This window comes from Lissotriton vulgaris, chromosome 2_1 (assembly GCF_964263255.1).
Source record: "Lissotriton vulgaris chromosome 2_1, aLisVul1.2, whole genome shotgun sequence".
In the NCBI taxonomy this organism is placed as follows: Eukaryota; Metazoa; Chordata; class Amphibia; order Caudata; family Salamandridae; genus Lissotriton; species Lissotriton vulgaris.
Genome location: NC_141687.1, coordinates 46,900,500 through 47,477,215, shown reverse-complemented (window position 1 = coordinate 47,477,215; position 576,716 = coordinate 46,900,500). Strand labels below are relative to the sequence as shown.

The following is a 576,716-nucleotide window of genomic DNA, read 5'->3' as shown; positions in this document are numbered from 1 at the left end:
GAATGAACGGACCAGAACTTTGCTAATAACGTTACCGTCTATCACCAAGTTCCATAAACAGGTACATAACAACGTGTAAGCTCAATGATAAATAACGCTCCAAAATTATCTTACCTTTTGTAATACTTACCTAATGCTGCTAACATCACGGTTTACTTTTTTGCAATAACTACAATGAAAAGGCTTTCAAAGCCACAGTTGCTCACACTTTCATTATAAATCATGTATGGGACAGGGAGCGGATTGGAAGTGATGTGACTTATGGATGTGCATTATCTACGTATACAGAGAGCACATCCACACTATATACATCTTAACATAGATATTACTCCAAGGTCCACACAGTCTGTGCACATACATGCCTAACTATCTATCTCTAGGTCTGGCAATGTCGAAAACCAATTTATTCTCCGTCCTGATTCAACAAACAAAAAATGTGGTATACCGTGAGATCTTACAACAAATTTTGCTTGCCTATTACAACCCTTTGCACACATTCTATTTCAGCCCCGGACAACGTCGGGATGGGCTGATAGTGTTTTAATAAGAGGGTAGAAATGGGCTGAGGGACAAGAAGATAGGATATCCCTCTATGCCTACGATGTCCTGCTTTATCTCGCAGCCCCCACAAAGTCACTTCACAGAATCTTAAACATTTTCACAAACTTTGAAAAATACTCGGGTACTCGATCAACTGATCTACGTCAATGCTTTTTCTACTACGTGTGCAGGTCCCGAGACTCCCACCGAGATGTGAGGTGGCGGAGGAGGGGTTTTGTTATTTGGGAATCTACATCACCCAGGATCCTAACATCTTCCAAACTAAAAATCTAGCTGCAGGCATGGGCAGGCTGCGGAACGATGTCAAACACTAGAGGACTCTGCCTATGGGTCGAGCTGCCCTTTTCAAAATGCTTACCCTCCCTCAGTTTTTATATATACACTTCAGAACTGTCCGAATAAAATCCCGGAGTCCTATTTAGGAAAGTCGAGAGTGAAGTGAGGTCCCTGCTGTGTGATGGGAGGGCACCACGCATAGCCCTGCATAAATTAACCAGGAGCTGGTACAATGGGGGTATTTTTAGTGGAAACACACAGCTTTGAACCAATCAAATCATCTCCTCAGAGAAACAGAAATGTGGGTTGAGTGTAAACATCTCTCTGTAGTACTCTTTAAGCTCTTTTCGTAGATCAAACAAGGTCCAGCAACAGCTGTGCTGTGCTGTCAAGGCAGACATTAAAATAAACGTGGATTACTGTAGCAATGGACATCAATACTGCTCTCAAACAACTAACTACACTCTGTAATCTACTGTTAATAATGGAAACCAAAATGGATATGCTGCAGAATTATCCACTTATCTAAGTCACTTAAACAGCATTCCAATGCCATATTCATATGCCGCTGAAAGGCCAAGCTTGTTAATTTTGTTGTGCATGTAGGTGAGCCTTCTTTAAGTAGCCATACTTGGACTGGCTCTTGCAGCTGGATAAACACACAAAATATTAACAGCTGTTTTTGTGAAAGCACACAACTTCTTCCAAATCAAAACGAAATCCTGACAGTCAACATGTGGGCAGTACCAGAGGCAAACTCTGTTGTACTCATGAAAACTCATTTTTGCGTTATCACATAACGTCTGGTGACAGCTGCACGGTCAAGAAGGATCTAAAAATATCCCTCCTGCGCATATCATTGCTGGTGCATGTGAAGAACTCTATAACGTTTGTTTATATTCACAAATTTAGTAGGCAGTTTTAAAAAACTGAACAATTCCTCCATCACCTTCCCGGAAGACTGGAAGCATGCAGCTGTTCATGCCCTCCACAAGAAACTCTCAGCCAACCCAAGTCAACTGAACAACTTAGATCCCATTTCCATGCTCTCCCACCCAGACAAAGTGATAGAAAAGGCCATAAACTAGCAACTCAAAAGCCACCTCGAACTACACCACATACTGGACAACATTGTCAGGTTTCAGAAAGATCCACAGCACTGAAACAGCAATTACAGCCACTGGCATCAGGAATATTTTGGACAGAGAAGAAACAGCAGCCCTCATCTTGTTCGACCTCGTAACAGCACTCAACTCAGTTATCCACAACACATTCGTCAGAAGAATCTGTGAGATAGTCATCCAAGGATCCACACTCAACTGGATCTGCTCCTTCCTTATAGGAAGAACCCAAAGAGTCAGACTGCCACCCTTCACACCAGAGACCAAGAACTTGATCTGTACAGTCCCCATGGGACCATCCCTCAGCCTCATTCTGTTCAACGTATCTATGACACCGCTTGCTAACATCATCTGATACCATGGCATCTCCATCGAGTCCTACGCCATCACCATCATCGACTATGTCTTTGGTACCCATATCTCATCAATCAGGGATTTCTATAGCGTGGCTACTAACTTGTGAGGGATTCAAGGCGCTGGAGGCGGGGGAAGGAAGATCAGGCTGCTGATCTGTCTGGACCCTGGGGTTCAATCAAAGAGCCATGTCTGGAGATCCATCCTACATTGGGTCAGTGACGGGGATTGCCTAAAGTGGAGAGGCAGGGTGTTCTACACATCTTGGCAGCAAGGTAGGATAAGGATCTGACTCCGGCTCTGGTCTTGTGGATCTGTGGGATGGTGGCCAGGGCCGGTTGGGCAGAGCAGAGGTGTCTGGTGGGTACATGGAATCAGTGGTCTAAGTGGGCAGGATCGGCACTGCATGGTGTGCCTCTACTTCTTTAATTGAATAATCAATCAATCAATCAAAGCATTTATATAACGCACTACTCACCCGGAGGGTCTCAAGGAGCTAGGGGAGGGGGGGTCCGCTACTGCTCGAACAGCCAGGTCTTGAGCTGCTTCCTGAAGGCAAGGTGGTCCTGGGTCAGGCGGAGGTGGGTCGGGAGGGAGTTCCAAGTCTTGGCGGCCAGGTAGGAGAAGGACCTTCCTCCTGTGGTGGCTCTTCGGATGCGGGGGACGGTGGCGAGGGCGTGGCCGGTCGATCGAAGCTGGCGTGTGGGAGCGTAGAAGTTGAGGCGGCTGTTGAGGTATCCTGGGCCTTGGTTGTGTAGGGCTTTGTGTGTGTGGGTGAGGGGATGGAAGGTGATTCTCTTGTTGACCGGGAGCCAGTGCAGATCTCCGAGGTGTCCGGAGATGTGGCTGTGACGGGGGATGTCCAGGATGAGTCGTGCTGAGGCGTTCTGAATCCGCTGGAGTCTCTTCTTGAGTTTGGCGGTGGTTCCGGCGTAGAGGGAGTTGCCGTAGTCCAGACGGCTGGTGTCTTCCTGGTCTCGGTGGGGGATCCACCGGAAGATCTTACGTAGCATGCGCAGGATGTTGAAGCACGCCGAGGAGACGGCGTTGACTTGTCTGGTCATGGAGAGGGAGGAGTCCAGGATGAATCCCAGGTTGCGTGCGTGGTCTGTTGGTTTGGGTGCGCTGCCCAGAGCGGGGGACCACCAGGAGTCGTCCCAGGCGGAGGGTGACGATCCCAGGATGAGGACTTCCGTCTTGTCCGAGTTCAGTTTCAGGCGGCTGTTCATCATCCACTTGGCTACGTCTGTCATCCCTTCGTGTAGGTTGGCTCTGGCGGTGGCAGGGTCGTTGGTGAATAGATTCTATTCCCCTACTTTTTTATTTGAAACACGTGTCCCAGGATGGCAGAAAGCGCCATGGCCTACAGTTAAGGCTCAGCTTTTCATGACTGTTAAGGGACGGGCGGGAAGCAGAGAAGGAAAAGGACTCAGACTCTTCCTTCTTGCCCAGAGAAGAAAGGGACAATATCCACTTCTCCTGCTCTGCCGCTAGCAGCTGCATCCTCCTTCTCTCTTTCTTCTTCTACCTATTATTTCCTCTCTGTATCTCCTCCTCCCTTGCTGAAAAATTTGACTTGAAGTAAAGATTCTCAACCTCTCTTTCCTTCTTTTGTTTATTTGTTACCTTGTGAAATGGATCTAAAAAAGAAAAACACTTTTACGGGAAATGCTGCCTCGGCAGAGAGATAAAAAAAGGTTCAAAATAGGAAAAATAACTAAATAAAGCATGACAGACTGGGCACTAAGCAGCCAGATTGGTTTTAATCACACCCAAACACATTAGTGCCACTTTACAGAGTTTGCCAATAAAACGCCACTTTTGTTTTCTTGTCTTTCTTTGAATTGCATTGCTCCCCAAGTGAGGAAGTGCACCATTTCTGGAGGTACTGCAATACCTGGTTGATGTATAGGAGTAGAAAACCTTCAATGTGATCCTCATTAGCTGTTTTCCTTATTTTAATTAATAAAATTTGTACCGTGCCTCTATGTTCAGGGATGTGAACTTTTTAAACCATACTGCTTACGTTTAGTACGGATATAAGTTATAGAGAAGGAGGGGGGGGGTGGGAGAGAGATTGCAAGTAATATTCCTTTGGCGCAGGGGGAAATTCTCGAACCTTCTAGTGCGAGTTTTGAGATTATAAAGCTAAGCGTTATTGACTTAGAACCCGGGATTGTGGAATCCGAATGGGGACAGACGCCTCTACTTCGGTAAAGTTGCTGAGGCTCTTATACCCAGCTCTTTAATCCCCCGGTCATGAGTGGGTTAACCCCTTCGAGGCTGATGACGAGCTGGGCTCGTCATGGTGTAGCCTCCTCGCACACTGATGACGAGCCCAGCTCGTCATGAACAATGGGTTTTTTAAAAAGTCAGCATACCAGCACAATAAGAGCAGCGCGCATGTGGTTAAGATGCTGTGTTTGCACCAGGTGAAGTGTTGAGTTTTGATTATTCCATTGTGATGTGTGCAAAAGAATGCAGAACAATGTCATACATTCATCCCAGTACAGAGATCTGGGCTTAAATCCATCGTTTTTTTGCTCATCGTGCCATTACAGTTTGGACCTAGCCATATGCAAATCAGTCTTGACCCTGCGCCCAATGGGAACAGTCCAGCCCAAACTGCCAGGCCAGGTCCTCCCTGGACTGGAAACAAGCATTGTGTGACCAGTGGCTTTGATCATTTGAGGTGTTTCCTTTGTTATTCAGTGTATATATCTTTCTGATCTCTTGCAGGACATCCCATTATATCTGCTTGAGTCTTATCTCATATTATTTGCTGCTCGTTTATTCATGGTATTATTCATGCATTTAACTGTTGCATTTACCAAGTGTGTTATTATTGCTTGCATATAAACATATAAATCTCTCTATATATTTGAATGTTGCGCATTTGGCATCTGGGAAATATTTTCTGTTAGAGAGCATTGTGTAAAATAAACCCCAAGCCTTGCTCTAAAAAGAGAGTCTTTGCATTTTGTAAAATAAAACCCCTTTCTATGTGTTGTTTTTGTGTTAAGTCTCCTGCTTCGCCGTGTATGGGTTTGAGCCACCTGTGGGAGATTCTGTATTATCTGAAAGGCGAAGCAAGACAGTATTTTAATGTCAATAACTCATTTTAAACCTTAAATAAACATGTGTATCCATGGTTGAACTAAATAACATTATGAGATGTAACTAGACAGTGAAATGCCATAGGCTCAAAATGGGGATGTTTTGCACATTTTGGTCACACCTGACTTCGCCTACTGATCCACTCCTCTGGTTATTCCAACCCTCAGATTCTCCGCCCACAGTTCCCCAACTTTTTCCCCCTACTTCGATCACTGTGTGGAATGAGAAGCGGTGGTTCAGATATGCTGGTCCTGCATCGTGAAAGGCTTTGTAGGCATGTGTGAGGCGCTTGAAAGTGGTTCTTTTGTTGACTGGGAGCCAGTGGAGTTTTCGAAGGAGTTCAGTGATGTGGCTGCGGCGGGTGATGTTGTGGGCCACTCTGGCACATAAAGAGAGGGGTCCCAGTACACAATATTAGTCAGAACAAGAAAAACAAATAAAAAATAAATATACAAATATAAGAACACAGATACATATACTTAGTTGGCGCACTGTTATTTAATCACAATGTGCCTAAAAGGTACAGTATATCACACAGGCATTGTGTCAGACCACTCAATAATTAACTTTAACCTTAAAGGACCCTTTGAACGCGCAGTCAAGAAAAACCCCACCAGACAGGCTCAACGTCAATGGTACAAACTTTCACCCGCCCTCTTCCATTAACAATTTTCCCCCCCTGATTAGTCAGACGCAGATACAGTAGATAAACGTCTTACAGCCTTACAGGATGCAGTAAAATCTAACATTGATTCTATTATTCCCCCCAAACAGCCCTCTCATGCACCTAAACGCACTCAGACCCCTTGGTACTCTTCCATGCTCAGAGAAGAGAAAAGCACATGCAAACAGCTTGAACGCCGCTGGCGCCGCACTAAGGACGCCCGTGACAAGGGGAAATTCAAGGCTGCCCTTGATATCTACCACAAGAACCTTAAAGCAGCACGGAAAAAGCACATAGCCACCCAATTGGAGCAAGCCGGGAAAGGTCCTAAAACCCTCTTCCAGGTCCTTAACAGCCTCATCAACCCCACTGCCTGCACTCCCGCTGAAGAACCCACTCAGCTCCTATGTGATGAAATTTCCAACCACTTCTACCAAAAATCGAGGATATCTATAAGAAAATATCCATATCGCATGCAAATCTCAACCACAACATAGTAATTGACCCATTCACAAACCACTTAGTCTCAACACTTTGGTTAAATTCCCCTTCCTAACCATCCCTGAAACTGAATCCCTGCTTATCTCAGCCAAATCAGGCTCCCCCAAAGACCTTCTCTCAGCCAAAATGGCTAAAAAACTTGCAGCCGAACTGGCCACGCCTCTATGTGCTGTCTTGAATAGTTCCATCAGTGAAGGCAAACTGCCGGATGAATGGAAAGCGGCCAAAATAATGCCCATCAGGAAAAACAACAAACTGCCTCCCGATATCATCACCAACTATCGGCCTATTTCGCTACTCCCTCTTTACAGCAAATTGTTAGAAAAAGACATCAACACCCACCTTTCCAACTTTTTAGAATCTTCCAACTGTCTCGATCCCACACAATTGGGATTCCGTCCTAAGTACAGTACCGAATCCGCCCTGGTTAAAGTGATCGATGACATCCGCATGCAGGCGGATGCAGGTCGAGCGGTCATTCTTGTACTGCTCGACCTCTCCGCCGCATTCGATACCATCGCTCATCAAATCCTGCTAGAAAGATTGGAAACAGCTGGGATTCAGGGCACTGCACTCAATTGGATAAGGGACTTCCTCTATGGAAGAACACAAACTGTTCAACTCGGTCCCTTCAGCTCAGAAACTACCCCAGTGACCAAGGGAGTACCGCAGGGCTCATGTCTCAGCCCTTCGCTGTTTAACGTTTATGTCACTCCACTCTCTGCCCTCCTAAGGGACGCGGGTTCATCCCACTCACCAACGCCAGAGGTCTTCAAACTTTTGTAGGTTGAGCCCCCCCAGCTGATTTTTTTTAGATGTTGGGCCCCCCACCACCTGACAGAAATGTCTGGACTCGACCGCCACGCGCACATTCCGGGCATATTCAGCGAATAACATTCAATACAATAAGAGTGCTTAGTAATCTGCAGATTTGTGAGTAGGTGGGTGTGGTGAAATGACAGAGGTTTATTACACAGCTCAAATGAATACATAATTCTTATTTATAATCCTGCCTGTGTAATTTTAAAATAAACTTTCAGGGACATTTTAAGGATTTTGGGACCTGTGGGCCAAATGTATTTTTGGGGCCCCTGTTCGGACCAGCTTTGATTTTATGATCAAGTCTCTGCTCTTTCATGCCTTCTTTGGTCAAATACTAAATGTGTGTACATCGGATATTCAGGGATAGTGATGTGTGTTTTCAGTATGTGACACAACAGCAGTTCACTAATTTTACTGTAAATAATCTGTCACCACCTTCTATTTCTCATATGTGATGTCATGTATTGATCTAAAATAAACTTTTTATATGGAAGTCGCATGATGCATAAACACATTTTGTCTATAAAATGTATGTAATAGACTTTTACACATTAAAAATGAATGGTTGAAAAACGATATTTACAACATTGTGTTTTAAAATGATTCAAGGTCATGAGGCAAGACTGTAGAATAGAGCTGGCACATTCTGTCACCCCCACCCAACCCCTTTATTTATTTATGCGTTTTTATATAGCGCAGACTTTACCCGAAGGGGTCAGAGCGCTTCACAATAGGAACAGAACTGATACATGAGAGAACATTACAAGTGAACAAATTACAAAAGCAAACGCTAAATTACATGAGGCAAAAGTGACAATCATGAGCAAACAAATACAAGAGAAACTAAACGGAGCATTATGTCCCTGGAAACTTTGTCTCCGTTCTGGGAAGAGCTAACTCTCCCAGGAGGGGGTTAATTCACAGAGCTGACATGCTTCAGGTGCAGTGGGAGGCGAGGGGTCTCCTCTGCTAAAAACCAAAAGCGTGTCCCACTGCAGCTGAAGCTGTCAGCTCTGTGATTAACCCCCTCCTGGGAGAGTTAACATAACAAAAGAATGGGCACCTCCTGCGCTATCGATCTCCCTCCCTCCCCCTTCCACATACTGGAGTCCGGAGTGCTTCAGGAAGACTTGCACAGACAGACAGACGACTGCAGGGCACAAAGGTCAAATTGTAGTGGAGTGCGCGCCCCCCCTGGGAAGGTGTCGCGTCCCCCCAGTGGGGCGCGCCCCACAGATTGAAGAATACTGACCTACGCTGATGACACACAGCTCCTCCTCACCTTCGACAAAGACACCCCGAATATTAAAAACATCTTTTTAGAAGGCATGAGGACTATAACAACATGGATGAGCAGAAATTTTCTCCAGCTAAATGCTGGTGAAACGGAGATAATGCTCTTTAAAGAAGCTGCATACACCTGGTCCCCCAGCTGGTGGCCAGAAGAAATGGGCCAGGCTCCTCCCCCCAAACCAACAATCAAAAACCTAGGAGTCCTAATTGATAACAAACTCAGCCTCAACGAACACATAGCCACCACTAAACGTGCCTGCTTTCTCCCCTCGTCTATCCGGAACACTCTGGTTCATGCCCTGGTCCTCAGTCGCCTGGACTTCAGTAATGCCCTGCTGATCGCGGCCAAGTAATCTGACCTGGACGGCCTTCAGATAGTGCAGAACACAGCAGCCCGCCTGGTAACCAGCTCACCCTACCGTACCCCTTCACTGCCCCTACTGCGCAAACTACATTGGCTACCTATCCGATTGAGAATTAAATTCAAAATTTGCTGCCTGGTGTTTAAGAGTCTTAACCAACTTGGCCCCGTGTACCTGTCTAACAAACTGACTAGACACTTTTTTTTTTTAATTTATTTTTGGATCATACATGAGTCAGTAGGAATGAGTCACTTTACCAATAAAGTATATAGTTATAGCCATTCGATTCAACCAAAACAGTGAGGATATACAGATCACCATAAAATTGATAATAGTACAGCATACTTATTACAGAGAACCAATGGCAGCCATATAGTACAAAACAAAAAACTTCGTTAGTTACCATGTGGAGTAATGAAAATAAAACATTGAGCGAGAGAAAACAAGAAGAAATACCTAAAGAGTTTAGCAGTTGAGGGAATACAAAATACAAGAGGTTCAATTTTCAGACTCGAGGTATCGCGTAACACTTCCCCAAATTTGCTCACCCAGCTTCCTTTTTCGGTGTCCTTTAAGGGCATACAGGCTATACTCCATGTTATATACTGCAAAAAAACGCGCCCTCCATATTTCAAAGGAAGGCGGTTCCTGCTGTAACCAAAAAGAAGCAATGCTAAGCCTGTAAACAGCTGTAGCCAAAAATATTCAATTAACATATTCCCTTGATGTACCAACCTCCACTGATCCCATTTCTACCCCGGCGGCGCGAAGACGACCCCGGTAACGTGCGCAGAAATCCCATCTTGCAGCAGACTCCCTGCACAGCATACTTCTTGCTGCACCATCAGGATTCAAGCAAGCCGCGCCGAAGACGGCTGTAATGCCAGAAACCGGGCCCCAGAAGCTTGTTTCCTTTCCAGTAAAAGAATTGGCTTGGTAGTTTGGTCTGCCCTGTTCCCATGATGCACTGGGCCAAGGACAGACTAATTTGCATGTAGCCAGGTTCTGAGCTGTGATGGTGCAGTGAGCTAAAAAACAGTGATAGATCATGCCCTGATCTGTTGACTGGGTAGGAGTGTTCTGCTTAATTCAGATACTCTGTCCATCACCACCCCCCTTTTCTGAATCGTTTTGTCCACCATAAGCGTGGAAGGGTATGCTCAGACATGAGTCCCTTGCTCACTGCACCATCAGGATTCAAGCAAGCCCGGCCGAAGACGGCTGTAATGCCAGAAACCGGGCCCCGGATGCTTGTTTCCTTTCCAGTAAAAGAATTGGCTTGGTAGTTTGGTCTGCCCTGTTCCCATGATGCACTGGGCCAGGGACAGACTAATTTGCATGTAGCCAGGTTCTGAGCTGGGATGGTGCAGTGAGCTAAAAAACGGTGATAGATCAAGCCCTGATCTGTTGACTGGGTAGGAGTGTTCTGCTTAATTCAGATACTCTGTCCATCACCACCCCCCTTTTCTGAATCGTTTTGTCCACCATGAGCGTGGAAGGGTATGCTCAGACATGAGTCCCTTGCTCACTGCACCATCAGGATTCAAGCAAGCCGGGCCGAAGACGGCTGTAATGCCAGAAACCGGGCCCCGGAAGCTTGTTTCCTTTCCAGTAAAAAAATTGGCTTGGTAGTTTGGTCTGCCCTGTTCCCATGATGCACTGGGCCAGGGACAGACTAATTTGCATGTAGCCAGGTTCTGAGCTGGGATGGTGCAGTGAGCTAAAAAACGGTGATGGATGAAGCCCTGATCTGTTGACTGGGTAGGAGTGTTCTGCTTAATTCAGATACTCTGTCCATCACCACCCCCCTTTTCTGAATCGCTACCACTGGGGGACCCCTGTCGTTGGCATAATGGAGAACACTATTCATCGGAGAGGCCTATCCCGCCACGGATCGAGGGGCGCAGACGTTCTTGAGGAGATTCCCCCACCCAGGAGTCTAAGCACACAGCCCCCGCTTCCGGGACTGGAGGCATGAGGACAGCTGAGTCCGGCCTTCTTTCAGCCCTTCAACCCCTGTGTGCCCCCTCTCCAACAACTTCTGTTGTAGTCAAACAAACTGCTGCTGCAGCCGGGCAAGGGCGAGGAACCAGTGAACTTTTCCCAGGTATGGGGGCGAGGGAGCCATGACCGTCTGTTTGTCTTCGAAGTTACTCCAGTGGACCCGAGCCTACACGCCTCCTCTCCCTTCCTGACTTTGATTTCTGAACTATGTAGCCCCCCAGACTTCTCCTGGCACTCTAATTCATACTCACTGGGTCACTCTCGGACTTCTTTACGTTTTTTCTTTTGCCCTGGCCGCCATTTTGCTGCTGTTCTCTTCCGCTTTTCTCTGGACCCTGACCCGCCATCTTGTCCATTCCCTCTTCCTTTCCCCTTTTCCCCACTTGACGACCCTAAATGTTTTTTCCTTTTTCTGATTGGCCTTTTCTCTATACCCTTGTATCCCTCCCACCCTCCCTTGGTGTTGTGACTGCGTCCCCTCTCCGACCCCACTTAATGGAACTCTGCTCTCCTGGTTTTTTAACAAATCTACTATGTGTATATATATATATATATATATATATATATATATATATATATATATACACGTGACAGGGCGGGCTAATTATGTCGCACTGCATTATAAAATTAAAAAATTCTAACTGGCTCACTTGCATGTGAACAAGGGCTTTTGAAGCCCGAAACGCGTAGTGCCCTCTTGCTACCGACTATTATGCAATAAAAGAACCTGTGAAGCGCATCCGTTGGTCCGTCTCCTCTGTTCCTGCGCCGACTTGACCTTGGTCTGACTCGGAAGTGGTGTGTGGAGTCTTCGTGTATATATATATATATATATATATATATATAAAAACTCTAATCACTAGTATATGCAGAAGACCTTTGTACTCTCTACCATTCCTATGTGACTCTTAGAGTATACCCATTCGTATCCCTTCCCTATGTATATAGAGGTAACTCTAAACACTAGTATATGCAGTAGACCTTTGTACTATCTACCATTCCTCTGTGGCTCTTAAGAGTATATCCATTCGTATCCCCTCCTTGAATGACTTTACTACCTTTACATTTGCCATTTTTTTTCTTTTTTTTCTGTTTGTATCTCTTCCTTGTGTGACTTTATAACTTGTAAATTTGCAATTTTTTTCTGTTTGTATCTTTTATGTAACGCATGTAATCCTAAGTCTTTATGTATCGCAACTGGTTCTTATGTAAAGCGCTCTGACACCTTCAGGTAATGTTCACGCTATATAAAATAACATTAAATAAAACAAGCATTTGCAATGCAATAGGTCTCGCATTAGGAAAGTTTGAGCTATTGGTATTGTAAATGACACATTTTTATTTATGTGTCTGTTTTGAAAATAGCGAAATTAATAGCTTTGTCATTTACAATGCCAATAGTTTTAAGTTTCGCAAATGTGACACCTATAGCATTTGTAATGCAATATTTGTTGTATTTACGTGACTTAGATGTATTGATATTACAAATAAAAATGGCTTTTAATTTTTTTATTAATAATTTAATAAAAATTATTAAAATGTATAATGGCAATAGCTTTTCTAAATAACTTTTGTGAAGATTATGTTAATTGTATTTTATTGTGACAAATATAATAGAAGTGAAAAATTAACATCTTTTTGTGACATTTGTAATAAAGCTTGAAACATTGAGAGAACATATTTGAACTAGTTGTTGAATGGTTGCACAGATTGATGTTGTGGTGGCGCTGAGTGATGTGGTGGCGACGAGTGATGCTGTGGCGTTCAGTGATGCTGTGGTAGCGCATAGTGATGTTGTGGTGCCCCTGAGTGATGCTGTGGTGGTGCTGAGTGATGCTGTGGTGATGCGATAGATAGAGTGAGGGCGATAGATAGACAGATAGAGTGAGGGCAATAGATAGACAGATGGATAAAGTGTATTTATGTTGCATTGAGTGGAGTGTAAGTATGGGGTGTGTAAGTATGTGGCACTGAGTGGTATTTGGAGTGTATGTTGCATTGAGTGCAGTGTAATTATGTGGCACTCAGTGGTATTTGGAGTGTATGTTTCATTGAGTGCAGTGTAATTATGTTGCATATAACTATGTGGCAATGAGTGGTATTTGGAGTGTATGTGGCATTGAGTGCAGTGTAATTATGTGGCACTGAGTGGTATTTGGAGTGTATGTTGCATTGAGTGCAGTGTAATTATGTGGCGTGTAATTATGTGGCACTGAGTGGTATTTGGAGTGTATGTTGCATTGAGTGCAGTGTAATTATGTTGCATATTACTATGTGGCAATGAGTGGTATTTGGAGTTTATGTGGCATTGAGTGCAGTGTAATTATGTCACGTGTAATTATGTGGCACCCGCACAAATGTGTGCGTTAGCAGGAGCGACACATTTTAAATTAAAGCGCAGTTGAATGAAACAAGTTTTATAGGAGGAAATAAAAGTGCAAAATAGAGAAAGTTACAACAAAGTCATAGTTGTTGCTTATTTATCTTATGTAACTAACAACCATTGACAAAGCCACCAGTCATGGCTTGTTTAGGTGTAATGTTACTTGTAGTATATGTCTGGATGCAAAGACAGAAACATGAAAATACATGGGGGCACACTCTGGTAAGAACAAATTAGCTTAGGTGTTTTTAAGCCATGCCCTTAATTATATGGACCACGCACATTTGAGAGACCCCCCCCCCCCAGTTTTTTCATCTCACTTAAAGCGCTGGCTATACCATATGTAGCATTCTAGCGAATAGGTCATCCACGGCAAAATGCTAAATCACAAAAAGCCATCATGTGGCTCGGTACTGGGGGCAATTTCTGACTACTTTTTCCCCTCATTCAGCTCAGCTGATGACCTGTCGAATATGATTATGTAGGTGATGTCATGGACAAATCCACTGCCATGCCATAAAATGCACGGAAAACCAAAAAAATGGGACCCATTGGAGAGCACTGGACGCATTACTTAGACACACGTAGGTGCAGGATTCAGAATAATGCAGATGTGTTTAAGGACATCGGAAAAGAGGCTCGGGGAGCACAAGTGGAGCCTTGCAGCGCTGCGCCGCTTCCAGGCACGCATTAGCGAAGCGCTCCTCTAATTATTTCTGACACTCCTCGGTGTGGGAGTGAGCATACGGGACATGGGGCACTCGCCAGGGGGCTTTAGGGCAGGGGGCTGCGTTGAGGGCTGGAGGGCGGCCCTCGGCCCCACCAATTGTGAAAGCAGCCACAAAGTAAAATGTCACTGGCACATCCATGTCTCAGAACTTCATGCTAAACCGGAAATCTTTATTTGAAAATAATTTTTTGGCGTGATTTAAAAATAAATATCAGGTAAAGAACACCCTAGCCTCCCATGAGAGGATCAGAATGTGGCACAGAGCACCATCAGGGCCAGGGCTTGTCTGAAACATGCCGCCGCGCTGCCCGCGGCGACCCGGAAGCTCTTATCCGGCCGGACAATCTGCTCGCGGCCGACCGGAAGTCCTGCCTCCCGAGGTCCGCGAGCCGCGAGCTGCCGGCGCATGGAGCGCCCTGCCGGTCCGGGGAAGCCCGGGTCCCCAGGAGGGGGCCGGGGAGAAGGAGGAGTGTGGCGCCTGTTGCGGGGCTCCTCTGACCTGAGGGAGCCCCGATTTAGAAGAGGAGACACGCCGCGAGGAGGAGGAGCGGAGCGCGAGAGGAGCCCCGCCGGAAGAGCGCAGTCGGTGAGTGCGTGCCTGTGTGTATGCCTGTGGGGGAGGGGAGGGGAGGAGAGGGGGGAGGGGAGTGTGTGAGCGCGTGTGTGCATGTGTGTGCGCATGCGTGACTGTGTGTGATTGAGAGAGAATGCGAGGCGGGGGATAGTGTGCTGTGTGCCTGTATGTGTGCCGTGTGCATGCGCGCGCCTGTGTGTGTGTGTGTGTGTGCATGCAGAGGGGTGTGGGCTGCCTGTGTCTGTGTGAGAGCAAGAACTTTGCGCATGCGCAGCTACCAGACGCTCGCTCCCGAGGTGAAATCTGACCTCGTCAAAGCGCGCGTCTGGTAGCTGTCCACATTCCTAAATACGGGCCACATAAGGTCTGAAGCAGACACTCTCAATGCTCACGCATTGAGAGTAGGTCTGCTCGACCTAAAAATTATATAAAGCGAGATTATATTTTTGGAGGGGATGGGCAAGGTTTTCAGGATGGGTAACTGACATTTGCAAAGAGCATTCTGCAATGTTGGCTATAGCAGCACTGTCAGCTGGTGTTAGTGTGTGTTTATGTTTTGATAGTTTGGAGACTCTCTAAAGTTTGTACTTGAGTAATTGTTTATATTACACTTAAATCCTCTCTCAAAAGGAAGTCATTCTTCCCTTAACTTTAATGGTCATCAACAAATAGTTAACAACCCGCGAAAATACATGTGAAGCAATGTATTCTTGCATTAACAGTTTTCCAATTTTGGTTTTCTTTAACCAGCAAGAGCTTGAAGATAAAAAAAATACCTGGCCAGCATGCAAACCCTAGCCATGGCATGCTGTTACTTATGTCCCCCCCCCCCTCCTAAATGATTGCATGGATGTTCTCTCTCCTTCCCCCACTCAGTTTTTCTGCACTCTGCCCAACGCTCATGTGTCTTTCTCCACAGTTAACATACACTCCCACCCGTGTCTACGTCCCTCCGAGGCCCGCGTGTCCCTCTCCCCCCACTCCCCCCTCAGACTACGCGTCTGTCGCAGTGAAGGAGGCCCCACCTGCTCTGGTCCGTCGCCGCACTGTCCTCCGTAAACAAGAAGCCGCCTCAAAAGTTCCGCGCGAGGCCGTTCCTACCTACAAACACGGAAGACGGTTCAGGATACGTCGAGAGTGCCGACTCAGGGTCCGCCTTCCGAAGGCGGGGCCAAAACCGCATGGCTTAGGCTGAGTCCGGGTGGCCGGGCAATCTGTCGCTCTCCCTTCTAGGAGCTGAGGCGCACTCTAGGGCCCCGAGAGCCGGCCCAAGCTCCGCCCTCCAAAGGCGGGGCCAAAACCGCATGGCCTAAGCTGCTTATGGGTGGCCGTAGGCTCTGTCACTCACCCTTCATGCAAAAGAGGTGCACTCTTGAGCCCCAAGAGCCCGCCCAGGGGGTGGGGCCGACACTTGACGGCCGTTGGAACAGGCGGATCCCTCATTGAGGGCACAGCCTGCGTGAGCTGCAGCCGAGATTGACAGTAAAACAGGGAATATTTACTAATGGGTAAAGCTGATTCATTATTAGACATTCCTTCCAGCACATACTATTCTACTCAACTACTTGACCAGTCTTGTAAACAAGCATTTGCAATGCAATAGGTCTCGCAGTTGTTCGAGTTTGAGCAATTGGCATTGTAAATGGCAATGCCTTTTATTTACGTGTTGGTTTTTAAAACGTAAATAAAAGGCATTGCCATTTACAATGCCAATAGGTTAAACTCTCGAAAATGCGAGACCTATTGCATTGAAAATGCTTGTTTATTATTGTCAATGATACATAATATATACTATTGGCCTGTGCAAGGGACTGTTTTGGTTTAGCTTTAAATGTTATTTTCTAAAATAAACAAGCACTAGTTGCTTACACAAGGACACGTTCATTTTTTGTAGGCTCGGGGAGATTAGGTGATTTGCCCAGAATCACAAGATGGTGAGCGAACGACACTCGAACCTTGGTTTCTCCAACTCCAAAGTCAGCAACTCTGGCCCTTACGCCACATCCTCCATTAATAATGTTGGCGCTATATTTGCTTTAAGCAGAGTTATTAGCACGAGTGTATCTAAATGCGCACCAACGTTACAGTGAGTCAGCTTGCTGAAATGAAACGTACACTTGACCTATGTATATCCTTTCAAGAATTCATTACAAAAACACAGCTTGCATGCTCTTATTTCTCTCCTTCTGTGTGTTATACCCCCGTCCTACTAAAAGGTGGATACATTAAATATGAACCACTGAGCTCTGTTGCTCTTACAAGGAATTGTCTTACTCAAAGAGTCGCAGAGTCATTTTATTCCAATTGCAAGTAACTGCTACCGCGATTTTCCAAGTATCACACAGTTTGGTCAAGAAAGGTAGCCGGGGTCACGGTTCACTTGTTTTGGAACCACAACTGACAATTAATAAACTAACTATACATCCAGTACCAGTACATTAGGTTTGGAGATAGTTATGCATTTGTCGGTATGTTAGAGATTCTTCTTACACACATGCAGACACACACGCAAACGTACGTTCGTGCATATACCCTTTTATTTCCTCAAGTGAAGAACTTGCAAACAGTCAATATACAATTTTATCCAGTTTGATCGGAAACGGCGTGACTACATTTAAAGCAACAGGTGCTTCAGAATCATCCTCCTCAAATGCTACTTACTCACTTGTATCGCCCCCAGGAGGATGAAAGTCCGAGTCATCGCGCGCGGCCTGATTCCACATACATTTCCAAGCCGTGCACAGTAGTAATTACCCAGCCTGATGTGCAATCAGATGGTCAGAAAACCTCTGAGGCTATAAAAACCGAGCACGTCTGCAAGAGTAATATATTTCATTTATTGTCTACTGACGAGATCATACAAAAACAAGCTCTAACCTGGTTCCCAAGCTGTAAAGTCGGTAGCTCTGACCGTTTAGCCACATCCTCTCTTTGTCACATTAAGGGGATTCACTAGAGGAGGCCCATTTCTGCCTTCCAGGAGGTCAGGAGGGTGTGTTTGGAATACATCAAATCGCACCGCTGGTTTACACAATTTTTACTGTTTCAAGCACATGGATATGAAGTGATCTGCCCAGAATCACACGATGTGCCTGGCGAAGTGGCAAAGCCACGATTGTACCACAGCTCTCCAAGTTCCCAGCTCGGGCTCAAGACACTAGCCCACGTTTACCATTTAAAGCAACTCTGCCATTTTACAAACCTCGTGACATCCAGTAACTGCAGAGAATTAACAAGTTAGCTCCCAATACTAAACACCGTTTCCTCTGATGGCCAGGATTGTTTATGTTCTGTGAAAGTCAAGTCCTATGCAGTAAGAACAATCCTGTACTACTTTTTTCCGATTCCAATTCTCTCGCTGCGCCCAAGTGCACCTTTTGTACTATATTTATATTTTATATATTTATATTTAAGGGGAGAGGATGTGGTTCGTCGGCTAAACGGCCGACTTAGGTGCTGGAAACCAGCGTTCGAGCCTCGGGTCGCGTCCACATCCTGTGATTCAGTGCAAATCACTTAATCTCCCCGTGCTTGATTGTGTAATGTAAATACGGTGCATGTGTAAAGCGCTCCAATACCTTCGGGTCGAGTTCGCGCTATATAAAATATGCAAAAAAAATGTATAGCGCTTTTTCATTTTGCGCATACCTTCTGAAACAAACAGAACTCAAACGTAGACTTTTTTGTTTCAATGCATAAACGCTTCCTTTGATTTTATGGGCCCGAATTACATGCACTGCCTGGGTGGTACTGATTTTTACTGAGGCGCTATTTTACATAAGTGCCATATTACATAGGTGCGCTATATAAAAATAACGCACGAGGTAACAATAAATAGTTACGGCTAGATAACCAAACGCATAACAAACAAGAAAAGAGCTCAAGCTGTCAATGATGTCACTGAGAACCCGGAGGTGCATAACATCACCATAAGACTTAACCATGTACAATTCTATGTTGTTTATGGTTTCTGCGCCCCCTTCCCTTTCCTGAATAAATACTGTAAACACAAGCAAACTCTGGCCACAAAGTAGGGCTAACATGCAGCACAGAAATCAGGAAGCTCAAACGACAAAATGTCCACTCAGATCCACACAACTCTCACTCAGAGGTACACAACTCACTTTGTCAGCTAAAGCTAGGACAAACGAAGTGCGGGAAGTCCTTTTATTACACGCAAGGAAACCGATCAATCGTAACCGAATGAACCTGGTGCAAGCCTAATTCACTTCAGTGCAGCTCTACTAGGGGGGGAGAGGGGCAGGTGGGGGAGGGGTGGCACTCAAGTAACGACTTCTTAAAATAACACCAAACACAAGCACAAGTACTACTCTGCCGTCTTTCATGCACAGCTGAACACACGCAACTCGACTCTGGCCTTCCCAGCTCATGCCAATGCTATTTCTTTCATGGGTCGCAATGTCACATCCATCAACTGTGTCCAAGGATGTGATGACTTTGAAGGACGTCCCTACTCCCACTAGGAATCGGGTGACAACTGCCACGCTCCCATGAATGGGCCTGGACATTACGGGGTGACCCAATTATCCAGGCCTGTCTGCATCTTGCAATTAAATACTGTAATCTTACCTTGTATGTGGACGGGTACCTCAATCAAATATTTCCCTCTTGAAGCCGCTTTTGCGCCAATTATAGTTAGACGCAACTAATAAAAACAAAGCTAGGAGGCCTTATCTCAAATGCATATACATTACCTTCAGCACTAACTCCAGGATCAGGTGCAACACTTTTCCAAACAAGCATTGGCCGCTCAGCAGTAAAGCTGCACGGCCGTGAAAGGATCATCTGCACATTAAAAAAAAGCTGTGAGCGTGCACTCTCCCGAACTTCCGGTCTCGGGATGTGCACGCTCACGGCAGTCGTGGGGCGGGACTTCCGACTTTGCGAGAAGCCCGCGCCCTCAGAGTGGATGGCAGCAGAAGTCAGGAGAGGCGGCTGAGGCGGTAAGTGGGGCTTGGCACCTGTGTGTGAGGTGTGTATGGTATGTGCGTATGGTGTGTGGTGTGTGCGTGTGTGTGTGTGTGTGCGCGCGCTTCTGTGAGTGTGGCTGTGTGCGTGATTGTGAGAGGCTGCCGCTGTGAATGTGGAGTGTGGAGCAAAAGATGTGCACGGCTGGGGGGGCGGGGCATGATGCGCGTCCACGATGTGCAATCGGCGCTCGTGCACCAATCTACGTCCCTTGAGGAGCAACTTGGCCACAATAGGTCGAGAGCTCAACCTAATAATACTTTAAAACCTCAAATATATTTAACTTACATGATAACATATTACCTACACAACTGCACAAAAAACGTGCTCGCTGTTTAAGAAAAATATTACAAAAATGAAATGAACCTCAATGATGTATTGTATAGTTTGAGTATTTTTTAATAATATAAAATATTGAACACTGAAATGAATAATTATAATTTTTAATGATTAACTTCATATGAAAAAAAAATTATTATAATTTAAACAGTATCCATCCAAAATACCACAACTCAAGGAATACATTAAAAAGTAAATTATAAATTTCTCTAAATATTTTTGAAAGGGCAACATTGAATCAATTATATTCAATAATTAGGAACATTTGAAAACATTTAAATAGATTGCAGTTTAGAAATTAAAATAGAAATCACCACCCATCATCAATCCCTAACCAACATATAAACCAAATATAAAAGTAGTGAAAACTTAAATATTACTAGAAACAACATCAAAAATACATCAAACTTAAAACAGAAATGTTACAATAAAAACTAACGCTCCATGTACTCTGCTTTAACTGATTTTATAAAGACAAAAACAGTTTATTTTCCTGCCTGTATTTATTTATAAAATGTGGATCTCAACAGAATGGGGATTCTTTTTTGAGCGATTATAAATACTGTCAGTCATGACTGCCAGGCCAATATCTGTACAGATTGACAGGCAACAGGTTAGAAAACTGCATTTTAGTAAAAAGGCTAAACAGCTGTAGATATGGACAATCTTGATACCAATGCGTTCATGTTTTTATATAAGTACATTGATTTATCATCTGTGGGTGTTCCTATCATTGGAACCTATCAGGCATGAATACACATTTATCGGACATATATGTGCCAATATACTAGTTTCAACTTCATGTATTCACAAAACCCAAAATCAATATGGATAAATGCAGATAGATTTAGGGATAAATAAATATGGATAAATACAGAAGTAGATGTCAAAAAAATAAACCGGAAGCCCTTAATATCAACGGCAACTATATTAAATACCAGAATATATATGTATACAATATTTTTTTACATTTTTTTAATGGAAATATGTTTTTGTACTGGAAATATTGTAAGATTTTAAATAATCAAACAATAAAGAATGACTTCACTTCACTAATGGAAATATGATAAACTTACTTTTGAATTTATGTCCCACAATATTTTTCCAGCCACAATATGTTGACCGCAGTATTATTTATGTATCAAAAACAGAGAGGCACCTTTTACAAGTGTCAAGGGAAATGGGGTACTTTCAACCAGAAAAGAGATAATCCCCTTGACCAAACAATATATTATGAATGCCCAATAATTACACTATGCCTGTTGCATATTTTGAATACCCCCATAGTTCGTCAAATTATTAGTTATGAAATACCATATTCAATTCCTACAGTCAAATAGTATTTTATTAAAAAAAAATTTACAAGTTTAAAAATTAGAAGACCTATGAAATCACACTTATGATCGAAACAACACTTTAAAATATAATTCATACAATACAGAGTGTTAGAAATGGGGTAGCGTGGTGTAGAGCGGGCGGGCCAAACTCCAGAGGACATGTGTGAAGCATCCACGCAGTACACACAAGGAACACTCCCAAAAAGAGACCACACCAGTTTAGGTGAAAAACAGTAAGTGTATTAACAAATCAACACATTAGGATGAAATCATAGTTGTATATAAATGGGGCAAGCCGGCCCTGGGTAACAGTTTACTCGGAGACTATTTACAGGGCAGCGCACAACCAGCCGCTGCCAGAACCATCGCTGGTACAGTTCGGATGAAGGGAAGGGTGAAGGACAAAGGTACAGTCTATCACTAAGTATATAAAGTTGCAATAAACATGGGCCCTAAATATAAGGCATCCTCATTGGCATGAAACTTGTACAATGGCTCCAGGATAACACGTCAGGTCAGTCTATAACCACCCTATGCACCAGCCTTGAAGGAAAACATTATGCATGTAACAGCAGGCATTACAACTCTAGCACATTATGCATATCTGTATCGGCATAAATCATGTGGTCCAACGCTGTAACCTTAGAGAGAATACATTAGGCGCAGAACCTGCATTGGCATGAACACATTTAGCATGAAAGCAGTAGTCCTAGAGACACATGCGGCATGTATAAATGCACTCCACATAACAATAGCCGTATTACACACCAGGCAAGAAATCTAGGCAGGAATCTTGAGTATAAAGCCTGAGCCCCCCTTGGCTATATCATGGGCCTACATAACCTTTCCCAGAAACCTGTGGCCATAAACATAGGAGGGATGGAGCATCCTCATTAGGATAAAACTTTAGAGAACATCACATTAGACATAAATCCCATTAACAGTGGCACAACTTTAGCGTGGGAAGCATCACCTTAGAACATAGTGATCCTGTCCTTAGACATCAACGCGGGCCTCAGGCAGACTGCTCATTAGCGCAAACCCACGGGGCTTCTCACAGGAAGCCTAATGGCTTGAAACCCACTTAACATGGGACATTAACCTTAGGCAACAAGGCATAAGGCATGAACTCATCAGTGTGCACATGAGGGGAAGCACCAACACATTTGCAGTGAATAGCATTAACCGAGGGCACTCCCTCACTTCGAATAAACATGCCCCATTGTGGCCTCTGCCCCCGGTCCAGCGGGGCAGTAGTGTGACAGTAAGTTAGTCCAGGGCCCGGTGGAGCTCCCTTTTGGGCTCAGAGTTTCCACAAATGCCGCCACGTCACCAATGGCTCCAGAATGTTGCAGGAGCCCGCTTCTGCAGGGCCGCTGTGGGCCCACAAAAATCCTGGTCCAGCTGGAGCCCCTCCGGGCCCCACACACAGGTGGCTGCTTATTGCAGCTGCCCACAGCGAAGCGGGGCAGCTGGGAAGACCGGTATCCCCACTCCGGTCCTCAAAGAATGTCCACCGGGGGTGGGCACTGACCATGTGCCCCGTTCCCCCCCCTGCCACCGGTTCCCTAATGCCCCACTCACCGGGCTCTCGGGGCTGCAGGCTTTAGACGTCTTCAAGCAGGAGACAAGCAGCGGTATGTGCCTCGACTGTCCTTTGCCCCTCCAGGACTTCTCCGGGCCTCTACCTACTCTTGGTCGGCCTGGGCGAGGCAGGGGGGCTCCCGCTCCTCTCGGAGCCCCCACGATGAGGCCTGGACTGGCCTCGGCTTCCTGGTTCCTTCTGGGTCTCAGGGCCAATCAGGGCCCGGCCCTCGAAAGGAGCACCCGCACCCGCCAATCCCAGCGCGGCTTGCGGGGGGTGCAGCAGACTCCACCAGTGGCTGCACGGCGCTGACGGGGCGAGGCTGATGGCGCGGCCAGCGCCCCAGTCATGTGACAGCGGCCCTCTCGGCTTCTCAGGCCCAGCGCGGGCACTTCCAATACTGCGGCGGCTCTCCCTCCACTCCGGGGGCCTCGGCGATGCAGAAGACTGCACCCACTCTTCCTCTGGAGCTGCTCCGGGGCTGCAGCAGTGATTCTGGACCACAGCGCTTTTCGGGGGCAACGCCCTTGTATGCAGATCCCCGGCCAGCGGCGGTGAGTTCCCCACTCCAGCGCCTCTCCTTTTTCCTTGCCCCGGGCGGCTCGATGATAATGAGGGGTAGGCTCCCTCTAAATACAAGCACACGTATCACTGAAACAATATCGATGTCAAAAATATCGAGATACCGAAATATCGAGTAAAAAATATAGAATGCCAAAAGATCGACTTCCTATCTCCAAACAGGTAAGTACAAAAATATTGAATCAAAAATATCGATGTTAAAAATATAGACAGTCAAAATATCGACTTTTTTAAATAGTTAAAGGATTTTAAATTAATAAAATAATAAATATAACTAACTTAAAAATACTTAAAATACTTAAATAACATAAAAGCTAATAGATAATTAATATAATTAAAAAAAACATTTTTTAAAACATATATATAAATATATATATATATATATATATATATATATATATATATATATATATATATATATATATAACATAGTATTAATAAAAAAAAATACAATATATTTACCATAGGATAGCGAGACGGTTAAATTTACTATTACCACTCCAGTGAGTGCAACAGTAGAAAAAGATTGGCTAGCGTAGCAGTAAACATTACTATTCCCACTCCAGTGAGTGCAACAGTAGGGAAAATGTTGGATAGTGGGAGGGTAAGAATTACTGATCCCACTCCAGTTAGTGCAAAAGTAGGGAAAGCGTTGGATAGCGTAGGGGTAAAAATTATTATTTCCACTCCAGTGAGTGCAATAGTAAGGAAAGTGTTGGATAGCCTAGGGGTGTAAATTACTATTACCACTCCAGTGAGTGCAACAGTAGGGAAAGCGTTGGATAGCGTAGGGGTAAAAATTACTATTCCCACTCCAGAGAGTGCAACAGTAGGGAAAGCGTTGGATAGCGTAGGGGTAAAAATTACTATTCCCACTCCAGAGAGTGCAACAGTAGGGAAAGTGTTGGCTAGCGTAGGGGTAAAAATTATTATTTCCACTCCAGTGAGTGCAACAGTAGGGAAAGCGTTGGATAGCGGGAGGGTTAAAATTACTATTCCCACTCCACTGAGTGAAACAGTAGGGAAAGCGTTGGATAGCGTAGGGGTACAAATTACTATTCCCACTCCAAAGAGTGCAACAGTAGGGAAAGTGTTGGATAGCGTAGGGTTAAAATTACTATTCTCACTCCAGTAAGTGCAACAGTAGGGGAAGCATTGGATAGTGGGAGGGTAAAAATGACGACCTGCTAATACAAATTATTTACCAATTAACAATAAATTAATTAACAAATTAAAATTAATAAAAATTTTAAAAATGTAATTACTTACAATTATATTACTTCCCACCCTATTCCCCTAATAACCCACAACCCACTAAAGGAAAAAAAAATAATAAAAGTAACATAATTATCAATTAATCAATTATTTAAAATTAATTACCAATTATATTTTAATTAATTACCAATTAATAATTAATTAAGAATTAATTCAAAATAAATACCAATAAATAAATTAACATATTTAATTAATTGTAATTAAATTACTTCCCACCCTATTCCCCTATGAACCCACAACCCGCTACAGAAAATAAATTACTAAAATTAACATATTTATCAATTAATAAATTAAATATTTTGGTAGTCTATATTCTGTCTATTCGATATTATGTCTATTCTATATTTTTACTCGATATTATTGCTACTTGATATTAAAAACTCGATATTTTGACTGTACACCACAAGCACACACACGAGGTGGGCACTGCTCACTGATAAAGACAAACGCGGGTTTGCCACTCGCGGCAGAGTGCACACACGTGAGGTAGGCTCCCGCCTGTTTTGACTAGGCACAAAAGGCAGGCTAAACACGGGGTGGGCACCCTTTACTTCAAAGACATGCAAAGCGCCGCCACTACACTGGGTGGGCACCCGCGGCGCTTTAAAATGAAACAGTTCTTCCTGGCACACAGCGCTGCTGGATCATGAAGTATAACGCTTAACAGGCGCTAAGCAGCCTCATCAACTTCAGGGGCAGAAGGCAGGGCTCCTCTTCTCCCAGCCACTCAGTACACAGCGCAGCCTTCACCAAACGCCAGATCGCAGGCAGTACACAGTCCCTCCAAGCATAGCGCCCACCAAATATAGCGATCATTTTACGTAGGGCATGCAGGCACGGTCCCACCAGGCGCTAGGGTGCAGGCAGGGAGCACAGGCCACTCCAATATAGCGATCTCCTTCTTCCTGGGACCAGGTAGCAAAGCAGCAGGCACTACTGGGCAAGGTCAGCAGTCAGTGGGCACTCGTCAGGACAGGGCGGTAGGTCCTAGAAACCATCCTCCTCTGTAACGTGGCACTCCTCCTGATACAGCAGCCTTGACTCCGGCAGTGGGGCTCTTCCTAGCCTTGTATTTACTGTACCTTTGTCAAAGAGAGACTAATGACTTCTAAGTAAATTCCAGTCTCATTCATAAAATTGTGGTTTTTGTCGAAGTCTGCTGCTGATGTCTAGTCTGACAAGACGTACATGGTTCATGTAGGTCAGGACCCTGATGGTAAGACAGTTTCTTACTCGGTCCCAGGCAAAGCAAGGCAATCATGAGCGATGTGCACCTCAGCACATGCATTAAAACAATCAGTACTACTGCTGTAACTGAAGCCACCATGTAAAGCACCTTGATTTTGTGTGCCTCTCAACAAGGCTTCTGTGCCTTTCCTGCAGTGCAGTATGGCAGACTGCATGCTTACTGTTTACCTGTTCCCTCATGAGGTACTTTCCAGATTTATATTCAATAGCTTTAATCAGTCACTTTAAGAGTATATGAATTAGTCAAGGTAATTTGCAGAATCAAATATGCAATATTTCTTAACACAACCAGGGCTGGTACTTCAAGGAATAGGGTGGCCAATTTGACTAGGCAACAATCATGTAGTCATGCTGGCAAAAAAATTTAGGTGGTTGAGTTAGCAAAAGTTGACAATTAGTGGGTTGTGACTAAATTTTCTTAATAGTTTTATAGTGCACCACATGTAACTTTTTGGTTAATGAACTACACCGTTCTTTCTTACTTACTGTGTTACACGAGTGCCAAAATGGCAGCGTGGCCAGGCAGGCCCTGCTGTCTTGAGTCATGATAAGTCAGGACGAAGTAGTGCCAGTAGTACGTCCATAAGTTAAGTAAGAACCCCAATTGTGTTGTGGTAAATTTGGTAAGATATAGTGGTGAGGTGCTTATAATAAGCACTGCTTAACTCACTGAACTATGCTGGATTTAGATTGTGTTTGTTGTTTGTGACAGATTTCTGTTTCCAACCAAGTCATGTTGTGGTAAATTTGGTAAGATATACTGGTGATGTGCGCATAATAGGCACAGCTTAACTCACTAAACTATGGTGCATTTGGATTGTGTTTGTTGTTTGTGACAGATTTCTGTTTTCCGACACAGCGTCTGTGTTTTAAAAAACTAATACCATCCTCACCTGTTTTTGTGTCACACAAGCAACAAAATGGCGGTGGAGCAGAGCGGGACTTGCACACTGCTGACTCTCGTGTCATGGTGAGTCAGGAAGAGGTTAGTAACAACTTGTGGTAGTATTGGTACATAATCCTAACTTCATTGGTTGCATGGCATTTAAAAGTTTGCAACGTATTGCATTTGCTCGGGCTCCCTACTAAAAGGGCTCTATTCCTCTCACCAAGCGAGCAGGCTAAATGATTCTGGACCTGGCCTCTTCATTGAGATGCAAACTGGGGCCCAGGCTCACCTCTGACTTGAAGGGAAGCTCAGCTGTGGCAGCACCAGCACAAAGATTTTTGTTTTGCAACAGTTTTTTTATGGTCCTCCACATGACAGCGCAGGTGCTAAGCTGAAGTCTGGCGGGGAAGGTACATCCCGCTTTCCATAGGTGCTTAGCTTAGCCATGGTAGATTATGTCTGTGTGATCATGCAGAACTCCGCTAAGTGACAATAAGAACCTCTGCGGAGTTCCGCAAGTGGCAGAGTGCGGATCACGCTGATCTTTCTGCCGCTTGAGTAGAAATTCTACCAGAGCAGCAGCTCGTGTTCGCCAGCTTACCATCTGCGAGTGCGAGCGAGGAAAAAACTTGTGCAGCAGAATTTTCTACACTCCGCGGAGCACGAAGTGCAGAAAACTCCGCGAACGGAGTGGAGTTCGCTGCCCAGGCCTAGTTCAATTGTACTCATGCAGTAGCAATGAGTCATTGTAGCACTAGTCAGATGAGGCATGAGGACATCTTTCACCAAGGGGTTTACTCAGCTGAGACCTGTTGAAATCTTTTTGTTTTCAAATGCCAAGGAGAAATGATGTTTCTGTCCTGCTTGGCTGCAGTCTGGAGGCTGGAGGCTGTTGTGGCGTCGTGGCGTGGTGAAGCAGTGTGAAGCGAGAGCCGGCCGAAGCTGTGCTCTGCTGTGCCCCGAGTGCCCCGAGCGTGGTTGCTCCGAGTCGCCCCGAGTGTCATTGCGGACAGCAGGCGGAAAGCGGGTGATTTGTAGCCCGAAAACCGTGACCCGCGACCTGTGACTCGTGACTCGGGACTCGGGACTTGTGACTCAGGGAGAAAGCCACGGTGGCGGCGGTAGCGGGTGCAACCGCGGTAATTGCAGCCACTGCTGAGCTTGCGGGGGAATAACAGAACCGGACCGGAAAAAAAGGAGAAAACCACCGCCAGCAACCACTCCCGCTATCACCATCGCCCACCCGCACCACCAGCTGTCTGCCTTGCTGCCTTGATCTTTGCCACGCAGGAGGCAGAGATCCAGAGGTGAACCCTGAGGTGAGTCGACTTCATTGGTGTGAGGTAGGGGCAAGGGGCTTACGCGACTTGTGGTAGCCAGAAAGGAGGATAGAAAAGGTGCCGGCACCCCAAATTCTGGCCCGCACTTATAACCACACACAAAACTCCACTACAGTTTTGGCCTGCACCCCCCTGCTCCTGCTTGCACCACAGCTTGTACCACAGCCTCCCGTCACCACCAAGCACATCCCTGCCGCCTGCAGGGGCCAGAGGCCAGCGGGGTTTGCAGGAAGGCTGATGGTGGATAATGGACAGGGGTTAGTGGACGGTGGGTAGCAGTGTATAGCGGTGGGCCATCAGTGTGTGCTGCGTGCAGAGTGCAAGTGAGCAGTGCTAACCACCTCATTTGACACCCAACTGCGGCTCCCAGCCTCTCTTCCCTTTGCCCAGGAGGTCAAGGGCACAGACTGTGAAAGGATAGTGAAAAGTAGCGAGCAAGCGCATGCTTAAATCACGCGACTGATAACTGATAACCGCCAATTGCCACTGGATGTAAATCCCCTTCCGGAGCCATCTAGAGCCACAGAACAACGCCAGGAGAGGTTCTCCGCCCCGCGGTGGAGGTGGATTAGCTCAGTGGCAAACCAGACCAGATCAGACCTTACTACTTCAGTTTCATTGGTAGAAAGCAAGCTTTAGCAGCAAGGGGCGGCTTAAGTCAATTCTTTTGGAATAATGAGGTCAGGTTGGACACGAAAGAACCCACCACAACCAACGAAGCGCAAAACCAAACCCAAAATAAACAATTATACCTCCCAGAGTAGTGCAACCAATCCATCAACAACTTTACTAATTCCACCAATCTACTCGATCTTTGGTTCAAGGAATCCGACTGGCAAATTCCCGTTTTTGAAAGACCCAGTCGCTGCTATTTATACAATGCCAAAAAACACACAGTTGATGGACAGAATGTAGAACAATGTCATACATTTACCCCAGTACAAGGATCTGGGCCTAAATGCAAATCAGCTCTGACCCTGTGCCTCATGGGAACAGTCCAGTCCGAACTACCAAGCCATGTCTTTCCCAGACCGGAATCAAGCATCCAAGGACCGGTTTCTGGCTATCAGCCTTCATCAGCGTCACGTCTGAGTATACTCAGACGTGAGTCCCAGTCTCTCCACACCACTGGAGTCAAGCTATCCAGGCTGATGAAGGCTGTTAGCCAGAAACCGGTCCTTGGATGCTTGATTCCGGTCTGGGAAAGACATGGCTTGGTAGTTCGGACTGGACTGTTCCCATGAGGCACAGGGTCAGAGCTGATTTGCATATAGCCAGTGTCTAACCCAGGGTGGTGTGGAGTGCAAAAAACGATGGATTTAGGCCCAGATCCTTGTACTGGGGTGAATGTATGACATTGTTCTACATTCTGTCCATCAACTGTGTTTTTCGCAATTTATACAATGCCAGCAACGCCAAATGGTCTTCAAAAACCACTGACACCATGCAAAGTAATCACATAGATGGTTGATAAAACAACTTCTTCGTCTTATTCGACGCCTAGCACAGTGCATACCATCGGAAAAGAAGGATTAAGCACGAGCAAGCTAACAGCACAAGAGGCCCACAGGCCAATGAACCAGGGGAATTCTAAGCATATAATTTAGACGCAAGCACAAGTACATACAAAAATGGAAGACCACGGCCAAGAGCAAGAGCAAGCAAAGTACAAAAACTCACATGATTTCTTGGACATGGTTACGGATAGCATTTTGGAAAATCCACTGGAAAATCTCACAATACACAGAAGCATAACTAGTGCAACATCGACAACTACATTACCATTACAATTAATCAGTGACACCAATCTGGACCCACCAGGGGCGGCACATCATCCTTACACGCTGAGCCCCCCGGGTTCAGGGCACGACCAAGGATGCGAACCAAGCGGCAATGACATAAGTAAATCAGATGCAGGGTATATAGAAAAACCTAATAATCATTCAACACCTAGACAAGAGTCACAATTAAATCAAGAAAAGGACGATTTCAATAAAATAGACGTGGTATGTGACACGTGGACGGAGTCTCAAACATTTTTGGACAACTTAGGAATATTACAAGCACTGAGTACAACGCCCGATTATGATAAAGAAATTAAGGGGCCGATTAAGATGATAGCGTTTTTCCGCATCCTCCGGGCCGGCGGAAGCCACTGCCGGCCCGGAGGATGAGGAAAAAACGCTGCAGAGCCTCCAAAGACCCACCGCCAAATTAGGATGGCTGGTGGGTCTGGAATTCCGTCCGCAGCTTTTCCGCCGCGGTCGCCTTCCAACCGCGGCGGAAAAGCTCTAACATGGCTGGCGGTGTCTATCAGACACCGCCAGCCATATTAGGATGGTGGTGAATACATGCTTTTCCACGGCGGCTTTTCTGCCGTGGAAAAGCATACAGACTTTCCCTTCGGGGGCCCGTTGCGGGCCCCCTGGGTGAAGGGGGGGTGGAGGGTGCACATGGGGGTGCACTATGGTACCCCCCTGCATTTGCGTGCACAAAGCGACAGGCACTGCGCAGTGCCTGCTGCTTTGTGCATGCAAATGCGATGCATGCATTTTTAACCTTGCGGCGGGTGCAGCTTGAAGCTGCACCCGCCGCAATGTTAAAGATAGAGGATGTGACCGCCACCCTGGTGGTCACATCCTAATCTACTCGGAGGGAACGCTGCAGCCCCAGCGGACGTTCCCTCCTCCTCAGGGGTCGCGGACGGACTCAAGTCCGCCCGCGATCCTAATGACCCCCTAAGTACACAAGAGAAACTGACCCCAAGCAAATCGAAACATATAACAAGCTCACAACGCTATCTAATGATGTGCAAGAAAAAATCCGAACTGGAAGCCAAAAATGCAAACAACCAATGTCAGAATTAGAAAAGGAAAATATAATTGAGATATCAGAATTAGAAAAGGAAAATATAATTGAGATTTCAAGTGGGTTGGAACAGATAGAACAAGCACCCAGGGAACCATTTAATAAAACATGCCCAGATGATAGACAGGAAATAATAATAGCGATATCAAGCATGCTGGAACAGGCAGATCAAGCAACCTTAAAAGCACTAAACAAAACACGTCAAACAACTGAACTAAACTCGGAACAACGAGCTGCCATGGCAAGGGAAATCGCTGTGGAAAACATAAAAAGTACAGCGCACCAATCCAATTACAACACCAACTGGTGTCAACAGGCAGATAAAACTATCAAGGGAAAACATGACTCTAATCATAACTTGGAATCTTTAATAAAATTACATGGTGCACTAGGGAAAATATTAGAAACATCTATCAAAACGCTGAACATGCAGTCCGATAAACTCGACATTCAAATAAATCTAATGAGTCTAATCGCCGAACATATTTCAGATATAAACAAAAAACTTGATACCATGACAAACACACTTGCAAACTTCCAGGATCAAAATAATCTTCGGGCCCAGCCCTCACATTGCCAGTGTAGCCCTATGCTTGAAAAGTTAAGGGATTTACCAATAATACTCACAAATATCTTACAGGAATGCAAACGTGCAAACCGTGAGTCATTATACGGAACAACTTGGCAAATGTTGCACATTGGATGAAAGAGACATTATTACCACAGCCCACCAAAAAGATATGCGCAATGATGAAATAGATAAAGCAGAAAAGAGGAGTGAAAAATTCCCCCAAAAAACATCACAATCAACAGAATTAAACCCTCTGCAAAAAAAGGGGAAAAAGATAAAATCTGGAGAACCAATCGAGGATCAAACATCACTAAAGGACCAATCCCCGGAGCTGACCAAATATAGTCATTCGTTGATCACTGAAATAGATCAGACAAAAATTATAAATAACCATCAGCCCGTATTAACCAAAAGACAAAAAAAAAGTGCTAGAAAAGCCAGAAACCAACAACTAAATAGCAGACCTGCTAATAAGCAGGCTTTGGACAATTATCCAATGTTTGACTTTCCCAAGAGCACAAGGAAACTCCAAACACAAACTGCTAAAGAGGTAGAACTTGACCACCTGTACGGAAGTACAACCCAGAGGGAAAGCACTCGTGCCAAGATCAAATACATCAGTATGTACGGTGGACAGTAATGATGACGAATCTGCTACCCACTTGCCCGACAGGAATAGCACAAACTGGAATCCTGAGAGTGGCGACTCCGAATTACCTAGAACATATAGATCAGTGGGGAGCCCAACGGGACAAACCAAAAACACCGGAAACAAAATAAAACAAACTGTTCAGTCCACACAGCCTGAAAATGGACAGATCATAAGTGATTTAGAGAATGGTCCTGCAATAGATAACAAAAACATCATATACCGATATCCAGAGACAGGTATACAAGGACCTCAAAGGGATGCAAACAACGGTCAGTCCTAGAGCAAACCCTAGTAAACGTGACACAAAAAATCCTAGGCAAGTTACTGTGAAAGTTGACAAGAGCCTGCAAGACCAGCTATTAGTCAACATAGACATGGAATACTATGGCCCAAAGATCATCAGAGGCACGGAAAAAGAAACAGGGTTGAGTCCAGCATATACGACAATAATGCAAGAACATGCCCCACTCATTAGGTCCAGTGACCTGAAGATAGACAACTCAAAAGTACTCGCAAAGGTAAACGAGCGAATATTGGGAAGGACAACAACAAGAACAACGAAAAAAATCAACCCAACAATATAAATGACAAAGATAATAAAGCCGTAATGAGACACTGGATAAATGAGCAAGTATTAACTTTCTCCGTGCAAAAAGATGATAACACATTGAATACAAAAGTAAGGATACTGCTCATCCCAAACTATCAATCACAAGGCCCACAAGACTACCTGAACAGAGGAAACATCCTACGCCTAATGGCAGAAATCCCAAGTCTACAACATATAACTACTTCTGACCTATTAGCTATAGAATTTGTAAATTCTGGAAACAACGCAGCAAAGGAAGGCACCCTTGCAACTTGGAGGAATACAGAAATAGTTAAAGACATATTACACGAAATTTCCAAATTTGAAGAGTGGGGAATCTCTCTCAATGAACAGGTAACACCAGGCTACCCCAGCCCTTTCCTAATGACAGGCGTCCGAAGTGAAAAATCTCAACAGAAAAAGGCATCATATATTCAGTGTTGCAAGGTGCCAAGGGGGCGGAAAACCCAAAATCTGAACACCAGTTCAAAGAGAGATCAGATCAAAGAGAGGAACTAGAGAGGAATAAAATAATAATCTGGGCGGTAAAACTGATCAAGCCTCCATAAAAATTCTATCTCGGAACATCGCTGGAGCAAAAGATATCTTAAGTGATAAAGGAAAGACAGTGTCCTGGGAATCAAATGAAATAATTGTACTACAAGAAACATGGCTAACAGCCCCTGTTGAAGTGCCAGGTAGAATAGGCCACCACGTCAGTGCTATTCGAACTCAGCAATATGGACGAGCAAAGGGGGGGCTGGCTGTTTATATTTCCACTGCACTAAAAATCAAGTCCTCCCAACTAACATCGACTACCCCAGATATGCAAATAATAAAATTGGAAATGGGCCCATCCTTCGGTATAGATACTATCATACTCATTATTATATATGCACATCCAAAAACTAATACAAAACCAGAGCTTTTCAAAAAAGTCTGCGATGTTATAGCAGAACTCCGCCTCGAACATCCAACCTGGGAGATAATTCTCACAGGAGATTTCAATGCTAACTTATTACATCCCCATGAGGAGGAAGAAAACATCATTACCGCTAACGAAATATGGGCAGTAGAAATGCAGGCGATCCCATTGGCAAAACGAACGGACAAAGTGGGCCGGCAACTAATGTGGGACCTTGAACAGCTAGGCATGCGCGTGCTAAACGGAAGAACAAAACAGGATAGTCCCGCCAATTGCACGTACATTGGTCCCAGTTGAAGTTCAATCCTGGACTATACTGGAGTCACTATTCCCCTCCTTGGGTTAACTAAGAAGTTGCAAATCATATGCTCACCTGATAGTGATCATTCGGCCCAGCATATCGAACTTAAAATAACCACTCCAAAGCATCTAGAGGCCACAATATTAGCAGGGGAAACATCAACAATAAATTTGAAACGTTTAATGTGGACGTCTGCCACGCTACCTCAGATAGCGCTAGACGCAAAAAATCTAATGCTAACGCTTGCCCCAGAAAACCAACTGACCGTTGAAACATGGACCACTTTCCTGAATAAATTACCAAAAGTAGGAGTCAACACTAAACTGACGTATAATGTAAACAATAACAGTCACCTTAGCCAGACATTACGTGCCTTGAGAAGGCATCTGAGACAGTCTCTGAGAAGAGCTCAAGGTCACAATTCTCAATCCAAAGTATGGCAGGATGTACGTTCCCTAAAGAAATTATACAAGAAACAAATTTGGATTGAAAAAGAAAATGAGGACATCAATTTCTGGACAAAGATAGTACATAATGCAAAAAAATCTGATTCCAGAGCGTTTTGGTTGCAGGTAAATTCAATAAACAGAATCACAAACATCATAAGTACGACATGCGTTTCGGAGATGGCATGGGTCCAACATCTAATTGATACATTCTCAATAAACACCATGACTCAGCTGCCATCAGCTGTAACCCCAATATACAAAAGTAAAAACGCTGAGACTCAGCTCATAATTGCCTCTGACTTGATAAACGTCCTGGATAAGAAAAATGAAGAATTGAGCCAAACCACTTGAGCGAACACAGACATGGAAATACTGCGAATAATAAAGTAAAGTAGGCAAGACAGTGCACTAGGACCGAACGGCGTTCCCCGGGCAATCTATAAGCAAGATCCACATTATAGGGCCAATAATCTCAAAAACTTGTTCCGGACGATCAATGTCACCAGTAGCATTCCGGAAAGCTGGAGAGACGCAATCATTAATCCAATATACAAGGGCGGGGATCGTAAGGATTCAGCAAATTATCGCCTGATCGCGCTGATAGATGCGGAGGCCAAATATTACGCTTAATCGGTTCTAACCGATCTTGTAAAATGGTCCGATGACAATAATAAAATCCTTGTAAACCAGTCAGGGTTTTGGCGTGGTATAGGTACAATGGTAAATGTCATGGCATTAAGTCTGATTGCTGAAAAAAGCCTACAAGATCATCAAGCCCTACATCTATGTTTTGTGGACTTCAAGGCGGCCTTTGACCCTGTCAGCCGACAAACATTATGGGCCAAACTAAAGCAACAGGGCCTGCCGGACACGATCTTAAACTCATTTATGGACCTTTATACCAACACCTGGATGCAGGTTAAGATCGATAATGGCCGAAGGTTAACAAGGAAGATCACAACCAGTGAAGGATTAAAACAAGGCTGCATTTTGGCCCCTCATCTGTTTAATTTATTTATCGCTGATTTAACACCAAGGTTAGATGGGGGTCAATGCACACACTCCACGGCTAGGGACTTTGCCCCTCACGCATCTATCCTATGCAGACAATGTAGTCCTCCTCAGCCAAACGAAAATAGGGCTGCAACGTCTTATGCAAGAGCTGGCTGGATACACCAAAAAGAATTTGATGGAAATAAACAGCAAAAAAACAAAAGTCATGATTATAACGAATCGTCGCCCTAAACAGTTGAATTTTACAATTGACAACACGAACCTGGAAGTAGTGGACAGCTACAAATATTTGGGGATACATCTGCATAGACGGTTCACATTCTCCACGCACTTCGACGCTATCGAAAAGAAGGGAGCAGCTCTATTGCATGCATTCTGCAGCTTATCCAAACAGCTAAAAGGCTTCTTGTTCACCCCCCTTCTCACAGTTATCAAAGCCAAGCTACTTCCAACGATAGCTTACGGCAGTGTGGTACATAATGGAAGAAGTGCACCGCTACTTCTACGAGGAACTCAGCTAAACCAGCTCTCAGAAGTCTGCACTGGCTGCCAGTGAAGGAGAGGGTCAATTTTAAGACCCTGTGTATCACCCACAGAATTCTGCACAATGAGGGCCCTCCCATACTCTGGACACTGGTGACTCAACAACAGTCGAGTCGCCATCTGAGGTCCAACTCTCTTTCCCTCGCCAATGTCCCCAGAATCAGGAAGGCCAGATCAGGCGGTCGCCTGTTCTCCTATAATGCTCCTAGATTGTGGAACGCCCTCCCCCTTTCCCTGAGGCAAGAACACAACTACCTCAGGTTTAGGAAACGCCTAAAAACTCTACTGTTCCCCTGAGTTCACCTCCTGACCTTTCCTTCCCTCAGTTCCGTAGTCTTTTTCAGCGCCGGGATGCCCCAGGGTAGCTGCGCGCTTTCAAGAAAACATAAAATCAAATCAAATCAAATCAAATCAAGCTATTAGATAAAATCCAAACGAGAGTGTACAAATGTGTATTTTGTTTACCGTGCGATGCCTCACCCGCACAGGTACGTCTCGAATTTGGATTGCAGTCACAAATATTGCACAAAAGATATGAGACAATCAAATTTTGATACAACATCTGGCTCAACTGCGATATAGAAATTAACTCTGCCATTTGGGAAACCCTGCAAAGCAACTCTAAATCTCACTATGCGAAGTATCTAAACTCCTCCCTGAAAAGCACTGAGATGATATCTGTTTGGCAAAGGAAGTTACCAGTATCAGCATTTAAGTAGATCGTAAAAAAAGCAGTCAATATGCACTCGTTGATCGAACACAAAACGACATTAAGATGCCGTGCACATGCCTGGATGATAATACAATCCTATAAAAGTCCGGTAGCAGCTGCTTATCTAGGTCTCGCTTTTCCTTCCCATTTGAAACTAAAGTATCTGAAGCTACGCATGGGAAAACGGCCTACAAACGCCGACCAACCTGGCTGGAGGACTCCGGGCCCGAAGGATTATAATCTATGCCGCGCTGCAGTGCAAGACATTATTCACCTGATTTGCATCTATCCAGTGCTGGAGCATGAGCGCCGGAGTTTACTCAGGGAAAAGTTCAACGAAAAAAGTATTCGCACATGCCGCTCAGCGATATTAAATGTGTTGGATTCAGTGGATCCACAATTCATCTGCCGAACAATCAAATATGTAACCAACTTTGAAAATGTACTGAAAAGTTAACACAACCCCGAACTCTTGAACTCTGCTATTGCGAACTGTACCGGCTGATTTATAATTTGTTTCCGAAACAATTTATGAATATCGAGAACACATGTAAAGGATGGAGAGGGAAAAAAATGGGGGCAAATTTATAACTTATGAAGTTGCATAAGAAAACTCCTGTGTTTTTCCTTTTATCTTTTTAACCAATGGTTGTTTTAACTCGTATTTTATGTATAATAGAACGTAAAGGAAAGTATTTTTATTAATTGGTATATTGTAACGATTTTTATTAACTACACAATAAAGAATTTACTTTACTGTCCTGCTTGCATTTATTCAGAGCTTGCTGCCAGCACATTGATTTGTTTCTTTTCTGCACATAACCAGGAGTTCTGTGTTACTGTCCGTAAAATAAATATGCAATTGCTTGTGTTAAATACAGGCATCCAGTACCTCATCCTCTTCCCCTAAATTCCACAGCAGTGCTCTAGTAGTTTGTTTCCTTCGGCAGCTGTGTACTGCCCAGTGTTTATGTCCTGACAAATGAATTCAGCCTTATAAAACTGCTGAAAGCAGGCACTTCCGCCCCTTCCTAATGCAAGCAAAGCAATAAATACAAACCATTTGTCAGGACAGAAACACCGGGCCTGGTAAGAGATGATTGGCGTGTAGCCTCAAGATGTAGTCTGTTGTGGTGTACCTTTGAGAAAGGAAATCCCAGCCTTGCCTCTGATGCAACCAGCACTAGTCTTGTGACCAGGTCTGGGATGAGTAGAACTGTGCTGTGCAGCTTGAACTACAGCATGCAGTGGCAGAAGGCGTCATTTGTATAACTAGTACGTTTATACAGGCATAACATGCTGAAGTAGCTGCTTGCTTGCATAACAATTTCAGTGCCATGAAATAATTGAATTGTACCAGTAGTACCAGAGGAAATAACTGCAGAGAATGCATTGGGTGTCATGTGTCACTGCAACATGTAAAGCCTTATGCTATAGAAACTGCAGTAACTTGTGACATAACCACTGCCTATGATACATCAATTACCATTCTATTTGTAGAAGTTGTTCTATAGTTTTTGGGAACTGCTTAAGGAATGCTAATTCTGTCCTCTCGGACCCCCAGGTGTTGGCTGTGCTCGTGCTGTACACAGTGGCTGGCTGCAACGCCACAGGAAGGATGTGTTCGAAAGTGGATTATTAGTAGTGATAAGTAGTGACTTACCACTAGTAATTTGGCCACAAACATAGTAAAAGGGTGTGTCAAGGTCTCATAAATTATTCCCTTGCTTAACAATTGGTAGCTGGCAGTGAGCAGCTAGGCCTAACTTAGGACATCAATACAATAGGAGTCACAGGGGGAAAAACACAAAGGTAAGGCCGCCCCCCACTCACAACATTATAAACAACAAAGGCCTCACCTCAATTACACCTACTCCTAACAGAGATGGCAATACAAGGGTTTCAATGACTTTCTCAATTCCTTTGAGTGTGATAACTTACACTACTCTGATTTGTCACAGTGTATCTATCTCTTCTTTTTTTTAAAAACACGACCATCCAGGCTAGGTTCCACCTCCCACCAGTATCTAGCCCCCGTGCCGGTGGGACTCGGCACGGGGGGGCTAGATATTGGATAGCCTTCCCGCGGACACGTGATCAAAGGACACGCTGTCTATATCAATGACGGTTGCAGGTTTGCAGTGACTTCGTAACCGTCAGGTTTTAGGAGAATTTTAAGTGAAGACTGAGTGTTTGAGCCCCTATCAGCCCTGATGAAGTTGCGAGAAGTTGTAGCCACGAAACATGTTGGCAATGTTGAATTGACTATGGTTTGATGGGAACCATTTTTAATTGGGAAGGCTTGCAGCTTTGAATAAAATTGGTTGGCCAGCAAGCCTTACCGGGTTTTAAAGGTGAGAATTATGTTCACTGATTCTCACAGCGGTTCAATGAGCACATATAGTGAATAGCAAGCACAGTTGCTGCACTTACTATCACTTTTTCACTATATTCTTTTTAAGGGAGAACACACACTTTTCTTTTCTTTTCTACACATAAAGAGAGAGAGTGGCCGATGATGATAAGTGGGTAAGCTGGCGAGTACCAGCCAGCAACCCCTTGGGTGCTTCTACCGTGAGGTACTCTCTCTCTTCCCTCACAATTTTTTCTCTGGTGGGAGTTGGAACCTAGCCTGGATAGTCGTGTTTTTTTAAAAAAAAGAAGAGACAGATACACTGTGACAAATCAGAGTAGTGTAAGTTATCACACTCGAGGGAATTGAGAAAGTTATTGAAAACCCTTGTATTGTCATTCCTGTTAGGAGTAGGTGTAATTGAGGTGAGGCCTCTGTTGTTTATAAGGCCTAACTTAGGAGACCGGCATTTAAAACACCAATACATTAAATTAAGTAAGCACAACACACAATAAAAATCCAACTCCAATGTATAAAAATAATGAAAACTTTTATGAACAAATAGACACCAAAACAACAAACATTCAATGTAGGGAACCATAGACATGAATTTTAAAAGAGTAAACACTTTCCAGTGCTTAAAAACATATAGCACCACTTTGGGACATCTGGTTGCGCTTGACTGGAACAATGTCAAAGTTTAAGGCCGACCTGCGATGGAACCCTGGTATGATACACTAAGTGGGAGGCCCCGGTCAAAACTTTACCTTCATATTCAGAAACTTTTGTGGAGGATTTTTTTTCGACGACGAGCGGTCCCCTGCAGCAAGCTGATTTTGATACGACTTTGTTGGAAAGTCTCTCCAGAGGAGCTGTATCAGGCTAACCCGACCTACTGGTGTGACTAATTTTCATAAACCCTCCCCTTCCAAACCTCTCCCTAAACTAATTACAGGGCTCCTGTGTGGCTGGAGCGGCAGGATGCGGGGTCAGCCTGTGCTGTTCTAAAGTGACATTCACCCTTCGAGGACCCGTTTTGTTATCCCTCACCCCTTTTCTGCTGTCTGCTCTGAAGCTTGCACTTGTCCACTCACGGGAAACCCATTGTCTCCCTAGCAGGGCTTTTCACATCTCATTAGAGCAGCTCTGGCTCAGCCTGGGAAAGGCTGGCCAATCAGGAGAGAGCAGCTAAAAGGCTTCTTTTTTGTCATAGTTATTATAAATTTAACAGTGGCAAGTTGGATTTATCTTAAATTTTAATTTGATATGTTGAAGTATATATTTACCTGTCGCCTGTCAATATTTATACTTAAAAAAAATATTACAATGGTTTTTGGGGGAGTGTATTTATTTGCATTTTCTTAATCACATCTCAAAAACCACATCAGATATACAAAGCATCTCATTTTTGTTTTCATTACAGATAGAGCGAGGTGAAACAATATTAGCACATAAATAATCAACAACGTTGAATATTGTCTGTCAACGGAATCCCTCATCTCCCCTCCACCCCCCCAGTGCCCCACCTATCTCCCAAACTACTGTGAATCCGTGAGTGCAAGACCATAGTAACTTAGCCATGGTTTCCATATTTTCCCCCAAAAATGTGGGCACCCCCTTGCTTTATATCTTGTTTTCTCTCCCAACATATACATGTCCATCCCTCTCCGCCATTCTTCCAGTTGCCACTCTCTAAGCCCTCGCCATGTCTCTTTTGCCTACTACCAGACCCAGCTGGAGTAATATTATCTTTACTTTGGGGAGATCAATCTCCGTGGGTATACCCAGCAGAATGAACATAGGGTCTGGGGGTATTGGTTCATGCAATATAAGCTCCAGTTCCTTCAGAAGTGTGCCCCAGTATAACTGTGCATGTCTGCATCCCCAAACAGTGTGAAAGAAGGTCCCTTCCATGGTTTTACATTTCAAGCAGTTGGGGGACTCTGCTCTACCCATCTTATACAGTCAGGCTCTGTCATAATAGATTCTATTTAAATACTTACATTGAATCAACCGCAGCCTGGATCTAATGGCCACCTCAATAGGGTGCATCAGGGCCATTTCCCAGTCTAGATCTTCTAAGTCTCCCAGGTCCGCCTCCCACTGTAGTCTCAGTGGGTCAGGTGTATTGTTCATGATTGTCCTATAGGTTCACGATACTGCTTTCCCTCCAATGTCGCCCAATATCCATCAAGAGTCGCCCTTCTAACGGGGCATACTCTGGAGGCCCTTCGTATCAATATGTTGCACCCGCCAGGCATGCCTCTGTTGCAGATACTTAAAATGTTGCGTCTTGTTCATGTCATATTCTAGCTGGAGGTCGTCACCAGCTCTTTACAATATATTATGTCCTTAAGCTGGGAAATGCCCACCAGATATCACTTCTGAAAGCCTTTCAGCTTGACAAATTCCTTGAGTCGTGTTCCCACCCAAAGTGGGGTTTCCTTGGTCACCTGGTCTTCCCACTTCATGCGCCTCTCTGCCTTTTTCCATGCCATTATCGCTATTTGTGGGGCCGGTAACAATTTTGCGACACCCTTGCCTCCGTAAAAGTAGTGTGAATATGACCTGTTGGGGAACTGCGTGTGTTCAAGCATGTACGCAGGATGATCCCTATCGCCGAAGGCCCATTCATTGATTACTATCAAGGGAGCCACCCAATAGTAAGCCCGTATATCCGGCAGGGAAATGCCACCGCTATATTGGTTGCATTGTAGTTTCCCCAATGCCACCCTAGGGGCTTCCCTCCCCAGAGGAACGTTCTCATATTGTCATCAATTTTAATGAACACCTCTTCCGGGATTGAATGGTAGGTATTTCGCAAAACATATAAAAACTTTGGAAGGGTTATCATTTTGAAGAGCGCTGCTCTTCCAAGCAGTGTTAGGAGTAGGGGTAGGAAAGCCCATTGGTCCGCATCTAAACGGAATTCCCCCAGTACCTTGTACAGGTTCCGCTCCAACGCCAGTTGCCTATCTAGCGTAATGTGGATACCTAAATATTTTATCCCCGTGGATGCGACCTGTAGTTGGCTGGGATAAATAGCATTCTCGACCTCTTGCCCTACTGGGTAGATGCATGATTTTTCCCAGTTAATTCAATACCCTGCATACTTGACATAGTGGAGAAGTGTGGTTCACGGTGTAGAGCAGGTCAGACCCGGGACCAGGATTCAATTCCCGACGCGGCAGGATCTTGAGCTCAAATGTCCACGGACTCGATAATTCTCGCTTCAGTGCATGCTCTAATCATGGGTTCTCACTCTGCAACTCTGGGCATTAAGCTTGCTTGATCTCCACAACGGCCCCCCTGCGGCGGGATGCCTGGCTTTCACCTTGGGGATGCCCTGTAGGGGCTATCTCACAGGGAAAAGCCAGGACGGGTTCCCAAGGCAAGCGCCGGGAAACCTCCGGGTAGCTGTGCGCTCAATAAATGCAATAATAATAATAATAATAATAATAGTCCTCACAGCTAATATTAGGGAACGTCATTCCAGGGCGTGTAACATACAACAGTATGTCATCAGCATACAGAGAGATGCGTTCATCCAGGTCATCATTGTCATTTACCCGAATACCAGTTATGTGCGTGTGTGCGCGAATGACACATGCCAGGGGTTCCAGAACTATCGCGAATAGCAGAGGGGACAAGGGGCAACCTTGTCAATGCCCCCCTTTCGATTGGGAATTTCCGGGATGTTACCCCGTTGACTCTGACCCTAGCTTACGGTTCTTCATACAGAAGGGCTATCCATCTCCTGAACTCGGGACCAAATCCCAGTCTATCCAGTACAGCCATGAGAAATGGCCAAAGGACCGTATCAAATGCCTTTTCGGCGTCTAGGGACAGTTTGAGGTGCGGATCAGTCCTATGTTGCACCAACTCCAACCAGTTGGCGACCCGTCTTGTATTGTAGTGCCTATATCCCTGATAGGTTGTGCACATTGAAATAATATACACTATAGTTTTGACATAGGACTGAGGTCAGTATGTCTCTATCGAGTACATTAAACTTAATTACTTGTGTGTGCCAGCTAACACAGAGGTCACTAGAAACTTCTTGAATAAACAAGAAGGGATTAGTTTCTGACAACCGCATAAACATGACAACTTTGTTTCCCTTAGAATCGGAACAGTCTCAGAATCGTGGAAACAATAGATAACAGTTTCACTCAGTCAATCGTGCATGCTTCGTTTCTACAGAGTTACACAGAAATAGATAGACGGGTGTTTCAATAAACAGGGTTTATTGAACAGTCTTATTTCTCTTGCAAGAGATATGAGCTGCTACAATCGTAAGACAGAATGCGAAGTATAATACGTACAACGTTAGCAGTAAGATAAAATAATAATGGAATAGCATGGTTTGTAGCTATGACATATATTCATAAAAATACATACCTAAAGAACACAGGCTAAAATATAAACACTCATCTGGTTCTTCTAGCTAGTTCTACCCCAGTGTAACTAACCTAAGAGTAGTACGAGGTATGAAGTAGGTGCTGTTTAGCTATAGTCCATTTGGGCTATAGTTTGGATTGGAGTTGCCAAGATTTGCCAAAAAGTACCTCTAGGTTCTAGTTCGGTCCATACCTTAGAATGAGAGAGGTTGGACTCTCTTTCCGGGTCTCAATCTCTAACACCCCGCAAAGGGAGTCAGAAACACTGGAGCTGGATTCTCTGCGAGGTGGATGACAGCGTCTGGTCAGTGCGTCAGCGGGGACTCCATTTCCTTCAGAACTTGCCGTGGTGAACCGCGTCATGCAAGTATGCAGCCGAGCTGTGCCGTACCGTGGTTTTCCATGGCAAGTAAAGGTATATTTATACCTTGATGCCAGTATTGACGTAAAAGTCGGTCAGAGGAACGTCATGAATGAACCCCTAAGGAATAGATGTTCAAGCATAGTAAATGAGTTTCTGGAGAAATCAATATTCCAAGCAAGGGGAAGTCCTTAAGACCTAAGAGTCTGGTTTTCCAGAAACTCTGTGACGTGGATGGACAGATGTAGGTGGCCATGCCTGTATTTTGTTAGCATGGATAATGCCTAAATAAGGGTAGGATTTCTATGCCTAAATATGGGCAATGTGAATTGTGCCTATATAAGGACATAATAGTCAAATCAACTGGACAGTGGTATTAGTTATTGGTGAAACAGCGCCACTTAGAAAATTAACACAATTTATTTACATAAGTCCGTTATCTTACAGTGCTATAAGGTAAGGCGAACCACCACTCTCCTTCAAAACAGGCCACAGCCTTCTAGAACCAAACCACTGCTTAGCACACGTAGCAATTTTGTTAAGCATGAGTAGATGTTTCCACGGCTTGCATGTGGTCTCGCTTTATGCTGATGACCTGCTTCTGTACATGTGTGACCTAACCTGTGTGCCGCAATCCTTATCAGATATCTTTCAGACTTTTGAAGATATGTCGGGACTAAAGGTCAACTGGGCCAAGTCAGGTGTATACTCCTTCAGCCCTGACACACAAGAATGCGACATCCGTATCAATGGCGGGAGGCTCACCTGGTACCCCACTACGTTTAAATATCTCGGGATACACATCTACAGGAACCCATCTGACATAATGGAGGGAAACCTGACACGCGCCATCTCTTCGCTACGTGCACAGATAGCTTTCTGGAGGACCCTGCCCCTGAATGTGCCTAGCCGAATAACGCTATCTAAGATGATAGTACTGCCGAGATTACTATACCACTTTGCCAACATTCCATTATACGTTCCTGCCCGAATGTTCCGTGTCTTAGATACTATGGTCCGGAACCTCATCTGGAACACTGGGAGACCCCATGTTGCATTGACAAAACTCTACGCGCCCACTGAGGCTGGAGGGTTGGCAGTCCCCAATTTGGAACTATATTATCTGGCAGCACAGCTGCAATGGGTGTCATGCTGGCTGGGAGGGAGAAATCTGGATGATACCGTCACGGACGCCACTGTTTGGACCCACACACAAATCTGTACATCGTTTCACCCCCTGACCAAAGGGCCCTGCCCGTTACAATTGCACGTAGTGGTGGCTCGCAGATGCTTCCTGCGTAGCCTGAAATTGACCTGAGAGGTGACGCCTTACGCTCTGGCGCTCCCCCTGTTGGGCACCCTCAGGCTAGGTGGAGCGGCAATGCCAGCTATGCTGGTGAGATGGACGGAGGCCGGTGTGGAAACCATGGGAGATCTTTATGTAGATGGAGTCCTGCTTCCTTTTGGAGAGCTGACAGAGAGCACAGGCCTACCGGCCGGACAATTTCTCCTACACGCATCAATATTGCGCACGTACACGGACCCCTGGGGAGACATCCATGAGGAGTTACAAATGCATCATCTCATACAGTACCTTCATGTCATGGGTAACGGCTCCCATATTATTCACTGGCTAGCACAGGCCCTCCTCATACACACACAACGCTCCACACAGCCATTGCGAGATAAATGGGCGACGTACCGAGGGAGGGGATGTGAGGTTCAGTGACGATCATAAGTGGTGTTATCGACTCGTACGAATATGGTCGAGTCTGGTATCTATGAACCGCAAATGACGAGTTTAGTGGGTGTACGTGTTTTCACTGTGCTAACCTAAATCGTTCGTTTGTTTCGTGGGTTTCTACATCCGAGCCCACGGGTTCCATCTTAGATGCGGCATCCATTTTGTCTCTTGCCCTCAAGTAGCCAGCGAACGGACGCTGTCCGCTTCGCTACCCTGGGATTCCCAAACTCTTGCAGAAGACACGTTTCCTTCGAAGGTGTCTTTACGATAAGGGGGACGGCGCTGTAAAGCAGATGGCACCGCTTGAGGCTCATCTTGCCGTGCCGGTCTATTGTCTTAGCCGTGCATCTCATTAGGCACGTTCCTTTGATACCTGCAGCTCGTATTTCCCGATACCACCCCCTTTACACCCTTTCCGATCTCCCCACTGTTCCTGTCTTCCTCTGCACCTGTTTCTGTCCTTTCTTCGATCTGTTTATTGTTGATTGGAATGTACTAATGGTGGGAAGATGGGTTTTTACAGTTGGGAACCACCAAACGTTTCCGTACTTATGATCCGAGGCTTGAATACATGAAAGTAACCCCTTATGGTTTTACGATGGGAACCGAGTTGTAACCTTTTGTGTACCATGTTAAACTATGAGAGAAAACTGTATAAAAGGAGCGACCCACAGTAGCAATTCGAATCAGGCTCCGTGAACCTACATGTTATGTACTTCTCGTGACTTCTGTGTTCCCTGCAGTAATAAACCTCGAATCTTTGACGCCGAAAGAAGTGTCCCGTGTCTCTGTCATTTGTACGCCGGAACAGGTTACCCATGAAGGTTTTAGGTGTTATCCCTGGCACCGCTGGGTCTTAAGAAAACCCAGTCCTTCAGTTGGCGCCCAACGTGGGGCTGCATCAGTGGTACCGGTCCAAGCCCGACGATCGTGAGGAACTTCGTGTGAAATCTCCGAGGGAAGGTGCACCCCGCTTCATCGATCCTGTTATCGAAACAAGTGGCCAGACGACTTTTCCCGCGAAGATCCCCGCCTCCTGACGGCTGCGACGGACTGCTGCCCTGACTGTAGACCTGTTTTGGCGCCTGGCGTAGACCTTGGTACAGCGAGACGATTGACGGGCCTTCCTGGTGACGCCATCGATCTTTGAGTTAAGTATTTGTGGGTCGCTCCCAGAGTCCTTAGTTGTGGGTGCTTAGTTGTTGCATGGTTCCATTGCATTTGTGGTTCTTAGTACTTGGTTCTTTGTTGTGATATTTGACGTCTGCAGTCGCCAAAAACCGAGGGTTTTTGCTTTGCAGGGACATTATTAATCCTATAACCCTTGAAGTTTGTGAAACTCGGTTAGTGTGCACGATGCCTGGCCGTAGTACTTTGTTTAGTTGCTTCAGAAGTTGTGGTGCGGATTCCCGACTGGAGGATTCATGTCCGATACCTTCGGTTGGAACTCCAACTTACGAGCTATATAGCAAACACGGGCTAGGTCCGATTACCTTTAATGAGTATTGGATTCGCTATACTAAAAAGGATGGTGTCCTTAGTTGGCCACCTCATGGTAGTTTTGAGACCCCGATTTTAGATAATTTAGAAGCTAAATTGTTTCAGAAAAAATCACGGCCGGCCATGTTTGATGCCTTTCGGTTGTGGCGTAAAGAAGCCAAACAGAGAGAAATCAGACAGATTAAACGTAATAAGAGAGAAGGAGTTGTTACTACGGTAAGAAATGCAGAGCAGTTTCAGCGAGATAAGGAGGAAAAGGAAAAGGAAGTTTTCGATAGAATGCAACGTATGTCTGTAGACAAGTGTTATCCCGTTTTACCGACGGGTACGGATAAGAAGGAGGAATCTGCAGATGACCCTTTAATGTCCTATCTTTTGAAGTCACCACCTCCGTACGCACAGGGTATTGTAACTCCTGTGGTTCCTCCTGCTCTTGTTTCACAACCTGTCCCTCAACATGTTCCTGCTCCTCTACCTGCTTCCGTCCCTACTGCTCCTCCACTTGTACTTCCCCATACTCCTGCTCCCGCTGCTCCTGCTGTTCTGGTTACTCCTGTTGCCACTTCTGCTCCTGACCCTTCTCTTGTTACCCCGTTGTGTTACTCTTCTTCCCCATCTGTCCGACGTCGTACCCCCTCTGTTGCTGCTAACTTCTTTAATTCTCTTGGACCTATTCTTGAGTCCGCTGGTTCGGACGGTCCTCAAAGACGTAGTCAGCTTCCCAGTAGTCGGGAACGTGACGCTTTGTATAATATGGCAATGAGTTGGATGAAACACCCCCTTAGAAATCCTCCACGTGTGGTGTTAGATACGTTTTGCCAATTCAACATGCCGACACAAAGGTTTGTTTTTGAAGAAATGTGTAAGGCTCTACGTGACCAAATATCGGCTGATGCATCTGACGAGGTTTTGACTGCCTTGACTGATCTTCAGCTTCAGTTTTCGAGCGGAATGTTGGTGGGTACCAATGTTCGACGTGCTGTCGAGCAGTTGTTGTCTTTCCGTCCATCTATAATGCCTCGGGCATTGTTTGTAGAGGACATCGAAGGACCGTTTGCAGCGCCTGGTCAGTATCCCATGCGCAAAGTTCCACCAGTGTGGATGCCAGGTGATGCTACTCAAAATCCTGCGATCTTGCCGCACTTTCAGAGAGTGTGGATACATCTTCCATGGAAACGATCGGAAGTTTTGCAGGTAAAGCAATCTTTGCCTGACCCTCGCAAAAATCCTGCAGGGTATTATAAAGAATTGTCGCAGCTTGTGGATGCTACGATAATGAATCTTGCTGATATCGATATGTTGTTTGGCAATGTCGTACCGCAACCGGTATGGGCAAAGATTCGTCAGGAAGATCATGCGGGAGAACTAGGTGGTGATTGGAATGCATTGCGGGCTGCTGACGCTTTGCAAGTTGGTGGGGCCAAGCCTGATCAATTGATTACGGCTCTGCCTCAGAGAATTATCGCTCTGATGAAAACGCTTATGCCAGCTATGAAGGTAAATTGGGACAAACTGTCCGCTTGCAAACAGAAGAAGGATGAGAGCGTCTCTGATTTCTTTACGAGATTTGAGGAGGCTTTCATCGACCATAGTGGTCAAGATATGGGTACTGAAGGAGGTCAGCGATTGTTTGTGGATAAGTTTGTTTCAAATTTGCTGCCTGATTTAAGCAACAAATTGGTTGTGCGTTGAGTGTTTTGACGCAACAATTCGGCGGTAAGCAACGTCCATGTGCATATTTTTCCTCGACCTTGGACCCTGTAGCTAGAGCATTGCCGAGTTGTTTGAGAGCAACAGCGGCAGCTGCCGTGTCCATCCGACAATCTGCAGGATTGGTCATGGATAATATGCTTACGGTGATGGTTCCGCATGCAGTTGACACTCTCTTGAATCGCACGAAAACTCAGCACTTGACGAGTGCAAGGTTGTCTGGTTATGAGTTGACGCTTTTGGCAAGTCATATTCAAATAAAACGTTGCAACGTCCTGAACCCGGCGACCTTGTTGCCAATCAGTATGGAGTCAGATGAAGTAGCACCTCATGATTGCTACTTGCGAACTGAAGAGGAAACAAAAGGTCGCGTAGACCTGAAAAATACTCCATTGGAAGATCCCGATGGGACCCTGTATGTGGATGGTTCATGTTTTAAGTTGCCGAATGGCGATGTAACGACTACGTATGCTGTGGTGACATTGAATACCGTTGTGGAGACTGCGAGATTGAATCAGAATTCTGCTCAGGCGGCAGAGCTGATTGCCTTGACTAGAGCGTGTGTGTTGTCGAAGGGGAAGCGGGTGAATGTGTTTACCAACAGTCAGTATGCATTTGGCGTAGCGCATAGCTTTGGACGTTTGTGGCGAGAGAGAGGTTTTATGACATCGCATGGTACGAAGATCCAACACGGACAGCTCGTGAATGATCTTTTGGATGCACTTACATTGCCCAAGCAGGTGGCGATTGTCAAATGTAGTGCACACCGTAAGGTGACGGATGATGTTGGACGTGGCAATGCGTTCGCTGATGAAACTGCTAAGGAGACTGTTCGGAATCTTAGCACTAGGATGTATGTGACGAGTTCGGTTAGGTGGCCTACGGAGACTAGTATGTGTGAGGATACCATCGAAAGTGTGAGAATGATTCAGAATGAGGCCACCGAAACTGAAAAAACGAAATGGAAAGAGAGTACGGGAAAGTTGGATGCGAATGGTTGCTGGATTGATTTGTCGGAGAATAAGAGGTGGATGTTGCCAGATGCGTATGTACTAGCTGTTGTGACGATGGCACACGGCTTGGCACATATTAGCGCGAAAGGTATTTGTAAGCTGTTGTCCCCTGTATGGAAGAATGATGGTATCACGAAGTGTGCTGAGAGACTGGTGAAGAATTGTATGATATGCATGATGTACAATCCTGGAAAAGGAACCCCTACACCTCCTGGCCATTTTGCTCCCCCTTCATGTCCCTTTGAGGTGATTCAGCTAGACTTCATCCATATGGAGCGATGCAATAACCTGAAATACGTTTTAGTTGTGGTTTGCGCATTCTCCCGATGGATTGAAGCCTACCCTCTCAAAGATAACACTGCCCTGTCCACTGCGAAAATCCTACTGAAGGAATACTTTCCTCGGTATGGAATGCCACAAATTGTATGGTCTGATAACGGAAGTGAGTTTGTGGGGAGTGTGATGAAGAGTGTGTGTAAGGGCCTTGGAATTACCCAGAAATTCCACAGCGCCAATCATCCCCAGTCAGCCGGTCTGGTTGAAGGGTATAATGGCACCCTTAAACTAAAGCTGGCGAAGGTTCAGGCTACGACTGGTCTCTCGTGGCCTGACGCCTTACCTCTAGCCCTTCTGTCTACTAGGGCGACTGAACATTCCCGAGTAGGGCTTAGTCCCTACGAGATTGTGTTCGGCCGCCCTGCGAATGTTTGGGGGGTTCCTAGACCGAGTGTGTTCTCTGATCTTGAGTACCCAATGTTGATTGATTATCTGCATGACCTGACTGCTAAACTGAGGTTAATTCACCAACAGGTCTTCGAAGCACTGCCGACGCAGACGGAGGGTCCAGGCCACCAGCTCCAGCCCGGAGACTGGGTGGTGACTCGCAATTTCGGACGCAAAAGAAACCTTGAGCCCCGTTTTACTGGACCCTACCAAGTTCTACTCGCCACGAGGACTGCTGTTCGATTGGAAGGTCATAAACACTGGATGCACGCCACCCATACTAAAAAGGTACCTCTACCTTTGCCGGCAGACTCGTGGGTGAGGAAAGGCATTGCTTCGTCTGAAACGGAAACTGCACAGACTTTTGCTCCTTTTAGCGACGCTCAGCTTGTTGGAGAACCCTCAGCGCAGCAGGACGACATTGTTGAACTATTTCCACCTACAAACTCAAGATCTGAACAATTGGCTGACCAGCAGAACTCTGTCCCATCATCGGATCAGTTGTTTGATGAACAGACACGTCCTGGGAGAAGCCGATACTTCCTGAGATCTAATACTAAGGACAAATAAAAAAGTTTTGCTTTCTTCTTTGACATCCACATCACCCCATTGACACCAGTCAGTCTGAACACACTCGTATAATTTTGGTTTTTGTAAATATTGTGAGTTTGTTTCCATATGTTTTTGCTTCCACAGCTTGGAAATATTGTGTATATTTGTAAGTAAGTACCTCACATCCGGGTGTACCGTAGGGCCGCGCGTGTACTTCCTTCTGGTTAGCAGGTCTTGACACTAGGTCGAAGGCCGTCGGTTCCTGGGAACTCCTGGGGATTGACTACTGCTACACAGAACGAAGTGCGTCAAGAAACGTTGCGGACGGTTTTAGAGGATGCCGTTCTCTAAGCTGGTGGATTTGGAAAAAGCTCAGGCTCAAAGATTCAAGTTGCAACAAATCACTCGCACAAAATGCTTCATGATTCAAGTGTTCCTACTGTTTCTAACTGTTTCTTCGCTATTGGTGGGTGGGGTGTATTATCTGATATTGACGTTCTTGCCTTCTGCCTCACCTACCCCTTCTCCTGAACCTGAAACTACCTCCACTGTTTCTCCTCATTCCTTCCACATCTTACCCCAACACGAGCAGGCCAGACGTGCGGAATTTATGAATAACTCCTTTATTCAGCTCCTTCATCAACATCAGTTGGTGGTTAACACTACCAATTGTTGGGTGTGTGGGTTGATGCCGCATACCATCATAAGGGAATTCCGTACTTGGTCCTTCCTTATATTTCCCAGGGTTCAGCTCGAGCATTTCAAACAATGTTTCGAAGTGCACTAGATTCCTACCCCAATCGAGAGCCACGTCTTTCCCACTTTGGTTCTGGTCCGTACCACAAGCCTTTGGCTATAGCGATCGCTGATTTAGATAGGGATATCTATGAGCCGTCGCTCATCCCAGAGGAAGAGGTGCGAGCCTATAGGGATCTGAGTGAGGCTGAGTATAGTATGCTCGTGGGTGAAAGGCAGCTTAGAAGCTTGTCTCCGATATGGATCGTACCCCACCTTGGTAATTTCTGTCTAAAAGGTCGTGGCCGAAGACCGAGAGCTCATCTTGGAGAGAGTGCTTGCTCCGAGACGTATGTCTTGCCGATGCTCTCTTCCCCTGTGTTTCTGACTGCCAAGGGTACGTACTTTGTCTGTCATGATCGTGCCAATACGTGGTTGCCCTCCGACTTTGCGGGCACATGTTACATTGCAAATTTGTTGCCTCCGACTTTCACAGTCGCCTCCGATTACCACAAGACTCGAATTGTGAGGGGCGTGATTAGCGAAGAAGACACTGCCGGTCAGGAGGCAGGAGACTTTTTCAAAGGTTTCTTTCCGTTTTGGGGACCTATGGTTAATAGTAGGAACCTGAGACAATTGACCCGAGTGGTGGAATCGACTGCTAATATCACTGCCAGTGCCCTTGGTAACATTACAGCAGAACTTCAGGCGGATAGGCTCATGACGTTACAAAATCGTATGGTTTTAGACGTTGTTTTAGCAGATCGAGGTGGAGTATGTAAGGTGATCCATTCGAGCTGCTGTATTTTCATTCCAGATAACGCTCCGACTGTCTATCAAGCCATCTCAAAGTTGCATAAAATCTCCGGGTCCATACACGTGGACGTAGGGGATTGGACGCTACTTGGGTGGTTTTGGGGCCTGATGTCGACTTGGGGTTGGAAAATTCTGATGATCATCGGGGTTGTTGTAGTGTTTCTGTTCACGTGTTGCCTTTGCGTGCAGTGTGGTCCTGCCTTATGTGGCCTCTGTGCTACAACGTGTATAAGACAGCCGCCTGTTACCAAAGGAGCTCAGATGGATAGAATTATGTTACAGCAGCATCTAGATGGTTTGATGAATATCGAATATGATTCTGACTAGTGCTTGCCTACATGAGGGCAAAAGGAGCGTCTGAGGTTCCGTGACGATCATAAGTGGTGTTTTCGACTCGTACGAATATGGTCGAGTCTGGTATCTATGAACCGCAAATGACGAGTTTAGTGGGTGTACGTGTTTTCACTGTGCTAACCTAAATCGTTCGTTTGTTTCGTGGGTTTCTACATCCGAGCCCACGGGTTCCATCTTAGATGCGGCATCCATTTTGTCTCTTGCCCTCAAGTAGCCAGCGAACGGACGCTGTCCGCTTCGCGACCCTGGGATTCCCAAACTCTTGCAGAAGACACGTTTCCTTCTAAGGTGTCTTTACGATAAGGGGGATGGCGCTGTAAAGCAGATGGCTCCGCTCGAGGCTCATCTTGCCGTGCCGGTCTATTGTCTTAGCCGTGCATCTCATTAGGCACGTTCCTTTGATGCCTGCAGCTCGTGTTTCCCGATACCACTCCCTTTACACCCTTTCCGATCTCCCCACTGTTCCTGTCTTCCTCTGCACCTGTTTCTGTCCTTTCTTCGATCTGTTTATTGTTGATTGGAATGTACTAATGGTGGGAAGATGGGTTTTTACAGTTGGGAACCACCAAACGTTTCCGTACTTATGATCTGAGCCTTGAATACATGAAAGTAACCCCTTATGGTTTTACGATGGGAACCGAGTTGTAACCTTTTGTGTACCATGTTAAACTATGAGAGAAAACTGTATAAAAGGAGCGACCCACAGTAGCAATTCGAATCAGGCTCCGTGAACCTACATGTTATGTACTTCTCGTGACTTCTGTGTTCCCTGCAGTAATAAACCTCGAATCTTTGACGCTGAAGGAAGTGTCCCGTGTCTCTGTCATTTGTACGCCGGAACAGGTTACCCACGAAGGTTTTAGGTGTTATCCCTGGCACCGCTGGGTCTTAAGAAAACCCAGTCCTTCAGATGGACGGACAAGGAGTGGGCAATGGTGTTGGCTAGCCCTGTACACATCCCGCGCAACTCCCGTTTCAAAATTATACAATGTTATATCCTACATCAAGCATATCTGTCGCCGGATAAGATTAATAAATATTTCTCAACCACCACTGCTGGCTGCCCCCGATGTTCTTTGGTTGGCGCGGACATTTTACATATTCTCTGGAACTGCCCCACCCTCATCACATATTGGAATGTGGTGACGACCCTATTAACACAAAGCGCTGGCGTGGGTCTACCACACACATGGGAAGCCTGCATCCTGGGGTTGTATAAGAGAACTAAATTGAATAAAGTGCCAGCTAGATTCTGGGACCTAGGACTTATCACTGCCAAACGCATGCTCACCAAACGTTGGAAAAAGGGTGAACCCCCACACGCTAAATACTGGTGCACTTCCTTCACTAACTGGGCGATAGCAGAAAGCATCACACTACACCGAGAGTAGACAGCAGGTTTGAGGAAGTTCCCAATTGCGCAACTTTGGGATGATACACTGAGATCTTTCCAACAAGCAAGCTTGGATCAGGGAATCACTTAGCTGTGATCATACCTAGGCTGGCCCTAGTCGGCAGACACACTGGAATGCCTCGTTCCTGCCCTGCCGATGCCCCACTGGAGGTAACACACTAGCAGCGGCGTATGCCTATACAATGAGACACTGCTGTGAAGCTATGTCATGTCATCTCCTTGGCACCTGCACACCTCTAACGTTAACACCTTGGCACCTACTAGATATCGATAGATCGACCTCCCCCCTTCCAATTGAGCAGAGCTCACATCCTGCGGAGCACCTGACACCCGTCATATTGATCTTGGGCTCGGGCGCTTGCCTTCGCGGCTGCACACTGACTCACCTCATGACACTACAGTTCTATTGACACGACCTATTCCCCCTTTTTTTATTTCCATTTCCCTCAGTCATCACCTCGTGGTGCTAGAGACCCTATCCCTTTTCCCTGTTTTGGCCCGTTTAGCTTTTTGTCCCCAACGGTTTCGTTCGGGTGTTACGGTGGTTGTTTCCACCGACATATCTGTTAGAATATTGGGTATGTAGCAATGGTGGATGGTGTACATCTGACATTCGGTACTCCTGTTTACACATCACATCTGGTGCTACATCATACACTGTCTATTGGGAAATATGTGAATACGAGGCAGAGCCACTAGGACAAGCCACCTCCCACTGAACTTCGCCTCACAACACCCTAAGGCTGCATCGCTCTGAATACAGAGTGTCTTCACACCAGTTGCAGCCCTACCGCCTATCTATATTGTCCTAGCATTTCTACTACACGAATTGGTATGCACAATGATTGTTTTGCTTTGCGCTGTCGTGGTACTATATTGCTGTACTGTTATCATGCAATGTATGTGAATTATTTCCTTATCATCACTGCATATCTGTGTATTGATTGTTTGAACACATAAACCAATAAAATATATTTAAAAAAAATGAGTAGATGTTTCCACAAAAGCTGATATAATAAAGTACAATAGTATTTCTTTCTTTCTTTGTTGGTCAATTTTATTCCTGTGTGATTTATTCAGAAAGTTTTCCACAGCCAACACGTGTTTCGTCGTTTAAGGGAAATCGTCCCACGTCTTTCTCAAGGTGAATTTCTGTTGGACTCGGTCGTTTTTATATGCGGTGATAATTCCAACCCGCATAGGGGTTCAAAAGAAGGCGTCTATGGCTTATGTTCTTGTTTTTCATGTATTATGGTTAGCTTCTATTAATCTTCTTCTGTGCTGTACAGCTTCTAGGAGTATTCGTGATGCAGTCGGGACGGAGATCTCGAGGCAGAGTACTTATGCTTAACAAAATTGCTATGTGTGCTAAGGAGTGGTTTGGTTATATAAGGACATAAGTCGGGAAACCTATATACAGTATCTAAATCTACACACAACACCCACTCCACTTTCGTATGAATGACATTACTAAATCCTAGCGATACAAAAGGGGATGATGGACGGAGCGTTTGAGCAAATCAAACACTCACCCCCAGTCAATTGATCTGGGTTCAATCCATCACCATTCTTTAGCTCACTCAGCCACCCCAGTTCAGACATGGCCATATGCAAATCAGTCTGACCCTGACCCTGACCCTGATAAATGTCCAAAATTAAATTATGACACTGGCCAAAAAGCACCTCGGTAATAAATGATAAATGCAGGAATATGCGAGGGTTCAAAGATAGATGGCACCTCTATAATACATGCAGTATCCGAAGTGTAGAATACTGTGAGAATTTGCAATGGATATTTTTGGATGTTAGCGATATGCGTCCGACAAGAAGGGCTGCCAGGTTGAGAATCTCGACCTGGCAGCCCTTCTTGTTGGACGCATATCGCTAACATCCAAAAATATTATTTATTACTGAGGTGCTTTTTGGCCAGTGTCATAATTTACTTTTGGACATTTATCCAGTCCCAATCTTTTAAAAGATTCGTACTTCTGTAAATCTGGGGTACATTTTGTCGGGTTTCTCATCCATCTACAATACCCTTCAGCACTTTACAGCTCCAAGCTTCAGATTTTCAAAGTTATCTTTTGGGATTTTTAACTCCTACAGCCACCACCCCTATTGCTGTGTTATTGATTTTAGCAGTTTGTTAGTTCTTAATTACACAGTTGCTCTTCTTTCCACTCAGTCCATACCATATCTCAGGGAACACACATAACGTGTTCTCATTTGGAATATACATTGGCTCTCCTGAAGAAAGTGGTCCATCGCCAAAACGCACTTCGAGACTAATTGTTTTATTATTATTATTTGGTGACCACCATTATATGTATAACAATTGTTATTCCTGTTGAAATGTTTTTAAACTATTATGGAGATTATATTATATATGTTGTGTTTACTTTCCTTGTTAATGCCTGTGGGGTGTGGGATTCGGCGGGCCGGAATAACAGGCGGGGAGGCCAGATATAGTGCGCTATGTTTAGCGAGGTTTATTGTAGATACAGGTAGGGAAGGCTTATAAGTCTCTGAACACAGGGCGATCGATGGAGTTCTCCTGGGAAAGTCAGAGGTAGAGCTGTCTTCCGGTCGGTGGGGAAAGGGAAGGGCTCCGTCCGCTCCTGACGTCCTCCGGGTACGGTAAGGCTTCCCTCTCGGTACTGCCGTGGGTCTTTGACTTCTGCAGGTGAGCCTCGGAGGTTTGGGGCGAGAGAAAAGATAATAGAGGACCGTTAGTCTTGCACTCCTCTCGGTCTGTACAACTATCACCGACACCGGGAGGTGGGGACACAGAAAGAGGAAAGTGAGGGACGGGTAAGACGGGGAGGTGAAAGAGGCCGAAGAATAGGAGGGAAGACCAAGGGTTGACAGGGTGTTCGAGGTGTAGGAAGGTGGGGACCTATCTATCAATATATATACAGTGCTCTCGTGCTCTAGTAGGTGCAGGGCTATATTATTTACACTTAATTACAACTATCTACAAACGGCACACGGAGATGGATGACGGTTACTCACGTGGCCCGCCGCAACTCCCTGGTGAGTTGCGGCCGCTCTCCAGCAACCTCCTGAGGACTCCACCAGTCCTCAGACCACACGTCGCCGTCGGCGTCCTCCTCCACGTCTTTCGGTTGGAGCTCCGGCTCCTCGTCTCTCCCTCTCAGCTCCGGTTCCTTCCTTGCTGCCTCCTGCCACAAGTCCGCGGGTTGGAACGCCCTTCGTTGAGGTTCGTTGGTTTTTATACCTTCCGGGATGTAGCCGGGGGCGGGACTTCCGGGTTCAGGTGGAACTGCATCCGGGTGTCGATCTTCCGGTTTCTGGTTTCGGCAACCCTGCAGTGGGAGAGATAGAGAAGAAGTCCTATGGAGAGGGAACAAGGCATCATCTATGTTAGACGGACCCCTCCCCGCGCGAGGATGTTGCTTAGCTACGGCAGGTACGGTGACCTTTCCACATCCCCTTTCCCTAGCTGTCTTTCTTGTATGGGGGAAAGCACAGGGAAAGCGAGAGAGGTAATCCGCATTCCCCTGTTCCGCCCCTTTTCTATGTTCGGTTGTGAACCTATAGGGCTGAAGGGAAAGGAACCATCTAAGGACCCTGTCGTTATGGCCTCGGTTGCGGGCCATCCACGCCAGAGGGGCATGATCTGTGTAGAGCACGAATTCCCTCCCCTCTAGATAATAACGGAGACTGTCCACTGCCCACTTTATCGCTAGGGCCTCCTTCTCTACACAGGCATAGTTCATTTCTCTGGGGTAGAGTTTCCTGCTTATATACAGAATGGGCCTTTCATTCCCACTGGGGTCTCTCTGGGATAGGACGGCCCCCAACCCCTGATCGGAGGCGTCCGTTTGGAGGATGAAGGGTTGGCTATAGTCAGGGCTTACAAGGACAGGTCTGGATACTAAGGCCTGTTTTAAAGTTTCGAATGCCTGCAGTAAGGGTACTGAGGGATGTCTTAAGGCCTCATCGGTTTTGGAACTTTTCTTCAGCAGATCGGTCAGGGGGACAGCTGTTTGGGAAAAGTTTGGTATGAACCGTCTGTAATACCCCAGAAGCCCCAGAAAGGCCCGGAGTTCGGTTTTGGTCTGAGGGAAGGGTATGGATCGGATGGCCTCTATCTTGTTGTCTTGGGGTCGGATGAGACCTTCCCCTAAAAGATAGCCCAGGTATTTGACGCTTTGGGCGGCCAAGGTAGTTTTGGCCGGGTTTATAGTAAATCCACTGTTGCCCAGAGCGGCCACCACCGCCCTGAGGTGCCCCAAATGTTGGTCCCAGGTGTTGCTGTGGATCACTATATCATCCAAATACGCCCCAGCATAGAGGGAGTGAGGCTGTAGGACCCTGTTCATGGCCCTCTGAAAAGTGGCGGGGGCGCCATGTAGGCCAAAAGGCATTACTCTGAACTGAAATAAGCCCTCAGGGGTAGAGAAGGCAGTCTTTCGTTTGTCGTCCTCCTTCAGGGGTATCTGCCAGTACCCCTTGCATAAGTCGAGCGTGCTGATGTATTTTGCGGCTCCTATTCTTTCCACCATCTCATCAACCCGGGGAAGGGGGTAGGAATCAAATCGCGAGACTTTGTTTACTGCTCGAAAGTCTATACAGAACCGCACCGAGCCGTCGGGTTTGGGGACCAGTACTATCGGTGAGTTCCAGCTGCTAACCGACGGCTCGATAATGCCCATCTGCAACATCTGTTCTGTTTCCTTCTTTATGATATTTCTGCGTGCTTCCGGGACCCGATAGGGCCGTTGTCTTACAGTTACCCCTGGATCTGTTTGGATGGCGTGTTCCACGAGGGTTGTACGTCCTGGCAGGGAGGAGAAGACATTCTGTACCGGAGACAATATGGATTTTAGTTCTTCTGTCAAGGACGGGGGTAGATCCGGGTCTATGCAACCCTCAAAGGACAGGGGGTTATGCACTGGTTCACCAGATAAGGCAGGTCGGGGCCCCTCCCACTTCTTTAAGAGATTGATGTGGTAGATTTGCCTAACTCCTCTGGTAGGCTCGGTCTCTATTTCGTAGGTGACGGGGGTCACCTGACGAAGGACGGTGAATGGACCCTGCCATTGCCCTAGGAGCTTGTGGTCAGAGGAGGGCAATAGCAACAATACTAGATCGCCAACAGCCAAGACTCTCTTCTTGGCTCCTTTATCGTACTGTTGTTTTTGGGATGTTTGGGCCTTTTCCATGTGTTGCCGTACGATGTCCCGGACTTGAGCGAGGTGGGTTTTTAGATTTTCCACGTACTCGGGAAGGGGCCGGGTACGATCCGGTTCTGCCTCCCACGCCTCGCGGGCCATATCTAGGAGGGTTCTGGGAGGTCTTCCATACAATAGTTCATATGGGGAATATCCGGTGCTACTTTGGGTTTTGCACCGAATAGCGAACAGTGCCAGGGGCAACATCTCTTCCCACCGCTTGCTTTCCAATTCCAACAGCTTTTTCAGAGTAGCTTTCAGGGTGGCGTTGTAGCGTTCCACTAGCCCATCCGTCTGTGGGTGGTACGCTGAGGTTCTCAGCTGCTTGATACCTAGCTGGGAGCATACCTGACGCATCAAGGCGGACACGAACGGGGTTCCTTGGTCCGTTAAAATTTCTCGCGGAAATCCTACCCGAGAAAAGATGGATACCAGGGCCTTCGCTATGTTCTGGGTGGTGGGATGTTTCAGAGCAACAGCTTCCGGGAAGCGGGTGGCATAGTCCACCACCACCAAAGCATACCTACAACCGCTCCGGGAGGGCAACATGGGCCCGATAAGGTCCATTCCTACCCTGCTAAAGGGTATGTCGATGAGCGGGAGGGGCCGGAGGGGTGCTCTTGGGGGTCTGTAGCGGCTATTCCTCTGACATATGGCACACTCCTTACAATATTGTTTGATTTGGCTATATACGCCCGGCCAGTAGAATTTTTCGAGTATTGCCTGTCCTGTCTTCTCTTCCCCGAAGTGGCCACCCAGGAGATGACTGTGCGCAAGGAACAACACCTTGTCCCGGAAGGGAACCGGAATAACCAACTGTGAAGGTTTCTGGGGGTCTGTTTTTCGATACAATAGGCCCCTAGAACGGAAGAAGTAGGGACCTACATGTAGCGGGTCCTCGTTGTCAAGCGCCTGCCCCCAGGCGTTTTGCAGGATGGGATCTTCTTGCTGTGCAGCTCTAAATTCACGGTCCGTTTCCCAGGGATGCAGTGCCTCTTGGACTGGATACGCTTCTGTGTACCTCCGTCTTTCCTTTTTCTTTTGGTTTTTTGTTTTGTTCTGCTTCTCAGAGGAGGGACCAAAGGGGTGGTTTTGGGAGAAAGGCGCTTCCTTCCACCATTTTTCCAAGGAGTCGGTAGTGTCTTTTAGGAGAAGGGGAAGACCACTATAATCACTACCCAGAATGGCTTGTTCTGGCAAGTTAGGGATCAATCCTACATTCAGGGTTCTTCCGTGGTCAGTACTGGTTTGTACCGTGACTCGGGCTGTGGGATAGCTTTTGGTGTCTCCATGTACGCACTTGATAGCTACTGATCCCGTGAAAGGGCCGACGGGTTTCTGCATGTCTTGAGGTCGCACTACACTGTGTCTACATCCAGTGTCGGCCAGCGCCATAAGGGGTTGGTTGTTGATTTTCACAGGACACCTAAACGGTGGGGGTGAGGTTCCCGCGGTGAGACATACGTAATTCCGAGTCACCCCGATTTCCATAGGCTCCTCCTTCTGGGGGCAGTGACGGGCAATGTGTCCAAAACCACCGCAGTGGTAACATTGGGGTCCAGGTGGGTTTGGTCGAGGCATCATAGGATAGGGTACGAAAGGAGCAGGTTCTGCTTTTCGGGGAACGGGTGGTCGAGGAGGCCGGATGTGGCTTCCATGCGAGCTCCGAGGGAGGTGTTCTTCTTTGTTCTTCTGAACTTCTTGGGCTTTGCTGTAGGCACTGGCTATCTCGACTGCCCGTTCGAGTGTCAGGTGAGCATGTTGCCGCACCCACTTTTGGGTGCTCGGATGAAGGGAGGCGAGGAATTGTTCCAGGTTGATTTTAGCGACTATCTCCTCTTTAGTAGACGTGGTAGTTTTCAGCCACCGGGATGTCAGGTCCTGAATGCGATATGAGAGTGCCCGAGGAGTTTCTTGGGGCCCCTCTCGTACTTGCCGTAGGCGAATCCTATAGGATTCCTCGTCTATCCCCAGACGCTCGAGGATGCATTTCTTTATGTCGGCATACGGCGTCTGCCCCTGTATATTGGCCTGTTGATAGGCCGATTGTAACTCCCCGGTCAACAACGGACCCAAGTAATGACCCCAGCGGTCTTCAGGCCAGTTGGCGGCTTGAGCCAGTCTTTCGAAATTCGTGAAGAAAAAGTCGGGGTCTTCCCCCGCGACATATTTCTGAAGGACGACCGACGGTAATGGAGCCAGAGGCCTCTGTTGTCCCATCGCCTCCGTGAGCTTCCCTAGAGCCTGGTCCTGTGCAGTCCCTTGCCCTTTCAGGACGTCGTGGAGTTGGCCCCGGTCGTCCTCGGCGGTCTTCAGGAAGCGTTCCATCATCTGTCCGAGCTGCTCCTGGCTTTCGGCCAGCTTCTTGACTGCGGCCTCCATGCCTCCGGGAAATCCCACTTCTGACACCACTTGTGGGGTGTGGGATTCGGCGGGCCGGAATAACAGGCGGGGAGGCCAGATATAGTGCGCTATGTTTAGCGAGGTTTATTGTAGATACAGGTAGGGAAGGCTTATAAGTCTCTGAACACAGGGCGATCGATGGAGTTCTCCTGGGAAAGTCAGAGGTAGAGCTGTCTTCCGGTCGGTGGGGAAAGGGAAGGGCTCCGTCCGCTCCTGACGTCCTCCGGGTACGGTAAGGCTTCCCTCTCGGTACTGCCGTGGGTTTTTGACTTCTGCAGGTGAGCCTCGGAGGTTTGGGGCGAGAGAAAAGATAATAGAGGACCGTTAGTCTTGCACTCCTCTCGGTCTGTACAACTATCACCGACACCGGGAGGTGGGGACACAGAAAGAGGAAAGTGAGGGACGGGTAAGACGGGGAGGTGAAAGAGGCCGAAGAATAGGAGGGAAGACCAAGGGTTGACAGGGTGTTCGAGGTGTAGGAAGGTGGGGACCTATCTATCAATATATATACAGTGCTCTCGTGCTCTAGTAGGTGCAGGGCTATATTATTTACACTTAATTACAACTATCTACAAACGGCACACGGAGATGGATGACGGTTACTCACGTGGCCCGCCGCAACTCCCTGGTGAGTTGCGGCCGCTCTCCAGCAACCTCCTGAGGACTCCACCAGTCCTCAGACCACACGTCGCCGTCGGCGTCCTCCTCCACGTCTTTCGGTTGGAGCTCCGGCTCCTCGTCTCTCCCTCTCAGCTCCGGTTCCTTCCTTGCTGCCTCCTGCCACAAGTCCGCGGGTTGGAACGCCCTTCGTTGAGGTTCGTTGGTTTTTATACCTTCCGGGATGTAGCCGGGGGCGGGACTTCCGGGTTCAGGTGGAACTGCATCCGGGTGTCGATCTTCCGGTTTCTGGTTTCGGCAACCCTGCAGTGGGAGAGATAGAGAAGAAGTCCTATGGAGAGGGAACAAGGCATCATCTATGTTAGACGGACCCCTCCCCGCGCGAGGATGTTGCTTAGCTACGGCAGGTACGGTGACCTTTCCACAATGCCATTAAACAATTTATGTGTACTGCTTTTATTGTGTAATAAATGTATACATATATTTTCTATATAAACCATTACATTTTGTGTCAATATATTGGGGCTCTTCCTTCTATGTTTTAGCCTGATTTTCGACAGGTTTCTGTTGCCTAGGAAGTTTCTATTGCACTCTATGCATATTTCTACTGTAAGCAGATTACTTTTGCCAAAAATAAAAATACAAATTTGGAGAAAAAAAATTAATCATAGAAAAAAGTTCCAAAGTTAGTTCTTGTTTTGAAAAATTAATGTCAAATTCAGAGTTCCTCAGTACACTGTGTGCCAAATCAAAAGCAAGTGTATGGTGATGGAGAAAACATGAAATCTTCTAATCCTGTATACAAAAAGTCGTCTACCGTTGTAGGCGAAAGTTAGATTACCTAGTTTAGAAGACTAACCGCACATAGCTGAGAAGCATCGCCTTCAGCATTGGTCGAATCAGCAATGTTCGTATCTGATGTTACCTGCAGTCCTGTTGTTCCCTCTCGTACCTCAGCAGTAGCAATTTGCGTCTGTGAGATCTCACTGGATGCTGTCATCAGGATTGGTAGCCGCTGGGGACAACACAGACCATGCGCCATTACTTGGTCCACCAGAGAATCAATATCAGTAGGCATGACTGATGGGAGTGTTAGACAGATATCTAGCACTCATTCTTCACCGCAAAGCAGGTAGCTTAGAACAGTGTAGTCCTGCGCTCATGACTAGACCGCCGGAAGAAGAAATAGGCGGTCTAGACTTTCCGGAAGGAGCCGCGTCGACCCTGCAAGTGGAGAAACAAAAGGCGGCCGCAGAGCACAGGGAGGCGTTCTGTGCTGACTCGGAGGACCGCGGACCCAGTAAAAGCAGCAGGAGACCGGACCAGCAGGAAGACGCTGAGAGGAGCGAGAGCCCCACAAGAGAACCACCAGGTTGCAACGTGCACTAGTCAGGCCGACCCGAGCAAGAGGAGGAGGGCGGCAAGGTTCCAACAGCCACAGCCCAGGAGGGTCGTGGCCTTAGGCAAGTACCATTCCTTAGCTACCTCGCTATGGGGTGGTGGAGGTCAGGAGTGTAAATAGCACCCAACTACACCTTTTCCCCCTTTTTGCTCTGCTTCCCCATTCTTACCCCGAGAACCTACCTCCCCTTTCTTTTATACACACACTCATTTTTGGGGTGTCGGTGATGGTATAGATTGAAACAAACCCCAGTTACTGACCTAGGTATTGTTTTCGTTGTTCCTTGAGGATATGACCCGGTACAGACCTCCTCAACCTGGACGTCCTGTCCAACAAGAAAAGAAGACGAACGACCAACCATTCGTACCTGGTGGGAGGAGCTCTGACCAAGCCCACCCTGCGATGTAGAGACTGGACTGTCATCAAGAACCCCTCCCCCTTGTTCTCTGTTCCTTATTCCAAAGTCCCCCTGTCCCTTTCTTTCAGGGTTCTCACACGATTTAGACTGTCGCTAATCAACCTGCAAAATTAAAACAATCACTACCCCTACTCTTGTCTTAGCGTTCCCTACAACTGGGGATCAACAACAGCTAAAATACAAACTTGCCAGATTGGTCTGAATGACAGAAACCATGTGGTATTTAATTCTAGTAGACGAGGTAAACCCAAAATTTGGACGATGCGCTGACAACACTTCATCTCCAGTAGAGCTCTCTCTATGGTGCATGGAGTGACGCTGGTGAGTTGGCTTTCCAGATCTTAGCAGTAGGAATAAAAACAGGATCTCTGCAACGAGTGCTAAAAGGAGTGGCAGTCCGCCAAACACAGAGTGCACAAAGTTTGTAATAATTCCGAGGACTGCTTGAAAAGGTGCTAACAGTCCTGAACACACGTTCTTAAATACATGTACAATACCGCTCGTATCAGACATGTTTAAGATACGTTCCAACATTTCTGAGAAATGTATAGGGCAGTTTGTATTCAAAAGGGCATGTCTCTCGGCAGAAGTACTTGCGACTTGTAGATCATAGGTTTCTTTTGGCCGAGGTCAGTGGCACTGTTTGTTGTAAAATGATGGCTTTCATTCTGCCTAGAGTATCAACTCGTATAGAAGAGATGTTCAGTGAAGGCCATAGAGGTGACTCCCTGACTGTATTTGTGGAAACAAGACTTGCATACAGAAAGTGACCCTGGATGTAACCGTTACTAGATATGGGATACCTGGCAACATTCCACAGCAGCTGTGATCATTCAACATGAGGTAACTTCTATTTGTCCAAAAATTGGATTAATCACTGCAGCTGGTGAGCCTTGTAGGTGACAGGATAAGTTTGTAGTGGAACCATCACAGGCCCCGTGTAACTTAATACCCTGGCAAAGGAGAGAACCACTTAGTGCATTTTCACAGTTAGTACCGCTAAGAAACACCCCAGGCCCCCTCTCCAACATCTGTGTGTGTGTAAGGTAAATCCCAGGATGTCTTGATGTATTCTTTACCCAACCTTTTATTTCTGCCTGCTGGTATATGTTTTAGGCAATACTGAAAATGAAAAATTGTAACAGGCAAAGTAATTTTACCATGTATGAGCCACTCAGTAGCTGGTTTTCCTGCTACTGTGAATGGGAATTTTTCCAGTTTTTCAATGCTCAGCACCATATAGTCTGCTCCCCTTTGTGCCAGTTTGATCTGTTTATCAGTGAGATTGAATTCTGAAAACAGTGACGTAGTGTTGATTAAACGCCAAGGCACATAGCCTGCATGCAAGTTTTGTAGCGTCCAGCCTAATAGAATGATAGAACGTAATTGAGACTGACCATGTTGCAACATGACCAAGTCTTGTTCCCTGATGTCCATGGCAGAAGACACAATGCTCTCCAATGAATATATCCTGGACGACAGAGTCGTTAACCCATTGTATACTACAGAGAGAGATTTCTCTAAATTAATACAATCAATTTCTCGTATTTGTCCTGCAGTCTCTGCTTGGGTAATCTTCCATATTTCATTATAAGCAGCGTAGATACCGGCATATATGAAACGTTTTTGACGCGGTTTTCTTGGTCCTAGCAAGAATTCCCTAAGGTCTGCACCTTCTTTAAGTAAAGATAAGTGTTGTTTTACATCCTCCAGTGTAGCTTTGTGCAGTCAATCAAGGCAAAGTTTCCCTACACTGTATGTTGTTACCACCCCTGGATGCTGTCTTTGAACATATTTTGGGTCTGGCCTATTGATAATGAACCGCTGTGTTTTATTCAGGAACCAATCTTGACAGTTGTTTGTGTCTGTGGGCCAGAATAACCATTTGTTCTAATCTAGATCTGATCTGTTGTGATGCAAAATAGTGTGTATGTGACTTCCCCCTTTGTAGTGCTATTACTTGCAGGTTCAGGTATGGACGGAGTGTTCATGTCTTTAATCTTGGTTATCCCAAGGCAAGACGTTTGTTGGACAGTGTCATTCAAAAACATAATTTGCTCAGGGATGATACAGGTTCTAAACAAAGCTTCTACCCCCTGCACTTGCCAATCTCTTGTACCCCAGGCAGATTTTATGTCAATGTTGTCTTTCCAAAAGTCGAAACCCTGTCTAGACAGTTGGGCAATAAAGACTGTAGAATAAATCTGTTTTGTATTGGTTAACATACTTTTCGTTCCTGTCTTGTTCACATTTTTAAAGTAAAACGTTTCTGGATTTGACAAGTTGAACCCTGAAAAATATGGAAATTTCTTTGCAAAAGTTTTTGAGCTACCCTTTGGAGGTGTAGGACAATGTTACCGTTGGTTATACATAAATACATTTCTAGATGTTGCAGTTTTATGTAAGAAATGAAGACCATAATGGTTATAACTATACATTTGTTCATAATTTGATGATCCCTCTAAATATTTAATAGATTTGTGAATACTGAATACATTTCTAGATGAGACATCATGTTATTAACAGTCTCGAAGTCCCAATCATCCGAAAAGGTACTAGAGGTAATAAAGTCACTTAATGAAATCTTAAATAAGTGTGGAATCTTCAACAGTGCGGACGGGCCAAAAATGTCATATTCAGTTCTGTCCCAAGCTATACCAGCTGGTATAGGAACGTCTGTGATGTTCACTGCTGACAAGTCTCTTGCTTCACGATAGGATGATTTGTGTGGCTTGAGAAGTAAGTTCACTCTTTGACTTGCTGTGTCCATTTGAATATATCTTCCATTTATCAGCATACCCAGAGTTATTACCAGAGCTAACCAAAGTAGAAAGAAGAATATTCCCAAAACAATCCATAGTTCAATCCATGGTGAAACCAGATAAGTCTTTCTCAGGTGATGAAAAAAGTTTGTTGCTTGTTCTTTGAATGTTCTTTGTGCTGGCGATCCTCAGAAAACGTATCAAAGTTAATGAAATAGCAAGAGGCAGTTCTTTCAATGGTTGGAATTGCATCAGGATTCGTTGAAATCGCGGGAACCAGTTGATCACTTGTTACATCGTTGTAGACAGGTGTATCAGGACAAACTGTTATTTGGGTTTCAAGAGGAACAAGTTCCATAGATTGTTGCATAGTCCTTCATTTCTCACTGTAGAATCTTCAAAGGTGACGAGTCTCTCAGTTTGAACCTCTTGGATTGTAGCTAGAGGAGTGTGTCTGCTACATTGACGGAGTAAACTTGGCCTACTGCTTAGTATCAGCCACATAGTGTGGTTTGATCAGGTCGATGGACACAAATCTTTTCTCCTTTTTACCAGCAAGGGGCGGCAAAAGTACTGTTCTTGATCCGTGGATTGCTAGGACAGGTACTGGTTGTCTGTAAGAAGGCCCAAATTCCTTCTTGTCCGCAATCTTTTCTCTGACAGGATCCCCAAGCTTTGGGATCCAGACAGGCTTTGCTGGGATGGTTGCTTTTTCCCCAGTGGTGGTTGGCTTCAGGAACACGTTGCTTTGTTTCGATATTAGTTCATTTAAATCCTGTAAAACAGCCAAACGATCTTTGATATCAAATTTCTTATTTTCCACCACTGTTCTGTGACAATCAAGGTCCAGTACCAACATTCTAGTCCAAAATAGGACCTCATATGGAGTGACACCCCCTAGAGAACTTCTTGGCAAATTGTTTAATCCACATTGGACCCCATAAAGATGTTTGACCCACCCATCACCCGAACCTAATACCCTAGCTGTTATAGACTGCTTTATGTCCCAGTTTTTTCTTTCCACAACAGAATTTCCCTCAGGATGGAATGGAGAAGAATACAGTAATGCTACGCCCAAACTGGCCATGGCTTCTTTGTAAGCTCGAGAGCTAAACGCAGGGCCCTGGTCAGAGGGTAGTGTGCCTATTGCATATGTGCCGATAAAGACTCGCAAACCTTTTATAACAGTTTGAGCGTCAGCCGAGCGCTGAGGCCACATCCATAGGAACCTTGAGCACGAATCCACTGCGACCATGATATATTTATAGTTACCATACCTTTGCAAGGGACTGCAGTGGTAAAGGTAAACACAAGCTAATGGTTTATCTGAAATGAACAGGGGCGTTTGCGCAGGACATTTCACTGTAGAGACTTTGATCTTCTGGCATATTTCACAGTCCAAAACATAGGTTCTGGTCTGTTTCCTAATGCCTGGCCACCAGTATCTCTGTTTTACTAGCGATACTGTGGCGGAAACAGCTACATGAGCAGAGGCGAGCCCTTCATGTGCTGCTAGGATTAGTCCTAGTCTATGTTCCATGTTTGGAATTACCCTATCCCCCACTCCAGGGATTCGAGCAAACGGAACATTGTTTGTGTCGATTATATATGAGTATTTGATTGGAAACTTTTTAGGTAATGCTGCACTGCTGCCCTTGCTGAAAGCATTGACAGCCAGTATTATTTCACTGTCTATTTTTGTTTTTGAACGAATGATTGCAGCTACAGAAGCTGTTTGCACAGCCACCTTCGCGGCTTCGTCAGCCGATGAATTCCCTTCAACCTGAACGCCATCACGTTGATGACTCAGTGTGTGTATCACATGAGTGTTTTGTAGTCTGTTTCGCAACTGAACTACTTGTTCCCAAAGCTCTTTATGCTTAATTGTGCCACCTTTTGCATCTTTAAAACCATTTTGAAGCCAATTCTGTAAATATTCATTGTAAGACTGAACACAGTAAAAAGAATCGCACACTATTAGTGTAGGGAGTTTGCGATCCATATTTCAAGTGCCATTATGAATGCTTGAAGTTCAGCTAGCTGAGCTGTCCAAACTCCTAGAGATTGCATTTTTGTGACCATAGGTCTGAATTTGCCATCGCGCATACGACCTTTAACGATCGCGCATGCTGCACTATAAGCTTGCTTACCCTCCGTAGTGAGTTGTGCAGATCCGTCAGTATAAATTATAAATTCATACTGATCAAGAGGGAGAATTTCAGTGGGCAGAGCACATTCATGTTCGTATTGCAGGAATGCTTGCGTTTTCAAATAAGGTTCGAAAACATATTCAACGTCAGTTGCAGCAAGAGAATTAACCGTACTAGGGCTCTCTCTTTTGCTACATCGGTTTGAACTGCTGTCAACATTTTTTCTGTTTATGTAAATTTCATTTCTGCTTGTGTGTACAAATGTGATTTGTACACAATTGGTACTTTTTCACCTTCTTTAAAAGTTAAGTAGGTGAATCCGCATGGACCCGGAATGATTTGGATCACTAAGTCGCATACATTTACGCATGTTTGTAAGTATTTTGTTGCTAACATGTCAGCTTGAAGCGAACGCAAGATCTCTGTGCGTTCTTATGTCCAATTAATGATTTTGAAATCAGGTTTGATTATTTCGTAGAGAGGTTTAACCCTATCTGCATAGTTTAGAATGTATGTTCTTCCAAAATCCAGGAAACCTAGAACCGGCTGTAAGTTTTTCAGAATTTTTGGAGGTTGGAGCAGCGCAAACTTTTCTAAAAAGTTGGCTGCCAGGCTTTTGCCTTCACTTGATAGTTCATATCCTAGAAAAAGGACGTTGAGATGGGCAATTCTTGATTTTTTTTAATTGAATTTATAATCCTCAGAGGCGAAGCCCAGTATAATGGTGTTTACCCTGTTCAAGTGCCTGTCCAGGTCAAAGTCTGTCAGATAGATATCATTGACATATGACAATGCCTCGCCATCATAAATTTGGAGTAACTCTGTTACCCTTGCTGAAAATACCCCCGGGCTATTCTTGAACCCTTGCGGGAGTCGACAGAAGTGATCTGGGTCCCCATTATTGAGAAAGCTGTCAAATACCTGCTATGAGGTGCAATGTTTTGACAAAAGAAACCGTTCGAAATATCTAACGTGGTTTTATATTTTTTACGCGCAGTATTATTCATTAATGCTGTACTATGTGGAGAAGTGTGGCTCACTGGTTAGAGCAGGCAGACCCTGAAGCAGAGGTCAGACCCGGGACCAGGGTTCAATTCCCGACGCGGCAGGGTGTTGAGCTCAAATGTCCACGGACTCGATAATTCTCGCTTCGGTGCCTGACCTAATCATGGGTTCACACTCTGCAACTCTGGGCATTAAGCTTGCTTAATCTCCACAACGGCCCCCCTGCGGCGGGATGCCTGGCTTTCACCTTGGGGATGCCCTGTAGGGGCTATCACACAGGGAAAAACCAGGACGGGTTCCCAAGGCAAGCGCGGAGATACCCCTTCGGGGGTCGATTCTGGCGCTATATAAGAAATATAATAATAAAATAATAATAATATGTGCATTTTGCACTGCAAATGTTTTACAACAATAGTTTAGGTATCTGTAATCCAAAACTAGACGATTTGTATTATCTGGTTTGGAAACAGGAAACGAAGGATTGTTCATTGATGAGGTGCATGTTTTCAATCACCCCTTGATATTCAAGTTGATCTAAGATCTCCCTGACCTGTTTTTTAGCTTCTTGCTTAATTGGATACTGCCTTTGTTCAGTTGGTTGATTTTTTAACTGGATTTTATGGTGAGGTGAGTCCTCATCCCATCCAACATGATTTTTGTATAATGCTGGGGCTTGGGCAGCTGCCCATTTCCTGGCATAAGTATATTTTAAATGTACTGGAATATGGTTGGAGAAGGCTGGCATAATGATGTCTTCGCCATGTGGCCACTCCCTGACAAATTCTGGTGGCCAGTCCTGTTCTGCTAGAAGTATATCATAACCCTTTGAAAGTCGCTCCCAAAAGAGTGCTTTCACTTTTCTTGGTATGTCTCCCTCCATCCGGAGTGTTATTTCATATATCCTATGTGGAGAACTAATCCTGGTGTCTGCAGTCTCAACTTGATTGTCCTCATTCATGTCCACTGTCTCCAGAAGTCCCTTCAGGTTCTGGTGAGCTATTGTTACTTCTGCTGCACTGTCCAACATTGTCTGAGCCCATTCTCCGTTCTTGAGTTGTGTTCTCAATATTCTCGGCATGTCTGATCTTCAGACCTGCTACCTTCTTCTTGGAGAATTGGGGTTTTGGTTTGTTTTTCTGAATGTGTTGATCGTCTTTGGACTTCACGCGTTCCTCTTTTTGATCTGACCGTCTTCTTTGTTCGGATACCTGTCAGCGTTTCTTAAATTATCCCTATTCCTGAGGTTATACCTCCTTTCAGAGAGCTCCTTTTATGGGGACCTACCTCTGGAATGAGAACGTTTCGCTTTTGAACGTTGTTTACTATTATTTTCCCACTTCTTTTTAGAAGAGGTAGGATTGGGTTTAATAGAGTCTTTTTTCAGAACTCTCAGACAGTTGTGGTTTAACTGTGTAATTCTAATAATTTTTTGTATGTTACTAAGTAAGTCCTTGTCCGACATTGATTCAATATAAGGCTCAGATGTGTAACCGGACAAAATCGACCATGTTGCTCCTAGTGGACCAAACCTGGTAATGTGACTTAAATGTTTTAGGGCGCCTTCAAACCAGAGCTCATGCTCCTGGTATGTGAGTGGAATTTCAATATCCTCGAAAGGAATATATTCCTCTGGTGGATCATCTTCTTTGTAGAAGTGAAACATTTTAGTTACTGGATGTGATTCAGGGAATAGTATCCATAAGTAAAATACCTCTGTCTGGTGATGTTCATGTGCCTCTATTACAAAAACTGCTCTACCACCTATTGGTGTTAGACCATGTCTTATAAGTTTTAGAGTGATGGCCCTCATTAAATTAAGAGGAATGATTATAGCATTCTCATCTGTTTCATTAAAACCTGTATGATCAAAAATTACAGTGACATCGTCGGGTACAGCTCCACCGGTTTCGGTGCTATTGCCTTTATTAGACATGGTTTAATGAAAAATGCAGAGCAAGTTTCAAGTGAACAAAGATAAGGTGCACAATATTTTGGAACACTGTATCCTTCAACGTTGAACAAACCAAAAAGCTAATACATAGGATTTTCGGCCTACTCCGCAATGGTGGATATTATCCTTACCCACTCCAAACTTCTTATGGAGTTTTATGAGTAGGGGTCTCTGAGAAAAGCACGACTGAGTTACTTCAGTATCTAGCGTTAAATTAGTGCCTTACCAAACCGTTGGGCGCAATGTAGTGTACTTCCTATATCCCTGATAGGCTCTGCGCATTGGAATAATACACACTATAATTTTGACATAGGACTGAGGTCAGTATGTCTCTATCGAGTACATTAAACTTAATTACTTGTGTGTGCCAACTAACTCAGAGGTCACTAGAAACTTCTCGAATAAACAAGAAGGGATTCATTTCTGACAACTGCATAAACATGACGACTTTGTTTCCCTTAGAATCAGAACTGTCTCAGTATCGTGGAACAAAAGGTAACAGTTTCACTCAGTCAATCGTGCATGCTTCATTTCTACAGAGTTACACAGAAATAGATAGAGATGGCGTTTTAATAAAAAGGGTTTATTGAAGAGTCTTATTTCTCGTGCAAGAGATATGAGGTGCTACAAAAAGTATAATACGTACAGTGTTAGCAGTAAGATAAAATAATACTGCAATAGCATGGTTTGTAGCTATGACATATATTCATAAAAATACATACATAAATAACACAGGCTAAAATATAAATACTCATCTGGTGCTTCTAGCTAGATCTACCCCAGTGTACCTAACCTAAGTGTAGTACAAGGTATGAAGTAGGTGCTGTTTAGCTATAGTCTAGTTGGGCTATAGTTTAGATTGGTGTTGCCAAGATTTGCCAAAAGTCACTCTAGGTTCTAGTCCACTCCATAACTTAGAATGAGAGAGGTTGGAATTTCTTTCCGGGTCTCGATCTGTAACACCCCGCAAGGGGAGTAAAAAACACTGGAGCTGGATTCTCTGCGAGGAGGATGACAGCGTCTGGTCAGTGCGTCAGTCGGGGACTCGACTTCCTTCCGAAGTTGCCGTGGCGAACCGCGTCGTGCAAGTATGCAGCCGAGCTGTGCCGTACCCTGGTTTGTCATGGCAAGTGAAGGTATATTTATACCTTGAAGGTGTTTAGGAATGCCAGTATTGATCTAAAAGTCGGGCAGAGGAACTTCATGAATGGAAGGAGTAGATGTTCATGCATAATTTAATTTAATTGCGGGTTTCTAACGCGCTAGAATCGACTCCCGAAGGAGTATCTCTGCGCAATAGACCGCTGGGGAACCCGTCCTGGCTTTCCCTGTGAGATGGTCCCTACTGGGTATCTCCAAGGTGAAACCAGGCATTCCCGGCATATGTGGAGGACTGTTGTGGAGATGAGGCAAGCTAATGCCCAGAGTTGCCGAGTGTGATCCCTGGTTAGAGTAGGCACCGAGGTGACAATTATCGAGTCTGCTGACCCTGGTCCACAGCCCTGCCGCGTCGGATTTGAACCCTGGTCCCAGGCCGTTCTCTGCTCTCGGGTCTGCCGCCTCTAACCAGTGAGCCACACCACTCCAATAAATGAGTTCTTGAAGAAATCAATAATCCAAGCAAGCGGAAGTCCTAAAGGCTTAAGAGTCTGGTTTTTCAGGAACTCGTTGTGACGTGGATGGACGGATGTAGGTGGCCATGCCTGTATTAGGTTAGCATGGATAATGCCTAAATAAGGGTAGGTTTTCTATGCCTAAATATGGGCAATGCGAATTGTGCCTAAATAAGGACATAAGTCGGGAAACCTATATACAGTAACTAAATCGACTTACAACAGTCTAAGATTGAGTCTTGTAAACCTGTAAGGCATAAAGCCCGACTGGTCCCTATTCCTTTTATGATCTGTTGGCCAGTATTCTGGCCAAAATCTCAATCTCCATATTTATGAGGGAAATGGGTCTATACGAACTGCATTTCTGTGGCGGCCGCCCCTCTTTGGGTATCACCACAATAGTAGCAGTCTTAAATTCTTCGGGAAGTGCTCCCCTTTCCCGCGCCTCCAGATACGTCTGCAGTAGATGCGTGCTAAAAAGGGCCCCATGCTGTTTAAAAAATTCTGGCGGGAGCCCATTAGGACCCATGGACTTCCCTGTTTTCATCTGGCCTTTGGCGTCTACAATTTCTCCTTTTGTCAATTTTGCCTCCATCGCTTGTGCTTCACTGGACTCTAGTCGGGGGAGTTGCATAGATTGTAAGTATGTGTGTATCTGTTCGGTGCCTGCTAGAGGTCGTTTTGCCTAAAAGACCTCGTAATATCCAGCAAAAGCATGCACTATCGTGTCTGGGGTCTTGTGAACCTGATCATCTTCCGTCTGTAATTGGGCTAACCATCTGCTTTCCGAATGTCTGACATAATATCGACAGACAGAATATCGAAATACAAAAATATCAGAGCAAAAATATCGACATCAAAAATATCGGAATCCTATCTTCATAAAGGTAAGTACAAAAATATCGAAAAAATAATATCGTAGTACAAAAATATCGGAATCAAAAATATCGTTTTTTTAAATGTATTAATAATAATGTAAAAATAATTTAAAAAGACATATAATTTTACAAATATTAAATAAAAATATTAAAACAAAATTAAAACTAATACATATACATTTAAAATAAATAAAACACTTAATAATTTAATGTAATATATTTTTTTTAATGTTATTTATTTGATTTAATGTAATATTTTTTTGTTTTTACCCTGTACGCCTGTACCCCAAAACCCAAAACTGACCCTGAACCCTAAAAATATCCCTGTACCCCAAAAACCCAAAACGGACCCTGAACCCTAAAAATACCCCTTTACCCAAAAACTGAAAACTGACCCTGAACCCTAAAAATACCCCTTTACCCAAAAACTAAAAACTGACCCTGAACCCTAAAAATACCCCATTACCCATGAACTGAAAACTGACCCTTATCCCTAAAAATACCCCTTTACCCAAAAACTGAAAACTGACCCTGAACCCTAAAAATACCCCTTTACCCAAAAACTGAAAACTGACCCTGAACCCTAAAAATACCCCTTTACCCAAAAACTGAAAACTGACCCTGAACCCTAAAAATACCCCTTTACCCATGAACTGAAAACTGACCCTGAACCCTAAAAATACCCCTTTACCCAAAAACTGAAAACTGACCCAGAACCCTAAAAATACCCCTTTACCCAAAAACTGAAAACTGACCCTGAACCCTAAAAATACCCCTTTACCCAAAAACTGAAAACTGACCCTGAACCCTAAAAATACTCCTTTACCCAAAATTAATTAATATTATTTAATTACCAATTAATTATTAATTAACAATAACAATAAAGTAAATATATTAGCACATTAGCTGTAATTAATTTAATTTAATGATTAATATTATTTTTCCCAATTAATTAATTAAGAATAACAAAAAATTATATATAAAAAAATTACTAAAATTAATGTAATTAAATAATTAATATTAATTAATTACCAACTAATTAATAATTATAAATATGTACAAAATTATATTAATTAATTAACTAATTAATATAAATTAATTACCAATTAATTATTAATTAAAATATGTACACACATATATTAATTAATTAATTATTATTAAATTACTTCCCACCCTATTCCCCTATAAACCCATAACCCGCTACAGAACATATTTATCAATTAATCAATTAATTAAAAATTATTAAAAATTATTTCTCAATTAATTAATTAATAATTCCTACTAATTAATAATTAATTTAACATAATTAAATTACTTCCCACCCTATTCCCCTATAAACCCACAACCCGCTACAGTAGCAAAAGACAATATTTAATTAAATTACATTAAAAATAAATAATAAAACATAATAAATACAATATAATATACACTAAATTTATTTAAAAATTGATATTAGTAACATCGAAGTTATTTATTTCGATATTATTGACATCGATATTTAAAACTTCGATATTACTGATATCATACTAATATCGATATTAAGACTGTCGATATTACTTACCTTCGATATTTTGTCCCATCGATATTTAAACTTCGATATAATTGTATATCTAAATTTAAAACTCGATATTTTGTCTGTGTACCACTAGTTTTAATGGGAATGGAACTCTCGCCCAGCCAACCTCAGAGTAGATCTCAGCAGGCTCTCTTGTTTTATCTAATGCTTTTGGCTTGGAAGGAGATCTATAAGCATTGGACAGATTTGTTACCTCCTAGAGCGGTGGACTGACTTCAAGCTGTAAGATGTTACTTTCGAATGGATATTAACTGTAGACCCGGTGGGGCCAATCGAAGTAAGAGGAGGGTCGATTTTCTAAGGACACAAGTAGGACAAGGGGATAAGTAAATGAAGAGATTAGGGTCAGGGAGGCTTTTTTCTAAATGTACCTCCATAACCCTAAAGCAAAGCAGAAATGTGGAAGAAGTGTGAAGACAGTGTTTGTGAGGGGAGGCAGATTGAAAGTAGAGCAAAGGAATACATGTATGGAGAGTGGATGAGAAACAACATGCAGTGGGTGAGACAGAAGAAATCAAGCAGAAAAAGGTGAAATGGTGCCTCTCAACCACACAACTTACAAAATGGAAGCAATTTTTTTTTTTGGTGTTCAAACTGCTTTATTGCACGTTTTATACAGTACACTGCTTTATGCGCCTATAACCCTGAGGCCGGCAGCGTTGTATGCGGTTCAATAAGAAAGTTGTCGATATTACTTACCTTCGATATTTTGTCCCATCGATATTTAAACTTCGATATTTTCGTATATCGATATTTAAAAATCGATATTTTGTCTGTGTACCCTGCTTTCCATCTCTTTCCGGCTGCGCCAGGCAAGTAATCTACCAGTTTTATCACTGGCATCATACAGTCTCCTATGCATGGCTTGTATCACATGTTGCACGTCTTTTTTGGCTAGCGCGAGATACTCATGCTGCAAGAGTTTCAGCTTTCTTAACCGGGAGACATCATCTCCTATGCAGGCTTGCGATTCGGTCTGTAGGAGCTACACTTCCATTTTCTCTACCTCCACGGTCTCTTTGCGTTTCTTATGCGCGATCATATTTTGAGCCTTGTCCCTGGGACTGCTTTGTAGGCTTCCCACAGAATAATGGCGGGGTCTACCAACCCTACATTTTCCCGGAAGTATAACTCCGTGTCTATTCTAAGCTCCTGGGTCACCTGGGGGTTGTTTAGTTCCCACAAGTTCAATTTCCATTCTCAAGTTTGGTGTTGTGACTGCACACCTATTGTTAACTATAGGGGCAAATGGTCCAAGAGACCCCTCACTAAGGGCCAGATGTAGGCAGCCAAATACCGGTCGGTAACGGCCTAAAATTGGTAAAATTGGCCGTTACCTGCCGGTATAGCGAAAAAGAGATGTAGGTGTCAAAAAAATACCGATTCGTTAAATATGAATCGGTAAAATACCGACTCTGTATTTACCGAATACATATTTACCGAATCGTAATTTACCGATACGTAATTTACTGAGTCCTTACTCACCGAATCGGTAAATAAGAAATCGGAAAACATGCCCATCGAGATGTAGGAAAGGCCAAAAATACCGAATTCATTGAAATTCGGTATTTAAGAGTCGGTATTTACCATGGACTGAAAGCAGGTGGTAACCATGTGCATGCTATAAAAAAGGGCCCAAAATGCAACAGTGTTGGCAAAATGGCGGCACTCTATGTGATTGCGAGGAGGTGAAAGCTACAGACTGCAGGTCTGAGGGTATGGCAAAGGGAGGAGCAGGTGTACAGGCAGAGGATCACTCTGTTCCAATTGACTGAGCCTGAGATACTCCAGAGGTACAGGCTGCACCCCACAACCATCATGGACCTAATAAGGGACCTCCACCCATACCTGGATCACCCAACACCCAGGACCCATGCCATCCCTCCCCATGTCCAGGTGCTGTGTAGCATACACCTGCTTGCCTCTGGGAGCTACCAGAGTGTAATAGCTGCAGTAGGAGGTGTATCCCAGAGCTGTCTGTCCCGTTTTTTCAGGAAGTTCCTGGATGTCATGACTCAGAGAATGGGACATTACATACAGTTCCCTGACACACCTGCGGAACTTGCTAAAACTAAAACAGACTTCTATGGACTGGCACACTTCCCGCATATGATAGGCTGCATTGATGGGACCCACATTTCCCTTTGCCCACCTGCAGCCACCGGACACATTTACAGAAACCGTAAGTCTACGCACTCCATCAATGTGCAGGTGATATGCAATGCAGGGAACATCATCACCGACATAATAGCCAAATTCCCAGGGAGCACGCACGACTCCTACATATTCCAGAACAGCGGGATATACAGACGGCTACTGAATGGAGATTTTGGAGATGGATATCTGCTAGGTAAAAAAGTTGTACACACCCTGAAATGGATGTCAGCCAAATGTGCAATGTGAATGTAACTCATGTACCTCTCGTTCTCTTCCAGGTGACATTGCATATGCCCTGCGTTCCTTTGTGCTGACACCGTACCTCAACCCAACCAACAGAGCAGAAAGGCGATACAATGTGGCACACAGGTCCACCTGCAATGTAGTGGAGCGAACATTTGGACTCCTGAAGAGCAGGTTCCGTTGCCTCCACAAAAATGGAGGTGCGCGACAGTACACCCCCATCCTGGTTTGCAAAATAATAGTGACCTGTGCCATTTTGCACAATCATGCTACCAAGGAAGGCACAGAGGTGGAGTTGACACATCACGAGAACATAGATGACGACCAAGAACATGCAGAGCCCCAGGCAACAGGACCAGCAGCACTAGATGGTAGATTGAGACGGACAGAAATAACACGACGATATTTCTAGGTAAGTGATGACACATACACAGGTATATTTCATGACATGTGTAGTTTAATCAGCACTACATCATCATTGTCACATCTGAAGAGGATCCATGAATGTAAGTCAATGTCTGTGGCTGCACCTGCTCAGTTTCCGTCACTGTGTGCAGTTGAGTCAATCTTCCGCATAGGTCAGTGCTTGCGTCCACGCACTACATTGCGGGATTTTTGTGCCTGTCCTTCTGATTCCTTGCTGGAGCCTGACTCAGCATGGTTGTGCCTGCCGCTCCTGCGCACCTCCGGTACAGGTGTGCTGGAGCCACTCCTGCTGGTTGAACCCTCTGTCTCCTCCACACCCGTGTCACCAGCATTGCCTGTGTTGGAGTTCAGCATCTGCTCCATCGCAGAGGTCACTCTACTCATGCCCCGTGTTAAGTCTGTGCAGCAGTGCACTATTGCAACCTGCATAGAAATAGAGCGTCTGCAGAGGAGTGCTGTATTGGTTGAAAGCCTATTCATGGCCTTTGTTTGTTGGCGCATGTACTGTCCTTCCCTGGCACGCTGTAGATGATCCCTGTCCAACTTGTCCGACAGAACTCCCATGTATGTGGAGATGTCTGTGATCCCTTGTGCAATCATCTCCAGACTGGATGCTATGTGGCCTATGCCCTTGTCCATGTTGGACATTTTGGTGTTCATGCAGCGAACCTGCCTATGCATGGCTAACAGTGCTTTGGCCTGCTGGCGCTGTACTTTCACCATTGTGCCCTCCAGGCCACAGAAGACGCTCTCCCCTTCCTGGCCCTCCCCACCCTCACGTGCCCTCCTGCCAAGGACACTGGTGCGCGCTGCCCCTGCTGCAATTGGTGGTCTTGGCCTGTCAGCCACTGGTGCACTCTTTTGGGGGACATCATCCTCATCCTCAGATTCAGAGGTCTGCTGGATCCTCTGCGGGGGCTCCGCATGCCTACTTTCCCCTCCCGGCATGGACCCTCTGGACATTGCTATGGGTGTGTTTGTCAGGTCAGGAGATCCAAACAACAGAGGGGACAGTGGGACAGGTGTTGTGGGTCGGTCTGGAGATGAGGGCTCCTGGGTGGGATCGTTTCCTCCATCAACCGCGCTGTGACAACTTTTCCTCTTTTCTTTCTCCCCTCTCTTAGTTGGTGCTGCCCTCTCCTCCCTTGGTGGTGCAGAACTGCGTGACGACTCTCCTGTGGAATCAAATTGACATAGGGTCAATGTAGTTGTTCATCTGTGTGTAGTTCTTAATTAAATAGTCTGCACACCTTTGCACAGTGCACATTGCTTGTTTGGTGATGTGTGTGGCATGCCTGCTGTGTCATGTGTGGTGTACATTGCATCTATGTATACATGACTACGTCTACCATGATGCATTGCTGCCACAAAGTCTGAGCTCTTCTGCAGTGTGATGTGTGTACACAGTGGGGTACGGGGTCGGGTTGGTGGAGGTGGATGAGGGTACATGCCTCTTACCTTGTTTCTTGGTAGCTTTCGCTGTGCTCAGCAGCGTCATTAGAGAGGTGCGGGGGGTGCGGACCGCACCGGGTGACACCATCACATGGGGTGACACCAATCTGGTTACACTGCCATTCCCCAGCCCTGTTTTTGTCGTTTTTACCGCATTGCTCAGCCTCAGCACCGCCATACACGGGGCCAGGAATATGTAAATAATGTGTAATGGTGAGTGGCAGCTCATCTCCTGTACCTGCCATGTCAGCCCGTCACACCCACACGTCTGGAAGAGGTGGAGGAGGGATGGGAGGTGGGGGGTTCGTGAGACAGGTCATGGCCCAGTGCAGCCTTTGGTGATTTCGGCACCCTGTGTCCCAATGCCAGCCACTGAGGAAAATCTTGCAGACCGACCTGCGAAAGATTAAGACGGAATGAAAACATCGACGAGACAAGCAGCAGAGATAACGAAACCCGCTGAGCTGCCCACAGCAAATAATATGACACATGCCTCTCTTCCTTCTGCTCGCCACTTCTTTCAGACTGATGCGGAAAGGGCTGAGGCTTTTGGGAACGTTTCTCTTTCTATAAAGCTGTCGTTATCTGACACGTCATTTTCATATAGCTCCCTGGCAGGCTTTAGAAGCTCCTGCTGGTGTCTGGTTAGGACAACAATGAACATTGCCAAAGAAAGTCCGGGTGCTAGAAAGCATCTCGCCCGGGCAGACTTTGGACATGCAATATTGTGTGTTACATTACATTACTGTGTATAATTCCAAATTGTTTTAAACACAGTACTTTAACACCGCACTTCTGCCATTTCTAAACACTTATACAAGTGCTGTCTCTTTTACCCTCTTTAATGCTGCTCAGTTGATCTTAAAAGCCTGGGTTTTGTTACCGGGATTCGAACTGCAGCGGCAGCACAGTGCACACATTACGTGCAGTTGTTAGTGCACTGCGCAAGCGCACCTGCTTACAACAACTACTACAGTGCACACCACGCACGCACCACCTACTAGCATAGTGGTGATGGTGCGATGCGTGGCGGTGGTGTACCCAGTTTGCGGGTCCCAGGGCCGTCAATCTTATAGGCTTCCAATGACGGCCCTGGGCCACCACCACAGTGGAGTCTAAAGAAAAGGTAAGACGTTCCACTGTGGTACTAGAGGCAATTTTGTACTTTAAACAAATCAGATATCTCTGGACTGAATTGGGTCTGTTGGCATGTATGTGTGCTGGAAAAAATGAAATCCTACAGCCCAGCAGTGTCTGGAATTAAGAGGCGTTGGCGTTGCCCTACCAGTTACGCGGAAGGAGGAAGGAGGAGCATACAGAAAATACCTGGAAGGTGCTCTTTACAGAGCTAGCTTAGGATAAAAAACAGTGATTGAGTCTATTTTGGGAGGGGGTGAGCTGAACAGACTCATGCTGTGAATTGCCCTCAAGACACAGTCACAGTTTAGTGATGTCATGATAGTAGGCGTGGCCATTTTAGGCATGGCTTCATATGCTTGGCCTGGGGCTTTGGCTGATGTGGCCCAAGCTAGGTTAGTAAGCTGAGCGACAGGCAGTTTGTAAAGGCTGGGCAAGGCAGGTCGATGTAGAGGTTGGCAACCGCAGTCCCCACCTACGTTGTGGTTTAGTTGCTGAAAGGGCAGGCTGTGGCAGGAGTCCTGCAGCTACCTCTGTGTGCAAGCGTGGTACGTTCCTTTCAGTTGGTTAGAGCACTGGAGCCGCTTCTGTGTGAACTTTTCTCCCGTTCTGTCTGACCCTTTGTGTACTTTGTATTTATCCTCGATGAGAGGCCTAGGAAGTAAAGGACTTAGCTGCTGAACGGGGTACCTGGAGTTACCCGCACCGGGTGACCCCAACCCTAGTGACGCCACTGGCTGTGCTATCCAGGTCTCCTATCACATGGATGCATTCGGGCTCCATGGTGCTTTCCACTAGCTCCTCTATTGGTGTCAGCTTTGGTGCTTTGCTCCTGCCACCTCCAGTCACACCACCATCCTTTTTCTGGCCAGCAATCTTTTTGTTAGTCACGATGCGCAGGTCATACCACCCCTTTTTATGTCCTCAATCTCCCGGTGGGTGACACCAATGGCATTGACTTTGGCCTGTATTGAAATCCAAATGTTCCTCTTCACAGTCTCTGCAACATGCAGAGACTGTCTCCCAAAAATTTGGCTGTAGTGGCTTACTATTTCTTCCACAGCCACCTGTAGTTCCTCTGGGCTGAACTTGATCTTCCTTTTTCTCTCCCCACCTTCCTTTTGGCCTTCCTGTGCCTCCATTCTGTCACTCTGCTTGCCTGTGGATGCTCTGCTCCTCTCACCTCTGAAGAATTGTTTGTTCTGATGGTTTCCCCCTGCAAGGGTGTGGCCACTCCCAGGTACTGGGGTGGGGTGCTTCACTCTCATTGGTTGGATTCACAGGGCCTTGGTTGTGGGGTGTGTAGGCTGTCCCTGATTGGTTGGCAGGCTCACATGGCGTGTTTCAAACTCCCGATTCGGAAATTACCGATTCGGTATTTACCGAATCGGTAATTGACGATTCGGATTTCTCTGATTCGGTGAATCCCATTCATTCCTATTGGCCATGTGGCCCATAGGGATGCATGCGTTTCTCCGACTCGGTATTTACCGACTCGGGTTTTTCCGAATCGGTAATTACCGATTTGGGTTACCGAGTCATACCGATTCGGTATCTTTTACTGACCTTTTACCTACATACCATTTACCGATTCAGGAATACCGATTCGGTATGAGTCAGAATTTATGAATCGGTAAATGGAAATTACCTACATCTGGCCCTAAGTATTCAATCCTTTGTATTTCCCCTACTTCTCCTGCCAGGGTAAATATCTAGTCTATTCTCGAGAATGCCCTACGAGCCCCTGAATAGGAGAATGCTTTGGTCTGGGGTGTGCTGTTTCCGCCACAGGTCAGTAAGTGTCAGTGTGTCTACAAACCGTTTAAGTGGGGTTTCCCTGGGGCCCCCTTGATAGACTGTTGTGCGATCCCATGTGGGATCCATCACATCGTTAAAGTCTCCCCCTATGATGTGGGTGTGGGAACCTGCTTCAAGAAGAATGGCTGCCAGTCTGTCCATCGTCTGCTTCTGTAGCCTTGGAGGTGCAAATAGGCTAATAAGTGTAATGAGTCTCCTGTCCCAAAGCCCTGGTACTGCCACATATGTCCCGTTAGGGTCACTCCAGGTGCGTTCTATCCTGAATGGTGGATTTTTCTTAATTAAGATAGCGATCCCCCTTGCCCCAGTGGAGAAACCCGCGTGTGCCAGAGTTGTGTATGGTCTGCAGCCCAAAAAAATGCATCTCGTGCCCTTTAAGTGTGTTTCCTGTAAGCGGATCACATCCGGTTTCAGCCTTTTACAATACGCCGTTACCAACCCACGTTTCACCTTGTTCCCAATCCCGTTGACATTCCATGATAGAACTGAATATGGGGAGTGATTAACTGTCATTCTTGCTGTGTCTGTATTTCCCCTGTGCCCCCCGCTCCGTACCCTCCCCACTCACCCCCGAGTGGCCTCAACCCATACATTCCTACTTGGTACATTCCTTTTTTGTTCCCGAAAACCATAATAAACTCACCCATCCATCCCCCCCACCCCAACTCAACCCTCAACCAATCGACTCCCCCACGGGTCAACGTGACCAACTTTGTCGCTTGGATCAGGAGAGGTCTTTTGAGCACCCACCCACCCCAACTGTTAAACCTTCGAATTAAATTACTCTCAAATGCACAAAAAAGAAACAAAAACTGCACACACAAAGGGAGGTGGGAAAGCCCCTTTCTCTGCTTACTGCCCGTACCACTCTCCGGGCCCACCACTGTTCATCATTCGGCCACCTCTCTGTGTCCAGTTTGCGTCTCCGCACAGCTATCATGTCCGACACACCCAGGTTTTCAAGAAGGTTAATGTTCTGCATGAGGGGATGTTTCCCCTCTGAATCTGTGGTGATGACTTGATCCGTACAGTCAGCCGACCTTAGTTGGGCTGCTTCATCTCCTGCAAGTCTCTTGCGATGCCTGCCCCTCCGCGAAGTGCTTTCGGAGTCCAATGCTCTCGGGGTCCTGCCCGTGGCCCCCCTGGTGTCCTATGGAGTCGTCCTGCTAAGGACCCTCTGAGATGTCTCTCCGTTTCTTCATTCGGGCCTCTGTGTCCGGGGCCTGTTACTGCGTCCCCTCTGGGCCTTTCCACTGGGTGATCGCTGAGTCCCCGGGGGTCGGAACCGGCCGTTCGTCAATCCTGTGCCAAGCATCTTCCGGTGTCGTAAAGAAGATTGTCTTGGCTTGATATATCACATTCAGTTTTGCCGGGAAAAGAAGCATGTAGGTAATTTGCATATGTCTCAACTTATCTTTGACCGAGTTGAACATCTTATGCTGTTTCTGGACTTCTCGCGAGTAATCCAGAAACACCATGATTTTGGTATTGTGGAGCCTGATTTCCCCCTTCTTTCGAATACCTTGAAGGGCAAGGTCACGGTCTTGGTAGTTGAGAAACTTCACAATCAGCAATCTTGGCGTTGCCCATATTGGAGGCCGAACCCCTGGGATATGGTGAGCCCTCTCGATGTTGAAGCACGACGAAAAGTGCGTGTTAGGCAGGGTGTCTAGTATCCACTGTTTCAGAAAGGCACTGGCATCCGTCCCCTCGACGTTCTCCGGAAAGCCGATAAAGTGGAGGTTGTTCCTTCTTGCCTTGTTTTCCGCATCATCCACTCTCCACATTACCTCCTTCATGGCCGTCTTCAGTTCTGTAACCTCCTTCCGAAGGGTATGCGTAGTGTCCTCCACCTCTGATATTCTGTGCTCTGCCTGTGCGACTATTTCTGACACATTCTGTAGATCCTGCCAGGGCAATTTGACATCAATCTTGATGCCGTCAATTTTACCTTCAAGTGACTCCCTGGAGGAGCGGATGGCCTGAAGGAGAACATTGTTGTCTGACGCATCCATGGTGGTTGTTGCGGGGGAGACGGGGGTTCATTCCCCACCAGGGGTTTAGCAAATTTATCCAATTTCCCCTCCTTCTGAGTTTTAGTGTCCTTGTCACGCGCCATTGGTGGTCCCTCTCCTCAGTGCCTAGGTACCGTGACGGAACCGCTAGATTCTCTCCGTCCTGTGTTGAGGGGTTTGCTGTGTCCATGTAATAAGTCTCTTAAGGCGCTATTATTACTCCACCTGGCCAGCCACTGTGTTCCTCCAGTCCGCGGCTGGTGTCTCTCGTCTCTTATGCCCCTCCACTGGTACCTTCATGGCTACAGGCCTCCTCTGCCTTCCTGTGTCAAGTGAGCTATTCTCCTCCTCCTATGCCAAGGCAGCTAGGGCCTACAGGCCCAGAGTGCGTTCTTTTCAGCGCCCCGTTCCTCTCCCCTGGTGGCGGGCACGGACCGCGCCACGCTGCCCGATGGCACCCTGGCAGATGTCAAGCACCTCCCCCCGATGCCAGGTATCAGCCGCACTCTTCGGGGATTGCAGGTGGGCCCCACAACCTCTTCATGCCCATTTGCCTCATGCAGGCACAGTATCGTGCAGGCTCACCTTTCTTAGCGCGACGTCGGATCGCTCCCTGCTGGTACCCTAATGGCCTCTCCTCGGGTGCTGGCCGGACCACAACACGCCGGTCCAGGTGCCTGCCCACCGTCTCTTCTGCCGGTGTCTCCCGTGCACTACTCGATCCTCCTGTCACTGGCCAGACCGCATCGCCGCTATCCCCCACCTCCAGCACCGCCAACCTTTATCGCAGAGGCCCGGTAATCCAGAAAGGCGCGGAGGAGGGAGCGAGGGCACAGCTCCGGCAACCTTCCAAACAATCAGCCTCCCCATGATCGTGGTCTTTCCCCTCCAACGGCCTCACACACATTCACTGCAAAGGCCAAGGAGGGGGAGGTGAATGAAGATCCCACTTCCCACACCACTGCTCCGGCTGTCTCGGGATCACTGGTAATCCTCGCCACCAACTTCAAGTGCACCCACAGAGGCAACCGGTCTTCCGAAACATCGGGAAGGGCAGGAAGAGAGGAAGGCGCAGCACCGCCTACCCTCCGAAAAATATTACATAGTTAACCTATGGACTCATTTACTACAATAGGGAAATGCGAAATTGGCAGTTTTTCCCTCACCAGTGCTTATAAAACATCTTTTGTAATATCCCTGCTTATAGCTACAAGTCACCCTACCCCTGGGGCACCTATGGGTAGGGTGAGGCACAGGGTCAAGACTGATTTGCATATGGCCATGTCTGAACTGGGGTGGCGTGGTGAGCAAAATAACGATGGATTAAACCCAGATCTGTGACTAGAGGTGAATGTTTTGCCAATGTGCAACATTCCATCCATCACCTTGTGTGTTTTGCTGTTCACCCTATGTGGGAAGGGTATGCCCAGACGTGGGTACCGTGCTCACTGCGCCACTGGAGTCAAGCTATGCTGGCTGAAGACGGCTGATAGCCAGAAACCAGTCCTAGGATGCTTGATTCCGGTCCAGGGAAGACATGGCTTGGCAGTTCGGTCTGGACTGTTCCCATGAAACACAGGGTCAAGACTGATTTGCATATGACCATGTCTGAACTAGGGTGGCGTGGTGAGCAAAATAACGATGGATGAAGCCCAGATCTGTGACTGGGGGTGAAAGTTTTGCCAATGTGCAACATTCCGTCCATCACCTTGTGTGTTTTGCTGTTCACCCTATGTGGGAAGGGTATGCCCAGACCTGGGTCCCGTGCTCACTGCACCACTGGAGTCAAGCTATCCTGGCTGAAGATGGCTGATAGCCAGAAACAGGTCCTAGGATGCTTGATTCTGGTCCAGGGAAGACATGGCTTGGCAGTTTGGTCTGGACTGTTCCCATGAGGCACAAGGTCAAGACTGATTTGCATATGGCCATGTCTGAACTGGGGTGGCGTGGCGAGCAAAATAACGATGGATTAAACCCAGATCTGTGACTGGGGGTGAATGTTTTACCAATGTGCAACATTCCGTCCATCACCTTGTGTGTTTTGCTGTTCACCCTATGTGGGATAGGTAAGCCCAGACGTGGGTCCCGTGCTCACTGCACCACTGGAGTCAAGCTATCCTGGCTGAAGACGGCTGATAGCAATAAACCGGTACTAGGATACTTGATTCCGGTCCAGGGAAGACATGGCTTGGCAGTTCGGTCTGGACTGTTCCCATGAGGCACAGGGTCAAGACGGATTTGCATATGGCCATGACTGAACTGGGGTGGCGTGGTGAGCAAAATAATGATGGATTAAACCCAGATCTGTGACTGGGGGGTGAATGTTTTGCCAATGTGCAACATTCCATCCATTACCTTGTGTGTTTGGCTGTTTACCCTATGTGGGAAGGGTATGCCCAGACGTGGGTTCCGTGCTCACTGCCCCACTGGAGTCAAGCTATCCTGGCTGAAGATGGCTGATAGCCAGAAACCCGCCCTAGGATGCTTGATTCCGGTCCTGGGAAGACATAGCTTGGCAGTTCGGTCTGGACTGTTCCCATGAGGCACAGGGTCAAGACTGATTTGCATATGGCCATGTCTGAACTGGGGTGGCGTGGTGAGCAAAATAACGATGGATTAAACCCAGATCTGTGACTGGGGGGTGAATGTTTTGCCAATGTGCAACATTCCGTCCATCACCTTGTGTGTTTTACTAAAAAATACTCATAACTACTCCTTTGATAACAGCAGTGTCGATACAAGTTTTTTAACCTATAACAGAATGAAGACATTCTTGATGAACACCATGGTTGAGGAACTACTAAATGCTGTGATAATGCTCTCTATAGAGAGACACCTTGTTAAGAGAATCCAGACTTTAATGTTCACGTCATTGATAAGTTTGCTGCTATGAAAGACAAGACTTGCTGATTTTGACTACAAAAAGTGAACAACGTTTTATTCCTAACATTTCTAGAATGTTGATGCAGTTGCACTCATATTTATACCATGTGGTGCTCCAAACATGTGGATATATTACATTGAGCAACATTGCATTTAGGAAGCTGTATTACTGCAGAGAGTACTATGCTGATTGTAACATCTGTGTATATATGTACGTTTTGTATAGCATGAATCTGGTCAAAAGGGCAGATACGTTCTGGTATTGGTCAAAGAAAGGCTAGCATACTGGTAGCTGGTTACTAGTTGTTACTGCGTTGTGATATGGTGTTCCTTAGAGAAGTGTGTCTTCAATTCTTTCCTACCTTGCAACAGGTACTGTTGTGGTGATGTTGATGGATACAGAATTGTCCCTGAGCCTTGGTTCATAGAAAGAAAATGTTATGCCTCGTAGTCTGTAGTGATGGTGTTCTGGTTGCAGAATTGTGAGAGCCACTGGAGATGGTGTGAGCTTGTCTCCTAGATATGAGGGGTGCTGCTGTGCTGGAGGTCAGGAAGGCTCGGCTGGCCCACGACATCATCAAAATGAGCTGTATCATTTACAATGTTTGTAAATGATGCAGCTGGTTTTGAAGATGTAGTGGACCAGCAAGGGGACTTAATGGAGTTGCAGCAGGATGGGGGTAATATGATCACATTCCTTTATCCCCTGATTAACTTGTATTTCCTTATCAGATTTAATTTGTAAAGGTATTTCTATAACCAAAGCAATCTGTGCGATACTAAGCATTGTTACATTGTTATGTCAAAGCCAGTTATGAAGATCTCTGGCTACAGAAAAGGGAAGCTACCTGATTATCAGATTAAATGTTTTTATTGATGTGATAACTACACTGTATCGGCATGAAGAAACTGTCAGACAGGTTTTTATAAAGAGAACAAAGGCTCTCACCAATAAATGTATATGTACTTGCATATGTTACCACTTTTGATCAAAGCAATTTACATTTACATTTTGCAGTGCCCATGTTTATAAGATTAACAATATGGCATAAAGATTTTCAGCTTTACCAACCAAATGCAGTGCAGAGGCAACCCTGTGTGCAGTGCAGGTAAGATCATTGAAACCATTGCCTGTCGCACTAAACAATTTGAAATCAGTAAGATACGGCTCATTTTCACGCGTTTGAATATTAAAGGCAAAACAAACAAGATGATGGATGGAATGTTTCACAATGGCAAAACTTTCACCCCCAGTCACAGATCTGGGTTTAATCCATCGTTATTTTGCTCACCAGGCCACCCCAGTTCAGACATGGCATATGCAAATCAGTCTTGACCCTGTGCCTTGACTGGGGTGGCTTGATGAGCAAAATAACGATGGATTAAACCCAGATCTGTGACTGGGGGTGAACGTTTTGCCACAAACAAACATCATCTTCTTTGTCCTCCTCCACACTTACCCCCATGGGCAACCTTGACAAAGAGTATGCAGAAATATTTTTCACCCCTGGTATGTATTCCAGCATACATTGAAATTCCTGTAGCCTATAATGCCATGTAGCTATCCTGGGGGTTGCCTTACAGGCTCCCAGAGTGAAGAATAAACTAACCTACGGTTTGTGGACCATTTATAACGTGAACGCCAAACTCCAAAGATACTTTCTAAAATAGTTTACACCAACACGCCTTCACTCTCCAGGGATGTGGATTTTTTTTAAAGTCTACTTGTGCAGGGGACTAAAAGTAACAGAAATCTGCTTGTCCTGTAAAGAGATCAACTTGTCCTAGCTATTTCCTAAATTGATTTGCTGGTCTATGGGTGCTAAACCTATTGGTTTCTTTGTTCTCACACACCATAGGCTTAAGTACTCCCATACACCTGACACAAACTTATGAGTTTCTTTCCTCAACTCTTAAAGTATAGCATACAATTTCACCCTCTATTTCCTTAACTCCCCATGCTTTCCCCCTGCTCTCCCACAACAGCCTACATGTTCCGCAGAGTCTATTCTCTCACAATGCAGTATTCCATTTTTGCTTCACTATTTTACAATGGAGGCTCAATTCCTTTCATTGCCATGTTCTCATCACAGGTTCAAGCTTGCCTGATGGTATCCACTGTGTCACCAGCAACGCCATTCCCCTTTTCTTCCAATCTTTTACCACAGGCCGGCTCCAGAACTCTTTCTATATCAGTCACCTACCTTTTCTACATATCTATTTTTCTTCCAATTTCTAAAAATAAGCAGGCTCTCTTCTTTCTGCACAGCTACACGAAAATCTCCCCTTTCCTCTACTCTTCAAACAACCGCTCTATTCCCCTTCACCTAATCCCAGACTCCATTTCATTTCCACACCACACCAGAGGCCGTTTTCATTCATTCTCCAGCACACTGGCTCAAAATCTCCCTTTAGTTTCGTGCCAGTGCTCCTACTCCCTTACCACCTTTTCACCGACCTTAGGCTGCTTAGAACACCCTTTTCAATATGTGAATTGAGCTGTGACTTCACAAAGTAGAATTGCAGTCGGAGGCGAAAATACATGCATCCCAACCACCGACTATTGCACTGGAAAGAACGCCAACAAGTAATTTGTTAATAGTCATCTGGAGTGGTAATAGCCACAGTGATCTGCTAAAAAAATAAGATGATCTCTTTTTTTGGCACTAGATTTTAGTGGGAACAAAGGGGACTGTGTTTTAGTGTCTTTGACTTGATAAACAATGCCAATAATGTACTTAATTTATTCCCAACAATATGGGTTTGAGAAAAGTGACCCATGGTAGTTGCTGGTGCAATTCAAACGAAAAGGTGAATGAAGCTGTAGGGGAAGGATTTTTTTAGACGAAATAAAGGACCTTATCCTGACTGCCGTTGGAAATGGAAAGGGTATACAGATGTGGCGGATATCGCATTTTCCGATAGTCACAATCATGACACATTAATGTAGATTAACAACTGACAAAGAACACTCCCTTCGGTGCCAGATTAGCAGTTGGACCCCGTTTTTTGTGCACATTTGACTGTAACACCAATTGGCTTAGTCTTAAATAGACCTGTAAAAAACGTACTTCCTATTTATTTGTGATTCCACAGGTCGAACTGTAATTTGCCATGCATGCGAAAATGTGCGTCACTTGCACTTTTGCGAGTCATTGCTTCTTGCATCCTCTGTGTTTACAGTGTAAGCAAGACAGGGTCGGTCTGTAGTCAATATGGAAACTCACTCGGCACACTGCAAACAATCGCAAGGCAGACATCTAGGTTTCCCATGGCAGACCTGGTTAGCTAATGACTAAGCAGTGAAGGTGGCACTTGAACAACCCCTTTTTACTCTGTATTACATCAATCAATCAATCAGAGGTTTGTAAAGCGCGCTACTCACCCTCGAGGGTCTCAAGGCGCTGGGGGTAAGGGGGGGGCCCCGGATCAGTCAAAGACCAGGTCTTGAGGTCCTTCCTGAACGTGTGCAGGGTCGGGGAGCGTCTGATGTTCACAGGGAGCTTGTTCTAGGTTTTTTCTGCGATTCAGCAGAAAGCTCTCCCCCGGTTCTGTTTCTGCAGATGCGGGGGACCTCTGCCAGGGCGAGGTCGGTGGATCGGAGGTTCCTCTTGAGTACGTGGAAGGATACTCTCTTGTTAAGGTATTTGGGTCCGAATGTTGTGGAGGAATTTGTAGGCGTGGGTGCGAAGTTTGAAGGTGACCCTCTTCTCGACATGGAGCCAGTGGAGGCCTTGTAGGTGTTGGGTCATGTGCTCATGGCGCGGTGTCCCAAGGACAAGTCTGGCTGCGGCGTTCTGGATGGTCTGGACCCTGTGCAGAAGAGTCTTGTTGATTCCAGCGTAGAGGGCGTTGCCGTAATCCAGTTTGCTGGTAATGAGTGCGTGGGTGACGGTCCTTCTGCAGTCGGGGGGATCCACTTGAAGGTCTTACTGAGGATGCAGATGCTGTTCATGGAGAGGGAGGAGTCAAGGATGAAGTCGAGGTTCCCAGCGTGGTCTGTAGGGGTGGGTGGGCTCCCAAGGGCGGAGGGCCACCAGGTGTTGTCCCAGGCGGAGGTGCAGAGACCGAGGATGAGGACCTCGGTCTTCTCTGAGTTAAGCTTCAGGCGACTGTCCTTCATCCAGGCTGCCTCGTTCTTCATACCTTCCCGGAAACAGAGTCTGGTGTCTTCGGGATTCTTTGTGAGCGAGAGGGTGAGCTGGATGTCGTCAGTGTAGGATACGATGCTGAGCCCATGCTGTCTGATGATGGCGTCGAGGGGGGGGCATGTAGATGTTGAAAAGCTTGGGGCTGAGTGATGATCCATGGGGGACTCCACAGTTGATTTCAGTGGGTTTGGAGAGGAAGGGAGGAAGTTGGATTCTCTGAGTTTTGCCATAGAGGAAGGATTGGTTCCAGTCGAGGGCGGTTTCTTGTATTCCTGCGTCTTGCAGTCTGGCTGCGAGAATGCGATGAGAACCAGTGTTGAAGGCTGCGGAGAGGTCTAAAAGGATGAGGGCCGCGGTGTGTCCCTGATCGAGTAGCATGCAAATGTCGTCAGTGGCTGCAAGGAGGGCGGTCTCGGTGCTGTGGTTGCTCATCAACAAATCTTTCATACTACCTCAATAATTTTTATGTTTTCTCGCACCAATATTGTATGTTTTCAACTAAGTTCTTTCTTGCACCCTGCTTAAGTGCTTCACGACATTCAGAAGTCTTGCAGACTCCTAACAGCACAGCCCACACATCAGAGGTGAATGTGTGCAGTAAAGAACAACATTACATTCCTCCTTTACCAGGAGAATATTAACTGACTGAAAAAACACCAGCAGGTGAGCAAGGGGGGAAACAGAATAAAACATACAGTTCACAAAACACAACCCCTAACACGGGCACTCATGGAACAGTCTTACTTGGTCTTAATGTGCAGCTGTCTTATAGGCTGCGACTCAACCTGCCGTCGCCGACTAACCTCAGGGGACACAGTCTTCATACTTCTGGAATGGCCTTGCAGGTTGTATCGACTCTGGCTGTTCCACACTGGAGGTGTTGGCAATGACCCGGGTGGGTCGCTGCAGACACAGGGCCTCTGGCTGCTCTCAGGTTCCAGGTCTCGGGTTACCCCAAAGCTGGAGTGGTCGGTAGATCTTCAGTGGCTGAGGATGTGGGCTCACGGGCTTCACCGCTGTTGCATGGGAGTCCATCTGAGAAAGTCTCGTTGTGCCCTTCGGGTATCGGGAATTCGTCCACTTCGTCATCGGGGACTTTCTTGAAGAATGATATGTTGCTGCTCATGCTCTCATGTCCTCTTTGGGCAGTTGTTGTTCTTGTACTAGTACTCGGTCACCAACACCAATTGGGTTTTCTTTGGTGTGTCTTCTCTGGGATGCTTCATTGTTCTTCTCTCGCTAGGAGAGTGACTGGTTCGGAGGGTTGGGCGCTTTGGCCCATGCTGGATGATGCGGGATAGTGTCTGTCACGGCCCAACCAGCCTGCTCGGGTGATGCCGGTAGTGTAGTGGGGAGGAGCCGATACTCTTAAAGGAACCGATACATAGCTCGCTCAAGTCCGTCAGCTAGGGCAATTTGGACTGTTTTGTTCAGAGTCTGCATCAGGCGTTCCACCTCCCCATTGGCCTTGGGCCCCCTTGGCGTTATCTTGCGGTGCTTTACTTTGTGGGAAGCTAGATACTCGGCTATTTCAGCATTGGTGGTTCATTGTCAGTGCGGGGTTCACCAAAGAGTCCATGAGTCGCCATGAGTTTCTCCAGTTTGGGAATCACCTCTGCCGCAGCCGTGGAGAGGACGAACTCAACCTCTGGATACCGTGAGAAATCGTCCACCACAACCAACATGAAATTCCCTCTAGGTAGGCTACCAAAATCAGCACTCACTCTCTCCCATGGTGCGTTTGGTGCTGCTTCCGTGATGACCGGTGCCGTTTTGCTTGGCAGGCTCGTCGCTAGGCATACAGGGCCTTGCTGCACCACTGACTCTATCCGTTGGTCCAGGCCAGGGAACCAGACCTTGCTCCGGAGGCCAATTTTCAATTTGACGATCCCTTGATGAGCACCATGTGCGAGGAGGGCTGCTTGTTGAGTCAGACTCTCAGGTAGGACAAGGCACGGGCCTCTCAGAAGACAGCCTCTGGATGACACAGACAGTTTGTAACGGACTTGGTACAAGGACTTCAAGAAGGGCTGTGCTGCTAAAGTACGGAGCGGTGTAGAGCTCTGTAGGGGATTCCAGTCTTCTGAGGCGACAGCTCGGATGTCGATCTGGTGGCAGTCGTCATCTCGCGTGGCTTCTATGACCTCCTTCAGGGACGTCGTGAGCGGTCCGGACCTTTCCACTACCAGCCTTAAGTAGATTTCCGTGGCTGCTGCTTCGGCGGCTTCCGGAGGAGTGACTGGTGGGCCATGCCGTGACAGGAAGTCTGCTGAGTTTTGGGTGCCTGGTTTGTATTCCACTGTAAACTGAAATTCCTGCAGCTGTAGGACCCATTTCTCGATCCGTTCTGGAGGGTGAGACGAGGAGCCTTGGAATAGTGGGATCAGAGGCTTGTGGTCCGTGATGACTGTAAACTGGTGGCCATACAGGTATATATAAAGGCAAGCCCGTCTGCGCCCGTCCGCGCCTGGCCCGGGCCTAGGGCCACCCCCCCTGGCCCACTTGACCAGTCCCCTCGTATTCAGTACTCGGCCGCCCAGCTTATGCGTTTTCGCCCCATGACTAGTGAAACCTGTTATATCTCCCATCCGATCTCCCTGCTCACTAGCCCTGCAACTTACTGCTCGGGCTGTCATACCATGATCCCCGCTATCCATAAACCCCCGCAAAGTAAATTGCGTACTACGGAAACATACACGATAGCACTCACAAATGTCCGCTCGCTTGGCAAGCATAGCCAAGACATTCATGAGTTGATCCATGACCACAAAATAGATCTCCTGTTCATGACTGAAACATGGATGGGCCCAGCATCCGACCCGGATTTGGTCATAGCAGTCCCGATGGGGTATACCACCCACAGATTAGATAGGCAAACCAAGAAAAAGGGAGGAGGCATCGCCATTATCGCCCGTGACACCTACACTGTAAGGTTTACCACTATTGTACAGACCTCGTGTGAAGCCATTGAGTTTTCTATTAAAATGTCCCCATCTTACACTTTTAAAGGGATTCTTCTTTACCGTCCTCCAGGGCCTAGAGGTGACTTCATTGGCGCCTTCAGGTCATTTTTGGAAGTATCTGCATTAGATACCCCTTTTACCATTCTAGGCGATTTTAACTTTCATTTTGATGCCCTTGATAATCCTGACACAGCCTCTCTATTAGCAGACTTATCTACCTTTGGCTTGGCCACTTTGGTTCATGCCCCCACGCATGAAGGAGGTCATATGTTAGATGGCATTTTTTCAAATGCCACCGGCTTTCAAGTTACAAAAATACTGCCTCTAACATGGTCTGACCACCATCTTATTCTTTCATCGCTACAAATTTATGATCTCCCGATTAATAAATCTAACGGTAACCCTCATCAAACATACTTGGCTTGGGATAACATAGATGAATGCAGCTTAAAAAATCTGCTCACAGATACAACTCCTTTGTTATCCACTGACCCTAATACCGCCACCTCTCAATTTTACCACTGGGTCAGTTCAGCAGCCAGAGATCTGGTTCAAGTCAAACAGCGGTCACGCAACAGAGCGACCCCCTCGGCCCCATGGTACACGGATGAACTACGCACACAAAAACAACAGTGCCGGAACAGAGAGAGACACTGGCGTAAGGATTATTCCCAGGAGTCCAAATCTCTCTACAAAGAGTCGGTAACAATATACAAAAATCTTATTATAGACGCTAAGAAAAGATATTATTGTTTCAGAATAGAAAATGCACAGAACTCAAATAAATGTCTATTTGAGACTACCAGACAGTTAGCTGGCTCTTCTGTGGATCTCACCCCCCCCCCCTTCCCAAACCCTCTGTGACGCATTGTCTAGTTTTTTTTTCAGCAAAGTGGATGACATTTATCGAAACTTTGCTAACACCGCAATCAGCTCCCATGAGGCCTTTACCCAGCCTGAAGGACCAATTTTTCAGCAGTTCAGAGAGGTGACCTGCCTTCAGGTACTCAACATCATATCCTCTATTAAAGCTGGGTCAGCCTTGGACCCGTGTCCCCTGAAGGTTCTGCGGCCTATGATGGACACAGTTCTCCCATCCATAACCGAGATCTGTAACTCTATGTTTTCCACAGGCATCTACCCGGACACCCTAAAGAAAACACTCATAAAACCGCTTCTGAAGAAACCTTCCCTCGATAAAGAGGAACCTAAAAGTTACCGGCCCATTGCCAGTCTGCCATTTTTAGCGAAAGTGGTGGAAAAAATCATGAACACCCAACTCTCCCTCTTTATCGAGGAGAACAAAAGGCTCGACGAATCGCAGTTTGGTTTCCGCCGATGCCACGGAACAGAGACCGCTCTGGTCAAGGCGGCTGATGATATTAGATCTATCCGGGATGCAGGGGGCTCTGCCATCCTGATCCTACTGGACCTATCGGCGGCCTTCGACACGGTCGACCATACCACCTTGGTCGACCGTGTCGAGAGCATAGGTCTCCGAGGCAACGCAAAAAATCTGATTGCCTCTTTCCTGGCTAATAGGACCCAGGTTGTCACTGTGGGACCTTTCGAGTCTTCCCCACTGTCTTTACCATGTGGAGTTCCTCAGGGCTCATCCCTTAGTCCGACACTTTTTAACATTTATGTGTCGGACCTTGCCAAAGTCATCAGGGCATTTGGGATGAGCCTAACGTCCTACGCAGATGACACCCAATTGATCCTAGCTGTTAAGAACGATGGGCCACAAAAAGCGAACATGCTTAACCAAGGTATGCAGGCAATAGGCAGTTGGATGGGCCATAATTGCCTGAAATTGAACTCTGAATAATCAGAGGTTGTAATTTTCGGCAATCTTTCCCCAGACTGGTCCCCCTTATGGTGGCCGTCGTCTATGGGCCAGCCTCCAGACCCGGTCGACAAGGTCAGGAACTTGGGTGTACTGTTTGACAACCGTCTGAACTTCCTGCCTCATGCTAACCAGAGCTCTTCCTCTGCCTTTTACAAACTTCGGCTTATAAAAAAAATTCTGCCCTTTTTACCTGAGCATCATGCCAAAACATTGGTAAGCGCCCTGGTCCTCTCCACCCTAGATTACTGTAACGCCCTGTTTCTAGGTGCCCAGGAGAGAGTGCTAGCTAAAATGCAGGCCATCCAGAATGCCGCTGCAAGGCTCCTAGGGCGAATTACTAAATACCAATGGGTCTCACCAACTTTAAGGCGACTTCACTGGCTCCCAGTGAAAAAGAGGATAAAGTTCAAGGCACTATGTTTGACATACAAGGCCTTACATAATGTCGGACCAGTGTTCTTCACTCGAAATTTAATTCCCTACTGCCCATCTAGAACACTGCGCTCCTCCAATTCTTCTGATCTAGCGGTCCCCCGAACCAAAACTGTCAATTGGGGTGATAGGCGGTTCCTAGTAGCTGCACCGAAATTGTGGAATACACTTCCATATTCAATTAAGGCCAGCACCTCTCTCAGGTCCTTTCGAAAAAATCTTAAAACCTGGCTTTTTAACCTCTGATCCTTTTTAACCTTCGTACTTTCTGTCTCCCTGGGTTAAACACAGCAGTTCTTTAGCGCCGAGATGCCCTCGGGCCTTCGTTCGCGCTTTACAAATGTTTCAAATAAATAAATAAATAAATAAATATGGAAGTGGTGGCACCCCCAAAGGATCGCAATGGCTTCTTTCTCAAATTGAGAATATCGTTGTTCTGTAGCCGTGAGGGTCCGGCTGGCGTAGGTAACAGGGGCCCACTCTTCGCAGTCATGCTGTTGCAATAGGATAGTGCCTATGCCTGCAGGGCTGGTGTTAACCACCAGTTAGGAGTCAGAACGTGGATCGAAGTATACTAGCATGGTATCGGCAGACAGTGCAGCTTTTCTTTGTTGGAATATCTCTTCTTGTTTCGGACCCCACGTCCAGTGGATGGTGGTTTTGGTGAGGTCTCAGAGTGGGCTGGTTAGGTCGGAGAGGTTTTTGATGAAACGCCCGCAGTATGTAACCATGCTCAAGAAACTGCGGACTCCTGACACTGACGTCGGAGCGGGCGCCTCCTGAATGTCCTTCACCTTGTCCGGGTCGGGTCTGTTGCCTTTTTCTGAGAACTGGTATCCAAAGAAGCTGATGTCCCGCCGCAGGAACTCACACTTTTCCTTGTGTAAGGCCAGCCTGCTATCTCAGAGGTGAATGAACACTGCATGAAGCCGAAGGAGGTGCTCTTCCAAGGTGGGGGCGTGCACCAAGATGTCATCGCTCACATTGAGCACTCCATCCAGCCCTTGGAGGACATTCTTGACGATGTTCTGGAACACCTTAGCTGTGCTCGAGATTCCAAAGTTGAGGCGGATGTAGCTCCAGAGTCTGGCGTGGGTGGAGAACGTGCCGATCGGACGGTAGTCAGAGTGTAGGGGGACCTCGTGGTAACCTGAGCGAAAGTCCTTCTTCGAGAACCATTTGAACCCTGCGAGCTTGCCAATAATGTTGTCTACGTTTGATGGCGAGGTTTGGGACCCTCAAGGGACTATATCTGGCTGTTTCGTTTTTTTTGCGACGACGATGGGGACACCCATGGAGTGGGGCCCCGCACCCGTTTAATAATCCCAGCGTTCTCAAAGATACGGAGCTCCACTTCTACCTTCGGACAGAGGTAAAAGGCAATCTTTCTGTGCCTGAGAGCAAAGGGGGCTATGGACTTGTCTATGTGTAGCTGGACAGCTGGGCCTTTGAGGCATCTGATCCCCTCAAAGAGAGGTGTGAACATCCTCAGCAGGTGGTCGAGGTCATGGGCATGCACAGTGAAGACGAACTGGATGAGGTTGAGATCCTACGCGGTGCGACAGCTGAGCAGGAACCCTGAACCTTCTTGCATTACGTAGACCTTGGCCTGCTGGTTTGTGTGGTCATGAGAGAGATCTGCCTGGAACACACCGCATAGTTTGAGCAGAGAGTGCGTGCCGAACACGTACACTTTCACTTTGATGCTGCGGAGGGCAGGCGGGTTGGGTAGGCTCCGATAGACACTGGCGGCCATGAGGTTGATGGTGGCACCTGTGTCAATTAGCGCTGCTACCGAGTAGTCTTGCACCCCGATCGCGCACATGGGTGCCGCATGCTGGGTGGCTGAGAGGGCATTCAGCATCTGTACGACATGGACTGTTGCCACTTCGTCTTCGTCCATGTTGCTGCTCGAGGAGCTGCCAGGGAGAGGCTGTTCTGACAGACTTTTTCGGCCCTCCTTTGAGGGAAGATGATTGGAGGTGACTCCAGTCTACTATTATTCTAGTGCAAGGATTAGAACCATAGACAGGGCCTATTCACAAGGCATAGTAATATAGTTCCGTACCCTTTTCCTTAGATCAGGGCTTATAAACTTATATTAGGGGATAGATTCATTAGTATTAGTGATTATCCGTCCTTTTGCAAGAGTGTTAGTATACCTACTATGGAGTTATGCTTATTTCGGGCCTTGTAGGCCTCAAACGGGAGAGACTCCATCTTTCTTTCTGCCCCGGCAGCTTGAGATGCTTTTAGGTCAAATGTAATGTTTTAGTTACGAGGTGTTGTTCGCTTGGAGAGAACCGGCTCAGGCTGGCCCTTATCGAAAGACTGTATTTTTCTCCACTCCGAAGACACAACATCAGGCCGGCCGGCTGCGAACGTGTCCTTGGTACGGGGAGGTACAAGAATTTGGTGGGCGGCAGGTTACTGGCCGTAACTTTCCATGAAGGAACGAGCTTCCATATTAGTGAAAGCATGAGGCAGTTAGTGAGTCAGTCCGTAGGCGGCAGCTAACCGTTAGCATCAATGACATTAATTATTTCCAGGCAGACAGTCGCCATTTTGAAGTCCGAGAAAGACCAAAAAGCTGATACTCTCTTAGAAAGATTGAAGTTATTTTAGCTGGAGCAGCTGGCGAGCTTTGACCTTTAAGATCAGAGCATTCCGAGTGAAGCAGTTAGTCAAGAGAACGAATACCAGAGTGGCTGAAACTGAGTTATAAGATCGAAGCCGAGAAGTGAAGATGGTCCGTGATTGAGAGGAGAGAAGAGTAGTGCAGAACAGCCAGAGAAAAAGCAGCTAATGAGAGGAAGGTTCCAGTGACTTGGAGGGAGGCAGAGAAGACAGAGCATAGCGGTGCAGACGTGTATCCATGACTGCAGAAGTGTGACCTTAAGACGAGCCAAGGCACAGACGAGAAGGGAACCTAGATGACTGCTGAATCCAGACTTCACATTAATCAAGTGACGTCGACTTTTTTCCCCCTAGTGTGCACATTCTAACCTTTCATTTTCCTTTGCAGACTATATGTTATAGTATGGTATTATGTTGTTATGATTATTGTAATAAAGTACCCCAGTTCTTAGTGAACCAGCATGTGCCTTTTATTCTTGTGCAATCAGGGTAACCTGTTCTTCTAGTCAGGCATTGTTTTCGTGAACGGACGTGATTCCCGGTCAGGTAAGGAGTGACTGAGCAATGTGGGCGAGAGGGGCCCCTGAAGTGAAGAATAGGTTGTACATCATCTAATTCGGTAAACCGTTGTGTGATCTATAATATTGTAGTATCATATCCCTAGTAGATAATGAAAGATTCCTTCTAATGGTATTCATAGGAAAGTGATCGTCGTTGGTAAGCGGCGTTAATGAGAACACCAGGAGGGAAACTGGTGCATATACCCGCAGGAGTGCGGCTTGGGATGTAAGTAAGAGAACACCAGAAGGGAAACTAGGGCATATACCCGCAGGATTGCGGCTTGGGATGTAAGTAAGAGAACACCAGGGAGGAAACTGGTGCATATACCCGCAGGATTGCGGCTTGCTATACCCACAGGATCGTGGCTTGGGTGGGCACTGATTGTGGTCAGTGTGTAATGGTAGCTAATCAGAACTGCCCTAGGGTAGACTAGTCTGGGCCCAAGCTGCCGCGAGACTAACTGGTGTGAGTGTGATATTGTAGAAAACTTATGCATGTACATTGCTAATTCCCCCATCCTTAGGTATGAGACATAGATACCTGTTGTAAATAGGTCCTGAGGAGGGAGGTGATTAAGTTCCGGCTGGGTTGGTGGTGCTCTGAGGAGCTGATTCTATCTGGTCTGAGAATCCGGTCGTTACAGAGGCTCAAGGGCTCCCACATGGCATTGCAGGCCTTTCAGTTTCCTTCTTAGTTTCATGCGGCATACCTTGAAAAAGTGATTTAATTTTCGGCACGAACTGCAGGACTTTTCTTGGGCTGGGCAGGCGCCCTCATGGGGATACGGGCCTCCACACCACCCACATGGGTGATTCCTTGGGCCTTGTTTGGAGGCGTGAGGGGATGGCTTACTGGACTTCGGCTGGGGTTCCCGGGTGTCAGTGCGAATGGCGCAGACTGGTTCTTCCTTGACTGCAACGGCAGGCTTGAGCTCCATGTGGGCCGCTCTGGCGTTAGACAGTTCTTTAGAGCACCCTAATGTCAGGATGTCCCTCATTGGCTATTGTACTCCTGCAGGACACGTTCACGCAGCTTTGAAGAGGCGCAGCCTTGAATGAATTGCATCCGGATCTCATCATCCACGTCAAGGAGGGTGCAGGTGCTCTCCAGCTCTTGCAGTCTCCCACAGAAAATGTCCACAGACCCGTCTGGCTGTTGCCACGCTTGGCGAAGGAGGAAGAGTTTGTAGTCGGGGTTGGCATAGGGCTCAAAGTGGGCTGTAATGGCGTAGTTCCGTGGGGGCCCAGCTTTGTGCACTATTTATGCGATTTTGTGAATGTTTTCCCCTCCCAGATGAAGGAGCATAGGACTCCTCTGCGGGGCCGGGATGTCTGCTGCATCAAAGTATGTTTCCAGGCACTTCACCCACGCCTTTCAGCGCGCTGCCTGGGCGGGCCAATGCCCAGTAACGGCAAATGGCTCCCAATGGTGGAACAGACGCCAGAAGGTAGGTGGTTGCACCTGAGGTGATGCCCACGCAAACTGCCGGCGCAGGTGGGCGCGGGCCCCAAATGATGGAGAAAGAGATGGGGCCAGGAGGTGCGCCAGGCGAGGAGCGGGTACCTTCAGAAGTGATGCGGTGAGACGGCCTGGAAGCCGGGTGGCTGGAGCCCTGGACACAGATTGCGGCGGATGGAGGCGTACTGTAGGCATCACGGCCTTAGATGCAGGTGCAGGTAGGCAGGGGCACAGGATGCCAGGGCACATGTGAATAGAGGTGGCAGCTGCAATTAAGCCTCATGGGAGCAGCAGCGCGACTTGCGTTGTCCGCGGCACGGGACTGGCGTAGGCCGGCAGGGTAGTGTAGAGGCAGCGGGCCACAGAGACTTCCTTACCGGGCGTAGACGTTGGTGTGTGGTGCCTGTGAGCGCACTTGGCTTACAGTGCGCCGCAGCGCCGCATGGGGTCGAAGGCAGAGAGCAAACGTGCGCACTCTCTATGTTCGGAGTGGCACGGAGAGCCTGGGCCAAGAGACAGGCGCAGTGGCGGTGCGTCCATTGGGGGCGTTGGGGCGTTGCCCCACTAGCTGTGGATGACCGTCACGCTGAGGCATAATTAACAAATTCCAATTTGAATATTATAAATCTGAGCGTGAGCGCGCACTCGCAGCAAACTTCTGTGCGGCCGGCAACGCTAGCTCAGCTTACCGCCGGGACAAGATAGACATCGCGTTGGAAGGAGTGGGGGCGGGGCTGCGGCAGTGATTGACAGCGCAGCACAGCAGTCTGCAGGAACAGCGGAGCTGCAGTGTGCGCAAGTCAATGTATGGCTACACATTTTTTGGACTTGCTTTTGCATGCGCACATGCTACAGTACTTTCCCCTCCCTCCCCAACAGCGAATCAGGGTGCAACTATACAAATAAAGATTGGCACCATGGTAGAGGAAGCAATAGCACATGATTGGATCACCAAGAAAGAAGGAGAATTCCTTTGTCAAAAGGATCCGAGAATCCCCTATCTATACACTCTACCCAAGATCCACAAAAGCATTGAGAACCCCCCAGGACGACACATAGTTTCCGGCATTGGATCTATCCTGGAACCTGTTTCTAGGTTTGCAGATGCTTTCCTCAGACCGATGGTCCAAAGAACATCTACGTACCTCAGAGACACTAAAGAGGTTCTGAATCTGTTGGAAGAAGTCAGTTTTGATCCTAACACCCAGCTATTGATTAGCTGTGATGTAGTGAGCCTCTATACTAGTTTGCCGCACCAAGCAACTTTAGAAATCATTGAGGATGTCATTTTTGAAGATTTTTGGGAATACCAGACACCACGGAATGTGGTGATGAACTGTTGCTCTCTTGCATTAAAGGAGAACTTTTTGAATACAATGGCACCCTATATTTACAAAAGCACGGGACCAGCATGGGAAGCACATTTGCCCCTAGTATAGCTGGGCTGTACGTACATCACCTAGAGGTGAACAAAATATTGATCCCAACAACCCTTTCAGATCTAACATCAAGCTATGGAAACGCTACATCGATGATATCCTGATCATCTGGGATGGAGATGAAAAGGACTCCGAAAGATTTCTAACATGGCTCAATCTACAAGATGACTTCTTAAAATTCACCAGCACAACCTCTAGAGAGAACCTGGTTTTCCTTGACCTGAACATATTTCCCAAAAATGGGAGATTGATGACCACGACCCACTTTAAGAGCACCTCAAAGAACTGTCTCTTAATGTACAACAGTTTCCATCCGAAACACCTACGGGATAACCTCCCTTATGGACAGTTTCTGCGTTTACGCAGGAACTGTACCGAGATTGGAAACTTTAAAACACAATCGGATGATCTCAAAAAGAAACTAAAGGCGCGAATGTACCCTGATCGGATCATAAACCAGGCTTACACACGGGCTAAAAACAACTGCTGCGAAAGCCTTTTGGAAGCAAAAACACCGAAGGAGGAAGAAAAACGACCAATTTGTGTGACTACATATAACACCAGTTCAAATCTAGTGACCAAAATTATCAACAGGAATTGGAAGATCCTGAACAGTGGTGGGATGCAAATACCAAAACCCATGTTTGCACACAAAAGAGCAAAAAGCCTGAGAGATGTCTTAGTCCATACCAGACCAAAACTGAACAACATCAGTGTACACAGAGATCCGAATTTTGTCCAGGGACATTATCCTTGTGGAGGGTGCAGGGTCTGTGGTCTAACTAAGAAAAGCAAGAAGATAACCTTCAACAACGGTACCGTCTGGGAACAGAGAAGTTTCAGTAACTGCAATAGCGCCAATGTCATATACCTGATCACTTGCCCCTGCAAACTTGAATATGTAGGAATGACCAGCAGGGCAGTAAAAATCAGGATAGGGGAACATAAGAGCACTATAAAATGCAGGAAATCAAGTACTAAACTCACTAACCATTTCTTGGAAAGAAATCACAAACCAGAGGAAATTACATGGACTGTAATAGAACTGGTCAGTATTGAACGATTCCTATTGGAAAAAGAGCAGAGATGGGTGTTTCGCATTCAGTCACACAAAACCGGGCTGAATGACGACATACCCTGGAGCCAGCTATGATGAGCTCCTCCGATTATCCAGACTAAGACCCACTCAATCCTTATTGAACCCCGCAGCCCCCGAGGGCGTACATTGTCATTAGACCAATTACCAAAAACTGTAGCCCTTTTGTTCACCAACTGTGATTTTATAACTATCATCACTCATGAAAAACCGATTCATTGCAAGAATTGACACTGTAGAAAGACTTCCGCTTTACTCTTCGATTGTGCCACCAAGTGGCAGCCATCTTGAGAGGTTAGCGCACTAGCATCAGCGCGGTAAGCCGCACCCACCAGAATGACAACGTGGAAATGCAGGGTTCTTAAACAACAGCGGATACACGAATTGGGCAATCCTCGGAGTAGCACGGGGGTAGGAATAATGATTTCTAGACCTGCTGGACATGTGAGTAACAGACTCTGACCTCGAGTCTTTAATAAACGGGTCAACGGGGGCAGTACAAACGACTTAAAAATCTCGTAAATAACCAGCATATAATACGAGGTGCGGTTTTGTTTTCACAGTAAACCGCGCAGAATACCCCTCGCCTGCAAACTCATGGGGCTCTGAACAATACTGACAAAAGTATGTATTGATCCCCTGGACATGGTTGTGAGTTGAGTGTAACGCTTATTGTTGTTCAACATGTAGACAATGCGAAGGAGGGTCCTCTTTTCCCCTTTTAATTGCTGATTTGTTGGAAATGCATGGAGTTATGAGTGTTGGTATGTATGATGAGATGATAGTGTACCCACATTTTGAGGTCACTATACGATTCCTATCGAGATAAACTTTAGCGAAAGACAGCTGAACCCGATAGATGTAAAGCTCTCACCTGTTTGATTTTATACAGGTACATGATCGCTTCAAGAGTTTTAAAGCGATTTCACCACCATTGTGGAATACGATTATCTGTTTGCATTTTCATTCAGATTGTGATGCTAATTTACGCATACATGTTGGTTTCTCTCTTTCTCTTTTCCTTTAAAGAGACCACAACGGGTCCATTTTTTATTGAATTATTTTTTGCTTCACCTGGGCCTACTCATGCCCCGAAGCTCAAACAGCCAGCTGATTTTTGCTGTATTGTTTGTAGGACAGTAGGCATATCTTCTTAGAAATGAGTACTTACAGGTAGGGATCACTATTTTGGTCCTGATGAGTAAGCAGTAGGGGACTGCTTACGAAACATGTCGACTAGGTAGCTAGCTATTGCTCTACCTCACAACCCCTTCTTAATGTTCCCAGCTAGAGAAGTTAATAAAGTGTATTTTTTTCTACTATGCCAGGGAATTTTTAACCTTTTTTCGATTTTTTTCACACCCACTAGTGTTAGGTCCCTACACTTTCACTGATACCCATACACCCACACATAGCCACTGTCACAACTTGAGTGCTCCCGCGTAGTCGTCTGGTCGTAGCACGCCCCGTCCCGTTATAGGGGCGGGAAGACCCCTATGATGAAGCATGACACTAACGGTTTTTTAGTGTGTGAGGGGTATTTTAACAAGCACATTGTGCTCTCATCTTTCTAAACCTAAGAGAGAGCCTAATACCGTTTCCACTAGTAAAAATTAAAATAAAAATCATCACTTCACTTTTCTTTGATAGAATCTCTTTGGTTATGTAGAGGAGCGGGTACCTTCAGAAGTGATGCGGTGAGACGGCCTGGAGGCCGGGTGGCTGGAGCCCTGGACACAGATTGCGGCGGATGGAGGCGTACTGTAGGCATCACGGCCTTAGATGCAGGTGCAGGTAGGCAGGGGCACAGGATGCCAGGGCACATGTGAATAGAGGTGGCAGCTGCAATTAAGCCTCACGGGAGCAGCAGCGCGACTTGCGTTGTCCGCGGCACGGGACTGGCGTAGGCCGGCAGGGTAGTGTAGAGGCAGCGGGCCACAGAGACTTCCTTACCAGGCGTAGACGTTGGTGTGTGGTGTCTGTGAGCGCACTTGGCTTACAGTGCGCCGCAGCGCCGCATGGGGTCGAAGGCAGAGAGCAAACATGCGCACTCTCTATGTTCGGAGTGGCACGGAGAGCCTGGGCCAAGAGACAGGCCGCAGGCGGGTGATCTGCGTGGCGGGCAGGAGATGGGCACAGCTTGCTGGTGCAGGAGGGGATACCGGGCACGCGGCTGGAGAAAGCCGGGCTGAAGGTGCTGAATGCGCGCAGGGGCGCCTCTGGAGAGGGCGACCTTGGCTGACGTGGTGAGTGGGAGGCGGTGCAGCGGGCACTTAACCACCTCGTCGCCAGTGTAGTATTGTGGCCTAGGCCCTGGGGCCACAAACAAAGAGAGACCTGGAGGCACGTTAGAGGTGGTGGCCAGATCATAACTGAGCCACGCCCAGAGCCCTGGGCTATTTATTTGCACATGTCACGTTCTCCCGGCGTATGACGGTCTGGGCCATTATACAGCACGCTTACATGGTGTTCCACTTGGACCACTCCTTACACAGTAGGAGGCGTGGTGGCTTCCACCACCCTCACAACATTACAACGTCCTTGTGTTTCTGCAGTGCTCTTGTGTGTCCGCTGTACCCTAGACTCTGTGATTTTCTAGGAGAAAAGGAGCTTACCCATAAGACTACCCTTGGGCACTTCGCGCTGATATGGAGAAACATTTTTAAACAAAATAGGTAAACTGCGCGCCAAAGAAAAACAAAACATATTATAATTTCCTAACTGAGTTAACCAACAGAATGAGGGGCTAAAGGTCCACAAGCTTACTAAACACAACCCTTTATCTCAGCCTAGAATGCAGGCCCGGGCTGACAGCCAACCAGAGTCTGTAAAACATTTCTCTCCATTGGCGAGATTTGCCTCCACGTTTCTCATTGACTATGATGAGAGTCGCCTCAGCGCCCGCTCTGTTTACCATATTTATGGGTGAAAACAGTTACTCACAAGGATTTTTAGGCTGCTCATTAAAAATAATTGATAGTCAGGTTATAGTAGGTGTAAGGGGTAGAAAGAATGTCGGAATAGAGTTTAAAACGTCTTGTCCCTGACAAAAATCCATATGTTCCGGGCGTCAGGCGATAGAAATGCCCCATCCCTGCTCTCAATGACAGAGTATGTCGCTTCAGCTCCCCGCAACGAATGTGACGTAAATGCCGCCACTTCATCCTTGCCATTTCTTGACTGCATCAACACAGCTTCCAACCCGTATTAACTTGCATCCATCAACACTACGCTTGGATCAGTGGCTTGAGTGGCATGGCATCTGCCATTTCTCCTTTTATCACACAAAATTCCTTAACCACCTCCTAAGTCCATTCAAATCCTACTCTTTTTTAACAACCCCCTTATACTTTTCGTACTTTCTGCACACTCAGGTACAAACTGTGCATAAAGTTAAAACATCCCAACAAATGATTGCAAGTGATCCTTATTCTGGAGTCCAGGAAAATCCTTAATAGCTTTTACCAAGCTTTCCTTTGGTTCCGGTCCTTTTGCTGGTAACTTATGACCTAGTTAAGCCACACTGGTCACGCCACATTGTCATTTACTTGCTTTCAATGTAACCCCTTTATCCTTTAACATAGCTAAAACCAAGGCCCAAGACTTGTCATACTCCACCTCCTCCATCCCAAAATCCAATATGTTATCCTGAAAACATTTCACTTTGTCAACATCCTTTAACATGGGCTTGATCAGTCGCTGAAACACGGAAGACACAGAAGCTAACCCAAAGGGCATGCACCTGAATCTAAATGCCGCAATGGGTGTGACAAAGGATGTCATATGACTTCCTGTACAACGCAATCTGATGGTATGCGGAAGGCATGCAGAGTGTAGTTGAAACTCTTGCCCATTTGAGCATGTCCAGCATTTCTGTTATATTGGTTAGAGGATGTCTATTAACCCATATCCTTTCATTAAGACCTCTCAGGTGGATACACATCCGCAAGGTACCATTAGGCGTCCTGGCCAGAACAACCAGCGAAAGCCACTCCGAGCTCTCTATGGATTCTATTATATTCTGTTGACATAACTTTTCAAGCGCTTCTCTCAACTCCTCCCTCATAGCAATCGGGACATGCCTGGCCTGGCGAACAACAAGTTCTACTCCTATTTGTAAATGAAACTGATGAGTGAAACATTACATTTTTCTTATTTCACCTCCAAATACTTCTGGAAAGGCTTCAGTCCAGACACACTTTTTTTCAGATATTAGTCGCACCATATCCTTCCGCAATATAAACTGTTGATGGCCATTCAGATCTAATATGATACCCAGATTACTCTGATCCAACCAACCCAGCACATTTGAACCTTCTGCTGCTACATACACCATACCTTCTGCTTTATTCCCTTTAAAATGTAATCTTGCATCAAATCCCCCAGCACTTCAATGGCTTTCCACCATGTCCTACCGGTTTCACCCTGGACTTCCTTATTTGTACATTGTGTAATTTTCCCCATTCTTCCGCTTTTGTCAAAAACACCACATATGTGTTTGCACCCACTTGAATTACCCACCCCTGTCGGACTGCCCTCAATGTATAAGTTGAAGGCTCGGTAGCCAGTGCAAAAACATTAAAGGGGAAAGGGTACACCTCTCCAGTTCAAAGTGTAGCATAGCAACTTGTCCCCTACGCACTCTTGCCAGAGGCCTAGTGTACAATAGTTTAATCCACTTCATGTATTGACTTGCTAAACACATACGTTGTAACACTTCCCACATGTAGGCTCAATTCACAGTATTGTAGGCCTGTTCAATGTCCAACAATGCCAAGGCATACTCTCCCTCCCGCTGCGGCGCATGTAACATATGTGACAGCCTGCAAAGTTACATACTTTGTTTCCACAAGAATAAATCCACCCTGGTCCTCATGTACAATCTCAGGGATAACCTTGTTTATTCTGTTCTCAAGCATTTTACTGAGTATCTTCTTGTCTATGTTTAGCATGGACAGCAAGTGAAGGCCTCCAGCTCCAAGGGATCCCTGTCAGGCTTGGGATGAGTACTATCAATTCTACTGTTGGGACTTACTGGTGTCTACTGGGTGGAATGTTGAAGGTTGGAGGGAATGTGGAAAGTATGGGTGATATGTATTCCTTTGAACGTGGGCAGTTGTTTCTACCTGGCTTCCCTGCTGGCAGCATTGAATGAAGGTGGAAGCAAAGTTTACTTACATGGATCTTTGGTTCCTGTGATCATTGCAACCTGGCACCTTTCATTGGCGACAATCTGGTGACTGATCACAGCTCGAGTCACCCTTCAGGGCCCCGGGGAAAAAGGTGGGGCTAGGTGATGGTTAATTAGCAGCCATCGTGCTGCGTCTCGTTTCCAAGAATGTATGGACCACATAGGAAATTGGATGCAAGATAATTGCTTAAAACTTAATTATTCAAAAACAGAAGTTATGCTCTTTGGAAATTCGTCCCTAACTTGGTCAGACAGTTGGTGGCCCAATCACATTGGCCCTCTTCCGACACCCTCTAATGAAGGGAAAAATCTTGGGGTTTTCTTTGACACTAAGCTGTTATTTGAAACTCAGATCAATCACACCACATCGGCATACTTTTTTATCCTCAAAATAATGAAAAAAGTACTACCGTTAATTCCATTTGATCTAAGGAAAACAGTGGTCACAGCATTATTTGCATCTAGGCTGGACTACTGTGAAGCCTTACTTACCAGTGCGACAAACGCAGGATCCGCAAACTTCAGATGACTCAAAATGCTGGGGCGAGAGTCCTGTTTGGGCTTTCTTGCCATGATTGGGTCTCCAGGGCTCTCACGGAGCTACATTGGCTGCCCATCTGCAAACACATTCAATGTAAAGCTCTATGCATTGCTTTTAAATCCAGACATAGCCTTGGTCCATGGCAACTGTCACAATTTTTCTAATTTTACATTCAAGCCAGACCACTTAGAATAGATAATCAAAGTGTTTTTTTTATCATCCCGAAGGCACATAAAGTAAAATGGGGAGGAAAAAGCTTTGGCTACACCACCACTAAGCTCTGGAAGTCCCTTCCTGTATCTCTAAAAAACAGGAACACAATTTGCTTAAATGTAGTAAGGGATTGAAAACCTGGCTATTTTAGACTGCCTCCAGTGTAGCGACTTGTCAGCTGATTAAGCGCCTAGACACCTCTGGGTATAAGTAGCACTATACAAATTCTTCATTTCATTTAATTTCAAATGGAGGTATGGCCACTACTCGGGAAGTTCAATCAAAGGATTTCACACTGCCTTCAGGCACCAGCCCAGTTCTGCAAAGCTCGGGGGGTCACGCAGTTTCTAGACCCGCTTCTGTTCACTCTCAGAAGCGCTCTTTAGCCCTGTCAATTACTCTCACCACTCAGGTTCCATCCATGCAATACCACCTGGCAACACTAGGTCGTCGGGCCAGGTGAGGAGAGGGCAGTTGGTCCGCTGCACTGAGGGCACCAGAGGAACAATCGATTAATGGGTGATGAAGCTGGATAGCCTCTCAGAAGAAGGAGGTATCCCGTAGGACACATGTCGATCAACGTAGGGACCAGGCAATCTGGGCCCTCCGGAACATGAAGCCGCACCTATCTGGAAAGGAGGCACAACGTCTGGTGCGCATTACTACTAGTCGCACCAGATAGTTCTGGTCACGCACAATGCAAAATCGCAAACTCAGCACCGCTCTAGAAATGAGGCATAAAGTCTGATGTGTGTTGAGCTAAGTTGCACCAGACAATTCTGGTCACACGCAATGAAGAAATATCAATTACGGGAGGCACAAAGTCTGGTGCATATTGAGCTGATTTAAACCAGACAATTTTGCTCACACATAACGAAGAGATGCAAATTCCATGCCTCGCTGGAAATGGAGCACAATGTCCGCTGTCCATTGAATTGAGTTGCACCAGACAATTCTGGTCATATACACAGGCACAAGTTCAGTGGTGTCATACGAGGTGGAATGAGGCACTGCTGTGGGTATCCCCCCCCACCCGAGGGTCACAACCTGTGAATCAGACACCGCACGCAATGAGTATGCAGTTGGCATGTTACATCAGAGAGATGCGGCATAATCCACGAATCGGGCCATGCTCGGTTCCGCAACCGGGGAATCCGCTCACTACCAACAAGACGCTTATGCATATTGAGGCCCCATGATACAGGAGCCACACGCCTGAGATGCGGAAAATGCTTTTTGGGCTCCACACCAGACAATACCGTCTCCAGGCACAATACTTAGTTTCATGCTCACACCACGCTACCAGTGGGAATCCAGCAGATGATGTGGGCACATAAGGCAGCACTTCTCTCCAGGGGTGTATTACACCTTATCACTGTTGGCGCCCGGCGCACCTTTCAAAAGGTGAGCCGGGCTCAAGCAGTGATAATGTGCCACATTATGGTGTATGCGCTGCCCTGGGGCAGCGCATTAATGTGAAAAAACGGAGTAGCCGCTCCATATTTTCACAGTGCAGAGGGCACCCGCCTGCACTTTCAAAGGGGTTTAGAGATCCCCTTGTAGGCGGGTGCAGCAGTCAGCGCCTGCACCCGCCTGCAAGGGGATGTCTGGGGGTCTATGGGACCCCCTTTACCCCCCTGCAGAGGGCTGCTGTCAGGAGGCACATTGACAGTGCGCCACCTTTTAAATGGCGTACAGTCAGTGCTCCTCGTGAGGGCTTCTTTGACTCTGCACCCACGTCTGTAATATGGCACGGTTGCTGGGAACTCCCTCATTTGCATAGGGCATGCCCCTATGCAAATGAGGGAACACCCTCTGTTGATAGCGCAGGCACTTTAAGTGCACCACTGCTATCAGTATTATAGAAGGGGACGCATAAACATCTGCTTCCCCTTTTTTAATACCAAAGTGCACCAGGGACGTGTAAAGCGTTCGCATCTGTAATACGGCCCCAGGGGTCACAGGTAGATGGTGTGGTCCCTCGCGGGAGGTCATTGATGCCCCTAAGACCTCCATCAGAGAACAGGGGGCAAGGCAACAAGCCCTTGGAGAGCACACTTAAGGGTGCCACACAGCAGCAGGTAGTCTGTCCCGGCGAGCCACTATTCAGGAAGGGTGCATGGTCCCTTCCAATGTCAGTAATCCTTCTTGTGCACAACAGATTCCTCTGGCTGTGTGCACCACACAGTGCCAGGGTCTCCTGTCCCACATCCCCACATGTGTATTTCTTCCCTGAATTATTTTAATTATTTGAAATGGTTGAGATTGTTTGTTGTGCAAGAACTGACTGATACAGTTGAAGATATGATTGAAATTGTATTGGACATTAAATGTAATTGTTATGTAGTATGTAAGTTACGTAAATGCTGTTGCTCACATGTGTGGAATTAATAAAAACAAAATGTTGTCACTTCCATCCTAATCAGTTTGATGGACACTCCTTTTCAGTGTATACCTCTCATTAGTAAATAGCCCCAGCCCCTCACTTAGGAAGCACTGCCACCCTACTCATATTTCATCAGAAACTAAACACTTGTTGTGAGAGGCAGGCTCAGTATGTGATGTACACTTATGTAAGTGGACAACTTGCACTGATCTAGACAATCCTTATCGTGATTTTAGTGGGCTTGGACAACCTTACAAAGCTGTCTAAGCAGACCCTCAAGGATTTCGCAAATTCGCTATTTCGAGGTTTGCCGCGAACTCGCACTTTTGTAAAAATGCCACGATTTTTACAAAAGTGCCCGCAAAATCGGCACTTTTGTAAAAATGATGCCGCAATTTTTACAAACGATTCAGAAAAGGGGGTGGTGATGAACAGAGTGTCTGAATTAAGCAGACCACTCTTACCCAGTCCAAAGATCAGGGCTTGATCCATCACCGTTATTTATCTCACTGCACCATCCCAGCTCAGAACCTGGCTATATGCAAATCAGTCTGTCCCTGGCCCAGTGCATCATGGGAACAGGGCAGACTAAACTACCAAGCCAATTCTTCACCAGAAAGGAGACAAGCTACCGGGGACCGGTTTCTGGCATTTCAGCCGTCTTCGGCCCGGCTTGCTTGAATCCTAATGGTGCAGTGAGAAAGGGACTCATGTCTGAGTAGACCCTGCCACACCTATAGTGGCCAAAAACGATTCAGAAAAGGGGGTGGTGATGAACAGAGTGTCTGAATTAAGCAGACCACTCTTAACCAACCCAAAGATCAGGGCTTGATCCATCACCGTTATTTATCTCACTGCACCATCCCAGCTCAGAACCTGGCTATATGCAAATCAGTCTATCCCTGGCCCAGTGCATCATGGGAACAGGGCAGACTAAACTACCAAGCCAATTCTTCACCAGAAAGGAGACAAGCTACCGGGGACCGGTTTCTGGCATTTCAGCCGTCTTCAGCCCGGCTTGCTTGAATCCTGATGGTGCAGTGAGAAAGGTACTCATGTCTGAGCAATTTTTACAAAAGCGCTAACAGAATTATTGCAGTGACTTAGCCTGATGAAAACTAAATACTTTTGGGCTGGTTGGACTGAAGGAAAATGAAAGTGCATAAAATCCCACCAAAATTGGTTATTGAAAGGGGGATGCTAAGCACCGTACTATGGAGGGAAGGTCTCAGATTTGTAAATAAGCATCCCGCTAAATGTGGTCGCTTAATAATACGTTGGACCAAGAGGTAAATGCAATAGAGGAGTGTAAAAAAGTAAGGTAGAATGGCAGCTATGTGTAGATGTGGCACCCACTCCGAACCCGCTGAGGCAGCAGCACTCCTACAATCCAGTGGAAGGCCGCTCAGCTGGACTCCATCACGCTGCCCCAGCATGTGCTCGATCTGCTCCTGCCGCTGCTTTGCTTTAACGAGAGGAAGAGGACAGCAGATGGACCTAAGTACCCAGCCCCTCCAGGGTTTCGCGATTTCACGATTTGCCGCGAAATCAGCACTTTTGTAAAAATTCCACAATTGCCTGCAAAATCACTTCTGTGAGGTGGAGGCAGCATCTGATCTACTGCCCGGTTCATTATAGTGAACCAGAAAGTATGAAGTGTGTGAATGCAGCTCGGTTTTCTGCTACGTTTGCAGTGACAGATTCTCTTAATGCAGAGAGGAGGACATGATTTTAGGGGGTTTCCTAATTGGATCAAAGAGTTTTTGGCTGGGGCATTTCGAAAACTTGTGTAGCACAAGGTATCCGTCTCACTCCACTTAAGGATTTTGCATGTTAGAGATGCATTGCAATTACAGTGATTGGATTTCTGCTGCCTATTGTATATGGACAGTGCAACCTGCTTAGACTGACGGGGGCTGGCACTGCAGTGCATAGTGCGGCAATGCACACTGTCATGAGACTTGCAAGAGTCTCGTGAGTGCCTGCTGCTGTTAGGAAGGTGAGTCTGCCTAATAACAAAAACAAAGTAGTTTTTTGGAAGAGTATTGCAGTGCTGCTGCATGCAAAATGAGGGGCGGGGCTCAGGACTTAAAGTGTACAGTCACGAATAGCGAAAACAAAGTATAATTTCAGAATAGTGTAATGTTGGCAGGTGATTTTGGTGGGACGGAATAGGTCGGAGTGTGTGTGCATGGGGTGGGGGAGGAGGAGCTGTGGAATGGTGCCAAAATGGTTGTACAAGATGTTAATGATACACCTCTGGTTTCCGTGGAGCAGAGGGAAGCTACTCATCTTTGCCATGCCCCGGTGTATGGCTAGTTCTGTACCACAAGAGGTACCTCGCCGTAGACGTTTAAGTGCTGTGCCTCTATGAGTGCTTTGTCCTGTTACATGTGTGTGCACTGATTTATGCAGACACTGGGAATAGAGATCTCCATGTAGGGCAGGGAGGGTTCAGCTGACCCTTGACCGAAACATTGCCCATGCATTCCTTGGCCCTATTGTTGCTGTATCCCGCTCACGTTTGATGAATGGGGTTTGTAGTGAGCTGCGGGTCAGGGATGACCCCAGATTTGCACGTTCTATACCCTATATTAGCCAAAATTGAGCTGCAGGAGGAGTAACTGTTCCATACCTTGCATCCCAAGCAAACACTAGGAGCGACACTTGTAGGGGACGTTTTATTCCCTGGTAAAAGCATGGTTTACAATGCATCTTGGGATCCTCAGTCAAAGAGCACCAAGGCAGAGCCAGGGGCTTGATGCAGGTACAGGAGCGAACTTTGCCTGCAATAACTGTAAGAAACTGAGGAAGTGCGCTCTCCTTTGTCCACGCGTAACAAACCCAGCTCAATCCCCGGTCTGGTTGATGCTGCAAAACCGCTGACAGCGTCAATTGTAAAGCACGGCTACTTACCCTTTAGGGTCTCAAGTTGCTGATTGGGTGGAGTGGATCTGTGGTTCAGTCGAAGAGCAAGGTCTTGAGATCCTTCCTGAATTGAGGCAGAGACAGTGATTGGCTGGGATATAGAGTCAGGAAGTTCCAAGCCCTCGCAGCAAGGTAGCAGAAGGATCTTCCTCCGGCTGTGGTCCTGTGCACCCGTGGGGTGGGGGCCAGTTGGGTAGAGCGGGAATGCCTGGTGGATGTGTGGAAGGGGAGGCGGTGGTTAAGGAGCCTTCACCTGTGGTCTGCTTCCTCTGTTCCATATCCCAGGTTGCCTATTCAAAGTGGAATACTCTACTAAAACAGTTTCCATTGATTTAAGGCTGAAAATGAATGATTATGAGTAAAATAAAGGGCCGCAAAAATGCAGCTAAATTTCCATATTTGTGCAGTAAAATTTCCATATTTGTGCCGCTAAATTTGGTAATCCATGCCACTATAGCTTTTTTTACCAGAACATTATCTTATAGATATAGATTAGGTGAAAAAGAACCACACAGTATATTTATAAAAATATGTATTTATTATAAGACACTCACTAACACATACAGATATCTCCTAACCGGAGATATACACAGTGCACACAATACTTTGCAATAGAAACAGGTAAGAAGCACAGAATACACAGTGGTCCCCAGGGGGAGACCAAACCATATACTGAAATAGTGATATGCGAACCATGACTCGAGTCAAGACAATACTCAGAGTGCGTAGAAGTGCTTGGGACCCAAGGAACCACCCAAGGTGAGCATCTAGGAGCCCCACGGAGGTCGTGTGCAGTGTAAGAACACTACCGCGTTCTTCATACAAATCAACTTGTGAGTCACCGTTGCAATTTTAAAGAAAGAGGACCCATCCCAGTAGACCCTAAAGAAACCATGTGGAAGACAAGAGGTTGGAGAGCCACCCCACCCGTGGATACCTTAGAAATCAGGATTCCTGCACCAGGGAAGCCGAGTGCATAGGTGTGAAATAGCGTCGGAAACCACCATTGAATCCAATGGAGGACTTCACAAAGATGCCACTGATGGAAAAAGGTGAAAGTCTCCAGGGGAACTCAAAGGTGGATTCAAGATGTGAAGAACCTGCAAGCAGAGGGGACAGAGTCTATGCCACTCAGGAGTAACCAGGAGGCTGGAATACGAATGCCCCCCAATGTCAGGTGTTGCAGGAGAGCTAACAGTGACCTTGGAACTGCAGCTGTGTGGACCAGAAGACGTTGTGGAAGACCAGGGTCATGCACAAACTTTCCCACGTCCCATTTCAAAAGTTGAGGGGTCGGTGTCCGGCGGTAGTGATAGAGCGCGCAGTTCACCCGGGTCACTATTTTACCAATTTTCACGCACTGGGCCCTGGCGTGCATACGAATGACTGAGTTTGCGTGAACCGGGTGATTCTTACACGCTACTATGAGTAATTCAGGGGGTGACTCTCTCACCACTTACTATTCATGTTCCTGACTTACCACAGGCACATTACTCCTGATGGACCAGGAGCTAGCAGTGAATAAGTAGCAAGTTTCCTATCGGAGTATAAATACCTCACACATTTAATACATTCAATGTCACTTTGGTGATATGTAATGACCACAGACACCTGATGGAGTTTTAAAAGTTTATATGAAGTTAGTTTTGAATGAAAATGCCATGAATAACAGGCAGATACAAATTAGAACATCAATAATCAGGATCAAAATCAAAATGTAGCTATGGATTAAGGCAAGCACCATAGAGTACTAAGGAATATTACAGGGTATGCGCATTTGGGAACATACTAATCAGTACGAACTTTAAACTAAGGCAAATTGGATGAATAGGGCTAATAAGGGTACTTAATATTCAGATTCTAATTACTATCTCTAAGCTATCTTCACTAAATTCACAGCAAACATACTAAAGGAAAGGGATGGTGAAACAAACTAAAAATATGCAATCAGTTTTAATAATCTCCTATAGGAAGGGGAGAAATGGAACATTACTAATAAGCAATTTCGTAAAGTCACTTTCGAAAAGGTGATAGGAAAATATCACAGGCAAGAGTGCTTTATTAAGAAAAGGAAAAGTAAGAGAATAGTTTAGACGGACACCCACATATATATTTACCTAGGACAGAATGAGGACTAACCCTGGCCACGGGTCAGTTTGGGAATAGACGGGGACAAGGACCCTCAAGGATTCGGAATGCCAGTAGGCGAGCAGGTTCAGCTCAGGACAGTCAGGACAGGATAGCCCTCAGGTTTTGGGTCAGGACTGGGCTCATCAAAGGGCACGACCAACACCTGCAGCTTCGGATGCAACGCCTGCGTTACCCCCTCTCTGCATGGAATCCGCCAGTAACCCCGATTGGGTTTTCGAATCTCCCAGCAAAGTGCTTCGCCAGCACTTAAGACTATTTCCACCCCTTGGAGTTTGTGGAAAATACGGACAGAGTGCTCCGAAGCGCTCTGTATCAATCACCTATAGAGTTCGTAGGGTCAGTGACAGGTCAGCTACTCGGACAAGTCGGACAATTTCTCTAAGCTGAGCTAGGCTAATTATACCCAATTTGGACCCCCAGACAACTCACAAATGTTGCAAGTGACAAGGTCCCATCTTTCGATTGGTCAAGAGAGGTGGTTAGGTCATTGTCACCTCCTAAATTCTATGTTCCCATAATTAATATTCATTTTTCAGTACCCACCCCTTACATTCCAGTTCCCACGGTATGAGAAAGGTGTAAAACAATAGAACACACATAAGACTTATACATTTGTATCAATTTTAGGTACAGCCGAATTCTCTTCCCAGTGCATGGAAGATGTTCTCAGGCGCATCTCGGCTTCTGGAGCCAGCTGGCTTGGGTTTGCTTCTGCGCGGTTCGGCTTTTCCCTCATCACGTGACAGGGTTGTGGGAGGTTTCAAAGATGGCGTCGCTCCCCACTCCCAGGCCCCAAATACGCGGTACATGAAAAGCAAGCGAAAACAAATTAGAAACACAGAAAAAATGAATACACTGTCTACCATGAATAAGCTTCACTGCACCCCTTACTGTGTAATATCTATAGCATTGAGGGTTAATGCGGAAAAGACAGATATGCAAAAGCAGCAAGAGCTAGCAGAGAGCATGGTTAAAGACAAGCGGCCATTTTTAGCCATAATGCGCATGAGCGAAAACATCCCTCCAAATTGCGAGTGCGTCACATCACGTGGGTATGACCGACGCATGCGCAGTCTGGATTTCTGCGAAGCAGCCATTCAGTAGTGCAAGCATCATTACAATTAATAAACATAGATGCGAGCTTCCTTCGGGCACCCGCGTGTATTTGGAAAAGGTGAAAATTAAGACGGACAGGATTGGTTAATGCTTATTAAAGGTTAGACGAGGTTCATGAATGAGAGCAAGTCGCTTTACGTGCGAATCCTTGCTCCATCAATCCCCTCTTTGATGATATTTACTATCATCACTATAACTGGAAACAACTTTTATTCTTGCATATCATTCATCTCAATCTCCACAAACTTGTTGTTGAGCTTTCTCCCCGCATCCTTATTAGGGTGAGAGTTTTTAGCTCTCTTGTAAATTTCGTTTTTCAATTCTTCTAATTCTAGCTCATCAACATTTCTTTTTACTCCTCTCTTATTCACTGTATACTTCCTTTTGCATTTTTGACATTTACAGCAGATAAATATAATCAGTACGACCACACCTATTCCGGCTATTGGCATCAGTATTTTCCATAGAAGGGTTTTACCCAAGTTAGAAAACCAACTACCTACAGAGGAGAGACCATCAGTCAGTCTCGTCCAGGCACTATCAACCTCCAATGGTTTGAGTTCTTTTTCCAAACTAGTTATGTTTCTTACATATTTCTTTATTTCAATGCTTTTATCAGGAATGTAAGTGCAACAATGTTGCGCCTTCAACATTCAGCAGACTCCGCCCTCTTTTGCCGATAGGGTGTCAAGAGCAAGGCGATTCTGTAAAACCATTGATCTGATCGCAACCATTTCAGTATTGACCAGCAGGAATCCAGCAGCAGTGTCAGTTGATAACCGATCCACTACTGTAGACAATTTGCAGATACGGTGAGTATTCAGAACTACCCCCATTCCAGGTATCAGTGCACTAAATATATCACCTATAATTTCTCCTACACTTTCACGTTTACTACGCACTAAGCCATTAGTATCTTCATTGCTTCCAGCAGCATTGTTCACATGGTATATTCTCGGGAAAACAATGCCAAAATAGCAGCTTCCATACCAGTGATCCGGCAATTTGAAATAAGCCTTGTTTCCTTGTTTCCACATATATAATAAATTCCGGGAAACACAGGTTCTGACCCATTTTTGAAACCCCAACCTCCAATTACCTTGTAATTATGTTCACACTCGCTGGAACCGATGAATACATTGTTATAATAACTAGTCTTTTCTCTATGAAGACAGAGTTTCCCTTTCCGTTCAAAATCCAGTAACAATGCAGGACTAGCTTCGCCTTCTGAGGTGCTTTCCATATTCTCTGCCCATCTAGGGATTCTATCCTTCTCGTCAGTGGCCTTTTTCTGAAACTTTTCTCTCCTCCTTTCTGCCATTTTCAAAAACATCTTTTCCTGCTCCTGTAGGGAACAGGTCAGATTATTTTCTCTAGCTTCATTTAAGTCTATGTCACCTATTGTCAGGAAATATTCTCCCATGTAACGGGTTACCTCGCTCCTAATATGTACAATGTTCAGATTTCCTCGAACAGGAAGTTCTGAAAAGATTACGTCAGTGTTTGAGTAGTAGTACTGTAAAGTGCTTCTATAGAATAAGCTTGCTAATATACTACAGGAAATTCCATAGGTCAGGGGTAAATGGTGATATGTCACGCTTTCAGCTACAGAAGTAGGTAGCGTCATACATACGTAACAATCTTCTATTTACATAGCTTCTACATAGTGCACTAAAAGATTAGCGAAGACATTTAACTGAGTTCTGTTTTTCATTTTGTGAAAATGTAGTCCACCCTCATCTGATGCATCTAAGTCGGTTCGTTTTTGTGTCAGTACAGCAGTATTGTCACGTCTTTCTACACTTCGTGGTGTTTCTTCAGTCTGTACAGTTTCTGTGTCTAGAGTCTCCGGGTTAGTGGGGTACAAGTTAGGGTCTTTACTTATCATAAAAGGTATAAAAACTGTTAGTCCTATCCATATTATTATCAGTACGGCTATACTACAAAAACAGATTTTACAGCAGGTTTTACAACAGCTAAATTTGGATCTTCCATTTACATTTGAATCAGACATAGTGGCTTACAGGTGGTTTTCCAACCCCTCTTTGTTTCTCTTCACCAAAGGTTCTCTTAGGTTTTCCTCAAGGAGGGTCTTCGTCAGAACTCCGATCAGTGATTGACTCTTCGTCACTATTGCCACTGTGGTTCGGCTCATCAATTTCTTCCAATACCAAGTTAGTCCATTCAGGGCTCCGATACAGTTTGTTTTGTTTCTTTACTCGTGAGCTTCGCCGGTTAGACTGGACTCGGGCTTCTTTTCTTTCACTGGCAGCCCTTTTCCGGTCTTCTAGTTTTTCTTCAACTGTCTTGATTCTCAGACTCAGTATTTTTATGTATCGGGGTTCACTCTTTTTCTTGTGGCTTTTAGTGGTCGAGGAAACTTGACCTTCCTCGTAAACTCTCTTGTTTTCGCTTCGTTGTGGCACTCTTATTTCGTCAATGTCTATTTCCCTTCCTGAATGACTAGTTACAGGTCTTTCATAAGTTTCTTCTGCCTGGTCTCTAAACTGGCCTTGTTCAGGTCTACTTTGTATTTGATCTTTAGTTTCAGGTGATCTGGACTCTGCTTCCTGAACACATTCGTCTATTTCTATCTGTTCCTGTTCATGCACTTCGATCTCTTGATTTTCTTCCGCATGAACTTCAGCTTTAACCACTATTTGTCCCTTTCCAGTTTCTGAAGTTTCAGGAGGAGTGTCGATGACTTGGTCTGTCCCTACTTGGCCTATTTCCTGATCAGGTTTGTTGTGAGTTTCGATGACCTGACCTTCGTCCTCTAATTCTGTCTCACCTTCACTATCCCACTCACTATCTAGGTAAGAATATTTTTGGGTTCTTATTGGATCAAGAACTTGGTCGTCGGCAGAGAACCACTCAACGTCCTGACTTGAGCTCGGTAGTTCGATGTCAGCGAGATCTGGACCCTCTTCTGGAGTCTGCTCAGCTGCGCTACCTTCAGCTTCAGTCGCGTTTTCTCCTGTCACTGGCTTCGTATGGCTGGCATGGATCCACTTCGGCACACCCGCACACTTCACAGCAGTTGTGGTTACAAGGATCACTTGCCTCGGCTTTCCCCACTTTGGTTTAAGGCAACTCTTCCGGGTGTGTTTCTTTAACACCACCCAATCACCAGGCCTCAAGTTATGTGCTGGAGATGTAGGCCATTCGACAGCAGTCTCTCCAATCTGGTGAGAGATAGAACGCACTTGGTCACCCAGCTGCCTGCAGTATTCTAGCACTAAATCATCAGAAATACTTAGCAGTTTGTGTCCAGGTACCCATGCCTGTCGCATTACTCTTCCCATTAGCACCTCATGGGGACGTAGGCCTGTTTTTCGGTTTGGAACACTTCTCAAACTCATCAGCACAAGGGGCAAAGCTTCTATCCAGTTCATTTTGGTGGAATCACACACTTTTGCCAGTCTGGACTTGATGGTGCCATTCACTTGTTCAACTATTCCAGAAGCCTCTGGATGATATGCACAGTGCAACCTTTGCTTCATTTTAAATGCTGTACAGAGTTCTTTGAGGATTTCGTTAGAAAAATGCCCACCTTGGTCTGTTTCAATAGTTTCAGGAATTCCAAATCTAGGTATCAACTCTCTAAGTAATAGTTTAGCTACAGTTATGGCATCATTTTTCTTTGCTGGGTAGGCCTCCACCCATCTAGGAAATAGGCAAACTATGATCAGGACGTATCTGTACCCTTTGCACATGGGCAATTGGATAAAGTCCGACTGCATCCTGATAAAGGGACCTTCTGCCTTCCCAATCGTACTTTGCTCCACTACTGTCCTCTTTCCTGCGTTGAACTGCTGGCACACTAAGCACCTCTGGCAAAGCTTTTCCGCAGTGCCCCTGAACTTTGTGTTACGGAATACCTTGTCAAACCTACGGCACATTGCATCTCTCCCAATGTGTGTGTCCTCATGTATGATCCTAGCCATTGGGGCTACCAAACTGTCTGGTAATACAGGCACACCAGTTTTGTAAACCATGACACCATCCTCATCTCTCGGTGTACATTCATCCTTCTCCCACCTGTCTTTCTCCTTTTGGTCTGTTGCCTGTTGTATGTCTCTCAATTCCTCCCAGGTAGACACACCTTCAAACACCATAAGTTGGCAGCTGTTTCCACCTCCCCATAATTTGATTTTGAGGGACATTTTGTATCGGGCGCAGTATTGGGCAATTTGGTCAGCGTATCGGTTTCCGGCTGTCACATCATCATTTCCTGACCTGTGAGCCGCACACTTGACCACAGCCAATTCTTGGGGTAATTGGATCGCTTCCAGTAAGTTCTGTACCACCTTTCCATTTCTGATAGGGGTACCTGCGGAAGTCATGAATTCTCTTTGTAACCATAGTTGGCCGAAGTCATGAACAACCCCATAACAGTACTGACTGTCAGTATAAACAGTTATCCTTTTGCCTTTTCCTAGTTTACAAGCTCTTGTTAATGCGATCAATTCGGCTACTTGGGCAGACTTTACATCGCATAGGTAAGATGCTTCCAAGATTGTCTCCAACGTAACTACAGCATAGGCAGCACTCAGACCCCCATCCTCATGTCTTAAACATTAGCCATCTACAAACACCATTAGATCTTCCTCAAGTAAGGCTATTTCTTTGATATCAGGACGGGGCTTGGTGCTGAATTCAGTTAGGTCCATGCAATTATGCTCAACCTCATCTTCTTCAATATCTAGGGGAATGGGCAACAGAGTTGCGGGGTTCAATATGTTACACCTGGAGATGATTACATTCTCAGCACCTATAAGAATTCTCTCGTACTTAGTCAGCCGACTAGGGGTGAGATACTGGGTCTTGGTTCGGGTCAGTAAGATCACAACTGAATGCGGAACATATACAGTGACAGGATGTCCCATAACAATGGTTTCACTCTGTTCTAGACTTGCACAGGTAGCAGCTACTGCTTTCAGGCATCCGGGTAATCCAGCAGCCACTGGATCCAATGTGGCCGAGAAGTAGGCCACGGGACGCCTATTCAGCCCATGTTCTTGGGTTAGAACTGAGAGTGCAAAATTGTCTCTTGTATCACAGAACAGTTCGAAGTTCTTGGAGTAATCAGGCATTCCTAAGGCAGGGGCTGAGCACAGGCAATTTCGCAATTTTACCCAAGCGTTCATGCTTTCCTCATCCCAACTAACTGGGTCTTCCACTCCCTCCTTGGTCATTTTTATCAAGGGCTTGGCTAAAGCTGCGAATCCTACAATCCATTGCCTGCAGTACCCTACAACTCCTAGGAACATTCTTACTTCTTTCTGGGTCCTGGGTAGTTCCATTGCTCGAATTATTTTGATCCTTTCTGTAGTAACTTTCCGGATCCCTTTCTCTATCTGGTGCCCCAGATATTTCACGGAATTTTTACAGAACTGTAATTTGTCTGGCGACACTTTATGTCCTCCCTTGCCTAGGTGATTCAATAGGGCAATGGTATCAATGACACAGTCGGTTTGGCTTTTGGACGCCACCAGAAGGTCATCTATGTACTGTACCAAAACAGACTCCTTTGGCAGTACTAGAGATTCAAGGCATTTCTTTAGGATCTGGTTGAAAATCGAAGGACTTTCGGTGTACCCCTGGGGGACACGATTCCAGACATAGACATGGCTGTCAAATTCAAAACTAAAAAGGAACTTGCTTTCGGGATGCAATGGGATGGAAAAGAATGCATGGCACAGGTCAATGACAGTGAACCATTCCGCATTCCAAGGAATCTGATACAGTATCACTGCGGGGTTGGGCACAATGGGACAGCAAGGTACAACAATTTGGTTTACCTTGCGCAGGTCCTGCACTACCCGGTACTTTCCGCTAGGCTTTTTGATTCCAATTATGGGCGAATTACAGGGACTGCTCATTACTTCCTGTATGATGTTTGCTTCAAGCAACCTGTTTATTTCAATTGCGACTCCCGCTTTTACTTCGGAACTCATTTTGTACTGTCTTGTTCTGGGGTAAACAGCATTTGTTTTTATGGCTATTTTAACTGGGTCTACATTTGTCATTAAACCTACATCTTTCCCAGTGAAATCCCACACTTCAGGTACCACCTTTAGCTGTAGTTCTTCAGGTAAGTCCTCAATGGACAGGAGTTTAATTTCTGTGTCTGGTTTTAGTAACATCAATTTGTACAGGCTATCTTCATCTGGGGTCTGAATTTCGACACCGTTTGGTGTGCAAAAGATGGTACAGTTCATTTTGCACAACAAATCTCGTCCTAGCAGGTTCACGGGACTGGAGTCACAGACCACAAATCTGTGCATTTCCTTGAAGTTTCCAATGAAAATCTCCATGGGTTCAGTTACGGGAGTACTGATTATTTGATTTGAAACACCCACTACTTGGATGGCTTCTCCCGAGAGGGGTAGGTTAGGAACATCCACTGTTCTCACAGTGGAACGGGTAGCACCAGTGTCCAACAGAAAGGTGACATCTTTTCCCTCAACCTTTCCTTCGATGTATGGTCCTGTCTGGTCTACCGGTAAGGAGGCGCCAAGTACGCACTCCTTGTCCTCCCCCCTCAGGCCCCGGCAGTATTGATCATCACAAAGGAAAGAATCGTTTAACAAAAACTGTGAAGTTGCTGCATTCCTTTCATTCTCTCCTTCCCACACCTAGGCCCTTTCATTCTGCTGAGCCTGATTTTTATAATTCTGTCTAGGAGCGTGAGGCAACGGAGGCTGCTTTACCTGTGGTTGGTTCTTCCGTGTCCCCTCTTTCTGCACCTGTGGATTTAAACCATTTACGGGGGCTTTACCAGCCAGCAAATGTGGACACTCGTCTCTCCAATGCCCTATCTGACCGCACCCGTGACAGGGGAACTTTTTCATAGCCTCTTCCCGACTCAGTTTTACCCGGGGTTTCCCTCCTCCCCCAGCAGTGGGATTCTGTGCATTATTATTATTCAATTTACTTAACTGTTTTTCTTGCTGTTTTGCCAATTTCACTTGTGCCCACATAACCTTTTCTTTAAGGGCTTTCTTTTTGTTCTCTATCTCATCTTCGCAATACTTGGCATATTTTAGGACATCATCTATGGGCTTACCTTGCCAACTGATTTTATTATCTCGTATCCACTGGGATATTTCAAGTCTCAATCCTAACACGAATCGGTAACTGAAAGGAGTCATATCTTTCATATCCACATTATCGATTCCACTGTAAGTTTTGAATACCTGCAGTAACCTTTCATAAAAGGAGTGGACGGTTTCATCTCGCTCTTGGGTAGTTCTATCTATCCGGGTCCAATCAGTTTCCTTTGCGGGCACCTTTTTCTTCAGGTATTGTATGACTTGATCATACTTTCTCATTACCTCGGGTGAGGGAGCTCCGGTTTTGGAGTCTCTCTCATATTCATCATTGGGCCAATTGATTTCAATTTTGCATTCGGTCCACAAATCTACAGGCACCACGATGTCGAAAAACCCATCCAGGTCTTTCAGAAGACATTTCTGAACCTTTATGAAACGCTCGACCTGTCTGTACCAGTCGACTGGTTTCTCCCGCAGTTTTGGAAAGTCATTAGTAAATGACACAATATCTTGTCTGGACCATGGGACATGGACATATTTTCCCCCAGGTACTTCTCTCATGGGACATAATTTTTCTGCTGGCCCTACTTCTTTGAGTATGTATTCTGGAGTCTGGGTTTTAGCCCTACTATCTTCCTTTTTCTTTGCCCACCGGGTTTTCCATTTTTCCACATCCCCCCATTTCTGTAGGATTTTTAGTAATTCCTTTATTTGGGTTTGTTTTCCTGACACGTTCATGTTTTCTAAGTCCTTGTCAGAAAAATCTGCTCTGTAAGGTTTCTGAAGGACTTTGGAGCGACTAACATCAATTCCCATGTCAGCGGCAGTGTCCATTAATCTCTCATGGAGCAATCTAGTGTTCCGGGTAAGGTTTTTGCTGATAAACAGTAATTCGTCTTCACTAAAGGAGTTTAACCTGTCCAATCCTATATTACCAGCCATTAGTTCCTCTATTTCTATCCTTAGTTTATAGTTTTCTAAGGGTTTTGGTTGGGGTGTGTCCTTTTCTAACTCTTTGGTCCATCTGTCCAATTCTTCTGGAGAAACTACAGTGGCACTCCTGACCCCTGAAGTGGTTTCAATCAGGACCTCCTTTGCCCTAGCTTGACTCCTTGCCCTTAGCACACTTGTTCCCGGTTCCCTTATGGGCAGATCCATTAAGGAAATCACAGACTCACATTCACTTTCTTGATCATCGACTATGAGCGGCTCTTTTCTTGGGGGAGGAATAATAGGGGTTGGTACAATTGGAGTTATAATAGGAGTTCTGGGACTAGTCAGTCTATCCCCATAAAGAGTTATAGCAGGACCAATAGTTACTGGAATAGTCAATGAATCCGGACTGGGATTTATCTGGGCTATGGTCTGAATTAAATCAATTCGCTGTCTGTTCAGGGCTTCCTTTTCTCGCTCACGCAAAACCCTTTCTGAAGAATTGTCATGCATCACTTGGGGCACCAATGTAGGGTAAATATTTGGGGCAGTCGGAAGGACCAAACTCGGTCGGTCTTCCCCATAGGGTCGGTAATTTGGGACTGCGGTGCTAGGTCGGCAAAACCCATCACTATCACTGGCTTAAATTTCCATACCCGTTACATCTGTCTCACTGGCCCTCCTACATCTTGGATATTTAGAAAACGGGTTTTGTGAATTCAAAGATTCGGACTCCGCAACATAGGGAGGTGGGTTTTTCATCAATAAATCCTCTAGGTGCTCATCTTCTGAGTCCCCCATAGCCATGAGGTGTCGGCTTTTTTCCGTACACTTCCCTTTCCCCTCTTTGAGTACCCCAAACATGGGAAACAGTCCCTCAACCATCATATTCTGTCTCCACTGTTGCATCTTTTTCTCTTTATTTTCTTTTTGGACCTTTGGATACCACTTACTCACTCCCTTATCCATTCGGGGTCTGTCTCATTCTAGAGCTTCAATTTCCCACTCCTCTAATGCTTCGTATTGAGTTAATCTAGGTCGGGATGCAATTCATTCATTCGGGTTCTTAAGTTAAACAGGATCCTACCATTAAAAGTACCATTAAGGGGAAATGCTAAGACTCCATCGTCTTCTGTGTACCTCACCCAATTTTCCAACCATACACAGGTATGGTACCCTTTATCAAACATCATGAAGGAGGCAGGAGTATTTGGCGGTGGAATGATCACACCTTCCCTAGTTCGTATGGGCTTGTCTTTCTTGAAATAGTTTTTAAACTTTTCGGCAAATGACAATTTTCTCTTTCCTCCGTACATATTGTAAGGTCTACCTCTTAGCATCTGCTCCTTATAAAAACCTAGATTCTGAGGATTAGGCAAGAATTCAGGATACCACATACACCTTTCCAGACTAGCTTCTAACTCGGCTTGATTAATTTTGTTTACCTTTGTGCTTCCAATGCTAGCGCGACTTTTATTTCGCGACAACCAATCAACACAGTGATTACAAAAGCCCTTGTCCAATGGGTGCGCGGCCTTTCGCGAGACGCGGTCTCACACTCCGGCACTCACCCCTCCTTTACAATTTCAGCTTCACTACACGCCCGCGGTCTTGACCAATACCAGCGCGGCACGAAATGACGTCAGAGCAGCCTTCCGACTGACTCCCTCCTTCACAAGGTAACGGAAACTTTGAATTTTTCTTAAAGTGCAAGTGCTAAACTTAGTCAACAACACGTAACATTCGCCGCTGTGTCTGAGTGTTCTAAAAAGAGAGAAAGTTCTTCTTTCGCTACAAGTAAACCACTTCTGTCTACTTTTCATTCACTTCGGGTAGACTTCTCTGCCTAACCTCTCACACGAGCAATATAGAACCTGCTACTCTCCTGACTCATCCACTTCTTTCCGGGATATATACTAAGTCAGGCTTTCACCAGCGGACTACCAAGCTTCAGAGACCCTATTACTCCTTTAGTGTGACCCTTTCTAGGTGATATCAGACTAAAGTTTCTATTAGCAGTCTCGTCACTATCATTTATTCAATGTTCAGAAAAAGAATCCGAATTAGCGCTTCCAGTTCTTCCTAACCATGCACTAATAACTCACAACAAGCGACCTCATCAGCTAACCGGATTCTGCTCACCGTTAGCTATAAACTTCCCCGGGGATTCGGACTACATAAAACGCTCACAGACAATTTTGTTAATATTACATATAATACTTATAGCAGCAATACAAAATCATTTAAACCTAAAAAAAAATCTTTTAAAACATTTGCGCAATATTTCAAGCAATGTAATCGATATTGAAACTCTTAGCAGCACATTTTTATTTTCTCGGTTTATTTACTTAACTATCTTATCTACCTATTTTAACTAGTCCTAACCATAGCTCTGCTACCAGAAAATTACTGATAGAGCGCGCAGTTCACCCGGGTCACTATTTTACCAATTTCCACGCACTGGGCCCTGGCGTGCATACGAATGACTGAGTTTGCGTGAACCGGGTGATTCTTACACGCTACTATGAGTAATTCAGGGGGTGACTCTCTCACCACTTACTATTCATGTTCCTGACTTACCACAGGCACATTACTCCTGATGGACCAGGAGCTAGCAGTGAATAAGTAGCAAGTTTCCTATCGGAGTATAAATACCTTACACATTTAATACATTCAATGTCACTTTGGTGATATGTAATGACCACAGACACCTGATGGAGTTTTAAAAGTTTATATGAAGTTAGTTTTGAATGAAAATGCCATGAATAACAGGCAGATACAAATTAGAACATCAATAATCAGGATCAAAATCAAAATGTAGCTATGGATTAAGGCAAGCACCATAGAGTACTAAGGAATATTACAGGGTATGCGCATTTGGGAACATACTAATCAGTACGAACTTTAAACTAAGGCAAATTGGATGAATAGGGCTAATAAGGGTACTTAATATTCAGATTCTAATTACTATCTCTAAGCTATCTTCACTAAATTCACAGCAAACATACTAAAGGAAAGGGATGGTGAAACAAACTAAAAATATGCAATCAGTTTTAATAATCTCCTATAGGAAGGGGAGAAATGGAACATTACTAATAAGCAATTTCGTAAAGTCACTTTCGAAAAGGTGATAGGAAAATATCACAGGCAAGAGTGCTTTATTAAGAAAAGGAAAAGTAAGAGAATAGTTTAGACGGACACCCACATATATATTTACCTAGGACAGAATGAGGACTAACCCTGGCCACGGGTCAGTTTGGGAATAGACGGGGACAAGGACCCTCAAGGATTCGGAATGCCAGTAGGCGAGCAGGTACAGCTCAGGACAGTCAGGACAGGATACCCCTCAGGTTTTGGGTCAGGACTGGGCTCATCAAAGGGCACGACCAACACCTGCAGCTACGGACAGAGTGCTCCGCAGCGCTCTGTATCAATCACCTATAGAGTTCGTAGGGTCAGTGACAGGTCAGCTACTCAGACAAGTCGGACAATTTCTCTAAGCTGAGCTAGGCTAGTTATACCCAATTTGGACCCCCAGACCACCCACAAATGTTGCAAGTGACAAGGTCCCATCTTTCGATTGGTCAAGAGAGGTGGTTAGGTCATTGTCACCTCCTAAATTCTATGTTCCCATAATTAATATTCATTTTTCAGTACCCACCCCTTACATTCCAGTTCCCAGGGTATGAGAAAGGTGTAAAACAATAGAACACACATAAGACTTATACATTTGTATCAATTTTAGGTACAGCCGAATTCTCTTCCCAGTGCATGGAAGATTTTCTCAGGCGCATCTCAGCTTCAGGAGCCAGCTGGCTTGGGTTTGCTTCTGCGCGGTTCGGCTTTTCCCTCATCACGTGACAGGGTTGTGGGAGGTTTCAAAGATGGCGTCGCTCCCCACTCCCAGGCCCCAAATACGCGGTACATGAAAAGCAAGCGAAAACAAATTAGAAACACAGAAAAAATGAATACACTGTCTACCATGAATAAGCTTCACTGCACCCCTTACTGTGTAATATCTATAGCATTGAGGGTTAATGCGGAAAAGACAGATATGCAAAAGCAGCAAGAGCTAGCAGAGAGCATGGTTAAAGACAAGCGGCCATTTTTAGCCATAATGCGCATGAGCGAAAACATCCCTCCAAATTGCGAGTGCGTCACATCACGTGGGTATGACCGACGCATGCGCAGTCTGGATTTCTGCGAAGCAGCCATTCAGTAGTGCAAGCATCATTACAATTAATAAACATAGCTGCAAGCTTCCCTCGGGCACCCGCGTGTATTTGGAAAAGGTGAAAATTAAGACAGACAGGATTGGTTAATGCTTATTAAAGGTTAGACGAGGTTCATGAATGAGAGCAAGTCGCTCTCATTGCAACCAATGTAGAAGTTGAAGAAGGTGCAATGTCAAGACCAGTAGTGTCTAGGAGACTCACTTTAAGCAGGGGAGTCAGGGCAGGCCACGAGCAATTAGGGGAGTAATTAGGGGAGCCCAATGAAGTCAAATGTGACCCCCGACAGGACCCACAGGCCGGAGCCAGTGGAGCCACAAGAGGACCTCGAGCAGCTTACAAAAGAAGCAGGCCAACAGTGCAAGCGATACGGTGTGGTCCGAGATTCTGGTCACTGGAGATTCTTGAGGCTGGGGCTACTTGGAGCCCAAAGATCTCAATGGAAGGAAGCCAACAAGACTTTGCAACGGCAAGTCGACGCGGTTCACAGGGGTTCAGTTCCTGCTGCTCCGGCAAGGAATACGGGCCTTAAACTTGGTGAAAGGACAGGGCAGGCCTCGAGGGATGTGGAGAACCACCACCTGTGTTGCTGGACCTTTTTGGAGTCCATAGGAGTCCAGGATCAGCAGACCGGTCAGCTTAGTTGCTGTACCTGCAGATGCAGGGAAGTGACTCCTTCACTTCAAAGGAGATTCCTTCAGGTGTCTTGGATCCCCACAAGCCTTGGAAGGTTTCCTTTATGGAGCACAGGCACGAACGTTGCAGCAGACGAGCAGGGCGAAGAGATCCATAGTAGCATTGTCTTGATGCCCAGAGCGAAGACCAGAGTGCACAGACTGTCGAAGTTGAAGTGGTTTCTGAATTGAATCGTGTCCCACGACAAATCTAGGGACCCACCCTCAGGTAAGCCCTTACGTACCCTAGGGAAAGAGCTGGGACAATTCAGGTTTCCCTCCCAGTGGAGGGGTTGGACAGTGGGGAGGATACTCCCATGTCTTTTGTCCAGTTTCGCGCCAGAGCCGGAACCAATGGCTCCCTGAGCTGGTTTGAACTGGACTATGCAAGGAGGGCACCAACTTGCCCCTCAAGTAGACTGAGTGACGCTGGTAAGCGCCCCCACCCGGCCCCAGTACACTAAACCCTGTCTGGGAGGTGGTCACACCTCCCTGTGATAGGATACCTATTGTTCTAGCTTCCCCTGCTCGAGCTTGGCTCAGCAGCAGGAGAGCAGAATCGTGTCTCTGGTTGGCAGCAGCCATGTTATGCTGTCCTGGTCCAGAAGACTGGCACTGGGAGCACTGAGGGCCTCGGAGGAGCTTTACGGTGCATGAATCATACCTTCCACACTGTTTACAGTGTTGGGGTATGGTTCTAACATGTTTGATACCAAACATGACAAGGTTTGTTACAGCCAGTTTCAAGATAGTCATCACGTAATGACGCGGTGACCCTCTATGCGTTATATGGCTGCCTCACATCCTGAGAGAATGGACTCTGAAGGGTGTAGGGGTGTCCTGCTCATGCAGGGGCATCTTCAAACTTAGAACCGAGCACCCTGCCTTCAGAACTGGAAAGGCCTGTTTTAGGGTTGACTTATAGGTTTTTAGTGCAGTGACCTTATATATAGGTCCACCTATATCTTTCGTAAGAGGTGCTAGCACCAGCTTACACAGGCTGCAATGACAGGCCAGTGGTTACAGTTTGAGTGGTCCCTTATGGGTGGCGTAATGAATGCTTCAGCCTGTGTGGGACCCCTGGGGTACCTATGCCCTGGGTACCTTAGTACCATATATTAGGGACTTATAAGGGTACCTCAGTATCCAATCTGCGATATACCTAAGTACTCACCATATCCATTTAGTGGAGAAAGCAGAGAGACTGGGGTCCTGATTAGCAGGATCTCAGTCAGACTTGTCAGAAACAACATAGCATCAGGAAAAAAGTTGGGATAAGAGTTGGGTCCTTGCTTATGGATAGGTCCTTCCAGGTTTCAGTTCCTCCATTTAATTCCCAGGAGTTTGTCCTGCAGCGAGGGGTGCCACAGAGTTCGGTCCTAAGTCCACTTTTTTTAACCTGTATGTTCGACCTCTGGCGGAGGTGGCAAAGGGCAGAGGGCTGTCCCTGGTGTCGTATGCGGACGACACCCAACTGGTGATTGCTTTCTCTAAGAAGTGCAACACCAGTTTGGGGAAGTTCAATGATGACCTCCTGGCCATCTCTAACTAGATGGCAGCGAATTGTTTGTAGCTAAACGCCAGCAAGTCGGAGATCTTGTTGTTCGGCAGGGACCGGGAGCTTTGGTCTGAGCAGTACTGGCCGGATCGTCTCAAACCCGCCCCACTCCCTAAGGAGGTTGTGAAGAACCTGGGTGTGTGGTTTGATAATGGCTGGAAATTTGATAAACAAACAAAAGCCATGGCCGGGTTTTGTTTTGGGCTGTTGCGTGGTCTAAGACCGCTGCTGGGTTTTTTCCCTTCCAAGGTGCGCCAGACCATTGTACAGGGGTCTATCTTGTCCAGATTGGACTACAGTAACTCTCTTTACTTGGGTGCAAATAAGGCAAGTATCAAGCGGCTGCAGAGGGTTCAGAACGCGGCGGCCCGGCTTTTGGTTGCACTGCCTAGATCCTGCTCGGTGGCGCATGTGCTCCCCAAACTCCATTGGCTACCGGTTGAAAAGCGCATCGAGTTTAAGGCGTTATGTTTTTTCTCATAAGATTCTGACACATCAGGCCCCAGCAGGGTTACTTCATTTGCTGGCGCCCTATGTGCCGGGGCTTCTACTACGCTCCGCGGATCTCGCGCTGGCCCGCGTTCTGCGAATCTGGAAAGCGAGAGCCGGAGGTCGCTCCTTTTGTTACCTGGCGGCGAAACTTTGGAATTCACTTCCAGTCTTTATGAGAAGCACCACGAATCATCTGGCCTTTCGTAAAGCCTTAAAGACCTAGCTTTTTCCTACATTGGCCGTCTAATCCTGGACCCCGCTCTCCTGGTCTTCTGTATCTTGGTTTCTGGATGCGCTGGGACTGCCTCGTTGCTGAGGCAGCCATGCGCTTTACAAATCCAAAATAAATAAATAACCATAAAAGCAGATCCTACTTTCCTACACTAGTCTTTTCTTAGCATAATCAGGAAATATCGCAAATCAGATACCACTCCAGAAGACCATCGGGTGACAACTGCACTTAACCCCTTGAACGTGGTTGGAATTCCCCCGCGGAGCGGGTGAATTCCATGCGAGCGCGGTTCGGACAGCCCCCGGCCATCCGATGCACACGCCCACCGAGACGTCGGACGGCCGGGGGCCGTCCGACACATGCAACGGGTTAATGAATACTAAAATAAACATTCTTTTTAAAACCATCTTGTGCTTCATCTCATCTCTCAAAGTTTTGTCAGCTGTTTCTGAATTCTTTAGCATGTTGTCTCTCATTTTCGATCCTATTCAGTTGTAGGGTTTATCTCCTCAGCCATCCAGGTTTGGACCCAGGCACTCTGTTTAAAGTGTTCTTGTAAAAGTATCAGATTACATTCACCAGATATTTAACTTAAACTCGTCTCCTAGTTCCAATTGAAACAAATAAAATACATTCACATGGTGTGGTCTATGAAAATGCCTTCCTCTTCGTTGTAGAAAGGGGATTTACCCAGCTTTAGACTGTAGCAGGATAGCTCCCTACAAAATGGAAAGAGCAAGTGCTACAGCACTTCAAATGATCTCAAATTTGACTGGAAATGAAAGCATTGATCCTATCGATTGTCCCAAATGACATTTGTTAATGACTAAGAAATACCAAAAGCTAATGAAGATTCAAAATGATGAGTCCATTGGAAGAGAGTCTATGCATTGATCAATAAAGGTCAGATCCCTCTCCTGTTCCATCGAATTTTAAAAGGTTGCCCTTTTCTGTTTCACTGCTTCCATTTTGTAAGTTGTGTGGTTGAGAGGCCCCATTTCACCTTTTTCTGCTTGATTTCTTCTGTCTCACCCACTGCATCTTGTTTCTCTTCCAATCTCCATACATTTATTCCTTTGCTCCACTTTCAATCTGCCTCCCCTCACAAACACTGTCTCCACACTTCTTCCACATTTCTGCTTTGCTTTAGGTTTATGGAGGTACATTTAGAAAAAAGCCTCCCTGGCCCTAATCTCTTCATTTACTTATCCGCTTGTCCTACTTGTGTCCTTAAAAAAATCGACCTTCATCTTACTTCGATAGGTCCACCGGGTCTACAGTTAATATCCATTCGAAAGTAACATCTTACAGCTTGAAGCCAATCCACCGCTCTTGGAGGTAACAAATCTGTCAAATGCTTGTAGATCTCCTTCCAAGCCAAAAGCATCAGATAAAACAAGAGAGCCTGCTGAGATCTACTCTGAGGTTGGCTGGGCGAGGGTTCCATTCCCATTAAAACTAGTGTTAGACTTAACATTATTTTCTTCTCATAGATGAGTTGACCACATCCTGCCAATAAGCCTTTATCTCTGGGCATGTTAAGCAAACATGCTGGTCATCTGCTCTTAGGAGGCCACACCTACAACATCTGGGGGGTAGGCTCTTGTATAAACTTTGTTATCTTTTGAGGGGTCCAATATAATCTATTGATAGTGAAGAAGTGGTTATGCTTAACATTGGCTGGCTTTATCACTGAATAAAGTAGTTTTAGGGAGATTTGCCACACTGTTTGAAGCTCAATCCCCTGAATGACTCCTTCCCAAAACAAAGTGCAGCGCCTTCATTTTCCAATCCTCAGCATCATGCATCTTCCAGTAACACAGAGCAACCTCCTTATCCTTGGGAGACCCGTCCTGCAATTCTGACTCAAATTCCCACCCACCCGCTATCTCCTGTGAGTTGGCTGCAAACAAAGAAGACAACTGCAGATATTTTAACCTGGAGAGTGAACTCCTGATAATAATAAAGGAATATGGTCGATTTTAGTGCTACCGTATCTGGTTTTTAATCATATTGCATTCAATAGTAATAAAGGCAAAAAAGAAGGAATTGCAAAATACAAAATGATGTGTATAAAACCAAGGGCACTTAAGAAAGCGATTTCTTAGGAATATCTATGTTTACATAGTGTCTCTAGATTCCAATCAACCTTATATTTAATTATGTATTCACAGAAGGCATTTAGTAGTAGTAAAGTTAGCACTACTAACTTTACTACTACTAAACTGAGATAAAATCCTAAACGTACTACTTTTGGTATGCACAGAAGGCATTTAGTAGTAGTAAAGTTAGGACTCCTAAATGTACTACTACTAAATGCCTTCTGTGAATACCAAAAGTAGTAAGTTTAGGATTTTATCTCAGATTAGTTCTGTGAAACTGCCTAGGTGAAGGGAGGAATGAAATTATACAATTAAGTGCATGCTTTTATAGCATCAACAGACACTGTCCATAAACATATTTGAGGTCACTTGATTTAGCAGATTTTTCGGGAGTACACATGTTCTCTTAAACACAGTTACTACATATTGTTAGTCCCATGATGTATCATATGGGGATTTAAGTTGTCACACTAGTGCACACTATAGTAGAGATCTTTAGTGAAGAGAAGATGGTTCTATATTGTGAATATGGAGTGGTGATTAGTTTGTTAAGGTCACAAACGGACGCCATTCCTCCATCAAAGAGGATTTCTTTCAACTGAGTGGGACAATTTCTACAGAACGGGGTGTCTCCCGTTTGGAGGATTCACTGGCCACTGATTCTAATATATATTGGAGACTCTTCGGATCTTCTGACTCTAACTACCTTTAAAATTGTTCCAGTTCCTATTTTGACACATAAGGGCATCAATAATTTAGAGATACCTACAAATATGTAGTGTGCCCCCTAGCTACGTACCTCCAATCACGTGTACCATTTGAGGCATATTCCTCCCAAGCGTCTCCAAGTACTATTCTCATTTTCGACGCTAGACACTGAGATTCTTTCCATCGTTTTATTCTACTTTTCTATATAACGATTAGAGGACTACGGACCTTATTTGTGTCTACTAAGTCTGCGTTCGAGCCTTGAAGAAGTCATCTACACGACGAAACACGTGTCGGCTGTCTGCATCAACGTGACTACAGCATTTCAACGATACTATAAGCTTTATTGACATTTCCTATATGGTCAGTCTGACTGACTGACTGACTGACATTTCCTATATGGACATTATTTCATTTGTATTGTCTTATATTTGGACCATATCAGTCTGTGCACACATTTGCTTTTCTCTATTTGCTTGTTGAAATTAAAATTGACTGACAACAGAGTCAGTTTTAAAAACAATTTTGCTGTGCTCTATATTGTATAATTTGAATATATATACATATATATCAATAAAAAACAAGCTATAGAAGTTGTTCTTTAAATCATTTATGTCATATGTGTTCTGTTTCATCACTAATCTTTTCTTTCATTAAATCTACACAATTTTTCTGCGACAATAACAAATTGTTTTAAAAAAATGAGTTCCATGGGAATACTTGTTAAAAGTTGATGGTTAATAACTAGGCAGGAATGTACCCTCTCCTGTTTATGCTACACATAGACTCCAGCACAGAGGATCTCAGTTAAAGTGGCAATATGAGGAACACCACTGGGGCCTGACATGTTTAAACTCACCATGTTTGCAAACGATATTGTGATCTCACATAACAACCTAGTCACATCCTTCGTTGTCCTCTCATTACAACTAGAGGAGTTCAGGAAGATGTCAGGAAATAAATGTGTCCAGTAGGCTGGAGCCTGAGTTAGAATTTGATGGATGGCACTCCTTCCTTCAAAGTGGAAGATGGCATTATTACCTCCTCCATCCTGACAGACAACTGTCCATCAGACTTGGGCAGCCCATCGGTCATCTCTGTACACTAGAAGGAAAGGCAGCCCCCAGCTGCAATAGGAGTCACCTATTGGTCTCCATAAAATGCCTGAAGGTCAATTTGATCCCCAGCTTGACATGGGTTGTACACAGCAAACTACATGCTTTGTATTTATCCTAAGGTACCCGCAGAGGTGGCACAACCTTCACTTGTTACTCGTACAGCACATAGCATTTGTTAGGATGTTCTTGAGAAGGTCGCTCTTCCTCCTTTATGCTCAACCAATTCACCTACTCGGGAGCATATTGGAAAATCTACAGAAACTGCATCGCCTTCACATGGAAGGAAGAAGGCTGAGAACGGGGGTGCAACAACACTATTCACCCTCCAGAGATGCAGGCCGGGGGAGCCAGATTTCACTGCCCACTAAACAAACAGTGCTCGAACCATGGCTTATAGGTGTGGCACTGAAAGTGCTGGATAAGATAAGAGCGAGGAGGGGTGAGTCGAGTTACCCATCCTCTTTTACCCTTACATTCAGGATATTTAGATTTCCAGTATGGTGTAGACAGGGAACCATTCAGACAGTGGAACTGAATAGATGCAGGAAACCAGGAGACCTCTTCAGCGAAAGGATCTTAAAGACCTTTGAACAAATCAAGAAGGAATATGGATTGAATGAAACATTTCCATACACCCAGGCATGGCACTGGGCCTTGCACCAGTGATAAAGGGTGAGGTCATGATTGAAGTGACCATATTTGAGAAACTCTTAGAATAGTCAGGCTTAGAGCAACTCCTGGTCTCAAAACTCTACAAGAGACTGGGGGTCTCCAGATTGGTGCCAAGTGGAACTCAGAATTGAGCTGTTGCCTGAGAACTCATTTATTATTCTCTGTATTTTCACCAGAGGTACAACTACCACTGAAGGAGCAGAAGCTACCCTGAAAATACGGTTACAATGGCAGTATACCCCGAGAAGCTACATAACACACAAGGAGGTTTTCGGCATCCTGGAGAGGATGTGGAGAAAGCTGCACATTGTGCCACATTCTGTGACACAGTAAGTTTGAGAGATCTGGACAGAGGTTCTGAGCGACGACTCTCAGATTGGAGTCCTGACGTCAGCTCATGGAACTTTATTGGGTGGATACCTGGGAAGCCCTTGAGGTCAAGAAAGGAAACAGTACCCTGGGCTTGTTGCTGCTTTTGGTGACAATCCAGACACTGTTGGGCAAATGAGGTAACGCGTGACTACCAACAGGCTTAGACTGGTATCATGGATTTGGTAGGTGCTGAGAACGGGGAAGGTCTTTGGTGGATATTGGGCCTAGTTACTTATGTATGAAGGTACCGATTTGCGATTCTGAAATAGCGATTTTTAAGAAATCGCTATTTCAGAATCGCAAATTGGTATGCATGTACAAATGTGCTTTTTTTTTAGCGAATTCTTAGTATTCCTTAATTGCGATTAGCAAATTGCGAATCGCAATTAAGGAATACTTTCCCACTCATTTCTATGGGCCAGGAGGCCCATAGGAATGAATGGGAAGGTATTCTCAATTTTGCGATTCGCAGTTTGAAAATCGCAAATTGAGAATAATTTAAAGGGTGCAGGGGTGTCCAAAGGACACCCTGATGCACCCCTGAAACATGCATAGGTGCACATGTGGCACACATACACGCCCTAGGGGCATGTATTTGCGTCACATGGCACTTTGAAAAATGCTGAAATGTGCATTTTTCAAGGAATTCGCAATTTACCACCAACTAGAAGTTGGTGGTAATTTGCGATTCCTTAAGGGCATTTTGGACATTTTTTTGGCTTTATACATTGCATTTAAGGAATCGCAAAATTTGCGATTCCTTAAATGCAATTGCAAAATAAGGAATCGCAAATTTAGAGATTCCTTATTTTGCACCAGATTTTACTTCATGCATATCATTTTGCTAATTCGCATTCGCAAAGGCCGAAATTCTGCGAATTTCGGCCTTTGCGAATGCGAATTTGCTTCATACATATGGCCCTTTGCTTCCTAGCAAAGGATTTCAAATCGCTCACATGCCCATGAACACAATGGGCGCTCTGACCCATCCCTACAGACAAGATGGGTGAAGGAACCTAAGGTTGAAACAGGTAAAAGACAGTATCACAGTACGAGGTGGTCTTGGCTCCTCCCAATCGATCACCCACCTAGCTCCCTAACTGAACAGCATGATACTGACATTCTCGAGGCAGGGAATAGGAGTCTAGATAGGGGAGGGGGAGAATTCATTTGGCTATTGTTGCAAAATGATTCTACTGCTTCCCAGAAAGCAAGATAGATTGTGTGCCCGCCTTGCATTGTTAACTTGGCAAATACCAATAAAAAATATTGAAACATAAAACTGCAAAGTTCTCACAGACTCAGGAGAAGAGTCAAGTTCAGCTATCGCAAGAGACAAATGAAAGGAATGTTTCTAAAGAGAAATCTCAAATAATGAATCATGTCGCGCTTATAGCGCGGAAGCGGTAGGTAGGATTTCGGAAAACGTCACCGATGATTAGGACTGAATCATGATTTCAATGGATGAATGTGTAAGATCTATGATTTATTCAACACAACACTTGAAAGCAAAACATCTCAATGGAAGAGGAATAGATGTCATCCGGATGGGAAACAACCTTTACAACGCAACTTTTACAACGCACTACCATTACAACAATACTTTTACAACGCAACATCCATTACATCGCATGCCATTACAACGCAACCATTACAACGCATGGCACTACAACGCATACCACTACAACGCATGTCATTACAACGCAGTCATTACAACGCATACCATTACAACGCATACCATCACAACACATAGTACCCTTACACTATCCAACACTTTCCCTACTGTTGCACCCCCTGGAGTTAGAATAGTAATTTTTACCCCTACACTATCCAACTCTTACCCGACTGTTGCACCCCACCCCACCCCCTCCCCCGCCCCCCCGGGAGTTAGAATAGTAATTTTTACCCCTACACTATCCAATACTTACCATACATGCAATGTAATGGTATGCGTTGTAAAGTTAGTATGCGTTGTAATGGAATGCGTTGTAAAGGTAGTTTTTAAAAATTCGTTGTAATGGCATGCATTGTAATGGATGTTGCGTTGTAAAAAATGCGTTGTAAAAGTATGCGTTGTAACGTCATACATTCCATCCGGATCATCTTATTTTAATTAAAAGTTTACTTCTTTGTCTTTATTTAGTATACAAACTTATACTAATCCTATCACATGCATGAATATCAAGCTACCTAGACAGATCTAGAAATATCCCATCAACTTACTAATGTGGAAGTTGTTGAACATGTCCTTGCTTGAGATCCAACTCCTACAACATTGATTCAAACAGTAACTTGATATGATATTCATGGCTTAGTCAATTGTGTCTCCAAATAAATAAATAGCATACTCGCTCTCAAGTCCTGCCATTAACCGCTGCTCATGATTCCAGGCTGTGGAAACCCTGAAGGTCTGATCTGGGCTGGTTTGATGAGGATTCACATCCACAGTTGCAGTCCTCACAAAGCTGCTTCCAAGTTCTCTTGGGCGACCTTCACAGACAGAGGCTCTGGCACTCTTGGATGTGCTATCGATGCTGTCCACTGATGCGGTCATCCCTTGTCCAGTCTCTTTTACTGTTCTGGATGGAGACCCAAAGTTTGAGATCCCTTCTTTCATAAGTTCATTTTGGTGATAAGCAGTGAGTAACTTTCTAATAGGAAATCTGCTTTAGCAGCTTGGTTTAAAGTAGGAAATATGTGTATGCGTCCTTTGCAGGGTTGCAGACAAATGACACAATTTGTAAATTGCCTATAGTGTGCTTTTAACAAGAATGAAGCTTCTAATCTGAAAGCACTACAGAGGCTGCCATCAACAATGGCAACTTTGTGCTATTTGTGATGAGATGACTTACGGCTCAGTGTGGAAGAGGCGACTCCATCTACAGAACACTCGGCGCCAGAAGCAATGGGTGACCCAAGGGTACGTGTTTCACTTGACTTCATTCATTCATTTATACTCAGAAAAAGACCCCTGGGTGCAACACCCTTGCATATGTGGGGCACAGGAATGGTTGGTTCCATCAGATGCAGACTGCAGGCTGCAAGAACAAAGCTACTCCTGAGGCGGAAGCCGGGAGACAACAAACGCACCTTTTTAAAACTTATTTCTTGTGTCACTGTATGATAAAAACTGTATTTTAAACCTGCGCACTCACCCTTCAGGCATCTCCTCCTGGGTTAGAAGTACGCTGAAACAGCGAACCTTTCGCTGCAACGAGGCCGCCAGAAAAGTCAATTCTGCCGCCATTACCGGCGAGGAACAGAGGCCACGCCCACTTGCAGGCCACGCCCACCCGCCCTAGTATATAAACGCTGCCGACAGCGCGACCCAGTTAGAACAAAGCTACTCCTGAGGCGGAAGCCGGGAGACAACAAACGCACCTTTTTAAAACTTATTTCTTGTGTCACTGTATGATAAAAACTGTATTTTAAACCTGCGCACTCACCCTTCAGGCATCTCCTCCTGGGTTAGAAGTACGCTGAAACAGCGAACCTTTCGCTGCAACGAGGCCGCCAGAAAAGTAAATTCTGCCGCCATTACCGGCGAGGAACAGAGGCCACGCCCACTTGCAGGCCACGCCCATCCTCCCCCTCTACCTCCCTTAAGGATGTGCATTCATCGGACGCGCAGCGGACGGGCGCAGCGGGCGCGCCGTTTGCGCGCCGAAGGCGCGCCTAAGGCAAGCCCGTCTTCGCCCGTCCTCGCCAAGTCATCGCCTCTCGCCACCCCCCCTGGCTCGCCCAGACCTTGTCATCGCATACGCTATGACGGTAAGGAACTCCTACTTCTGAACCCCTACCAAAAATGCCCTAACACCACTGGCATCCTAGGTCTTACGCATTTACAATGCACCCACTGCCACTTCTCCACCAACGCACCCACCAGGGTACGGTGTGACCTCCCTAATACTACAATATCGCCACTAAGGATATTCCAACTCAACTGCAGATCCCTCGTTAAACACCACCCGGAGGTGAACACGCTTCTTCAGGAAGAAAACCCCGACGTACTATTTCTATGCGAAACATGGCTCCAAGATAGCTTGACCACCATCCCCAATCTATCACTCCCAGGGGAGTTTAATCTGGTCACCATCAATCGTGATTCACGCGGTGGCGGCATTGCCATTATCTATAAAAAACAACTGACCTGTTCCTTTGTTAAGGAACCTCTTCAAGATTGTGAATGCGCCCAATTTAAAATTAGTGTGACCCCCCAATTTATGCTATCTGGCCTATACATCTATCGCCCTCCAGGCCAGGCCACAAAATTCATTAACGCCCTTCTCGAAACGGCGACAACGCTCACCACTAAGTTCGCCAACTTCACCATCCTAGGTGACCTGAACTTACACTTTGATGCGACTGGTGACAATACCATCATTAATCTTCTTGCCGACCTCTCGGCTCTGCAACTTAATTCCCTTGTCCACACCTCTACCCATATAGCTGGACACACCCTAGATCCGATCTTTTCCAACATACAAGAGGCAGCAGCAGAAACCCCCATCCCTCTGGGATGGACGGACCACCACCTAGTTAAAATGAGTGTCCCGGCACCCCAACGTCAACGCAAAACCGAATCCTTTCAGAGTCTAAAAAGACCTTGGCACAAACTTTCCCCACCTGACTTACATGAAACCCTTGGTGAATTCCAACACGAAGCTAACCAGGATATAGACGCGATCTATTCTTCGTTCACCAACTGGATCAGCAACGGCCTCGACACTCTCATCCCGGCCAGGCCGTCGAAAGGACGCAATACACCCTCCAACCCATGGTTCGACGACACCCTTAGGACTATGCGCAAGGAGTGTAAAAAGGCTGAGCGCATTTGGAGGAAGCAATATGATAACCAGGACAAGGCGGTGTATCTATCCAAGCTCAAGACCTATCATAAAGCTATTAGATCTTCCCGTGCTTCTTTTTATTCCAACAAAATTAACTCCAATGCGAACCCATCCAAAATCATTTTTAAACTAGTGAAAGAGCTCCAAAGCCCTAGGACGCCCCCCCCAAAAATTTCCTCCCACGAGCAATGTGAACAGCTTGCAACCTATTTCATCGAAAAAGTTCAGAAAATTTATGCAACCTTTCCACAGACTGTTCCTCTCAAGGAAGTACCCCTGACCACGACCCCTAACATCCTACCTTTGTCCCAAATCCCTGCCATCACCGCTGCAGACCTGACCAAACTAGGCAAGAAAGTGAAGTCTGGCTCTCCAGCTGATCCCATGAGCCCTTCTCATTTCATGTCTTCGATGGACTTCTTTTCATCCCCCATGCTGAACATCCTCAACCTCTCCTTCTCCACAGGACTCGTACCCATCGCTTGGAAACAAGCATGGGTATCACCGATAATTAAAAAACCCACCCTTGACCCCACCAAGCCAGAAAACTTTCGGCCTATATCCCTTCTCCCTTGGATGTCCAAAATTGCCGAAACCCATGTAAACGAGTCTCTTTCGAAACACCTGGACAATCACGGAATCCTGGACCCTTCCCAAAATGGCTTCCGTGCAGGCCATAGTACGGAGTCTGCCCTACTAGCCACCACGGAGCATCTCCGGATGATTTTAGATGCCGGTCATAGTGCTGCGCTGATCCTCCTCGATCTCAGCGCAGCCTTTGACACGGTATCCCATAACATCCTGTTGAAACGTCTGGAGACGACCGGTGTGACTGGCCACGCACTTGCATGGTTCCGATCCTTTCTCAAGGATAGATCATTCAAGGTGTCAGCCCCTCCTTACCTCTCTAAACCTCACCCCATCGCTCAGGGGGTCCCCCAGGGTTCAGCGCTGAGCCCCTCCCTCTTTAACCTATACGTCCAGCCACTCACGGACGTGGCTAGAGAATGGGGGCTCACGCTTGTATCGTACGCGGACGACACCCAGCTGGTTGTCACCCTCTCGGAAAGCCCGTCCCTCGTGGCATCCAACTTCAAAGGGGGTATGTCTGCTGTGGCCCGCTGGATGACGGACAACTACCTCCAACTCAACGCCGGAAAAACCGAGGTGCTCCTCCTGGGCCGCAACACCAGCCTTTGGAACGAGCACTGGTGGCCGTCATCCTTAGGCGACACCCCACTCCCCAAAAACTGTGTGAAAAATCTGGGAGTCTGGGTTGATGCCAACCTTAGTTTCCAGTCCCACACAAAAAAGGTGGCAGCCACCTGCATAGGCCTTTTAAGGAACCTCAGGCCCATACTTGGGCTCTTCGATGCCAAGGCTCGCCAGCTCATTATCCAGGCCACCATTCTATCACGCCTGGACTACGCTAATGTTCTCCTGTTGGGAGCTAATAAAGCGGAAACAGCCAGATTCCAACGCATTCAAAATGCGGCAGCCAGAACGCTGGTTGGCCTCCCACGGAGGTGCTCAGCCAGATCCACCATCCGCAAGCTCCACTGGCTACCCGTGGACCACAGAATCCAATTCAAGGCCTTAGTCATGATCTTTAAGATCGTGAAACTGGGAAGCCCCCCTCTGCTTCGAAGCCTTGTCCAACCTTACGTTCCTGGTCGTGCTCTTCGCTCTGCCAACCAACTCCTCCTGTCAATCCCTAGATTTCGACTCTGCCGAACTGGAGGCCGCTCCTTTGGGGTCCTTGGCCCCAAACTGTGGAACGATCTCCCCCTTAGCATTCGCACTATCGACTCCCTCCCTGCTTTCCGTAAAGCAATCAAGACTCACCTCTTCCCCGCCGCCTAGTTTCCCCCCCCCCCCCCCCCACCTCAGATTAGTTTGTCTGTTCTTAGCGCCGGGACACCCCTTTGCCGGGGTAGCTGTTGCGCTTTACCAAATCCAGAATAGAATAGAATAGAAGAGGGCATGCTGAAGGATGAGTGGGACACATATTGGAACCCATGGGTCAGTCACTCCGAGATCACTAGCGACATAGGATCCTATGGCTCCTGAGATGCACTTTATGTCCCATGAGTAGGTAAAGCTACTGAGATTTACTGAGAGAGAATGGAAGAGGGGTTGAGGGAGGGAATGAGAAAGAGAGAGGCAAAGTTAGGAACAGACCGAGAGAAGAAGAGGAATAGACCTAGGCGTGGATTTAGAGTTTTGGCAGAATCGGTACAAGCGGGACAAAAAACAAGTGGATGTCTTGTGTGCCCTATTGAGAGAGTCTAAATAGGGCAGACGGGACATCTACTGCTTGGTGGCAGCTGTCCCTCATCTGCCATATTCTACATCTAGTGATGTGTAGAGCTTTCTGAATCAAGCAAAACGAAGTCACCTTGGAAATATCTACTCTGTAATGCGGATTACCATTCTTACACTAATGGGGCCCGCCTCACAAAGAGCGTCCGCACTCGTGGTGAGGGGCACACACTCATGGCGGGACCTCAACAATCAGAAACTACAATGCAAAGGTCCCGCCATGAGTGTGGCACACCGCCATGACGACGGACCCTTCACCACGACTGCGGAGCCCCCGCCACAAGTATGGAAGCCCTTTGTAAATCAGATCCGAAGAAACTAATGGTGAATAAGAGCCACGTTGACCAACCTGCTCCGGCAACAATCCTGCCTAATCTTGAACATGGACGTCACATCACAGGATCTCTGGATCCACGCCTGATTTCTCGGTGCACAAAATCCTACTCCTCCCCCACTGATCTCCTATCGCGGTCTCTAGTTGTCAGATTTGGCCACCAGCGCTTCATGCAGGTCTCCGGGCATGAGATCTAGAGTTGGACACATGCAGATCTGGGCTCAGGTACTGTACACAGTACTCTTGACGAGACCTTCAGCACCAGCTTCAGCACTCTACATTACGCTTCTAAAGCCAAAACCAGATTCAAGATGAGGCCTCTAGACCTGGACAGGTTCCTTCACAAGAGCTCTCTGTATGTCCCCTTGCCTATACTGGGCACATGGGTGGTGTACAAACAAACAGACAGACACTGACTCCACTTTTAGTCAACAAGATGTTCAGTCCACACCCATTGGGCTATTTATTCAGTACACAGGCTACACGCCGGTCAGGTCAGTGATGGCTGTCCGTTGGTGCCAGCCTAGCTGCCAAGATCCTTGAAACAAAATGACACATATGCTGAAGGAGTCCAGAGTTTCTACGTAGAACTGTACAGTGTCTGTGAAAAATGAAACCCCAACCTTGACATCAGGCCTCCACAGCCCCCGTGCCTCCAGCTGCCACTGGAGAGACCCCACGGAGGGCGGAGCCCCTCTGCGCTGGAGCCGGGGGCCGTTAGCACTCGGATTGGAGGTCTTCTTTGGCATCACTTGGGTATAGTCCTACGACTGCCTCGATCCCCACACTGGGTGGTTTTTCTAAGAGAATGGCACCTTCCGAGGAGGCCACCTTCTCCTCCTCCCCGGGGTCCACCTCCAAGTCCGGAAGGCAGAAAGTTCTACACGGGAAGGTAGCATTTAGGCGGGAAAGGCAGAGCCACCTCCTGAGGGTGCGTGAGAGGCCGTACACGCGCAGGGTTTCCCTCTTACGGGCCTGGATAGAGTCGCTGTCGGAGTCTGGCGTCCAAAGCGACAGTTCAGGCAGCAACCCCCGCTCCTCCAGAGTGCCTGAAAATGCAAACATGAGAAATGCTGAGCGAGGAGTGAGTGAGAGAAGAGACTCTCGAATACCAATGGGGGACATTGAATGCTCTGTCAAGAGTTTCACGTCCTTCATCTTCCTGCAGATTTAACATCATCACATTTAAAAATAGTAATACTGTTTGTATATGAAAAGATTGAACACACAAAGAATAACAGGGTTTCTTAAACTTGTTTAATTTAATTTTTTTGTGTATGGTGTGAATTTCTGCATCACAACTTTGTGTCTTCTAAAGCACAAAGGGCCCGATTCACAGAACTAACTTAACACAAAATCCTAAACTTACTACCATTTTGGTATCACAGAAAGCACTTACTCATTTCAGTATTCACAGAAGTTAGGACTCCTAAGTTTAGGACTCCTAAATGCCTTCTGTGAATACCGAAAGTCTTAAAGGTGCGATTTTTCTCGGTTTAGGAGTAGTAAAGTTAGGACTCCTAACTTTAGGACTCCTAAATGCCTTCTGTGAATACCGAAAGTCTTAAAGTCATGATTTTTCTCAGTTTAGAAGTTCTAAAGTTAGGAGTCCTAACTTTAGGACTCCTAAATGCCTTCTGTGAATACCGAAAGTCTTAAAGTCATGATTTTTCTCAGTTTAGAAGTTCTAAAGTTAGGAGTCCTAACTTTAGGACTCCTAAACTGAGAAAAATCCTATCTTTAAGACTTTCAGTATTCACAGAAGGCATTTAGGAGTCCTAAAGTTAGGAGTCCTAACTTCTGTGAATACTGAAATGAGTAAGTTCTTTCTGTGAATACCTAAATGGTAGTAAGTTTAGGATTTTGTCTTACGTTAGTTCTGTGAATCTGGCCCAAAGAAAGTACCTTCTGTGACTCCAAATACCCAAGCCTTGATGCAAATGCAATGAAGATTTGGAAAAAAGTGAAATGACATTTGCTAAACTCGTACCTCACTGGTTGTAGGAGGACAGTTATACCTCAATATGTGCTGGAATGTATATGATATGGCCAGAGATCACAGCCAGGGAAGCAATGAGCCTGTGTAGGGGTGTGTGAGGCTCGTGATAGGGGGAGGGAAACCCCCCTGAAATGTACCTTGCCAGTAACAGGGAGATGAGTGAGACTCCATAACAGTGCATGAGGCCAGTAACAAGGGGTGAGTGAGACCTCACTGAAGTGTACTATGCCAGTAACAAGGAGATGAGTGCGACTGTATAACAGCGCACGAGGCTAGTGACAAGGGGCGATTGATACCTCACTGAAGTGTTAGAAGCCATCCATAAAGGGATGAGCCCGAAAACACCGAAGAGTGGTAGGCCAGTAACAAGGTGATGATTGAGCCTCAATAATAGTGTAAGAGTCCAGTCATAAGGGGATGAGTGAGACTCTGTAATAGTGTAAGAGTCCAGTCATAAGGGCATGAGCGGGACATCAGTGCACTGTATGAGGTCCGTAGTAAGGAATGAATGAGACTCCATGATAGTGTAAGAGGCCAGTGATGAGAGGATGAGTGAGACTGTGTAATAGTGTAAGAGTCCAGTCATAAGGGGATGAGACACCAAACGGACCTTCATAAGAGACAAAGTCCAGACCAACGCGACCAACGTCAAGGAGCTGTTCAACGTCATACAGCAATTCACAAAACCCACCGGCAAAGCCACGGACGTCACACCCTCCCAGGAACTCTGCAACAAGCTTAGCTCCTACTTCCATCTGAAGATTAAAGCCCTCTCCAACAACTTCAGGGAACCAGCACCAGACACTACCCCCCTACCCACCACCGCTGACGCGCCATGAAGAAAACTCACTCAGGGGTCCCAACGGACCCCTGCCCACCTCACGTCTTCCACAGGGCTGCCGCTGTCATCGCACCCAAACTCATGATACGACAACCCTTTCTAATCTGCGCCCCATCTCGCTGCTTCCATTGTTATTTAAACTGACTGAAACCTGTGTTAATAAACAACTCACACATTTTTTTGAAGAGAACAACATCCTTCACACCAACCAGTCAGGTTTTAGGGCTAAACATTCAACAGAATCTGCCCTCCTGTTTACAGTAGAGACTTTACGTAGCGCTATGGATCAAGGGAAGAAGGCCGTCTTGATTTTACTTGACTTGTCGGCGGCCTTCGATACGATCTCGCACACCATCCTGATTGACCGTCTTGTGTCATCAGGGATTGGGGGAGTGGTGCTGACATGGCTCAAAAACTTCCTTAGCCACAGGCGACAAGTCACTGTATTGGGAGATTTCTGTTCCGAAGAAAAAGTCATCAGTACAGGGGTGCCTCAGGGCTCTAGTCTGAGCCCTATACTTTACAATCTATATATGGCACCCCTGATTGAACTCATCGTCTCCTATCAGATCAGTACGATCTCATACGCTGATGACACACAGCTCCTGGTATTAGACAGAGAGCTGCCCGGAGCTGAAGAAAATCTTAAAAATTGCCTTACTGCGACTTTTGAGTGGATGAGGTGCAACCATCTCAAATGTAATTCGGGGAAAACCGAAATCTTGCCGTTCGGCCAGCAAAATTTGTTTTCCCCCAAACAGTGGTGGCCCGAAGACGCTGAAGCCCCCCCAAATACCATCTGAACGTAATTTGGGCATCAAGTTTGACGATGCGTTGTCATTCAAGCAATAGGCAGTAACTGTGGCGGGCACTTGCTTCCACATCATCAGAAGCCTTAGGACATTTTTTGACCTCCTCCCACTGGCAGCAAGGAAAACAGTAGCGGTTGCACTTATTACATCTAGACTGGACTACTGCAATAGCCTGTATGCAGGAGCCAACAAGTCCATGCTCCACAGGCTGCAGATGGTCCAGCATGCAACCGCTCGCCTGGTCCTTGGCTGGCCCAGGAGGTCATTTGCTTCAGCCGCACTGAACGCCCTTCATTGGTTGCCCATACATAAGCGTGTCCTATTTAAAATCCTGGTCATCACGTTTAGGGCCTTCCACTCACAAGGGCCTAAGTATTTGCCAAGCCGGTTTAGACGCTACCTGCCGTCACGGAGCCTTAGATCTTCCAATCAAAATCTTTCAGTGCTCCCTAATTTCAGGCTCGCCACCAAAGGTGGGAAATCTCTCGTATCTTTGGCTCCAGGGCATGGAACAAGCTACCGCTGCAGCTCCGGCAAATCCTGACAGAAACTCACTTTAGGAAGACCCTGAAGACCTGGGTGTTTTCCCTCACCGACATCGCTGGTAAAGCCTTAGTATAAAATGTGCAGGTCTCCCCGACACTTTTTCAGTAAGCCGGCCTTTTCCAATCTGGTTTCGGTCTCAAGCGCCAAGATGCTCCCTGGAGTGGTAATTGCGCTCTACAAATGGATCTTACATTACATTACATTACATTACTAGGACGGATGATCAACACCTCCCGCAGATCCGGCATCTGCCCAGACAACTGGAAACGGGCGAAGGTAAACCCCCCCCCCCTCAAGAAACACACGGCCGACCCAACGGACCTGAAAAACTACTGGCCCATCTCTCTCGTCCCCTTCACGGCCAAAGTCCCTGAGAGACTCGTGAACGCCCAGCTGACCGCCTTCATCGAAGATAACTCCATCCTCAACGCTTCCAAGTCTGGATTCTGCAGCAACCACAGCACTGAGTCCGCCCTCCTCGCCGCAACTGACGACATCCGAATGCTTCCAGACCAGGGACACACAGCAGCCCGCATCCTTCTAAACCTCTCTGCTGCCTTCGACACCATCTCACATTGCACGCACGCAGCCAGACTTCACGACGCAGGGATACAAGGAGCTGATCCTTCCTATCCGGCATAACCCAGAGAATTTGACTCCCTCCCTTCCTTTCCGAACCCACGGAAATCAACTGCGGAGTGCCCCAGGGGTCTTCACTCAGACCCACGCTCTTCAACTTCGACATGGCCCCCTCTAGCCACCATCGTCAGACAATATGGGCTTAGCATTGTATCCTACGCCAACAACACCCACTCATGAAGAATCCCAAAGACACCAGACTGCTCCCTGAAAGGAATGGCAAACTTGGCCGTCTGGGTGCAAGACAGCTGCTTGAAGCTCAACTCAGAGAAGACCGAGCTCCTCATCTTCGGACCCTGTACCTCTGCCTGGGACAACAACTGGTGACCCTCCGCCCTCGGGAATTCACCCACCCTGGCTCGTAACCTTGGCATCGTCTTGGACTCCTCCCTCTCCATGAGCTGCCAGATCAACGTCGTTGCTTTTACTAGTTTCAACTGCCTTCGCATCCTCCGTAAGACCTTTAAAGGGACCCCCCCCCCGACTGCAGAAGGACCGTCACCCACGCATTCATAACCAGCAGACTGAACGCCCTCTACGTCGGAATCAACAGAACTCTTCTACTCAAACTCCAAACCATCCAGAACGCTGCAGCCAGACTCATCCTTGGGACTGCGCATCACAAGCACATGACCCAACACTTACAAGTTCTCCACTAGCTCCCCGTTGAGAAGAGGGTCACCTTCAAACTCCTCACCAACGCCTACTAATCCCTCAACAACATTGGACCCAAATAACTCAACAAGAGAGTATCCTTCCGCGTATCCAAGAGGAACCTCCCCTCCGCAGACCTCGCCCTGGCTGAGTTCCCACGCATCCGCAGAAACAAAACTGGCGTAAGAGCTTTCTCCTACATCGCGGCCAAGACCTGGAACAAGCTCCCTTGTGAACATAAGATGCTCCCTGGCCCTGCACATGTTCAGGAAGGACCTCAAGACCTGGCTCTTCGACTGATCCCGAGCCACTTCCCTCCACCCCCCACCCCAGCGCCTTGAATCCCTCATGGGTGAGTTGCGCACTATACAAACCCCTGATTGATGGATAAGAGTTGAGTAAGACTGCATAAACGTGTAAGAGGCCAGTGATAAGGAGATGAGTGAGACTCCATAAAATTGTAAAAGGCTAGTGATAGGACATGAGTGAAGCTCCTTAAATTGTAAGGGGCAATTGATGAGGGATGAGTGAGACTCCAGCGAAGTTTAAGGGGCCAGTGATAAGAGTTGAGTGAGACTCCATCAGTGTAGGAGGCCAGTGATAAGGGATGAGTGGGACTCCATCAAAGTGTAAGAGGCCAGTGATAAGATATTAGAGAGACTCCATACTAGTGTAAGAGGCCAGTGATAAGATATTAGTAAGACTCAGTCACAGAGTAAGAGGCCAGTGATAAGGGATGAGTGAGACTCCATCAATGTGTAACTCCATACAAGTGTAAGAGGCCAGTGATAAGAGACGAGTGAGACTCCATCAAAGTGTAAGAGGCCAGTGATAAGAGACGAGTGAGACTCCTTCAAAGTTTAAGAGGCCAGTGATGAGGGATGAGTGAGACTCCATCAATGTGTAACTCCATACAAGTGTAAGAGGCCAGTGATAAGAGACGAGTGAGACTCCTTCAAAGTTTAAGAGGCCAATGATGAGGGATGAGTGAGACTCCATAAAAGTGTAAGAGGTCAGTGATAAGGGATGAGTGAGAGTCCATGTTTGTTTGTTAATTTATTTATATATCACGGCTTATCAGCAATGAGGGTTTCCAGGCGTTGTCCATGGGCCCTGGAAATGTAGGTGAAATGCCCCAAATCACAGAGACTCGTAACACAGTTCTGACCACTGCACCACATCCTCTCCCTCTCTCCGCTCCATAAAAGTGTAAGAGACCAGTGAAAACGAGATGAGCGAACTTCACTGAAGTGTGTATGGGCAGTGATAAGGCATGAAGGAGGATCCATAAGGATGAATGAGGTCAGTGAGAAAGTGAGGTATGATATTCCATAGTAGTGCATAAAGTAAGCAAGAAAGGGTTAAGCAGGACTTGACTGATGTTGTGTTTGTCATGTATCACACAGAATGTTTGGGACTCAAGTGTGTAAGGTTAGTTTGAGGAAATGAGTGCGACAGCATTGCAGTATTATTATCCAGTATTGAGGACAATGAGTAAGATGAGGACAATCATGAAAACAGAGACCACCATTATGGACATCTGAATTTGCTACTTCTGGTGTATTTATCTATATCTAACACCCACACAGCACATTGGCTGCATAAAGCCTGGTTCTCCCCCTACAAACACGCACACACACTCACACACAACACATTGGCATACAAAGCTTGCTTCTCCCCCTACACACACACAAAATACAACACATTGGCAGCACAAAGCTTGCTTCTCCCCCTACACACACACACTCACCCACACAACACATTGGCTGCATAAAGCCTGTTTCTCCCCCTGCACACATGCACACACACTCACACACAACACATTGGCAGCACAAAGCTTGTTCTCCCCCTACACACACACACACACAACACATTGGCAGCACAAAGCTTGCTTCTCCCCCCTACACACACACACATACACACAAACAATACACTCACAGACACGACACATTGGCAGCACAAAGCTTGCTTCTCCCCCTACACACACACACACACACACACACACACGCACACACACACACACACACACACACACAACACATTGGCTGAATAAAGCCTGCTTCTCCCCCTACACACACACACACTCACACACAACACATTGGCAGCACAAAGCTTGCTTCTCCCCCTACACACACACACAACACACTCACACACACAACACATTGGCAGCATAAAGCTTGCTTCTCCCCCTACACACACACACAACACACTCACACACACAACACATTGGCAGCATAAAGCTTGCTTCTCCCCCTACACCCACACAACACATTGGCTGCACAAAGCTTGCTTCTCTCCCCCCCCCACACACACACAACACATTGGCTGCACAAAGCCTGATTCTCCCCCTACACCCACACAGCACATTGGCTGCACCGACCCTGCTTCTCCCCCTAGTCCCACCCCTTCTTATACAATTTCACGGTGATCACTGCTCAGAGCCCTGTGTCTCACCAATCTCACCAACATATTATGGCATGCTCAATGCCATCCAAACCACTGCCTATAAATAGGATGTATTGCCAATGACCATCATGAAATCTCTCCCTGCGGAAGTTCCCTTACATCTACTGGACATCTTGAAGACCTCTAGAAGCTCTGAAGCCAGGACAGGTTCTCCCACTTCTGAAGAACCCTACTCTAGACTCTGATGACCTCTCCAACTCCTGGCTCAGCACTCATCCAGCCTTCAATGGCAGGTCATTCAAACAGCAGTCCATGTCCAACTCAAGGATCACAAGCTGACCACCCCTGCTTGACCATCAGTCTGGATTCGGATCCCACTGCAGCATGGAGGCGGCTCGAAGACCAGCTCCTGGTTGGATCCCATGGGATGGCCTGTGGGAGCTCAAAGGGGCCAATGCATGCAGGCTTCTGCTCACCTGAGACAGTGTTGTCGAGGAAGAAAGAGAACACAGCGCCCAGGAGTACAGGAGACATCAGCAGCGACAGAAGGAGAAGATCCAGAGAGCCGGAGCCTAGAGGAAAGAACATTGGATGAGTAACGGATGTCGTTGCAGGTGCACAAGTATTGAAGGCACAGTAACATAACCAAGGTGATGGGGTCACAACAGTACAACTAAAGTCCTACAGCACCAGCACAGCACCATTGCAGCACCACTGCAGCCCCAGCACACGCCTCGTAGGCTCTAGTGGTAGCTCTTTTATTTCTCATCACCTGACTCACACACTTCATTGCATCTCACTGCGCCCCTTCACTGATCACATACACTTCATAGCATCTCACTCCGCCCCTTCACTGATCACATACACTTCATAGCATCTCACTCCGCCCCTTCACTGATCACATACACTTCATGGCATCTCACTCCACCCCTTCACTGATCACATACACTTCATGGCATCTCACTCCACCCCTTCACTGATCACATACACTTCATGGCATCTCACTCCACCCCTTCACTGATCACATACACTTCATGGCATCTCACTCCACCCCTTCACTGATCACATACACTTCATGGCATCTCACTCCACCCCTTCACTGATCACATACACTTCATAGCATCTCACTCCGCCCCTTCACTGATCACATACACTTCATAGCATCTCACTCCGCCCCTTCACTGATCACATACACTTCATTGCATCTCACTCCACCCCTTCACTGATCATATACACTTCATGGCATCTCACTCCGCCCCTTCACTGATCACATACACTTCATGGCATCTCACTCCGCCCCTTCACTGATCACATACACTTCATGGCATCTCACTCCGCCCCTTCACTGATCACATACACTTCATTGCATCTCACTCCGCCCCTTCACTGATCACATAAACTTCATAGCATCTCACTCCACCCCATCACCGATCACATACACTTCATAGCATCTCACTCCGCCCCTTCACTGATCACATACACTTCATTGTATCTCACTCCGCCCCTTCACTGATCACATACACTTCATAGCATCTCACTCCGCCCCTTCACTGATCACATACACTTCATTGCATCTCACTCCGCCCCTTCACTGATCACATACACTTCATGGCATCTCACTCTGCCCCTTCACTGATCACATACACTTCATGGCATCTCACTCCGCCCCTTCACTGATCACATACACTTCATAGCATCTCACTCCGCCTCTTCACTGATCACATACACTTCATGGTATCTCACTCCACCCCTTCACTGATCACATACACTTCATTGCATCTCACTCCACCCCTTCACTGATCACATACACTTCATGGCATCTCACTCCGCCCCTTCACTGATCACATACACTTCATAGCATCTCACTCCACCCCATCACCGATCTCATACGCTTCATAGCATCTCACTCCGCCCCTTCACTGATCACATACACCTTATGGCATCTCACTCCACCCCTCCACTGATCACATACACTTCATGGCATCTCACTCCGCCCCATCACTGATCACATACACTTCATTGCATCTCACTCCGCCCCTTCACTGATCACATACACTTCATAGCATCTCACTCCACCCCATTACTGATCACATACACTTCATTGCATCTCACTCCACCCCTCCACTGATCCCATACACTTCATGGCATCTCACTCTGCCCCATCACTGATCCCATACACTTCATGGCATCTCACTCTGCCCCTTCACTGATCACATACACTTCATGGCATCTCACTCCGCCCCATCACTGATCCCATACTCTTCATAGCATCTCACTCCGCCCCTTCACTGATCACATACACTTCATTGCATCTCACTCCGCCCCTTCACTGATCACATACACTTCATGGCATCTCACTCCACCCCTTCACTGATCACATACACTTCATTGCATCTTGCTCGACCCCTGATCACATACACTTCATGGCATCTCACTCCGCCCCTTCACTGATCACATACACTTCATTGCATCTCACTCCACCCCTTCACTGATCACATACACTTCATGGCATCTCACTCCGCCCCTTCACTGATCACATACACTTCATGGCATCTCACTCCGCCCCTTCACTGATCACATACACTTCATTGCATCTCACTCCACCCCTTCACTGATCACATACACTTCATTGCATCTCACTCCGCCCCTCCACTGATCACATACACTTCATGGCATCTCACTCCGCCCCATCAATGATCACATACACTTCATTGCATCTCACTCCACCCCATCACTGATCACATACACTAAATGGCATCTTACTCCACCCCTCCACTGATCACATACACTTCGTGGCATCTCAGTCCGCCCCTTCACTGATCACATACACTTCATGGCATCTCACTCCACCCCTTCACTGATCACATACACTTCATGGCATCTTACTCCACCCCTTCACTGATCACATACACTTCATGGCATCTCACTCCGCCCCTTCACTGATCACATACACTTCATGGCATCTCACTCCGCCCCTTCACTGATCACATACACTTCATTGCATCTCACTCCGCCCCATCACTGATCACATACACTTCATTGCATCTCGCTCCACCCCTCCACTGATCTCATACACTTCATGGCATCTCACTCCACCCCATCACTGATCACATACACTTCATGGCATCTTACTCCGCCCCTTCACTGATCACATACACCTTATGGCATCTCACTCCACCCCTCCACTGATCACATACACTTCATGGCATCTCACTCCGCCCCATCACTGATCACATACACTTCATTGCATCTCACTCCGCCCCTTCACTGATCACATACACTTCATAGCATCTCACTCCACCCCTTCACCGATCACATACACTTCATAGCATCTCACTCCGCCCCTTCACTGATCACATACACTTCATTGCATCTCACTCCGCCCCTTCACTGATCACATACACTTCATAGCATCTCAATCCGCCCCTTCACTGATCACATACACTTCATTGCATCTCACTCCACCCCTTCACTGATCACGTACACTTCATTGCATCTCACTCCACCCCATCACTGATCACATACACTTCATTGCATCTCACTCCGCCCCTCCACTGATCACATACACTTCATTACATCTCACTCCGCCCCTTCACTGATCACATACACTTCATGGCATCTCACTCCACCCCTGATCACATACACTTCATGGCATCTCACTCCGCCCCTCCACTGATCACATACACTTCATGGCATCTCACTCCCCCCCGTCACTGATCACATACACTTCATGACATCTCACTCCGCCCCTTCACTGATCACATACACTTCATGGCATCTCACTCGGCCCCTTCACTGATCACATACACTTCATGGCATCTCACTCCGCTCCTTCACTGATCACATACACTTCATGGCATCTCACTCGGCCCCTTCACTGATCACATACACTTCATGGCATCTCACTCCGCCCCTTCACTGATCACATACACTTCATGGCATCTCACTCCGCCCCGTCACTGATCACATACACTTCATGGCATCTCACTCCGCCCCTTCACTGATCACATACACTTCATGGCATCTCACTCGGCCCCTTCACTGATCACATACACTTCATTGCATCTCACTCCACCCCTCCACTGATCTCATACACTTCATGGCATCTCACTCCGCCCCTCCACTGATCACATACACTTCATGGCATCTCACTCCGCCCCTTCACTGATCACATACACTTCATGGCATCTCACTCCGCCCCTTCACTGATCACATACACTTTGTGGCATCTCACTCCGCCCCTTCACTGATCACATACACTTCATTGCATCTCACTCCACCCATCCACTGATCACATACACTTCATAGCATCTCACTCCGCCCCTTCACTGATCACATACACTTTATTGCATCTCGCTCGACCCCTGATCACATACACTTCATGGCATCTCACTCCGCCCCTTCACTGATCACATACACTTCATTGCATCTCACTCCACCCCTTCACTGATCACATACACTTCATGGCATCTCACTCCGCCCCTTCACTGATCACATACACTTCATGGCATCTCACTCCGCCCCTTCACTGATCACATACACTTCATTGCATCTCACTCCACCCCTTCACTGATCACATACACTTTATTGCATCTCACTCCACCCCATCACTGATCACATACACTAAATGGCATCTTACTCCACCCCTCCTCTGATCACATACACTTCATGGCATCTCACTCCACCCCTTCACTGTTCACATACACTTCATGGTATCTCACTCCACCCCTTCACTGATCACATACACTTCATTGCATCTCACTCCGCCCCATCACTGATCACATACACTTCATGGCATCTGTTAGACGGACCGGGAGGGCGAGCGGCACTTGGCGGGGGAGAGCCATCGACACCTCTTTCTCCCATTGACTTGCCAAGTAGCCCGCTCACCTCCTGGGTGGATGGTGGTGCCGGGATGTCTGAGGCCTGGCCAGGCCCAGGGTTGGGGTCGATCGGGGGCCAGGCGGCCTCGTGGTGGAGTGTTCAAGATGGCGCCCCAGGATGGGCGCGAGGGCCGGCAGTGGATCGGACCCACGAGGTTGACATGCTCGAGGGCAGGGGTCCCTGAGGGGACAGAGGACGTGCAATGGTGGTGTGTGGTACTTGCGGGCCCGGACTCGGGCCTGGTTGGGCCGGGGGAGAGCGGCCCTTCATGGGGCCTGTCCAACATGCGTCCCCCCCAGCTGAAGGCGGGGAGAGTCACCCATCCTCTTGGGGACTCTCCTCGTCGAGGCGGAAGAAGCGGGACAGGCCATCCGCGTTGGCGTGATCTGGCCCAGGCCGGTGTTCAACTGTGAAGTCCATACCCTGCAGGGAGATGGACCAGCGTAGTAACTTCGGGTTTTCCCCCCGCATCTGCATCAGCCACTGCAGGGGTCGGTGGTCAGTCTGCACCCGAAAGTGGGTGCCAAAAAGGTAGGGCCGGAGTTTCTTGAGGGCCCATACCACAGCGAAGGCCTCCCTCTCTATGGTGCTCCAGCGTTGTTCCCGTGGTAGGAGTCGCCGGCTGATAAAGGCCACCGGTTGATCAAGGCCTTCGGTGTTTACCTGGGACAGGACTGCCCCAATGCCATGGTCGGAGGCATCCGTCTGGACAACGAACTCCCGGCTGTAGTCGGGGGCCTGGAGCACGGGGGCAGAACACATGGCGGCTTTTAGTTGTTCAAATGCAGCTTGGCACTCTGGGGTCCAGTTGACGTTCTTGGACTGGTTCTTTGACGTGAGTTCTGTGAGGGGCCCTACTATGGTACCGTAGTCCTTCACGAACCTTCGATAATATCCTGTGAGGCCCAGGAAGGCTCGTACCTCGGTCTGAGTGATGGGGGGCTGCCAAGACTGGATGGCGGCAATTTTTAGCTGCAGAGGGGCCACCAGGCCGCTTCCCACCTGGTGCCCGAGGTAGGTTACAGACCCTTGCCCAATTTGACACTTGCTGGCCTTGATCGTGAGGCCAGCTCGTTGAAGGGCTTGCAGCACTGCTCGGAGGTGGTGGAGGTGCTCGGGCCAATGGTGGCTGTATACAGCGATGTCGTCTAGGTAGGCGGCGCTGAATCCTTCGAGCCCCGCCAGGACCTGATTGACGAGCCGTTGGAATGTTGCCGGGGCATTCTTCATGCCGAAGGGCATGACGGTGAAATGGTAATGGCCATCGGGGGTGGAAAAGGCCGAACGTTCCTGCGCCCGGGGTGTGAGGCCGATTTGCCAGTAGCCCGCCGTCAGATCGAAGATACTGAGATAGCGGGCAGCTCCCATGCGGTCGATTAGTTCATCTGCCCGGGGTATGGGGTGCGCATCTGTTCTGGTGACCGCATTCAAGCCCCGGTAGTCGACGCAGAACCGGAGTTCCGGTGTGGTGCCGGGTGCAGCTGCTTTGGGGACCAGTACTACAGGGCTGGCCCAGGGACTGTCTGAGGGCTCGATGACCCCGAGTGTGAGCATCTTGGCCACCTCTTCCTGGATGCAGGCCCGTACCCGATCTGGCACGCGGTAGGCCCGGTGGCGGATAGGGGGGCTGTCCCCCGTGTCCACATCGTGCACACACCAGGGAGTGACACCGGGGGTGAGGGAGAACAGGCTGGCGAACTGTGATAGGAGGGCTTGACACTCCTGGCGTTGTTCTCTGGTGAGGGCCTCCGAGAGTCGGACCCCATCCACGGAGCCGTCTTGTTCCTGAGTCCGTAGGAGGTCAGGGAGAGGCTCGGAGTCTTCTTCAATCCCATTGTCTGTGGCCATCAGGAGGCTGAGCTCTGTTCGCACAAAGTGGGGCTTTAGTCTGTTAGCGTGGAGGACCCGGAGAGGGTTCCGGGAGGATTCCATGTCGATGAGATAGGTGGCAGGGCCCTTGCGCTCGACTACTTTGAAGGGCCCCGTCCATTTGTCTTGCAGGGCGCATGGCTCAGTGGGGGACATCACCCATACCTGTTGGCCAGGTTCGAATTCAATGGATGAGGCATTCTGGTCATACCATTTTTTCATGTCCTCTTGACTGGCCTCTAGGTTGGCTTTGGCCAGTTCCCTGAACCGCCGGGTCTGGTTGCGGAGGGTTAGGAGGTACCGGAAGACATCTGGAGTGTTCTTTAACGGAGGCATCTCCCAGCCTTCTTTGACTAGGCTGAGCGGCCCCCGCACTGGGTGTCCATATAGCAGTTCAAATGGGCTGAAGCCCAGGGATTTCTGAGGGACCTCTCGGTAGGCGAAGAGGAGGCACGGCAGCAGCACATCCCACTGGCGACGGAGGGGCTCTTCTAACCCCCCGATCATCCCCTTTAGCGTGCGGTTGAACCGCTCAACAAGTCCGTTCCCTTGAGGGTGATAGGGGGTCGTGAATCGGTAGGTGACCCCGCACTGTTGCCAGAGAGATTTCATGTATTTAGAAATAAAGTTCGTGCCTCTGTCGCTGACGACTTCTCGGGGGAAGCCCACACGGGAGAAGATCCCCATCAGAGCCCGGCCGACTACCGGGGCTGTCACAGTCCGCAGAGGAACAGCCTCAGGGTAGCGGGTGGCGTGGTCCACTAGCACCAAGATGAATCGATGGCCTTGTTTTGTGCGCGGGTCCAGGGGCCCCACAATGTCTATTCCAACCCTCTCAAATGGGGTAGTGACCACAGGAAAAGGTTGCAGGGGGGCATTTAGTTTGCGGCCGCTCTTCCCACTGGCTTGGCACGTGGGGCAAGACCGGCAATGCTGGTGCACATCGTTCCTCATTTTGGGCCAGAAGAAGTGGGTCACTAGGCGACTGTAGGTTTTATCTTGTCCCAGGTGTCCCGCTAGGGGGACATCGTGGGCCAGGTTTAGCAGAAAGTCTCTAAAACGGAGGGGTACCACTAATACTCGGTTGGCCCCCAGCTCGGCGATTCTTTGCTCGCTGTATAGCAGATCATTGTCCCAGTAGACCCAATGAGTTCCGGAGGTATCCCCTGCGCTTTGGGCGAGCGCTTGCTGGCGGAGTCCCTCGAGGGAGGGACAGGTCTTCTGTTCTTGGCGAAATTGTTCTTGCGTGGGCCCCCCCTCTTGAGGCCACTGGTCGAGGTTAGCGAGGTCGGAAGGTTGAGCTGGTTCGGGGGGAATGTCCTGGTCGGTGGTTTCGGCTGGGGCGACCGGAGGCGGTGGCGCCGGCCATGCGGGTTCTTCTGGGCGGTGGTTGGCACGGGTGGCCATGGACCGGGTGGTGACGCACGCCCAGTCCGGAACGCCTAACATCCCTAGGTGTTCTCTTCGCTCCACGGCTGCCCACGGAGAGCTTTCAAGGTCATTTCCAAGGAGGCAGTCTACGGGGGCATCGTCTCGGACCGTTACTTTCAACATGCCGGAGACCCCTCCCCATTCGAAAGGGACGCAGGCCATCCGACACAGACTTTCCGAGTTATCGGCTGATCGTACAGGGCAGAGAATGTTCGGTAGATACTGTTCTGGGGTCACCAGGTGACAGCGGACGGCTGTTACACTGGCCCCGGTGTCACGAAGGGCTTCGGCCCGGCGTCCATTGATGCTCACCCATTGGCTGTACTTCTGGGTGTTAGCGGGTAGGGGGACCCGCGGGACCATGTCTTTCCCCCCTAAGCAGGCTAGAGCCATGGCGGCTGGCTCCCACTCTTGATGCTCTTGTTCGTATTCTTCCTGCTCCTCGGAGATCTGTTCTTCCCCTAGGGCCGCAGCGGCCACTTGGCGGGGTCTTGGGCTCTGGTACTGCGGGCAGTTTGGGTCGTTTGCATAGTGGCCTACTCGTTGGCATCGGTGACACGTGACATTGGCTCTGTACCCCGGTCGCGCCGGGGTGCCGCCCCGGTTGGCCGGGGGGGTGGTGCTGGTAGCGGGTGCGACCGGAGCGTTGTCTCTTCCTCGTCCTTGGCCCCCTCCTCCTCCTCTTGGTCGGTGCTGACCATTGTTGTTCCGGTTCTGTTCGTAGGACCCATTCCGGCCCACTCTGGTGATCTCCCACCGGTCAGCTTCGGCCGGGAGCTGCCGGGGATCCGTTAACTTACTGTCGAGGAGGTGCTGGCGGAGCTCAATGAAGCAATTGTTCGACAGATGCTCCCATACCATCAGATTAAACAGTTGTTCGTAGGTCGTGACGTTGTTTCCTCTGATCCAGCCCTCGAAAGCTCGGCTAAAGTACGTTACATAGTCCACCCAAGTTGTACCCGGGATGCGGGTGCAGTCTCGGAACCTCTGACGGTACATCTCGGGTGTGAGGCCATAGCGGGTGAGGAGTGCCGCTTTCATATGGTCATAGGAGGTCATCTGGTGGTCCGGGAGCTGTAGCAGGGTATCGCGGCCCTCATTGAGGAATCTCCCCCATAGACCGGCTCCCCAATCGCTTCTATCGATCCGGTGTGCAGTCATAGCGATTTCATAGGCCTTAAACCATTGCTGGATGTCGTCCTCTCGGAAATATTCTCGTACAACATCCTTGGGGATGTGTACCTTTTTGTCTGTGGCCCCTGGGGTGTGGGGTCGCTCGGGCACCCCTACTTCTTTATTCTGCTTGCGCAGGTTGATCTCGGCTAGGTTCCGTTCGTGTTCGTACGCCAGTTTCTTTTCCTCGAGCTCCCTTTGTCTCTGTTTCTCCTCTCTTTCTTCTCGGAGACGCAGGTGCTCTAAGTTGATTTTTTGTTCGGCCAACTTGAGTTCGACGTCCATCTTGAGTCGGGCCATTTCTAGCTCGTATAGTCGGGTTCTTTCTCTTTCCTGGATCTCGTCTTGCGAGAGACCCGTTCTTTGCCCTTCAGGGGCCGTGGTGGTTTTTTCTGCGGTGCTTTGATCGGGGGTTCCGGCAGCCCCGGTCTCTGCCCAAGATTCTAGGGCATGCTTAAAATCGTCTTTGGTGCTTAGTCCGGTGGTAGCGATACCCAGTTCGATGCAGAATTGTTTTAGTTCACGATGGCTGTACTCCTCCAGTTTCTCCATTTGGAACTTCTCGGTTGATCCGCTTTCTTTGGTTGTCATTGTGATTTCGTCGTGGGGTGAGCTACTCTCTGTACGTTATGCGGTGATTCGGATCGCGCCGCTGGCCACCAATGTTAGACGGACCGGGAGGGTCGGCCGAGACTACGGGGAGAGGTCTCCAGGGAGAGCCGTCTCCAACGACTGTACAGACAAGTAACTTCCCCCCCCACAGACGGACACCACACAAGGTTGAAGGTTAACGAGACTTTATATGCAATTCTTAGGTTACGCTGAGGTGATACAAGGAGGTCTGGACTCAGGGGTCCCCTCGGTTCTAGTCTCTGGCTTAGGAAAGGGGTAGCGGGACAGTCTTTGTTACCAATGAGTGGAAAATAGCTCTCAATCCTCGAGCTCGGCGTTCTAGATGATCGGGCCGCGGCGGAGCCAGCAGGTCCCGAGATGGACGAAGGAAAACGACGGTCCGCGGCGGAGCCTGCAGGTCCCGGTGAAGATGACGGTTACAACGGTCCGCGGCCACGCCAGCAGGTCCCGACGACGATGAAGGATATGAAGGTTGCGAAGGCTGTGGCAGCGCCAACAGGCAGGACGATGGTGCACAAGACAGAGCTACGGCAGCGCCAGTAGTCCGTCAAGGATGAGTTCTTCTTTACGTCTCTCGACTTCAAGATACAACTGCCTTCCTGCTCTGGAGCTGCCCCAGTTATAGGGCTGGTGTGCTTTGATGTCCGGACCCTCGCACTTGGAGGTCGGGAGGTCCGGGATGAGGGAGTCCAGACACCCAGCAGGGGGGTGGAGCCAGCGCCCGGGGAGGCGATGGGCGAGCGGCACTTGGCGGGGGAGAGCCATCGACACCTCTTTCTCCCATTGACTTGCCAAGTAGCCCGCTCACCTCCTGGGTGGATGGTGGTGCCGGGATGTCTGAGGCCTGGCCAGGCCCAGGGTTGGGGTCGATCGGGGGCCAGGCGGCCTCGTGGTGGAGTGTTCAAGATGGCGCCCCAGGATGGGCGCGAGGGCCGGCAGTGGATCGGACCCACGAGGTTGACATGCTCGAGGGCAGGGGTCCCTGAGGGGACAGAGGACGTGCAATGGTGGTGTGTGGTACTTGCGGGCCCGGACTCGGGCCTGGTTGGGCCGGGGGAGAGCGGCCCTTCATGGGGCCTGTCCAACAGCATCTCACTCCGCCCCTTCACTGATCACATACACTTCATTGCATCTCACTCCGCCCCATCACTGATCACATACACTTCATTGCATCTCACTCCACCCCTCCACTGATCTCATACGCTTCATAGCATCTCACTCCGCCCCTTCACTGATCACATACACCTTATGGCATCTCACTCCACCCCTCCACTGATCACATACACTTCATGGCATCTCACTCCGCCCCATCACTGATCACATACACTTCATTGCATCTCACTCCGCCCCTTCACTGATCACATACACTTCATAGCATCTCACTCCACCCCATCACCGATCACATACACTTCATAGCATCTCACTCCGCCCCATCACTGATCACATACACTTCATAGCATCTCACTCCGCCCCTTCACTGATCACATACACTTCATTGCTTCTCACTCCGCCCCTTCACTGATCACATACACTTCATGGCATCTCACTCCACCCCTTCACTGATCACATACACTTCATTGCATCTCACTCGACCCCTGATCACATACACTTCATGGCATCTCACTCCGCCCCTTCACTGATCACATACACTTCATTGCATCTCACTCCACCCCTTCACTGATCACATACACTTCATGGCATCTCACTCCGCCCCTTCACTGATCACATACACTTCATGGCATCTCACTCTGCCCCTTCACTGATCACATACACTTCATTGCATCTCACTCCACCCCTTCACTGATCACATACACTTCATTGCATCTCACTCCGCCCCTCCACTGATCACATACACTTCATGGCATCTCACTCCGCCCCATCACTGATCACATACACTTCATTGCATCTCACTCCACCCCATCACTGATCACATACACTTCTTACTCCGCCCCTTCACTGATCACATACACTTCATGGCATCTCACTCCACCCCTTCACTGATCACATACACTTCTTACTCCACCCCTCCACTGATCACATACACTTCATGGCATCTCACTCCACCCCTTCACTGTTCACATACACATCATGGTATCTCACTCCACCCCTTCACTGATCACATACACTTCATTGCATCTCACTCCGCCCCTTCACTGATCACATACACTTCATGGTATCTCACTCCACCCCTCCACTGATCACATACACTTCATTGCATCTCACTCCACCCCATCACTGATCACATACACTACATGGTATCTCACTCCACCCCTCCACTGATCACATACACTTCATTGCATCTCACTCCGCCCCATCACTGATCACATACTGTTAGACGGACCGGGAGGGTCGGCCGAGGAGAGAGGGAGAGGTCTCCGGGGAGAGCCGTCTCCAGCGATCGTACAGACAAGTAACTTCCCCCCCACAGACGTACACCAAACCAGGATAAGGTTCAACGTTACTTTATAAGCAATTCTTTAAGTACGGTGGAATGGTACAAGGAGGTCTGGACTCCGGGGTCCCCTCTAGTTTAGTTTCTTGGTTGGGAAAGGGGGTAGCGGGACAGTCTCGTTACCAATCTGGTGGATATGGTGGTAGATGAAATAGCTCACAATCCTCGAGCTCGGCGTTCTAGATGATCGGGCCGCGGCGGAGCCAGCAGGTCCCGATGGAGGTGGAGGTTACAAACGGTCCGCGGCCACGCCAGCAGGTCCCGACGACGATGAAGGTTTCAGAAGGTTGCGGCAGCGCCAGCAGGCAGGACGATAGTTCGCAAGGCAGGGCTACGGCAGCGCCAGTAGTCCGTCAAGGATGAGTTCTTCACTGCGTCTCTCGACTCCAGGATACAACTGCCTTCCTGCTCTGGAGCTGCCCCAGTTATAGGTCTGGCGCCCTTTGATGTCCGGACCCTCGCACTTGGAGGTCGGGAGGTCCGGGATGAGGGAGTCCAGACACCCAGCAGGGGGGTGGAGCCAGCGCCTGGGGGAGCTGGGGGCGATCGGCACTTGGCGGGGGAGAGCCATCGACGCCTCTCTCTCCCATTGACCTGCCAAGTAGTCCGCTCACCTCCTGGGTGGATGGTGGTGCCGGGATGTCGGGGCCTGGCCAGGCCCAGGGTTAGGGTCGATCGGAGGCCACGCGACCTCGTGGTGCTGTGTCCAAGATGGCGCCCAGGCCGGGCGAGAGGGCCGGTAGGGGATCGGGCCCATGAGGTGGAGATATTCAGGGGCAGGGGTCCCATAGGAGACGGGAAACGGGTAGTGGTTGCGTGTAACACCTGAGGAGCCGGGCTCGGGCCTGGTCGTGCGGGGAGGGAGCAAGCCCTTCATGTGGCCTGTCCAACATGCGTCCCCCCCAGCTGAAGGCGGGGAGAGTCACCCATCCTCTTGGGGACTCTCCTCGTCGAGGCGGAAAAAGCGTGACAGGCCATCTGCGTTGGCGTGGTCTTGCCCAGGCCGATGTTCCACCGTGAAGTCCATCCCCTGCAGGGAGATGGACCAACGTAGTAGTTTCGGGTTTTCCCCCCGCATCTGCATTAGCCACTGCAGGGGCCGGTGATCGGTCTGTACCCGGAAGTGGGTGCCGAAGAGATAGGGCCGGAGCTTTTTGAGGGCCCACACCACGGCGAAGGCCTCCCTCTCGATGGTGCTCCAGCGTTGTTCTCGGGCCAGGAGTCGCCTGCTGATGAAAGCCACTGGCTGGTCAAGTCCTTCGGGGTTCAATTGGGAAAGGACTGCCCCAATGCCATGGTCGGAGGCATCCGTCTGGACGATAAATTCCCGACTGTAGTCGGGGGCCTGGAGCACAGGGGCGGAGCACATGGCGGCCTTCAGCTTCTCGAAGGCCGCTTGACAGTCTGGGGTCCAGTTGACCTTCTTTGGTTGGTTTTTGGATGTGAGTTCCGTGAGGGGCCCCACAATGCTGCCATAGTCTCGCACGAACCGCCGGTAGTAGCCTGTGAGTCCCAAAAAGGCGCGGACCTCGGTCTGGGTGATGGGGGGCTGCCAAGACTGGATGGCAGCGATCTTGAGTTGCAGAGGGGCCACCAGACCGCTTCCCACCTGGTGCCCGAGATAGGTCACGGACCCCTGGCCAATTTGGCATTTGCTGGCCTTGATCGTGAGGCCAGCTCGTTGGAGGGCCTGTAGCACCTCTCGGAGGTGGTGGAGGTGGTCGGACCAGTGGTGGCTGTACACAGCGATATCGTCCAGGTAGGCGGCGCTGAATTCTTCAAGCCCCGCCAGGACCTGGTTAACTAGCCGCTGAAACGTTGCTGGGGCATTCTTCATGCCGAATGGCATGACCTTGAAGTGATAGTGGCCATCAGGGGTGGAGAATGCAGATCGTTCTTGGGCCCGGGGTGTGAGACCGATCTGCCAGTAGCCCGCTGTCAGGTCGAAGATACTGAGGTAGCGGGCAGCTCCCATGCGGTCGATTAGTTCATCTGCCCGGGGGATGGGATGTGCGTCTGTTCTGGTGACCGCATTCAAGCCCCGGTAGTCGACGCAGAACCGGAGTTCCGGCGTGGCGCCGGGGGCGGCCGCTTTGGGGACCAGTACTACTGGGCTGGCCCAGGGGCTGTCGGAGGGCTCGATGACCCCGAGCGTGAGCATCCTGGCCACCTCCTCTTGGATGCAGGCCCGTACCCGATCTGGTACGCGGTAGGCCCGGTGGCGGATAGGGGGACTGTCCCCAGTGTCCACGTCGTGTACGCACCAGGGGGTGACCCCTGGGGTGAGGGAGAACAGGGTGGCGAACTGTAGCAGGAGGTCTCGGCATCCTTGGCGCTGTTCCAGGGTGAGGGCCTCCGAGAGTCGGACCCCGTCCACTGAGCCGTCCTTCTCCCGAGTCCGTAGGAGGTCAGGGAGGGGTTCGGAGTCCTCCTCGGCTCCATTGTCTGTTGCCATCAGGAGGCTGAGTTCTGAACGCACAAAATGGGGTTTCAGCCTATTAGCGTGGAGGACCCGGAGAGGGTTCCGTGAAGATTCCATATCAATGAGATAGGTGACAGGGCTCTTGCGCTCAATTACTTTGAAGGGCCCCGTCCACTTGTCTTGCAGGGCGCATGGCTCGGTGGGGGACATTACCCACACTTGTTGGCCGGGTTCAAATTCGATGGAGGAGGCATTTTGATCGTACCACCTTTTCATGTCCTCCTGACTGGCCTCCAAGTTTGCTTTTGCCATCTCTCTGAATCGTCGGGTCTGGTTGCGGAGGGTTAGGAGGTACTTGAAAACATCTGGAGGGTTCTTTAGAGGGGGCATTTCCCAGCCTTCTTTGACTAGGCTGAGCGGCCCTCGTACCGGGTGTCCATACAAGAGTTCAAACGGGCTGAAGCCGAGGGACTTCTGGGGAACTTCTCGGTAGGCAAAGAGGAGGCACGGCAGTAGCACATCCCACTGGCGACGGAGGGGCTCTTCCAACCCCCCAATCATCCCTTTGAGCGTGCGGTTGAACCGCTCAACGAGTCCGTTTCCTTGAGGGTGATAGGGGGTCGTGAATCGGTAGGTGACCCCACACTGTTGCCAGAGGGACTTCATGTATTTTGAAATAAAGTTTGTGCCTCGGTCGCTGACGACTTCCCGGGGGAAGCCCACACGGGAGAAGATCCCCATCAGGGCCCGACCGACTACCGGGGCTGTCACAGTTCGCAGGGGAACAGCCTCAGGGTAGCGGGTGGCGTGGTCCACCAGTACCAGGATGAACCGATGTCCTTGTGCTGTACGGGGGTCTAGGGGCCCCACAATGTCTATCCCCACCCTCTCGAACGGGGTGGTGACCACTGGAAAAGGTTGCAGGGGGGCTTTCAGCTTGCGGCCGCTCTTCCCACTGGCTTGGCACGTGGGGCAAGATCGGCAGAGCTGGAGTACATCGTTCCTCATTTTGGGCCAAAAAAAGTGGGTGACCAGGCGACTGTAGGTTTTATCCTGACCCAGGTGGCCAGCCAGGGGGACATCGTGGGCCAGGTTTAGCAAGAAGTCTCTAAAGCGGAGGGGCACCACTAGCACTCGACTGGCCCCTAACTCCGCGATTCTCTGTTCGCTGTACAACAGGTCATTGTCCCAATAGACCCAATGGGTTCCGGAGGTATCCCCTGCGCTCTGAGCGAGGGCTTGTTGGCGGAGTCCCTTGAGGGAGGGACAGGTCTTCTGTTCTTGGCGAAACTGTTCCTGGGTGGGCCCCCCCTCTTGGCGCCACTGATCCAGGCCGGGAAGGTCCTGAGGCTGAACGAGCCCCTCGGGAGTTTGTTCTGGGGGGACGGCACGGTCGGTGTCTTCTACTGGAGCGACCGGGGGAGGAGGTGCCGGCCATTCAGGTTCTTCGGGTCGGGGGATGGCACGGGCGGCCATGGACCGGGTGGTGACGCACGCCCAGTCCGGGATGCCCAACATCCCCAGGTGCTCTCTCCTTTCTACGGCGGCCCACGGGGAACTCTCAAGGTCATTCCCCAGGAGACAGTCTACGGGGGCGTCATCTCGGACCGTCACTTTCAACATGCCGGAGACTCCTCCCCACTCGAAGGGGACGCAGGCCATCCGACATAGACTCTCCGAATTGTCGGCTGAACGGACAGGGCAGAGGATGTTCGGCAGGATCTGTTCTGGGGTCACCAGGTGACAGCGGACGGCGGTTACACTGGCCCCGGTGTCACGTAGGGCTTCAGCCCGGCGTCCATTAATGTTCACCCATTGACTGTACTTCCGGGTGTTGGCGGGTAGGGGGACCCGCGGGACCATGTCTCTTCCCCCTAGGCATGCTAGAACCATGGCGGCTGGCTCCCATTCTTGGTGTTCTTGCTCACATTCTTCATGTTCCTTGGAGATTTGTTCTTCCCCCAGGGCGGCGGCAGCCATCTGGCGGGGTCTCGGAGTCTGGCTCTGTGGACAATTTGGGTCGTTTGCGTAGTGGCCGACTCGCTGGCATCTGTGACACGTGACATTGGCTCTGTAGCCCGGCCGCACCGGGGTGTTGCCCCGGTTGGCCGGGGGTGGGTTGCTGGTAGCGGGGGCGGCCGGAGCGTTGTCTCTTCCTCGTCCTTGGCCCCCTCCTCCTCCTCGGGGACGGTGCTGACCGTGGTGGTTCCGGTTCTGTTCATAGGACCCATTTCGGCCCACTCGGGTGATTTCCCACCGGTCAGCCTCGGCGGCGAGCTGCCGTGGATCAGTCAATTTACTGTCGAGGAGGTGTTGCCTGAGCTCGACGAAGCAGTTGTTTGATAGATGCTCCCATACCATGAGATTGAAGAGTTGTTCGTAAGTCGTTACGTTGCTTCCCTTGATCCAACCCTCGAAGGCCCGGCTGAAATAGTTCACGTATTCCACCCAAGTCGTACCCGGGATCCGGGTGCAGTCTCGGAACCTCTGGCGGTACATTTCGGGTGTGAGCCCATAGCGGGTGAGGAGGGCAGCTTTCATGTGGTCATAGGAGGTCATCAGATGGTCTGGGAGCTGTAGCAGGGCATCGCGGCCCTCATTGAGGAATCTCCCCCATAGACCGGCTCCCCAGTCGCTTCGATCGATCCGGTGGGAGGTCATAGCGATCTCGTAGGCCTTGAACCATTGCTGTATGTCGTCCTCTCGGAAATATTCTCGAACGACATCCTTGGGGATGTGTACCTTTTTTTCTGTTGCCCCTGGGGTGCGCGGTTGCTCGGGCACCCCTAATTCTTTGGTCTGCTTGCGTAAGTCTACCTCAGCTAGTTTGCGCTCATGTTCATACGCCAGTCTCTTCTCCTGGAGCTCTCTTTGTCTCTGTTTCTCTTCCCGTTCTTCTCGGAGCCGCAGATGTTCCAGGTTCAGTTTTTGTTCGGCTAACTTGAGCTCGCCATCCATTTTGAGCCGGGCCATTTCTAGTTCATGTAGTCGGGTTCTTTCTCGTTCTTGGATCTCGTCTTGCGAGAGACCCGTTCTTCGCTCCTCGGGAGCCGTGGTGTCTTTTTCTGCTGCTGCGACATTTTGGTCCGGGGGTCTGACGGCCCCGGTTTCTGCCCAAGACTCAATGGCGTGCTTGAAATCGTCTTTAGTATTTAGACCGGTGGTAGCGATACCTAGTTCAATGCAGAATTGTTTCAACTCACGATGGCTGTATTCTTCCAATTTCTCTATCTGGAATTTCTCGGTGGATCCGCTTTCTTTGGTTGTCATTGTGATTTTGTCGTGGGGTGAGCTACTCTCTGTACGATTATGCGGTGATTCGGGTCGCGCCGCTGGCCACCAATGTTAGACGGACCGGGAGGGTCGGCCGAGGAGAGAGGGAGAGGTCTCCGGGGAGAGCCGTCTCCAGCGATCGTACAGACAAGTAACTTCCCCCCCACAGACGTACACCACACCAGGATAAGGTTCAACGTTACTTTATAAGCAATTCTTTAAGTACGGTGGAATGGTACAAGGAGGTCTGGACTCCGGGGTCCCCTCTAGTTTAGTTTCTTGGTTGGGAAAGGGGGTAGCGGGACAGTCTCGTTACCAATCTGGTGGATATGGTGGTAGATGAAATAGCTCACAATCCTCGAGCTCGGCGTTCTAGATGATCGGGCCGCGGCGGAGCCAGCAGGTCCCGATGGAGGTGGAGGTTACAAACGGTCCGCGGCCACGCCAGCAGGTCCCGACGACGATGAAGGTTTCAGAAGGTTGCGGCAGCGCCAGCAGGCAGGACGATAGTTCGCAAGGCAGGGCTACGGCAGCGCCAGTAGTCCGTCAAGGATGAGTTCTTCACTGCGTCTCTCGACTCCAGGATACAACTGCCTTCCTGCTCTGGAGCTGCCCCAGTTATAGGTCTGGCGCCCTTTGATGTCCGGACCCTCGCACTTGGAGGTCGGGAGGTCCGGGATGAGGGAGTCCAGACACCCAGCAGGGGGGTGGAGCCAGCGCCTGGGGGAGCTGGGGGCGATCGGCACTTGGCGGGGGAGAGCCATCGACGCCTCTCTCTCCCATTGACCTGCCAAGTAGTCCGCTCACCTCCTGGGTGGATGGTGGTGCCGGGATGTCGGGGCCTGGCCAGGCCCAGGGTTAGGGTCGATCGGAGGCCACGCGACCTCGTGGTGCTGTGTCCAAGATGGCGCCCAGGCCGGGCGAGAGGGCCGGTAGGGGATCGGGCCCATGAGGTGGAGATGTTAAGGGGCAGGGGTCCCATAGGAGACGGGAAACGGGTAGTGGTTGCGTGTAACACCTGAGGAGCCGGGCTCGGGCCTGGTCGTGCGGGGAGGGAGCAAGCCCTTCATGTGGCCTGTCCAACACATACACTTCATGGCATCTCACTCCACCCCATCACCGATCACATACACTTCATGGCATCTCACTCCACCCCATCACCGATCACATACACTTCATGGCATCTCACTCCACCCCATCACTGATCACATACACTTCATTGCATCTCACTCCGCCCCTTCACTGATCACATACACTTCATTACATCTCACTCCGCCCCATCACCGATCACATACACTTCATTGCATCTCACTCCACCCCTTCACTGATCACATACACTTCATTGCATCTCACTTCGCCCCATCACTGATCACATACACTTCATTGCATCTCACTCCACCCCTCCACTGATCACATACACTTCATAGCATCTCACTCCGCCTCTTCACTGATCACATACACTTCATGGCATCTCACTCCGCCCCATCACTGATCACATACACTTCATTGCATCTCACTCCGCCCCTTCACTGATCACATACACTTCATTGCATCTCACTCCACCCCTTCACTGTTCACATACATTTCATGGTATCTCACTCCACCCCTTCACTGATCACATACACTTCATTGCATCTCACTCCGCCCCATCACTGATCACATACACTTCATGGCATCTCACTTCGCCCCTTCACTGATCACATACACTTCATGCCATCTCACTCCGCCCCTCCACTGATCACATACACTTCATGGCATCTCACTCCACCTCTTCACTGATCACATACACTTCATGGCATCTCACTCCACCCCTTCACTGATCACATACACTTCATGGCATCTCACTCCGCCCCTCCACTGATCACATACACTTCATTGCATCTCACTCCACCCCTTCACTGATCACATACACTTCATGGCATCTCACTCCGCCCCTCCACTGATCACATACACTTCATGGCATCTCACTCCGCCCCATCACTGATCACATACACTTCATGGCATCTCACTCCGCCCCATCACTGATCACATACACTTCATGGCATCTCACTTCGCCCCATCACTGATCACATACACTTCATTGCATCTCACTCTGCCCCATCACTGATCCCATACACTTCATTGCATCTCACTCCACCCCTTCACTGATCACATACACTTCATGGCATCTCACTCCGCCCCTTCACTGATCACATCCACTTCATTGCATCTCACTCCACCCCTTCACTGATCACATACACTTCATTGCATCTCACTCCGCCCCTCCACTGATCACATACACTTCTATGCATCTCACTCCACCCCTTCGATGATCAAATACACTTCATGGCATCTCACTCCACCTCTTCACTAATCACATACACTTCATGGCATCTCACTCCGCCCCTTCACTGATCACATACACTTCATGGCATCTCACTCCACCTCTCCACTGATCACATACACTTCATGGCATCTCACTCCACCTCTTCACTGATCACATACACTTCATGGCATCTCACTCCACCTCTTCACTAATCACATACACTTCATGGCATCTCACTCCACCTCTCCACTGATCACATACACTTCATGGCATCTCACTCCACCTCTTCACTAATCACATACACTTCATTGCATCTCACTCCACCCCTTCGATGATCAAATACACTTCATGGCATCTCACTCCACCCCATCACTGATCACATACACTTCATGGCATCTCACTCCACCCCTTGGATGATCAAATACACTTCATGGCATCTCACTCCACCCCATCACTGATCACATACACTTCATGGCATCTCACTCCACCTCTTCACTAATCACATACACTTCATGGCATCTCACTCCACCCCTTCACTGATCACATACACTTCATGGCATCTCACTCTGCCCCATCACTGATCACATACACTTCATGGCATCTCACTCCGCCCCTTCACTGATCACATACACTTCATGGCATCTCACTCCACCCCTTCACTGATCACATACACTTCATGGCATCTCACTCCGCCCCGTCACTGATCACATACACTTCATGGCATCTCACTCCGCCCCTTCACTGATCACATACACTTCATGGCATCTCACTCCACCCCTTCACTGATCACATACACTTCATGTCATCTCATTCCGCCCCATCACTGATCCCATACACTTCATGGCATCTCACTCCACCCCATCACCGATCACATACACTTCATGGCATCTCACTCCACCCCTTCACTGATCACATACACTTCATTACATCTCACTCCGCCCCATCACTGATCACATACACTTCATTGCATCTCACTCCGCCCCTTCACTGATCACATACACTTCATTGCATCTCACTCCACCCCTTCACTGTTCACATACACTTCATGGTATCTCACTCCACCCCTTCACTGATCACATACACTTCATTGCATCTCACTCCGCCCCTTCACTGATCACATACACTTCATGGCATCTCACTCCGCCCCTCCACTGATCACATACACTTCATGGCATCTCACTCCACCTCTTCACTGATCACATACACTTCATGGCATCTCACTCCACCCCTTCACTGATCACATACACTTCATGGCATCTCACTCCGCCCCTCCACTGATCACATACACTTCATGGCATCTCACTCCACCCCTTCACTGATCACATACACTTCATGGCATCTCACTCCGCCCCTCCACTGATCACATACACTTCATGGCATCTCACTCCGCCCCTCCACTGATCACATACACTTCATGGCATCTCACTCCGCCCCTCCACTGATGACATACACTTCATGGCATCTCACTCCACCTCTTCACTGATCACATACACTTCATGGCATCTCACTCCACCCCTCCACTGATCACATACACTTCATGGCATCTCACTCCACCCCTTCACTGATCACATACACTTCATGGCATCTCACTCCGCCCCTCCACTGATCACATACACTTCATGGCATCTCACTCCACCTCTTCACTGATCACATACACTTCATGGCATCTCACTCCACCCCTTCAATGATCAAATACACTTCATGGCATCTCACTTCGCCCCTTCACTGATCACATACACTTCATGGCATCTCACTCCACCCCTTCAATGATCAAATACACTTCATGGCATCTCACTCCACCCCTTCACTGATCACATACACTTCATGGCATCTCACTCCGCCCCTCCACTGATCACATACACTTCATGGCATCTCACTCCACCCCTTCACTGATCACATACACTTCATGGCATCTCACTCCGCCCCTCCACTGATCACATACACTTCATGGCATCTCACTCCGCCCCGTCACTGATCACATACACTTCATGGCATCTCACTCCACCTCTTCACTGATCACATACACTTCATGGCATCTCACTCCACCCCTTCACTGATCACATACAATTCATGGCATCTCACTCCGCCCCTCCACTGATCACATACACTTCATGGCATCTCACTCCGCCCCTTCACTGATCACATACACTTCATGGCATCTCACTCCACCCCATCACTGATCACATACACTTCATTGCATCTCACTCCGCCCCTTCACTGATCACATACACTTCATGGCATCTCACTCCGCCCCTCCACTGATCACATACACTTCATGGCATCTCACTCCACCCCTTCACTGATCACATACACTTCATGGCATCTCACTCCGCCCCTCCACTGATCACATACACTTCATGGCATCTCACTCCGCCCCTCCACTGATCACATACACTTCATGGCATCTCACTCCGCCCCTTCACTGATCACATACACTTCATGGCATCTCACTCCGCCCCTCCTCTGATCACATACACTTCATGGCATCTCACTCCACCCCTTCACTGATCACATACACTGCATGGCATCTCACTCCGCCCCTCCACTGATCACATACACTTCATGGCATCTCACTCCACCTCTTCACTGATCACATGCACTTCATGGCATCTCACTCCACCCCTTCAATGATCAAATACACTTCATGGCATCTCACTTCGCCCCTTCACTGATCACATACACTTCATGGCATCTCACTCCACCCCTTCAATGATCAAATACACTTCATGGCATCTCACTCCACCTCTTCACTGATCACATACACTTCATGGCATCTCACTCCACCCCTTCACTGATCACATACACTTCATGGCATCTCACTCCGCCCCTCCACTGATCACATACACTTCATGGCATCTCATTCCGCCCCTTCACTGATCACATACACTTCATGGCATCTCACTCCGCTCCTCCACTGATCACATACACTTCATGGCATCTCACTCCGCCCCTCCACTGATCACATACACTTCATGGCATCTCACTCCACCCCTTCACTGATCACATACACTTCATGGCATCTCACTCCGCCCCTTCAATGATCAAATACACTTCATGGCATCTCACTCCACCTCTTCACTGATCACATACACTTCATGGCATCTCACTCCACCCCTTCACTGATCACATACACTTCATGGCATCTCACTCCGCCCCTCCACTGATCACATACACTTCATGGCATCTCACTCCACCCCTTCACTGATCACATACACTTCATGGCATCTCACTCCACCTCTTCACTGATCACATACACTTCATGGCATCTCACTCCACCCCTTCAATGATCAAATACACTTCATGGCATCTCACTTCGCCCCTTCACTGATCACATACACTTCATGGCATCTCACTCCACCCCTTCATTGATCACATACACTTCATGGCATCTCACTCCGCCCCTCCACTGATCACATACACTTCATGGCATCTCACTCCACCCCTTCACTGATCACATACACTTCATGGCATCTCACTCCACCCCTTCAATGATCAAATACACTTCATGGCATCTCACTCCGCCCCTTCACTGATCACATACACTTCATGGCATCTCACTCCACCCCTTCACTGATCAAATACACTTCATTGCATCTCACTCCACCTCTTCACTAATCACATACACTTCATGGCATCTCACTCCACCCCTTCACTGATCACATACACTTCATGGCATCTCACTTCGCCCCATCACCGATCACATACACTTCATGGCATCTCACTCCACCCCTTCACTGATCACATACACTTCATGGCATCTCACTTCGCCCCATCACCGATCACATACACTTCATTGCATCTCACTCCACCCCTTCACTGATCACATACACTTCATGGCATCTCACTCCGCCCCTTCACTGATCACATACACTTCATAGCATCTCACTCCGCCCCATCACTGATCACATACACTTCATGGCATCTCACTCCGCCCCGTCACTGATCACATACACTTCATGGCATCGCACTCCACCCCTTCACTGATCACATACACTTCATGGCATCTCACTCCACCCCTTCACTGATCACATACACTTCATGGCATCTCACTCCGCCCCGTCACTGATCAAATACACTTCATGGCATCTCACTCCTCCCCTTCACTGATCACATACACTTCATGGCATCTCACTCCACCCCTTCACTGATCACATACACTTCATGGCATCTCACTCCGCCCCGTCACTGATCACATACACTTCATGGCATCTCACTCCACCCCTTCACTGATCACATACACTTCATGGCATCTCACTCCGCCCCGTCACTGATCACATACACTTCATGGCATCTCACTCCGCCCCTTCACTGATCACATACACTTCATGGCATCGCACTCCACCCCTTCACTGATCACATACACTTCATGGCATCTCACTCCACCCCTTCACTGATCACATACACTTTATGGCATCTCACTCCGCCCCGTCACTGATCACATACACTTCATGGCATCTCACTCCACCCCTTCACTGATCACATACACTTTATGGCATCTCACTCCGCCCAGTCACTGATCACATACACTTCATGGCATCTCACTCCACCTCTTCACTGATCACATACACTTCATGGCATCTCACTCCACCCCTTCACTGATCACATACACTTCATGGCATCTCACTCCGCCCCGTCACTGATCACATACACTTCATGGCATCTCACTCCGCCCCTTCACTGATCACATACACTTCATGGCATCGCACTCCACCCCTTCACTGATCACATACACTTCATGGCATCTCACTCCACCCCTTCACTGATCACATACACTTCATGGCATCTCACTCCGCCCCGTCACTGATCAAATACACTTCATGGCATCTCACTCCGCCCCTTCACTGATCACATACACTTCATGGCATCTCACTCCACCCCTTCACTGATCACATACACTTCATGGCATCTCACTCCGCCCGTCACTGATCACATACACTTCATGGCATCTCACTCCGCCCCGTCACTGATCACATACACTTCATGGCATCTCACTCCACCTCTTCACTGATCACATACACTTCATGGCATCTCACTCCACCCCTTCACTGATCACATACACTTCATGGCATCTCACTCCACCCCTTCACTGATCACATACACTTCATGGCATCTCACTCCGCCCCGTCACTGATCACATACACTTCATGGCATCTCACTCCGCCCCTTCACTGATCACATACACTTCATGGCATCGCACTCCACCCCTTCACTGATCACATACACTTCATGGCATCTCACTCCACCCCTTCACTGATCACATACACTTTATGGCATCTCACTCCGCCCCGTCACTGATCACATACACTTCATGGCATCTCACTCCACCTCTTCACTGATCACATACACTTCATGGCATCTCACTCCACCCCTTCACTGATCACATACACTTCATGGCATCTCACTCCGCCCCGTCACTGATCACATACACTTCATGGCATCTCACTCCGCCCCTTCACTGATCACATACACTTCATGGCATCGCACTCCACCCCTTCACTGATCACATACACTTCATGGCATCTCACTCCGCCCCTTCACTGATCACATACACTTCATGGCATCTCACTCCACCCCTTCACTGATCACATACACTTCATGGCATCTCACTCCGCCCCGTCACTGATCACATACACTTCATGGCATCTCACTCCACCCCTTCACTGATCACATACACTTTCATGGCATCTCACTCCGCCCCGTCACTGATCACATGCACTTCATGGCATCTCACTCCGCCCCTTCACTGATCACATACACTTCATGGCATCTCACTCCACCCCTTCACTGATCACATACACTTCATGGCATCTCAGTCCGCCCCTCCACTGATCACATACACTTCATTGCATCTCACTCCACCCCTCCACTGATCTCATACACTTCATGGCATCTCACTCCGCCCCTCCACTGATCACATACACTTCATGGCATCTCACTCCGCCCCTTCACTGATCACATACACTTCATGGCATCGCACTCCACCCCATCACCGATCACATACACTTCATTACATCTCACTCCGCCCCATCACCGATCACATACACTTCATTGCATCTCACTCCACCCCTCCACTAATCACATACACTTCATGGCATCTCACTCCGCCCCTTCACTGATCACATACACTTCATTACATCTCACTCCGCCCCATCACCGATCACATACACTTCATTACATCTCACTCCGCCCCATCATCGATCACATACACTTCATGGCATCTCACTCCACCCCATCACCGATCACATACACTTCATGGCATCTCGCTCGACCCCTTCACTAATCACATACACTTCATGGCATCTCACTCCGCCCCTTCACTGATCACATACACTTCATGGCATCTCACTCCGCCCCATCGCTGATCACATACACTTCATTGCATCTCACTCCACCCCATCACTGATCACATACACTTCATTGCATCTCACTCCGCCCCTCCACTGATCACATACACTTCATGGCATCTCACTCCACCTCTTCACCGATCACATACACTTCATGGCATCTCACTCCACCCCTTCACTGATCACATACACTTCATGGCATCTCACTCCGCCCCGTCACTGATCACATACACTTCATGGCATCTCACTCCACCTCTTCACTGATCACATACACTTCATGGCATCTCACTCCACCCCTTCACTGATCACATACACTTCTTTGCATCTCACTCCGCCCCTCCACTGATCACATACACTTCATGGCATCTCACTCCACCTCTTCACTGATCACATACACTTCATGGCATCTCACTCCACCCCTTCACTGATCACATACACTTCATGGCATCTCACTCCGCCCCGTCACTGATCACATACACTTCATGGCATCTCACTCCACCCCTTCACTGATCACATACACTTCATGGCATCTCACTCCGCCCCGTCACTGATCACATACACTTCATGGCATCTCACTCTGCCCCATCACTGATCACATACACTTCATAGCATCTCACTCCGCCTCTTCACTGATCACATACACTTCATGGCATCTCACTCCACCTCTTCACTGATCACATACACTTCATGGCATCTCACTCCACCTCTTCACTGATCACATACACTTCATGGCATCTCACTCCGCCCCTCCACTGATCACATACACTTCATGGCATTTCACTCCACCCCTTCACTGATCACATACACTTCATGGCATCTCACTCCGCCCCTCCACTGATCACACACACTTCATGGCATCTCACTCCACCCCTTCACTGATCACATACACTTCATGGCATCTCACTCCGCCCCTCCACTGATCACATACACTTCATGGCATCTCACTCCACGTCTTCACTGATCACATACACTTCATGGCATCTCACTCCACCTCTTCACTGATCACATACACTTCATGGCATCTCACTCCACCTCTTCACTGATCACATACACTTCATGGCATCTCACTCCGCCCCTCCACTGATCACATACACTTCATGGCATCTCACTCCACCCCTTCACTGACCACATACACTTCATGGCATCTCACTCCGCCCCTCCACTGATCACATACACTTCATGGCATCTCACTCCACCCCTTCACTGATCACATACACTTCATGGCATCTCACTCCACCCCTTCACTGATCACATACACTTCATTACATCTCACTCCGCCCCATCACCGATCACATACACTTCATGGCATCTCACTCCACCCCATCACCGATCACATACACTTCATGGCATCTCACTCCGCCCCTCCACTGATCACATACATTTCATGGCATCTCACTCCACCCCTTTACTGATCACATACACTTCATGGCATCTCACTCCGCCCCATCGCTGATCACATACACTTCATGGCATCTCACTCCGCCCCTTCACTGATCACATACACTTCATTGCATCTCACTCCGCCCCTCCACTGATCACATACACTTCATGGCATCTCACTCCACCTCTTCACTGATCACATACACTTCATGGCATCTCACTCCACCCCTTCACTGATCACATACACTTCATGGCATCTCACTCCGCCCCGTCACTGATCACATACACTTCATGGCATCTCACTCCACCTCTTCACTGATCACATACACTTCATGGCATCTCACTCCACCCCTTCACTGATCACATACACTTCATTGCATCTCACTCCGCCCCTCCACTGATCACATACACTTCATGGCATCTCACTCCACCTCTTCACTGATCACATACACTTCATGGCATCTCACTCCACCCCTTCACTGATCACATACACTTCATGGCATCTCACTCCGCCCCGTCACTGATCACATACACTTCATGGCATCTCACTCCACCTCTTCACTGATCACATACACTTCATGGCATCTCACTCCACCCCTTCACTGATCACATACACTTCATGGCATCTCACTCCGCCCCGTCACTGATCACATACACTTCATGGCATCTCACTCTGCCCCATCACTGATCACATACACTTCATAGCATCTCACTCCGCCTCTTCACTGATCACATACACTTCATGGCATCTCACTCCACCTCTTCACTGATCACATACACTTCATGGCATCTCACTCCACCTCTTCACTGATCACATACACTTCATGGCATCTCACTCCGCCCCTCCACTGATCACATACACTTCATGGCATCTCACTCCACCCCTTCACTGATCACATACACTTCATGGCATCTCACTCCGCCCCTCCACTGATCACACACACTTCATGGCATCTCACTCCACCCCTTCACTGATCACATACACTTCATGGCATCTCACTCCGCCCCTCCACTGATCACATACACTTCATGGCATCTCACTCCACGTCTTCACTGATCACATACACTTCATGGCATCTCACTCCACCTCTTCACTGATCACATACACTTCATGGCATCTCACTCCACCTCTTCACTGATCACATACACTTCATGGCATCTCACTCCGCCCCTCCACTGATCACATACACTTCATGGCATCTCACTCCACCCCTTCACTGATCACATACACTTCATGGCATCTCACTCCGCCCCTCCACTGATCACATACACTTCATGGCATCTCACTCCACCCCTTCACTGATCACATACACTTCATGGCATCTCACTCCACCCCTTCACTGATCACATACACTTCATGGCATCTCAGTCCGCCCCTTCACTGATCACATACACTTCATTGCATCTCACTCCACCCCTCCACTGATCTCATACACTTCATGGCATCTCACTCCGCCCCTCCACTGATCACATACATTTCATGGCATCTCACTCCACCCCTTCACTGATCACATACACTTCATGGCATCTCACTCCGCCCCTCCACTGATCACATACACTTCATGGCATCTCACTCCGCCCCTTCACTGATCACATACACTTCATGGCATCGCACTCCACCCCATCACCAATCACATACACTTCATTACATCTCACTCCGCCCCATCACCGATCACATACACTTCATTGCATCTCACTCCACCCTTCCACTAATCACATACACTTCATGGCATCTCACTCCGCCCCTTCACTGATCACATACACTTCATTACATCTCACTTCGCCCCATCACCGATCACATACACTTCATGGCATCTCACTCCACCCCTTCACTGATCACATACACTTCATGGCATCTCACTCCGCCCCGTCACTGATCACATACACTTCATGGCATCTCACTCCGCCCCGTCACTGATCACATACACTTCATGGCATCTCACTCCACCCCTTCACTGATCAAATACACTTCATGGCATCTTACTCCACCCCTTCACTGATCACATACACTTCATGACATCTCACTCCGCCCCTTCACTGATCACATACACTTCATAGCATCTCACTCCGCCCCATCACTGATCACATACACTTCATGGCATCTCACTCCGCCCCGTCACTGATCACATACACTTCATGGCATCTCACTCCACCTCTTCACTGATCACATACACTTCATGGCATCTCACTCCACCCCTTCACTGATCACATACACTTCATTGCATCTCACTCCGCCCCTCCACTGATCACATACACTTCATGGCATCTCACTCCACCTCTTCACTGATCACATACACTTCATGGCATCTCACTCCACCCCTTCACTGATCACATACACTTCATGGCATCTCACTCCGCCCCGTCACTGATCACATACACTTCATGGCATCTCACTCCACCTCTTCACTGATCACATACACTTCATGGCATCTCACTCCACCCCTTCACTGATCACATACACTTCATGGCATCTCACTCCGCCCCGTCACTGATCACATACACTTCATGGCATCTCACTCTGCCCCATCACTGATCACATACACTTCATAGCATCTCACTCCGCCTCTTCACTGATCACATACACTTCATGGCATCTCACTCCACCTCTTCACTGATCACATACACTTCATGGCATCTCACTCCACCTCTTCACTGATCACATACACTTCATGGCATCTCACTCCGCCCCTCCACTGATCACATACACTTCATGGCATCTCACTCCACCCCTTCACTGATCACATACACTTCATGGCATCTCACTCCGCCCCTCCACTGATCACACACACTTCATGGCATCTCACTCCACCCCTTCACTGATCACATACACTTCATGGCATCTCACTCCGCCCCTCCACTGATCACATACACTTCATGGCATCTCACTCCACGTCTTCACTGATCACATACACTTCATGGCATCTCACTCCACCTCTTCACTGATCACATACACTTCATGGCATCTCACTCCACCTCTTCACTGATCACATACACTTCATGGCATCTCACTCCGCCCCTCCACTGATCACATACACTTCATGGCATCTCACTCCACCCCTTCACTGATCACATACACTTCATGGCATCTCACTCCGCCCCTCCACTGATCACATACACTTCATGGCATCTCACTCCACCCCTTCACTGATCACATACACTTCATGGCATCTCACTCCACCCCTTCACTGATCACATACACTTCATGGCATCTCAGTCCGCCCCTTCACTGATCACATACACTTCATTGCATCTCACTCCACCCCTCCACTGATCTCATACACTTCATGGCATCTCACTCCGCCCCTCCACTGATCACATACATTTCATGGCATCTCACTCCACCCCTTCACTGATCACATACACTTCATGGCATCTCACTCCGCCCCTCCACTGATCACATACACTTCATGGCATCTCACTCCGCCCCTTCACTGATCACATACACTTCATGGCATCGCACTCCACCCCATCACCAATCACATACACTTCATTACATCTCACTCCGCCCCATCACCGATCACATACACTTCATTGCATCTCACTCCACCCTTCCACTAATCACATACACTTCATGGCATCTCACTCCGCCCCTTCACTGATCACATACACTTCATTACATCTCACTTCGCCCCATCACCGATCACATACACTTCATGGCATCTCACTCCACCCCTTCACTGATCACATACACTTCATGGCATCTCACTCCGCCCCGTCACTGATCACATACACTTCATGGCATCTCACTCCGCCCCGTCACTGATCACATACACTTCATGGCATCTCACTCCACCCCTTCACTGATCAAATACACTTCATGGCATCTTACTCCACCCCTTCACTGATCACATACACTTCATGACATCTCACTCCGCCCCGTCACGGATCACATACACTTCATGGCATCTCACTCCACCCCTTCACTGATCACATACACTTCATGGCATCTCACTCCACCCCTTCACTGATCACATACACTTCATGGCATCTCACTCCGCCCCGTCACTGATCACATACACTTCATGGCATCTCACTCCACCCCTTCACTGATCACATACACTTCATGGCATCTCACTCCACCCCTTCACTGATCACATACACTTCATGGCATCTCACTCCGCCCCTTCACTGATCACATACACTTCATAGCATCTCACTCCGCCCCTCCACTGATCACATACACTTCATGGCATCTCACTCCACCCCTTCACTGATCACATACACTTCATGGCATCTCACTCCGCCCCGTCACTGATCACATACACTTCATGGCATCTCACTCCACCCCTTCACTGATCACATACACTTCATGGCATCTCACTCCACCCCTTCACTGATCTCATACACTTCATGGCATCTCACTCCGCCCCGTCACTGATCACATACACTTCATGGCATCTCACTCCACCTCTTCACTGATCACATACACTTCATGGCATCTCACTCCACCCCTTCACTGATCACATACACTTCATGGCATCTCACTCCGCCCCGTCACTGATCACATACACTTCATGGCATCTCACTCCACCTCTTCACTGATCACATACACTTCATGGCATCTCACTCCGCCCCTTCACTGATCACATACACTTCATGGCATCTCACTCCACCCCGTCACTGATCACATACACTTCATGTCATCTCACTCCACCCCTTCACTGATCACATACACTTCATGGCATCTCACTCCGCCCCGTCACTGATCACATACACTTCATGGCATCTCACTCCACCTCTTCACTGATCACATACACTTCATGGCATCTCACTCCACCCCTTCACTGATCACATACACTTCATGGCATCTCACTCCGCCCCGTCACTGATCACATACACTTCATGGCATCTCACTCCACCTCTTCACTGATCACATACACTTCATGGCATCTCACTCCACCCCTTCACTGATCACATACACTTCATGGCATCTCACTCCGCCCCGTCACTGATCACATACACTTCATGGCATCTCACTCCGCCCCTTCACTGATCACATACACTTCATGGCATCGCACTCCACCCCTTCACTGATCAAATACACTTCATGGCATCTCACTCCACCTCTTCACTGATCACATACACTTCATAGCATCTCACTCCGCCCCGTCACTGATCACATACACTTCATGGCATCTCACTCCACCCCTTCACTGATCACATACACTTCATGGCATCTCACTCCGCCCCTTCACTGATCTCATACACTTCATGGCATCGCACTCCACCCCTTCACTGATCACATACACTTCATGGCATCTCACTCCACCCCTTCAATGATCAAATACACTTCATGGCATCTCACTTCGCCCCTTCACTGATCACATACACTTCATGGCATCTCACTCCACCCCTTCAATGATCAAATACACTTCATGGCATCTCACTCCACCCCTTCACTGATCACATACACTTCATGGCATCTCACTCCGCCCCTCCACTGATCACATACACTTCATGGCATCTCACTCCGCCCCGTCACTGATCACATACACTTCATGGCATCTCACTCCACCTCTTCACTGATCACATACACTTCATGGCATCTCACTCCACCCCTTCACTGATCACATACACTTCATGGCATCTCACTCCGCCCCTCCACTGATCACATACACTTCATGGCATCTCACTCCGCCCCTTCACTGATCACATACACTTCATGGCATCTCACTCCACCCCATCACTGATCACATACACTTCATTGCATCTCACTCCGCCCCTTCACTGATCACATACACTTCATGGCATCTCACTCCGCCCCTCCACTGATCACATACACTTCATGGCATCTCACTCCACCCCTTCACTGATCACATACACTTCATGGCATCTCACTCCGCCCCTCCACTGATCACATACACTTCATGGCATCTCACTCCGCCCCTCCACTGATCACATACACTTCATGGCATCTCACTCCACCCCTTCACTGATCACATACACTTCATGGCATCTCACTCCGCCCCTCCACTGATCACATACACTTCATGGCATCTCACTCCACCCCTTCACTGATCACATACACTTCATGGCATCTCACTCCGCCCCTCCACTGATCACATACACTTCATGGCATCTCACTCCACCTCTTCACTGATCACATACACTTCATGGCATCTCACTCCACCCCTTCAATGATCAAATACACTTCATGGCATCTCACTTCGCCCCTTCACTGATCACATACACTTCATGGCATCTCACTCCACCCCTTCAATGATCAAATACACTTCATGGCATCTCACTCCACCTCTTCACTGATCACATACACTTCATGGCATCTCACTCCACCCCTTCACTGATCACATACACTTCATGGCATCTCACTCCGCCCCTCCACTGATCACATACACTTCATGGCATCTCATTCCACCCCTTCACTGATCACATACACTTCATGGCATCTCACTCCGCTCCTCCACTGATCACATACACTTCATGGCATCTCACTCCGCCCCTCCACTGATCACATACACTTCATGGCATCTCACTCCACCCCTTCACTAATCACATACACTTCATGGCATCTCACTCCGCCCCTTCAATGATCAAATACACTTCATGGCATCTCACTCCACCTCTTCACTGATCACATACACTTCATGGCATCTCACTCCACCCCTTCACTGATCACATACACTTCATGGCATCTCACTCCGCCCCTCCACTGATCACATACACTTCATGGCATCTCACTCCACCCCTTCACTGATCACATACACTTCATGGCATCTCACTCCACCCCTTCACTGATCACATACACTTCATGGCATCTCACTCCGCCCCTCCACTGATCACATACACTTCATGGCATCTCACTCCACCCCTTCACTGATCACATACACTTCATGGCATCTCACTCCACCTCTTCACTGATCACATACACTTCATGGCATCTCACTCCACCCCTTCAATGATCAAATACACTTCATGGCATCTCACTTCGCCCCTTCACTGATCACATACACTTCATGGCATCTCACTCCACCCCTTCATTGATCACATACACTTCATGGCATCTCACTCCGCCCCTCCACTGATCACATACACTTCATGGCATCTCACTCCACCCCTTCACTGATCACATACACTTCATGGCATCTCACTCCACCCCTTCAATGATCAAATACACTTCATGGCATCTCACTCCGCCCCTTCACTGATCACATACACTTCATGGCATCTCACTCCACCCCTTCACTGATCAAATACACTTCATTGCATCTCACTCCACCTCTTCACTAATCACATACACTTCATGGCATCTCACTCCACCCCTTCACTGATCACATACACTTCATGGCATCTCACTTCGCCCCATCACCGATCACATACACTTCATGGCATCTCACTCCACCCCTTCACTGATCACATACACTTCATGGCATCTCACTTCGCCCCATCACCGATCACATACACTTCATTGCATCTCACTCCACCCCTTCACTGATCACATACACTTCATGGCATCTCACTCCGCCCCTTCACTGATCACATACACTTCATAGCATCTCACTCCGCCCCATCACTGATCACATACACTTCATGGCATCTCACTCCGCCCCGTCACTGATCACATACACTTCATGGCATCGCACTCCACCCCTTCACTGATCACATACACTTCATGGCATCTCACTCCACCCCTTCACTGATCACATACACTTCATGGCATCTCACTCCGCCCCGTCACTGATCAAATACACTTCATGGCATCTCACTCCGCCCCTTCACTGATCACATACACTTCATGGCATCTCACTCCACCCCTTCACTGATCACATACACTTCATGGCATCTCACTCCGCCCCGTCACTGATCACATACACTTCATGGCATCTCACTCCGCCCCGTCACTGATCACATACACTTCATGGCATCTCACTCCACCTCTTCACTGATCACATACACTTCATGGCATCTCACTCCACCCCTTCACTGATCACATACACTTCATCGCATCTCACTCCACCCCTTCACTGATCACATACACTTCATGGCATCTCACTCCGCCCCGTCACTGATCACATACACTTCATGGCATCTCACTCCGCCCCTTCACTGATCACATACACTTCATGGCATCGCACTCCACCCCTTCACTGATCACATACACTTCATGGCATCTCACTCCACCCCTTCACTGATCACATACACTTTATGGCATCTCACTCCGCCCCGTCACTGATCACATACACTTCATGGCATCTCACTCCACCTCTTCACTGATCACATACACTTCATGGCATCTCACTCCACCCCTTCACTGATCACATACACTTCATGGCATCTCACTCCGCCCCGTCACTGATCACATACACTTCATGGCATCTCACTCCGCCCCTTCACTGATCACATACACTTCATGGCATCGCACTCCACCCCTTCACTGATCACATACACTTCATGGCATCTCACTCCGCCCCTTCACTGATCACATACACTTCATGGCATCTCACTCCACCCCTTCACTGATCACATACACTTCATGGCATCTCACTCCGCCCCGTCACTGATCACATACACTTCATGGCATCTCACTCCACCCCTTCACTGATCACATACACTTCATGGCATCGCACTCCACCCCATCACCGATCACATACACTTCATTACATCTCACTCCGCCCCATCACCGATCACATACACTTCATTGCATCTCACTCCACCCTTCCACTAATCACATACACTTCATGGCATCTCACTCCGCCCCTTCACTGATCACATACACTTCATTACATCTCACTTCGCCCCATCACCCATCACATACACTTCATGGCATCTCACTCCACCCCTTCACTGATCACATACACTTCATGGCATCTCACTCCGCCCCGTCACTGATCACATACACTTCATGGCATCTCACTCCGCCCCGTCACTGATCACATACACTTCATGGCATCTCACTCCACCCCTTCACTGTTCACATACACTTCATGGCATCTTACTCCACCCCTTCACTGATCACATACACTTCATGGCATCTCACTCCGCCCCGTCACTGATCACATACACTTCATGGCATCTCACTCCACCCCTTCACTGATCACATACACTTCATGGCATCTCACTCCACCCCTTCACTGATCACATACACTTCATGGCATCTCACTCCGCCCCGTCACTGATCACATACACTTCATGGCATCTCACTCCACCCCTTCACTGATCACATACACTTCATGGTATCTCACTCCACCCCTTCACTGATCACATACACTTCATGGCATCTCACTCCGCCCCTTCACTGATCACATACACTTCATAGCATCTCACTCCGCCCCTCCACTGATCACATACACTTCATGGCATCTCACTCCACCCCTTCACTGATCACATACACTTCATGGCATCTCACTCCGCCCCGTCACTGATCACATACACTTCATGGCATCTCACTCCACCCCTTCACTGATCACATACACTTCATGGCATCTCACTCCACCCCTTCACTGATCTCATACACTTCATGGCATCTCACTCCGCCCCGTCACTGATCACATACACTTCATGGCATCTCACTCCACCTCTTCACTGATCACATACACTTCATGGCATCTCACTCCACCCCTTCACTGATCACATACACTTCATGGCATCTCACTCCGCCCCGTCACTGATCACATACACTTCATGGCATCTCACTCCACCTCTTCACTGATCACATACACTTCATGGCATCTCACTCCACCCCTTCACTGATCACATACACTTCATGGCATCTCACTCCGCCCCGTCACTGATCACATACACTTCATGGCATCTCACTCCGCCCCTTAACTGATCACATACACTTCATGGCATCTCACTCCGCCCCGTCACTGATCACATACACTTCATGGCATCTCACTCCACCCCTTCACTGATCACATACACTTCATGGCATCTCACTCCACCCCTTCACTGATCACATACACTTCATGGCATCTCACTCCGCCCCGTCACTGATCACATACACTTCATGGCATCTCACTCCACCTCTTCACTGATCACATACACTTCATGGCATCTCACTCCACCCCTTCACTGATCACATACACTTCATGGCATCTCACTCCACCCCTTCAATGATCAAATACACTTCATGGCATCTCACTTCGCCCCTTCACTGATCACATACACTTCATGGCATCTCACTCCACCCCTTCATTGATCACATACACTTCATGGCATCTCACTCCGCCCCTCCACTGATCACATACACTTCATGGCATCTCACTCCACCCCTTCACTGATCACATACACTTCATGGCATCTCACTCCACCCCTTCAATGATCAAATACACTTCATGGCATCTCACTCCGCCCCTTCACTGATCACATACACTTCATGGCATCTCACTCCACCCCTTCACTGATCAAATACACTTCATTGCATCTCACTCCACCTCTTCACTAATCACATACACTTCATGGCATCTCACTCCACCCCTTCACTGATCACATACACTTCATGGCATCTCACTTCGCCCCATCACCGATCACATACACTTCATGGCATCTCACTCCACCCCTTCACTGATCACATACACTTCATGGCATCTCACTTCGCCCCATCACCGATCACATACACTTCATTGCATCTCACTCCACCCCTTCACTGATCACATACACTTCATGGCATCTCACTCCGCCCCTTCACTGATCACATACACTTCATAGCATCTCACTCCGCCCCATCACTGATCACATACACTTCATGGCATCTCACTCCGCCCCGTCACTGATCACATACACTTCATGGCATCGCACTCCACCCCTTCACTGATCACATACACTTCATGGCATCTCACTCCACCCCTTCACTGATCACATACACTTCATGGCATCTCACTCCGCCCCGTCACTGATCAAATACACTTCATGGCATCTCACTCCGCCCCTTCACTGATCACATACACTTCATGGCATCTCACTCCACCCCTTCACTGATCACATACACTTCATGGCATCTCACTCCGCCCCGTCACTGATCACATACACTTCATGGCATCTCACTCCGCCCCGTCACTGATCACATACACTTCATGGCATCTCACTCCACCTCTTCACTGATCACATACACTTCATGGCATCTCACTCCACCCCTTCACTGATCACATACACTTCATCGCATCTCACTCCACCCCTTCACTGATCACATACACTTCATGGCATCTCACTCCGCCCCGTCACTGATCACATACACTTCATGGCATCTCACTCCGCCCCTTCACTGATCACATACACTTCATGGCATCGCACTCCACCCCTTCACTGATCACATACACTTCATGGCATCTCACTCCACCCCTTCACTGATCACATACACTTTATGGCATCTCACTCCGCCCCGTCACTGATCACATACACTTCATGGCATCTCACTCCACCTCTTCACTGATCACATACACTTCATGGCATCTCACTCCACCCCTTCACTGATCACATACACTTCATGGCATCTCACTCCGCCCCGTCACTGATCACATACACTTCATGGCATCTCACTCCGCCCCTTCACTGATCACATACACTTCATGGCATCGCACTCCACCCCTTCACTGATCACATACACTTCATGGCATCTCACTCCGCCCCTTCACTGATCACATACACTTCATGGCATCTCACTCCACCCCTTCACTGATCACATACACTTCATGGCATCTCACTCCGCCCCGTCACTGATCACATACACTTCATGGCATCTCACTCCACCCCTTCACTGATCACATACACTTCATGGCATCGCACTCCACCCCATCACCGATCACATACACTTCATTACATCTCACTCCGCCCCATCACCGATCACATACACTTCATTGCATCTCACTCCACCCTTCCACTAATCACATACACTTCATGGCATCTCACTCCGCCCCTTCACTGATCACATACACTTCATTACATCTCACTTCGCCCCATCACCCATCACATACACTTCATGGCATCTCACTCCACCCCTTCACTGATCACATACACTTCATGGCATCTCACTCCGCCCCGTCACTGATCACATACACTTCATGGCATCTCACTCCGCCCCGTCACTGATCACATACACTTCATGGCATCTCACTCCACCCCTTCACTGTTCACATACACTTCATGGCATCTTACTCCACCCCTTCACTGATCACATACACTTCATGGCATCTCACTCCGCCCCGTCACTGATCACATACACTTCATGGCATCTCACTCCACCCCTTCACTGATCACATACACTTCATGGCATCTCACTCCACCCCTTCACTGATCACATACACTTCATGGCATCTCACTCCGCCCCGTCACTGATCACATACACTTCATGGCATCTCACTCCACCCCTTCACTGATCACATACACTTCATGGTATCTCACTCCACCCCTTCACTGATCACATACACTTCATGGCATCTCACTCCGCCCCTTCACTGATCACATACACTTCATAGCATCTCACTCCGCCCCTCCACTGATCACATACACTTCATGGCATCTCACTCCACCCCTTCACTGATCACATACACTTCATGGCATCTCACTCCGCCCCGTCACTGATCACATACACTTCATGGCATCTCACTCCACCCCTTCACTGATCACATACACTTCATGGCATCTCACTCCACCCCTTCACTGATCTCATACACTTCATGGCATCTCACTCCGCCCCGTCACTGATCACATACACTTCATGGCATCTCACTCCACCTCTTCACTGATCACATACACTTCATGGCATCTCACTCCACCCCTTCACTGATCACATACACTTCATGGCATCTCACTCCGCCCCGTCACTGATCACATACACTTCATGGCATCTCACTCCACCTCTTCACTGATCACATACACTTCATGGCATCTCACTCCACCCCTTCACTGATCACATACACTTCATGGCATCTCACTCCGCCCCGTCACTGATCACATACACTTCATGGCATCTCACTCCGCCCCTTAACTGATCACATACACTTCATGGCATCTCACTCCGCCCCGTCACTGATCACATACACTTCATGGCATCTCACTCCACCCCTTCACTGATCACATACACTTCATGGCATCTCACTCCACCCCTTCACTGATCACATACACTTCATGGCATCTCACTCCGCCCCGTCACTGATCACATACACTTCATGGCATCTCACTCCACCTCTTCACTGATCACATACACTTCATGGCATCTCACTCCACCCCTTCACTGATCACATACACTTCATGGCATCTCACTCCGCCCCGTCACTGATCACATACACTTCATGGCATCTCACTCCACCTCTTCACTGATCACATACACTTCATGGCATCTCACTCCACCCCTTCACTGATCACATACACTTCATGGCATCTCACTCCGCCCCGTCACTGATCACATACACTTCATGGCATCTCACTCCGCCCCTTCACTGATCACATACACTTCATGGCATCGCACTCCACCCCTTCACTGATCACATACACTTCATGGCATCTCACTCCACCTCTTCACTGATCACATACACTTCATAGCATCTCACTCCGCCCCGTCACTGATCACATACACTTCATAGCATCTCACTCCACCCCTTCACTGATCACATACACTTCATGGCATCTCACTCCACCCCTTCAATGATCAAATACACTTCATGGCATCTCACTTCGCCCCTTCACTGATCACATACACTTCATGGCATCTCACTCCACCCCTTCAATGATCAAATACACTTCATGGCATCTCACTCCACCTCTTCACTGATCACATACACTTCATGGCATCTCACTCCACCCCTTCACTGATCACATACACTTCATGGCATCTCACTCCGCCCCTCCACTGATCACATACACTTCATGGCATCTCATTCCACCCCTTCACTGATCACATACACTTCATGGCATCTCACTCCACCCCTTCACTGATCACATACACTTCATGGCATCTCACTCCGCCCCGTCACTGATCACATACACTTCATGGCATCTCACTCCGCCCCTTCACTGATCACATACACTTCATGGCATCGCACTCCACCCCTTCACTGATCTCATACACTTCATGGCATCGCACTCCACCCCTTCACTGATCACATACACTTCATGGCATCTCACTCCACCCCTTCAATGATCAAATACACTTCATGGCATCTCACTTCGCCCCTTCACTGATCACATACACTTCATGGCATCTCACTCCACCCCTTCAATGATCAAATACACTTCATGGCATCTCACTCCACCCCTTCACTGATCACATACACTTCATGGCATCTCACTCCGCCCCTCCACTGATCACATACACTTCATGGCATCTCACTCCACCCCTTCACTGATCACATACACTTCATGGCATCTCACTCCGCCCCTCCACTGATCACATACACTTCATGGCATCTCACTCCGCCCCGTCACTGATCACATACACTTCATGGCATCTCACTCCACCTCTTCACTGATCACATACACTTCATGGCATCTCACTCCACCCCTTCACTGATCACATACACTTCATGGCATCTCACTCCGCCCCTCCACTGATCACATACACTTCATGGCATCTCACTCCGCCCCTTCACTGATCACATACACTTCATGGCATCTCACTCCACCCCATCACTGATCACATACACTTCATTGCATCTCACTCCGCCCCTTCACTGATCACATACACTTCATGGCATCTCACTCCGCCCCTCCACTGATCACATACACTTCATGGCATCTCACTCCACCCCTTCACTGATCACATACACTTCATGGCATCTCACTCCGCCCCTCCACTGATCACATACACTTCATGGCATCTCACTCCGCCCCTCCACTGATCACATACACTTCATGGCATCTCACTCCACCCCTTCACTGATCACATACACTTCATGGCATCTCACTCCGCCCCTCCACTGATCACATACACTTCATGGCATCTCACTCCACCCCTTCACTGATCACATACACTTCATGGCATCTCACTCCGCCCCTCCACTGATCACATACACTTCATGGCATCTCACTCCACCTCTTCACTGATCACATACACTTCATGGCATCTCACTCCACCCCTTCAATGATCAAATACACTTCATGGCATCTCACTTCGCCCCTTCACTGATCACATACACTTCATGGCATCTCACTCCACCCCTTCAATGATCAAATACACTTCATGGCATCTCACTCCACCTCTTCACTGATCACATACACTTCATGGCATCTCACTCCACCCCTTCACTGATCACATACACTTCATGGCATCTCACTCCGCCCCTCCACTGATCACATACACTTCATGGCATCTCATTCCACCCCTTCACTGATCACATACACTTCATGGCATCTCACTCCGCTCCTCCACTGATCACATACACTTCATGGCATCTCACTCCGCCCCTCCACTGATCACATACACTTCATGGCATCTCACTCCACCCCTTCACTGATCACATACACTTCATGGCATCTCACTCCGCCCCTTCAATGATCAAATACACTTCATGGCATCTCACTCCACCTCTTCACTGATCACATACACTTCATGGCATCTCACTCCACCCCTTCACTGATCACATACACTTCATGGCATCTCACTCCGCCCCTCCACTGATCACATACACTTCATGGCATCTCACTCCACCCCTTCACTGATCACATACACTTCATGGCATCTCACTCCACCCCTTCACTGATCACATACACTTCATGGCATCTCACTCCGCCCCTCCACTGATCACATACACTTCATGGCATCTCACTCCACCCCTTCACTGATCAAATACACTTCATTGCATCTCACTCCACCTCTTCACTAATCACATACACTTCATGGCATCTCACTCCACCCCTTCACTGATCACATACACTTCATGGCATCTCACTTCGCCCCATCACCGATCACATACACTTCATGGCATCTCACTCCACCCCTTCACTGATCACATACACTTCATGGCATCTCACTTCGCCCCATCACCGATCACATACACTTCATTGCATCTCACTCCACCCCTTCACTGATCACATACACTTCATGGCATCTCACTCCGCCCCTTCACTGATCACATACACTTCATAGCATCTCACTCCGCCCCATCACTGATCACATACACTTCATGGCATCTCACTCCGCCCCGTCACTGATCACATACACTTCATGGCATCGCACTCCACCCCTTCACTGATCACATACACTTCATGGCATCTCACTCCACCCCTTCACTGATCACATACACTTCATGGCATCTCACTCCGCCCCGTCACTGATCAAATACACTTCATGGCATCTCACTCCGCCCCTTCACTGATCACATACACTTCATGGCATCTCACTCCACCCCTTCACTGATCACATACACTTCATGGCATCTCACTCCGCCCCGTCACTGATCACATACACTTCATGGCATCTCACTCCGCCCCGTCACTGATCACATACACTTCATGGCATCTCACTCCACCTCTTCACTGATCACATACACTTCATGGCATCTCACTCCACCCCTTCACTGATCACATACACTTCATGGCATCTCACTCCACCCCTTCACTGATCACATACACTTCATGGCATCTCACTCCGCCCCGTCACTGATCACATACAATTCATGGCATCTCACTCCGCCCCTTCACTGATCACATACACTTCATGGCATCGCACTCCACCCCTTCACTGATCACATACACTTCATGGCATCTCACTCCACCCCTTCACTGATCACATACACTTTATGGCATCTCACTCCGCCCCGTCACTGATCACATACACTTCATGGCATCTCACTCCACCTCTTCACTGATCACATACACTTCATGGCATCTCACTCCACCCCTTCACTGATCACATACACTTCATGGCATCTCACTCCGCCCCGTCACTGATCACATACACTTCATGGCATCTCACTCCGCCCCTTCACTGATCACATACACTTCATGGCATCGCACTCCACCCCTTCACTGATCACATACACTTCATGGCATCTCACTCCGCCCCTTCACTGATCACATACACTTCATGGCATCTCACTCCACCCCTTCACTGATCACATACACTTCATGGCATCTCACTCCGCCCCGTCACTGATCACATACACTTCATGGCATCTCACTCCACCCCTTCACTGATCACATACACTTTCATGGCATCTCACTCCGCCCCGTCACTGATCACATACACTTCATGGCATCTCACTCCGCCCCGTCACTGATCACATACACTTCATGGCATCTCACTCCACCCCTTCACTGATCACATACACTTCATGGCATCTCAGTCCGCCCCTTCACTGATCACATACACTTCATTGCATCTCACTCCACCCCTCCACTGATCTCATACACTTCATGGCATCTCACTCCGCCCCTCCACTGATCACATACACTTCATGGCATCTCACTCCGCCCCTTCACTGATCACATACACTTCATGGCATCGCACTCCACCCCATCACCGATCACATACACTTCATTTCATCTCACTCCGCCCCATCACCGATCACATACACTTCATTGCATCTCACTCCACCCCTCCACTAATCACATACACTTCATGGCATCTCACTCCGCCCCTTCACTGATCACATACACTTCATTACATCTCACTCCGCCCCATCACCGATCACATACACTTCATGGCATCTCACTCCACCCCATCACCGATCACATACACTTCATGGCATCTCGCTCGACCCCTTCACTAATCACATACACTTCATGGCATCTCACTCCGCCCCTTCACTGATCACATACACTTCATGGCATCTCACTCCGCCCCATCGCTGATCACATACACTTCATTGCATCTCACTCCACCCCATCACTGATCACATACACTTCTTTGCATCTCACTCCGCCCCTCCACTGATCACATACACTTCATGGCATCTCACTCCACCTCTTCACTGATCACATACACTTCATGGCATCTCACTCCACCTCTTCACTGATCACATACACTTCATGGCATCTCACTCCACCCCTTCACTGATCACATACACTTCATGGCATCTCACTCCACCCCTTCACTGATCACATACACTTCATGGCATCTCACTCCGCCCCGTCACTGATCACATACACTTCATGGCATCTCACTCCACCCCTTCAATGATCAAATACACTTCATGGCATCTCACTTCGCCCCTTCACTGATCACATACACTTCATGGCATCTCACTCCACCCCTTCACTGATCACATACACTTCATGGCATCTCACTCCGCCCCTTCACTGATCACATACACTTCATGGCATCTCACTCCGCCCCTCCACTGATCACATACACTTCATGGCATCTCACTCCACCCCTTCACTGATCACATACACTTCATGGCATCTCACTCCGCCCCTCCACTGATCACACACACTTCATGGCATCTCACTCCACCCCTTCACTGATCACATACACTTCATGGCATCTCACTCCACCTCTTCACTGATCACATACACTTCATGGCATCTCACTCCACCCCTTCACTGATCACATACACTTCATGGCATCTCACTCCGCCCCTCCACTGATCACATACACTTCATGGCATCTCACTCCGCCCCTCCACTGATCACATACACTTCATGGCATCTCACTCCACCTCTTCACTGATCACATACACTTCATGGCATCTCACTCCACCTCTTCACTGATCACATACACTTCATGGCATCTCACTCCACCTCTTCACTGATCACATACACTTCATGGCATCTCACTCCGCCCCTCCACTGATCACATACACTTCATGGCATCTCACTCCACCCCTTCACTGATCACATACACTTCATGGCATCTCACTCCGCCCCTCCACTGATCACACACACTTCATGGCATCTCACTCCACCCCTTCACTGATCACATACACTTCATGGCATCTCACTCCGCCCCTCCACTGATCACATACACTTCATGGCATCTCACTCCACGTCTTCACTGATCACATACACTTCATGGCATCTCACTCCACCTCTTCACTGATCACATACACTTCATGGCATCTCACTCCACCTCTTCACTGATCACATACACTTCATGGCATCTCACTCCGCCCCTCCACTGATCACATACACTTCATGGCATCTCACTCCACCCCTTCACTGATCACATACACTTCATGGCATCTCACTCCGCCCCTCCACTGATCACATACACTTCATGGCATCTCACTCCACCCCTTCACTGATCACATACACTTCATGGCATCTCACTCCACCCCTTCACTGATCACATACACTTCATGGCATCTCAGTCCGCCCCTTCACTGATCACATACACTTCATTGCATCTCACTCCACCCCTCCACTGATCTCATACACTTCATGGCATCTCACTCCGCCCCTCCACTGATCACATACATTTCATGGCATCTCACTCCACCCCTTCACTGATCACATACACTTCATGGCATCTCACTCCGCCCCTCCACTGATCACATACACTTCATGGCATCTCACTCCGCCCCTTCACTGATCACATACACTTCATGGCATCGCACTCCACCCCATCACCGATCACATACACTTCATTACATCTCACTCCGCCCCATCACCGATCACATACACTTCATTGCATCTCACTCCACCCTTCCACTAATCACATACACTTCATGGCATCTCACTCCGCCCCTTCACTGATCACATACACTTCATTACATCTCACTTCGCCCCATCACCGATCACATACACTTCATGGCATCTCACTCCACCCCTTCACTGATCACATACACTTCATGGCATCTCACTCCGCCCCGTCACTGATCACATACACTTCATGGCATCTCACTCCGCCCCGTCACTGATCACATACACTTCATGGCATCTCACTCCACCCCTTCACTGATCACATACACTTCATGGCATCTTACTCCACCCCTTCACTGATCACATACACTTCATGGCATCTGTAGGAGAGTAGGGTCTGCTATCCTATGGTCACCCCAATTTTTGCTTTTTGCTTCACTGGTTTTCGACTTACTGAGGCTGTGGGCCTGCTAATCAGACCCCCAGCCTGCTGTTCTCTCTCTAAATTTATAATACATGTGCTATAGGTACATACCACAATTGGAAATGGACTCCTTGTCAGCCCCTGTACCATGCACTATAGGTGCCCAGGGCATAGGTGCCACCAAGGCCTACCAGGGGCTGAAGCATAGCTTTTGCCACCCCTGGCTGGTTCTTAAATTGACACAACTGGCTGATCACTCAGCTGGGGCAAGTGGGTGTAATCACCCCTTGCTTAGATATAGTATACCTATATCTAAACCTATATCTGGACACATATATAGCCTGTAAGCCACTCCTATGGAAGGCCTCATCAATCCTGGAGGCAGAGTGCGTGGTTTTATGTGAGATGGTGCTCTGGCATGAGCTGAGCCTGTCTGCAGCTGTCGGGAACAACTCCCTAAGCTGATCCGGGATAATGCCATACCATATACTCTTAAGCGCATTATAATCCTCGCGGTTATATAGCAACTTTGGTTTGGCTTTATCAAAACATATCGTGTAAGGTGTCATACGAATTGGAATACTATCCCCTCGCCAGTTCTGGCGACGGGGATAGCATTCCACCCTTCTAGAGGGAGAAGACATGTTACTTTACTGAAACGCGGTTGATTTAAAATGAGCCTCAGATCCACAAAATGGATGCCCCTGCCACAGACACGGGTCTGACCTCCTGCTGCTGACCGAAACCCGGCAGAGGAGGCCTGGACAAAGAGTTTCCTGTCACAGGGCGGTGTCAAACCACCCCAGACAGGAGATAGTGGATTGGAGTAGGGAGGTTTCAATGAAACCAGACACTGCCTGGGGAGCACAAGGCTGCCCCTGGCAGGATCCGGCCAAACCGGTTCTGGGGCCTCCCAGCCCCTGTCCCAGCGCGGCCAGGATCAAAGGAGAGGGGTGTAACCACCCCCTTCCTGGGTCCCACCCATAGGAGGGGACCTAGCAGGATGTCCAACCCCCTAGATTCGAATAAGAGGGGGAGCAGTCCCAACGGACCTCAGATCATCCTGAAGAAACATAAGAAACGAAATCTGGACCCTTCGACTTTCTACACGACGTGAGAAGACTGAAGAATCTCCCTTGTGGTCAAGGAGTGACCACCCTGTGCAAACAGGCACCATCCAGCCCTCGACCCTTGCTTTGTTGCAGTTCCCGCCGGAACTCGAGCGACAGAGATCGACGAGATCAAGCTTGCCTGCCTTCTACCTGCCCGATCCACAGTCCCTGCAGAGCTGAGACCCGTGGAGGCGACCGGAAGCGTGGGGCACGCCATCTTGAAAAGGCCACGAGACGCTGACCGTGCGGCCCACGAGTGACCCTCGAAGCTGTACACCGGGGTTTGAGAAGCCCCAGCCCCGAGCTCCACTTGCACCAAAGCTCACCCCTCCACACTCGACGAGTGCTGCGTGGGGCCCTTCTGCTTGTGTGCGCTCGACGCGTTGGCCCGGTCACTTGCCAGCTGGCTTGTGGCCCCTGTGCCGACGAACTTCGAAATACGACTTGCTTTTCTGGTTGCTCCAGATCTGCACCAGCTCCTGTGAAAAGGAGCACCCACTCTGACCCTCCTGGTTCGAGTGATAAGCAATCTCCCGGTTCCGCGTGGATTGCTTTTGCCAAGTGCTGTTTGCTACAATCTTCAAGCCGACGGTGCTGACGGCGAGAGCCTACGTGGGACAGATCGTGACCTGCTCCTGGACGTCGCAGATGCCCCAGAGCCCACGTGACAGCGGAGAGAAGCCTATCGACAACCGCCTGATTGCGCCCGACATTGCCTGGTTCCGTCCTGGTTCCACCCTGGTCACTGCTGAGTGACCCAGACTCTGTCCCCTCTGCTTTCAGGTACTTTTCTACATCGATCCACCCTTGGATCGCACCGGACACTTCTGCTTCACAGCGCCTGTAGCTGCAACAGCTCCAAGCACCCAGAACCTGCGTGACAGAACCCGACGCCACTTCGACCCTGTGCACCCACGGCCTGTGGGTGAGGTAACTTTGCAACGCCGGTGTCTTTACACTGGTACACACCTCTAGGGTCTGTGTCTAAAGTTTTGTGTTCCTAGGTTCAGCGGAAGTATCTTTTTATTCACTTTAATTGACTTTTACGCACCATTGACAGTGCATTGGTGCGCGCTGCACTTTCCGTGCTGCATCCGTCTCCTGTGGGCTACTCCCGACTTCTTCATTGCTTGTCCTGACTGCTCCCAGCGAATCTCTAGGCCCTAGGCCTAACCATTGTTCGTAAAGTGTTACTTATACCACTTTTTTGATATATGGTCTGAGTGGCCACCCGCCCTCATCCATAAACGTGCAACTTTATATGTGTAACAGTGCTTTTGATTTAACGCTTGTGCCCCTTTCCTCATAAAGAGTACTGGGGAGTAATTTAGTAATAAATACATATATTTTTATAATATATACTTGTGTGGTGTCCTTTCATTTGATTACAGGATTGTATGTGGTAAAACAAGCTCGCTTAACACGACCTCTTAAGTTAAGCCTTTAAGGCTGCTTAGTCCATGCTACCACTAGGATAGCTTGTCTACAAGGTTGACTTACAACCTGACATCTTTGGGGTTTGCTTGGACTGATAACCAGTGGTTCCAGAATTGGAAACACTACCTATCAGGCCAACTTCTCACATTGGTGTGCAGCGGTGCGGATTTGAGCTTGCTGTTTGTTTTACCATTGCAATCTTTATCAAATTGAAAGATCACATCAAGTACCTCTAGGTACATATAAATCAAAAGCTTAGCATATTAAGTTCTACTGAACTTAGTAGTTGTAGATTAAAGGGATTAGCACACCCTGACTACAACTCACTAGCAAGGTACAGTAGGAAACCACTTAGTGTAGGTAAGTGCACCACTTACACCTCACTAGCAGTCATGTCTGATACAGGTAGAGCTTCAGGCTCTGCTCCTGTAATAGTTGATCCTATAGGGACAACATCCAGATATGACAACCTTAGCCACAAAGACCTGAGTGCCTTGTGCACAGCCAGGGGGCTAAAAAAGGGCAGAGGCCCTACCATTCCTTCCCTAATAGCTCTCCTAGAAAAGGATGACCTAGATAAGGCGATTCAGACTCCCTTAGAAACAGAGGAAGGGATAAACTCCCCTGAGAATGAGGATCTTCAAGAAGGAGTAGAGGAGGAAGAGGAAGACCCAGAGGAAGGCTCTGATGTAGAAGAGCCTGAAGATCAGGATCAGGTGGGAAACCAGGTACAGGTTGCCAGGCTTAACCAGGCCAACTTGGACCTACATGGGAATGGAGGGGGCCAGCACCACTCCAGATCTCATAACCAAATTCTCCCAGGTAATAGAAGGGAGAGATCTCTGTCAAGGGACTCTCACCTTTCTAGTGCCTCAAGAGAATCTCAAAGAGGAATGACTTCCTCCCAGAGAATAGAGCATAGGGCCAGAATGAGGGCTGTCCAACTCCAAATAGAAAGGGAAGAGGTAGCCTTGGCTCAAGCTAAACTTGCTTTAGCAAGAGAGAAAAAATTGTGTGGCTTAGATGCCACTGGTGGCAGCAAAGTTCCTAAAGAAAAAGACAGGGCCTATGACAATAGAAACCTGACAAAAATTGTGCCCCCCTACAAGGAAGGGGATGATATCCACAAATGGATGACTGCTCTTGAGAGGGCCTGCATGGTACAGCAGGTCCCTGAGGATCAGTGGGCAGCAATTTTATGGTACTCCTTTTCTGAGAAAGGGAGGGACAGGCTCCTCACTGTTAGACCTGAGGATGCCAAAAACTACTCTGTTCTGAAGAGTGCTCTTATTGAAGGGTTTGGCCTAACCACTGAGCAATACAGGTTGTTGTTCAGAGACACCCAAAAAGCACAGACTCAGGACTGGACTGATTTTGTAGATTGTGCCACTAAGGCTCTGGAGGGTTGGCTGCAGGGAAGTAAAGTTTCAGACTATACAGGATTGTACAATCTTATGATGAGAGAACAGATCCTTAATAACTGTCAGAACCAGCTGTTGCATCAATACCTTGTTGACTCTGATTTGACCTCTCCCCAAGAATTGGGAAAGAAGGCAGACAAATGGGTCAGAACAAGGATTAAGCAGAAAAACCAGAACCAAGGTGACCAGAAGAAAACAGACCAGAAGGGTGGGAATCAGAAAGATAAAGAAAAGGACCAGAAGTCTTCAGGCCCCCAAACTAGCAATAAGGAGGGGGGTTCCCAAAATGGAAACAAGAAAAAGAAGAACGATGGCCCAAAGAAACCTTGGTGTAATACCTGCAAATCAGTTTCACACTGGGGCAGTGAATGCACTAAGAAAAATCCAGTCCCCACCACTGCAGCTCCTAAAGCAACTGCACCCCCTAGTACAGTCAGCAGTGGTGGTACACAGCCAAAGGGTTTAGTAGGGTTGACCCTGGGTACTGAGGTGGAATCTGGCCTAGTCAGAATCCCCACACAGGCAGTTCTCCTATATGATGTGGACATATCTTTGCCCACTGCAGTAAGCCCCAGTAACCTGGGCAAATATAGGCAGACTCCCTTAATTAATGAGAAACTGGCTCAGGCCTACAGGGACACTTGTGCCAGTGTCACAATGGTGGCACCTGGCTTTGTGGACCCTGGACAAATTGTACTAGGTGAAAGTTACCTAGTGACCAATGCAAGCAACTCCACTACTTCCCATAGTGTGGCTGTTGTGAACTTCTCCTGGGGAGGGGTAGATGGCCTAAAGAAAGTTGTTGTGAGTGCAGACCTCCCAGTAGACTGTCTGTTAGGCAATGATCTTGAAAGCTCAGTTTGGTCAGAAGTGGAGTACAGGACTCATGCAGAAATGCTAGGGATTTCAGCTCATGTCCTTGCAGTGACAAGGTCTCAGGCTAAGAAGTGCCTTCCTGAACCAGTGGTGGATCTTGAAACAATAGACCAACCACAACCCAAGAGAAGGAGCAAGAGGGTTAAGGCTGTGCCTTCCCACTTGCCCCAGGTTGAGGATCAGGTTTCACAGGAAACTGATTCTGCAGTCCAAGAGGAGACTGTCTCTGAGGAGCTTGAACCTGATCAGGTTGAGTTTCTGGGGACAGGGGGACCCTCAAGGGCAGACCTGGGGCAGGCCCAATTAGATTGCCCTTCACTTGAACCCCTCAGACAGCAAGCTGCTGCTGAGGCTGCAGGGAATGCTCAAGGTACCCATAAAGTGTATTGGGATGAAGGACTCCTTTATTCAGAGGCTAGAGACCCCAAGCCTGGCACAACCAGGAGGTTGGTTATACCTTTGAAGTTTAGGGGCTTCCTTCTTACCTTGGCCCATGATATTCCCCTTGCAGGACACTTAGGCCAGAATAAGACTTGGGACAGGCTTGTTCCACACTTTCACTGGCCTCACATGTCAGAAAATGTCAAGGAGTTTTGTCGCTCCTGTGTCACTTGCCAAGCCAGTGGTAAGTCAGGTGGCACAACAAAGGCCCCCCTGATACCACTACCTGTGGTGGGGGTACCCTTTGAAAGAGTTGGAATAGACATTGTGGGTCCCATGGATCCTCAAACAGCATCTGGGCACAGATTTATACTGGTGGTAGTGGATCATGCCACCAGGTACCCAGAAGCAATTCCCCTGAGGACCACCACAGCTCCTGTGGTGGCAAAAGCCCTCATTGCAGTTTTCTCAAGAGTGGGCTTTCCAAAGGAGGTTCTTTCAGACAGAGGTACCAACTTCATGTCTGGATACTTAAAAGCAATGTGGAAAGAGTGTGGAGTAAACTATAAGTTTACCACACCCTACCATCCACAGTGCAATGGGCTTGTGGAAAGGTTCAACAAGACCCTAAAGGGAATGATAAAAGGTTTACCAGAGAAGCTTAGGCGGAAATGGGACATCCTTTTACCCTGCTTGCTCTTTGCTTACAGAGAGGTCCCACAGAAGGGGGTTGGCTACAGCCCTTTTGAACTTTTGTTTGGCCACCCTGTAAGGGGTCCATTGAGTTTGGTGAAGGAAGGATGGGAGTTACCTCTCAAAAAGCCTAAACTAGACATTGTGGACTATGTACTTGGTCTCCGCTCCAGGATGGCTGAATACATGGAGAGAGCATCCAAAAACCTTGAGGCAAGTCAGGAATTACAGAAAGCCTGGCATGACCAAAAGGCTGTTCTGGTTGAGTACCAGCCAGGGCAGAAGGTGTGGGTGTTGGACCCAGTGGGGCCAGCAGCTCTCCAGGACCAATGGACTGGACCCTACCCTATCATTGAAAAGAAGGGAGAAGTCACCTACTTGGTTGACTTTGGCACCCCTAGGAGCCCCCACAGGGTGCTCCATGTCAATCGTTTAAAAGCATTTGTTGACAGGGAGGACATGAGTCTCCTCATGGCCACAGATGGGGAACAGGAGGAAGAGAGTGACCCTCTCCCAGACCTGCTTTCCCAGAACCCTGATGATGGTTCAGTTGATGGAGTAGCCTTGGCAGGCAGCCTCACTGAACAGCAACAGGTGGACTGCAGACAGGTGTTGCAGGCCCACAGACACTTGTTTTCACTCACACCCAGTCAGACTAGCTGGTGCACCCATGAGGTGGATACTGGTGACAATCTGCCTGTGAAGAATAAAATCTACAGGCAACCTGACCATGTCAGGGATTGTATAAAGGCTGAGGTGCAAAAGATGTTGGAGCTTGGAGTGATTGAGCCATCAGAGAGCCCATGGGCTAGCCCAGTGGTCCTTGTGCCAAAACCTCATACCAAAGATGGGAAGAGAGAAATGAGGTTTTGTGTGGACTACAGAGGTCTCAATGCTGTCACTAGGACAGATGCTCATCCCATTCCAAGAGCAGATGAGCTCATTGATAAATTGGCTTCTGCCAAGTTTCTGAGCACATTTGATTTGACAGCTGGCTACTGGCAAATCAGACTAGCTGAGGAGTCAAAAGCCAAAACAGCATTCTCTACCCCTAGTGGGCATTATCAGTTTGTGGTAATGCCCTTTGGTTTGAAGAATGCACCTGCCACTTTCCAAAGGTTGGTGAACCAAGTCCTTGCTGGGCTGGATGACTTTTGTGCAGCATATCTAGATGATATTGCTGTCTTTAGCTCCACCTGGGAGGATCACCTGATCCACCTGAAGAAGGTTCTGGAGGCCCTGCAAAAGGCAGGCCTGACTATCAAGGCTACTAAGTGCCAGATAGGGCAGAGCAAGGTTGTGTACTTGGGCCACCTAGTAGGTGGGGGTCAAGTTCAACCACTGGAGAGCAAGATCCAGACCATACAGGACTGGACTCCTCCAACTACCCAGACACAAGTCAGAGCCTTCTTGGGCCTGACTGGGTATTACAGAAAATTTGTAAAGAACTATGGGTCCATTGTGACACCATTGAATGACTTGACATCCAAGAAGATGCCCAAAAAGGTTCAGTGGACAGTTAGCTGTCAAAAGGCATTTGATGACCTGAAGAAGGCCATGTGCTCTGCACCTATCCTGAAGAGTCCTGACTACTCCAAACAGTTCATTGTACAGACAGATGCTTCTGAGTTGGGGGTGGGAGCTGTGCTTTCACAACTTAATCAAGATGGTCAAGACCAGCCCATTGCTTTTATTAGCAGAAGGCTGACCCCCAGGGAGAAACGTTGGTCAGCTATTGAGAGGGAGGCCTTTGCTGTGGTTTGGGCCCTGAAGAAGTTGAGGCCATACTTGTTTGGTACTCACTTCCTAATTCAGACAGACCATAAGCCCCTCTTGTGGCTAAATCAGATGAAGGGTGAAAATCCCAAACTGCTCAGGTGGTCCATTTCCCTACAGGGGATGGACTTTACAGTGGAGCACCGCCCAGGGACTGACCATGGTAATGCAGATGGTCTCTCCCGGTACTTCCACTTAGAACATGAAGACTTATCTGGTCAAGGTTAAGTTTAATGTCCCTGCGTTTGGGGGGGGGTTATGTAGGAGAGTAGGGTCTGCTATCCTATGGTCACCCCAATTTTTGCTTTTTGCTTCACTGGTTTTCGACTTACTGAGGCTGTGGGCCTGCTAATCAGACCCCCAGCCTGCTGTTCTCTCTCTAAATTTATAATACATGTGCTATAGGTACATACCACAATTGGAAATGGACTCCTTGTCAGCCCCTGTACCATGCACTATAGGTGCCCAGGGCATAGGTGCCACCAAGGCCTACCAGGGGCTGAAGCATAGCTTTTGCCACCCCTGGCTGGTTCTTAAATTGACACAACTGGCTGATCACTCAGCTGGGGCAAGTGGGTGTAATCACCCCTTGCTTAGATATAGTATACCTATATCTAAACCTATATCTGGACACATATATAGCCTGTAAGCCACTCCTATGGAAGGCCTCATCAATCCTGGAGGCAGAGTGCGTGGTTTTATGTGAGATGGTGCTCTGGCATGAGCTGAGCCTGTCTGCAGCTGTCGGGAACAACTCCCTAAGCTGATCCGGGATAATGCCATACCATATACTCTTAAGCGCATTATAATCCTCGCGGTTATATAGCAACTTTGGTTTGGCTTTATCAAAACATATCGTGTAAGGTGTCATACGAATTGGAATACTATCCCCTCGCCAGTTCTGGCGACGGGGATAGCATTCCACCCTTCTAGAGGGAGAAGACATGTTACTTTACTGAAACGCGGTTGATTTAAAATGAGCCTCAGATCCACAAAATGGATGCCCCTGCCACAGACACGGGTCTGACCTCCTGCTGCTGACCGAAACCCGGCAGAGGAGGCCTGGACAAAGAGTTTCCTGTCACAGGGCGGTGTCAAACCACCCCAGACAGGAGATAGTGGATTGGAGTAGGGAGATTTCAATGAAACCAGACACTGCCTGGGGAGCACAAGGCTGCCCCTGGCAGGATCCGGCCAAACCGGTTCTGGGGCCTCCCAGCCCCTGTCCCAGCGCGGCCAGGATCAAAGGAGAGGGGTGTAACCACCCCCTTCCTGGGTCCCACCCATAGGAGGGGACCTAGCAGGATGTCCAACCCCCTAGATTCGAATAAGAGGGGGAGCAGTCCCAACGGACCTCAGATCATCCTGAAGAAACATAAGAAACGAAATCTGGACCCTTCGACTTTCTACACGACGTGAGAAGACTGAAGAATCTCCCTTGTGGTCAAGGAGTGACCACCCTGTGCAAACAGGCACCATCCAGCCCTCGACCCTTGCTTTGTTGCAGTTCCCGCCGGAACTCGAGCGACAGAGATCGACGAGATCAAGCTTGCCTGCCTTCTACCTGCCCGATCCACAGTCCCTGCAGAGCTGAGACCCGTGGAGGCGACCGGAAGCGTGGGGCACGCCATCTTGAAAAGGCCACGAGACGCTGACCGTGCGGCCCACGAGTGACCCTCGAAGCTGTACACCGGGGTTTGAGAAGCCCCAGCCCCGAGCTCCACTTGCACCAAAGCTCACCCCTCCACACTCGACGAGTGCTGCGTGGGGCCCTTCTGCTTGTGTGCGCTCGACGCGTTGGCCCGGTCACTTGCCAGCTGGCTTGTGGCCCCTGTGCCGACGAACTTCGAAATACGACTTGCTTTTCTGGTTGCTCCAGATCTGCACCAGCTCCTGTGAAAAGGAGCACCCACTCTGACCCTCCTGGTTCGAGTGATAAGCAATCTCCCGGTTCCGCGTGGATTGCTTTTGCCAAGTGCTGTTTGCTACAATCTTCAAGCCGACGGTGCTGACGGCGAGAGCCTACGTGGGACAGATCGTGACCTGCTCCTGGACGTCGCAGATGCCCCAGAGCCCACGTGACAGCGGAGAGAAGCCTATCGACAACCGCCTGATTGCGCCCGACATTGCCTGGTTCCGTCCTGGTTCCACCCTGGTCACTGCTGAGTGACCCAGACTCTGTCCCCTCTGCTTTCAGGTACTTTTCTACATCGATCCACCCTTGGATCGCACCGGACACTTCTGCTTCACAGCGCCTGTAGCTGCAACAGCTCCAAGCACCCAGAACCTGCGTGACAGAACCCGACGCCACTTCGACCCTGTGCACCCACGGCCTGTGGGTGAGGTAACTTTGCAACGCCGGTGTCTTTACACTGGTACACACCTCTAGGGTCTGTGTCTAAAGTTTTGTGTTCCTAGGTTCAGCGGAAGTATCTTTTTATTCACTTTAATTGACTTTTACGCACCATTGACAGTGCATTGGTGCGCGCTGCACTTTCCGTGCTGCATCCGTCTCCTGTGGGCTACTCCCGACTTCTTCATTGCTTGTCCTGACTGCTCCCAGCGAATCTCTAGGCCCTAGGCCTAACCATTGTTCGTAAAGTGTTACTTATACCACTTTTTTGATATATGGTCTGAGTGGCCACCCGCCCTCATCCATAAACGTGCAACTTTATATGTGTAACAGTGCTTTTGATTTAACGCTTGTGCCCCTTTCCTCATAAAGAGTACTGGGGAGTAATTTAGTAATAAATACATATATTTTTATAATATATACTTGTGTGGTGTCCTTTCATTTGATTACAGGATTGTATGTGGTAAAACAAGCTCGCTTAACACGACCTCTTAAGTTAAGCCTTTAAGGCTGCTTAGTCCATGCTACCACTAGGATAGCTTGTCTACAAGGTTGACTTACAACCTGACATCTTTGGGGTTTGCTTGGACTGATAACCAGTGGTTCCAGAATTGGAAACACTACCTATCAGGCCAACTTCTCACAGCATCTCACTCCGCCCCGTCACTGATCACATACACTTCATGGCATCTCACTCCACCCCTTCACTGATCACATACACTTCATGGCATCTCACTCCACCCCTTCACTGATCACATACACTTCATGGCATCTCACTCCGCCCCGTCACTGATCACATACACTTCATGGCATCTCACTCCACCCCTTCACTGATCACATACACTTCATGGCATCTCACTCCACCCCTTCACTGATCACATACACTTCATGGCATCTCACTCCGCCCCTTCACTGATCACATACACTTCATAGCATCTCACTCCGCCCCTCCACTGATCACATACACTTCATGGCATCTCACTCCACCCCTTCACTGATCACATACACTTCATGGCATCTCACTCCGCCCCGTCACTGATCACATACACTTCATGGCATCTCACTCCACCCCTTCACTGATCACATACACTTCATGGCATCTCACTCCACCCCTTCACTGATCTCATACACTTCATGGCATCTCACTCCGCCCCGTCACTGATCACATACACTTCATGGCATCTCACTCCACCTCTTCACTGATCACATACACTTCATGGCATCTCACTCCACCCCTTCACTGATCACATACACTTCATGGCATCTCACTCCGCCCCGTCACTGATCACATACACTTCATGGCATCTCACTCCACCTCTTCACTGATCACATACACTTCATGGCATCTCACTCCACCCCTTCACTGATCACATACACTTCATGGCATCTCACTCCGCCCCGTCACTGATCACATACACTTCATGGCATCTCACTCCGCCCCTTCACTGATCACATACACTTCATGGCATCTCACTCCGCCCCGTCACTGATCACATACACTTCATGGCATCTCACTCCACCCCTTCACTGATCACATACACTTCATGGCATCTCACTCCACCCCTTCACTGATCACATACACTTCATGGCATCTCACTCCGCCCCGTCACTGATCACATACACTTCATGGCATCTCACTCCACCTCTTCACTGATCACATACACTTCATGGCATCTCACTCCGCCCCGTCACTGATCACATACACTTCATGGCATCTCACTCCACCTCTTCACTGATCACATACACTTCATGGCATCTCACTCCACCCCTTCACTGATCACATACACTTCATGGCATCTCACTCCGCCCCGTCACTGATCACATACACTTCATGGCATCTCATTCCGCCCCTTCACTGATCACATACACTTCATGGCATCGCACTCCACCCCTTCACTGATCACATACACTTCATGGCATCTCACTCCACCTCTTCACTGATCACATACACTTCATAGCATCTCACTCCGCCCCGTCACTGATCACATACACTTCATGGCATCTCACTCCACCCTTCCACTAATCACATACACTTCATGGCATCTCACTCCGCCCCTTCACTGATCACATACACTTCATTACATCTCACTTCGCCCCATCACCGATCACATACACTTCATGGCATCTCACTCCACCCCTTCACTGATCACATACACTTCATGGCATCTCACTCCGCCCCGTCACTGATCACATACACTTCATGGCATCTCACTCCGCCACGTCACTGATCACATACACTTCATGGCATCTCACTCCACCCCTTCACTGTTCACATACACTTCATGGCATCTTACTCCACCCCTTCACTGATCACATACACTTCATGGCATCTCACTCCGCCCCGTCACTGATCACATACACTTCATGGCATCTCACTCCACCCCTTCACTGATCACATACACTTCATGGCATCTCACTCCACCCCTTCACTGATCACATACACTTCATGGCATCTCACTCCGCCCCGTCACTGATCACATACACTTCATGGCATCTCACTCCACCCCTTCACTGATCACATACACTTCATGGCATCTCACTCCACCCCTTCACTGATCACATACACTTCATGGCATCTCACTCCGCCCCTTCACTGATCACATACACTTCATAGCATCTCACTCCGCCCCTCCACTGATCACATACACTTCATGGCATCTCACTCCACCCCTTCACTGATCACATACACTTCATGGCATCTCACTCCGCCCCGTCACTGATCACATACACTTCATGGCATCTCACTCCACCCCTTCACTGATCACATACACTTCATGGCATCTCACTCCACCCCTTCACTGATCTCATACACTTCATGGCATCTCACTCCGCCCCGTCACTGATCACATACACTTCATGGCATCTCACTCCACCTCTTCACTGATCACATACACTTCATGGCATCTCACTCCACCCCTTCACTGATCACATACACTTCATGGTATCTCACTCCGCCCCGTCACTGATCACATACACTTCATGGCATCTCACTCCACCTCTTCACTGATCACATACACTTCATGGCATCTCACTCCACCCCTTCACTGATCACATACACTTCATGGCATCTCACTCCGCCCCGTCACTGATCACATACACTTCATGGCATCTCACTCCGCCCCTTCACTGATCACATACACTTCATGGCATCTCACTCCGCCCCGTCACTGATCACATACACTTCATGGCATCTCACTCCACCCCTTCACTGATCACATACACTTCATGGCATCTCACTCCACCCCTTCACTGATCACATACACTTCATGGCATCTCACTCCGCCCCGTCACTGATCACATACACTTCATGGCATCTCACTCCACCTCTTCACTGATCACATACACTTCATGGCATCTCACTCCACCCCTTCACTGATCACATACACTTCATGGCATCTCACTCCGCCCCGTCACTGATCACATACACTTCATGGCATCTCACTCCACCTCTTCACTGATCACATACACTTCATGGCATCTCACTCCACCCCTTCACTGATCACATACACTTCATGGCATCTCACTCCGCCCCGTCACTGATCACATACACTTCATGGCATCTCACTCCGCCCCTTCACTGATCACATACACTTCATGGCATCGCACTCCACCCCTTCACTGATCACATACACTTCATGGCATCTCACTCCACCTCTTCACTGATCACATACACTTCATAGCATCTCACTCCGCCCCGTCACTGATCACATACACTTCATGGCATCTCACTCCACCCCTTCACTGATCACATACACTTCATGGCATCTCACTCCGCCCCTTCACTGATCTCATACACTTCATGGCATCGCACTCCACCCCTTCACTGATCACATACACTTCATGGCATCTCACTCCACCCCTTCAATGATCAAATACACTTCATGGCATCTCACTTCGCCCCTTCACTGATCACATACACTTCATGGCATCTCACTCCACCCCTTCAATGATCAAATACACTTCATGGCATCTCACTCCACCCCTTCACTGATCACATACACTTCATGGCATCTCACTCCGCCCCTCCACTGATCACATACACTTCATGGCATCTCACTCCACCCCTTCACTGATCACATACACTTCATGGCATCTCACTCCGCCCCTCCACTGATCACATACACTTCATGGCATCTCACTCCGCCCCGTCACTGATCACATACACTTCATGGCATCTCACTCCACCTCTTCACTGATCACATACACTTCATGGCATCTCACTCCACCCCTTCACTGATCACATACACTTCATGGCATCTCACTCCGCCCCTCCACTGATCACATACACTTCATGGCATCTCACTCCGCCCCTTCACTGATCACATACACTTCATGGCATCTCACTCCACCCCATCACTGATCACATACACTTCATTGCATCTCACTCCGCCCCTTCACTGATCACATACACTTCATGGCATCTCACTCCGCCCCTCCACTGATCACATACACTTCATGGCATCTCACTCCACCCCTTCACTGATCACATACACTTCATGGCATCTCACTCCGCCCCTCCACTGATCACATACACTTCATGGCATCTCACTCCGCCCCTCCACTGATCACATACACTTCATGGCATCTCACTCCACCCCTTCACTGATCACATACACTTCATGGCATCTCACTCCGCCCCTCCACTGATCACATACACTTCATGGCATCTCACTCCACCCCTTCACTGATCACATACACTTCATGGCATCTCACTCCACCCCTCCACTGATCACATACACTTCATGGCATCTCACTCCACCTCTTCACTGATCACATACACTTCATGGCATCTCACTCCACCCCTTCAATGATCAAATACACTTCATGGCATCTCACTCCGCCCCTTCACTGATCACATACACTTCATGGCATCTCACTCCACCCCTTCACTGATCAAATACACTTCATTGCATCTCACTCCACCTCTTCACTAATCACATACACTTCATGGCATCTCACTCCACCCCTTCACTGATCAAATACACTTCATGGCATCTCACTTCGCCCCTTCACTGATCACATACACTTCATGGCATCTCACTCCACCCCTTCACTGATCAAATACACTTCATGGCATCTCACTCCACCCCTTCACTGATCACATACACTTCATGGCATCTCACTCCGCCCCTCCACTGATCACATACACTTCATGGCATCTCACTCCACCCCTTCACTGATCACATACACTTCATGGCATCTCACTCCGCCCCTCCACTGATCACATACACTTCATGGCATCTCACTCCGCCCCGTCACTGATCACATACACTTCATGGCATCTCACTCCACCTCTTCACTGATCACATACACTTCATGGCATCTCACTCCACCCCTTCACTGATCACATACACTTCATGGCATCTCACTCCGCCCCTCCACTGATCACATACACTTCATGGCATCTCACTCCGCCCCTTCACTGATCACATACACTTCATGGCATCTCACTCCACCCCATCACTGATCACATACACTTCATTGCATCTCACTCCGCCCCTTCACTGATCACATACACTTCATGGCATCTCACTCCGCCCCTCCACTGATCACATACACTTCATGGCATCTCACTCCACCCCTTCACTGATCACATACACTTCATGGCATCTCACTCCGCCCCTCCACTGATCACATACACTTCATGGCATCTCACTCCGCCCCTCCACTGATCACATACACTTCATGGCATCTCACTCCACCCCTTCACTGATCACATACACTTCATGGCATCTCACTCCGCCCCTCCACTGATCACATACACTTCATGGCATCTCACTCCACCCCTTCACTGATCACATACACTTCATGGCATCTCACTCCGCCCCTCCACTGATCACATACACTTCATGGCATCTCACTCCACCTCTTCACTGATCACATACACTTCATGGCATCTCACTCCACCCCTTCAATGATCAAATACACTTCATGGCATCTCACTTCGCCCCTTCACTGATCACATACACTTCATGGCATCTCACTCCACCCCTTCAATGATCAAATACACTTCATGGCATCTCACTCCACCCCTTCACTGATCACATACACTTCATGGCATCTCACTCCGCCCCTCCACTGATCACATACACTTCATGACATCTCATTCCACCCCTTCACTGATCACATACACTTCATGGCATCTCACTCCGCCCCTCCACTGATCACATACACTTCATGGCATCTCACTCCACCTCTTCACTGATCACATACACTTCATGGCATCTCACTCCACCCCTTCAATGATCACATACACTTCATGGCATCTCACTCCACCCCTTCACTGATCACATACACTTCATGGCATCTCACTCCGCCCCTCCACTGATCACATACACTTCATGGCATCTCATTCCACCCCTTCACTGATCACATACACTTCATGGCATCTCACTCCGCTCCTCCACTGATCACATACATTTCATGGCATCTCACTCCGCCCCTCCACTGATCACATACACTTCATGGCATCTCACTCCACCCCTTCACTGATCACATACACTTCATGGCATCTCACTCCGCCCCTTCAATGATCAAATACACTTCATGGCATCTCACTCCACCTCTTCACTGATCACATACACTTCATGGCATCTCACTCCACCCCTTCACTGATCACATACACTTCATGGCATCTCACTCCGCCCCTCCACTGATCACATACACTTCATGGCATCTCACTCCACCCCTTCACTGATCACATACACTTCATGGCATCTCACTCCACCCCTTCACTGATCACATACACTTCATGGCATCTCACTCCGCCCCTCCACTGATCACATACACTTCATGGCATCTCACTCCACCCCTTCACTGATCACATACACTTCATGGCATCTCACTCCGCCCCGTCACTGATCACATACACTTCATGGCATCTCACTCCACCCCTTCACTGATCACATACACTTCATGGCATCTCACTCCACCCCTTCACTGATCACATACACTTCATGGCATCTCACTCCGCCCCTTCACTGATCACATACACTTCATAGCATCTCACTCCGCCCCTCCACTGATCACATACACTTCATGGCATCTCACTCCACCCCTTCACTGATCACATACACTTCATGGCATCTCACTCCGCCCCGTCACTGATCACATACACTTCATGGCATCTCACTCCACCCCTTCACTGATCACATACACTTCATGGCATCTCACTCCACCCCTTCACTGATCTCATACACTTCATGGCATCTCACTCCGCCCCGTCACTGATCACATACACTTCATGGCATCTCACTCCACCTCTTCACTGATCACATACACTTCATGGCATCTCACTCCACCCCTTCACTGATCACATACACTTCATGGCATCTCACTCCGCCCCGTCACTGATCACATACACTTCATGGCATCTCACTCCACCTCTTCACTGATCACATACACTTCATGGCATCTCACTCCACCCCTTCACTGATCACATACACTTCATGGCATCTCACTCCGCCCCGTCACTGATCACATACACTTCATGGCATCTCACTCCGCCCCTTCACTGATCACATACACTTCATGGCATCTCACTCCGCCCCGTCACTGATCACATACACTTCATGGCATCTCACTCCACCCCTTCACTGATCACATACACTTCATGGCATCTCACTCCACCCCTTCACTGATCACATACACTTCATGGCATCTCACTCCGCCCCGTCACTGATCACATACACTTCATGGCATCTCACTCCACCTCTTCACTGATCACATACACTTCATGGCATCTCACTCCACCCCTTCACTGATCACATACACTTCATGGCATCTCACTCCGCCCCGTCACTGATCACATACACTTCATGGCATCTCACTCCACCTCTTCACTGATCACATACACTTCATGGCATCTCACTCCACCCCTTCACTGATCACATACACTTCATGGCATCTCACTCCGCCCCGTCACTGATCACATACACTTCATGGCATCTCACTCCGCCCCTTCACTGATCACATACACTTCATGGCATCGCACTCCACCCCTTCACTGATCACATACACTTCATGGCATCTCACTCCACCTCTTCACTGATCACATACACTTCATAGCATCTCACTCCGCCCCGTCACTGATCACATACACTTCATGGCATCTCACTCCACCCTTCCACTAATCACATACACTTCATGGCATCTCACTCCGCCCCTTCACTGATCACATACACTTCATTACATCTCACTTCGCCCCATCACCGATCACATACACTTCATGGCATCTCACTCCACCCCTTCACTGATCACATACACTTCATGGCATCTCACTCCGCCCCGTCACTGATCACATACACTTCATGGCATCTCACTCCGCCACGTCACTGATCACATACACTTCATGGCATCTCACTCCACCCCTTCACTGTTCACATACACTTCATGGCATCTTACTCCACCCCTTCACTGATCACATACACTTCATGGCATCTCACTCCGCCCCGTCACTGATCACATACACTTCATGGCATCTCACTCCACCCCTTCACTGATCACATACACTTCATGGCATCTCACTCCACCCCTTCACTGATCACATACACTTCATGGCATCTCACTCCGCCCCGTCACTGATCACATACACTTCATGGCATCTCACTCCACCCCTTCACTGATCACATACACTTCATGGCATCTCACTCCGCCCCTTCACTGATCACATACACTTCATAGCATCTCACTCCGCCCCTCCACTGATCACATACACTTCATGGCATCTCACTCCACCCCTTCACTGATCACATACACTTCATGGCATCTCACTCCGCCCCGTCACTGATCACATACACTTCATGGCATCTCACTCCACCCCTTCACTGATCACATACACTTCATGGCATCTCACTCCACCCCTTCACTGATCTCATACACTTCATGGCATCTCACTCCGCCCCGTCACTGATCACATACACTTCATGGCATCTCACTCCACCTCTTCACTGATCACATACACTTCATGGCATCTCACTCCACCCCTTCACTGATCACATACACTTCATGGCATCTCACTCCGCCCCGTCACTGATCACATACACTTCATGGCATCTCACTCCACCTCTTCACTGATCACATACACTTCATGGCATCTCACTCCACCCCTTCACTGATCACATACACTTCATGGCATCTCACTCCGCCCGTCACTGATCACATACACTTCATGGCATCTCACTCCGCCCCTTCACTGATCACATACACTTCATGGCATCTCACTCCGCCCCGTCACTGATCACATACACTTCATGGCATCTCACTCCACCCCTTCACTGATCACATACACTTCATGGCATCTCACTCCACCCCTTCACTGATCACATACACTTCATGGCATCTCACTCCGCCCCGTCACTGATCACATACACTTCATGGCATCTCACTCCACCTCTTCACTGATCACATACACTTCATGGCATCTCACTCCACCCCTTCACTGATCACATACACTTCATGGCATCTCACTCCGCCCCGTCACTGATCACATACACTTCATGGCATCTCACTCCACCTCTTCACTGATCACATACACTTCATGGCATCTCACTCCACCCCTTCACTGATCACATACACTTCATGGCATCTCACTCCGCCCCGTCACTGATCACATACACTTCATGGCATCTCACTCCGCCCCTTCACTGATCACATACACTTCATGGCATCGCACTCCACCCCTTCACTGATCACATACACTTCATGGCATCTCACTCCACCTCTTCACTGATCACATACACTTCATAGCATCTCACTCCGCCCCGTCACTGATCACATACACTTCATGGCATCTCACTCCACCCCTTCACTGATCACATACACTTCATGGCATCTCACTCCGCCCCTTCACTGATCTCATACACTTCATGGCATCGCACTCCACCCCTTCACTGATCACATACACTTCATGGCATCTCACTCCACCCCTTCAATGATCAAATACACTTCATGGCATCTCACTTCGCCCCTTCACTGATCACATACACTTCATGGCATCTCACTCCACCCCTTCAATGATCAAATACACTTCATGGCATCTCACTCCACCCCTTCACTGATCACATACACTTCATGGCATCTCACTCCGCCCCTCCACTGATCACATACACTTCATGGCATCTCACTCCACCCCTTCACTGATCACATACACTTCATGGCATCTCACTCCGCCCCTCCACTGATCACATACACTTCATGGCATCTCACTCCGCCCCGTCACTGATCACATACACTTCATGGCATCTCACTCCACCTCTTCACTGATCACATACACTTCATGGCATCTCACTCCACCCCTTCACTGATCACATACACTTCATGGCATCTCACTCCGCCCCTCCACTGATCACATACACTTCATGGCATCTCACTCCGCCCCTTCACTGATCACATACACTTCATGGCATCTCACTCCACCCCATCACTGATCACATACACTTCATTGCATCTCACTCCGCCCCTTCACTGATCACATACACTTCATGGCATCTCACTCCGCCCCTCCACTGATCACATACACTTCATGGCATCTCACTCCACCCCTTCACTGATCACATACACTTCATGGCATCTCACTCCGCCCCTCCACTGATCACATACACTTCATGGCATCTCACTCCGCCCCTCCACTGATCACATACACTTCATGGCATCTCACTCCACCCCTTCACTGATCACATACACTTCATGGCATCTCACTCCGCCCCTCCACTGATCACATACACTTCATGGCATCTCACTCCACCCCTTCACTGATCACATACACTTCATGGCATCTCACTCCGCCCCTCCACTGATCACATACACTTCATGGCATCTCACTCCACCTCTTCACTGATCACATACACTTCATGGCATCTCACTCCACCCCTTCAATGATCAAATACACTTCATGGCATCTCACTTCGCCCCTTCACTGATCACATACACTTCATGGCATCTCACTCCACCCCTTCAATGATCAAATACACTTCATGGCATCTCACTCCACCTCTTCACTGATCACATACACTTCATGGCATCTCACTCCACCCCTTCACTGATCACATACACTTCATGGCATCTCACTCCGCCCCTCCACTGATCACATACACTTCATGGCATCTCATTCCACCCCTTCACTTATCACATACACTTCATGGCATCTCACTCCGCTCCTCCACTGATCACATACACTTCATGGCATCTCACTCCGCCCCTCCACTGATCACATACACTTCATGGCATCTCACTCCACCCCTTCACTGATCACATACACTTCATGGCATCTCACTCCGCCCCTTCAATGATCAAATACACTTCATGGCATCTCACTCCACCTCTTCACTGATCACATACACTTCATGGCATCTCACTCCACCCCTTCACTGATCACATACACTTCATGGCATCTCACTCCGCCCCTCCACTGATCACATACACTTCATGGCATCTCACTCCACCCCTTCACTAATCACATACACTTCATGGCATCTCACTCCACCCCTTCACTGATCACATACACTTCATGGCATCTCACTCCGCCCCTCCACTGATCACATACACTTCATGGCATCTCACTCCACCCCTTCACTGATCACATACACTTCATGGCATCTCACTCCACCTCTTCACTGATCACATACACTTCATGGCATCTCACTCCACCCCTTCAATGATCAAATACACTTCATGGAATCTCACTTCGCCCCTTCACTGATCACATACACTTCATGGCATCTCACTCCACCCCTTCATTGATCACATACACTTCATGGCATCTCACTCCGCCCCTCCACTGATCACATACACTTCATGGCATCTCACTCCACCCCTTCACTGATCACATACACTTCATGGCATCTCACTCCACCCCTTCAATGATCAAATACACTTCATGGCATCTCACTCCGCCCCTTCACTGATCACATACACTTCATGGCATCTCACTCCACCCCTTCACTGATCAAATACACTTCATTGCATCTCACTCCACCTCTTCACTAATCACATACACTTCATGGCATCTCACTCCACCCCTTCACTGATCACATACACTTCATGGCATCTCACTTCGCCCCATCACCGATCACATACACTTCATGGCATCTCACTCCACCCCTTCACTGATCACATACAATTCATGGCATCTCACTTCGCCCCATCACCGATCACATACACTTCATGGCATCTCACTCCGCCCCTTCACTGATCACATACACTTCATAGCATCTCACTCCGCCCCATCACTGATCACATACACTTCATGGCATCTCACTCCGCCCCGTCACTGATCACATACACTTCATGGCATCGCACTCCACCCCTTCACTGATCACATACACTTCATGGCATCTCACTCCACCCCTTCACTGATCACATACACTTCATGGCATCTCACTCCGCCCCGTCACTGATCAAATACACTTCATGGCATCTCACTCCGCCCCTTCACTGATCACATACACTTCATGGCATCTCACTCCACCCCTTCACTGATCACATACACTTCATGGAATCTCACTCCGCCCCGTCACTGATCACATACACTTCATGGCATCTCACTCCGCCCCGTCACTGATCACATACACTTCATGGCATCTCACTCCACCTCTTCACTGATCACATACACTTCATGGCATCTCACTCCACCCCTTCACTGATCACATACACTTCATGGCATCTCACTCCACCCCTTCACTGATCACATACACTTCATGGCATCTCACTCCGCCCCGTCACTGATCACATACACTTCATGGCATCTCACTCCGCCCCTTCACTGATCACATACACTTCATGGCATCGCACTCCACCCCTTCACTGATCACATACACTTCATGGCATCTCACTCCACCCCTTCACTGATCACATACACTTTATGGCATCTCACTCCGCCCCGTCACTGATCACATACACTTCATGGCATCTCACTCCACCTCTTCACTGATCACATACACTTCATGGCATCTCACTCCACCCCTTCACTGATCACATACACTTCATGGCATCTCACTCCGCCCCGTCACTGATCACATACACTTCATGGCATCTCACTCCGCCCCTTCACTGATCACATACACTTCATGGCATCGCACTCCACCCCTTCACTGATCACATACACTTCATGGCATCTCACTCCGCCCCTTCACTGATCACATACACTTCATGGCATCTCACTCCACCCCTTCACTGATCACATACACTTCATGGCATCTCACTCCGCCCCGTCACTGATCACATACACTTCATGGCATCTCACTCCACCCCTTCACTGATCACATACACTTTCATGGCATCTCACTCCGCCCCGTCACTGATCACATACACTTCATGGCATCTCACTCCGCCCCTTCACTGATCACATACACTTCATGGCATCTCACTCCACCCCTTCACTGATCACATACACTTCATGGCATCTCATTCCGCCCCTTCACTGATCACATACACTTCATTGCATCTCACTCCACCCCTCCACTGATCTCATACACTTCATGGCATCTCACTCCGCCCCTCCACTGATCACATACACTTCATGGCATCTCACTCCGCCCCTTCACTGATCACATACACTTCATGGCATCGCACTCCACCCCATCACCGATCACATACACTTCATTACATCTCACTCCGCCCCATCACCGATCACATACACTTCATTGCATCTCACTCCACCCCTCCACTAATCACATACACTTCATGGCATCTCACTCCGCCCCTTCACTGATCACATACACTTCATTACATCTCACTCCGCCCCATCACCGATCACATACACTTCATGGCATCTCACTCCACCCCATCACCGATCACATACACTTCATGGCATCTCGCTTGACCCCTTCACTAATCACATACACTTCATGGCATCTCACTCCGCCCCTTCACTGATCACATACACTTCATGGCATCTCACTCCGCCCCATCGCTGATCACATACACTTCATTGCATCTCACTCCACCCCATCACTGATCACATACACTTCATTGCATCTCACTCCGCCCCTCCACTGATCACATACACTTCATGGCATCTCACTCCACCTCTTCACTGATCACATACACTTCATGGCATCTCACTCCACCCCTTCACTGATCACATACACTTCATGGCATCTCACTCCGCCCCGTCACTGATCACATACACTTCATGGCATCTCACTCCACCTCTTCACTGATCACATACACTTCATGGCATCTCACTCCACCCCTTCACTGATCACATACACTTCATGGCATCTCACTCCGCCCCGTCACTGATCACATACACTTCATGGCATCTCACTCTGCCCCATCACTGATCACATACACTTCATAGCATCTCACTCCGCCTCTTCACTGATCACATACACTTCATGGCATCTCACTCCACCTCTTCACTGATCACATACACTTCATGGCATCTCACTCCACCTCTTCACTGATCACATACACTTCATGGCATCTCACTCCGCCCCTCCACTGATCACATACACTTCATGGCATCTCACTCCACCCCTTCACTGATCACATACACTTCATGGCATGTCACTCCGCCCCTCCACTGATCACACACACTTCATGGCATCTCACTCCACCCCTTCACTGATCACATACACTTCATGGCATCTCACTCCGCCCCTCCACTGATCACATACACTTCATGGCATCTCACTCCACGTCTTCACTGATCACATACACTTCATGGCATCTCACTCCACCTCTTCACTGATCACATACACTTCATGGCATCTCACTCCACCTCTTCACTGATCACATACACTTCATGGCATCTCACTCCGCCCCTCCACTGATCACATACACTTCATGGCATCTCACTCCACCCCTTCACTGATCACATACACTTCATGGCATCTCACTCCGCCCCTCCACTGATCACATACACTTCATGGCATCTCACTCCACCCCTTCACTGATCACATACACTTCATGGCATCTCACTCCACCCCTTCACTGATCACATACACTTCATGGCATCTCAGTCCGCCCCTTCACTGATCACATACACTTCATTGCATCTCACTCCACCCCTCCACTGATCTCATACACTTCATGGCATCTCACTCCGCCCCTCCACTGATCACATACATTTCATGGCATCTCACTCCACCCCTTCACTGATCACATACACTTCATGGCATCTCACTCCGCCCCTCCACTGATCACATACACTTCATGGCATCTCACTCCGCCCCTTCACTGATCACATACACTTCATGGCATCGCACTCCACCCCATCACCGATCACATACACTTCATTACATCTCACTCCGCCCCATCACCGATCACATACACTTCATTGCATCTCACTCCACCCTTCCACTAATCACATACACTTCATGGCATCTCACTCCGCCCCTTCACTGATCACATACACTTCATTACATCTCACTTCGCCCCATCACCGATCACATACACTTCATGGCATCTCACTCCACCCCTTCACTGATCACATACACTTCATGGCATCTCACTCCGCCCCGTCACTGATCACATACACTTCATGGCATCTCACTCCGCCCCGTCACTGATCACATACACTTCATGGCATCTCACTCCACCCCTTCACTGATCACATACACTTCATGGCATCTTACTCCACCCCTTCACTGATCACATACACTTCATGGCATCTCACTCCGCCCCATCACTGATCACATACACTTCATGGCATCTCACTCCACCCCTTCACTGATCACATACACTTCATGGCATCTCACTCCACCCCTTCACTGATCACATACACTTCATGGCATCTCACTCCGCCCCGTCACTGATCACATACACTTCATGGCATCTCACTCCACCCCTTCACTGATCACATACACTTCATGGCATCTCACTGCACCCCTTCACTGATCACATACACTTCATGGCATCTCACTCCGCCCCTTCACTGATCACATACACTTCATAGCATCTCACTCCGCCCCTCCACTGATCACATACACTTCATGGCATCTCACTCCACCCCTTCACTGATCACATACACTTCATGGCATCTCACTCCGCCCCGTCACTGATCACATACACTTCATGGCATCTCACTCCACCCCTTCACTGATCACATACACTTCATGGCATCTCACTCCACCCCTTCACTGATCTCATACACTTCATGGCATCTCACTCCGCCCCGTCACTGATCACATACACTTCATGGCATCTCACTCCACCTCTTCACTGATCACATACACTTCATGGCATCTCACTCCACCCCTTCACTGATCACATACACTTCATGGCATCTCACTCCGCCCCGTCACTGATCACATACACTTCATGGCATCTCACTCCACCTCTTCACTGATCACATACACTTCATGGCATCTCACTCCACCCCTTCACTGATCACATACACTTCATGGCATCTCACTCCGCCCCGTCACTGATCACATACACTTCATGGCATCTCACTCCGCCCCTTCACTGATCACATACACTTCATGGCATCTCACTCCGCCCCGTCACTGATCATATACACTTCATGGCATCTCACTCCACCCCTTCACTGATCACATACACTTCATGGCATCTCACTCCACCCCTTCACTGATCACATACACTTCATGGCATCTCACTCCGCCCCGTCACTGATCACATACACTTCATGGCATCTCACTCCACCTCTTCACTGATCACATACACTTCATGGCATCTCACTCCACCCCTTCACTGATCACATACACTTCATGGCATCTCACTCCGCCCCGTCACTGCTCACATACACTTCATGGCATCTCACTCCACCTCTTCACTGATCACATACACTTCATGGCATCTCACTCCACCCCTTCACTGATCACATACACTTCATGGCATCTCACTCCGCCCCGTCACTGATCACATACACTTCATGGCATCTCACTCCGCCCCTTCACTGATCACATACACTTCATGGCATCGCACTCCACCCCTTCACTGATCACATACACTTCATGGCATCTCACTCCACCTCTTCACTGATCACATACACTTCATAGCATCTCACTCCGCCCCGTCACTGATCACATACACTTCATGGCATCTCACTCCACCCCTTCACTGATCACATACACTTCATGGCATCTCACTCCGCCCCTTCACTGATCTCATACACTTCATGGCATCGCACTCCACCCCTTCACTGATCACATACACTTCATGGCATCTCACTCCACCCCTTCACTGATCACATACACTTCATGGCATCTCACTTCATAGCATCTCACTCCGCCCCGTCACTGATCACATACACTTCATGGCATCTCACTCCACCCCTTCACTGATCACATACACTTCATGGCATCTCACTCCGCCCCTTCACTGATCTCATACACTTCATGGCATCGCACTCCACCCCTTCACTGATCACATACACTTCATGGCATCTCACTCCGCCCCGTCACTGATCACATACACTTCATGGCATCTCACTCCGCCCCTTCACTGATCACATACACTTCATGGCATCGCACTCCACCCCTTCACTGATCACATACACTTCATGGCATCTCACTCCGCCCCTCCACTGATCACATACACTTCATGGCATCTCACTCCGCCCCGTCACTGATCACATACACTTCATGGCATCTCACTCCGCCCCTTCACTGATCACATACACTTCATGGCATCTCACTCCGCCCCTTCACTGATCACATACACTTCATTACATCTCACTCCGCCCCATCACCGATCACATACACTTCATTACATCTCACTCCGCCCCTTCACTGATCACATACACTTCATGGCATCTCACTCCACCCCTTCACTGATCACATACACTTCATGGCATCTCACTCCGCCCCGTCACTGATCAAATACACTTCATGGCATCTCACTCCACCTCTTCACTGATCACATACACTTCATGGCATCTCACTCCACCCCTTCACTGATCACATACACTTCATGGCATCTCACTCCACCCCTTCACTGATCACATACACTTTATGGCATCTCACTCCGCCCCGTCACTGATCACATACACTTCATGGCATCTCACTCCGCCCCTTCACTGATCACATACACTTCATGGCATCGCACTCCACCCCTTCACTGATCACATACACTTCATGGCATCTCACTCCACCCCTTCACTGATCACATACACTTCATGGCATCTCACTCCGCCCCGTCACTGATCACATACACTTCATGGCATCTCACTCCACCTCTTCACTGATCACATACACTTCATGGCATCTCACTCCACCCCTTCACTGATCACATACACTTCATGGCATCTCACTCCGCCCCGTCACTGATCACATACACTTCATGGCATCTCACTCCGCCCCTTCACTGATCACATACACTTCATGGCATCTCACTCCGCCCCTTCACTGATCACATACACTTCATGGCATCTCACTCCGCCCCTTCACTGATCACATACACTTCATTACATCTCACTCCGCCCCATCACCGATCACATACACTTCATTACATCTCACTCCGCCCCTTCACTGATCACATACACTTCATGGCATCTCACTCCACCCCTTCACTGATCACATACACTTCATGGCATCTCACTCCGCCCCGTCACTGATCACATACACTTCATGGCATCTCACTCCACCTCTTCACTGATCACATACACTTCATGGCATCTCACTCCACCCCTTCACTGATCACATACACTTCATGGCATCTCACTCCACCCCTTCACTGATCACATACACTTTATGGCATCTCACTCCGCCCCGTCACTGATCACATACACTTCATGGCATCTCACTCCGCCCCTTCACTGATCACATACACTTCATGGCATCGCACTCCACCCCTTCACTGATCACATACACTTCATGGCATCTCACTCCACCCCTTCACTGATCACATACACTTCATGGCATCTCACTCCGCCCCGTCACTGATCACATACACTTCATGGCATCTCACTCCACCTCTTCACTGATCACATACACTTCATGGCATCTCACTCCACCCCTTCACTGATCACATACACTTCATGGCATCTCACTCCGCCCCGTCACTGATCACATACACTTCATGGCATCTCACTCCGCCCCTTCACTGATCACATACACTTCATGGCATCGCACTCCACCCCTTCACTGATCACATACACTTCATGGCATCTCACTCCGCCCCTTCACTGATCACATACACTTCATGGCATCTCACTCCGCCCCGTCACTGATCACATACACTTCATGGCATCTCACTCCGCCCCTTCACTGATCACATACACTTCATGGCATCGCACTCCACCCCTTCACTGATCACATACACTTCATGGCATCTCACTCCGCCCCTTCACTGATCACATACACTTCATGGCATCTCACTCCACCCCTTCACTGATCACATACACTTCATGGCATCTCACTCCACCCCTTCACTGATCACATACACTTCATGGCATCTCACTCCGCCCCGTCACTGATCACATACACTTCATGGCATCTCACTCCACCTCTTCACTGATCACATACACTTCATGGCATCTCACTCCACCCCTTCACTGATCACATACACTTCATGGCATCTCACTCCGCCCCGTCACTGATCACATACACTTCATGGCATCTCACTCCGCCCCTTCACTGATCACATACACTTCATGGCATCGCACTCCACCCCTTCACTGATCACATACACTTCATGGCATCTCACTCCGCCCCTTCACTGATCACATACACTTCATGGCATCTCACTCCACCCCTTCACTGATCACATACACTTCATGGCATCTCACTCCGCCCCGTCACTGATCACATACACTTCATGGCATCTCACTCCACCCCTTCACTGATCACATACACTTCATGGCATCTCACTCTGCCCCGTCACTGATCACATACACTTCATGGCATCTCACTCCGCCCCTTCACTGATCACATACACTTCATGGCATCTCACTCCACCCCTTCACTGATCACATACACTTCATGGCATCTCAGTCCGCACCTTCACTGATCACATACACTTCATTGCATCTCACTCCACCCCTCCACTGATCTCATACACTTCATCTCATCTCACTCCGCCCCTCCACTGATCACATACACTTCATGGCATCTCACACCGCCCCTTCACTGATCACATACACTTCATGGCATCGCACTCCACCCCATCACCGATCACATACACTTCATTACATCTCACTCCGCCCCATCACCGATCACATACACTTCATTGCATCTCACTCCACCCCTCCACTAATCACATACACTTAATGGCATCTCACTCCGCCCCTTCACTGATCACATACACTACATTACATCTCACTCCGCCCCATCACCGATCACATACACTTCATGGCATCTCACTCCACCCCATCACCGATCACATACACTTCATGGCATCTCGCTCGACCCCTTCACTAATCACATACACTTCATGGCATCTCACTCCGCCCCTTCACTGATCACATACACTTCATGGCATCTCACTCCGCCCCATCGCTGATCACATACACTTCATTGCATCTCACTCCACCCCATCACTGATCACATACACTTCATTGCATCTCACTCCGCCCCTCCACTGATCACATACACTTCATGGCATCTCACTCCACCTCTTCACTGATCACATACACTTCATGGCATCTCACTCCACCCCTTCACTGATCACATACACTTCATGGCATCTCACTCCGCCCCGTCACTGATCACATACACTTCATGGCATCTCACTCCACCTCTTCACTGATCACATACACTTCATGGCATCTCACTCCACCCCTTCACTGATCACATACACTTCATGGCATCTCACTCCGCCCCGTCACTGATCACATACACTTCATGGCATCTCACTCCGCCCCATCACTGATCACATACACTTCATGGCATCTCACTCCGCCCCGTCACTGATCACATACACTTCATGGCATCGCACTCCACCCCTTCACTGATCACATACACTTCATGGCATCTCACTCCACCCCTTCACTGATCACATACACTTCATGGCATCTCACTCCGCCCCGTCACTGATCACATACACTTCATGGCATCTCACTCCGCCCCGTCACTGATCACATACACTTCATGGCATCTCACTCCACCTCTTCACTGATCACATACACTTCATGGCATCTCACTCCACCCCTTCACTGATCACATACACTTCATGGCATCTCACTCCACCCCTTCACTGATCACATACACTTCATGGCATCTCACTCCGCCCCGTCACTGATCACATACACTTCATGGCATCTCACTCCGCCCCTTCACTGATCACATACACTTCATGGCATCGCACTCCACCCCTTCACTGATCACATACACTTCATGGCATCTCACTCCACCTCTTCACTGATCACATACACTTCATGGCATCTCACTCCACCCCTTCACTGATCACATACACTTCATGGCATCTCACTCCGCCCCGTCACTGATCACATACACTTCATGGCATCTCACTCCACCCCTTCACTGATCACATACACTTCATGGCATCTCACTCCACCCCTTCACTGATCACATACACTTCATCGCATCTCAGTCCGCCCCTTCACTGATCACATACACTTCATTGCATCTCACTCCACCCCTCCACTGATCTCATACACTTCATGGCATCTCACTCCGCCCCTCCACTGATCACATACATTTCATGGCATCTCACTCCACCCCTTCACTGATCACATACACTTCATGGCATCTCACTCCGCCCCTCCACTGATCACATACACTTCATGGCATCTCACTCCGCCCCTTCACTGATCACATACACTTCATGGCATCGCACTCCACCCCATCACCGATCACATACACTTCATTACATCTCACTCCACCCCATCACCGATCACATACACTTCATTGCATCTCACTCCACCCCTTCACTGATCACATACACTTCATTACATCTCACTCCGCCCCATCACCGATCACATACACTTCATGGCATCTCACTCCACCCCATCACCGATCACATACACTTCATGGCATCTCGCTCGACCCCTTCACTAATCACATACACTTCATGGCATCTCACTCCGCCCCTTCACTGATCACATACACTTCATGGCATCTCACTCCACCCCATCGCTGATCACATACACTTCATTGCATCTCACTCCACCCCATCACTGATCACATACACTTCATTGCATCTCACTCCGCCCCTCCACTGATCACATACACTTCATGGCATCTCACTCCACCTCTTCACTGATCACATACACTTCATGGCATCTCACTCCACCCCTTCACTGATCACATACACTTCATGGCATCTCACTCCGCCCCGTCACTGATCACATACACTTCATGGCATCTCACTCCACCTCTTCACTGATCACATACACTTCATGGCATCTCACTCCACCCCTTCACTGATCACATACACTTCATGGCATCTCACTCCGCCCCGTCACTGATCACATACACTTCATGGCATCTCACTCCACCTCTTCACTGATCACATACACTTCATGGCATCTCACTCCGCCCCTCCACTGATCACATACACTTCATGGCATCTCACTCCACCCCTTCACTGATCACATACACTTCATGGCATCTCACTCCACCTCTTCACTGATCACATACACTTCATGGCATCTCACTCCACCTCTTCACTGATCACATACACTTCATGGCATCTCACTCCGCCCCTCCACTGATCACATACACTTCATGGCATCTCACTCCACCCCTTCACTGATCACATACACTTCATGGCATTTCACTCCGCCCCTCCACTGATCACATACACTTCATGGCATCTCACTCCACCCCTTCACTGATCACATACACTTCATGGCATCTCACTCCACCCCTTCACTGATCACATACACTTCATGGCATCTCAGTCCGCCCCTTCACTGATCACATACACTTCATTGCATCTCACTCCACCCCTCCACTGATCTCATACACTTCATGGCATCTCACTCCGCCCCTCCACTGATCACATACATTTCATGGCATCTCACTCCACCCCTTCACTGATCACATACACTTCATGGCATCTCACTCCGCCCCTCCACTGATCACATACACTTCATGGCATCTCACTCCGCCCCTTCACTGATCACATACACTTCATGGCATCGCACTCCACCCCATCACCGATCACATACACTTCATTACATCTCACTCCGCCCCATCACCGATCACATACACTTCATTGCATCTCACTCCACCCTTCCACTAATCACATACACTTCATGGCATCTCACTCCGCCCCTTCACTGATCACATACACTTCATTACATCTCACTCCGCCCCATCACCGATCACATACACTTCATGGCATCTCACTCCACCCCATCACCGATCACATACACTTCATGGCATCTCGCTCGACTCCTTCACTAATCACATACACTTCATGGCATCTCACTCCGCCCCTTCACTGATCACATACACTTCATGGCATCTCACTCCGCCCCATCGCTGATCACATACACTTCATTGCATCTCACTCCACCCCATCACTGATCACATACACTTCATGGCATCTTACTCCACCCCTCCACTGATCACATACAGTTCATTGCATCTCACTCCACCCCATCACCGATCACATACACTTCGTGGCATCTCACTCCACCCCATCACTGATCACATACACTTCATGGCATCTCACTCCACCCCATCACCGATCACATACACTTCATGGCATCTCACTCCACCCCATCACTGATCACATACACTTCATGGCATCTCACTTCACCCCATCACCGATCACATACACTTCATGGCATCTCACTCCACCCCATCACCGATCACATACACTTCATGGCATCTCACTCCACCCCATCACCGATCACATACACTTCATGGCATCTCACTCCGCCCCATCACTGATCACATACACTTCATGGCATCTCACTCCACCCCATCACCGATCTCATACACTTCATGGCATCTCACTCCACCCCATCACCGATCACATACACTTCATGGCATCTCACTCCGCCCCTTCACTGATCACATACACTTCATAGCATCTCACTCCACCTGTTCACTAATCACATACACTTCATGGCATCTCTCTCCACCCCTTCACTGATCCCATACACTTCATGGCATCTCACTCCACCTCTCTTTCTTTTGTGCTATTTTTCCTAAAATATATTCAGTCATTGTTTGATAAGATTGCTTTTATGGCAGTATGCTTACTTATAGCTCTTTTGGCGTTTATTACAAGAACGCTGGTATCTGCGTAATCATACTCACACTGAAGTGTAGCTTCTTTCAAGTGCGATTTACATTAAATCGCTTAGGCAGACAGTTTATGCTATATACGTGTGCGTTTATTTTGACAGTTCAGATTTCACATTTATTCTTTGTGTGAGAAGTTGGCCAGGCATATGCCGTCCACTATTCTAGTGGGCAACTTGCACCAGTCCAAACAATACTTTTTGATGGTAGGTTTAAAGACAACCTTTATAGAAAGCTACCCTAGTGGTAGCTGTGGAGAGCAGCCTTCGGGCTAAGTCTTGAAGGAATGTGAAGCAGCTTGCTTTACCAGTCTATAATCTCATGAATGACCAAATGAAAGGAGAACCACACCAGGTATATATATATAAAATATATGTATTTATTCTAAACACCTCCCTCTAGTCTCTTTATGAGGCTAGAGGCAAAAGTACATTCAGTAAACTTAATTAGAACACAGTAAATTAGCACAATATACGTTGAGCCCTAGGGGCATACCAAACCATATATTAAGAAAGTGGTGTAAGAACCACGACTGACAGAGAGACAAGGACTAGCGCCTTTAGAACCGCTGGGGCCACCAGGAACCACCCAAGGTAGTGACACTGGGGACGCGTGCAGTGTCTAAACACAGCAGCGAATCACCTTTAACTTTTATGGGAAAAGTCGCGGTTGGAATTTTAAAGATTAAGGACACTTAGAAGAGGTCTTGGAGCAAACCCCTTAGGAACTAGGAGGTTCTAGAGTCAATACCCACGGGAGCACCGGAGTACTCGAGTTACCTCACCCAGAGAAGCCGGGTGCATAGGTGTCTTTTCGTGTCGGGATTCGTCGTCGATTTCAATGGTGACCTGCTGCAAAGTGCTGCTGGCGTCCAAGTGGAAAGTGTCTGGATGGATCCAAGGCTGGATCAGAGATGTGAAGAACCTGAAAGCGGAGGGGACCGAGTCTGGGTCACTTGCCAGTGACCAGGAAGGCGAAGAGCGGATACCCACCGATGTAGGGTGATTTCAGATGAAGAAGGGGAAGCTTGACTGTGAGAAGTTGGCCTGATAGGTAGTGTTTCCAATTCTGGAACCACTGGTTATCAGTCCAAGCAAACCCCAAAGATGTCAGGTTGTAAGTCAACCTTGTAGACAAGCTATCCTAGTGGTAGCATGGACTAAGCAGCCTTAAAGGCTTAACTTAAGAGGTCGTGTTAAGCGAGCTTGTTTTACCACATACAATCCTGTAATCAAATGAAAGGACACCACACAAGTATATATTATAAAAATATATGTATTTATTACTAAATTACTCCCCAGTACTCTTTATGAGGAAAGGGGCACAAGCGTTAAATCAAAAGCACTGTTACACATATAAAGTTGCACGTTTATGGATGAGGGCGGGTGGCCACTCAGACCATATATCAAAAAAGTGGTATAAGTAACACTTTACGAACAATGGTTAGGCCTAGGGCCTAGAGATTCGCTGGGAGCAGTCAGGACAAGCAATGAAGAAGTCGGGAGTAGCCCACAGGAGACGGATGCAGCACGGAAAGTGCAGCGCGCACCAATGCACTGTCTATGGTGCGTAAAAGTCAATTAAAGTGAATAAAAAGATACTTCCGCTGAACCTAGGAACACAAAACTTTAGACACAGACCCTAGAGGTGTGTACCAGTGTAAAGACACCGGCGTTGCAAAGTTACCTCACCCACAGGCCGTGGGTGCACAGGGTCGAAGTGGCGTCGGGTTCTGTCACGCAGGTTCTGGGTGCTTGGAGCTGTTGCAGCTGCAGGCGCTGTGAAGCAGAAGTGTCCGGTGCGATCCAAGGGTGGATCGATGTAGAAAAGTACCTGAAAGCAGAGGGGACAGAGTCTGGGTCACTCAGCAGTGACCAGGGTGGAACCAGGACGGAACCAGGCAATGTCGGGCGCAATCAGGCGGTTGTCGATAGGCTTCTCTCCGCTGTCACGTGGGCTCTGGGGCATCTGCGACGTCCAGGAGCAGGTCACGATCTGTCCCACGTAGGCTCTCGCCGTCAGCACCGTCGGCTTGAAGATTGTAGCAAACAGCACTTGGCAAAAGCAATCCACGCGGAACCGGGAGATTGCTTATCACTCGAACCAGGAGGGTCAGAGTGGGTGCTCCTTTTCACAGGAGCTGGTGCAGATCTGGAGCAACCAGAAAAGCAAGTCGTATTTCGAAGTTCGTCGGCACAGGGGCCACAAGCCAGCTGGCAAGTGACCGGGCCAACGCGTCGAGCGCACACAAGCAGAAGGGCCCCACGCAGCACTCGTCGAGTGTGGAGGGGTGAGCTTTGGTGCAAGTGGAGCTCGGGGCTGGGGCTTCTCAAACCCCGGTGTACAGCTTCGAGGGTCACTCGTGGGCCGCACGGTCAGCGTCTCGTGGCCTTTTCAAGATGGCGTGCCCCACGCTTCCGGTCGCCTCCACGGGTCTCAGCTCTGCAGGGACTGTGGATCGGGCAGGTAGAAGGCAGGCAAGCTTGATCTCGTCGATCTCTGTCGCTCGAGTTCCGGCGGGAACTGCAACAAAGCAAGGGTCGAGGGCTGGATGGTGCCTGTTTGCACAGGGTGGTCACTCCTTGACCACAAGGGAGATTCTTCAGTCTTCTCACGTCGTGTAGAAAGTCGAAGGGTCCAGATTTCGTTTCTTATGTTTCTTCAGGATGATCTGAGGTCCGTTGGGACTGCTCCCCCTCTTATTCGAATCTCGGGGGTTGGACATCCTGCTAGGTCCCCTCCTATGGGTGGGACCCAGGAAGGGGGTGGTTACACCCCTCTCCTTTGATCCTGGCCGCGCTGGGACAGGGGCTGGGAGGCCCCAGAACCGGTTTGGCCGGATCCTGCAAGGGGCAGCCTTGTGCTCCCCAGGCAGTGTCTGGTTTCATTGAAACCTCCCTACTCCAATCCACTATCTCCTGTCTGGGGTGGTTTGACACCGCCCTGTGACAGGAAACTCTTTGTCCAGGCCTCCTCTGCCGGGTTTCGGTCAGCAGCAGGAGGTCAGACCCGTGTCTGTGGCAGGGGCATCCATTTTGTGGATCTGAGGCTCATTTTAAATCAACCGCGTTTCAGTAAAGTAACATGTCTTCTCCCTCTAGAAGGGTGGAATGCTATCCCCGTCGCCAGAACTGGCGAGGGGATAGTATTCCAATTCGTATGACACCTTACACGACATGTTTTGATAAAGCCAAACCAAAGTTGCTATATAACCGCGAGGATTATAATGCGCTTAAGAGTATATGGTATGGCATTATCCCGGATCAGCTTAGGGAGTTGTTCCCGACAGCTGCAGACAGGCTCAGCTCATGCCAGAGCACCATCTCACATAAAACCACGCACTCTGCCTCCAGGATTGATGAGGCCTTCCATAGGAGTGGCTTACAGGCTATATATGTGTCCAGATATAGGTTTAGATATAGGTATACTATATCTAAGCAAGGGGTGATTACACCCACTTGCCCCAGCTGAGTGATCAGCCAGTTGTGTCAATTTAAGAACCAGCCAGGGGTGGCAAAAGCTATGCTTCAGCCCCTGGTAGGCCTTGGTGGCACCTATGCCCTGGGCACCTATAGTGCATGGTACAGGGGCTGACAAGGAGTCCATTTCCAATTGTGGTATGTACCTATAGCACATGTATTATGAATTTAGAGAGAGAACAGCAGGCTGGGGGTCTGATTAGCAGGCCCACAGCCTCAGTAAGTCGAAAACCAGTGAAGCAAAAAGCAAAAATTGGGGTGACCATAGGATAGCAGACCCTACTCTCCTACATAACCCCCCCCCAAACGCAGGGACATTAAACTTAACCTTGACCAGATAAGTCTTCATGTTCTAAGTGGAAGTACCGGGAGAGACCATCTGCATTACCATGGTCAGTCCCTGGGCGGTGCTCCACTGTAAAGTCCATCCCCTGTAGGGAAATGGACCACCTGAGCAGTTTGGGATTTTCACCCTTCATCTGATTTAGCCACAAGAGGGGCTTATGGTCTGTCTGAATTAGGAAGTGAGTACCAAACAAGTATGGCCTCAACTTCTTCAGGGCCCAAACCACAGCAAAGGCCTCCCTCTCAATAGCTGACCAACGTTTCTCCCTGGGGGTCAGCCTTCTGCTAATAAAAGCAATGGGCTGGTCTTGACCATCTTGATTAAGTTGTGAAAGCACAGCTCCCACCCCCAACTCAGAAGCATCTGTCTGTACAATGAACTGTTTGGAGTAGTCAGGACTCTTCAGGATAGGTGCAGAGCACATGGCCTTCTTCAGGTCATCAAATGCCTTTTGACAGCTAACTGTCCACTGAACCTTTTTGGGCATCTTCTTGGATGTCAAGTCATTCAATGGTGTCACAATGGACCCATAGTTCTTTACAAATTTTCTGTAATACCCAGTCAGGCCCAAGAAGGGTCTGACTTGTGTCTGGGTAGTTGGAGGAGTCCAGTCCTGTATGGTCTGGATCTTGCTCTCCAGTGGTTGAACTTGACCCCCACCTACTAGGTGGCCCAAGTACACAACCTTGCTCTGCCCTATCTGGCACTTAGTAGCCTTGATAGTCAGGCCTGCCTTTTGCAGGGCCTCCAGAACCTTCTTCAGGTGGATCAGGTGATCCTCCCAGGTGGAGCTAAAGACAGCAATATCATCTAGATATGCTGCACAAAAGTCATCCAGCCCAGCAAGGACTTGGTTCACCAACCTTTGGAAAGTGGCAGGTGCATTCTTCAAACCAAAGGGCATTACCACAAACTGATAATGCCCACTAGGGGTAGAGAATGCTGTTTTGGCTTTTGACTCCTCAGCTAGTCTGATTTGCCAGTAGCCAGCTGTCAAATCAAATGTGCTCAGAAACTTGGCAGAAGCCAATTTATCAATGAGCTCATCTGCTCTTGGAATGGGATGAGCATCTGTCCTAGTGACAGCATTGAGACCTCTGTAGTCCACACAAAACCTCATTTCTCTCTTTCCATCTTTGGTATGAGGTTTTGGCACAAGGACCACTGGGCTAGCCCATGGGCTCTCTGATGGCTCAATCACTCCAAGCTCCAACATCTTTTGCACCTCAGCCTTTATACAATCCCTGACATGGTCAGGTTGCCTGTAGATTTTATTCTTCACAGGCAGATTGTCACCAGTATCCACCTCATGGGTGCACCAGCTAGTCTGACTGGGTGTGAGTGAAAACAAGTGTCTGTGGGCCTGCAACACCTGTCTGCAGTCCACCTGTTGCTGCTCAGTGAGGCTGCCTGCCAAGGCTACTCCATCAACTGAACCATCATCAGGGTTCTGGGAAAGCAGGTCTGGGAGAGGGTCACTCTCTTCCTCCTGTTCCCCATCTGTGGCCATGAGGAGACTCATGTCCTCCCTGTCAACAAATGCTTTCAAACGATTGACATGGAGCACCCTGTGGGGGCTCCTAGGGGTGCCAAAGTCAACCAAGTAGGTGACTTCTCCCTTCTTTTCAATGATAGGGTAGGGTCCAGTCCATTGGTCCTGGAGAGCTGCTGGCCCCACTGGGTCCAACACCCACACCTTCTGCCCTGGCGGGTACTCAACCAGAACAGCCTTTTGGTCATGCCAGGCTTTCTGTAATTCCTGACTGGCCTCAAGGTTTTTGGATGCTCTCTCCATGTATTCAGCCATCCTGGAGCGGAGACCAAGTACATAATCCACAATGTCTAGTTTAGGCTTTTTGAGAGGTAACTCCCATCCTTCCTTCACCAAACTCAATGGACCTCTTACAGGGTGGCCAAACAAAAGTTCAAAAGGGCTGTAGCCAACCCCCTTCTGTGGGACCTCTCTGTAAGCAAAGAGCAAGCAGGGTAAAAGGATGTCCCATTTCCGCCTAAGCTTCTCTGGTAAACCTTTTATCATTCCCTTTAGGGTCTTGTTGAACCTTTCCACAAGCCCATTGCACTGTGGATGGTAGGGTGTGGTAAACTTATAGTTTACTCCACACTCTTTCCACATTGCTTTTAAGTATCCAGACATGAAGTTGGTACCTCTGTCTGAAAGAACCTCCTTTGGAAAGCCCACTCTTGAGAAAACTGCAATGAGGGCTTTTGCCACCACAGGAGCTGTGGTGGTCCTCAGGGGAATTGCTTCTGGGTACCTGGTGGCATGATCCACTACCACCAGTATAAATCTGTGCCCAGATGCTGTTTGAGGATCCATGGGACCCACAATGTCTATTCCAACTCTTTCAAAGGGTACCCCCACCACAGGTAGTGGTATCAGGGGGGCCTTTGTTGTGCCACCTGACTTACCACTGGCTTGGCAAGTGACACAGGAGCGACAAAACTCCTTGACATTTTCTGACATGTGAGGCCAGTGAAAGTGTGGAACAAGCCTGTCCCAAGTCTTATTCTGGCCTAAGTGTCCTGCAAGGGGAATATCATGGGCCAAGGTAAGAAGGAAGCCCCTAAACTTCAAAGGTATAACCAACCTCCTGGTTGTGCCAGGCTTGGGGTCTCTAGCCTCTGAATAAAGGAGTCCTTCATCCCAATACACTTTATGGGTACCTTGAGCATTCCCTGCAGCCTCAGCAGCAGCTTGCTGTCTGAGGGGTTCAAGTGAAGGGCAATCTAATTGGGCCTGCCCCAGGTCTGCCCTTGAGGGTCCCCCTGTCCCCAGAAACTCAACCTGATCAGGTTCAAGCTCCTCAGAGACAGTCTCCTCTTGGACTGCAGAATCAGTTTCCTGTGAAACCTGATCCTCAACCTGGGGCAAGTGGGAAGGCACAGCCTTAACCCTCTTGCTCCTTCTCTTGGGTTGTGGTTGGTCTATTGTTTCAAGATCCACCACTGGTTCAGGAAGGCACTTCTTAGCCTGAGACCTTGTCACTGCAAGGACATGAGCTGAAATCCCTAGCATTTCTGCATGAGTCCTGTACTCCACTTCTGACCAAACTGAGCTTTCAAGATCATTGCCTAACAGACAGTCTACTGGGAGGTCTGCACTCACAACAACTTTCTTTAGGCCATCTACCCCTCCCCAGGAGAAGTTCACAACAGCCACACTATGGGAAGTAGTGGAGTTGCTTGCATTGGTCACTAGGTAACTTTCACCTAGTACAATTTGTCCAGGGTCCACAAAGCCAGGTGCCACCATTGTGACACTGGCACAAGTGTCCCTGTAGGCCTGAGCCAGTTTCTCATTGATTAAGGGAGTCTGCCTATATTTGCCCAGGTTACTGGGGCTTACTGCAGTGGGCAAAGATATGTCCACATCATATAGGAGAACTGCCTGTGTGGGGATTCTGACTAGGCCAGATTCCACCTCAGTACCCAGGGTCAACCCTACTAAACCCTTTGGCTGTGTACCACCACTGCTGACTGTACTAGGGGGTGCAGTTGCTTTAGGAGCTGCAGTGGTGGGGACTGGATTTTTCTTAGTGCATTCACTGCCCCAGTGTGAAACTGATTTGCAGGTATTACACCAAGGTTTCTTTGGGCCATCGTTCTTCTTTTTCTTGTTTCCATTTTGGGAACCCCCCTCCTTATTGCTAGTTTGGGGGCCTGAAGACTTCTGGTCCTTTTCTTTATCTTTCTGATTCCCACCCTTCTGGTCTGTTTTCTTCTGGTCACCTTGGTTCTGGTTTTTCTGCTTAATCCTTGTTCTGACCCATTTGTCTGCCTTCTTTCCCAATTCTTGGGGAGAGGTCAAATCAGAGTCAACAAGGTATTGATGCAACAGCTGGTTCTGACAGTTATTAAGGATCTGTTCTCTCATCATAAGATTGTACAATCCTGTATAGTCTGAAACTTTACTTCCCTGCAGCCAACCCTCCAGAGCCTTAGTGGCACAATCTACAAAATCAGTCCAGTCCTGAGTCTGTGCTTTTTGGGTGTCTCTGAACAACAACCTGTATTGCTCAGTGGTTAGGCCAAACCCTTCAATAAGAGCACTCTTCAGAACAGAGTAGTTTTTGGCATCCTCAGGTCTAACAGTGAGGAGCCTGTCCCTCCCTTTCTCAGAAAAGGAGTACCATAAAATTGCTGCCCACTGATCCTCAGGGACCTGCTGTACCATGCAGGCCCTCTCAAGAGCAGTCATCCATTTGTGGATATCATCCCCTTCCTTGTAGGGGGGCACAATTTTTGTCAGGTTTCTATTGTCATAGGCCCTGTCTTTTTCTTTAGGAACTTTGCTGCCACCAGTGGCATCTAAGCCACACAATTTTTTCTCTCTTGCTAAAGCAAGTTTAGCTTGAGCCAAGGCTACCTCTTCCCTTTCTATTTGGAGTTGGACAGCCCTCATCCTGGCCCTATGCTCTATTCTCTGGGAGGAAGTCATTCCTCTTTGAGATTCTCTTGAGGCACTAGAAAGGTGAGAGTCCCTTGACAGAGATCTCTCCCTTCTATTACCTGGGAGAATTTGGTTATGAGATCTGGAGTGGTGCTGGCCCCCTCCATTCCCATGTAGGTCCAAGTTGGCCTGGTTAAGCCTGGCAACCTGTACCTGGTTTCCCACCTGATCCTGATCTTCAGGCTCTTCTACATCAGAGCCTTCCTCTGGGTCTTCCTCTTCCTCCTCTACTCCTTCTTGAAGATCCTCATTCTCAGGGGAGTTTATCCCTTCCTCTGTTTCTAAGGGAGTCTGAATCGCCTTATCTAGGTCATCCTTTTCTAGGAGAGCTATTAGGGAAGGAATGGTAGGGCCTCTGCCCTTTTTTAGCCCCCTGGCTGTGCACAAGGCACTCAGGTCTTTGTGGCTAAGGTTGTCATATCTGGATGTTGTCCCTATAGGATCAACTATTACAGGAGCAGAGCCTGAAGCTCTACCTGTATCAGACATGACTGCTAGTGAGGTGTAAGTGGTGCACTTACCTACACTAAGTGGTTTCCTACTGTACCTTGCTAGTGAGTTGTAGTCAGGGTGTGCTAATCCCTTTAATCTACAACTACTAAGTTCAGTAGAACTTAATATGCTAAGCTTTTGATTTATATGTACCTAGAGGTACTTGATGTGATCTTTCAATTTGATAAAGATTGCAATGGTAAAACAAACAGCAAGCTCAAATCCGCACCGCTGCACACCAATGTGAGAAGTTGGCCTGATAGGTAGTGTTTCCAATTCTGGAACCACTGGTTATCAGTCCAAGCAAACCCCAAAGATGTCAGGTTGTAAGTCAACCTTGTAGACAAGCTATCCTAGTGGTAGCATGGACTAAGCAGCCTTAAAGGCTTAACTTAAGAGGTCGTGTTAAGCGAGCTTGTTTTACCACATACAATCCTGTAATCAAATGAAAGGACACCACACAAGTATATATTATAAAAATATATGTATTTATTACTAAATTACTCCCCAGTACTCTTTATGAGGAAAGGGGCACAAGCGTTAAATCAAAAGCACTGTTACACATATAAAGTTGCACGTTTATGGATGAGGGCGGGTGGCCACTCAGACCATATATCAAAAAAGTGGTATAAGTAACACTTTACGAACAATGGTTAGGCCTAGGGCCTAGAGATTCGCTGGGAGCAGTCAGGACAAGCAATGAAGAAGTCGGGAGTAGCCCACAGGAGACGGATGCAGCACGGAAAGTGCAGCGCGCACCAATGCACTGTCTATGGTGCGTAAAAGTCAATTAAAGTGAATAAAAAGATACTTCCGCTGAACCTAGGAACACAAAACTTTAGACACAGACCCTAGAGGTGTGTACCAGTGTAAAGACACCGGCGTTGCAAAGTTACCTCACCCACAGGCCGTGGGTGCACAGGGTCGAAGTGGCGTCGGGTTCTGTCACGCAGGTTCTGGGTGCTTGGAGCTGTTGCAGCTGCAGGCGCTGTGAAGCAGAAGTGTCCGGTGCGATCCAAGGGTGGATCGATGTAGAAAAGTACCTGAAAGCAGAGGGGACAGAGTCTGGGTCACTCAGCAGTGACCAGGGTGGAACCAGGACGGAACCAGGCAATGTCGGGCGCAATCAGGCGGTTGTCGATAGGCTTCTCTCCGCTGTCACGTGGGCTCTGGGGCATCTGCGACGTCCAGGAGCAGGTCACGATCTGTCCCACGTAGGCTCTCGCCGTCAGCACCGTCGGCTTGAAGATTGTAGCAAACAGCACTTGGCAAAAGCAATCCACGCGGAACCGGGAGATTGCTTATCACTCGAACCAGGAGGGTCAGAGTGGGTGCTCCTTTTCACAGGAGCTGGTGCAGATCTGGAGCAACCAGAAAAGCAAGTCGTATTTCGAAGTTCGTCGGCACAGGGGCCACAAGCCAGCTGGCAAGTGACCGGGCCAACGCGTCGAGCGCACACAAGCAGAAGGGCCCCACGCAGCACTCGTCGAGTGTGGAGGGGTGAGCTTTGGTGCAAGTGGAGCTCGGGGCTGGGGCTTCTCAAACCCCGGTGTACAGCTTCGAGGGTCACTCGTGGGCCGCACGGTCAGCGTCTCGTGGCCTTTTCAAGATGGCGTGCCCCACGCTTCCGGTCGCCTCCACGGGTCTCAGCTCTGCAGGGACTGTGGATCGGGCAGGTAGAAGGCAGGCAAGCTTGATCTCGTCGATCTCTGTCGCTCGAGTTCCGGCGGGAACTGCAACAAAGCAAGGGTCGAGGGCTGGATGGTGCCTGTTTGCACAGGGTGGTCACTCCTTGACCACAAGGGAGATTCTTCAGTCTTCTCACGTCGTGTAGAAAGTCGAAGGGTCCAGATTTCGTTTCTTATGTTTCTTCAGGATGATCTGAGGTCCGTTGGGACTGCTCCCCCTCTTATTCGAATCTCGGGGGTTGGACATCCTGCTAGGTCCCCTCCTATGGGTGGGACCCAGGAAGGGGGTGGTTACACCCCTCTCCTTTGATCCTGGCCGCGCTGGGACAGGGGCTGGGAGGCCCCAGAACCGGTTTGGCCGGATCCTGCAAGGGGCAGCCTTGTGCTCCCCAGGCAGTGTCTGGTTTCATTGAAACCTCCCTACTCCAATCCACTATCTCCTGTCTGGGGTGGTTTGACACCGCCCTGTGACAGGAAACTCTTTGTCCAGGCCTCCTCTGCCGGGTTTCGGTCAGCAGCAGGAGGTCAGACCCGTGTCTGTGGCAGGGGCATCCATTTTGTGGATCTGAGGCTCATTTTAAATCAACCGCGTTTCAGTAAAGTAACATGTCTTCTCCCTCTAGAAGGGTGGAATGCTATCCCCGTCGCCAGAACTGGCGAGGGGATAGTATTCCAATTCGTATGACACCTTACACGACATGTTTTGATAAAGCCAAACCAAAGTTGCTATATAACCGCGAGGATTATAATGCGCTTAAGAGTATATGGTATGGCATTATCCCGGATCAGCTTAGGGAGTTGTTCCCGACAGCTGCAGACAGGCTCAGCTCATGCCAGAGCACCATCTCACATAAAACCACGCACTCTGCCTCCAGGATTGATGAGGCCTTCCATAGGAGTGGCTTACAGGCTATATATGTGTCCAGATATAGGTTTAGATATAGGTATACTATATCTAAGCAAGGGGTGATTACACCCACTTGCCCCAGCTGAGTGATCAGCCAGTTGTGTCAATTTAAGAACCAGCCAGGGGTGGCAAAAGCTATGCTTCAGCCCCTGGTAGGCCTTGGTGGCACCTATGCCCTGGGCACCTATAGTGCATGGTACAGGGGCTGACAAGGAGTCCATTTCCAATTGTGGTATGTACCTATAGCACATGTATTATGAATTTAGAGAGAGAACAGCAGGCTGGGGGTCTGATTAGCAGGCCCACAGCCTCAGTAAGTCGAAAACCAGTGAAGCAAAAAGCAAAAATTGGGGTGACCATAGGATAGCAGACCCTACTCTCCTACATTGACTCTTCAGCCACGAGGACCAAGAGGCGTCAACGACAACCAGGTGTTGGATTCAAGCTTTCCCACAAAGGATCTCGAGTGCTGTTGTGTCGGTTTCCGGATTGGACCCAACAAGCCTTGGTAACAGCAACCCATGCAGAAAGCAGAGATTGTCTTCGGTGCAGACCAGTAAGGTCTGAGGGACTCACCACATGGTGGGGAGTCAGGCACGTCTGGAGCAACCATGGAAGCCCAAAGAAAAGAAGGGTTAACTTTGTGGGGACCCACCAGTCGATGTACCAGGGATTGCGATGGCCTCTAGCAGAAATGCTAGAAGCTGGCTGACGGAACACTTGTGGAGTGTAGGCACACAATCTTCGGTGCAGATGCTGCTCGGGGCTTGGACTACAAATAGTCCAATGCACAACTTCGGGAAAGCTCGGGAAGTTGATGCACTAGAAAATGTGCGCGGTGTCCAGGACTTCTGGTTCCACATCACTCGTGAGGGCTGTCGGTCTCAACTTTGCTGGGATCTTGTGTCGGCCTCTGAGAAGTATGGTAGTCTGTGTCCTGAGTTGCAACTACTTTGGAGTCAGGCGGGAGCTTCGGAAATGCAGACCGCAAGATGCTTCTTTGGTGCCTGTTTGAACAGGGGAGTCACTCCTTGACCCCAAGGGAGATTCTTCAGTCTTCTAGTCGATATAGTGTGTTGAAGTTCCAGGATTCAACTTCAGAGTTTCATTCAGGTATAATCTAAAGTCCTAAGGACTGAGGTCCCATACTTATACTAAGAAAGGGGGTTGGACATACTCTACACCCCTTTCCCTTTGTCCAGTTTCGCACCAGAGCAGGGGCTGAGTGCCCCTGCAACCGGTTTGAACTGGGGTATGCAAAGGGACACCAAGTGTGCCCCCAGCACTGTCTGAAAAGCATTCTCTTAACACCTTAAGCGCTGCCGTCGCCCAACGGTCGTCACAAGCGCTACCTCCCCAGTGCTGCGCACGACCGTTGGCCGACGGGCCAGCATTCGCTCTTCGAACGTTCAGCACTGGGCGCTGAACGTTCGAAGCAGCTAAGGTGTTAATGCACCCACCCAGCCCCAATACACTAAAGCTTATCTGGGAGGTGGTTACACCTCCCTGTGACAGGAAACCTATTGTCCAGGCCTCCCCTGTTGAAGTTTCGTCCAGCAGCAGGAGATCAGACCCATGTCTGTGGCTGCAGCATTCATTTTTGATGCTAGGGTTCTTTTAAACTATTACTGGTTATGTTAGTGAGTACATGTCTGTCCCTCTAGAAAGGTGGAATTCTGCCCCCACCACCAGGACTGGCGGCGGTAGGATTCCAAAGTATTTGACACCAAACACAACATGTTTTCATGCAGCCATTCCAAAGTTAGCATTTACCGCAAGGTTATAATGCACTTAAAAGTATATGGTCTGGCTGCATCACAGAACAGCTTCAGAGAATAGGATCCGAAAGCTGCAGAGGGGCCCAGCTCATGCGTGGGCACCCTCTCACACAAAAACAAAACCAAGCACTCTGCCTCAGGATTGATAAGGTCTGCCATAGGAGTGACTGATAGGTTTACATGTGTCAGTGATTAAAGGTAGATATATGTAACCTATATCTTAGTAAGAGGTGCATGCACCACCTTACCCAGGCTGCAGTAGCAGACCTGTGGTGTCATTTTGGAAGGCTTCCCAAGGGTGCCATAATACATGCTTCAGCCCCTGGTATGCCTCTGGGGTACCGGTGCCCTTAGTACCTAAGGTACCATATACTAGGGACTAACAAGGGTAACCCAGTAACCAATCTGGAGCGTACCTAAAGTACATGCAATCATTTTAGAGAGGAAGCAGCTAGGCTGGGGTCCTGAATAGCAGGGCCCCAGCCAGACTATATTCCAGAAACAGTTGAACGCCAGCAAAAAGTGGGGGTAACCATAGTAAGCACACCCCTACCCCCAACTCAGATGCATCTGTTTGGACAATTCATTTTTTGGAGTAATTAGGACTTTGCAGAATTGGTGCAGGGCACATGGCCTGCTTGAGGTCATCAAATGCCTTTTGACAGCTAACTGTCCACTGAACTTTCTTTGGCATTCTTTTAGAAGTTAAGTCATTCAGGGGTGTCACAATGGAACCATACCCCTTGACAAATCTTCTGTAGTACCCAGTCGGGCCCAAGAAAGCTCTGACCCGGAGTCTGGATAGTTGGAGCAACCCATTCCTTGATGATCTGGATTTTGCTCTGTAATGGTTCAACCTGGCCTCCACCTACGAGGTGGCCCAGATACACAACCTGGCTCTGCCATATCTGGCACCTAGTAGCCTTGGTAGTTAGGCCTGCTTTCTGCAGGGCCTCCAAAACATTTCTCAGGTGGACCAGGTGATCCTCCCCGGTGGAGCTAAAGACAGCAATATCATCAAGATATGCTGCACTATAGTCTTCCAGGCCTGTTAGGACTTTGTTCACCAACCTTTGAAAAGTGGCAGGTGCATTTTTCAGACCAAAGGGCATCACCACAAACTGATAGTGCCCACTAGGGGTTGAGAATGCTGTCTTTGGCTTTGTATCATCAGCTAATCTGATCGGCCAGTAGCCAGCTGTAAGAAAAAAGTGCTCAGAAATGTGGCTGGACCCAACATATCTATAAGCTCATCTGCTCTTGGGAATAGATGGTCATCAGTCCCAGTGACTGCATTAAGACCCTTGTAGTCAAAACAAAACCTCATCCCTTACCACCCTGTGTGTGAGGTTTTGGTACCAAGACCACTGGACTAGCCCAAGGGCTATTTGAGGGTTCAATAACTCCCAAATCCAATATTTTCTGGACTTCAGTCCTGATACAGTCCCTGACATGACAAGGTTGCCTGTAAATCTTATTTTTTTTTTTTTTTTTGAAAACCTTTATTGCACAATAGAATCATACAAATACGGGCCTACAACCATCCGGCCGGCCTCGGTAGCATCTGGAGTGCAATAGCAAATGGTAAAGGCGTCCCGGCAACATAGGAGCACAAGCAGGATAGTATCAAGTTACACTGAAAACACATGCGCCGCCGGGAAGCAGGCGAAGTGAGGTTTAGTTTTAAAGTTTTTAGTATGTCCATAAAAGGGGCTAGAAAGGATCTGAGGCAAAATAGACCATCCAGGACATAAGTGGGCTAGTATCAGCATCATCATTACGCAAACAATTTCCGTTCAGCAATTGACCGCAGAGGACCAGACAGGAGAAACGTAAGCTAGCATTACTACGGTCGGCAGTTACCACCCACACCATATCGATCCACCCAAAAACCCCAGGAAAAATTGGGAGAGAAAGAATAAAAGTAGGAGAATAAAAACCAAGGCCCATAGTAACAAAAAGAAACATAAGTACACCCGCCCCACCCTACACACATGCAGAGGCTACGGCCTACCCCCCCCTCGCAGAGTGCCTGTCGCCCCAAAAGAGTACCCGAAATGCAGAAGAGAAGAAAAGAGAGAAAGGAATTCACAGAAGACCGGGGGAGGGCCCAGGCAAAGGAAACATACAGTCAATAAAACCACCCTCGGCCATCCCTCCTCGGATCCCGACCCGACACCGTAATAGCATATACCATCCCAACAGTTCCAATTTTCCGTCAACCATGTAGCATCCGACCGCGTTCAAAACTTAAATAGTGTCAGCCTTGTCCCCGTCGATCCAGCCCAACAATGAAGTCCAGGCGGGCAGCGGCCATCTTGAACACGAGGTGCAGATGTAAATACCACCACCAGTTCAAAAGCCCCTCGCAGAAATCTGTCCCACGTAGTGCCGAACAATCAGGAGCTACCCAGTAAAGGTGGAAACCCAGCAGCAGTACCTGAAGGCCGATTGGCCAGGGCCGTTGCAACAATCTCTTGGCAGAGCAGGGGGGCCCTCCGGAGGACCCCCAGGTGGACACGGGGCAAGTCGACCAGCAAGCACTCTCCAGCCGGTGGGCAGGGTCCAGCGTCGCACTCCCCAGCATCCCCAGAGTAGAGGGCCCAGCAGCCGAGTCGTCCGGGGGGTACCATGTCTCGACACACGGCGGGATACACAGGTCCCACCCGCCGGTCACCGGGTACAGCAGGTCCGGCGGGGAACAGCCAGCAGCACAGTCGTCCGGGAGCTCACCAGGCATCACTCCATTTAGTCGGTCTCCCAGGTCACGGGCGCAAGCCCGCATAGATGACCGCAGATCGTGCAGGGCAATGAATACATCCGCAAGGGCAATGGGCCCCACAGCAGCAGAGTCCCGCACCCGGAGGGCGTCGCCATGTTGTCGTCCACTGTAGTGGCTGCCGGAGCCCATCACAAAGGCAAAGCCGATAGTGCAAGCAGTGGGCGCAATCACCACTAAGCCACGATGAAAGTTAATCTCCCGCCGTCCGGGGCCTGCCGTAAGCAATTTTCATCATGGAGAGCGTCTCTTGGAAACCCCCGGGGACTACCAGCAGAGGTGCAGGGCGCCTGGTAAAATGGCGTCTACCGCAGCGCCAAAGGATAGTGAAATCACCCAGCGCCGGACCTGGGACGGATGAGGGATACAATGCAGCTCCTGCTACAGTATCGAAGCAAACATGGAAGCGCGGGCCGGGCGGCACACTGTAGCAATCATTGCAACAGTAGCACAGCAGCCTCCGGCCCCTTCCGCTGCTGCCGGGTCAAGGGGCAGCCTCTCCGGAGAACAAAGACCCGATCCCTCACACGCCGCGGTGGGGCAGGGTAAAGGCGAATCTTCGGTTCCACAGCGAGCTGACCGACGGGGAACACACCATTCGAGGCGGAAGCTCAGCCCGGCTCCGAAGCGCCGGTTTTCATTCAGGATAGAGATCAGGATCCGCTGCGCTTTGGGCAGAAAGCCGGCGGGTCAGCGGAGCCGAGGAGTCAGGCGGCCATCGCGGTTGCTGGCTTGGCTCCTCCCCCCCGTAAATCTTATTTTTAACAGGCAGACTGTCCCCAGTATCCACTTCATGGGTGCACCAGGTAGTCTGACTTGGAGTCAGAGAGAACATATGTCTGTACTGATTGAGTACCTGTCTGCAATCAGTTTGCTTCTGGTCAGTGAGGTTGCCTGCCAAGGATACACCATCTACTGACCGATCATCAGGCTTCTGTAAGAGCAGGTCAGGGAGTGGATCACTCTCTTCCTCCTGTCCCTCACCAGTAGCCATGAGTAAGCCCAGGTCTGCCCCGTCAACATATGGTTTCAGTCTGTTGACATGAAGCACCCTATAGGGGCCCCTGGGAGTTCCAACGTCTACCAAATAAGTAACCTCTCCCTTGTGTTCAACAATTGTATGGTGGCCAATCCACTTGTCTTGGAGGGATGCTGGGGCCACAGGCTCCAACACCCACATTTCTGTCCTGGCTGGTAAACAGTCAGTCCAACCTTTTGGTCATGCCAGGCTTTCTGTAATTCCTGGCTAGCCTCAAGGTTTTTAGTTGCCTTTTTCGTGTACTCAGCCATCCTGGAGCGGAGGCCAAGTACATAGTCCACAATATCCTGTTTAGGGGGTTTGAGAGGTAACTCCCATCAATCCTTCACCAGACACAATGGGCCTCTTACAGGATGCCCAAACAGAAGTTCAAAAGGGCTGTAGCCAACCACCTCTGAGGAACCTCCCTGTATGCAAACAAAAGGCAGGGTAGTAGGATGTCCCATTTCCGCCTAAGCTTTTCTGGGAGACCCTTGATCATACCCTTTAAGGTTTTGTTGAATCTTTCAACTAAACTATTGCATTGTGGGTGTTAGTTTGTGGTGAATTTGTAGTTCACTACACACTCCTTCCACATTGCAGTCAAGTAGCTAGACATAAAGTTTGCATCTCTGTCAGATACTACCTCCTTTGGGAAACCCACTCTTGAGAACACTCCCAAGAGGGCTCTGTAGTGGTCCTAAGGGGAATTGCCTCTGGGTACCTAGTGGCATGGTCCACCACCACTAGGATAATCCTGTGCCCAGATGCTGTTTGAGGATCCATGTTGGACAGGCCACATGAAGGGCCGCTCTCCCCCGGCCCAACCAGGCCTGAGTCCAGTCCCGCAAGTACCACACACCACCATTGCACGTCCTCCGTCCCCTCAGGGACCCCTGCCCTCGAGCATGTCGACCTCGTGGGCCCGATCCACTGCCGGCCCACGCGCCCAGCCTGGGGCGCCATCTTGGACACTCCACCACGAGGCCGCCTGGCCCCCGATCGACCTCAACCCTGGGCCTGGCCCGGCCTCAGACATTCCGGCACCACCCTCCACCCAGGAGGTGAGCGGGCTACTTGGCAAGTCAATGGGAGAAAGAGGTGCCGATGGCTCTCCCCCACCAAGTGCCGCTCGCCCATCGCCTCCCCGGGCGCTGGCTCCACCCCCCTGCTGGGTGTCTGGACTCCCTCATCCCGGACCTCCCGACCTCCAAGTGCGAGGGTCCGGACATCAAAGCACGCCAGCCCTATAACTGGGGCAGCTCCAGAGCAGGAAGGCAGTTGTATCTTGGAGTCGAGAGACGTAAAGAGGAACTCATCCTGGACGGACTACTGGCGCTGCCGTAGCTCTGTCTTGTGCACCATCGTCCTGCCTGTTGGCGCTGCCACAGCCGTCGTAATCTTCATCACCTTCATCGTCGTCGGGACCTGCTGGCGTGGCCGCGGACCGTTGTAACCGTCATCTTCACCGGGACCTGCAGGCTCCGCCGCGGACCGTCGTTTTCCTTCGTCCATCTCGGGACCTGCCTGGCTCCGCCGCGGCCCGATCATCCAGAACGCCGAGCTCGAGGATTGAGAGCTATTTTCCACTCGTTGGTAACAAAGACTGTCCCGCTACCCCTTTCCTAAACCAGAGACTAGAACCGAGGGGACCCCTGAGTCCAGACCTCCTTGTATCCATCATCGTAACCTAAGAATTGCATATAAAGTCTCGTTAACCTTCAACCTTGTGTGGTGTCCGTCTGTGGGGGGGAAGTTACTTATCTGTACAGTCGTTGGAGACGGCTCTCCCTGGAGACCTCTCCCCGTAACCTCGGCCGACCCTCCCGGTCCGTCTAACATTGGTGGCCAGCGGCGCGATCCGAATCACCGCATAAACGTACAGAGAGTAGCTCACCCCACGACGAAGTCACAATGACCACGAAAGAGAGCGGATCAACCGAGAAATTCCAAATGGAGAAATTGGAGGAGTACAACCATCGTGAACTAAAACAATTCTGCATCGAACTGGGTATCGCTACCACCGGACTGAGTACCAAGGACGATTTTAAGCATGCCCTAGAATCTTGGGCAGAGACCGGGGCTGCCGGAACCCCTGATCAAAGCACCGTAGAAAAAACGACCACGGCCCCTGAAGGGCAAAGAACGGGTCTCTCGCAAGACGAGATCCAGGAAAGAGAAAGGACCCGACTACACGAACTAGAAATGGCCCGACTTAAAATGGACGTTGAACTTAAGTTGGCCGAACAAAAAATCAACTTAGAGCACCTGCGTCTCCGAGAAGAAAGAGAGGAGAAACAGAGACAAAGGGAGCTCGAGGAGAAGAAACTAGCGTACGAACACGAACGGAACCTAGCCGAGATCAACCTACGCAAGCAGAATAAAGAAGCAGGGGTGCCCGAGCGACCCCCCACCTCAGGGACCACAGACAAAAAGGTACACATCCCCAAAGATGTTGTCCGAGAATATTTCAGAGAGGACGACATCCAGCAATGGTTTAAAGCCTATGAAATCGCTATGACTGCACACCGGATCGATAGAAGCGACTGGGGAGCCGGTCTCTGGGGAAGATTCCTCAACGAGGGCCGCGACACCCTGCTACAGCTCCCGGACCACCAGATGACCTCCTACGACCATATGAAAGCGGCACTCCTCACCCGCTATGGTCTCACACCCGAGATGTACCGTCAGAGGTTCCGAGACTGCACCCGCATCCCGGGTACAACTTGGGTGGACTATGTAACATACTTTAGCCGAGCCTTCGAGGGCTGGATCCGAGGAAGCAACGTCACGACCTACGAGCAATTATTTAATCTGATGGTATGGGAGCATCTGTCGAACAATTGCTTCATTGAACTCCGCCAGCACCTCCTCGACAGCAAGTTAACGGATCCCCGGCAGCTCGCAGCCGAAGCTGACCGGTGGGAGATCACCAGAGTGGGCCGGAATGGGTCCTACGAACAGAACCGGAACAACAATGGTCAGCACCGACCCAGAGGAGGAGGAGGGGGCCAAGGGCGAGGAAGAGACAACGCCCCGGTCGCCCCCACTACCAACACCACCCCCCCGGCCAACCGGGGCAGCACCCCAGCGCGACCGGGGTACAGAGCCAATGTCACGTGTCACCGATGTCAACGAGTCGGCCACTATGCGAACGACCCAAACTGCCCGCAGTACCAGAGCCCAAGACCCCGCCAAGTGGCCGCTGCAGCCCTAGGGGAAGAACAGATCTCCGAGGAGCAGGAAGAGTACGAACAAGAGCATCAAGAGTGGGAGCCAGCCGCCATGGCTCTAGCCTGCTTAGGGGGGAAAGACATGGTCCCGCGGGTCCCCCTACCCGCTAACACCCAGAAGTACAGCCAATGGGTGAGCATCAATGGACACCAGGCCGAAGCCCTTCGTGACACCGGGGCCAGTGTAACAGCCGTCCGCTGTCACCTGGTGGCCCCAGAACAGTATCTACCGAACATTCTCTGCCCTGTACGATCAGCCGATAACTCGGAAAGCCTGTGTCGGATGGCCCGCGTCCCCTTCGAATGGGGGGGGGTCTCCGGCATGTTGAAAGTAACGGTCCGAGACGATGCCCCCGTAGACTGCCTCCTGGGCAATGACCTGGAAAGCTCTCCGTGGGCCGCCGTGGAGAGAAAGGAACACCTGGGGATGTTGGGCGTCCCAGACTGGGCGTGCGTCACCACCCGTTCCATGGCCGCCCGTGCCAACCACCGGCCAGAAGAACCCGAATGGCCGGCGCCACCGCCTCCGGTCGCCCCAGCCGAAAACACCGACCGCAACATTCCCTCCGAACCAGCCCAACCTACCGACCTCGCTAACCTCGACCAGTGGCCTCAAGAAGGGGGGCCCACGCAAGAACAATTTCGCCAAGAACAGAAGACCTGTCCCTCCCTCGAGGGACTCCGCCAGCAAGCGCTCGCCCAAAGCGCAGGGGATACCTCCGGAACTCATTGGGTCTACTGGGACAATGACCTGCTGTACAGCGAGCAAAGAATCGCCGAGCTGGGGAGCAACCGAGTACTAGTGGTACCCCTCCGTTTCAGAGACTTCCTGTTAAACCTGGCCCACAATGTCCCCCTGGCAGGACATCTGGGACAAGATAAAACCTACAGTCGCCTAGTGACCCACTTCTTCTGGCCCAAAATGAGGAACGATGTGCACCAGCATTGCCGATCTTGCCCCACGTGCCAAGCCAGTGGAAAGAGCGGCCGCAAACTAAAGGCCCCCCTGCAACCTTTTCCCGTGGTCACTACCCCGTTTGAGAGAGTCGGAATAGACATTGTGGGGCCCTTGGACCCACGCACAAAACAAGGCCATCGATTCATCTTGGTGCTAGTGGACCACGCCACCCGCTACCCTGAGGCTGTTCCTCTGCGAACTGTGACAGCCCCGGTAGTCGGCCGGGCCCTGATGGGGATCTTCTCCCGTGTGGGCTTCCCCCGAGAAGTCGTCAGCGACAGAGGCACGAACTTTATTTCCAAATACATGAAGTCCCTCTGGCAACAGTGCGGGGTCACCTACCGATTCACAACCCCCTATCACCCTCAAGGGAACGGACTCGTTGAGCGGTTCAACCGCACGCTCAAGGGAATGATCGGGGGGTTGGAAGAGCCCCTCCGTCGCCAGTGGGATGTGCTGCTGCCGTGCCTCCTCTTCGCGTATCGAGAGGTCCCCCAGAAATCCCTGGGCTTCAGCCCATTTGAACTGCTATATGGACACCCAGTGCGAGGGCCGCTCAGTCTCGTCAAAGAAGGCTGGGAGATGCCTCCGTTAAAGAACCCTCCAGATGTCTTCCGGTACCTCCTCACCCTCCGCAACCAGACCCGGCGGTTCAGAGAACTAGCGAAGGCCAACCTAGAGGCCAGTCAAGAGGACATGAAAAAATGGTATGACCAGAATGCCTCATCCATTGAATTCGAACCTGGCCAACAGGTATGGGTGATGTCCCCCACTGAGCCATGCGCCCTACAAGACAAATGGACGGGGCCCTTCAAAGTAATAGAGCGCAAGGGTCCTGCCACCTATCTCATCGACATGGAATCCTCCCGGAACCCCCTCCGGGTCCTCCACGCTAACAGACTAAAGCCCCACTTTGTGCGAACAGAGCTCAGCCTCCTGATGGCCACAGACACTGGGGTTGAAGAAGACTCCGAGCCTCTCCCTGACCTCCTACGGACTCAAGAGCAAGACGGCTCCGTGGATGGGGTTCGGCTCTCAGAGGCCCTCACCAGAGAACAACGCCAAGAGTGTCAAGCCCTCCTATCACAGTTCGCCAGCCTGTTCTCCCTCACCCCAGGTGTCACTTCCTGGTGTGTGCACGATGTGGACACCGGGGACAGCCCCCCTATCCGCCACCGGGCCTACCGCGTGCCAGACCGGGTACGGGCCTGCATCCAGGAAGAAATAGCCAAGATGCTCACGCTCGGGGTCATCGAGCCCTCAGACAGTCCCTGGGCCAGCCCTGTCGTACTGGTCCCCAAAGCAGCTGCCCCCGGCACCACACCAGAACTCCGGTTCTGCGTAGACTACCGGGGCTTGAATGCGGTCACCAGAACAGACGCGCATCCCATCCCCCGGGCAGATGAACTAGTCGACCGAATGGGAGCTGCCCGCTACCTCAGCATCTTCGACCTGACAGCAGGCTATTGGCAGATCGGCCTCACACCCCGGGCGCAAGAACGTTCTGCCTTCTCCACCCCCGATGGCCATTACCATTTCACGGTCATGCCCTTCGGCATGAAGAATGCCCCAGCAACATTCCAACGGCTCGTCAATCAGGTCCTGGCGGGGCTCGAAGGATTCAGCGCCGCCTACCTAGACGACATCGCTGTATACAGCCACCATTGGACCGAGCACCTCCACCACCTCCGAGCAGTGCTGCAAGCCCTCCAGCGAGCTGGCCTCACGATCAAGGCCAGCAAGTGTCAAATTGGGCAAGGGTCTGTAACCTACCTCGGACACCAGGTGGGAAGCGGCCTAGTGGCCCCTCTACAGCTGAAAATTGCCGCCATCCAGGCATGGCAGCCCCCCATCACCCAAACCGAGGTACGAGCCTTCCTGGGCCTCACGGGCTACTACCGAAGGTTCGTGAAAGACTATGGTACCATAGTGGGGCCCCTCACAGAACTCACGTCAAAGAACCAGCCCAAGAAAGTCACCTGGACCCCAGAGTGTCAAACTGCATTTGAACAATTGAAGGCCGCCATGTGTTCCGCCCCTGTGCTCCAGGCCCCAGACTACAGCCGGGAGTTCGTAGTCCAGACGGACGCCTCCGACCAGGGCATTGGGGCAGTCCTGTCTCAAGTGAACACCGAAGGCCTTGATCAACCGGTGGCCTTCATCAGCCGGAGACTCCTACCACGGGAGCAACGCTGGAGCACCATAGAGAGGGAAGCCTTCGCTGTGGTATGGGCCCTCAAGAAGCTCCGGCCCTACCTTTTTGGGACCCACTTTCGGGTGCAGACCGACCACCGACCCCTGCAATGGCTGATGCATATGCGGGGGGAGAACCCAAAGTTGCTACGCTGGTCCATCTCCTTGCAAGGTATGGACTTCACAGTCGAACACCGGCCTGGGCCAGATCACGCCAACGCGGATGGCCTGTCCCGGTTTTTCCGCCTCGACGAGGAGAGTCCCCAAGAGGATGGGTAACTCTCCCCGCCTTCAGCTGGGGGGGACGCATGTTGGACAGGCCACATGAAGGGCCGCTCTCCCCCGGCCCAACCAGGCCTGAGTCCAGTCCCGCAAGTACCACACACCACCATTGCACGTCCTCCGTCCCCTCAGGGACCCCTGCCCTCGAGCATGTCGACCTCGTGGGCCCGATCCACTGCCGGCCCACGCGCCCAGCCTGGGGCGCCATCTTGGACACTCCACCACGAGGCCGCCTGGCCCCCGATCGACCTCAACCCTGGGCCTGGCCCGGCCTCAGACATTCCGGCACCACCCTCCACCCAGGAGGTGAGCGGGCTACTTGGCAAGTCAATGGGAGAAAGAGGTGCCGATGGCTCTCCCCCACCAAGTGCCGCTCGCCCATCGCCTCCCCGGGCGCTGGCTCCACCCCCCTGCTGGGTGTCTGGACTCCCTCATCCCGGACCTCCCGACCTCCAAGTGCGAGGGTCCGGACATCAAAGCACGCCAGCCCTATAACTGGGGCAGCTCCAGAGCAGGAAGGCAGTTGTATCTTGGAGTCGAGAGACGTAAAGAGGAACTCATCCTGCACGGACTACTGGCGCTGCCGTAGCTCTGTCTTGTGCACCATCGTCCTGCCTGTTGGCGCTGCCACAGCCGTCGTAATCTTCATCACCTTCATCGTCGTCGGGACCTGCTGGCGTGGCCGCGGACCGTTGTAACCGTCATCTTCACCGGGACCTGCAGGCTCCGCCGCGGACCGTCGTTTTCCTTCGTCCATCTCGGGACCTGCCTGGCTCCGCCGCGGCCCGATCATCCAGAACGCCGAGCTCGAGGATTGAGAGCTATTTTCCACTCGTTGGTAACAAAGACTGTCCCGCTACCCCTTTCCTAAACCAGAGACTAGAACCGAGGGGACCCCTGAGTCCAGACCTCCTTGTATCCATCATCGTAACCTAAGAATTGCATATAAAGTCTCGTTAACTCCATTTGTCCAACAATGTCAATCCCCACTCTCTCAAATGGAACCCCCACCACAGGTAGTGGTATCAGGGGGGCCTTTGTTGTACCACCTGCTTTGCCACTGGTTTGACAGGTGACACAGGAGCGACAAAACTCCTTTGTGTCTTCAGACTTGTGGGGCCAGTGAAAGTGAGGGACAATTCTGTCCCAAGTCTTGTTTTGGCCCAGGTGTCCTGCTGAATGAATATCTTGGGCTAGTGTCAAGAGGAAGCCCCTGAATTTCAAAGGTATAACCAACCTCCTGGCTGCACCAGGCTTGAGGTCTCTACTCTCTGAATACAGGAGTCCATCATCCCAATAAATCGTATGGGTGCCACTAGCATTCCCAGGAGCCTCACCAGCAGCCTGCTCTCTGAGGGGTTCAAGAGAAGGGCAGCTCAGCTGTTCCTGACTCAGATCTGCTCTGGACGGGCCCCCTGTCTCCAATAACTCAACCTGATCAGGCTCAAGCTCATCTGGGACAGTTCCTTCTTCAGGAGGACAATCATCTCCCTCAAGAGACTGATCCTCACTCTGAGTCAGGCACTGCCTTAACCCTACTGCTCATTTTCTTGGAAGGCACCTGGTCCATTATTCCAGAATCCAGGGCCTGTTCAGTTTTAGACATTTTGGCATGTGACCTAGTCACAGCAAACACATGTGCAGAGATTCCTTACATTTCTGCATGGGTCCTTACTCCACTCTAGACCAGGCTGAAGTCTCTAAATCATTGCCAAGCAAGCATTCAACAGGGAGGTCTGCATTTACCACAACTTTCTTGGGGCCAGTTACCCCTCCCCAGGAGAAATTAACAACTGCCAGGGCATGGTTGGTCCTGACTTTGCTAGCATTGCTCACTTGGTAAAGTTCACCAAGTATGATCTGTCCAGGGTCCACAAGGTCTTGTGTCACCTTTGTGTCACTTGCCCCCGTGTTCCTGTAGGCCATAGCCTCTTTTACATTTATCAAAAGGCTGCTGTCTGTATTTTCCCAAGTTACTGAGACTCACAAATGAGGACATATCCATTCCTCTATCAAAGACCAGTACAGCCTGAGTTGGAACTGTGACTAGGCCAGAGTCCACTTCAGAACCCAGGGTTAACCCTACTACACCCATCTGCTGAGTACCACCACCTGGAGCTGAAGTAGGGTGAACAGTTGCCTTAGGGGCAATGGTGGCTGGAGTTGAGTCTTTATTTCTAGTGCAATCACTAGTCCAATGGCTGTTCTGCTTACAGATTTTACACCATGGTTTCTTTTGGCCTTTCTTTTTGGAAGATTCGGAATCCCCACCATTAGAAGATTTTTGGGGGCCTTGTGAAGACTTCTGGTCTTTACCCTTTTCCTCACCCTTATTACGATCTTGCTTCTTCTGGTCACCGCCTTGGTTCTGTACCTTCTGCTTTACCCTGGTTCTGACCCATTTGTCTGCCTTATTTCCCAATTCTTGGGGAGAGGTCAGATCAGAGTCTACCAGGTGCTGATGCAACAGCTGATTCTGACAGGTATTAAGGATCTGCTCCCTCATAATCAAGTTGTATAATCCTGTATAATCACACACTTTACTGCCCAGTAACCAGCTCTCAAGAGCCTTGGTAGCACAATCAACAAAGTCAACCCAGTCCCGAGTCGGAGTCTTTTGGGTATATCTGAACTGTAGTCTATACTGCTCAGTGGTTAGGCCAAACCCATCTATTAGAGCACTCTTCAGGACTTTGTAATCCTCAGCATCCTCTTCTCTTACAGTGAGGAGCTTGTCTCTACCTTTGTCTGCAAAGGAGAGCCTCAAGATTGCTGTCCACTGCTCATGGGGGACCTTCTGAACTTTGCAGGCCCTTTCCAGTGCAGTTATCCATTTGTGGATGTCATCTCCACTCTGGTAGGTAGGGAAAATCTTGTTTAAGTTTCTATGGTCATACGACCCTTCCCTACCACAAGGGACGTTTCTGCCACCATGGGGCTCTAGTCCCATCTTTTTTCTAGCCTTTTCAAGCTCTAAGGACTCCCTTTCTAAGTCTTTCGCTCTTCTCTTGGGAGATGTACCTCCTATGAGCAGAGACAGATGTCCCTACAGATTGTTAGAATGATAAGATTCCTGCGAAGGAGATCTTGACTGTCTAGGCACACCCCCAACTCTTCCTGGTGGGACAAAGACAGGGCCACTCTACCTTATTCATCTCCAGTAGGAGCTGGATTGTCCAGGTCTAGGTCATTGTCGTGTGCCTGGTCAACATCAGAGTCTGAGTCCTGGTGGTTTGGACCACTGGGCTCTTCTCCCTCTGCTGTTACCACCCTACTGCCTACCCTTTCAGGCTCTGCAGCCTTCCTAAGGTCATCTAGCAGTAACACCTCTATGAGGCGTTGGGTGTTGGCATTTTTGCCTGTCTTCAAGTTCCTCATAGGACACAGAACCCTTAATTCTAAAAAAGGGAATGTGTCATACTTGGATGCCTGTACCATACTGACATCTGGCAGGGATCCACTGATTCCTGGCCTTGAATACATAACTAGTGAGGTGTGATGTATGCACTACCTACTCTAGTTGTTTACCTACTAAACTCTCTTGAGTTTTAGAAAGGGCGTGTTAAGTCCTTAACACACAACTTTAAGTTCATTAGAACTTACTGTATTTAAGCTTGTATTATATGTAACTATGGTACCTTTAGTGGTTTTCAAATGATCAATCACTTGAGATTATCTGGTAAAACAATGGCAAGCTGGAATCCCACACGCTGCACACCAATGTGAGAAGTTGGCCTGGCATATGCTGTCCACTATTCTAGTGGGCTCCTTGCACCAGTCCAAACGACCCTTATTGTATTGATGGTAGGTTTAAAGACAACCTATATAGAAAGCTATCGTAGTGGTAGCTGTGGATAGCATCCTTCAGGCTAAGTCTTGAAGGAATGTAAAGCAGCTTCTTTTACCAGTCTATAATCTCATGAATGACCAAATGAAAGGAAAACAACACCAGGTATATATATAAAATGTATGTATTTATTCTAAACACATCCCTCTAGTCTCTTTGTGAGGCTAGAGGCAAAAGTACATTCAGTAAACTTAATTAGCACACAGTAAATTAGCACAATATACTTTGAGCCCTAGGGGCTTACCAAACCATATATTAAGACAGTGGTATAAGAACCACAACTGACATAGAGACAAGGCCTAGAACCTTTAGAACCGCTAGGGCCACCAGGAACCACCCAAGGTAGTGACACAGTGGAGTAGTGTGGCTCACTGGTTAGAGGCGGCAGCCCCGGAAGCAGAGGACGGCCCGGGACCAGGGTTCAATTCCCGACGCGGCAGGGTCGTGAACCAGGGTCAGCGGACTCGATAATTCTCGCCTCGGTGCCTACTCTAACCAGGGATCCCACTTGGCAACTCTGGGCATTAGCTTGCCTCACCTCCACAACGGCCCCCCACAAACGCCGGGGATGCCTGGTTTCACCTTGGAGATACCCAGGAGGGAACATCTTACAGGGAAAGCCAGGACGGGTTCCCCAGCGGTCTATAGCGCCAGGACGCCTCCGGGTAGCAGTGCGCTTTACAAGACACACACATTTACAAGACACACACATTTACAGGGGACCCACTGGGGTGCATGCAGAGTCTAAACACAGCTGCGAATCACAATGAACTTCTATGGGGAAATTCGTGGTTGGAATTTTAAAGATTAAGGACACTTAGAAGAGGACTTGGAGCAAATCCCTTTAGAACTAGGAGGTTCTAAAGTCAATACCCACGGGAGCACCGGAGTACTCGAGTTACCTCACCCTGGGAAGCATGGTGTATTTTCGTGTCCGGTTTCGTCGTCAATTTCAATGGTGATCTGCTGCAAAGTGCTGCTGGCGTCCAAGTGGAAAGTGTCCGGGTGGATCCAAGGTTGGATCGGAGATTTGAAGAACCTGAAAGCAGAGGGGACAGAGTTTGGGTCACTTGCCAGTGACCAGGAAGGCAGTGAGCGGATGCCTACCGATCTCAGGTGATTTCAGGTGAAGAAGGTGAAGCTTGACTCTTCAGCCACGAGGACCAGGAGGCGTCGACGATGACCAGGTGCTGGATTCGAGCTGTCCCACGAAGGATGTTGAGTGCTGCGGTGTTGGTTTCCAGATTGGATCCAACAAGCATTGGCAACAGCAACCCACGTAGAAAGCAGAGATTGTTTTCGGTGCAGACCAGCAAGGTCTGAGGGACTCACCACGTGGGGAGTCAGGGTACATCTGAAGCAACCAGGGAAGCCTAAGGAAAAGAAGAGTTACCTTTGTGGGGACCCACCAGTCGACGGACCAGGGATCGCGAAGGGACCTCGAGCAGAAATGCTAGAAGTGGGCTCATGGAACACTAGTGGAGTATATGGTCACAATCTTCGGTGCAGATGGTGCTCGGGGCTTGGACCACAAATAGCACAATGCACAACTTCGGGACAGCCCGGGAAGGCGATGCACTAGCAAATGTGCGCGGTGTCCAGGAGTTCCGGTTCCACGTCAATCGTGAGGGCTGCGGGTCTCAGCTTTGCTGGGATCTCGTGTCGGCCTCAGAGAAGTCTGGAAGTTTGTGTCCTGAGTCGCAAATACTTCGGAGTCCGGCTGGAGCTCTGGAAATGCAGACCGGCAAGACGCTTCTTTGGTGCCTGTTTGAACAGGGGAGTCACTCCTTGACCCCAAGGGAGATTCTTCAGTCCTCTAGTCGATATAGTGTGTCGAAGTTCCAGGATTCAACTTCAGAGTTTCGTCCAGGTATAATCTAAAGTCCTTAGGACTGGGGTCCCATACTTAGACTAAGAAAGGGGGTTGGACATACTCTAGGGACCCACCTATGGGAGGGTCTGGGAAGAGGGGTGGTTACACTCCTTTCCCTTTGTCCAGTTTTGCACCAGAGCAGGGGCTGAGTGCCCCTGCAACCGGTTTGAACTGGGGTATGCACAGGGACACCAAGTGTGCCCCCAGCATTGTCTGAAAAGCATTCTCTGAATGCACCCACCCAGCCCCAATACACTAAAGCCTGTCTGGGAGGTGGTTACACCTCCCTGTGACAGGAAACCTATTGTCCAGGCCTCCCCTGTTGGAGTTTTGTCCAGCAGCAGGAGATCAGACCCATGTCTGTGGCTGCAGGATCCATTTTGTGATGCTAGGGTTCTTTTAAACTATTACCGGTTAGGTCAGTTTGTACATGTCTCGCCCTCTAGAAGGGTGGAATTCTACCCCCGCTGCCAGGACTGGCGGGGGTAGGATTCCAAAGTGTTTGACACCAAACACGACATGTTTCCATGCAGCCATTCCAAAGTTAGCATTTACAGAGAGGTTATAATGCATTGAAGAGTATATGGTCTGGCTGCATCACAGAACAGCCGCATGGAATAGGCTCCGAAACCTGCAGAGGAGCCCAGCTCATGCATGGGCACCCTCTCATACAAAACCAAGCACTCTGCCTCAGGATTGATAAGGCCTGCCATAGGAGTGACTGATAGGTTTATATGTGTCAGTGATTAAAGGTAGATATAGGTAACCTATATCTTAGTAAGGGGAGCATTCACCACCTTACCCAGGCCACAGTAGCAGACCTGTGGTGCCATTTTGGGAGGTTTCCCAGGGGTGGCATAATACATGATTCAGCCCCTGGTAGGCCTCTGGGGTACCTATGCCCTTAGTACCTAAGGTACCAGATACTAGGGGCTCACAAGGGTAACGCAGTAACCAATCTGGAATGTACCTAGAGTACATGCAATCATTGTAGAGAGGAAGCAGCTAGGCTGGGGTCCTGAATAGCAGGGTCCCAGCTAGACTAAAGTATAAAAACAGTGAAACACCAGCAAAAAGTGGGGGTAACCATAGTAAGCAGATCCTACTCTCCTACACTTTGCGCCTGCATCCATGGTGTCTATTTTCTAAAGAGCAGGGATTTGAAAGGTAGATGGTGAAAGGGGAATAATGCAACCGTGTGCACATCCATCAACAAGGCTTTTATTGGCAGTGAAGCTCTCTCCGTGAACCATTCCGTCAGGTCCTCCTCTCCTCCCACAGGCATCTGACAAATGCAAAGCCATCACTCACTTCAACACAGACTAGATCAACGAAATCAGATCCCACATTGCCATCGCAGAAACAGTCACTCCATCACACAGGGAGAGCTTTCAACCTCCTCTCACACATGAAACTCACTCACCCCTAAAGTGTCTCCAGGCCGTTTTCTGTGAAGATGACATGAAATCATGTCAAGAAGATGCCACCCTACATCTAAACACCTCCTTCACCCAAGGAAGCATTTGTTATGTTAATGTTAATGTTAATGTTATAGTGATTTGTATAGCGCGCGGCTGCCCCAGCCAAGGAGGACAAGCAGGAGAAGAGATGTGCTCCTCAGCTGAAGGAACACATTTTGGTTCCTGCTTTTTGGGGTCCCAGACCACAGATGCTTGTGCTGCCCCTTCAATAAGAATTGTGTGTGAGGGTGCTGAAAAGGGGTGGCATCTAGTTGCATGGAGTATGACCCCAGTGCCAAGAAGTCTTGTGAAATATAATAACTACAGGGAGATCTTTGGGTGTTTGCACAGAGTTGCCACTGGACACCGCAGTGTGTGCAACGCTCTGAAGAGACCGCTGCTGAGTGTCTTTTTGCTGTTGGGCACTGCTGAGGGGAGCCTTATGCCGATTGATGCTGCTGTGTGTACAATGCGCCGAAGAGACCCCCACCTGGGGCGTTTTTGTGATGGGGTGCTGCTGAGGGAAGCCATATGACGCTGGATGCTGCAGTGTGTGTGACACCCCGAAGAGACCCCGCTGGAGCATTTTTGCGGTGGGCCACTGCCGAGGGGTTCCAAATGCCGCTGGATGTTGCGGTGTGTTGTCAACCCAAAGGGAACTCCGCTGGGGCGTTTTTGCGGTGGGGCACAGCTGAGGGGTTCCAAATGTCGCTGTATGCTGTGGTGTGTGTGACACCACGAAGAGACCACCGCAGGGAGCGTTTTTGCGTTTGGGTGCTGCTGAGGGGAGCCATATGCCACTGGACGCTGCAGTGTGTGTGTGACACCCCGAAGAGACCACCGCCGAGGTCATTTTTGCTGCGGAGGCTGCTGTGGGGCAGAATGGTGCTGTGATCAGCATGACCGTCTGCTTGCTGGTTTGTGGGAAGTAGAAGGAGTGCATGTGGAAAGGTGTATGAGGTCAAGAGGAGTAAAACTTTGTTGGGATGGAGAGAACAGCGGGCTTTGGGAATTGTATTGGACCCCAACCATCCTGATCAAGTGCTGCGGACTACACAACCGGATGTAGAAAAATAGAAGAACAAATATCCTACATTTTTTCCTCAGAATTTGGAGTGGGAAATCCGAACATCGTATTGTCCTGAAGGAAGGGGCTGTGCCGAGGGTGCATAACGTTCCTCAGTTAATGCCACTCTGTGGCTGTAGCAGTGTTTGACAGCTCCCTCCAGCTCCTCTGTTAATGCCACACTGTGGCAGTAGCAGTGTTTGCCTACTCCCTTCAACTCCTCTTGGGTTAATACATCATTGTGGCTGTAGCAGTGGTTTCGAGGTCATGCCAGCTTCTCGGTTAATGACTCACTACTGCTGTAGCAGCGTTTATCAGCATCTTACAAGAACTTCAGTTAATACCACAATGGGGCTACAGCTGTGTGTTTTCATCCGAACACCCCAACTGAACCTTTCCATCCATGAGGGATGATGGTGGCAGAGCACCACGTACTACTTCCAAATCCCAGCAACCAGCATGCGCAACGTCCAGGGCATCACAGGACCTCTCTGAGAACCATCAGACAGACTCTGCTAGTGAGGACACAGACGCACATCATAGATTCATATGTCTCAATAGCACTCAGCTTTCTGTACCAGTCACCATTTCCTGGTTACCTTCTGAGCCTCATTTTAAGAAGTATTACCTGTTACTAACCTGTGGACAGGTGATCCGGGGCGCCGGTCAGCCAACGTGGCACCAACAGGGCCATGAACATGGTGAACCCCACGATGAAGATGTTTCTCCCGGAGCCAATGTCAGCATACTGGAAGAAGGAGATGCCCACGCCCACTGCCAACCCATACGTCACACACAGAACACCACCTGCAAAGGCAAGAATGGAGTCAAAACTCTCCTCCAGTCAGTCCTAAATTACTGTTTATAGGCGTGAAGATCTGGGGCCTCAGGAACACATCCTGAAAACACTGCAATTCACAAAATCACAGGGACACAGACATTCTTTCAAATGTACTAAACCCATTTTTGCTATTTGGAAACAGGTCACCAAATCCCAAAACTGGTTTAGAAAAGCATAACATATGGGTATTTGGATGGAGCGTGTTTAGGGCGTCCCTTCCTGAAGGTGATTTGTCAAATATGTGTAAATTGTTTGCGAGTGAAATCCAGTCGCAAAACTTTGAAAAGTTACTGACTCCACAGTTGCAGAGAATGTAAAAAAAAAGTTTGTTGTGGAGTAGACAGTGGTCCACTTCCAACTCTCAAACAATCTTAAAAAATATATATTTGTTTAATACAGCCTTGAGTCTTTTAAGGAAAACAAACTGCATTAAGAATTACAAGTGTTCTTTATTTCAATGGGATCACAGGAATGGAGTTGTGCAGACCATCGCCCTTGCGGTGGCATCCAAGTATAGTCTCTATTTGTGACCTACCTCCTGACCAATGATGAGGTAGGTTGGATGGCAACGCATCATGATTTAGAACGGTCTAAACTGACTGATTAGAACACAGGTCGGATCGCAAAATTCTTTCCAAGAACAAACATTCAGTGTGAAATCAGCAATCACTTTTTTGAAATAAAAATTTCGTATATCTGGCCCCAGATGTTGATTAAATGTTGTACTGCTTGATACGGTTTATAGTGTAAGGCAGCACAATGATGACATCTCTGGTGTGACACATGATGGAAACCTCTTTCTGATGGTATCACATAACAAAGAATCTCTTCTATTGTGTAACAAGTTGCCTAAATCTTTGGTGTACAAGAATAAACCAATAGCATCTCGATTATGACATGCTCCAATGTCAAGCATTATATTGGTAATTTCTCCAGTCCGATACAACAATATAATGACATTTGGAATTTACATAATGAACACGCCTATGGTGATAACATCTGTTCTGTCGTTTAATATGCAGATAGCATTTCTGCGGAAAAACAACAAGCTGATATTATCTGGTGTGTGCAATAACATTCTTAGTGCATTTTCAAGCACGATATGGAAGCATGATAGGGCATGCTGATAACATCTGTGCTGTGTTGTAGCATCTGTAAAGAGCTGATCGCCTCCCAACTGTGAACTAACATGGTGAGAGCATTTCAATGTGCTGTAGCATAGTGTAGGCATCCATGATGCAATAGCACATATCTGCTATGCTGGTAGCATATCCTGTGTGACTTAATAGATTGAAAAGAACTAAAACATTTCCAATATATAATATAATCTATTGATAACATTCATGACATGCTAATCTGAAAGAGATTATTAGTTATAGATTCCTTACCTTAGAATTACCCCCAGGCGTCAGACTGGATCCGGAGAATTTTTTCTCAGCAGTACCCCTGCGCGTTGATAGGCGGTGTTGGTTGACTCTGCGTTCATCGTCAGGATCGCCGGGATGACGTGGCAGTATCTGCTTAGATGCCATCCCTGCGCAGACGCCAATTCTTTATTTTTCTGCGTTATTGTTCTGCGTCAGCCAGTGCAGATCCAGAAAGAGCAGTACCCGTAGTCACTTTTTGACTAAAACCTTTTCGAATTTTGTCAACATCTTTTTCGAGTCATTTGACTCCTAATGCACGTAGGGATGTCCCATCGTCGGATTGGCTTTAAGCCTTGTGACTCCTGTCACAAGCTGATGCCTCTTGCGGATCCGCTCCTCCTGTGCCTCTGGTGCATGGAGCGCGAACACGACCCAAAATCGTGCTCCGACTGTCGGGCCATGAACCCGAAGTCTTCGCAGGAGCGGTCCCAAAAGCTCCTGGAGGCCTGGCAGTCAGTTCCACGCCGCTCGAGGTCCGGGTCAAGAGGAAGGTTGTGGGACCGGTTGCGGAGCCACCACCATAATTTGTCATCAAAGTCTTCATCGACCGGGTAAGTGGAAGAAGCATTGTCTCTCTTCGCCTTCAACCCGTCGGTCGACCGACGCACCGCGGAACACGGAGGGTCATCGTCCTCTGGCTCTGCCCTCAGAGACGGCTGGGACAGCTCTGAGCTTCCCCTCCTTCCTGGGAACTGGAGCGTCCCCTGCCCAGCTTTCTGCATTTTACGAAGCCCTCCATTCCATCTTTGGGCAGCCTGACTCTGCCAGTGTGCCTTCGGGCCCGTTGACTCGGTTGGGGACCCTAGGCCTTCGATGCCGGCAGCTCCGGCCTCCACCCCGCAGGGCCCCCAAGTATCCAGACTTGGATCCGGGTGCGTCCCTGGCTGGCGTCAATCCCGGCCTCCCCCTCGACTTGGACACGGAGAGGGACCGGTGCCGGGCGACAGCGGTACCGGCGGGTACTTTTGTATTGCTGTTTTTCCATGGCGTTCCTTATCGCCCTGAGTGGTGACAAGAGGAGTGTGTGGAGGACTGGAAGTGGTCTGTTGACATTCTGGCAGACCAGCTTGAAGAGCTAGACTGGAGAGAGCAGTTGGGTATTGCCAGTGGTCTGGATACTCCCCCAGACCTTGATATGCTTTCTTCCCCTACCGTGGCTACGGAGGAGGGAGCTTCCTATGATGTGGTGTTTCGTAGAGAGGCTGAGGCTTTGGGCCTTGAGCTTCCTACGGTGGCAGTCAAGACTAACCTCCTGACTGAGGTGCTTCAGCCGGCAGCACCCTCTTCGGAGCCCTTGCTGCCTTTCAATGAGACCCTTACTAACGTCCTTCTGTGCTCCTGGGCCAAGCCCAGCACAGGGGCTCCTGTGGATAGGATGATCGCCGACGCCACCGCCCGGCACCGGGCAACCCACTTTTCCTCTCCCAACACTCTACCCTCGATAGCTTGGTGGTCCAAGCCTCATCTTCGAAAGGAAGTGCTTTCCCTACTGCTCCTCAAGATAGGGAATCCAAGAAGCTGGACCATCTTGGGAAGGAGATGTTTTTTTCTGCCAGCTTAGGACTGTGGTCGGCGAACACCGCATATCTCTTGGGCCGTTACACCCATTCAGTGTGACACACGGTTGCGCAAGTGCTGCCACTGTGCCCTGAGGAGGTCCAGGCCGTGCTCGCCCATGATGTTGCCGAGGGTCGAGATGCAGGAAAGTTCACCATCCGGTGTGGGCTGGATACTGGGTAGGACAATTTCCAAGTCGGTAGCTCTGAGGCGCTATGCCTGGCTGAGAACATCTGGCTCCTCTGGGGATGTCCAATCTACCTTTTGGACATGCCCTTTGATGGCTGTCGCTTGTTTAGTGACAAGGCAGACAACGCTCTGGACTGCTTCAAGGACTCTGGGGCTATGGCCAGGCTCTTGGCCCTTGCAGCAACTTCTAGCCCCACACCGTCTGCCTTTTGCCTCTTTCATGGCTACAGAAGGGATGCCCCACCATGTTCCACCAAGAGCCACAGGGCCGCGCCAGTCACCCAGCCTCTGTGTGGCCGGGGACGTGGGGCCCAACGTAGTGGGCCCGAGGGCCAGATTGTGGGTCAGTCCACCAATGCCCCCCCTGCAGCTGCCTTCACACCTTCCTAGTCCGACTTTTCAGGGCCACCACTTGCCAGTGGGCAGCAGGATCCGCCATCACCTCTCCCACTGGCACAGCATCACGTTGGACTACCCTTTGAGACTACCCTTCCCTCCTTGCCACTGACACTCCATTGCACGTCGGAGGATCACTTGGCCCTTCTCTGTCAGGAAGTTACATCTCTCTTGCCAAGGAAGCTATTGAGGGAGTCCCTGTGCCAGATGTAGGTCGTGGTTGTTATTCCAACTACTTCCTGGTACCCAAGAAGGATAAAGGCCTGCGTCCTATCTTGGATCTCAGGGACGTCAACCGCTTCCTCTGGAAGAAGTTCAAAATGTTGATATTAGCTTAGGTCCTGTCTGCCCTCGACCCTGTAGACTGGATGGTAGCATTGGACTTACAGGACGCTTACTTCCACATCCCGTCCTGCCAGCCCACAGGCTTAACCTACTGTTCACGGTAGACCACAAGCATTTTCAGTTTGCTGTGCTCCCCTTTGGCCCTACCAGCGCCCCTTAGATGTTCACGAAAGTGATTGCGGTGGTCACAGCTCATCTGCGCAGATCAGGGGTTCCAGTCTTCCCCTATCTCGATGACTGGCTGTTGAAGGCGAGTGCGCCCCAGGCTGTCGTTTCCCATCTTCAGACTGCGGCTGACATTCTGCACTCCCTGTGGTTCACTATCAACCTGCCAAAGTCACACATGAGCCCTCTCAGAAGCTCCTTTTCATCGTAGCGGTTCTGGATAAAGCACAGTTTCTGGCTTATCCTGCCGAGCAGGGAGTCCGGGATATTCAGGCTATGATACCAATGGTTCAGCTTCTATCTCGGATTTCAGTGAGAATGACCCTGAGGCTGCTGGGCCTCATGGCCTCCTGCATCCTGCTGGTGGATCATGCCAGGTGGCATATGCGGGCTCTGCAGTGGGACCTGAAGTTCCCATGGGCGCAGCATCAGGGGAATCTTTCCGATTGCGTCCAGATCTCAGAGGGCACTGCACACCAATTGGCTATCGGATCAGGATTGAGTCAACGGCAGATCCTTCTCCCTTCCCCAACCAGAGTTCACAGTGGTGACAGATGCGTCACTCAGGGGATGCAATGACCACATGGGAGAGGTGGAGTTAATAAGGCTTCTGGTCACCGGTGGAGTCTTGGCTCCACATCAACCTTCTGGAGCTCCAGGCGATTTGTCTTGCACCGAAGATATTTCTTCCTAATGCCAGAGGAAGGGTGGTTCCGGTGTTCACGGACAACACCACCGCCATGTGGTACTACAACAAACAGGGCGAGGAGGGGTTGTGGATCCTATGTCAAGAGGCGCTTTTCCTTTGGACGTGGCCGGAACGTCAGGGCATGTCCCTGGTGGTTCAACACCTGGCAGGCTCTCTGAACGCCATGGCAGAGGAACTCAGCCACCGGTGCATGATGGATCACAAATGGTGTCTTCATTCAGAGGTGGTGCAAGGTCTCTTTCAGCAGTGGGGAGATCCTTGTTAAGATCTTTTTGCCACCGAATAGAACACGCAATGTCAGCAGTTCTGCACATTGGAATTTCCAAGGCGGCACTCGCTCTGCAATGCTTTTTGTTGAGAGTGAAATTGTGGTCTTCTCTACGCCTTTCCGCCTATACCACTTCTACCCAGAGTGCTGATTGAAGATCAAGTGTGACCGTGCCCAAGTCATTCTTGTGGCTCTGGACTGGGCATGAAGAGTCTAGTATCCCGAGCTCTTGAACATGCCCATCGATCCTCTGATCAGACTGCCTCCTCTTCGGGAGGATCTTCTGTCGCAGCAGCAGGGGACATCCGTCCACCCGAACCTGTCCAGCCTCCACCTCCTTGCGTGGAGATTGAGCGGCAACAGTTGACAGCCTTTGACCTTCCTCCAGAAGTCTGTAATGTTACCTTGGCAGCCAGGCATCCTTCACGTAAAACGGTTTATGCATGGTGCACAGCAAAGGCTGTGGATCCCCTTTCTGCCCCCCTTTCAGAGGTTCTCCTCTTCATTTTATCTTTGGCCCAGCAGGGCTCTGCTCCGGGCACCCTTAAAGGCCATCTTTCAGCCATTTCAGCCTTTCTTTGCCTTCCTGATCAGCCTTCTCTTTTAAAGTCCCCTATTGTAAATAGGTTTCTTAAGGGCATTACTCACCTCTTTCCTCCTATTCCTTTGGTAATGCCCCAGTGGGACTTGAATCTGGTCTTAACTTACCTTATGTGAGCTCCTTTTGAGCCACTACATATTTGTCCTCTCAGACTCTTAACTTTAAAGACTGTTTTTCTGGTTGCCATTACCTCTACTCACAGGGTGAGTGAGCTTCAAGCGCTATCTTCTTAAACCTCCTTTCCTTGCTGTCCATCCGGACAAGGTTGTCTACCCAAAGTGGTTTCCTCTTTCCACATAGGACAGACCATCATTTTGCCCACCTTCTTCCCTCCCCGCATCCTTCCAAGGAGGAGGATAGACTCCACCGTCTGGATCCACAGCGTGCGTTATTATTTTATCTGGATCGCACAAAATAATTCCGGGTAGACAATCTACTCTTTGTTGGCTATATAGGTGCCAAGAACGGTCAGGCCATGCAGAAACTGACCATCTCTCAATGGGTCGTCGTTTGCATTAAGATCTGTTACTCCTTGGTAAAAAAGGAGCCTCCATTAGGACTGAGCGCCCATTCCACCAGGGCGATGGCAGCTACTGCTTTGAGACGTGGAGTTTCCCTCGGCGACATCTGCCAGGCAGCCACATGGGCATCACTGCACATGTTGACTAAATATTGCTGCCTGGATAGTCTAGTCTGGATAGACGACTTCTTTGGCTGTTCAGTTCTCCAGGACTTTCTAGTGTGAACTTAGTTTGCAGACCCACCCCTGGGGGTTCATATTGCTGGGGGTATCTGTTCTAAGGTAAGGAATCTATAACTAATAGTCTCTTTCAGATGAACAAGTTACTTGCCTTCGGTAACGATATGTCTGTAAGAGACATATATTAGTTATAGATTCCTTACCGCCCTACCCATCCTCCCTGTTCTGCGAACTGATTTCTAGAGTAAGGGACTTCCATTTAGGGCCCTATTTTTGTGCACCAGTGGTCAGTGTCTTGCATGGCTCTGCGCTTCGGGTGTGGAATGTTGTGTAAAAGAACGGACGTCAGCGCGCTGAGTCGGCGTCTAAGTAGATACTGCATCGTCATCCTGACGATCATGACGAAGAACGCAGAATCGACCGACGCCACCTATCGACAACAGGGGTGCTGCTGAGAAAAAATTCTCTGGATTCAGTCCGACGCCTGGGGGTAATTCTAAGGTAAGCAATCTATAACTAATATATGTCTCTTATAGATATATTGTTACCGAAGGTAAGTAACTTGTTCATTACATCTGTTGTGTGAAATAACATGCTGATTATATTTTTCCCAGAATGCTGTGTTGTCGCTCTTGCACACCAGTTTTTTGCTTCTAGTGGTGGAAACTTGTTGTTTTCAGTCTGCGTTTTCATACTGAGCTTAGCATTATGACTAATACTGATATTAATTACCGTGCACTGCTATTGGAATGGTGCTCAGAATCTCCACCGCCCTGGGGGACACTCCCAGAAGAATACACATCAGAGCACCCACCATGACAGAGTGACGCGAACCCACCTGAGGATGGAGAACAACAACACATTATTTCTAGACCTGTCAACATGAATTACCTTTCTTTCAGCAATGTTGTGCTTGCAGGATTGCGGTTAGGGCTGGTGTCATGAGGATATCCCTGGATCACCTGGATTTATTTATTTAGATAAGATTAATTATATATAAGGGATAAATTACCCCTGTCATACATTATAAGGATATTGCAAGTCTAAGGAGTTCCAGAACAATATAAAGGGACAAGGCAGAAGGTTAAGTTCCTTTATAAAGTTATAGAATGCCAAGGTGACTTGCAATATCCTTATCATGTATGGCAGGGGGTACTTTATCCCATATATTAGATGGACACTAATCACCTTCTTCACAAACCCGTTAAAACTTTGTTGCCTATCTCTGGCATATGAAAGAGAACGCATGTTTGCAAATATGAAGTATTAAAACAGAACCTCTAGTGCAAAATGTAACACATCAAAAAACCTGTTAGACATTTGTTACAAAAAGATATTATGAACAGTTCAATGCAAGTCAGTAAAAAAAAGCTGCAGTAGTTCAGACTGTATAGAAACATGTAGGAAGGTGCTAACTTTTCTATAATTATCGAAGGAATGCAAAAAAGAATCATGCTTTTTCTGCTAGACACTGTAAGCTAGAAGAATAGAGCAGATGAAGGAAAAGCAATGTTTCATTTTTGTTGCTTTAAGCAGCTGCTCAATGCTCTACCCTGCCTTTCACATCGGTTGCTGGCTCTGGCAGTGACATCAGAACTCAACTGCAAAAAGTTATTACAGTTGAGTTCTCATGTCTTTTTTTTTTTAATCGGCAACTGAGTGCATCAAAAGTCACCGATTATAAAGAAATATGAAAAAGGCATTCATACAGGAATTGTGTGAATCCCATGCATTAAAACACTTTTATGTCCATAAAGTGATAGTACTACTGAATGGCGGTACAAAAGGGAGTGGTGATGGACGGAACATCTGAATCAATCAAACACTCACACCCAGTCAAAAGATCTGGGTTTAATCCATCACCGTTCTTTAGCCCACTCTGCCACCCCAGTTCAGACATGGCCGTATGCAAATCAGTCTGACCCTGTGCCTCATGGGAACAGTCCAGCCCGAACTGCCAAGCCATGCCTTCCCTGGACCGGAAACAAGCTTCCGAGGACCGGTTTCTGGCATCCCAGCCGTCTTCAGCCCGGCTTGCTTGAATCCAGTGGCAAAGTGAGCAAGGGACTCGGAAGCTTGTTTCCGGTCCAGGGAAGACATGGCTTGGCAGTTCGGGCTGGACTCTATGGAACTGTAGAACACTCCACTCTACACCGCTCCACTCTGCCAGACTCTACTCCACTCATTGCAACTCCACTCTACAAGACTCTACTATACTCTACGCCACCGTACTCCACTGTATACAAATACACTACACTGTAAACCTTCTACTTCACTTATGCCACTACACTCCCCTGTACAACACTCAACTCTACGAAACCTTCCAACACTCTACAACACATAACTCCACTGTAATGTACAACACACCACGCCAATATATAGCACTTTACTCACCTCTACTCAACTTATGCCAATTTACTATACAAACCACCACTGTACTCTATGACGGCTTTTACCCCGCATGCCATTACAACGCGGGGATAACAACGAGAGTTGTTACAACGACTTTCGCTGGAGGGCACTGGATAGTGGAATAGTTTAATTTTCTATTTCAACTTCAGCCCACGTTGATAGTAGGGAAGGTGTTGGATAGAAAATTAAACTATTCCCTATCCAACAGCGCCCTCCAGCGAAAATTGTTGTAACGACTTTTGTTGTAATCCCTGCGTTGTAATGGCATTGCGGGGTAATCCCTGCGTTGTCATGACTCTATGACAGGTTTCTCCACTGTAAGCTATGCCACTCCACTCTACTCCTCTCCACTGCATTCCAATCTATGAGAGTGCACAATACGAGAATCTTCTCCACTCTACTCTACACGACTGCACCCACCTTAACACCACTACACTTGACCAAACTGGAGTCTATGATTTGAAACACATTTTTATTAAAAAAAAACATTCAAATTCAGTGATAAAACAACAAAGGGTAAACCTATCTTATAGTTAGGAAAAGTTAATTTTATTCCTTCTATACAAACCAAACTTAAACTATACAAATATTAGAAATGCTAAAGTTACAGTTATACCTTAAATGTATAGTTAACTGTAATTGTATATATTCTTTCTATACAAACAAAACTTAAAGTACACAAATTCAAATAATTCTAAACTTACACCTTATAATTATAATTTAACCAACACGTTCAAATCAATATACGTCGTGCACCTCCATACACAGTGCTGTGTATGTCACTCACTACACTACATTAACTATATCTCTACACTCTACCATGCACTTCTTACAAATAATGTGATTTGTGATGGCATGAGTATTGTTCATTCATTCATTCAAAAACTTTATTCGGTTTATTAATATAAAAACCATAAAAGTTTGCAAAAATACAGCATAGTCACAAAAATAATTTAAAAGCAGTTCATAAGCATAATCACATATTAAAAATACAATTCTAGCGGTAGTGCCCTCAATCAGTTGTAATTCAGCATCATAAAATCGTCTCTTAGAAACCGACAGAGGCTTCAGACCCGTCCCGGTTTCCCGATCATTGAGTCATTGTAGTCATATTTTTAATCGAAAATTAGGGGGAACCGGTTAGTCTAGTTGCTCATAAGTTAAGGCCTTGAGGTATGCTAATTTTTTCCTTCTTCCTTTAGCCATCGTAATAAACGTTCAGACAAGCAGATATCACTTTATTCCAGGGCACATAAATAATTAAAAGCATTCTGATAAAAATAATAATTGCCACTTTTAAACAGGGGCGCTAAAAAGCGCTTCCTTAGGTCTTTATAAAAACTACAAAATAAGATAAAGTGCATTGTGCTCTGTCGGGATTTGCCATCACACGAACAATTTGGATAGGTTTTAGTCCATGTCACACTTTTTGGGAAGGCAACCTGTACATGGAGCGTGTCTAAGCGCAGTCTGGTGAGACAGAATCTATGTTGACTATTTTTGACAGCTGTCAGATAGTAAGGCACTGTGGCAGGTATCGAGCTACCGTGTTTTTTTTTTTACTATCATTTAGTTCTCTGACCTTTGCCCTTTGTCCCATAAGTATGGCCCTAATCTCTTTTTTCGAGAAAATAAGAATTGTGGCTGTATCAGTTACGCCTATATCCGGATCCAGTTTTCTCAGCCACACATCCAAATGGACGCCATTGATTCTTCTTCCAGGCATCTAGCTTGAGATAGTCTAGAAGGATCTCTTTCGTAAACTTTGTCCCTATTTTTCTCCATATATTATGCCATAGGATAGTAGGCCTGGTGTATAGGTCATCTTTTAGACAAAGGACAGCCAGTTCTCATGTGATATGTACGATGGGGGCAATTTTGGTATTGCCTATAAAAGTGCCAAAAACAGATTTTCTAGTCTAATTTCGCACAATTTGTGTAACCCCATAAGGGAGCACCGTAACCAGCACTTGGTAAACATTTGGTTTTATACAGCAACAACATTTCTCTGATAGTTTTTTGACCTAATTTACTAGAAAAGCTAAAAATCGATTCGACCACCCTTGAAATTTTCAATTTTGCTATATCTAATTGGCTTTCACAAGAGCCCGACGCAGTAAACTGAATACCCAGGTATGTAAAATGTTGTGTCTCCCCTATCCTCTCCCCTTTAATATGGTGTATCATTTTTTTACCCTACCTTTTCCAGCTACCATGGTTACAGTTTTTTTAAGCTTAACTTTCATATCTTTTTATCCAAATATTTTACACATTTATTTATAAGCAGCTGCAGCCCATTTGCTGTTCTTGAAAGGAGGACTGCATCATCTGCATACAGTAATATAGGAACGGGGCGAGAGCCAACCATGGGGGCATCAGCTTTAGTTTCATGTAATCATGCATCCACCTCATTTATATAGAGTGAGAGGAGCAGGGGGCGAGGACACAACCCTGTCTAATACTGCGGCTGACCTTAAAACTGTCTGTACATTCCCCATTGGGCCTGTATCGTACCTGTGCTGTAAAGTGGGAATACCATTGGGACAGGAAAATAATGATGCCTCGTGGGGCATCCATTGCCACAAGTGTTTCCCAGAGTTCGTTATGATTTACCAGATCGAACGCACTTCTCAGATCTGCAAAGCATAGGTACATTTGTCCTGTCTTGGCTACTGCATATTTATTTAGTAACAGGTGTAAATTGACACATTGTTCTATTGTCCCAATATCAGGTCTGAATCCATATTGAGTGTCAGAGAGTATATGTTTATCCTCATCCCATTGTTCTAATCTACCTAAGAGGATTCTTCCCATTAGTTTGGCACTGTATCCAGAAGAGATATTGGGCGGTAGCATTTCAGATCACTTTGATTCCCTTTTTTAAAAATGGGACTATTGTACTTTCTGTCCACGTGTCTGGAAGAAAACCCTTTACTGTCGAATGACATACTTGGGTCAACATCAGTGCCCATAAAGTGACGTGTGCTTTAAATATATCAATTGGGACCCGGTTGGGGCCTAGAGGCCTTTCCACTAGCTTTGTTTATAGCGTTAGTGACCTCTTGTAAAGGTATATCTATAATGTTCACTGGTTCAATTTTATAATAGTGTGTGGAAGACAAAATAAAAGAACTTCCCTCTGGGTTAAAAATAGTATTGAAATGTTTAATCCAGTCCCCCTGTTGTACTAAAATCTCAATCTTAGGGTTTTCTCTATCTTTTAGAAAAGGCTGATTAATTATTTTCCAGAAAAGGGTATTATCATTTAATTCAGCCGCCTGAAGAAGGTCTTGCCATATTTTTCCTTTCAACTCCATCTTCCTTTTGTCAAGTACATTTTTGTACTTGTTTCTCAATCTGCTAATTTCTTCCCTATATCTTGGCGAAACCTGCAAGGCTTTCGTTAATTTTCTGTTTATCAGTGAGCATTCGGTGTCAAACCAGCCCCTGTTTCTATTATTTTTCCCTCTGGTTCGGCAGTCCAGCATCTCAGCAAAACATGCCATAATTTTACAAAAAGCTTCCATAATAAACTCCGGGGAAGACTTAAGGTCTGTACTGCCATAAAAATCGTTAAGTGAATCTGCCATACTTTCCTGGGTTTTTGCTGAGCCGTCTACATTTCCCCATCTTAGAGTAAGGTCATTCTTACCCTGTCTTCTAATTTGATTCAGGCATTCTATGCTATTGGCCTTGTAGTTTTTATTTTAAGAGCTAATGCCAGGGTAATGTGATCACTGGAGGCATTCGGGATTGCAATAAGAGAATCTGTTAGACTCTCACCATTTTCTGTCACCAAAACATGATCAATAACAGAACTTCTACCATTCCCGTAATATGTAGGTACCTCTGTTTCCCCATCCCCAATACATTATGCCATATACGAATCAAATTATACTTACAAATCATTTCATTTCAAACTTCTCCATACAGATTATGCAGAAAATGTGAAAGTCATCGCCATTTGTTTTGACATAGCGCCAATTTTCAGGTCCTTGTCTCTGACATTTGCACATATTAAAATCTCCTATCCATCCTTAATTTTAGCTAAAAAATAATCAAGTTCTTTACTTAAGTCCATTATTACTGTCACTTTAGTTGTGTCAAAGACATTGTTATGAAAGTTAATTATAACCAAATTAGTCCTTTCTTCTGTTATCAGATGGATAAACTGAAAGTAAGGGGAGGACAGGAACAACTTTAAGACTTCCATTGAGGAGGTTGTTGATATTAACACAGCCAGGCCTCCCTTAGCCCGTCCCCCCTCTGAAGAAGTAGCTGGGGTTAAAAGTGTCATGAAACCCTCCACAGAGAAATCATCTATTGCCAACTTCTCTTGAAGGCATGCTAGTTGGGCTTTGTTGATAATCTCTAATAGTCTGTATTCAATAGTTTGTATTTTATTCCACTAACATTCCAAGACTTCAATATGGTTTTAATTGTTTTCGTGGCTTCGGAAGTTGGAAAACTCAGTCTTATTCTGTGAATTTTTTATTGTATCCTGGGCAACCTCCAGGGTCAATTGCTGGAAAGGTCAATAAACCTAGTTCTGAATTATTTAGGACCTTTTCTTTGTAGTGATCTTCTAGGGTTATTCATTGGCTGCCCATTTCCGGATTACCTATTGACAAATTTGCAGCATGTACTTTAGGACAATTATGGCCCTTTACTCCATCCCTCTCTTGTTGTCAATCTTGGTCATTGTAGTATGAGAGAGGAAGGTACCGATTTGCTGTTGGTATTGTGGTCTGGAGTTTATATTTAAATACTGGGTCAAATCGACAAGAGTTCTGGCCATCTAGAAAAAGTTTGTTAGGTTTTTTTTAGGTACAAATTGCGTGAGATTTTGATTTGTATCCATATACATTTCAGGCCTATATAAATACCCCAGGGGTACAACTCTGATATTCCTATCGATATTGCTATCGTCAGGTTTATTAGCGAAATCAGAGAGGAGAGTTTTTGCCACAAAAAGGGGAACGGAAGTTCACCACAATACAATCATTTTACCAATTTTCCTTGAGGGTCCTATCATTCCAACTCTTCTCACCATTATAATTTTATTAGACAGACAAATTGTGCCCTATGATTTTTTAGCTAGCCAGTGTATCACCTTATTTTTTAACTCGGGCAATATTTCCATTACATTGGGCCTTAAAATGGGTATATTTCTTAACATAATTACAAAAGGGGTTGATTCCGACGGAAGTGGTAGTGTTGTCAGGGGATTGATATTTTGGGATTGTTGATGTTTATCATTTGTGGGGAAGGGAACCAAATTGTGTGTAATAGTCGTTTCTGGGGCTGTTGGTATCAATTTTGGAACCACACTGTTTCCATGGGGGCTTCTCCCCCAGTAGGCTTTCCAGTAAGTATCTGTAGATGCTCTAATATTTCCTTGAGACTTACCTCCAGGAAACTGATCCCAGATTTTATAGCGTTATGGCGTCCAACCCCTTCTTCAGGCAATCCTCTAGAATTGAAAGCCTATTATGCACATTTTTTAGAGGGCAGTCTATTATTTTAGTAGGCTTCTTCACTTTCTCTTTTGTGTTAGGTTTTGGTATCTTAATTTTAGAATTCAACTTTTTTTTAAAAGAAAATATACATCTAGGAATCCATTAGAAGGAAACTGTGAATAAAACATTTGTTGATATTTTCTCAGTCATCAGCATTACCTCCTCGTTAGTCTTCCTCGCCACATGAGTTACATAGTGAGCTTCAGCTCCACGACAGAACCCTCCAAAGTAAAAAAAGCCTCCCACCCCCTCCCAACATGGCCGACCAGTCACCCCTGACCTCTATAAGAGGCGGGCCGGCCCAACCAACAGCCTGTTTTTTTTTTTTCTTTTGCGCGATTCTCTCCAGAGGCGCTGTACAGGTAAGATGGGCCGTCGTTAGCTGGCCCATGGGTTTTGGGGTTGAGGATCCTGCTTTAGCGGTCCCTGGAACTTAAATCCCCCCCCTCTTCCTTCCCCCGGTCCTGTGGGGCCGGTTAGGTGCTGCTATAGCGTGCCAGGGGTTTACAGGGGGGGGGGGCGGCCGGGGGTGTGGGGTGTTTGTGCATTCCCGTGTCTCCCCCGGTCGTTACGGAAGGGCCCTTGCCCGTTTGTGGGCTTCGGGCCCGGCGCTGGAGGTTCTCCTGTGTGTGTGCTGGGGCTCCGGTTGCTTTCAAACGCCTATGCGTGGTGCTCTGCACGCCCCTGCCTGCCGCGTGGGTACTGAGCGTTTCCTTGGCATCACTCGGTGTGCGCAGGCTTCGCATGTGTGTGGTCCCGGGTTGTTTCCCGGTTTTCACTTGCTGTACGGGCGTCTCCGGGTGTCCCGGTTCTCTGTCTTACATGCCTTTGACCATGCATGGGGCGCATCAGTGGTGCGCGACGCTCCTACGGTGGTACTTGCACTGAGCCTTGCCGGGGTTGTGTGCCTCGGAGTGCTTGGGTGCCTTTGCACACTGATACAGCGCGTACCTGTCTGGGGGCAGCGGGGGCGGGCTCGGTCCTGCCTCGTTTTTCTGCGGGTCCTCGGGGGCTCCGCTGACCGGGTCCGGGTGCCTCGCCTGCCGGCCTGGGTCTCGGTAGCGCGGCGCTGGTCGCTGCCTCCTACGATCGGGAATTTTTTTTACTTCCCTGGGGCCCGCGGCTGCTTGCCGCTGCGGGCGCCTCCCGCCTCTTGTGGGCGGGGTTTTGTTTCCGCCAGGTGCGGCCTGTGTATGCCTTCGTCGGTCACGGCTGATGAGTGCTCTGGCCGGCGGGAGGTCGCTACGTGCCGCGGGTTACCTCTCCTTGGCGGCACGGAGCTGTGCTGGATGCCCTTAGGGTCCAGGGGGACGCCTCCCGGTGTGTGATTGTTTTACCGTCTCCAGGCATTTCTCATCCTCCGACCACCACAGCTCTTGGAAGACGTCCTCAGACGGCTCTCTAATGCACGGCTACCTTCCCCTGCTGGCATGGCTGTTTGGTTTCATGCCTTTCACTGCAGCCACAGTTGGATGTGCGCTCCAGGGGCGAGATCAGTTCTTGCGCGGACGAGCGTGGGTTCAGATCACGCTTCTGAAGTTCCGTTCCAGCGTCCTGGGGGCCCGTGTTTCCTCCGGTGGGGAGGTGTACTGTGTGGTCGGAACTTGGCTCACCTTGAGCCGTCAGGTGGGCCGAGTGTTCTATGGCGCCGGACTCAAGTGAGTTTGTTCTTCTGTGGCGGTGATTGTTCCCAAGGTTTTTTCTGGGTGCGTTCTCTACGCATGTCTCCGGACTCCCTTCCTCTGCTTGCGTCCGTTGTGATGGGCGTTGTGGGGGTAGGGTACGTCGCCTTTCCCACTCTGGAGGCCGCGAGGCTGGCTCAGACGTCGGGTCTGGCTGCGTCCATGTCGACGGTGGCGGCCAGGGGTGCTTTGCTCTGGTGGGTTCAGAGTTTTCTGCGGGTGGCCTGTTCTGGCTGTCTCCTGTCCTTTCATTTGGGGCCCGCTCCCCTGGGCTCGGCCTACCTTGGGTCTCCTCGTCCGCCTGTGGGTGAGGACGTCCCGCCCTTGCATGGGTGGGGTCCTACGGACATACCACCCTGGTTGCAGGGTGTCGATCTTCACGAGGTGCGTTCAGGTTTGGCTTCCGAGCCCGAGCTTCGGCTATTCCCGGTCTCGCCCTGGTGCTGCCGCTTCCTTTTCGCCACTAGATCCTGGCTTTCGGCCGTCTCCCTCCGGGGGGTTCCCTGTGGGGGGGTGTCTCCCCCGTTTTGTCCCGGCTTGGGACGTGTCTGTCTCGGGTCGTGGGCTTTTCGGAACTGCGGTCATTCCACCCTATAAGCACCTGATCTCGTCTGTTCGCAGAAGTTAAGCAGGGTCAGGCCTGGTTAGTACCTGGATGGGAGAGCGCCTGGGAATGCCAGGTGCTGTAGGCTTGCTGGCCGGTGTGCAGGTCTTGCTGGTCCTGCGGGCCTTCCTTGGGGTCCCGCCTTCTCGGGGGGTTCGGACATCTGCTCCTTCCTTTGTCTGCTCTGGAAGTTTTCTGGGTGATTTTCGGCCAAGGTATCCCGCCATTCTGCTCTTTTGTGTTCGGTTTGGCTCTCGGCGGCTTTGCTGCTTTTTTTCTGGTCTCCTTCCTTCCGTGTCCCATGGGTTGGTCTGAGTGGCCGGATGTTTTTTTCCGGTTCTGCGATTGGTGGTCTCCGCTCTCAGTTACGGGTGCTTCCGCTGGGCTTGCTGTCTGGCCCATGGGTGTGGGCTGTGCAGCTCCCCTCCCTCAGCTCCCTTCTCTATGTACGGTGGTCCCTTCTATGCCCGTCTCGGGCCTGTTCTCCTTCGGGGGTCGTGTGCCTGGGCCCGGTCCACCCCTCTGCTTCGTTCGGTGTGGGGTTGGCTGGTTGGTGTGGCCTGCGGCCGTCCCAAACTGTTAGCACCTGATCTCGTCTGCTCTCAGACGTTTTGCAGGGTCGGGCCTGGTTACTGCCTTCGAGGGGTCTCGCCTCCCCGGGGGTCTTGCCTCCTTGGTTTCCCCGTCCTGGAGGGGAGGGTCGCTGGGTCGATTCCGGGATTCGCCTGCCGGCACTCTGCTCCTCGATCTGTCGGGAGTTGTGGCAGTCCGCCTGGCCTGCCGTCGCTTTGTTCCTTCTCTACATGTCTTTGTCTGGACGGCCTACCGGGTTGTGAGGAGATTTGTCAACCATCTGGGGGGGTGCGGGGTTCGCTCCCTTTGGTTTTTTGACTCAGGAGTTGTTGTCTTGGGCGGTGTCGTCGGTCCTGTCTCTTCAGGCTGTCTTTCTCCCGGGGTCCGACATTGTGGAGGCGGATCGACTGAGTCAGATCTTTCCTGCATTGCCTTGTCTCTCCCTGACCCCGGTGGTGTTTCGACGCCTGGTGTCTCGCTTCGGTCTGCCTCTGGTAGATCTGTTCGCGGACGGGGACTCGGCCCTCCTGCCCAGGTTCGTCTCTCTCCTCCTGGTTCCGGGGGTATGGCGGGTGAATGCTCTGTCATTCACCTGGCCTTCAAGTCTGCTGTACACATTTCCCCCGTTCCCACTGATTCCCCGGGTCCTCTGCACGATTCGCTTGGACGGAGCCAGGGTGCTTCTGGTGGTTCCCGGCTGGGTCTGCCGCCCCTGGTCCCCTCTCCTTTGCGAGCTGGCGGTTCTGGCCTACTGGCCGGTCCCGGATCTGCCCTTTTTCCGTTGAAGGCCCCCCCGCTCCCGGAGTCGGTGTTGCGCCGGCTCCATCTTCAGGCCGGGCTCTTGAGCGGGTGACGCTACTTGCTCGGGTTGTTCTTCTGGGGTTGTGGATTTGCTGCAGGGCTCCCGCAGGTCTTCCACCTTATCTTCCTATGCCCGGCACTGGGCTTCTTTCTCGCGTTGGTGCGGTCGGCTGAGTGCTGACCCTGCCTCCGTGGATCCCTTGCGGGCCTTGGTTCTCCTGGCTAAGGGGTTTTTCCTTGGGCTTGGCCCCTTCTTCCCTGAGGGCCCAGTGGGCGGCCTTGCGGGCCTTTCGCAGTCCGGTTTTCGACGGGCTGGATTCACTGGTGGCTCGTTTGCTCCGGAGTTGTTTTATCCGTCGCCCTCGGACGATCTGCCTGTCTCCCCCTTGGGATCTCCCTCTCGTTCTACGTGCACTTCAGGGTCCTCCTTTTGAGCCCCTGGCCTCGGTGGCCTTGCGGTTCCTCACCTTTACGGTGGTTTTCCTGGGGGCAGTGGTGTCTGCTGGGCGGATGGGCGAGCTGGGGTCGTTCCTCCGCTCCCATCCCTTCTTGCGGGTTTTGCCGGACAGATTGCTTCTCCGTCATGACCCCCGTTTCCTTCCCTAGGTTCCTTCCTTGGTGGACCGGGCTCGGGAGGTGTCTTTACCTTCTTCCCTCCAGACACGGATCCTTCCTTGTCCTTGCTGGATGTCCGGCGTGCTGTTTTAGTTTCTCTTGCGCACGTCTTCCCTTTCCCGGTGTGATAACCTGTTCGTGGCTTTCGGTCCGGTTCATTCGGGCCTCGAGCCCTCTCTTTCCACCTTGAGTCGCTGTCTGAAACAGGCTATCATCCTTTCCTAGGCTTCACTGGGTTCGGTGGTACCAGCGGGGGTCCAGGGTCGGTCCACGAGGAGTGTATCTGTGTCCTGGGCCTCCTTCAATGGTGTCTCCACTCAGGAGATTTGTCGGGCGGCGACGTGGTCGTCCCCCCACATGTTCATGGAACACTATCGCGTTGTCTTGGGTGGTTCTGTCCCTGGGGACTTCGCTGGGGCCGTTCTGTGTGCGGGAGCTGTGGCTCCTTGATGGCCTTTTCCTTGTGTCTTGATTCAGGTTTGCTGTAATTCCTGTTTTCTTTGCATTGTTCTGAATAATCCTTGTGTTGGTTTATCTGCGTCACCGTGTGGTGTTGTTCTTATGGTGGTCAATGAAGCCTTTTTGGCTTGGGTATTTGCTCACTATGTAAGTCATGTGGCGAGGATGACTAACAAGGAGGTAATGCCCCGGTTACTTACCGGTAATCTTCATTACTCCGAGTATAGTCTTCCTCGCCACATGAGTTCCCTCCCCGCCTCCCTGTCTGGCTATCGGCTTCATTGTTTGCTTGGTAGTTCAGGCTGTTGGTTGGGCCGGCCTGCCTCTTATAGAGGTCAGGGGTGACTGGTCGGCCATGTTGGGAGGGGGTGGGAGGCTTTTTTTACTTTGGAGGGTTCTGTCATGGAGCTGAAGCTCACTATGTAACTCATGTGGCGAGGAAGACTATACTCGGAGTAATGAAGATTACCGGTAAGTAACCGGGGCAGTAGCTGTCATACATGCCTGCACAAGTTCTAATGTGCTAGGCCTGACTGGCGTATGCAAAGAATGTGAAGAAAAGAACCCAATAATAAATGACAAGTGTGAGGGATCTAAGACTGACACTATCAAAGTCTTCAGCACAGCAACCACCAGCTCCATGTGAGCAGAGAATTCAAAGTGAGACACAAAAATACCAGGAAAGGGGGCAGGCTGCCAAAGAAGGGCATTGTGCCAACTGGAAAACTGGCATAATATTTAGGTTTATTCACCTCTTCAACCCAAGAGAAAGCAAACCTGGCTCTTGCAAATGCATAAGTGACAAAGATATGGTCAATTCTCTGATGGTTATAGGTACAGGAGCGAAGGTAGCAACTGTCCTACACATCACAATCAATCTGTTACCCAGTGCACAACAACACACCTCACAATATGATTTGGCTTTAAAATATCTTAACTGACCCAACCCATGATACAATTTTAGATATTACAATAGCATGGATATAGGTTTACCTGAAATCACTGTACCCCATTAAATCATATGGATATCTCCAAGAAATTAAATACTTCAAGAATAAACAGAGCTACTCCTAGGAGTGCCCCAGCTCTTAGACCAGCTCTTATTTAGATAAGTTACAGGACCCCAGGAAGAAGTCAGCCTAAGGAGAAATTGATGGGCGAGGACACTTTAACAATATAGTATTGCACTTTACTTGTATGTATACACCTGAGGGGAACCACATCATTTAAGGAGAATATTTGCCAATGGAGATTGGGTTACAATAAAAACTTGGTGCCAGGGTTTTGGCAGTGGCAAACCCTCTAAATGTGTACTAAATACATCTAGTTATATAGTGATTTGGAAACATTTTTTAAATTGATAATAAATGTGTTTAGAAGTTGATACGGAATCTCTATTTGGAAGGGGTGTGTTTGGGACCATAATCCATAATCTGCTCGCAAAATATTGAAAAGTTACAGACTCTCGAGTTGGGGTGGTAAAAAGGGTCTGATCACCTCCTGCGTTCCAGCTGAATTAGTCCTGCACCCAAAAAGAAAAAACACTTAAGCCTGAACAACCACAACCCAATATTTATAATCTGTGTACTAGTTGGATAATTCCTTTGATAAAAGGCATAAAGCGCTGGGTAACTGATATTATAGGATTTTACCATAGGTCGTCAAAAGCATCACAACCAAAATTATTATTATTAACAAGCATTTCTAACATGCTACATTCACGTAAACAGGAGTCTTGGCGCCGGTAAGTTACCTCTCAACACATGAAATCTTCTCCAGTCTGTCACAAAGAGTTTGGTCAAAATCAGGTTTCTACTTAGGGAACAGCCATGTTTTAGGCGCTTCCTAAACTGTACAGGTTCCCATTAGTTCGTAGAGAGTCTGTAGTTTGTTCCATAGCCGAGCTGTCTTAACCTGGAAGGACCCATCGGCAGACCGTACCTTGGACCCGAAACTTGGAACGCAGACTAGGTTAGCTGACTGAGGGCCAGATGTATCAAAGGGTTTTAACCATTCTGTGTCTATGGGAAAATGTGTTCATTCATATGGCCCTAAGGTCGAAGGCTTCGCTGAGGCCTGCGGTGATTGGATTTTCTTTGTAGTAGTGCAGGCCCCATACCATTTATGGCTTTGAAGACTATACACATTGCTTTAAAGACACATTCTTCTTGAACTGGTAGTCAGTGGAGTTCTCTTAAGGTGCCTGGGGCAGAAGTAAATCTAGATCTGCCATTGCTTGCACCCTACCCAACCTTTTTAGTAAGTAATCTGGGGCTCCAAGCAGTAGCGCGCTGCAATAATCGATCTCACTTCGGACTCTGCATTATACTATTAGCTTCGCTGCAGGTTGCACGAGTAATGGAACCGTCTTTCTTAGGTTTCTCATCAGCCTGTAGAAGGTCGCTGTTGTCTTATTAATGTGAGTTTCCATTGATAGTGTAGCTGTGTGTGCAGGTTTAGTAGCCTCAGTATTGCTCCAGGGACAGAAATTGCTCGGCAATGAATAGGGCATGTTTGTGGGCGAGCAACAGAAAAACTCTGTTTTACTCCAGTTACATTTTAAAGTGTTCCTCTTGAGCCACCTTGCCTTCTCTTTTAGGCAAATATGTAGTTTATCTTTCTGAGTCGTACTATTATTGTAAATAGAGACAGGATCAACTGGGTATTGTCTGCACAGGACGTAGATACACGATAAAAAGAATGGGGCTCAGCGCCGAACCTTGGGGTACCCCATGGGTGACTTCCTTAAACTCTGATCGAAAGGGCGGAAGTGCAATTGCTTGATGTCTGTCTGACAGTTATGATTTCACCCAGTTCAGAAAAGTACCTTCCACCCCTATATCTTCCAGTCTGCTGAATAGTATCTGATGGTTGACAGTATCGAAAGCAGCTGATAAATCCAATGAAATCAATACTGCCACCAGCCCTCGGTCTTCCATCACCCACAGTTTGTCCATGGCCTGCATTAGTGCTGTTTCTGCCCTGTGTGCTGGTCTAAAACCAGTCTGTATAATTTCTAGGATGTTATGTTTTTACGGATAGTTAATTTTTTGCTTACATGTTTTTGTACATTCTTTACAGGGTCTGGAAACAGAGATTGGTCGGTGGTTACTGAGGGCTTTTCTGTGCGCTGATGGTTCCTTCACCAGCGAGGTAATTAATGCTTTTTTCCAAGCATTTGGCACAGTGCAGTGCACAGGGATTGATTGCAAACCCTTAATAAACCTGAGTATAGCTCATCCGCTCATTCTTTCCAGAGCAACAGCAGGATTGGGACTAGCAAAGAGTACAATATTGCTTGTTGTCATCAGCAGATCAGTTTTCTATCATGGAATACTGCAGGGAGTTTATATCTTTTGGTTTATAGCCTGGGTTTCCACTCTAGGTTTCAAGGCAAGTTTTCAGGAAAACTATTGACTATGTTAATAAATTAGTTTTCTTTATATTCATTGATTGTAAATGTATTTAGGTAGACCTCTTGAAAATCTGGAATGGAATCAGAACTGCAAGTCCTATAGAGGACACCCCATGTTCATACAAGAACCTCCAGACCGGTTTCTGGCTTGAAGTCAGACACCACCCCCTCTCACAGACATGCCTAATCATAACCTCATGTTCTTTTATGCACGAGTGATAGATGGCCCCTCACTGACTGGAGACTCAAACATCTTCTTCCTCAAGCCCAGCTGCATTCTGCCAGCCCTGTCTTCTGCATCCCAGGAATGTACCGTCCCAGCAACCACCCCTCACCATTCCACTCCCTAAGATAGCGGTCCATTGGCACCTCTAGTCCAGCCCCTGTTGCTGAGGTGAGCCTCCCACTGGCACCTCTCTCAGTTGTGGGTCACATGCTCATGACTTTGCTCCTTTTTCTCTCTCCCTTCATTTTTATTGACTTCCTTCCACGGGGTGGTGACCGAGCGGCTATCATTCCTCTACCTTTGTGGCCCCTTCTGCACCTCCTGTGCCCCTTCACTGCATGCCCCGATGCCATCTCTCGCCTCTGCTTTCCCTCGAAGCCCTCAGCTGCCACTGGGAGGAATCAACTAGGGCCTCAATGGTGAGACATTCCACTTCTCATTTACCATTCGACCCAGCACTTTAATATTTGCCTGTGGGGCTGTGGTGCTATGTTGGTTCACTCAGATATGTTATGTTAGATTCATTTCTAGAGCGCACGTATACCCGGAGGTGTCTTGGCGCTAGCTCAATCGAAACCTCCACCCACAGCTCACTGATGTTCATCTATTAACCAAACTAATGTGAAGAAAAAGCCTCAGTATCCGAAGTTCATAGGGAGCTGAACACCCAGGGTTTAAGGCTTTCCTGAAGGGAAGCAGATTGTTCATAGATTGGGGTGGAGAGGCATGATATGGAGAGATCTGTTCCCTCAGTGGAACATGGGTCAGATATGTATACCCACCTGTTTCAAAATGTGCATGCCATATAGGGTGCAGACAGGAGACTGTGGGCTCACCCTGAACTGGCGAAAGATCACTGGAGGAGAGAGGTGCTCGTCTTTCATGTATAAAGCTGGGATTATAAACAAGGATGTCACTCCCATAGCATTGCCTCTTTGCAGAGAATTGATGTACTTAAAATGTACCCCCTGACAGAATTTCCTAATCCTTGTCTTGTGGATTGATCCCTTGATTGGTGGATCCCATGTCCTGCGGTGATCCTCTGCATCCACTCTTCTGATGACCTGCCCCTGTGCTCATCACATCTGTCCCTCATGTAGCTCTAAGCCTTTACAAGGGTGACACTACACCGTCTCCTGGCTGGTGTGCTTCCAGCTGTGGTTACATGCTAGGGACTGTGGAGGTCAAAGGACAAAAGGAAGAGCCACCCTCATCCACCTAAACTGAAACCAAAAGGACCCTGACTGCATCAATACAACAGGCAATCATGATTGTATCAGGAAGACACCCAAAGGAGTTAAATAGTGGGACCAACACATATCATTTGTTTAATATGGTACCTGGACACTTACAGTAAAATACATCGAATGAATGCGTAACGCAGAGTAAATATTCTTTGATTTTAGGCATTAAGGCCTCTTGGTTGGACCTCACCTTGTAGGGGCTGGCACAAGAAAATTTAAGATTTAAGGTGGTGCTCCACCAGTCCCTGTGGAGGAGGGAGAGTATGGAGGCGCCAGCACACAAGCAGCTTAGTGAAGGTCTCTTCTCCATCGCCTTTTCTTCTCGCTTCTCCTTGTTGTTATGGGTTGTAACAATGATGAGACATCCAGGAGGCTGCTCATTGTGTACCGACCTCCTGTGGGTCCTCTGTGAAGTGTAGAAACTCTATCATGGTGCTGATTTGCAACCAGTGGCAGAGGAAAGAAGGCAGAGGAAAGAAGGCAAGCTGGCTGATGGAGGCTCCTGCTGCCCATGAGCAGAACGTTTCAAAAGAAGTCAAACGGGATCTGGTCTCTGAAGAAGATGGCAGCGGGTGGGTGATGCACTCGGCCATCGACTACCAGCTCTGTCTGTGGGGCTGACCGGCTTTGTTCTGCAACAATTGCTGTATACATTGTATTATTCACACTGGACCATCAGATCTAGCAAAACACTTGGGTGGACCCAAGAGGGATTATGGGGAACTTGTGCCATAGACGCTGTCACATGTAAGTACTGCTTCAACAGTTGATAGGTTACTCTCCAGGAGAGAAGGTGTGCCACCTGCCTGGTGTGTGTGTAACCCACAAGAGCTGCACAGAGAGAGGAATCGTGAGAGTGTTTCTGAATTCCCATTTTGCCACCAAGCTCTGCAGGGCATATTCCTAAGACAAGCATTGCTGTGTGAGCTCCGATTGCAAATACTTATCAATCAAAAAAGAAAATGAAGACCAAATACCTGATTCAGACCTCGGTGGGCAGGTTACTCCATCACAACGGGGATGGCTATCCCAGCTGCAGAAATATAAATCCCATTATATCCTTAGAAATGTACATTTCCCGGCCACCGACATATAAATCCCATTATATCCTATGGGTTTTATTTTTCGTCGGGTTGGGTCATCCGTCACCGTTGTGATAGAATAACCCATCTGCCGGGATCTAAATCAGGCCCTTAGTCTCAAGGCAGACTTTCGACGAGTTGATAGTTCTGTGACACCAACTACGGCTCTGTGGTTTCCAGTTCAGGCTGCAAACCAGGTCCTCACCGGTCTACCATATCTCCCAACCCAAGCACTCCGAGACATCAAGATTGCAACTTGTGGCACTTCACAAAAACCTTTCAGTAGGTAAAATACAAACCAGTTGTGACACCTGCCACTGTTTGAGAATCAGGGTGGTCCTGGTACACAGGTTCTATGCTGTGCCCATCCAAAATGTTGCCTCCCACCACGCAGACTACAAAGCCCCATCCCCCAAACGTTTCATCACAACTATGTTCAGAAGGTCTCTCGAGGATGACCTCCCTAATGTTTATCTCCCAGAAGGGACCACGGCCACCACCGTCTTCCACCCCGTGGGATCTCATCCCACAATGAGATGGAGAGACTGCTCAGCGAGAGGTTTGCATGATAAACGGGAGGAGATGTAGACTACTGGCTAGAGTGCTGACATTGTTAGACTCTGGGTCAGCACTTGATCAGGGATATAGTGTTAGTCTGAAAAAAATCACAATGTGTTGCCTAGAGCAACTCCAATGACATGCTCAGGTGCTCCATTGCACCCTAATTGCCGTAATGCAGCCTCATCCAGACCTCTGATATCAGATTATTTGATGTACATCACCTGATATGCCTGCTAGAGTACACATCTATACTATATGAAATACAAAAATACAAAAAAAAACAATGTTCTGATGGGTTAGGAATCAACAAAGGATTAAAGGTCAACAAAGCTTGAGACTACCTGAGTGATTCCAACGTTGCAGGCGTTGGGAATACTGGAGGCCGCTCCGGAGATGCTCCCCAGCGTCCCACTCACGATGTTCCCCACAGCTTCCATGCACACGCCGCGGTTGCAGGCCTGGCGTGGGAGGGAGGGTGCTCGTAATACCCGTGTGCACAGCACGTAGCAGCCAAGGGAGTTTATGCTAGAAGAGATAGCCATGACAACACCCGCAGCCACTGAGCGGGTACTGAGCAGCGGCCAGCCCAACTCACCTACAATGAAGACAAGGAGAAAGAGAAGTTCATTGATATGGAGGAAACTTTCTCCAAGTAAAAGCTCACTTATCCTGAGAGGAAGCCCCACGATGGACAAGACCTACAAGCCCAAGAGTCTACTCCTTAAGTCATAGCTATTTCTTCTGCATGTGTCCAGCTAATGGATGTCAGATATTCCCTGGCTCCAAAGACTTTTTAATGTCCTTTTGACAACTAAAGGTCGCCTTGCAGCAAGACCCATAAAGCTGCAAAGTCAGAGCTTCTGGCATTTAGTGTCCTTTTTCCACCTTTACAGAACCATTCCATACATTTTTGCATTTACAAGTACATGTATACTTTTAAGTCTACTTTATCATATTTGGGGATTTATTTATTTATTGATGAAGTTTTATGCAGCGTGAAAAAGACCCTAATGGGTATCAGAGTGCTTTACAATGTTAAAGGTGACACAAAAAAAAGAATCCTTCATTCTTTTATCCCTCCACTATCCTTTTCAATCAAAATTAACAGACTAACTTGTTCGCTTTTCAAATTCCATATTCAACTATACTAATTCACCACTAATCCTTTATGGTTTCCAGAGCAGCATGCTACTTGCCAATAAAGCATATCAACATCCCATCAGGGTTCTAAACTCTTCCCTCTTTTCTACCCCTCCTCAACCCTTCTCAATCCAAATATCTGACTAACATATCCACCACTAAAATTACTTTCATGTTTCACCATACTAATTCAACACTAATTCTTATGGGTTCCAGAGTAGCGTCAGGGGTAGCAAGCGCTATATAAATACAAACCTCTTTCCCTTCTCTATACCGCCACCTACCCTTCTCTACCCAAATAACTGAATAACATATTCACTACTCAAATTACTTCATATTTTACTATACTCATTTTCAACACTAATCCTTTATGGGTTCCGCAGTGGCGTGCAATTCGCCAGAAAAGCGCTTCAACATCCATCAGGGGTAACTAGTGCTATATGAATGCAAACCTTTCTGCCCCTTTCATCCCTCCGCTATCCTTCTCACTCCAAATAACTGGCTAATATCCACCACTGAAATAACTTTCATATTTCACCATATTAATTCACCACTAATCCTTTATGGGCTTCTGGAGTAGCGTGATACTCGACAAAAAGCGCTTCAACACCCCATCAGGGGTAACAAGCACTATATAAATACAAACCTTTGTCCTCCTCTCTCCTTCTGCTATCATTCCAAATCCAAATAACTGACTAACCTATCCACCACTTAAAATGTACTTGCATGTTTCACTATACTAATTCAACACTAATCCTCTATGGGTCCCGGAGTAGCGTGCTACTCGCCGAAAAAGTGCTTCGACGCCTCGTCTGGGGTAGTAAGCGCTATATAAATGCAGTTACAATACAATACAATATAAAAAAAACATCATCATCAATGAAGGAATGGGTGAATGCCCTCAAGAGAACACCTAAGCTCCCAGGCCTACAACAACCTACACCAAATAATCACATAGTCTGAGAGAAATAAGCATGTGTGCAGAATATGGGGTAGATCTTGTCCTGTAAAATAGATCACATGTTCTGCAGCAGAAATTTGTTCAGCAGTATCCTTTTTACATCTTCCTTCATTGGCGCAGTTGAGGGGTTCATTGTAATCAGACGTGGTAGTGCATTCCAAATTCTCAGGCCAATACCTCAGAAGGCTCATTTATATGTTTTCTTTTGATAAGATGTTGATGGTTTTAGCAGTAGGGAACTGGAGCTCTTAGAAACTCTAACCCCCCCAGATACCTCTAGTTTTTTGTGCAAGTTATCTCTGAGTGTTGGAGTGGAGGGCTTTGTTTGGTCATGCAGGCAATTGTCAAAGGAATCCTTGCCTCATGTGGAAGCCAGTTCAGAGATTTAAGATCAGAAGTGATGCATTTGTTTCTTTTCGTTCGTGTAATGAGCCTAGCAGCAGAGTTAATAGAGGCACTTAGTAGAGCAAGCTTAGCTCTGAGTAGGCAGCATATGGTTGCACTCCTATAGTACAACTCGGGAATCACTAGAGCTTGAACAGTGGACTTGGAGTCATCCAGAGGTAAGAAGGGTTTCATTTTTCTTAAGATGCTCATGTGAAAATTCACTCCTTTAGTGGCAAAGCTGATGTGTTCCTGCACGTTTAGATTCCTGTCCAGCGTTGTTCTCAGAGATTTCTTTGACTCTATAATGTGTGGTACGCAGTTCAGCGACATCAGTTGTCTCATCCAATCTGCGATGTCCGGTGAGTGGGGCAATTAGGAGGAATTCTGTTTTTAGAGCATTTAGTTTGAGGTGGGTAGCAGTCAACCGGTTTTGCGTTTTTTGGTCGGTTGAGTTAAGAGACCTTGGGCCAGATGTAGGACACAAAATACCGGTCGGTATCTGCCGATTTTGGCTGTTACCGACCGGTATTTGGTTTTTGATATGTAGGGGGCCTAAATATTACAGAATCGTTACATTTACCGATTCGGTAAATTTACCGATTCGTTAAAATACCGAATCGGTAAAGTTACCGAATCGGTAAATCTAGATGTAGGTGACACTGAAAACAGTGCCACAGGCCCTTAAGAATTTGTTATTTACCACCAAATAATATTTGGTGGTAAATAACGAATTCCTGTGTACATGTACATCTGTGCATGTACACCTGTGCCATGTGGCACACATACATGGCCCTAAGGGCATGTATGTGTGAGACATGGCACACAAGCCAGTATCAGGGGTGCAACAGGGTGTCAAAGTGACACCCTGTCCCCCTTGACAATTCAGTAATTTTGCCGAATCGGTATTTACCGATTCGGCAATTGACATTGACTCCTATGGGCCTCAAGGCTCATAGGAATCAATGGCAATTACCGAATCGGTAAATACCGATTCGGTAATTACCAAATCATACCGATTCGGTAAAAATTACCGAATTATTTACTACATCTCATTTACCGAATCTAGAATACCGAATCGGTAAAATTCGGTATTCTAGAGTCGGTAAATGAGATTTACCTACATCGGCCCTTAATATCTTCAGGGGAAGATATTTTTAAGTACACTTGGGTGTCATCTGCGTACATGTGAAAGTGGATGTTCAATACATTCAACAATTCGGATAGAGGTTCCATGAGCAAGTTAAAGAGAGTGGGTGAGAGCGAAGACCCTTAAGGGACCCCAAAAATGACCTGCGTGGGGTTGGATAGGGACATATTGACATTCATTCTTTGAGTTCTGTTGAGAAAAGAGGTAAACCAGTAAACAACTGACCCCGATAGTCTCATCCTATGTTTGAGTAGGTCTAGGAGGCTGTCATGTTTGACAGTATTGAAGGCTGGCGAGTGGTCAAGGAGGATAAGAAGGCAGCATTCGTTCTGATCCAGCATTCTTAAGGCCTCATCTGCTTTGTATGCGAGCGCCGATTCAGTACTGTGGCCATGGCGGAAGGTGGATTGGAATTGATCTAGGAGATTGAATTGGTCAATGTGTTTGCACAGTTGTACATGTACACATTTCTCAAGGAGCTTAGCTAGTTTTGGAATTATAGAGATCAGGTGGAAGTTGTTTAAGTCTGAGAGGTCTTTAGTATTTTTTTTTTTTTTAATGGAGGTAACCTGCCCCGCTTTACGGCAATCATGGATCGATCCTTGGAGTAGTGGGGCATTAACTATTTTAGTCTACATAGGGAGTAAGGACATTTTGATCTGACTAAAGACTTTAGTTGGTCAGGGTCGCTAACGTGGTTTGAGGGTTTTAGTGCTGTTCGGATTTTGAGAACGGCCCCTGCCTCAAAAGTTTTGAATGTACTCCACGAAGCTTTGTCAGTCAGTGAAAATTCTTTATTTTGCAATGTTTCCAACGCATACAAAGTACACAAAAAACACCCAACAATAATAAAAATATATGTATAGTTTGTGATACTTAATAAAAGCAAGGTTAGAATCCATATATAAAATCCTAAATTTAAAAAGACAACCATCGTAAAATTGTAAAGTGAGTTGTGTCATCAGCAATAATCAACACTCGCCTCACTTTTGACCTTCACTCTCCCATTCTGTCATGGCCCTTCTGCTATTCAGAGAGGACCAGAGAAATGAGGCGGTAGCATGACATACAAAGGGATTAATCAATTGTTTTAATAAAATGAACATTGTTTAAAATAGAATTTACGCATAAGAGAGACAATAAACATTTTTCATTGTAGATCGTAAAAACTGCAAAAAAAACATAAATGCAAATCTGACCGGGCTGACCCTTCATCACAGGGACAAACTGGCATATCGTTTAAGAATACATATTCTTTGGAAAACCCATCATCCAAGGAATGAGATTCATACAGAACTTCACTAGGAAAAACGATGTTGGGGATTTGACACAAATACTAAGGGCCTGATTCTGATGCGGGTTGGAAAGCTTCCCGACCGAACCGGTTTGGAAATGGTTTACGACCCACTCGGATCGGAGAGTCCGATCGACGGAGTACGATGCATCCGGATGCTTCCAGATACGATTTGGTTGGACTCCTGTTGACTTCAATGGGAGCATATCTTCCTAACCGCATCATAATTAGGCCCTGGGTCGGGAAGACACGTTCCCGATCCAATTTGGAAGGAGCAAATGCCATTAGGGGGCCTTGCTAACTGCATCAGAATCAGGCCCTGGGTAGGAATGCTTTCCTAACCGCATCAGAATCAGGCCCTTGGTATGATTCGCCGACCTGAGTGGAGAGGGGGCACATAAGGTATATCTTTACTGAGGGTTTATCACGGCTTGATTCTCCTCTCTCTCCTGCAGTCTTCTCTAAAAAGATGTGTTTAAATCTTGCTTTTGACACAGTGGTACAGCTGGATGGATTAACATACAGATCTCCCAAACCCACAATTCCCAGCGTAGATTTCACCTATTGCAACCAAGGGATCTCATGTACATTCTCTAGGGCTAAACAGTCCCTAATCATATATTAGGTCAGGTTAATAGCATCTCTCCTCCAAATCGAGTGCCATTTCAAAATAGGTGCTAACCTCAGATGCCAGAAAGCTACGGGCCTCAAGTTCAATATGACAATTATAATTTGAACAGTCACTTGGGAGGGCTAGTAATCGATTATAAAAACCATCCTCTCATTCTTTGTAAAGGGTCCATTGTCGCCAAACCCCACACCCCAGCTCCATTTGTCGCTATGCAGATAGTTTTTGCGGCGTGCACCTTTTTTATTGCCTTGATAGGCTTAGAGCCCAGCTTCCTAATAAAGTTAAAAATGGCCCTTACACTTTTTTTCCATAACTAGATCTCTGTTGTCCACCATGTTTGACTGTGTGTGTTTTCTATCGAACAAGATCCCCAAGTAGGAAAAGTTGTCCACCACTGCCAGCCTGCATGACTCTACATGGAATGCTGGAATTCTGTTGAGGTGTACCCCTGCCACTAATACGAAGGATTTAGATTCATTAACGCGAATGTCCAGACTAATCATAAACTTTGAGTAGGCCTCTATATGTTTTTGTAGTGCCACCCCAGTTCTTGCAATTAGCACTGCTGCATCTGCACTAATGCAGTATAGGGAGGAGCACTGCATTAAAAGTGGGTACATCTTTTGTAGACCCAGTCACAGCTGCCTGCACCCCATTAGTATAGATTGAAAATAAAAAGGGGGCAAGAACGCAGCCCAGTCTTACACCCCATTTCATTAAGAAATCCCTTGTGCACTCTGTTGTGTCCTATGTAGAAAGACGCCAGGATGTATATTTAGGTCTTCTTTATTAAGGCTTCAGTTCAGGATACATCTGTCTTGACTCCAGCCAGCCTAGTGTGGCACCAGCCCCACCAGGAGCAGCCTGCCCGCTGCTCAGCCCATCTCTAACTGCCAACACTCATCCACTCAGACACCCCGGCCTTCCTCGCATCACAGGCACACCAACATACCAATGACCAACTCACACTCTGGCTGAGCAGTTAGAGGCAGCAGGGCTAGAGTAGATGTTATACAAGTATGTAGGGTATAACATTATCCCTTTTTCCTTAAACAAAAGCAAAAAGGAAACAGGAGAACTATACACAGGTAAAGTAATGGAACAAATCTAAAAGATGCAGCCAAAAGGACAGAGCACCAAAGAAGATAGAACTATAAAAGCAAGAAAGGATGGTTAAAATACAGCATCATAAGATTGAGCAACAATATCCACAATCCTCCCCCATGCAAAAATATGAAAACTATTTGAAGAGTGAGAAAATAATTCTGTAAGAATATAAAATGTAACATTCGAAGTAAACACCGTAAGCAAATGCATACAGACGCAAAGGGCAATACACACTGCAACTACAATCCCAAAAGTAAGGAAACAAAATGTATATGGGTCGTCACCCATAAAACACCCGAGAAGGGCTGTCCTGAACCTCCTCAGAAGCGGTTGCTCCCTTGCTCCCTTGCTGGTATCGTATCGCCACACTGCTGCCAGACTGAACAAAGATTTTTAAAACGCTGTCCTTTGCTCGCATTGACCCCTGCATTATTCTTTCACTTGTTCCTCATTAGCATAGCATCGTAGCGCGATTGCAGACGCTGAGCGCTTATTACCTGGATTTGTATCTGTCTGTGCATTGCTGCCTGTGACTGCATTAATTGTTTTTTCTGCTGGATATTGCGACGCTTCCTCTCTGTCCTAATTAAATATCCCAGCCTCGTCCTGTTTGGCTTTGGGGTCGCTGCCATTTTGTTGATTGTTGTTGCTTCCCAGCACCGCCTCTCCACCCCGCTCCCGCCTCCCTGCTGGGACACCCCTTGTAGGAGAGTAGGGTCTGCAATCCTATGATCACCCAGATTATTTGCTTTTGTTTCACTGGTTTACGACTTTCTCTGGCTGTGGGCCTGCCAATCAGACCCACAGCCTGGCTGTTCTCTTTCTAAATTACGATATGTACCCTAGGTGCATCTACCAATTGGTACTGGGCCACCTTATCAGACCCCGTAACGCAGGGCATAGGTGTACCCAGGGCCGCCAGGGGCTGCAGCATGTATTATGCCACCCCTGGCTGGCCTCCTAAATTTGACACAACTGGCTGCATGACAGCTGGGGCAAAGTCGTGTAATCACCCTTTGCTTTAGGTATAGTAGCTCTATATCTAACCATACAATGGACACCCGAGTTCCTATCAGTCACTCCTATGGCAGGCCTTGACAATCCTGAAGGCAGAGTGCGTGGGCTCGTGTGAACTAAGGTTCTGGCCCGAGCCCGGTTGCAGCTTGCGGAATCAAGACCCAATGGCTGTTCCATGATAACGCGTACCACATCGGTAACTTCGGTGTCGCGTTATCAAGACATGTCGAGTAAGGTGTCATACGAATCGGGATGCTGCCCTCTCACCAACTCTGGCGACGAGGTTAGCATTCCGCCCTTCTAGAGGGACACGACATGTACGTAACTGTGAACCCCGGTTAAAGTTAACTAAAGCCTCAGCTCCACAAAATGGATGCTGCCACCACAGACACGAGTCTGACCTCCTGCTGCTGGGAGTCCTTCCAGCGAGGAGCGCTTGGACAAAGGGTTTCCTGTCGAGGGCGGTGTTCGCACCGTCCCAGACAGGGTTTGTGTATTCTGGGTAGGTAGGGCTTTTGCGAGAAGGTGACTGCGGAGTGGCACCCCGGTGCTCACTACGCATCTGCCGGTCAGAACCAGTTCCAGGGGCCCCAGCCCTGGCCTGGGGAAAGTCCGGCAGGGGAGAGGGGTGTAACTACCTCCCTTCCTGGTCCCACCCTTAGGGCAGGACCTAGTCATGTACCCACCCCTTTCTTTAGAATAAAGGCCGGAGCGGGGACCCTTCCAAATTAGATCATCTTTGAATCAAGAACTACTTTCTACGAAAGGACACTCAAGACTCTTCTCAAGATTTCTCCCTTGTGACTAAGGAGTAGTCACCCTGCATCAGCGGGCACCATCTAAGAACTCTGCGGTTTGCTGCAAGTCCTTCCTCAAGGATCCGACGGCCCAGCTCGACGAGAACCGGCTTCCCTGGCACCTCTGACCTCTACCCACGTCATCAGCTCAGCTGTGATCTGTGGGTGCGACGAGACCTCGAGGGACCGGCCATCATCAGAACCTGCACGCTCTTAAACCAGCACGACCATCGAAGCGATTCCCTGGTGAGTGCTCTGGGGTCCGAGAAGCCCCGACCCTGAGCCGCTCCAGCACCGAAGTGCAGTCTCCCAGCATCTCCACGATCTGCGTGGGGCCCTTCTGCTCGCTACTCAGCACGTTGTCTGGTCACTAGCCGCTGGCTTGTGCCCTTCTGTGACGACATCCGACAATCAACACTGCTGGTCTGGTTGCTCCAGACTGGCCCTTGCTTCCATCTTTGCGAGAAGCACCCCGGACCCTCCTGGTCCACTCAAGACGCCATCTTAGGCCCACCACGTGGCCCTGAGATCTGCCAAGGCTTGTTGCCCCATCCTGGGCCCAGCGACGCCGACAGCATCATCCTTCGTGGGACAGCTCGCACCTCCGCCGTGGTCGCCGACAACGCCTCCTGGTCCGTGAGACTGCAGAGCCTAGCGTCGCCCACTCACCTGGTCGAGGTGACGGCCAACCGGTGCCTTCCTGGTACCCTCTGACTACTGGCTAGTAGTACGAACTTGGTCCCCTCTGCTTTCAGGCATCATCAAACTCTGATCCAGGCTTGGATCTCTACGAACTATTCAGCACTGGTCGCCGGCCAGCAACTCCTTTCTTCCGGCTCCTGGCTCGTCAGCGAAGACCCCGACGCCTGTAAGACTTGTGCAGCCGCAACCCTCGTGGCTAGGTAACTCGGCATTTCGGTGCCTGCATAGCCTCTTTACTCTAGGGTCCCGAGTCCCTCGCTTCCGACTTGCCTTATCGGGTCCGCCCGAGACCTTAAACTTTCCGTGTCCTCGGACACTTGTTTTAATTGTGCACTTGAAGTATTTTCCTAAGAGATTGGTTTGTGCTTAGTACCCTGTCCTCATAAAGAGTCCAGGGCTGTTGTGAATCTTAATAAATATCCTGTTTATTTTCATAACACTTATGTGGTGTCCTTTCACTGGGTGTTCAAGGGGTACATGTGTGGTAAACAGCTGGCTTAACGCGCCCTCTCGAGTCTTTAGCCTTAGACTGCTCGTATCCACGCTACTAGGATAGCTGGTCTATAGGTTGACTTACAACCAAACACCATAAGGGTCGTTGGAACGATACATAGCGGTCGCTAGAATAGCGAACGTTGCATATCGGGCCAACTTCTCACATTGGTGAGCAGCGGTTGGGATTTGAGCTTGCTGTTGTTTTACCACACGTATCCTAAGAATATCTTGGTGAAAGATCGCATAAGTACTGTTAGTACACATAACCAAAGCTTAGAATACTCTGAGTTCTACTGAACCAGCTGTTGTAGCTCCTCAAGGCGTAGCACACCTTGGCTGCAACTCTTAGCAAGGGAACAGTAGGTAAACACGTAGTGTAGGTAGGTGCATCACTTACACCACACTAGAAACAGTATGTCGGACAAAGGAGGAAACTCTGAGTCTCCCCTTGTGTCAGTTGACCCTCCACAGGTCATCCCTTCAAGATATACTGTGCTGAGCTTCAAGGAGTTAAGACAGGTGTGTCACTCCCGGAAGATCAAGCAGGGGTCTAACCCCACCACGTCCTTTCTGATTGGTCTCTTGGAGACTTATGATGCCAGAAAAGCTGAGACCCGTCTTAGCTCTTCTAATCCAGAAGGAGACATGCCTCCCCTCGAGGGAACCAGAGACGATCCTGACCTCATCCACCTCGCAACTGAGAACGAAGATGTGGAGGATGATGAGGATGAGGATCCCTCTGGGGATGAGGCAGATAAGGGACAGGTAGAAGTCGTCAGACTAAGCAGGTCCAACTTAAGCAAACATGATAGCGGTACTGGGGGACCCCTGGGGCCACTATCAGGTCAGCTTAACATGGGGAATGGACGAGCCCGATCTCTGTCAAGAGACTCTGGCAGATCCCTTCAAACCAATGGCTCTCGCAACTCTTCTCAGAGAGGGATGACGTCCCCTCAGCGGAGAGTGTACGAAGCTAAGGAAAGGGCAGCTAATCTGAGGATCGAAAGGGAAGAACTTGCCCTGGCCAAAGAAAGGCTTGCCTTTGCGAGAGAGCAACAGTTAAGTGGGGTAGTCCCCACTGGTGGCAGCAATGTACCTAGCAATAGGGAAAAGAGTTTCGATACGAAACACCTTGGTAAGATAGTGCCCCCCTTTAAACAAGGGGACGACATCCACAAATGGATTACTGCTTTGGAGAGGGCCTGCACTGTGCAAGGTGTTCCCCAGAGTCAGTGGGCAGCTATCTTGTGGCTCTCCTTTGAAGGTAAAGGAAGAGACAAGCTCCTCACCACAAGGGTGGAGGATGCGAACGATTACCAAGTCTTGAAAAATACACTCGTTGAAGGGTTCGGCCTAACCACTGAGCAGTACAGGGTGCTGTTCAGGGATACCCAGAAAACGCAGTCTCAAGATTGGTCTGACTTTGTCGATTGTGCCACTAAGGCTTTTGAGGGCTGGTTGCTGGGCAGTAAGGTTACTGATTACAAAGGATTGTATAATTTGATGATGAGAGAACAAATTTTAAACAATTGTCAGAACCAGTTGTTGCATCAGCATCTTGTCGACTCGGATCTGACCTCTCCCCAAGAATTGGGAAAGAAGGCAGACAGATGGGTTCACACGAGAGTTAAACAGAACCAGGGCCAGAATCAAGGTGGTCAGAAGAAAGCAGACCAGAAGGGTAAAGATTCTAAGGGGGAACAAAATGACCAGAAGTCTTCGGCAGGTCAGGCTCCCCAAAAGAAGAAAGAAGGCCAATCCAAAAGATGGTGCCAGTACTGTAAAAGTAAATCTCACTGGTTTAGTGAGTGCACCAAGAAAGGAGGAGGGCAGACTCCTGCCACTGCAGCCCCTAAGGCACCTGTGCCCCCTAGTACAGTCAGCAGTGGTAGTGCGCCTCCCAAGGGTTTAGTAGGGTTAACCCTGGGTTCTGAGGGGCGTGACAACTTAGTTGGCACACTCACTCAGGCTGTCCTTGTCAGTACAGGGGACGCGGACGTGTCCCCTGACATAAGTCCCAATACCTTGGGCAAATACAGACAGACGCCTTTTATAAATGGAAAGATGGCTCAGGCCTATAGGGACACTTGTGCCAGCGTCACCATGGTGACGCCTAACTTTGTGGACCCTGGACAGATCATGCCAGGTACAGAATTCCTGGTGACCAATGCAAGCAATGTCACTACCAATCACAGTATGGCAATTGTAGCTTTCTCCTGGGGAGGGGTAACTGGCCAAAAGAAGGTTGTAGTTAGTCCAGACCTCCCAGTGGATTGTTTTTTGGGCAATGATTTGGAGTCATCACAATGGTCAGAAGTGGAGCACCGGACTCACATGGAAATGTTAGGTTTGCCAGCACATGTGTTCGCTGTGACCAGGTCACAGGTCAGGAAATGCCCCACTGAACAGGTGCTGGATCCTGGAACAACGGACCAGACACCTCCCAAGAAAAAGAGCAGTAGGGTTAAGGCTGCGCCTTCCCCCTTGCCCCAGGTCGTGGATCAAGTCTCAGAGGAGGCTGACCTACAGGAATTGAGGGAAACTGAGCCTAGGGAGTTCGAACTTGATCAAGTTGAATTCTTGGGTTCAGGGGGACCCTCAAGGGAAGACCTGGGGAAGGACCAGTTAGACTGCCCTTCTCTTGAACCCCTCAGACAGCAGGCTGCTGCTGAGGCTGCTGGGAACGCCACAGGTACCCACAAGGTATACTGGGAAGATGGACTCCTGTACACTGAGTCAAGAGACCCCAAGCCTGGCATGACCAGGAGGCTGGTTGTACCCTTGTCTCAGCGTGGTTTCCTACTTACCTTGGCCCACGAGATTCCCTTAGCAGGTCACTTAGGCCAAACGAAAACGTGGGACAGGCTTGTCTCACACTTTCACTGGCCTCATATGAACGAAGATACCAAGGAGTTTTGCCGCTCCTGTGTCACTTGCCAAGCCAGTGGTAAGTCAGGTGGCATGACAAAGGCCCCCCTTATACTAATGCCTGTGGTGGGGGTGCCCTTTGAACGGGTGGGGATCGACATCGTCGGTCCCATGGAACCACCAACAGCATCAGGGCACAAGTTTATACTGGTGGTAGTGGATCATGCCACCAGGTATCCTGAAGCTATTCCCCTTAGGACCACTACAGCACCTGTTGTGGCAAGAGCCCTAGTTGGAGTATTCTCCAGAGTGGGCTTCCCTAAGGAGGTCGTCTCCGACAGAGGTGCAAACTTTATGTCGAGCTACTTAACTGCTATGTGCAAGGAATGTGGTGTCAACTACAAGTTCACTACACCCTATCATCCACAATGCAATGGGCTTGTTGAGAGATTCAACAGGACCCTTAAAGGGATGATTCATGGACTACCTGAAAAGCTTCGGCGTAGATGGGACGTCCTGATCCCCTGCCTCTTGTTCGCCTACAGAGAAGTCCCACAGAAGGGGGTTGGCTACAGCCCTTTTGAACTTTTGTACGGGCATCCTGTAAGAGGACCCCTGTGTTTGGTGAAGGAAGGATGGGAGAGACCTCTCAAAAAGCCTGCAGCCAACATAGTGGACTATGTGCTTGGCCTCCGCTCGCGGATGGCTGAATACATGGAGAAGGCATCTGAAAACCTTAAGGCCAGCCAAGAACTCCAGAAAGCTTGGCATGACCAAAAGGCTGTCTTGACTGTTTACCAGCCCGGACAGAAGGTGTGGGTGTTGGAGCCAGTGGTCCCAGCAGCACTCAAGGACAAATGGTCCGGGCCCTACACCATCCTGGAGAAAAAGGGAGAGGTCACCTACCTGGTCGACCTGGGAACTCCCGGGAGCCCCCACAGGGTGCTTCATGTCAACAGGCTCAAGGCATATGTCGACAGGAAGGACATGAGTTTGCTCATGGCCCTAGATGAGGGACAGGAAGAAGAGAGTGACCCTCTCCCCGACCTGCTCACTCAGAATCCTGACGATGGATCGGTAGATGGTGTTGTCTTTTGTGGCAGCCTCTCCGAACGTCAACGGAGCGACTGTAAACAGGTTCTTCAGTCGTTCAGACATATGTTTTCTCTAACACCCAGCCAGACCGATTGGTGCACCCATGAGGTTGACACTGGTGACAGCTTGCCCGTTAAGAGTAAAATCTACTGGCAGCCTGATCACGTTAGAGACTGCATCAAGAGTGAAGTGCAGAAAATGTTGGAGCTGGGAGTCATTGAACCCTCGGACAGCCCTTGGGCTAGTCCCGTAGTTCTAGTGCCGAAACCTCACACCCAGGGTGGTAAGAGAGAGATGAGGTTTTGCGTAGACTACAGGGGTCTCAATGCAGTCACTAAGACTGACGCCCACCCAATACCGAGGGCAGACGAGCTTATCGATAGATTGGCCTCGGCCAACTACTTAAGTACGTTTGACTTGACAGCTGGGTATTGGCAAATCAGGTTAGCTGAGGACGCCAAGCCTAAAACCGCATTTTCAACCCCTGGTGGGCATTATCAGTTCGTGGTGATGCCCTTTGGTCTGAAAAAAGCACCTGCCACCTTCCAAAGGTTGGTGAATCAAGTCCTTACTGGGCTGGATGACTTCTGTGCGGCGTATCTTGACGATATTGCTGTCTTTAGCTCCACCTGGGAGGATCACCTGGTCCACCTGCGGAAAGTGTTAGAGGCCCTGCAAGCCGCAGGCCTCACTATCAAGGCCACCAAGTGCCAGATAGGGCAGACACAGGTTGTATACCTGGGCCACCTTGTAGGTGGAGGCCAGGTTCAGCCACTGGAGAGCAAGATACAGTCAATCAGGGACTGGGCTCCTCCAACCACCCAGACTCAGGTTCGAGCTTTCTTGGGCCTGACTGGATACTACCGGAAGTTTGTCAGGAACTATGGTTCCATCGTGACACCATTAAACGAACTGACAAGCAAGAAAATGCCAAAAAAGGTTCAGTGGACAGCGAGCTGTCAAAAAGCATTCGATGACCTAAAGCAGGCCATGTGCACGGCGCCTATCCTCAAGAGTCCGGACTACTCCAAACCATTCATTGTCCAAACAGATGCTTCTGAGTTGGGTGTGGGAGCTGTTCTTTCTCAACTGACTTTTGACGGTTAAGACCAGCCCATTGCTTTTATAAGCAGAAGGCTGACCCCTAGAGAGAAAAATTGGTCAGCTATTGAGAGGGAGGCCTTTGCTGTGGTTTGGGCCCTGAAGAAGCTGAGGCCATACTTGTTTGGCACTCACTTCAAGATTCAGACCGACCATAAGCCCCTCTTGTGGCTAAATCAGATGAAGGGTGAAAACCCCAAACTGCTAAGGTGGTCCATTTCCCTACAGGGGATGGACTTTACAGTGGAACATAGACCTGGTACTGATCATGGCAATGCCGATGGGCTCTCCAGATATTTCCACTTAGAACAAGAAGACACACCTGGTCAAGGTTAGCTTATTGTTCCGACGTTTGGGGGGGGGTCATGTAGGAGAGTAGGGTCTGCAATCCTATGATCACCCAGATTTTTTGCTTTTGTTTCACTGGTTTACGACTTTCTCTGGCTGTGGGCCTGCCAATCAGACCCACAGCCTGGCTGTTCTCTTTCTAAATTACGATATGTACCCTAGGTGCATCTACCAATTGGTACTGGGCCACCTTATCAGACCCCGTAACGCAGGGCATAGGTGTACCCAGGGCCGCCAGGGGCTGCAGCATGTATTATGCCACCCCTGGCTGGCCTCCTAAATTTGACACAACTGGCTGCATGACAGCTGGGGCAAAGTCGTGTAATCACCCTTTGCTTTAGGTATAGTAGCTCTATATCTAACCATACAATGGACACCCGAGTTCCTATCAGTCACTCCTATGGCAGGCCTTGACAATCCTGAAGGCAGAGTGCGTGGGCTCGTGTGAACTAAGGTTCTGGCCCGAGCCGAGCCCGGTTGCAGCTTGCGGAATCAAGACCCAATGGCTGTTCCATGATAACGCGTACCACATCGGTAACTTCGGTGTCGCGTTATCAAGACATGTCGAGTAAGGTGTCATACGAATCGGGATGCTGCCCTCTCACCAACTCTGGCGACGAGGTTAGCATTCCGCCCTTCTAGAGGGACACGACATGTACGTAACTGTGAACCCCGGTTAAAGTTAACTAAAGCCTCAGCTCCACAAAATGGATGCTGCCACCACAGACACGAGTCTGACCTCCTGCTGCTGGGAGTCCTTCCAGCGAGGAGCGCTTGGACAAAGGGTTTCCTGTCGAGGGCGGTGTTCGCACCGTCCCAGACAGGGTTTGTGTATTCTGGGTAGGTAGGGCTTTTGCGAGAAGGTGACTGCGGAGTGGCACCCCGGTGCTCACTACGCATCTGCCGGTCAGAACCAGTTACAGGGGCGCCAGCCCTGGCCTGGGGAAAGTCCGGCAGGGGAGAGGGGTGTAACTACCTCCCTTCCTGGTCCCACCCTTAGGGCAGGACCTAGTCATGTACCCACCCCTTTCTTTAGAATAAAGGCCGGAGCGGGGACCCTTCCAAATTAGATCATCTTTGAATCAAGAACTACTTTCTACGAAAGGACACTCAAGACTCTTCTCAAGATTTCTCCCTTGTGACTAAGGAGTAGTCACCCTGCATCAGCGGGCACCATCTAAGAACTCTGCGGTTTGCTGCAAGTCCTTCCTCAAGGATCCGACGGCCCAGCTCGACGAGAACCGGCTTCCCTGGCACCTCTGACCTCTACCCACGTCATCAGCTCAGCTGTGATCTGTGGGTGCGACGAGACCTCGAGGGACCGGCCATCATCAGAACCTGCACGCTCTTAAACCAGCACGACCATCGAAGCGATTCCCTGGTGAGTGCTCTGGGGTCCGAGAAGCCCCGACCCTGAGCCGCTCCAGCACCGAAGTGCAGTCTACCAGCATCTCCACGATCTGCGTGGGGCCCTTCTGCTCGCTACTCAGCACGTTGTCTGGTCACTAGCTGCTGGCTTGTGCCCTTCTGTGACGACATCCGACAATCAACACTGCTGGTCTGGTTGCTCCAGACTGGCCCTTGCTTCCATCTTTGCGAGAAGCACCCCGGACCCTCCTGGTCCACTCAAGACGCCATCTTAGGCCCACCACGTGGCCCTGAGATCTGCCAAGGCATGTTGCCCCATCCTGGGCCCAGCGACGCCGACAGCATCATCCTTCGTGGGACAGCTCGCACCTCCGCCGTGGTCGCCGACAACGCCTCCTGGTCCGTGAGACTGCAGAGCCTAGCGTCGCCCACTCACCTGGTCGAGGTGACGGCCAACCGGTGCCTTCCTGGTACCCTCTGACTACTGGCTAGTAGTACGAACTTGGTCCCCTCTGCTTTCAGGCATCATCAAACTCTGATCCAGGCTTGGATCTCTACGAACTATTCAGCACTGGTCGCCGGCCAGCAACTCCTTTCTTCCGGCTCCTGGCTCATCAGCGAAGACCCCGACGCCTGTAAGACTTGTGCAGCCGCAACCCTCGTGGCTAGGTAACTCGGCATTTCGGTGCCTGCATAGCCTCTTTACTCTAGGGTCCCGAGTCCCTCGCTTCCGACTTGCCTTATCGGGTCCGCCCGAGACCTTAAACTTTCCGTGTCCTCGGACACTTGTTTTAATTGTGCACTTGAAGTATTTTCCTAAGAGATTAGTTTGTGCTTAGTACCCTGTCCTCATAAAGAGTCCAGGGCTGTTGTGAATCTTAATAAATATCCTGTTTATTTTCATAACACTTATGTGGTGTCCTTTCACTGGGTGTTCAAGGGGTACATGTGTGGTAAACAGCTGGCTTAACGCGCCCTCTCGAGTCTTTAGCCTTAGACTGCTCGTATCCACGCTACTAGGATAGCTGGTCTATAGGTTGACTTACAACCAAACACCATAAGGGTCGTTGGAACGATACATAGCGGTCGCTAGAATAGCGAACGTTGCATATCGGGCCAACTTCTCACACCCCTCCCACAGAAAGGATAGCCTCTTCCCTCGGCCACTAGCGCTGTGACCGTCCTGAACCTCCTCAGAAGCGGTTGCTCCCTTGCTCCCTTGCTGGTATCGTATCGCCACACTGCTGCCAGACTGAACAAAGATTTTTAAAACGCTGCCCTTTGCTCGCATTGACCCCTGCATTATTCTTTCACTTGTTCCTCATTAGCATAGCATCGTAGCGCGATTGCAGACGCTGAGCGCTTATTACCTGGATTTGTATCTGTCTGTGCATTGCTGCCTGTGACTGCATTAATTGTTTTTTCTGCTGGCTATTGCGACGCTTCCTCTCTGTCCTAATTAAATATCCCAGCCTCGTCCTGTTTGGCTTTGGGGTCGCTGCCATTTTGTTGATTGTTGTTGCTTCCCAGCACCGCCTCTCCACCCCGCTCCCGCCTCCCTGCTGACACACCCCTCGCCCCAAGCAAAAAGGAGACAGAACCTCTAGGAGGGCCTATATTTCTTTCAACATTGAATATATCCTAAACGATTAGTCAAAAGATGCCAAAAAGAGATCTTTGAAATATTATTCAAACATGGAAAATTTTTATTAGACTATTTTGTCATTTTTTTAAATAAAATTTTTAAAGACTCATATATAAAAAATACATTGCATTATCATTTCACAAATCAACATTTTACATACATTTGGTGATAGTCCTATCATACCAAAAATGCCCTCTAGTAGCAATTGATCCTATTGATCAGAGACACAGAGACACACATTCATCACACAGTATCAAAATACAATAATGAACATACCTAACAAAAACAGCTAAACAAAATTATACAAGACATTGACTGACTTAAGTGGTAGCTCTAAGGTGTATTTGAGAGGGTACGTATAGGAACCTAGATGGAGTGGTTCTGTTGGTTATGATGTACTTGACCAAAGCGTATCCAAGACAGGGGTGTTGGGCCGACGTACGTTTCGGTGGAAAGCCACCTTCCTCAGGGCCAGAGACAAAAGACTAACAGGCAAGTGACACAAAATCTTTAAAATATGAGGGCAACATTCAAAATTCTATGTTTTGAAGAGGCTGCATATATAAATGTTTACGATTCTGGCTGGACTTTTTTGGAGTGTGTGCTCAGAATGAGAGGCCCATGCCTCAAGATTTCCTTAATTTTTTAGAGCCACCCGGGGCGTTTTCTCAGGGCAGTGAGGTAGTTTCTGTTAGGAAGTACACGATGTATTGTCAGTAAAACCTTAGGAAGCTTCGTTTAGGGCGCCATGATCGGATTAGTAACGTTGTGTTTCTTGCATGCAGCGCTTCCAAGGGTTCAGTTCTTCAATAGGTGAATGACCGTGTCTTCTTCTAAACGAGCTACTGCCACGACCGGGGGTTCTGTGGAAAAAGTTCCGCTGGAACCGCATGCAAGAAACACAACGTTACTAATCAGATCATGGCGCCCTAAACGAAGCTTCCTAAGGTTTTACTGACAATACATCGTGTACTTCCTAACAGAAACTACCTCACTGCCCTGAGAAAACGCCCCGGGTGGCTCTAAAAAATTAAGGAAATCTTGAGGCATGGGCCTCTCATTCTGAGCACACACTCCAAAAAAGTCCAGCCAGAATCGTAAACATTTATATATGCAGCCTCTTCAAAACATAGAATTTTGAATGTTGCCCTCATATTTTAAAGATTTTGTGTCACTTGCCTGTTAGTCTTTTGTCTCTGGCCCTGAGGAAGGTGGCTTTCCACCGAAACGTACGTCGGCCCAACACCCCTGTCTTGGATACGCTTTGGTCAAGTACATCATAACCAACAGAACCACTCCATCTAGGTTCCTATACGTACCCTCTCAAATACACCTTAGAGCTACCACTTAAGTCAGTCAATGTCTTGTATAATTTTGTTTAGCTGTTTTTGTTAGGTATGTTCATTATTGTATTTTGATACTGTGTGATGAATGTGTGTCTCTGTGTCTCTGATCAATAGGATCAATTGCTACTAGAGGGCATTTTTGGTATGATAGGACTATCACCAAATGTATGTAAAATGTTGATTTGTGAAATGATAATGCAATGTATTTTTTATATATGAGTCTTTAAAAATTTTATTTAAAAAAATGACAAAATAGTCTAATAAAAATTTTCCATGTTTGAATAATATTTCAAAGATCTCTTTTTGGCATCTTTTGACTAATCATTTAGGATATATTCAATGTTGAAAGAAATATAGGCCCTCCTAGAGGTTCTGTCTCCTTTTTGCTTGGTTTGTCTCCCCCCTCTGGGCCTCAAAATATTTGGGAGTACTCTCTTTTTTCATACACCCCTCGCCCCACCCCCCTTCACACTCCATTTATGACGCATGAATTTACGCGCAGCGTCCACGCACTGCGGCCGCGCCGAAGGTGCGCCAAAGGTAAGCCCGCCTACGCCCGTCCGCGCCAAGCCCGCGCCCAGCGCCAGGCCCCCTGATTCCCTTAAGTCCCAGCCCACTCGCATCACTTACGATGCCACCACCCTCCTAGCCCTTAACCACGGTCGCTCCCCCAACTGCGTCCAAGCCGTTCCTGGACACACCCATGGACCCTTCTCTTGCTACTCCTGCAAGTTCGACGGCACCAAAACCAACTCCTCATCCACCAACACCAAACAGACACCTGACACCAACCACCTAAAATGCATCCTGCTCAACACCCGCTCGGTCCACAGACACGCCATCGACCTCTGGAATCTACTAGACACCAAATCACCGGACGTCGCCTTCCTAACAGAAACATGGATGAACGCCTCCTCAGCCCCAGACATCACCATTGCCATCCCGGAAGGATACAAGATCATCCGGAAGGACCGCATCATGCAAACAGGAGGAGGCATCGCCATCGTCCACAAGAATTCCATCCGCATCTCAACCAGCTCAGACGTCAACCTTGCCAACGCCGAACACCTCCACTTCCAGATCCACACCGACCCCAAGACCACACTCAGAGGCACCCTCCTCTACCGGCCTCCAGGACCCCGTGCACAATTCAGTGACGACATCACTGACTTTATCACCCCACAGGCCCTCCCCTCCGAGGACTACATTCAATTGGGAGACCTCAATTTTCACCTAGAAAAGAGCAATGACAGCAGCACCACCACCCTTCTGGACAATCTTGCCAACCTCGGACTTAAACAACTTGTCACTACCCCCACCCACATTGCAGGTCACACACTCGACCCCATCTTCACCTCCAGCAAACGGATCTATGTCGTTACATCGCGTTATTTTACAACGCATACCGTAACAACGCAGTTTTTACAACGCGGGAACCATTACAATGCATGCCATTACAACGCATGGCATTACATAGCAGATACTATTACAACGCATGCCATTACATCGTAAGTATAGGTAAGTATATCTTATTTTAAAAATATGAAATAAAGTTAATTTAGTTAATTAAAATTAATAAATATAATTTAAATGTTTTTAAAACAGTAATTAATTTAATTTAATTAAATTACAGTAATTTAATTAATATTAAAATTGTAATTAAATTAATAAATTTAAAATAATGTAATTAATGAAATTTAATAAATTTAAAAATAGAAAATAATATAATGTAATTTATTACAATAAATATAATTTAATTAAATTTATAATACTTAATATAATTTAATTTAATATAATTATAGATATTTAAATTGTAAATAATATTATTTAATTAAAATAAAATAAAAAAATAAAAAAAGTAATTACGTTAATTTAATGTAAGTAATGTAATTCAATTAAATGTATAATTTAAAATATTGTAATTAATTTAATTAAATTTAATTTATTTAATTTAATTAATTAAGTTTAATTAAAATCGTAATACCCCTGTACCCCAAAAACCAAACCTAGCCCTTAAACCTAAAAATTCCCCTGTACCCCAAAAACTAAACCTAGCCCTAAAACCTAAAAATACCCCTGTACCCCAAAAACCAAACCTAGCCCTAAAACCTAAAAATACCCCTGTACCCCAAAAACCAAACCCAGCCCTAAAACCTAAAAATACCCCTGTACCCCAAAAACCAAACCCAGCCCTAAAACCTAAAAATAGCCCTGTACCCCAAAAACCAAACCTAGCCCTAATACCTAAAAATACCCCTGTACCCCAAAAACCAAACCTAGCCCTAAAACCTAAAAATACCCCTGTACCCCAAAAACTAAACCTAGCCCTAAAACCTAAAAATACCCCTGTACCCCAAAAACCAAACCTAGCCCTAAAACCTAAAAATACCCCTGTACCCCAAAAACCAAACCCAGCCCTAAAACCTAAAAATACCCCTGTACCCCAAAAACCAAACCCAGCCCTAAAACCTAAAAATACCCCTATACCCCAAAAACCAAACCTAGCCCTAAAACCTAAAAATACCCCTGTGCCCCAAAAACCAAACCTAGCCCTAAAACCTAAAATACCCCTGTACCCCAAAAACCAAACCCAGCCCTAAAACCTAAAAATACCCCTGTAGCCCAAAAACCAAACCTAGCCCTAAAACCTAAAAATACCCCTGTATCCCAAAAACCAAACCTAGCCCTAAAACCTAAAAATACCCCTGTTCCCCAAAAACCAAACCCAGCCCTAAAACCTAAAAATACCCCTGTACCCCAAAAACCAAACCTAGCCCTAAAACCTAAAAATACCCCTGTACCCCAAAAACCAAACCTAGCCCTAATACCTAAAAATACCCCAAAATTACTTAAATTAATATATTAATATTTTATTTTAATTTTAATATTAATTATATTAAAAAAATAATGTAAAATAAAATGTAAAAAATTATATACTTACTTATATTAATATATTAATATTTTATTTTAATTTTAATATTAATTACATAAAAAAAATAATGTAAAATAAAATTTAAAAAAAATTAAATACTTACCTATACTTACGATGTAATGGCATGCGTTGTAATAGCATCTGCTATGTAATGCCATGCGTTGTAATGGCATCCGATGTAATGGATCCTGCGTTGTAATAGCTGCGTTGTAACAGCATTACGACGTAAAAGTTGCGTTGTAAGTGTAACATACCCCAGCAAACATGTCTCATTCAGTCACACCACAGCTCTTCATTGGACGGACCACAGCTGCGTTCATTTTAACTACAATAAGACCACAATCCACAACCATCCTCAACCTACCCTGCGAAGAAACTGGAACAAAATCACCACCGACCAAATCTCCTCATCGCTTCTCCTAAACCCCCCGCCCACTCCTCAAACCCCGACCAAGCAGCCACTAACCTCACCCAATGGCTATCCAACAGCGCCGACATCCTAGCACCGTTGAAAAAACGCCAAAGCAAACTAGGCAGCAAAAACGCCTCTTGGTTCAACGATGATCTTAAGAAATCTAAGAAACTCTGTCGCTCCCTTGAGAAGGCCTGGAAAAAAGACCCAAACACCAGCACCAGAGACGCCTTCAAAAACGCCACCCGCATACACCACCAACTAACCCGATCTGCCAAGAAAGCTGCATTCAAAGATCGTCTAGATAACAACGCCCACAACAGCAAGGAATTATTCAACGTCGTCAAAGAATTTACCAACCCTTCAGCCAACTCCAACGACATCACCCCCTCCCAAGCCCTCTGCGACTCCCTAGCTTCCTTCTTCCACAACAAAATCACAGACATCCACAACAGCTTCGACAACCGAACCCGGAGACCAACCCACTTAACCTTCCGCAGGACCTTCACCCCCCTTGAACTTCCTTAACGACTGGAACCCAATCTCCACCGAGGACACCATCCGCCTGATGAACTCCATCCACTCAGGATCCCCAACTGACCCATGCCCTCACCATATCTTCAACAAAGCAGACTCCATCATAGCACCACACCTCCGAGATGTCATCAACTGCTCCCTCAACTCCGCCACCTTCCCGGAAAGCTGGAAACACGCAGAACTCAGCGCCCTTCTGAAAAAACCCACAGCTGACCCCACCGAACTCAAAAACTACCGCCCCATCTCGCTCCTTCCATTCCCGGCCAAAGTCATCGAGAAAGCTGTCAACAACCAGCTCTCCGCCTTCCTCGAAACCAACAAATCACTCGACTCCTCACTGTCTGGCTTCCGAGCCAAACACAGCACTGAGACCGCCCTCATCGCAGCCACAGACGACATTCGAACTCTACTGGACAATGGAGACACAGTCGCCCTCATCCTCCTCGACCTCTCCGCTGCCTTCGACACAGTCTGTCAAAGCACCCTTCTACAGCGCCTCAGAAACGTCGGAATCCAAGGAAAAGCACTGGAATGGATCACCTCGTTCCTCACCGGAAGAACCCAGAGAGTCTGCCTCCCACCATTCAAGTCAGAGGCCTCTGAAGTCATCTGCGGCGAGCCACAAGGATCGTCACTCAGCCCCACCCTCTTCAACGTATACATGAGCCCCCTCGCAGCCATCGCTCGCCAACACAATCTCAACATCATCTCCTACGCTGACGACACTCAACTGATCCTCTCACTCACCAAAGACCCTAACACCGCCAAAACCAACTTACACGAAGGAATGAAAGAAGTAGCCGAATGGATGAAGCACAGCCGTCTGAAACTGAATTCAGACAAAACAGAAGTCCTCATGTTAGGCACCTCCCCCTCCGCCTGGGACGACTCTTGGTGGCCAGAGGCCCTCGGAAAAACACCCATCCCGACGGACCACGCACGGAACCTGAGCGTCATCCTGGACTCCTCACTCTCGATGACCAAACAAGTCAACGCCGTTTCATCTTCCTGCTTCAACATTCTTCGCATGCTCAAAAAAACATTTCGCTGGATCCCCACCGAAACTAGAAAAACGGTCACCCACGCACTGGTCACGAGCCGCCTGGACTATGGAAACACCCTATACGCCGGTACCACCGCTAAACTCCAGAAAAAACTCCAACGCATCCAGCACGCCTCAGCCAGGCTCATACAAGACATCCCGCGTAAAGAACACATCTCTGGTCACCTGAAAAACCTCCACTGGCTCCCCGTACATAAGAGGATAACGTTCCGCCTCCTCACCCACGCACACAAAGCACTCTACGAACTTGGACCCGAATGCCTCAACACACGACTGTCCTTCTACACCCCCACCCGTCAACTACGATCCTCCAACCAAGCCCTGGCCACTGTACCTCGCATCAACAAAACCACCATGGGAGGTAGATCCTTCTCCTACCTGGCAGCTAAAACCTGGAACTCACTTCCCACTCACCTTCGCCTTACTCAGAACCACCTAGCATTCAGAAAGCAACTCAAAACTTGGATATTCAACAATTAATTCCCCACCTCTCCTCAAGCGCCTTGAGACCCTATGGGTATGTAGCGCGCTATACAAATCTATTGACTTGACTTGACTTGACTACTATTGTACTATGCGCAACTGTAACCGGGATAAAAACCCACATCCAACCTCGCGTAAGGATTAAACTAGGTACATACATTTGAGAACTAACCCATGTCCCAACCCCCTCGTGGAGGTCACGTGGAGTGATGTGGCTCACTGGTTAGAGGCGGCAGACCTGGAAGCAGAGAACAGCCCGGGACCAGGGTTCCATTCTCGATGCGGCAGGGTCGTGGACCAGGGTCAGAGGACTCGATAATTCTCGCCTCGTGCCTACTCTAACCAGGGATCACAATCGGCAACTCTGGGCATTAGCTTGCCTCATCTCTATAACGGCCCCACACATTCGCCAGGGATGCCTGGTTTCACCTTGGAGATACCCAGTAGGGACCATCTCACAAGGATAGCCAGGACGGGGTCCCCAGCGGTCTACAGCGCCACGACGCCTCAGGGCAGCAGTGCGCTTTACAAGACACATTACATTACATTACATACCCCCATGTAGGAGTAACACACAGACCCGTTGAAAGAATAAACCTGAATCCAATATGGGAACTAGCCCATGCCCAACCCCCTAGAGGAAATTACATACCACCATATAGGGGTAACAAAACATAACTGTGAACCAGGGCTGTTATTCACACCCATGCTATTGGTACGGGACCAACTGTGATTACCACCCAAAAACGACCCACCATTTAAGAAATATAAAAACTGTGGAATCACGACAGCAAATGTGCTGAAGAGGAAACACCCTTCAACTTAAATTTCAAGACATGTGGATACTATAGTTTTTTGAACAACAATAGAATTGGCAGACTGATATGAGACTACGGCCATTGCCCCAAAACCGATCCCACCTTTAAGTGAGAAGTGGAATCCCCCAGAGCAAAACGCCGGTGGGCGATGTCTCACCCAAGATGTGATAGAGAAATACTTTCCCTGCACAAGAAAGAAGAAAAAAAACCACAACAACACAAAACCAAATAGCTAAAATAGTGACTTCCACACCTGTGAGCTAAGTGTGAGTAAACAATGGGGATTATAATAGGGAATGCAAAAACCATCAAAGTCATGCCTATAAGTGCACTGTTATACAGGGACCCGGAGGGTCGGCCGAGCAAGGGGGAGAGGCCTCCTGGCGAGGGCCCTCTCTTTAGATCGTAAGGACGAGCAACTACCCCCCCACAGATGGACGCCACACAAAGATAGGTTCTGTACACTTTTATAGGTATTCTTAGGCAGGTTAAACTTGATGATACAGCAGGACCAGGATGCGATGATCCCTTCAATTCTAGTCTCTGGGGGGAAAGGGGGTAGCGGGACAGTCTCAGTACCGGCCCGGTACAGGGGTAGCGGGGGTATAGCTCTCAATCCTCGAGCTGGAGGGTTCGCAAGTAGGGGCCGCGGCAGCACTAGCAGGCCTTCAAAGATAATTCACGAAGATGAGCCGCGGCAGCGCCAGCAGCCCTTCAAAGATGGTTCACGAAGATGAGTCGCGGCAGCGCCAGCAGGCCTTCAAAGATGATTCACGAGGATGAGCCGCGGCAGCGCCAGCAGGCCTTCAAAGGTGGTTCACGAGGATGAGCCGCGGCAGCGCCAGCAGGCCTTCAAAGATGGTTCACGAGGATGAGCCGCGGCAGCGCCAGCAGGCCTTCAAAGATGGTTCACGAAGAGGAGCCGCGGCAGCGCCAGCGGGCCTCCAAGGATGAGTTCGTCTCGGTGTCTCTCGACTCCAGGATACAACTGCCTTCCTGCTCTGGAGCTACCCCAGTTATAGGTCTGGCGCCTTTGATGTCCGGACCCTCGCACTTGGAGGTCGGGGGGTCCGGGATGAGGGAGTCCAGACACCCAGCAGGGGGGTGGAGCCAGCGCCCAGGGAGGCTGGGGGCAATCGAAACTAGGCGGAGGGGAGCCATCGACACTCCTTTTTCCATTGACTCGCCAAGTGGTCTCTTTACCCCCCGGGTGGATGGTGGTGCCTCGATGTCGGGTCTTGGCTGGGCCTGAGGCTGAGGTCGACCCGCGGCCACGAGGCCTGGTCGTGGTGGTTCCAAGATGGCGGCTGGGCCGGGGACGGTGGTTCGGGAAAGGCCCCGGGCCAGCCGAGAATGTTGTAGTTACGGGTCTGGGTTCCGTCGGGGAAGAGCTGGGGTTGGACCCGGAGGCTGCAGGTGTGGGTCTTGTCCGGGGGACAGGGGTAACAGTAGTCCGAGGCCCGCCATGCGGGGAGGGGACGGGCATGCCACGAAGCCTGTCCAACATGCGTCCCCCCAGCTGAAGGCAGGGAGAGTCACTCATCCTCTTGGGGATTCTCCTCGCCGAGGCGGAAGAAGCGGGACAGGCCATCTACGTTGGCGTGATCTTGGCCTGGGCGATGCTCCACAGTGAAGTCCATCCCTTGCAGGGAGATGGACCAACGTAACAGCTCCGGATTCTCTGCCCGCATCTGCATCAGCCATTGCAGAGGTCGGTGGTCTGTTTGCACCCGGAAGTGGGTACCGAAGAGATAGGGCCGGAGCTTCTTGAGTGCCCACACCACGGCGGAGGCCTCTCGCTCTATGGTGCTCCAGCGCTGTTCTCGGGCCAGCAGGCGTCGGCTGATGAAGGCTACTGGCTGGTCAACTTCCTCTGTGTTGATTTGGGAGAGGACGGCCCCAACGCCGTGATTGGAGGCATCTGTCTGTACTATGAATTCCCGGCTGTAGTCGGGGGCTTGGAGCACTGGGGCGGTGCACATTGCAGACTTGAGGTTCTCGAAGACGGCCTGACACTCAGGGGTCCAGTGTACTTTTGGGGGGTTCTTCTTGGAAGTGAGTTCTGTGAGGGGCCCCACAATGCTGCCATAGTCCCTCACGAAGCGCCGGTAGTATCCGGTGAGCCCCAGGAAGGCTCGGACCTCTGTTTGGGTGGAGGCACGTACCCGATCGGGAACTCTGTAGGCCTTGTGCCGGATAGGGGGGCTATCCCCGGTGTCGACATCTTGGAGACACCAGGGGCTGACCCCGGGCGTGGGGGAGAATAAATCAGCGAATTGTTGCAACAAGTCTTTGCAGCTGTGGCGTTGTGCTGAGGTCAAGGTAGAATAGAGGTTGACCCCTTCCACTGAGCCGTCTTGGGCTAGAGTTTTCAGGAGGTCGGGGAGGGGCTCGGAGTCCTCTTCAGCCCCACTGTCGGTAGCCATCAGGAGGCTAAGTTCTGATCGCACAAAGTGCGGCTTAAGTCTATTGGCATGGAGGACCCGGAGGGGGTTCCTGGGGGAATCCAGGTCCACCAGGTAGGTGACGGGGCCCTTGCGTTCCACCACTTTGAAGGGCCCGGTCCATTTGTCCTGGAGGGCGCACGGTTCGACCGGAGACATGACCCAGACCTGTTGTCCCGGCTCGAACTCAATAGACGAGGCATTTTGATCATACCAGCGTTTCATGTCCTCTTGGCTGGTTTCGAGGTTGGCCTTGCCGAGTTTCCGGAACCTTTGGGTCTGATTCCGGAGGGTCAAGAGGTACCTGTACACATGGGGGGGAGCCTTTTGGGGGGTCACTTCCCACCCTTCCTTGACCAGGCTGAGGGGACCCCGGACGGGGTGCCCATACAGGAGCTCGAAAGGGCTGAATCCCAGGGACTTCTGTGGGACCTCCCTGTAGGCAAACAGGAGGCAGGGTAGCAGCACGTCCCATTGGCGGCGTAGGGGCTCTTCCAGGCCCATGATCATACCCTTGAGGGTGCGATTGAATCGTTCCACTAGTCCGTTTCCTTGCGGGTGGTAGGGGGTCGTAAATTTGTAGGTGACCCCACACTGTTGCCATAGGGACTTCATGTATCTGGAGATGAAGTTCGTGCCCCGATCACTGATGACCTCTCGGGGGAAGCCCACCCGCGAGAAGATCCCCATCAGGGCTCGGCCCACTACGGGCGCTGTCACGGTCCGGAGAGGGATGGCCTCGGGACAGCGGGTAGCATGGTCCACCAGGACGCGAATGAACCGGTGACCTTGCGCTGTCCGGGGCTCCAAGGGCCCCACGATGTCGATTCCCACCCGCTCGAAGGGAGTGGTGACGATTGGAAAGGGTTGCAGGGGGACTTTTAGTTTACGGCCGCTCTTCCCGCTGGCCTGCAGGTGGGGCAGGCCCGGCAGTGGTTTATCACATCGTTCCGCATCTTAGGCCAGTAGAAATGGGTCACCAGGCGGCTGTAAGTCTTGTCCTGCCCCAGGTGCCCGGCGAGAGGCACATCATGTGCCAGGTTCAAAAGGAAGTCTCTGAATCGGAGGGGGACCACCAGCACCCGGCTGGCCCCCAGTTCGGCAATCTTTTGCTCACTGTAGAGGAGCTCATTGTCCCAATAGATCCAGTGGGCCCCCGAGGCATCCCCTGCGCTCTGGGCTGCGGCTTGTTGTCGGAGCCCCTCGAGGGAGGGACACGCTCTTTGTTCCTGGCGGAACTGTTCCTGAGTGGGGCCACCTTCTTGGCGCCACTGGGCCAGCTCCGGGATGTCCCGGGGTGGGTCAGGTTCTTCATTGTCGGACCCTGGGGGACCAGGTTCAGGGGTGGTCTCTTCCGTGATGACCGGCGGGGGAGGTTCGGGCCACTCGGGTTCTTCAGTGGATGGGATGGCGCGGGCGGCCATGGATCGGGTCGTCGCACAGACCCATTCAGGGAGGCCCAGCATCCCCAGGTGCTCTTTTCGTTCCACGGTGGCCCAGGGGGAGCTCTCGAGATCGTTCCCCAGGAGGCAGTCAACGGGGGCATCGTCTCGGACGGTCACTTTCAGCATGCCCGACACTCCCCCCCACTCGAAGGGGACGCGGGCCATTTGGCACAGGCTTTCGGAGTTGTCCGCAGACCGTACTGGACAAAGTACGTTGGGCAAGATTTGATCGGGGGTCACCAGATGGCAACGGACTGCGGTCACACTGGCCCCCGTGTCTCGGAGGGCTTCGGCCCGGTGTCCATTAATGGTGACCCACTGGCTGTACTTCTGCGTGTTGGCTGGGATGGGGGCCCGCGGGACCATGTCCCTTTCTCCTAGACATACCAGGGACATGGCTGCCGGTTCCCACTCGGTCTGGTATTGTTCGCACTCTTCGGCTTCTTCTTCGCCTTGCTCTTCTCCGAGGGCGACGGCGGTGATTTGGTGGTTCATTGGACCCGGGGCCTGGGCTGACTGGTTTCTCGGACAGTTGGGGTCATTGGCGTAATGACCGGGCCGCTGGCACTTGTGGCAGACAATGTTGGAGCGGAATCCCGGTCGCGTCGGAGGGCTTCCTCTTCCGGCCGGAGACGGGGGGGTTGCTCGTGGGTGGCACCGTGGCGGTGTCCCTGCCCCAACCCTGGCCTCCTCCTCCCCCTCGCGGACGGTGGGACCACTGGGAGGCTCTGTTTTGTTCCCCCGGCCAATTCCGGGGGACCCGGGTGCTCTCCCATTGATCTGCTTCGATGGCGAGTTTCCGGGGTTCGGTCAGCTTGCTATCGAGGAGATGCTGCCTTAGTTCAATGAAACAATTATTGGATAGGTGCTCCCACACGATGAGATCGAATAATTGTTCGTAGGTGGTGACCTGGCTGCCTTTGATCCACCCCTCGAAGGCTCGGTTAAAAAAGTTCACATATTCCACCCAGGTGGTACCGGGGATCCTTTTACAGTCTCGGAATCGCTGCCGGTACATCTCGGGGGTGAGCCCATAGCGAGTGAGGAGGTTGGCTTTCATGTGCTCGTAGGAGGTCATCTCTGCGTCGGGGAGTTGTAGCAGGGCATCTCTTCCTTCGTTGACGAATCTCCCCCACAACCCGGCTCCCCAGTCTTTCAGCGGAATTCGGTGGGAGATCATGGCTACCTCGTAGGCCTTGAACCATTGCTGGATATCGTTGTTCCGGTAGTACTCTCAGACGACGTCTTTGGGAATGTGGACCTTGGTGTCCGTAGGGGGAGCGGAGTTCTGGTTCTCGGGGACGCCGAGATCCTTGTTTTGTCGTCGAATCTCTAGTTCTTTCAAATTGCGCTCGTGTTCGTATGTTAGTTTATTCTCTTCCAGCTCCCTCTGGCTTTTTTTTCTCTTCTCGTTCTTCCCGTAGCCTTAAGTGTTCAAGGGCTATTTTTTTTCCCGCTAGCTTTAGTTCCCCATCTAAGCGGAGTCGTGCCAGTTCCAACTCGTGGAGCCGGCTCCTCTCCCGTTCTCGGGCCTCCTCGGAAGAGAGGCCCTCTCGTCTTTCTTCTTCGGGGGTTGCAATTGTTTCCGTGGTCTCGATGCTTTCATTTTGGGGTGGGGACGCTCCCGTTTCCACCCAAGACTCCAAGGCGTGCTTGAGGTCGTCTTTGGTGCTCAGTCCCATGGTAGCGATGCCCAAGTCTATGCAGAATTGCTTCAATTCCTTGTGACTGTATTCTTCCAGCCGTTCCATCTGGAATTTTGCGGTTGTTCCGATCTCTTTTGTCGACATTGTTGCTGTGCGTCGTGAGGCGAGTTACTCTCCGTACGATTATGCGTCAGCTCGGATCGCGCCGCTGGCCCCTAATGTTAGACGGGGACCCAGAGGGTCGGCCGAGCAAGGGGGAGAGGCCTCCTGGCGAGGGCCCTCTCTTTAGATCGTACGGACGACCAACTACCCCCCCACAGATGGAAGCCACACAAAGATAGGTTCTGTACACTTTTATAGGTATTCTTAGGCAGGTTAAACTTGACGATACAGCAGGACCAGGATGCGATGATCCCTTCAATTCTAGTCTCTGGGGGGAAAGGGGGTAGCGGGACAGTCTCAGTACCGGCCCGGTACAGGGGTAGCGGGGGTATAGCTCTCAATCCTCGAGCTGGAGGGTTCGCAAGTAGGGGCCGCGGCAGCGCCAGCAGGCCTTCAAAGATGGTTCACGAAGATAAGCCGCGGCAGCGCCAGCAGGCCTTCAAAGATGGTTCACGAAGATGAGCCGCGGCAGCGCCAGCAGGCCTTCAAAGATGGTTCACGAAGATGAGCCGCGACAGCGCCAGCAGGCCTTCAAAGATGATTCACGAGGATGAGCCGCGGCAGCGCCAGCAGGCCTTCAAAGGTGGTTCACGAGGATGAGCCGCGGCAGCGCCAGCAGGCCTTCAAAGATGGTTCACGAGGATGAGCCGCGGCAGAGCCAGCAGGCCTCCAAGGATGAGTTTGTCTCGGTGTCTCTCGACTCCAGGATACAACTGCCTTCCTGCTCTGGAGCTACCCCAGTTATAGGTCTGGCGCCCTTTGATGTCCGGACCCTCGCACTTAGAGGTCGGGGGTCCGGGATGAGGGAGTCCAGACACCCAGCAGGGGGGTGGAGCCAGCGCCCAGGGAGGCTGTGGGCGATCGAAACCAGGCGGAGGGGAGCCATCGACACTCCTTCTTCCATTGACTCGCCAAGTGGTCTCTTTACCCCCCGGGTGGATGGTGGTGCCTCGATGTCGGGGCTTGGCTGGGCCTGAGGCTGAGGTCGACCCGCGGCCACGAGGCCTGGTCGTGGTGGTTCCAAGATGGCGGCTGGGTTCGGGAAAGGCCCCGGGCCAGCCGGGAATGTTGTAGTTACGGGTCTGGGTTCCGTCGGGGAAGAGCTGGGGTTGGACCCGGAGGCTGCAGGTGTGGGTCTTGTCCGGGGGACAGGGGTAACAGTAGTCCGAGGCCCGCCATGCGGGGAGGGGACGGGCATGCCACGAGGCCTGTCCAACATGCACACAGGTACATGACACTATATAAAGGATCAAAAACACCACAAACAGATCTTCACTAAGATGATCACAAACTTGTGCTGCAAAATGAGACTTCTTGTCCTCGCAACACACATGGTCTCCGATATACTTGAAACGGAGAAACTACAGAAGGATTCCTAAAATTTACAGTACTTCAAAATGTTCAGAAGTGACAACATGCTCAAAGTATATTACCCCCGACATCAATGCAATGGAGGTGAAACGGAGGTTCAACAAGGATACTCCAAAATAGACAATTGAAGATGATGATTAAGTTGTGAAGTCTCCGCGTTGTCCCAAGCCCTCATGTCGACTTCAGTAAACTTTATTTAGGAGAAATGCAAACACCGTGGTTGGCAGGAAGAAGCATTGAGGTCGATAACTCTGCACCAAACAGCAACCAACCAATGGCAAAATAAGAAGCGTCCGCCAACCACAAGATGGCGGTACGCTGACGACATTGACCAAAACATCCACAAGAGCCAGAAAACGAAATTGAGTCAGCAGTACACGTCAAACTGGAGATGACCAGAAGGAACTTCCCCGGAGGACTACATGCGACCAGTAGCTTGTCAAAGGTAAGCGCATGCGTGTTCTTTTGAAAATGAAGGTTGCAGTTTAACTGCCAGAAGACCAAGACAGCCAAATACCGTAAAAATTAAGTAAATTAGCTTACCCCCATACCTGCACAATTAAAGTGGATGGCTGGAGAATAACGAATTAGCAACAGACTCTAATGGAAAGAAAAACGCAGAAAATGTCCACTGCCCACACTGTGCTTTGGGAATCACACGAGCTGGTTTCTGCATTTGCTCAAGTGCAGACAGGAATCGTGACACCTTTAATTATGTTTCCAAACAAAGAGGTTGGTTAATCCAAAGTAGATTTACTAACTTTAGTTGAAATAAAAGTCAGTCACTTTGATGGAAACACTTGACAGTTATAAAACATTGCTTTAAGACAGCATGTGCTAACCTTGTGCAGGCAAAGTCCAAACTCTGTGTGAGGATCTCTGTACCTATGTAGACAGGAACCAACGTGTAAAATACAAAGGGTGCCCAAAGACAATGAGCAGGCACCTCACCTCTAGAATAGACATCCGGATGTAGACAAAACAGGAGAAGGTCCCACTTTTCTTTAAACCTTCTTCTGCTGCATTCTCCTTCTGTGCAGCAACTGTGCGCTGTTAGTTTTACCATCTTTAAAATGAAAATTGTCTTTTTCAAATTGTCTTTTTCTTCCTTTTGTGGCTGGAACACCAAATGCGGTTGTAGTTGAACTACTCCTCCAACTCACTGTAATCCTTTATGTGGCTGTAGTATTCCCAGGCTGTAGTGTCAGTTGGTGGTGACACTGTTCGTTGGGGCTGTCCGTTGGAAGGACACTGGTGGGGCTGGCCCTGGCGCTGGCTTGCCTGGAAATACTTTCTTTGTAGTTGCTTGTGGGATCTCTTGATTTCTCTTGTAGTTTCTTTGTAGTCACTTTGTTTCTCTGCTGTACCAAGAGTCTCTAGGGTCCAAGTCCTCTTGTCGCCAAAATATGTTGTGTCCTATGTAGAAAGACACCAGGAGCCAGGATGTATATTTAGGTCTTCTTTATTAAGTCTTCAGTTCAGGTTACATCTGTCTTGACTCCAGCCAGCCTAGTGTGGTACCAGCCCCACCAGGAGCATCCTGCCTAGCTGCTCAGCTCATCTCTAACTGCCAACACTCATCCACTCAGACACCGAGGCCTTCCACGCATCACAGGCACACCAACATTCCGTTACCAACTCAAACTCTGGCTGAGCAGCTAGAAGCAGCACGACTAGAATACGTTATACAACTAAGTAGGATATAACACACTCCCTATTCCTACCATAGCCAACACAGTAGGTCGCTTGGGCATACATCCGACGAATTAAATTGATTATAGCTGCCTCTATGCCCATCTCTTCCATGATAATCCATAGCTTAGAGTGGGTAATACAATCAAAAGCATCCAACAGATCCATAAAGGATATATAGATTTGCTCGGGCTTCGCCATCGTATATTTGGCTATGGTCAAATGCAGCTTGAGGCATTAGTCTATGGCCCCCTTGCCTTTTTGGAAACAGTATGAGATGGTATCAGAATGGTCCTCTATCTGGCCCAATCATCTAGCCTGTTCAACAGAAGGCGCTGTGCTGTCTAACAGGGAGATGGATCTGTAATTTTGAGGATTGGACTTGTACCCCTTTTTGTAAATGGGGATTACATGTGTGCTATTCCATGAGGCTGGAGGACCAACCTTACTTATGATATTAAAAACATTGGTTAGGAGCTTAGAAGACGCTAGCAACCAAGATGGCCGCGTAAGCTCCCGGCTCCGTCGACCTCAGTCATTAGCTGATAAATCCTGTTATTAATCCTGATTTCGCGCCCGACCCCAGTGTGGCTGAATCGTTGCTGAGCCTAAAGGTGTAATCCCGGGATTTTTATCGACTCGATTGATGAAGTTACGCCATGTTTCATTCTCGGCCTAACCCAGCGTGTGAGCCGGGGCCTCGAGTACTGACCCAGCTGGGTTTCAGTTGAATAACATCGGCCGTGGGACTTGGGCGTAGTCTGGTCTTTCGAAGTGGAGCTTATCCAAGCCCGATTCGGATGGTGGTCCTGAGGTCCGGTTGATACTAAAGGAACGGCGACAAGAAGTTCCTGTGGCTGTGGACGGGGGTCTATGTCCCGCGGACCCTGCTGCGCCCCCCGGGGTCAGCTGGTTGGCTTCCTCGCTCGCGGCGGCGTGGGTAAAGATCGCTGAACCGACAGGTCGCCCGCCGTTACCGTCCACTCCGCTATTGCCTGTCCCCCAGGAGCAGTCGTCCTCCGGGGTTAAAGACCTGATTGACATCGAGCGAGAGGAGATGGATCGGACGGAGTGTGTGTTGTCACTGGGGACCGTAATGGCCGCCATCGGGGCACTTCATTCGCAAGTGGAAGCCATCATCCATAAAATGGTCGGGACGATTGAGACTGTGTGTTTGAGACCGGACTCCTACCCTTTTCCAGACCTGAAACACTATGTGTCTACCACAAAGCAGGTTTTAACTGAGAAAGTGGCCCCCGAGCGGAAACTAGAACTTATGTCCTTAGTCAGCGCACGAGTAACAACTTGCGAGCTTGGAACTCCTGAAAGTCTTGTACATTCAACTGTGCTACCGCCCGAGATGGAACCATCCGATCTTTCACTTCTGGAGAACTCCTTCAGTACTTTCTGGATTGATCTCCTATTTTTCCCATCTGGTTCTATTACGTTCTCTGAGGAAACAATATCAAGACTTATTGTCGGTGGAGGAGTATCTCTGTATGGTTGATGGACTTCAAGAACTAATTTTTTTGACTCGCTCCAGTTGTACTGGTCTCAATCTTTTTGAACGCTTTGACTCTCCTGCAAACATGGTGGTTCTAACGGATGGAGTTTGCATGAAGGATCGGAAGGGCCAGGGATGACTTTGACTGTTTGGGTTCGATATAAAGACTTCCTTTGATACGGGACTTGCACCTATATTGATGCGAGAGGTTGGGCGGTTTTTATAACTTCCCCTAATTGTTTGGCTCGTAATTTCTTTTTTTTTTTTTAAACGTTTTGACTGTGTGTAGGGGTCGTTTGCTTTTGGCGGGGGGAGGGGAGACCGGGAGCCTGTATGACAACTTCCTCCTCCACGTTTTACTGTATTTAGTATTTAGTTAGATGGGGCGACAGGCACGCTGCTAGTTGGGGATAGGGCGCAAGCCATATGCAGGGGTGCAGGGTGGGGGGAGGGGTGTTTGTTTAGTTTGTATTTGTAGTTTTTATGTTAGAAATCCTTCAAAATCCTGATATAGGTGGTCTTATCGAGTAGCGAATTTGTGTACTGGGGTAGACGGGTTCTGGTGGGGATATCATTTGAATGCGATAGCCAATTGTTGTGTAATTTATCATGGTGTTTGGTATGCGGCTGTGACTTCGTAACCTTCTTATTGCTGCGCCCTTCCCCCCTCCCTTCTACTCTGAGCTGATACTCAATGTTTATCCTGTTTTCCTGGGGAGGTGGGATTGATGGTTGGCGTTTGATTGACTATCCTGACTGTGGTACGGCCGCACACCTGATGTAACTCGTGAGCAGACTTTATTGATGATTCCCCGTCTATATGCCCTGTATGTATATTATTGATCCTTTAACTCTGTGATGTAAGCCACCTGTCGTTGTTTTTCCTTTTCTTTGTTTCTTCAATAAAAATAATTATTTAAAAAAAACACACAAAAAAACATTGGTTAGAAGTGGAGCCCAAAGCTCTTGGTGGGACAAGAGAAAATCTATTGGGACCCCATCCTGGACCTGGGGCCTTTGTAACACTACATTGAGCCAGTCCCAATCTCATCTCTGCCATATCGAAGGCCAAAATCTCCTTATGATCTAGCTGCAGAAATTTTCAAGGAAACACCAGGGGCATCGACAGCCCCAAATATTTCCTCAAAATTAGCCTCAAAAACATCCTCAGCAACATGTATGCCTAGTGTCAGATCGGTGTCATCTTTGAGGAACAAGGCCTTAATCACTCTCCAAAAATTCCTGGAATTTTCTGTGCCCACTACTTGACACAGGTACTCCCACTCTTTCTCCTTCAGCCCCCTGATTCTGGCTTTCCTTGCCTCACAATATGAAATGCGTAAAGTCCTCACCAATTTTTGATCTTGTGGGATGGTTCTAAGAGCAGCATGCAGATTGTAAGGTCTTAGAGCAGGTCCCATCAAACCAGCGGGCGGCTGGGGTCGCCTGGAAGGAGTGCGACCGAAACAGGTTACTTTTGACCTCAGCCAGTATATCTAAAAATGCCAGCATTAAGCCTTCCAGTTTGTGATCTGGAGCTAAACATATCAAAACCTCACTCAGCTTTTTTTAGATTATCAATGTAACAACTCGCTCTTTGTTAATCTTTTCCCATTCTTCCTAGCTAAAATTGGATTGTGTACTTTGTCTGCTGAGGCCTACTACCCGCCGCCCATACCACAGTGCAAGAAAGGGATGCATGATCGCTAGGTGAGGGAAAAGATGGTTCTGCTTGGGTTGTTCTGCCACAGAGGGCTTCTGAAGCTAATATACAATCTATGGCAGAACCAGACTCCAGGCTCCCAAATGTCTTTGGGAGTAAACCGGTGTCAGGAGGATCTGGCGTATTAATTATCTCAAGATTCATAGTTATTAAAAGCCTACAAAGCGAATGACCATGCTCACTATGAGTGAAATGGGGAATTGCATCCCCCTCTACATCAGCTATTCCACACACAGGCAGTGTCATTCTCACAACCATGCACGTTGAGATCACCCAGCCTCAGGACGTAAATACACTTCTGGTGTGCTTCGCGAATGGTGGTAATTTCCCTTTCCAAATGACCAACCACTGAAGCCATAGTCCCTTCAAAATTATTATTGTAGTAGTTAATCAACAACTAATCCCAGTCACCTGAAACCTCGTATAAGAAAATAGGAAAATGGGGAGTAGAACTAAAAAACGTTATCACTTTGGCCTCAGTGTGTTTGCTATAAGGGTCACAATTCCACCCTTCGCTCTACTCATCAAGGAATGAACTGCTGCAGTTTGGGATGATCTAAAACCATCTAAAATATATCTGACCTGTTCCCTAGGTTTCCTGGAGACATAAGATATCATATTTTACTACAAAAGGTTTCCAATCTAAGTATCCCATTTTTTGTTTTAGACCAGTTACATTCCAGGTAACTATTTTTAAAGAGTGATTGGCTGCCTCCTTACTATTTGCCCCTGCCTGCTTTATGTTGATAAGGAGATTGTCCGTAGGGGGGCCAAGTGGGCTTTGTTCAGTCAATCACCGGACTTTAGATCTTGCAGAGGGGTAAAGCGATCGTCAACTCTTACTTCATATTGGGCTAAGTCTGTAACATGCGGTAGGATAAGGGGATAAGTTGCGATACTCTTCCTCATCGTCATAGGGTACATCGGCCTGATGGGTCTATAAATGTACCCTAAAGGGGGGGCATGAATCTGTGACCCTTGAGAGGGTGCTTTGGGAATTACCCCAAGTACGTCCTGCACAACCCTTCTCTCCTTAACATTAAGGAGAATGCAATCACCCTCTAAGGCTTTGAGGGACCGGCTCACCCGCTCCACTCTCTTTGCTATTATGATATGCCTGGCAAAGTCTCCGCCCCCACCCCCCCCCCCCTCATAGATCTCGTCAGTCAGTGCCAGGCTTTGGTCATGAGTTGCTTGGTTGTCTCCTGCTGAGCCTCTCTCAATGCTAGAGTGTCTGCCAGGATTATAATAAAAGTGGAGAAGTGTGGCTCAATGGTTAGAGCGGCAGACCCTGATGCAGAGGTCTGGCCCGGGACCAGGGTTCAATTCCCCGCCTCGGTTGGTCTTGGGCTCAAAATTCCATGGACCTGACAATTCTCGCCTCGGTGCCTATTCCAATCATGGAGTCCCACTCTGGGCAAGAGCTTGCTTAACCTCCACAACGACCCCCACAATGCTAAGGATGCCTGGCCTCCACCTTGGGGGTGCCCAGGAGTGGACGCCTCACAGGGAAAGCCAGGATGGGTTCCACAGTGGTATTCGTACAAGCGCCTTGAGACCCTTGCGGGTGAGTAGTGTGCTATACAAGTATCAATTTACATTTACATTACATAAAAGGGCATGCGTAGGGAAGGAAATCTAAAGTAAGGGGTCTCCTCCTTCTCCTGGAATCCTCCCCTTTCTTTCTTACTCCCTCAGTGGACTCAGTTGGAATGGTAGATCCCAAATTCTGTGTAGACCACTCTTGTGCCTCAACCAAAAGGAGTTCTTAGTTGTTGGTCACCTACTCTTTACCTCTGGTTGGTAGGATGCGATGAATGGGTGTTCAGGAGCCCCCTTCTCCTCCCCGTAATATAGATTCCTTTAATGGCTGGGAATAGGAGGGTGCCTTCAGCCTCCAAGCAGCAACATAATTATTAACAGCCCCGCGGGTGGTTAGGGCAGCTAAGCTCTCTTCGATTTTCCCTAGCCGTAGCATGAGCTGTTGTATCAACAATAAAAACTATTTTTTTCCAATCTATGACACAAATCATCGTTACCCTCAGGGGGTGCCTCTTTTGTCAAAATGTCAGGACCCCCAGGCGAAGGCACTTTAGGAGACTTGTTAATCTTGGCCTTCGGACCGCCCCTTTTGTTTTGACCGGAGGTTCTCTTGTAGGGGTTGCACCCATTTAATCCTGGAGTAGGGAAATGCTGTTTGGACTTGTATGTGGGTCGACTCGATTTGTCTAATCTATTTGTGAAGGTGCAACCAAGTTTGGGGCGGGGGGGGGGGTCACTAGTACATCTGGGTCTCTCCTCTCTTCCTCAAGAGAGAGATGGCCTTTGGTCAATGCAATCTCTTGGATAGTGAGAGAGCGCAATTTGAATAAAAAATATGAATGAACCATATTCACAAGCATATCGCATAAACGTAGGAGTTATAACGTGAAGTTGACACTTATAGAGTAAAAGGTAGCCGATATAACCAATGTAATAGGAAATGTATTTTGTATTCACTTTAGAATATGCATTAGAAGGCCCGTATACATAGTGGGCTAATATAGAAATGTATAGTAATGCTTACGAACAGCAGAATGTGCAAACTGAATAGACGTGTGTAATCATTAAATGGAGAAAGCGGAAAATGTAAAGCGAAGAAATGTGCAGAGCATGTATAACACGATGTAAGCACGACAATATAAAGGTTGTATTCTATGTAGAATGTATTCAAGTATAATCATTGCTTTGCTAAATTCGATTATATAAATGTGTGTTAAAGGTTATACTGTGTAAAAGGCTTTTTGTAAGAATGTTAGAAGGTTTAGGTGCGTGTAAGTAACCTATCAGTTAAGGCGATCGTCTGACCGTGTGAGGAAAGACGTTTCGTCAGTTGAGGTGACAATTACAGTTAGACTGTGGCCGTACAGTCAGAGAAAAGTGATCGCTTGGACGGAAGTAGTCATTTTTCAGCGTATGAATGAAAACGCATGCAAGATCGTGAGACGAGTTGAGAAAGAAGGGGAACTGCTGCAAAGGGGACGAGTGACGTCAGCGTAGAGCCGCGCTGAGATTGGTCGGTCAGTGTAGAACCGCGCTGGGATAGGCGGATCAGCGAGAGTCGCACAGGGATTGGTTGGTTTGTCATCGGGACGTAAACAAGGAAGGGAATTAAGGAAAATCGTAGATTATCGAAAATGAAGTGTTTTAAACGTTTAAGGGCAATCTTTAAGAGAGATAGAAGAAATTTGTATGCCGGAGAAGAAGCTCCACCAGAAGGCACACCAGCTTATCATATGGCAGTGAATGTAGGCTTACACTCGATATTATGGATCTCCGAGTGGAATAAGCTAACAGAAGGGAATAAGGAACTGACGTTTCCGAGTTACGGGACGTTTAAGTTAGAAGTATTGAACCAACTGAAAGCAGTAATGCTTGCGACAAGACCTCTACCGAGGCCAACACAATTCGAAGCACTTAGTGCATGGTTTAGAGCAGCATACGAAAAGAGCTTAAAGAGACGCCAGGAAAGAGTGAGACGATCAGTAAAGGCAGTGCAGGATGCTAAATGGGACGATGAAGCTAAAAAGTGGAGGGTGCAAAAGATAGAAGCAGACAAATTGTACCCAATGCTTGAGGTTACGGGAGAAAAGAAACCCCTAGAAGAAGAAGAGGATAGCGAGTCGGAGGAAGATCTGATAGATAGTCTATTATTAGATAGACCACCTCCGTACAACAGAGAAGCCGAAAGTCCTGCATTACAGCAAGGGGACGGAGCTAGATGGGGGGAATATAAACCGCTCCCAGTAGCAGAGTGGGATGCCAAGAAAGGTGAGGGAGTACCTCAATCTAGTTCCGAACAGATGGTAGTGGGAAGATTCGTGGTCCAGAAGGTGCCAGAAACACAGCATGCAAGGTCGTATCAAATGCCCGACGCCTTACAAGTACCTGTTACCATAGGCCCTATAGTATCAATCTACAACCCAGATGGAGTCCAGCAGGAGGAACAGGCACGATGGGACAGAGAAAGGGCAGAGATAGAGGGAAGGAATCATACGATCAATTCCCAGAGGCAGTTGCTAGGATCAATGAGTCAGAGTACCCCACTAGATTCCGCAACGGGTCCCTGGATAGAACAAGGGGGTCAAAGAGGACAGATGGATTTGAGGGGACCGAAACCGAAATCCTATAAGGAATTAAGGGAATATTTGAATGAATGGGATGCTGCCGAAGAGACTCAGAATAAAAGATTAGAAACAGGAGCAGAATGGAGTGATCAGGATAACAGGATCCTCTCTCACTGCGGAGCTGGCGAAAGCAGCCCTGAGTGGGAGGGAGGGAGTCAAGGAAGCAGAGGAGATACTTGCCATACTACCAGTGGCAACAGGGAAATGTGCGACGACAGAAATGCAGGGTGTGGGGGAGTGCCTCGCGTCATCCTTAGTGAGGGAGAACGAAGGACGCAGGAGTACCGAAATAGTTTCAAGTGCACTCACCATGCCCCGGACAATAATGTGCGACATTGGAATCACGGGAACATGGAGAGTCGCGAAGTGTCTCGCCATGCATCCGGTGATCACGGACAAAGTCAGGGAAATATGGAGAGTCGCGAAACGTCTCGCCATGCATCCGGTGATCACGAACGAGATCGCGGGAACATGGAGGACCGTAGAGGACCCTTCATTCTATTGAGCGACACCAGACAGCAAGGGAGTTGCAGTGATACAGAACAGCACGGAGGATCCTATATTGTATCTAGAGAAACCAAGCCGAAAAGACGGAATGTAGTGATGGGGAATGGATTAGCGTTCCACCATACCCCAAGGGAAGATGGAAAAGCTTGGGATCTAGAGAGGTGGGAACAAAGAGAAACCAGAAGAACTCCTCATAACTCACCTGTGCTTAGACGTAGGGCGCATAGTGGAGGTGAGAGGGGTGTAAGTGAACAACCTAGGACTGACGTACTGAGAGCTGAAATGAAAGCAAGACGGCTTGATGTAATGAGTTTAAAATCAGACTTGGATGAGATAATTGACGGCACAGTGGCGATAGAAAGGTTAGAGCTGTACGAACCGGATGAAATACTGTTTTTATCTAAGGATGTTACTCGGAAAGCAAGGGCAGCTCATGAAAAATTATCTGGATTGGCAGACAGGTATATGATAGACATGTCACGGACTAAAGCTTTACAGGCTAACCACAGGCTAAATTGCACGGATCAAGACCTAGATGAGCGTAGGACGATTGGACTAAGAGTACACATAAGGGAACTAATCATGTGTATCAGAATATGGAGAGATCTGGATAGATGGGAGGAAAAATGGTCCAAGAGGGGAACCGTCAGGAGGAGTACACTTGCGAAGTCCCAAGATGGAGAGCTAATGCGAATGGAAGCTTTCCCTTTGCGAGAAATCGCGAACGGAAACTACGTCCATGTGCCCTGGAGTAGGGGGGATTTAGCGGCATTTACTAATTCTTTCCCCAAGTTAAGAGAGAACCCCGTGGAGTGGTACAAGCAGGTAGAGAGGTTCGTAAAGATCTCTAAGGTACTGTGGATCGATTTGAACACCTTCTTTGATATCGTAGTACCCGGAGATTTGTGGACGGCATGCAAGCTTAGTGTCGAATGGCCCGCTTATGAGCCTCCGAGAGATGCCAGGACGAATGGTCCATCAGATAGAGTCATGGAAAAATATGAGAGAGTAATTGCATGGCTAAAGGAGAAAGTGCCAGTGCAAGACATAGACTGGGTTAAGATAGATCGAACAACTCAGGAACCTAAAGAGACCGTTCATGAGTTCTATGAGAGATTGCTGAAAGCATTCAAACAGTATAGCGGGTTGGATGTCATGGATCCTAAAGACATAGGACAGTTTGTGTCGAAGTTTGTTCTAGGATTAAGACCAGACATAAGCCTAATGATTCAACAGCATTTGATTTGTTGGCAGAACAAACCTTTAGATGAGATTCTGAGGTATGCAAGGTACTGTAGCGATGAAATAGACTCAAAAGCAAAGAAACTTAAGGAGAAGCTGATGTTGGTGCAGATGCAATCAGCTGGAAAGGGTGGACAGCGGCAACAGGGAACAGGAACCACAGTAAAGAAACAGAATAATCAGAGCAGGGAAGAGGAAGAAAGACCGAGACCAAGGGTAGATATCGCGACACTGAAAAAGACAACGAGGTGCCATCAGTGTAACGAGGTGGGACATTGGAGACGCGAGTGTCCTTATAATGTCGAGACGGGGGAATTAGAACAGGAGGAGGATGAGGTTCAAACTAGCATGGTAAAGGGAACAGCAGTCCCGAAGGGAAAGTTTATCAAAGGGGGGAATCAGACTCCTCGAGCGCCGTTCCCACAACCGCCTCGCATTACAAATGGAGGAAAAACCTATAGACAAATGCCATTGTTCGGAGAAGAATGCTACTACGTTGATCCTCTTACAGGGCAACGAGTGAATAGAGAGGAAGACTGTACTCTAGGTGCAGCCCTGGAGGTAGACCAGAGAGGACCATACGTAGAGGCTGAAGTAGCTGGATGTCCTACGACCTTTTTGGTAGACACGGGGGCAACTCGATCCACTTTGAGATCGGCGGTAGTCCCAGGTTTGCCAATGTCGGGAGAGACGATTCAGGTGGTAGGAGTCGCAAACAGGAGAATGACGAATCCTCTAACAGAACCAGTGTCAGTGAAGATAGGGAATTACAGTGACGAACATCAGTTTGTGATCTGTGATTCTAGCTCTGTGTGTCTGTTAGGAAGAGATCTGTTGTGTAAACTAAATTGCACGATACATTGCACACCTGAAGGAGTAGAAGTGCAGACCAACGATGAGGATGCCGATTTTAAGGTTGTAAACTCGCAGGAATGCGTGGAACTATATCCTACCTTGACAGTGGAGGAACTCCCACAGGATTTGAGGGAGAAAGTGTCAGCTGAGGTGTGGGATTTTACGGGAGAAGAAATAGGATTGATTAAAGGGGTAGAACCAGTAAAGATAATGGTAAGACCCAATGCTGAGTATCCAAGAATACCACAATATAAGTTGACACCGGAGACAATTGCAGGAATAAAGCCTGTGATCGAATCCATGATTAAACAGGGAATACTGAAGGAGATCGTGGGAAGTCCATGTAACTCCCCGATTATGGGTTTGCAGAAGCCTAGTGGGAAATACAGAATAGTACAGGACCTTCGAAAGATTAATAATATCGTTGTTTCATGTTGTCCAGTGGTACCGAATCCATCAGTGATATTGTTTCAGATACCGTTCCAAGCTGAATGGTTCACCGTGATAGACTTATGCCAGGCTTTCTTTTCGATTCCTTTAGATGAGGAGAGCCAGTATTTGTTCGCTTTTAAGCTGGAAAATCGCGTTTTAACATGGTGTCGTATCCCTCAGGGGTATACAGAGAGCCCTTCGATTTTTAACCAGCTGCTGAAGAAAAATCTTGAAAGTCTAGTACTGCCCAAGAACTCGGTTCTAGTCCAGTACATAGACGACCTCCTAGTGGCGTCAGAAACTGAGGAAGCTTGCAAGGTAGACACCATTACCTTATTAAATCACTTGGCCGAGAACGGACACAAGGTGTCTCCAAGTAAATTGCAGTATTGTCTCACCGAAGTGCAATACTTGGGCCACAGGATTGAAAAGGGAAAACGAAAGGTGTCTCCAGACAGAATAGAGGCGATCATGAAAATGAACGCGCCTAAAACACAAAGAGAAGTCAGGATGTTTCTAGGCATGGTCGGTTATTGTCGGCAGTGGATAGCCAACTTTTCACTGAAGGCAAAACCTTTGTTACAACTGACGCACAAAGGAGTAAGTGATCCGGTACCATGGGACAAGGATTGTTTGATGGCGTTTTTGCAGCTGAGGGAGGACTTGTGTCGTGCCCCGGCTTTGGGAATGCCTGATTACACAAAACCATTTTTGCTTTACTGCTGCGAAAGAGAGGGATGCGCTTTAGCAGTTTTGGCCCAGATACACGGAGATGCGCGTAGGCCAGTTGCTTATTTTTCGGCTACATTAGACCCAGTAGCCGCAGCGTTGCCCGGATGTCTCAAATCCGTAGCTGCAACGGGTGTCAGCATTGAAAGGAGTGAAAGTGTGGTAATGGGACATCAGTTAGTGGTGTACGTACCGCATTCTGTAGAATTGTTAATGACCAGGACTAAGACTCAGCATCTGACAAATAGCAGGCTCACACGCTACGAGCAAGTCATATTGGCTGCCGAGAATGTGACCCTAAAAAGATGCTCCGTCTTGAATCCTGCAACTTTGATGCCACTTCCAAATGAGATTGCTGACGAGATCTGTACAGATCATGACTGCCTTGATGTGACTGAACTGTGTACCAAACCGAGACCAGATATCGTAGATGAGCCATTGACTGACTCCGATGAAATATTCTTTGTTGATGGTTCATGCGTAAGAGACGATATCGGTCAGCTGAGAGCAGCATATGCAGTTTGTACAATTACCAGAGTTGTGGAAGCCGCCTGCCTGGAAGGAGTACATTCCGCTCAGGTAGCTGAAATCATTGCTTTGACCCGTGCCTGTCTAGCAGGTAACAAAATTCGAGTCACCATATACACCGATAGCCAGTATGGTTTCGGGGTAGTTCACGACTATGGGCAGTTATGGTCTCAAAGAGGTTATATGACCTCCTCGGGTTCTCCTATTAGGAATGGAGAATTCGTGAGATTATTGTTAGAAGCATTGCAAGGTCCGTCAGCCATAGCAGTTGTCAAGTGTGCCGCGCACACGAGGAATGTAGACTTTGTGTCGCAAGGCAACCGTTATGCTGACGAGGTAGCACGTTATTGCGCAGAACAAGGTTATTCTCACACCGATGTAGAAGTGGGAGGAATACAGGAAAGAACTGAATTGACAATGTTGTTAGATACTGTAGATACATGGGATGAGTTGAAATGTGTACAGGAAAATGCACCAGATGATGAGAAAAAGGGCTGGGAGACAGCTGGATGTACAAAAAGTGAAATGAACTTTTGGATTTCTGCAGATGGGAGAGCAGTGTTACCAAACGAACTTGTTAGTCCAATGGCAAGGAAATTGCATGGATCAGCACACATAGGTAGAGATGCTATGGTGAGAGTATTCAGACAAACGTGGTTTAATCCGAAGTTTAGAGTAGCGGCAGAAGCAGTATGTCAGCGTTGTGCGATCTGTCAGCAACTAAACGTAGGAAAGAGAACACCAGTAACGTTGAGTCACATTGGGAGGTCTGGGGGGCCTTTCAATAGAATGCAGCTTGATTTCATCGAAATGCCTCAATGCAATAGACTCAGATACGTGTTAGTGATTGTTTGTATATTTTCTAGATGGGTTGAAGCTTACCCGACACGTAGGTGCGATACACTTACAGTAGCAAAATTGTTGCTTAGAGAGTTGATACCGAGGTTTGGGGTGCCATCCTCTTTGGAATCGGACAGAGGAACTCATTTCAATAGCGAAATAGTGAAGATGCTATGTTCAGCTTTGAGTATTGATCAGAAGCTCCATTGCAGTTATCGACCAGAAGCTTCAGGGATCGTAGAGCAAATCAACAGTACGATAAAGTCCAGACTTGCCAAAGTTTGTTCATCGACATCTCTGAATTGGCCTGATGCACTTCCATTGGTTCTGATGAGCATACGTAGCACACCAGATAGGAAAACAGGTCTCTCTCCACACGAGGTGCTAATGGGAAGAGCTATGAGATTGCCATCGGTTCCGACTGCAGCGTTGTTGAACATCACAGACGATTTGATCTTGGACTACTGCAAGGGACTATCTGATGCCATTAATTCTGTGTCCCTCCAGGTCCAGGCTGCAGAGGTTCCATCAGCACAAGACTTGTGCCATGACTTGTGTCCAGGGGACTGGGTCCTGGTGAAGAAGCACGTCAGGAAGAACTGTCTAGGTGTGCGCTGGCGAGGACCGTTTCAAGTCATACTAGTTACGAACACTGCAGTAAAGTGTGGAGGTTTGCCCAACTGGATACACGCCTCACACACCCGAAGAGTGCCAACACCTCTAGAAGAAACAGCTCCTCTCTCGGATGAGAATCCAGCAGAAAGCGGAGAAGCCATAGAGGGGAAAAGCCAAGCTGTAGAGGTGATCGAAGAGGCTGAGCCTGTGTCGGAGCAGGCCGACGACGGTCAGGACACCAGTGGGACCGAAGTCGTCTCAGAAGAAGAGAGTACATGGGAGTTCGAGTCAGATACCGAACAAGCTGTGAGTGACCAAGAGACAGGTCCAAGAACAAGGAGCGGGAGGACAAGGAGTGACGAAGCTAGTTGGCCGGAGAGAAGGAGAAGGCCAAGCTCGAAAGCAACTCAAGTGAAAACCCTTGTCCCGATTTCTGAAGAGTCGGATCAAGAAGAAGAAACTGCAGATTCAGGATCTGAGAGTCCAAGAAGATCAAGAAGGGTACGTGTGCCCTGTAGAAGGTACGCCACCCCAGAGTGGACTTATCTGGCAGATGTCTTGGGGACAGAAATCTGGGAGAGTGAAAGAAGTGAAGGTAATCGATCTCGATCCATTTGTGGCAGTGGAGATATGGATGTTGACGCCTGGACTCGAGACTGAGGGGTTACTGACTTTCACACTTCCCATACCCCCATACCTAGTCGGATCAAAGATCTAGTGCTAAATCGATTACAGTTTCCAACTTTTGGTCATCAAATATCAGAACAAGAAGAAAAAGTCATTCGTTTAGAACTATTGGAACATGTTATTAAAGCTGCAGGTACGAGAATAATTGTAGATGCATAAAGACTTTTGTGTTTAAGCTATAAAGAAGAAGATAACCTAGCGCCGAGTGGAAAGAAGAATAAAATTAGGGATTACATTTAGAGGACGGAGAAGGGTTAGGGTTGTCTGTTGCTGAGAAGATAAAAAGACATTGTTGCGAAAAAGAGACTTTTGTTGATAAAGAGTACTTTACAGACTGAGAAAGCAAATAAAGCAAACCAAAGACTTGCAGGGAAAACTTTTCTTTGCTAAAGAAGGAGTGACGCTGTTTGATAACATGGAGAACGTCAACCCAAACCGAAAAGCCAAATGCATAATAGGTACACTTATAGCGATAGTAATTTTTCTTATTATTACAGTAGTTACCACATCATACATGGTAGGACATGCAAGTGAAAAAGAGACAACAGATGTAAAGCCTGTAACGACTTTGAAACCTGCTCTTGTTGGGAAGAATGAGGAGAGCAATGTCATCCGTGAAAAGACGTTACTGGCAGATGAAGCTCGTAGGTTACACGTAGACGAGTCACAGGGAAATTTTAGGTCAAATGCATATGCCAAGCTGTTATACGAGTATATCGATGCCATGGAGGCCAAAGAATGCTATGTATGTATGCAATTGCCGGTTTCCGTAGACGAAGGCATCAGATATCATCATCTCCCACTGACTTATGGGATAACATGTAGTTTACTGCTTAGTATATTTTATGGTAAAGAAGGGTTTGAGTACTACTTTTCAAATTATGATTCGGTACTGCCTGAAGTCCCGAATTATAAACAAATGAATAAGTGGGACCATTACAAAAAGGAAGATCGATTAGCCAAGTTCTTTCTTCCTTGGAATACACTAGATACTTCATATGCACGCAGAAATAATCTGACTTGCAAAGTGTCAGAGGTAGAGAAAAAGTTCATAGGACAAGTAGACGACAGATACAGAAGGCAGAAGATTCTGAAAATGTCAGGACAGTGGAAAACAGATTGGACCGAAGAAGAAAAAGCACACAAGAAGAAGGGTAGCAATGGTCCAATAGCTTTGGATAGAACGCAGAAAGGAAAGTTATGTTTAACTCGAAGCAAGACGTATTATGAGAGTGTATTTGTAGGTGAAGTAAATTGCGAACATGCTTTTAGGTTAGAGTACTATACGAAAGATTTTATGAAAGGGATGCAAGCGATTCCTAATGTATATTTTGTATGTGGAAGAAATGCCTATGTAAAACTGCCTGACAATTGGTACGGTTCGTGTTACTTGGCAGTTGTCTTCCCCAAAATATATCATGCAAAGGATTTAGCTATCATAGAAGGAAAGGCTTCGACAAGAACGAAAAGAGAAATAGGAGATGCAGAAGTAGTCGGAGACATATTTGGAGCAATGTTTCCTATGTTAGGTTTAATACTTAACGATGTTAAGATCAGGAGACTAGCTACAGTAGTAGATAGATTATCTGCAAGTACTGCAAGGTCATTAATGCTAGTAGAAGGAGAGATGCAGTCGATTAGAGCAATGGTTCTTCAGAACCGACTTGCTTTAGATGTACTGCTAGCAAAAGAGGGCGGAGTTTGCAAGGCTTTGAAGGTCCAAGAATGTTGTACTTACATTCCAGACAATTCAAAACCACTTGAGAAAGTCATACGAAACATTACACAGATACATAAAGAAATCGAAGATTTAACAAAAGTAAATGTTTGGGAAAAAGTAGGTCAAGGAGTAGGAAAGGTTGGAAGTTGGTTTGCCAACCTTGGTAAAAGTGTTGTGTGGTACATATTAAAACCTGTTTTGATAGTATTGATTTGCATAATCACATTGTTAGGGTTAGCGAAACTGTACAAATGGTATAGGTCGAACCGGTTACAAAGGTCCATGAGAGAGCAAGAAAGGAGATTAGCTGCTTTACAAGATCAACAGTACAAAAGTTTAAGAGCTCTCGAAACGATAAAAAGAGGGAATATTGTAACTAGTTCTGTGTAAGGTGTTATTCAAATTGCATTTGGTGATGACTCCTAGAGGTCATCAAAGGGGGGAACTGAGAGAGCGCAATTTGAATAAAAAATATGAATGAACCATATTCACAAGCATATCGCATAAACGTAGGAGTTATAACGTGAAGTTGACACTTATAGAGTAAAAGGTAGCCGATATAACCAATGTAATAGGAAATGTATTTTGTATTCACTTTAGAATATGCATTAGAAGGCCCGTATACATAGTGGGCTAATATAGAAATGTATAGTAATGCTTACGAACAGCAGAATGTGCAAACTGAATAGACGTGTGTAATCATTAAATGGAGAAAGCGGAAAATGTAAAGCGAAGAAATGTGCAGAGCATGTATAACACGATGTAAGCACGACAATATAAAGGTTGTATTCTATGTAGAATGTATTCAAGTATAATCATTGCTTTGCTAAATTCGATTATATAAATGTGTGTTAAAGGTTATACTGTGTAAAAGGCTTTTTGTAAGAATGTTAGAAGGTTTAGGTCATATGTAATTTTAACCTAACTGACCAAGAGTTCGCAGGAGTGTAGTCCGCTGTATGTAATTTAGTGGGCTCACAGGAGTCGTGAATAGCCTTGGTCTGAATGTGCGAGACAAGAGTCAAAGGTCTTGCTAGATTTAAGGTGACAATGCTGGACGAAGTTTATGGCCTAAACGTGATAAGAGGCGCTTGGAATTTGAGTGTTGTTTAGAAATGACCGTTCACAGGACCAACTAAGGTTACGAATACAGTCGTAAAGAGTAGAGTTCTGCTGAGGTGATAGACTTTTGAGCCGAAAGTGTCAAATGAAATGTCAAATGAAGTCACCAGCAAGAAGACGAAGATGGCGTCTACGAAGCAAGGTCAACTTAACGGACGACGTGAAGAGATGAAGCCATGGAAAGAGCAAAGAATGACATCATGGAGAAAGTACGTGGTGGGCGTCAAGGGGCGTTCCACCCATACTGTGATTGTGTATTTAGGGACAGCACCCCGGGGAAAAGATAGCGAAGAGCTCAGAACGCAGACAGAAGATCAGTTAGCGCAGATGACTTGGGCAGATGGCCTGAGAAGTCAGAGAGAAAGATCAGAGCGCAAGAGAGCAGTAGGCCGAGGACCCTTAGAGAGCGGATGGGTAGGCAGAGAGGGTACTGCTTCTCGATAGAAATTACCATTAGGGGTTGAGAGAGTTTGAACTTCTTTGGAAGTCAAACTGCTGACACCTTTTTAGGTAAGGAACTTGCGAAGTAGGGATGTCACCTAGTACAGAGTAGGGACAGAATTAACTTGTTTATTCCTTTTAGATGACGCAACGAGACCACATTGTATCTATGCTTTAATCTGCAGATTTGGAACAGATTTGGAACAGAGTTGGAATTGACTTTAATTGTATTCTTTTGTATACTTATTGATTTTTATCCTGAGAGGATTGTATATGCTTATAACTCTGATTTTATATAAAATTCTTAAAACTTCATCAGTTGTAAGTGGTTCTTCAGAGTTGCGTCAGTTTATGGGGTTAATTTAACCTATGCGGGGTTTGTCTTTTACTCAATGACAGAAAACAATCGATCCAAAATGATGAATGAGATTAATATCTAAATGATCAAAAACGGTATCAAAATCTCATTCCCCGCAATAGTATGTTTGCTGCACTCTTACCCATTTTAAGCAAAAGGTTTCAGAATCCACAACTTAAGGGGGTGGCCCAACCACTTCTGGCCACTAACGGGCACAGATGGGCCCGCCCTTGGCCCGGTGCGGCCTGGGCACGCCAATATGCGTCCCCTGCTGCAGGAGTACTGTGGTGCCTTTACGGCATTGCGAGGGCTGTCCTTCCCTCCCGTGCCACGTGGAATGGCAGTGGCGGCTGCTCCATTTGGGCGTTGGAGCGCCGCCCCACTGCTTTCTCGCAGAGCGAGATGCAGAAAATAAAATGGTATTTTAAATAATGGTATTTTAAATACCATTTTATTTTCTGCTTCTCGCGCTGCGAGAAAACAGAAGGCAGGGAAAGGCCTGGTTGAGGGCGGGTCACTGTGGTAGCTGAGGCTATGCCTGGTTTGGGGTGGGCAGGTCGGGTAGGAGTGGCTTGCACCACTCTGAGTGCCCTGACTGCTTGGTCAGCCCTTGGGCCGACCAAAGCAGTCATGTGCACTCTACTTTTAGGCTGCAGAAAATGGCGTGCCTACTGGTGCCCGGCTGGGCGCTGCCCCGGACTCTGCACCAATCACAACGCTGCCATTGCAGCATTGTGATTGGCTTACAGGAGGGGAGGGAGGCGGGAGCATGCTTCCTGTTTAGAAGCAGCTGAGGCGGCGTGGAACCAGCAGGTACGTTTTCAATGATTTTTTTTATTTTAACAGCCCCTTTCTCCCCCCTCTTGTGGTAACCCCTGCACAACGTCCCCACCCCTCCCTCCTTCCACGAGTATTGCAAGCCCGCAACTGCATGTGTTAATACATTTTAAATAAATAGAACATCCGGACCCTTTCATTTGAATAAGGGCTATTCAGCTGGGTGGGACGGAGTCATTGTGTGTGTAAATCTTGGTTAATATTGGCTCAAACAGGCATTGAAAACGTTTGGAGAGGTCAGTGATTGACATCAATTGCCGGCCATTAAAGGTTGTGATCCACTAAGGCATTACACTAGGCCCATGCTGAGCCATGCTGACCTTGATGAGGCTGTGATGTCATCTTTGATTGTAGCTCTTTGACCCAGAAGAAGGGATCTATTCTTAGCCTCTTAGCGTTGCAGAGGGGACTTGTTACCTTTTGCATCAGTATTTTATCATTATAGGGAGTTATGCTACAAAATATGCACTTGTAAAATTATCTGTGGACTCGGAAATTCTACCTCTACATCATGGTGGGAGCAGAAGCCAGGAGATAACACACTAAAGTTGGAGAGGAAAATAATGTTTATATCAATAGTTATAAAAGAATCTCTGAAACACGAAGTAACCCAAAGGCTAGGCTACTAACTGCCCAAGGTTTGTGATGGAGCAGCATGCATGGGAAGCAATGGGTCCTGTGCGGAACTGACCAGAGCGGTGATCTGGTCCAGGCACTTGAGCCTGTGGAGATGTGAGGGAAAGAACCCTTGAGCTTTACATCACTGTTGGCTCTGAGCGGAAGGGCGCCGATTGTAAGGGTAATTTAAGAAGCTCCATGGAAGCAAAATACTTGAGACCACCACACCTCTCAGTTGTGTCGATGGACATTAATACACATTGTAAATTCATTAAATTATTACTTAAAGCCGAATTAGTACCTTATAACCATGTGTTTTTAAGTTATTGTTATTAATATTAAATATAACAGTCACAGGCTCCTCTCTAAGTTATCATCTTATATCCACTGCTGAACAGGCATAGTTAAGACATCTCAAAACAGATCTCTGAGTCTCTAACGGATGGCATACCCTATCATCTTACACAGAACACTGCACACACATCCAACATAGTGCAGACACACCACATACGGGATACGTTTTGTCTTTATTACATTCTACTAGTCCCCAGATGCAAACTGTATGGCTTCCCCCAGAGCATTCCAGGGACCCTTTCTATTGGATCCAACTCAGTAGTGTTAATCACAAACACATTGGCGGAACCAGGTTGAAGGAAATAAGCAAAAGCCTTGGTGAATCACACAAGTACTGTCTTTAACTTGGGTATAAAGCATCTAGTGCACTAAGATGTTTTTTCTGAATTGTGGGGGTCTCCCTTCCAGTGGTGACCCAACAAATCTTTGAGGTCTAAAATTGGGGTAACTATTGCCAACTTCCCTTGCCAGTTTGGGGACTAGTAAGGAGGGAAGTTCAATCACTGTGGGGGGCCTGTATCCAGCTTTGAAACAGAGAGCTGACTGACTGCCCATGAGGAGCATTGGTGGTGCCATTGCCCAAGAAAGATGATACTCTGTAGGGGAGGCGCAATGAAGGAGCAGAGGAGAGATGAATCAAAGCCACCTAAACCGCGGTGCCAAGGATGAGGTCCTCGGGCCTTGAAGCGTCCCCATTGCTTGAGGCGGGGAAGCATCACAACCTGAGCCTCAAGTGTCATGGGAATTCTGCCTGTGGTCTGCAGTACACAATTGTAATGGTAAGAAATCTGCAAGTGGCAAGAGAAGATCAATATCAGCATGGGAGGCTGCGACATGCCTTCAACACTGTTATCTGGGGTGATTGCTGCCTTTGTTTGTTTGTGTGGTGGTTTTTTGTGAATGAGCCCAAGGAAGAACCCAAGCAGCATCATCCACCAGACCACACGCACTATGATCCTGGCACTTCCCCTTCTCAACTGGTGCGGGCTGCTTTCTCAATTCTGCTGGGCAGCTTACTCAGTTTTGCGAGACCCAATTCTGCGAGACCCAGGACCATAGCCGCTGGACTGCTGTAAGACCATGGCGGCTGGGCTGCTGCAAGAACCTCAACATCACGGCTCGTTGGGTAGTGCTTGGCGTACACCACCAGTGGAGGCGCTGCGCCTGCTCATCAGCAGTCAATGTAGGATGGCTTCCACTCAAAGGAATGAACCCGGACACAAAAGGAACTCTATTTTACCAAGAAAGGCATGAACCTATTTGCCAGAAATTATTTGATGGAAATGATTGGCCCCACAATACAGATTACCCAAGATGAAATACCTCAGGCACCACATTTGTTTTGCACAGAGTATCAGCAAAAACTGTCGCTACTAGAACTGCTGTTTGACCATCTACGAATCTGTGACAACTGTTGCTATCTGATAATCTATGCAGTATTACTCTGTGTATGAAGGGAGTACTCTAAACAGGCACCACCCAGAAACTCCTCGGGAAAATTCCAGCACATGCAGAACACCGCAGCCAGATTGGTCCTCAACCTTCCCTGTCGCATCCACATCCCCGAACACCTACAAAAATTCCACTAGCTCCCAGTCAACAATAGAATCACCTTCAAGCTCCACGCTTACAAAGCCCTCCACGACGCTGGACCTGCATAACTGGACCACTGTCTCTCATTCCACGCACTCACCAGCCACCTCCACTCTGTCCAACTGGCTCTTGCCACCGTCCCACGGATTTGCAAGACCAGGACCGAAGGAAGATCCTTCGCCTACCTCGCCGCCAAACCCTGGAACGCCATGCCTCTTCACCTCAAGATCTCTCCTGAGTAAAAATATTTTAATTTCCTAAAGAATAAGAATTGTCAGGACTTTGATTTATGGACCTGTGTTGGTTGTTTTATTGAGTTCTGAGTCTGTAAGCCCACACCACCTCCCTGTGTAAGCCTTGGACGGTTCGACTTTGGCCTCCTGAAGCTCAAGTGCAAAAAGAGTGTACTTGGTGTACTTGGTGTTTAGTTTTTGGCGCAATAGAAAGAGTATGCTTCAGTACACCAGTGGTAAAAGGCTATAATTATCTGCACTTGGACTCCTGAAAAAGCTCCCATATTGGGTTTAGGCATCGGGCTCAGGACTGGAGAATGCTAAAAACAACTCTCTAGTGTTAAGTGTCAGCTTTGTTCTGTGGTGTAGGCTTGTACTGTTAGGGCCTTTGGGCATGTGTGTGATGTCATAAGGCATGATGTCACGTGCAACTCCGGTCTCTTATTCGTGGGCGGGTGTGGGATTGGGTACAGATAGATTAAACATGTCCTGTCATATAATCTCTGGTCTGGTTTGGGAAACCTGAGGTGCTGTGGTGTGATGGGCATGACTTCCTCCAGTCCACATAGCAGGAATGCAGATAGTGCTCTTTGTGATACCACAGCAACTTCTGCTCATGTGCTGATGGCAGGAGATGCAGTACAACATGTCATTTAATTTGCACTGGTCCAGCTTGTTACCTACTTGTAGTCGGATCAAATCAATCAATCAGGATTTATGAAGTGCAGGTTATCACCCAGTAGGGTAACCAGGCTCTTGCAGATCCCAGAGGTTTATTCCAACAGCCAGGTCTTGAGGGCCATTCGGAATTCCTGAAGTGAGGTGATGGTCCGCAACTGCATGGTGAGGCTGATATAGGGCTTTACTGCAGTGTAGGAGAAGAAGTGTCCTCCACTTCATATTCTGTAGATGCAGGGAGTATGGGTAATTGAGAGGGAGGCAGAGCGTAGTCTTCTAAATGGCTGGTGGAAGTTCAGGTGGCGGTTAATGTGAGGAGGTCTTTGGCTCTGTAGAGCCTTGTGTGCATGGCTCAGCTGCTTGAATTAGCATCTCTTCTGTTCAGGGAACCAGTGGAGTTGCCTGAGGTGGGGTGTTATGTGGTTTTGTCAGAGAAGGCAGAGAATGAGTCTGGCTGCAGCGCTCTGTATGGTGTGAATTCTCTGTAGAAGGGGTGCGACGATTCCTACGTAGAGGGCATTGCCGTAGTACAGTCAGCTGGAGATGAGGGCCTGTGTGAAGGTGAGTCTTGCGTGTAGGAGTAGCCCTTAGATGATCTTACATAGCTTGCACAGAGTGAGAAAGCAGCTTGTGGAGACAGCGTAGATCTGTAATTTCATGGTGAGCTTGTTATTGATTCTGAGGTTCCTGATATGGTTGGAGTGTGGGTCCTAGGTCTGATGGCCACCAGGAGACATTGAATGTATTCCCGAAGATCCGTTTTTTTAAAAAATTTCAACAAGACCTTTATTGACTGTTTGCAAAGTTGACACAGCAGGGTGCCTACATCCCAGCGGGCCGGCACTGTGTCACATTTTAGTTCACCTCGGAAGGGGTAGGGGAAGAAGCACAGCAAGCCGCCTACAACCCATCGGGCCGGCCGCGTCAGGAGGGCATGCAAGTTAGTCAGCCAACTATTCAGGTCTCTAACAAACATAACTATCCCGGAAACTTAATAAAGCCACAGTTCTCTTATCCACTGGTCTTCATCTGGGTCGACCACTACTATCACATTCCCCCGCCATGTACCACCGTCCCATCCCACCGCCGCCCCCCAAACCCACAGGATGCACATCTCCAGACAGTCTGCCTCCACCAACATCTTATGAATCTACTACTTCTCGGTGTCCCTCCCCTTCCCGTATGTCCACCCCCTCCGGTAGCTGGTCTGGGTTTATGTCATCATTGTCAATATGTTTCAGGAGGTACGTTTGCAGAGGGGTCCAAATGTCCCGTGGGCGAGATGTGGGTGGCATAAGTTCAGCATAAGTATGAAGCTGGTCCTGAAAGTGTGTAAGATCGTTCAACCACTCCTTAAAATTTGGAGCTCTTCCTCTCCCCCAACGGCATGCAATCCGTATTTTTGCTAACAGAAGGGGCAGAGAGGTGTATTTCCGGATCTTAACAGGCAACTGCTCAGTGTACCCCAAGAGCACCACAAGGGGGGTATCAGGCACGTGCACCCCGGTCATCTCATCCAATGCTCTAGGGGCCTCCCTCCAATATTTCCGGATCAGTGGGCAATCCCAGGCCAGGTGTCCAAACCCCGCCCCCTCCGCTCCATACCTGACACAGCGGTCGGTGTCACGTAGCCGGAGGCGATGCAGTCGGGCAGGTTTATAATAAAGTTGGTGTAGATATCTGTAATGTATGAGTCGTAATCTGCTGTTGGTCGAGATTTCGCCAGTCTGACGACAGCAGAAGGACCACTGTTCTTTCGTGAGGGGGTGTCCCATGTCCTCCTCCCACCTGGTCCTGGCCGGGGCAGGGTCCCTCTCCCACTCCCTCAGTGTGGTGGAGTATAGTCCTGATACTACATGCTCTGAGGAAGCCTGCTGTTGCAGGGGGGCCATTACGGGCGGTTTGAGTGGGAAGCAAGGTGCAAGAGCTCGGATATCCTGTCTGAGTCGCACATAGTAAAAATGCTCCAGCGGGGTGGGGGAGGAAGTACCAAAAAACTCTTTACTGGTGCAAAAAGTCCCTTGTGTGTACAGTTGACCCCAAGTGAGCCAGGAGAGCTTCCGTAACATCCGGCAGCATCTCCCTTCCTGTGTAACAGGTATGTGGTGCCATCCCCGCAGAGGTGCCAAGGGTGAGTATAGTAAAGGGCTCTGGAGCATCTGCGACAGGTCTCGCCAAGCGCGAGTGGTGCATTGAACGGTAGTGGACGCCAAGTGTCTAGGTACTGTGGGGGCGCTCAAATATGCCGAGTAGGGAGTGGGAGCCATGTGTCCACCCTCCACTGCCAGATGAGGCATGTATGGGGGGTGTATCCAGTAGGCCGCAAAGTGAGCCTGAGCACAGATAAAATATAATTCAATGTCAAGGACCTCAAAACCTCAGGTGTCAAAGGGACACGTGAGGACCTCCCAAGCCAGTCTGGGCTGCTTCCCGCCCCATGTCAATCTGATCAGCTGTGATTTGATACTGTTAAAAAAATGGCGGATCGGAGCGTAAGGTATGTTAGTGAACAGGAAGAGAAGATTAGCTAAGATCACCATCTTGACCAAAGACACTCTAGCGGCCATGGATAAGGGCATTGCCATCCATCTGGTTATTTTGTCCGTCAATTGGTCCAGTATGCTGCCATAATTGTCCCTCATCAATTCCTCCAGGCAGCGGGAGACGCGGAGGCCCAAATACATAACCGAGTTTGCGCACCAGGCAAGTGGATAGTCGGGCTCAAATCGCGGGGTGGAGTCAGTTAGGGGGAATATCTGGGATTTTCCCCAATTCACCTTTATTCTCGACAGCCTACCGAACAATATCAGTATACGGAGGATTGGATTAAGGCTTACGTTGGGGTCTCTCAGATATAACGTCAGGTCGTCCGCATATAATGATATTAAAATTTGTCTTTCCGGGTAGACCAGGGCGTACTCCCGATGGTGTTGTCTCATTTTGGCCTCTAACGGTTCAATGGCAATACCAAATAGAAGGGGCGACAAAGGGTACCCCTGTTGGGTGCCTCTGGGTATCGCAAAGGGGGACGATTGGATACCGTTAATGAGGCACCGTGCCTGCAGACCAGAGTACAGCAGGTTGACCCAGGCCAGAAAGGGGGGGAAACCCCATTCGCTGCAGCATGAAGGCAAGGTAGTCCCATTCCAGGGAGTCAAACGCCTTGGTGGCGTCTAGGAATATTGCTGCGGCGCTTGTCTCCGGATCCATGTCCTGTTGTAGCGCGAACAATGTGCGCAGGTTTTGGGAGATGCCTCTAGTAGGTACAAAGCCCGACTGGTCCGGGAGGACCAATGCGGTCATCAGGGGGCTGATGCGGTTAGTAATTAATATAGCTAGGATTTTCACATCCACGTTTAATAAGGAGAGGGGCCTGTACAAGTTCCAAAACATCGCATCTTTACCTGGCTTGGGTATGGAGATGATGTGTGCTTCTCGCAAAGAGGGGGGAAGAATTCCGGACTCCCTAGCTTCCTCGAATACGTGTCGCAAGACCGGGATGAGCAGGTGATGAAAGGTTTTGTAGAATTCCGCCAGGAGGCCGTCTGACCCCGGCGCTTTTCTTGATGATAACTGCTTTATGGCTGTCACCATCTCCTCATCCTCGTGATGTCATAGAAGCAATTTCCGTTGGCCATCCCCCAACCACGCAATCGCTGTGTCCTCAAAAAAGGATTCAAACTCACTAGAGTGGTCCCTTTGAGTTTTATACAGACATTTATAAAATCTCCGGAAGGTTGCCACAATATCCGCCATATCACCTGTGTATCTGGCCAACCTCATCTTCAATTTCTAGAACTGTATTCGAAAACCGCAGGGGACGGATTAGGGATGCCAACGCCTTACCCGGCATGTCACCTTCCCCATATTGGCGCGCCCTGCAGTACTTTCCCCTGAATTTACACTCGCTTTCCGCTGTGTCTTGGTACTCATCTAGTGTGCTTCTAAACTGCGCCTGCAGCTCAGGCATCAGGGCTGTCTGTAGATGAGTCTCGAAATGTTTGAGGTCATCCTCAAGCCTGCGCAGGCTGGTCCTGCTGTCTCTCAAGATTCCCCCGCTCTTGGCAATGCACAGGCCACTAATGGTTACTTTAAATGCTTCCCAAATCGTGGAGAAGTGCTCAACCGAGTTTTCGTTGCGCGGTAAGAAGTCTGTGATCTCCTGCTCAAGCTCTTGTTTAAAGACTGAGTCAAGCAGGGAAAGTGGATTCAACGCCAGTTCAAGAATGGAGAGTTTTCATGCAAAGGGGTAAGAATGATGAGCACTGGGGAATGATCGGAATAAGTGCGAGGGAGATGGAGGGCATGTGTCAGCCACTGGATAAGCCCTTTAGTGATAAGCCACGTGTCTATTCTGGATCAAGAGTCCGGGGCCGTGGTGAAGCAGGTACCCTCCCTCTGCATCGGGTGAAAATGTCGCCACGCAATAACGAGCTCATGCTCAGCGACGATCATTTTTAAAGTGGATTGGGAGTTAGAATAGTGGTGTGGTTGCAGGTGTGAGCAGTCGAGAGCAGGGTCAATGGTTACATTTAGGTCCCCTCCCCATAGCAAGTGTGTGGAGTCTATTTTAAGGATTTTACCCCAGAGTAGCGTGAAGAATTCTGGGTTGTCGGAGTTGGGGCCATAGAAGGAGACAAATTTAAAAGTCTGTGTGGCTAATCTGCCCCAGGCAATGGAGTATCGACCCTGCTTGTCCACCATGGACCCTATAGGAGTGTATGGGAGAGTTTTTCTCACGAGAATGCACGTGCCTCGGGCATACGATGAGCAGGAAGAGAAGCTGCCATAGCTGGCCCAGCGAGAAGCAAATGTAGGAGTAGCGCTAGGATTAAAATGTGTTTCCTGCAGCATCGCGCAGTGTATATTGTGGCAGTCTAGATAAGCTAGGATGTGTCGGCGCTTGTGCGGGTCTCCCAATCCCCGTACATTCCATGTGAGGAACCAGTATGCTGGATGGGTCAGGGGATCACTTACGGCGGCAGGCATGGGATTACATATTCATCATCAATGTGTGTCAAGTGGCAGTCGCATATCGGTTTAGCAATCAGTAACTGATGACCAGTGTCTTGTGGCAAATCGGGAACCTGTGCGGTTATGTGGCAGGAATTCAACTTCCCCCCTCCCACATCAGCAGCCCAATCCTGCCTGTGGACCTCTACCCTCCCTCCCACCCCACTTTTCCGTGTCCCGAGAGACACCATAACTTCATTCAAAACAATAAGAATGAGGGAGAAGATCAAACAACCAAAACTTTTCTACCCCAGCCAAAATGTACCAACAGTAGTTAGGGTTCACCTGATGGGTGGATTCCAGAGGGCAACCAAGGCCTCCTCACAGTAGCGAGGACTTTCGGGCAACATTAGAAGGTCAGCTCCTGCAGGTTCATATATTAGGTCTATGGCTTAATGGGTGACCAATGCGAGGATAGAGGCGTCCTCCAGGATATTGTCATTACCAGCTTGCAGATCACAATAGTGGGACAGAGAAATTACCACGCCCGTCGCGTCCAGGGCATTGTAGTCTCATCAGGGCTCGTCAGGGAGGGGAGCCAGCGTCATGAGACCGCGCGGGCTATCCCATTCTATGTCTTTGTCTCAGCTTCTCCCCTCCGCATCCATCGGTAATGACAAATAAGATGCCTCCAGGAAAGGGCATGTCATAACGGCAAGTACCTGTCCATCAATCAGCGATTAGTGCAGGTCCGGTGCGGCCTTTCTTCATTCTATGTCGGAGGTGCCGCCGTGTTCTTCCAGGGGGTGGGGAGGAGAGGCGCGGGCCGCCGGCCGCTTTGGCAGGTTTTTAAGAAAATCCTATGCCTGTTGTGGGGTGTTGAAAAATACCTGTTTCCCCGAGTGCATTCTTTTAAGCCATGCCTGGAAGAGCATAGCATAGGGCAGATTGAGCTGCTGCAGTTTCTTTTTTACTGGGAGAAACTTTCTCCTCTGCTCCTGCACTGCCATGGTAAAATCAGGGTAGAGAGAAATCTTAAAACCGGAGATGTTCATGTTCTCTAGACAGGCGAAGGGCAGTGAGTGTTGCGGTCCCGATAATTTAATATCCTGGCTATGATAAGCCGGGGAGTGGCGCCTGGGACAGGCCATGCAGAAAGTGAGTGGTGCGCCCGCTCCACCACCAAGACCGGCGAGAAGGCATCCCTCCCAAACAGCATTAGAAGGAGACGTTCAATAAAGTCCTCCATTCGCCCTGTAACTGTTGTCTCAGATACGCCAAGTATTTGGAGGTTGTTGCGGTGAGAACGGGATTCCAAATCCTCATTCTTGGCTGCTATTACCTTGAGGACCCTCTCCATGTCCCATGTTCGGGACATGGGCGCAGTGGCGGTGTCCTCTAGGTCCGAGATACGGCGCTCCACTTCCGTTAGTCGGTCTTCATGTTTGTCTACCCTATGCGTGACTCCATCCAATCTTACATTCATGGAGTCCATCTTTGATTCGATGAGGTCAAGCTGGATTGCATGACGACCAGGAGTTCCTTAAAATCTGCAGTGGATTGGGGGGTTGGAGTTCTGCATGTTGATCCTCATATGCCGTCTGTGAACGGGTGGGCTTTCGCGCTTCAAAGTTCAGCGTTGGTTGGAGTCCGTCCGGCATCCCCATCGCCAAAGGTTGGGACGCGTTTTATTGTACCGGAGCAGAAGGGAGGGGGTCCATCATCGATCGTCGGGTCAGTCACCTTCGTGCCGCCTTGAGTATGTTGCGTGTAAAGATCCTCAGCGTGGTGCTAGAGTCAAGAGTAGACCACCGCGTCCAGAGCAGCAAGAAGGGACACTGTCTCAACAGATACCTATCTATAGGTCGCTTCTCCGTAACGGATCCTAGATCCAGACTGCCCCAGCCGCCACATGTTCACCAGAGCAGCGTTTTTCAAATCAGCCCACTACTCAGTCAAGGCCTCAGATGAACTCCCAGCAGTTGGAGGGCGAGGGGGCGACTGCAGAAAGCCCCCAGCCTCACAGCGCCGATTATGCAGGTTCGGCCGTGCCACGTGTCAGCGGGGGAGAGACTTCTTCAGGCGGGCACACCCAGGCCCATATGGATCCTGCACATCTCTACAGCCCTCTCAGAGGGCAGGCCATTCGCTGCGGGGGTGACATCGGGAGCCAGGCCAGGGCTCCCCGGTCCACAACGCATCAGCAGTGCGCCGGCAGTCCACGCAGCTCCCAAGGCCGCAGGGGGGGAGTAGTGTCGCAGCCGTCCTCGTAGTGCGCTGCCCCTACGCCTCCGGACCTTTCTTTCCCTTCCTTGCTGCCAAGTGTATTTCGGGCAGGCTCCGGCCCGGTCTCTCCAGTCTGCGCCGGGCAGCCAGGGGGGTCCTTTCCCTACCCGAGACCACACACAGCCACAGCGCGAGTCTTACCGGGGTCTTTCTCGCAGCGTCCTCCGCCCGCCCCGATGGTGTCACAGGCCACGGGCAGGCGTCTTCCCCGAGCAGGGGCAGCGGCCAGCAGCCGCCTCCTGCGACCGCTCCCGTCTGCGCCCTCCCTGCTGCAGTCGGTCTCCGCCCTCCCTGCTGCAGTCGGTCTCCGCCTGCGTCTCCTCTGAACTAGCAATCCTCCGCGGCCGCCACCATCTTGTGGATCCCAGCTCCAGGCTTAGGTGATGGATCTCCGGGTTACTGCCGCAGATTCACAGTCATTTTGGCCCCAGCACAATGCCGTACAGTCTATCAAGTTTTCCCAGTATTTTGCTGTCGTTTTTAGCAAGAGATGACGCGGATTCAAGGCTAATGGTGGGCCGAACAGCAAGAGCTTCACGCAAGTGCAGCCATCTTGCTTGACGCCCTCTAGCGCCCCCCGCCGAAGATCAGTACATACGTCTTGTCTGTGTTCAGCTGCAGGCAGTAGTTCTTCATCTAGTCGGCGATGGTTGTCATGCATCCTTGGAAGTTGGTACTGGTGGTGGGGTTGTCAGCGAGTGAGAGGATGAGTTGGGTGAGACTGTGGAGTGGTGTGGCTCACTGGTTAGAGGCGGCAGACCCGGAAGCAGAGAACGGCCCAGGACCGGGTTCAATACCCGACGCTGCAGGGACTTGGACCAGGGTCAGTGGACTCAATAATTCTCGCCTCGGTGCCTACTCTAACCAGGGATCTCGCTCGGCTACTCTGGCATTAGCTTGCCTCATCTCTACAACGGCCCTTCACATTTGCCGGGGATGCCTGGTTTCACCTTGGAGATACCCAGTAGGGACCATCTCACAGGGATAGCCAGGACGGGTTCCCCAGCGGTCTACAGCGCCACGACGCCTCAGGGCAGCAGTGCGCTTTACAAGAACACATACACATACATTACATACATTACATTACTGTGGGACCTGACGGTGTTGGCCAACGGGGCAAATATTCATTGAAGAGCCTGGGGCAGAAGAATGCGACCTGGGGACACCACAGGCAGCAGGTTTTCCTCTGGTTGTGGGGGTGTTGACCATCTACTCCTGTTGTCACCACACCCACTGGCAATCGAATTGTCATATACAGCTATTGACTGCAGCCACAGAGTTTCTCAAGCCTGTCTGCCAGTATCTAGGCAGGGCAAGGTGGGGCCAATCCTGTCGCTTGGTAGCAAGCAGCTATAGCCTGGTCCGCATGACTAGTTAGACATATTGGTTACTGTGCCCACCTGCCATGCATACTTCTGGTTTCTGAATCGGGTCGCTAAAGAGCCAGGGAGAAATGCACCCGAGCTGCCCCAGTCTCCTTTGGAGCGCTGGGTTCCCCTGCTCACACCAATCCTTGATTTGCTCTAATTTTGTTTACTGGTAAAACAGCATGAGAGCGAGGTACGGATTGATTGTTCAGGCTCTGACGTGCATACTGGTGACGTGACAATGACTAAGGGCTGCTCTGAAGGAATTGCGGTTGTTCGATTATTGAGGTGAGCCAGCAGTATTTGTCGTCTCCACTGCCCAGAGTGGTCTTCTAGGCCCTGGTGACCAGTGGTGAGTTGCTGTTTTATTTTTTTTATATTATTTGATAAGTGAGCAATCTGAATCTTGGAGTAGACAAGTTTTTGTGACGGCAGGCGATGTGTAATCACAGAAGCAGGCAGCCTCGATCTCAAGAGAAGGATTCCTCTTGGTTCAAAGCCGATCATGCGCTCAGTTGTGGGAGAATCGACAGAACTTTTAGATTCGTGCGGTTTAATTTGGCGCTTTTAAAGTTTTGTCAGGCCTCCTTCAGTGTATCCTATGAACTTCGTTTTTTGTTTCGCTCTTTTGTTTGTTTGTCAGTTTTTGATGTCATTCTAAACTAAGGAACCGGAGGTTACGTCACCACGGTACATTTACATAACTAGTCTTTACCCTTTCTGTGACAGACTCCGCTGAGCTGATCTGCGGACCAATTCTCTCATTCAAAAACATGAAAACCTAACGAGAGTCTGACTATTTTCAGTTACCCTGCCCGGTGTCTCTTTATGAAAATGACTATAGTTAGTATTATTTAGAAAAAAACTGCAATGTTGCAAATCTTTATTGGAAAGAAATTATAATAGGTTAAATATAGGCAGCCAATGAAATGAAATAATTTTATTTGATTCAGCTCTCTTACGAGAACAACAAATTTTTAAACAATAACGATAACATTTTTTGCTGATAAAATTATTACACTAATAAAATTTTAAAAATGTTTTTAAAAAGTTATACATGTTAATACACACAAATTCATTTGGTGGAGCTTAGGAGAGTGAAATCAAATTCTGGACCAAATTTATTTTATATTTCATTTTGATCAGGGTTATGTATCTGTTCCTGGCTGCTACCACAGTCTCATTTGGACAAATGAACAGCACATGTTCTAGGTCTTGCACCCCACCTTCGCATAGGTCACAGAGATTAGTCCCTCCTTCTTTTAGTGACCACTTGAAAGTGTGCGATTTCAGGGGTAATATTCCAAGCCGTACTTGTATAATGCCTCACCTTACTCCATGATTTAAATTAAAAAAGATATATGGTTGGATTTTTTAAAAAGCTATTGTGTCCGCGTACTGCTTGTATGTTGAGAGCCTGGAGCAGTGTTGAATGTCCAATTCCATGCTTAGGTGCTTCAAGCAAAGTTTCAGTTGAGCTGGTGACCAAGATGTTAACATTTCTAGGGAAACTGATGTTAGTTTAAAAGCAGTGCTTAGGTTTTTACCAAAAACGTACTTCGGAGAGTCTGGCTCGAGTGTCTCTATTTGTAACAGTGCTCTTAGGGTTCCTTGATCTGCATGAACCAGGTTATACGTCCATCTAATTATGTTTGAGATCCCTATGGCATAAGAACTAACTAGCGGTAGTTCTAACCTAAGAGTTTGAACCGGGACTGCTTGCGACATCCTGGTTAATTTCATAGGATTTTCCCTTCTTTGATGTCAATTTGCTTCCATTCTGTTATTGGTATATGTTCTATAGCATAAGACAAAACGGCTGGAATTTTTGAACTATATACCTGGGGCAAAGAAGAGAAGTGTCTTTGACCAGTGGATGAATAAAGTCTTTGGAGAGCCCCTGAATGGACATCTGCGTTTCGACCCATCTTTTGGAGGTGAGGCTGATTGTACAAAGACTGAGTGAAAGTTCTCCCGAGATTTTACAATTTTACAATTTTTACAATTTCCAATGGTTTTGCCCCTAATAACTAGTTATATTTGTAGTAGGTCTTCTTTCTTGTAAATGGTAAAATGTTTGTTTTAGTGACGTTTGGAATTAAATAATTTTTTTCCGTGTATTTGGTAAGTGCCAACAGATTTCTTTGGAGGCCAAATGGGGTCAAGTCGAGGATTACTACATCATCAGCATACATCAAACAATGGATTTTAGTAGAAGCAATCTTCGGCGGAAAGTTGTTGACCTGGTTGAGATTTTCTGGTAGGTCACTCAAATATAAAGAAAACAATAAGGGGGCTAAAATACACCCTCGACGCAGGCCATTTGGGGTTGAAATTGGGGAGGTAAGACCCTTCTCCCTTCCCATTTGGACTTGGCACCATGTCCCAGAATAAAGTGATGTTATTAAATGAAGAAGGTTTTGTGAGATTCCCATTTTTTGGAGTTTGTACCAAAGCTTGACTCGGTCGACCCTGTCGAAAGCCGTGGTAAAATCTACGAACACTGCATATACTACTTGCGATTTTCTAATCACATATTTTTCAAGTATTGTTTGGAGTACTGCAATATTGTCTATGACCGAGTGTTTGGATCTGAATCCAGCTTGACAGGAAGGGATAGAGCTGGTTGTAAATGGCCAGTCTTTTAGATGGTCTAGGACAGCAGCCGCAAAAATCTTCCTGGTTGCATCGAGGAGAGCGATTTGGCGGTAATTACCGGGGAGCAGTCTGGAGCCTTTCTTGTGAATTGGAATTACAATATTGCTTGAATGGCCGAGTAGTACATTTGGCGAAGGCACTAATATTAAAACACAGGATATTAACATCAGACTATAGGCGTAGTGCTCACCAGTTCAAGTTAGTAATAACATTACATCGGCATTTTTTGTAGTCACTAGGCAATTACGCGGTTTGCCCGAAGCACAGGATGTTGAGCCAATGCAGAGAGTCAAACCTAACCACATTCTCTCCCCATTTGCATTGTACCCTCGATTCCCCCCCACACTTGAACTTTATATTTAACTTTCTGCCACCACTTTTTAAAAGAACCAGCCGCTACTGGCCCCAGGTGATCTCCTTGGGTTCGGAGGTGAAGGATGGGTGGTGAATGCTCTAGGTTCTTCTGGTGAGGATGGAGGTGAGCCATCTGAGAGCTTCCCCTTGGATGCCCCTGTGGTGGAGTCTTTCGATCAGTGTGTGGTGGATATGGTGTCTAAGGCTGCAGAGAGGTCGAGGAGGAATAGTGCTGCTGTTTCTCCGCAGGACGGTTCAGATTTCATAAGTGTCTGGCTCCAGGTGTGTCATGAGTTGCTTGTTCATTATTTTTTTTAAGTACCTTCACTGGGAGCAGTGAGATTGGCCTGTAGTTTTTGAGTTCACTGGAATCAGTGGAGGTCTAACTTCAGCATGTTTCCAGGCATTGGGAAATGTTGCTGTAGTGTTTAGCAGGTGGGTGAGTTCCTGACCGATCCTTTGGTTTCCGAGGCTAAAGATGTGGTGCGGTCATAGGTCTGTGGGAGCTCCAGAGTGGATGAATTCAGTAGTGGAGTTGGTGTCCAGGGTGGAGAGCAGCTTTCAGGTAGTCAGTCTGTGGTTTGTGTTTGTTGCAGTGTTTGCATATCTGTCGAGCAAGTCAGTAGGTGTGCGTTGGGGTTTGACGTTTCTGATATGGTTGCGATCTTGTTGTGGCAGAAGTCGGCAAGGTTGTTGCACAGCTCCTGTGAGGATATGATGTAGTGGCTGGCAGCCAGGTTGTAGAATTCCTTAACAATGTCGAAAAGTTCCTTGGTGTTGTTGGTGCTGGTTTCGATGTGTGAGGCTCGGACTGTCTACTTTGTTGTCCTCAGCAGGTGGTGGTAGAGTTTGAGGGAGGTCTTGAAGGCTGCCCTGTCATAGGTGGCCTTGCTGGCCTGTCATCTGCTCTCCAACTGCTTGCTGTCTTGTTTCACTGTTCTGGGTTCTTGAGTGTACCAGTTGGTCTTTTTGGAAGATTTCCTCTGGATGTTTGACTTCATGGGGATTATGTTGTCTGGGCAAGTGGTGATCCATGTTGTATTTATTCACTCGAAGAAACTGGAACAAAATCACCACTGACCAGATCTCCTCATCGCTTCTTCAAAACCCCCCTGTCCACTCCTCAAACCCCGACCAAGCAGCCATTAACCTCACCCAATGGCTATCCAACAGCGCCGACATCCTAGCACCATTGAAAAAACGTCAAATCAAACGAGGCAGCAAAAACGCCTCCTGGTTCAACGATGATCTTAAGAAATCGAAGAAACTCTGTCGCTCCCTCGAGAAGGCCTGGAAAAAAGACTCAAACACCAGCACCAGAGACGCCTTCAAAAACCCCACCCGCATACACCACCAACTAATCCGATCTGCCAAGAAAGCCGCATTCAAAGACCGACTAGAGAACAACGCCCACAACAGCAAGGAATTATTCAACATCGTCAAAGAATTCACCAACCCCTCAGCCAACTCCAACGACATCACCCCCTCTCAAGCCCTCTGCGACTCCCTAGCTTCGTTCTTCCACAACAAAATCGCAGACATCCACAACAGCTTCGACAACCAACCCGGAGACCAACCCACCCAACATTCTGCAGGACCTTCACCCCCCTTGAACATTCTTAATGACTGGAACCCAATCTCCACCGAGGACACCATCCGCCTGATGAATTCCATTCATTCAGGATCCCCCACAGACCCATGCCCTCACCACATCTTCAACAAAGCAGACTCCACCATAGCACCACACCTCCGAGACGTCATCAACTGCTCCCTCAACTCCGGCACCTTCCCAGAAAGCTGGAAACACGCCGAACTCAGCGCCCTTCTGAAAAAACCCACAGCTGACCCCACCGAACTCAAAAACTACCGCCCCATCTCGCTCCTTCCATTCCCGGCCAAAGTCATCGAGAAAGCTGTCAACAACCAACTCGCCGCCTTCCTCGAAACCAACAAATCCCTTGACCGCTCACAGTCCGGCTTCCGAGCCAAACACAGCACTGAGACCGCGCTCATCGCAGCAACAGACGACATTCGAACTCTACTGGACAATGGAGACACAGTCGCCCTCATCCTCCTCGACCTCTCCGCAGCCTTCGACACTGTCTGCCATAGCACCCTTCTACAGCGCCTCAAAAACATCGGAATCCAAGGAAAAGCACTGGAATGGATCACCTCGTTCCTCACCGGAAGAACCCAGAGAGTCCGCCTCCCACCATTCAAGTCAGAGGCCATTGAAGTCATCTGCGGCGTACCTCAAGGATCCTCACTCAGCCCCACCCTCTTCAACGTATACATGAGCCCCCTCGCGGCCATCGCACGCCAACACAACCTCAACATCATCTCCTACGCTGACGACACTCAACTAATCCTCTCACTCACCAAAGACCCTAACACCGCCAAAACCAACCTACATGAAGGAATGAAAGAAGTTGCCGAGTGGATGAAGCACAGCCGTCTGAAACTGAACTCAGACAAAACAGAAGTCCTTATCTTAGGCACCTCCCCCTCCGCCTGGGATGACTCCTGGTGGCCAGAGGCCCTTGGAAAAGCACCCATCCCGACGGACCACGCACGGAACCTGGGCGTCATCCTGGACTCCTCTCTCTCTATGAACAGACAGGTCAGCGCCGTCTCCTCATCCTGCTTCAACATTCTTCGCATGCTCAAAAAAAACATTTCGCTGGATCCCCCCCGAAACCAGAAAAACGGTCACCCATGCACTGGTTACAAGCCGCCTGGACTACGGAAACACCCTATACGCCGGTACCACCGCAAAACTCCAGAAAAAACTCCAACGCATCCAGAACGCATCAGCAAGACTCATACTAGACATCCCGCGTAAAGACCACATCTCCAGTCACCTGAAAAACCTCCACTGGCTCCCCGTCAATAAGAGGATCACTTTCCGCCTCCTAACCCACGCACACAAGGCTCTCTACGAACTTGGACCCGAATGCCTCAACACACGACTTTCCTTCTACACCCCCCCCGCCAGCTACGATCCTCCAACCAAGCCCTCGCTACCGTACCTCGCATCAACAAAACCACCATGGGAGGCAGATCCTTCTCCTACCTGGCAGCTAAGACCTGGAACTCACTTCCCACTCACCTTCGTCTCACTCAGAATCACCTAGCGTTCAGAAAACAACTTAAAACTTGGATATTCGACAGGTAATTCCCCACCCTTCCTCAAGCGCCTTGAGACCCTATGGGTATGTAGCGCGCTATATAAATACTCTGACTTGACTTGACTTGACTTGACTTGACTCCCTGTTCGAGGTAGGGGCTGGTACAATTGCAGCTTGAAGTTGAGATGTTCCGTGGTGGTGGTGTTGGTGGAGGTGCACTCTGTGGTCTCTTTGTGGATGATGGCTGTTACTCCTCCCGACTTGTTGGTGAGGTCCAGGTGAGTGATTTTATATCCGCCGGGGATCACAGTGGCAATTCCTGGGGTGGATGTACGGTTGACCAAGGTCTCGGTGAAGTAGACAGTGTTGTGTGCGAGGGTGGTGATGAGGTCCCATAATTTGGTGGAATGTTTGCATAGTGAGTGTGTGTTGAGAAGGGTGCATGTTAATTGGTGTTTTTGCTCAGGTGCTGTCCGAGGTGTGTTCGGGGTGGGGTTGGTCGATTGACTGATGTGGGTGCTGTGGCAGGTGAAGTGGCTATGGGTGCAGGTGAAAGATCGTACAGTGGAGCGTGGGTCGATGCAGTGTTTGTCCTGGCACCTGGGGTTAAGGGTATAGAGCTCGGTGATGGTGTATCTTTGGGGGGCATAAGGGCCAGGGATCCTGGTGCTCAGCGCGGTCCAAGTGCAGGCGGTGCGGTGTGCATTTAGTAGGTCCTGGGGTGGGCGGAGTTTCTGTGGTGGAAAGAACGGTGAGTGGGAAAATGTTGGCAGGAAGACATTGGCGGGAATGTCCGGGCAGCATCGTCTCTGGATCAGTCTGGATCAAACAGGAACTGGAGGCCACAGGCAAGTCGGAGGCTAGGTGTTTATTCAAGTGAGGATGCAACTTTTTCTAAGAGTCTTCCTATCGTGGCTCCTTTATTTGATCACCTCTTCAGGTCTGTCTGTCACTCTCATTTTGTAGACTCTTTTATTGCACAGCCTTCTCCGGGGTCATTTTTGGACAGCTGCAGTAATTGCTTCCTGTGTTGGCATATGTCCACCTCCTATGTATCTTTTCTGGGCTTGTTAAGGCTGGTTGTTAATGGCTTCTTAACTGCACAAAATGTTTGTCTGTCCCATTTGTCGGCACATTGTTTTTTAACTCAATTTTTGCCAGTGTCTACTCGTGCTAATTCCTTTTGTGGGTTTGGATTAACCTTTAGCTCTACATTTATGTCAACCTTTGGCACAAAAACTTTTTGTCAGCAGGGACGTCTATCTATGTTGTTGCTTCTGATGCCTGCATCACACGGACATTCATGCTAGAAAATGTGATTTATCCACATGTGAAACCGAGATAGGTGAGAAGAAACAATGATATAGCAACACCACCCAACTGATGGGATTAAAGGGAGCAGCAAGGCAGAGAGAGCACTGAATAAACAGTCATACAGGTAAACAATGAATCCATTCTGTTAAGTAATTTTCTGCATTTATGATTTCATTTCAAATTTACTATTTGCAAAATGAGATTTTTACACTGGGAAATACACGTATACATGTATGCAATGCTGTTGCCAGTGGAAGGAGTTTCCTAGGATATATAGAAATGTATTTTCTATAACAAGGTTACATAAGCCACACTAGGAAGCTGGAAGCCATCTTGTTGAAAGGGATGTCACCCTTGCCTCCCCCGCATATGTTGTTATGTTATGTTATGTTATGTTACTGTGGGTTTTGTAGAGCGCTCAGCTGCTCCAAAGAGCGTCCCGGCGCTATAGATCATCACACCAATACCAGCAACTAACAGGCAGCCTCAACGGCACCAAAATTAACCAGAACAATTTACAGGGCAAAGAGATAAGTTTTAAGTCCCTTTCTAAAGACAGACAGATTGGAGCATGTTCGCAGCGTCAGGGGCAGCGTGTTCCAAAGAAGGGGGGCGAGGTAACTAAAGGAACGACCTCCACAACGAGCACGTTTCACTGTCGGCACGATGGCATTGGCCTGGGCAGCGGACCTCAAGGGTCTAGATGGAAGATAGAAATTGACCCTTCTCTGCAGATATCCAGCGCCGAAATTGTGAAGCGCCTTAAAAGCTGTAGTTAGGTTTTAAAGAAGATGCGCTTACGAATCGGCAACCAATGCAAAGAAACAAGGAGGTTGCTAGCCCTAGCTCTTCTGGTTAGACCAAAGATTGCCCTGGCTGCTGAGTTTTGGACTATCTGCAGACGGGTCAACAGATATTCAGGAAGACCTAGATAGAGGATGTTGGCGTAGTCTAGGCGTGAGCCTATCAGGGCCTGCACCGTAATCTTCTTGTGCTCCAAAGATAGGTATGGCAAAAACTTTTGCAACATCCTTAAGATGGCAAAACACTTCCCAGTCAGGCCAGCAACCTGGGCTTTGAAGGAAAGGGTGTTATCAACCATCATGCCCAGATTCTTGGCTGTAACAGAATCGCTGGCAGGGGGAAATATGGCCGAAGGCCACCAGTGCTTCCATCTCGGGTCGGCAGGACAACCAAAAAACAATATCTCGGATTTGTCGGAGTTGCATTTGAGGCCGCTTTTCCCGAACCAATCAAACACAAACTCCAGACACTTCCGGATGGCCGCTCCGTCGAAGTCACAGCCCCTGTCACAGGTAAACAGTAGCTGTGTATCATCCGCATAGGATACGATCTAAGCCCCTAACTCCTCCACCCGTGCCGCCAGAGGTGTAAGGAAGATGTTAAAAAGGGAGGGGCTAAGTATGGAACCCTGCAGGACCCCCACCTCAAGCTGCGGCATACGGGCGGAGAAGGGGGGGGCCCAGATCGTCTGTATCCGGTCGGCCAAAAAAGATTGGAACCATGCGAACACCGTTCCCCTCAGGCCAATCTCCCAGAGTCTTGTTAGGAGAAGGTCGTGGGGAACGGTGTCGAAGGCCGCCGACAGATCGAGTATGATGAGCAAGGCCTTTCCACCCCTGTCCAGAGTCTCCTTCACAGCCTCGGTTACCTCTAATAGAGCGGTTTCTGTACTCAGGTTAGATCTAAACCCGGACTGTGACTGATGTATTTCATTGAATGTCGTTTGTGCAGCTCATTCTCAAGCAGAATAGTCTTTGTTTATTTTCATTGTCATTGTTCATGCTGTTTTTGATGAACCTTCCCCGTCTCAGTCACAAAACTGCAACTGTTTCTTCAAGGTCTTTCCGCGAGATCACTCTGCTCGATCCATTCATATGACACGCTGTTGTTGATGTATCTTGTTTGTTCCACCAGCCCCGGATGACAATAGCATAGAGAGGGCAGAACAATTATTCATGTAGAGGGATTGGGCTCAAATGCTAAAGCAACATGACATATTATGACTCTGTGCTCTGATGTGCTGATTAAATGATACATTTTCTCACACCAAAGAGATTCTACAGGCGTGTTCATTTTATATGTGAAAATAATGTATAAAAACTCTTGATTGTGGGGGTGAGCCAGAAGATTTCCCATTCTACTGGGGAGGAGAGAGGAGTTGAGTTCCTTCAGTGTGACTGGGTGCTGAAATCTTTTGGCCTCATTGAAGCTGTATCAGAGGGCCACCAGCTCAGCTCCCACACAGACCCAGCTGTAAAGAAGGATCCCGCGTCAGCCGCCAGTCAGGGTTGGTCCACAGTTCCATTGAGATTCAACTTTCCAGCTGACGATGATCCTGCCAATTAAAGTAGACCTTCCATTTTCCAATGCACAAGGCGGACCTATTGAAAACATGCATACATTCGGCGCACAGCCATACACGGTGTAGAAAGGGCCAAGTCCTAAGTTACAGAGGAAGCAGGGTAACTTTTTAATGATGGCAGCTAGACGCAACTGGTTTAGATATGTGTTCCTTAAACAGTACCTCCACAAGGCACTGGTGGCGGAATACACAGCGCAGGCACTCATTACTTCTTATTTCCCCCACGGTCTAATCCTACACAATGGCGAGAATACTTGTCGCGTTCATAGAAGATAGATTGAATCAATCCAACTCAACCTTGCCGTGAGGCGGTTCTCCGCTCTTCATACTTGTAACAGCACAATGTCGCATAATTGCGTGCATGAAATGCCTCTGGCAGATATAACTGTATTTGATATGAGCTCAGCCTCACACATATATATATGCATTTCAAAAGGACATACACTGTCCCCCCCACTCCCTTTGTCTCAAAATATTCATGCATTACTGTTCATCCTTGTTTACACATGGTCTGCATCACGATTAAATGTAAGCTAGATGTGATCGTACAACTTCAGGCGAATAGCAGCTTGGTTGTAACACAAAAAAGCGAGAGAAAAGCAAGATTTAGTGTTCTATTTGTTGGTGTCTATAATACTTAATGGCAGGCACCAAATGTGTAGTATTAATGGAGACAGCACAGCAGGATAGCTTGAAGTCTAGGTTTATTGAGCTTAGGAGAAGCACAGCGACAAGAGGCAGGAACAGCTATCAACTGCCAGAAGGCAACATTCTCACACAAAGCATGGAACTAACAAGCACAGAGGTTCTATCTACAGGTGCCTGGGAGGCACAACACAGAGAATACTACATTATCCTCTTTCCTGTAAAACAAAAGAAGAAACATTCGTAGATGGAAAATGGAGAGAAGAAAAGAAAAGAAAAGAAAGAAAGAAAGAAAGAAAGAAAGAAAGAAAGTGAGACGGGTAGGGAAAGGAAAGTGAGAAAACACAACTGGATGTGAAGAGGAAAAACAGAAGCAGAAAGTTATCTGAACCTGGCAGGAATCCTACAAACTCTACGACTCCTGCGAGGCCCTGGTACAAAGGGAGCATCAACATTACTGCCATTTCCATTATTATTAACAGTACTAAAACGTTTGTCGTTTGAATCTGAACTAGAATTGGACAGGGGAACACAAGGGAAAGCATCATCTCTACTAACCTTCACAATTTTACAGATGTTCCACCAATCCTTGTTATTCACACGTACCGCATTCCCGCAGACCTTATCAACCACTAGTGGCTCAGAGAATTTGCTTCTTCCCTTGGTGACATGAACAGGATTTTTAATGCAAACAACATCACCAGCACAAATATCATGGGGAACAGATCTCTTCCTTTCATCAAAATAAGTTTTTTGCTTCTTTTGAGCTTCAGAGACGTTGTCTCTAACAAAATCATCAATACCATCCATCACATTCATCTTCACCCATTTTGACATCCAGCCCGGACAAATTTTTGTAGAAGGTTTCCTACCCCTCAGGAGTTCAAAGGGAGAAACCCCAGTTGAAGAATGCGCAGTTGTACGGTAAAACCATAACATGGAACGCACAGCATTCTCAACCACGCACTTGCTGGCAATGGCCCACTGGACACAGTTGTTGAGTACACGGTTCATCCTCTCAACAAGGCCATTGGCCTGGGGGTGGTAGAGGGAACTTTTTTTATGAGTCACACCACCCTGTTTAAGGAAAGATTCAAATTCACAACTGACAAATTGGACACCATTGTCAGTCATGACAACTGAAGGAAAGCCCTCTCTCAAGAAGATGTCTTTCAAAAAAGAAATAACACTAGCAGAAGAGGGTTCACTGATAAAACGAATTTCCGGCCATTTGGAGTAATAATCAATGGCAACAATAGCAAAACGGGAACAAGAAGGTAAAAGATTAAAAGGACCAACTAGATCAACTCCAATCTTTTCCCACGCCCTTTCCGGAAATTGAATGGGTTCCAAAGGGGGGGACCTAACCTTGTGACTTTTGTCTGAGGACTTGCAAATGACACAATTATCAACTAAAGTATCGACACAAACGTCCATCTGCGGCCACCAAAACACATCCCTCAACCTAGTCAAGTCAAGTCAAATAATTTGTATAGCGCACTACATACCCAGAGGGTTTCAAGGCGCTTAGGAAGGGGAGGAGGATTATTTGTCAAATATCCACGTTTTAAGCTGCTTTCTGAACGCTAGGTGGTTCTGGGTGAGGCGAAGGTAAGCGGGGAGTGAGTTCCATGTTTTAGCAGCCAGGTATGAAAAGGATCTGCCCCCCATGGTGGTCTTGTTGATGCGAGGTACAGTGGCGAGGGCTTGGCTGGAAGAACGTAGTTGGCGGGAGGGGGTGTAGAAGGACAGTCGAGAGTTGAGGCAATCTGGTCCGATGTCGTAGAGTGATTTGTGTGCGTGGGTAAGCAGTCGGAAAGTGATCCTCTTATTGACGGGAAGCCAGTGGAGGTCTTTAAGGTGACCAGAGATGTGTTCGTTACGTGGGATGTCTAATATGAGCCTGGCTGAGGCGTTTTGTATTCGTTGGAGTTTCTTCTGGAGTTTAGCGGTGGTACCTGCGTAGAGGGTGTTTCCGTAGTCCAGTCGGCTCGTGACCAGAGCGTGGGTGACTGTTTTCCTTGTTTCGGAGGGGATCCAGCGGAAAGTTTTTCTGAGCATGCGAAGAACGTTGAAGCAGGATGAGGATACGGCGCTGACTTGTCTGTTCATTGAGAGTGAAGAATCCAGGATGACACCAAGGTTCCGTGCGTGGTCTGTCGGGATGGGTGCTTTTCCGAGGGCTTCCGGCCACCAGGAGTCGTCCCAGGCAGAAGGGGATGTACCTAGGATGAGGACTTCTGTTTTGTCTGAGTTCAATTTCAGACGGCTTTGTTTCATCCATTCGGCGACTTTTTTCATTCCTTCGTGTAGGTTAGTTTTGGCGGTGCAGGGGTCCTTGGTGAGAGAAAGGATCAGTTGAGTGTCATCCGCGTAAGAGATGATGTTGAGGTTGTGTTGGCGGGCGATGGCCGCGAGGGGGCTCATGTATACGTTAAAGAGGGTGGGACTGAGTGAGGATCCTTGAGGTACGCCGCAGATGACTTCAGAGGCCTCGGACTTGAATGGAGGAAGGCGGACTCTTTGGGTTCTTCCGGTGAGGAACGAGGTGATCCATTCAAGTGCTTTTCCTTGGATTCCGATGTTATTGAGGCGTTGTAGAAGGGTGCTGTGGCAGACTGTGTCGAATGCTGCGGAGAGGTCGAGGAGGATGAGGGCGACTGTGTCTCCATTGTCCAGTAGAGTTCGAATGTCGTCTGTTGCTGCGATGAGGGCGGTCTCGGTGCTGTGTTTTGCTCGGAAGCCAGATTGTGAGGGGTCGAGGGATTTGTTGGCTTCGAGGAAGGCGGCGAGTTGGTTGTTGACGGCTTTCTCGATGACTTTTGCCGGGAATGGAAGGAGAGAGATGGGGCGGTAGTTTTTGAGTTCGGTGGGGTCCGCTGTTGGTTTTTTCAGAAGGGCGGTGAGTTCAGCGTGTTTCCAGTCTTCTGGGAAGGTAGCGGAGTTGAAGGAGCAGTTGATGACGTCTCGGAGGTGAGGTGCTATGACGGAGTCTGCTTTGTTGAAGATGTGGTGAGGGCATGGGTCTGTGGGGGATCCAGAGTGGATGGAATTCATCAGGCGGATGGTGTCCTCAGTGGAGATTGAGTTCCAGGCGTTAAGGGTGTTTATGGGGGGAAGATGGTCAGCAGCTGGTAGGGTGGGTTGGTTTCCGGGTTGGTTGTCAAAGCTGTTGTGGATGTCTGCAATCTTGTTGTGGAAAAAAGAGGCTAGGGAGTCGCAGAGGGTTTGAGAGGGGGTGATGTCGTTGGAGTTGGCCGAGGGGTTGGAAAATTCCTTGACGATGTTGAAAAGTTCCTTGCTGTTGTGGGCGTTGTTGTCAAGTCGATCTTTGAATGCTGTTTTCTTGGCTTTACGGATCAGTTGGTGGTGAGTGCGGGTGGCGCTTTTGAAGGCGTCCTTGGTGCTGGTGGTTGGGTCTTTTTTCCAGGCTTTTTCAAGGGAGCGGCAGAGTTTCTTGGATTTCTTAAGATCATCGTTGAACCATGAGGCCTTCTTGCAGCCAGGTTTGCTTTGACGTTTTTTCAGTGGTGCTAAGGTGTCGGCGGTGTTGGATAACCATAGGGTGAGGTTGGCGGCGGCTTCGTTGGCGTTAGAGGAGAGGGCTGGGGAGTTTCGAAGGAGCGAATCGGAGATTTGGTCCGTGGTGATTTTGTTCCAGTTTCTTTGCAGGGTAGGTTGGGAGTGGTTGATGGGTTTCGGCTTGTTGTAGGTGAAGTGGACGCAGCTGTGGTCGGTCCATAGGAGATCCGTAGTGTGGCTGAAGGAGACATGATTGCTGGAAGTGAAGATGGGGTCGAGTGTGTGACCTGCGATGTGGGTGGGGGAGGTGACTAGTTGTTTAAGTCCGAGGTTGGCGAGGTTGTCCACGAGGGTGGCGGTGTTGCGGTCGTTGGTCTTCTCAAGGTGAAAGTTGAGGTCTCCCAGAAGGATGTAGTCTTTGGAGGGGAGCGCCTGTGGAGTGATGAAGTCCGTGATGTCTTCACTGAATTTAGCGCGGGGTCCTGGTGGTCTGTAGAGGAGGGTGCCTCTGAGTGTGGTTTTGGGGTCGGTGTGGATCTGGAAGTGAAGGTGTTCGGAGTTGGCGAGGTTGGCGTCAGAGCTGGTTGAGATGCGGATTGATTTCTTGTGGACGATAGCGATTCCTCCTCCTGTGTGGTCGGTGCGGTCTTTGCGAGTGATCTTGTAGTCTTCAGGGATGGCAATGGTGATGTCTGGAGCGGAGGAAGCATTCATCCATGTTTCCGTGAGGAAGGCGACGTCTGGAGAGAGGGTGTCTAGTAGGTTCCATAGGTCGATGGCGTGCCTGTGCACCGATCGGGTGTTGAGAAGGATGCATTGTAGGTGGTTGGGGTCGGGAAACTGTGGTGTAGTCGTGGCGGAGATGTTGTCGGTGCCGCTGAATTTGCAGGAGTAGCAGGAGAAAGGTCCATGGGTGTGTCCAGGAGCGGCTTGGACGCAGTTGGGGGCGCGACCGGGGTCAAGGGCTAGGAGGGTGGCGGCATCGTAGGTAATGCGGGAGGGCTGGGGAGCGCGAGGGGCAGGGGGTCTGGCGCTGGGCGCGGTCCAGGCGCGGACGGGCGTAGACGGGCTTACCTTTGGCGCACCTTCGGCGCTGATTGGGCGCGGTCGCTGCGCGTGAACGCTGCGCGCGGGAACTACTGTCATATATGGGTAGTGGAGGGGGAGGGGCGAGGGCTGCTCAGCTGGGAGGCGGGGCGGGCTCCAGGGATCACAAACAACAACCAAATGGAGGCGGAGGGGGGAGCACAGCGTCGCGCTAGTCAGAGCGCGCAAATATAGTGAAAAGCGGCACTATAATTATTTAAATAGTTAAGAGAACAACTCGGCAGGCAGGCACACAGCAGGCTAATGCAATTAGGCAGTAAACAATGGCAAAAGCGGTACAACGCTACCGAGTGCGGTGAAAGCGGCACGATTAATTAATTAATTAACTAATACAGCAGCTCGGCAGGCAGGCACACAGCAGGTAAATGCAGTTAGCTAGAAATCACGGTAAAAGCAGCACAACGATACCGAGTGTCACGAGGGGACACAGGGGAGCGACCACTCAGCCTGAGGGACAGGAGCGAGTCACGGCGCTCTAAGGTTCTGCAGCGCTAATCAGGTCTGTGGGAGGGCTGCTCAGCTGGGAGGCGGGGCGGGCTCCAGGGATCACAAACAACAACCAAATGGAGGCGGAGGGGGGAGCACAGCGTCGCGCTAGTCAGAGCGCGCAAATATAGTGAAAAGCGGCACTATAATTATTTAAATAGTTAAGAGAACAACTCGGCAGGCAGGCACACAGCAGGCTAATGCAATTAGGCAGTAAACAATGGCAAAAGCGGTACAACGCTACCGAGTGCGGTGAAAGCGGCACGGTTAATTAATTAATTAACTAATACAGCAGCTCGGCAGGCAGGCACACAGCAGGTAAATGCAGTTAGCTAGAAATCACGGTAAAAGCAGCACAACGATACCGAGTGTCACGAGGGGACACAGGGGAGCGACCACTCAGCCTGAGGGACAGGAGCGAGTCACGGCGCTCTAAGGTTCTGCAGCGCTAATCAGGTCTGTGGGAGGGCTGCTCAGCTGGGAGGCGGGGCGGGCTCCAGGGATCACAAACAACAACCAAATGGAGGCGGAGGGGGGAGCACAGCGTCGCGCTAGTCAGAGCGCGCAAATATAGTGAAAAGCGGCACTATAATTATTTAAATAGTTAAGAGAACAACTCGGCAGGCAGGCACACAGCAGGCTAATGCAATTAGGCAGTAAACAATGGCAAAAGCGGTACAACGCTACCGAGTGCGGTGAAAGCGGCACGATTAATTAATTAATTAACTAATACAGCAGCTCGGCAGGCAGGCACACAGCAGGTAAATGCAGTTAGCTAGAAATCACGGTAAAAGCAGCACAACGATACCGAGTGTCACGAGGGGACACAGGGGAGCGACCACTCAGCCTGAGGGACAGGAGCGTTTCGTGAAAGTTTCGTGAAAGTTTTCCCTAAATGTCCTTCATGTGCACCATCAACCAGACGCTTCCGCAAGCTCTCAGGGGGAATAAGCCTACCACACCGCATGAGAACACCATCTTCAACAGTGAGTTCATCAGCAACTTTGACATAGGTTTGGAAAAGACCAGAAACATTCTTTTCTTTAGGCCATCCAGACTTCAGATAATTCACAACTTGAAGGAGTACCACATCCTTCAATAACTCCTTCTTCCACTCAACTTCACTGATAGCGCACATATCTTCAAGATCCAAAGCTGCAACAAAACAATCTTCAAGATCATCTTCCTTTTCAGCCTCACAATCATCATCAGCTAAAGGAAAACGAGACAAATAGTCGGCTCTGACATTTTTCGAACCTGGCAGATAAACAACCTCAAAATCATACTGAAGAAGCTTTGTGGACAGCCTAGCAATCCTAGGGGTATGCTCCTTAATCTTTTCTCCAGACAAGATAGAGACCAGAGGATTATGATCCGTACGAATCGTAAAATGACTACCCCAAAGGTAGGGATTAAACTTCCTGACCGCCCACCAGCAAGCTAAAAGCTCCTTCTCAATGACGGAGAAGTTCACCTCGGCCCCACACAAAACTCTTGAAGCATATGCAATGGTATTATCAATTTGCCCATTCCTCTGAGTGAGAACAGCCCCAAGTCCAAACCCACTCGCATCCACAGTCACAACACATTCTTTGTTGGGATCAAAAGGTTTGAGGATACTGTCCCCAACTAACTGTAATTTAATCCACTTGAAAATTTCTTGACAGTTTTTATCCCAAACAAAAGGCACATTCTTTTTCAACATATTAGTCAAAGGTTGAACTTTTGACGCATAATCTTTGATAAATCTTGAGTAAAATTCACTGAGCCCAATGAAAGACTTTAAACCAGATTTATCGACAGGAGGCGAAGCATCAACAATGGCTTTCACCAAACCAGGACGTGGTTCCACACCTTCATGTGAAACAACATGACCCAGAAATTCCATTTTTTCTTTTAAGAAAACACATTTCTCTCTCTTTAATACAATCCCTTTTTCTTGCATGATTTCCAGAACCTGATTCAAAGAAAAGTCATGATCCACCTTGTTCTCGCCAAAAATCAAAACATCATCCTGGAAAACAATTACTCCAGGAGTGTCTCTAAACATTTGACTCATCAATCTTTGGAAGACTGCAGCCGCTGACGCAAGGCCAAATGGCATCCTGCAGTATTGAAAACTACCAAAAGGTGAGACAAACGCAGTCAGATGTCTAGAAGATTGACTCAACACCACCTGGTGGTAAGCGGAGGCCAAATCCAACTTTGTGAACCACCTTGCTCCTCTGGTAAGAGACAATAAATCTGTGATTTTTGGTAAGGGGTGTGAATCAATCCAGATGTTTTTATTGAGACTGCGCAAATCCACACACACGCGCAAATCTCCATTCCTTTTTCTGGCGACAACAAGAGGAGACAACCACAAGGACGACTCAATAGGTTCTATGACTCCTTTCTTGCATAACCCCATCAACTCCTTTTCCAAATCATCCCTCACGCTGAAAGGAACACTCCTGACCTTATGTTTTATGGGGATAGCACCATCTTTAACTCTAATCTCATGGTTGAAACCTTTAATAATGCCAAGACTATTCCCGAAGACAGTAGGGAACTTAGAAATTAATTTCTCGATATAGTCATTTGAGATAATGACTGCTAAACTCTCAACATTGTCACAAGATTCTTCGATACTAATCTGTTCTTTAGCACCGGGTCTAAGGATCATCTTAAACAATCCCTGGTGGAACCACCCCAAAATGTTTAAGCCCTTTAATGAGACATATACTTTACCAAAGATTTTCCTTCCCCTGAACTGAATGATGTCTTCAAAAAAACCAAGAAGAGCTATCCTACGCCCTTCATAAGAAACAGGAGTTCTGTCAGGTGGTAGGAGGTTCCTTTCAGGCCAAGTCACATCAAACAATTCTTGTGTGATCATAGTTACTCTAGCGCCTGAATCTACTAACAAAGTAATTATCTTGTCACCCACACCAAAATCTTCATAAGGATCAACACAATTATGAGGGATCCCCAATAATGACACCATCATCCCGTACCACCACAACCATGTCCCTAAGATCGTCTTGGATGCTGTTCATAGAGTCGGAGTCATTACCAGTACTTTCATAAAACTCTGAGACATTCCCAACTGTATTGACAGTACTCTGACTCTGGGATTTGTTGCTGAAAGTAGAATTTCCCTGTTTTGAGACTTGACATATTTTTGCAAAATGGCCAAACTTTCCACAGTTCCGACAGGTAGAGTTCCTGGCAGGGCAAAGCTTGTTATTCTTGTTATGAGAAGGATTTCCACATCTGTAACAAATGTCACTTCTAGAAAAAGCATTTCTCTCAAAACGCTGTGAACCAGGAACATTGTTTCTATCAAAACGTTGTTGACCAACAACCACTTTACTGTCCTTGTTCTCCTTGGTTCTAACTATGGAAACTCCTTCATCACATTTCTTTTCAAGTTCCTTTACTTCTTTTTTTGACAGTTCTATACTCTTGGCCATGCGAATAGTCTCTTCAAGTGTAGGGTTTCCCAAAGTTAGTAGTTTCTGTTGAATAGATTTGTCAGAGCACTTACAAACATATTGATCTCTAATTAATTGCTCTCTAAAACCCTCAAATTCGCATTCAGCACTCAGTTGTCTTAGACTAGAAACATAAGTCTCAACATCCTCTCCTGGTAGTTGTTCCCTTTTAAAGAATTTGTGTCTTATTACAACAAGACTAGGCTTGACATCAAATCGCAACTCAAGTCTCAATCTTGTCTCGGTATATTCATCAACATCCTCTTCTGCGTTGTTTCTTACCAAGGGGGGTAAGTGTTTAAAGATTTCTCTACCCTCAAAGCCCAAAGAATGTAGTAACAGACACTTCTTCCTTTCTGCGCGATATCTTGACGCGCCTATAGCCCCCAAATAAGTCTCAAAGGCATCAAACCATTTTTTCCAGATTATGGGAGGATTGCCTGGGGTCTCCAGAAAAGGAGGAGGAGGTGAGACAGATTGCATACTGACTGAAATATAATTTTCCCCCTTGACTAACTCTGTCGCTGTACAAAAGAAGTTGAGTATGCAAAATTCGAATTTTCCTTTACACTCTTTTAGTCAAGGACCATGTTGTTGTTTTATACACCACTAGATGGCACCAACGTGTAGAGATTTAAACCACATAAACACCTCGTAATGTGTTAATTAATTATCCTTCTGTAAGTAAATCTCTTTTTTTTTTTGTGTTTCCTGCAGATGGCACCAGCGTGTGAAGATTTTAGGACCAAGGCAGAGTGACAACACTTAAAATGCTTCTCGCGTCGGAGGTATCAGAGAGAGACAGGAGAAGTCAAAGCAGATCGCGAACAGGCTCAGAGACGGCTCAGACGCACCGAGGCTTGGTTGTCAGAGTAACGCGTTTGCTGGACGAGCGCGCGTCAAATGGTTGCGTTGGCAACGGAGCGCTCGCGCTGTAACGCGTCACAGGAACAGAGCGTGGTAACTCTGGTAACTAAATGCTCGCGCTGGAACTGATGACGTGACGTGTAACGCTGGCAACCAAACACTCGCGCTGGGAATGACGTGACGCGCTGAGGCCTCGCCGGGGAAAAATGTTCTTTTAAGCCTTCCTCCAAATTAAATACGCGCAGAAAGCAAAGCGGAATCACTTATCTCGCCATTAGTCGTCGTCGGCTTGTCAAGAAGAATTTTGAAACGGCTGGTCTTCGTGTGCACTCGGTCCGCGGTACACTCTCCACAGGAATACGAGGAGAAACGAGGTAAGGCGGGTTCTTTTACCTTCTCCTAAGCAGCATCGTCGCCAACAAATTTGTAGTATTAACGGAGACAGCACAGCAGGATAGCTTGAAGTCTAGGTTTATTGAGCTTAGGAGAAGCACAGCGACAAGAGGCAGGAACAGCTATCAACTGCCAGAAGGCAACATTCTCACACAAAGCATGGAACTAACAAGCACAGAAGTTCTATCTACAGGTGCCTGGGAGGCACAACACAGAGAATACTACAAAATGTTATTTATGTTTCCTGACACCAGCATACCACATTGCTTGGTACCCCACCGTGAATCGATTTGACAAATGTCACTGGGATGCTTCGTGTGATAAAGTTGTCAACGTTTGTAACATGCTAAACTTGTTGTAAACCAATGATAAAAAAAAGAAAGGATCAAGTAAACTGCAGCAACAGCCAATCCACAGCCATCACATGTGCTTCAAAATCTTATATCAACTCTTACACACAATCTACACAGACCTGCAGCAGTGCCCCCCCCCCCCGTGTGGTGGCAGCCACTCTGTAGAGATATCAGACTCTTTAGAGATATCCTCTCTGGAGGAGGGAAGGGAAAACCCTCCAGCAGACGGCACGAAGCTCTTATTCCACATTGGCTCAAACTATTTCATTCTCAAGCTTTCGCTTGAGAGAACATCTTGGAGAATGTATCCCAGTGCCTCATAACTAAATGGCGGATTTTTAATAATAACCCTGATACAGCATACCATATCTTGCTCTAGTTTAAGTTTTATGTTATATGTTGCATGTTTTGTGTTCATTTTTATGTTTTAGGTCTTTTGATTCTCTTTCCAAACACATGTACAGTGCTCTGATACACTTGGGTCACGTTTGCGCTTTATAAAACACTTTAAATAAATTAAATAAATAAATACAAAATTCGCTCTTGATTAAAATATTTCAAAATGAAATGGCTGCACTTCTCTGAGTGCATTTCAATGTACATTAAGCTCTCAAATTAGTAGAGATTTTACCCATGTGCTCTTTACTTTAAATTTCAGTACAAATATTTTTCTTTTAAAACGGATGCATTTTATGATAGAAACTTTATAAAAGGAATAGTAGCTTGGAATTCGCATAGAGGAAGTGACTACTGTTGGTTTACGCTACTTTTTATGAATGCTTATACTTTCATTTTAATGACTTTTTCAAGATATTTTTTTAATTATTTAGAAAGAAAATGAAAAGGCTTATGATGGACAGCTTGGGGACCAATGCGGTCGAGGGGTGGAGGCGGGATCGAGGCAGTCATTGGCGGAAGCCCTGTTTCTGCCCCCTTCTAAACTTGACCTACGGTTTCTATTGGATGTTTGCAATGCCAGTTTCTCACAGCGGGGAATCGTGATGTCTGCGGTACAGGAATTATTGTAAAACATTTTATATGTAAATCGTTCTTACCTACCTACAACACTAGCTACCTGAATATAATGTTTTCTCCAGCCAGAAGTGCATCGGTCACAGGGCCCATCCCACTGACCCACAACTCCCATCTTCCTTCTTTTGTGCCAAAAGGCTTCTCCAGGAGACAAGGCACAGCTTCCAAGTGGCCCAATGGAAAGGGTTGTGTATGCCCGCCAGAGCTCAAGGTCCCATCTTGGAAGCGGAAGTGAAACTACAAACCTCACAATGCAAAGGGCTTTTGTCTTGATGTGTAACTCTCTGAGATAAGCACTCTCCAGCATCCTAGAGCACTTACTGTTGAGAGTGCGGCCTACCATAGAGAGGGTGCACTCTAGAGTTAGCCTCCCTCCTCCCCTGCAGTTTATGATGGCTGGAGGTGTTACACATGGCATAGGGTTACCTAGACTTGACTAGGCCTGGGGCTGGAGCAGGTACAGTTTACGCTTTACCTCATTTGACAACAGATTATATAGAAAAGCGGCCCATGCCACGTACCTGGGTATGGGACCCACAGCCAGGGCACAGACTGGGTGCTGTTCACTGCAGCCAGCGGCCTCGAGGACGTGAGATTCAGGCCCAGCGGAACTTGAGCATCAGTGATGGAGGAGGCATTGTAAGGGTCCGTCCTATCCACAGCAGCGTAGCTCCAGCGCAGGATGAAACAGCCAATCCACAGGCAGGACACAGACAGCAGCACCTGGGGGCGAAGAAGAAGGTGAGTGGGCTGTCCCGGTCAAGAATGTGTATGTACGGAAGTGCATCAGACCCGTCTCTATAGTAACAGGCCACCAATGAAAATAAGACAATAAAGTCAACAAAATGTCCTTTTTCCACCCTTCAAAATGATTTAATATACTTCAAGGTTCCATGAAGAAGTCCTAAACCAGTGAGCCTTGGTTTACTTAATCTGTTGTAGAATTTACCAGCGATTTCTTGATGGGATGCAACCTTTTTGGTGAGAGTGGGACACGCAGTTCAGTTTCTGTCTCCATTTGCCTTCCTCCCCTGACTCCAGGGCCAAAATGATAAGAGGATTTTACAGCAAAAAAAAATTCTGATTTAGAAATCACACTGTTTTCAATCTCAACAAGCATTGGCATAGCCAATAGGTCTCGCCTTTGGGACCGTATAAGTCTTTAGCCATGCATGCAACAGTAGATGTTGTTGCACCAAGGATATTGTGTTGCATAACTAAACACTTATAAGGTCCCAAAGGCGAGACCTATTGGCTATGCCAATGCTTGTTTTTGGTTAAATGTGTGCAATTTTCCCGCTGTACTCCGTCTACTTCTGGTTCTTTTCTCCGGGCTGTGTTCTATGTATGTTTGATTTCTATGCTGGTGAAATTATCGCTGAGCCTCAGGTCTCTTCTGATTCTTTTCTGGCTCTGCTCGGGCTGTGTTGTAGTTTGTTTAGTGGTAGTTTTGACTGTGCAACAATTATAGCAACGGACAGAAAAGTTGCATTGCTCCGTCTCCGGGGAATGCCGCTGTAGCCCTGAATGCATGCATGGTACTGCTGCGCGTCAGTGCCCCCGGCCTGGCTAGTGACTGAGCGCTGCTTATCTCAACAGGCAGAGGCTTTGAGGCGGGGAAACCACAAGATGAGACGGGCCGGCCTCCTCACAACTCCCAACTCACTCACCAAACAGCCACTCTGGCCACGTACCCAGAGCTGGCAAGTCACCACCCTCACCCCTTTCTACCCTCAGCAGGCAGTGCACCCTCTTTCGCAGTAGGCCGGAATCACACACGATGCACACAGGGGCAACAGGTGCAGTGCACCGGAGCCCAGTGAACCCTGATACTTGCTGTATTTCACAGTTTATACAGTGGCCAGCGGCCCGTGTCCTTATTCGCACTAGGGCCGAAGACACAAGGGCGACGCCATTGGTTGCGTGCACATTAAAGTGCACTGACGCATAATGACATTTCTAAATACGTCTTCAACAATAATCACTGACTCAAACTCCAAGTGTAAACACGGTACGCAAACACACACAGCACTCAGTGATACTCAACTGCAATCATATTTACTAAATCCGTAGGCACACACTGAACGTATATGCTTACTAGTAATGTGCTGCCTATAAACACTACAATTGCACACTACTGAACACCCCCATACACTGTGCTGGACTGCAACTCGGGCGCACACACTCTATTTCAGAGGCCCTACGCTAAGCCTGGGCGTAGTTCGCGTAGCCGCACTCCGCGGAGCTACGCGAAGATGCACTTGCACTCCGCGAACTACGCATAGCTCCGCGAGCATGCGTAGTAGCTTGCTTGACCCGTTCGCGAGCCATTTTTCGTCTTCGGGAGCGCCGTGGAACTCTGGAACCTGCTCGACACCACATCTCCAGACGTCGCCTTCCTCACAGAAACAGGGATGAACGCCTCCTCAGCGCCCGACATCGCCGTCGCCATCCCGGGCGGATACAAGATCACCCGGAGAGACCGCGTCAATGAGACAGGAGGAGGCATCGCCATCGTCCACAAGAACACCATCCGCATCACGACCAACTCAGACGACACCCTCACAGCCGCTTAACATCTTCACTTCCAGATACACACCGACCCCAAGACCACACTCAGAGGCATCCTCATCTACAGACCCCCAGGACCTCGCACACAATTCAGCGAAGACATCGCAGACTTCATTAGCCCGCACGCCCTCGCCTCCGCTGACTACATCCTCCTAGGGGACCTCAACTTCCACCTGGAGAACAACAACGACAACACCACCACCACCCTGCTGGACAACCTCGCCAACCTCGGACTCATGCAACTGGTGAACACCCCCACCCACTACGCCGGACACACGCTTGACCCAGTCTTCTCCTCCAGCAAGTACATCTCCTTCAGCCACTCCACCGGACTCCACTGGACAGACCACAGCTGCGTCCACTTCAGCTTCAGAAAGACCACGACTCACCACCACCTGCAACAGGTTCCCCGCAGGAACTGGAACAAGATCACCACCGACCAGCTCACCACTTCACTGAGCCAGAACCCTCCCGCCAGCTCAACGGACCCCAACCAAGCAGCCAACAACCTCACACAGTGGATCACCAATTGCGCTCGCCCAACCAGCCTCGACCACTCGCAGTCCGGCTTCCGCGCCAACTACAGCACCGAGACCGCCCTCATCGCAGCCACTGACGACATCCGAGCCCTGCTCGACAACTGGGAAACAGCGGCCCTGATCCTCCTGGACCTCTCTGCAGCATTCGATACGGTCTGCCACCGCACCCTAGTGCAGTGCCTCAGCAACATCGGAATCCAAGAGAAGGCACTGGAGTGGATCATCTCGTTCCTCACCGGAAGAACCCAGAGAGTCCGCCTCCCCCGTACAGATCCAAGGCCACCGAAGTCATATGCGGCGTACCACAAGGATCATCACTCAGCCCCACCCTCTTCAACGTCTACATGAGCCCCCTCGCAGCCATCGTACGCCAACACAACCTCAACATCATCTCCTACGCCGACGACACCCAGCTGATCCTCTCCCTCACCAACGACCCAGGAACCGCCAGAACCAACCTACACGAAGGGATGAAAGACGTAGTCGAGTGGATGAGGAACAGCCGACTGAAACTGAACTCAGACAAGACGGAGGTCCTCATCCTTGGATCATTACCCTCCGCCTGAGACGACTCCTGGTGGCCCCCTGCCCTGGGCAGCGCACCCAAACCAACGGACCACGCACACAACCTGGGCTTCATCCTGGACTCCTCCCTCTCGATGACCAGACAAGTCAACGCCGTCTCATCATCATGCTTCAACATCCTACGCATGCTCCGAAAGATCTTCCGATGGCTCGCCACCGAAACCAGGAAGACGGTCACACAGGCACTCGTCACCAGCCGACTGGACTACGGAAACACCCTCTATACCGGAACCACAGCCAAACTCCAGAAAAGACTCTAACACATCCAGAACGCCTCCGCACGACTCATCTTGGACATCCCCCGACACAGCCACATCTCCGGACACCTGAGAGACCTTCACTGGCTCCCCGTCAGCAAGAGAATCACGTTCCAACTCCTCACCCACGCACACAAGGCCCTCCACGACCTGGGCCACAGGTACCTCAACAACCGCCTGACCTTCTACACTCCCACCCGCCAGCTACGATCGACCAGCCACGCCCTCGCCGCCGTGCCACGCATCCGAAGATCCACCATGGGAGGAAGATGCTTCTCTTACCTGGCAGCCAAGACTTGGAACTCCCTCCCCATCCACCTCCGCCAGACCCAAGACCACCTCTGCTTCAGGAAGCAACTCAAGACATGGCTGTTCGAGCAGTAGCGGACCCCCCTCCCCCAAGCGCCTTGAGACCCTCTGGGTGAGTAGCGCGCTATACAAATATCCTGATTGATTGATTGATTGCCTGCATGCTCGGGATGTGTAGCGCGCAAAGTTACCCATGAGGTTTGTCCCGCCCGCTCGCGTCCCCTTATTTCCGGTCACTACTAACGTGTTCGCGAGTTATTCTGTGCCAGATTGCAGTTTCTGCGTGTTCGGCAACTCGATCTTACCGACAAGCATCCTCGCGCATGCGAAAATGCTATTCAGCACGCGAGAACTACGCTACGCAGCAGTTTGCGGAGTATTCGACAACTTCGCGTTCTCCGCGGAGCGCGGAGTTGCCGAAACTCCGCAAACTCCGCGAACGGAGCGTAGTTCTTCGCCCAGGGTTACGCACACACAGTAAACTTATAAAACATGCACTGTATTCACGCACAGCTGTCACCAGGCCTCGTTTGTCATCAGGGGCGTAACGCGTGCTTTTGCGGTAAGGGGTCTCTCAAACCTTTTAGCAGGGGGACGATTCTGCCCAAAGTCAATGAAAACCAGTGAGAAACGGGAGAGTTAGAAGGCCCTCATCACATTCTACAGGGGCATCATTGAAGCCAGAAGCTTGTTTCCGGTCTAGGGAAGGCATGGCTTGGCAGTTCGGGCTGGACTGTTCCCATGAGGCACAGGGTCAGACTGATTTGCATATGGCCATGTCTGAACTGGGGTGGCGGAGTGGGCTAAAGAACGGTGATGGATTAAACCCAGATCTCTTGACTGGGTAAATGTAAACTTCTATAGCGCACTACTCACCCGCAAGGGTCTCAAGGCGCTTGTACGAATACCGCTGTGGAACGCATCCTGTCTTTCCCTGTGAGGCGTCCACTCCTGGGCACCCCCAAGGTGGAGGCCAGGCATCCTTAGCGTTGTGGTGGCCGTTGTGGAGATTAAGCAAGCTATTGCCCAGAGTTGCAGAGTGGGACTCCATGATTGGAATAGGCACCGAGGCGAGAATTAACAGGTCCGTGGAATTTTGAGCCCAAGACCAACCGAGGCGGGGAATTGAACCCTGGTCCCAGGCTAGACCTCTGCATCAGGGTCTGCCGCTCTAATCATTGAGGCACACTTCTCTACTGGGTGTGAGTATTTCATTGGTTCAGATGCTCCGTCCATCACCACCCCCTTTGGTACCGCATCTTTTTATGTTTCGCCAGTGTGAACTGCTTTCACTTAACCACACGTATCAGTCAGATACCAAGTCACAACGGAAACACACTCCTTTCACAAACACCACTTGTAGCACGCACTCCCACAAGCACCACATGACGGGCATGCACAGGCCACTCTTATAGGCGCGCGCCCTCACCCTAACCAAAACTTCAGCATCAGACTATGTGCCAGCTCGACGTGGAGAAAGCCAGCTGATGCCAGAGAGTAGCTGAAGGCACGCTGGACGCGGGGCGCTCAGTGCGTAGGGTGTCCAACTGGCATGGGTGCAAATTCAGGACGGTAAGGTTAAAAATTCAGGACAGAAGGTCAAAATTCAGGACAAAAATTCAGGGCAGAAGGTCAAAATTCAGGACAAAAATTCATGGCAGAAGGTCAAAATTCAGGACAAAACTTTGTGAATAAAAGGTACTTTTTTCAGACACATCAGAGGAAGTTCCGCGATAGTATAAAAGTGAGTAAATAGACAACCATTTAAGTACAAGTCAAAATAAGTTTATATTACGTTAAGACAATTGTGCACTTCATGTTTATTTGGTATGCGTGCAGCTTTGAGCAACTTTGCAGGTCTTTTTGTGATATTTCATATGATAATTTACATTCTGTCTTCCATTAATTCTTTCATCTATCATTCAATCTTTCACCATTCATTCTGTCCTTCCATCTGGGTGGCCATCCATATCCAAACCTTTTCAATCTTTTGCAAACCTATCCATCATCTATCTTTCCATCCATCATTTCACTCATCCATCCCTTCAGCCACCCGTTCACTCATCCATCCATCCATCCACCCTTTCACCCAATCCATCCTTTCACTCATTCATCCACTCTTCCACCCTTCCATCTATTCACTCATCCATCTAACAATTTACCCTTTCATCCAAGCATCCTTTCACTCATCCATCCACTCTTCGACCATCCACCCATTCACACATCTATCTAACCATTTACCCTTTCACTCATCCAGCCTTACTTTCACTTACTCATCCATCCACCCAGTCACTCATCCGTCCATCCTTTCACTCATCCAACCATCTTTTTTTCCAGCTCTCCACCCTCCATTTCACTCATTATGCATTCTTTCACTCATCCATCTTTACATTCTTCTTTTCACTCATCCACGCACTCATTCACTCATCCATTCTGCCAATCATTCATCCATGCTTTCACTCATCCATCCATCCTCCCTTTCTCTCTCCATTCCCCTTTGTCTTAGCCATCCATTCTTCCAGCCACACTTTACCCATACACCCACCCACCCATCTAGTTGTAGACAGAAGAGGCCCATCAAGAACTTCAACCCCGCTGTAGTTCCTAAAGCAAGGGGTGGGGTGGGGTGGGGGAAAGTTCACTATGCACCTGCACATAGGCAGACTGAAAACTTGGAAGTCATGAGTTATGCATGATGCGCAGTGCCAGGACGTGAGGTGACTGTGACATGGTGTTGTTTCAAGGACTTTATGTGGGATGATAAAACTGGGGGTCTCTCCAAGGGATGTGTCTTATTTAATCAAGGGCTTGGCTTAACTTGTGCTGAGCATAGTGTGCCACCCGACTGGTATTTTGCTGTTTCTATCATTGCATCCAGTAACATTAGACCAACTGCAAGCCATGACTATTGGCTTTGTCAATGGATGTTAGTTGCATAAAATAAATAAAAAGCAGAAACTATGGCTTCGTTGTATATAATATTAACAATGCTTCAGCTCTGAACTGATGAGACTGTGAAAGAACTATTAGGGCTTTTTAACTTTATTACACTGTAATCGTGGTACTTCTCTTCTACATAGTCTTTTCATTTGCGTGCTTTGTTTATCTTTTCCTTCTGTGGCAACAGTGCTTTGGAAGAATACCTGGTACAGAAAAAGGTCTGGGTCACAGTAAGAAATGGGAATCCTACAGTTTGTGTGCTGTGGACCCCTTAAGTGCACCAGGGACCCATTTGAAACAAGAGCTAATCCCAATTTGTCCACCAACTCTCACCTGCAGCAGATTTGGGAATGTGAGTAAGGCATTGATTGTGCACCCCACAGGTATTTATTTGTCTGCCTGTATTTCGCCAGGCAAATTCTGGCTCAAATCATACAGAGAAATGTGCAACTTGGAGTCTGAAAAAAACACGCATAAATAAACAGTTATTCCTCTAAACGTCAACACTGAATGAAGTGCAACATGTCACCCGAAAAATGCTGTACCCCGTATCAATGGTGTTTACTAAATGCTCAGTTCACACCTAAAATTGAGTGAGAATCAAAATGGGATTCCAAGTTATGAAATTTCAAGTCAGCCTTGTATTGCTGTAGCCAGCTATCTATACTAGTGTTAAGCGTCACTCTCCATACCACCGCCTAAGAGGAGTCTTAAATTTAAATGTCATTTAAATGTTGTCCATCTAACCCTAACAGAATGCCCTGCCCGACAAGAGGAGGCCACCACATGTTTTCACAGCCCAGACTGGCCCTTTGTCATTCTGTATGTGGCAATCAGCCGCAGACAGAATGACAATGGGCAGGTGGGACTGCTCTTGTTCTTCGCAGATGAGTGCGAGGTGCCCCATAAGGGAGCTGAGGCCTCTCACAGGGAACGGGTCTCTGTTCTCTGCAAGGCCCAAAATTACAGACAAAAGGCATCCGTAAAGGGATCCCCACGGACAACGGACGTGAGGTCCAATTTATGGACGGTCCGTGAAATTTACGGACGGTTGGTCACCCTATCGGTGCGGCGAGTACAGACCTTTGGCTCCGCTGCTGGCATCGAAGAGGAAGTCAAACTCGGGCTCTTCGCCCGGTGCGCTCATGGTCTAGGGGTACAGTTCCATCACTGACAGCGGGCGACAGGACAGCAGCCGCAAAAGTTAAAGCGAGGCTGAGGGTGTAAAGATGACTAGGATACCACAGAGGGCTCAAAGGTGTTTTACTAGCGCAGGCGGCCGGAAGTCCATGTATGGGCTTTTACCTCACGGGAGCCAGCGTGACCATTACTAACAGATGGCGCCGCTGCTGGCTCCCGCCAGGTAAACGCTATACATGCACGAGTACTAATAGGAAACAGTGCAAAACATGCACGAGTTTCAAGATAAGTGCTAAGCGATTACAAGAGGTCCCTCTAAGCAGTGCTTAAGCACTGCCTAGGCGAGACCTAAAAAGCAATTTCTTAATGCATTACATGTAATGTACCACTAGCCTTTCTGAATACCAAAAGGTCTTTTTGTGACATATCACAATTAGAAGAGGCATGAAAGGGGCCAACCGTCACATTATGATTTGAAATTATATATATTAATGGTTTGTGAAGGCAAATGCTGTCGCCAATGTCAAACAATTGAAAAGCTTCGCCTCCTCAAAGGAGGTGGTAAACATTTGTTTTTTAAAGCATATCAGTTCCTTTAAAGAACGGCTGCTTTAAAAAAATGTTTTCCATTTGGGAATGTGAACACAGTGGTGGTGATCTGTTGGTCCTTGCAAGCCACCATCCCTGTGTTCGCAGCCAATGACAGAGATTTGCAGATAGCAAACTGACTAATTAATCTTCAATAGCTCATTTGTTCTGCGACTGGACGTTTTGTGATGCAAACTATTCATACCTAGTGATGGAGCGTAAAAGTTTAATGACGGTTGCCTCTGTCATTTCTCATAATTAAATGAGATTTACAACAATAATTTTTTAGATGTTCTCCTGCATTGTAAAAGCATGCAGAAATGTTTTGAAATGTGAAAATGTGAAAGATGTAAATAAAGAAAGAGAAACAGTTATTTGCTTACGCAATGTAATCACGTTTTCAAGAATTCAAACATATTTAACATAGAAAATGTGCTGCTGATGAATTCTAGATGTAACAAATGAAACTAATACTTATGTCATGAAACATTTAAGAACAATTTAAAATGCCTAGTTTAAAAGATGTTTGACAATATGAAGATTTGCAGTTTTGCTTTAGTATTCTGTAATATAAACGTTTACGTCAAAAGTGGCATGTATATTAATTTGATTGAAAATTGAATAACACACACAATATCTTTAGTTGTACCTAATATTTTTTTGTAACTTCTGAAGAAAATAATAATGAGTAAATTAACTAAGAAAACTGAATTATTCATATTAATGTGTGTTTTATAATAAATCATATTGAAAAAGTGATTCAGCAAGTTTTCATGTAGGCCTGAATTGCTTCTTTTTCCTAGTTTGAAAAGCAGAATCTAAGTGAAATAGCAATTTCAGACGCTGTGAGAATTTTCATGAAGTTTCTTTCTTATGCTTGCAAACAATAGATTCTCTCTTGATTTGGCAACACTTTTGACAGAAATACATAAATACAAATGCAAGCCCAGAGAGAGAGGGTCTGGGAACGGACAGACAGTGAAAAAAGTATATTTTCTTACTTCAGAGGAAAGGGTGGAATTATAAAGTTGTTGAAATTGATAATTTTGCAAACGGATTACTTAATGCTTCTAGATTTCTTAGTGAGGTATTGATCACACCATGAGCAGCCCACTGTAGACAACCAATGGAAACCATATGGTATGATGGAAAGGATACTTTTGGAAGTATAATTGCTCCCTTGGCGGAGGAGCCATGGCTGGTTGTCATTTTCAATTTCCTTGCCTGGCATGCTGTTGGACTTAACTCTGATTTTCTTTCCTATGCCAAATCCATTTGAGCTGCTTTTTTGGACCGACTCTACCTGTACTTTTGCCGGCTGGTAAAGTGTGCAGATATAACTCTTCGGCTGAAGAGTTTATGGACTCAAACCTGTGACTCATTGCGCTTCAATTCTGCATATTTGGTTTCTATAACCTAAATGCTGAAACTTGACTTTTCCGATGTTATCTCTTTCTTCTTTCCCTAGGTACCCAGCAAATGTTTAGTGTTTGATTCTTAATGACATTGTGTGACTAATCGTACTAAATGGTTTTCTATTAAATTGAATCTTATGTGATTTATATTCGTGAGCAGTCAAATTGAGGCTTCGATAAATGGTTTTTATGAACAAACATATGGTATTTGAGTCATTTTTGTAATTAACCTTTTGTTGTAACTTATTATTATTACAAACAACATGAATGGGTAAATGTTTTTAGCGTGAAGTTGGCATTTTCTTATTCCAGATCCTCATAAGGATTTACCTCACGTTCTCTAAATATCCAAAACCCTGTTAGCTCACATAAAAGATCCATTGGAAGACCAATGGCAGTTTAGTCTTATGTTATGGGACCAAACATATATATTACCTAATGGTGGTCGGCAGTAGGTAGGTATAGGACCTAGTTTTCACAAGAAAAGCGTTTTTGTTTTCCCAATAACTTTAGCGCCAGATGACGCAAACTTTTCAATATACATATATATATATATATCAGCTGCAGAAGGTCGACTTGGCATCCCCTGTATCTCGGCGATCACTCATAAAAAGACCAACGAATCCCAAATGGTGGCAAAAGGATATTTATTTCTGAGAGAGGTACAGCAGCGTGGCAGACGACGCGTTTCGGGCAGTTGCCCTTGTTCACATCAGAGATATTACCCATAATGCCCTCTTTTTAGCTGAATTTGTGTACACCATGTGACAAATAAAAACAAACAAAATACTAATAGGTCAAAGTCACTATGAAAACATCGGGGGTTTGCTTGCCAATCTCTTCACACTTGTAAATACATTGGTAATGTTCATCTTGGATTACAATATTTTTTTGATATCTGCATAAATGCCTGTTTGCATAGACTGTTCTAATTAAACTAGGATGTTAAGAGGCGTGATTAAAGAGTGTGGGTTTTTATAGTAATGTAAGAGAAGAGTAGGGTTTTGACAGGTGATGAAATTTTGACATTGACAAAAAGGCTAAAATGGACTAGTGATCACAGAAAATCGTTGTTTTGTGAAACGTGTATGTCTATGTTGTATTGAATCAGACCTGTCGAGGCCTAGGTGAGTACAGGTCAGTCGAGGCCTAAGATTGCAGGAAAAGCCTACGGGCAGTCTTAGTGTAGCATACACTTAGGGGCCTATTCAGATGTCGGACGGACCTGAGTCCGTCCGACATCGGTCAGGAGCCATAACTGACCGACCTGCTGTGGTCGGTTACTGCCCTGCAAGTACGATGCGACTGAACCCTGCTCGGTCGCACTTGTATACTTCACAGTGGGAGCATGCATTCTGAGTGGAATGTATGCCTCCATTGTGAAATGCAGGGTTGAAGTTCATCCCTGCACCCTGTGGCCGGCACCCCAAGGTGCCTGCCACCGGGTGCAGGGATCAATGGAGGGGCACCATAGGTGCCCCCAGGCCACCATCCGGCGGCCTTACACCCATGGGGGCCCTGCTGGGCGCCCCCAGAGACAGTTTCTGACTGCCTTTTTGTGCCGGACACACTGGCACGAAAAGGAAGTGAAAAACTGCCATCGTACTCCCTCGTTCATAAAGAGGCGACGGGGGAGTGCTGAAGGATTTCCGGATGGCAGACGGGGTCTCCGAGCCCTTCGTAGGCCATCCGGAAATCCGAGTCGGATTCCATTCCAACCGAGCCCATCGGAATGGCTCGGTTGGAAAGGAATCCGGCCGACACGTCCCTATTCGGTCGGAAGGGCTCCGAACATGGTTCGGACCCCTTCCGACCAGAATCGGAATCGGCCGCTAAGTGTGTTTGTCTGCTGTTTTGTGAGTACTGTGCATGAGACGTTGTTGCCGGTACTGTGAAAGGGAACTTGATGCATGATAAGTTGGAATTGTTGAGATTTCCTCAGGGAGCACACAGGAGAGATCTTAAGAATTTTTACTTAATGAGAGTGAAATCACGTTGGTCGAGGTTTTCACAGGAAGCGAATGAGATTTTCTGAATGAGTGGTTAACTATAATTCTTATAGTAGAGCAAAGTTGTGTTATCTTGTATTATTTTGTGAAGTTTGTTTAAATTTTAAAAGGACGAAAGAAAAGACAACAAATAAATTGTGAAGGGAGGGTCAGTTGCAGTGAGGAGTTAGATTGACTTCATAAAGTGCGCGCTGGTATTGGTGGTTGGTGTGAAGCCACTCTGGTATTGGTGGTCGAGAACGAACAGTGATTGGAGGTAGAAAACAATACTATGGAAGATAAATTAGCGGTTTGAAGAACAGATTGAGTTCATGGAAAGAAATCATGACATTTTTCAAGTTGTTAAAAGCTTTATTATGAAAGGATGAGCCGATATCAACAAGAGAAGGAGTTCCTGTGGCTTTGGAAAGAACACCTGCTCTGCAGATGTCATTAGAGCGAGTATATCACACTTGTACTTGGTTAGAGAATTGAATAAAATACACTGAGAAAGATGGTCCCTTAGCGTTTCCACAGTAAGGTACATTTAATGTTAGAATTTTTGAAAATTTGAGAAGACAGATGAATGATTTGAAACGTAGCCATAGGCCCAACCAATATAAAGCCCTTGAAGAGTGGGAGCACGAAGCACATCGGAAAGAAAAAGAGAAATGTCAGGGAAGATATAGAAATACAATAAATCGATATGAACAGACAGAATGCAATTCCCAGAAAAAGGTATTGCTTTGGGAGCCAGAATGTGTCCGGTAATGGTAGCAGGACAAAAGGAAGGAGAAAATGTAAGGAAAAGAGGAAACCTATAGAGGAGCAAAAGGTTCAAGTGCTCCCTTGAGTAGAGGACAATCTAGAATATATTAATGATGAGTTATTGAGTGAACTTTTGCTGAATAGACCCCCACCCTATAATGAAGAACAGAATAATTCAGAGACCAATCCGTTTGTAGGTTTAAGACCAGAAGCCCCACATGCAGATTTAATTCCAGTTTATAAAAGAATATTCTTAGATGAAAATTAGACCCCCGAGAGAGCAGGATTATTCAATATAGTCATGACAAATAATCCTGATGCATTCTCAGTCCCTGTAACAATTGGTCCAGTTGTATCTCCTTATCAGACTGGATGAGGCGTTTCACAGATCCATGCAATAGCAGTCCCAAATGAAACTGGAGGGAAAATACATACTTTATCTGGAGCGAGAGAGAGTGGGGAACAATGGGTTTACCAATTAGAGTAGAAACGCATGAGAATAGTTCTGAAGGGTGTAATAGAAAGTATTTCAGAGAAGGCTCTTGAAACGCCAAGTAGAGGACAGCAAATGATTACTGGGAGAGTTTTGCAAATGGGTAGTCAAAAAACAGATTCACGAGTAATGTTGAAACCAGGCGAGATTAGTGGAGTCTCACAGAGATCGGAAACGAATACTTTGATAGGGCCATCCCCAGAAGAACTTGATGTTTGGATTAGAGACATAGCCCGTCCGGTAAATGCACTGACTAATGCAAATTATAGCATGAATATAGACGTGAGCATATTAAAAGTGGAATTAGTAGAAATTATATTAGGAACCATTAGTCCAGAGAGGGTATCAAACTATCACGATGAGGAATTGTTATTTATGTGTAAAGATATAACCCGAAAAGTGATAAATACCCATGAGAGCTTAGCTGAGGGTGCTCAGAAATATGGGGTGTATGTAGGTATGTCCAAGACTTTACAGAAAACCTATTGATTGGATATTAGTGACAAAGATTTGAAGAGTCTGAATTCCTCTAGAAAAAGACCGCAAATTAAGGAGTTAATAACAACCCTGATGAAGCAACGTGGAAGGATAGAAAGATGGGAAGACAGATGGTCTAAAAATAAAGAAGAAACTACAGTGGTAATGCCTATTTACCCAATGATGTGAAAAGAAAATAATGAGGCTGATGCGTTGGCTTTTCCTATGTACATGTCCCCTGGAGTAGACAGGATGTATTGTCCTTTACAAATGATTTACCGAGGTTGAGGGAGAAACCAGTTGAGTGGTGTAAGTAGGTGGAAAGAATTATGAAGGTTTCAAAGGTCCTGTTAAAGGATTTGGATACTTTGTTCGATATTGTGGTCCATACAGATTTGTGGGTGGAATGTAAGATTGCAGTTGATTGGCCAGCAACAGAATATGCCAGGGATCCAAAAACAGCAGCGCCGTCAGCAGAGGTGATGAAAATATACAATCAGGTCATTACGCATTTGGAAGAAAAGATTTTGCCGAAAGAAACAGATTCGGTAAAAGTAGATAGGACTACCCAGGAACTAAAATAAACAGTGCATGCCTATTATGAGAGACTTCTGCAGGCATTCAAACAGTTTAGTGGAATTGAAAATGTGTCGGAGAAGGATACAGAGCTTTTTGTGTATCGATTTGTCTATGGTTTGAGGCCTGAGATTTGTGCTATGATTCAGCAGCATTTGATTTGTTGGCAGAGCAAGTCAATAGATTAAATATGGCGTTATGCAAAGTATTGTGGAGATGACATCAAATGCGACAAAGGAAGTTGTAAGAGAAGTTGATGTAGGCATTGATGAGAGTAGCCAAGAAAGGATGTGTGAGTTTCGCTTCAGATTTTACAGGCATTACACAGGGAAATGGTCAGGAAACCACTGGAATAAAAGGTGTGATGGTAAATCCCTTGCCAAATTTGATGCCACAAGGAAGGGGACGTGGATCAAACATAGAATCATTGAAAAAGACTGTCCTTTGTGACAGTAGCTGCAAGTTTGGGCATTGGAAGAGCAAGTATAAGTCCAATTTGGCTAATCAGGGAACAGACAAGCAATTGTGACGGGTGCAGATGGATTGATACAATCGCAGGTGACCAATGATATGTTAAATCAGTCAACATTAAATGTAAGGGTTCAGAATCGGAAAATGCCTCCAGCTCCAATGCAAAATTTGAATGGACAGATACAGAAATACAATGTGAATATGGGATTTCATACCAATGATCAAGTATATCCAAAAGTACAAGTGGCTTCATGATATTTATTACAGATGGATGACAGTGACTCAGATACTTCCTAATGAGGTTGCCTGTGAGCGGAGGAGGAATGCATGATTGGCAGATCCCTAGAGGAAGATCAGAATGGTCCCTATGTGGATGACATGGTAAATTGAATGCCTATTTCATTCCTTGTAGATACTGGTGCTACCCGATCCACTGTGAGTACTGTGAAAATTCCCAACTTACCCCTCTCAGGAGAAACAATCCAAGTAGTAGGAGTATCGAATCAATTATTTCCAATCCCAGTGACAGAACCAGTTCAAGTACAGATTGGAACATTTGAGGATATGCATAAGTTTGTGGTGTGTGACACAAGTCTAGTGTATTTATTGTAACAAGTTTTATTGTGCAAAATGAATTGCTTCATGTATTGTACACCTGAAGGAATAGAATTTCATACTAAAGATGAGGATGTAATGTTTAAAATAGCTAGATAGAAGATGGAAGTAAAGAGTTTGTATCCCTTACTTACTCACATTGACTTACCTCCTGTGTTGAGAGAGATGGTCCTGCCTGTAGTGAGGGATTTTTCAGGAAAAGACATTGGATTAATGAAAGGAGTAGCTCCAGTTCAAGTTACAGTGAAACTAAATGCAGAATACCAGAGAACTCCAGCATATAATCGTAGTCCTGAAACTATTGCTGGAATAACCCCATTGATTGAAATGCTGATTGTGTAAAAAACCTGTTGATGCCACTACAACTGCCGGCCCAGATTGCAGTGGTGAAGTGTTCCACCCACCAAACTGGACATGATTATGTCACAGTTGGCAATCGATATGCCAATGAGACTGCACGTTATTGCGCCCTAAATTCTTACGCATTCAATGGGGAATCTTTGCAGGAACAGTCTGATGACACAGACTGCAGATTGATGTTTTCAGTTGTTGAAACTTGTGAAGAAATCAGAGAATTACAAGATTCAGTACCACAGACAGAAAGGGATGGGTGGAGTAAAACAGGATGTAATAGTAGACAGGAAGATGAGGTTTGGGTTTACACGGATGGGAGACCTGTGTTGTAAGATAGGCTACTGTCACCAATGGCAAGAATTTGCTATGGACCTGCACTTTTAGGAAGAGATGCTGTGCTATGTCTCTTTGATCAAACTTGGTGCAACCCAAGTTTTAGAACCATTGCAGAGAATCTGTGTCAAAGATGTGTGATTTGTCCACAACAAAATGCAGGAGGAAAGACAATGGTCAGTACGAGTCACATTGGAAAATCTGGAGGTCCCATTACCCTCATGCAGCTTGACTTCATTGAAATGCCCCCAATGGCTTGGAATATGTCCTTGTGATTTTGTGTTTGTTTTCTTATTGGGTTGAGGCTTATCCCACACAGCGCAATGACAGCTTAACTGTGGCTAAACTGCTTCTTAGAGAATTGATACCTAGATTCGGTTTTCCAGTCTCATTGGAATCAGATAGAGGAACTCACTTTAATATTGAAGTGATGTGAATGCTTTGTGCTGCATTACAAATGGAACAAAGGCTACACTGTGCATACCAACCGGAGGCGTCCGGCGTGGTTGAACAGGTGAATGAAACGATTAGGTCTAGACTAGCAAAGGTGTGTGTGTCCACATCCCTGAAATGGACTGATGCGTTACCTTTGGTGTTGATGAGTTTGCGATGTATCCCAGACAGAAGAACTGGACTCTCCCCTCACAAGATATTTATGGGGAGGGATATGTGGCAGCCTACAGTCCCAGCACATCCATATTTGAATATTTCAAATGACTTGGTACTCTAATATTGTAAAGGATTGGCTGATGTGGTACATTCTGTGTCTCAAAAGGTTTGAGAAGTTGCAAATACTGTTCAACAGGAGGGGTGCCACGATTTGTGCCCAGGTAACTGGGTACACGTTAAGAAGCATGTGTGAAAATTCTGTTTGGAACCTCATTGGCGTGGGCCTTATCAAGTGATTCTTATAACCACAACTGCTGTTAAAAGTGTAGTGTACCTATTGGATGCATGTAGCCTAAACTTGTCGAGTCCCATGTCCTCTTGAAAGTGTAGGGTCTGTGGTGGAAAAAACCAGTGGTAACAGAGAAACATTCTGTTTAGACCGAGCACAGAGTAGAGAGGGCACCAGTTATGAGACATTGTTGTAAATGAGAGTCAAAGAGAGTTTATCCCAGTTGGTATCGAGGGTCAAAGTGAAGGGGATCCAACTAAAAGAAATGTCGACTCAAACTATGTGAATAGTGTACCAGAAAAACGAGTGCGAAAAGGAGACCGTTGGCTCAGAAAATCTGAAAGAGTGAGACACATACTGACTGCAGGAAGAATACTTTCCACAGTGATTGAAGTCTCTAGTCAAACTGAGCAAAGTGACACAGACGGAGAAGAGCCTACAGTCCGCAAAACAAAAAGAGCAGACACCAAGACAAAGATATACAGCTCCAGAGTCTACATATTTAGCTATTGCAAATGACTGGTAAAAAGAGTTCTATGAGTTTGCTCTAAAAATTGCCATTCATACAAACTGCCATGAAAGAACTATAGTGAAAAAGGAGAAACGAAGAACAAAAAGGCCAGAAGAGAAACAAAAGAATAAAGGTTTGACCCGACGCTAACCAAAAGCTACTGCACAAAGCCTATTGTTATAGCCTAAGTTTATATATATTAAAAATCTTTTTACAAATGAATGCCTCTAATCCTGAGATGGAAAATCAAAATCCAGTTTCACTGAAAAATAAGCGTTTGTATGCTTGCTTCTTAACTGCTTCCGTTCTAATTCTTGTTCTGTCATTGATAATACTAAATCTACTTCATCATGTTTATTTAAGTAAAAATATTAATTTGTATGTGTTCACAACTACTGAAGTGACTAAAATGCAGGAAGGAGTGGTAATAACTAAGGATCTAACAAGTGATGATTTACATCACGATTGTTCAATTAACGATTTTTCCTTAAATGCGTTTACTAAATTGCTTTACGAATATGTAAATACAATGGATGCGATAGATTGTTATGTGTGCATGCAATTAAAAACTTCTGTGTCTGAAGGGGTGACACACCATCACCTTCCTTTAACATATGGCATAACATATAGTGTACTAACAAGTTTGTTTTATAGTAAAGGACTATTTCAATATTATTACTCAAATTATGACTTAATATTCTTAGAAGTTCAGGTAAAGAAAAATATTAATATAGTATCTTGTGCACAAGATGCTGAGATAATGGGAGAATTCTATCATCCTACAGCACCTATAGATACTGTATATACACATCGACATAATATAACCTGTGCTTTACATAGTGCAGAAAAAGAATTTATTAATTCAGTAGAAGATCGTAGAGAGGAAATAAAAAAGAAATCTGAAAAACAAATAAACACCTATATGGGCTTATAGGGAGGATGATTATAAAAAAGGAGAGCCATACGCTGCAAGCAATGACTCTACAATGAAAACACAAAGGAAAGCTTTCCATATTAAGACGCAAAACAGAGCATAATAAAAAATTAATTGGTTCCAGTGAATGTGAACATGCCTTCCTACTTTTTTGGATCAAATATTTCCTTGAGTGTATTTTGTGTGTGGGAAAAATACTTATTACAAATTACCCAAGCATTTGTATAGATGTTGCTACATGGAAATTGTTTTTCCCAAAATCTACCATGTCGATGAACACAATGGAATCAATGGAAGAAAACCTGGACGCTTTAAAAGAGGGTTAAGTGCTGCTGAAATTTTTGGGGATTTTTTTTGGAGCTATAATACCCTCCGTTTGGGTAATATTAAATTCACACAAAATTAGAAAACTCTCAACAGTAGTGGATTGATTGTCAACAGATAATGCTGGTGGATTTTTTGTAATCGATACTGAAATGGTTGCCATTAGGTCTATGGTTTTGCAAGACAGACTTGATTTAGACGTACTCATAGCAAAAGAAGGCAGAGTCTGTTGCATGCTGAAAGTTCCACAATGTTGTACTTATATCCTGGACAAAAGTAAAGATTTGAAGGGATATATGAGCAATATTACTAATTTAGGAAAAGAACTTACAGAATTAAAAGCAGATAGTGCGTGGGAGAAAATTGGGAAAGGATATTCTTCTGTGGGAAACTGGTTTGCAGCACTGGGAAAAAGCTTAGTAGGAAAAATACTAACTCCATTAATAATAATTGCTATTGGCCTACTAATAATAATACTAATATAATAATATTCTAAAAATGAGAGAATCTCTAAAGAAACCAAAGTGTGAAAAAGAAATAGAGCAGAAATTAAATTAGAGAATAGAAAGAATGGTTTTTTTGATGAGATGAAAAATTTGGAACAAATGAGACCGAAACAAACGAACACAACTGCATTCTAATGTGACATCAGAATAAGTAAAAGCTAAGATAAGATTGTGTGCTGACTTGATTCGCTAGGGAATTGTTGGAATGTAAAAGTTAAAAGATGATTGCCTCTATCAATTCTCCTCATTAAATGAGATTTACGACAATAATGTTTGATAGAACGTGTGAAATGGTTGATGACGAAAAACATGAGATTTTCTAATGCATCGTAAAAGCATGCAGAAGTGTTTTGAAATGTGAACATTTTAAAGACGTAAATTAAGAGAGAGAAAAAGTTATTTGCTTATGTAATGAAATCACGTGTTCAAAAATTCAAACATAGTTAACCTAGAAAATGTGCCTCTTATGATTACTAAATGTGACAAATAAAATGTATGCTTAGGTAATGAAACATTTAAGAACAATTTAAGATGCCTAGTTTAAAAGATGATCGACAGGGATCACTGACATAATATAGAATGACAAAATATAGACTTACCAAAATATAGTCACCAAAATATAGAATGCCAAAATATCGAATTCCTATCTACAAACAGGTAAGTACAAAAATATCGAATCCAAAATATAGTCTGTAAAAAATATAGTCGGTCAAAATATCGATTTTTTTTTAATGTCTTAAAAGTAATTTAAAATTAATGAAATAATAAATATAATTAACTAAAACATACTTAAAAATACTCAAATAACCTTAAAATTAAGATATAATTAATTTAAGTTATTAATACAAAATGTACAATATTTTACCGTAGGATAGCAGGAGGGTAACATTTAATATTACGACTCCAGTGAGTGCAACAGTAGGGAAAGCGTTGGATAGCGTAGGGGTAAAAAATACTATTCCCACTCCAGTGAGTGCAACAGTAGGGAAACCGTTGGATAGCGTAGGGGTAAAAAATACTATTCCCACTCCAGAAAGTGCAACAGTCGGGAATGCGTTGGATAGCGTAGGGGTAAAAATTAATATTCCCACTACAGAGAGTGCAACAGTAGGGAAAGCGTTGTATAGCGTAGGGGTAAAAAATACTGTTCCCACTCCAGTGAGTGCAACAGTAGGGAAAGCGTTGGATAGCATAAGGGTAAAAATTACTATTCCCACTCCAGAGAGTGCACCAGTAGGGAAAGCGTTGGATAGCGGGAAGGTAAAAATTACTATTCCAACTCCAGAGCGTGCAACAGTAGGGAAAGCGTTGGATAGCGTAGGGGTAAAAATTACTATTCCCACTCCAAAGAGTGCAACAGTAGGGAAAGCGTTGGATATTCGAAGGGTAAAAATTACTATTTCCACTCCAGAGAGTACAACAGTAGGGAAAGCATTGGATAGCGTAGGGGTAAAAATTACTATTCCCACTCCAGAGAGTGCAACAGTAGGTAAAGCGTTGGATAGCGTAGGGGTAAAAAATACTATTCCCACTCCAGAGAGTGCAGCAGTAGGGAAAGCGTTGGATAGCGGGAGTGTGAAAATTACTATTTCCACTCCAGATAGTGCAACAGTAGGGAAAGCTTTGGATAGCGTAGGGGTAAAAATTACTATTCCCACTCCAGAGAGTGCAACAGTAGGGAAAGCGTTGGATAGCGTAGGGGTAAAAAATACTATTCCCACTCCAGAGAGTGCAACACTAGGGAAAGCGTTGGATAGCGGGAGGGTGAAAATTACTATTCCCACTCCAGTGAGTTTAACAGTAGGGAAAGTAATGATTTAATATATTATTAAAAATAAATTAAATATCAATCCCAATAAAACATTAATTGAAATTAATAACCAATTTAATATTATGTAATAATTAATTAGAAATACAACTACATATTAGTTATTAAAAATTAATAACCTATTTAACAACGAATAAATTTTCAATAACAAAAACTAATTAATACAAATTAATACCAATTAAAAATTAACAGTAAATTAATTATCAATACACAAAAAGTATTTTTAACATGTAATTAATTACAATTACATTACTTCCCACCCTATCCCCCTATAAACCCACATCCCACTACAGAAAATACATTAATACAATTATCAAAATTATCAAATACTTAATTAATACAAAATAATTACCAATTAATAAAAATTAATTACCAATTCAAAATTAATTAACAATAAATTTAAAATCAATACCAATGAATGAAAAAAATTATTTACTAAATAACAATTAAATTACTTCCCACCCTATTCCCCTATAAACCCACAACCCGCTACAGAAAATAAATTTAGAAAATTAACATAATTAACAATTAATCAATTAATACAAATTAATTGGCAATTAATAAAAATTAATTACCAATTAAAAAATAACAATACATTCAAAATGAATACCAATAAATAAATACAAATATTTAATAATTACAATTAAATTACTTCCCACCCTATTCCCCTATAAACCCACAACCCGCTACAGAACTAAAAAGCAAAATTTAATTAAAAATGAATAATAATTGCTAAAAATTAATATTTAATTTAATATAATTAAATTACTTCCCACCCTATTCCCCTATAAACCCACAACCCGCTACAGAATTAAATTACGCAAAAATTAAATAATATAAAATTCATTACCTAAAATACATTAAACATACATTACAAAAATTAATATACACTTTTCACACATATACTAACATACAAAACACTTTAAAAAAATTGATATTATTAAAAAATCGATATATTTAATGCCTATATTGTATACTTCGATATTTTGACTTCTATATTTTGAAAATCGATATTACTTACCTTAAATTTGATATTTTTAACCACTATATTGTGTCCATTCGATATTTTGTCCATTCTATATTTTTACTTCGATATTATGTCCATTCTATATTTTGGAATCGATATTATGACTGTTTACCGATCGACAGTATGCAGATTTGCAGTTTTGCTTTAGTGTTGTGTGATATAAACGTGTATGTCAAAAGTGACATGCATATTAATTTGATTGAAAAATGAATAACACACAAAATATTTATAGTAGTACTTAATATTGACATGTAACTTTTGAAAAAAAGAATAATGAGTAAATTAACTAAGAAAACTGAATTATTCATATTAAGGTGTGCTTTATATTAATCATAACGTAATAGGATTCAGCAAGTGTTCATGTAGGCCTGAAATGCTTCTTTTTCCTCGTTCGAAAAGCAGAGTCTAACTGAAATATTAATTTTAGATGCTGTGAGAACTTTTCATGAAGTTTTTTTCTTAGGCTTGCAAATAATAGATTCTCTCTTGATTCAGCAACACTTTTGTCAGAAATGCATCAATACAGTTGCAAACCGCGAGAGAGCGTCGGGGAACTGAAATACAGTGAATAAAGTGAATTTTCTTATTTCGGAGGAAAGGATGGAATTATAAAGTTGTTGAAATTGATGATTTTTCAAAAGGATTTCTTAATGCTCCGCTTTTCTTAGTGAGGTATTGATCACACCACGAGCAGCCCACTGTGGACAACCAATGGAAACCATATTGTATGATGGAAAGAATCCTTAGTGGTCGTAAACTGAGAAATTTTGGAAGTATAATTGCTCCCTTGGAGGAGGAGCCAGGGATGGTTGTCATTTTCAATTTCCCTGCCTGGCATGCTGTCAGACTGAACTCTGATTTTCTTTCCTATGCCAAACCCATTTGAACTTAATTTTCCGAACTGCATCTACCTGTACTTTGCGGGCTGATAATGTGTGCAGGTATAACTCTTTGGCTGAAGAGTTTATGGACTCATACCTGTGACTCATTGCGCTTCAACTCTGCATATTTGGTTTGTATAAAAAAATACTGAAATTTGACTTTTTCCATGTTCTCTCTCTCTCTTCTTTACCTAGGTAACCACCAAATGTTGTGTTTATTGAATCATCTTTATGACATTGTGTGACTAATTGTACTAAATGATTTTCTATTAAATTTAATCTATGTGGTGGGCCCCTGAGCTTGCTGGTGTGGAGAGAGGAACATGGCGGCGGCAGGCTAACGGCTGCTGCGAGGCTCCGATCCCGAACTCCCTAGGACGAGCTTAAACGCGGTCTCTATGACTCACGAATACCGACTGCTGCAGTTTATTCACTGGTGAGCAGGAAAGCTTTGTTGAATGGATCCTTTAAGCAGTTATTGAGTTTTTTCCCGCTTTTTCCTTTTTTGGGGTTGCAAAGCTTGCCGAACGCGGTACACGGAATCCGGAGGCGCTAGGACCTACGCGGTGGACTGTGCAATGCGAGAGCGAGAACGCGAGCAAGAGCGGTGGTATGCTGAGGAGCCGTGCACCGGGCAGCTGCATCGGATAACGAAACCGGGGATAACAGGTAACGATAGAAGCGGTAGAAACGCTGTACGAGCCTGGAAAGAGACTGGACTGCAGGTAAGCTGCAATAATATATGGCTGCGCTCAAGAGCAGCCTTCTGGTATCGAGCAGCTGCACTTACTCACCGGGTTTCCCTCTCAGTGACCTGTACCAGCAGCGATTCGATTGATTGTATGGAGGCAGGTAAGGATTTGCCTGAGTCACAGAATGTTATCCCCGGTCTAGTAGACACTAGTAGAAGAGAAACAATAGCTGAAGGACCCGCAATCGCCTGCTCTACAGATATCATACCTAAAGAGGTTGCTATTGATAGTGGAAAAAGAACAGTAGTAAAAAATCGTTACCAATTGCGCTCCAAACAGGAGCTTAAGAAAAAAGGTGTCCTTAACCCCGTTGACTTGGTTGAAGGAGGAAGTACTGGGCCAGTGCCTATTTCACCTCACAAACAAAGCAGGAAGGGGGGGGCTAAAAGAGGAAAATCTAAAGGCTTAAAACAAACGCAATTACTTAGAGGAACTCCTTCACTAAAAAGCTACTTTAAAATTATGGAGCAAGCAGTGTCCTCCAAGAATAAAGATAATAAAGAAATGAATTCAGAAGCTGGAGAAATTGATAATGATTTACTTAGAGAAGGAAATCCCACAAGTAATCCCACAAGTAATGAAAATGATAAATCAAATATGATAATGGACTCCCCTTCACTAGCCGCTTTCCCTCTGAGTAATAAGTATGCAGTGTTGGACTCTGGCACTTTCACAGAAATACCTAGGGCAGTTGTACAATCTCCCTCCATTTGTAACAGTATACAAACCAGCGAAAACTTCCCGAGTGGTGATCAAATGATTCAAACTGCGGAATCACAATCTAATGGTTCTCCCTCACTGCCTACACCAAGTTTGGAAAGTAATAGCCTACTCTCTCACTCGAATGGGGGAGCTTGGGCAAGTGGGGGAGGCGGAACGGCAGAGGAAAGATTGGGTTCCCTATTATATACTTTGAGAGAAGATCTGTTGGGCAGATTTCAGATTTCTGAAAAAAATCAGAGGGGGTTACATGATAGATTCGACCTTTTAGAGGCCAAAATAGAGGGTATTAATGCTAGGACTAGTGTCTTAGAAGGAAAGGTGACATCTCTTACCGAGTCCTCTAAAATGAACACTAAAGATATAATAGCCTTAAAGGCTCAGAATCGCACCCTTGCAATGGACCTGGAAAGGTTGGAAACTCAGACTCGACGTAACAACTTGAGGATTTTAAAAATTCCCGAAGGGGTCGAGGTAGAGGACTTCAAGGGATTTGTATGCAGACTGTTACGTGAAGACATCCTAAAGGATCGTCCAGACATTGATTTGGAAGCAGAAATTCAGCGGGTCTACAGAGATCCATTTAAATTGCACCCTGATCGAAAAGCACCCAGGAAGATTCTAGTATATTTTCAAACCTACAGTGTAAAAGAGCTGATTCTCACCAGATGCCTGTCTCGCACCTCCCTACATTTTCGAGCTAATCCCTACCACATCAGATCAGATATAGGCAGCAAGACCGCCCAAAGACAATGGGAGCTTGGCTCCAGAATGCCAGAGCTGCGCTCTATGGGGGCACAAGTGCAAATGAAATTTCCAGCACTCCTCAAAATAATGTGGAATAACAAAATGTACACGTGCCATTTCCCTGAGGAAGTTGATGCAGTGTTAACTAAGATGAAGGATCAGACAGATTAATTAGGGCTGTACCAATATCTAGTCCAACTTTTACTATTTTGTTAAGCTCTTATTAAGAAAGATGAGGGGGTGAGGGGGTGAAAGGGGGGAGAGGGGAAAAAAAAAAGTAGTGTGTTGTGGTGTGCCTAAAAGGGAAGTGGGGAATAAAATTAAAAAAAACAAAAAAAACATATAAATAAATAAACAAATAAATATGTTTATGGAGAATAAGAGACCTGCATCTCTATATTGGCAGGGCACCAGGGGTCCAGGGCCTCCTAGGGCGTAGTTTCGCCAATCAGGAGGGTAGGGTTCCTCGAGGGGAGGGAGGGGTGGGTTCTCAGGGGGGGGGGGGAAATCAGATAAAAAAGTCCTCATGTGCCATAAAATGGTATTTTTCTTTTGAATTCATATGTTTTCATAGATTATTATGCTCATTGTTGGCCACAAAAGGTAGGAGAGTAGGAATATACGATGCCTCAATCTAGATATACCAAGATCCTCTCCTGGAACTTGAATGGTATAGGGAGCCGTAAGAAACAATTAAATGTATCCCATTTTCTGAAAAACACCGAAGCTTCTATAATTCTCCTACAAGAAACCCATTTGGAAGCTGAGGAATGTAGAAAAGATTTCATTAGGAATAAGTGGGTTCAGGACATTTTCTGTTCAAAACAAACTGGTACAACGAGAGGGGTTGCAATGATAATTAGTGCCAATAAAGGAATTAATGTTCATGATTGGGCTACAGATCACTCAGGAAGGTGGCTGGCTGCTTTAGTCTCAATAAGCACTGTTAAGTTTCTATGTGGGGTTTATTACGGTCCGAATGAGGATAATCCTTATTTTCTACAGAAACTAGAAAATTATATGCTTCAGTATACAATCCCCATAGTGTTGGGGGGTGATTTCAATTTACTACTAGATCCTGCAGTAGATCGCACTTCAAAAGCTAAATATAATTGTCCAAAAAGATCCCTCTCAACTTTGAAGAACATTATGAAAGAATATATGTTGTGTGATGTGTGGAGAGTTAAACACGGTATTCAGAGAGAATATTCTTTTTATAGTAAGAAATACCATCAGTTCTCCAGAATAGATTTTTTCCTGCTTGATCGATCGTTATTAGCAAATACTCATTCTATTTCTTACATTCCGAACGGGTTATCAGATCACTCAGCGGTTGAGTTAAACATCAATATTCAAAAGAATTTTTCAGAATATAGATGGACATTAGATAGGACCATCTTGTTAAACGAAGACTTTAATATTAAAATCAAGGAACAGATATTAGAATTTTTTGAGTTCAATCAAGAATCGGCCCCGGATCATATTGTTTGGGATACACTTAAATCTTTTTTAAGAGGAATATACGGCTCTCAAATGACCTTAACCAGAAAGCTAACCAAAGAAAAGGATAACAAGGATCTCAGTTTGATTAAAACAAAAGAACAGCAACTCCTCGCTGCTATCTCTGTTGATCAAATCAATGTACCAAGACTAGAAAAGGAATTATTTGACTTACAAACAAACTTTAGACTAAGAACTGAAAAAATACTTAAAAATAAATGGGAAGTTAGCAAATTACGTAACTTTGAGTATGGTGAGAAATGTGGATCACTGCTAGCATGGAAAGCCAGGACAGAGAGAACTAGAAATAACATTAAATCCTTGATTCAACGCGGAACTGGTGTAGTCTTGTCAGAAGATGGAGAGATCAAGAAGGAAGCTAGATCTTTCTACGAAGAACTTTATCAAGAAGAAATTAACCGGCCAGTTGAGGAACTAGAAAATGTGTCGTTTTTGAGAGACCTACCACAGCTGAGCAGTATAGACATAGTTCTTTTGGCAAAGGAAATAACTGAAGGAGAGATCAGATCTCAACTAAAGAAGATGGCAAGAAATAAAGCTGCAGGCCCTGATGGGCTCCCAATAGAGATTTATAAGGATAACACTGAAGAAATTCTAGCTCAACTACAGAAATTATTTAATAAAATTTTCATCCAGGGAGAACAAATTCCGTCCTCTTGGCTAGATGCTACAATTTCACTAATTGCAAAACCAAACAAAGATCCGGAAAAAATAGAGTCGTATCGACCCATTTCACTCTTAAACTCTGATCTGAAGATTTACTCTGGAATTTTGGCTAGTAGATTGGCAAACGTCATAAAAACTATTATCCATCCTGACCAGAGGGGATTTATTCCTGGTCGCCAATTAAACGAACTTACATTTCAAGTAATTGGGGCCATAGATTACACAATAGAGAAGAAGAAGCCTCTTGCCATTGTTGCAATAGACGCAGCCAAAGCCTTCGATCAAGTCAATTGGCCCTTCCTTTGGAAAGCGATGTCGAAATTCGGTTTCCCAGAGATATTTATTAACGGGGTCGAAACTCTATATAGGGGCCCGAGAGCAAGGATATTGGTAAATGGTGGTTTGTCTGATTGGCTGCACATTTGTAGAGTAACAAGACAGGGATGTCCCTTGTCTCCATTACTGTTTGACATATATATTGAGCCATTTGTTTGTGCCTTAAGACAGGATCCTATAATTATCCCGTTTAGCATAGGAGAACTAATAATTAGGACAGCATTATATGCTGATGACTTTCTTCTTTATACCTCAAATCCATCTGAAGCAATACCTAGATTATTTAAACTTGCTGATGATTTTGGTATTGTCTCAGGGTACAGTATCAATAGGGATAAAACCAATGTTATGTGTTGGAACAATCCAGTCTCTATCCCAGAAGCTAAGTCTAAGATGAGATACTTGGGTATTCAATTGACTCATAAATTAGAAGAAATCCCCAAGACCAGCTGGGAAACCGTGATAAAGGAGATTAAGAAACTTCTGGCTAAATGGAACTCTCTGCCCTTAAATATCTATGGCGGAATGAATTTAGTTAAAATGATCATCTTACCAAAGGTAACATTTTAGTTTAATTCTATTCCTTTAGTATTTAACAAAAAAGATATCCTTAATTTACAAGGCAGGATAGGATCTTTTATTTAGGCGACAAAATCCCCAAGGATAGCATGGAAAAAGTTAAGGAGAGGACTAAAATTAGGAGGCTTGGCCCTTCCAGATTTATTATTTTACTGTTATGCCTTCCAGCTTAAAAATTTTAGGCTTTTAGCTAATAAATTGGACTTCTCGTCTAATAGTTTACTATTTCAGGCCATGCTGCAAGACCTCCCATACGATGCAGATTTCTTTTTGTTTAAGTTTGGAGATCAAATTTTTTTTAAAAAGGTTAGATTGAAGGTTTTGAAGGCTGCTCTACATTACTGGCTTCAAATTTGTAAGTTGCTATGTATTCATTATTATCACCATTATGCTCTGATTTGGGACTCTCCTGGTACCCCTGACTGTTTGAGGGACCAACTAGCTCTCCCATTAAAGAGAGCTGGTCTCTTTAGATGGGGGGACTTTCTAGATGCTTCAAAAGCATTAAAATGGGAATTTTTGGTTGGTTTAACCGGGGGTACTCTCACAAGATTTAAGTTTTATCAATTGTCAGCTTGGTGGAGAAGCCAAACTTGGGATGTAGAGGACGAGAGCCCCCTGTTGGACTTAGTCAGTAATTCTAGAGTGAGGAGAGGGGAGACCGCTTTATTGTATAAAATTCTACTAGACAGGGGGGATTTACCAGAGGCGAATAACTTTTACCTGACAGACAAGGTCCACGAGAGCATTGCTGTGTCGCTGCTGGAGGCGGAGCCCTTGTGGGTGTACCGCACCGGTCTCCTTTCGGACCGAGAGGGTTGTAGAACTACCCTTCCCAGCTGCCCTGTGACCAGGAAGAGGAGGCGGGACCCAAGAGCGCGCTGCAGGCGCATAAAATCGACGAGCCCCACCGACAGAGCGGGGGATTTACCAGAGGCGAATAACTTTTACCTGACAGACAAGGTCCACGAGAGCGTTGGTGTGTCGCTGCTGGAGGCGGAGCCCTTGTGGGTGTACCGCGCCGGTCTCCTTTCGGACCGAGAGGGTTGTAGAACTACCCTTCCCAGCTGCCCTGTGACCAGGAAGAGGAGGCGGGACCCGAGAGCGCGCTGCAGGCGCATAAAATCGACGAGTCCCACCCGCGTCGCGGGAGCGCGCGGGAGCGCCGGGCGAAGCCCGGGCAAAGGGCGGGCCCTCTACGGCCCTCCAAGGCCAGACAAGGCTGGGCTGGGCCACGCTATTAATAACTTCTGGACTGCATAAATACGCCACATACAAGGTACAGTTGGGTCTTTTTGGGAGGCATTGGAACAGTGTTTATACTTTATCCTCTCCAGCCCTAACATTATGAACTATAACTAGAAGTACATCATATAGAGGCCGCCAAGCAAAACATGAGGAGAGGATCCAAATTGTCCAAAATAAGCAAAATGCCCACCTTAAGATCAAATACCAGACAGAAAGGTGATAACTCACAGTCGCAGCCTCTACCAACTTTAACAGCGATTGACAAAATGCTGCAACAAACAATTGGGGTAGTGCCCACAGCCATTGAGAACACGGAAAGGCGACTCTCGCTTCCACCCACTGTAGCTATTCACAATACAGAGGAGGGCCAGGTGATATCTCTAATAGATATCCCAGACGCTAGTTTTTCCCTAACCTCTTCGTATGTTGAACTTCCCTGTGCTCAACCTACTCCAAACATCCCAAATAATAAGCGCAGAGTCACAGATTTAACAAATGTAGAGCAGTCACCCAGAGTAATTACACAATTGTGCAATCTAGGCAAGCCTGCTCAAAAGTCTAGGAAAAAGAGTGCTAGCAAACTTAATAACAAAAAGAAGGGTAAAGAGAATTCTAAGGCCAATCATAATCTGACAACCCCGATGGCTAGCACCACACTTGGCATACCCTGTTGGGTGGCTAATATGGTGGCAGAAAAAGCATACCCTATGCACACACTTGAAATGTAAAAATTGGAAACAATGTTCATATGCAATATTCAAATGTGATACAGAGAAACAACAACAGATTGCAAATTGTGAAGATGAATAAATATTTGTCAATAAAGAAGTCTTGTTCTCCTTGTTTTATTCAAACACAGCATGTGGACAACCAGCCGACACGTGTTTCATCGCGTTTTCGCGACTCTTCAGGGCTCCAATGGTTGTGTTTGGTCTTTACGGTCGCAATTCCGGTGATATTTCCGACCCGGAAGGGCCCAGGACCATTAGAAGTTAATTGCGAGGTAAAGTACAATGCTTGCAAGCGAGTGCGCTTGTGCTGTGTCGCCCGGGGGAAGGAAAGTAGTGTCAGTCTTTATTTATCTTAGCTTCTGGTATGCCGAAAATGGAACGTAATTTTCCGTAGCCTCGTCCGGACTTGGTGTCTCAAGGGCGTTGTGGATTCTTTTCCTTCTTCTCCCGGGTCTCCGTTGTTCGTGTTCGCACTTCGAAAAGAGGAGGTTGAGCAAGGCATAAAAATCTTATCATGGAACATAGCGGGGATAGCAGCCAAATATAATGTGAAGGAGTGGAGAGAGTTTGTAACCAATTTCCACATCATCTGCCTACAGGAAACTTGGACTGTTGACCACAGTCAATTTCCACTAGATGGGTTTAAAAGTTTCGGAGTCCCCGCAACAAATGCACCATCTGGAAGAGCTATGGGTGGATTGCTCATATATGTGGACCTTCACATCCAGGGGCACTGGTCAGATCTAAATTGTGCCTCTAGAAATATACAAGCAATCGGCTTTTCACATAAAGGTCTAAAAATCACCCTGATAAACTGGTATAATTCGGTGGGCTCACAGAATAAAAATAAAACCCTGAAAGAATTGGATGAATACCTTAAAAATCTATCCTCATCTAACCTTGCTAAGGGTGTACCATATACGATTCTAGCAGGGGACTTCAATTGTCACCTTTGTGAAAAACTAAGACCCATAAACAAGAATTGGTCAAGGTGCACGGAGGAAAAGGGGCCTCAATTTGCCCATACTGTTGAAGGAAAGGAGATGGAAAACTTCACCAAGAGGCATGATTTAGCGCCCATAATGGACCTGATTAAGATAGATAATAAGAAGGAACCCAACCCAACGTTCAATGGAAGAGGTTGTCATTCCTATATAGACTTCGTTATGGTGTCCCCAACTCTCAAAAAATGGATTACAAATTTTGACATCATTCTGAGCCCCTTCAGCGACCATAACCCACTGAAGTTGAAAATTACATGTATGAATCTCAGACAAGGAGTGGGTGCACCGGAAGCCCTGGAACAGGTAACTGCACAGGGGAGAAGTCTTAAATGGGCAAAGATAGATGGGGATAAATTCTATCTTGATCTAGTGAGGAAGGGACAAGAACAATTAAAGATTTGTCTTGATGAAAACGTGACAGGTCCAACTATAGTAAGAGCATTTGAAGAAATTGCCAAACTTATAAACAATCTATTGAAAACCCCACCACGAATAGGACCTAAACAGCCCCTAATGCCACGCTGGTTTGACCACGATTGCACCAAGGCACTAAAAGAGCTAAAAAAAAGCCTCAAGGAACAACCAAAAGACAAAGCCAAGATCGCAGGGAAGAGAGCCATTTATAAAAAAGCTCTGAAAACTCGTAAAAACTCTCTCCAATATCGAGCATGGGAGGATTTAAGGGAAGCAGCAGAGCGTAGAGATACGTCGGCTTTCTGGAGAATTATTAATGATCCATGCTTTAAAGACCCGAGAGGGCCGGACATAATAAATACCATTCTCCCCGAACAATGGCGGAACCACTTCTGTGGTCTCTACAACCATACGGGGGCCACACCAGAAGAAAAAGGGACAAAACCACCAACAACGACAGGTTTATCGTTCACATTAAAAGAAATAAAATCAGCTATTCAAGGGCTTTCTAAGAATAAAGCCCCTGGCCCCGATGGCATTCCCCCTGATCTTTACCTGAGCAACATAGAATTGTGGGCTCCCGTTCTTACCAGGGTCTTGAACGAGGCAGTAGTGGCAGGACTGCCCCGCTCATGGTCCTCTGCAACCATTGTCCCCATTTATAAAAAAGGCAGTCGGGACGACCCCCAATGTTATCGCCCAATCTCATTGATAGATGTTACGGCAAAAATCATGGGACGCGTTATTTTAAATCGTCTGCAAGCCTGGGCAGAGGACCATCATATTTTAACTGATGTACAGTATGGATTTAGAGAAGGGAGATCCACAACAGACCAATGCCTAAATCTATATTTACTTACCGCTAAATATACTATTGCAGCCAAAGGAACTATATATATGGGTTTTATGGATCTCTCAGCGGCCTTCGATCGTGTAAATAGACAGAAATTATGGGCCCTGATGATCTCGATGGGGGTGGATCATGAAGTAGTAGACATTTTAAAGGCTCTACACTGGGAGACTACAGCTACAGTCTGTTACAGTAACGAAGGGATGAAGACTGAACCGTTTCCTTGTACAAGTGGAGTGCGGCAGGGCTGCATTTTAGCGCCGTTTGTATTCTCTTTGTACATAAACAACCTGGACAAAAGCCTTATGGAATTGGAAGTGGATTGCCATAAGATCGGCCAGCGTTCAGTACCAGTTCTCCTTTATGCGGATGACGCTGTGCTGCTAGCCCGTATGCCACTGGGACTACAAAAACTAATTAATGGGTTCGTAAATTTTATGAATTCTTTGGACCTTTCAGCCAATCTGGACAAATCTTTCATTATGACCACAGGCCGGAATCCAAAAAACAATTTCTCGTATAGTATAGGTAGCCATAAGATGGGAGCAGTTAAGACATTTTCCTACCTTGGCGTCCTCTTCGACGAGAAACTAGAGTTTAAAAATTTGGCGGAAAAGCATGCATCCAAATTGGTGGCCTCTACGGGTGCTATAATGGCATATGGAAGGAGGCTTGGTAGGTGGTCACCGGAACAGATATTAAACCTATATAAAGCCGTATCCTGCGCAAAAGTGATATATGGAGCAGAAGTGTGGGGCTGCAAAATTAATCACATACAACAGATACAAGCGGAGGAAAATAAATTTTTTAAAAGACTACTTAAGGTCCCTCAGAGTACTCCGGCACATATAACCCATATGGAACTGGGAGAACCCTATATCGAGGACAAAATCAAGATTCGACCTCTTATGGCCTGGATCAGGATATGGACAAACCCAGAGGCCAGCTTCAGTAGACAGATAATTATGGACTGTCTAAACCGGGACAAATGGGAACAAATCACGTGGTTAAAATACGTAAAGGATACCTTGGACTGCATTGGCTGTAAAAATATGTTCACTGACCCAGAGCAGTTGACCGCACAGAATAAAACACTGCTTAAAAACTCATTTAATGCATGGTCAATAGATAGGAGGGCGATCACTGAAAACAAAAAACCCTCGGTGGCGGCTTATGGGCCAGTGGTATCTACAAACTTTAAAATGGAACCATACTTAGCTGTACTGTATAATGCGCAGGAAAGATTTTATATGACCAGGTTTCGCTTGAATTTACTACACCATCTATTGGCAGTTCCTGCTGGTTACACATCTACGGTAGAGGCGAAGGGCACCTGCGGCTGCGACTCTAGGTCTCCGCAGGACACCCTCCACTTTGTTTTATTATGCCCTCTCTTCTCAGAGCCTAGAAAGAAATTCTTAGTTGGGATTTTGAAAAACCGTAAATTTAAGCACGCCAAAGATGCCATTTTATTTCTGCAAAAGGCACCAGATCCTCATACTTTGCTAAGTGTTATTAGCTTTATTAAATCTGCTATAAAATTGAGGAATATGAGGGAAATAACCGTACACTCCACCTGAATGCAGTCTGAAACCCCCATTACCTGAAAATGACATACTGTACTTTTTTATATATATGAAATTTTTTTATATATTTTTTTAACTGTTTTTATATAAATTGTATGTATGTATTTGTTATGCACTTTAATGGTATCTTTTTAAGTACCGAATAAAGAATTTTGATTTTTTTTTTTTTTTACTAGACAATAGGGATAATCTGGAATCAGAGATTATTAAACTGTGGTACCCCTCAACGCTCCAGATTTCAGATAATTTAATGAAACTGTGGACAGATTCTTTCTCTGTCTCAGAAAACAATCAAACCTTCTAATTTAAGAAGAAACCATTTATACACTATGTATAGAGTTTATTGGACTCCTGCGAAACTCTCTAAGATGTCTGTTGTTAAATATTCTTGTCCCAGATGCAAGCTACAGGATGCAAATGACATTCACATGTTTTTTGAATGTTCTAATATGTAATTTCTGGGGACAGGTGTGTAAGTTTTTGGAGGATGTACTTGCATTTTCAATTTTATGTACCCCCAGATTGGTTTTTTTTGGTCTCCCATCTGATTATGTTCTTGATAGCAATTCATCACAGTTTATCTTCTATGTAATGGTGATCGCTAGAAGAGAGATCTGTAAAGTGTGGAAGTCGGTACTCCCTCCGACATTTGCAGATTGCCTTAAAAACATCATGGTGGTGAGTAAATTTGATACATTATGCGGGGGAGAAAGGTCTGTAAATCTATGGTCAGCCTTGAATGCTTGGAGTGAAAAATAAACTAATAGTCCAATGATTATGCCAGAGGTCTTGTGGTCCTGTCCTTCCTGTGTAGCAAGCACCATCACGACAGGAAGTTGGACGGGTAACAACCCTACCTCTGGGCAATCTTCATGGGCTATCCACAAACACGAGGGTTGGAAAGGAAGGTTTGTGTTAGTGGCCTGAAGAGCGCCTATTCAGAGTAATTATTTTCTGGTGGCATATATGAGGACAAAAAAAAATAAAAAAATTTAATCTATGTGATGTATATTCTTGAGCATTCAAATTGTGGCTTAGATAAATGGTTTTCATGAGCAAACATATCGTATGTGAGTCATTTTTGGAATGAACCTTTTGTTGTAAGTCTTATTATTACGATTGACATAAATGATTATATGTTGTTAGCGTGAAGTTGGCATTTCCTTATTCCAGGTCCTCATAAGGATTTACCTCACGGTCTCTAAATATCCAAGTCCCTGTTAGCTCACATAAAAGATCCATTGGAGGACCAATGGCAGTTTAGTGTAATGTTATGGGCCGAAAAAGGAAATAGAGTGTGACATTGGGATGTATATATATGATACATGTATAATAAAACTTTTTACCCAGCTTTCCACTGCATCACTTGTGCAGGAAAGTGCCCCTTTTTGACATGGTTGCTCCCACTTTTTGCCTGGTACCTGATGTGATTTTTAATGAAAGTGCACTGGTTGCCTGTCAACCAGGGCCCCAGTGGCTGAGCTCTTTCCTACAACTGCACAATTTTACCCCCAATTTGCAAAACCGTTAGCACCCTCTGTAAGTTCCTAGATGATGGATGAAAAGGCGTTCCCCAGATACATGAGGACTTCACTGAAAATAGGGATGTTTGGTACCAAACATCTTATCTTGATAGACCCATAAACCCACACTGATGCCAGTGCTGGATTTATCAGCACATGCACTCAGAGGGCACCTTAGAGGTGCCCCCAGAAAACCTACCAGCCACTGGTGTGCTTGCTGACTGGAATCTGCCAGCGTGCTACCTGAGGCAAGTTTTTGACCTCCAAGGGTAAACGTCTTTTGCTATCGGGAGGTTAGGAACTAAATCCTGTCCAGGATGGCCTGCTGATTAGCCTCTTTGGGCTGGCGAGCTTCAAAGGAGCTGCCACCTTTGGAATGCGAATAAGGCTCCCCTCACAGGAGAAGTAGCCACCCCCGTCCAGAGCACACTTGGCACCTGGACAGTAGGGAAAATTCACTAGTCATGTAGGCGTGCCTCCCCGAGGCTAGTACCACCCCTAAGGTGGGCTGACTGTGTGGGGACATTCATTTTCAGAGGTAGCCAGCTTTGTGATGGGATACTTAGGGATTCTGGGGCAGGGTTATGCCCACTTCTCACAGGAAATGGTCATTTAGGGGGTGTAGTGACCACAAGGGTCAATAGCCCATTGGCTACTAACCTACACCCCTCTAACAACCCTAAAGTCAGTATTAAGGGGAGTCCCTGACACCAAAGAAGCAGATCCTGACAACCTAACAACAGAGAGGACACTGAAGAGCTGCTAAAGTAGAGGAGACTGAAGGGAGCACCTGAATTGGCCCCAGCCCCGCTGGCCTGTCTGCAGCACTCATCAAAAACTGCTTCAAAGTCTACTCGTTCTGCAGCTGTGATTCCAGAAACTTGTGAGCACTGCCTCAAGACCTCCTGTGAATAGCAGGCCTGTTCAGCAGAAGCTCCAAAAGGAAGACTCTGAGGCCTCCGGAACCGCCAACACCGACACCTGAAGCAACCACTGACTGGTCGCCTCCGGCCTGAGTTGAACTGGACCAGCATTGCCAATAAGGTTCCCCAGCCCTCCAGAGCTGAAGTCCATCGTGGTTCACCCCTCCTGGACTCCCTGATGTCGCCTGCAGCCTCTACACAGGCCCCCTCTACCGCGACTGCTCCAGCAAGGAAAATCCTGATGCCTAACAACACCTCTGCACCTGTCGCCCCTGGGCCTTGGAGGAAAAGACCAAAGTTGCCCCTCGCCCCCGAGTATGTCAAGGCCTGAGCTCACTTGCTGGTTCAGTCCGACTGCTTTCATAGCCAGAGCCTGCATTTTTTTTTACACAGACCGAACCCCACTAAAAGGCATTGGACTGCAGACACTGATTTGCAACCTGCACCCGGCCTCCCTCGTGCCGCTGGTGGTGTACTGTTGGTGCTGCCTTGCCCACTCATCACCTGAACTCCTGGAGACTTGTCCTGTAGGTCGATGTATTCTACCTATTAGCAGAACATATTCTTCCTTCGATAAGATAACATTGCAGAACTCAGAAACTGCACTATGTCCACTTTTTAGACTGAAAAGAAAACGCACCTACCTGAATGATTTTTCTCTGATGCCTAAACATACATACAGATACTTTCTTTTTTTTATAAATTGGTGTGAATCTCCTTCATGATTCATGTTGTCATTTATTGATCATTGTGTTCATTTGTAAATGTCTTACACCCCTCTGTGTTAAGCCTAAGCCTAAGGCTGCTAGACCATACTACCTTACTAATAGAGCTCTTTGGAATTACATAGCAAGCCCTGTTTACTAGTAAGGGAACCCCTGAACTCTTTACACAGTATATCGGATTATTGATATTGCACATAAAGAGCCAGCTTCCTACACCTAGGTTGTCTGGCAATTTTCTAACATTTTTGACTTCTCCATTTGTATGTGAGGTCCTTGGTCGCCTCTTGCCTCTATTCTGGATTCTAATTCATGTTTTCACTGGGAGGTGCCCGGGTTAATAAATGTAAATTTGTGCCGCTATGGGTATAGATAGAAGGCTGCATTAGGCTGCTTGACACTGACTGTGAGATCATCAATTGAGACACCATAATGCATTATTTTAAATTAAAACTTAGTCAAAGATGAAATGCCAGGGTTAACCTCAGTCAGACTGAAGCTAGTAAAAGCAGCGCTATTGAGCGTGGACCACTGATTGGTTGTTTGAAGGGAATGGACTGAGAGATTCTGGGCACAAATGAAAGGATGGGTTATAGGTGCTGTGTGAGCGCCTCATTCCCTCAAGACCTCAGTGGTGAGTGGCTGCCTGGGGGACTGTGAGAAGAAGACAGATAGTTGATGGACAGATTGAATGTGCCCTGCTCAGAATATGGTGAGGAATCAGCCAACTTTATTTGACCTCAGGATAGACGCCCATGGCTCATAACGTTAAAACCTTGTAGCCACTAGTCTTTGAACTGGGGTTGAAGTTATTTTGATTCAAATAATTGTTTTGTGAATTTTTCCCCGCAGTTCATTTACATAGCAGGGATCTCTCAGAAAGGGTGTAATTTGGGCCTGTATTTCCGCAAGTGGTGCTTTTACGCTCGTGTTTTAAACTTGCACTCAACTCAAACCATACTGGACTGGAGTGAGCACAGAGATGTGGCTGCGCTTCATCTTTACATCACATCCAAGGTATACACAGCCACTGATGTTGCTCCTCCAGGATGATTCCACGCAAGATGTTAGATGGGGCCAGAAGCAATTTTTAACAGACTACCCCTCATCTCCTCCGCAACGCCAACAGAGGGCCTGAAGTAGGTCTTGGTGGAGGGGTTACTCCATCACAACAGCGACGGATATCCTGTCCGCTGAAATACAAATCCCAAAGGATATCATGTGATTTATTTTTCGGCGGACGGAGGTATCCGTCACCGGTGTGGCAGAGTAACCCATACGCAAAGAACCATATCAGGACTAGAGTCCAGAAATCAGCATGTTCATGCTTAGTGGAGGGCTGGATCCAAGACTTATGATTTGTAGTTACCATGGATAATCCCTGATTGCGTGGTGGGAGCAGTCTAGGAATATATGAACCCATCTGAGGGAAGCTTAAGGTACTGTTTAGAAGGTTCATTTAAATGCCTATTTTTTGCTGTGTGCATGGCCTTCATATTCTAAATGTGTATCAATATATCTTAACCTCTACTACTTTTTTCTCTTTATTTCCTCTGTTTTGTTCCATTTGGAAGTTTTTAACTTGTATCCTCCCGGTTTATAAGACAATAAACATGTAAGGTGTGTAAGCGGTTAAACAAAGAAGTCTTCACACTGATATCTTTCTGTAATTGATCCTATGGACCTTTGTACAGTGTCAGGTCATTCTAAAATGTAATAGACATAACCTTACAAACTGGAAAGGATTTAGCTTCTCAATACCATATGCAATTTTATTATTATAATATTTGTTATTTGTAGACTATAAGAAATAAAATGATATGGAATATGAATCCACCATCGAGAAAGGAAACAAGACTGTGCGTATTAAAACCTGTTGGACCCGGCCTCGTGGCGTGGCCCTCGCTGACCCCCATAACTCCAGAACGATGGACGGAACTGATTCCCGTCCATCCAGAACTATACACGAGACTCCTACATCGGACCTGAGACGACCTCCAGACCGCGTGCCTGCACCCCTGCACGTGGCCATCAGACTCCATGTTTTGGCCACCCCGCCAGCCGGTCGCCTTTTTCCCTTTCGGCAGCCTCTGGCCGCTCCCGGCTGCAGCTGGGCGTGCGCGTCTGGCGCGCCCCGACCCGCCCGGTCGGTGAACGACTCACCAAGTACCCGAAACCAAGGCTTCCATCACACCTCCGGCCCCCTCCAGAGAAACTGGTTGTCCTCACACCTCCGAACCATCCCTGGGGGCTGGTTTCGATCGCACCTTTGGGCTTCCTAGCGAGCTGGCTCCAGGCCTTTATGAGCGTCTGGGATTCCCTGGACGCATGGTCCAAAGCATCAAAGACCCAGCCGCCCAGACAATGGGGCGCCTGGCCCTCGGACCTCCGGCCTCCTGCGTCTGAGGGTCCGGACATCAAAGAGCTCCTGGACTATAAGACAGCCTGCCTTCCATCTAGCCGGCAGTTGTATCTTGGACAAGAAAGCCCTGCTGATCTGATCGCGGCTGACCTGAGGAGAACAGACTCTGACCCACCGAGCCCTGCTGACATCGTCGCGGCTCATCCTCGAAGCTACGGAACTGAACCACCGAGCCCTGCTGACGCTGTCGCGGCTCCCTCTCGAAGAGTAAGACCTGAACCACCGGAGCCCTGCTGACCTCGTTGCGGCCCCCTCTTGAGAACGAGAGACATTTGCTACCATCCGGAGCCCTGCGGACGCTGTCGCGGCTCTACCTGCCTACGAGTACTACGGAGTACTCCTGACCAAGCCCTGCTGACCTCGTCGCGGCTTGAAGAACTCTCTGGTCCGGCTGGACCATCGACGCTACCCTCACGACCATCTTGAACAAAAGTGAGTAGGACAGCAAGTACCATCGCCAGCCCCCGTACCACCCGGTTCGAGGATTGAGAACTGTGCGTAGGGTGCGTGGCGTGCCAACTGGCCCGCTAAGACTGTCCCGCTTCCCCGCTCCCTGGTTACGAGACTTTCGCGATCCCTCGATCGCTGTATATTACTCCTTATTTTTATTCTGATAAAGTTCATACTTGATAAAGATTCACGGTGTGGTGTCCGTTCGTAAGTGTGGTGTGGTGTGTCGACAGTGTGTACGATCAGTCCTCCCCGGCGGGGACTTTCCCCTCGATAAGACTCAGCAGGAATTGTGGGAGAGGAGGTCTCGGGTGGTTAGGAGAGTCATCTTGACCCCTGGGGTCACCGCCTTCCATCAAAACTGATAAGTGCTGCTACCGCCATATCCCTCTGGAACAACCGTATCAATGTTTCCACTTGGGACATGACATTTAAAAGGTGGCAAATTTTTATTTTCCTTTCTTGGGGAACTGCAGAAGAAATATATAGGATCTGTCCTTCTGTAGCAACCATAACATGAAAATAATAAAGCATAATAAAATATGTTTTAATGACAATATTTGCACCTGTGTAGGATTCCTAACTTTTAAAACCCACTCCAAATTGTTCATATGGGTGAACCAATAATTGCAACTTTTTTATGTCTTGTAATTTCTTCCACTTTAAAATACAACTTCTGATTTTTCAAGAACATTAGAAACCCCTTTTAAGTCTTGATTAAACAAGTCAAAAATTCAATGATCATTTCCAACCATAACACCACTCCTCAGATAAGATTGTAGCTCAATATTATTTTTTAAAAGCTTGAATATCATTGCTATAAGTCACCTTCTCCTCTTTCTCAATAGGTCCTGGGGCATGGATGCATCTGTTAAACGGTCCATACTAGGTCCCTGAGCGAGAAGAGAATTAACTCTCACCAGAATCCCCTACTGTGTGATGTCATCATTTCCCATAAAGTTTGATGATGTCGTTTCTGGGAAGCAATACACTAATCAGTAAATTATAAGCCTGAAACCCTAATCTCCTCTTAGTCACAGAATCTTGGAAAGTATGCACAAACATAAGCCCCTTTTAAAGGACATGAATAGGTGCTCTGCTTACCGAAAGCATGCGGAAGGCTGGGAAGAAGGTCTGCAGGAGACAGCCCTTGGAACGGTTCCAGGTCCAGAGAGGTAGGAAGCAGCAACGCAGGTTCTGCGACAGCAAAGCCACCAGAAGGACCAGCCTACAAGAGAAGGAATGTCTACCACTTTTTATTCTCAGTCGCCTCCCATGTACAACCTCCAATCCAATCAATAGTTCTCCTGGGTGTCTGAGAAGACACTTTGCGGCGTTCCCCAGAAATGTACAATTTAAGACAAAACAAGGAAAGAAAGCACACATGACAATTGAATAATTGTTACTGTAAGACACCTCTCCATGGGGTAAATTTCTGAACACATACTATTCGCAAATCCTGGGATTCAGTAAATCACAGGAAATGGAGCCAGTAAATGTTTTTGGAATGTACTAAATTAATGATATGATTCGGCGGTAAAAGGTTACCAAATTGTAAATGAGTTTAGGAAACATACTAGATTGGTATTTGTAATGGACATGTTTAGGAAATGTGGTCACAAAACATTACTATTTAACCAACTACTGAAAGGTATTGGTAACCCTTTGGTTAATATTCAAAAAACATTTTACTCTCGAAAAAACTTTTAAAAACTTGACTTTTAAAAAAAAACTATGACTGTTGTTTTTTTAAAACAGACCATTTTCAGGTGAGGCCACCATCCTTGTGATGGCAGCAAATCATAGTGGGTTACAATTAGCAACCTACCTCATCAATATGCAGGAGGTAGGTCAGATTCTGACCCACTACCATTCGGATTTTTAAGAACTGACCTGTTAGTACATAGGTCAGTTCTAAGGACCTCATGTACAAAGATTCAAAATAAGAAATCGTAAATTGTGACTAATAGTGATTTGCAGTTTTTAATTTCTTATTCTGAATATACTAAAATATAGTCCCCATTTGCGCACTGACCTCTTACGAATGCATTGGTATTTTGTGACCCAACCAATTCACTTTATAGATTAGCTATCGAAATACTGAATAATTGTAGGCTGCAATGTGACCTACCTCATTACTGGTATGCAGACAGAATATCGAGTTGGAAATGTTAACCTACACAAATATCAAGTAGGAAATATTGCGACACAGAAATATCGACAGCAAGAATATCAAAGTCAAGAATATCGAATTTAAGGTAAGAAATATTGTTTTGAAAAAAATGTAAGTCATTATTATCGTTTGCAAAAATATAGTTGTTTAAAATGTCGATTTTTTAATTAGTGTTTTATATTTTAGTTTATATTTTAAATGTGTGTGATGTATGTTTTTTGTATAACTATTGCTTTATGTTTTTTAATATATGTGTTACGATTTTTAGTTCCTCAGCGGGTTGTGGGTTTATAGGGAATAGGATGGGAAGTAATTTAATTATAATAAATTAATTAATATTTTTTAATAATATAATTCATTTAATTGAGATTTATTAGTGTTAATAGTGGGAAGTAATTTATTTGAAATTAATTATTAATTGGTTGTTATTTAATATTAACTAATTAATTGGTAATTAATTATGGCACTTGTGTAATTTTTTTAAGGTGTGGGTTGTGGGATTTATAGGGGTAAAGGGTGGGAAGTAATGTTTGATTAATAATTAGTTGTTCATTTATATTAATGAATTGATTGTTAATTACTTATGAAAATTGTGTAGTTAATTTTAGGTGTGAGGTGTGGGTTTTATAGGGGTAAAGAGTGGGAAGTAATTTATTTGTAATTATTTATCAATTAGTTGTTAATTCATATTATTTAATTCATTGGTAATTAATTATGGTAACTGTATAATTGTGTAAGGTGTGGGCTGTGGGGATTATAGGGACAAAGGGTAGGAAGTAATTTTTGATGAATTAATAATAGGTTGTTCATTTATATTAATTAATTGATTGTAAATTAATTATGGAAATTGTGAAATTAATTTTAGGTGCAGGTTGTGGGGTTTATAGGGGTAAAGAGTGGGAAGTAATTTATGTTAAATCAATGAATAATTGTTAATCAGTATTATTATTTTATTAATTGATATTTAATTAGGGTATTTATTTTTATTTTTAGGAGTGTGGGTTTTACTTTTTAGGGGTAAAGGGAGTGGAGTCAATTAATTGTACTTACTTTATAATTAGTTGTTAAATACTATTATTTTTTTAATTGAAAATAAATTTTAATTTTGTAATTCAATTTTTAACAGTTTACTTTTAGCTGTGCATTGTGAGGATTATAGGGGTAAAGTGTGGGAAGTTAATTAATTTTTAGGAGTTTTAATTTGTTTTTTAATTGATAATATTTCTTTAATTGATAATTAATCATGTTGATTATGGAAGTACATTTTTATTACAATTTAAATGCGGTTTGAGAATTGTGTGGTGTTATAGGTAGGAAATAAAAAAGTTAATTTATGTAATAATTAATGTTTTTATTTCTAAAAAATTTGTAATTGAAAAAATATTTTTTTGTTTGAAAAATCTTTTTTATTTTATTTAATATAATATTTTTAGGTATTTGTCATATGTATTTAACATTATAATACGTTTTTTTTATTTTTTATTTTAAATATATCAGTATTTACATTTTTCACATATTTATATATTTTTTATTTATTAGGGGGCCAGATGTATGACCGCTGGCATTAATGATTTGCAAATTGCAAGAAATTGCGAGTCACAATTTGTGAGTTGCTAATGCCAATGTACAAGACACTGTTTGCGATTCCCAATGGGGTCGCCAATTGCATGCCTCATCAATATTCATAAGGCACTCGCAATTTGTGACCCCATTGGGAAGGGCTGGCCCTCCCAGGTATGGTGGCCTGCTGGGCTCAGCAGACCTCCATGTCTGGGACTGATTTTAAATAAAGCAGTTTTTTTTTAAATTCAGCCCGTTTTCCTTAACGGAAACGGGCTGCATTAAAAGAAAGAAAAATTTAACGTTTTCGTTTTATTCTTAAGGGCAGGTCGTGGTCCCTCGGTATTGTGGTAAGGGATATTTTAGGGGTCGATATTCTGTCAGTGAGCCCTCATTATTATAAATAAGGTTGCTCGCAAATGACGATCCACTATTGATGGCCCTAATCACAAGGATAGTGTCCTTCTTGTTTCGGCATAACACCATGTCTATGAGTGCTTTTAAATAAAGCAGTCATTTTTTAAATATTCATCCCATTTTTCTTTTAAGGAAAACTGGAAGCTTTTAAAAAACAGAAAAGTTACACAAATCTTTGTGCAGGAGTAGGCAGTAGTCCCAGGAACACCGCCTACTTCTACAATACGTTTTTGACAACATTCACAAAGGGAAATTTTGAATTCCAACAATAAATACAGGAAATATTAAAATGTAGAAAATCCAGTTTATTCCAAAGAGCACAGTACATCTGTTCCAGCTCAGGTCCAGATCAAGAATGCCCCAAGCACATCCTAAGTGATGTCACTACAACAGCAATGCATGTGCCACAGATTGAATGTATACACTCCAATTAAAAGGGCAACATAAATTAGAAGAGCAATTCAAAACTATAATACAGGATGTAACACATTTCCCTTCTTAAGAATTTTGAAAAGACAAATGTTTACACTTTGAAACATGTCTAAAATTCCAAACTTGTCCATCTTGTGTCACAACACAATTGCGATTGACTTTGACAGTTCTTATTGGTTTACCAAATTTGGTGTCATCCTTAAGTAGAATACCTGGTTTCCATATCCTAACAAATTCACCAACCTTAAAAACAGGTTATTTCACTTTCATTCGGAGATCATATAGATTCTTAATCTTTTGTTGCTTTTCCTCTATACTACGGGCCAAGCTTTCTTATTTCATAACAGGAGATTGAACTTTAACATTTTTCTAACACCACTACCGGCATAACTTAGAAACAGGATCTCTTCCCTTTAACAAACAGAAAGGTAAGACTCCTGTGGTTGAATGAGGGGTTATACGATACAACCACAATTTCTCCCGTAATTTATCTTTCCAGTCTGCTCCAAGTCCCCGGGCCCACATAATATCTTGTTTAAGGACTCTATTAAATCTCTCCACCTGGCCATTTCCTTGACGTTCATAGAGAGGAGTAGTGATGTGATTGATATTATGACACTTTAAAAATTCCTTCATCTCACAAGATTTCAGCTGTACTCCATTGTCTGAAATTATAACTTCTGGAGTTCCTTCTCTAGCAAAGATTTCTTTCAAAAACAAAATGACACTTTTAGTATCAACACGTGGAACTAACTTCACTTCCGGCCACTTTGAGTGGTAATCCACCATCACTATAGCAAACCTGCAATCCTGTGGCAAAAAATTGAACGGACCAGCAATGTCCAATCCAACCTTCTGCCAGGGAAAACAAGGCCATTTAACAGGAATAAGAGGAGCAGGATTACATCTGAGGGCTTTTTCACTATTTACACATTCAGGACATTCTCTCACAATTCTGTCTACATACTTATCCATACCGGGCCACCAAAATATGGATCTGATGAGCCTTTTCATGGAGGATATTCCTAAATTGGTTTCATGACTCAAAGACAAAATAGTCTCGTGCAACGAATTGGGAGGAATACACCTTCCATCCCGGTACACAAAATCACTCTCCACAACAATTTCTTCAGAAATTTTCCAAAATGGAAATAACTCATCAGGGATCTCATTCTTCTGTGGCCAACCTGTTAATGAACATTTAATAACACGTTGTAACAACTCATCATCATTCATTCCTTTTTTCCACAAACTTTCAGAGATAGAACTGAATTTTTCAGGTAAAATTTCAGTGATGCTGGATATCATTTCTTCAGTAGTATGAACCTCTTCAGCATCACATGGCAAAAGTGATAAACAATCAGCCGGGACATTAGACTTCCCTGGAACAAGCTCTATGATAATAGAGTACTCTTGTAACCTTGACATTAGCCTCGCTATCCTGGCTGTAGCATTTGATCCTCTACCCGGAGACCAAATCCTGATCAAGGGTTTTGATCAGTTTTAATTACAAACCTCACACCCCAGATGTAATTCCTGATATTTTCCACACCCCACACACCCACCACCAACTCCCTCTCAAATACAGCGTAACGTCTCTCTATAGCATTCAATGTTCGTGATGCAAATGCTACATTCCATTCATCTTTGCCAGCAACTTGGGATAGTACACAACCCAGTCCATAAAGACTGGCATCAACCGTGAGCACACACGTTTTCCTATACAATACGGTTTGAGAGATGGAGCAGCAACCATCTCTTTTTTAATTTCCTCAAATGCAATCTGCTGTCTAGTACCCATACAAATTCAACATTTTTCCTAACCAACTCTCTCAAAGGTTCAATTTTTTCAGCAAAGTTTTTTATGAACTTGCTGTAATATTCACATAACCCTGAAAAGGAAAGAAGTTTTTCTTTTGAATCTGGAGACGGTGCCTTAAGTATTGCATCTACCAATGATCTCTTTGGAACAACACCTTCCTTAGTCAGGGTATGTTCCAGGTACTCATCCGATTCTTGAAACAATTTACATTTATTTCTCTTGAAAGTAAGGCCGTAATCTTTGAGAATCTCACATACCCTCTTAAGCTGTTTTGAATGTGTCGTTCTGTCAGGTGCAAATATCAGTATATCGTCTTGAAAACACTTCACATACGACTCTATATCTCTAAACAGATGACACATTGACCTCTGAAAAACCGAGGCTGTGGACGCCAAACCAAAAGGCATCCTCCTGAATTGAAACAGACCAAAAGGTGTGATGAAAGCTGTCATGTGACGAGATTCCGCAGATAACCCAACCTGATGATAAGCCGACCTAAGGTCAAGAGTGGAGAATATAGTAGCACCCCCCAACATGCTAACCACCTCATTTATGTTGGGTAACGGATGACAATCAATCAATATGCTGGCATTCAAAGCGCAAAGGTCAACACATAATCTCAAGGAATTATCCGAATTACACGCCAAAACTATCGGAGAAACCCACTCCGATGATTCTACCTCTTCAATCACACCCTCTTGCAGCATATCTTTCAAAGTTCTTCTCTCACATTTAAAGGAACACTCCTAAGTTTCTGTTTTACAGGTATGGCATTTCCTTTTAATTTGATTTCATGACGAAAGCCTTTGAGCTTTCCAAGAGAGTCTGAAAATACTTCCCTAAAATCCTTTTCAATGATAACTAATTCATTCTCCATAGGTGTCTTGTCCTCCATCACCATGACCGGTTTACTGTTACGGGGGTTGAGAATTATTCCTAATTTCCACTGATGACGCCATCCAAGTACATTAACCCCTTTCTTGGCAACATATAATTTTATAAAGGCTGTTCTCCCTTTAAACACAACATCTGAAGCTACAAAACCAGTTAAGTCTATAGTAGAACCATCAAAACTTTGTGCTATGATGTCTGGAAGATTGAAATCACTCAATGACATGACGTTTCCATATTTCTCATTAAAATACATCTCAGTTATAATGGTCCAGGGAGACCCTGAGTCTGCCATAAACTCAAGTGTCTCACTTAAAAATGTAACCATAAATTTAGGAGAACACAAATTCTCTTCTAATGCACACACATCAATTATGGATACAACCAAAAAGTTTTCATCACAATCTTCCCCTTCTGATGAAACAAATTCTCTTACACATGAAACATCATTATTTCTACTACTAGATACATTCTTATGTAGATCAAAGGTCCTTCTCTGGTCATCTTTACACGCTTTGGCAAAATGCCCAACGCGTCCACATTTGATGCATTCCTTCCCTATAGCAGGACAACATGTAAAGGATGCCGACTGGGAAAACATGGCGGCCGGCTAATCAGCGGGTCGCGGATGTCAGGATAGTGGTGGTGTCAGTTTGCGAGAAAGGTCGATTGTCGGCGGTTGTTTTTTTTGAGGGCTTACCTGTTGGAAGTCACGGCGAGCTACCGGCAGATTCTGGAGGCCGTTTGCCGGCTGGGTACGGGAGACCAGCAGCAGCGGCAGCGGCGGATGGCGGAGAACCCAGCACAGCAACCCGCCGAGACTGAGAGTGAGGGGGCGGAGTCACGTTACTTGCCGGCCGGGAGCTGGGAGCGAGCGGCGCAGGGTGTCTGCAGAGGTCGCCGAGTGCTTGCAAAAATCGGCACTCCAACAAGCGGAGGAAGAGGTCGAGGGCTGGAAGCTGTCACGACCAATCCTAACCCTAAAAGTGTACCGCAAAGGACCTGTGCGGGGCAAGTAAGCAAGGGGGTGAGCGAGGGAGGTAATTCTACAAGATATCAGTTAAGGAGTAAGAGGTTGGGTAAAGAAATTCTTGTGGGGTTAAATAAAAGTGACAGTACACAAGGAGAGGAAAAAAACGCTGAGACAGAGGAAAGAGCCTTCCCTAAGCCTACAGCATATAAATCCAAGGTCTCACCTTCAAAGAGAGAAAAGAAAAAAAGACAAAAGAAAGAAAAGGCTGGGTTTAAGACCCCGATAGCTCCTTCACTTAACCTCTATTTTAAGCCAGTCCCAAAGGTGCTGGTGTTGAAACCTGACTCTGTCTCTCAGCTTCAAGCTAGGGCTGGCGTGGCAGTAGAGCTTGAGGAAAAAATTGAATATACATCAAAATCTATGGAAGAAGAAGAACGCGAACAGGATTGGTCAACTCTTTCAACACCAAACCCATTTCAGGTTTTGGACACAGAGATGGAGGCGGATAAGGGGGCTAGCTGTGATGCAGAGGCATCTATGGAGCAGATATTTCAATCTACGACATCAGCCACATTAAATATGTTAGCTGAAAGCTCACTTACTGTCTCTGTTGACTTGGAAGAGAAGGCGGAACAAGATATATTTACAAGGAGAGAGGAAACCCTTAGTAATGAAAAGACGATGTTTTCCATAGTCGAGTTGGCCTCAGGACAGCAAGAGAGATCTGCCTCAACAGATGTGTCTGTCATGGAACTCTTAAGAAAACTGGAACAGGATATCCATTTAGGTTTTGAAGCCTCTAGAAAGAATCAAGAGCGTATTAGTGCTACATGTGCGCTGTTAGAGGATAAGATAGATAAATTAACGACACGTGCAGGAGAGATGGAATCCGCAATGAAAGTTGTGCAGGGAAGAGTTCTGGATAACCGTAAGGAGATAGAGACTTTATATTCTAAAGATAGGCAAATGGATGAAAGGTTAGAAAGGCTGGAAAATATGCAAAGGCGCAACAACCTAAAAATTCTCAAACTTCCAGAAGGAAAAGAGGGGACAGATATAAAGACTTTTGTAGTACAGTTGCTGAAGAAAGAGTTAGCACTAGAAGAAACTGAGGAAAATTTGGCCCGTGATATTCAACGAATACATCGAGATCCTTTTAGGTTGAATCCAGACCGGGCTAAGCCAAGGAAAATTTTGATTAATTTTGCGACGTACTCATTAAAAGAAAAAATTCTGTCACTTGCTTTAAAGAAAAAATCTATTGTGATAGACGGAGTATCAGTTGACATTAGGTCGGACTTGTCACCAGTTACAGCAAACAGGCAATGGGAGATGGGAAAGCGATTGACACCTTTAAGGGAGATAGGAGCTACGGCTCAATTAAAATTTCCCGCCTTCCTAAAAGTCATGTGGCACAATAAAATGTATACATTCCGTACTGTGGACGAGGTAGATGCTTTTTTGGATGTTATTCATAATGTAAAGAAATAGATTATCGGCCATAATACTTTGTAAAATAATAGAAAGAGACACTACCACTGAGACATCCACAGGCCTAGGCCATGGGAGTAATGGTTGGGATAGGGGTAAGGGAGAAAATTAAAAAAAATATTCCTCATGAGCAGTCTTGCTGTGACTTAATCAGAAAGAAAAAATGGGCAGCATATGACAAATATGACAAGTATGATGAGCAGGGCTAGAGATAAGGAGTTAAGGTTCCTTACATGGAATGTCAATGGGCTCCGAGTTAAATCTAGGAGATTGCTGATTTTGAAATATTTAGAAGATTCACCAGCACAGGTCATCATCTTGCAAGAAACACATTTAACACAAAAGGAAAGCAAAGAGATATTTAGTACTCAAAAATGGATTGCAAATGCTATCTTTACATCTCAAGACTTGGTTACAAAGGGGGTAGCTATTTTGATTAGAAAAGGATCCGACATAGTAGTCGAAAATAGTGTAGTAGATAGTAGAGGAAGATGGGTGATTTGTAGAATACGACTCTCGAGTGAAGTGCTGACAGTTGTAGGCTATTATGGTCCGAATATAGATGATCCCATAGTTTTAGAGAAAGTTGAATTGGAGTTATTGGATTTCCCTGGCAAAGTCATTATGGCAGGGGATTTTAATACAGTATTAGACGGGAAGCTAGATAGAGCGGGTAACACCAGAGCAATAATGAATAGTAAAATGACTGCCAAAGTTAAGTCAATGATGGGGCAACTTGGACTCTGTGATATTTGGAGATGTACATTTGCACAACAGTTAGGATTTACTTTCTATAATAAAAAGTATAAACACAACTCACGGATAGATTTTTTTTTGATTGATAATAGATTGAAAGAGAGAGTTACAGGTGTAGATCACATAGGGGCACATCTATCAGATCATTCAGGTGTGAGTTTAAATTTGAGTTTGGAAGCAGAAGAAATCATTTCAGTTTGGAGATTAGATCGGACAATTTTAGCTGATGCAGAAGTCCTAGAAACTCTCAAAGAAGAGATACAAGTTTTTCTAGAAGTAAATGTGGGCTCAGCTAAGGAAGATACAGTATGGGAAGCGTGTAAGGCGTTTATGAGAGGTAGAATGGGAGCTCAGGGTGCAAAGAGACGTAGACTGTATTATAGTCAGGTCTCAAAGTTAGAAAAAGAGATTCGAGAGTGCGAAATTAATCGGATCCCCCAGGATGCGACTACTTTAGATGGCCCATGGGAGAAAAATCTTTTAGACTTAAAGGTTCAACTTACTGCGATACTTACACGACGAGTCAAAGAGAGATGGGAAGCTAGTCAGTTGGCACATTTTTCATATGAAGAGGGATGTGGCAAGTTACTAGCCTGGAAAGCCAAGAAAGATGTCGTACGGAATCATATTAAAGAGATTAAGAAACCAGGCACAGATCAAACTATAACAGAAAATAAACAGATTGTAGAAGCATTTCAGGAATACTTCGCGAATGTTTATGCAGAAGACCTTTGTCCAGATAAGGATGAGATTGAGACCTGGCTACCTTTAATAAAACCATTGTCAGATGAGGATATGCTTGGGCTTAATAAGGAAATTACTCAAGAAGAGCTGATGAAAGTGATTAAGGACAGCAAAAGAGGGAAAGCCCCTGGACCAGACGGTCTACCCGCAGAAGTCTACAAAGCCCTAGGAAATACGTTGGCCCCCACTCTGTGCCACTTGTATAATAAAATTTTTAGGGGGGAAGCGAAAATTCCAAGCTCTTGGAATGAGGCAAATATTGTTCTAATACTCAAACCAGGGAAATCTCCAAAAAATATGGATGCCTATAGGCCGATTTCACTTTTAAATTGTGAGTATAAATTTTTTTCAAAAATTTTGGCCGACAGGCTTGGTAAAATCATCCATAAATTGATACATGAAGACCAAAGAGGTTTCATTAAGATGAGGTACTTAAAAGACCTTACCTACTCTTTGATAGGCATGATAGATTTAGCCTCTAAGTATGAATATCCCTTGGCAGTGATAGCATTAGACGCTGCCAAGGCCTTTGACCGAGTTAATTTTGTATATTTAAAAACTCTCCTGCAATATCTCAACTTAGGAGATAAATTTACGCAATCCATTTTTTCATTATACTGTGCTCCGACTTCACGAGTACTTATAAATGGTACTCTTACACCTCCTATTAGGGTAATGCGGGGCACCCGGCAAGGATGTCCCTTATCACCTTTACTTTTTAATATATACATAGAACCTCTTGCTTGTAAAATTAGAGCTTCAGAAGAGATACCCCCTTTTGCTGTGATGGACTGGTCAAGGAAATTAGGTCTATATGCGGACGATATTATTGTTTATTCTACTAATTTAGTTAGTTCTTTGGAAAATTTAGTAAAAATAACAAAAGATTTTGGTAGGATTTCCGGTTACCAGTTAAACCAAGAAAAGACCGAGATAATGATTTGGAATCTTAACACGAGAGGGGTAAAAACTACAGCAGAAATGCGATATCTTGGTGTTAGGATTACACAGAAGATTGAGGACTTGGCTAAAACTAATTTTGACAGAGTAAAAAAAGAGGTTGGTGATACGCTAAAAGGCTGGATGAACATACCTTTGTCAATATATGGGAGATCTAACCTTGTAAAGATGGTGATTATACCAAAAATTACTTTTTTGTTTGAGACTATTCCGTTGTGCTTTAAAAAGGAATGGTTGGCGAAAATACAAAGTATGATAACTTCATTTATTTGGGCGTCGAAAACCTCTCGAATTTCATGGAGAAAAATAAGAAGAAGTGTAAATAAAGGAGGGTTGGCGGCTCCAGATCTACAAATATATGCATGGGCTTTTTGTTTAAAAAATTGCAGGATGTTATTGGGTACCCTTGTTCATTCTCAGATCGGCGGACTTTTTGGGATAATGCTGAAGATATCAGGTTATCACGAGTTTGGTTACTTATATAAGTTTGGAGATCCCAAGTTTTTAAAAAAAGTGAAACTCAAGACTCTGAGGGACTTGGCCGAGATTTGGTATAAAATAAGAAAAATATCTAAGATCCCTTATCTTAGTTATATGGCTCCGATATGGGAATCGCCGGGAGCTCCTACCTGGACAAGAGATGCGTTAGCTTTAAATTTGATAAAGGAGCCCGGCTTGCAAAGATGGAGAGATTTATTTCAAGACGGAAATTTAATTTCTTGGAGTTCTTGCCAACAAAAGTGGGGCCCAGTTTTTTCAAAATACAAGTATTTACAGATCCAAAGTTGGGCAAATCATGCAGAATCAGGGATTGGACGGGAAAATGATTTTGAACTAAAGTTGGAGTCAATGGTTTTTAAGAAGGAAGTTGCTTGCTGGTACTGGCGAATATTGGAAATGGAGGATGGAATATTTGATTTACCAGAGACCCTGTGGAAGAAAAGCTTGCCAAGGATCGCTACAGAAGACCAATGGCAAGTAACTATGAGCATGCTATATAGAATTGTCAAACCTGCAAACCTAAGGCGAAATGTTTTATTTACCATTCACAGGGCATACTGGTCCCCGTACAGGCTTTCTAAATTTAAGGATGGAGGAATTGTCGAATGTCCAAAATGTAAAGCTCCAAATGTCGATGATTTACACATGTTCGTATCGTGTCCGAATATCAAACAATTTTGGATTGACGTGAGTAACTCCCTTTCCAAATCATTGAACCAACCCATCGAGGTAAGCCCTGAACTAATTATTTCTGGGAGATATGATTTACAAAATAGAGTTTTGGGTAATAATGTTAGACTTATTTTTTATGCTATGTTGTTAGCACGCCGAGAGATATGTAAATTATGGGTCTCACCACTCAGTCCTACTTTATTGGATTGGATCTTAGCCATGAGATACATGGCCAAGCTAGATATGTTAGCTCGCTCTAAAAGAAATAGAGGTTTTTGGATACCCTTCCTGCTAAATTTTGGTTAAAGTTATATTTATGTTAAAAGTCCGATGATTAAGCCCGTGCCTGTCTCGCTGGTATATGGATCATCCGAGGACGAGGAATAGAGATGGCGGAGGACACACATCTTGGGTCAGGTGGTCAAGAAAGACAGTTGAGAGGAGACCAGACTCAAAAATATGTGTTGTCTACGCCCCATTACTCTAGACCAGCCTAAGAGACAATAACAGCCCAGAGGTGGATTAGTACAAAGTTATGGGCGGCAAGACGGCAAATGAGGAAAAAAAAAAAAAAAAAAACATGTAAAGGATGCCACGTGGTTGGTACTACCACACCTAAAACAAACCACATTTTTGTTGAACTGATGTGTAGATTTTGTAGGAACATATTTTTTAACAGCACAAACTTCATCCAAACATTTACTATTATCTCCTTTAGAACTAACATCATCAATAGTCTTCCTCCACTTGTCTGACTGCTCGAAGGCTTTAGCTGTTGCAATAGTGTCATGCTAATTAGGATTCCCTAATATCCGCAGCTGTTCTTGAGTCTTTTTGTCTTTAACATTAACAATTATTTGATCCCTGATCATTTCGTCAACAAGGTCGCCAAAATTACAAGAAATCACTAAACTCCTAAGGGCTGTCCCTCGTCGCCAATGTTGAATTCCAACAATAAATACAGGAAATATTAAAATGGAGAAAATCCAGTTTATTCCAAAGAGCACAGTACATCTGTTCCAGCTCAGGTCCACATCAAGAATGCCCCAAGCACATTCTAAGTGATGTCACTACAACAGCAATGCATGTGCCACAAATTGAATGTACACACTGCAATTAAAAGGGCAACATAAATTAAAAGTGCAATTCAAAACTATAACACAGGATGTAACAGGAAAGAACTCTCCAGGGGACCTCTTCCTGTTTCCATACGGCTTACCACCACCTTTGAGTGAGCGGTTGAATGTTAATGTTTTGTGGTCACAAAACATTAAAAATTTGTATTTGGAAGGGCGCCCTAAACACAACCATTCTAAATACTTTTTCTGTATGGTTAATTAGCTTTAGTACATTCCAAAATGTGTCTTATTTGTTGCAATCCTACATATTTACCACATCTGATGGTTTAGAACCATTAAAACAGTATGTACATGAGGTTCTTAAAAATCTTTATTGATGGCAATAATATTGATTTTTTTCAACAAAACAAGGGAACCCAATAGGTACCTAGGGACCATGGGCAATCGATTATTAAGGAGAACAACGGTCCTTAGGATTAGAAATTCAAAAAAATACAATGGAATATAGACTCAAATCAGTACTATATCAGAAAGTTTTTCAGTACCCAGCCGGGCCTGAATCTTTTTAATCAAAATATATAAACCAAGATCACCTAGGGTAATCGATCGATTCGGCTCTCAAATCCGCGTGCACTTTATTAGAAGGCATGGAGTGGAATTAAAACACCATATATGTAATGTTTATGAGAATGCCTGCACAATCTACCGTCAAACACCTTGGCATGCCACGGATGGTTGAAATGTGTATTCCTGTATATAATTACCTGACACAAGTGCTGTATCTAAACAAGAACCTTCTGTCTTTTTCTTCTCATTTTTCCCCTTATGAACAGGCTTTGACAAAAGTACAAACAGGCAATTTATTATAAAGTCCTGATGATGATCCCAGTTCACTAGGAGCCAGGGATCGAAACGTCGTCGACATTTTAACAATTCTGTAATCTCTTCCGATTGTGTCAATATTGTTACAGTAATTGTTTGTCTGAACTTGCTTTACAATTGTATTAATGATGCAAGGGACAGTTGGCTCCCACCTTCTTTTTGCCTGATATTCTTTAATTTTTTCTCTCTTTCCTATTTCTCTCACCTCTGAACCTTGTTCAAGTGTGCTCTGGATAGGTACAGGCTTGTACCCTATCAGCTTCTGAATCGGACCCCTCTGGTGGTCTCTCCTATCTTGGTTTATATATTTTGATTAAAAAGATTCAGGCCCGGCTGGGTACTGAAAAACTTTCTGATATAGTACTGATTTGAGTCTATATTCCATTGTATTTTTTTGAATTTCTAATAGGCAATAATATTGATTGCAAAATCGACCAATATTTTGCAACCAGTAAATAGAACATATGGCCCTGTAACATAAATACTAGAGCAATTAATTTATTTGGACATGTTGTACAACTCTGCATCACAATTGTCTGATAGTGCTAGTTTTATTCATTTTTGGTGTGTTTGGGCCAGTGCCTGCTATACTCATAACATTGACTAGCTTTCCTACTTTCCTGAAAGCAACATTTTATGGAGTCTCTTAGATGTTGGGTCCTTCGCTGGTTTAGAATTTGAACGTTTTTGGTAACACTGTTATGACAAATTTGAACATCTTCAATCTTTTTTAGTGTGCAATTTTTAAGGTGGAACCCCATTATAGTTACCAACGTCAGGCCAACGTACAGCAGTGCTGCGCCCCAGTGAGCAGAACTGGCTAGAGCAGCCTCCCGGTAACTGGACAGTCCGATGATTGACAGCGTGGAGGCCAGCACCATGGGCCCGGAGCGCTGGACGACCAGACCACACACGCCACTGATGGCGAACAGCACCTGCAGCATCCCAGCAGTGAGCGTGGCTCCAGAGACCTGAAGAAGAGATCAAAGCATCATTGTGCATCTGGTGACCATCCACACTTGATAATGGCATCACTTCTGGACCCGAAGCATCCGAAAGAGCACTCTGGTCCACATGTTAGCAGCATCTGAACGTGCAGTCAGGACCACATGCGAGCAGCATTCGAAAGAGCACTCTGGACCACATTCTAGAAGCATCCGAAAGAGCACTCTGGACCATATGCGAGCAGCATCCAAAAGAGCAATCTGGACCACATGCTAGCAGCATCCGAAAGAGATCTCTGGACCACATGCTAGCAGCATCCAAATGAGATCTCTGGACTACATGGAGCAGCATCCAAAAAAACTGTCTGAACCACATTTCAGCAGCATCTGAAAGATCACTCTGGACCACATGCCAGCAGCATCCGAAAGAACACTCTGGACCACATGCGAGCAGCATCCTAAAGAGCACTCTGGACCACATTCTAGAAGCATCCGAAAGAGCACTCTGGACCATATGCGAGCAGCATCCAAAAGAGCAATCTGGACCACATGCTAGCAGCATCCGAAAGAGATCTCTGGACCACAGGCTAGCAGCATCCAAAAGAGATCTCTGGACTACATGGAGCAGCATCCGAAAAAACTGTCTGAACCACATTTCAGCAGCATCTAAAAAAGCACTCTGGACCACATACCAGTAGTATATGAAAGAGCACCCGGGACCACATGCTATCAGCATCCGAAAGAGAACTCTGGACCACATGCCAGCAAAATCGGAAAGAGCACCTTGGACCACATGCCAGCAGCATATGAATGAGCACCCGGGACTACAAGCTAGCAGCATCCGAAAGAGCATTCTGGACCACATGCCAGAAGCATCCAATAGAGCACTCTGAACCACATGCGAGTAGCATCCGAAGAGATCTCTGTACCACAAGCCAACAGCATCCGAAAGAGCACTCTAGACCACTCGCCAACAGCATCCGAAAGAGATCTCTGGAACACATGCCAACAGCATCCGAAAGAGATCTCTAGACCAAATGCTAGCAGCCTTCGAAAGAGATCTCTGGACCCTATGCTAGCAGCATCCGAAAGAGATCTCTGGACCACATGCTAGAAGCATCCAAAAGAGGTCTGATCCCTTCCAGAGGACGGTACCGGTGTCTACTTTAGAAATTTGGACAAGAGAAATGCCATGATTTTCCTGTAAGTAGGTGTTACATACACCTGGCTTACTTCTGAAGTTCCAGCAGCATCTGAAAGAGATCTCTGGACCACATGCTAGCAGCATCCGAAAGATCCAGGGCCACATACTAGCAGCATCCGAAAGAGTACCCTGGACCACATGCCAGCAGCATTTGAAAGAGCACCCGGGACCAAATGCCAGAAGCATCCGATAGAGCACTCTGGACCACATGCCAGCAGCATCTGAAAGAGCACCCGGGACCACATGCCAGCAGCATCCGAAAGAGCATCCTGGAACACATGCCAACAGCAGCCAAATAGCAGTCTGGACCACATGCCAGCAGCATCCAAAAGAGCACTCTGGACCACAAGCTAGCAGCATCCGAAAGAGATCGCTGTACCACGTGCCAGCAGTATCCAAAAGAGCATCCTGGAACACATGCCAACAGCATCCAAATAGCAGTCTGGACCACATGCCAGCAACATCCAAAACAGCACTCTGGACCACATGCTAGCAGCATCCGAAAGAGATCTCTGGACTACATGGAGCAGCATCCAAAAAAACTGTCTGAACCACATTTCAGCAGCATCTGAAAGATCACTCTGGACCACATGCCAGCAGCATCCGAAAGAACACTCTGGACCACATGCGAGCAGCATCCTAAAGAGCACTCTGGACCACATTCTAGAAGCATCCGAAAGAGCACCTTGGACCACAAGCCAGCAGCATCTGAAAGAGATCTCTGGACCACATGCCAGCAGCATCCGAAAGATATCTCCAGACCACATGCTACTAGCATCCGAAAGAGCTCTCTAGACCACATGATAGCAGCATCCGAAAGAGATCTCTGGACCAAATGCTAGCAGCATCTGAAAGAGATCTCTGGAACACATGCTAGCAGCACTCGAAAGAGATCTCTGGACCACGTGCCAGCAGCATCGGAAAGAGATCTCTGGACCAAATGCTAGCAGCATCCGAAAGAGCACTCTAGCACACATGCTAGCAGCATCCGATAGATATCTCTGGACCACATGCCAGCAGCATCTGAAAGAGCACCCTGGACCACATGCCAGCAGCATCTGAAAGAGATCTCTGGACCACATGCCAGCAGCATCCAAAAGAGATCTCTGGACCACATGCTAGCAGCATTTGAAAGAGATCTCTGGACCATATGCTAGCAGCATCCGAAAGAGATCTCCGGACCATATGCTAGGAGCATCCCAAAGATATCTCTGGACCACATGCTAGCAGCATCGGAAAGAGCACCCTGGACCACATGCCAGCAGCATCCAAAAGAGATCTCTGGACCACATGCCAGCAGCATCTGAAAGAGCAGCCTGGACCACATGCCAGCAGCATCTGAAAGAGATCTCTGGACCATATGCCAGCAGCATCCAAAAGAGATCTCTGAACAACATGCTAGCAGCATTTGAAAGAGATCTCTGGACCATATGCTAGCAGCATCCGATAGACGTCTATGGACCACATGCTAGCAGCATCCAAAAGAGGTCTGAGCCCTTCTGGAGGACGGTACCGGTGTCTACTTTAGAAATTTGGACCAGAGAAAGGCCATGATTTTCCTGTGACTAGGTGTTACATACACCTGACTTACTTCTGAAGTTCTAGGAGTAAATGAGATCTACTCATGGAGAAAAGGTTTTGTGCTTTGGGCCTAAAGGTAGAACCACTTTAAAAGCGAGCAGTCGCCACATCCGATATCATAGATGATCTATCTCGCCTCTTTTGATTGTGGTCTCCAATATAGTAAGGTGCTGCTGACCGCACGTTATGTCATATCTTGTATGCTTTGCATCTAGTCCTTGCTGCCTGTGTCTGTGAGGCAATGGAGAACCCTGGTGTGAAGCGGAGACCGGAATTAGAACCTAGCTACGGGTGATGAGAGACTTCCCCTCATGTGGAGTGAGAAAGTCTTCTGAGCAAGAAAGAAGAATTTCTTTCTTGAGTCCCCTCACTCACCAAGGTTTGCCCTTGGTGACATGCTTCATCATAGGGGTCCTCTCAATCCGATGCGGATTGAGGCGTGCTGCGACTTGCGAGATTACGTAGGAGCACCTATGTGAGAAAATGTGTAGTGCAGTGTTGTGGAGTGGGAAAAGAACATTTTAAAAATACTGAACTAGTGGGCGAAAAATATTATTCTAGCTCCTAGTCGGTAAGTTTAAAAACAGGGTTACATACTAGGGAAAACAGCATAACCATGATGAGTTAGACGTCTCTAGTATTAGTCGACATGTTTCGAGCCTCCCCAAAGCTCTTCCTCAGGACCACACAGGGACCAGCCCTGTGCGTATCACTCCTAAGTGACCTATAAGTGAGGTAGATAAAGAATTTGTGAAATGTAGAGTTGCCACACCTAATGTGCCTGCACTATTGGTTTAATCAATACGATTTTACTCATTGGTACATAGTATCTGTAGGAAATAAAACAGAACATTGTTAGAGTAACAAGCACCTACCAGAAAACTGGCAGGCATCATAAATATATGCGTCATTCTGATTCATATAAATGCTCTTCTATGGTGTGTGTAGTTTATCATGTACAGTGTATTCCATCATTCCTTGCATGAGGAAGAACGTATGGTCAATGTCTCCAGTGGAGATCGTGATTTTAGTGCTTTTAACATAAACATAGACACCACAGGCCCGATGTAGGTAATTAGTATTCACCAATTCGTAAATACCTAATTTTACCGATTCGGTATTTGCAAATCGGTAAATGCTATGTAGGTATTTTCACCGAATTAATTACTGAATCCGTAACATTCGGTAATTACCGAATCGGTATTTACCGATTCGGTAATTGCCATTGATTCATATGGGCCTTAAGGCCCATAGAAACCAATGGTAATTACCGAATCGGTAAATACCGATTCGGTAAAATTACCGAATTGACAAGGGGGACCGGGTGTCACTTTGACACCCTGTTGCACCCCTGATTCAGGCTTGTGTGCCATGTGACACACATACATGCACAGGGGTACATGCACAGATGTGCATGTACACAGGAATTCGTTATTTACCATCAAATAGTATTTGATGGTAAATAACGAATTCTGAAGGGTCTGTGGCACTGTTTTCAGTGCCACCAACATCACAAATTACCGATTCGGTAAAGTTACAGATTCAGTAATTTACAGAATCGGTAAATTTACTGATTCTGTAAAGATACCGAATCGGTAATTTTAAGGCCCCCTACATCTGAAACTCCAAATACCGGTCGGTAACGGCCGAAATCGGCCGTTACCGACCGGTATTTGGTAAGCTACATCTGGACCCACGTGACATACTACACCTAAAGAACAAACATGAACATTGAAGTCACATACTTTATATGAGGCTCAAATGTGCCCCATGTTCTGGAGGGGTTGAGGGGCTCATAGTCACACTGCAATATTAACGGTAACAAAGTGTGGTTAATATTAGCCCTGTAAGAAACGCTGTAAAAAGTGCTGTAAAAACAGGGCTTGTTTGGCACATCCATGTGGCCATCAAACCACTCGGTTGTAGCTGCGTTGTAAAGGAAAAAAGGTTGGAGGAACTTACTTTAGCTGAGCACATGCTGGAACACATAAAACATCTTGACAACCTGAAAAACAGGCTGCTAGAAAAGGAACAACGCTGGGTATTTAAGTTACGCACAGTCACCCAAGGTCTGAATGATAATATTCCTTGGGGTCAGTTTATAAAGTAAAATTAATCAGTCTGGGTTAATGAATCTGATCAAGGCATGACAGGTGTACCCCTGTATGCATATCACCCAACAGCTAGCAGCTTATCAAGCGTATCAGCCATGACCTAGTTTTGCAAATTCAACACATCACGAAAATTGTTTTTTCCAATATCTGGCTTTTTCTATATAATGAGTCACGCCACTTGACTCATTGCATATGCATATGTATCATCTCTCATACCTGAAACAATATAGAGACTACATACACGTGGTTTATTTGTTCTTTCATTTGGCAAATTACATTCGCAGTTCCTCTGTGCTCTCTATATACATAAATATATATACTTTTTTCTAATCCGATCTTTTGAGTCAGGTTCTGCCACGTTTTACATTTAACGCGGTATCTCACATGCAATAATTCATACACCCAGTATGGCCGCCATTGTTGCAAATTACCAGTGGCCATTTTAGCACAAATCCGGCTTCTCACAAGAATTTCTAATAATTGGGTTTTTCCCATATTTTGTGCCTAGCAACAGGATTTCCAGAAAGACCAGATTGCCTGTAATACATACATTTATTATACAGGTGTACCTTCTCTAATACCTGCATAACTACATATATAGAAACTGACATTACGTGTTTTTGTTTGGGTTTTTACATCCGCAGTTCCTCACTAGAGATATATATATATATTTTCTACATCGGACCTTTCAATCAGGTTCTGCCCTGTTTCACATTGACATTAAATCGAACACACAAGAACAAATACACCCAACATGGCAGCCGATATTGCCATTTTCTGGCGGCCATCTTAGTTCTGTACAGATCCAGTCAACACAGCGATGACTGGGTGGATGCGGAAGTATTTTAGCTAGCACCCGAGAAGAGACGCGCTATTATGGGGTACCCAGGGGTGCGAGTAGGTGCATTACCGGTGAGGCATGCTCAGCTGAAGTAAGTTCCTCCAACCTTTTTTCCTTTACAGCGCAGCTACAACCGAGTGGCTTGGTGGCCACATGGAGGCAGCAAAAAAGCCCTGTTTTTACAGCTTTTTTTTACAGCGTTCCATACAGGGCTAATATTAATCACGCTTTGTTACAGTTATTATTGCAGAATGTGACTATGAGCTCCTCAACCCCTCCAGAACATGGGGCACATTTGAGCCTCATATAAGAAAAAGAAGAAGAAGAAGTGACATTTATAGAGCGCATGGCTACCCATGGGCATCCCAGCGCTAGGAATGAAAGAAGCTTCTGAGACCTATCTGGGAAAGAGCCAGGTTTTCAACAGCTTGCGAAAGGTCATATGGTTAGTTTCTTTCCGCAGCTGAAAAGGAAGAGAGTTCCATAGCTTGGCAGCGTTGTAGGAAAAAAGCCGACCTCCGCTTCTGGCTCTTCTGATCCCTGGAACAAAGGCCAAGTGCAGTTCATCCGATCGTAAAAGCCTATTGGCTCGATAAGATTTGACTTAGGGGGAGATGATCTTAGGTCCCTTCCCTCCAAGCAATTTGTGAGTAATACAGAGAGCTTTAAAATGGACTCTCTCCCGAATAGGTAGCCAGTGTAGAGCTTTTATGGCAGGTTTGGCTGACTGTCAATAGGTAGTTCCCATAAAGGTTCTTGCTGCGCAGTTCTGAATCATTTGAAGCTTAGAAAGTACTGCCTCTGGGGCAGCTAGATAGAATGCATTTCTTAAGTCCAAGCGTGATAGAATAAGCGCTTGGACTACGATTTTCCTGGCTTGAAAAGGAAGTAGAGGGAGTACTTTGCGTAGCATTCTGAGCATTCCAAAGCAGGCGGCGACTACCTTTCTGGCTTTGACTTTGAGTGTAAGGTCTGAGTCCAGCCAGAACCCCAGACTCTTTATATTTGGTTTGGGAATGGGTGCTGGTCCCATTACGATCAGCCACATCTCAATTGGTCTAAATACTGATTGGTTACCAAGGAGCATAAGCTCTGTCATGTCCCCTTTCAGTTTAAGATAGGATTAGTTCATTCATTTAGCCACTTCTTCTAGACAGGTACAGAGGCAGGGTGAGGATGGATCAGGATGGTTAAGTGAAACCACTAGTTGAGTGTCATCAGCGTATGTTACGATGTTCACTCCATAAGGCTGTATGATCTCTGCCAGTGGAGCCAAATAATTTCATGAAAAAACTGGGGTTGACCCTGTGTCCCTCAGAACCTGGGTAATTTATGGTTAAAAAGAAAATTGGTTCTGTCGGGTAGCGAAACAACTAATTTGCAAATTCTATCTGCATGCAATATTACCTCCTCCCTCTGAGAGGAATTCACAACAGGTTCTTACAATGAATGAAAAGAAAAGCCTGTAATCAGACTGATTACAGCGTTTCTGAGAGCAGCCATGATCCGTATGGACATTTCCCTTCACGTTTTCGGATTTAAGGATTTCATTCCAATCCGGTCCAGGTGACTCATCTGCACTTGAACCCCAGGACTGTCGTGCTCTATACATCTGTCTTGAGAAAGACCCGCTGCGACCTCATTCACCTTGGCACGCGAAGGGTCGAAACGTCAACATTTTTCAACTGGCCCTAATATCTCCGAATCCCAACAGAATTGACAAGCAACAAATAGGATTCTGAAAATCTGTATTAATGAACGGCCTTTTCTGAAAGTCAAACTTGTATATATTTGTACAAACTGTCTATATTGAAAATTATTATTGTACATATTGTATGTGTCACATGATCACTATTCACTATTGTCACTTGTTGCACTTTTTACTATGATATTGACAGTCATTTATGAATTGTTTTGAATGCATCTTGAAAAAATATAAAGATAAAAATAGTTCTATACAGGCTATTCTTTTCATTCATTGTAAGAACCTGTTGTGAATTCCTGTCAGAGGGAGGAGGTAATATTGCATGCAGACAGAATTTGCAAATTAGTTGTTTCGCTACCCGACAGAACCAATTTTCTTTTTAACCAGTGGAGCCATATATGCGTTAAAAAGAAGAGCCCTGTGGAACTCCACACAGAAGGGGCCAGGGCTTAGAAGTAGTTTCACTCTCAAATATCTGGAAGGATCGCCCCTTCAGGAATGACCTCAGCCAAGTTTTTTTTTTTTTTAAACATATTTTTATTGTAGAGGAAGAAATAAAAAAGGCACAAAGCATACAGTCATCATTACTGTTGATATGCATCCGATAAAAATATGCAGTTCCAATGTCAATACACAGCCATAGACGGCCCACATCCCGGAGGCTGGGCGGCGCAGGATTAAAGCATGTATAATAAAAAGGAAATTTGCATTTGTGCTCCAAGGATATAAAACGTATCAGTGCCTTTGCTAATTTTAACATTTCGCTCTCTTATATTGCGTAACAGTGTACCAACAACTAATTACCCCATGAATGGCATTGCTAGTACTGATCCGAATAAAGTAGGACATTTGTTTGAAGTCCAGCTAAGGCATAGTCATTATAATGCATCATGGCCCTATAGGAATCACAGCCATAAATATACATACATGTTAAGGGATATCAGCGTGGCCACGAGGGGCCCCTAGACTGTCCCTATGCATTTCCACACTAATCCCCTCCCCCCCACAGTCAGAGGCGGCAGAAGAAAACAATTCTGCACTGGTGGCATCCGAATCATCCTCCGCCAGCCCCTCCATGCACAATGTCCTCCAGGCAAGCAAATCATCTTGCAACTTCCCATCTTTACGAGTGCGTTGCATGCGAGTCTCCTCCGCTAAGGCCCATTCCCTTGCGTCCCTCAGCCAAAGAGAAATCTCAGGCGCCCTCTGACCCATCCAAGTAATAGCCACTCGTCTCCTCGCCAAAACTAGTAAGAGTTGCAGGAATTTGTAAGATAGTCTCTTTTTTTTGGGTTTGGGCACCAACGCAAGCAGACAGTGGAGTGGGTCTAAAGGAAGCCTAATTTGCGTGGCTCGAGCAATGTACCCTACCACCCTGTGCCAAAATTCCTGAACTAAAGGACATTCCCACGCTAAAAGCAGAAAGCCCGCCTTCCGTACCCCGCACCTAGGACAATTATGGCGTCTATCTGCTGATATACGATGGAGGGAGATAGGTGTCATATAGGTGCGGTGGACAAAATTAAAGTGGATAAGTTTAAAACGTGCATTGCAGGAGACCTTATGGGTCAACAGCCCAATCCGCTTCCGCTGTGCAGGCTCCAGTTCCATCCCCAGGTCTGCCTCCCAAGCCCCCCAGGCTGGTGCTACCTCACCTAGCTCGAAGAACTCCATAGCATTTTCAAAGGACACGAAGGAGTCGTTCAGGTATAGGTCCGCAAGAGTCTCACAACCACCAGATCTCCACTCTCGAAAGGAAATATTTTCCTCCAGCCTGAGTATCGGGGCCAGGATCCAAACTGGGAGCTCCCTGTGGAACGGTGCGCGTTGTAGCACCTTCTCGACAAACCGCTGCCAAATATTAGCTGTATGTCGCACCACATAAGGTAGAGTGTCGTCAGCCCCACGACCTTGCATCAGGGCCTCCTGCAGGGCCTTATCATTTGCCGTACCAGCCAGCAGTGTCAGTTCCCAATTATCATCCTCGGTGAACCTCGGGGTACACACCCTATTGGAGGATCTGGAAGCGCTCCAAATGATTCAACTGGTCCAACTACCGACCCATACGGGTGGCCATATACTAGATCCCGTTATAACGAACCTGGTAACCAATATTTCAGTGCAGCCCCCTAGACCAATGGCATGGACTGATCACCATTTGATTGAGATCCGTATTGCCACTACTTCTTCTTTCCCGGAAAAGAAGATTCCAGCCAGTCTCAGACGTCCCTGGAGAAATTTGAATCTAGAGCATTTCCATCAGCTACTGATGAAATACCATCCTTCACCTCCTACTGAAGTCTCCCGGGGCTATGATACTTTCTGTGAATGGCTCAATCAATCTTTAGACAAACTCATTCCGGCCAAGTGGTGTAAAACCAAATCGAGCCCTTCAAGCCCTTGGTACGATGAATCTTTGAAAGCTCTTAAAGTCTCCTGCAAAAAAGCAGAACGCGCTTGGCGTAAAGCGTATGATACTGACCTCAAGGCGGCCTATAGGGCTTGCACTAGAGTGTATCATCGGGCCATTTGCACTGCTAGGGCGGCTTTTTATGCTCAGGAGATAAAAAATAGTACAAACCCCTCCAAGGTCATCTTCAGGGTATGTAAGGACCTTACTAGCAAGAGGACGGACACTGTTACTATTGAGCCCTCCTTGGCACATTGCGAGGATTTAGCCTCGTTTTTTGTTGAAAAGGTGGAGGCCATCTATAGGTCATTTTCTCAGCTTCCCATCAGGGAGGAAATGCCTACATCTATGGCCCCAAAATCATTGCTAACCATCCCTAGTCCGACCTGGGATGAGTTTTTAGCTCTGACAACAAAAGTTAAATCCGGTTCTCCGGATGATCCTTTGCGACCCGCTCAATTCCGGGAACTTGCTGAATGTTGTTATCCTGCCCTTCATGATCTCATCAACATATCTTTCAGCTCTGGCAGTGTTCCCAAGGCCTGGAAACAGGCTATGGTTATTCCGATCCTTAAGAAACCTACCCTCGATCCGACCAAACCAGAACACTACCGGCCCATTTCCCTTCTTCCTTGGCCAGCCAAGCTAGCGGAAGCTCATGCTAACCGCATTTTATCTGCTTACCTGCAAGAAACGAATCTACTGGATATTTCCCAGAATGGATTCCGTGCAGGTCATAGCACCGAAACAGCTCTCTTGGCTGTGGTGGAACACATAAGGAAGATGTTGGATCAGGGTCAGACGGCGGCACTGATCCTTTTGGATCTCAGTGCCGCTTTCGACACGGTGTCCCATCAGATTTTATTACATCGTCTGATGGAGGCCGGAGTCGGAGAGACGGCATTCGAGTGGTTCCGCTCTTTTCTTAAGGATCGAGGTTTTAAAGTGTCCACCCCCCCTTTTGTTTCTGCGTCACGTCCTATTCTTCAGGGTGTTCCCCAAGGTTCGGCTCTTAGTCCCACTTTATTTAATTTGTATGTTCAGCCTTTGGCGGAGGTAGCCCATAGTTTTGGTCTTTCCTTAGTGTCATACGCCGATGACACGCAGCTGGCGGTGGCACTGAATGGAGACTCCAACATGGACGCCTCCACCTTCCAGTCAGCGTTAAAAGCTGTTGCTGGCTGGATGGCGGACAACCGATTACAACTAAATGCCTCTAAGACCGAGGTCATTATTTTCGGTAAGGAAAGTGGTCTATGGGGAGATCAATGGTGGCCTACTGATCTTGGCCCTGTGCCTACCCCTGTGAGTGAAGTCAGAAACCTTGGGGTGTGGTTCGACGATAAGCTGTCATTTATTTCCCATACCAAACGCGTGGCTGGCGTATGTTTTGGTACTTTGCATGGTCTGAGACCTATTTTTAAATTTTTTGATGCTGAGACAAGACAGATCATGGTCCAGGCTCTGGTTCTTACCAGACTGGACTATGCCAACTCTCTGTTTTTGGGCTTAAACCAGGCCGAACTGTCCCGTCTCCAGAGGGTTCAGAACGCGGCGGCTAGGATGCTTGTCGGCCTCCCGAAATTTGTCTCAGCTCGCCGAACCATCCGCAATCTTCATTGGCTTCCGATTGAGCAAAGAGTTAAGTTTAAAGCCCTCTGCTTAACTTTTAAAATCCTCAATCTAGCCTCTCCCCCGATCCTTGCACAGACTATTCTGCACTATGCTCCTGCTAGAGCCCTTCGCTCTGCTAGACTAAACCTTGCCATAGTGCCTCGTTTTAAAAGGGCTAGAGTGGGTGGTCGCTCGTTTTCAGTGCTGGCGGCTGCTCTTTGGAATTCTCTTCCAGCTCCACTCCGCTCAATTTCAGATCTGCTTCTTTTTAGGAAGACCTTGAAGACTTTTCTCTTCTCTACAGTTTAGTCTGTCTTTTGTCCAGCTTTCTTAATCGTGTTGTGTTATTCAGATCTCCAAGCGCCGGGACGCCTCTTGGCTGCGGCATCCGCGCGCTATATAAAAAACAGTTAACATAACATAACATAACCTGGCAGCCGGGAGGAGCTGCGCCGCGTAATAATACAGGTCAAACCTCAGGACTTCGAGGCCGCCTTCATCCCAGCATCTCATAACCGTGCGTAAAGCGACTCTACTGCACCCACTCGCCCAAAGCAGGGAGGTGAGGAGAGAGTTCAACGTGCGGAACACTCGGGGAGGCAGCGGACACAGGGAGTTCTGCAAAACATATAGGACCCTAGGAAGCATCACCATTTTGGCAATCGCCAATCGGCCCATGAGAGAGAGAGGAAGTGTGTTCCAAAAGGCAATAGATTTGCGGAGGGCTGCGAGTATTTTGTCGACATTGTGAGTCAGGAGAGTCTCATCAGATGTGGCCACCTGGATGCCCAAATACCGGAATGCCGTTCGTTCATATCGTAGGCCCAAATGTTGAAGATCCGTGACTGGATCTGGGACCATATTAGTTAGCGGGAAAACCAAAGACTTGGTAAGATTTATACGCAACCCGGAGGCTGCGCCAAATTGGTCTAGGAGCCGCAGCAAGGCGGGGAGGGCCTCAACCGGGGAGGTCAGGTAAAAAAGCGCATCATCTGCGTAGAGGGAGATCACATTGGTAGTGTCACCCACCACTATCCCCCAGGCCTGTAGCTCCATACGGGCGGAAAAGGCGAGGGGCTCAATTGCAAGAGCAAATAGGATTGGGGAGAGAGGACAACCCTGTCGGGTGCCTCTCCCCAATGACCATTCGGCTGAGCGGGCTGATCCCAGGCGCACCCTGGCTCGGGGCGCCTCATAGAGCACCCGGATCCAATTGCGAAACCTTTGTCCGAACCCCATCTTCTTAAGCACCTGCATTAGATATCCCCAGTGCACTGTATCAAAGGCTTTAGCTAAGTCGACCGAGACCAATACGTGAGGACCCTCTCGTCCTTGCACCTCATGTAGTATGTGATTTAGGCGACGCAAATTAATCGCCGTGTTACGACCCGGAATAAATCCGCATTGGTCGGGGTGGATCAGTCGGGTCATGAGCGGGGCAAGGCGAGTGGCCAACAGTTTAGTGAGGATTTTTGCGCCCGTATTTATCAACGTAATAGGACGATATGCCGCGGGATCAGTACTGTCACCGCCTGGCTTCAGGATCATGCATACCTCTCCCTGATTCCTGGTGGGCGGAAGGGTGCCAATGCGCAAAGCCTCATTGTAGACCTGCAAAAGGAGGGGGGCTAGGATATGGCCGAAGGTATGATAGAACTCAGCCGGATATCCATCTCCACCAGGGGTCTTAGCACGAGGGAGGGCGGCTATCGCCGCAGTAATCTCACCCAGTGCCAATTTTGTGTCAAGCTCCTTTACCGCAGCCTCCGGCAGAGTCTGGAGATGGAGGCCCTCAAGATACGATTGACCGATATCCTCCGAGACCAATGGGTCCGCCTCATATACAGCCTGCAGATGGCCTCGAAGAACCTCGAGAACATCAGACTCAGAATGGACCATAACTCCATTAGAGTTCCGTAGTGCTACTATCCTTTCAGGTGCGAACTCTCGTCGGAGTATCCAGGCCAACAAGCGGCCGGACTTATCCCCTTCGTGGTGGAGACGCTGTCTGTATTGGCCCAGCGTAAATTTGTCAAGCCGCGTGAGTATGTCATGTCTCGACACCAGGGCATCCCTCTCCGTCTGGTGATCTGACTCGTCCTGATCTGCTCGAGATTGGGCGCGTTGAAGCGCCACCTCCGCATCTTGTAATTCAGACAGTAATTGTTTCCGGACCCCGTACGAGAGGCCCATACATGCTCCACGCACTACTGCCTTTAACTCTTCCCACTTGGTGGAGTAGGGTAGTTCATCTCCCCCCCCAGTTGAGCTCCAAATAGTTTGATATTGATGCCGCCACATGTTCTCTGGCCACCTGATCCTGAAGCAGGTCAGCCGTTAGTCTCCACGTGCGCGGACGCGCAGTACGATCAGACCATTGCGCTACACATGTCACCGGGCGTGGTCCGACAGGTATCGAGCCTGGTGGGTAACTGTCAAAGTAAGGGAAGAGGTGAGATGAGCCACTAGAACGCGATCTAGTCTACTATGCGTACCGTGTGTCGGAGTGTAGCACGTGTAAATCTTCTGGGTGGGGTGGCAAGTACGCCACACATCTATCGCCCCAAGATCGTGCATCACGTCTCGCAGGCGCGCCGTCATACGGGGCTTAGTGCCCGCTCTGGGTGGATGACGGTCCAGCTTGTGGTGCAGTATGCAATTGAAATCCCCAAACCAGAGAAGGGGCGCGTCCAGACTTGGAGCCAAAAGATCCTGGATCTGCGAGAAGAAGGTCGGGTCATCAGTGTTCGGGGCATACGTGTTAAGGAGCAGGAGTTCCTTGTCGTCTAATCTAAGCTTCACTAATAGGTACCTGCCTTCCACATCCGCATCAATATACTGAACAGCACAAGGAATCCCCGGGGCCACCCACATGAGGACCCCCCTAGCATACGTGGAGAAGGAGGAGTGGAAAATCTGACCTCTCCATTTCTTGGACTGTGCGCCGTCGTCGTCTAGATGGGTCTCCTGTAGACAAGCAACCGAGACCCCATGACGTTTGAGGAAGGTGAGGACTCTGTGTCTTTTGGTGCAAGTGCCTAGGCCACGCACATTCCATGTTATAAAACTTGAAACCCATGGCCAATGATTACGCCCATGCGGGCAACAGTGGATGTGCAACATGAACCGGTTCCCCTCGGCCCTCACTGTATGTAAATCTGGGGGTGCAGCCCACGAAATGAGCTCCCCGTAAATCGGAATCAATGTGTACATGATGTCAGTGCCATTTCCTTCATAAACCCCACCCCACCCCCCAACAACCCCAGAACACTGAACTTTGGCAAAATCACCCCTCCCACCCCCACCCACGAGCAATAGGATAGCAACAACCAGAAACGCCACCCCGCCCTTCCCCCGCCAGTGCCAGGATGTGCACAGCCACCCCATACAACACACTCAACACCCACTCACTCACTCCAAACCAACTCCACCCACCCTCCCTCCCAGCTCCACGAAAGACCCAACAGTCCCAAGAAGATACCCGGGCATGTCTTCGTAACTCCGTCAGCAGTCTGGCCATGATATTATTCATAACTATGATCGGTTCCAATCTCCCCCCCCCCACCCACCGGGTCACTAGGCCTCCAGTCTTCCGGCACGGTCCATTGTTCAAGAAAGCCCCATCGACCAGGAGGGGGTGCGGTAGCCCATCACATTGTTAGTATAGGGTCACCCAAACGGAGGACATCCTTCCAGTAAGGCATAGTCAAGGCAATACAAGAGAACAAAAAAGAAAAATCATTCCTACCTTGATTCAGTTAGGGCCGTCTCCGGGACCACCGGTGCCGTAGAGTCTGCGCCCGGCAGCGTCTCCTGTAAGGTGTCCGGTACCAAGATCTCATCAGGAGCGGGAGCCCCGGGAGACCCTGAACTCGCTCTCGTCGGGGAGGTTTCCATATGAATAGCTCCATCCGCCCCCCCCGTGGGCCGAGTCTCTGGAGATCCACGGGACCCAGAACGGCGCCCCCTTCTACCACGGCGCCTCCTCTGTGGTCTGGTCCCCCAAGTTTCACGTGAGCCACCTCGCTCACCCGGGGGCAGGTCATCTCCCCTGATCTCAAGCCACTCCCACACCTCCGCTGGTGTCTCAAAGAAGTGCGCCCGGCCTTGAGAGAGTACCTAAAGTTTGGCAGGATATAGAAGCATATACTGAAGCTTCATTTCACTGAGTTTTTGTTTAACCCCTAAGTAGGATTTCCTTTGTTCCTGTACTTGTTGGGTATAGTCAGGGTAGCTAGACACGCGACTGTTCTCAATCATGAGGGACTCCGCTTCTCTCGCAGCTCTGAGGATACAGTCGAGGTCTTTGTAATTCAGGATCTTTGCAATGAGGGCTCTGGGAGTCTCACTCGGTCTCGGAGGGGGCACAAGGGCTCTATGCGCCCGCTCCACCACAAAGACGCTGGACAATCCAGTTGGACACAGTTCTGTGCGGATCCACGTTTCCAGGAAGCGTTCAGGGTTCCCTGCCTCCAGTCGCTCTGGCACTCCCAGGACCCTTATGTTGCTCCGACGCGCCCTCCCCTCTGCGTCCTCGGCACGTCTTTCCAATGCGCGGGTGGTAGAGGTAAGATGAGCAAGCGATTTCTGCAAAGATGCCACCTCTCCTTGTAACTGAGTGATGTTGCCCTCTGCGTCCGATACCTTGTCTGCCACCTTGCGGAGACCTGTGCGTAGAAGGTTGACATCTATAGAGACCGTCTCTATCTGGCGCTCCAGGGCTGAGTGGTATCCCTGAATAGCCTTAAGGATTTCAGCTCTAGATGGTTCCGCAGACCCTTCACCACCATCATCGGGCCCTGTCTGCCGCGTGATCCTCTGCGGCTGCAGGCGCGGGGTAGTGTACTGCACAACTGTGTTCGGTTGGGAGGCCTTCGAGGAACGGCCTGAGTGGCCTGCCATATCGACTATTACAGCGCCAAGACAGCGGGTTCCAGGGCGCTCGCCTCAGGGTCCACCGGCTAGAGAGGAACCACTCGACCAGGCCTGGGTCAGGGACAATAGTTGCCACGTGGTCACACCCGGTCTCACAGGTATCGCAGTGCAGGTCTCGCCCGGGGCAGTCCAGCCGACTCAGCAAGCAAGGCAGAATGGAAACGGAGCGTATCCGTCTGCCCACAGCACTGGGAGCACAGCGGGGTCCAGGGACCAGCACCTTCCTGCGGGAGTAAGGATCAGGACAGGCAGTAGCGCGGGCATATTCACTCCCTCATTTCATGTCTCTCCTCACCTTCAGGCAACGGCAGAGGGGCTGTCTGGCCTCGAGGATCGCCCCCCCGGAGGGGCACACAGCCGTAGGTTAGGCAGCGAGAGAGGCGCACCCTGCCACGCGCCTCCACAACCCCACTGAGAAGTCGCCTGATGAAACGGCGAAAATGGCGGGCGAGTGGGGAAGGGGGCGCAGAGCCACTGCTGTTCCAGAGGCGCCGCTCCCCGTGGCCCACCGAAGGCTGCAAGGTGACTCAGTTCAGGAGCGGAATGCAATCCGTAGCCCGGGGGGGGTGGAGGGAATCAGGTGCGCAGCTCCTGTGGGGCGCAGTGTAGGGACCAGGCCAGGTCGGGCACCCAATAAGTCTGGGCCTCTACACCAAGCACCCGCTTCAAATAGGTATCAGGGCTTTAGTACTCACGCCCTCCGCCGTTGGTCGCAAGCTCTCCGGCGGTCATCCAGGCAATCCCCGGCAATATCAGTGCCTGGGACGGAGCTCCGCCACCGGAGCGCGGTCAAAATGGACGGCACCTCCCTTCCGTCGCCGCCACCACCTCCGATCACCGGGGCTCCAAGTCGCTGCCCTCCGCTACCGCAGTCCGTCTCTGGGGGTCGCTGAGAAAAACGCCAGAGCCCATCAAGGATTTGCCCAGTCCGAGAGTCTCGGGCGGTTCGCCTGCAGTCCGGCTCCGCAGTGTAGGCCCAGACCGCGGTGTCGCGTGAGCCAGCGCACCGCCGCCAGCTCGGGCAGTGTCTCCACCTCCGCTCACGGGTGATTTCAAGAGCGCTTCTCCGGTTCGGGGGTCTCGATCGGTTGAGGGCGACTTCCGACACACTTTTCAGCTAGTGTGACAGCCCGGGACGGAGCTGGTGGAGCTCACGTCCTGTTGGCCATGCTGCTTGGCCACGCCCCCCGACCTCAGCCAGGTTAACACTGTTCCAGACACACCCAGATTTCTGAGACGATCAATCAAGATACTGTGATTTACTGTATCGAACGCCGCGCTCAGGTCCAAAAGGATCACAGCAGATGATCCTCCAGAATCGAGAATTTTCCTCGATTCTTCTAAGACAGCATACAAAGTATGTTATTTCCATGTTCATGTTTGCTTTTTAGGTGTAGTATGTCACTTGGTGTCTATGTTAATGTTAAAAGCACTATAATCACGATCTCCACTGGAGACATTGACCATACGTTCTTCCTCCTGCAAGGAATGATGGAATACATGGTAGTTGATAAACTACACACACCATAGAGGAGCATTTATATGAATCAGAATGACGCATGTATATATGATGCCTGCCAGTTTTCTGGCAGGCGCTTGTTACTCTAACAATGTTCTGTTTTATTTCCTACAGATACTACGGACCAATGAGTAAAATCGTATGTATTAAACCAATAGTGCACGCACATTAGGTGTGGCACTATACATTTCACTAATTCTTTATCTACCTCACTTACAGGTCACTTAGGAGTGGTACGCACAGGGCTGGTCCCTGTGTGGTCCTGAGGAAGAGCTTTGGGGAGGCTCGAAACATGTCGACTAATACTAGAGACGTCTAACTCATCACGGTTATGCTGTATTCCCTAGTATTTATCCCTGTTTTTAAACATATCGACTAGGAGCTATAATAACATTTTTCGCCCACTAGTTCGGTATTTTTAACATTTTATTTTCCCACTTCACATCACTGCACTACACGTTTTCTCACATATGTGCTGCTACGTAATCTTGCAAGTCGCAGCACGCCTCAATTAGCAGCGGATTGAGAGGACCCCTATGATGAAGCATGTCACCAAGGGCAAACCCTAGTGAGTGAGGGGACTGACTTTCTCACTCCACTTGAGCGGAAGTCTCTCATCACCCATAGGTAGGCTCTTATTCGGGAATTCCGGTTTTTCTGTGTTCATTACTGTAAGAAGGTAAACCTAGCCTAATACCCTCTACATCCCCCTTTTTTTGAGTGATTTTTTTTTTACTGAAGTGGAGTCCACCAGTCAGTTGGAAGAGCTCAGAAGGGCTGCAGAACATATTTCTGGTGTGGTGCAATTACATGAAGCTCGCTTTAATAAATTGAATTAAGGCTACAACTATTCGTGGACTTCCACGCATCTTAACAACAGGCCTTCTAGATAAATGTTTTATTCTATAAGCTCTTCTCACACATCTTCTTGACAGCTCATGCCTTCTAATAACTATATGCAACCTTGCAACCTGTCTACTTCAACACTTGTACACTTGTGTTAGGTGTATTAAACTGACTGCTGTAAACCCTAAGGAAAGGAGAATGCTGTCTCCCAAAACACAGCACCTGTTGTGTTCCAGTCTATGCACGCCTGTGATGCAACAGGCGTGCAGCGTAAGCACCACGTGACAGCCCTAAATAAAGAGGGGCCCCGCACGCACGTCGGCACTTGGCGACGGTGCGCGGAGCCGTAAAGAGCACCCATAGTGTCCGTGTCTTATTTATGGTGAGGCCCAGTGATGGCCCAGGTTTTATCCCCCAGGTGCCCCCTGAGAGTAGGCCCAGTAGCTTGGCCCCCATAGCGAACCCTGGCCCCCACGACACAACAACTGGCGACGAGGGTGGGATCCCTTGCTGTGCGCGCTGTGTGTACACCCTGGCGTGGGGCGGCTGCAAGAATCTGCCTCCACTTGCAGTGCTCATGCCCCGCTCGCCCCACACGCTGCGTGCGGGGAAGGTGAAGCCCTCGGCACCCCGCCCAGGACACAGGTGAGCTGCTGCCTGACCCTGCGCTCCGCTCCGGTGCGCAGCGGCGTCCACCTGCCCCGCTTCAACTAATCTGCGCACCGCCGTCCGTGCACACGCCTCTAAGCCCCGTGCAGCGCCGCATCTGAGCGGGCCGCTGGTGCGTGAACCACGCTGCTCGGGTGAAGCGGCGCCTCAGGCCTGGCCACGCCTCTCGCTACCGCGTAGGTGGGGCGCGGCCTGCAACATACCACGCATCACGCGGGCGTGCAGACAAGAAGCAGACCCCCGGGGCAGACTTGCACAGCGTCAAGGGGACAAGCAGAGAGCAGCACGCGCTGGTGGACACTGTTGGTTAAACACTTCACAGGCCAAAGGAAAAGACAGAAACACCTGTTGGGTGACCACATTACAGGCCGGCCTCGGAAATAAACGGACCACAGCACACCTCAGTCGTGCAGTCACCCACCAGTACCCAACCACCACGGGTCACCGCGCCATTCAATACCTCCTCAAAGGGTGTGCCCAACAGAGTACAGAACTCACCAAGTGACAAATCGAACGTAGCAACACCACCCAGGAGTCATGTCCACAAAACCTCCCATAGAACCATTCGTGGTAGAAGGCTCGCCATCATCACTAGCTCCCAAGTGGAAAGCTACTCATATTCTTTGAGGCCACAAAGGTTCACAAAGAACAGAAGAGGGCCATGGTACTCCACTTAGGAGGCAAGGATGTCCACAACATCGCCAAAACGTTGGTTGAGGCCATGCCGAAGACTCACCACTCACTCATAAATGCCCTGAATGCCTACTTCGAGCCAATGGCAAATCAAGAATATGAGAGGTTCATCTTCAGGCAAGCCAGACAACTGCCGGAGGAGTCGCTAGACGCATACCATGCCAGATTAAAATGATTAGCAATGTCATGCGGGTTCGTAGATGTCACCGAGGAAATACTGGGTCAAATAATTCAAGGTTGTGCCTCAGCCAAACTCAGGGAGCGAATCTTGGAGGAATCAGGGAAGCCCTTAGCTGACATCCTGACCTTGGGCCACACAAAAGAACTGTCTAAAGCCCGAGCTGCCCACATGGAGGCAGCCCTCCAAGCGCTGGTGAAGCCCGAGCCGGTCAACAAAATCAAAGTAAAATCACCGGAAAAATGGAACAAGAAGACCACTGGAACTCCGGCAGGAGCAGCAGGGAAGTCCTGTGGATACTGCGGAGGCCCATCCCATCAGGCCTCGGAATGCCCAGCGCGAGGAAAGAGGTGCTCAGGGTATGGTCGATTCAATCACTTTGAAAAAGTGTGCCGATCAAAGAAGTTCCGCAAGCCACAACAAGTGGTAAACGCCATACCGGAAGGTGACCCCAGCCAGAGTGACATGGACGATGATGAGGAAGAGGAAAGGACAGTGCACAAAGTACACATGATTGGCACGGCCACTCGGAGAGCCAGGAAACTTCCACAATGCTGCGTCAGGGTAGCAGATCAAGAGGTTATGGCGGTGGTCGACACAGGAGCAACCATCAATCTTATGAGTGCAGATCTATACCGGACAATGGAACACCCACCAACACTGAAGCCCTCTCCCATCACCGTATTTGCATAAGATCAGGACACTCCATTAAGGATCAGAGGAAAGTTCAGAAAGGCCATTAGTCATGGTGACAGGTCCGTCACCACGAACGTGTTTGTGTCGGAGGATGGACAGGGTATGTTACTGGGATGCCGAGCCGCGGAAGACCTTGGAGTAGTCACGTTTGCATTCGGAGTTCACCAAGAATCAGTGCAACAACTCATAGCGGATTTCTCGGACATCTTCAAAGGAATTGGGAAATTCACAGGTCGCCAAATACACCTACACATCGACCAGGCGGTCCAACCAGTAGCCCTGAGGCATCGCCGTATCGCATTCCACCTCCGACCCCTGGTAGAAGAAGAACTTAAAAAGCTAGAGGCAGCGGGCATCATCGAAAAAGTGACGGGTCCCACCCCGTGGGTTTCGCCCATAGGGGTCACCCGAAAGCCGAAGCAACCAGGAGCTGTCAGGATATGTGTAGATATGCGCCTCCCCAACATGGCCATCAAGAGGGAGCGACACATCACGCCCACAATCGATGACCTAATAGGAGAAATGGCGGGGCATGCTGGTTTTCGAAACTGGACCTCTGGTCCGGATACCATCAACACGTACTTGATGAAGAGACACGGAACATAACAACGTTCTCGACACACGTAGGACTCCGGAGGTACACCAGACTCAGTTTTGGCGTGTCCAGTGCAGCAGAGGTATTCCAAAACGTGATCCAGGAACTGATTGCCGACATACCAGGTGTAATCAATGTCAGTGACGACATTATGGTGCACGCCCGCACCATACCTGAACACAACCAGCGGTTAGCACAGGTGTTCTGAAAATTGAGGGACGCCGGCCTCACCCTACACCGAGAGAAATGCGAATTCCTGAGGCAGAGACTAGGATTCTTTGGGTACACATTCTCGGCTGACGGAGTCAACCCTGATCCAGACAAAGTAAAGGATGTCAAAGAAGCTGCTCCCCCCACCTCCGTCACCGAAGTCCGCAGCTTCCTGGGAATGGTCAATTACTGCGGGCGATTCATTCGGGATATTGCTAACCTGACACTACCACTGAGGGAACTCACGAAAGAATCCACACCCTGGACATGGGGACCGGAGCAAGAAAAGGCCTTCCGAGACATCAAAGCAGCTCTCTCAGACAACACCCCTCTGGCATTCTTTGACCCCCGGAAGCAGACCCTAGTGGCGGTAGATGCTGGGCCGGCAGGATTAGGGGCGGTGCTCATGCAAAAGCAGCGAGATGAAATGGACTGGACCCCTGTTGCATTTGCCAGCCAATCACTCACCGACACTGAACAACGCTACTCCCAGATTGAAAAGGAAGCCATAGCCATACACTGGGGGTGCAGACATTTTCACCTATACCTGTACGGGAAACCATTCAAAGTAGTCACGGATCACAAACCACTGGTCGCTCTCTTTTCGGGAACCTCAACGAAGCCCCCACCGCGCATAGAGAAGTGGATGCTACAGCTCAAAGACTACAATTGCCAGATAGAATATCAACCAGGGTCACGAAACCCGGCAGACTACCTCTCACGCCACCCAAGAGCTGCCACCCCGGCAGAAATGGAGGAGGCTGAGGATACAGAAGCCTACGTCCGGTGCGTCACCGCGCGTTCATGCCCGCGGCCCATCTCCATCAGCAACATCGCGGCCACTCTGAAGGATGACTGCCTGCAAAGGGCAAGAAGTGCCCTGCAAAGTGGGAATTGGCGTCGGGCCAAGCAGGAGTGGAAAATACTGACCCCAAACGCCCAACGCATCATGGAAAGCTTATACCATGTGAGAGGAGAACTGAATGAAGACAACTCAGGATGCCTGCTAAGGGGTCACTGGCTGGTGATACCCTCGGCCCTGACTGATCAAGTGGTGCAGTTGGCCCATGTTGGTCACCAAGGAATGGTGAAAACCAAAGCAAGGTTGCGGACCAAAGTATGGTTTCCACTGATGGATGATCTAGTGGAAGAAACCGTAAGAGCTTGTGCGGCCTGCCAAGTCACGGGAGATGCCCCTCGGGAGGCACCAGTCATAGCTGAGCCTCGACCTCAACAACCGTGGGAATGTTTCAGCATGGACTTCGGAAGTCTTCCTGATGGACGGCACACCATGGTGGTAATAGACGATCACTCAAAATACCCGGAGGTAGAAATAACAGCCACCACCAGTGCCACCGAAGTAATACCCAAACTGGAGAAAATCGTAGCGGCTCATGGTGTGATGCGAGAGCTCAGAACAGACAATGGCCCTCCTTTTCAAGGCCAGGAGCTAGCCACCTACTTGCACGCCCTGGGAACCCGGCATCGCCGCATCACCCCTCGGTGGCCACAAGCCAGTGGCGAAGCCGAGCGGTTCATGCGGACCCTCAACAAGGTCATCCGTATCGCTCATGACAAGGGAGAGTCACTGGAGATGGCAATATTCACATTCCTGCGAAGCTACCGACAAACACCCCACACCACTACGGAGGTAGCCCCAGCACATGTTCTCATGGGACGGGTAGTGGCAGATTCCATTCCCCATCACCCCCAGTGGACACCTGCGAGGACCGATGAAAGCAGGATCAAGGAGAAGCGACATAGGTCATATGCCCAGGCTAGCCGACGGAGGAGAGCTGTCCACACTCGAATTGTCGAGGTGATCTAGTACTGTTGAAGAACCGAGTAACCAGTGGGAAGTTCAGGTTGACGTATGAAAAGAGACCGTGGAGGGTCATCAGCGTGAAGGGTACGCGCATCATTGCTGCCCGAGGTCGCGAAGTGGTAACTCGGAATGTGTCACACTTCAAGCCCTTTCATCCGGAGATGCAAACGGTCACCAGGTCGGAGTGTCGACCATCTCGAGTGACTGCAAGTGCGGTGGCTGAGAACACCCAAGAACCTTGCAACCATCCGCTGATAAACACCTCTCCCGCCGGAGCAAGTGAGGGCCCCGATGAGGCGGAAGGATCCAGTGTGATGCCAGAGGGTCCGGAAGGCAATCATGGCAGCCGCAGCCCAACTCCCACGGCTGAGAGTGATGTCCAAGAGACCCGGGGGCCCTCCACCTACAAGCTGAGGAGCAACCCAGCACCTTCCTGCCGCCTTCGAGACTACCTCATGTAAGACTGCTCCAGTGTGTTGAGATGTATGTTTATAGTGACTTCGTTTATATGCTAATCATGAACATGAACAGTGCCGCATTACCTCAAAGAACAGCATGGTTCGTTCAGAGATTACACCGATTTTCTATGCATGCCTGTTTATTCTTTTCATATTTTAGGAGGAATGTTGTGTTCCAGTCTATGCACGCCTGTGACGCAACAGGCGTGCAGCGTAAGCACCACGTGACAGCCCTAAATAAAGAGGGGCCCCGCACGCATGTCGGCACTTGGCGACGGTGCGCAGAGCCGTAAAGAGCACCCATAGTGTCCGTGTCTTATTTATGGTGAGGCCCAGTGAAGGCCCAGGTTTTATCCCCCAGGTGCCCCCTGAGAGTAGGCCCAGTAGCTTGGCCTCCATAGCGAACCCTGGCCCCCACGACACAACAGCACCTTAGTTAGGAGAGATTTAATTTCATGAATTATTCTGCTACTAAGTGATAAGACTCTGAGCCACATGCATCTTTGAACTTTTAATGGATTTTAAAGACTAGGAATTGGATAAAATTAACACACTTGCACTTCGAAATTCCTTTGGACTATTTTGTTTTATTGCTATAAATTTGAAAGAATGGACAATTGACTGTTATTCAACCACAAACTGTGAAATGAGGTTTGAAAGCTCTGCATACAACTTTCTGCTGTTTACAAACTTTTTGAATTTTAAAATATTGCTATAAAGAGGCTGCCACGAGTGATTTATAACTCAGATGTGTGTGGTGCAACCAAACGAGCCAAGTGAAGGTTTGGTATTAGCAATATGGTATAGGAGTGCGTGCCCTTTACCCCTATTTCCACCAGCACTACAATATTCATTTTTAAAAATCTACTGCATCTGTCAGTGAAGCACAGAGAAGCAAATGAGCGTGGTTTGTTAGACTACTTTCCCACTCCTACGTGAAATGTAATGGCCTATAGCAGTATTCTGGCGAGAGTCGAATAGAGCCACATAACGCATCACAGTCAAAAGGAGTGACCACGCCCACTCGAGTGATGGCTCCACCCCCAATGTTTCCACTTTTGGTCAAAGCTCTTCCAATGGATGATGACCCATGCTCACAGAGCACTTGGCCACGCCTTTGAGCACAATTGGGGCGTCCTGGAAAAGATTGTTTTCGACATCGCACCTTGATTCGCATTTAATAACTTATTATTATTAAACAGGTACAGGAAAATAAAAGATAAGAAGGAGCGCAGATACAACCCAATTAATGGAGAAATCCTTTCCGGGGTTTTGAGGTAAGTGAAGAATCATACATTTAATCCAGCAATTTTCAAAAGAGGAAAAGAAAATAATGATAATTATGCTCCTAAACTTTCGATGTAACCTTGTTTGCAGAAGAAACGCTTCTTTGTCAAGAACAACAGTGAAAGCGCGCTGAACGCAGCATTTAGGAGGATTACATCGAGTGCCGGAGAATACATTTAAAGAGCGTCCTTTTTAGTTTTGCTTAATTGACACAACATTAAGTGATTAAAATAAACCAATGGTTTCGTGTATTACATGGTAAAGATTAAACATTTAAAGGGATTCATTTGACTGGAAAATCAATCCGGTGATGTGATTACATTGGGATTTGATTAAGAGGCGGTCAAGTGGAGAGGAAAAATGTTTCTTTTGATTTTCAGGCAGTAAGTGAATGTTAGCCACATGCTATAGACGTGTCTTGATGGCTCAGATTGGTGAAATGTATAAAGTCGAATAAAAACAGTTGTTTGTACGGTAAAAGAATGCGCCTATTAACACCCCATAGGCAACTCTATCTGCAGTTATGGCTGACTTTGTACTGTGGAATGTATTAGATACATATTTCTGCAGTACATAACACAGAAACATCTTTTTACCAAACATTTATAACATGCTTATTTCATATGAGTCATTTGATGTGTGGCATAGGAGTTTTTGGATCATAAAATGCCAATGCAGCAATGACATTGCTTTGTAAAAACCGAGCAAACTGACTTTGACGCTAAAACAAACTGACTTTGACACTAAAACAAACTGACTTTGACGCTAAAACAAACTGACTTTGACGCTAAAACAAACTGACTTTGCTTCAGATCTGTCCCATCTCACATTTTAAGAGTGAAGGACCATGTGTACTTCTATCTCTTGTTACAGAGTCAGCAACGATAGTGTAAATGAAATTGCTCTTTTTAAGACACTATCAAGCGGAGCTCTGACAGGGCACCTGCCTACAAGGGGCTCTCAAATCCACCTTCAAGGAGCATGTGGATTGTCACCTCCATTGTGAAAACACCCTGTATTTTACTTAGATGCGCTGCCCCCAGGGGAGCACGAGTTCGCGGCTGCCCTGGGGGTAGTGCGTTCTATGTATTAGGGCGCACTCTCACTGTTTGCGCCAAGCACACCTGTTTTAAGGTGCACCAGGTGCAAACAGGGAAGGTGCACCCTAAAACTTAACATGGCCCCAGATGTGCAAAACGTATTTTGTTTGTAAACGGCTCGATTCACAGAATCGGACAGTTTTTGAACGGAAAAAGGCGTTTTCTCAACATACAAATGTCTAATTTGCGATTCAGTAACCTATTACTGAATCGCAAATTGGGTTTCCAATTCGGTATTAGAAAGGGGAGTGGTTAGGGCGTCCTTTCCTAATACCAGATCGCTGGGGTATGTGTGAATGTTTTGCGATCAAAATGCAGTCACGAAACATTTGCATTTTACCTCCTACTTCAAGTAGGTGGTAACCCATTCACAAATGGGAAGGGGCCCCCAAGGCAGTGCTTAATTGAGCCGGTGGTTTCTGGTGCTTGACACCGGCACTTAACGGCACTTAATTGTCAGCACTGGCGTTTAGAACAGTCTGCCACCTGGTGGCGCTTTTTGTCCAATTTAGTGTTGAGCGTAACAGCTGCTTAATAATTCATCTGACAATTAAAATGACGAATACCTTCCTCCCATGCCATTCCTAAAGCTTTGTGGGGCTAAAATAGTCTTAATTGTCCTGCTTTTTGAGTGTGATGGTTAGTAGTTTGTTGGTTCTGTCATTGGCAGTGCTGGCAAGGACAATAGGTGGCGCATGCTGCAGTGCCTTCCTAAAGAGGGCCCTGGCACTTTTTAATTTTTTATTTTATTTAGCACTGCCCCAAGAGACCTCTTCGCTTTTGAAACGTATAAACAGTATGCATTTAAAAAAAAAAAAAAGATTGCTTTATTGAAACGCATTCACAGACATGGTGGTCTGCTGTCCCTGTGGCTTTTGCGATTCCCAATGGGTCACAAACGCAGACTTACCTCATTAATATTGATGAGGTGGGTATATTTGCGACCCACTGTTAATCGCAGAATGTGTAATACATACTTTCTTGTTATGTTATGTTATATGGTGGATTTCTATAGCGCTCAGCTACTCCGAAGAGTGTCCTGGCGCTGGAAGATCCTCAGTCATACCGAAGGGGAGCGGTGAAAGAGTTTCTGAGTAAAAAGAAGAGTTTTGAGATTTTTTGTGAAAGCCAGGAGATTGTCAGTCGTTCTTAGAGGTAAAGGAAGGGCATTCCACATCTGGGGTGCCAGGCGCTTGAAAGAGCGCCCCCCGCATCGGGCACGCCTAATCGTAGGCGTGACAGCCATGGCCTGAGTGGAAGATCTCAGAGATCTGGAGGGTGTGTAGAAGCTCATCCTTCTCTGAAGGTATCTGGCGCCGAGACTGTGGAGGGCTTTGAATGCCATGGTGAGCGTTTTGAAAGCAATGCGCTTCTTGATCGGGAGCCAGTGCAAGGTTTTAAGAAGGTCACTGGCTCTTGCTCTCCTAGTGAGGCCGAAGATGGCTCTAGCCGCCGAGTTCTGGACGACTTGCAAGCGAGCTAAAAGGATGTCGGGAAGGCCCAGGTATAACAGATTAGAGTAGTCAAGGCGCGAGCCTATCAAGGCCTGTACGGTAATTCTTGTATGATCAAGGGACAGCAGAGGGAGAAATTTTCTAATCATTTTTAGGGTGGCGAAACATTTGCCAACTAGGCCAAGAACCTGGGGTTTAAGGGAAAGGCTGTTATCTATTTGGATTCCCAGGTTTTTAGTGACCGTCGAGTCGCTGTCCGGGGGAAACATGGCCACAGGCCACCAGTCCTTCCACCTGGGGTCTGCTGGGCAGCCGAAGAAGAGCACTTCCGATTTTTCGGAGTTGCACTTGAGGCTTTTGTGTTCAAACCAGTTGAAAACAGCCTCAAGGCAGCCCCTGATGTTTGCAACGTGAAAGTCAGAGCCTTTGTCGCCCGTGAACAGGAGCTGGGTATCGTCCGCGTACGATACGATCTGAGCCCCGTAAGCCTCCGCCAGTGCCACCAGAGGGGTCATATAGATATTAAAAAGAGTAGGGCTCAAAATAGAGCCCTGAGGAACTCCAACCTCCAGAGGCGGCATTATGGCGGAGAAAGGGGGGGCCCAGACTGTCTGCTGGCGGTTGGCAAGGAAAGATCTGAACCAGCTGAGCACCGTCCCCCTCAGGTCAATCTCCCAGAGTCTAAAAAGGAGACGGTCATGGGGGACGGTGTCAAAAGCCGCCGACAGATCAAGCATGACCAGCATGGCCTTGCCCCCACCATCTAGGGTTTCTTTAATGGCCTCAGTGACCTCGAACAGAGCTGTTTCTGTGCTCATATTGGAGCGGAACCCCGACTGTGACTGGTGCAGAATGTCATGGGCCTCGAGAAAGTTGACGAGGGAGGTGTGGGCATGCTTTTCGACAACTTTCACCAGGGCCGGCAGAAGGGAAATGGGTCTGTAGTTAGCATGGTTCCTAGGGTCCGAGTTGGGTTTCTTCAGGAGAGGTAGGATCAGGGCCTGTTTCCATGGCTGAGGAACCATCCCTGTGCTGAGGGAGAGGTTAAGAAGCAGATTAATTAAAGGGTTAAGTACCGGAGCCACCTGGGCCAGGATTTTTGTGGGACAAGGGTCAAGAGGGGAGCCTGATTTGAGCTTGGAGAGAGGCTCAAGGGAGATTTCAGGAGTCAGCAACGGAATATCCCAGAGGGCCGGGCCCGTGGAATTCTAAAAGGGAGGGGACTGAGGCTCTTCCTGGATTGTTGTCATCCTGGTAGCCGCAAAAGTGGCCTGGATGGCATTGATCTTGCTGGCAAAGAAGTTGGCCAGTCCGGTGGTCCAGAGCTCCGAATGCATAGTCCTAGGGGTGCACCAGGAGGGGGAAATGAAGTCCTTCACTACCCTAAAAATTTCTTTGCAGGAATTGGAGGCTGCATCAATTCTCTTTGCTAGATAGGACTTTTTGCCTGCGGTGATGGCGTGGTGGTACTCTCTGATAGACTCTTAATAAGCTTCCCTAGACTTAGAATCATATCATACTTTCTTACATAAGTGTTTGCAATGTCCAAATAGCGAATCTCAAAAATTCGCAAATTGGTAATCAAAAACAGTAGCGGCCAGATTCATCAACGTAAAATCGGCTCGCAAAGGGCCAGATTCGGAGAATCTGGCCCTTTGCGAGCGCAATTTTTGCATTTGGGATTCATCATCCCAAATGCAAAAATCGCTATTATAGAATTCCCAATTTTACGAGGAATTGCATTTAAGGAATCTCTATTTGAGATTCCTTAAATGCAATTCATGAAACATTTAAAAATTGCGAATTCGCAATTTTGGGCTGCTATTTACCACGAAGTCAAACCTCGTGGTAAATAGCGGAAACTTAGAAAAATGCACTTAAGTGCATTTTTTTAAGTTCTATGTTACACACACACATGTCCTAGGGACATGTGTGTGCGTAACACCAGCCTCCAATTTCATTTTATGGGTGCAACAGGGTGTCCTTTGGACAAGCCTGCACCCTTGAAATTGCAAACTCAAAATGCGAATCGCTAATAGCGATTCGCACATTGATATGTCTTCCCATTCATTCCTATGGGCCTTTAGGCCCATAGGAATGAATGGGGAGTTATTCCTTATTTGCGATTAGCAATTAGCTAATCGCAAATAAGGAAGCTGTATGAATCGGAGAAGTGTGGCTCACTGGTTAGAGGAGGCAGACCCGAACGCTGAGATCAGGCCCGGGACCAGGGTTCAATTCCCGACGCGGCAGGGTCTTGAGCCCAAAATGTCCACGGACTCGGTAATTCTCGCTTCGGTGCCTACTCGAATCACAGGTTCACACTCTGCAACTCTGGGCAATAGCTTGCTTAATCTCCACAACGGACCCCGCGGCGGGATGCCTGGCTTTCACCTTGGGGATACCAAGTAGGGGCTATCTCACAGGGAAAAACCAGGACGGGTTCCCAATGCAAAGCGCTTTGAGACCTGGCGGTGATATTGCGCTATATAAAAACCCATCCATCCATCCATCCAATCGCAAAATAAATTCCGATTTGTACATGAATCCCGTTTTGCGAGTCTGTAATAGCGATTCCTTAATAATCGCTATTACAGACTCGCAAAACGGGACTTTGATGTAAGCTCCGTACATCTGGCCCAAAAAAAACAGGCTTGGTCTGTGCTCTCCATGCTAAGAATGGGTATTTATATAGCGCTTTCTACCACAAAAGAGGCATTGTACCGTCTTTCGGACAGGTAGTGTGCTAGTCCGTGCGGACCAATGTGCCTCGATGAGACCTGAAGTGCTGTAGTTCAGGAGAAGTGGTACTCGTCCATTCTTTGTGCCAACCCTGGCTGCCGGAGGTGGCCTTGTGAACCTACAGATATTCCCACAAGTGTGAACATGCACACTGCCAGGCACAAGTCAGTGGCAGCGATGCCTATTAACGGTGTGCTAGTAGACGTACACGGAGATATACAACTTAACTATCTAGCTGTATTATACAAACTTTGCATTGTCCAAAAAAGTCAAATCCATGTACACTATTTTGCTGTTTGTAAAACACCGAATCGAGTAAATAAATGTTGCTGCAGTAGGTTTGTGCACCAGAGTAAGACTAAGGAAATGTATAGTGGGGTCACTGGAGTATATTCTAAATCTTTTTACATATGTAATAGATATTTATCAAAGCAATACTCGTTCAGGAATAACCTTTTAAATTATGCAATGCAAATGAAACGAACTGATGTTGCCTTCAGCTAAGTCAATATCACATTTGTAAATTTGCAAAATCAATTATGCCCTTTTCTTAACATATAAACAGAACACATTCCGTTTCCCTTTGTAAACGAACTTCATGTATATACGAATTACACAAACCTCCTCCCAAAGGCTTCCAGGCACTATAAGCAAGTGTGAGGGTGTGTTATATTCATGCTAATGTCAATCACGTGTATTTGTGCAGACTGTAATAAGAAAGCAGTAGTTACAAGAGTACCCACCTCCTGGAGGAGCTGCTGCCAGCAGGGCTGCTCGGGGCACGCCAGCGGTCCATCGGTATCTGAAAGGAGACGGACACGCCCAGTTATAATATATGCACAGTCTGATGATGATGATGATGATTAGCATGTGGTCAGGATGAGGGGATTAGGACTCGTGTCTCTAGGTTCGCGTCCCCCTCCCTTCACTGACAGGAGACAGGACACGCCCAGTTATACCTCATGGAATGCTTGGTATTTAGGAAGACGGGATTAGGAACTGGGGCAGATTTAGCGAGAGTGCCCTGTGCACCACACTGACTGTCACTCCACCCTTCTTAATTAGGGTCAAGAAAACCATCAGCTTTCCATTGAAGGAGCCTGCTTTGGTTCGCTCGACACAAAGCCACAGATTAAGGAAAGGCGCACTTTTTTAAAATCCCGGAGGAAGCACACTCATGGTTTGATGCCAAGGGAGCCCCTGAGGCCGGGCCCACGGAGAGTCAGTTGCTGCCAAGCAGCCCTGGATTCAGAGGAAAGACCCTGCAGGCGATGTGAAGCAAGACCCCCTCGAGAAGAAGCAGCTAAAGAGCGGATCACTATAGTGTAGGAGATCGAAAGGCACACTAGCCATAAATCATCAAAGTCAGGGGAAGATCAGGGGCACCACATGGATGTAGACAACGCTGAACTGGAGGAGGCCTTGCTATCCATGAAACTAAACAACCTGAGAGCCAGTACTGAGATCTCTCTTTATATGAGATTACCTGCGCGCAAAGAATTAAACTGAGTGCGGGACAGGGACGCAGTTCACAGATTAAATCTATTTTATTTATAAATCAATTATTTGAAAAGAATCAGTTGGTTCAAAGTTTACCAAATGCTCAACACAATTGCAAACACAAACAATACAGGGACAACTATTCATAAAAATGATATATTTTTAAAGTAGACATTACTAGAAAAACAATTCATGAAAAAATTCATGAAAACACATCCTAACATATCAAGTTGATCAACAATTCACATTCATTCTCTCATGCACAGCACACACTCACAACTATATATACAATTATAATGTCACAAACTAATTGTTGGAATACAAATGAGTGAAAAATATATAACACCATAGACAACCGTTCTGGGAGAACAAATCAACTTATTTTTATAATTTCCACCGAATCTAGTTTGAATTTGGTGGTCTTATGGTGTGGTAGAATGGTCTACGCGTTTCGAACCCTTAATGGTTTAGGGGGTTCTCATCAGGACCTCATAGCTGTGAAAAGAAAAATGAGGGCTGGGTCAGATATCAAATTGGGTCTGTGTGGTGGTTCTAATCGCCTCAGCGCATTTACGCTTCCTACCTGGTGTGCGAAATCACTCTCTGAATAGCCACCCGGGCGTTGGCCAACTGTAAGACAAATTCAATGGGACAGTATATCAGCCTACCATCCACAACTGCATTACTCCACTGCGAGTATTCAGTGAAAAAACCTCAATTCGTACTCACATGCACAACGCTTGGGGCCGTAGTGAATAATCTGTGGGTGCTTTCCCTTTCTGCTGTGCTTTTGCTGTCCATGCCGTCACTTGGACCTTGGACCAAGTACAGCTGCCGGACACTGGCCACTGGCCATGTCCTTCCACTGAACACATGCTTCCCACTGTACCTTTTTTTACTTTAGAAAATGCACTGTCCAGGAATGCACATGTCGGCAGCCCACGACTACAAGCTATCCTGCATTTGCCACACTTCTTGAGGCAATACAGGGGATGGCCAGACCTTGTGCAGCTTGACTCTGCGGAATCCTGCAGAGTTACCCTGCAAGATTCCGCGGAGTTCCGTGAGTGGCAGCGTTGCAGAGCGTTGCACTGCCCTTGCGGATTTCTATCACCAGGAGCTCGTCCCACGCTGTGAAATCAGCACAGATGGCACCACGTGGTGCACCAGAGAGCACTGCTTCTTTCTGCCCCGTCTCCAGCTGTACCTGTCACAACGCGAGCAGCAGCTTCTCATTACAAGCAGAAGCGACCTCCGCCGCCGCCCACATTGAGACATCTCTCCGGGAGGCGGTCTGACGCTTTCACTCCTCGCCCGCACTTGTCAACTCACCGTTGACGAGCCACGCGGGGAAAAACCTACACCATGCGGCAGCTGGTGGAGTTTTTCTGGAGAAGGAAGATGAGCGGAGTTTACCACCCAACCCTAGAAAATACCCCTTTCAGAACTCACTCCGCTGCAAAGGGAATATAAGTGCAATCTTTAAAATTGTCGGTAGCGCCATACCTGCGGGCTATCCTTCCAAACAATGGTCATCTGGATAGTGGAGGCGAAGCCGGTCCTCTTACGCTGTTACTGACATATAAAATGTGTATTGGTGTGCAGCTCCCATAATGCAACTGGCTGCTTGCCCGAAGCTAGGATTGGCTGTCCATTTAGAAGTGTTAGAATCTTGCTGCGAAGTGCCAGTGCTAAGCAGGGTGGTAGTGCTGTCCCATTAGAAGTGTTAGAATCTTGCCGCCAAGTGCCAGCGCTAAGCAGGGTGGTAGTGCTGTCCCATTAGAAGTGTTAGAATCTTGCCGCCAAGTGCCAGCGCTTAGCAGTGTGGTAGTGCTGTCCCATTAGAAGTGTTAGAATCTTGCCACCAAGTGCCAGCGCTAAGCAGTGTGGTAGTGCTGTCCCATTAGAAGTGTTAGAATTTTGCCGCCAAGTGACAGTGCTACACAGTGTGGTAGTGCTGTCCCATTAGAAGTGTTAGAATCTTGCCGCCAAGTGCCAGCGCTAAGCAGTGTGGTAGTGCAGTCCCATTAGAAGTGTTAGAATCTTGCCACCAAGTGCCAGCGCTAAGCAGGGTGGTAGTGCTGTCCCATTAGAAGTGTTAGAATCTTGCCGTCAAGTGCCAGTGCTAAGCAGGGTGGTAGTGCTGTCCCATTAGAAGTGTTAGAATCTTGCCGCCAAGTGCCAGCGCTAAGAAGTGTGGTAGTGTTGTCCCATTAGAAGTGTTAGAATCTTGCTGCAAAGTGCCAGCGCTAAGCAGTGTGGTAGTGCTGTCCCATTAGAAGTGTTAGAATCTTGCTGCGAAGTGCCAGCACTAAGCAGTGTGGTAGTGCTGTCCCATTAGAAGTGTTAGAATCTTGCTGCGAAGTGCCAGTGCTACACAGTGTGGTAGTGCTGTCCCATTAGAAGTGTTAGAATCTTGCCGCGAAGTGCCAGCGCCAAGCAGTGTGGTAGTGCTGTCCCATTAGAAGTGTTAGAATCTTGCTGCGAAGTGCCAGCACTAAGCAGTGTGGTAGTGCTGTCCCATTAGAAGTGTTAGAATCTTGCCGCGAAGTGCCAGCGCCAAGCAGTGTGGTAGTGCTGTCCCATTAGAAGTGTTAGAATCTTGCTGCGAAGTGCCAGTGCTACACAGTGTGGTAGTGCTGTCCCATTAGAAGTGTTAGAATCTTGCCGCGAAGTGCCAGCGCCAAGCAGTGTGGTAGTGCTGTCCCATTAGAAGTGTTAGAATCTTGCTGCGAAGTGCCAGCACTAAGCAGTGTGGTAGTGCTGTCCCATTAGAAGTGTTAGAATCTTGCCGCGAAGTGCCAGTGCTACACAGTGTGGTAGTGCTGTCCCATTAGAAGTGTTAGAATCTTGCCGCCAAGTGCCAGCGCTAAGCAGTGTGGTAGTGCTGTCCCATTAGAAGTGTTAGAATCTTGCCGCCAAGTGCCAGCGCTAAGCAGTGTGGTAGTGCTGTCCCATTAGAAGTGTTAGAATCTTGCTGCGAAGTGCCAGCACTAAGCAGTGTGGTAGTGCTGTCCCATTAGAAGTGTTAGAATCTTGCCGCCAAGTGCCAGCGCTAAGCAGTGTGGTAGTGCTGTCCCATTAGAAGTGTTAGAATCTTGCTGCGAAGTGCCAGTGCTAAGCAGTGTGGTAGTGCTGTCCCATTAGAAGTGTTAGTGAATAATCTGTGGGTGAAAGGAAGATTACATGAGCCGCCAAGAGGGGTTTGCCAGGGTATAAAATCTTATTAAGCTTGGCCAGCGGTTTTGCTTACTTGATTGAATTGATCGTCAGTTCTCTATAGGGGAAGATTCAGGTACGGCAAAACTCAGGTCTGACCTGAGTTTTGCCATACCTGAATCTTATATACCCTGGCAAACCCCTCTTGGCGGCTCATGTTCCCCGTTTTAGAAGAAAAAAATGGGGAGGTTCCGAATTTTCCACACTTGCTCCTGCATTTTGGAACTCCCTCCCGGCCCATTTGAGATCTTGCACCCAGTACTCACTCTTTCGCAAGGCACTCAAAACTTTTCTCTTTACCCAAGCCTTCCCTTCTTAACTGCCCTTTAGGTGACCCCGTTCTTCTGCCCCTCAGGAATTCGTAGTACCTCACAGCGCCATGAAACCGCTCGGTGTACGTGCGCCTAAGAAATATTTTAAACTCTAACTCAAACTCATGTAATCTTCCTTTCACCCACAGATTATTCCCTACGGCCCCAAGCGTTGTGCATGTGAGTACGAATTGAGGTTTTTTCACTGAATACTCGCAGTGGAGTAATGCAATTTTGGATGGTAGGCTGATATACTGTCCCATTGAATTTGTTTTACAGTTGGCCAACGCCCGGGTGGCTATTCAGAGAGTGATTTCGCACACCAGGTAGGAAGCGTAAATGCGCTGAGGCGATTAGAACCACCACACAGACCCAATTTGATATCTGACCCAGCCCTCATTTTTCTTTTCACAGCTATGAGGTCCTGATGAGAACCCCCTAAACCATTAAGGGTTCGAAACGCGTAGACCATTCTACCACACCATAAGACCACCAAATTCAAACTAGATTCGGTGGAAATTATAAAAATAAGTTGATTTGTTCTCCCAGAACGGTTGTCTATGGTGTTATATATTTTTCACTCATTTGTATTCCAAGAATTAGTTTGTGACATTATAATTGTATATATAGTTGTGAGTGTGTGCTGTGCATGAGAGAATGAATGTGAATTGTTGATCAACTTGGTATGTTAGGATGTGTTTTCATGAATTTTTTCACGAATTGTTTTTCTAGTAATGTCTATTTTAAAAATATGTCATTTTTATGAATAGTTGTCCATGTATTGTTTGTGTTTGCAATTGTGTTGAACATTTGGTAAACTTTGAACCAACTGATTCTTTTCAAATAATTGATTTATAAATAAAATAGATTTAATCTGTGAACTACGTCACTGTCCCGCACTCAGTTTAAATCTTTGCGCGCAGGTAATCTCATATAAAGAGAGATCTCAGTACTGGATTTCAGGTTGTTTAGTTGCATTCAAGAGGCTTGGCCTTACCTACTGTGGGTGGGAAGCCCACACCCAGTGTTGTGTTTTCACTTGCTATCCATGAGGCATGGCCCACTGACCCTCATGACAGCGGGCTTGATGGATAACTGATGGACACCCGCACATCATTGTTGGTTTAACCTGTTGCCCATGGCATGAGGGGAATCAATGGGAAAGCAATGTTTTTTAGTTTTTTTTAAAATGCAGTGCAATTCCCTTAATGGAAAATGGGACGCGTTTCAGAAAAAAAATGTAAAGGTTTTTTTTTTAAAGTAGGCAGTGATCCGTGGGACCTCTGCCTGCTCTTAAAAATATTTTTAATAACCCGAATGGGTTACCACCTACTTGAAGTAGGTATTAAATGCAAATGTTTTGCGCCTACATTTCGGTCGCAAAACATTCACACATACCATTGTGAGTCACTGTTAGAAATGGACGCCCTAAGCACGGCCCTTCTTAATACCGAATTGCAAATCCATTTTGTGATTCAATAATAGGTTACCAAATTGGAAAATGGGCATTTGTACATAAAAAAATACTTTTTTGTGGTTGCTAATGGCCTGATTCTGCAAATCGGGCAGTTTGCGACCTATAAAAAGCTATGCACATCTGGCCCTATATGTAGACCGGCCAGGCCTACTGAGGTGGTGCTGAGATGTATACCCTACGACAGTATACTCACCTGGAATGTTCAGGCCTGGGGCACGCACATCAACCATTAAAGAATTTATGCTTACTTTTAACGCAGAGGTATACACTTTGCATACTTACAAGAAATGCCCCATGATCACCACAGAACTCGATAAACTGGCGAAACACACTGATGGGCCTAGAAACTCTGATTACACCGGGGGATAGAACATCTGGGTCACACCACCCAGGGTTCTGTTCCAGCGGACACACTCCAAGACAGACCAAGAGGGCCGGTATGTAATGCTGGAAGGGATGCTTGACGGGCAGCAAATAGCTTTGATAGGGGTGCACTCCCCTAATTCACAAGTGGAGACCTTTCTCACCACACTCACCACCTCTTTGCTCTCTGATCCAACTTTAGGCAGGAAAAAAAAAGCAAAGCAGATGGCAGCGCGAATGAAAGTTAATTGCTGTAAGAGGGAGAGCAGGAAGTGAGGCCGGGCACGCGCTGGCTTTCAAGTCGATGCCAGATGCCATGTAACTTAGAAAGTCCTAAAAAGAATGCCCAGTGTATGTGTTGACTCTGTCTACTCTAAGAAAATGAGGCTCACTGAAGTATCTGAAAGGCAAAATGCCAGCGCTACACACATTTCAAAAGTCGGCCCTGGTTAAATGTAAAATACGTATATCTTTTTGCATGCAAATGATGGGATGCGCCCAGATTTCACCCTTCGCCTCTCCAGACTCCCTAAGTGGAGTAAAGGAGCTATATATATCAAGCTCCAATAAATACCAAAAAAAAGACCTGTCTATTTATCATAAAGATTAGCACGAGGCTGGCGCTATCCCCCCCCCCCCCCCAATTCGAACCGATATAAAGTGTATAGGCGCAACATGTCGGCACTACACAGAATACCAATGAATACATTAATACACAGCTAACTAAAGAAATGTGTCTCTGCTTCGCAAGCGAGATCGCGGTACGTACCTAGCATTTCATCAATCGTTGCACGCTATCTAAGCGCACTGAAGTGCCTGGAAGGCAGTGTGTTGGCGCTAAGCAAAACACCAATAACTGCATTAATGTGTCTTTTACTGGGTAGGAATACAGCATGGCGAGCCTAGCTCCCTCTATCACTCTAGATTCTCAAAATATTCTGATGACCACGTTGACGCTCTACAAAATACAAACCAGTAGTCTAGTAATATTTATGTGCATCCTGCTGGAAAACACGAGAGTGCACTCTGCTCTTCTGCTCTGGAACATCGTGCGCTTTGTTGGCGCTATACCAAACAGCAACACACAGTTGAATCATATAGATGTCAACATCTCCTTTATGATGGTTCAGCACTCTGACAGCACCGACCACACAGTCTGTGGGTTGCATAAGGGTCGGGGTCAGAGAGATACGATGTTGCTTTCATTTTTAAACCGTTTACATGTGTGTCTGTATTTTTGCCTATAAAGCGCTGCGTTTCGCCGAAGGCAGCTCCAGGAGAGCCAAACAAAATACACCAAACAATCGACCGTTGAAGATATCACAGAAAGAAAGGAAAGATTAATTAAACAGTAACAGCAAGATCACACAATGCACCGTATAGATGTCAGGAATTTGTTTTTATAGTTCTTTACTGTTTATATCGAGGTGTCCCTGGTTTTAATTTTTTAGAGTAGAAAACCCCTGCGGCGCGTGTTGTTTATTGAGTGCACAGTAACTTACCCGCACATCTGGAAACTTGTGTAATAATAGCGCAATGGAGCTGTTCATTTCTAGGCGCATCTAGGCTCAACGGAGCAATTGCTTTATCACAAACACGCGCTTCGTGTTGGTGTGCGCATCATTTGTGAATGCTCCTGAGCAGGAGAACGGGGTCACAGGTGGATGGCTTTATTTGCCTGGGCTCACACACTTTTGTTCTGTAAAGCCGGGATTAAAACGAGCCCGTCTGGTTCCATCTGTCAACTGCTCACGTTGAGTCAGCTTAACCGTTTTCACTCCATCTGCAGTTGCTTTGCTTGCACACGAGGAACTTGTTTTTATGAATTCTTTAAAGTGGTAAATTGAGTGTTTTGCAAACCACCAATGTAATGCACCTGTCCTGAATACGTTTAGCATGAAGTGACAGAGCTTGCAGTCGGCACAACTTTCCAATTTCTAAACAGCAGTGCTCCCCCTCTCCCATATATCTTTGTGAAGGAAAGGAATCGCATTCCTTTCTGATCAGCAGTGCGCTCCCACATCATATATCTCTATGAATGAAAGGACTTGCATTCGTCACCCATCTTATTCAGTATCTCTCTTAAGTGTATCTAAATTAGTTAAGTAACACCATCTTCTGACACTTCAAAGTACGCATTTTTGGGAGCATTCATTGTCTGCTGATGGGCGGGTGAGAATGAACAATGTAGAGCTGAAGCCTGCTAAATCTAAAATGATATTGATTAGTGTCTCCCACTCCCTCTTTCCCCACTCAAAACATGGCCGGAAGGCATTTTGTCCCTGGCACTGCAAAAATGCACATCTAGGGTTGTCACACCATACAGAGAAACAAATTTAAGCTTGCATGGCTGTCCTAACAGAGAGTGGATCGAGAAATTATCTATATATCGCCAGATATCAGTTCAAGAACACTATCAATTTAAAATATATAAGTTTAAGAGTCAGGAATTGCCAGGAGCAGAAATAACTATGCGATTAGCTTCCTGTGGAAGAGCGAGCCCGACAAGGCTGGGGAAATGAAAGAAGGAGACCTGTTTAGGTAGGAGATGCACCGGTGAATCAGAATGAAAGTAAGGGTGAAGTGGGGAAAAAGTTAAAACTTAGCGTGATAGGCAAGTTAGAGGAAGGTTGATTTGAATCAGAGGGAAAATTGGTATAGAGTCATGCAGAGAACAAGCTCTTGGCATTGCTGTGGGGAGGGGGGAGGAGAAATGCGAGACACGGCCTGGCGGCCGTGAAAGTGAAAGTACGGCCGGCCGGCCGTGGGAGGAGAAATGCCTGAGGCTGAGCACCCCCTGTGGGCAGAGCCTTTGAAGTGAAGCCCTTTGAAGTGAAGCAGCGCATGCTGTGGGCGGAGACTTTGAAGTGAAGCCCTTTGAAGTGAAGCTCTAGGAGGCAGGCGGCTCGGGGAGAAGCGCGTTCACGAGCACATGCACTGTTTGAAATCCGCCGTTGGTTTGAGAACGATTTTGCCCACTAAAATTCTCCCCTATCCATTTCTTGCGGAATTGGATAGGTGAGACCTAAAAAATGACAAGAGACCCTCCTAGCTGTGCAGACACACCGCAGACAATTTGGTGCAAACATCTTAGATAGGATGTACTGTACTCAGAACCTAAGCAGCCACAACAGGGACTAATGGAAACATATGAAGAACTGAGCCCTGTATAGATATATGCACCCTAGAGTGGAGGGAGGGATTTAAAGGGGCAACTGATGAGGAAGGTACAAATATGAATGAAGAGTCAGGGATAGGATCTGCACTGCGCTGGTGCAATGATAAACAAACTTGAGTGAGGACAGCGGCGTACCAACAGTAGGCCCACTAAGGGTACCCCCAAAACTGACTATCATAAGGTGCTCATAACTATTGTGGACCTCCCCTCCTATCCCGGGTGTATATAACATGGAAACATCCTCAAGGAACAAACATACCCTGGTGATGAATGACTTACTGTCCGTTGGCCTGTGAGGGATGAGGGGGGGGGGGGTGATACCTGTCTGAGCTCGCCACGCAGTAGCAGTGGCACATTATGAATGATCGCATGAACGGTTTATTGTTAAAACTCAATAAATATATATATATTTTTTTTAAAGAGTGAGGCTACCCTTCTGGGAATGATGGAGCCAGCAGCAGGACGCACAGACGGCCAGGGGTCTTAGATGGATCATTGGAGACCATTGAGCCGGCTCTGACTTAAGTAATGAAACAAAAGCCTAAAATGTGTTCCGAAAATCTAGCAGCTTAAATGTATGCTCTAGGGTATAGAGCACATGGATTCAGGTGACAGAAAACCAGCCACCATCTTCAACATGACATTAAGAACACTTGTGATATGCCTTTTCACCACTGTGGTGTGTACATTCCTCTGACCCTTTTTAGTCTTCACCTGCATAGCTTGTGAAGTCTCTTGTATTTAAAAAACAAAATTTTAAAAGAGGTTTAGAACCTGCCCCTTACTTACCTTAACTTACCATTCGTGGATGCCAACGTCTCTCTAATTTACTAGCTTCTTATTGACCAGCACGTTGTCTGCTTTCCCTTTCTGCTGTGCTTTTGCTGTCCATGCCGTCACTTGGACCTTGGACCAAGTACAGCTGCCAGACACTGGCCACTGGCCATGTCCTTCCATTGAACACATGCTTCCCACTGTACTTTTTCTTACTTTTACAAATGCACTGTCCAGGAATGCACATGTCGGCAGCCCACTGCTACAAGCTATCCTGCATTTGCCACACTTCTTGAGGCAATACAGGGGGTGGCCAGAGTCAGACCTTGTGCAGCTTGACTCTGCGGAATCCGGCAGTTACCTAAACCCTCTGCAAGATTCCGCGGAGTTCCGTGAGCGGCAGAGTTGCGGTGCGTTGCGCTGCCCTTGCGGATTTCTATCACCAGGAGCTCGTCCCACGCTGTGAAATCAGCACAGATGGCACCACGGGGTGCCCAGAGCGCACTTCTTCTTTCTGCCCCTACTCCAGCTGTAGCTGTCACCACGCGAGCAGCAGCTTCTCATTACAAGCAGAAGCGACCTCCGCCGCCGCCCACATTGAGACATCTCTCCGGGAGGCGGTCTGACGCGTTCATTCCTAGCCCGCACTTGTCAACTAACCGTTGACGAGCCACGCGGGAAAAAACCTACACCATGCGGCAGCTGGCGGAGTTTTTCTGTAGGAGGAAGAGGAGCGGAGTTTACCACCCAACCCTAGAAAATACCCCTTTCAGAACTCACTCCGCTGCGAAGGGAATATAAGTGCAATCTTTAACATTGCCGGTAGCGCCATACCTGCGGGCTATCCTTCCAAACAATGGTCATCTGGATAGTGGAGGCGAAGCCGGTCCTCTTACGCTGTTACTGACATATAAAATGTGTATTGGTGTGCAGCTCCCATAATGCAACTGGCTGCTTGCCCGAAGCTAGGATTGGCTGTCCATTTAGAAGTGTTAATCAATCAATCAATCAGTGACACTTATAAAGCGCGCTACATACCCGTAGGGTCTCAAGGCGCTGGGGGGGGGGGGTGCCGCTACTGCTCGAACAGCCAGGTCTTCAGCTTCTTCCTGAAGGAGAGGTGGTCTTGGGTCAGGCGCAGGTCGGACGGGAGGGAGTTCCAGGTCTTGGCGGCCAGGTAGGAGAAGGACCTTCCTCCTGTAGTCGCTCTTCGGATGCGGGGGACGGCGGCGAGGGCGTGGTTGGCTGATCGGAGGTGGCGTTGGGGAGCGTAGAAGTTGACTCGGCTGTTGAGGTAGCTCGGGCCTTGGTCGTGTAGGGCTTTGTGTGCGTGGGTGAGGAGGCGGAAGGTGATTCTCTTGTTGACGGGGAGCCAGTGAAGGTCTCTCAGATGTCCGGAGATGTGGCTGGATCGTGGGATGTCGAGGATGAGTCTGGCTGAGGCGTTTTGGATCCGCTGGAGTCTCTTCTGGAGCTTGACGGTGGTCCCGGCGTAGATGGCGTTGCCGTAGTCCAGTCGGCTGGTGACGAGGGCCTGGGTGACGGTCTTCCTGGTCTCTGTGGGGATCCACCAGAAGATCTTCCGTAGCATGCGTAGGATGTTGAAGCACGCCGAGGAGACGCTGTTGACTTGCCTGGTCATGGAGAGGGAGGAGTCCAGGATGAAGCCCAGGTTTCGTGCATGGTCTGTCGGTTTGGGTGCGGTGCCCAGGGCGGGAGGCCACCAGGAGTCGTCCCAGGCGGAGGGTGAGGAGCCCAGGATGAGGACCTCCGTCTTGTCCGAGTTCAGTTTCAGGCGGCTGGTCGTCATCCACTCGGCTACCTCTTTCATCCCTTCGTGCAGGTTGGCTCTGGCGGCGGCGGGGTCGTTGGTCAGGGAGAGGATCAGCTGGGTGTCGTCGGCGTAGGAGATTATGCTGAGGTGGTGTTTGCGTACGATGGCCGCGAGGGGGCTCATGTAGACGTTGAAGAGGGTGGGGCTCAGGGATGATCCTTGGGGGACGCCGCAGATGACTTCAGAGGCCTCTGACTTGTACGGTGGTAGGCGGACTCTCTGTGTTCTTCCGTCGAGGAAGGAGATGATCCATTCCAGCGCCTTGTCCTGGATTCCGATGTTGCTGAGGCGCCGTACTAGGGTGCGGTGGCAGACCGTGTCGAATGCCGCGGAGAGGTCTAGGAGGATGAGGGCCGCTGTTTCTCCATTGTCCATCAGGGCTCGGATGTCATCGGTGGCGGCGATGAGGGCGGTCTCGGTGCTGTGTTTGGCTCGGAAGCCGGACTGTGAGGGGTCGAGGGATCCGTTCGTCTCGAGGAAGGCGGCCATCTGCTTGTTGACGGTCTTCTCGATGACTTTGGCTGGAAACGGGAGAAGCGAGATGGGGCGGTAATTCTTGAGGTCGGTGGGGTCCGCTGTTGGTTTCTTGAGTAGAGCACTGAGTTCGGCGTGTTTCCAGCTTTCAGGGAAGATGGCGGTGTCGAAGGAGGTGTTGATGATGTCTCGCAGGTGGGGTGCGATGACAGCGTCGGCCTTGTTGAAGACGTGGTGAGGGCAGGGGTCGGTCGGTGATCCGGAGTGGATGGAGTTCATCGTGCGGATGGTGTCTTCGGTGCTGATCGGGGTCCAGGCGTGGAGGGTGGTGGTGGGGGGGGGTGGCTGGTCGGTCGTGGTGTGCGTTGGTTGGTTGTTGAAACTGCTGTGTATGTCCGTGATCTTGTTGTGGAAGTATGAGGCGAGGGAGTTGCAGAGGTCTTGCGATGGGGTGATGTCGTTGTTTCCTGCGCTGGGGTTGGAAAGCTCTTTCACGATGTTGAAGAGTTCCTTGCAGTTGTGTGCGTTGTTGTCCAACCGGTCCTTGAATGCTGTTTTCTTGGCGGCGCGGATCAGCTGGTGGTGTTTCCGGGTGGCAAGTTTGTAGGAGGTCCTGTTGTCCGGTGTCGGTTCCCTTTTCCAGACTTTCTCGAGGGCTCGGCAGTTCTTCTTGGAGCTCTTGAGTTCGTCGGTGAACCATGGGGCCTTCTTGCTGCCGGGTCTGCTAGGCGGGGTCCTCAGCGGGGCGAGTTCGTCCGTGCAGTTGCTGATCCACTTCGTGAGGTTGTCGGCGGCCTGGCTGGGGTTCGCTGAGCTGGCAGGAGGGTGTTGGCTCAGGGAGGTGGCGAGCTGGTCTGCTGTGATCTTGTTCCAGCTTCTGCGGGCGGTCTGTTGCTGGTGTTGGTGGGTCGTCGTTCTCTTGAAGGTGAAGTGGACGCAGCTGTGGTCCGTCCATTGAAGCTCTGTGGCGTGGCTGAAGTCGATGTCTGTGCTGGATGAGAAGACGGCGTCGAGTGTGTGTCCGGCGAGGTGGGTGGGGGTGGACACCAGTTGCTTGAGTCCCAGGTTGGCGAGGTTGTCGAGCAGGGTGCTGGTGTTGTGGTCGTTGTTGTTCTCCAGATGGAAGTTGAGGTCTCCCAGGAGGATGTAGTCAGCGGAGGGGAGGGCATGCGGGCTGACGAAGTCGGCGATGTCCTCGCTGAATTGCGTGCGTGGTCCAGGGGGTCGGTAGATCAGGGTGCCTCTGAGGGTGGTGTTCGGGTTGGTGTGGATCTGGAAATGCAGGTGTTCGGCGCTGGTCAGGGTGTTGTCGGTGCTGGTCGTGAGACGGAAGGTGTTCCTGTGGATGATGGCGATGCCTCCTCCCATCTGGTTGGCGTTTCGGTCCCTCCGGACGATCTTGTAGCCCTCTGGGATAGCGATGGCGATGTCGGGAGCTGAAGAGGCGTTCATCCAGGTCTCCGTGAGGAAGGCAACGTCAGGGGCTGTGGCGTCTAGGAGGTTCCAGAGTTCGATGGCGTGTCTGTGGACGGAGCGGGTGTTGAGCAGGATGCACTTGAGGTGGGTGCTGCTGGAGTTCGACTTGGCGGGTGCTGGTGCGGGGCTGGTCCGGATGCAGGAGAACTTGCAGGCGTGGCAGCTGAAGGGTCCGTGGGTGCGTCTTGGAGTGGCTTGGTGGCATTCTGGGAGTCGGCCGGTGTTGAGAGCGATGAGGGTGGCGGCTGAGTACGTCAGGCGGGTAGGTCGGGGTCTTCGAGGTCCAGGGGTCCTGGCGCTGGTCGCGATCCGGTCGCGGACGGGCGCAGACGGGCTTACCTTTGGCGCGCCTTCGGCGCACAAACGGCGCGCCCGCTGCGCGTGACCGCTGCGCGTTCGCACGGTCGCCATTTAAGGCGAAGTGCGCGGGTGGGCGGAGCAGCTGGGAGGCGGGAGCGGGGAGGGTTACAGAAGGCAAAAAGGGGCGGGGACAAGCGGCGGTGGCGGGAAGGGAGGGCGGGGGGCGTCGAGGTAGGCGGATAACAAGGAAGGAGGGCAACACGGAACAAAAATTAAAATACAGTACAAACAGTGTTAGAATCTTGCTGCGAAGTGCCAGTGCTAAGCAGTGTGGTAGTGCTGTCCCATTAGAAGTGTTAGAATCTTGCCGTCAAGTGCCAGTGTTAAGCAGTGTGGTAGTGCTGTCCCATTAGAAGTGTTAGAATCTTACCGACAAGTGCCAGTGCTAAGCAGGGTGGTAGTGCTGTCCCATTAGAAGTGTTAGAATCTTACCGACAAGTGCCAGTGCTACACAGTGTGGTAGTGCGGTCCCATTAGAAGTGTTAGAATCTTGCCGAGAAGTGCCAGTGCTTAGCAGTGTGGTAGTGCTGTCCCATTAGAAGTGTTAGAATCTTGCCGTCAAGTGCCAGTGCTTAGCAGTGTGGTAGTGCTGTCCCATTAGAAGTGTTAGAATCTTGCCATCAAGTGCCAGTGCTAAGCAGGGTGGTAGTGCTGTCCCATTAGAAGTGTTAGAATCTTACCGACAAGTGCCAGTGCTACACAGTGTGGTAGTGCTGTCCCATTAGAAGTGTTAGAATCTTGCCGAGAAGTGCCAGTGCTTAGCAGTGTGGTAGTGCTGTCCCATTAGAAGTGTTAGAATCTTACCGACAAGTGCCAGTGCTAAGCAGGGTGGTAGTGCTGTCCCATTAGAAGTGTTAGAATCTTACCGACAAGTGCCAGTGCTACACAGTGTGGTAGTGCGGTCCCATTAGAAGTGTTAGAATCTTGCCGAGAAGTGCCAGTGCTTAGCAGTGTGGTAGTGCTGTCCCATTAGAAGTGTTAGAATCTTGCCGAGAAGTGCCAGTGCTTAGCAGTGTGGTAGTGCTGTCCCATTAGAAGTGTTAGAATCTTGCCGTCAAGTGCCAGTGCTAAGCAGGGTGGTAGTGCTGTCCCATTAGAAGTGTTAGAATCTTACCGACAAGTGCCAGTGCTACACAGTGTGGTAGTGCGGTCCCATTAGAAGTGTTAGAATCTTGCCGAGAAGTGCCAGTGCTTAGCAGTGTGGTAGTGCTGTCCCATTAGAAGTGTTAGAATCTTGCCGAGAAGTGCCAGTGCTTAGCAGTGTGGTAGTGCTGTCCCATTAGAAGTGTTAGAATCTTGCCGTCAAGTGCCAGTGCTAAGCAGGGTGGTAGTGCTGTCCCATTAGAAGTGTTAGAATCTTACCGACAAGTGCCAGTGATACACAGTGTGGTAGTGCTGTCCCATTAGAAGTGTTAGAATCTTGCCGAGAAGTGCCAGTGCTTAGCAGTGTGGTAGTGCTGTCCCATTAGAAGTGTTAGAATCTTGCCGTCAAGTGCCAGTGCTAAGCAGGGTGGTAGTGCTGTCCCATTAGAAGTGTTAGAATCTTACCGACAAGTGCCAGTGCTACACAGTGTGGTAGTGCTGTCCCATTAGAAGTGTTAGAATCTTGCCGAGAAGTGCCAGTGCTAAGCAGTGTGGTAGTGCTGTCCCATTAGAAGTGTTAGAATCTTGCCGAGAAGTGCCAGTGCTTAGCAGTGTGGTAGTGCTGTCCCATTAGAAGTGTTAGAATCTTGCCGTCAAGTGCCAGTGTTAAGCAGTGTGGTAGTGCTGTCCCATTAGAAGTGTTAGAATCTTACCGACAAGTGCCAGTGCTAAGCAGGGTGGTAGTGCTGTCCCATTAGAAGTGTTAGAATCTTACCGACAAGTGCCAGTGCTACACAGTGTGGTAGTGCGGTCCCATTAGAAGTGTTAGAATCTTGCCGAGAAGTGCCAGTGCTTAGCAGTGTGGTAGTGCTGTCCCATTAGAAGTGTTAGAATCTTGCCGAGAAGTGCCAGTGCTTAGCAGTGTGGTAGTGCTGTCCCATTAGAAGTGTTAGAATCTTGCCGTCAAGTGCCAGTGCTAAGCAGGGTGGTAGTGCGGTCCCATTAGAAGTGTTAGAATCTTACCGACAAGTGCCAGTGCTACACAGTGTGGTAGTGCTGTCCCATTAGAAGTGTTAGAATCTTGCCGAGAAGTGCCAGTGCTTAGCAGTGTGGTAGTGCTGTCCCATTAGAAGTGTTAGAATCTTACCGACAAGTGCCAGTGCTAAGCAGGGTGGTAGTGCTGTCCCATTAGAAGTGTTAGAATCTTACCGACAAGTGCCAGTGCTACACAGTGTGGTAGTGCGGTCCCATTAGAAGTGTTAGAATCTTGCCGAGAAGTGCCAGTGCTTAGCAGTGTGGTAGTGCTGTCCCATTAGAAGTGTTAGAATCTTGCCGAGAAGTGCCAGTGCTTAGCAGTGTGGTAGTGCTGTCCCATTAGAAGTGTTAGAATCTTGCCGTCAAGTGCCAGTGCTAAGCAGGGTGGTAGTGCTGTCCCATTAGAAGTGTTAGAATCTTACCGACAAGTGCCAGTGCTACACAGTGTGGTAGTGCTGTCCCATTAGAAGTGTTAGAATCTTGCCGAGAAGTGCCAGTGCTTAGCAGTGTGGTAGTGCTGTCCCATTAGAAGTGTTAGAATCTTGCCGTCAAGTGCCAGTGCTAAGCAGGGTGGTAGTGCTGTCCCATTAGAAGTGTTAGAATCTTACCGACAAGTGCCAGTGCTACACAGTGTGGTAGTGCTGTCCCATTAGAAGTGTTAGAATCTTGCCGAGAAGTGCCAGTGCTAAGCAGTGTGGTAGTGCTGTCCCATTAGAAGTGTTAGAATCTTGCCGAGAAGTGCCAGTGCTTAGCAGTGTGGTAGTGCTGTCCCATTAGAAGTGTTAGAATGTTGCCGTCAAGTGCCAGTGCTAAGCAGTGTGGTAGTGCTGTCCCATTAGAAGTGTTAGAATCTTACCGACAAGTGCCAGTGCTAACCAGGGTGGTAGTGCTGTCCCATTAGAAGTGTTAGAATCTTACCGACAAGTGCCAGTGCTACACAGTGTGGTAGTGCGGTCCCATTAGAAGTGTTAGAATCTTGCCGAGAAGTGCCAGTGCTTAGCAGTGTGGTAGTGCTGTCCCATTAGAAGTGTTAGAATCTTGCCGAGAAGTGCCAGTGCTTAGCAGTGTGGTAGTGCTGTCCCATTAGAAGTGTTAGAATCTTGCCGTCAAGTGCCAGTGCTAAGCAGGGTGGTAGTGCGGTCCCATTAGAAGTATTAGAATCTTACCGACAAGTGCCAGTGCTACACAGTGTGGTAGTGCTGTCCCATTAGAAGTGTTAGAATCTTGCCGAGAAGTGCCAGTGCTTAGCAGTGTGGTAGTGCTGTCCCATTAGAAGTGTTAGAATCTTGCCGTCAAGTGCCAGTGCTAAGCAGGGTGGTAGTGCTGTCCCATTAGAAGTGTTAGAATCTTACCGACAAGTGCCAGTGCTACACAGTGTGGTAGTGCTGTCCCATTAGAAGTGTTAGAATCTTGCCGAGAAGTGCCAGTGCTAAGCAGTGTGGTAGTGCTGTCCCATTAGAAGTGTTAGAATCTTGCCGAGAAGTGCCAGTGCTTAGCAGTGTGGTAGTGCTGTCCCATTAGAAGTGTTAGAATCTTGCCGTCAAGTGCCAGTGCTAAGCAGTGTGGTAGTGCTGTCCCATTAGAAGTGTTAGAATCTTACCGACAAGTGCCAGTGCTAAGCAGGGTGGTAGTGCTGTCCCATTAGAAGTGTTAGAATCTTACCGACAAGTGCCAGTGCTACACAGTGTGGTAGTGCTGTCCCATTAGAAGTGTTAGAATCTTGCCGAGAAGTGCCAGTGCTTAGCAGTGTGGTAGTGCTGTCCCATTAGAAGTGTTAGAATCTTGCCGTCAAGTGCCAGTGCTAAGCAGGGTGGTAGTGCTGTCCCATTAGAAGTGTTAGAACCTTACCGACAAGTGCCAGTGCTAAGCAGTGTGGTAGTGCTGTCCCATTAGAAGTGTTAGAATCTTGCCGAGAAGTGCCAGTGCTTAGCAGTGTGGTAGTGCCGTCCCATTAGAAGTGTTAGAATCTTGCCGTCAAGTGCCAGTGCTAAGCAGGGTGGTAGTGCGGTCCCATTAGAAGTGTTAGAATCTTGCCGCCAAGTGCCAGTGCTAAGCAGGGTGGTAGTGCGGTCCCATTAGAAGTGTTAGAATCTTGCCGTCAAGTGCCAGTGCTAAGCAGGGTGGTAGTGCGGTCCCATTAGAAGTGTTAGAATCTTGCCGCCAAGTGCCAGTGCTAAGCAGGGTGGTAGTGCTGTCCCATTAGAAGTGTTAGAATCTTACCGACAAGTGCCAGTGCTACACAGTGTGGTAGTGCTGTCCCATTAGAAGTGTTAGAATCTTGCCGAGAAGTGCCAGTGCTTAGCAGTGTGGTAGTGCTGTCCCATTAGAAGTGTTAGAATCTTGCCGTCAAGTGCCAGTGCTAAGCAGGGTGGTAGTGCGGTCCCATTAGAAGTGTTAGAATCTTGCCGTCAAGTGCCAGTGCTAAGCAGGGTGGTAGTGCGGTCCCATTAGAAGTGTTAGAATCTTGCCGCCAAGTGCCAGTGCTACACAGTGTGGTAGTGCTGTCCCATTAGAAGTGTTAGAATCTTGCCGAGAAGTGCCAGTGCTTAGCAGTGTGGTAGTGCTGTCCCATTAGAAGTGTTAGAATCTTGCCGCCAAGTGCCAGTGCTAAGCAGTGTGGTAGTGCTGTCCCATTAGAAGTGTTAGAATCTTGCCGAGAAGTGCCAGTGCTTAGCAGTGTGGTAGTGCTGTCCCATTAGAAGTGTTAGAATCTTGCCGCAAAGTGCCAGTGCTAAGCAGTGTGGTAATGCTGTCCGGTTAAAAGTGTTAGAATCCTGCATTTGAACATTTTACTGTGATCACACTGCCAGGAAGCGCGTGGGCACCACTATGTGTGTACCTTCTGCTGGCAGTGCACACTGGCTGCGTGATTTGCACACATTCAGCATACTTGCATGCAATAAGTGTGCGAAAGTGAGAATGCATGCAGTCACGACTGGCACGAACTAGATTTGTGTTTGTGTGTTGATTTCACACCTCTTTAGCCCTGTGGATACTGTGTGTCTGTGAAACATGCGCACACTGGCATGTTTTAATAGTAATTCTTTACAGGAAAACCCTAATGTATAGCAATAATTCATACCCTATTTCCTCAAACCATCCTAGGTCCATGAAACAAAACTCCATAGGAAGACATCCTTACACCGGCTTCCGGTAGCAGAACATATTCTCACCTTGTGGCAACAAATATAAGCACGTTCTTTATTTTTGTGCCTTCTTTGCAAATTTATTTTTGGTTGTTTTTTCTGTTTATTATCCCCAGTTTTTTTTTTTATTATTCTATGTTTGGGACAAGTAGTCTATTCGAAAGTGGAGTTTTTGAAGAGATATTTGAAGACCAGATGTTAGAAAAGTGATATATTTTAACTATATTAAACACAAGTGAAACATATCACGAACCCTAACATTCCTGTTTCACATTCAACACTCAAAATTCAGCCGGCAGTCTGTGTAGTCGTAGGCAGGTGATGTCCTCAGAGTGTCTCTGTTATATGGCAACTCTGGAGACTTACCTTTGTATGACCTGGGTAAGCTAATGTGCCTTTGATTGTGCCACCTGGTTGCTAGTTGTTCTGTGAAAACCTGTGCAAACAATCCGGGGGCATATTTACTAGAACTTAACGCAGCTGTAGCGTCAATTATTTGATGTTACGGCTGCTTTTTTTTAAATCACCGTATTTACAAGTTACCACTAACTGCTGTTAGCAGCACTTTTCCAGCGTGAACGTTAATTTTCAAGATCGGCACTTCTGTTAGCGGAACTTAACGAAAATGAGATGCAAGGTGGGCGTTCCCATGCAAAAACTGCCGCTAACCCCACTCCCCGATATGTACAATGAAATTTACGTACGGCTATAACCCCCCCAAAACTGCTGCTAAATTAAGTTATAGGCAGTTTTTTAAGACCGGAAAATGGCTTGTCTTAAAATTGGTGCAAACACTTGGGTCCACATATAAGATGTTTGAGTGCTGGAGAGCGTTGCAAGGAACATTGCTCCGCTGCCCTGCGCCAAAACAAAAGGTCAGGGATGCGCCCAATCAATAATATAGGGTGCATTCCTGGGCCCCATTCATGAAAAGTGTTGCATCGCTGCAATAAAACAGTGTTTCAACAATTTTAACTGCGCCCTCCTTGCGACACCATGGATGTGCTGTATTCAATGTATGGCGTTCCATGTCGCAATCAATGACCGATATGTCTGGAATTCTGACGCATCTGGCAGTGCTAAACTCATGAATTGCTACAGTTGTGTCGCAAGCATGATGCAACTATAGCAATGCATGGGGCCAGTTAATCTTCTGGCACTGCGTCACCCTTACGCCTGCCATGAGGCAGGCGTAACGTTTTGACATTGTGGGGTTCTAGAATAGTGGCAGTGAAATCTAAGAGACTTCACTGCGCCAATCCTACGGAGCTTTGTTGCGTGGAACACATACTCTAGATACATCATACCTGAAGCAGGTATAATGTGGCACAGGGTTTTACAAGGTCACGCATATGCTTAGATGCAGCACTTTGTAAATACGGCACAACATGGTGCAAGATTCACGCTGCAAGTACGTCAAGAAAATGGATCCCCGCCTACGTTAAACTGCCGGAAGGGGCTCAGGATTTGTCCCTCCTGTCTTTTTCCCCTACGATGGTACACAATGGCTGCCATGCGCCAGCGCACCCTTGAGCCATGATGTAAGGGTGACTGTGTTGCGGAGTTGATTGATGTGGTAACATCTCTACTCGAGATGTCTGCAGGTGCGTGTGGACTAGTGGAGGGTGCGTGTGAACCAGTTGGCCTTCTTGTTGTTTGCCCAGTTTATCCTTGAGGGGTGCCAGGGTGTCTGTGCAGTTAAAGATCCATCGGTGGAGGTTGTCCGCTGCGGTGTTGGTGTCTATAAGCGTTGGTGGAGTGGTGGTGCTGAGGGAGGTGACGAGAAGTTCTTCTGATGCCTAGATTCAGCTGCGACGTGGAGAGGGCAATGATGGTGGTGGTGTACCGTGAGCGTGGTGAAGGTGTGATGTATACAATAATGGTTGGCCCAGGAGAGTTTGGTGGTGTGGCTGTAGTTGAATGTTCCCACTGGCGGATAAGACAGGTTGGTGCGGTGACTAGCTGCTTGAGTTCGATATTGGTGAATTTCTCCAGGAGGATTGTGGTGTTCTGGTCACTGGGGTTGTCCAGGTGAAAGTTGAAGTCTCCGATTGGGAGAGCCTGGGGTGCAATGAGGTCTACGATGGGGTCGGTGAATGGGGGGTCATGGTCCTGGGGCCTGTAGACGAGGGTGCCTGCTGAGGGTGGTGTTGGGCTTGGTCTGGGTCTGGAGGTGGAGTTGTTCTATGGTCTCCATTGGGTCATTAGTGTGTGGTCAGTAGGAGTGTGCTTTTTGTACACAATTTCAATGCCTCCTCCTGGGTGGTTGGCGTGGTCCTTGTGGGTGATGTTGTGGCCGTCAGAGATGGCGATGGCGATGTCTGGTCTGGAGTAGAGGTTGGTCCAGGTTTACGTGAAGAAGGCGATGTCTGAAGAGTTGGCGTCGAGGAGGTCCCAGATTTCTCTGGCATGTTTGTGGAGGGACCACATGTTGAGGACGATGCAGTTGAGACGGTTGGGTGCGCTGTTGGTCGGCTCAGCGGCAAGAGGCGCTGGTGTGTTGATGTGACAGAAGGTGCGTTTTCAGTTTCAGCAAGCGAAGGGTGCACGGGTATTCTTCGGTGATGCTAGATGGCAGGTAGAGTCGCGTCCAGGGTTGTGGGCGAGGAAGGTGCTGGCTTCATAGAAGGGGAGTGTCCTGGAGTCAGGTTCCCTTGCACTGGACATGGTCAATGCGTGGACAGCGTAGACAGACTTGCCTTTGGTGCACATTTGGCACACAAGTGGCACACCCTGCTGCGAAAGGCTGCACAGCAGTCGCCATTAAGTAGTGCTGTGGGGGGCTGGACAGCTGGAAGGCGGGAAACACAGGAAAGAACACTGGAGGGAGCGGGGCTGTGGGGGATCGCAGCATAAACGAAGGAAAGGACATGGAAAAAAGAACTGTACATAAGCACAGGAAAGACAAAGCCAAAGAAAGCAAAAAAACAAAAATACAGAGACAAAGGTAGAAAGCAACGGAGAAGAGCAGAAAGAGAGACAGGAACAGAAGTGACGCTCTACCACTGGACCACGTATGATGAGGCACAGGCAGGAGCCTGTGGGCTCAGGAGGGCCTTGAACAGCTGATCTCCGGGTCAGAGAAACCAGCAGCAGCAGATGGGGACAGCAGCACTAGCTACCAGACGGCACTGCCCTGTTGGAAGAGCAAGTCCACTATGGTTAAGTCCCCCGTACACCCATGAGCTCACTACCAGGGGGCGAAGAAAGGCAGCACCACCCGGCTGCCACTTCCGATCTGACAATGGCAACCAGATTCTGTGTTTCCCAGTTCCCTTGCCAGTAATGGCAGATCAAGCTGCATACCCAAGGACCTGGGTCCGAACTGGCCCCCGTGCCCCTGGCACCTGCTGCCACCAGTGGACGGTCTCAACGACTTGATCCAGTTAGTGGTGTCCCCCACCAGTCTTGTGCAGTGTCCTCAACAATGTGTGTCCTCTGCAGTGCAGGGATTACTCAGGGCAAAGTGTGCGCCACCCACCAGTGCTAGACCTGGGCCTGACATGATCCCCATGCGTCCTCTGCTCCCCATCCCATTTTCTCCTCACCTAGACATCAGCACTTGTGCTCAATCAGCCGCGCTCTCTCCAACTCTGTGACTCAGCCAGCAGGAGCCTCAGCCAGGTGGGAATTCACATGCCTGGGTACAGCAGTTGCCGGCAGGTCCGCTGGGGAATCTCCCGATGCAGGTGATGCAACAGGGCCCCCTTAGGCGTGAGGTTGCAGCCCTACCGCTGCACATGTTTAGCACAGCTCAGGGACCTCACCCTCCACAGCGTCCGTGCAGCACCACATCCTTCGGCGAGGCGCAGCCCACCATTGGCAATCTCCTTGCACACCGGTGTAGGGGTGGTGCATCTTCTGCGATGCAGATCTCCCAACGTTGGTGCTCAGGAGTGCCTCTACCAATCACAGCTCCAAGGGGCACTAAGTGGTCCTCTCACACATGTCTGCAACGTGTCTCCATGTGACCTGCTGGACTTCACCACCAGATAAGGGCAATTGCTGATGCCTCAATGTCTAACCCCATGGCCCAAAGGCTCGGTCCCGGCATGGCCTGCCTCCACCGTCAGGCCGCAGCAACTCCACAGCACCTCTGCCTCGCTCTCCGGGTCTCCGACGCAGGCCCAACGAGGCCTCCAGGCCCCATGGACTGTCCATGCTACCAGCCTTAGGTTTCCATGGTGTCACAAGGGAAGCGCTATGAAAAGTGATGCATCGTTGGTTTTACCCAGCGATGCGCCTCTTTATATATATGGAATCCTTTCCTCTTCCCCTGAAATTCCGGCTGGTCATACTGGCTGTTGGGGACTTTGGGTCCGGGGGGTGGAGAGGGGGTTGTTTACATGTACTGAACCTGCCCTGGCTGCTCCATTCTGCATTTCATTGTTTTTATTTTCTTTTTATCATTGGTGGTGGACTTACAAGCTATTTTTGCCACTCGAAGAAGAATAATGACGTTGGGCTGGCTAACATGAATGTTTTTGCCTTTAATTATCCTTTCGTCATTTGTCTCTTGCTAGCAGCAACATTTTTAATGCCTTGACGCTAGTGTTAGTGGCAATTTTCGCCGCCGCTAGCAGATCTTATTGCCATGTAACGAAGTATTGTAAATTCGGCAGTACCAAGGCGGTAGTTTTCGGCAATTTGCAGCTGTAAGAAAATTGCCGCGAACTGACCCTAGTTAGCGGCAATTCTTGTGCATATACCCCCAAGTGTCTTATCCTATCACCTAACACCATTTACAATGGATCCTTTGCGGGTAGGATGGGTGTGGGGGTCAGCACTCCGCCTTACAGGCTATCTTCAGTTATCACTCATAGAGAACTTACTATTTCCACCATTATTCGGCGCCAGCAAGAGTTGTCTGCTGAGGATCACAGCTGGAATCAGGAGTTCAAAAGATGGAGCTTGGACCAGTGGGAGCCTGAAAGGAAAGAAGTCCAGGTTATTTGGTGTCACCTTCTATTAACCCATGCTCCTTCCTCCCGACTCACTCAGCCTTCTGGCCCATGTCCCCCTGTCATGTGGCCCCTGTTCTCACAGGCCTTTACCGTGCAATATTTTGTTAATCCCAACTTTGAGAACTGCATTGGCTACCTATAGAGAAGCATGTAGGCTTAAGCTCTCTGCACAACATATAGCGCCATGACGAAGGACGGACCGTATTCTACGTCACCTCATAGTCAACTCAGGGCGACATAACATTCCCCCGCCCCACATACCCAAACCCGCAAAGGAAACACAGACAATTATAAGTTTGGGTAAAAAATTGCTGCAGGATTTATTTACATACAACATATGTAAAGATGGTGGGTTAGCTTACGGGCGATCCAGGACAGGCCGCATTCTCGCCACCTGTCCGCCTGATTGAGCCAAACAGCACAGTGGCGAACCACCCAACTGCTGTATAATAGAATAAATTACTGACACACCCATTTGCTGGGCGTGACTAGGCAAACCCCCGGCTGCACAGGCCCACAACCGCCCGAAGGACTACTGGGGTGCCGACACGGATTCCTGCACCTCCCATGAGGTTACAGGTTAGGCTCTGGCACCCCTATGTGCCCGCTGAAGTACATCATTTGCACCTCTCTTCTTCCGGATCGCCCCGTAACTCCGCCTGCAACGAGAAACAAATACATTACAAAAACCCCCCAACCCTCTACTATTGACACTCTGGGTAAGAGGAAGGGAGGGAAAAGAGTGTTCAACGAGGTCGCGATGGCGTCCGGGCGGCAAAGAGGCTTAGGGGAAGGGCGCCGAAGCATAAGTATCCCAGAAGCCCCTCCCCGCCGCCCGGACGAGATTCTCGGCCGGCCGCCTCCTCCAACCGGTGAGGCGGTGGTGCCGGACGTAACAGTGGGGGCGGGACCGCCCTCCTTGACTAGGTACCCGCCCTCTTGATGGCCACTGCGTGGCCTCGGGCAGGCGCATAGTCAACTCAGGGCGACATAACATTCCCCCGCCCCACATACCCAAACCCGCAAAGGAAACACAGACAATTATAAGTTTGGGTAAAAAATTGCTGCAGGATTTATTTACATACAACATATGTAAAGATGGTGGGTTAGCTTACGGGCGATCCAGGACAGGCCGCATTCTCGCCACCTGTCCGCCTGATTGAGCCAAACAGCACAGTGGCGAACCACCCAACTGCTGTATAATAGAATAAATTACTGACACACCCATTTGCTGGGCGTGACTAGGCAAACCCCCGGCTGCACAGGCCCACAACCGCCCGAAGGACTACTGGGGTGCCGACACGGATTCCTGCACCTCCCATGAGGTTACAGGTTAGGCTCTGGCACCCCTATGTGCCCGCTGAAGTACATCATTTGCACCTCTCTTCTTCCGGATCGCCCCGTAACTCCGCCACAGCCTGTGCGGTGGTAACCGCTGCCGCACAGGCCCCCCCACCAATGTCACCTATACTACCTGCATCCTCTGCTCATGAGAGCCTCTTTCAAGTCCAACAAAAAGAGGTCTAAGCCAACAGGCGTGAGGTGGACACCATCCTCCTCGAAGTACCCCTTGACCTTTTCCTGAATCAAGTCATGTTTAATGAAACCAAGCCCTCTGCGCTGCGTGAACTTTTTCATGGCCGCATTTATGCGCCTTCTAGTTCTCTCGATTGCCTCACTGGACATAGCACCCCGCCAGTGTCTCCTGGGCACCAATTCGGACCACCAGACCTCGCATTCGCGCAACATGCTGCCAATGATACCCAGGTCCGTTTTCATCCTGAGAAGCAGGGCGGACTTCCCCACAGAGGTAATGTCGTTGCCACCCAAATGGATTATTAAATGCTGAGGAGGAGGCCCCCCCCGGGCAAGGATCTCCTTTAATCGAAAGAGCAGGCTGTGCCAGCGCATACCAGGGTACCCCAACCACACGCACTCTATCCCAGAGAAGGTACCAGTCCACTGTCGGATGGCAGCCCAGCGCGCCAATCTGCTGACCATAGAATGCCCCAAGACCCACACGTGAGTACCTGCCAAAGAAAGACGCGATATGTTCAAGGGTGTTTATTCAATACACATGTAATACAAATATGAAGCACAGCAAACCAAATCCACAACACTGAAAAAGAAACAGGAGGGGGGGAGATCAAGGCCTAACATAACGCCTGTAACAAGCAGATTCCCAACGCCCCACCGACTGCACCTGCCCCGGGGACATCCCAGCGCGGAAAGCTGACGTGGCCGCCCCTATGCGGAATGAGTGACTCGAGAACTTCTTCCCTACCACCAACAAGCCAGCCCTGTCAAGGCAAGCCAACATGATCTTGTCCATTTGATATTTGGTTAAAGGGCTGAAATCAGCATGCACTAGGAGGTAACCAGGCCCAGACGGGCGTATTGCTAGGAAGGCTTGAAGCAAAGCCACGGGGCAGAAGCGGGAATCACCCAGGGGGGAAAGTCTAATCAGGGACCCCTTACCCAACTGATCAGTTTTGGATCTTCTCAGCTTAACAGACAACCCACCCTCAAAATTAATATCCGCCACACCCAGGGCATCCATAGAGGTATCAGACTTAGAGCGAGCCACCAGCTCACTACTCCTGAATGCCCCATAGAAAGCTAAGGCGAAAGCCGCCGCGAAGAGGGCCTCCTCGTACCTGGAGTGCACAACAGCTTGCAACATCTGCAACATGGCCTGGAGAGAAGGGAAATCAATAGGGGACCTGTCATCTGGGGCCCTCGGATCCTCCCGCGCCCAACCCTTCAAGGCTGCCCTAATAGCAAACGAAGAGGTGGGGTCGTGGCCCCCACACAGTCTAGCCTCGTGACCAATTGCAGCTAGGTGGCCGCACACCCAAGAATGCGATTTCAACTGCTTTTTTGCCCACACTATAGAGGCATGAACTTTCTTCTCTAATGGCAACGTCTGCAAACCCAGATCAGAGATAACTTTAGTGAATGTAGCACGGTGGCTTGAGTAGCGCTTACGTGTACTCAAGGCTAATGATTTTTCGCCCAGTTCCCTCATGTGCTGCTCCACTCCAAGATGTGCCAAAGCCTTGGCGCAAAGGGGGTCATCTCCTCTCTCGCCTGGGGGCAAGCTGCCCGGAAACGGTCCAGCTGAAAACGAGAGAGAGCGTCAGCTGCGACATTGGTGACCCCCACAATGTGTCTGGCCCTAAAATCGACATTGCAAAACAGGCACCTGCTAGCCAGTTCCCGGAGCAGAGACAGCACCAGAGGACAGCTGGCAGACAATCCATTGATCGCCTGCACCACTGCCATGTTATCTGACCAGAACAAGACTTTTCTGTGGGACAGGACCTCGGGCCACAGGTGTAAGGAAATGACAATCGGGAAGAGTTCCAGGACAGCAATGTTGGAAGTAATGCCCCGCTTGCGCCAAGAATTGGGCCAAACCTGCGCGCACCACTGATCTCCCAAAATGGCCCCAAAGCCCTCGCGGCCCGAGGCGTCAGTGTACATGTTTAACTCGGGACTTCCCACCCAAGGGGACCTCCACTTTACGGTCCCATTAAATTCTGCCAAGAAAACATCCCACATCCTCAAATCCTTCTTGAGACTGGAGGTCAACCTGACAAAATGGTACTGTTTGTTAACCTTAGCAGTGGCTTTGGCAAGGCGCCTAGCAAAGACGCGCCCAACAGGAATCACTCTCGCAGCAAAGTTTAGCTTACCTAGAAGGCTCTGAATGACCCCCAGCGGCGCCTTGTCTTTGCCCAACAAGGCCTGAATGTCACCCCTCAAGGCCCCCACCTTCTCTGCCGGCAGACGGGACACCCCCTGTACAGTGTCAAGCTCAATCCCCAGGAAAGTCAGCACCTGAGCAGGGCCTTCGGTCTTACCCGGCGCTAAGGGCACCCCCAAGCGACCAGCCAGCTCCACAAAACAGTCCAAGCCCTCTTGGCACTCCTGCGTGCCCTCCCTCCCAATGAACAGGAAATCATCCAGGTAGTGAGACACCGCAGCCACCTTGTATTCCTCCGTGAGGGCCCACTGCAGGAAGGTGCTGAATGCCTCAAAGAAGGCACACGAGACAGCGCACCCCATGGGCATACATTTGTCAAAGTAGTACCCCCCTTTCCATTTGAAGCCCAAGAGATGCTGACTGTCAGGGTGGACCGGTAGCAAGCGGAAAGCCGCCTCAATATCTGCCTTGGCCAGCCAGGCTCCTACCCCTGCCCTCCTCACCAAATCTATGGCCATGTCCAGGGAACAGTAGGAGACCGAACAAGCCTCTTCAGGTAACCAAGAATTGACAGAGTTCCCCTCTGGGAATGACAAGTTGTGAATTAACCTGAAAGCCCCAGGTTCTTTTTTGGGGACCACCCCCAAAGGGGACACAACAAAGTCGTGGAGGGGGGGGGACAGGAAAGGCCCAGCCACCCTCCCCAACGCTACCTCCTTGGTGATCTTTATGTCGACAACCTCCGGGAGCTCCCCCACTGATTTTTGGTTTTCAGCATCTCTGCTGACTCTAGGACCCTGATAGGGGATCTGGAAGCCCTCGAGGAAACCTTGGGACAGGGTATCCCTATCTTTCACATTCGGGTATTTATGAAGGAGGGCAAGCAACCTAGGCAAAATGATCGGGGATGGGCCTTTGGACCCACACTGGGGGGGGTCGGAGACCGGCAACACAGGAGGACAAGGGGGAGGGATGAGAAACTCGCGCTGCTGGGGGACCTCAGAAACCGGGGGGTGGGGGTCCCAGGGACTTCTACTTGTCTTTGTTGGCAACATTGGGGGCGGGGGATCTCTTCTCACAAGAGGACTCAGGGTGGGAACCACCGCACCTGTTGCACGCATGGGAGAACTTGCAGGCTTTCCCCCAGGTGCAGTTTCCCGCATTGAACATCCTGCAGGTGGAGGGGGCATACTTCTTGGCGAATTGCTTGTTGAACCCGCCCCCCCCGCGCCCCCCACGAAAGGACTGGCGAAAATTAGTCTTCTTCTGTGAGAACTGCTTCTCATTATCTGACTTCCTGGCCTGGACAACACTGTTACCACTTTCTACCTTACTTTTACCCATATGAGCAATCCACAGTCTGACCTCGACCTGATCCCACTCCAGCTCGGGGCAGACAGACATCTTTTTACGGAACTCGCAGTCATAGGAATACCACCCCATCCCAGATGTTGCTTCCGCTTCATTAACTATGATGCTATTGTATTGGAAAAGACCCTGCGCTTGATCTGGAAAACGTTCTGTTATGACTGCTGCCAAAATGGCGAAGGCCTGACGCCAGTTTTTAATTGACTTCTCAGGCCAGGATTGGAAGCGAGCCTTTTTCTCCTCATCCTTAGACCCCATCCTTCGCACATCTACCCCATCCGCCCCCAGCATGAGGAGCGAGAAAATGTCTATGAACTCCCTCCTCCAAATGCCTTCTTTCGCCGCCTGGGGAACCTGCCAGGCCAGGGAGCATTTGCCAGACAGCAGGGGCGCCATGGTCATGAGGGCTGAGGGCGCAGGGATGGGCACCAACGCTGTCGGTGAGGCCACAGCACTGATAGTTGGCAAAGGAGGAGGAACGGCAGATGCCCCCGCTAGAGGCTGGACTGCAACAACCGCAGGCAAGAGGGCCCCCTGGGGCACACCCTGCACCGGCGGCAGAACCTGTGAAGAAATAGCACCTGGCACCAGACTGTCTGAAGAGCTGACCGTCTGGACAATAGGCAAACTAACGGGACCCGCATCCAACCCCCCTTGAGAAGAAGTACCACCCCACACTTGAACAACATCCGCCTCCCCGGCAGAAGACAACGGGGCCACTGATAAAGGTGGCAAAATCACAGATTGCGCAGCAACCGAAGGACGTGACTGGGCAGGGCACAAACTGGCTCGTATTTCAGACATAAATGACGCTAGCGAGTCAGTAATCTTACCCAGGTCCGCCCGGGTAGCGAATTCTGCACTAGAGGCCGCCAAACGAGGAGGAGAGGGGGGGCACACCCGGACCACCGCCGGGGGGGATGCCGGGGCGTGCACTATCACGTTTCTGATCGGGTCAGCCGCCCTGGACTTTGCGGGGGGCTCCGGTGGGAAGTCTTTGACTGTTGGCTTCCTCGTGCGTTTGGACCTCCCTGTGGCTGTGTCCTCTGCTACCTCTATTTCGGTAATTAATGGGGCAGGGGCCAGCCCTGGAGCTCTTGGGGGGTTGGCTAGTAAAAGTCCACTCGCCCACGCCACCCCATTAGTCTTTATCGCATCCAAAAGGGCTTTCATCTGGGGGTCCTGCGACGATCCTAGCCCAGAATCCTCAACCTGTGATGTCTGTGAGAAAAGAGCGGGGGACCCCTGACTCTCCATGCCGCAGTCGAAAGTATCCTGCAAAAGAGAGGACCGTGAGGACGTATTCACAAGACTTTGTTAAGCCAGAAGACATCATCCACCCCCGAAAGCTCGCACCCCAGACCCAAGCCAACTATACCAAGCGGGCGAAACACTTGTCCCTCGGGCAAGCTCCTCCTAGGGGAGGCCCACTCGCTGCAAAACATACCTCAGCAAATCCTCGTGACTTTGAAAGTAACGCCCTGATGCAGTTCCTCAAACGAGTAAAGTACCTGAAACAACAGAATGGGCTGTGAAACACCTGAATTCTAACATAGCGTGCCCAAACCGGGACACTAAGCGCACCACGATCCCACACCGCCGGTGAATGCCCCCGGAGAAACGTGCAAAACATGCAGGACGCGGGAGAGAATCTCCACAAGAACACCAATTCGCGCGCGCATGACAACATACCTTGCACTGTCCCTGCGAAAGCGTGTGTGCAAAATGGGCGACCGGATGGGCAGGGGGGGGGGGGGGGGGTGGCTGAAAGCGCGGCAAGATACACCGATGTCCGGTACCTCGGGAGGCCTAGATGCGGAAGCGACTGCGCGCAACGGCCGGAATCTGTAAGAAAAAGGAAAAGGGGGCATGTAAATAACTAGGCCTCGCTGAGGCCGCAAAGCCGGTGCGCGCGCCCAAACCGCGGGAAAGCCCCTGGTCAGCCTCAAACACGCCTCCTGCAAAGAAGACACAAAGGTTAGAACATAAGCATGTGGGACAAAGGGGCCAGCGCCAGGCAACAACACTCCAGCAGGCCCGGGAGCCCCAGCAACGCAGGCCCCCCCCCCTTCCTCCGGCAGCACGACCACGGGGAGGGGCTTTAGAAATAGCGTGCTCACTGCACGCCCGCCAGAACCCCCACCACGCTCGAAACCCTGACCGCATCGGTACAAAGCAACATTTAAGCAACAAGATGCAAGAATACATGAACAGCGTGGAACACCCCGTGGATGCCATCCCCCCAACACTCTGAAAATCGTAGCGACAACCGTATAAAAGAAATACCAGCAGGCGTGTGACCACGTGGGGTGGGGGGGGGGGGGGGCGGGGGGGCACCACACAAAAACTCGCCGGCTCACGCGCCCACAAGGCCGGACACCGCCAAGCTCAGCGCTCCTCCCCCCAACTACGCTACATACATTGAAAACATTTATAAGGCATCATTACGAAAACATCCGCCGCGCCATTGCAACAAAAACAAGCCATCCAGCATAGCGAACTCACTAGCAAACACGTGTATCGAAATGCGCACCAACATACAAATGGCTATAATACAAGCATGATGAGCCCGCAGCCTGTTAGCTGGATCCCCGCAACCCCCAAAAACATACCCCGCGCCAGCATGAAATGTAACAAAATGCCTGAATCATAGGAAGAAAAATGCAGTATTACGTGGATACGGCCTTACTTAAACATGGGACAACAGATGCATATACCTAAAATGATTCGCAACTACGGACACTGAATGATCTGCATACTTGGAAGTAACAAGGTGCATAAACACATTGCGCGGCAAACATCACATGCGCAGAAATGATTCACAAATACGGACACGGAATGATCTGCATACTTGGAAATAACAAGGTGCTTAAACACATTGCGCGGCAAAATCCCATGCGCAACTGGCAGGCAATGGGGGACAGCACACACGAACAAACGAAACATTATGCCAAAACCCACGCGAGCAGCCCCCCCCCTGAACAAATAGCACGCGATCAGGGCACAAAATGGCCACCCCAACGGGAGAAAGTGTGAGGGGAAGGAGAGCAGAGGTAATACGCCCCCCGGGAATACAACCCCATCTTGCAGCGGCTGCACCCTCACCCCCACTTGTCCGCACAATCACACCGACCCCAAACCAGAATGAAGATCAGCCGACCAGATAATCACTGCGGAGCCCGTCGAGTACCGGCAGAACCCGCATTCGCTCGGGGACCAGGACCGCAACGGCCCCGGACGCCCCCCCCCCCCCACAGCAGCCCGCACTCACAGGCCACCTCGCCAGGCTCGCACCTCGCATCGAGGGAGCAGGCGGCAATGCCGGAAATGGGGGGGGGGGAGGCCGCTGAAGGCCCGAGGCCACGCTCACCTTAAACCGACGAAAGAAACGAAAAGAGTGTTCAACGAGGTCGCGATGGCGTCCGGGCGGCAAAGAGGCTTAGGGGAAGGGCGCCGAAGCATAAGTACCCCAGAAGCCCCTCCCCGCCGCCCGGACGAGATTCTCGGCCGGCCGCCTCCTCCAACCGGTGAGGCGGTGGTGCCGGACGTAACAGTGGGGGCGGGACCGCCCTCCTTGACTAGGTACCCGCCCTCTTGATGGCCACTGCGTGGCCTCGGGCAGGCGCATTCAGCCATCTTGCCCTCCCAGAATGCTATGCTCTTCCAATTTGAGGCTGCCCTGAATACCTTGGATAAATGGAGTTAGACAGGGAGGCCACTCTTTCTAGTTTCTAGCACCCAAAGTATGGAAGAGTTTTCCTCTCCTGAAAATCGTTTTGGTGAACAGCTCATGACGTAGCTCTTTTAAGAAACAAATGCGGGCTTCACACATAAGTAGCGAAGTCTCTCAGTGCTGGGAAGCCCTGCTGGGGGGCAGCCATGCGCTTTATACGTTGCTGTAACATAACATAACACAACATAATGTAACATAACATGACATAATATACGGATTGGACCTATTTATTTAAGTCATTTGATACTTCCCGCTGTGCAGCTGCTGCTAGATTCTCATACTTCCTGCATTCTGTATTACTGTTATTGGATTTCCAATAAGAAAAACTTTACAAATGTACTAGCTCAGGGTGGCATGACTGAAAAGACAGCACCATAAGGTAGGAAGGAAGTGTTTATTCAGCCACTACCACTCTTAGAATCCCCCTCTCACACCCACCCACCATTCCAAGGCCAGCCCTCCACCCCGACCACCACCCATGCTATAACACAGCCTGGATAGAGTATGCAACATAAACAAACAATGCAGCTCTTGATCACACATGTTTGCATGTTTTAGAATAAATGACTTCACGATGCATGTTGTTCATAAGTGTGGTGTGATAATGCAGATGTGTACAGGAACCAGCTTCTAATCCTCTCCTGATGCGCTTGTCTTGTGGACCGCTGGAATGTTCTTTGGAGCTTTAGATACTATGGATCAGATATGACCTCCAGGGATATACAATAACGCATTTATAACCCCACTATATAAATTTGAGGCTGTGAGGTTTTAAGAGGCTGAATGTATCAGTTTCTATTTCGAACATCTACTTCAGTACAAGGTATTAGTTAGGAACAGAGAGATAGCCCAGGCTGGACTGCATCACTGGTCAATGATATTATAATATTACATTTATATTAGAATTTTATGAGATTATAGAGAAAAGGGCCGACTCTGCACTTAACACCAGTGGCGCCTTGATTGTGAATGTTCATATCCTGTTCACAATAGTGAATCTCCTCCCAAGAGACATGTTATGAGCCCCCCCCCCCCCCCACCCCCCCCCTCTCTCTTCCAGGACATCACATTTAATAAAATAGCTGCAGAGGTTCTACTCTGAATATTCCTCCTGATCACCAACAGATGTGTATGTGGAGGGGGGGTTTGGCATGAATCAGACCCAGGGCGGGGAAGCCTCATGGCTCCTGCTGGCACAGGTAGGAGGATGCCCTGGCCCCCTCTCACTGATGGTGCTTGGAGGTACCTGCTCCCCAGGGTGGTCTGCAGGCTCGTGGAGATGCCGCTGCTGAAGAGGCTGGTGGCCAGGAGGTGGTTCCTGGTGGGTCTGTCCACGGGCACGTACTGGAGCAGGAGGCCGTGGTACACAAACAAGAGGGAGCTCTGCACCAGGAGATGCTGCGAGAAAGGAGAGAACAAGGAGACAGTCAAGGCGGTGGTCCTGCCTGTGGTCCAGGCTCTTTGCTCCTAGACGCAGTGTTTGTGCATTGAAAAGGAGGCTGCAGAGGACACGATTGTTACACAGAGCACAACACACAGGAATGCAGATGTCAACCTTCAATTCATGGTGTTTGATATGTTGCATCATACCCTGTGTATGTTCATCTTTTGCATAGGAACAATAAATATGTAATCAGGTAAACACAGCAAGACACATCCAACCGGTACACCCCCCTTCCTTCACCCAAGACTCTCGTGGTCTCCGGGTATGTCCTCTTCTTTGGTCTCCTGCCTCCACTTTGGACCCCTTGAAGTTTACTTTCTAATTGTGTCCCTTCCACATCTACCAAGAGTCTGTTAGATGAAGTTAAACTCGGGAATGTTCATGTGTCCTTTCTCTGCATCCTTCATGGATGTGATGGATTTCAGTGGAGGAGTATCTTTCGCCTCCATTAATAGATTGTTGTCTATCTTGGACTAAACACTGCATACCTTCCAAAACCCCCGGGTCAGGCAGCAGGGATATTTGACTTATAGGGTCAAGTCTATGTACTAATATATTTTGTTTATCATTGTTTCGGTTCTTCCACCACTGCATGGGAGCACTTCATCTCTGTCACTAAAAGAATTAATGTGATCAACTTATTTTTTGCCAACATACACATGGAAGAGAAGCCCATGCTTGGCTGGTGGTGGCAACTACATGTACGCCTGTTAGTATTCTGTTCTATTTCATGGTCATTCAGAGCTATAGGTGAAGCATTCATCCTTTATGGTTCATGGCTACATCAGTGTGTGTGTTTGAGGAGGTGCTTGAATCAGTAAAAGAGCTGAGATGCATCAGACAGCCCCATCCACTTCTCCCCTCACTCCTGGCAGGGACACAATGGGTAGTGGGCATGGGGGGCGACATAGCTATCAACAGTGCAGCAGGTGCAGTGGCACAGCATTATACCTTCATCTCTATCCAAACAAGGGCAAGGGGTCATTCTTGCCTGCTCTACAGTGCACGGCCCTTTCACATATTGTATAACGGGGACAGAATGGGACAGTTAGGCCCTTCTCGTCCTTACCCTTTTATTTCTCATTTTTTTGAACAGGACAAATGGCTAGTATGCTCCCCAATAATCATCATATTGATCGATAACCAAGCATCAATTATGTGCCAAGTCTGCCTCTCTTCTTGCAAGAGTCAACTAATGTAGGAGAACCGCTCTGACCGGCTTTGCGCCCCTTGTATCTTTCCTTCATGTAAAGTCAAGAGGTAAAGAAGGTTTTAGTGTGCCATCCAAGCCAGACCCCCTTTTAGGTTTCACCTCTTCTCTCCCCATACAATGTCTTTTAGCGTAGGAGAGAGGGACCCTGATTGGTCCACCGAGGAATTTATCGATTTCACAACATGCTCTACATACATACCTGCCACCTTCAGATTCAAGCGTGCTCTATATAATTAAGGGTTCAGGCCAGACTCTCTGATCATTTATTGAAATGGCATCTAGAAGGAGCACTGCTGGGGCTTGGTGCTGCCCAGCCCCCGCAAGCGAGTGACAGAAGCTTGCCAAAACCGACCCTGAGCTTTAGATACTGCAGGGAGGTAGACATCCTCCTCGGCACCTGTGCCGGTGATTCCAATGGGCATTGGACTATAACTTTACTCCACACTCTAAAGATCTTGTTTGATAGCCCCAGTGTCACTTGAGGTCTAATGTGGGCATCTTTGGGCAGACTTCCCTGGCTGTTATTCTGCAGGTCACGGTACTGCGGTGAGTCAAGCGGCTCTGAACACTGGCCATCTTGGCAGCCATCTTGGGTGTTCCTACTAAAAGAGCCGCAGGTCTGCGTGACAGACACATTTCAGAAGTCTGCCTCCAGGTCGCTCTGGTTTAAGGTGCTGCAGTGAGTCAAGCGGCTCTGAGCACAATCCATCTTGGCAGCCATCTTGGGTGTTCCTACTAAAATAGCCGCAGGTCTGCGTGACAGACCACATTTCATGTCACTCAGATCATCTAACCTAAACCTACTCGCAGTTCCCAAGTTCAGACTAACCACAAAAGGTGGTAAATCCATCGGAGTACTTGGAGCCAAAGCCTGGAACAAGCTCCCACCACAAATGCGCCTGATCCATTCCGAAAAACTGTTTCGTAAAACGCTCAAAACATGGATCTTCAAAACTGAAGACTCACTCTGCTTGGCGTTAATCTAACCTTACACTTTATTCATAGACCATTATCTATGAATATGATCTACCTTAAGCAGCATCCCCCCTTCTTCCTTTTCGGGACAGTGATGTTTTAGCGCCAAGATGCTCCCTGGAGTGTAAGTGCGCTTTATAAAAGCCTATTCACATTCACATTCACATTCACATGTGTCTGCCTCCGGGTAGCTCTGGGTCAAGGTCTTGCGGTGAGTCAAGCGGCTGTGAGCGCTGGCCATCTTGGCAGCCATCATGGGTGTTCCTACTAAAAGACCACATTTCAGTCGTCTGCCTCCGGGTCACTCTCATTTACACCTGATCATGTACCGACACTTTCCAGTACGTTCTCAACATTCATAGACTAAAGAAGCTGTTATGTTAGCTTCCCTAGAGCCTTTCAGACAATCAAAAATATCAATCAATCGAAAAGCATTTATACAGTTCACAAATGCTTCATAAGAGGCGTCCCGGCGCTATCAGCAAGAGAGACTGACCAAACGGCAGGAGCGGTCCTTGAAGTACAGAGCGGTGGAGGCAGCGTAGGGGGGGCACTCGACATACGATGAGGGAAAATTAATTATTTATTTAGTTTTCCCTCGTCGTCGGCTGTCGAGTCCCACAACCCCAGCCCACCGCCTGTCAGTTCAACAGAGGGAACAAATGATAATACAAAAGTCCACACCATACGGGACCGGAAGCCTGCCGGTATTTGGGTTTTGAGGTGTCCGTCACTTTGCGAAAAGGACTAGTCGGATTCTTACGTCTGAGGTGCTCTATTATCTCGTTGGGCATAATGTGATGGGCTCTAAAATGATTTAAGAGGAGCACTCCCTTTTGAACTAAATTGAACAAATCAAACACTTTAACTGGCGTGCTGAGGCATGCACACTGTCCCTGTGTGCCAATAACTAAACTAATTCGATTTAAAATGTTTCCACTTGGCCTCTACACACTGTTGCCTACCCATACAATGGTTAAAGTCACAAATTCAAAATATATACATCAATTGAAATAAATATAATTTCCACAATGTTATGTTCTTATCATCAAAACAGACTTTCTCTTTTAATTATACATGCATAAAAAAATCCATAATTTCTGTACATCAATTACATTTGCATTACAATCCAATCATTATTAGTAGAACTGCCCAATGCATTTCGGGGCGTAATGTGATGGGCCCACTCTAAAGACGTCCCGTATGGTGTGGACTTTTGAATTATCATTTGTTCCCTCTGTTGAACGGACTACTTTTAACTTCGTCGTTATCCAATTCTGGCCCTGACTTGGCACTGCTATACACATTGGTGGAACCATCATATTTAGATGTAGCTCCTTTGCTACGATTCCTTCTTTTGGACTTCTGTTCATTGGATTCATGGTATCCAAACACAGGCTGTGTACTGTTCAGCCTGGAGAAATTTGCCTGCACAAGACATTAGTGAACTACGTCCATGTACAGATATTGTAGAGAATTTGGATCTCTTGATAGACAATACGATTGGAATTATCACTTTCCATGCCTGAATTTAGGGTCCATCCTTCAAGTCTACATTTCTCTTGCTATAAGGAAGTTCCTTTTACAGGAACAAAACGCGTTGGCTGTTGTCCTGTGTTTTTGTGAAGAACAATAAAGAACTTTTGAAATAAATTTGCCAATTTATGACTTCATCCCTGGTGCTGCCTCCACTCATATTGCAAATCTCGTTTTTTGGATCTCCAGTGGGACCGATCTGCAGCAGCTCTGATTCCACTTGAAAATTAGAGAGGATTACTGTAGAGAATATTTCATAAATATTCTGGATTTTCTTATGGAAAAATTTAGATAAATCATTGCAGATTTCTAAAGATCGGAAAATTCTGCTATTTGTAGCCTTAGGGGAAAGAAAGGAATGGACACTTTTTAGAAGTCGTTGTGAATTAAATAGGAAAAATAATTTCTCTCAGACCTGCAAATACATTTGCAGATTTTTTAAATGCAGATTTATATTTCACTTTATCCTCAGAGATATAGGGTTTTCCCCTGATGCTCCATATTTTTACATCATCTCTTTTCTTCTCTTAAAGAGGATGAGAACCAAGGAGCCATAGGTTGTGATCTTTTAGCCATCTGAAACTTTAACAGAGCCATAGGATCAAGGGCTTTAATAGGCAATTATTACAATTTGACACATCAGTATTTAAAATACTAGTTAGAAGCTGCGTAGAAGTTTTACGATTTTGGAGGAAGGGCAACTCAGAACCTTTGTGCATGCTCCAGAAAGTGTTGGGGGATAATCTTCTGCTCAATATGGCGTAATTTGAGCAAGAGCCTTCTCTTTTCTTTATCAATTTGTCCGACACCTGTTATCATCTGATGTCTCAGATATTTTGGGCTATTTCTAAATCTTGGTCAAGTTACAAGTGGATATATTTTCTTTGGGATGCTGCTGAAGGAGTCATTAGCATTATATTTTACTACCTACACTTTCACTGCATAAAAATGACTGTTACATTGAAATTACATTGAAATGAACGTCTAATTGATTTGACTGGTTCTGTCGATCAGCAGATAGCATTTTTGAGAAATCTACGAATATGCAAATAAAGACCACCAGAACAAACATAACCGCTATCACAAAAGGCAAAAGAACAGCTCCATCAAATGTGCACCTAAGGTCAAGCAATAGGCACCTGAAGCACTAGAACAAAGATCTAGAAGACAGAAGCTAAAGCAACAATGCATGACTTTATAGGACACCTGAAAAGTAAATTACTATATGACGGCCTTCTTCTTTAGACACTGCCCACCCATTCCGTGAACCTATAAGGTGCACATTCAGCTAACTGTGCTACAAAGGAAATGATTTGGCTAAAAGGACAATGTTTGGCCAAGAGACCAGCCCTGCGAAAGTACACCCCATGCAATGGATTACAAGAAATAGATATTCTGCTTGACACCAATGATATGGATTTTAGATAGCACCATGAACCAAAGGACTGTGCTATATTACAAATATAGCTGGATAAGACTGCCATGGAGTAGTTATTGCCATCACACAACTTGAGAATGAAAAGCAAAACAAGTTCTTTAAAATCCCTATGCCTGTCCCTGATAAAAGCAGATGACAAACTCACAAAGACTTGAGAGACAAAGCATCACAATGCTTGGAAGAAATAGATCTAGTGCAAACCTCTGCAGAAAGAAATGAAATAGATAAACTGGCCACCAGATATTGGGTTAGAGAGGCCCCCTCATAAGGAAGAGTTATCTTACCATGCGTGATCTTCCAATCTTGTTGTAGTAACCAATAATTTCAATTACATTATTAGAGGAAAATCTTTCAAAGTGTGTATTACATACCACCATTTTGTGGGGGAAAGATGGGCGTGATAGCAGACAACTGCCTTGTTGCCAAGAGTACCAGAGTTACTGTTACCTGCCCTGGGCCTATTTGATCCTCAAAAGAGAGGGTGAAAGAGGTCTGAAGAGGTGCCTCAGAGCTATATTTTCAATTGTGAGGAGTACACAGAGGAAATGATGGTTGCCTGGTCCCCCTCAATCTCATTCATGTGAGAATGGAGGGAATGAAATCACTGGGGCATCTCTGAGCTTGCTTCTACAGTGACCATTCTTTACATATTCTTAATTGAAATAGCACAGATCTCCCCCATTCTTGGGAGAGGCAGGGGAAGCAGCCTTCATATCTCCCACACCATTTTGCAAAGCAAAAGGGATTTGTGCATATTAAATACTAGAGACTCTTTTACAGATTCCATCCTTGGGTAAGGCAGAGGGAGCATAAAGAATCATCCCGCCTCTTAGGCAACGACGGGGAAGGAATAGGATAGAACAACCCAACCTAGTGGGAGTTTGGGAGACACTAAACAAAGATGCATCAACCGGTTGGCAAAGCAGAAGCGGTCACGCTCAGTCATGTGGCAAGAACTGTTTCTTTAATTTTTTTTATCCTCCCTTGGCTAATCATATATGCCAATTAGAGAGCTGACTAAATGGGCTCGCTAAGAGTCCGCCAGCTTAGAAATAATAACACACTGGCTCTCATGCTTTGTTGCTTCTATTAATTTTCTTTTTCCTCTTTATGGTACCGAACTGTACACAACACCATGTCACAAATGATCACTAGTGTACTATGGGTTCTTGCTTTTTAAGCAATCCGTTTGCAATCATTTTCTTGATGTTATCTTTGAATATCTTGATGCTTACAATCAAATGTAAGGAAAACAAGTTGGTTGCCATTTGGCTGCTTTTAAACAAAATTCTTAGGGATTCCAGATAATCATATTCTGTGTTGATGGTGAATAATAGAAGAAAAAAAATCAACCTATCGTAACGCTTTTTTTTCTTTTTCAAGTGGTTTTCTCATCTTTTGAGAACATTAACGTAACAGTACTTAACTGGTGCATGTGCAATGGCCCTTTTGTTTTTTGCATATAACTTACAAATCAGTAAAACAAAAAGAAATCATAGATGGTTGGGTTGCTTTAATAAATTCTAACCACCAGTAATTTCCATTATTTTTTTGCTTACTGTGCAACTATAGATGGGAATCAATCTTCTGCTTCAAATGGAACAGGCCATTCTCTCTTTGTAAATGACAATATTTTCAGCTCTTTGCAATCTCAGCTACAACTTCAGTGGTAAGATTAAATGAACTGCTTGTCAATATTTGAATCCTCATTGGTCACTGTGCAGATCCAACAAGCAGTCATCTATGTACACTTCACACAACAGTCCACAGTCCTCAATCGGGAATCAAAAACGAGGCGTGATAAATGTAGTTAGTGGGACCAAATACGATGTCAATTTTCTGAATTGAAGCTGCTTGGGTGCTTCCCATAAGTGAAGAGCAAATCCATTCTTTGATATGTAAAATAGATGTAATATAGAGTTTTCTGTTTATTTAGATAGATCTAATAAATGGTTTTATTTAGCACAGACTGGGCCTGAACAAATGGCAGAATGCTGTATGAAACAAAAGTTGCCTACAAATTATGGATTATAGAAATGATTTATACAGACTCTAGGCCTAGTGCCCATGACAATGATAATATATACATTGCGAGAGGGAAAGTATTAAGATCACAGTGAGCTCCAAGCGAGCCAGAATAAAGTTCCTGGAAGTTTCCTTGGGCAGTGCATTGAAGGGGATAGACATTCATTAACTAATAACTAATATATAGCTCACATACATGCCCGTATGTGAGCTATATGGCACCTTCACAAATGCCAAAAAGTGCATTTGTAAAATAAATCGCAAATTACCACCAACTTGAAGTTGGTGGTAATTTGCGATTTCTTAAGGAGCAAACATTGAATGCTTGTTACATAGCATTTAAGGAATCGCAGTTTGCGATTCCTTAAATGCTTACGCAAAAATAAGGAATCACAAATTTTGCAATTCTTTAATTTTGCGATGCAATTTCCTTAGTACATACCGTTTTGCTAATTTTTAGTTGCAAACTGTGCTTTTTTTGCAAATCTCAGCAAAAATTGCATTGATACATAAATTCGAAGCCGCTACCGGGGTTGAGCTGACACGCCGCAAATAAACAAGCGAATACAGACGCCATAGGGATTGGTTGCAATTATTGGCACCATTCTAAACTATCCTTCCTGACTGTCAATAAAGATGAATACTTAAATTGAAGGATTGGTCTGTTCTATTTAAAATAAGGCGATTATTGTCACGCATACTGGAAGTTCCGAATATTATATCCCTGAAACACATTTGACATAATCTCCATATCATATGCTATGTATGAAGATTTTGAATAAAAGAAAAAGAAAACTTTAAGTCCTACTGAACTGATTTTTTAAATCATTACTTTTGACTATCATTGTTACTGTGCATTGTGTGGGAGTGCTGAACCATTGTGTTTCATTGCAAAGCTTTTTGGGCATTGCCCTTGGGAGTCTAGGGGTATGTGACTTCAGGTTCTTGGCACCCATAATTCTTTGAAAACAATTAGACAATAAAATATTGGATAAAGTGCAGTCATTCTTTGCCCTATACCCCTGTTGCTTTAGTCTTATTAGCACGATTAATGTCAGTCGCCTCCCATACATTCAGTAGGCACAGATCAGGGGACACCCGAATGACCCCCCCCCACTGGTATCCTTCATGCGTGTGACTACTGTGACTACTGCTTCCCAATACGGTTTAATCATCGGACTGTACCAAATAATATGGTAGAAGGTGCCAATACCCCCACATTACCTTTTGCATCATTCATCCATAGTTTTGCCCATTTTGACCAGCATGGTGCATGCAATGTAAAATCGATGGAGTATTTTTAGTTGTACCAGTTGCAGTCTTGAGGAAACTACAACCTCACGAGTGATGGTGTAGCCAGAGTATCGTCCGAAATTGGATTGTAATGACAAGGGATTGATGATTTACCGTGTTCGAATGTAATGACAAGGGATTGATGATTTACCGTGTTCGAATGTAATGACAAGTGATTGATGATTTACCATGTCAAATGTAATGACGAGTGATTGATGATTTACAGTGTTGATTGTAATGACAAGCGATTGATGATTTACTGTGTCAAATGTAATGACATGCGAAGATGATTTACTGTGTCGAATGTAATAACAAGTGATTGATGGTTCACCGTGTCGATTGTAATGACAAGCGATTGATGAATTACTGTGTCAAATGTAATGACAAGCGATTGATGATTTACTGCGTCGAATGTAATGAGAAGTGATTGATGATTTACTGTGTCGAATGTATTGACAAGCGATTGATGATTTACTGTGTCGAATGTAGTGACAAGCGATTGATGATTTACTGTGTCGAATGTATTGACAAGCGATTGATGATTTACTGTGTCGAATGTAATGACAAGCGATTGATGATTTACTGTGTCGAATGTAATGACAAGTGATTGATGATTTACTGTGTCAAATGTATTGACAAGCGATTGATGATTTACTGTGTCGAATGTAGTGACAAGCGATTGATGATTTACTGTTTTGAATGTAATGACAAGTGATTGATGAGTTACCGTGTCCGAATGTAATAACAAGTGAGTGATGATTTACAAAGTCAAATGTAATGACAAGTGATTGATGAGTTACCGTGTTCGAATGTAATAACAAGTAATTGATGATTTACCATGTCACAGAGGCCGTTCTTTTCAAAGAGCATTAACCTGTCACAAGGGGTACCCCAGCGGTCGATCCTCAGTCCCACCCTCTTTAATTTATATATGTCCCCTCTAGCAGACCTAATTGTCAAATACGAAATTAATGTTGTGTCATATGCGGATGACACGCAATTAGTGGTATCCTTATCCCAAACCCAGGACAAAGAAGCCACCAATTTTTACACCTGCTTACAAGAGCTAGAGGGCTGGATGGCGGGCAACTGTCTCAAGTTGAATGGGAACAAGATGGAGGTATTGATAGTTGGCAGGACACCGTCTATAGGGACCTGAAGGTGGTGGCCCCAGTTGTTGGGCTCCACACCTGTTTCCAAAGAGCATATTAAGAACTTGGGGATGTGGTTGGACCCAAAACTTTCCTTCGACCACCAGACCAGGGTGGTTGCGGGGAAATGTTTCAGAATTATGAAAGTCCTCCGGAAGACACTTGATGTACTCCCGGTAGCCGCCAGGAAAACAATAGTCCATGCCCTGGTGACTTTGCGGCTGGACTATGGGGATGTGCGATATCTGGGGGCAAATAGGAGGTGTTTCCAAAGAATGCAAGGCATTCAAAATGCGTCAGCGCGCCTTGTTCTGAGGCTACCCATCCATTAATGCACTCGAAACCCTACACTGCCTCCCGGTTAGGGAGAGAATTGTGTTTAAATCAATGTGCACCAGTCACCGCATCCTGCAAGGAGTGGGCCTTAGCTACCTCCACATCCTACTGATCCCTTATAGACCGATTAGAACTCTGAGGTCCATGGGTACAGGGAAGGTAGAACTGTCAATAGTTAAAAGAGCAAGGATGGGTGGAAGATCTTTCAGATGGCTGGCGGCGAAATTATGGATTGACCTTCCACAGTCACTCAGGCCGGAACCATCGGAGGGGATTTTCCGAAGGAATCTAAAAACATGGCTCTTTCCATAGTTAATGCCTTAGTGAGGGGTGGTCGGTATCTGATGTAATCGGTCCAGTACAGGTATCTTGCTGCAGCGTGGGGACATACTGTATAGTATAACCATGCGCTTTAGAAACTCATTTATTATTATTATTATTATTGATGATTTACCGTGTCGATTGTAATGACAAGCAACTTATTGTTTACCATGTTGAATGCAGCAGAACGGTCCAATGGGATTAGGAGGCATGAGTGGCCAGCTAATGGAGTCCTCAGAGCATCATGAATGGTTTTAAGGCCCACATGCATCATTGTTTCATTTTGCACTTCTTAATTTGCGATTTTTAGGGAATCGCAAATTAGGAAATGCAAAATGGGATGCATGTACATTTTCGCAAAATATTTGAGAATCGGTAAAAATCGCAATTTTTACCGATTGTCAAATATTATGTGATTAGCAAAGTGCGAATTCGCAATTCCCATTCATTCCTATGGGCTAAAATGCCCATAGGAATGAATGGGAATTGCGAATTCGCAATTTGAAATCGCAATTCAGCAATGCATTTCAAGGGTGGAGAGGGGGGTCCAAATGACCCCCCCCCTTCACCCATGAAATGTACTTTTGAGTATAAGTTACATACACACATGTCCTAAGGACATGTGTGTCTGTAACTTTACAGTTTAAAAAATGCATGTTTGTGCTTTTTTAAACAATTTCGCAAATTACCACGAGGTTCAACTTTGTGGTAATTTGCACTTGCAATTTCAAATTTCGCAATTTGAAATCAAATGATGCATAGCATTTTAGAAATCGCAAAATTGCGATTTCTGAAATGCTATCGCAATTTTAGAAATCGCAAAAAAGTTGCGATTTCTAAAAAAGCATGATGCATCTCAAAAAGCATTTTTGGAATCGCAAACGGCCGATTTTAAGGAATCGCACCGTTTGCGACTCCAAAAATGCTTGATGCATGTGGGCCTTAGTGTGGCGGTTTCTGTGCTATGTCCATCTCAGGAACCAGACTGGAAATCATCCAACGTGTTGTCGGCAATGAACTGAGTTGTATCTGTGCCTCCCAGGAAATGGAAACTTGGTTGAAAATCTGAAAACACAGAGTTGCTTTTGGCTACACTGATAATGTTGAAAAGGTAATAAAGTTTGCTGGATTGAAAAGGGTTATGTGGTTGTTTAGGGTTGGCCTGATGCAGCTTTAGCTGTGTGCCTGGGCTTATTTAATCACTAAAAAAGTGAACATCACAAGGCCGAGTAGAGATCGCTTGAGTCAGCCCAGTGTTAATGTTCTTGTTTACAGGTGTCCACGATCTGATTGGGGGTGGCTTGTATGCTTCCACCCAAGCAATGAAGTTCAAGACTGAAGAACAATTCTCAGCCATATATATGCGTGGTAAATTGTTCTCGTTCGATGACTGTGATTAATTGTGTGTGCTCTTATTTGTGATAAGATGCAGGTGGTTGTTATTCTTTTACTAGCGACGAGACTGTTTGTAGCAGCTGAAGTATGATTGTCTACACAGTTAGCTTAAATGCAGAACGTGTGCAAATAATCTCTGTGTTGCTAATGGGCTATTTTGTGTGGGTGCCATGTTTATGAGATGCTCATTGTTGTGTCTCTTACTTGTTTAATATTTTTCGACTTCTTATTGCCTTTTTGAAGGAGAGATTTGGAGGAGGTAGTAAATGGAAAATAATACAGTTATTATTTTCTGAAGGAAGCATATTGAATGAATAGTTTGCCATTTCGGGGGCATTTGCTTGAGAGTTGTCATGTTGATGTGGTCCAAGGTTTCAGCCTTGTAGTGACGGAGCCACCTAGCCCGTCCACGTGATTGATTGATTGATTGAAGGGCGATTTGTGTAAGTGCTACTTTGCCCAAAGGCGTCAAGGCGCAAAAGATGGAATAAAAAGCCAAGTACTGAAGTGAAATGGAAGGGAGAGGAGACCTAAGAGTAGGCTTCAGTAAAGAGCAGAGTTTTAAGGCCCTTTCGGAAGAGCAGCAGGGAATCCTGGCCCCTGAGTTCCAGAGGGAGCTCATTCCAAAGTCTGGGGGCTAGTGAAGAGAAGGCCTTACCACCCCATCTCGCCTTGGCGACTCGGGGAATAGACAACAGATACTGACCGGAGGAGCGTAGTGCCCTGCCTGGGATATAGGTCGACACTAAGGTCCTGATGCCCTCAGCGCCAGCACCGTGAAGAGCCTTGTGGGTGATGGTCAGAATTTTAAATTTTATTCTGGCATGCACCGGGAGCCAGTGAAGGTTTCTCCTGATCCTGGTCCCTGAGGAGCGTCTGGGGGCATTGACAACGAATCTTGCTACCGCGTTCTGGATGACCTGCAGGCGATGGAGTAGTTTAGTGCTCATGCCAAGGTAGAGAGCATTGCAGTAGTCCAGTCGCGAGGATAGAAGGGCAACTGCCACCTGTTTCCGGGCATCAGGGGAAAGGTAAAGGGTAAGTTTTCTTAGTATCCTTAAGACCCCGCAGCAGGTTGAGACTGTTCTACTTACTTGCTTATCAAAAGCAAGTGAGGTGTCAAATATGACTCCCAGATTACGGGCAGAAAGGGAGGGCTGGGGACAAGATCCAAGTGTCTGGGGCCACCAATCATCTGACCAGATCTCCTTATTTCCCCTGAAGATCAAGATCTCCGTTTTCTCCCCATTCAATTTAAGAAAGTTCGAGGCCATCCAACCTGCCACAGCTTCCATGCAATTTCGGAAGTTTAGGGCCGTGGTCTTGACAGAGTGGGACAGGGAGGCCATAATCTGGGTGTCGTCGGCGTACGAGAGCACTTCCAGTTCAAAAGTTCTAACAAGCCTAGCAAGTGGGGCCACATAGATGTTGAACAATGTGGGGCTCAAAGCGGAGCCCTGCGGTACCCCACATTGCAAAGGCATGGCATTGGAAAGGAAGTCACCCAGTTTGACCCTTTGCTCCCGATGGTTGAGGAAATAAGTGAGGAGGCTGAGAGCCAGACCCTTCACCCCCGTCTCACTGAGGCGGGAGGCCAGAATGGTGGGGGACAGGGTGTCAAATGCTGCCGTAAGGTCGAGTAGGATCAGAAGAGTGGTCTGACCACTATCGACCTTGGCGCGGATATTATTGACCACCACTGTAAGGGCTGCAGTTTTTTAGGATTTTAAGAGGACAGGGATCAAGAGGGGAGCCTGACTTGGTTGAGTCTAGTAATTTGTCCAGTGTCTCAGTCGAGAGAAGAGGGAAGTTGGTCAAGATATCTTTGGAGGATGGGGGATGATCTAAGGAGGGAGAGAAAACGTGAGTAAGATTATGACTCTGGAGAGCTGTATAAATATCCGAGATTTTAGTGTGGAAAAAAGTGGCGATCTGATCACAGAGTTCTTGAGAAGGTATTATGGGGTCGGGGTGTTGGACAAGGGATAAGGTTTCTACCACCTTAAAGAGATCACCGGGGCAGGAGAGAGATGAGGTTAGCTTAGAAAAATACATTTGTTTTTCGGCTAACACCGCTGCTTTATAGCTCTTAAGGAGGTTTTTATGCTTGATCAGAAGATCGGCATCAAGCTGAGCTCTCCACAGCCTTTCGTACCTCCTACACTCCTGTCTCTGAAGTCGAAGAGCTTCTGAGTACCAAGGTGCTGACGGGCTTTTCCTGGCACAGTAGTGAGATTTAAGAGGGGCTAAGGTGTCGATAGCCCGAGAAATGGTACTTGCAAGCTCATGGGCAGTGGTGTTGATATCCTGGGAGGGGGGGGGGTTGAAGCTGGCAATAAAAGGGCCAAGTGATTAGTTGGACAAGCCCCTATAGTTCCTCTTTAAAGCCCAACAATTCCTGTCCGTGTGGGAGGCAGATAGGGAACCTGGGAGAAATTCCAGTGAGACTGCTGTGTGATCCGACCAGGAGAGGGGCAGAGGGGAGCCAATCTCAAGTCTGGGGTCATTAGTAAAAACCCCATCTAAGATATGGCCAGCGGAATGTGTAGGGGATAACACTTTTTGGGAAAGGTCAAGAGAGGCTAGCGCGTCCAAAAGTGAGATAGTGTCAGCAGCGTTGGAATTTTCTAAATGGAAATTAAAATCTCCAAGGATAGTCAGAGAAGGCCTATTAATGAATGGTTCAATTGCTTCAAGTAAGTCGGCGACAAATGGAGACCTAGAGCCCGGGGGTCTGTAGATAAGAATGCCAGCAAAATTTTTTGTCGGGGAAGTGTTAAGAGAAAAGAAAAGGGCCTGAAAGGATTTCTGGGGGGAAAGAAGGGGCTCTATGTGACAGGTACAAGAATTCTTGTAGACAATGCCTATTCCGCCCCCTCTGCGGTCTTCTCTATCCTGTCTCACCATGGCATAACCATCAGGGAGGGCATTGATCAGGTCGGGCCGGATGAGTCCGAGCCCCACGTTTCGGTGACAAAGACCCAGGAAGGTTTTCTTTCCGAGACGAATTCTCTGAATGCGACGTTGTTACTAACCAGAGAACGAGCATTAATAAGAAAGCCCACTTCTTTAGGGGGAGGAGGGGGTTCATGTCTCACCAGAGCCCTAGAAGGCTTAGCAACGTATGCATGATTAAACGCTCTGGAGGTAGTCGAGCAACTACAAGTAAAACCAGGGTACAGTTGCTCAGGAGATAGCGTGTGATGACATGCTTGTCTGGGGGGCCTAAGAGATGTAAGAAAGCCCAACAGATCCCCATAGTCATCAAGAGATGTTGATAGAATTCATTTCTCGATGCCCCAATTGCCCCTTCTCATATGTAAGTTAGCATCATATGGCTAACTAATGTAGTTCGTATATGCACCTGTGTTGAATTATTCCGCTTGCTATTTTTATTATTCAAATGTACGTGTGACCATATTAGTTCCTTAGCTTAGCCTGTGTGCCACCATTTTGTGTATTCCTCTGTGATCACGAGCCTTACTCGCTCATCTGCCCCTCCCGCAGGAATAGAGAATTTCCCTAAGACAGCAGTTTTCGTTTCTCGGCTTACTGTGGCCGAAAGTAACAAGTCTCTTTATCAGTAATGTTCTCATGCACCAGAGACGCTGAAGCCTAGCTCCATGGCCTTGAGTAAAGATAGCGATGTATCCCTTGCAGGTGCAGATGCCTGCTGTATGATGGCATTGTTCGCTGGTCTGGGTTTCAGTAATTTTCCAGAAGGGGCGTACCCCAATGAACTGTGTTGCATTATAATGTATTGCTGTGATGCAGAGAGTCAGTCCTCTCGTTCGCACTCTTAGGAGTGAGGTCGGACAGGGCCCTCTCATATGAGTGTTGTTTGGCCTAATAAAGACTTTGTTTATTCTTCTCCACTGTCCGGCTGACTTCCTATATAATTACTATAGGTGAGTGCGGTAAGTCACTCGGGTGGATTTGAGCCACGCTTATCAGATGGCGCCCGAATAGGGACCCCGCGATAAGGATCTTTCTCACCCGTAAGGGGGTAGCAGAAGACCGGGGACCCGCTGGTCGGCACGGTGGGCCCGGGTACCCATCTGATGCCGAGCTTGGTTCTCGCAGCGCTGCCCCACCCTGCTGATCGGGAGAGGTCCCGGTTCGGATCTTACGCCGGGGTCCAGAAGGCGGAACTCGAAGCTGACCGTGTTGGTCCTGGCAGCCGGAGGTGGAGAACGGTAGAGGTCGGTGCCGCCTACGGAAGGTGAGTGGTCCACCTGTGATTGTTTCAGGAACTGGAGTGTTCCGGGAGACAAGGGTGTCTCCAGAGGTTTGAGGAGCCGGTGCGCTCCTGGGGCTAGAGTGCTCCGGGGAACTCAGAGTGCGAGCAGGCACTCTGACAGACTTGACGAGGTTGGGGGGAACGTCTAGACATATTGTTTGTAGTGATCCGAACGGGTGGTACTGTGGTGAAGGCGTGGCTCATGGCGGGTGGATTCCGGTGCTTACCCTGAACTCCTAGATTGGTGGTTCAGTGGAGGTGAGACCTGGGTCTCCCGTGGTAAAGTGCGCAGTGATCCATAGTGCCGCGCGGGGAGCGGATTTGTTTCCCCATCCTCAGAACAGTTAGTGTACTGTTCGGTCTGCGGTAGGGTCCAGGTTCCCCAGGACTTGGTCGACGGGCCTTGTCCCATTTGGTAACACGTGTTTGGAGGTATTGTATATGTGTGTGCGTGATTTCCCAATGCATAATTATATGTGTGTGTGAACGGGCTCGAGCTAAGTGATTCAAGGTAACGAAGTTTGTTGACAGAGCAGTGTTTTAAAAATGCAGTGTTTTAGCAAGTTACGATGTTTTGGATGTTGTTGTCGACCCTCAGATACTAGACTGGCCGAGAGCCAACCTGCACCCCCTGAGGGCACTCCAAGCTTTGATATGTATGTCAAGCATGGGTTGGTCCCGCTTTTGTTTGGTACTTTGTGGCACCGGTACACCGCTGACAATGTGGATTTACAATGGCCCTTGACGGGTTCTTTCGATGAAGCTAAGTTGGATTATTTACAGGACAAATTGTTCGCTAGGCGTAGCCGTCAAAGCATGTTTGATTCTTTAAGGGTGTGGCAGAAAGAAGCCAGGAAGAGAAAGTTGAGAGACGAGAAAGAGGCTTTTAAAAAGTCCGCGCAGACTATGGCACAGAAAGCGAGAGAACAGGTTGGGAATGAGAACGCGCTGCGTTTGGAGCGCACAGATAGGCTTTGCAGGTTGAAAGAAAACAAAAGTTATGTAGTACGAGAGGATGACCCAGATGAGATGGAAGACATTTTGGATACCCGACCCCCTCCCCCTTACGCCCCACAGTCCTTGTATCCCTCCTTGCCAGCTCCGGTCCCCATTAGTGGGGTCCCAGGTCCATCAGCGAGTGCCCCTCAACCTAGCGCAGTTTCCTCGCCCCCGACACCTCTTGTTTCTTTACTTCAGACCACTTCACCTGCACCCTCCCAATTCTCTTTAGCACTCCCTACTGTTTCAGCTAGTACCACTCCCAGTCAGGAGATGTTAACGCCGAGCCGAGGCGCAGGGAGCGGACTATTCACACAGGTGCGGAAGTTGCTTACGCGTTCTACAGTTGGTTTAGATGAGAAGAGTATAGTGGCTAATCAGGCATGCCAGTGGGCGAGGAATAATATTTACTCGTTTGAGGATATTTGGTCCACAATGAAAGATTTTGAGCCCTTAATGCAACAACACGCTTTGTGGCATATGTCGAATGTATTGATACCGCTATGGGAACAGGGGTATGGAGGTGTGGCTCCGGCGACTTTGCGAGACATACAGAGTGGAGCTTTCAGAACGAATACTGGGGTGAAGGAGGTGATGCGTAGTTTAAAAGCTCTACTACAGTATAGAAATGAATTGCCCGCTGCAGGTACGCCCCATTTTCCAGGTATACATCCAATGCGTGAAGTGCACCCTATTTTTCATCCCGAGATCCCAGAAATGGTAGATCCAGTTACGAAGGCTGTCACCAGGAACAGGATAGATGCACACTTCCAGGAACAATGGGTGTATACGCCATGGAAGAGAAGTGAGGTATTATCATTGAAGGCTAAGCTCCCAGATTCTAGGAAGAATCCGACTGCCTATTATAAAGAACTAACGGAAGCTGCGTCTTCCACTGTAATGACTTTGGCAGATGTTGAATTGTTCTTTGGGCTTTTGGTCCCAGTTGATGTGTGGCGGCAGGTAAAAGGTACAGATCATTCGGAAGAGTTAGGAGGTACGTGGCAGGAATTACAGGACTGGGATAAGGAACGTAAGCCAGGAGAAAAGCCGAAAGCTGAGATTTTGGCCTTGCCGGGGCGCATAATAAAATACATGCATTCTCTCATTCCCCCGAAGAAGGTAGATTGGGACAAGTTGACGGCTTGTAAGCAGAAAAAGGATGAGGCAGTCTCGGACTTCTTTACGAGGTTTGAAGAAACGTTTATGGACTTCAGTGGGCAAGATGTGTCACAGGATGGAGGGTTGCGGCTTTTTGTCAATAGGTTTGTCATGAACTTATTGCCCGAAATTTCTGCGAGATTGCAAGCATCGGAGAGCACGTGGACAACGTCCTCTCCTTCAGGTATCCTCAGTATGGCACAGTATTATGAACACAGAGAAAATGAGAGTAAGGACAAGCAGGAAAAGAAGGCTAAGGATTTGAAGACAAGGGTTTTGTTACAGCAAGTGGCTAGAGGCAGAGGAAGAGGTGCGGCGCCGAGTCGTGGGGGCTATGGGAGAGGTGAGAGTAGTGAAGGGCTGGGACCGAATCAGTGCGCGAAGTGCAAGCAGGAGGGGCATTGGTGGAGGGATTGCCCATTGCTTCAGTCGAATGCCGGTCCAGGGCGAGGACGAGGAAGAGGTAGTGGTGATTATGGGAGACAGGTTGCATGGTCAGAAGGAGGCGGAAGACCGGGAGGCAATTACTTTGACAACAGTGCGGACAGACAACAGTTGCAGAGGTGCGGCGGTCAGTACTACAATGATGATTACTCAGTGGACGATCTGACAGGGTTCTCCCACAACTAGGACAGCGTAGGACAGAGCGAGGGACCAGTGCCTGTGGAAGTTGATCAAAGGGGACCCTATGTCGAGGCTGACTTATTGGGGTCTCAACAAAAATTTCTAGTGGATACGGGTGCAATGAAAAGTTCAGTGGATCATTCTCAGGTCCCAGGGGCGGCTCTGTCTGGCAAGAATAACATCTCTGTGGGTTTTGCAGGTACCCCGGTGATTAGCCCCATTTCTAAACCCCTCACGTTAACGATTGGTCCTTTTACTGTTGATTCACCGTTCCTATTGACTTCGAATTGTGGAGAAAATTTGTTGGGCTTAGATCTTTTGAAGAGGTTGCACGCCACTATCTATTGTTCCCCGGATGGTGTGTATATTACGTTAGGCCCAAATGTCGCTCGCCCACTACAGTGTTTTTCCAAAGATGACCCATTACCACCTGAATTCCAAGGAATACCCGACAGTCTCTGGGCTGTAAATGACACAGATGTAGGCAAAATGGATATAGCCCCGGTGACAATAAGAGTAAAGGTGGGAGCGAAATTGCCCCGGGTTCCACAGTACAGGATTCCTAGGGAGGGAGAAAAGGCCCTGTTACAAATAATACAAGATTTGATTCGGTCTGGTGTAGTGGAAGAGACGGATTCGAACATATGTAACAGCCCTATTCTACCTATCCTTAAAAGACGATTGCCAGATGCTACAGATAATACTCCTGATGTATATAGGTTCGTGATTGATTTGCGCCACGTGAATAGAGTAGTGGAGCCGCAATACCCGGTGGTCTCGGATATCACTACGATATTGACGATGATTCCCCCTTCTGCCAAATATTTCTCTGTTCTGGATCTGAAGAATGCTTTCTTCAGTATTCCAGTCCACGAGGACAGCCGTTATCTATTCGGATTCTCATTGGCTGGCCGAAGCTTCAGGTTTAAGAGAATTCCCCAGGGGTACACTGAGAGTCCGAGTATATATAGTCAGGCTCTGAAGGCACAATTGGATGAACTGGAACTTCCACCTGGCAACGTCATGTTGCAGTATGTGGATGATATCCTGATAGCGTCGGACGACGAGACGGGTTGTCGGGATGCTACTGTTAAATTACTGCACCATTTGGCAAAAAGGGGGCATAAAGTGTCCCTTCCAAAGTTTCAATACTGTCGAACGGAGGTCACCTACCTTGGTCACCTCCTTTCGAAAGTGGGGAGGAGATTGACGCCAGAGCGCATAAAAGCTATCACTAACATGAAGGTACCTAACACGCAGCGAGAGGTGCGCGCGTTTCTGGGCATAACATCGTATTGTCGCCAGTGGATACCTAACTATGCGTTACTAACGAAACCCCTATTGTATCTAACTACCAAAAAAGTGCGCGAACCCCTACCCTGGACCCCTGCATGTCAAGAAGCGTTTGATTTACTAAAAGATGCTTTATGTTCTGCGCCCGTTCTTGGAACACCTGATTACCAGAAGCCTTTTGTTCTTTACGTACATGAGGCGGAAGGTTGCGCGTTGTCTGTTCTAACTCAGTGTTTTGGGGGGAAACAGAGACCCTGCGCTTATTTTTCCGCAGTGCTTGACAATGTGGCAAGAGCACTACCGAGTTGTCTGAGAGCCACGGCGGCTGCTGCGGTCTCTATAAGACAATCGGCAGGGCTTGTATTGGGGTCAGATCTCACAGTAATGGTACCGCATGCTGTGGACATTTTGCTAAACAGAACACAGACGCAGCACTTAACTAGTGCTCGTCTTACCGGTTATGAGATGACTCTCTTTGCACCTCATGTGACGATCAAAAGGTGTGCTACATTGAATCCTGCCACATTGTTACCTATCCCCACAGATATAAAGGACGATGACATACACGACTGTCTGTTCAGGACAGAAGAAGAGACAAAGGGGAGGGTGGATCTGACAGACAAGCCCTTAGACGAACCGGACGGGGAGTTGTATGTGGATGGGTCTTGTTTCAAATTGCCAGATGGTACATCGACAGCAGCATATGCAATAACAACGTTACAGACAGTAGTAGAGACATCTAGGATTCCTTACAATTCGGCTCAAGCTGCTGAGATAATAGCCTTATTGAGAGCATGTGAATTGAGTGAGGGACTGGACGTGAATATTTACACTGACAGCCAATACGCCTTTGGCGTGGCTCATAATTTTGGGCGACTCTGGGTGGAACGGGGATTTCTGACTTCACACGGCCAACGCATACAACATGGCCCACTGATACTACGACTGTTAGCGGCACTGACGTTACCCAAAAGATTGGCTGTGATAAAGTGTAGCGCACACAAGACAATAGTGGATGACGTAGGGCGAGGCAATGCCTTTGCAGACGAAACTGCAAAAGAGACTGCTCGGACAAAATTACCACGGATGTTTGTGGTAGGACCAGCTAGATGGGTCCCAGATGTTAATATGTTCTCAGATACTGTACAGAGTGTAAAAAATATACAAGAAAAAGTGACAGAAGATGAATTGAGGGCATGGAAGGATGGGCAGGGGCGATTGGATGCGAATGAATGTTGGACAGATGTGACCGATAAGAGACGATGGTTACTCCCAAATGCATATGTTCTCCCAGTAGTGACGATGGCTCACGGGCCTGCACATATTAGCGCGAAAGGCATATGCAAATTGTTGGACCCAGTGTGGAGCAATAAGAATATCTCCAAAGTGGCGACCCACTTGGTCCGACAGTGCATGTGTCTTTGAGGCACAATCCTGGGAAGGGTACCCCTGTCCCAGCTGGAAATTTTGCACCTCCCTCTTTCCCTTTTGAGGTGATTCAGATGGACTATATTGAAATGGAGAGGGTCAACAACTTAAAATATGTTCTTGTGGTTGTATGTGCTTTTAGCAGGTGGGTGGAGGCTTTTCCAACTAAAGACTGCACGGCCATTTCTACTGCAAAAATGTTGATAAAGGAGTATTTTTCTCGCTTCGGATTACCTAGGGTGATCTGGAGTGATAACGGTACGTCCTTTAATGCAGAATTAGTCAAACAAATGTGTAAAGGATTACAGATTTCCCAAAAATTCCACTCGGCCCTACACCCTCAGGCAGCGGGTCTTGTGGAGCGGTTTAATGGAACGCTCAAACTGAAAATGGCCAAAATACAGGAGAGTACAGGTCTCCGCTGGCCAGATGTCCTTCCTTTAGCCTTGCTTTCTACGAGAGTAACAGTGAATTCGAAAACGGGCGTCTCCCCCTATGAAGTGATATTCGGCCGCCCGGCCAATGTCTGGGGAGTGCCCAGGCCTAAGTGCTTCTCCGAAATTCAGTATCCTTTGTTGACAGACTACTTGTATGCTTTGACTAAAGATCTTCGTTCTATTCATCAGCAGGTAGCAGACACCCTGAAGCCGTTGCCGGAGGGGCCCGGACACTCCATCAACCCAGGCAATTGGGTCGTCGTCCGAAGATATCAACGGAAGTCCTGTCTGGAGCCCAAGTGGTCGGAGCCGCGTCAGGTGCTCCTCACGACGCGTACGGCGCTTCGGGTGGAAGGAAGGAAGGCGTGGACCCACGCCTCGCACGTGAAGAAGGTCCCGCTGCCGCTACCCTATGATCAATGGGTAAAGGAAGGCATTGCTGACGAGGAACACGAGCAAATACCCAGATATGTTCCTTTCTCGGATGCTTCACTGATTGGAGAAGAGCAAAGTGGAATTGAGAATTCAGTGAGCTCTACTACTCCCGTTGCTACTAGTGAAGAGACATCAGAGAGTCCAGCATTTGCCATAGATACACCTGGTTTGTTCATTGATCCCGAAGTGCCAGGGAGTCAAGTCAAGTCAAGTCAAAAAAATTTGTATAGCGCACTACATACCCAGAGGGTTTCAAGGCGCTAAGGAAGGGGAAGGGGATTATTTGTCAAATATCCACGTTTTAAGCTGCTTTCTGAACGCTAGGTGGTTCTGGGTGAGGCGAAGGTAAGCGGGGAGTGAGTTCCATGTTTTAGCAGCCAGGTATGAGAAGGATCTGCCTCCCATGGTGGTCTTGTGGATGCGAGGTACAGTGGCGAGGGCTTGGCTGGAAGAGCGTAGTTGGCGGGAGGGGGTGTAGAAGGACAGTCGAGAGTTGAGGCAATCTGGTCCGATGTCGTAGAGTGATTTGTGTGCGTGGGTAAGCAGTCGGAAAGTGATTCTCTTATTGACGGGTAGCCAGTGGAGGTCTTTAAGGTGACCAGAGATGTGTTCGTTGCGTGGGATGTCTAATATGAGCCTGGCTGAGGCGTTTTGGATTCGTTGGAGTTTCTTTTGGAGTTTAGCGGTGGTGCCTGCGTAGAGGGTGTTTCCGTAGTCCAGTCGGCTCGTGACCAGAGCGTGGGTGACTGTTTTCCTTGTTTCGGTGGGGATCCAGCGAAAAGTTTTTCTGAGCATGCGAAGAATGTTGAAGCAGGAAGAGGATACGGCGCTGACTTGTCTGTTCATTGAGAGTGAGGAATCCAGGATGACGCCAAGGTTCCGTGCGTGGTCTGTCGGGATGGGTGCTTTTCCGAGGGCTTCCGGCCACCAGGATCCTAATCGGCCCCATAGTTTTAAAAAAATGACTACAAATATATGTGTTCAAACATGTTCTTTAGGTTAATAATGTGTGCATTGTAATACTTTTTTAAGTTATAATTTTTTTATGTGGTGGTGGTCGTTGAATATTTGCATTTGTTTTGCGATTTCGTGACACAATCATGATCATCGCAATGTCACCGCAAATCTAAAAAATTTTAAGAAAAAAAACTACGCTTATTAATCCACTGAAGAAAATACAAGGTTATAAAAATACATGTTATAGAGCCATTATAGATAGAAAATACCATTTAAAAACCTTAAAAATCCAATTTAAAAAATCATACGTTGCATGAAAAACGTTACAAATTTACTGACAAAAACAAAAGTTACAAGGATGTTATAGTTATAAAATAGAATGTTTAAAAACAGAAATTCACTGAAAAAACAAAGATTACAAGGACGTTAAAGTTAGAAATTAGCAGAAAAAAACTTTGAAATTCACTGAAAAAACAAAGGTTATGGTGACGTTATAGTTAGGCTTAGGTAACTATAACTCACGCCCCCGCAATGCACTGGTTATGACCTCACATATTACATCACTCATGAAGTGGTCAGTAACATTACTGATGACATCATTAATGAAATCATTCATAGAATCTCTGATACAACCACTCACACCCCAATATAACCTTTCATACACCCACTCCAACTTTTACACTACCATTCTGAAAACCATTCACACACCCATACCCGTACTTACACTCACTTACTGATTCACACACATCCACTCAGTCACCCATACCGCCACACACACACCAGCTCACTCACTAATACAGGCACTGATATATCCACTCATACACCCATACAGCCACTCACGCACCATCCGTCACCCATAGAGCTATGCACACACCTACTCACTCACCCATAAAGTCAGTCTCACAGCCACTTACTCACCTATACAGTTATACACACATCCACTCACATATTCATAAAGATACTAACACATACTCACCTATACATACACTAACACACACTCACCTACACAGCCACTCATTACCCACTCACTGACCAATATAGTCACTGATGTATCCACTCATACACCCATACAGCCACTCACACACTCAGTCACCCATAGAGCTACTCACACACCTAGTCACTCACCCATAGAGTCAATTACACAGCACTTACCTATACAGTTATGCACACAACCACTCACGTATTCATACAGATGCTAACATATACTCACTCACCTATACAGTCTCTGACAAGTAAATGTAAATGTAAATTGATACTTGTATAGCGCACTACTCACCCACAAGGGTCTTAAGGCGCTTGTACGAATACCGCTGTGGAACCCATCCTGGCTTTCCCTGTGAGGCGTCCACTCCTGGGCACCCCCAAGGTGGAGGCCAGGCATCCTTAGCGTTGTGGGGGCCGTTGTGGAGATTAAGCAAGCTATTGCCCAGAGTTGCAGAGTGGGACTCCATGATTGGAATAGGCACTGAGGCGAGAATTATCAGGTCCATGAAATTTTGAGCCCAAGACCCGCCGAGGCAGGGAATTGAACCCTGGTCCCGGGCTAGACCTTTGCATCAGGGCCTGCCGCTCTAATCATTGAGCCACACTTCTCCACTCACCCATACAGGCACTTTCACAACCATTCATTCACATATACAATCACTCATATACTCAAACACTTGCCTAAACTGCCTTTCACATATGCAGTTACTCACCTATATACCATTGACACATCCATTCACTCACCGACACATCCATACACACACTCAGTCACCCAAATACCTCCTTACAGACACACTCACTAACCCATACAGCCACTGACTCACCCACTCACTCATCCATTCAGGCAGTCACACACCCCCTCATCCACCCACACAGGCACTCATAAAGGTACTCAGAAAACCAATCAATCCACCATGCAGCCATTCATGTACCCACTCACCAACCCATACAGCCACTTGGACACCAACTGACAGACTGATACAGACATTTGCACAACCTATTCACTCACCCATACATTCACTAAGACACCTAATCACTCACTTATACAGTCAGTCATGCACCCAATGAATCATCTATACAGGCACTTATACACCCACTGTTACACCATTACACCTTGAGATATATATTTAACACTCATAAACTTTTTTTAAAAACACTCAGAGTCACTGAATGATGCCATCAGTGATGTGATTTGAGCTGTCATGAGTGATGTCACTGACCATGTCATGAGTGATGTAATATGTGGGTTCATAAGTAGTGCATTGCGGGGGTGCAAGTCATAGTTAGCCCAGCTAACTATAACTGCTGAATTTCTCTGGTTTTGTACGAGTGAAACCTAACTATGTGAAGTCTAACTATAACGTCTCTGTAACTTTTGTTTTTTTTCAGTGAATATAAATAAATATATATATATATATATATATATATATATATATGTCTGAGCAAGGTTTAACAAATACGCCGCACTCCCTTTGGATGGTTTGAACACGATTTATTTCACTCGGAATCTTCCTCCTTCACCTACGCGTTTCGAACTTTCAGCAGTTCCTGATCACGGTAGTAACAAGCCCTTCATTTGTTTCAGGTTATTTATACTGTGTCACCACTTTTACATTTAGGGCGCATTGTGGGCTCAGTAGTTCAAGGCATGGCTGTCTTTTAATTAACAGCCTATCTGCGTCCCTATTTTGTCGGAGGATTTTTACCGTTGGACATATCTTACTATGCTTCATGCATATTTCGTCAGGTGATTTATCAATGTTTCCACTGCATGGTAGCAAAGGTTTAGGCTGAGTGCCTGATTAACCTGTTTGCCGCTTGCATATCAGCCTCCCATGCAGTTAGGGGAAACCAAATGTAAAGACATTTGTTCATGTAGAATGAGTTTTGGTTTTAAAGCTAAGTGCTTGGATAGGTCCTTTAGGTCAATGTTCTCTATCCCCGCCAACAAAACAGGGTTCACAGATCCAAATATCTACAAATTATATACACCATTTAAACAATTAAAAGACATCGCTGCCTCTATTTACACGTTTCCATAAGCGATTATTTCTATCTAATTCAAAAACTTTTTTTTGAGGCTGGCACATTTGATGGAAACAGTTTCTGCAAGGCACATGAGTCATACGTCAAGCACATCCTCCAGTTATTTCTCTTATTGATCGCCTGTAATTTAGACTACAACAGTTTGGTGAGAGTTTTTGAAAAGTTCATCTTTCAGTTGTATATGATTAATTGGCTTCAATTCTCTATTTACAAGTTTTTCTCTATGCTTCCTTTGAAATATTTACAAGTTTCAGATTTCAATGTTCTCTAATCAAAGATGTACATGCATTTCCTCTTCTCATTCGGGATCTTAGTTTTGAATCGAATGATTAATTTTGATTCTAGCCGTCTTTATTTTTGGAGTCGATTGCCGCCTCTTTCATGTTCCGGCACCATCGCTATACCAGAGTACTTTATGTTCAGCCAAGATTTGTTTTTTTGACTCAACATATGTTTAGCGATTGCATAGGTTGGATCCTTTTTTTGAATAGCACGTATGTGCTCCAGTATTCTTTTCTTCAAGGCACAAATTGTTGATCCAATATATCGCTTTCCACAGTCACACTCCAACAGATATACTACAAAGTGTGATTCACAGGTGATTTTGTTCAAGATTTCGAAAATGTGTCCTTTGGGGTCCCTGACAGATTTGAGATTTTTCCCTACTTTACAGGCCTTACATGACATATATTTCGTAAATCCTTTCTGTCTCTTTTGTAGCCACGTTTCTGTTTTCTTGTTGGAGAAGTGACTGTTGACTAGTGTGTCTTGAAGAGATTGTGCTTTCCTGAATGAGATTGCTGGGCCATCACCTATTAGGCTTCCAATGTCAGGGTCCATTTTAAGCACATTCCAATATTTGGTTATGATATTTCTGATTTTGAAGCTCTCTTTGGAGTAGGTAAGTATTAATCGAGGATTATCTTCATTGCTTGATGACTTTCTTTTCTCGTCACGATTTTTAGGTATCAGAGTTTCTGCTCTGGTTTTCATTCTTGCTCTTTGTTCTCCACGATTTATAACACTGTGAGCCTTATTTATGAAGGTCTTGCGCGACTTTTACGTGACTTTTAAAATGGGAAAAAGACACGCACCGGTGGCGCAAGGCCTTCATAAATAAGGCCCCGTATTTGTAGCCTCTCTTGGTAAATCGAGCTCTTGTTTTCTCAAATTTCCTCTCCATTTCCGCAGGATCCGAACAATTGCGCTTCATTCTTAAAAATTCCCCGTATGGGATGCTTTGTTTCAGTGACACGGGGTGGAAACTTGTTCCATGTAGGACACGGTTTGTTGATGTTTTCTTCCGGAAAAGCGTTGTGTGTATTTGGTTATTTTTTATGTACACTTTTGTATCGAGAAAGTCTATGGCTTTTTGTTATATATTATAAGTGAATTGAAGTCCTACTTCATTGTTGTTTAATACTGCAATGTATTCAAGGAGTTTGGACTTGCTACCCTTCCACAGTAGAAAAAGGTTGTCTATGAAACTTAGCCATAGAACTACATCTGTCGTGTATGGGTTGTTTCCTTCTCTCCAAGCTATGTGTTTCTCCCACCAACCCATGGTGAGATTAGCATAGCTTGGAGAGAAGGAAACTCCCATGGCTGTTTCACACTTTTGAGAATACAGTTTGTTGTTGAGCAAGAAGACATTGTTTGTTAGGCAAATCATCATCATTTCCAGTATCATCCTGGTGTGTTGAAGTTCACCTATTGGGCGTTGTTTCAAGAAATAAGTGATTGCCTGTAAACCTATCTCATGATTAATGGATGTATATAAGGAAACAACGTATATTGTGACCAGTAGATACGTGGGTTGCCATTCTGTCTCCATTAGGATTCTCAGGAAGTCACCTGCATCTTTTATAAATTAGCTTAATGTTGGGACCAGGGGTGCTAGGAAAAAATCCACATATGATGCGATGTTCTCATAGAGTGACCCACAACTAGAGATTATTGGGCGAGCTGGTGGTTTATACAAAGTCTTATGCACTTTAGGCAAGAAATAGATGGTCGGAGTTATCGGATTGGTTACTGTCAAGAAGTTTTTCTCGTCTTGGCTCAGTAATCCTCTTTCATACCATTACGTTATTTGATTGTGTATTCTATTGATCATTTCCGGAAAGGGATTGTCCTCCAGTATTGTGTAGTTGTTGACATCATTAAGTTGTCGATTTGCCTCCTCTATGTAATCTCGTTTGTTGAGAATCACAATATTTCCACCCTTGTCCGCGGGTTTTATTTCGATCTCATTATTATCTTTCAATGATTTTAATACGTCTCGCTCATTCCAGGACAGGTTTTCTTCTCTTTTCTTATTACAGTTTTTCATGACCTCCAGTTCAGCTGTTACCAAGTCATGAAACACGTCTATTCGATTGCCCAGATATAATGTTGGACAGAATCTTGACTTGTTCTTGAATTTTGTTCGTGGATGCGTACTTAATGGTATTTCCATGTCAGTTAATATTTGGATTTCAGTCATGTCCGTTTCCTCTATCTCATGTATCAGTTCATAGGCTCAAGTCAAGTCAAGTCGAAATTTATATAGCGCACTACATACCCAGAGGGTCTCAAGGCGCTTGAGGAAGAGGGGGGGTTTACTTATCGAATATCCAGGTTTTGAGCTGTTTTCTAAAGGCTAGGTGGTCTTGAGTAAGGCGAAGGTGGGTGGGAAGGGAATTCCAGGTTTTGGCCGCTAAGTAAGAGTAGTATCTTCCCCCCATGGTGGCTTTGTGGATGCGCGGCACAGCGGCGAGGGCTTGGTTGGACGAGTGCAACTGGCGGGTGGGGGTGTAAAAGGAAAGGCGCGTGTTGAGACAATCAGGTCCAAGTTCGTATAGGGCTTTGTGTGCGTGGGTGAGGAGACGGAACATTATCCTCTTGTTGACGGGAAGCCAGTGAAGGTCTTTCACGTGACTGGAAATGTGGTCTGTGCGGGGGATGTCAAGTATGAGTCTGGCTGAAGCATTTTGGATACGTTGGAGTTTTTTCTGCAGTTTTGCGGTGGTACCGGCGTAGAGGGTGTTTCCGTAGTCCAGACGGCTAGTAACCAGTGCGTGGGTGACCGTTTTTCTTGTTTCGGTGGGGATCCAGCGAAATGTTTTTTTGAGCATGCGTAGAATGTTGAAGCATGAAGAAGAGACGGCGTTGACTTGTCTGGTCATCGAGAGTGAGGAGTCCAGGATGATGCCCAGGTTTCGTGCGTGGTCCGTCGGTGTGGGGGCTTTTCCTAGTGCCGTTGGCCACCAAGAGTCGTCCCAGGCGGAGGGGGGTGAGCCTAAGATAAGGACTTCCGTTTTGTCCGAGTTCAGTTTAAGACGGCTTTGCTTCATCCACTCGGCTACTTCTTTCATCCCCTCATGTAGGTTGGTTTTGGCGGAGATTGGGTCTTTGGTGAGTGAGAGGATCAGTTGAGTGTCATCAGCGTAGGAGATGATGTTGAGGTTGTGTTGACGCGCGATGGTTGCGAGGGGCTCATGTAGACGTTGAAGAGGGTGGGGCTGAGTGATGATCCTTGCAGGACGCCGCAGATGACTTCGGTGGCCTCTGACTTAAAAGGGGGGAGGCGGACTCTCTGAGTTCTTCCAGCGAGGAACGAGATGATCCAGTCCAATGCTTTTCCTTGAATTCCGATGTTTCTCAGGCGTTGTATCAGGGTGCTATGGCAGACTGTGTCGAAGGCTGCAGAGGTCAAGGAGGATGAGGGCGACTGTGTCTCCGTTGTCCAGTAGTGTTCGAATGTCGTCTGTTGCTGCGATGAGGGCGGTCTCAGTGCTATGTTTGGCGCGGAATCCAGGCGGCGAGCTGATTGTTGACGGCTTTCTCAATGACTTTGGCAGGGAATGGGAGGAGCTTGATGGGGCGGTAATTTTTGAGTTCGGTGGGGTCAGCTGTGGGCTTCTTCAGAAGGGCGCTGAGTTCGGCGTGTTTCCAGCTTTCTGGGAATGTGGCGGAGTTGAGGGAGCAGTTGATGATGTCACAGAGATGGGGTGCGATAATGGAGTTTGCTTTGTTGAAGATGTGATGGGGGCATGGGTCTGTAGGGGATCCTGAGTGGATGGAGTTCATTAGGCGAATGGTGTCTTCTGTGGTGATTGGGTTCCAGTCGAAAAGGTTATTCGGAGGAGTTACAGGTTCGGAGGTAGGTGAGGTTGACTGGTTTACGGGTTGGTTGTCGAAGCTGTTATGAATGTCCGCGATTTTGTCATGGAAGAATGAGGCGAGGGAGTTGCAGAGGACTTGAGAGGGGGTGATGTAGGGGGTGATGTCGTTTGAGCTGGCTGTGGGGTTGGTGAATTCTTTGATGATGTTGAAAAGTTCCTTGCTGTTGTGGGCGTTGTTGTCTAGTCGGTCTTTGAGTGCTGATTTCTTGGCTGACCGGATTAGTTGGTGGTGTTTGCGGGTGGCATTTTTGAAGGCGGCTTGGGTGGTAGTGTTTGGGTCTTTTTTCCACGTTTTCTCAAGGGAACGACAGAGCTTCTTGGATTTTTTGAGGTCGTCGTTGAACCAGGGGGCATTCTTGCTGCCTTGTTTGATTTGATGTTTTTTCAAGGGAGCTAGTTTGTCGGCGGTTTGGGTTAACCATTGTGTGAGGTTGATGGCGGCTTGGTTAGGGTTCGTTGAGTAGGCCGGGGGTTTTTGAAGCAGTGATGTGGAGATCTGGTCGACAGTGATTTTGTTCCAATTTCTTCGCAGAGTTGGTTGAGGGTGGTTGTGGATCGTGGTCTTATTGTAAATGAAGTGGATGCAGCTGTGGTCCGTCCAGTGAAGGGGTGTGGTGTGCGTGAAGGAGATATGCTTGCTGGAAGTGAAGATAGGGTCGAGTGTGTGTCCTGCATTGCCCTCTAACGTTTTCACGAGCTGCAAAAAGTGGTCCAAGGCGGGCAATGATGGCGCTCTTGTGGTAGTGTGTTGCTCGTCTGTGGGACCAACCGAATTTAGTATTTTCCATGTTCCCCAGAAAAGAAGAAGGTGTGCCGCACTTGTAGCGTTACTTGTTGCTTGTTTTTAATTTATTCATGGTGTCTCAGCATGGCAATCCTGACGCATTTCGTTCTACCCAGAACTTTTTCAAAGGTGGCCAAACACCAAACACACCGACGCTTCTCACATGTTAGTGTCCGCTTTGCTTTTCACATCCTCCAGTGGATACTTTTATAGGTGCATTATGGGACATGTGGTTCCACTCCCGGTGCGTAGATCATACCCTACAGTGGGCGGTATTTTTTTCTTTGCTGTGACACCCACACTTCTGGTCAATGTCAATGTTATTCCCCACAGTAATTCGCTACCCCCTAGGCAGTCCCATTTTCAAGGCTGCGTGGGATCCAATAGCAGGGCCAGTCCCCGGTGGCACCGCATTGCCCTGTAACGTTTTCACGAGCTGCAAACAGTGGTCCAAGGCGGGCAATGATGGCGCTCTTGTGGTGGTGCGTCGCTCGTCGGTGGGACCAACCGAATTTAGTATTTTCCATGTTCCCCAGAAATGAAGAAGGTGAGCCGCACTCGTAGCGTTACTTGTTGTTTGTTTTTATTTTATTCATGGTGTCTCAGCATGGCAATCCTGACGCGTTTCGTTCTACCCAGAACTTTTTCAAAGGTGGCCAAACACACCGACGCTTCTCACATGTAAGTGTCCACTTTGCTTTTCACATCCTCCAGTGGGTACTTTTGTAGGTGTATTATGGGACATGTGGTTCCGCTCCCGGTGCGTAGATCATACCCTCCAGTAGGTGGTGTTTTTTTCTTTGCTGTGACACCCACACTTCTGGTCAATGTCAATGTTATTCCCCACAGTAATTCGTAACCCCCCAGGCAGTCCCATTTTCATGGCTGCGTGGGATCCAATACCAGGGCCAGTCCCCGGCTGCACTGCATTGCCCTGTAACGTTTTACCGATATATATCAACAAAAGACTCCTCCAATAAAGAAAAGTATGAAGCCCTGGGGAATCCAGGAAAAACCTTTTAATGGTAAATACGGGCATTATGCATTTCGGGTTTACAGCCTTCGTCGGATGCCACTAAACAACAGGATGCTGCTCCACCCGCTCCTTTGAATAGCTTGCCCCACTCCTATTGGTCGGAGTGCGCCTTGCCCCAGATCACATGTCCATGTACACACTGCAGAGCAAACGGAACTACAGTTCCCAGAAGCCATCAAATTCGGGTAAGTACTGCGTGAGGGGAAGCAAGCAAAAATCCAGCCCATGTGGTTAAAGATGTTAAAGTCAAAGGTGCAGAGTGGCCGGATGGTTGCGCCTGGGATGAAATAAAGTCCAAAATGCTTTCCTGGGTTCCCTATAATGCTCCAGCCCCCCATGCAGGTGTCCACCGGGCTGTGAACCGCTGTACAGTGAGAGCAGCTCCACGTGTAATCACGAGCTGTGCCTGGCAGCAGCCACTGGCTTGGCGAGCAATGGAGGCGGGCCAGAGTTTTCCGATCCCTCGGAGAAACAAACACACTGAAAACAGCTGATGCCAGCAAGCTCCAGCCTCTTGAAGAACGGGGCCTCATTAGCGCGATTGACCGGCGCAAAATATCACCAAAAGCCTCCTATAATAATACATATATATATATATATATATATATATATATATATATATATATATATATATTGTATAATATATATTATATATAAATATATATTGCATATATTTTTATTTATATATGAACTAAAAATAAACAATTTACATGATAATTCATTTAACTAATATTTACCAATTACAAATTTTTTTTTTTTATTTATTACTTAATTAACTTCCAAAACAATACCCCTACACGCCTAGCAGCCCACACTTAAAATATAACTAACATAAGTATAACACAATGTACATAATTGATAATCAATTAAGTAGTTAATTAAAAATCAATAATATCGGGTAATTGATTATTACCTAAATATTGTCCCACCCTATGCCCCAACAAAGCTAGAACCCCACAACTAAAATATAACTAAAATAAATCAGTATTACAAAATGTACATATTTATCAATTAAATAATTTATTCTAAACAAATAATTAATTGTTAATTATTACTTAACTTTTCAGCCAATATCCGACAAACCCCACAGCCCACACATAAAATGTAATTAAAATATAAAGTTTTTATGCAATTCCTATAATTAATAACCAATTAAATAATTAATAATACATTCATAATTAACAGTTAGTTATTCTCTCTTGAAGTAACGTAGAAACCTATAAATGTCTTGCAAATGAAAGAGGGGTCAACATCAGATGCTCTCTGCTGTGAGGAGGCATGCTGCTGCTTCGGACAGCAATATCGCACTGTACTTGATGGGCCAAATAAATGTTTGCAGACTTCACATATGAGTATGTGTGTTTCTCTTCTCTATGACTCATGGCATCCACCCATTCCTCCTCTGAGACCGCACACAAACCAGACACACTGACTACAGCAAACAACCACTCCTCATCATCATGATTTGTCTCCTCTGGTTCCTCAATTTCAGAAAGAGACATGGAAAGAGCGACTGCTCTCCCATCTTTAGAACTCCATCCCTCAGTCCTTGGTGGGTGGTCCTACCACATCATCAGTTAGAATGTAAACCAGTGGTTTATGATCTGTTAACAAAGTAACCCAAAAATAAAAGACTGACATTTCTTTATTGCACAGCAACATGCTAATAACTTTCTCAACAACTAAGTACATTCTTTCAGCTTGATGTGGTATTCTAGATGCAAAACTTATAGTTTTGCCCTTATAAAGCGCCGGGACACTCCGACCGGAGTAGCCGTTGCGCTATAGAAGAACCCAATTAACATAACATAACATAACATGTTTTTGTTGAAGTAAAACTGCTCCAAACCAATATTTCTCTGACACGATTTTTCCTTCACTGATATAAACTCTTTCTTATACCTTTCATCGCAATTAACATTTTTTCAACAACTCCTTTATCTTCTCTGTCTCAGTAGCAAAGTCATGAATACATGTAGCATAAAACACTAACAAACCCTGAAATTATTAAACATATTCTCTGTCAGTAGGCGTTGGTGCATTCATCATAGCATCCACCATACCTGGGCTTGGTTCAAATCTTCTATTAAACAAAATATGTCCCTAGTATTCAATTCGATTTTTTTTAATTTATACTTTTCCTTATTCACAGTTATCCCTATTTCGTTCAATCTTTGCAGAACCTGTCGTAACACCTTATCATGTTTCTTTTTACTTTTCCATGCTGTTAATGTCTTTATGGAAAGTTTCTGCACCATTCACTGTCACCAGCTTAAACATTATCCTCTGAAAAACTAACGCTGCAGATGCAAGCCCAAAGGGAATAATGCAGGTTTGAAAAGTTCCAACAAAATACACCAAGGCCTTAAAATTATTCAATTTAGGATCGAGTGCAGCCTTGTGGTATACTGATGCAAGAACTGTTTGCTAAACCGCTCAAAGCCTCCAAACATCAACAGCAGGTCATCTACTCGTAGGAAAGGATGAGAGTCTATCCAGATTAATTTTATTAAAGTTTCTCAAATCAATGCAAATCCTCAAATAGTCCTTTTTTGTGAGCTATAACTAATGGAGATAACCGTAAAGATAACTTGATTGGTTCTATTATACTTAGTTAATCAGCCAGATCTTACCTAACACTGAAAAGAACATATCTTGTTTAATTCTTTATTGGTTTAGCACCTTCCTTGATGTTTTCCTAGAGCTGTGAGTGTTGCCTAACTTATTGTTAAACTGCTCCTTAAATTCTTTTATGATCCTCTCTCCTATGACAACGTACTCCTCTCCCCAATCATCAAAAGTAGTTATTTACCTCTAAGTTTCAATCTCATATCAAACAATCTCTAATGATCATATCCTAGAGTATTCATTCCTTTTTTACAACATAAATCTTCACTCAAATGGACTGATCTTTGAACTGTAAGTTGGCTTCAAAGAATATTAGCAATTCAATCCTTCTCTCATCATAGGATATCCCCCCAATGTTTCTTGAATAACGCTTTGAATATGATAGTGATACACAGTGCTGAATCAATACACATCTGTCAACCCATACATTAACATATGGATCCAGACAATTGTCATGTTCAACTGCCAGACCAATGTCTTTGTAATTGCTTTGATCATCTACACACTCTTCACTGACATTATTCACTTTGACTTTCTGGTGTTGGTATAACTTTGCAAAATGCCCTGTTTCCCCACACATTTTACAAACTGTATTTTTAGCTGGACATGGCAGTCTCCGTTTGTAATCATGGCGTATCTGGAGCTACAACATATGTTCTTCTTTTTGAAGAAAGCTCTTTTCATTTCACTTATTCTATGTTTCTTATCTTGTGGGACTTCGTGCTGTGTGTTTCATGTACAGCTTCACCACTAAAACTCTCTTTTTATCCAATTCTTTAGAAGATCACTGTGAAACCTCTATGCTTTTAACAGTGCCACTAGTACCTTTCAAAAGTAGATTTTAGTAGACAACAATTTTTATGAGCTTCCTTGTCTCTAAATCCCACTCAGTTTGTTTATGAATCACCTGAGAAGTGAATCTTTCAAAGTCACAGTCTGCTGCCAATACTCATTAATGGACTCATCTTGGCGCTGCTCGCTTTTGTTAAAAAAATAACCTTGTGGCTCATGATTATCAAACTGGGTCTGGACATCAAAGGTAATTTCTAATCTTTTGACTGAATCGTGATGCTCATCCAATTCTTTCAGCTAGTTCCTGTCGTGGCAAATGTACACATATTGCTTTTTCTTACAAACCCTAAAGTATGTTCCAAAAGAAACCTTCTACTTTCTGGGAAACATAATTTCTGCCTATTGCGCCAAGACACTTTGTAGATGCCTCGAATCAAATAATCCATTTTATGGGAAGATCTCCAGATATTTCTGGATCATCAAACAGGTGGTGGACTCACATGCTACGTTGTGGATGAACAAGGCGACAGATACTGGTATGTAAAGGGGAAAGTTGCAGCTTTCACAACCTTGATACATGTTACACTATACAATGTAGCACCCAAAATCTCTACCCAACAAAAGCTAAACACCTGCTCTCGAGGCTCATGTGCAGGGCAGTGTTTAACACACACACTTACCACCTACTCTGAGGGCTCGTTCAGGGCAGGGCTTTACACATACACCAGCTGCTCTGTGGTTTCATGTGCAGGGCAGGGTTTAACCCAGACACACATTTACCACCTCTCTGAGGGCTCATGTGCTGGGTGGGGTTTAACACACACACACACTCACCACTTTTCTGAGGACTCATGTAACAGGCGGGGTTCAGCGTACTCTTTACCACCTACTCTGGGGGGCTCATGTGCAGGGCAGGGTTTAACACACACACTTAGCACCTGCTCTGTGGGCTCATGTGTGGAGAGGTGTGGTGCAGCGGCCAGGGCAGCTGACTTCGGAGTACAGGGTTTACGGTTCGATCGTGGCGGCAGCTCAGTTCAGCACCATGTGACTCTGGGCAATAGCTTACTTAATTTCCATGATGGCCCCCAGCGCCTTGCATAGTTCGCGCTTTACAAATACGGATTTAAATTTACATTTTTATACAGGGAAGGGTTTAACACACACACTTACCACCTACTCTGAGGGCTCATGTGCAGGGCAGGGTTCAACACATACACTTACTACACTTACCACCTGCTCTGAGGGCTTATGGCGAGGGCAGGGTTTAACACACACACACACACACACACACACACACACACACACACACACACACACACACACACACACACACACACACACACACACACACACACACACACACACACACACACACACACACACACACACACACACACACACACACACACACACACACACACACACACACACACACACACACACACACACACACACACACACACACACACACACACACACACACACACACACACACACACACACACACACACACACTATTATCTACTCTGAGGGCTCTTGTGCAGGGCAGGGTTTAACACATGCACTTACCACCTGCTCCAGGGCTCATGTGCAGAGCAGGGGTGGTGGGAGTGTGTGGTGAGACTGGAGTGTAGTGGAGGAAGATGCGTGGCAGGAGTGTGTTACATGCTGCCCCAATGCCTTGACAGAGGGTCGGTGGAACCGCAGGACAAGTTCCAGGACAATTTTGTCTGCTGAATTTTCCGGCTGGTAAAACCGGGCCCAGTGTTCTCGCCCCCAGAAACTCCTGATGTGGAACCGCGGACAACTGATTATTCCGTGAGCGGAGCTCCACATGGGAACTCGGCTCCGCACACCTTGTAATCGATATCATAATGGAGGAGAAACTTTCATAACGTTCATTGTGCGGAAGAATAGAGAAGATCTTTTGACATCATTCGTTTGGCACAGAGAACACATGAAGCACATGTACAAGACGAGTTTGGAACACTCGGCTTGATGTCAGAGAAAGTGCTTTATTTCTCCTTTGATACTGTTTTTTGTTATGTATTAATTTCTTTGTAGGATGTTTGATGTTGATATATTATTTTGACATTGTTTGTTTCTATGTGTATCAAAACAATTGTACAGTGATGTAAATATTTGAATGTACAGTCTGTTTTATTTCTGCTAATCTATGTGAAAGTATATTTCAAAAGTTAAAAATAATTGGCATTGAATAAGCATGCCGGGTTGGAATGTAATAAATATTTTTCTAACCTATAAAAAACGTTTTTCGTTTAAGTAAGTGTGGTTTAGGCAAATTGTGTGTTGCATACTTAACAAGGGTCTAGCCTGAACCACGTTCTCATAGACCTATCTCCTTGGGAATTCAACTTTAGGGCAGATCTTCATCCGCAAGAGATTGTAGGACAGGAAGAAGTCCCAGACTTTTTACACAAATATTAGGTTCGAGAGACTACAGGTCTCCCATACGTACGGCAGAAAAGGACACTCTGTCATTTAGTAAAATCCACATTCAGGCCTTGATAGCCTCATCTCCTTTTGCTACAGTTTCACTTAGTACTAGTGCCAAACAACAAAACGAGTCTGACAAACTAATCAGACTGTGTAAAAAACACGTAAGGACTGAACTACACGGGCACTTGCTCCTGAGGCACCTCAAGGGAGGCACGATCCCTCGGGGCCTCCAGGTTAAGAACGTCCCCGTTATCTTCACAGAAGATTTGTAATATAAAAAAGGTTTTAGTTTCATTAACACAAAGTGCAGTCGGGACCTGATGGTTCCACACCATTCAAACTGCCGTAAGAAGGAGGAAGAAATAGAGGAACTCACCAAGGTCATACAGACCAGCCAGGTGGTCACTGATGCCAAGTCACTCCTAGAAAAGATTGAGAAAGATATCCAGGTCTTCAAGGACAATACAATTAACGACAAAAGCAATAAATACGAACGAGACATCAAGGCATTTAAAATCGATCAAGTCTATCCTTTTCTGCGGGACGACTATTATTCACAGTCAGACTCGCGGCAGGCTTTGTCAAGTTACCAGGGTAGATCTAGGAATAGATTTACAACTTTTTCAAGCACGTCTTTGTCAGATTCATCAGGATCTGACAACAGAAACAAAAAAAAGGGTGTGTCTTTTATAGACCATGGCAAACAACCCAAACCCAGATACAAGGTACCATGGGACATGAGAACATAGAACAACCACTACAAATCGTAGGTGGCGCCAGCGCGGTAGTGAATTTGTCCACAAGGGTGCGATCTGTTGAGGAAGTGGCAGTATTAAATTTAGGCCTCAAATTCGTTCCTTGCAAGAAAACAGACTACACAAAGCTCAAAATGGAGGCTATTGAGTTTTGCCGCAAGGTGAGACTCAAGGCCTTCTTTGCAAATACACCATCCATTGAAAATATGGAACCAACGGGGCTGAGAAATTATTCTAGGTTTGTACCACACAATAATATTCCCAAACAAGTATTAGCGTTTGAGCAGGTGCTGTTATCTGCCATCAGTAAACTGGAGAAAAACAAAAGTTATACCCAACAGAATATGAGCCAAAAACAACGGGCCACAATAAGATCTTTAAAAGAAGACCCCTCTATTGTTATAAAACAAGCAGATAAGGGTGGGGCAGTAGACATCTGGCCCCGCTCCATGTATCTAGCGGAAGGCGAAAAGCAAGTTAGAAACACTACTTGGTATCGTGCACTATCTGAGGACCCAGTTAAGCAAATTCAGGGACAGATTGCTCAAATTCTAGAACTTGGTAAAGAAGGTGGAATCTTAGGTATCAAAGAATACGACTATCTTCTTAAGAAATTTCCTAGGACACCTGTCCTTTATCTTCTACCAAAGATTCACAAGAGGTTGCAAGAGCCTACAGGTCGCCCGATTGTTTCGGGGTGCGATTCCTGCCTGGATCCAATAGCACAATACGTAGATTTTTTCTTAAAGCCTTTCCTTAACGAAGTAAGGTCTTACCTCAGAGACACGACAGATTTCCTGCTTAATGTGGAAGGTACTACATTTGATGCCCAGTCACAAATAATGGTCACCTTAGACGTCACATCCCTCTACACTCAAATCCCGCAAGAGGAAGCACTAGAGGTCATGCAAATATATCTTGACAAAAGAGAAAGACCCCACAGGGTCCCTACCTCTTTGATTTTAGAACTAGCTGAAATAGCGCTGAAAAAGAATTACTTCACCTTTAATGGTGAGTACTTTATGCAAGTGAAGGGACTGCCATGGGGTGTTCTTATGCTCCAGAGATGGCAGTCCTCTTCATGGCACAATACGAGGAGAAATTCATGGAGGTGAACAACCCCTTTAAACAGCACATCACACAGTGGTACCGCTATATTGATGACGTCTGGCTCCTGTGGCAGGGAAGCCAGACCGAACTATTGGCATTCCACGGTTGGCTTAATACGAGACACAGAGACATCCAATTTTCCATTGAATACAACACTAGTCGCATGACATTCCTAGATGTTGAGCTTATATGCGATCAAGGACAATTAAAAACATCTCTTTACATAAAAACTACAGATAGGAATACAATCCTACACCACAGAAGCTAATCTGCCCTATGGGCAACTACTTAGGATTAGGAGGAATTGCTCTGACATACATGATTACGACAAACATGCCTGCAATTTCTGCTCTGACATACAACAAACAGGCTATCCCAAAAATCTCTTGAAACATTTATTCAAACTAGCTAGATATACGCCTCGCGAATGCCTACTTCAAGTTAAGAAACGCACACCGCTTGAGAACCTTGTGTGTGTAACTACGTTCTGTCCTTAAACACACAAATTAAGACAGGCTGTGCTGAAGAATTGGCACCTTTTGGAAAGTCTTGATTGTCCCTTTCCTAAACCGATTTTCGCCTACAAAAAGAATCAGAGCATCGGGCAACAGCTGATCAGGGCTGATATTGCAGCAGCAAAGCCAAAAAGTGACTTGCTGTCACAATGGAATTTGAAACCTATTGAGAGCCACCATAAGTGTGGGAATTGTGTAGCTTGCCCAAATACTATCGAAGGCAAGGAATTTATACATCAAGGAGTGAAATGGTCACATACGGAGTTTTCTAATTGCAGGACCAAAAATGTGGTCTATGTGATACTGTGCCCCTGCATGAAAATGTATGTTGCCAAGACTAGCCAGCAGATTAATCATAGAATCAGCCAGCACCGGTCCCGGATTAAGAAGAAAGTGATGTCAGCTCTCATGGTCGAGCACTTCTTGGAAAAGAGACATGATGAGCATGACTTTAAGTGGTCCGTCCTATTCACAGTAAAATCCACAAATCGATGCCATGATGTCGAGCGCATTTTGCTTCAAAAGGAGGCATACCTTATTCTGAAATTTAATAGCGCACAAACCGGGCTCAACAACCTCTCGGAGATAGCGCGTTTGTAATAAGTTGACCAGTTTCTGGAGTGACTTGACTGTCAGGTTTGACGTGCCAGGTCGGGCCAGTGGGCCTGGTTCTTCTATTTTCCACAAATATTTATTCTTACAAAATCACCAAAGGGGCTCTGGACTTTCTAGTTGTGTCCTTGCATTTACCCATCTGATCCGGCAATAAAGGGCATGTTTGTGCGAAACACTCCCGTTACACACTACACGCGCTCCTTGAATTTCAGCAAAAAGCTCCTCAGCAACACAGCGCACACACTAAACTTAAATACTTCGTAGTTTCCATATTTATGCTATACACAATATAGTGACACCAGCCGGCCATTTTGATTGAGAACACGACAAACATAGTTGTTGAGAAAGCACGTCTGGATTAGGTAACGCTTGAGTTGAGAAGTGCGCCCTTTGATTTACAATATTAATGTTGCCAGAATTTTCATAAGCGTTCCTCTACTTGACAGGACCGTGAGCGCTGAAGAAACACTGAATTTAAGAATAACGAAGTCATTGGCAAGGTAGGCTCCTGTCGTCACTCTAAAGCGCCCATAAATAATGTATATGAGGATTGATTCTCCTTTCCACAAATTTTATTTATACGTACTCACTATGCTCCCTCTAGGAACACACACGGATGGTCACATTTCATCAGCCATCTCGCCGATTGGCGGCACACGAAAGGTCAGTGTGTTAAGTTGGTCAAAAGCAATGCCGTTTTTTCATTTATTAGACAGCTATCTAAACGCTGAGCCAAACTTAATCGATCCAAACCCTGATTTTTCAGATTAGATTGCCCGTTCACAGAAAACGATTGATCCCCCAGGTGCCCCGGATTTTGACAACAAGTCCCACAAGCCCTCTCCGGTCTATAAAAAGAGCCTGGTATGTAGAGTCTATCCATTTACAAACTAGTAGTGAATGCAAGAACAGAGGCTTGCATTTCATTAAGATAGTAAAACGCTTTTTTCTTTGCATATTTCAGACACAAAGAATAAAAGCCCTGATGAGAGTCCATGGACACTTGTCCTGACCTCGAAACACGTTGGCAGTTTTGGTGGAATAGAGTATTATCTACAAAGAAATCTAGGACTTGCTAGTCCAGATACTACCAACTTTGAGTCATTCAGTTGACTATATTCCCCATTCTTTAGACTTTTCTCATTCATTGACTCTATATGTATGTGATACTGTTTTTTTGTTATGTATTAATTTCTTTGTAGGATGTTTGATGTTGATATATTATTTTGACATTGTTTATTTCTATGTGTATCAAAACAATTGTACAGTGATGTAAATATTTGAATGTACAGTCTGTTTTATTTCTGCTAATCTATGTGAAAGTATATTTCAAAAGTTAAAAATAATTGGCATTGAATAAGCATGCTGGGTTGGAATGTAATAAATATTTTTCTAACCTATAAAAAACGTTTTTCGTTTAAGTAAGTGTGGTTTAGGCAAATTGTGTGTTGCATACTTATTTCTCCTTCTGGCATGAATGAATGAAAGCGTTTTTTGTATAGTGTGACGTTCACTGCAAGGAGCCTCTTGGCGCTTAGCGGAAAAGGAAATCTAGGAGATTTTCACAGAGGAGAGGATGACTGAGTGAAGCGTTTAAATAAGAGATAGCGCCAGTTGGTCTGGGGTTAGCAAAAATCCACGTTTTGAGGAGCATCCTGAAAGTAGGTTCCGTTTGTGTGTGCCTCAGCTGAGTGGGTAGACCCTTCCAGGCTTTTGTCCCTAGTACTGCCATAGTCTTTCCACCCCTGGTTTTCAATTTCACATCGGGTACTGTTAACAGGTTCTCTGAAGTAGACCGCAGAGTATGTTTGGTGGTGTATGGCTTGATTCTGGATCTTAGATATTCTGGTCCAGCTGCGCTTATGGCTTTGTATGTAATGATCGGGATTTAAAAAAGAATCCTCTTATGGACCGGTAGCCAGTGAAGCGCTTTAAGTGCTGCTGCTGAGGAGGAGTCTCTAGGCAGTTTGAATACTAGTCTCGCTGCAGCATTCTGGACCACCTGCAATCTTTTCTCAACCGTCTTTTTCGTTCCTGCATAAAGACTGTTGCAGTAGTCCAACCGAGATAAAATTAGGGCTGCTGCAACCGTCTTTCTAGCAGGCACCGGGAGTAGATCGAAGAATTATTGTAGAGTTTTTATAGTTTTGAAAAACATGCCTGCTATAGCAAGTGCTTGTCTGTGGAAAGATAGTGTGGGGTCGAATTTTATTCCAAAATTTATGACTGAATCTACTGTTGTGGGTGGAGCATCTGACTTTGAGGGCCACCACTGGTTGGGTCTAAATACATTGGACTTTCCAAACAGCATAATTTCTGTTTTAGAGCTATTACATTTAAGATGATTCAGTTTTATCCAATCCATCACTGCTGTTAGACAGTGGTGAAACTTCTCATCCACCTCTGTGGAATTTTTGTCAAGAGTGAGGATCAGCTGAGTGTCATCAGCGTATGCAATCGATTCAACATAAAAGGTGGCTATCAGAGAGAGGAGTGGAGTCATGTAAAGATTAAAGAGGTTTGGGCTCAGGGATGAGCCCTGGGGAACCCCCGATGACAACCATTTTTCTCCCGATTTGTAACTTCCCAGTGTTACAATCTGACGTCTATTATCTAGGAAAGATGTGATCGAGGCCAGTGCCTTGTTCGTGATTCCGCTGTGTGCAAGCCTGTCTCTCAGGATGTAATGAGAAACAGTATCGAACGCCGCTGATAAATCCAACTGAACCAGTACTGCCTCCTTACCCCGATCCAAAGCAAACTTTAGGGTGTCAGTGGTGTGGAGCAGCACTGATTCAGTTGAGTGGCCTGGTCTGAAACCTGATTGCCTGGAGTGCAGGGTGTTGGTTTCTTGCAGGAAGTCATTAAGTTGGGAATTGACTAATTTCTCCACAATTTTACTCAGACTTGGTAATAGTGAAATAGGTCTGAGGTTGGAGAGAGTGGTGGGGTCGGAAATTTTCTTTTTTTGAGAGGCTTCACAGCAGCAGTCTTCCAGATATCAGGGATTTTTGCTAGCCTAAAGGTGGTATCGATGATCCGATTGATAACGGGATGTACAGTATCCACCAATGCATGTAAGATTTTCGGGGGACATGGGTCGAAAGGTGAGCCTGACTTACAGGAGAGGGTGGCTTGCCTGGATTGTTCTAGATTTATCTCCTTAACACCTTGGCTGCTAGGCGTTTTCCCCCCCTGTGCTGGAAATTGCCATTTTGCTGGTGTCATGACGAGCTCAGCTCGTCATCAGCACAGCTCAACTGTGCATCATGACGAGCTGAGCTCGTCATGAGCATCGAAAGGGTTAAAACGTGTGAGTTCCCTTTTTGTTCTTAATGCTTGGTCTTTGTTTGGCTTTGGTGGTATGTTTGTGAAATCTTTCTTTAGGTCTTTGATTTTATTGTCAAAGAACTCAGCGATTCTATCGCATAAGTCCTGTGAAGGAGGAATTGCTCGATCTAGGCTTGTGGAATTCGTGAAAGATTTCACTATATTAAAGATAGTTTTCTGATTATCATCTGCCCTGTTTATTAGATTAGAATAGTGTGTCTTTTTTCTGTTCTAATTTGTTGATGGTATGCTCTGAGTGCTAGTTTAAGCAGTTTGAGATCTTCAGCTTCCTAGTGTTTCCTCCATTGTTTTTCCGCTTGTCTACAATGTTCTTTTAAGGCTTTCAAATGGGGGGTAAACGAAGGGGCTGATTTTTTGTTGCTGTGTTATTCTTTAGTGGAGCTAACGTATTAACCAATGACAATATCCATTCATTAAATAGGTTATTGTCAGTCTCCGGATATCCGGCGAGGAAAGGTTTTGCGGTTTCTGCCATGCTCTCTAAATTGGGATTTCGGAGCATGCTATTCCACTTCCGTGTGAGGCCCGATTTGCTGGGATATTATTCTAGTTGGACATAATCATAGACAAATTTGAAGGGAATTAACTTATGGTCTGACCAAGTTATAGTGACTGGAGGCTCAACAGTTAGATTAACGGCTTTTGTGCATATCCCGTCAAGGGTATGTCCTCCACGATGTGTGGACCCCTATGTCTGTTGTTTTAGTCCCAATGTGTTTATGATTTCTATGAAAGTTTTTGTATTGGGAGTATCAACTGATGTGAATCAGTAGGGCTCAGAAACGCTGTGATGAATGTTCTAGGCACTATGGGTCAGATTTATGACTGGGGTTGCATTGCTCTTGCACCAGGAAATGTGCTGCATGCATGATGCAAGCTCAAAATGCAATTTATCAAGCCACACGAGGCCACTTTGCGTGGCCCTGAGCAACTTGATAAATCCGAAGTAACGCAACGCAGCGCAAATCACTAGGTTGCATTACTCTTTGCCAGGAATAACTCTCTCAGCTCAGGCAAAGCTGCGGAAGTGTTAGGCTAGGCACGAATCTCTGAGTTCTGGTGATCCAACAGAGGAGCTCAGCTAGGCATGACTCGCTGAGCTCTGGAGACCCTGTGGAGGCACTAGGCTAGGCATGACTCTCTCGGCTCTGGTGGCACTGCAGAGGCGCTAGGCTAGGCATGACTCTCTAGGCTCTGGTGACACTGCAGAGGCGCTAGGCTAGGCATGACTCTCTAGGCTCTGGCGACACTGCAGAGGCGCTAGGCTAGGCATGACTCTCTAGGCTCTGGTGACCCTGATGAGGCGCTAGGCTAGGCATGACTCTCTAGGCTCTGGCAACACTGCGGAGGCGCTAGGCTAGGCATGACTCTCTAGGCTCTGGCGACACTGCGGAGGCGCTAGGCTAGGCATGACTCTCTAGGCTCTGGCGACACTGCAGAGGCGCTAGGCTAGGCATGACTCTCTAGGCTCTGGCGACACTGCAGAGGCGCTAGGTTAGGCATGACTCTCTCAGCTCTGGCGACACTGCAGAGACGTTCAGCTAGGTATGACTCTCTCTGCTCTTGTAACCCTGATGAGGTGCTAGGCTAGGCATGACTCTCTCGGCTCTGGTGGCACTGCAGAGGCGCTAGGCTAGGCATGACTCTCTCGGCTCTGGTGGCACTGCAGAGGCGCTAGGCTAGGCATGACTCTCTCAGCTCTGGCGACACTGCAGAGACGTTCAGCTAGGTATGACTCTCTCTGCTCTTGTAACCCTGATGAGGTGCTAGGCTAGGCATGACTCTCTCGGCTCTGGTGGCACTGCAGAGGCGCTAGGCTAGGCATGACTCTCTCGGCTCTGGTGGCACTGCAGAGGCGCTAGGCTAGGCATGACTCTCTCAGCTCTGACGACCCTGCAGAGACGCTCAGCTAGGCATGACTCTCTCAGCTCTGACGACCCTGCAGAGACGCTCAGCTAGGCATGACTCTTTCAGCTCTGTTGACCCTGCAGAGGTGCAAGGCTAGGCATGTCTCTCTCATCTCTGGTGACCCTGCGGTGATGCCTGGCTAGGCATGACTCTCTCAGCTCTGACGACACTGCAGAGACGATCAGCTAGGAATGACTCTCTCAGCTCTGGTGACCCTGCAGAGGTGCAAGGCTAGGCATGACTCTCTCGGCTCTGGCGACACTGCAGAGGCACTAGGCTAGGCATGACTCTCTCAGCTCTGACGACCCTGCAGAGACGCTCAGCTAGGCATGACTCTCTCAGCTCTGTTGACCTAACAGAGGCGCTCGGCTAGACCTGAATCTCTCAGCTCTGGCGACACTGCAGAGACGCTCAGCTAGGCATGACTCTCTCAGCTCTGTTGACCTAGCAGAGGCGCTCGGCAAGACCTGAATCCCTCAGCTCTGGCGACACTGCAGAGACGCTCGGCTAGGCATGACTCTCTCAGCTGTCATCACCCTGCAGAGGCACTAGGCTAGGCATGACTCTCTCGGCTCTGGTGGCACTGCAGAGGCGCTAGGCTCGGCATGACTCTCTCTGCTCTGGCAACCCTGCAGAGGCGCTAGACTAGGCTTGACTCTCTGAGCTGGTCACTCTGCAGTGGCTCTAGGCTAGGCATGACTCTCTCAGCTCAGGATACTGCAGAGATGCTCGGCTAGGCATGACTCTCTCAGCTGTCATCACCCTGCAGAGGCGCTAGGCTAGGCCCGACTCTCTCGGCTCTGGTGGCACTGCAGAGGCGCTAGGCTAGGCATGACTCTATCAGCTCTGGCGACACTGCAGAGACGCTCAGCTAGGCATGACTCTGCTCTGGCAACCCTGATGAGGCGCTATGCTAGGCATGACTCTTTCGGCTCTGGTCACTCTGCAGAGGTGCTAGGCTAGGCATGACTCTCTCAGCTCTGGCGACACTGCAGAGACGCTCAGCTAGGCATGACTCTCTCTGCTCTGGCCACTCTGCAGAGGCACTAGGCTAGGCATGACTCTGTCTGCTCTGGCGACACTGCAGACACGCTCGGCTAGGCATGACTCCCTCAGCTCTGGCGACCCTGCAGAGGAGCTAGGCTAGGCATGACTCTCTCAGCTCTGGCCACCCTGCAGAGACGCTTGGCTAGACTTGACACTCTCTGCTCTGGCGACACTGCAGAGACGCTCGGCTTGGCATGATTCTCTCAGCTCTGGTGACCCTGTGGTGATGCTCGGCTAGGAATGACTCTCTCAGATCTGGCGACACTGCAGAGACGCTTGGCTAGGCATGACCATCTCAGCTCTGGCGACACTGAAGAGTCGCTTGGCTAGGCATAACCCTGTCTGCTCTGGCGACCCTGCAGAGACGCTCGGCTAGGCACGACTCTCTCTGCTCTAGCGAACCTGCGGATACGCTCGGCTAGGCATGACTCTCTCTGCTCTGGTGACACTGCAGAGACGCTCAGCTTGGCATGACTCTCTCAGCTCTGGCGACACTGCAGAGACTCTTTGCTAGGCATGACTCTGTCTGCACTGGCGACCCTGCAGAGACGCTCGGCTAGGCATGACTCTCTCTGCTCTGGCGAGCCTGCAGAGACGCTCGGCTAGGCATGACTCTCTCAGCCAGGCCCGGTTCTAGAGGGTGGGCCAGGCCCACCCAAACATGAGCCTGGTCCACCCAAACATGAGCCTGGCTCACCCAAACACGAATGTTGGCCTTTGCAGCGGCGTCAAGAAGGCAACAGAAAAATTGCACTATAATTTAAAACGTTCCTCTGAATGTAATTTATCATCATCTTCTAGGAGTTGCGTGATTGGGCGTTGGCGCTCTCTCAGGCACCCCCAATCACGCATCTCCTTTGGAAAGGTGAGTTGTGTCCCCGCCCACTTGTGGTAGAATAGGGACATGGTGAAGGGGACAAATCCCTTCTTTGGCACCAGGTGACCTTTGCATGCTGCATGGAGATTTCCTTCTTTTCAGTGCTGGAGAAAAGGAGTTTGTTTATCCTGATTCACCTTTCCTGACCCCCTTCAGCTGCTTATCAGATCGGGCTGTGAGACAGATTTCCAACCCAGTGGGTAAGAGAATGTGTGGCTATTTCGTTTTTAAAAAAACCCTGCAAAGGCCCAACAAGATACATACTTCATGTTGCTCCGAGAATGTGTGGCTATTTTCATATTTTTAAAATCTGTGAGGGCCCAGCAAGACACATACTTTGTGTATGCCGTGTATATTTCACTTAAATTACTTGTATAATTTTCATGACTGGCTCTGCCACAAATGCAAGACAACAGTACAAATGTCCAGATAACTCTGGTGATTAATGGTCCTGCTGGATAGAAATCTTTTGTCTGTTTGTAGTTTTGGGATGCAGATAAACTGTAGTTTATGTGGATAGCTCAGTGGGTTACTGCCTTCGTCACAGAGATCCTTTTGTTACTTGCAGTTCAGAAGTTACAGATCTAACATAGGACAGTGACATATGAACTGTATTCTAAGAGCTGCATACAAACCTGAATGTTAAAATTAGAAGGTTTTTTGTGTATTGCGATATAGTTAGAATTTCCTCACTCTTTCATTATTCTAATGTTGCTCTAAAGAGTTCGTTTTGGCAGACGTACATTTTTTATCAGTAAAGACAAACCCTAACCACTGGGGTATGCTTTAAATCCTGAGTTTGTGCTTCTTCAGACCTATCCCTCTTAACACATACTGCCCACCAGTATGGCTGACATGTGAATCCTACACCTGGTAATCCTCATTGGCTTATGTGACATTCCCTATAGGCTGATTTACATATTTGTACGATTCATTGTCTCTGCATAATGTGTGAATTATATAAAGTACTGTGAAACCCTACACTATGAGTAGCGATATACCACAAATGAAAAGCATATGAGAGTGGCTACGGAGAGATGATGGGCACTGTTGGAGGGTGGCAATAAGGGCATCCGAGGAGGAAGTGAATATGGGGAGAGTCTATGTAGAGAGGAGGGCACTGTTGGAGGGTAGCAGTGAACTAATCAGAGGAGGAGGTCATGGAGGGCTACGCAGAGATGAGGAGCACTTTTGGAGGGTGGTAGTGAGGGAGTCTGAGGAGGGAATCATGAGGGAGAGAGGCTACAGAGAGATGAGGGGCACTGTTGGAGGGTGGTAATGAGGACATCCGGGAAGGAGGTCAATAGTGGAGAGTCTAGGGAGAGATGAGGGGCACTGGTAGAGGGTGGTAGTGTGAGAGTCTGAGGAGGAGGTCATGAGAGAGAAAGGCTACGGAGAGATGACGTGCACTGTTGGAGGGTGGTAGTAAAGAGAAAGAGGTCAATCGTGGGGCACCAATAAAGACTTCCACCCCAGCGCTAAAGCCAACCCTGTCATGGCCTTTCTGTTTTTGTTTATTAAATTAGCAGTCGGGTCATTAGAGCCACTGTGGAACATATTTTAAAGTGTGTGCTAATTATATTTACTGGTATATTTATTGTTTTAAGTTTGAGGGGGATTTTACTCATTTTTTTTACCAGGAATAATGAAAAAGGATGCAGATGGTGGCTGGTATGGGGCTGGGGCCCAAGGTCAGCTGTGAGATAAGGTGCACAAGAGATGGATGGTAGAAAATGGATAATCAGGGCTGGAAGGGAGTGTGCTGCAGAGTCCGGGGTTAGGTGGCATTAGTAATGAAAAGAGATTCTCTCTGAAGGCTGGCAACGAGGGAGGCTGAGTAGTGTTACTTGCCTGATACTCCCACCTCAGAAACCTCCTTTTCACATCAAAGGGACCTTACATGGCATGCATTTTAAAAAATAAAAATAAAATGTCTGTTTTATTTTTGTTAAGAGCAGGCAGCAGTCCATGGGACCACTGCTTGCTCTTAACAAATATTTTCACATCCTTTCACAAAAGGGAAGGGCTCCCCTGGTGACCCCTTAATAATAATAATAATAATACCGATATTTATATAGCGCGAACAGCTACCTCACAAGGAGGTGTCCCGGCGCTGAGTGATCATTTTTCCAGGTAGGAATGGGCGGAAAAAGGGGAGAGAGTGTTTAGTTATTCTGGGAAAAGAGCCAGGTCTTTAGCTGCCTCTTAAAACTGGCTTTCGTTGGAGCCAGTTGGATGTTGACCGGTAGGGCGTTCCAGAGTGTCGCCGTGCAGGCCGAGAAAGATCTGCCTCCGAGTCTGGCTCTCTTGGCGCGGGGGATGGAGAGCTGGTTTCGTGAATTAGAGCGCAAGCATCTCTCCTGATAGTATCTGGGGAGTCTAAGCTTTAGATAGGAGGGGCAGGTCCCCTTTTGGGCTCTAAACGCTAGAGTTAGAGCTTTAAACTTGATTCTGCAGGCTACAGGAAGCCAATGCAGGTCGCGCAAGTACGGAGAGACATGCTGTTTAAAAGGGATGTTTTTTAGCAGTCTCGCAGCCGCGTTCTGCACGATCTGCAGTCGTTGCACCAGATATTTGGGTAGGCCAAGGTAGAGGCCGTTTGCGTAATCCAGTCTGGAAGTGACTGTAGCATGGACCACCGTCTTGCGACAGTCTTCAGGCAGAAGGGACAGAAATTTGCGAAGGTTTCTTAGTTTATGGAGACAGCACGCAGAGACCTGCTGTATATGTGAAGAAAAGGAGAGACTCTCATCCCATCTTACTCCCAGATTTTTCGCGTTGGTGCTGGGTAGAGGAGGGATACCCATTTCGGAGGGCCACCACAGGCTTGGGGGGGGCCGAGTATGTTTGCCAAAGAAGATGACCTCCGTCTTGCTCGCATTCAATTTGAGTTTGTTTGCATTCATCCATTTGGCAACATCTCGCAAACATCCCTTCATATTACTGAAGGCTGCCTCTGAGACGTCCGAAAAGGGGAAGATTAATTGTGTGTCGTCGGCGTATGAAATCGCCTTGACACCCCAATTAGCAATAAGGGAAAAGAGAGGAGCCAGATAAATATTAAAAAGTAGTGGACTGAGGGCCGAGCCCTGAGGGACACCACACCAGAGGGGTTTAGGTTTTGAGGAAAGGGGGCCCAAGGCTACTTTCTGGGTACGATCCGTGAGATAGGACTGTAGCCAGCCCAGAGCCTTATCTTCCAGGCCTGTGTTTTTTAGCCTTGACAGTAGCCTCACATGATCCACAGTATCAAAAGCGGCAGATAGATCCAGGAGCACCAACATAGCCGATGCTCCTGAATCTAAAGACCACCTGATTGACTCAGCTACTTCTATCAGAGCGGTCTCAGTGCTAAAGCCCGCCCTGAAACCCGACTGGGTTTCATGTAGTGTGTCTCTTTCTTCTATAAACCTGTTCAGTTGGCGCTGTATCAGTTTTTCAAACATTTTGCCAGGGGCCGCTAACAGGGAAATTGGCCGGAGATTGCTCAGATCATCCGGGGCACCGTTTGGTTTCTTTTTTAAAGGCAGGAGTGTGGCATGTTTCCAGCAATCAGGGAATAGACCAGTGTTGATGGATGTATTCCAGATATGTAGCAATGAAGTGGCAATTGAGTCCGACATCATTTTCCAGAGCTTGGGCGGGCAAGGGTCATCAGGAGCCCCTGATTTACATTTTTGTAATTCCCTTTTGGCCTCGGCGAGGGAAATAGGAAGGAATTGAGCTAAGGCGGGGAGGGAAGCCACATTATCATTTGTGTCGGACAAGATTGTAGGCTCGGGACTGGTGAAGGTGTCGTAGACTTTCTCGATCTTTTTATCAAAAAAGACCGAGATGTCCTCGCAGAGTTTCTCCGACGGAGTCACTTCAGTTTCAATTGCCCGAGGTTTAAAAAAGGATTGAACAATTTTAAAAACTTCCTTGCTGGATTGCTCAGCCTGCTGAATGGAGGTTGCAAAGAACAATTGTTTTGCTTTTTTTATGGATTTGTCGAAAACACGCAGGGCTTCTTTATAGCTAATTTTTGCTGATGTGGAATAGTTTATCCGCCAGAGACGCTCTAGTTTTTTGCAATGACTTTTTTCAGCCAATAGCTCAGTCGAGAACCATGGGGCCGAAGGGGATTCTCTGCGTGATATAGCGATTTTTGCAGGCGCGATAGTATCCAGCGTATTACCTATCCAGAGATTTAGAGCCACAGCGTCCGAGTTCACATCTGATGACAGAGTTGGAGTAGTGGCTGAGAGAGCCGGACAGAGAGTCTCTGCTGATATGTTAGCCCAGTTTCTGCGAACATAGGATCGTCTCCCTTTTGTCTGGTGGTGGGAGGGGAAGGAGAAAGAAAAAGGGATTAAGAAGTGATCCGTCCAAAGCAGTGGTTGTGCGGTTTTGGCTGAACAGTCTGGGATATTGGAGAATATCAGGTCCAACGTGTGGCCTGCCTTATGCGTTGGTTCCGAGATAATTTGGAATAGGTTCGCCGCTTCCAGAGTAGAAATAAATTGGGTGGCTAGGGGGCAGTCTAGGCTGTCAATGTGAACATTGAAATCGCCAACTGCAATAAAATGGGGGTGAACTATTGAGCTTTGGACTATAAGGTCCATTAGTTCGGCAGTATAGTTGGTAAGGCAATCCGGGGGCCGATAGATGATCAGGCCGGCTAGAGACAAATGGGGGTTTATTTGAAAGCAGAAATGAAGCCCCTCAATGCCTGGGGTGGGGGTAGGCGTTGAGGAGGATAGTGTATATTTGTCTTTAAAAATAATCGCTACCCCACCGCCCTTTTTATCATTTTTTCTGTTTGAGACGCTCATTTTGTAGCCTGGTGGGACAGCCAGTGAGATAGAAGCTACACTGTCCACAGACAGCCATGTTTCTGTAAGAAATAGAGCGTCCCAATCAGAGTCCTCTAATAGCAGCCAGATGTCGTCAGCATGCCTGGGGAGGGATCTGCAATTTAATAGGGCGGCTTTAATAGTGATGTCAGGGTGGTTAATCGGGGAGCCTGTTTTAGAATTTAAAACTGCTGTTTTAGGGAGTGGAACTTCGCGAAGTGGCGAGTGGCACACCGGACATGATTGCGGTAGTGTATCGTTGGCCAGGTCATACCTGAGAGCATGACAGGGATTGTCTGTATTCAGGGCTAGTAATGCAGACTTGGACCAAACGATCCGGGTGGCGTCCCTACTCTTACCGACAGCGTGGCTGGCGCTGGTCGCGGTCCCGTCGCGGACGGGCGCAGACGGGCTTGCCTTAGGCGCGCCTTAGGCGCGCAAACGGCGCCCCCGCTGCGCCCGTCCGCTGCGCCTCCGGAACATACACATATTTTATAGTGGCGGGAGAGAGTGGTGAAGGGGGCGTGGCCTCACAAAAGGGGCGTGGCCTCAATCGACGCCAGGAATGGCGGCAGCGCTAAACTCCGCTGTGCACCTCTCTACGAGGAGTTGAGAGCCCAGTGCTGAGATGCCACGAGGAGATAGGTGGTGAACACAGTTAAATGTGACTCTCAAACAATTTAAAAGGTTTTAAAAATAGTAAACAAACACCCTCCCGGCTTCCGCCTCAGGAGACCTAGAAAAGCAATTAACCGGCGCTTTTAGTCAGCGAGCCTTATATATGCTCCAGGTTGTTGTTCTGCTTCGGTAAGGGGGCGTGGCCTCACAAAAGGGGCGTGGCCTCAATCGACGCCAGGAATGGCTGCAGCGCTAAACTCCGCTGTGCACCTCTCTACGAGGAGTTGAGAGCCCGGTGCTGAGATGCCACGAGGAGATAGGTGGTGAACACAGTTAAATGTGACTCTCAAACAATTTAAAAGGTTTTAAAAATAGTAAACAAACACCCTCCCGGCTTCCGCCTCAGGAGACCTAGAAAACCCCTTCCTCTTTCAAGTGGATTACTACCTATTTGGAGTAGGAGGTAAACTGAAAGTGTTTTGTGACTTTAATTGTGGTCGCAAAACAATGATGCATACAAATGCGGCTCGCTATTAGGAAGGGACGACCGTTGTTAATACCGTCTTGCACAATAGCGTTTGTACATGCGAGCAGGGCAGGGCCACATAGGCCCCTGGCTGGGTGGCATACTGCCCAATCACAGCGCTGCTTAGAGCATTGTGATTGGCTTAGGGGAGGAAGCCTGGCTTCCTGCTTCCTGTTTTTTTAATGAATATTATTAAATTGAACCCCTCCCCACCAGATCTCTGCGCGCAACCCCCCGCCAACCCACTATTCCTCGACCCCCACTCCCTCGCGCGAGTCGCGACTGCCGCAGTGGCCCACCCGAATGCACTCTTGGCCCACCCAAATAAAAATTCCTGGAGCCGAGCCTGCTCTCATCTCTGGTGACACTGCAGAGGCGTCATGCCTGGCATGAGACTGACACCACGCTAAATGTCCTTCTAAAGCACTAGACTGACACTGAGTTCGCCTTTGTGGTCTGTCGCCTGATATACCCCTCTCTCAGCCCCAACCCCATGGACCTTACAGGAGCCCCAGCCTGTCCTGCTGTTCTTGCTCTAGCCCCACCCTCCTCTGAGCCCCACAGCCCTTACCTGGAGTGCAAAGAGGCCACTGAGTCCCCAGGGGGGGTCCTTGTGCACGGGGTAAGAAGGGGTGCAGGGGACCCCGGCGGCAGGTGCCCAGCAGGAGCCAGCCTTCATGGTGTCACTGGGCGCGGCTGCGTCCCTCTGTGCCCGGGCATGCAGGGTCAGCGGGCATCACCGCTTGCAGCGCCGCTGCCAGTAAGGAGCCCCGGCTGGCGCAGAAGAGCAGAGACTGCGCCGGTGCCAAGGACAGTCCAGTGTGATCCTTTGACCCCTGGCTGCATCTTACATAAGCCTCCTTCGGCCAGTTAGCCATTAACCCCTCTGTTCCGGATGCCTTCACACAGGTTGTCCAGTAACTGGCTTTCAGTACGCGCCTCTTTTGCGCCAGGTGGGCTGGCAATAACAAGGGGCCTGGGAACCCACTGGTATTTGGGCCCGGGACGCGTGCAGGGGAGGCCACACACCCGAAAACCATTCGACCTTGCGTCATGGCACTGCCACGAAACTCTGTTCCTTAAAACATTGGTTCTTGGAAGGAAATGAGCACGCGTTTAATTCGGGGAATTCTCCGGGGCTTTGGAACAAGCTAAGCAGCTGAAAGCAAAAGGCCTGGCGCAGACTTAGGGTGAACTGACTATAGCAGCATATAGCGCCTCGTGCTCCTGACCCCGGAGCCTTGTGGGTAGATGCGTCAGAAGCTACTCGGCTCCTTCCTGCTTATCAGAATGTACCTTTTTGATTTGGCCTCTGAGGGAAGGGTTTTGGTGGCTGACGTCGAGGCAGAAGCCGGGCCTGGGGCTTGTATTCGGATTCAGGGAGGACCTCGCCTGGCAGTCCGGGCTGGGCTGTTCCTATTGGAGCAGGACCAAGGCTGATTTGCATATGGCCGGGTCTAATCTGAGGTGGCACAGTGGCACGAAAACCATGGACTGGGATACTTTAACTGCCAGTGGCTGAGATTCATTCAAGCATCCATCCATCACTTTTTGTGATTCTGTGCTTTGATGCCCTAGGTGCAACATCATGCCCAGACACTCTATGCCCAGACACACTATGCCCAGACACTCTATGCCCAGACACTCTATGCCCAGACACTCTATGCCCAGACACTCTATGCCCAGAAACTCTATGCCCAGACACACTATGCCCAGACACACTATGCCCAGACACTCTATGCCCAGACACGGGTCCTGCTCTCACTGTGCGACTGGAACCAACGTGCACCACACAGAAACCTGGTTTTGGGTTGTTTCTGTTCTGGTTCAGGGAGGGCCTAGCTGAGCAGTTCAGGCTGGAGTGTTCCTATTGGAGCAGGACCAAGGCTGATTTGCATATGTCCGGGTCCAATCGGAGGTGGCTGGGGGAATGTGGTTTAGACTATTGAAGCATTCCATCACCCATCTTTGGTATTCCTCATTGTGACAGTCAAGGCGGTGTCCTTGACATATGGAGCAAAGGTTAGCGGAGTGAGACTTGGTTGGTATACACTGATCACCCTGCGTGGGAGGATGATCCATAGATTGTGTGAGTCTGTGGTGTGCAGACACCTGGGTGGAAAAAGTTTGCTGGTCCGCTTGCGGCCATTGTGCTGCAGGTTGGTATCTACTTGCGGCCATTGTGCTGCAGGTTGGTATGTACTTGAGGCATTGTGCTGCAGGTTGGTATCTGCTTGAGGCCATTGTGCTGCAGGTTGGTATCTACTTGAGGCCATTGTGCTGCAGGTTGGTATGTACTTGAGGCATTGTGCTGCAGGTTGGTATCTACTTGAGGCCATTGTGCTGCAGGTTGGTATCTACTTGCGGCCATTGTGCTGCAGGTTGGTATCTACTTGAGGCCATGTTGCTGCCGGTTGGTATCTACTTGAGGCCATTGTGCTGCAGGTTGGTATCTACTTGAGGCCATTGTGCTGCAGGTTGGTATCTACTTGAGGCCATTGTGCTGCATACTTGAGGCCATTGTGCTGCAGGTTGGTATCTGCTTGAGGCCATTGTGCTGCAGGTTGGTATCTACTTGAGGCCATTGTGCTGCAGGTTGGTATCTACTTGAGGCCATTGTGCTGCAGGTTGGTATCTACTTGAGGCCATTGTGCTGCAGGTTGGTATCTACTTGAGGCCATTGTGCTGCAGGTTGGTACCTACTTGAGGCATTTTGCTGCAGGTTTGTATCTGCTTGAGGCCATTGTGCTGCAGGTTGGTATCTGCTTGAGACCATTGTGCTGCAGGTTGGTATCTACTTGAGGCCCTTGTGCTGCAGGTTGGTATCTACTTGAGGCCATTGTGCTGCAGGTAGGTGTCTGCTTGAGGCCATTGTGCTGCAGGTTGGTATCTACTTGAGGCCATTGTGCTGCAGGTTGGTATCTGCTTGAGACCATTGTGCTGCAGGTTGGTATCTACTTGAGGCCCTTGTGCTGCAGGTTGGTATCTACTTGAGGCCATTGTGCTGCAGGTTGGTATCTGCTTGAGACCATTGTGCTGCAGGTTGGTATCTACTTGAGGCCCTTGTGCTGCAGGTTGGTATCTACTTGAGGCCATTGTGCTGCAGGTTGGTATCTGCTTGAGACCATTGTGCTGCAGGTTGGTATCTACTTGAGGCCCTTGTGCTGCAGGTTGGTATCTACCTGAGGCCATTGTGCTGCAGGTTGGTATCTGCTTGAGACCATTGTGCTGCAGGTTGGTATCTACTTGAGGCCATTGTGCTGCAGGTTGGTATCTACTTGAGGCCCTTGTGCTGCAGGTTGGTATCTACTTGAGGCCTTTGTGCTGCAGGTTGGTATCTACTTGAGGCCATTGTGCTGCAGGTTGGTATCTACTTGAGGCCCTTGTGCTGCAGGTTGGTATCTACTTGAGGCCTTTGTGCTGCAGGTTGGTATCTACTTGAGGCCATTGTGCTGCAGGTTGGTATCTACTTGCGGCCATTGTGCTGCAGGTTGGTATCTGCTTGAGGCCATTGTGCTGCAGGTTGGTATCTACTTGAGGCCATTGTGCTGCCGGTTGGTATCTGCTTGAGGCCATTGTACTGCAGGTTGGTATCTACTTGAGGCCATTGTGCTGCAGGTTGGTATCTGCTTGAGGCCATTGTGCTGCCGGTTGGTATCTGCTTGAGGCCATTGTACTGCAGGTTGGTATCTACTTGAGGCCATTGTGCTGCAGGTTGGTATCTGCTTGAGGCCATTGTGCTGCAGGGTGGTATCTACTTGAGGCCATTGTGCTGCAGGTTGGTATCTACTTGAGGCCATTGTGCTGCAGGTTGGTATCTACTTGAGGCCATTGTGCTGCATACTTGAGGCCATTGTGCTGCAGGTTGGTATCTGCTTGAGGCCATTGTGCTGCAGGTTGGTATCTACTTGAGGCCATTGTGCTGCAGGTTGGTATCTACTTGAGGCCATTGTGCTGCAGGTTGGTATCTACTTGAGGCCATTGTGCTGCAGGTTGGTATCTACTTGAGGCATTGTGCTGCAGGTTTGTATCTGCTTGAGGCCATTGTGCTGCAGGTTGGTATCTGCTTGAGGCCATTGTGCTGCAGGTTGGTATCTACTTGAGGCCATTGTGCTGCAGGTTGGTATCTACTTGAGGCCATTGTGCTGCAGGTTGGTATCTACTTGAGGCCCTTGTGCTGCAGGTTGGTATCTACTTGAGGCCTTTGTGCTGCAGGTTGGTATCTGCTTGAGGCCCTTGTGCTGCAGGTTGGTATCTGCTTGAGGCCATTGTGCTGCAGGTTGGTATCTACGTGAGGCCATTGTGCTGCAGGTTGGTATCTACTTTAGGCCATTGTGCTGCAGGTTGGTATCTGCTTGAGGCCATTGTACTGCAGGTTGGTATCTACTTGCGGCCATTGTGCTGCAGGTTGGTATCTACTTGAGGCCATTGTGCTGCAGGTTGGTATCTACTTGAGGCCATTGTGCTGCAGGTTGGTATCTACTTGAGGCCATTGTGCTGCAGGTTGGTATCTACTTGAGGCCATTGTGCTGCATACTTGAGGCCATTGTGCTGCAGGTTGGTATCTGCTTGAGGCCATTGTGCTGCAGGTTGGTATCTACTTGAGGCCATTGTGCTGCAGGTTGGTACCTACTTGAGGCATTTTGCTGCAGGTTTGTATCTGCTTGAGGCCATTGTGCTGCAGGTTGGTATCTACTTGAGGCCATTGTGCTGCAGGTTGGTATCTGCTTGAGACCATTGTGCTGCAGGTTGGTATCTACTTGAGGCCATTGTGCTGCAGGTTGGTATCTGCTTGAGACCATTGTGCTGCAGGTTGGTATCTACTTGAGGCCATGTTGCTGCAGGTTGGTATCTACTTGAGGGAATTGTACTGCAGGTTGGTCTCTGCTTAAGGCCATTGTGCTGCAGGTTGGTATCTACTTGAGGCCATTGTGCTGCAGGTTGGTATCTACTTGAGGCCATTGTGCTGCATACTTGAGGCCATTGTGCTGCAGGTTGGTATCTGCTTGAGGCCATTGTGCTGCAGGTTGGTATCTACTTGAGGCCATTGTGCTGCAGGTTGGTATCTACTTGAGGCCATTGTGCTGCAGGTTGGTATCTGCTTGAGGCCATTGTGCTGCAGGTTGGTATCTACTTGAGGCCATTGTGCTGCAGGTTGGTACCTACTTGAGGCCATTGTGCTGCAGGTTGGTATCTGCTTGAGACCATTGTGCTGCAGGTTGGTATCTACTTGAGGCCATTGTGCTGCAGGTTGGTATCTGCTTGAGACCATTGTGCTGCAGGTTGGTATCTGCTTGAGACCATTGTGCTGCAGGTTGGTATCTACTTGAGGCCCGTGTGCTGCCGGTTGGTATCTACGTGAGGCCATTGTGCTGCAGGTTGGTATCTACTTTAGGCCATTGTACTGCAGGTTGGTATCTGCTTGAGGCCATTGTACTGCAGGTTGGTATCTACTTGCGGCCATTGTGCTGCAGGTTGGTATCTACTTGCGGCCATTGTGCTGCAGGTTGGTATCTACTTGAGGCCATTGTGCTGCAGGTTGGTATCTACTTGCGGCCATTGTGCTGCAGGTTGGTATCTGCTTGAGGCCATTGTACTGCAGGTTGGTATCTACTTGAGGCCATTGTGCTGCAGGTTGGTATCTACTTGAGGCCATTGTGCTGCAGGTTGGTATCTGCTTGAGGCCATGTTGCTGCAGGGTGGTATCTACTTGAGGCCATTGTGCTGCAGGTTGGTATCTACTTGAGGCCATTGTGCTGCAGGTTGGTATCTACTTGAGGCCATTGTGCTGCATACTTGAGGCCATTGTGCTGCAGGTTGGTATCTGCTTGAGGCCATTGTGCTGCAGGTTGGTATCTACTTGAGGCCATTGTGCTGCAGGTTGGTATCTACTTGAGGCCATTGTGCTGCAGGTTGGTATCTACTTGAGGCCATTGTGCTGCAGGTTGGTATCTACTTGAGGCATTGTGCTGCAGGTTTGTATCTGCTTGAGGCCATTGTGCTGCAGGTTGGTATCTGCTTGAGGCCATTGTGCTGCAGGTTGGTATCTACTTGAGGCCATTGTGCTGCAGGTTGGTATCTACTTGAGGCCATTGTGCTGCAGGTTGGTATCTACTTGAGGCCCTTGTGCTGCAGGTTGGTATCTACTTGAGGCCTTTGTGCTGCAGGTTGGTATCTGCTTGAGGCCCTTGTGCTGCAGGTTGGTATCTGCTTGAGGCCATTGTGCTGCAGGTTGGTATCTACGTGAGGCCATTGTGCTGCAGGTTGGTATCTACTTTAGGCCATTGTGCTGCAGGTTGGTATCTGCTTGAGGCCATTGTACTGCAGGTTGGTATCTACTTGCGGCCATTGTGCTGCAGGTTGGTATCTACTTGAGGCCATTGTGCTGCAGGTTGGTATCTACTTGCGGCCATTGTGCTGCAGGTTGGTATCTGCTTGAGGCCATTGTGCTGCAGGTATGTACTTGAGGCATTGTGCTGCAGGTTGGTATCTACTTGAGGCCTTTGTGCTGCAGGTTGGTATCTACTTGAGGCCATTGTGCTGCAGGTTGGTATCTACTTGAGGCCATTGTGCTGCAGGTTGGTATCTACCTGAGGCCATTGTGCTGCAGGTTGGTATCTGCTTGAGGCCATGTTGCTGCCGGTTGGTATCTACTTGAGGCCATTGTGCTGCAGGTTGGTATCTACTTGAGGCCATTGTGCTGCAGGTTGGTATCTACTTGAGGCCATTGTGCTGCAGGTTGGTATCTACCTGAGGCCATTGTGCTGCAGGTTGGTATCTGCTTGAGGCCATGTTGCTGCCGGTTGGTATCTACTTGAGGCCATTGTGCTGCAGGTTGGTATCTACTTGAGGCCATTGTGCTGCAGGTTGGTATCTGCTTGAGGCCATGTTGCTGCCGGTTGGTATCTACTTGAGGCCATTGTGCTGCAGGTTGGTATCTGCTTGAGGCCATGTTGCTGCCGGTTGGTATCTACTTGAGGCCATTGTGCTGCATACTTGAGGCCATTGTGCTGCAGGTTGGTATCTGCTTGAGGCCATTGTGCTGCAGGTTGGTATCTACTTGAGGCCATTGTGCTGCAGGTTGGTATCTACTTGAGGCCATTGTGCTGCAGGTTGGTATCTACTTGAGGCCATTGTGCTGCAGGTTGGTATCTACTTGAGGCATTGTGCTGCAGGTTTGTATCTGCTTGAGGCCATTGCGCTGCAGGTTGGTATCTGCTTGAGGCCATGTTGCTGCAGGTTGGTATCTACTTGAGGCCATTGTGCTGCAGGTTGGTATCTACTTGAGGCCATTGTGCTGCAGGTTGGTATCTACTTGAGGCCCTTGTGCTGCAGGTTGGTATCTACTTGAGGCCTTTGTGCTGCAGGTTGGTATCTGCTTGAGGCCCTTGTGCTGCAGGTTGGTATCTGCTTGAGGCCATTGTGCTGCAGGTTGGTATCTACGTGAGGCCATTGTGCTGCAGGTTGGTATCTACTTTAGGCCATTGTACTGCAGGTTGGTATCTGCTTGAGGCCATTGTACTGCAGGTTGGTATCTACTTGCGGCCATTGTGCTGCAGGTTGGTATCTACTTGCGGCCATTGTGCTGCAGGTTGGCATCTACTTGAGGCCATTGTGCTGCAGGTTGGTATCTACTTGCGGCCATTGTGCTGCAGGTTGGTATCTGCTTGAGGCCATTGTGCTGCAGGTTGGTATCTACTTGAGGCCATTGTACTGCAGGTTGGTATCTACTTGAGGCCATTGTGCTGCAGGTTGGTATCTACTTGAGGCCATTGTGCTGCAGGTTGGTATCTACTTGAGGCCATTGTGCTGCAGGTTGGTATCTGCTTGAGGCCATGTTGCTGCCGGTTGGTATCTACTTGAGGCCATTGTGCTGCCGGTTGGTATCTACTTGAGGCCATTGTGCTGCAGGTTGGTATCTACTTGAGGCCATTGTGCTGCAGGTTGGTATCTGCTTGAGGCCATTGTGCTGCAGGTTGGTATCTACTTGAGGCCATTGTGCTGCAGGTTGGTATCTGCTTGTGGCCCTGGTGCTGCAGATTGGTATCTACTTGAGGCCATTGTGCTGCAGGTTGGTATCTACTTGAGGCCATTGTGCTGCAGGTTGGTATCTACTTGAGGCCATTGTGCTGCAGGTTGGTATCTACTTGCGGCCATTGTACTGCAGGTTGGTATCTGCTTGAGGCCTTTGTGCTGCTGGTTGGTATCTACTTGAGGCCATGTTGCTGCTGCTTGGTATCTGCTTGAGGCCATGTTGCTGCCGGTTGGTATCTGCTTGAGGCCATGTTGCTGCCGGTTGGTATCTGCTTGAGGCCATTGTGCTGCAGGTTGGTATCTGCTTGAGGCCTTTGTGCTGCTGGTTGGTATCTACTTGAGGCCATGTTGCTGCTGCTTGGTATCTGCTTGAGGCCATGTTGCTGCTGGTTGGTATCTGCTTGAGGCCATGTTGCTGCTGGTTGGTATCTGCTTGAGGCCATGTTGCTGCTGGTTGGTATCTGCCTGAGGCCATGTTGCTGCTGGTTGGTATCTGCTTGAGGCCCTGGTGCTGCAGATTGGTATCTACTTGAGGCCATTGTGCTGCAGGTTGGTATCTACTTGCGGCCATTGTACTGCAGGTTGGTATCTGCTTGAGGCCTTTGTGCTGCTGGTTGGTATCTACTTGAGGCCATGTTGCTGCTGCTTGGTATCTGCTTGAGGCCATGTTGCTGCTGGTTGGTATCTGCTTGAGGCCATGTTGCTGCAGGTTGGTATCTACTTGAGGCCATTGTACTGCAGGTTGGTATCTACTCGAGGCCCTTGTGCTGCAGGTTGGTATCTACCTGAGGCCATTGTGCTGCAGGTTGGTATCTGCTTGAGGCCATTGTACTGCAGGTTGGTATGTACTTGAGGCATTGTGCTGCAGGTTGGTATCTGCTTGAGGCCATTGTACTGCAGGTTGGTATGTACTTGAGGCCATTGTGCTGCAGGTTGGTATCTGCTTGAGACCCTTGTGCTGCAGGTTGGTATCTACTTGAGGCCATTGTGCTGCAGGTTGGTATCTACTTGCGGCCATTGTGCTGCAGGTTGGTATCTACTTGCGGCCATTGTGCTGCAGGTTGGTATCTACTTGCGGCTATTGTGCTGCAGGTTGGTATCTGCTTGAGGCCATTGTGCTGCAGGTTGGTATCTGCTTGATGCCATTGTACTGCAGGTTGGTATCTGCTTGAGGCCATTGTGCTGCAGGTTGGTATCTACTTGAGGCCATTGTGCTGCAGGTTGGTATCTGCTTGAGACCATTGTGCTGCAGGTTGGTATCTACTTGCGGCCATTGTACTGCAGGTTGGTATCTGCTTGAGGCCATTGTGCTGCAGGTTGGTATCTACTTGAGGCCTTTGTGCTGCTGGTTGGTATGTGCTTGAGGCCATGTTGCTGCCGGTTGGTATGTGCTTGAGGCCATGTTGCTGCCGGTTGGTATCTGCTTGAGGCCATGTTGCTGCTGGTTGGTATCTGCTTGAGGCCATGTTGCTGCCGGTTGGTATGTGCTTGAGGCCATGTTGCTGCCGGTTGGTATCTGCTTGAGGCCATGTTGCTGCCGGTTGGTATCTGCTTGAGGCCATGTTGCTGCTGGTTGGTATCTGCTTGAGGTCATGTTGCTGCTGGTTGGTATCTGCTTGAGGCCATGTTGCTGCCGGTTGGTATCTACTTGAGGCCATTGTGCTGCAGGTTGGTATCTGCTTGAGGCCATTGTACTGCAGGTTGGTATGTACTTGAGGCATTGTGCTGCAGGTTGGTATCTGCTTGAGACCCTTGTGCTGCAGGTTGGTATCTACTTGAGGCCATTGTGCTGCAGGTTGGTATCTACTTGCGGCCATTGTGCTGCTGGTTGGTATCTACTTGCGGCCATTGTGCTGCAGGTTGGTATCTACTTGAGGCCATTGTGCTGCAGGTTGGTATCTGCTTGAGGCCATTGTACTGCAGGTTGGTATGTACTTGAGGCATTGTGCTGCAGGTTGGTATCTGCTTGAGACCATTGTGCTGCAGGTTGGTATCTACTTGAGGCCATTGTGCTGCAGGTTGGTATCTACTTGAGGCCATTGTACTGCAGGTTGGTATGTACTTGAGGCCATTATGCTGCAGGTTGGTATCTGCTTGAGACCCTTGTGCTGCAGGTTGGTATGTACTTGAGGCCATTGTGCTGCAGGTTGGTATCTGCTTGAGACCCTTGTGCTGCAGGTTGGTATCTACTTGAGGCCATTGTGCTGCAGGTTGGTATCTGCTTGAGGCCATTGTACTGCAGGTTGGTATGTACTTGAGGCATTGTGCTGCAGGTTGGTATCTGCTTGAGGCCATTGTACTGCAGGTTGGTATGTACTTGAGGCCATTGTGCTGCAGGTTGGTATCTGCTTGAGACCCTTGTGCTGCAGGTTGGTATCTACTTGAGGCCATTGTGCTGCAGGTTGGTATCTACTTGCGGCCATTGTGCTGCAGGTTGGTATCTACTTGCGGCCATTGTGCTGCAGGTTGGTATCTACTTGAGGCCATTGTGCTGCAGGTTGGTATCTGCTTGAGGCCATTGTACTGCAGGTTGGTATCTGCTTGAGGCCATTGTGCTGCAGGTTGGTATCTGCTTGAGGCCATTGTACTGCAGGTTGGTATGTACTTGAGGCCATTGTGCTGCAGGTTGGTATCTGCTTGAGGCCTTTGTGCTGCAGGTTGGTATCTGCTTGAGACCATTGTACTGCAGGTTGGTATCTGCTTGAGACCATTGTACTGCAGGTTGGTATCTGCTTGAGGCCATTGTGCTGCAGGTTGGTATCTGCTTGCGGCCATTGTGCTGCAGGTTGGTATCTACTTGCGGCCATTGTGCTGCAGGTTGGTATCTACTTGAGGCCTTTGTGCTGCTGGTTGGTATCTACTTGAGGCCATGTTGCTGCAGGTTGGTATCTGCTTGAGGCCATTGTGCTGCAGGTTGGTATCTGCTTGAGGCCATTGTGCTGCAGGTTGGTATCTGCTTGAGGCCATGTTGCTGCCGGTTGGTATGTGCTTGAGGCCATGTTGCTGCCGGTTGGTATCTGCTTGAGGCCATGTTGCTGCTGGTTGGTATCTGCTTGAGGCCATGTTGCTGCCGGTTGGTATGTGCTTGAGGCCATGTTGCTGCCGGTTGGTATCTGCTTGAGGCCATGTTGCTGCCGGTTGGTATGTGCTTGAGGCCATGTTGCTGCCGGTTGGTATGTGCTTGAGGCCATGTTGCTGCCGGTTGGTATGTGCTTGAGGCCATGTTGCTGCCGGTTGGTATCTGCTTGAGGCCATGTTGCTGCCGGTTGGTATGTGCTTGAGGCCATGTTGCTGCCGGTTGGTATGTGCTTGAGGCCATGTTGCTGCCGGTTGGTATCTGCTTGAGGCCATTGTGCTGCAGGTTGGTATCTGCTTGAGTACATTATGCTGCAGGTTGGTATCTGCTTGAGGCCATGTTGCTGCCGGTTGGTATCTGCTTGAGGCCATGTTGCTGCCGGTTGGTATTTACTTGAGGCCATTGTGCTGCAGGTTGGTATCTGCTTGAGGCCATTGTACTGCAGGTTGGTATGTACTTGAGGCATTGTGCTGCAGGTTGGTATCTGCTTGAGACCTTTGTGCTGCAGGTTGGTATCTACTTGAGGCCATTGTGCTGCAGGTTGGTATCTACTTGCGGCCATTGTGCTGCAGGTTGGTATCTACTTGCGGCCATTGTGCTGCAGGTTGGTATCTACTTGAGGCCATTGTGCTGCAGGTTGGTATCTGCTTGAGGCCATTGTGCTGCAGGTTGGTATCTGCTTGAGGCCATTGTGCTGCAGGTTGGTATCTACTTGAGGCCATTGTGCTGCCGGTTGGTATCTGCTTGAGGCCATTGTACTGCAGGTTGGTATGTACTTGAGGCCATTGTGCTGCAGGTTGGTATCTGCTTGAGACCCTTGTGCTGCAGGTTGGTATCTACTTGCGGCCATTGTGCTGCAGGTTGGTATCTACTTGCGGCCATTGTGCTGCAGGTTGGTATCTGCTTGAGGCCATTGTGCTGCAGGTTGGTATCTGCTTGAGGCCATTGTACTGCAGGTTGGTATGTACTTGAGGCCATTGTGCTGCAGGTTGGTATCTGCTTGAGACCCTTGTGCTGCAGGTTGGTATCTACTTGAGGCCATTGTGCTGCAGGTTGGTATCTGCTTGAGGCCATTGTGCTGCAGGTTGGTATCTACTTGCGGCCATTGTGCTGCAGGTTGGTATCTACTTGCGGCCATTGTGCTGCAGGTTGGTATCTACTTGAAGCCATTGTGCTGCAGGTTGGTATCTGCTTGAGGCCATTGTACTGCAGGTTGGTATCTGCTTGAGGCCATTGTACTGCAGGTTGGTATGTACTTGAGGCCATTGTGCTGCAGGTTGGTATCTGCTTGAGGCCATTGTGCTGCAGGTTGGTATCTGCTTGAGGCCATTGTGCTGCAGGTTGGTATCTGCTTGAGGCCATTGTGCTGCAGGTTGGTATCTGCTTGAGACCATTGTGCTGCAGGTTGGTATCTGCTTGAGGCCATTGTGCTGCAGGTTGGTATCTGCTTGAGGCCATTGTACTGCAGGTTGGTATCTGCTTGAGGCCATTGTGCTGCAGGTTGGTATCTGCTTGAGGCCATTGTGCTGCAGGTTGGTACCTACTTGAGGCCATTGTGCTGCAGGTTGGTATCTGCTTGAGACCATTGTGCTGCAGGTTGGTATCTACTTGAGGCCATTGTGCTGCAGGTTGGTATCTACTTGAGGCCTTTGTGCTGCAGGTTGGTATCTGCTTGAGGCCATTGTGCTGCTGGTTGGTATGTGCTTGAGGCCATGTTGCTGCCGGTTGGTATGTGCTTGAGGCCATGTTGCTGCCGGTTGGTATCTGCTTGAGGCCATGTTGCTGCTGGTTGGTATCTGCTTGAGGTCATGTTGCTGCTGGTTGGTATCTACTTGAGGCCATTGTACTGCAGGTTGGTATGTACTTGAGGCATTGTGCTGCAGGTTGGTATCTACTTGAGGCCATTGTGCTGCAGGTTGGTATCTGCTTGAGGCCTTTGTGCTGCAGGTTGGTATGTACTTGAGGCATTGTGCTGCAGGTTGGTATCTGCTTGAGGCCTTTGTGCTGCAGGTTGGTATCTACTTGAGGCCATGTTGCTGCCGGTTGGTATCTGCTTGAGGCCATTGTGCTGCAGGTTGGTATCTGCTTGAGGCCTTTGTGCTGCAGGTTGGTATCTACTTGAGGCCATGTTGCTGCCGGTTGGTATCTGCTTGAGGCCATTGTGCTGCAGGTTGGTATCTACTTGAGGCCTTTGTACTGCAGGTTGGTATGTACTTGAGGCCATTGTGCTGCAGGTTGGTATCTACTTGCGGCCATTGTGCTGCAGGTTGGTATCTACTTGCGGCCATTGTGCTGCAGGTTGGTATCTACTTGAGGCCATTGTGCTGCAGGTTGGTATCTACTTGCGGCCATTGTGCTGCAGGTTGGTATCTACTTGCGGCCATTGTGCTGCAGGTTGGTATCTACTTGAGGCCATTGTGCTGCAGGTTGGTATCTGCTTGAGGCCATTGTACTGCAGGTTGGTATCTGCTTGAGGCCATTGTGCTGCAGGTTGGTATCTGCTTGAGGCCATTGTACTGCAGGTTGGTATGTACTTGAGGCCATTGTGCTGCAGGTTGGTATCTACTTGTGGCCATTGTGCTGCAGGTTGGTATCTACTTGAGGCCATTGTGCTGCAGGTTGGTATCTGCTTGAGGCCATTGTACTGCAGGTTGGTATCTGCTTGAGGCCATTGTGCTGCAGGCTGGTATGTACTTGAGGCCATTGTGCTGCAGGTTGGTATCTGCTTGAGACCATTGTGCTGCAGGTTGGTATCTACTTGCGGCCATTGTACTGCAGGTTGGTATCTGCTTGAGGCCATTGTGCTGCAGGTTGGTATCTACTTGAGGCCATTGTGCTGCCGGTTGGTATGTACTTGAGGCATTGTGCTGCTGGTTGGTATGTGCTTGAGGCCATGTTGCTGCCGGTTGGTATGTGCTTGAGGCCATGTTGCTGCCGGTTGGTATCTGCTTGAGGCCATGTTGCTGCTGGTTGGTATCTGCTTGAGGTCATGTTGCTGCTGGTTGGTATCTACTTGAGGCCATTGTACTGCAGGTTGGTATGTACTTGAGGCATTGTGCTGCAGGTTGGTATCTACTTGAGGCCATTGTGCTGCAGGTTGGTATCTGCTTGAGGCCTTTGTGCTGCAGGTTGGTATGTACTTGAGGCATTGTGCTGCAGGTTGGTATCTGCTTGAGGCCATTGTGCTGCAGGTTGGTATCTGCTTGAGGCCTTTGTGCTGCAGGTTGGTATGTACTTGAGGCATTGTGCTGCAGGTTGGTATCTACTTGAGGCCATTGTGCTGCAGGTTGGTATCTGCTTGAGGCCTTTGTGCTGCAGGTTGGTATGTACTTGAGGCATTGTGCTGCAGGTTGGTATCTGCTTGAGGCCTTTGTGCTGCAGGTTGGTATCTACTTGAGGCCATGTTGCTGCCGGTTGGTATCTGCTTGAGGCCATTGTGCTGCAGGTTGGTATCTGCTTGAGGCCTTTGTGCTGCAGGTTGGTATCTGCTTGAGGCCATGTTGCTGCCGGTTGGTATGTACTTGAGGCATTGTGCTGCAGCTTGGTATCTGCTTGAGGCCATGTTGCTGCAGGTTGGTATCTGCTTGAGGCCATTGTACTGCAGGTTGGTATCTGCTTGAGGCCATTGTGCTGCAGGTTGGTATGTGCTTGAGGCCATTGTGCTGCTGGTTGGTATCTGCTTGAGGCCATGTTGCTGCAGGTTGGTATCTACTTGAGGCCATGTTGCTGCCGGTTGGTATCTGCTTGAGGCCATGTTGCTGCAGGTTGGTATCTGCTTGAGGCCATGTTGCTGCCGGTTGGTATCTGCTTGAGGCCATTGTGCTGCAGGTTGGTATCTGCTTGAGGCCATTGTGCTGCAGGTTGGTATCTGCTTGAGGCCATGTTGCTGCCGGTTGGTATGTACTTGAGGCATTGTGCTGCAGCTTGGTATCTGCTTGAGGCCATGTTGCTGCAGGTTGGTATCTGCTTGAGGCCATTGTACTGCAGGTTGGTATCTGCTTGAGGCCATTGTGCTGCAGGTTGGTATGTGCTTGAGGCCATTGTGCTGCTGGTTGGTATCTGCTTGAGGCCATGTTGCTGCAGGTTGGTATCTACTTGAGGCCTTTGTGCTGCAGGTTGGTATCTGCTTGAGGCCATGTTGCTGCAGGTTGGTATCTGCTTGAGGCCTTTGTGCTGCAGGTTGGTATCTGCTTGAGGCCATTGTGCTGCAGGTTGGTATCTACTTGAGGCATTGTTCTGCAGGTTGGTATCTGCTTGAGGCCATTGTACTGCAGGTTGGTATCTGCTTGAGACCCTTGTGCTGCAGGTTGGTATGTACTTGAGGCCATTGTGCTGCAGGTTGGTATCTGCTTGAGACCCTTGTGCTGCAGGTTGGTATCTACTTGAGGCCATTGTGCTGCAGGTTGGTATCTGCTTGAGGCCATTGTACTGCAGGTTGGTATGTACTTGAGGCATTGTGCTGCAGGTTGGTATCTGCTTGAGGCCATTGTACTGCAGGTTGGTATGTACTTGAGGCCATTGTGCTGCAGGTTGGTATCTGCTTGAGACCCTTGTGCTGCAGGTTGGTATCTACTTGAGGCCATTGTGCTGCAGGTTGGTATCTACTTGCGGCCATTGTGCTGCAGGTTGGTATCTACTTGCGGCCATTGTGCTGCAGGTTGGTATCTACTTGAGGCCATTGTGCTGCAGGTTGGTATCTGCTTGAGGCCATTGTACTGCAGGTTGGTATCTGCTTGAGGCCATTGTGCTGCAGGTTGGTATCTGCTTGAGGCCATTGTACTGCAGGTTGGTATGTACTTGAGGCCATTGTGCTGCAGGTTGGTATCTGCTTGAGGCCTTTGTGCTGCAGGTTGGTATCTGCTTGAGACCATTGTACTGCAGGTTGGTATCTGCTTGAGACCATTGTACTGCAGGTTGGTATCTGCTTGAGGCCATTGTGCTGCAGGTTGGTATCTGCTTGCGGCCATTGTGCTGCAGGTTGGTATCTACTTGCGGCCATTGTGCTGCAGGTTGGTATCTACTTGAGGCCTTTGTGCTGCTGGTTGGTATCTACTTGAGGCCATGTTGCTGCAGGTTGGTATCTGCTTGAGGCCATTGTGCTGCAGGTTGGTATCTGCTTGAGGCCATTGTGCTGCAGGTTGGTATCTGCTTGAGGCCATGTTGCTGCCGGTTGGTATGTGCTTGAGGCCATGTTGCTGCCGGTTGGTATCTGCTTGAGGCCATGTTGCTGCTGGTTGGTATCTGCTTGAGGCCATGTTGCTGCCGGTTGGTATGTGCTTGAGGCCATGTTGCTGCCGGTTGGTATCTGCTTGAGGCCATGTTGCTGCCGGTTGGTATGTGCTTGAGGCCATGTTGCTGCCGGTTGGTATGTGCTTGAGGCCATGTTGCTGCCGGTTGGTATCTGCTTGAGGCCATGTTGCTGCCGGTTGGTATGTGCTTGAGGCCATGTTGCTGCCGGTTGGTATGTGCTTGAGGCCATGTTGCTGCCGGTTGGTATCTGCTTGAGGCCATTGTGCTGCAGGTTGGTATCTGCTTGAGTACATTATGCTGCAGGTTGGTATCTGCTTGAGGCCATGTTGCTGCCGGTTGGTATCTGCTTGAGGCCATGTTGCTGCCGGTTGGTATTTACTTGAGGCCATTGTGCTGCAGGTTGGTATCTGCTTGAGGCCATTGTACTGCAGGTTGGTATGTACTTGAGGCATTGTGCTGCAGGTTGGTATCTGCTTGAGACCTTTGTGCTGCAGGTTGGTATCTACTTGAGGCCATTGTGCTGCAGGTTGGTATCTACTTGCGGCCATTGTGCTGCAGGTTGGTATCTACTTGCGGCCATTGTGCTGCAGGTTGGTATCTACTTGAGGCCATTGTGCTGC

The 576,716-nt window shown here is 47.6% G+C and overlaps 2 protein-coding genes and 1 pseudogene across 2 annotated transcripts in view; 1 reads left to right on the top strand and 2 right to left on the bottom strand.

Annotated features, from left to right (window-relative positions):
* NHEJ1 (non-homologous end joining factor 1) overlaps positions 1-15,924 on the bottom strand; it is a 1,360,764-nt gene extending 1,344,840 nt beyond the window's left edge. Inside the window, exon 1 of the mRNA XM_086958444.1 lies at positions 15,788-15,924. The gene's annotated coding sequence lies outside the window, so the exon portion shown is untranslated. The remainder of the gene's footprint in view (positions 1-15,787) is intronic.
* A 132,021-nt stretch (positions 15,925-147,945) lies between these two features.
* On the bottom strand, positions 147,946-560,504 carry SLC23A3 (solute carrier family 23 member 3). The gene is made up of 12 exons (XM_086954432.1): positions 560,308-560,504; positions 505,226-505,377; positions 495,038-495,132; positions 470,719-470,777; positions 439,145-439,326; positions 424,107-424,230; positions 383,002-383,203; positions 296,259-296,512; positions 277,457-277,562; positions 270,166-270,333; positions 155,893-155,988; positions 147,946-148,568 (listed from the first exon to the last, which is right to left on the bottom strand). Exons 1-12 carry the CDS (start codon positions 560,413-560,415, stop codon positions 148,237-148,239), a joined length of 1,878 nt encoding a protein of 625 aa, XP_086810558.1. The 5' UTR covers positions 560,416-560,504; the 3' UTR covers positions 147,946-148,236.
* LOC147729530 (5S ribosomal RNA) lies at positions 286,911-287,029 on the top strand (annotated as a pseudogene).
* Positions 560,505-576,716: the final 16,212 nt, after the last annotated feature.

Excerpts from the sequence above, each read along its gene's own strand:
- SLC23A3 (XM_086954432.1), bottom strand. The coding sequence starts at position 560,415 with ATGAAGGCTGGCTCCTGCTGGGCACCTGCCGCCGGGGTCCCCTGCACC. Across the intron at positions 439,327-470,718 it reads GGCAGCAGCTCCTCCAGGAG|GTCTCTGGAGCCACGCTCAC; the intron begins GTGGGTACTCTT and ends TCTCTTCTTCAG. Across the intron at positions 424,231-439,144 it reads CACTGGGGCGCAGCACTGCT|GCTGGTCCTTCTGGTGGCTT; the intron begins GTACGTTGGCCT and ends CTTCTCTTGTAG.